At 42.4% G+C, this 449856-nt stretch overlaps 8 protein-coding genes, 3 long non-coding RNA genes and 1 other non-coding gene across 32 annotated transcripts; 8 read left to right on the top strand and 4 right to left on the bottom strand.

Annotated features, from left to right (window-relative positions):
- Positions 1-11860: 11860 nt before the first annotated feature.
- Positions 11861-24131, bottom strand: NTAQ1 (N-terminal glutamine amidase 1). 5 transcript variants are annotated; one of them, XM_010404799.3, is made up of 6 exons: positions 23760-23848; positions 23034-23084; positions 21472-21616; positions 20878-21026; positions 20427-20551; positions 11861-12163 (listed from the first exon to the last, which is right to left on the bottom strand). In XM_010404799.3, the coding sequence occupies exons 2-6, from the start codon at positions 23054-23056 to the stop codon at positions 12030-12032; spliced, it is 576 nt and encodes a 191-aa protein (XP_010403101.2). In that variant the 5' UTR covers positions 23057-23084; positions 23760-23848; the 3' UTR covers positions 11861-12029. The 5 variants fall into 5 exon arrangements, with proteins under 5 accessions (XP_010403101.2, XP_010403099.2, XP_039404468.1 ...); XM_010404797.3 differs by having other exon boundaries at positions 23690-23777; XM_039548534.1 differs by lacking the exon at positions 21472-21616 and adding an exon at positions 24042-24131 and having other exon boundaries at positions 11864-12163; positions 23760-23859.
- An 8-nt stretch (positions 24132-24139) lies between these two features.
- ATAD2 (ATPase family AAA domain containing 2) lies at positions 24140-55591 on the top strand. Of its 5 annotated transcripts, none has more exons than XM_039548533.1 (28): positions 24140-24231; positions 28799-28938; positions 29443-29489; positions 30860-31013; positions 32050-32146; positions 32588-32636; positions 32977-33087; positions 33551-33629; positions 34576-34668; positions 35588-35696; positions 36081-36196; positions 36917-37091; positions 37729-37817; positions 38524-38683; positions 40034-40124; positions 40557-40871; positions 41821-41926; positions 43342-43525; positions 45023-45208; positions 46435-46570; positions 46722-46918; positions 48161-48320; positions 48682-48804; positions 48901-49041; positions 50170-50523; positions 51205-51329; positions 53038-53166; positions 54668-55591. In XM_039548533.1, the coding sequence occupies exons 2-28, from the start codon at positions 28850-28852 to the stop codon at positions 54704-54706; spliced, it is 3654 nt and encodes a 1217-aa protein (XP_039404467.1). In that variant the 5' UTR covers positions 24140-24231; positions 28799-28849; the 3' UTR covers positions 54707-55591. The 5 variants fall into 5 exon arrangements, with proteins under 5 accessions (XP_039404467.1, XP_039404466.1, XP_039404465.1 ...); XM_039548532.1 differs by lacking the exon at positions 24140-24231 and adding an exon at positions 24418-24718 and having other exon boundaries at positions 48682-48792; XM_039548531.1 differs by lacking the exon at positions 24140-24231 and adding an exon at positions 24418-24718.
- Positions 55592-74465: 18874 nt separating this feature from the next.
- ZHX1 (zinc fingers and homeoboxes 1) lies at positions 74466-86365 on the top strand. The gene is made up of 2 exons (XM_039550151.1): positions 74466-77854; positions 85508-86365. The coding sequence occupies exon 1, from the start codon at positions 74698-74700 to the stop codon at positions 77320-77322; it is 2625 nt and encodes an 874-aa protein (XP_039406085.1). The 5' UTR covers positions 74466-74697; the 3' UTR covers positions 77323-77854; positions 85508-86365.
- A 100-nt stretch (positions 86366-86465) lies between these two features.
- Positions 86466-102546, top strand: LOC104692660 (uncharacterized protein C8orf76 homolog). 3 transcript variants are annotated; one of them, XM_010404802.4, is made up of 6 exons: positions 86466-87240; positions 87710-87830; positions 95745-95888; positions 96683-97200; positions 100085-100217; positions 101337-102546. In XM_010404802.4, the coding sequence occupies exons 1-6, from the start codon at positions 87215-87217 to the stop codon at positions 101541-101543; spliced, it is 1149 nt and encodes a 382-aa protein (XP_010403104.2). In that variant the 5' UTR covers positions 86466-87214; the 3' UTR covers positions 101544-102546. The 3 variants fall into 3 exon arrangements, with proteins under 3 accessions (XP_010403104.2, XP_039406086.1, XP_039406087.1); XM_039550152.1 differs by lacking the exons at positions 86466-87240; positions 87710-87830 and adding exons at positions 92880-93015; positions 93209-93304; XM_039550153.1 differs by lacking the exons at positions 86466-87240; positions 87710-87830; positions 101337-102546 and adding exons at positions 92880-93015; positions 93209-93304; positions 100486-100653.
- Positions 102547-108678: 6132 nt separating this feature from the next.
- Positions 108679-122270, bottom strand: FAM83A (family with sequence similarity 83 member A). 2 transcript variants are annotated; one of them, XM_019289097.3, is made up of 6 exons: positions 121190-122270; positions 121047-121088; positions 120352-120961; positions 117391-117558; positions 115793-115917; positions 108679-110832 (listed from the first exon to the last, which is right to left on the bottom strand). In XM_019289097.3, exons 3-6 carry the CDS (start codon positions 120925-120927, stop codon positions 110286-110288), a joined length of 1416 nt encoding a protein of 471 aa, XP_019144642.1. In that variant the 5' UTR covers positions 120928-120961; positions 121047-121088; positions 121190-122270; the 3' UTR covers positions 108679-110285. The 2 variants fall into 2 exon arrangements, with proteins under 2 accessions (XP_019144642.1, XP_010403107.2); XM_010404805.4 differs by lacking the exon at positions 121047-121088 and having other exon boundaries at positions 121150-122270.
- Positions 110767-146898, top strand: LOC109145363. Its single transcript, XR_002046689.3, has 4 exons — positions 110767-110849; positions 143641-143775; positions 144828-144858; positions 146379-146898. It is a non-coding gene; the product is annotated as an uncharacterized LOC109145363 (long non-coding RNA).
- TRNAM-CAU lies at positions 122838-122910 on the top strand. Its single transcript has one exon. It is a non-coding gene; the product is annotated as a tRNA-Met (tRNA).
- Positions 124028-148122, bottom strand: TBC1D31 (TBC1 domain family member 31). Of its 3 annotated transcripts, none has more exons than XM_039550145.1 (22): positions 147810-148122; positions 145295-145441; positions 144620-144735; positions 142663-142841; positions 140164-140315; positions 139588-139747; positions 139151-139351; positions 137783-137959; positions 136910-136989; positions 136672-136818; positions 136269-136402; positions 135167-135300; positions 134405-134584; positions 133162-133394; positions 132398-132550; positions 131099-131234; positions 130075-130167; positions 128235-128375; positions 127226-127420; positions 126672-126822; positions 125077-125193; positions 124028-124387 (listed from the first exon to the last, which is right to left on the bottom strand). In XM_039550145.1, the coding sequence occupies exons 1-22, from the start codon at positions 147884-147886 to the stop codon at positions 124242-124244; spliced, it is 3249 nt and encodes a 1082-aa protein (XP_039406079.1). In that variant the 5' UTR covers positions 147887-148122; the 3' UTR covers positions 124028-124241. The 3 variants fall into 3 exon arrangements, with proteins under 3 accessions (XP_039406079.1, XP_039406080.1, XP_039406081.1); XM_039550146.1 differs by lacking the exon at positions 147810-148122 and adding an exon at positions 147686-147790; XM_039550147.1 differs by lacking the exons at positions 140164-140315; positions 144620-144735; positions 145295-145441; positions 147810-148122 and having other exon boundaries at positions 142663-142787.
- DERL1 (derlin 1) lies at positions 148078-164494 on the top strand. The gene is made up of 9 exons (XM_039550154.1): positions 148078-148184; positions 148534-148734; positions 150741-150852; positions 153982-154046; positions 156632-156658; positions 158675-158770; positions 159435-159487; positions 160649-160759; positions 161840-164494. Exons 2-9 carry the CDS (start codon positions 148582-148584, stop codon positions 161976-161978), a joined length of 756 nt encoding a protein of 251 aa, XP_039406088.1. The 5' UTR covers positions 148078-148184; positions 148534-148581; the 3' UTR covers positions 161979-164494.
- Positions 164495-178735: 14241 nt separating this feature from the next.
- ZHX2 (zinc fingers and homeoboxes 2) lies at positions 178736-254293 on the bottom strand. Of its 7 annotated transcripts, none has more exons than XR_005601620.1 (6): positions 223280-228033; positions 222553-222610; positions 222065-222111; positions 185163-187850; positions 184545-184680; positions 178736-180006 (listed from the first exon to the last, which is right to left on the bottom strand). XR_005601620.1 is itself a non-coding variant. In XM_039550148.1 (6 exons), exon 5 carries the CDS (start codon positions 187663-187665, stop codon positions 185167-185169), a length of 2499 nt encoding a protein of 832 aa, XP_039406082.1. In that variant the 5' UTR covers positions 187666-187850; positions 222065-222111; positions 222553-222610; positions 223280-223389; positions 224089-228032; the 3' UTR covers positions 178736-180006; positions 185163-185166. The 7 variants fall into 7 exon arrangements, 6 of the variants coding, with proteins under 6 accessions (XP_039406082.1, XP_019144646.1, XP_019144648.1 ...); XM_039550148.1 differs by lacking the exon at positions 184545-184680 and having other exon boundaries at positions 223280-223389; positions 224089-228032; XM_019289101.3 differs by lacking the exon at positions 184545-184680 and having other exon boundaries at positions 223280-224216; positions 224307-228032.
- LOC120409818 lies at positions 253052-359896 on the top strand. 2 transcript variants are annotated; one of them, XR_005601622.1, is made up of 3 exons: positions 253052-253118; positions 358742-358816; positions 359596-359896. It is a non-coding gene; the product is annotated as an uncharacterized LOC120409818 (long non-coding RNA). The 2 variants fall into 2 exon arrangements; XR_005601621.1 differs by lacking the exon at positions 253052-253118 and adding an exon at positions 350819-350902.
- A 71287-nt stretch (positions 359897-431183) lies between these two features.
- Positions 431184-439564, top strand: LOC109145321. Its single transcript, XR_002046649.3, has 4 exons — positions 431184-431338; positions 432013-432121; positions 433928-434027; positions 436900-439564. It is a non-coding gene; the product is annotated as an uncharacterized LOC109145321 (long non-coding RNA).
- Positions 439565-449856: the final 10292 nt, after the last annotated feature.

Raw genomic sequence — 449856 nt, 5'->3', positions numbered from 1 at the left:
CCTTGATCAATGAGTCACCCTGTATACTTCCTTGGAGTGCCTTCACTGTCTGTCTTGGAGCCTAATAAAAGAAGTACAGTTCAGCCAAAAAGCATTTTGAAAGCCTCTTACACATTGAGTATTAAAGTTATGACTCTGCTTTGCCCCACCTTTCCCTAATCCTTATTTCTGCTTCTCTGCCTTACAGGGGTGAGCCCCAGTGAACAGTATAGGGGACTGCTTTATTTTTGACAAAACCTGAGCTGTTCTTTTGATCAAAAATGTAGAAATTGGAAAGAGCTGTTTTCCAAAAGGCTCTATAAATAACTCGTGTGGGTTCAAAGGCCTTCCCTAAGCTGGAAGGAAACCAGTTCACTCTTCACCGTTCTTGATGCATAGTATACTGCACTTTTTAGTTGAAAACAAACGTCTTTTTAATATGTTTTCCTTGGATAATATCAGTCCTGGTCAGAACAGATCTTGAATGCAGATAGCAGCACCCACAGGTTTATAGCTGAGGTGCCAGGTCCATCTCAGAGCACCCAAAGGTGCTGCTATTTTCATGCAATGGCTGGAAGTGGGTGGTGGGAGAGGAAAAACACCCACTTCCAGCTTCAGGGGATAAATAAACAAACCACCCCATGGGATTTGTGTTCATAGACAGAGAAATGCAGTCAGTGAAGGAAATGCAAGTTCCTCCTTGTCACTGCACACCAGGAATTTTGACTTATTTTAGCAGGGCTTTTAAGCATTGGGTTAAGATAATTCTTACCAATATTTATTTTTATACTTGAAGTACATATGATGTCTCTGTGGGTAATCTTTGATGTGAAAGGTGTGTGTAACTAACTGTCAGCCAAGAAGCTGCCATGCTCCCTGTCTGTGCCCTGTGCCAAGCTGGGGTGGGCTACAGTTTTGCTTTTTCTTGCTTTTCCTCCCCAGGCAAAACTGTCACTTTTCTGAGAGGTTTAGCTCGTGTTCCAAGCCAGAAATCTCTTTCTCTCCTTCCTCCCACTTCAGTGTGGCAGCCCAGCTGGTGGGAAGTGTCAGAGGAGGCTGCACACCCACCAGAGGGCAATTGCCTGGCTTAACCTGGGGCCAGCCTCCAGCCCAACCATGATCCAGCCTAAGCTGATGAGAGCCCCTCTGGGTCTGGTCACAACTGCAAGCACTCCAGTGCTGTGCTTGGCTGGGACCCAATGCTCTGTGGCCTTGCCTTCCCAGCACAAGGTGCCTCTTGGTACCATGACCATCACTTTTTCCCTTGGGCTTTGGGGCACCGTCCTCAGCTGGGCCTGGGGCCCTTGGACATTTTGTCCATGGGTCTCCCGTCAGAAGCTGAACATGGTTTATAACATTGGTTCTCTTTTAAATTACTTTCTCCCAATCTTTTTATAGCTCTCTGACTGAAGGGGAATTTATTCTTTCTTTTTTTAATATAGCTGGAGGTGTAAATCCAGACAAATATAACTCCTGAGGGGGAATCAACCTGTCCGTGCCACAACTCAGCAGGGCCTGTATTGCTGCTGGTGTATATAAAGCAACCGGGAGCCTTTTTAAACCTCTGAAACTGAAGTAATTTTTTTTGTTACTTACAGCTAATTAGATGTTCTCATTTAAAAGTGCTGTCTCCTGGTGGTAGGTAGAAACCTACAATCTTGCTCTTACCACGCACTTTTATATTTAAAGCCTCTATGTTTAACCCAATGGTGGGATTCAGGGTTAATGCTCGTTAGATCTGTGTCTAGACAGTTGTGAAAAACAGGAAATGAATTGCATTATAGTACAAAAGGAGAATTTAACCTTTTATCTCCTCACTAACACATGTAACTGAGGAAAATATGTTACAGGAGAGTATTTTGGAAAGTTTAAGGAAGTAGAAAAATGAAGAGGGGGGAAAAAAAAAAAAAGCTATGTTTCCACAAGGCCTCGTGGGAATTATTACACAGAAAATAATGCGCCAGGCTCTGCCCTCAGCTACACCCGGGCAGTAATTTGTTTCCTCTGGTCCCTGTGGAAAAATTGCATTTTATTATTCCCCGCTTATGCTGAACATTCAGCAGAAGGAAAAGCCAAGCTAGCCCGTTTCACACACATGTACGAGCACGTGTGGCAGCTGCAGGAGAGCAGCCACCACACAACACCCATCCTGCAGCACCATGAGCCAGTCAGAGAGGTCTGTAATACCCCTGGGCATTGCACCCCTTCTCCTCAGGCTACCTAAGGCCTCAAGGTATTTTTGAAACATTTACAAAGTTATTTTTCGGTTTTTTGGATTACAGCCTGAAAAATTGCAAAATTCCTTTGCTTGGCTCTTCAGGAAAGTAAGAGCCCAAAGACTCATTGGCCCCACGGAGCAGCACAGGGGTACTGCTGTGGCTGAGGATGTACAGGGGAAGGCTCCAGCTTCAGGAGACTGTTGTAATGAACCTAGAGCATGAATCAAGCCTGAACCAGTGTGGACAGCCGGCCTGCTCAGAAAGAGCTGTAAAGCGGAGGCCTGGGTGCTCTTTACCCACTTATCCCCCCCTTCCCTGCAAAATGGCTGCTGTTTTGACAAAACACAGCACGATCAAAAGCGCTGCTGCAAGCATAGTCCGTACCGCTTCTGAGCGCCCTCCTCAGCCCCCTGATGTGCCCTCAGTGCTGCATTTCCACCGTTTCTTAACCCTCCCTGGACCCCAGAAGGCTGCAGAAGCATCCAGCAAGTGCCTGCTCCACAGCAAAACCCCTGTCCTTCCCCGCGTGGCCGCATCGCCCTCTGCCCTCTGCCCATGCCCGCTTCTCCCCGCGGGTGCTGTGTGTGACCAGCCGGGTGCTGCCGCAAGGACCCTTTTTATCTTGTGCACAACTTGCCTCCCTCGTCTGCATCTCTTTGCTGGAGCCAAATGTTTACGCTCGCCACACATGCCCTCAGCTGGCCAGAAACACTAATATCCCCGTGGCAGAGCAACAAAGCCTTCCGAAGGATCCTCCGTGCCGCTCAGCCCGGGCTCTGCCGTTCCTGCCCCCCTGGGATCCCCGCTGCCTTTGGTGGCTGCTGGGAGCTTGGAGGAGAAGGATTAGTCCTCTCGAGACTATTTATTTGTTTAGTTTTATCATTATTTCTTTTAATTTTGAAGGCACATGAGCATGCAGTGTACAAATCACTGGAGTAATACTGTCGGTAATTTTATGGCGTCTTTAGCATCGTCCAAAATGAAAAAAACCCAACCCAACCAACAAACAACTCTCCCTGCAATGGAGCAATCTAAATAAAGTTCTTTAAGCAATACAATATTTCCCTGTATAGCTGTCAATGTTTCCACTGCCAGTTTGTCCTCATAAAGGAACCAAACCTTGGCACAGATTATATCAGAAAAAATAACATCTTCAAGTGTTTCCAAGGGGGTATAGGATAAGGGGGATTATGGAAGTTAAAATCACTAGAAGAGCTGTAAAACGTTGGCCTAATGGTCTCAGGAAAGAGCCTCGATTTATCCAGATTTACTTGCCCATGCTTGTCCCAGGGAGGGAGGGAGTGGAGCAGGAGCCCTTGCAGCATTTGCACCTGACCAGGTAGCAGCAGCCAAGATGTGGATCCTCCTCAAGAAGAGCCAGCTGCTAATGGGAGGGGTGAGGAAACAATTCAGTGTTGCCCATTGCTAATGCCAAAGTGAGCTTGGGAGCCAACACCCGCTGGAAAATGTGCTGCTGTGGAAGGAGCTGTCTGTATCTCTGTGTCCGCACGCATGGGGAGGCCCACAGGCACGTGCATGCGGACAGACACACACACAGTTAAAGCTTCCTTTCTGCAGTGTAAGGAAAGTCAATAACTTTCTTGTCAGCAGCAGTTTTGCTTGAAGGAGAGATTTTAGAACATGGCTCATCCTGGGGTGGGATGGGGGGAGTTTCTGCATTAATCCCTAATCTCTTTTCTGGCTTTTTTTGTTAATATCTTCTGCTTGATGTCAGTGTAGCCTGCTTGATAGTCTACTGCCACCAGAAATGGTGTTTGATTTACAGAAGAGGTGGAAAGCTAAACAGAAAAGGATACAGATATTCCCGGGATCCTCATCTTGGTCTCTCTCCTGGCCATACCTGTCACCCCTGAGGTCTCCTGGCACCGCAGACTGGTGGAGGAACCCCAAAGCTCCTCTTGCTGGCCAGGATGGGTTGCTGTTGTACCCTCTCAGGTATCTAGGAAGCCACATTTACCTCCAGCCCATACTCAGGTTACCAGATGAACTGCATCTGCTGAGATCTTGCATCCCACTTAATATTTAATCATCCTTTGCCCTCATTTTCCTAAGTGAGCAGTGAAACCCTAGCTAGCCTGTGTGCCCCAGCAGCATGGTGTTTTATTACAGAAAGCTCAAAACAAAGCTTCCATTTGCTAATCCAGCCATGCCATATGGCCGTAGCACTGGAGCTCCGTGGATCACTCTCCCAATGGCATTAAGCAGCAGCGAGGAGCAGTTCAAACAGTACTTGGGAGCAGGCTCTTCTGCACTATGCAGGCCAGGCAGAAGAGCTTACTGTGAGACACAGCAATGACAGCTCAGAGGAGACCAAGTGTTGGTGAAGATGGTGACACCTCTTTTGGACCCCACAAGTGTACTTCTGTCATGTGTCAGGCTTCAGATATCCTCAGCACTGGGCAATCTCCACATGTGTTTTTTGGACTCCACATGCTAAGCCAGAGCATTTGCTTATTGAGACCACAAATAATCCCCATTTGAGGATGTCTGTAAGCCCAGCAAGCATCCTTGCCAGGTTGGATGGGGCTCTGAGCAACCTGGTCTAGTGGAAGGTGTCCCTCCCACAGCAGAGGGGTTGAAACTAGATGATTAAGGTCCCTTCCAACCCAAACCATTCTGATTATTTGACCTTGAGTGGGGTGGTAATGTCCTGCAACTTCCACTGTCTGCATTGCCCCTGCAGGCAGCCAGCAGTGGGGACCTCATGGTCCCTGGCAAGGGCTGGGGACCTGCAGCAGAGTGGCCAGGGCCAAGCTGAGCTGTTCCACAGCCATGGATGTCCATGGCAGCTCAAAGCAGTGGGGCCACACAGAACATTGGCAGAAAGGTTTCATCAGGCTCTGCGCCTTGGAAAGGGTGGCCCTGCTCACACAGCCCTTGGCACCAACTCAGGGAGGCTGGGGCTTGGCCTCTGTGCATGGATCTGACCTCCATGTACCATGTGAGTGTGGAAAGGCTAGCAAGCAGGAGAAGCTGGGAATGTGCATGGATCTTCTTTGCTGGCAACAAAGTCATTTGGTCTTTCAGATCTCAAAAGCACCCAACCTGGGGTGTTTTATTTAAAAATTATCAAATAAGTTAAGTGAGAATGACAATTAAGTAAACAATTTACCCTGTAAAGGATCTCTGTCAAATATGGCAGGCAGGGCACTGCAAATCTTCCCCGAGTGCCTTCTTCCCAGCCTCCTGCTGGGAACAAGGCAGGGGGAGCACCCTGCTGGTGACGCCAGCAAGGAGAAAAGCTGGACCCCAAGCGCTGGTTATTTTGCATCTCAGGACTCAGCGTATTGAGCTCTGTTTACTTTATGGGAACTCCATGGACAATGCATTTGAAAACAACTCCTGGCCAGACACATACCTTAGCATATTAAAAGGTATTTTTAGTACCTCTGGCAAAGCAGATCGAACTCTGCTTTTAGCTGTACTAAGACAACTCCATGGACTTTGCTGGCAACCCTGCAGATTCCTACCGAGGTAGCAACTGGTAGAGGTTACTTAACTAAATAGTTGCATTTCCTTCATGCAAGACAAAAACACAAGTGCAAATAAATACTGGTGGGATTCCTGACTTATAGTAGGCTGTATTTTCTTCCTAAGAGAGCGACTCTGCCCAATAAAAGTTTCAATTGCCAAGAAACAGCATCAAGTAGCAAGGAAAAATTACTCTAAATGTCGCGTCCTCAATTTGTGATGACTTTGTTTTTGTACTGGTATAAATATAACTGTGACCATTTCATACAGCAAAGTGCTCTGTGATGAGTACAGTATAAATAGTGGAACTGATTATGCTTGCTATAAACAAGGACTGGCAACCCTTGCTTCACCCCAGCAGTTAGGAACAGTGGAAGTGGCGGGAGCTTTACAGCTAAATGGTTAAAAGCCACAGAAGAACATTTTCTCGGGATAGCTCCAAGCGTGGAGCTGGTGTGCTGCCATTTCAGCAGCCAAGCTGAGATGGGGGGAAGCACGCCACCACAATTGCATACTAAAAAGAAGGGAAGGCTGAGATAACTACCATCTTCTTACTGTGTAGGCTGTTTGAAAAAAAAAAACATATAATGATTCCTGCCTTATTGCAGTGTTTGGGTTCCAGATATAGCCTTGCATGGGAAGGCTGGTATGATGCTGAACCAAGTCAAATGAGCATTTCCTGCTTTTAAATAATATCATGTCAGGAATCCAGCTCATTGGAAACACCCTGCTCATCTTCCAGAGCAGGAAGCAGACATTCGTCATGAGTATCAGGTGAATAATGTCACTTCAGTCGGACTTTGTGAGTGACAGTTCACAGCTCAAGTCCTTAATACTTATTTTTATGACTATAAAATGAAGCTTGGTACGTCTCATGCCCAGGAAGCAGTTTAGCTCACTCAGAAACTCAGGGACTTGCCAGAGGCCTTAGATAACTAAGTAAGATTTGTTTTAACTGCCCTCAGTATCCAAGGTATTTCCTACTGTAAGTATAAGGAAACACTGAGGATACTTAAACAACCATATTTGTTTATCTTAAGTCAAGCTGAAGAGATTTTCCAGAACCACTACTGCAGCTGCATTTAGCTTGCTGAAAGGCTGCATTTGTATAGAGTGCTTCTCTTCGGACTTCACGATCACAAACGAACAGAGCTGAGTTCCACAGGGAAGTGCGCACAAACCTGGGCAGATGTCTCCAGACACTCACTCCTCAGTGCGCTTCATTAACCTCAACTGGGCCAAGTCCTGCATAAGGAGGAAGCCAGAAGGCAGAAGAAAATCACCAGCATTCTCTCCCTCAAATTTCTGAGAAGGTAATTACCTGAAGAGAGACAGACGTCCAGACAGGTATCGCCTAGAGAGGAGGTGAGATTCTCCAAGCCTGTGAATACAATGTGTCATAGGAGGGCAACCCCACCAGACCTGGAGCCATCTGCTCTGCTGGGTGACGTGAAGTGATGCTCTGCAGGTCCTCCCCTCCAGCAGTGTGGCTCATGCCATGTGTGGGGGACAGCCACCACCTGGGTCAGGGACAGTGTCTCGGTAAAGGTTCTGCAAGACAGTGCGAGGTAACCATGACTACTGCAGGGACAGGGTGGTATTTTCACACCTCATTCCTATTTTCTGGTACAGCTTTCTCAAGTCATTCAGTCTACAACCCTTGTTTCCTGAAAAGGTAGGGGGAAAAACCATGAAAAATGAGAAAATTTGGACCAAACTCATTCTAACAAGAAAACCCAACCAACCAGAGATGGCCATTTTACAGTAGAAGCAATGGCGCTTCAGAGCACACACAAGGCTCTGAATGGACAATGAGGGTATGAGGAGAGGAGGCCACACATGTCAAAATGTCCTGAGCAAGGCTCTCATCCTGAAATTTCATTCATACAAATGCATCCCATTGCCCCTTTGCTTCCTGAATAGCCCAGATCAGATTGCAGCATCCCCAGCTATCTAAGTATAAATTGATAGCAAACCAATTGGTCTGACATCCTAAGGTGCCACACCCCCATTTTGGTGGGGACTGTGAGTGCTGACCAGATTCCCCAAACTAGCAGGTGGTGTGATGATGCTGCCATATGGTCCCTGCTGTGCAGGAAGGGCTTGCACTGACATTACAGGCTCAGGCAGTCCAGGGCAATACCTCAGCCTTCAGCTACAGCCTTGCAAGATACAAATCGCCTCTGCAATGCTGTCAGAATGAGTAATTTTTAACTGTAACAGCTACTGGCAGGGTTGAGTGTGCAGGGGGACCACCTCTGTCCATGTCCCAACCTGCACATCCACTGAATGCTGACTGCTCTCTCTGCTGGCCAACCGAGAAATGGGATTTTCTCAAGACAGACCTGGTCACATACAAATTTGCAAAAATACACTGACCAAGCAAATGCATGCCAGAAAAAAAAGTGTCTTTTTTTCTAAAGCCACAAATAGATGAATAAAAGAGGTCAGTTATCAAATAAACTATATTTTTAGGTAAAAAGCAGCAGCAAAGAAGAGAAAAAGGCAGGAGAGATGTGGGTGTTCCATCTCATGCTGCAGCTTTCTGCTGCAATAGCCTGATGGAGACGGGAGGAACCACCTGTGAAATGGGATGTGCGCCCCGCCCCCCCCCCCCCCCCCCCCATTACAAGGCTCTCACAGTCTTGCCCTATAGTCTAGAAATAAAAGGCTTGGAGAATTTCCAGTGATCAACAGAATACAGAAGCTGGGAGACTGTGGGATTGTGAGTAACTGACCTGAGGGCAGGAGGGTTTCTCTTGGCTTTCTTCAATGCCTGACTCAAGGATCACCTAGTCCAAAAGCCGCCACTTAGGGGCTCTAAACACATAAAAACTGTAATAGCTGGACAATAGAAAGACATCACTGTGGGAAAGGACAAGGTAAAGAAGGCTGAAAGGGAATGGGAAGCTAAGCTGCACTAAGAAATCATTGTACTGAAAGTGCATAAGCAGCACATCTTTGCCCTGGATACATTGGGACAGCATCTGGACACAGTAAAGATTAAAAGTCTCAAGGGCTATAGACAGCATGGAGTGAAAATGAGCACAGGCTGATCCTGTTGTGCCAGTGCACCCCAGACAATCACCCATCAATGCTTTTGTATTATTTCCTATCTCACAGTGGCATGAGCCCAGCTCCCCTGCATCAAGGAGGGAGGTTCTCCCTAAGCACCACTTCAGTTGGGTGGCTGCACTGGCCAGCCTGGAGCTGTACCCGAGGACCAGCAGCTGTGCTCTGCTATACAGTGTGCCCCACACACGTATGTATGACTGTGGTATGAAATTGCTTCAGTCTTAGGTGTTTAAATACATCAGTAGTCACAGAGCTGACAATTAGTGATGTCTGGCAGTGAAGTTGCCTCCTTGCCATCAGCTTTACAGTGGCAGTTCTTTGCTTGTACTTCTGCAGGTACATGGCAAAGTGGCTCTCAGCAAACTTTGCTTTTCTGTCTGCAACTTAGTGTGGTGTTCAGTGGGAAAACCACACTGCTGGGGCCACCTCATGCATCAAATATGGGTTGACAGCAGAGGTTAAACACAGCAAGTTCCACAAAATAGTCAGGCCTAGGGTTACCTAGAGAAAGGACCAAAGAGGGGAGGGAATTCACTTAGTCCCCCTGATGGGACACCAGGACTAATCAGCATCAGAAAATAGCTGGTTTCTGATAATTACAGTGAATTGAGTAGCTTATCTTTGTGTTTGGGGCCCTAAATGAGCACTTGATGTATTCCTGAATTCTGTCCCTCTGATAGCATGCCTCCTGAAAGGTGATGAAATGCCCCCAGACTTGATGAGCTAGAGAGACAGCACCACAGTATCACCATCCTCAGCACCAAATGAAATCATTCTCTGGCTTCTACTGATCCCTCTGAAATGACAACTTTTTACAAGAGCTGCAAAACATTGTTAATTATAGAAAAGCTATAATCACACACACACACAGCCCGCTACATGTAAAATTAAGCACCTGTTCAGAATGATTAGAGAGAAAAAGGACTAACTCTTCACATTGATTTTTTTTAAACTTGCATATTCTGACTAATGGTTGCGGCTGTTCTCCTTCTTAACAGCCTTGATGCTGAAACTAGATTAAACCAGGCAGATTCTTGTGTCTTGACCCCCACTAAACGGAGCGTGTCACAGATTTCAGGCACCGGAAACCAGCTGAGGTTAAATCAAATGACATACTCAAGTAGGGAGGGATGAGAACCTCATGTTCTGTAACAACTTAAAGGGCCTGTTGAGCAATGCACAGGAACTCTGTGTCTATGAGATTCAGCCACTTGAAGGATAAGAAGTGCTTAACACAACCCGTTCATCTAAAACCTGGATCTTTACATTCTCACTTCTGCTGTGTCTATCCCAGTGCGTTGGCAGCTACCGGAGCTGAGCAGGCAAACTGCTGCTGCTGCTCTACATTGTCACAGCCAGCCCTAACAGCACTCAAAGCCAGTAAGTAACAACATCTTCATTCCCTCAGAGCATGCCTGCTACATCAGCATCAAGCAGAAAGAGCTGCAATTTCATCCAAACATGGATACATCAGACCTTTTACACAGGAGTATCTGGTTAAATCCAGCTGTTTCCTCTCAAGAGGGTTCTGTGCATCAGTTTATCAGGAATCCTGAATTTCATCTCAGTTTCCTCTGGTGAAGCTGGTTCAGAGTGACAAAAATTGCAGATCAACTGTCCCACTCCAGAGAGGAGTGTCCCAACAACCAGCCTCCTAACTATAGTCCCTGCTGGCACTCAAGGAGTATGTGTAGTAGCAGACTATCTGCACAGGCAACCAACTGTGCTGCATCTGGCAACAGAAAGTTTAGGTTCCTATATTCAGCAGCCCTTATGACACAGAAAGAGATGTCTGGGTGAAGTGAATCAATCCCACAGTTGTTCAGTTGGCTGTCTCTGCTGTTAATATGCTGAGTAAATTCTCTAGAACTGATGAGAAATACAGTAATACACTACATTTATAACAGTATACCTATGTAACAGTGATACACATGTAAGATTCTTACAAGTTTTTATATTTTTCTGTACTTACAAATAAAATGATCCCTTAATACTTAAAACCTGTACTGTGCTTTTCCTCACCAGGAATGAAGTGCATCACAAATGTTTACTGTAGTCTCAATCCCAGCAGGTTTCCAAGCCCTGACTGGATAAAGCCCTGAGCAGCCTTGTCAGACCCGATTTGAACAGGAGATCGGACTAGCAACTGCCTGACCCTTCTAACCTGTGCTATTCTACCAGTCTGTGAGTCTATGATGTGCTAGTGTATAAAGTAGAATGGGTCCAAAGATGAGAATTAAAGACCTCGTTTTAGCCTGTTTCTGCAATTCCATGTTTAGGGCACTCTTCTAAGAAGTGTGAGACTGCTCCAAACCCTCAGTCAGCATGATGCCTTTCCTGGGATGCCCTGCAGAGATGCAGCTTGGTATCACCTCTATGGATATTCAGCAGCAGACAACCCTGGAGGGGGAGGTTTTCTCACTCCCTTCCCCCCAGCCATATGGCCCTGCTGATTTCCTTACACCAGCAGGAGCAGCTGTCTGACCTCATGACAGGCCAGTTCAAGGAACCAAGAGGCAGGAAAAAAAAAAAACCTCAAAAAAACTTCCTGCTTTCTGTCAGAATTACCCCGCATTACCACAAGGCCAAACAAACACCAAGTGCAAGAAGATGGGAGCAGGTGAGAATGCACAGCCAGCATGAGAAGCAAAAATAGCAACTGCATCTTCCAGGAACTGTCAGCACTAGGCCATTTAACTGAAATGGCAGGATTTAATCCTCCCCTTGTACAGCACAGAAACCTGGATGCTAACCTGGTTTTACACAGTGCATGGGAGTTCACAACTGAACTACTAAATCAATGCCCATTACACTTCTACTAAATAAGGACTAATCAGTAAAGCTAGTGAGGCAACTGAGATGCACTGTCTGTTTATATATAATTGACAGCAATCATAACATGAAGAAAACCATATCTCACTTTTAAAATGTGACAACATGTAGCAATTTAGGCTACAATATTCAGTATTTTATGCACATATTTTTCCAGAAGCTTTTTTTGCAGCTCTTTTCAGTTTGGGCACAGTAGCTGGAAAAGCAATATGCTTATGGTGGGGTGTCTGCCTTTGATTTGACATTAAAAACCAAGTGCATTCTTACATAATTAAAATAAAAGTTTTTATTCCGTTCATTGTATTTCTGACTGGGTGTTCTATTTTTCCAAATACTTACTCCAGGTACAGAAATGTAAACCATAAATACAGTGTAAGAGCAGCAAAACAAAACACATCCCCTCAAAACAGAACCAGAAGAGCTTTGTTCACTTCACTGTCCTTCCAAGGAATAGCTGTAATCAGTCTGACTGCCAAATTGATGCACAAAGTCTGAAAGGGAGAACACTGAGCCCCATCCCACTTCAGGATTCATACTGATGAAATCATCCAAGTTCATCTTGGAATCTAAAAAAAAGACCAGAAAAGGGAAATATTTAAGTTCCTGATGCAGGTTCTGTAGCACAGGTATACATCTTTCAGTAACACATTTCAACCCCCTCTTCAATAGTTCAGTTCACTCCAGCAAAATTCTGCAAATTGTATGGTGGTACAAAAACATCTATTTCCAGTCTCTGAAACATTGCTTTTGCCCTGATTCCCCTCACTGCCCATGGCAATAATCACTTTACAGGATCAGTAAGCATCTAGTAAGTAATTAGAAACTAGCATGTGTCGGTAAGATTTTTCCCTACAATGTCAGCCTAGAAGGGTCGAGTAGTGTCAGAGAACTGGAGTGCAAGTAACAACCAACACAGGGAAGTGCAATGCAGTCTTCCTGCATACACACAAATGGGATTATTTAAAAGCACGGGAGATACTATTCACCCATTTAAGTTCTGAACCAAAGTCAATGGAGTCAACTCTTGCACTGACCACAGAAGAACAGGATCACAGCAGCAGTCAGAACTGCAAGTTGCTTATTGTCTCTCAGAAGTGATTATGCCCTTGGCAAAACTACAGTTTGTTACTCTCCAGATTACAGTATTTGCTTTCCCTCCAGCCCTGAACTTTGTCCTTGCTGAACATGGGCCCACTGCAGGGCCAGAATATGCAGAGGGGAGGAGATGTGTGACCTAACCCAGCCCCCAGCCTAGAGGGATGCTCAGGTGAAGAAGAGCACAAACCTAGGCTGGGGGCAAATATTTATTATTTGTGAATCCTGAATGACAGAATGAAGTCAGAGGGGGAAAAGTTTAACTGCCATGGTTTCAAGAGAAAAGTAACCATGACTGCTCTTTGCCAGGGTTTTAATCTGCTCTGACCCTTGCAGGAAAGGTAGTAACCATTCTGTCCCATTCGTGGATCCCAGAGAGCTCACTGGCAAAGTGCTGGTGTGCAGTTTTGGGTTTAGGTGCCTTACACATCCTTGTGCCTTATACATGCCTGGTACAAGCTTTGCTGACTCAGAACCATGCCAATCAGAGGTTCAGTTCTGATGACAAACATCTGTGGGCTTGTTGTTTTATGTTCTCACGGATGATGTGTGCAAATAAATCTTTTTAAATGCCCATTAAAAGAAAACTGGCAGAGAATGAGTTTAAGGAACAGAGTGGTAAAGTCACTGTTACAGGTTTACTTTACAGATTTACTGTTAACACCTTTTCCACTGTATTAAGTATTTATTTTACCATGGATGATTCATGGTTGCATTTAAGGATTACGAATCAAACAAGAGGAGGCTCTAATGAATAAGATTATAAAATCCAAAGGAGGGAATTTGCCTCAGCTGCAAAAAGCTTGTGTAACTAGGCTTACCATTATGGATAGTGTAAGCAAGGAAGGGAAGATGATGTTCAGGAACCCCAGACTCAGGAGTCCCAGGCATAATCCAGCCCCTTAAGGCCTCTGTTTGCACCATGTCTACACTACAGCACAGCTTTGTGATTTGCCTGATCCCAGCTCTCACCCCTTCTGAGGTCTGGCCCCTAAATCTTTTCTTGTTAACATGTTTGAACTCTGCATATGGAAAACCCTTATGTCCAGCCAAGCATAGTCCTATTGCTGAAGTGAGTTTGGCAGAACAGGAACAATGTCTGCCTACGTGGGAATTTAAAATAGCACAAGCTCAGCAATTTGCTGTCATAGCTCAAGAACAAATTAGTAGTGGATAAAAGCTCTTGCTTGCTGGTAGACTGGTAAGTCTGTTTTCCAGTTTCAAACTTGTCTTTTCTTCTCAGATGCTTTTTCAAAATTAATGTGATTCTTCATATACTTTAAGATTAAAAAAATAAATTATTCTCTGCTTTATGTGCATTGAGAAGAGTAAAATAATTTCATAAAACTGTTCTGTGAATGATAAGGCAGTCCAAAGGAGATTGTTCCAGTAGTTACAAACACAGATGCTGTTCACAACTTGGAAGTTGCTATCACAATGCCTGTAGGAAATGAAATATTGTCTTAAATTCAGACTGATTGTGGCAGAGCATAACACAGCCCATAAGAGAAATGTAATGAAAGGAATAGTTGTTTCACCAAAGTAAACAAGTCCTTTCCCATGAAGAGCGATGGCCTAAGAAACTGTCGGTAGATGGCACTGGAGCAGCACAGGAGTTCTGATCCGTGCGGAAAAACTTAGTGAGACCTCTCCCGTTTTATTCGTGTAATAACAGCCTTTCTATGCTGCTCTTTCCTCATCTGAAGGCTCTATCTGAAGGCCGTGCATGTTGTGTTAGACTTTACAGCTTTAGGAAACAGCTCGGCAAAAATGCATGAGAATACCACAAAGTCCTCTTCCCGAAGCAGATGAAGAGTGACAAGCATCAGAATTTACAAAACATACATCTGGATGCTACAGCTGGCAAGTCAAGATTCTCTCTCCACAAAAGCAAGGTATTCTACAACAATTTCACAAGACCAATAGCAGCAAAATAATTTTCTTTTAAGATTTACATTACACTTGCAGTTTTCCTCAAGTGCTGTGACTGTTACACTAGCTTGCATTTGTGCATGCTTCGAGCTCATCTTCCTCTTTGACCAAACATACTTTGTTACACACACCCACAAATGAGACCTATCTGGCCCATTCTGGGATTCCTGCATAATTTTATTTTTGTTTAAATTAAGTCTGACGCTTTTACCCCGAGCAGGGATGAAGTTAAAGGCCACACACTATCTCAGGCATTGTTAGTCATGATACTTGTGGCTTCTGCCAACAGTAGTTAGAAAGCAGTGTTTAAGCCAAGCCTTGGCTTGGCTCACAGACCTTGGACTAACTTGTCATAATTACAGCTGCCCAAGGGCTGCTAGAAGCAAGGAAGTCTGGAACAAAGCCTCCAGGATCAGTTCTGCTGGTGCCTAAAACCTTGGGGGCACCTAAAATACTTAGAAAGTTGGACTCTTCACAGACTTGTGTAGGTGTTTACAGTTCTCTTTAGATCCTCCTCCCTGTCTGAGCAGGGAGATAAGTCAGAAGGACTCTTCCCACACTCAGCTGGGGGGCTGCTGTCTCCACAGCTGAGATATAACTGACTGTGCAAACCATCCTGGTTGATCTCAATGTAAAAACACAGCTCACCACTTTTAATTATCTTTCACAGAAAGTAGTGTCATTTCAATAAGCCACTCTGGGAATTTAAACACTTCTTACTTGTGTCTTTATTGTATCTATATGACTTGATTCATTACTTCCACAAAAGCTTATGAAGTAAGGACCTAACTTGACAGACTGGAGGTTTATTCACATGAGAGGAGCAGAAGGTTCCCATGAAGTGCATAGGAGCTACTTGTATCCCTATCAGTGCCTTCCTTTTCACTTCCACTAGGATCCTGCCACTGCGTCAGAGAGGAGATACAGAAAGCAACTGCAGACATCTGCCTGGCCTGTGTCTAGCAGCTTTCCTGTTACATATCTGTTTGATACACGGTGTCTCCACAATTTCTCAGCTGTCCTACTCATGCTCTTCAAAATTAAAAACACCAACCCAAGTAAAACCCCATCATTACTGACTACGAGGGATTTTAATAATAATAAAAAGAACAAAAAGCTTTTACAAATCAATCCAGCAAGTGTGCTACCAAACACCTTGAGAGAACTGAAATTCAAACCAGTGCTTTACAGTGTTAGAGCTGCTGCTAACACTTGTACATAAGCCATAGGACCATCTGTTCTGAGTAATTTTGAAATGCACTGTGCAAGCTGAATTTTACACAGGCTTGCAGTAAGGAGGGCTGATCTCATCCCAAGTCATAAACTAAGAGAAATCAGACCTCATTAATTTGTGGAAAGAAGATTTAAAAGAAAACCCCAGGTTGGGCTCACCAGCTCTAGAATAATGAATCTGTTCACCAAATCTCATTATCTTAGTTTTTATTATTTGAACAAAACATCCTGTTTTCTTTCAACAGGAAGTCACTGGCAAACAGGTGGGACCACGGGAATCTGCTGCAGCTCAGGTATGTTTAGTCCAGCAGAGCTGTTTGAGGACCCTGCAGCCAGTTAGGCTGGCCAGCTTCTCCTGGCATCCATGGCAGCAGAGCAGAACAGAGGCCAGAGCAAGGTCAGTAAAAACCACAAAGGCCTAACTCTGGGATACAGCTAGAGCAAAGCCAGTTCCAAGAGGCTAATGCTTAGCATGTGAGTTCTGAGAAGATACTGAGGAGTCTGAGAGGGTTTTTGTGGTTTTATTGATTGGACTGGAGTTGTTTGTCTTTTAGAAAAATGCTTTACAAAAAATCACCTTGTTCCACCTTCAGTTTTTTTAAGCATAGACTGGAATTTATGACTCCATGTAAACTTATTTTTGATGATTTATTTTGCAACCCCATGAACAGGACAAAAGCAGTTGAAGATTTATTGAGTTACTAGTAGGAGAAAAATGCTCAATTTGTTACAGATAGAGATTCCTCAATTCAATTCCAAAACGGTTTGGTAGCAGGGGAGGGCTGTAGGAATGGCTTCTCTAGAAGCTTTCCCCATGTCCAACAGAGACAATGCCAGCCAGCTCCAGGATGGACCCACCTCTGGCAAAGGCTGAGCCCATCAGCGATTGTCGTAGTGCCCCTTCCTTTAAGAAATTTTTAAAAGCTATTGCACAGAAGTAATTGTATCCAGAGAAGAGTGGGAGAAACAACTCTGCAGACACCAAGGTCAGTGAGAATGAGGGGCAGGAGGTGCTCCAGGCACCAGAACAGATACTCCCCTGCAGCCCGTGGTGAAGATCACGGTGAGGCAGCTGTGCCCCTGCAGCCCATGGAGGAGCCTCACGCTGGAGCAGGTGGATGCCTGAAAGGAGGCTGTGACCCCATGGGAAGCCCATGCTGGAGCAGGCTACTGGCAGGGACCTGCAGACCTATGGAGAGACGACTCATGCTGGAGCAGGTTTGGTGGCAGGACTTGTGACCCCGCGGGGAATCCATGCAGGAGCAGCCTGTTCCTGAAGGACTGCACCCTGTGGAAAGGGACCCACACTGGAGCAGCTCATGAAGATCTGCAGCCCGTGGGATGAAGTTCATGAAGTACTGCAAGGGAGGAACCGCACACTGGAGCAAGGGAAGGACTCCTCTCCCTGGGCAGCAGCGGCAGAATCAACCTGTGATGACCGCAACCCCCATTCCCCATTGAGGGAGGAGGGAGGAGGTAGAAAATTGAGAATAAAGTCAAGACTGGTAAGGAGGAAAGGTGTTTTTAGCATTTGTTTTGCTCCTCTTTATCCTGCTCTGATTTTGATTGGTAATAAATTCAACTAATTTCCCCAAGTTGAGTCTGTTTCACTCATGACAGTAATCAGTGAGTGATCTCTCCCCGTCCTTATCTCATCTCATCTCATCTCATCTCATCTCATCTCATCAGTTTTCATTATATTTTCTCTCCTCTGTACAGCTGAGGGTGAGAGTGACTGAGCAGCTTTGGTGGGCACCTGGCATCCAGGCAGGTCAAACTGCAACAAACATCAAAGAAGACAAACAGGAAACAGAAGGGATATAAAAACCTTTCATCTTCTCAAAAGCTTAGGAATTTGGCTACTCTAAATGAAAGCAAAAGGAAAAAAAAACCAAAAAAAACCCAACCAACCAAAACAAACCGACTCTGACAGAAATGTGCCTCACAAATAAATTGGCGTTAAAACAATATGGGGTCAATTCTGTCAGCCATTATATTGCAGTCACCTCTAACATGAAATATGCAAGTAATTTAATCTAATGCAAACACAAATCAACATGGAAAGCAGAATGTTCTATCTACATGAAACGGCAGGGAGAAAACAGTTATCTGCAATGGAATTTGGCATGGACATGAACATTAATACCCAGGCTCTTTTATGATAACAAAAGGTCTGCCACCCAGTTTTACATCAAATTAAAAATAAGGCAGCTTTATGCCTGATAAAACTGTGCTGAGACATTACAGTTAAACCCAGACTCCTCGCAGACTCACAGCACTGTGGACGTTGAAGCACGCATCATTATTAAGTATCTCAAGAGAATACAGAGGGAAGACAAAAAGTAAAGCTGGAGGAACTGGTACTAAATGAAAGACAACTTGAACTAGACGTCCTAGATTTGAGACAATCTAGTCCTGTTCTGACTCAGACCTTGAAGCTCCCTAGTGAATGACTTTTCACCTTCAGTGGGTGCAAGGTCACAAATTTCTTTCAGGCAACTGACCGGGAGACCAGAGCACATCAGCACAGAGCTGGAATACTGTGTCCATTGGAGCTCCTCAGCACAAAAAAAAAACCAAAACCAAAACAAAACATGGCCATACTGGAGTAAGCCCAGAAGAGGAAAATCAAGTTGTTTGGTGCAGGACAATATTTTATTCAAGGAGAGGCTGAGAGAACTGGGTCTGTTCAGTCTTAAAAAGAGAAGATGTAGAGGAGACATTACTGGTGCCTACATCTACCTGATCAGAGGTAGGACAATAGAGCCAGAGTCTTCTTGGAGGAGCCTGGCAACAGGACAAGAAGTGAGAAAAGCAAGTTGGAACACAGGAAATTCAGTTCATATACTAGGATTTTTTATTCATTTTTTGTTTACCATGATAGTGGTCAAACATTGGAACACTGTCCAGAAAGGTGGTGGAATCACCATCCCTGGAGGTATTCAAGACCAGACTAGACAGAGCCCTCAGGAATCCCTGTTTTGGGTAGATGTTGGACTGGATGACCTATGGACATTTCATTCAACATGGCAAAGTAGAGAACAAAGAATGAAAGCATAAGAGGAAGTAAGAGCTACATACCTTTCACTATCTACCAGCACCACAGAGACAATCTGGAGGCTGGCTGAGGCCTGTGGCTGCTGCTCACCAGTGAGGTAAAGCTCAGCCAAACAAGACAGGTAAGGGGAGAGTTACAGGGTTTGCAGCTATGGAGTAATTTACTCCAGCTAGAGACACATGTACACATCTGCAACCGTTTGAGTCATTCTGTAACTTATTACCTACAAGTAATGGGTTTTACTCTTTTGATTTGAATAGAACTGTTTTGCTTTCTTGGTCTGACCTCATCTATATTCCTCACACTTTCATTAGCTCTCAGCTATCAAAACAACAAGGTTTCCACAGGCAAAAAAGTTCTCAGCACCTAAGAGGCTCCACCTAACAGAGAACCATCCACTGTAGTTCAGGACTTCTACACTCCCTACAATATCTTTGCATAAAAGTCTGCTGAAGATAATAACTAAGAGTTAGAATTCAAGGTGCTTCATAACCTGGATTGTCTAGAAAACACGTAAAGCCTCATAAAGATACATCTGTGTTCCTGCTCACTCTCATAATTCATTTCTACTCTTACGTGAAACACCAAGCTTCCTTAGAAGCCAAAGCAAAGACAGAGAATTCATTTCCCAGCAACTTCAAACCACAATACACTTGGACCTAAAGACAAAACGTGTTTCTTTGACCCTGCCTTCTCTAACATTAACACATAGCAGTACTGCATTATTAAAAATCAACAAAACCAAACATTCAGAGAAGTAACATGAAAGCTCTTTCAAACTCTTTCAAAGCAAAACTTCACCATGCTTTCCTTGGAAGAAAATGAGAGAACAAACAAACACACACATGGCAAATGTTAGTCGGCTTGCAGAACACATGATCAGAATAAGCTGAAGTGCTGCATGGTAAGAATGTTTTAAGCAGCTCTACAGAATAGATCGCAAGTCTTTACCTCTCTTTCTGCCTGGCCCAGAGGATTAGCCAGGCTATCGCTTAAAAGAGGCTTAAGGCTTAGGGAAAAACTTGCCAACTTGTCAGTGACTTAAGACATCCTGGAGTCAATTCACCTGGTAGAGAAACCTCAAACACTTCATGCAGGCAAAGCCACCACACTGAGCAGAGCCTGAAAACTACCTCCTGCCAACACTACTTTGCCAGAATGGGATCTGTGTGCTAGTGTGCTATAATCAGTGTGTTAAAAACTTTGTGGCCCCTAAGCAAGTTAGTTGGCCTGTTTGCTTCAGTTTCCTGCTGTAATGAGAGAAGAGTATTACTTACCTCTCACTCTCTGCTCAGTTTATGAAGATTAGTAATTAAAGTTTGATAACAGTAAATGAGTATGTTAGACTATGTGTTCAAAATAGAGTACCAAATGCTTCATAGCCCTATTTTTTCCCATATGAAGTAGTAAGCTGACCGGACAAATGCTACAGAAGTTATTTATTTCCCATGTGCATCCTGGACTATCTCATTCAGCACTGTAAGCAGGAAGAAGTAGTTCTAGGAGCTTACCTGCAGTTTCAATGCAAGGGTATGGAGGAGGAGGTTTCTGCCATTTTCCATTTACATCCTTCATATGAGATCTGTCTGAAGCAAATGTTTTCAAGTACAAATCTGCTTGAATCATTCTGATGTTTCTAAATAAAAATGCAAAATTGTATTAAGAGATGCACCTACACAATACTGAATTAATCACTCAGAACAAGAGTACTTTCCTCTCATCGAGGAGCACTAACATTATTAAATACACAAACCAGCAATGTTGGGCCAAGTCATTAACATGAAGCTACAGTAGGAAAGAAAAGAGCTTTTGATGACTAAGGTAAAGAGCTTTAGACAAGTAACACAGTGAATTTATTTTACGGGAGTATAGCAAAGAACCTCTGTTACTATGCATACACAAAGAACTTGAACTTTGATTTCATGAAATAACATCCATAGTCTTTATAGTTTTTGTTATCACCTGTGAAACTCTGGACGAAGGCTGTCATCCGACCTAAAGGCCTCCACACTGTACACATCAAAAGGACATGGAAACGGCAACACTGTGTCAAGATCATAAATGAAGTTCTGCTCCCCGCTGGAAACATGAAGTAGAATAACATGGTAGTCCTGGGAAGAAAGGTCATGGCTATTAGTTAAACAGCCATTAATGAGACACTGGCAAAGAGAGTGGGAAAAAAAAAATTCCTAAAAGCATAAGTTCAGATCCTTTTTTTAAAGACTGCTTTCTGTCCTGGAATATTAAGTCTGTAACATTTCTGGCACCAGGAGAGAGATTTCCTAATGCCTATCTTGCCCATCTGCTCTTCCAGAAACCTGGGTATTCTCCCCATTTCTTTGCAGCTTCCTTTGCTTTAAGCCAAGGCAGCTAAACTAAAGTGTATGCTACTCCTAAGAAAACAGAAAATTTCTTTCACGTTCCACATCAAACCACGAAAGTTGTTTGGTTAAGCACTTTTTTCTTAGACCCATTCATAAATAAAAACTCACAAGATACAATGATAGATTAGTATTAAAGTTACCTAGTGATCTCTTCTAATAAGAGATTTTGTACCTGTTGCAGTAACACGGTCTGTGAATTTGAGTGTCGAGTGTTCAGCTGCCAGAAGCACTTGAAAAACCAGCACACCACTGAAAAACCAGTGAACAGCTCAGGAGGACCACAGGAGTAAGACAATTTCCTGTAGCAGCTCTGGAAGCTGGGAAAAAATATCTGTGGGTACTCTATCACACTTTTTCAAGGCAACTATTTTATCAAGACATTTGGGTTATGCAGTGCAGTTTTATTCCTTAACTTGTAAGAAACACAGGTGGAGGTTTGCAGATGCTGCAGTTACTGATGTTAAGTGTCAGGTATGTACACTGCTGTTTTCCAAAATTAAACTGAAGGTAGCCCTTAACAACCTACTTAAATTTACATTGAATCCACTTACAAAAAGGGTTGAGCACTGTCTTTTGACATTTTCAATATTAAAACCACAAAGAGATTTGAATGAAAAAGATTTGGGCAAACTAACTTCACCAGACCAATACACATACACAACTGTATTCAATAGTATTTAGAAAAACCTGTTACAGAGTGTAAGAAAAATTAACTTACAAGCTTTGCACAACCTATGATCCACTGAAACATCAAAGTTAAAAGACCTTTCAATCCATTAATTTTTATAAGAAAGCCACATGCTGCCATGGCCTTTCCTGACTCTGCTATTCCTTTTCAGGTCATCTCAATAACACTCGGATCTTTTTTAAAACCAAACCTTTTTTTTTTGTACTGTAAAGATACCAATATTTTGGAAGAGAATGAATGATTCAGAAATCAGAAAACTTCAGAAATTTGCAGATTACTTTGCAGAATTTCAGAAACAGAAATTGTCAAAAGAAGTAGTTTGTTCTGTGCCAGATAACTGAAAGGAATCTATAATGATACCAGGGAATTCTGCATCAGCAATTACTGAACTACACTAATTGATCAAATGACACTTCAAAGCCACTGTTTATGGGTCAGTTTAACTGCTGACACCTGAATACATATACAGTTTGTATTTTTCTATCATCTGGCAGGCCTACATAAATATTTTCATCCATCTACTTCTTACAAATAAAGTCATCTACCTACAATTCTACAGAGCTGTCAGCCTCGATACCCAGATAATAATTTTCACAAATGTGCTATGCATTCTTACTAATATTAAGACTTGTCACTTGTAGGTTTTACTGACTGCCTTGCTAATAATTTATGATGGATGGTGCAAAGGAGCACCACATTTAGGCTATTTATAAATCTGTTGTAAAAGAATTATAAATATTAATGCAAAACTATACAATGTGTGAAGTTGGAAGGGACTTCAAGAGGGCATCTGATCCAACCTGTTGCTCAAGGAGACTCCTACAGCCAGCTGCCCAGGACTGTGTCTGGAGAGCTTTTAAAAATCTCCAAGGATGGAGACTCCACAACCCCTCTGAGCAACCTGCTCCAGTGCTTCATCACCCTCAGACTAAAAAGTGTTCCATTTTGTTCAGATGGAACAGTTTGTTACATGCCCATGTGTGATCCTGCAGCTATCAACCACAGAGGCACACACTCAAAATTACTGAGAGCAATGAATGCCTTACCCAGACAACAGGCTCATCTCCATGTCCAGATTTCTGCTTCCAGAGTGGAATCTGAAAGTTATAAGTGAACCTGAAGTGAATAAAATCTTTCAGATTAATACAGAGTAATTTCAGGTAAATTGGTTAGTTCTTTGCTAACCTATCAACTTCCTCGGCTTACATCTGTGCTGCAGTAACAAATTTTTTTCCAGTTTCTCTCTCTGGAGCATGAAATTGGAGATACTATTCTGGGCCACATTAGAATAAGGTGTCCAGAGAAGTGGTGGAATCACCATCCCCAGAAACATCCAAAAGACTTGGGGATAAGGTTTAGGTGTGAACACAGTGCTGCTGGGTTAACAGTTGGACTTGATGGTCTTAGAGGTCTGCTCCAACTTTATGGTTATTAAAGGTCCTGTGATTTTACAAACATAACCACTCTCTTAAATTGACAGATTACAGACAGCATTACTCCCACAGTGCACAGGGACACCATGCCTCTTCCCACTGCCCTGAATGCAGTAGATAATTAAAAGATTTCATGTGGTGTGGTTGGCACACCTCTAAGCCAAGGTGAGCTACAAGACGGGTTTGGACTGCATCTCATCTGCAGGCTGGGCTAAAGGCTCACTCCCCAACACCGGGCTGTGGTTGAAATGGCTGGGATCATGTCTCACCTACACTGGGCTGCGGTCTGAAGGCCCGAGCCTCTCCATAGCTGACTCTGATCACATCCCATTGACTCACCATCCTCCTATCATTGGATATGAAAACAGCATAAAATTCTTCTAAAGGGTACCGATCCTGACTCCTGATGTAGTCACAAAGCTTCCAAACATTTTCTTCGCTGCAAAACACAAAACCGATTATTTATTTTGTTTTTCTCCAACTTCATTTCTCGTCACGAGAAACGAGCCCAGCAGTGTGATCAGCCCGCAGCCGCGCCATTCCCGCCGGTGGCTCCGGCTGTCCCGGCGCCTTACGCTGGGGCGGGGGGCACCCGCCCGCCCTTACCGCTGTCCCCCTTACCAGTAGCAGCTGGTGTAGGTGCAGGCGGGGCGGGGCGGCACCGCCGCCTCATAGGCGGCCTCGGGCCGCGCCATGGCTGGTCTGAGCGGGGGTGAGGGCGGCGCAGGAAGAGCTGGGCCCGGCGGAGGCAGCCGCTACGCCGTCCCCGAGGAAAGCAGGGCCATCCCACCTCGGCGCGGGCACTTCGCAGGTACGGCCGAAGCGGCGGCCAGAGAAGCAGGGGACCCCTCAAAAGGGGAGGGACGAGGCGGAGCCGCCGAGCCAACCCCGCCCCACGCCGGGGAGCGCAGCGCTCCGAGTTTTCGGCGCCAAACGCGTGTGACTTGGCGAGCCGCAGCGCGCCGCGTGTCCTTCCGCCGCGCGGGCCGGGAGTAGCGGCCGCAGGAAAGAGCGGAACGGGAGGGAGCGTGGCGGAGGGATCCGGGCGGCGCGCGCGGCCGGGCGGGCGCGGGTCCGTGTTCCCCCTCGTCATGGTGGTCCTGCGGAGCAGCGCCGCCCGTCCGCCCCGCATGGCCGCCCGCGGCAGTCACTGTCGCCGGCCCCCCTTCGACCTGCTGGACTCCAGCTCCGAGTTTATCTCCTTGGAGCCCCCCCCCCTCAGGAGCCACCGCGTATGGACGCGCTCCGGGTCCGCCAGGGCCGCGGTATCCAGGGGGACCAGGAGAGCCGAGGAGGCCGTGAGTGCCGGGGTGGGGGTGGGGTGAGCACGGCCTGGCGGGCAGCACTGGGCTGTGGGCCCGGAGAGGTGGCGGCGGGAGCCGCTGCTGGGAGGAGCTGAGAAGGCGCTGGGGAGCGGTGTTCCTTGGAGGATAAAAAGAGGGGAGAACCGAGTGTTTGGGGTAAGCAGCTGCGGTTGGGGGTGTGTGAAGAGGCAGCCGGCCTGCCCCCCCATTCCCGGCCTGCCCCCCCGTTCCCGGCCGCCCCGCAGCTAAAGGCGGCCCGGAGCTGGTCCGGGGGCTGTGGCAGCGTGCCGAGAGCCCGTCCCATGGAATATAAACCTGCATCGCCTCATGGTTTGGTGTGTTGTATGTCCTTCCCCATCCCCATTTATTTTGGTTCAGTTCCTTATCTGAAAAAGTTATCTTAAAAAGATCTTAGAGACCTCTTTGCTTTAGTTGCAGTAATGCTTATAGAGCGCTCTCTGTTTAGATGATAGAAATGCATCAAAACCGGCGCGACACGAAATATATGGGACCAAGGAGTGCACTCTGGTTGGCCCGGAGGGCCTGTTAATGCTCCTTAGTCAAGCGTATCCAAATAGTACTTTGGATGTTCTAAAAACAAAACTCTGTTTAGAAATTAGGGCTCGTTTGTACTTAATTAAAGTGCTTAACCTAAACTGGTGAAAATGTTACTTAAGCTTTCTATAATCTTGATCTACCCTACTAGAAAAGAGACAGATAACTTGCATGATGGTAAAGGATATCAAGCGGCCTGTGCGCTCTGCATCTCAGCATTGTGACTTTAATACCTGAATCATTTAGCTTTTCATTGTTTTTAACATAGCCTTCAAAAACTAAAACTTTTCTCTACTATTTCCAAGTCAGGCTCTTCTCTGCAGGCTGTCCTGCATTTCTATGACTAATAAAGGTAGACCAGATCCGACTCGGAAGTGGTCTGCTCTTCAAGGGAGCCCTGCCTTGGAGTGATGCTCCTCACAGACAGTTTCTTTCCAGCAGAAGTCTGTCAGGAGTCTCAGTTGTATGGATTAATTTTATATTTTTTGCCATTATATCAAGACTACTGAACTAAGAAGGAAAAAATCCTTCGACTGGTGGGTTTTTCCCCCCCTTAGAAAGAGTCATGGAATCTGCTTAAATATCATTGCTTTGTTTTTGCAGTCTCTGTTTTTCAGGGGCTGCGTTCAGCCTTTGCACAGGAGGGAAGGCTGTGCAGCATTAGGCAGATAACACTGCTGGCATGTGTTCTCAGTGTGGAAAACAGGAATGAGGAAGCTAAATGTAAACTCATCCCTGAAACCAAAGCAGAATCATTGTTATGAAACTGGTTTATAAGGTTATTCTTTGGTTTGGGCTTGTTTTTATTTTTTTTTTCTTCCTTTTTGTAGACCTTTCCCGTGCTTTGAGAATGGAGTCATTACCTCAAGTGAAGGATGCTGGGTTCTGCTGTAGGTTTTAACCGTAGAGTTAATGTAGAAGTGCCCCATCTGACAGAGATGATGGGAACTGGTGCTGGCTCTGTGTTCAAGTCCTGATGCCTCTTTCCTATCTTGTTGATATGCAAGAACTTGGTGGTGGTAGCTTTTGCTTTTTTTCCTGATATCAGCATATGGTTTATCTTTAGTTATCCAGCTCATTTCATCCATAGACAGTAAGAAGTGTACAGCAAACATCCGGCATCTGCTGGGTTTATTCTCTTCCAGGTTTCCAGTCCTGGTAAAGTTTCATGAGTGAGTTTCCCAGTGAGATCCAAAGTGGCTGCTATCCCTTTGGAAGCCATGTATCTCCAGGTCTATAACCCTAGTATAATTCTCCAAGCTGAACAAGTTTGTTCTTGTGACCTATGTTTGAGGGCAGTGTGCTCCAGAGTTCCATTTTTGTCTGGGCATCCTGACTGTATCAGAAACAGTGTCGCCAGCAAGACCAGGGCAGAGATTGTCTGCTGTGCTCAGCAATAGTGAGGCCACATCTTGAATCCTGTGTCCAGTTCTGGCCTCTCAGGACAAGAAGGACATTGAGGTGTTGGAATGTGTCCTGAGAAACACAACAGAGCTGGGGAAGGGTCTAGAAAGTAAATCATATGAGGAGCAGATGAGAGAGCTGGGGGTGTTCAGCCTGGAGAAAAGGAGACTCGGGGAAGACCTTATCACTTTACAACTACCTGAAGGGAGGTTATGGGGGATCAACCAAGTAACCTGTGACAGGACAAGAGGACATAGCCTCCAGCTGCACCAGGAAAGATTTAGGTTGGACATCAGGAAGAAATTTTTCACAAAAAGGGTGGTTAAGTCTTGGAACAGGCTGGACAGGGAAGTGTGGAGTCACCACCCCTGGAAGTGTTCAAGAAATGACTGGATGTGGCACTTAGTGCTGGAGCTTTGTTCATAAGGGGATGATCGTTCAGAGGTTGGACTCGATCTTGGAGGTCTTTTCCAACCTTAATGATTCTATAAAGGTGAAGGTCCTGGCTTCACTTCAGGAGCTCCTGGCAAGCTCCTCTGCCAGCTCCCTCTGTACCCTTGGGTGGGATCCCATTGGGACCTGTAGGACTGTGGGTGTCCAAGTGGTGTAGCAGGTCATTGATTGTTTCCTCCTGGATTATGGGGGCTTCCTTCTGCTCTCTGCCCCTGTCTGTGGGCTGCTGGTCTTACTGTTAAAAACTGAGGCAAAGTACCTCTGCCTTCTCCTTATCTGTTGTCATATGTTTGCCTGTACATCAAGTGAAGAATGGAGATTCTCTTTGGTCTTCCTTTTCTTGCTGATGTATTTGTAAAAATGTTTTGTGTTGTCTTTTACGGCACTAGTCAGATTAAATTCTGTTTGGGCTTTGACCCTTGTAATTTTTTTCCCTGCATAACCTCCCAACATCCTTGTGGTCATTCTTCACTCATCATCTCTATCAATGAGTGGAATTACCTCTTGGTAGCATTTAGTGTGAAGAAATAGAATAATCTGGTCTGTTTTCTGCCCTTTTCAGTGTGAGATTTAGTTTGGTATACTTGTCACGAGACCTTGGCTTGTAAATGGAACAAGCCCCTTCCCATGGTCATCGCAGCTTTCCTCATGTAGTAAAAGTCAGTAGCATCTTCCTTGCAGAAACACCAATGTGAGCAAGATGAATGACCATGAAGAACTCTTTATCTTGAGTTCCCTTTGGTTTTCTGTGGATAAATGCTATCCTCCTGAAGGAGATCTTTTTATATCCCTCTGAATGCCATTATAAATGGAACAGAGACAGGAGGAAAACTCTCCTAAAAAGATTTTAATCCCAGTACTAGCAATTTTTCTGTTGTATTAAAGATACATAAATCTGGCAGAAAATGAACCCCCTTGGGTTTCAGCTGGTCCTCAGAGATCAGAGGAGCTGGGTGTAGCTGGGCCGAAGTCCTGATTATAGCCCATTGGACACTATCAGCCTGGCCGAGTTCAATAGGAACTTGCAGGATCCAGATTTGCGAATAGTGCGGGTAATTGAAGCGACAGGAAAGCAGATTCTGAATTGCTGGTGGTAAATGCACCAACTACAGAGTGTTAATATGGGCTGCTACAGAAGGAATAGTGACAGAGATCTATTAGTGATAGATCTAAGTAAATACTCCCAGGTCTGCTCCAAGACAGTTGGGAGGCACAAAGCTCACCTAAAGGCATCCCTTCAGGGACAAGGAGTGACACAGTCCATCAGCTGATCCAAAGCAAGTAGTGGAGCTTTCTCCTCTCTCTATTGTTTTGCTCAGTTTTTTGGTTGTTCTTGTTTTGGGGTTTTTTTGCTCCAAACCCCTCCTTTTATAGTATAATATTTGGCCTTTCCCAAAGGGATGGAACAATTCAATTGCATATTATAAGTGAGATTTTGGTTACTGGGGTCGCTGAACCAAGTTTGAAATCAAAGATTTTGGGTTTTTTCTTTGAAATCTGGTGTGGTTTTTTTCATCAGAGCTACTTCTTGGTGCAGAAGTGGTTCGAGGCTTACCTGCCGTTAGTTGTGACACGCTTGAGTCAGGAGTGTAACAGACTAAACTTGATCAAATGAGGTAATGTAAGTGGTTCAGATAAATACATTCTTCCTTCTTTTCCTAGAAATTTTCCTCTGGCAACATCGAATGTTTCAATGGACACTGTTTAAGATCAATGAGAAAAAACATGGCGCCCTGTTCAGACTCTAGCTTTGACAAAAGCATGGAAATACTAAGTGAAAATGTCAATCGACACTTTTCAAGGTATTGTATTTTAGGTGTTCAATCTCTATTTAAGTATGAATGAAAAGTGAAAGCATGCACAGTGAGTCATGTCATGATAAATCTACAGCTAAAAACCCACAAGGGAGTATGAGTATGTTAATGTCAGTGCCAGTGTCTTAGAACTAGAATCACTCTTCTTAGTAAAAGTCTTCTGATTCTACAAGAGGCATGTATCTGCTCCTGGGTCCTTTGAGATCTCTCCTCCACTTAGGTTACTGAGATATTACCTGCCTTCTTGAGACATCAAGATGAGCCAGTTGGGAAATAATCTGTCCTTAGAGAACTGCATGCATATGGTACACAGCAGACTCGGGATCCAGATTCTCCCTGGAGTCCACAGGCTTTTCTTTGCATGACGTTGAGTGCCAGATTGAAGTTCCCCAGTGCTGAGGGGCAACTGCAATTCAGTGTGATTCAGTACTTTTGTACAATACTTCTAATACAATTCTGCTCTCCTTTCTTCTCCTCTCTTTCTTAATGTAGGCAGTTGGCAAAGCCAAAATCAGGCCCAAAAAAAGACTATAAAGAAGGTAAGTAGTGATAATTCCTTAAGATTCCTTTTTAGCTGGATATCTGAGAAGGATTGCATTTGGTCACTTTGTCCATTTAACTTGGCCCCAAAAACTTCTGAACTCATCAGCCAAAATCACCTGAATTTGTGAGACTAGATATAACAAAGTTAGGAATTTCCACTGAGTTCTATGAAAAGAGGTAGGTGCAGATAGGAGAAGATGCCATTAATTCCTTTCAGGCTTGGGAAGAATGCAGTGTGAATTCCTGAATTTTTAGGTGTTAGAGAATCTGTTTCTTATCTCGTGTTTCTTTGTGTCAGTCATTTTCTGCAGAACTGGTTAACTTTACAGGTTAACTATAAATCAGTTTTGCAAGTAGGAGGAGATATTGCAGTATTGTAAAAAAAGTCAGTTATAACGTAATTCAGTCATGAGATGCACACTGGCGTGGGGAAGGTGTCCCTGAAGTTGAGCATTTCACCTTGGAACTGACTTGCCATGCTGAGTACACAAGCAGGCTTGGTGCCTTAAGGCCACTTTAGGGCAGCTGGGAAAATCCTTTAGCTCCAGGCAGCATTGTGCCAGCTACAGGCCGAATGTGGGAAGGGACCCAAAATGCACTTTGTGTGTAGTAACTCAAGATCTATTTGGGCAATGTAAACTATTATTTACTGAGCTCAAAGTTAGTTTTATAATTGGTGATGATGATGTGTTTAAACTAACGTGGTGATACATCTGTTACTCTCTCACTGACCTCTCTTAACAGTTTTAATGATAGTACAAGTAATGAACCCATAGCAAAGGATGCTGTCTGGTAAATATTGGGCAGATGTCTTTTAAAGCAAGCAAGCATTTTTGAGTTCTTTATACTTAGGAGTTTATCTTGAGGCATTTCTTGTCTTCTAGGGCTTTTGTGTCATGGTGCAGAAAATGAAAATGATGCATGCTTAGACAGTGTACCAAAACTGTGCATCTTTAGAAGAGACCTCGCACATAAGCAATTTTTAGAAAAAACTATTAGATACAATTTTACATGAATGGAGAGAAAACACCTTAGAGGTAGGCATTTGTTGTTTTCACTTTCCCAGGGAGAGGTAACTGGAATAAATTTGCCTCCTACATGGAACCAAAGCTGGGTGTTTGTTTTCATCAGATTGGCTTTCCTGTCTATGAAAAAGCTGCTATACAAATCAGACTTTCAAATATGTAGTTTAAGCGTAAGTACTTCAAGTTGAATGCTGTGATCACAAAAATAACTTTCAATTCAGTATTTAAATTTTAAAAATCAGTTAAAGGCAGGAGGTTTTACATTTTGCTAGAGCAAGAGTGAGTTAAAGGGACTGACATATTTCCCATCACAGGAAGTTTTATGTATTATTGCATTTTAGTGTCCAGAACACTGAAGACCAGAGCTGATGCAAAAGCTGCTGAGCAAGCCCATGAAGAAAATGGGGATTTGGAGGTTCGCCGCAGCTGCAGGCTTCGACAAAGCCGTTACACCACTACAAATGACTCTGTTTTGTTTGACAAACTTATAACAAAGTAAGGAGGCTTTTCTCATCTTGCAAAGCTACTACAATGAGCCTTATTAGCAACTCTTTGTACTATGGCAAAATATGGCTAGGGACTTTCTCCTTCTTTTCACAGCAGGAAAAGGTATTGTTTTTCCTAGCAGCAAGAGCTATTTGCATTCACTGGTCAGGCTGAGACTTCCCTATGAGCTGCTAGATATGTGCTAGATCTGAGTGATTGGATGCTAGGAAGAAATTGTTTACTGTGAGGGTGCTGAGGCTCTGGAATATGTTGACCAGAGTAGCTGTGGATGCCCAGTCCCCAGAAGTGTTCAAGGTCACATTGGGACTTTGAGCAGCCTGGTCTGGTATCTATGTGCTGGGTAGGTTTAAATGTTTTCTTATGAACCAAAACAATCAGTTTATGTTGTGACTTTCACTAGATTTAACTTAAGATACTAAGGAAAGTTGGATACTGGCAAAGTGAAGCAATCCTAGTGTTTCTGCCTGTGGCTTAATTGCCTTGTGAAGCCCAGACTGAAATTTGTTTTCTGAAAGGTTTGCAAAGTGTAACAGCAGTAAGGTGTTGTGTCTAGCATAAGTAGTCACTAAAAAGCAACATGAAACTTTAATAGCAGTGTAGAGAAGAATAAGCAATGTGTTGTCTGAAGAAGGATGTGAACGAAGTGACTCAATGCTATCATGCAGAGCAACCTAAGTACTATGAAAAGCTGCCATAATTTCTTTGTTACCTTACTATGATCTTCAGAATTCTCTTTTCCTACTAAAGTAGTTGAGTTTTTTTTTACTCTGTTCAGCAAGAGGGGTAAATAAACCTGAAAACAATGCATGTTTGCAAATCCTCAAACATTTGTTCTTAATTCTCTCCATAAAAAAGTAAACGTTTGACCTAATTTTTAAGTAGTGTTGAAAAATTTGGCTGAGTGTCAATGACTCTTGTGTTGTGCCCACTGTATTAAAATGGTTTGGTCATTGTCTGCTGTTCTAAATGGGCTTTTTTTTGTATTTGCATATTTTTGGTTTTTTGTGTCAACTTTGTATCTTAGTACTGCAGAAGCAGTCTTGCAAAAAATGGATGACATGGAGAAGATGCGTAGACGGCGGAGGATGGGAGACCTGGAGGAGTTCCACGACACAGAAGAAGTAGATACTAATTTATTTTGCTGTTTTTGTATAAATAGGGTATTTCACATAGGGAAACTATTTCCCTGCCCCGAGAGGAACTCATGTTAAAATGATAGACAGCCATCATATTTCCTCTGTTTTAGTTCTGCTTTATTAAATTAAGTTAATCCACTGTCCTTTTGAATGGCAGTCAATTTGGTTTTTAAACAGCTTCATAGCCTGCTTTCAATAGATTTTTTATTTGGATCTGCATTCCTGTTTTAGAGTGGAAACCCTTGTTATTAATCTTACTAATCCTGGATTCTAGCATGATATTCCTGTTCTCTCTTGCTGTACAATCATTAAATCTTCCGTGTATATGGAGTGCCTTGGTAATGATACTCCACAGGCACCAAATATGCCCACAGGTTTTCTGCTTATTTGTGACTGGTCTTTCATGTTTCTTTTTTTTCCTTTAAGGAAAGCCTCGATATGGAAAGGACTGACGAAGAAATAGCTGATAATCAAGGTAGTGTTGTAGGATAATTCTGTTTTGAATTTTCTTGACTATGCTCTAGCCAAAAGCTTTGTCTTAAATAATTGAGATGGGATGAACTACTGGGTATTTTTCATCTATAAAAAGAATCTATGCTGCCACTGACATTACAAGCCACAGTCACAGACTCTAGGGCTGTACTGTAGTGAGCTCAGAATAGGTTTTCAGAGGAAAAAAGAGGTTGTCGTTTTTCCAAAGTGCTTACAACAGAAAAGGTTGTGGACAAGTGGGGTTACAAGTAAGTGTAGTGCATTTAAAATTTCATATTATTCGCAACAGTACTTAAACAGTGGAACATAATGTTGATACACAGGGGGTTCCTCAGAAGAAAGTGAAGCCAAAGAAGACGATGGTGAAGACACTCGAAAGCGTTACTCCTTTCGGCAGAGGAAAACTGTTGAGCGTTATCAAGCTCCATTGCAAAGTAGGTTACAGGCACAACTTCTCATAAGAACTAATTTCTTGCATGGAAGTGGGAGTGTTACAGGGCTTTTTTTAGAATGAAACTATATACACCCACTCAACATCTATTTAAATATCTTACCTGCCATTTTGTTAAATGCATATATACTGTGCACATTCTATTTCTTTGCCTTTTGGCATCCTTACTGTTGTTTTTCAATAAAAATACTACCTATGTATCCTTGAAAGAACAGTAATTAAACAGACCTAATGATCTTACTCTTGTGGTTTTCAGTTCTTAAAAATCAGGTGTGTATGCTTTTGCTTTTAATGTGCACTGATTTTTAAAAAAACCTTTTCCCCCCCACCCTTGAAACTTCCCCAGAACTTAGAAATGGGTGATACACATCCCATTCTCTGCCTCTTTTAGTATCCTGCTTTCTCTTAAACTTGTTTGTAACATTAACCTTTTCTGCTTTCAACAGAACCAAGACAACGTAAGATGTATTTTGCTGACAGGTCTTCGCCCGTCAGACAGAGAGATTCATGCAAGGGAACTAACAGGTCTGAGTTTGTTTAGTGATAGTTCTTTCTCCGTAGTGCTGTCAGTCACATGACTGAATACTGCTTTCAAGAGTTTTTGGACTTGTAATTCGATATTAACAGTATGGTTATTGCTGTGGTAGTCTGAGAGTATAAAGAAAGCAAATATTGGGGGGAAGCCCATCCTTTTTACTGGCCATTAGATTTTATTTGAAAATGCAGTTTTTGTGGTGGTGATGAGGGTTATAGCTAACTCTGTATAACTGAATTAATTTGTTCTGGAATTGAAGCCAAATTCTCCCTCTGAAAATCTCAGACAGTTGTATCTTGAAGGATGCAAATTATTTTCTTAAAACCAAAGACAATTCACTTAGAGAGAGAGCCTGTATGGAAGTTTTAATGAAATTTTTTTTTAATCACTCAGATACTGATTCGGGTTTCTCTTTGGAATCAGTTTCTGTATGAAACTATATTTAAAGCAAGAAAAATGCTAAATGAAATTCTAAATTACAAATTGGAGTAGCAATGACAAATAGGTTTAGGATCCTACAAGTGTTGAATGCCATTCCTTGCTAGATAGGAGCACTTTGTTTAGCATCCTTGAAAGCAGGCAGTTATGGAAGGAGGTGGTTTTGAAACCAAATTTTGAAATTAAAAGGTTGATGTTTCACAGAGTGGATACATAATGCTAAGTGAAACTTGATTTGTGTGTGAAAGAGTGGACAAAAAGTAACTTGGTTAAGATATTTCTTTTTACACTGGTTAAACATTTTACCTTCCTAATAAAAATCAAGTTTTGCGGTCACAAGGAAAATCACATAATGTACTTTAAAATCAGATTCACATGGAGTAAAATTATCTGGAAACTTACTAGATCTCAAGCTAAACTGAGATAGTGTTCACTTAAATCTTGATATTACTTAGTGTTTATTTTAATTGTTTTAATTGTTTGTTTGAATGTTTGCAGACGGAGACACACAGTCCCCAGCAGTGATTCCTCTTCCTCATCTGATGATGAAGAGGATTTTGAGAGGCAGAGGAAGAACAGAAATTTAAGAAGGTTAGTGCAATTGGAGAACAGGGGAGGACAGAGTTTACTTGGGAGGACTTAACACTTCACAGTCAGGAAGATGTAACCATCTTAATCTTGTTCAGTTTGTAAATTCTGGCAATTGTATCTGTTTATACAGCTGTAACTGGACTCTACAGTTGGATTTTTAGAATTGATTTTAATAAGCAATTTGATTTCTAGGTGAGAAGGGGGGGTAGCAACACTTTGATAAAACTTCTTAATATAAAAGTCTGCTGCTCCTGTGCTTTACGGTAGCTGATTCAGAAAGAAAACCACCATAACAGAGAATGTTATAAATAGAGGAAGTGACAGAGATTTGGTTTCTTAACAAATGCTCTAGAAAAACTGGTTTAGTAACAGTCTAACAAATATGTTTTCAGCCTGATGTCTTTCTGACTAGTCTCCTGGCACACAGGTTCCAGAGGCTTTGGGAAGGACTGGCAGTGATAGGGAGCCTTTATAATCTTAATACCAACTGAAATAAGTATCCTGTTGGGCTGTAACTTTTCTAATATAGAAGTTAAAAGTATCTGAAAGATATCAGTGTGTTTGGGGATTGGGAGGGGCAGTTTTCTTCCTCATACGAATCACTGTCAATCCATGGTCTGCACATAAGGAATAACTTGTTCTAAGCTTGTATTCCTATATATGCTGTGTTGACTGGCATGGATATTCGTAAGTGCTAAGAGCTGTTAAAATAATTAACTCAGTTTAATATCTGGAGTAACCATTTTCCTTTCTTTACTCATGGACACTAAACATAAAACAGCTGGAACAAATATTTAACAATTCAGGAAGTTTATACTCATTTGTAAGGTCATCTGCATTCACTTGCTGTTATTAGAAAATCAAAAATCCACACTGTAAGTTAGAAAGCACCTTTCCTTTTCTCCTTAATTCAAATCAGGTCTCTTCCTGTCAACTTTCGGAAAAGTGATTTAAAGGGAGTTCACAAGGACCGCATGAAAATTGGAGCGAGTCTGGCTGATGTTGATCCAGTGCAAATAGATTGTTCAGTAAGTATTTTTACTTCATTGTGTCAGAGAAACATTTTCAGTAATTTTGAAAGCTTTCAGTAATGCTCTGTCTACAACTACCTTGGCTTACAGTTTTGTTTCAAGCAGTTTGAAAATTGGCATGAGTGTTTCCTTTGTGCTGGCATCTAATTTCTGATGGAATTTGTTCCGGTTTGGCCAAATTTAGAAATATATCCTCTGAGGGAAGGCACAACCACCCCTCCCCCACCAGGTCCAGGAAAAATAAAGTTTAAAGGCACAAGAATTAATTTCTGGGCATAGGGCAGCGATATGGGATACACATCACAAAGTCACCCCAAGACAGAACTCTATCAAGGTTACAGCTTTAACATCTAAAATGCGTTATGGTGTCTTCATCTTTAGGTACGATTTGATGGCGTGGGTGGTCTTTCTGACCACATTTCAGCTTTAAAAGAGATGGTGGTTTTTCCATTGCTTTATCCAGAAGTCTTTGAGAGGTTCAAAATTCAACCTCCAAGGTAAGGGATGCCACTGAAAACTGTAAATTCTACTTCACCTATTTTCAGGAAAATATTCAACTGCGCTATTGTTGTTTCCACGCTTCAGAATTTTAAGTGTTGATTGATTGGGGTTTTTTTTAGCACTAGGAAAAAGTAATTTTTAAAAAAACTGATAGAATCCAGCGTACATGTGGGTTCAAAGATTTACAGTGTGGTAAGACTGTTTTAAAAGTGTCTTGCCTTTCAAAAGGGGGAGGTGGACTGGTTTTGAGTTCCACATGCAAGTGGACTTGATCAGTTTGTAAGTGGTAGTCAACTGCAGTTCGTTTTGTGGAAGTCCAATTGTCTGTTCCACCAACTCTTTTTTTCAAGAGTTCCAGTAGCAGTTTTACAATTGATTTGACTTGTAACTAGAACCTTGCAGTGCTTGTTGTGCTTGGGCTAAAAAATGCATCTGTCCACTTTTTACACAGCTGAATGAGTTCTGTATTATGAAGTGAAGTTATTAGAGATTTAATTGTTAGATTTATATATTCTTGGTCATCAGCACTCAGTGATGGTATATTGAAATAGGACTTCAGATTCTTTGGTTTCTGTAACTTTAAAAGTATTACAAACAATGAAGAGAGCTTTGTTTAGGAGAAAACAGTTGTATGCTTTAGGGATGAGGGTGGTAACAGGTACTTCTCTGGTATTTTTCTTATGTGAATTTTTTTTCTTTTTTTTTTTAAATTGCAGAGGCTGTCTATTCTATGGCCCACCAGGGACTGGAAAGACATTGGTTGCTCGTGCACTTGCTAATGAATGTAGCCAAGGTGACAGGAGAGTAGCCTTTTTTATGAGAAAAGGTGCTGACTGCCTCAGTAAATGGGTCGGGGAATCTGAACGACAGCTTCGTTTGTTATTTGATCAGGTACAGTTGAAATGTACATTACATTCTGTCTGAGTTGTAACTAACTTCCTGTGGTCAAGAACAACTCTCTTTCATGTTTTGTCAACTCCTTCCATTGAAGTGGGATTGTCAGTGTTTCCTTTTTCAGTAACATTTTTAGGGGCTTGAAGTTTTGAGATGCAGTAGGAAAAATTAGTGAAGCAGTCAAGAGAACCTTGCAAAGCAACATGCACCCGCAGCTCCTTGCTTCAGGAAAGAAAAATCCAAACAGCCACAAAAAAGTTTTCAAGAAGTGCTGACTTTTGGTCAGAGGGAAAAAAATGCAGGCTGCAACCATGGTTATTTTTAAATTGATAACAAAGGTTGCTTCCAGAACTTGTAGTACAGTTAAGTCCTGGCTCTGTTCTTGGTGGTTGCCAAATAGCTGTAACAACCAGTGGTGTGATTTGTTTCCTGTCACCTATCTCAGTGGGTTGACCTAGGCTACTGCCTAATGTTACTCACGACACTTTACTACTGTGGATCAATGAGTAGGAATCCCTGATGCTCATCTGAAAAATCTACTTCCAGGGACTTTGCAATCACAGTGTTGTTTGTGCATTTCTTCTCCAAACAGTGCTGTTTTCCTGATGTCAATATTCCTGTATTTTCACTGTAGGCCTACCAGATGCGACCTTCAATTATTTTCTTTGATGAGATCGATGGTCTTGCTCCTGTACGGTCCAGTAAACAAGACCAGGTTCATAGGTAGGGCATGTTTTGTGTCAACTTAGAAGCTGCTTGATCTTTGTGAAAAAGAGACCACAACCTATTTAACTTGATGTGACACATTCATTTATCCTGAAAACTAGTAATTCAGTATTACTTAATTTCACGTTATCTTTAAATAGTAATTAAAAACAATTCACTAAACTTGATACCAGCACAAGGTCTGTGATACCTTACCTATTTTGTCATGTCTTAAAATGATTGGTCTTTTTCTTGTCAGCATTTTGTCAATGTGTTGCTGTTGTCCACAGGGACAGCGAGAAAATCCCATTTATCCTGGACTTCTGTGTAGTTTATTTAATTAATTACAGACTCATTTATATAGCATTGTTCACAAAAGTGGTATAACATTATTGGGTGCTTTACCATACACCTCCCAGAGTGATTGGCTGAATGCTACGATGCCCATTTCAAAAGATTTTCTTCAGTGTGGAAAACAAGACTGTGCATAACAAGTTTGCACCTGTGAGATAAACTCTTGGTTTACAAAACCCTCTACGCTGTTTACAGCTGGCTTGCCTGAGAAAGGAGACTCTCACAAGCAGCTCTAAAATGTAGGAAAATTTCTCTGCCAGGTCTTTCAGCATCTACAAAGAGCTTGTCCTTTTTGAGTGAGCATTAGTGATTATGTGGAACTGAAGAAAATTAACTAAACTGCTGAGTGAAAACTGTATTCTTCTCTTAGCTCTGTTGTATCCACACTTCTGGCACTTATGGATGGCTTAGACAGCAGAGGAGAGGTTGTGGTAATTGGAGCCACCAACAGGCTGGATTCTATAGATCCTGCTTTACGAAGACCAGGACGCTTTGATCGAGAATTCCTCTTCAGCTTGCCAAACAAAGAGGTCAGAACTTCAACTCAACCTCAGTGCTTAGTGTGGCAGAGTCCATCTTTGTAAGAAACCCCTGCAAAACAGCAGGATTGTGGAGCAGTGACAGTCTCCTCAGTACTGTACTGCTTGGACAAAAGAGGGCTGTCTGGAGAGACTGTGCTGTACTGTGGAGGGCAGACCTGGCACTGAATATGTATCATTAAGCTGATTGCCTTCATCTAACTAATAGGTAGTTAGTTCTCTAATTAGTTTTGGTTTCTCTGTGACCAGCAAAGAAAATGGAGTGCTGCTACTCAACGAAATGTTTAAAAATGACTGTATGAATTAGTTAAGAAGTACTGCTATAGCACTGTGAAATTGAAAGAAATGATGTGCAGACAAGAATTCTTTTTTGGTAACAAAAACTTTGATCCAGACTGGTGCTGGAACCAATTAAGTATGTTAGGAACTGATGTTCTTTCTGGTACTTAGTAATAGGGACTGGGATAAAAATTTGAAGTCCCTGCACAGGTGCAGGGCTAGGGAAGCTTCTTGTTCAATGACAATAGGCAATAAAAAAAATATTGTGGGTGGGGGTAGTGGGCAAAACTTGGAACGCAGTTCTTTTTCTTAGCACCTTTTGTAAAGTGCTGGATTGAAGGCTAGTAAGTGCACTAAAGAGTGCATTTAATACAAACATTTTTCTTCAGTTTTTATCTGCTCCCAGGACAAGGAGAGGAGGTGCCATGAAACAGGTCTAATACACGCTACCCCACTGTGGAAGAATTTTAGAAATCTGCCATAATTAGTCTGTATACCATGAAATACTTCAGTAAAAGTCCTGCTAAGATTAGAGATGGGTATAGGCAACATTTGACATGTTCTGGATGAGTGACAGTAATCTGAGTAATAATTATTGTTCTGCTTGGTAGTAACATTAGCAGTAGGGAATGGAGTGCTAGGACTGTTTTCCTTGCATGAGCTGGCAGAATAGCAAATATGATGAACTAATGAGACTGTCACTATGAAATTTTGCTGAATTTGAGAGAATTTTCTGCGAAAAATCTGTTTGCAGATAAGTTTGGGGGTTTTTACTACAGTATTTTCTTCAGGATCTCACACTTGTAAAAACTCACTTTTTATGGAAGATGTAAATGCCTTTTATTTTATTGCAGTCCCCAGTAAGAGTTTAATATAATGAATTTAGAATTAGGAAATTTCCTGCTTGAAAAAACAGAGCATGTTAAATGACCTTTAGAATACTTCAGAGTTTAGCAGATAAGAAAAGTATTGGTATTAGTGTGAGGGTTTTGGGGGTTTTATGTAGTGGTGGTTTTAAGAGAAAATTTAGGGCAAACTAAAATGCAAGTGTTTTGTTTTCAGGCGAGAAAAGAGATTTTCAAAATCCACACACGAGACTGGACCCTGAAGCCATTGGACAAGTTTCTTGAAGAGCTGGCTGAGAAATGTGTTGGTGAGTTTGAAAACAGTGTAGGTTACTGCACACAACTTGAGTCACGGGGAACTGGAACTTGTTCCAGGCAGTTTTCGAGCTCTTGTGCGTCGCTGTAGAGTGAGGCAGTGAGGCATCTGGCATGTCTTGAGAGCAAATCAAGATAGATGCTGCTTTCAGTTTTCTTTTTTTTCTCAGAACACTGAATGGGTTTAAGCCGTCTTTCCCAGGAGTAAAGTTTTGACTAGGAGGCTGCTTTCTTAGTGCAGGATATCAGGCTGTGAGACACATAACAAAACTTCTCTGCAGTGCAGTAATTCTATAAATTGTCCCTTACTCTGTTATTTTTTGGCTGCATGCAAAGTCTTTCATTGTTGCACTTTAGAAATCTTGGCCTTGACTTCAGTGTTGCCTGAGCCTGACATAACATTTGATTCTTGCTTTGTTTATTAGGATACTGTGGTGCTGATATTAAAGCCTTATGTGCTGAAGCTGCTCTCTGCGCTTTGCGCCGCCGCTATCCTCAGATATATGAAAGGAGTGAGAAACTGCAGTTGGACATTGCTTCAATTAAAATAACAGCAAAGGATTTTGTCATGGCCATGCAGAAGACTGTTCCAGCTTCCCAGAGGGCTGTGGCTTCACCTGGACGAGCGCTATCACCTATTTTAAAACCACTGTTAGAAAATACTCTGGAAAGAATTTTACAAGCCTTGCAGAGAGTATTTCCCCACGCAGAGCTTGCACTGAAGAAGGACCAACAGCAAGGTATAACAATAACATCTAGTTGTTTAAAATTCTGCCAAAGCAAAAGCTTCTAATATGTGCAATAACACACACAAACCTCTCAGCCATAATAACAGTTCAGGTTTATAATCTGCATGTGCACAGTGCTGGATGGGAGCCGTAAATGACTTGCTATACGCAGTGTTTTAGTAGTTGTACGTTAGGGCTTGGCTTCCATAGCATAAGTGAGCTCATGGTCCTGACTGTATCAGCCTTGATCAGGTGTAATTTGTCAGTTGGTGAGAACAAATAAAAATTGATACACTCTCTCTTGATTAATGGAGGCCTGTGAATAGTTAGTTACCATGCTAATCTCTGGAGGCTGTTCTCCCAGTATTGCTCCCAGTAGAGCTGGGATTGTTTGCATTGATAAAACAGAGACTCTTCAATGCAATGAAAGCACTGGGGCTGGGAGGTGGGTAATTGCACCCCCTCTCTGTTGTCCAGCTCCCATTATCTTCTCCTTTCGTGATCTTGAGGAGCCTTATTTAGAAGTTGTGTGGGTCTTTATATTCTGACTGACTAGTTCTGGACAAAAGGAAGTCTGTGGCCATCGCATTCACTTAATTTCCCCACATCTGGTGGGAGAACCTGCTCCAAAAAGCAGTGGCCTCATTAGGTTTTTCAGATGTCTGGAACTACAGATGTTGTTCCTAATCAACTTTATTCTAAGGAAAAGAAACCTCCCAAGTTTTTGTCAACAGAGAAACCTGATGCAAATCATGGGACATAGGACAGCTTTGTAGAGACTGCAATCTCCTTAGATCTGTGGTAAAATGAACTCTTCAGAAAATAGCATTCAGTGTGTGCCCTCAAACAAAATACAGGAGAATGGTTTCCTGCACTGATTTCAAAGGTGTGTTAATGCAAGAGTGAGATTTGGACTATTCAAGAAAGTCAACAAAGCTCTCATCCTTAAATCCTGTTTTAGGAAATGATGTGATTGACAGTGAAGAGGAATCACCATCAATCTTTGAAGAGAAGCCAACTCATAAAATGCCTGATCGTGAAAAGGCAGAATTCCTCACTTTAAACAGGTCTCATTTGTCCCCTTTATGTTTACGTTTTTAAGATGGCCAGGTCTGTAAACTGTTCTGTTGTGAGGGATGAAGGAATGATCTGTTTGCAGATAAGTTTGGGGTTTTTTACTACAGTATTTTCTTCAGGATCTCACACTTGGGAAAACTCACTTTTTACAGAAGATGTAAATGCCTTTTATTTTATTGCAGCCCCCAGCAAGAGTTGGGTTGATTAATGTTTGCAAGAAGCGTGAAGATCTAGCTGGGTACTAATGTTCTAACCAAACACACTGCCCTGACATGCCCAGCCCTATTTGCCTAAGTCAAAGTGATCCACAGATTATTAGAACATGTCGATTTAATCCATGGTATTCCTTGAACAATTCAAGACCCAAGAAATGTGGCTGTCTGCCCTTTTATCTTAAAAAAACCCTAAGGATTTGTGTAGCCATCTTTTGCCCTTCTGCCTTCCAAGATTGTTAAACCAGAAATAAAATTGAGAAATGGCTTGTTAAAACACTGTGAGAAAAACTTAAACAAAGTCTGCATTTTGTATGTTTAACCTACAGAGTTTGTTAATCTTTTGATGTTCTATTGTGGAAGTTGTGTAAACCCAAGAGCTGAAGCAGTAGATTATTGTTTTCACTGTTGGGTGTCAGTTATTCTTCTCCTTTTCTATTGCTATGCTGTCCAGAAAATGTGACCTGCTGAGCTTGGTCTCAAGGATCTTTGACTTGAGCGAGTAAAGGTACAACAGTCTTGTGGTAGAAAAACCCACAAACCTCTTCTCAAGTGTGTTTCATGCTTGTAAAACAAGATGATTAGGAAATGAATAGACAATTCAAAAGATGAAACCATAGAAGTAATTTAACCAGTCCAATTGTATGCTTCTTCAGATACAGCTAATGTGTTTCAGTGCCCACTCTAATTTTTTTTTCCTGGAAACGTTGGTTTTCTTCTTCCTTACCACCATCTCCAGGCACTATGGCCAAATTTTAGCTGAACTCAGCAGGTGTAGAGATCTCAGTTACTTGAAGTCAAGACACACTGAAAATGGTTGTGTGCATGGAGTGAAGAGACCCAGATTGGTTTGTGCTTAAAGAAAGAGTTGTTGTTCTGCCCCATATCAGGTTACTGACCGGTTGTGTGTGTATTTGGCTGGACAGTTTCCCTGAAGGATTTAAGAGCTCTTACTTAACCCAGCTAAAGGAATGGCAGACATGCTGGGGACTGACTGGTAGGATTTCTTAGTGGAGACATGGTACCAGTTTTTGAGAAAACAGGCTTTGGTAGTCTTCCTGATCACAGATGAGCTTATTATTTGGTGGGAAATGGAGCATATTTACAAAAAGAAAGCATATAGGAAAAAACTTCAACATCTGGGTGCCTATTAATCACTTGTTTTTAAACTTGTTTTCTTCTTACTGTTGTAGAAATCCTCGTTGCCAGCCAACATCTTTCAGGCCACGGTTCTTATTAGTTGAAGATCCAGGGTGTGGGCAGGCTTTTCATCTGGCACCTGCAGTAATCCATGCCCTGGAGAAGTTTCCCGTTTATACACTAGACCTGCCTGCTTTATTTGTTAGTACCACATCCCCAGAAGAAACATGTGCACAGGTATCTTTTTTCTCTTTAATCTGGTAGGACTCATGAACTGAATATAAACTGTATATAAACTAGTGAAATAAGCAAAATTCATTGTTAGTGGAGAAGGCCTGGTTGGAATATGCTGTTATGTTTACTTCTGTCTGGAAATCCACTTTTCTTCTAGATGGGATGATACTGTATAAGGATGTTAAACATAGTCATGTTTTCCATTTGAAAGGGAGCAGTGAGGGTGTTGCTAGCAGCTTGGGAAGATGGGGGGTGCTGCTAATAAAGCACTCTGTGGCAAAATATCCTGCTGGTCTCTGCGGGATACAGGAAGTTTTCATTGCTTCTTAAGGCTCTGTGCTCTCAGTAGATGGCTCTGCATCAGCTTGACAGCATCATGCACTTTCTGAAGCCCTATTTTTTATTGTATTTGTAGGACAGTCAAGGCTTGGGTGGAAAGGGTTTCTTTTTTTACATATACAGTTTGTAGTGCCGCAGTACATGCAGTAAAGGAATTAAAATTCATGTAACACTTAGATTTTTACACTGGTGTGCTTTCCATCATTAGGAAAATTAAATATAAGCAGATTAGTGCTGGTTTCTTCTTTTTTAGTTTTAGGCCGGGAATACATGTTGTTGTTTGGCATCACTGTATTAAAATATTTTGACCTTTAGTAGCAGCATTTGAGAGCTGTAGGAGTCAGGACAGACACATTGCATGGCTCATTTGTCACATAGGAGGAGCAGTTTTCCTTTTGTTATGTGATGGTTGCATCTGTGGACATGTAACTACACGTGTAGGCACTGCCTGGATATACCATGTGCGCTTCCCACCTTCTGACAGGAACTCTCTGAATATTGTTAATCTGAGAGGGCACATGGAGAAATTTGTTACTTCCCTCTGGCAGTAGATGCATGTTGTCTTCTGTGATTGAGGTGCCATCTGTAAACAGTGGCTTGTGCTCTTCCAAAGCATATCATCTGGTGTGATGGATCCTTTGGTAGTAAGAAGTTGTGATTTAGCTCTTCAGGCAGACAAAAGAATGGTCACCTCTTATAAAATGTGCTTGAAATTATGAATTATAAGCAGGCTTCTCACATAGGTCTTCGTTTGTTGAGTCTGTGCTCCAGTCTGTATTAGGTATGTGCCTGCTCTGAACTGAAACTGGTGTAGTTGCAGTTGTGTGGCAATTTCTCTAGGCTAATACATCTTGATGAAGGGTTAGTCTTGTTTTTTTGGGCACACCACCAGATTGGCTGAGGGCTCTTAAGGAGTTCTCTTACACCTAAGTAGTTTTGAAATCAGGCAGAGATTCAAGTCTGTTTCTGTCTGTCTAGCCATGTCTGTGTTTGACTCAAAGTGAAAATTTTACCTTACTGTTTAAGGAGCAGTTCACTTATTGGTTTGTCTTGATGTTTTAGCTTCATGTACTCCTATTTCATAAGATAGTTTGACTGATACATAGTTTAGTATCCTGTTCTACAGGATGTAGTTTTCTTACCTGAGTTTCATTTTACCAGTTGATGCGAGAAGCTCAAAGAACAGCACCAAGTATCATTTATGTCCCACAAATCCCTTTGTGGTGGGAGACTGTTGGACCTACAGTGAAAGCTGTTTTTACAACACTACTGCAGAACATTCCAACGTTTGCTCCAGTTCTGCTCCTTGCAACAACTGATGTGAAACATGGAGATCTCCCAGAAGAGGTATTTATCAATACTTTACTCTTCCTTTTTTGCTTGTTACTGTATAACTCCTTGAAGCATCGGAATACTCTGCCAACAGAATTCATACTGTTATTATTTAGGCACCCAAGCCCAGTCTCTTAAAATTTGCTTAGACAAAACAATGCTGAAAGCTTTTGTCTAAAGCGTTTTCTGAGTAAAAAGATTGACTTCAACCCAACTCTTTCACCCTTCTCACACACTGATGCTTATTAGACAGATGTACAAATTTGCTTCAGGTGATCATTTTGGTGTCTGCAAGATGTTGAGGTGTGTGCTCAGTGAAGAATATACAGTGCTTGAGATGTGGATAGGAAAAAGATTGCTTTACTGAAAAGTGAAAGATGTTTTTACTGAAAAAGTACAGTGGTCACACTGTTACTGATGGAATGTAACTTCAAATTTAAATAATTTCATTAATATTTCAGTTTCTTTTTACATCTAGGTGAAAACTTGACAAATTAGAAAGATAAGGTCCAACTTCCATTTAAGTAACTTGGAAATCAGTTTTTAGTTGTATTCTGTAACAAAATTCAGTAAGACTACATGCTGAGCTTTCTAGACATTTGTGGTGGTACAACTACCCCCCCTCCCCTCAGGCTGCACTGGGATTTCAGAAACAACATCAGAGGGTGTTAAAGGAAGGTGTTAAAAATGTGAATATGCTGTTCCGATTATTTTGTCTTGGTAGCAAGTTTTTATGCTGTTAATAAATGCTTTCTAAAATGAGGAATGAAATTACTTCCATACCCTTTGGTAACAGAGATGGAAAAACAGAGTGCAACCTGGAAAATGCAACTTTAGACTCATTTAAATTATCAAAACCAAAATTTTCAAAGCCACTTACCAAAAAGCTGACATTTGTATGTTGAACCTTGCCCGTTCCCTCTATAGCTGCCATAAAGATTCGAGCTAAAGAACAGAAAGGCAGGTAGATACAAAACAGCTAGCCTTGGAGGTGGTGACTGTCACCTCCTTCTCAGTGGTTTATCACATGTTTTTTTCATGTAGCCTAAACTCTAGAAGGTATTATTCCTCAGAGCAGGTGTTTCAATTTGCCTTTTAAAGCCAAGAAGATGACTTCGCATAGCTTGTCTTACCCAGGTGAGTATTCAGCTTAGTTTAGAAAGGTACTCACTGTTTTGGAATATAATATAAAACATGTATGTAGCCTTATATCTGAAATATCTTTTCTGCTCATGCTTTAGATAAAAGCTTTGTTTAATAAGGATCATGAAGAAGTTTTCAAAATCCAGTGGCCTACCTGTGCTGAAAGAAGAAGTTTTTTTGAGGACTTAGTTATGAAGCAAGCTGCTGAACCTCCTGCATCAAAAAACAACTCAGGTGAGGATATTCAAAATATGAAACTTTGTTAGCTGTAAGTTAACAGCTAATACAGTGTTTCCTTTGGGGGTAATTTTCTAGCAATTATTTTTCATGTGCTTGTATTTGAATTAATTAACTAAATTAACTAAAATTTTCCCATTAATTTAAGTTCGGCGGCCATTGGAAGTTCTGCCTGTAGCACCACCACCTAAGCCCCGACAGCTGACAGAGGAAGAAATAAGACAGCTGGAGGAGCAGGAAGAGGATACATTGCGTGAACTGAGGATTTATTTAAGGGATGTGACTCACAGACTTGTCATTGACAGACGTTTCAGGGCATTCACAAAGCCTGTTGACCCAGAGGAGGTAAATTAGTGTTGATGTGCTATACCATTATAGCTGTGTGTATTCACAATTTCTCTGTGTATGTTCCTCGGTGTTAGTGTGTCCTTTCTAGGAAGGTTTATCTTTGTCTTTAGGATCATAGTATAATGAATTTCCAGGAAACAGGAAGTGAATTTTTGTTTTGCTTTTACTTTTTTTGACTCTTTGGGGCAGTCACATGTCTATTATTTCAGTGTTCACTGAAGTCACTGTGTTCCTCCTAAAACCTCTTTAAAACTTGAGACTATGTCCATTAGAAGGGTCATCCAACAGGGATCATCTAGTCCAAGTGCCAATTATATTAAATGCCAATACAGTTTGCTTATGAAAAGGCTTTCATATGTAGGTGTATTACAGCACTAAAAAGCAGAGATCTCTCCTTTTTTCTGTAATTATAAACAGTACTTCTAGGGCTGTTTTAATAAAGCCTAAAGCTCTTTAATTGTCTGTCAATAGTTTCTGCAAGAAGGAGTAGAAGCAGCAATTTGTCAGATATTCAGATTCTCTTCTCAGGGGCCTTTCCTTGGTATAAGATTAACCATAAAGGCTGTGTGGTTTTTTCCTCCTCCCATATGCTTCTCATTTAATTCCTTAAATACATGTAAGCTGGGGCACATACTTCCAAGTCAGCTGGAGATTGGAGACAGCTTTGCATTTCTGTAAGGTCCTGCTCCCCCAAATTTCCACTGGCTTATTTCCTTTCCTTCTAGTTTCTAGATGTGAATAATCTAAACAAACATAGATGTCCTCATTTAAACTAGTCATCAATCTCCTTCTATTATCTGAATAAAGAAATTGGCACCTCTGGGTCCAGTTGTCTCATTTTAGGTGCCTAGGACAGGTGCTTCAAAGGTGCAACTCCTGCAGCCTTTTTCTTGCTGCAAACAACAAAGAGAATCTCAGGTGACTTTACTGAGAAAGGTTTCTTTGCTGTTATTTTCTGCAAGGAAATGAAACTCTGGGAAGTAGCACTCTGGGTGCTAGTTCCCTTCTGTGCCCCACACATTCTTCTGATCTCCCTGCTTCTTTGTTTTCTCCTCTTCTAGTCTCTTCAAAGCCAGCTGAAATAGCTCTTCTGTTTTCAAGAAACTTAATTGGGTAATTTCTGCAGCTTTGGATGTGTCATATTGGGATTTTTAAGAAGTCCTTTATTTGGCTTTATGAAAATAATTACTTTTGGTAGCTGCTGTGTTGAATCTCTGAGCACGTATATTTCCTTTGTAGGTACCTGATTACAATGCTGTTATTAAACAACCCATGGACCTCTCCACAGTTCTCTCCAAGATTGACACGCACCAGTACCCAACTGCAAGAGACTTTCTTCAAGATATTGATCTCATCTGTAGCAATGCTTTAGAGTACAACCCAGTTAAAGATCCTGGAGGTGAGGATGTGGTTTTATCCCTAATTTGTAAAAATTTTAAATGCATAAGTTGATAAATGTCATCTGTGTACAGTAGATGTGGGATTCGATAACTTAAAAGATCCCCAGGGAGTATTTCTGGCCAAGTTGTGAGTGTTGCAGCATCAAATAAACTATTTGGGCATGAAATTGTGATAGACATGTTGACTGGAAACTACTGCTTTTGCTTTAATAATTAACATTTCTGTTGGCATGCTGAAAATATTGACTGAGAGAACCTTTCAGAACCTACCTATGACAAGAGCAAAAACATTCTAAGTAAACAAAATAAAGGAGCTCGTTGGCTGGTAGAAAGTACTCAATTCTGATTGTGAAATTTCAGATCGTCTCCTTAGGCACAGAGCCTGTGCTTTGAGAGATACTGCCTATTCCATAGTGAGGGAGGAAATGGATGAAGATTTTGAACAACGCTGTCAAGAAATCAAACAATCTCGTAAGCAAAGAGGTACATTTTTTGACACTGAGGATTTAAAGACTTGTCTCAGTATTTGTTACCAGCCATGCAAGACACAATTCTTCACTCTCTCTTCTTTATTGCAAGGTTCAGACTGCGCTTCCTCTTACTTCTGTGTATTGCCAAAGGAGGACTCTGTTCCTGGGTGTACGAAAACAGACCCAAAGTGTAATGAAAACCTGAAGATGCCAGCAGGGCCTGTAGATGCCAGTACCCCCTGTCCTAAGGGCAAGTTGTGTTTTACTCAGACTTTCTTGGAGAAGGTGCTAAAGTCTTTGTTCTTGTGACCTAGAGGTTCCTGTGATGCCTGGTCCTTCATGCCAGGGGCATTAAATTTTTTAATATGCTGCAAAACATGGGATAAATCCAGAGCTCATTCATTCAGTGTGGTTGTAAAGTTCAAGTACAGTGGCTGGTTGACATTGTAAGACACTGCCCTTGGTGGCCCAACTGATATTTAATGGCTCCTACATTGCTGCTTCTTAAAGTCAGAAAAGTTGTACATGGCAGTTTCTGAATGCTTACCTAGTTTTCAGTTATATGCAGCACTGTTTTCCCCTTCCCTGTGCTCAAACATTAAACTCTATGCCACCTCTTACTGTCATTTCCAACTGAAGGGGAAAGGGTTAGAAAAAAGGGGAGCAGTAATTATAGACATGTAAAGGAAAGATCACTATTTTTTCAGTTTTACCATGAAAAAGACATGGGGAAAAAAAAAGGGTCGTGGGTCTTTTTCACTTAAAACACCCGACATGGTGTGACATGTCCTGGTCTTGCTGGCATGTCTGGGAATTTTGCCACTGTCTTGAACCATAGGCCACGTGTGGTATCCATGAATACAAAGAATGGTGGGGTTTTCTGGGAGGCAAAATGCCAAGTTTGTTTTGAACAAGGTTAACTGAGTAAGAAAGCTTGAGGTGTAAATATCTATGGATGATGTTTTTCTCCAACAAATATTCCCTTAAAAGTGTCTCTTCAGCTCTTCCCAAGGTGTGTACAACTTGTGAAGTTTACAGATTTAGAGGGCTCATCTCCAAATGCATTTCTGTTGTTCACATATTTAGATCACTTACTAAGTCACCTAATAATCTTACTTTGCAGTAATACTTCCTATCTAAAGTAAGAATTTTGTGTTCATAACCTCTTGAAGCTGATAGTTTTGTGAATTAAATTCTGCAGCTGGATTTTTTTAAATCTAGTAGCTAACTGACCCCATTAAATTGCAACTTCTTCTCTAGACGCGTGTCTAGGGAGATGGGCAGTGGTATTTGAGTTCGTTTGGTCATTTTCCTTGTCAGTAAAGTAAAAAGAGGATGCTTCTTGTTTTGGATGACTTTTGCTTGTATCTCTTTGTAGGTAAGTCAAAAAGAAAACGGAGAAAGAATAGAGCGTCTTCAAGTATTGCAGCAAAGAAGAGGAATGTTCAGTTCAATAAAGAAAATAAAATTCCTGAAGATGAAAATGAAGTAGAGAGTAATGAAGAGTCTAACACAGATTGCGCTGAATTTGCAGCCTCTCAGGATGCTCCTATTGAAGAACATGAAAATGTACTTCAAGAACGACAGAAAAATGGGACAGAAAATGAAAGAGAGAGAGTTCTCCTTGTGGGTAAATCTCCTGGAAAAAAGAGAGAACATTCAGACCTTAGAGAGCAGAGTGAGATGCCAGATTGTCAAAAAGCTGGAACTTCTGAAGACGGAGGTTCAAATGGTAAGTGAAAGATCAAACAGGTCATTTACCCCCTTTTTCTTCTTAAGGAGGGATACTCTACTTACCAGGTTTTAGCCTTCTTGATTGCTGTTCTCTGTCTCTCAAATCAGTGCACAGTGTTTCTTGTATAATGGTGCTGCCCCTCAAGTTATGCCAGCAAAACTCATGTATTTCTGCAGCTGCTGGGTTTCTGATTCTGCAGTTTGTTTTTCAAATGGTACCTAACTGAAAAATAATCATTGGCTTTCTTTTATTGCATGAAGATCTTTCCAGCAATAAGAAACATAAGCTAAAAAGCTGTACTTCAAGCAGTGTGCATACAGGGTCATGTGTGGAATAGAAAAGTTATGTCCTAGTGTTAGAGTGTAAGATGTGTTTTCTAACCTAAATTACTTTGGAATTTTACAGTGCAATGCTGCAATGGCAATGTGATTTTTTTTTTTTTCCTGGTTTTACCCTGCTTTTTTTGTCTAGTGTTGTTCTTTTGTGTCCAAGTTTCTAGTTTTTATGGAGCAGTGATTTTTTCCAGAAAGGCGGTGAAAGTGTTAAGCATTTATCACTGAAAAATGATAACAGTTGTCTCTGTTGTTGCAGAGAAGTTCTCTTTTCCAAGTATGGGTTACTTCACTCATACTGTATTCCAGAGAAAGAGAAATCCTGACTTAAGAAATGTCATTCCAGATTTGTGGGTACACCGTATGACTCGTGCGAGATCTTCTCAGGTGGAAGAGAAGCAGCTGGGATGTGGTGGGAAAGCCATGAAAATTGGCACACAGAGAGTGTTTGTGGATTACTGTGAGCTCAAAGTAAGTTTAAATTTTAATTTTGTTGATACCAAAGTAGGACATTTTCTTGCTACATACAGAGTTGTAAATTAAGTCAGTTGTTAACCAATGCCAATTCAGACAATTTAGGAGAGAGATATATAGCTTGTGAAATAATTCAACCTGTCATGGACTAGGACTGTTGTTTCCACAGCTGGTCTTGCTTTTGGTGAACTAGATTTTAGGAGATTCCATTCTCTCCTAATGTAAAAGTACTTGTTAGATTTTAAAACAGCCCACTGACAAACTGCTAGTGCTGTTGGTTATTAGTGTCTTGGCAGTCTTTATGATGGACTGGGGGGTTGTTTTGGTTTGCTGTTTGCATGTTTTCATTTATTAGGAACTGGAAGAGTTTATTTGAGATTATTTTGAACTTTAAGTTAACAGGCTGACTTAAAGGTCTCTGTATTTTATCCTTTAGTATTTTATCCTTTGTATTTTATCCTTTATCCTGAATAAAATACTGCTCTTCTCAAATGCTTTCAAAATCCAGTGATGGAATATTGCATTCATATAGGTACAGTGTTACAAGGTTTTTCCAGTCCCCTGTAGGGGAGAAGTTGCTATCCTAGGATACAGCTGGAGAAAGGGTCAAAAATGTGACTAGCTGCAGGGGGGGGGTAAAAGGAGTTCCTTTGCATGAATTGGAGAGGGTAGAAGGACCTGGCCTTATTTAGGAGATGTTGCAGTGAGGAGAATTCAGGAAATTGCCTGGTTGAGATCCTGTAGGTGGGTCAAACCAGAGGGGGGCTGCTGTTTACCTGTCATGATAAGAAATTGAGTGAGAAGAGAGAAATTAACTTTTTAAGACAGGCTTCCTAAGCAAGCAAATTTCTTGGGGTTGTGTTCATAGAATGATGAATATCCTGAGTTGGAAGGGACCTCCAAGGATGGAGTCCAACTCCTGGCCCTGCACAGGGCACCCCCCAACAATCCTGCCATGTGCATGAGAGCATCGTCTAAATGTTTCTTGAGCTCTGTCAAGCTTGGTGCTGTGGCCACTTTCCTGGGGAGCCTGTTCTGCTGCCTGACCACCTTCTGGGCGAAGAACTGCTTCCCTGTATCCAACCTAAATTCCCTGACACAGCTTCATACTCTTCCCTCAGGTCCTGTCAGTGGTCTCCAAGGAGCAGAAATAGATCGGTGCCTGCTCCTCCACTTCCCCTTGTGAGGAAGCTGTTGTTCATGTCTGCCTGTTTAGAGGATCCACATAGGTTTCTCTAGAGTCAGGGTGCCAACAGCCTGTGCTCTGAAGGTACTGCCCACTGGAGAAGTGGTACAGTAGAGGCCTTACAGATGTTTCAGCTGTGAGGACAGAGCTACAGTCATGAAATCCATCTTTTAGAAAACTTCATTCCTTAACATGGGTTCCACTGGAGCTTGCTGCTTGTGTCAGAGCCTCTTTGAAACTCACTTGCAGACAATAAGCTGGGTGAACCTCCAAACTGTAGGTGCTTGGTTTTGTTTGGGCTGGTTTTTTTTGTTTAGGGTTTTGGGTTTTTTCGTTTATTTGCTTGGTAATAGGCTTAGAACTTGACGGACACATACAAGAGTGTGCAGTCACTTATGTGGCAGCAATTAAAAAGTTTCACACTGGAAGCTGGCCATACACCTGTGCCATGTCCTACCTTTTCTGTTTATGGTTTATCTTGTGCTATTCTGAACTCCGGTTTCCATTTTTTTTCTTCAGCAAGTGTTGCATTCTATTGCCGTGGTAACTGAGAACGTCAGTATATTTCGCATGGAAAAACTATATGCTGTCCTTAGCCAGTGCATTTACCAACATCGCGAAGATGGTGACAAAAACGAATTAGTGAAGGTAACTTTTTTTGTCTTGTAGCACTTTGTCACTGTTACGGGGGGGGGGTGTGTGTGTGTTATGCATAAGTATGTGTGCCCTGTGAACATCATGGTTATTTAGTATTACTCACTGCTGCTTAGTTGCCTGTGTTACAAGATTTGTTCATTACAGTCTGGAAGACATTTATCCATATTGCAAAACCATTGTTGCATTTGGCTTAGTTGTTGGCAGTTTCAGCAGGAAAAGGCTTGAAGATGCTGGCTTCCCCCCCCCCCCCCCCCCCCCCACCCCGAGCCCTCTCAAAGCAGTTAACCTCAGTCTGTCACTACTCCAACTCCAGAACCTTTTCAGTGCTGGGGGTGCTGTGAAAGAAGGGTGCTTTTCTCAGTCTGTCACTTCCTCGTTCTCCTCTTGCGGGCAGTCACACATGGTAACACTTGTATAGTAGTCATTCCATTCTTGAAAAGAAACTAAGTATGAGGCATAACAAGAATAAGACACTTTAGTCTCTAGCCTCACCAGACTTTCTTTTTAACTAGCATGGCTCATGCCTCTTTAACTTCATAGCTGGGGAGCTTCCTGCCTATAAAGGTTTAATGCTAACTAGTCAAATTCTGTAATCTCTTCCTCTAAGAGAGGATTTCCAAATTTTCAGAACTTGGCAGAAATATTCCACAGGAACTCATTTTCTCAGTCTGACATTGCCAGCGTTGAGTTGATTTAGATAGGTTGGATACTCAGTCTTCAGCTTCAAGGTCCTTGAATCCATTTGTCTTTCAAGTAGTCATGCTTAAGAATAGATAAAATTCTTTATGTGTCTTGGTCTTCCTTAAAAAACCCAGTTTTTCTCTTCTCTTGGGTCCTGGTCATCTTGATATCATCTTCCACATCTGATAAAGAGTCAGATCAGATGCTCTTGCTCTGACTGTGCAACAGTGAGGATTATTTGGATTCTGGGATGCCATTCCTGAAAAATGTACCATTCTCTTATATATCATAGTGACAGGTTGTAGCATGAGAAGGGATTTGTTTGTTATCTTAGGGCTTGTGAGCTTTTGTGACAAAACTTGATTTCTTTGTTAGTTTTCTACTTGAGCTTTAACCAAAGAATATCTCCTATTCAGAGGGACTGCACAAGTCAGTCCAGGAGTAAGTTCTACTGTATGAAGACAAAGACTTTAACAAGTATTTATTCAGAGTGCAGAAAAGAACAGTTCAGCTTTTCGTTGTGGCTCTTTGGGAACCGTCTCCTCTCTAACTGTTGAAAGCACCATTGATAGAGATCCATAGTCCCTTGATACAGATCCCTGCAGTCTTTCTAGTCTACTCTCTATTTTGGGTGCATACGGATGTGTCGGAGCCAGTGAGTATAGAACAACAGTGATGGTGGTAGCACATGTATTGGCTAGATCATTACTAACAATTGTATGCACAGATTCTTGCTTCTTTTGATGAAGTCAACAGCGTTCTTAAGTTTGTATTCACACTGACTTCTAATTTGTCTTTTTTTTCTTCTTAGGCAATGAAAAAAGAAATTACAGCCTTCAGTTATCCATGATACTTGATTTCAGCGCACTTGGCACACTGTAATGTTTTCTTTTTATTGCATGCTGTTTTTCTTTGCATAGTTCAATAAATACTAGGTCTACATATATATTTATACAAATATATCTTAAAATTTATTAAGACAGGTCAAATAAAGTCATTTAATGACTTTTATTTGATACTTCCCTTCTAGATATGTATATTTTAATGTGACATACTGCTGTGATTGCCTTTGGAACTCAGCAGATCTGAATAGATAATTTCAGTACCTCTCTTTAAAAGAAAACCTAACTTGAAACAAAGCAAGATTTACTACTGTAACTTTCTAAGGTAAAGTTTAATTGTAATAATGACAGTCTTAATACTGGAGAAAAACATTTTAATACAAATTTGTTAGTTCATCAGATGGCTTGTAGTTGAACTCAGTTGTAAATAGTTTTCTAGTTACCCGGGAAGAATTATATCTGATTATTACATAAAAGTGAATATATTGTTGGCGATAAATATATTGAAGTAAAAGCAAAGCAGTACCCTGTTTTGAAGAAGTATTTCTCTTCAAATCTGCAGAGAGAATTTATCTGTTAATTTGATAGTTATTTAAAAAAAAAAAAAGAGTAAGACAAAAGTTAACTATATGAGAATTAAAGTTTATATAAATGGTGATAAAATGTGTCATGACCCTTTGCTCTTCTGTTCTGTCACCTCACACACACAATGTGTGGCGATACTGAACGCCGAACTGTGCAATCCCTCTTTGTGTGTGTTTGGTTTCTTACCTCTGTCAGTAGTGTTCTCTTTGTGTCCTTCTACTGTGTTTGTTCAAACATTGGTGTGCTATGCAGATTTTTTTTTCTCTGTATTGTTTGGTGGGTATTAATAAAAAATTCATCTCTTTTTAGTGGTGAGTTGTCTGCTCTATTTTAATCACAGAACAATTTTGGTCATTAATAATCTTGCACTTGAGACACCAGCACAAATACTATGATTTTAAAGTAAGAACTGCATGTGCTCAGCTTCTTCTCCACTCAGTGTATGGATTATACAGCAAAGACAAGCTCAGGAGAAAGAAAAAAAATTTATATTGAAAATGTACATTGTAATGTAATTTATGACATTGGAAATGTAATAAATGAACTAATGTCCTTAACTTGATCTCCTCCTTGGCTGCCATCACCAATTTCAATGTGACTGGGGGCAGGCAGCTTGCTGAGCGCATCCCCTAAGAGCACTGTTCGGAAAACTGAACAGGAATGACAGTGTGAAACTGAGGAACCGTAACTATTCCTGAGCCCTTCTGTTTTGAGCAAATGTCTTCCTGCTTCTAGTCTCGACAGGATGCTGTACCTAGGCAGATTTAAAAAAATGTTTCCAAGTGTGTAAATCTTCTGTGACCACCTGAGAACGGTTAAGAGTTCCCACACACCACATCTTTCTTTTTTCTTTCTCAGGGAAACCGTAATATATTACTATCTGACCCAAAAGAGCACACACTAATGAGAAAAACAGTATTTGAGAAGTGTCCAGTGCGAGTTAAACCCAAGTATTAGTTAAAATATTTTATATGTACTAAAGGGAGAGATCTCCTTTCTCCAAGTTCTCTAACTAACAAAAAAAACCCCAACAAACCAAGGGGTGGGAAGTGTCTTTTTCTTCAGAGCTGCTACTTCTGTCTTCACTCGCCTGGTTTGGGTCTCGGTACCCTGCGGCCGTGTTCTCCCTCGGCGCCAGCTGAGGGCAGGAGTGGCAGGATAACCCTTCCCAGGCTGGGGGCGACGCTGTCCCTACAGCCCGTCCCGGGCGCGGCGGTAGAGGGCCCAGCGCCGAGCCGAAGTTTGCCAGTGAAGGAGTGGCTGCAGGGGCGCGGCTGCCGCCCGGGAGCTCCGACCCCGCCGCCCCCGCTCCTCCCCGCCTGGCCGAGGAGCCGCCAGTGTCCCCGGGCTGCGGCGCTGCGGTGCCGGGGCAGCCCCCGCGCCCGGTGTCCGCCGCCTGACGGGCGGGGCGGCGGGAGCGGCTCCGCCCCCGCTCGCTGCCAGGGCGGCTGAGGCAGCGGCCGCGCTGTCCGCGCTCGCCGCGCTCCCGCGCCGGGGCAGCGCCGCGCCGGGACGATGCGAGTGGGCGCCGCGGGGCGAGGCGAGGGCGCGGGCGGCCGCGGCGTTGGGAGCTCCCGGCCCATCCGCCGCCCCCCCGCCCCGAAAGAAGTGCAGTAGTTTGTGAAGCGCAAGATGGCGGCGCGGCCGTGAGCGCAGGCGGCGGGCGGGCGGTGGTGCGGGCTGAGGGGGCGAGGCGGAGCGGCGCCGGCAGGTAGGGACTCGCTGAGGGGGGCTCTCGGAGGCGGGAGGGCGACCCCGCTGCCTGGGGAGGCGCGCCCTGCCCCCGCCCCCGCTTCCCCCGGGAGCGGGCCGGGCGCTCCCCCGGCGGGGACGGGACAGCGCCGCCGCCCCGGAGCGAGGGCGGCTCCCGGCCAGCGGGGGCGGGCGGGCCGGGGCTGGCGGGGACGGCGCCCGCGGGGTGGGCGCGGTGGGGCGGCCGCGCCCCGCCCGCCTCCCCATTGTCTGGCGGCGGCGCTGCCCCCGCGGCCGGGGGTCATCGCCCGTCGGGGGTGGCGGGCTCTGGGCGGGCTGGGGGAGGCAGAGCGGAGGCAGAGCCGTGGCATCCCTTGGAAGGGGACTGTGCGTGCCCCCCCGACCCGGTCCGCACTGGGGTCAAACCCCTCCGAGCCTGAGGACGGGCTCCTCTCCCTTTTTCTTCCTTCCTCTTCCCGGTGCCGGGAGCCTGTGCGGGGCATTGCTCGCCACAGGGCAGAGGAAAATCCGTCTGACTTGTCAGTCAGGAGAATCAAGAAGTTCAATCCCGATGCGCCCAGAGGAGTCGGCGAGTTCCCGCCTGGTGTCACCGCTGGCGCTCAGGCGGACGAACGGACTGACAGACTGACGGCAGGCAACGAGCCATGAAGTTCTGGCTCCAGAGTTTTCTTGCATCCCGTGGCGTTGCGGTGCGGGGGCGAGCGTAGAGGAACAGTACGGTGTATGTGCAGGCAAAGTTGGGGAAGATGTCTGGTTTACTCCTTTGGGGGTGCCTGGGTTTTGGGGTACGTTCTGATGCTCAGCTCTCCCCTATACCAGGATGTGCAGCACTGGAAACCAACACCGACTTCAATAAACCATGTAATGGAGGCAGTTCTGGATCTCTGAAAGGGCTCAGAGTATCTGCAATAGTGAATGTTATCTGGTAGGTACTTGCACTTTATTTCTGAGCTGCTTGGTAGGTTAAATAGTTAATGGAAAGATGGAGAAGTTTACTGTGTACAAAGTGTCATGTAAAATAGTGAAGGCTGAGATGTCTCAGTCTGGAAGCTGGCATAGGTGCCACTTATTTTTAAAATAAGACATACACAGAGAGTATACTGAGCATTTCAAAATGCATAAAAACATTGTGTAAATGAAAAGTGGATTTTGTTATGAAACTTGTTACATGGAAACAAATATTCCCTCAAACGTAGGAATGAGAGAGGAATTTTAAAACCTGTGCTGTTGGTTTTCACCAGCAGTCTGTTTTTTTTGTTTTTATTCAGAAGGATTTCATGCCAAAAAAAAGAAAGCTTGGGAGAACTTACAGAAACCCTGTTTAAAACAACCTGTGTGATGCAGACTAGAGGACTGCCCTGAATTAAGACCTCTTAGAGCAAAAATGCATCATTTAGAAACCCTTTTGTTACTTTCTTTAAACATTGCCAGCAAGGCAGTCTATTTCTCTGATGTTGTTAAATGAATTCCCCTGAGCGGATTAGAAGTAGATGCCATTTTGTGTAACTGAAATTATTTGCTTTTAAGTTTAGGCTAGTGGTTCTTGTATCTTTGCTGGACTGAAAAGCCCTCTGCTACCACATTTGGGTAATTGTGTGTATGTTTACTATGATTGTCCCCAAACCTGACTTTGTAAAACAGTACTTTGAGGCAGAGCTTTCCTTTGGGAGGCTTACTTTTCTACTTCCCTAATGTTTCTCGTGGCTCTCTTCTGGATTATTTCCTCTCTTGCAACACCTCTCTTGATATGAATGCTTTTAGCTGGATCCAGTGTCCTGATATCTAGTCTTAATTACTGTCATTTATAACTGTTGTTTATTACAGGAATAGACAATATTTTTCACAAAGTTTTTCACAATACTTACTGTTGGAGACTTAGAGCTATGTATCGAACAATTCTCCCTTTTGTAGATTCTCCATACCGAAGAATTTCTATCAAATAATGGATGTTGTAATATTGCTAGGATTCCTTTTGTTCCTAATGTATTCAGAAGGCTGTTTCTTGTGTCTTTTGCTTCACTGGGCCGTTTGTAGCATTTTAGTTAAGCTTATTGCTATCGCTGAGATTTTCCCCCTGAGATTTTCCACCATTTGTTTATATGTAGTCTGAGGGAAAGGTTTAAATTTTGGGTTAACTTTCTCATCTAGTTGTGATTGGTGACCCATTTGTTTGTGTGTAACTTTAGAAGAGTCTTATTTGAAAAGCAGTTATTTGTCTTCGAAGTCAGATTATTTCCTTAAATCTGAGTTCAGGATTTTTTGCAGCTTTACAAAGCTGGAACTTTTAAAGATCCAAGTACTACACATAACTCGTGGCTTTTTCTGTTTGCAAATAATAAATACAACCAAAACGCAGCTAAGCTATGGCTAATCTTTATCTTGGTGATCAGTTTCTCTTTACCTATCAAATTGAGGTCTAGTAAAGATTTCACAGTATCAAATTCAGTGGTTTTATGTTTTCTAATTTTTATAAATCCCGACCTTGCTGTAAAATTTTCAGAACAATCAGTGTCTGTTAAAATCCTGTGTGATAACCGTTTTGGGGTCATGGCATGAGGGAATGTTCTGAACATTTTTAGCTGAGTGCATGGACATGCCGTTCTCTTCTGTGTATTAATGGTCAATATTCCCTGTCCTTGTGCTTTAGATGCGAGGTCATTGATCCATAAATGCCCAAGATGGTTTGCCTCTGAGTCGTCAGGAACTTGTAAACAAGTGATGCCATTTTCAGTATAGTCCCATTTTCCCTTTTGTTTGCTTCCTATTTCCTAAATAGGCAGCAATACTGATTGTAGCGTTCTGCTTGTGTAGTTCTCCACTACCTGTCAGCAGCATTGCCTTTGCTGACTGTATACCTATAAGAATACACTTTTCTGTTATTATTTAAATTTCTAATATTGCCAAATTAGGCATTAAAGGGATGTGACTACTTACATTTTCAGCATTATTAGTTTTATTAATTCAAATTTAGTCTTTCATTCCAATTCATCTTTCCTCTTTTTTCCTTTTTTTTTTTTTTTTTAGTTTTCATAGCTAGTTGAGGACTTTCCCAAATAGTCAAACCATTTTGCTGCATAAACAGTTCCTTCTTTTTTTGTGGAGGTGGAAGCCACCAAAATGATACATTTCCTTATCCTGTACCAGCCAGATGACATTTCATAATTTTGTGCCTTGCACCACTTTCACTGATGGTTCATTTCCAGTTCTGTGCTCTTTCTGTCAAGGAACTGGATGGAACTTCAGGGGATCCACTCAGGTCTTTTTCAGAGTTCAGTGGACTGTAATGTATTTCTTAGAACAGTGCCTCTACTATCAGTGGATTCTTTCTAACCAGCTTCAGGGATCAGCCCAAATTGAGCAAAAGTTGTCTGTTATCACTTGTTAGAAGATGTGTACCACTCTTTTATCCTTAAGAGCTTTGAGATCATAATCAATGTTACAGTTCAGTATAACTCACTGTAAAAGAGTATCATCTAAAGGGGCAGAAAGTAGTGTACATTTCTTATACCATTAAAATTATCAGAAGACACATTGTCGCACTAAAGCACAGAAGACAGGAAAATTGCTGATGACTGAAGGAGGAACGGGTGTAGCGTGATTGGAGAACCTTTAGGAAAAACTGTAAAGTATTTGCAATATGCTACTTTTTGCACTCCTTGAAAGATTTCGAAGTAGCAAAGAACTTAATGTTGTGAACATTCTTTAGCATTACCTCTGCTTGTGCCTGACAGGTCTAAAGGAACTTTATGTATTCTACTTCAAAAGAACAGGTTCCACGTGGTGTTTGGAGCCGTTTAAGAAAGTGACTTTGGTGTTCTAGATTCACTTCATGCAATTTGGCCTTCTCTGGTGGTGTTTTGCAATATGCTGCTCACCTTCCTGGTCTAATGGTCTCAGTAGGATTTGGAGGAATTTCACATGCTTCGAGGGGACCCACAGTTTGAAGCCATTGCGCAAGCAAGACTTGAAGGCTGACAGCTCTGTTTAAAGAGTGGGCAGACAGAGCTGTGTAATGAGGCGCGTGTAACGCCAGCCCTTGCTGCTTGGCAAAGCCTGCGTCGTTCTGTGAGCGCCAAATTCACCCCACCAGACAGAAGGATAGAAATGAGCTTTTGAACTTTCTAATGATTATGGTAAAAGCTCCACATGTTCAGCACTGTGAATCGTCAAAGCATCTTCGAACGACATTTATTAGATGGAAAATAGCTGTTAGCTCACAATGAATTCTGTGATTTGGGCAATCATAGAGATTTTAGGGCTTGAGTCATTGGTTATAGGTTAGAACTGTGATTATTTTAACATTGTTTTAGCTTAGAAAGGTGCTAAGAACTTCATAGATGGAAATGCATGTTTGTATAGTCCAAGGCAATCTTGGTAGAGGTGTCTAAGCTTGCCTTTCCTAAAGCTATGAAATAGATTAACATACACAAAATACGGTACTAATGTGATTACTTTCCTCCCTGTGTTACAATGGAAAGACTTGGTTTGTATGTCAAAATGCTGTTGATTTTAAAACTCTTCTCCTGGCTCTGTGCATTGGTTAAGGTTCTGTCTTGGTAATCAGATGGTTGAGATCTAGGAATGTTGTATGTCCAGAAAAGAGTAAAGGGGAAACAGTGGGGAAGGAGTCAGGAAAGGGCAGTTATTACTACCTGACTGTAGAAGACTGGAAGTACAATGTTAGTTACAGCTGTGTGCTTCCTCAAAAACTCCAGATTTCTAGTTAATCTTTAGAATACCTTCAAAGTAGAAAGTTACTGCCTTTTTATAAATGGATCAAATGCCTTCAGCAAATCAGTGAGAGCTGAGAGTACTCTGCAAATCCAAGTTTTATCAGGAGGAGTTGGACACTTGGCAGCAGTTTCCAAGTGAGTTAGATGGAGCAGGCATGAAAGCTCAGAGGTTTCTGTTTCTCAGCAGGATTTTCAGCAAGGTGAAGTGCACCTGTAGATTCAGTGGAATTTTTGGAGCGTTCAGCACTGCACAATGTTCACCCTTGTTTGCTATGTTAAAAACTTAATGGCTCTCTGTCCTGCAGACTTCTCAGGGGGGATCTGGTCTGACAAAAGGTTTCACCACACCTGGAGTGTCATATGAGTTTGGGTTTTTTGTTCATGGATCGATTTGAGGAATTGATGCCCATACAAGATCCCTTGCTGGTATTGTAGGTATCTGCTTAAATATAATGCAAACACAGACAACTTCACTACTTGTAGCTTATAAGCATTTTCCAAATTTGACTTCTTAATACATTTTACTTAAATTTGTTGGTGAATAGAGAACTAACTTTTATTGCATTAAAAGAAGTAATTTAGCAGGGAATAAACTACTTTTGGCAAGGTTTTTTTTGTGAGATGCCTACAACTTTGGGTGTTTTATCAGTCCAAAACCATTCATTTTAGCTCTGATTCTTGATAAGTAGTGCTTTTTTTTTAAACTCTCTATTTCCTGGGTTCCTCCAGGGGAAGTGTAAGGCCTTGCTAATATCAGCTGTTTGTTTCTTTAGGGGGAAGGGAGGGAAGAGATGGGAGAAAAGAGTAATATTGAAGAAAAGTAAGTTTACTCTTTCTACACATAGTAAAGAAATAGTCACAAGCACGTGTCCTTAGAAAGAGATATTAATCATTGTACGTAATGTCCAGAGAGGGGCAAGTTTTACATCACTGTGTGCACTGAAATTATAGTTCAGATTCTTTTGTTTTAAAGTATATTAATTAAAACAAAATTCTTTTGTTTCCAGTATATTAATATTTCCATGGATGATGACAAGGAGTGGGGAATACTTTGACTGCAGTTTAAGCCAGATGCGTATGGGCACAAGGTAGTTCTAAGGGCAGAATTTGCAACTATATGCTGCTTTATATGAGTGAATATCCTATTTGCAGATGTAATGCTCAATTACAGATAGTAATTACTATCTGTGAATTACTGAACAGGAGCCGTCTTCTTCACCAGGCAGTGTTTAAGCCCTGTTGCTGCAGAGAGCTAGCGAGAGAGAGAGACAGGCTGAGGGTGAGAGCTCACTGGAGGTTTGGGACTGAAGATTGCTTTACACCAGAGTAGGTTCTTCAGCACTACTTTGTGTGGAAAGATTCAGTCATTTCCACCCAAAGCTCAGTCAGCCATTTCATCTTGAGATACCCCGCCCTCTGAAACAAATATTAAAAATAAAATGTAGGTTTTGGCCCATGCATATCCCAGTAATTTCAACTGATTAAGTTGATGCTTGTGATTGGGGTCTAGACAGGCTGTGTTTTGCAGAATATAAGTACCTTTTTAAAATTTCTGTAGAGAGTGTTACAAGATTTATGTAATCCCTTTGATATTATATTTAACCGAATAACAGCTTGAAAATGAAAGAGTTTGTTTAGTTTACCTTTGTCCTAGATTCAGTTTTAATATCTAATGTTTAAATGGAGGGAGGATTGATATTTATTCTTAATGATTCGTGCTGTCTCAAAGCACAGTGGTTTCTAGTTGTGTGCTGCCTTTCCCACTGGGGGATGCAAACAAAAGAACAATAATTTCAGACTCCTCCTTCAGTTTCCAAGAGAACCTTAGCTGCTCAGGGATAGCTTTGAATTTTAAAAGCATCTTTCTTCCAAATTATGTATTGATTGCACACAAAATAGCAGTGCTCTAATGTGCAATTTAAAACAAATGCATGATGGTGCTCATTTGCTTTTAGTGCTGCTTTTTCCAGCAGAAAAACAAAAAGGGGATTCTGTTCCCATAAACCAGTCTTGCAAAATCCTTACAAACATTTATTAGTCTAGACACAAAATATTCTCACCCAGCCTCAGCTTGACGATGATAAAAAAAAAAAAAAGGCAGAAAAGCAAGCTAATATTGTACTTGGCTGTCAAAAAAGGAAAAGAAGGAAAAAAAGAAAAAGCTTGCCCCAGGCTACTGAACCAGTAACATTTTGCTGGGGCTGCCTACAACAACAGATGCATCTAATTCCCATGGGGTTTCCAGGCCTGCTATTCTTGATGCTAAACTTGGACACTCTTACAAACATTCTCTTTGAGTACCACACGCCAGTCGTATCCTGGGTTCTTCTCATTTGGTTGATTTAATAATGATACCAGACATGTTTGTCTTACCTCTCCTGACCACTCTTTGTATTACCCCATCTCCCACAGATATCATTTAACTAATGCATTAATTCAAAAATAGTCCTAATGGATGGAACCCGGAATAATGGAAATAGGTGACTTGATCACAGCTTGAATCTGAACATAGGGAACCCTGATATAAATGATTTCTCCTAATCCTAATTAGGATTTCTCCTAATCTTGATTTGAATTTATGCTTTTGATAACTTTCATAAATGGCAAGTGATTCTCATTGTTTGATATTGTGGTAGTTTGCTGAGGTTTTTTTGTAAACGGATAAATTATATCAGGGATTGTTACTTTATCTCAACATGCTCTCAGAGTATTAGTTTTTACTTCTGTTATTTTCCTAGAAAACAGTGTATTATGCATATCTTGTTTTCAGTTAATGATTAGTTCCTGTTATTCCAAATTTATGTCAAACTACATTTGATTGGAAATTAAAATTTTAATTTAAAATGCACCTAAATGGCATAACATGTCTGTATTATTAAACTACTGTAAATATGTAGCATATCTAAGAGTACATGTATACAAACATGACTTTTTATTTTAAACCTACTGATTTGTGAGACAAATTATGATACTTTTTTATACTCCCTAGATTAAATTTATTGTTTCTGTGATGATGTATCCATGTCTGTTAAGATTTTAGCCCTGGCAGAACTTATCCTTAAGCCTGAATTGGACATCTTACACAGAAAAAAAACTGTCCTGCTTTTTAAAGTTTGAGGCAGGAAGTTTTGTCGTTCAGGAAGTAATTTCTACCTTCACTCAGTGCAGATGTCTACAAAGTGAATTTCTGTGTATAAGGTTAGTCATTAACCGCCAATAATTCAGCATTTTCACTGAGAATTTCCAACTTAGTTAAGTTAAAAAGTAACAATATGAACTAAAACTATCTGTTATAATACTGATTTTTTTTTTAAGTCCTTTTATTCCGTTAATAAAAACTGAGCTGTTTACAGTTATAACAGAACTTCCAGCAGTAATGTCTGGTTTAATGTCAGTAAATAAGATCGGTGTTTCTCATATGAGGGAATGTCTTCAGTGTGTTCTTGAAACATTAATGTAAATGACCAAAATCTTCCTGATTAAAACTTAGAGTCTAAATAATAGGTGGTTTAGACATAATACCAATTCTTCTCTTCCTTTCTTCCCAACTCTCATGCTGTTTTGTGCTGTGTAATGTGTTTTAGGCTTTTCTATTACCTCTTACATGTGTTTTTACCAACACATACAGTATTTCTTAAAGAAATTTTACTGCTCATTCTCATTTAAATCAGTGAGAGTATGATGTTGATCCTAGGATATTTATGAAGCTTTAAGCTACCTGTATTTTTTTAAATAGAACTAATCCATTGTTTGGATGGTGTTTAAATCTCATGAAAAAAGGAAAAAGAAACTCCACGGCTATTAATTTTAAGTAGAGTGTTTTAGTCAACTCCAGATTTTCCACTTACATCATGTTGTGCTAATTTTCCACCATTATACTTGAGAGACACAAAGTGAAAGTGGGCAGTCTGTTTTCAGTGATTTGCTCTCTTACTTCCCTGCCAGGACTGAACATTGGAGGTTTGTGTTTCTCCTGCAGGAGTGACTCACATGACAGGTAGCTCCAGCAGAGCAGGGCTCCAGCTTTCCTCGGCCAGTGGCTCCCAAACTGGGGATTGTCCTCTCCAGGGCTCTGAGCAGTGATGAGAGGGGTCACATGTCTGGCACAGAGTAAGTCACAGAGGTCGGGTTCACAATCAAAGTTTAGGGCATTAGCCTGGGAAACAGTGGAACAGGGAACCAGCCTGGTGAAAGACTTGTTGATTCTTAGCTGCTGCATTGAAGGCCTTTGTTCAGGTGAGCTGGGAGCAGCGTGAGAGTGCTGGGTGCCAGGTCAAGCAGCACCTGTGAAGTGGAGCCTGTGAAACATGGTAACTGCAAGTCTCCTGTTCCCTGTGCCATGGGCCAAGAGACTTGTTCTGATTTGCTGACTCTTCAGGACTCTTCATTACCCCATGCTAACTCAAGTACACAGTCGTCTCTCCAACTTCTGCAGTGACTGTACTTCAGATTCAGCTTTCCAATCTACACATTGTACTTGAAAGCCTTTGTAGTCCCGTCTTTCACCCTTTTTGTCACTGGACTGATAGGCAGTAAACAATGTTTATCCACTCTGTGGATGAATGATGGGGGCGTGGGGTGGGGGGTGAGAGAATTGGTCTTGTCACACATAGAATAAGACATTATCTCCCACAGAAATCAGCAGGAGTATCTAAGGAATACAGTACAGTACTCAGCAGGGGCATGGAGTCACGTCACTGTTGCAAATAAAAATGCTTTGCTTTTCACAAAGGTTAACTTGGTACACAGTGGTATTTTACTAGATAATTGAGACCTGCAGAGAGTGTTTATGCAGGCAGCTTGGACTGTCCTCTTTTTTCTTTTTTATATGCTCAAACATCTCAAAATCCTGAGGAGAAACATTAGAGTAGAAGGGACTTTTGAAGATTGTCTAGTTCAGCTTCCTGCTCAAAGCAAAGTTTTCTGTGATGGTCGATAGGGTTGATTTGGGGTCTTAGCAAGTTTTGAAAACTTGCAAGGATGGAAATTCCTTAGAAGTTCCTGGCAGATTTTTACGAACTCTCCAGACAACTGGTTATAATTCCTCACCAGTGCTGAAGTGCTGTTGCTCCACCATCACTCTGCCCCTAAAGTCATCTGCAGCAGACATAGAGTATGTTAGTGTTGCAAGGAAAGGCAAGCCTGAGTTAGCTTGATTGTCTCACCCTGGTCCTGGCAGTAATGTAGTGCTGCACTGGGAATACTTGCAGTTAGACCAAGTGCTCTGAATACAGAGAGGGGAACTTATATGTTGTATTTTCACTTGTTAATCTGCTGCTCCATGAGCAGCATTGTTTGGATCAGGTCAGAGGATAACATCACGGAGAACTTCTATAAGATCAGCTGTGCTTGCAAGCATGAACATACAATTCTTCTGCATTTTTCCAGTATGGAGGAGTCCGTCAGTAGAGACTAGGTCAATTCTTTATTTTGTCTGTTCTTAATTTATGTGATTCAGTTTACAATTGTAAAGCTATTATATGACACTAGAAACATTCTGTAGCACCTTAAAAAGAATACCAGCTCTGAAGTCACATTTTTTGCATCCAAAGTGGAGATGTAAATCATGTGCCACTGAACATTAAGGACTTTTTATGCACTCTGCAGTCCTTGACCTTCTCACAAAGTGGGAGCAGACCTGCAAGGCTGGAGGAGCCTTTATGGAGGACATGGGGTGGGAAGCAGGTGGATCCAAGGCACACAGGAAAGGTTCTGAGCAAGCACATTTGAGCAAAAGCTCATAGTGGACCAAGTGGTAGAGGAGGCTCTAAAGAGCAGTTGAAGCCTTGAAAATGTGCCTTATAGTCTTCATCTTGACATGGCATTACCTAGGTCCATGCAGTAGAACTGATCTTTTTTGCTTTTCAATTGACACTCCAAGTCCTTGCTTTGTCCTTATTCATAAAACAGTGGTTAATACAAGCACTGGATTTATACATTTGTTTCAAGTATTTTGGGATCCTTTACAAGTTACTTAAATTACGGGTCTGTGTTCTGGTGTATGCAAGTCTGTGTGCATATGTGGAGCACACAGCAGTGTGTATTAGTGTCACCTGATCAGTTCACTCTAAGTCCTTGTTTTCAGTTTCTTATGATGGTTGAAATGAGAATTTCTCACATTGTTTCTGTCTTGAGGCTGCTTTTATTCTCTGTTCATTGAGTTTTGGGGGAACATTAGCTGGTTCAAGAGTAAAATTAACAGAGTGAGGAGGGAAGCAAGGAGAGGAAGACAGGCAATCTTCATGTAAAAGCCATATTATCTTTCTTTTTCTGAGCATCTCTGTGCCTCAGGGATTTGACATAGGAACTTGAAATTTGACAAGGATCTGGCCTCAAGGTCTGAGAAATGCATTCCGCTGTTTAAAAAAAAAAGAGAAAGTAGAACTATGAGTCATAATGTGTCACTACCTTTTTGTACCCAAGGTAGAATTTGCAGGATGTTCTATTACCTGCTCTTGATCATGCTTTTATGCCTGTCGTGCACATCTGCAGACTGCTTTAAACCACCTATATTTAATGGATTCTTCCTTCTCTATCTGTCCAGGTTCTTGTATTGTCATACATCAGGGTAGTCCTTAACCTGCTGCTGCTCCTTGGGCTTCTGCAAATGCCACAGGCCTAGCAGAAGGTATAAAAGCATTGGGAGCTGGTAAGCCCTGAGACCCAGTCCTACTTTTTAAGGGTAGAGTGCTACTAATACTCTTAATTGCTGTTGAGAAGTACCATTTTAACAATGACAGCCAAATATTAATGAAAGCAGAAAGCAGCCGATATGAAATTTGGTTTCCATTGTGACGAGGGCGTTTACAGTTTGTCGGAATCAGTGGAGGAGGGGGAGAGGAAAGCGAGACAATCTGTGCTGGGCTGTGTCACCTCGAAATCGCGGGGGTTCCTGTACAGCACCAGGGATGACTAGGGAATGAGTCGGGCTATCTAGTGAGGAGACCATCTGTAGGACTGCAGCTTGGGTCTCTGGAGAAGCTGAAAGGTGTCTGGGGACATGAACTCCAGAAGTTGAAGGAAGGCCTTGTACTTGCAGCACTGGACTAGGGCCTGGGAAAATGAATGTCTCTTGAAATTTTTCATCTGGGAGAGAAAAAAAAGCAGAATCAAGTTCAAAGGAACATTTTGTGAAGTCATATGTGTGCCAGATTGTTTCATTTTAAAGAAAGAAATCCCATGAGAATAAAACCTTTCATTTTGGTATTTTAAGGAATAGCTTTTTTGATAAACAGTTCTTAAAATTAATAATTTCTTAGTGTTTTAATTTTTTTAAAGCCAACATGAAGTATTTGGAGAGTTGAATTAAATGTTTATTCAACGCAGAACACATTAAAATTTCTCTTCATGTCAGTAATTTATTTCTTCATCTTTTCTTTTTTCTATGTAACAGCACAGCAATTAAAACAGCTGTAACTATGCAAAGAAAAAAGAATTCCCCAACTGCTGCCATTTTATTGGGTATGATAAGTCTGATACTCACTTTCAAAAACAGTCATGCAGATATGTCTGACATTAAAAGTACTGAGTGTTCATGGTTTGAATTGGACACTTCAGAGTCAATAAAACAAAGGTCTGCCCATGGGAGGTGTAGCTGCCAAAGGTGTCTGTGTCACACAGAAAATACCTGCCATGTGACTGAGGAGCAGAGACATGGACCATTGAAGGTATGCCTTCATCAGTGCACCACTAGTTGTTAAGTACTCAAGATGTTTGTTCATTAGCTTTATATGATCAGATACATGGCTGTGGCTTTCTCTATCGAAAGCAGGGGCACAAGTTACTGTGCTCTCCGTAGAGGTACCTGGGGTATATTGTGCAATAGAGAAAGATAATGTAGGTCATTTAGTGGTTGCTTCTGGCATGAAATTCTGACCTTTACTTTGATGGAACTGTTTGTTACCCATTAAAACCAGCACTGAGAGGAAGTAACTGAGAAAGTCTAGTCACATGTCCTGTGGCAGGCTCCCTTCAGCCTCTGCTGGGCTTTGTGTCAGCTTTCCAGTGCTCCATCACGGGTCTGGCTTTGGCACAGCCTGGAGCTCTGTGCGGGCAGTACAGCAGCTTTTGGTACTTGCCTCCCTCATTACCAGTCCTAATGCAGCAAGGACCCTAAGTGGGCTTTATCTTGGTAATACATGAGGAATTCTGCTGAAATCAGTTTGACAAGTTTCACTCCCATGTTGGATTAGTATAAGACCTTATTTTAAGGAGGAATCAAATGTGAATATTGCAGGATTAACATAGAGATACGGCTTTATTTTGGAGTCGTAAGCAGTAAGGCCTTCTGAACTTTGCAGATAATGAACAACTGAAGAAAATGGCACTCTACAACAAAGTCCTTCACCCTTTTCACTGAGAGGCTGCACAGATCAGAGTATATTAGCCTACACTGAGCTCTCTGCAGAATAGTTTCTGACACAGATACATCTACTCTGAATAAATGGTAGTAGAAGGAGGTTAAACAAAGGATCAACAACTGCAAATTGTCATGGATTATAAGAAGGCAGCATTTTGTGTGTTGAGAGAGGTCGTAGGCAATTTGTAATCTAGGTGGATTTAGATATTAGAAGCAGGTTCTATTGCTTCATCTTCTCCTAAGCCACTCTGAGCATATTCTTAAAATCACATTACATGGGGTTGGATTTTTTGTTGCCATGCTTTTCCTGCATGCTGGATGGAAGTGTCATACAGCAATGCCTTTTCACAAAGCATAGACCCTGAACACACAGTGAACATTTTCTGTAAACTTATTTATTTTTCTTTCTGCATCAGCTACTCTTGTTTGGGGGGGAGGGGAGGAGGAAGTGAGTAAAAAATTTTTTCTGGAAGCAGGTTCTTTCATGTGTGTCTTCTGTGGTCGACTCTCTGTCTTTTTGTTCTCAAACTGTAATCAAATGGGCAGAAGGTTTCTGCCTCAATTTAGAAAATATTTATATGTCTTCATTCAAATCGGCTATAAAGACAACTTTCAATGTTGAATTCTGCTCTAGAATGAATCTGTCTTGATATAATTATTAATTAATGGGGATTGCTAACTGTTTATGGTTTGTGTCTGAAGAACAGTGTCCTGAGAAATTGCCTGCTGAAAGATAAAATATCAGATCCTGGACTTTCAAAAAGTATGCCTGCACTTGCTGGTTTATGTTCCTATAAAAACATCTGTTTTGTGGGCTGATTTGCTAGGAATGTCAATTCTATTAAAATCGGAGGTGAAATTACAGAAGGGGATTGCAGTGTAAATAATTGAAAGGTTTTCTTCAGATTCTTTTATTAAAAAATGCTGGTTTTGAGATAAAATAAACACCTGGATTATTTCATTGCAAACCATATTTGTATTTGAATGTCAGTATTCACAGGGAGGGATAAAAAGATAAAATCTTTAACAATATTTTGTCACATATTTGACCTTAAAGTACGTAAGGGACAAGCAAAAGCATTCTCTGAACCATTAGTGATGACCTTCAGGAATTCATGGAATATGGGGGAGGTTTCAGTGGACTTGAGACAGGCAAGCACAATACTGGGCACAAGACTGCCCACTCTTAACCAAGGATCCTGCTCTGCTTGAGCAGAGGAGGAAAACACATAAGTGAATCACAGGTTGGTTGAAGGGATCTTCATTCCCAGCTCAATACAGGAAGAACTTAGTAAAAATCAGTCTGTAAGAACCTAGAGAATTGTAACAAGGTTCTTAAAAAGGTGGATTTGTCAAAACCACACTGTCAAGACAATCTGATTTCATTTTTTGTTGGAGTCATTGGTCTACTGGTACAGAATGTTGCAGATCTTACTGAAGTCGAGCTACATGGCAAGGTCCCACACACTCCTGTAAGGAGAGTAGGAGAGGTATTTTAGAGGAACTGAAGATTCCAAGGATGATGCATAACTGATTGGATAAACTTCGTAACTGTGGGTTTTCATAATCCCCTGCTAAATTGAGAGAACATGTCAAGCAGGGTGCTACAGGTAGAATAATCACATTAGCACCAAGGAGGAGGGCATGGAGGTTTCTGTAAAGTCTGTAGAGGAAAGAAGGCTGGAAAGGGTTGCAAGGGTTGAGATTTTAATGAATGCTGTCATAGCTCTTCATAGCCATGAATTAAACAGGGTTTTGACATCAGAACATCCTTTTTTAAAAAAAACCCATCTTACATAGTGTCATCAGAAGAGCACAGATTCAGCTTTCTTTTTCTGAGACCTGTTTGCATCAAAAAAACATGTTGCTATCTTGGTAAACAGAGGAGGGACAGGATAATCTGCCTATGCACCGTAAGCAAAACTGAAGCACAGCAGAGATGTGATACAGATTTAGCTAAAAGGCTGCAGGTGCTGCAGTTGCATGTAGACCTGTTGGCTTACAGGCACTGTGAACACTACTGAGTACATGAGGAGACTGGAGAAGAACGTTTATTGATTTGTTGAACAGGTTTCCCATTTTCTTCCTTATCTCCAGCCTTGCCTTGAGCATGCTTCAATACTGCATGTCGGATCAAATGTTGCTTTCACTTGCACTCCAGGCCAACCCGGAACGGGACCCTTGGCAAGCCCCTAAGCTCACTTAGGCTTCTCTGTGTGTGGATCCTATGGGCTGTGCTAGGGATGAGGCACTGCAGAGTACCACAATCACTTCTCAAAATGCAACTTCAGTCAGCAAAACTAGCTGTTAAGTTGCTTTTTAAAATAGGCATTTCTGGCATTTCTGAAATTTTACTCAAGATCGCAGAAACATTAGGTAATACCACCCAGCTCTTCCCCCAGAGCATTGCTCAACATTGTCTTGGCAGTTGTCTTCCCTTTTGTCAAGAGCCCTCCAGCCCCACAGAGAAGCAGCACAGTTAATAATGCTCTACCTCTTGTCCCTCAGGACACTGAGACAAATGGATCTATTTAGCTTTACTTCATGGTTCTCTTGCTGAAAAGAGAAATGAGGTGGCCTGAAATACGTACTTCATACATACATTAAAATAAATATCTTTTACACTTCTGTGCTCAATTTTACAGACTGCCGCTATTAACCTGTGGAAGAAGAATATCTTTCTACTCCAGTACCATTAAATAATTGTCATCCTGGAATGGTGATTACCCAAGATTTACTGAGCATTTTCAGTGTCCTTAATGCCATGTAACCATATCCTTGGCATAAAATGTGTGTCATGTGAGGCTGTGCACTTTGGATTTAGTCACAGATAGTGCAGTGACTCTCTACATAGTAGTGCAGAAGGGTGAGTGTTAAAAACATTTAAGGAGGATATTTATGAAGCAGTAAGGTGACACACAGTTTCAGAAACAGAACTTGTGGAGCAGCACTGCGTAGCAGCTGTGGATGAATGCTTTTGTGTTTTGCCTAAAGAAAAAATGTGAAGCTAAGGATTATTTCTCTTCCTTCCTATTCACAGCCTCCCATAATCAAAATAGAAAAAATCCTCACGTCTTATAGTGAAAAACAGTATTTCTTCTCCTCTTCCATTTCTTGTATCTGCCTTTCTTCCATTTAACTGTTCTTTTTCCTTTAAGACTTTGTCACACAGAGATGGCCTTTGGTTTTTAACCTGTAACATGTTGTTCCCTTTTTAAACATTCTGAAACAGCTATGTAGGGATGCATTCCTCTTGAACTTGAGGATGCCCACACTTAGGGAAGTAGACCATGTTCCACTGTCTAAAAATTCATGTACCTATGGGTTTTCCGGTAAGAGAAATCCGTGTCTGATTTTCTGTCAAGAAGGAAGCTATTACAGAGTTGATAACCTTTTGCGGAAATTTGTGCATCATTTCCAGCAGATTGTTGTGGTCCCTGTGGGATAAAATTCACTTCAGTCTATGCTTTTTTAGAATATATTTATTCTCTGAATTTCTTTAGGCCTCAGCTTTATTTGGTGATGCTTTAGTTTTACTTAGAAATGGACAAAGAATTCTAAACAGAGAATACATAACTTTGTTTGACTTCCGCTTCAGATATCAGTCTTTAGTGCTTTTTCTCTCTCTATTACAGTTTACACCATCAGTCATGTCTCCATTAATGCACAGAGGCATGAAAACAGATTTTAGTTAATTGCCATGTGCTAGCAATCAACTTTTATTGGTTTGGGATTGGTCTTCAGTTGAAGAATGACATTTGGGAAGCTTGGAAGAAAGGATAAGTTGTCTTTTGTCTGTCAGAGTGCCTTACAAAGACATTGTTTTGCCTGTTTTCAGACATGAAAGAAAAGCCTTGCACATGATTGTGCTTGCCTGTATAATGTGATAGAAGAACACTCCAAACCTGCCTTTTCTGGGATACACACAGCCTCTGACATGAAAGACATGACAGAGCCAGTAGTGGAGATGTACTGGGCTCAAGTTAGTGATAGGAAGGACCTCAGCTCACAGAACAGTGAAGAGAAGTTGTTGTAACTTAGGCAAAGCAATCCAAGGGCAAGACTGACTCAGCACTGTGCCAAGAGAAAGGCTTCTGAAGAAACAGGAAGTTCCCTGTTTTACACTATTCTATTGTTTATATTTGTCACTGCATTAACATGAACTGAAACAAATTTCAGCCTGTAATAAGTGGATTGGAATTTGCCTTTCTTATCTTAGCTTCAGTTATGTCTTCTTGGAATGGGTCTGCTGGTTTCAGGGGATGAACAGCGGCATCCAAACCCCAAAGGACTGAATTGCCTTACACCATAACATGTAGCACAATAGAAGTTATTCTTTAAATTGAACTAATTCCACTGTCTCTTCTTTACTACAGGTGGTGGATGTGGACTTTAAAACAGTGTGTCTCAACATCTCATCCTCAACTATCTATTTTTAATCTGATTGCACTACGAAAGAAAAGCTGCTAATGGGATAAATGTTGAGACTTTACAAGAACTGACTTGAAGTACCGAAAGCCATTATTATTATTATTACTATTATTAATCGAGAAGAGCTCGAAGCTAAGTCTGTATCTGACCAGTCGTTACCATTTTCACGGTAACAGTCATGGCAAGTAAACGAAAATCAACAACACCGTGCATGGTCTTAGCCAATGAGCAGGATCCAGATCTAGAAATGGTATCAGACTTGGAGGAAGGACCACCTGTGCTCACACCAGCAGATAACCCTACAGCAGAGAGTGTAACAAGTGATGAGGATGTTCATGAGTATGTGGATTCAGACAATCAGAAAAACACAAATAAAGTAGAAGGTGGTTATGAGTGTAAATACTGTACTTTTCAGACTCCAGATCTCAATATGTTTACTTTTCATGTGGATTCAGAACACCCCAACGTAGTATTAAATTCATCCTACGTTTGTTTAGAATGTAATTTCCTTACCAAAAGATATGATGCCCTCTCAGAACATAATTTGAAGCACCATCCTGGAGAGGAGAATTTTAAATTGACCATGGTGAAACGTAATAACCAGACAATCTTTGAACAGACAGTAAATGATCTCACTTTTGATGGGAGTTTTGTTAGAGAAGAAAATGCTGGACAGGCTGACTCTTCTGAGGTCCCCTCTTCAGGGATTTCAATTAGCAAAACTCCTATAATGAAAATGATGAAAAACAAAACCGAGACTAAACGTATTGCTGTTTTCCACAATGTAGTTGATGACATTCCTGGTGAAGAAAAGGGAACTGAAAATGACCCAAACTCTGAAGAAGTAGTAGAAAACCCCCCACCATCTGTTTCTGAGTCAAAACCAAGTCATTCAGTTGTTTGCAGTGCAGCAGACATGGCCGGAGCAGTCGTGACCCCGGCACCAGTGCTTCAGCCTGGGGTGGCACAGGTTATAACAGCTGTTACAGCTCCACAGACCTCAAACCTGATTCCAAAAGTACTAATACCTGTGAATAGCATTCCAGCCTATAATACTGCTTTGGATAACAATCCTCTTTTGCTTAACACCTACAACAAATTCCCGTATCCAACCATGTCAGAAATCACTGTTCTTTCCACTCAAGCTAAGTACACGGAAGAACAGATTAAAATATGGTTTTCTGCCCAGCGTCTGAAACATGGAGTGAGTTGGACACCAGAGGAGGTGGAGGAAGCAAGGAGGAAACAATTTAATGGCACAGTGCATACTGTGCCACAGACAATTACTGTTATTCCAGCACACATTTCTGCCGCTAGCAATGGTTTACCTTCAATTTTACAGACATGCCAAATAGTTGGTCAACCAGGACTTGTTCTCACTCAAGTTGCAGGTACAAATACATTACCAGTAACAGCCCCAATAGCTTTGACTGTAGCAGGAGTCCCAAACCAAACACAGTTACAGAAGAGTCAGATTCACAGTGCTCAGCCTGTTGCAGAAACCAAACAAGTAGCTGCCATTCCAGCCCCTCAGCCTATCAAAAATGAATCCACACTGATGAATCCTGACTCCTTTGGCATCCGAGCAAAAAAAACTAAGGAACAACTGGCAGAATTGAAAGTCAGCTACCTTAAAAATCAGTTTCCTCAAGACTCAGAAATTGTTAGACTTATGAAAATAACAGGCCTTACTAAAGGAGAGATCAAAAAGTGGTTCAGTGATACACGCTACAATCAGAGAAACTCAAAGAATAATCATGGGATTCATCTCAACAATGATTCATGTGCCACCATTGTTATTGATTCAAGTGATGAAATGAATGAGTCTCCAACAGGAGTCACTCCGCAGAGTAAGTCATCTTGGGGTACTTTTCCTGAATTTGCCCCACAGAAATTCAAAGAGAAGACTGCTGAACAGCTGCAAGTCCTCCAAGCAAGTTTTCTTAATAACCCTGTCCTTACTGAGGAAGAGATGAATAGGTTAAGAGCCCAAACAAAACTGACCAGGAGAGAGATTGATGCCTGGTTTACAGAAAAAAGGAAGTCAAATGTCTTGAAGGAAGAGGGAGCTGACATGAATGAAAGTAATGCTGGCAGCTCAAAAGAGGAATCTGGAGAAACATCTGCGGGAGATGGAGCAGCAGGAACAAAATCAGGGTGTTCCACTTCAAGCAAAATAGGCAAAAAATCACCAGAGCAGTTGCACATGCTCAAAAGTTCCTTTGTTCGTACTCAGTGGCCATCTCCACAAGAATACAACAAGTTGGCAGAAGAAACTGGGCTTCCAAGATCAGAAATTGTGAGCTGGTTTGGAGATACTCGCTATGCCTGGAAAAATGGTGGATTGAAATGGTATTACTATTACCAGAGCGCTAATGCAAACAGTCTGAATGGCCAAGGCTTTGCAAGGAAGAGAGGGAGAGGAAGACCAAAAGGGAGGGGGAGAGGGAGGCCTCGGGGGAGACCTCGGGGAAGCAAGAGGTTAAATTGCTGGGACAGAGGTGTGTCTGTCATAAAATTTAAAACTGGAACAGCAATCCTGAAGGACTATTATATGAAGCACAAATTTCTTAATGAGCAAGACCTTGATGAACTGGTAGCCAAATCTCACATGGGATATGAGCAGGTCAGAGAATGGTTTGCAGAAAGGCAAAGAAGATTAGAACTTGGAATAGAGCTGTTTGATGAGAACGAGGAGGAAGATGAAATGCTGGACGATCAGGAGGATGAGGAAGAAACAGATGATAGTGATACTTGGGAACCCCCCAGACATGTTAAGCGTAAACTTTCAAAAACAGACTGATGTACCATTTGGAATCCGGAGGCCAAAAACCTATGAATTAGGTTTGATGTTACGGTGAAGAGCCAAATGATTTTTCATGGCCTTCAGTTTAGCAAGCAGCTGCTTAGCATCTTCCTTGCACTCAAGATGGGCAAGATGCTACCTGTGCAGGCAAGAACTGTTTGCTTTGTTGCTACAAGAGATGAACATCCTCGGGCCTGGCTTGGGACAGGGGGTTACAAATCAGATCACGTTCAGCTCCTCCTTTTCCACATTACCAATGGGAAGGTTCATGTTCATCATACACTTGACTGCTTCTCAATATTTAATTGCCTTATGTTGTTTAATTCCAAAAAAACACAGACACTTTTTTTTGTTGATGTAGGAGAACATTGCCTGCTCGTGAAGGAGAAAAACACAAAAACATTAGATGTCTTTTTGCAAAGATCACTTCATCTGAAAGGTTTCAAGGCCTGGGTTTATTTCTTAAGGAAAGCATTGAAAACAAAAGAGAAGGGGAAAAGTGTGACAAAAGGAATCAATGAACTTAGGGGTGAGGATTGATTGGTTTAAGAAAATAAGGTGATGTCTGCACCTTTTGCATTTCTTCAGAGTGTTTTGGGTTTACAGAACTTGGACTGAAATGTTCCTTGTTGATAATTATGAGCTAACTGAATGAGTCTGATGCTAGAAGATGCTTTTTGTTACAGTTAATCAGTGTATCCCACATCAGTCTAATTTAAATGCCTGACAGACTTGATGCAGTTAATAGTAACACTCAATTCTACCTTGTGCATTCTTTCCTTTGTTGGAAATGGTAAAAGAAGTATCTATAGTTCTAGGAAAAAAGAGTAATTTCTTGAAATCTGACACTGAGTTTTAAGGTTAACATAAGGCAAAAACTGCCTAAAAGTTGTTCAGAGTTGCTTAGAGGTTTGTAAGAATACCCAGATACAGAGACGAAAAGCATTTTTTGGTGCTAGTAAGAAAGGTTTTCAAGTAAGTTGTGGCAATGACATGGTGTTCTAATTCACAAATAAAATGAAGTTATATGGCTTTTAGATGCTTAGGACTTACAAACATGTTAGTGTTTAATTGTTCTTCAGTGATAGCACAGTTGAGTGATTTGTGTGCAGGTTTAACTCTAAAACATCCTAATTGTCAAACTTGCCACTGTGCTGATTGCTCTTAGGACTACTGGGTGAACACACTTACTTCTAGAGATGGTTTGATCTACCTGAACTGAATTCCAGAAGTAGTTTAATCTGATATAAAACATTCACATCTTAAGTAAGTGTATATAAAATAGGAAAAAAAAAAAGCTATTTGGTCTCAAGACCGTGAAGTCATAGTGCAGTTTGAATTAGCAACTAAAAACAATGGGCCAAATTCACACAAATTAGTTTAGGCAGATGTTTGGCATCCTAGAGAACTGGTACTCTGAGGAAGAGTAGTTTCTATTCTTGCTACTGCCAGCCTGCACTTTTAGGGATAAGTTGCTTTATATTTAGATGTCAAAAGATGATGACAAATTGGTGCTGCTGTCACCAGCATTGTCTGCTTTTACATTGGCACTAATGGAATGGATACTAGCGATCTTCTTTTGCACATCTGTCAGCATCTTCTCTGTAGGCTTCTGCATCTGATGACTAATGAAAACAGATTATTGCAGAGAAAATGGGTCCTAATGTCTCCCCATCTCCGAGAATTTATTATAGAGTTCTAGAATTAGTCTTTCTTCTGGACTATAACTGTCAAAAAAACCCAAGAAATCCCTTTTAGTCATGATTTTCTGAAGCAGAGGAGTCTATGTTAGATCTGGTTTTCATATCTGATTGTGAGCGAAGCCCAGGCCAAAGTAAGAAAGGGAATAGTGTCTGACAAAAAATACTGTTAACCTCCCAGACCTTCCTCTCTGGACTCTTGTAGCTGCCCTTCTGCTCACAGATTGAATCCCTGAGCTGCAGGAGGATGTTTCATATGAAAGCCATTTACTGGGGTGACCTCTTCTGACTGTTTAAGATTATTGGAGAGAAAAAGGCAATAGCTTATGGTATATGTCACAAATTTGATTATGAAATTATTCCCTGGTTTCCAAGGCTCAAGTTGGTGAGGCACAAAGTGGCTGGCATTGCTAGAGAGGAATAGCCAAGAATCCCTCACTTTAACTTCGGAGTGGGACAGAAGCAAACCCATGTTGTCAGCATATTTCATGGGAGTGTTTATGACTCTGCATGTGAGGTGGTACAAGAGATCAAGATCTGCCCTTTTCAGCACGGGGTTGGGAGGGATTCTGATTTGTCTGGTAATGGTGTGGATGAGGCTGTTGCAGATGCCAGCAGATACAAGAAAGACTCACGCTAGCTTCAAGCTCTGTTGGGAATACAGGGTCAAAACTCTGTGCTTGCTGAGTAGGAAAGAACAAAGCTAGAAGGAAAAGAGATGCTATTTTTATGTTTCCAAAAATATTAAACCAAATCTTTGTGAATATGCCTGTAGCAAGCAAAATCTGGAGTTGACTTAATCCTTGAAGTTGACCCAGAATTAATTTTCTTAAAAAAAAAAAGCCCACAGAAAAAGCCAAAACCCAGAACAACCAAGCAGCCTGTCCAAATAAATATCTCCATTTTTGTTAGCAGAGATTTATTTAGGTTAGCTAGGAATTCTGTCTTCTTTTAAAAATAAGGAAAAAAATAAAGATCCGAGTTAATTACATTATTAAACTGGGATATTTTCCACTTTGGCAATGTTCTATTAAACAACACTCAGCTACAATGGTAGGCCTTAGCACATCTGGTCTGAAAAACACAGGAAGAGGAAATACATTGTTTATTGGACTAAATATAGTTGGATTGGAGGTCTTCTTTCAGTAGAATGGTCAGAGACAGTGGCTGATGCATACTGGGCCAGATCTTCAGTTTTTGTAAATATTAGAGTTCCGTGTATTCCACTGGTTATAACAGTATTTACAGCCCAATTATCTTTTTGCAGAATATCAAATTTAAGTTAAACCATGTGCTGTGGATCAGCTAATGAGAGATGCAGTCGACATGTTTCCTTTGGGCTACATGCACATTTTAAGCCTTTCAGTTGTGCCAAGGATGAAGAAAATCTGGGTGGGTTCAGCCTGAAGGCAGAAGTTGTATGTATTCATCATTGCCCATAGTCTGACTGTTACTTCTGTTTGAACAGAGTCCATTAATTACCAGTCTGTTTCATGTTTACAGCATGTATATATTTGCACTGCATACTGGGAGAGAGGCAAACTCCTTCCAGAGGCCTCCCGCATCAGGACTGACAGGGGAAGCATTGGAAAGTGCTGTGGTCAGTTGTATCTCTGATTGTGGTCATGGCTGGTGGGAAGTCAAAGCTGCAGTAACAGTGGTTTAGCCCAGATTCATCTCAGCCACTCTTAGGATGCTGTGGGCATTGTACAGTCACCCGGGAGAAACAGAAGTGGCCTGGTGGGTGGAAAGGATATGGCACCTTCTCATTCTACCAGTCACATCCAGGAAACTCCCTGAACTTAAGCACATCAGCAAATCTCTTAATTTATTATGATTCCGAGCACCTCTGTGCACCCCTGCGAACCTGGCTCCCTCTTGTAGCATATGCACACCTGGAAGGTGTTTCGGAAGCCGTTTGGACTGAGTTATATTGGCAATGGGAAAGGAAGGGGCAAGAAAATACGTCTGCCATGGGGTGAGTGTCCACGTGACTTTTTGTTGATTTTCCTGCGTGGTAAGGACTGTGTATAGATGAACCTGTGGTACGTTTTCTGTGTTTCTGTGGAGCTTTACCTCTTAGGTTTGAACACATTATGAGCCAGACTTCAGACTTCATCTCATTTATATTGAGATGAAGAAACTCTGTTCTTGCTTATATCTTGCCTCTGGGTGGCTGGTTTCTCAGTCTTTGTTGGGACCACTACATCAGAATTCAGTTGTGAGCATCAGTTCCTTTGGAGCTGAGCTAGTGCATTCCTCTTCATCTGCTGTTTCTGCCAGGAGTACCTGCTGTCATGATGCCAGTTGTGCTGTCTCTGGAATTCAGCTAAAGAGAGAATATAGTTAATCCTGTGCCAGAATGGAGAGGGAAAAGAGCTAAAAGAAAGAAAGCACTGTTGCAACCAAGGGAGACATCACCCATCACAGTATCATCCTGCTTCATGGCATGTTTCACTCTCTCTTCTGAGTGCAGTGAAAGAGCACAGTTCCATCTTAAACAGAGCTGTCTTCCCAGTATCAGCCTCTCAGTGACCCCAAAGTTAGTGTTGGAAAAAAGAAAGTCAGGCCTATATTCCCCTGGAGGTTTGAATGAACTAACAGTGCTGGCATGTAAGAAGTGAACAGAAGGGAAAATGAAGAAGCTTGAAGGCTCTGTCTGACTTTTGCCTGCCCTGCAGAATTTACTTTCCTAAATGTTGATAAGCAAAACAATTTTAACTCCTTCTGTTCTGACAGAAAGAGTAAGTTATTACAGTCACTCATTTTTAGCACATAGAAATTTATGCTTTGTTGGAAAACAAAGAAAAGATACCTAGTACCTCATTATTAGAATTTAGTGTATTATCTCTAATATATATTATAGTAAATGAGGCCCTGCCCATTTTTAACCTTGTCCGGTACCATGTTGAAGACTGCTTTTTCATTACATTATATGTAATGTGTCTGACTGTAGCTTTGATTATCGGGAAAGAAACTCATGCCACGTCCACACATGACATGAAATAATTTTCAAATGGATTACTTGCTCACCTTGAACAAAAGCAGATTTTCTTCTGCTTTCCAAGAAATGCTTGAGGCAGGCAAATGCTCTCCCTTCCCCTCTACAGAGCAAAGAAAGGATTTCTGGATCCCACACAAAGTGATTCATGGCTGTACACGGTCCCCATAGGCCAGAAAGCCCAAAGATGCAGACGTTCTCCTCCTCTGTTTTCCTCTGAAATGAGAGCACAGCAGCAACTCTGACAACTGATCTCTGGCTGCTGAGTAACTAGGCTGTGGTTTAAGGTGGGGAGTGTTTTCTCTTTTGCACTTAACGGAGTACTGTGTATTCAGGCTGGATGTCACTATTTGCTTCTGTAAATATGGTAGTACTGATTTGCGTCCTCCACCTGAGTCCAATACCTGTCTATATTCATATCTCCCAAGGAGAGAAGATAATCATTAAGCTTCTGTAGTGTTAAACATACCTGCCCTAACCTGAAGGCACAAAGTAGAGTGCAATGAAATACAGCTATTTTCTTTAATTTATTTTTTTCTTTGAAAACAATTTTGCTTGCATTCAGTAGTAATAGAAAGATAGTATCAATGACCAGGGAACAGTAAAACTTTTGAGAGTTGTTTATAATGCCTGGAATGATTGTGTAAATTAAAGATGGGAAGGGCTAGTAGAGGATTCAGTTCCTAACACTGAACAGTGCTGGGTTACACCTGTATTCTCCATCCAGCTTGTGATAGCCTAGGATAAGTAGATTTACCAAGAAGCATGATACAAACTTACAAGGTCAGGTTACTTGAGGTTTGCTGATGTATTAAAATTCTGTAGGAAAATACTTTGAGAATTTCAACAGAAAGTGAAAGATCCCTTTAATAGCTACTAACACACAATAACTCAAATTTCTGCATTTTTTCCCCACTTAAAAGGGAGATTTTGAAGCACAGGTGGGTTATAGGCAGTATTTCCAATTGTAATGGCTGGAGTTCTTGGGGATTTTTCTCTTTCTGTGGTGAAGAGCATCTGCACCTTTTCAGTGAACAGTCATTGCAAAACCAACTCACGCAACATTATAAAATGTAGAGGGATAACTTGAGTATCCTGTAGCACTTTTCATGAATTAAGGTGGGGTTTGTCTGATGCATGTTGATGTCTGCACTGGGGCAAGACACTGTAGTAATCAGTACAGCAAGGAATGCAAACCTGCTCATCCTGCATGCCTGGAGTCACTCAGAAGGAACTGTACCTCAGCTCCATTGACTTACCCTGACGTGCAGACATCTGACATTATAGAGATCTTCTGGCTGGATTGCAGCACTGATGCCTGTGTTGTCGTTAGCAATGGTACTGACCTCTGCTTCCAACTTGATGCTTGTTGGGAAATGAGGCTTTTTTTCTTTTTTTTTTCTTTTTTTTTTTTCTTTTTATTTAGAGCAGGTAGCACTACAGTGGATAAAGTAACTGATCCTTGGTCATAATACTGTGGCATAAAAATGCTTTGGGTTTTCTCAAGTATTTTAGAGATAAGGTTACTGTGTGAACATTGGACTGTGCATAACCTAGAATGTGTTAGGACAGATATTTGTGTCCCGGTTGACGAAAGTATTTCCTTATGCTTATTCAATACTAGATACTGTAGCGGGTTGAGTTCGAAACCGGGCGGAAACACCAATTAAATGTAGTGGTTTTGGTTCAAAATATTCATTACTTACTTATTTTCCTTCTGTGAGATAAGAATTAGGAGAAAAGCAAAGCAGGCACAAACCTTAAACAGTTGCAGTACAATGAAAGAGTTTTATTACTAATAGAATTAAAAGTAAAGAGAAAATAACAAAACAAAATTAAAGCAAATCCCCCCCCCCTTTCCAGCACTTCTCTCCTTTTACCCAGCTCACACAGGGGATAACAGAACATGGGATGTTAGTCAGTGTTCCAGTTCTTGAAAAGTCTCTCTCTTATGCTTAAGGAAAAAAGGGTTTTCCTTCAGTTGCACGTGGTTCCCAAACTGCCACTAACAGCAGATCCGCCCGGAAACAAACAGTCTGCTGTGTGTAGAACATCTCTCCCATGAAAAATCTCACAGTTCCTTCACACTACAAAACATGGGCCATCACATGGGGTCATTCATCTTTTTAAGGATAAGTTATTTTGGCCTGCACACAAAGGCTTTTCTTCGCCACAAGTCTCTAACAGCCTCTTACTATTTCTATATAGCCTGGCATAGGCACTCTTCACAATCTTCACAGGCACACGAAGATACTCCATCCCCCCATGTTCTTCAAATGGATTAAAGAGACAAACAGTTTGTGGTATTACAGTTTCTTACCACGGCATGCAAGAAGGTTTCTTTTAAGCTGCGCGCCAGAATCGCGGCACCGCCCTCTTTTCTCCCGTCGCCATTTCCAGCTCCGTCCCACGTGACTCACTTCTCTTTCTCTCTGACTCTGCCATGTTGAAGAGTGTTCTTGTTCAGGCTTTACGGTGGGGAAAGCCTCGCTCCCTTTGTGCTGCTGGCTGCGTGGTGTCCTCTTCAGTTCGGCACGAAGTGTGCTGGCTGCAGACAGGAGGCTCTGCCGGCTCCCGCTGGCTCCGCCGGCTCCGCATGGAGAGGAGAGGGACCCACCTGTCCCCAGAAGCCGCGCTGGATGGGTTTAGCTGTGGCAGTCCATGGCTGGTTTTAGCTGCCTGCAGCTCTGGGACAGCCCCCGTGCAGTGATCTAGGGTCCGTGCCGCAGCATTGGGAAAGGGGGAAAGGGGCAGTGGTCCCGGCCCAGGCGACCTCCAACAAAAGGGGAAGTCTCGCTTTTCTGTGCGATTTAAATACGTAAATTGTGAGAAGCATAATTGGTCTTAAAGACTGTCCATCAACTCAGGGTCAATCCAATACAGATACCTATCATGAAACTGTCCCTAAAGAATCTGCTAGAGTGACAGAAGAGTCAAATCTTCATCTGTGCTACGAAATGATCAACCACAAGAGTTCTGCTATGATTTCAGAATGTTCCCCCCATCTTCCAGTTTCAGCTTACAAAAGTATTTCCAACCCTGCATAGTTGGCTATCTGCATGTGTGCTTACAGTCTGTACAGAAATGCACTAAAATGAGTTGCCCTACCTGGGAAGGCTTTATATTGTATAGAAAATGTGGCACTAGGTACTGCTCTTCATGTGCACAGGAGAGTTAACAGGTGTCAGTCTCGTTTACAGAAATGATGGCGCTTTGCAATTTTCTATAATATATTGCAATATATTTAAATGTCCTGTTTGACATGTGAAATGAAATTAAGTTAATGCATTGTTATGTATTTGAAGTACGAGGAAGATGATTCACTAACAACCAGCAAGGTTTTTAGAAAGGTGTCCAGTATATAGCCGTCTGTGTGATGTCTGGTGTACGTGATGTTAAAGGAAGCAACGATACTGTCACTGTCTAGAATGAAGAGTTTCTTTTGAATGATGCAATAGCTTACAATGTCTTTCCTTTGTAGCTGCCCAGTGTGGTGAAGGGGAAGCAATTCTTGAAAAATTTCAAGATAACTGGTTAACTGTGAATGGGCCTAATCTTTCGTGAAACCAAGAAAATTTTTGGACACACACAGGACTTGAATATTGAAAAGGATTGGAACTTAGTGTTGTGCCAAAGTTAAACTACTGCAGTTGGCAGTTCTGCACTGTTAATAGAAGACTGATTAAAAGACAGCTTGTAAAAAAAGATTCAAATTTTAATACAGTACGTTTTTATTCTGATACATGATGGAAACATTTGGTTTTAGACCTTTTTTGAAGAGGCTTCAGTGACCACTAGATTTTGTCCTCTTATATTTTGTTTGGCTTAATACTATATGTTTTAGTAAGATGGGCTTTATTGCCTGTGTTCTTTGATATGTGATTTAAGCTTATAGCTTTGAGTGACCAAACATTTTACAGAGTAAAAGTTCTTAGAAACAGTATAATGTAACTGATATTTCTGTGTCTTATTTATCAGGCTCTGCACAAACTTGGAAAGTTGTGCTGGACTTGTACAACTCATATGGGAACGCAGCATACTTCTGGATATTACAAACCTAAGCCTTTGTGGCTGTATGGATCTTGTCTTTGGATTTATTTTTGTTATTTTTTTGAGGCAAGGAAACGAATGGATGCTGCTGTAAAATATTTGTAATATTGCCATTATTGCTTTCTGTAGCAATTATTGCTTTTGCTTCAACAGATAAAGAAAATAAATCAGAGATAGAAAAATCCTAAAGACGCTGGTAGAAGAAAGGATCATGTGAGAACTTCTGAAAATAAACTTTGTACCAAAAAATTTGAAAACAGAAATAATGGAATAAATGTCTCCTTACTGAGTGTGTGTGGTTTTAAGAGGTGGTGTGGAAACCAGGAATCGTGTCTGTATGAAAATGTCACAAACCAGATCTTCTCAAATATCTTTTTCCTTGTTACAGAAAATGGAATTTCACCAATTCCTCAGATGCATTGAATTTAGAGAACTGACTTGGCTGAACAGCCAGTGTGAGGTCAGCTTCATGTGTGAGTCAGTACAGCTGCTTGTTGCTGAACTGTTCTGCCGTGTCAGCAGCCCAGGACATTCACATGATTTTTCTCATTAAGGCAGATGCTTTTTATTATGGCTTTTAAAATATTCAGGGTGGGAAGAGTAGGGGTGAGTAGGAACCACCTCCTCACTGAAGTCCCTGTCAGTTGGACAGGCTGCTTTAACGTGTGCCTTTTCCTGAGATGAGAAGGATCTGAGGAAAGGGCTGCTTTCTGTTGAGCTCTGCCCTTCTCCCGTGAACCCAACCTGCCATCATTCCTAGCCACTCCCTGCCAGAGGCAGTGCCACTGTCTTGCTTTGGTGAGACCCATCACACCTGTCTATTCCAGCTGTTCAGCTGCAACTAGAGGAGCTCGAGGCTGAGTTTTTTCTGCAAGACTTGACATTGTGCCTACACATGTATCCCCACCAAAGAAAAATGTTCAAAGCGGTAAGAGTCATTCCTGTGCTGTAGCTGATGCTAGTCTGAAAAATGACATTTCTAGCTGAAGTTGTGACCTTAGCACAGGACTGGAGATGAGCACAAGTAGTCACTACAGCTTGGTGTTTGGCCAAATACTTTTACTCAGTTCGGTAAAAAAGAAGAATGCTTATCCAAGAACCCACCAGCTAATGAAGGAGTTAAAAGAAGCACTGGAGTATGTACGCAGTCACCTTTTTTCAAAGGTACTTTTTTTGTTTACAGTGTTATCAGCCATTCCAAAACACTGCAATTCAGTAGATATTTTCACAAGAGATCAGCTGCCCTGTGGGTTGTTTTCCCTCTCCCAGCCCCCTCTTCCCAGCCCCCTTCTCCCAGGATCTTTCAGCTTGCATTTGTTTTCATAACAATATTATCAACTACTATTTTTGCAAATTTAAAATACCAAGCCACTTTGTGTACTGCCTTTTTCCCTTTGTATGCCAGAAAGTCCCCTCTATAAATTGTTCCTTGTGGGCTTGGTGCTGCTTTGAAATACTGCTGGTGGAGGTCCTTACACTCAGATAGATGGCGGTTTCTAACGTTTTTGGTGGTTAAAGACTTGTTGCACTTCAAATACTGTAAAATGAAATATTTGAATATATGTTTCTACTGCTATAATGTTGAACTGCCAGCATTGTGACTAACTTCTCTCCCATGTGTGTTTCTTTACAGGTTCAGTGCTGAGCTGATCTTCTTTACCTTAAAATATTTGGTAGAAGGAAGAAATGATGGAAAAAGGGAATGCAAGTGTGTGTCACACCTAGTTGATTTGTGTCTTTGGGTGAAAATAAAGGTCAGTGTTGGCAGTAATTCTCCTCCTAGTGATCTTCAGTTTTCCTAAATGAGAGCCAAAGAGGAAAAAAACCGTATTTTCAGTAAAGCCTGTCTTAAGGGACTAACAAAGAAGAGAGCCCACAAAATAGCCTGTAACAATAACGTGTTCTGAACTGGAGATGGTACAAATAGTATTGCAATTGTAATTGCTCTTAGTTCTGGAGTTGCCAGCAGCTGGTCAGAGTCTCCAGATGAAGTCCAGCTGCAAGGACTTCTGTGCAGGTATCACACCTGGCACCCACAACATGCAGAACTGGAGCCTCACAAATGCCGTGTTACGGAAGGGGTTCATCATTTTTCCTAGAGATACCACAAAGTTAAAAACTGCATCATTGATGTATGTTTTATAGATTTTTGCTCTAAATTCATTTCACATGCAATAACGGGAGGAAGGGAGCAATTGTGGTCAAAGTCCATTCTGGATTTCTGCATTTGTTGAGCAGTGCTTTCCCTCTGCTGTGCCTCACATTTCCTGCAGGCACTGCTACTTGTATAAGATGGTAAGAAGACATAGAAGCTAAATTTAATAGCAGTTCCTACCAGTCCTCTCCAGCAGTGTAAAAGTTGTATGGAAACAAGACACTGCAGGATCAACAGTTTGGTTGTTTCCCATGAGGAGGCAGCCTCCATATGGAAAAAGAGAGCAGGGACTGAAAAAAAACCGAGTTGTGAATGTCACTGAAGGGCAGGCCTGAAGCCCTGGGTGTATTTCTTCTGTGTAGCTTATTTTTTCTAATTCTTTTGACTTGTTTCTCTTTCGTAAAAGATAGCAATATTGTAGTAAGTCAGTTCAGTTTATTCAATATTGTTACAAAAAAGGTCTTAAATGGTGTCCTAGAGGAGTTGCCACCAGTGTTGCTTAGTCCTGCCCAGTCCTGAAAACTGCAGTAGGAAAGTTTTAACCTAGAGAAATAACAAATCCACTGTGGTCTCTGTGGCCTGGTTTCATCACAAGTAGCAATTAAGCAACAAACATAACGATGGCCAGGGCAAGTTAATGAGTTTTCAGAAAAACTGATAAAACTGAAAAAAGGGTGTAAAAATACCTCAAACATGCCCAACCCTGAGACTCTCTTGGTTGTTTTTCCAGTTAGAGCAGTAGATTGGAGATACCACCCTTTGCCATGATTTTTGTATTCACAGACCATCAAGGTACAATGTCAGTGCTTGTACTATGTGGCTTAGTGAAACAGTTCAGACACATGATCACATCAGTACTGGAAATGTGTAAGCTTGCTTGGGAAGATCAGTGCTTTAGGATTCTTTCTAGCACTTGATCACTTTCTTCTTTCTATCTTTCCAGAAAGCTTTTTTCCTCTTTCTTTTCAACAGCTTTCTAGTCAAACCCAAGGGCATACTCATTCTGCTCATCATTTATCCTACTAGACAGAAAATAGCTGCAAAACCCATTAATAGCTGAACACATCTGTGCGCAGTGCACCCTTTTGGCAATAACAACTTTATTGGGGTTTGTGAAGCCTGAGGGGGATAGATTATGGCCTAGTTAATATACCTTGCCAGGGGCTTGAAAGGTTGCACTGTCTTAAGGTAGAGCAGGGAAGTGAACCATCTTTTGGGGGATGCATCTTCTCCTGTCTGTCCTAAGGACCCCTAAAAAGCTTTTGGCTTCTATTAACAACAGTTCATACTCTCTGATTTCCACAATGCACCCCTCACCTCCCCACTCAATTTTTGTTGTGTCTAACTAGAACTAGAACTTACTGACATCATTGTAAGATATGCTAGAGCTATCTGAGCTCATCAGAGCTTTTCTTGTTTGCAGTTTGTAGTAGTGATAACCTTTGTCTGCCCCAAGCCATGAAATATTACTTGTATTACTTTCCCAGTAGTCATGGACAATACCCCCTTACGTGTGACATCATGCAAAGTAGAGGAAAGATGGTTTCTGCTGTAAAGGACTTGCAATCTAAATAAAAGGCAAGAGACAAGGATGCAGGGAGACAGTGTCAGCAAATAAAGACCTGCTCCTCTTTTCATGAGTGTGTTCAGGGAAGAGCCTCTGTTATGAGTATCCAACAAGAAAACTAATCTTCCCTTAAGGTATGACTATTTCACAATGTCTGGAAGAATCCACTTAACAATTCAGGAGCCACCCCATCCTTTGAGGAATGCTGCCTGTGGGCCTTACTTGGCCTCTTCACTACAGGCAGCTCTCTTGCTTTGAGGAGAGAACTACTCTCTCTTCTGCTTTTTTCCAAAGGCAGCTGCTTTCCAGTATATTTTAATAAAGCCATGTGAGAGCTGCATTATTCCTGGTCGATGAGTGTGGGTAGTGCCTACCAAGATAGGGCCCTAGTTGCCGACTGAGGTTTCTTGTTTCTGCTGTACGTGCTTGATGGTCTCTGAAACCTTTGTGGTGTGTCTGTGCTAGCACAAGAGTGGCTGGACTGTGGCAAGGACCCATGGAGGCAGGCTGTCATAAATAACATCATCAGTAATTAAAGAAGCACTGGAGGAGAATTCTTCTGAATTAATTTTGCCTCAGACAGGGAAACCAGGAGAATAAGGGCTTTAGACAAACTGTCTTCCATGCTGCCTTTTCTTTTCCTGGCCAGAAGATTCAGGCCATAGGACAGTGTGACAAATCCCTGGCTCATAACCTGGGCTGTCTCTGGGCTCACCCTGACTGCAGGATGAAGCACACTGGCCCGCCCCCCACTTGCCTGCCCCTGCTCACCCAGGGTGAAGCTGGGTCACAGCCCCTCACTGCTGCTGTAACGAGGCACACTCGTGTGAGCAGCCACAATGGCTTTGCTGATGCACAGGAACTCGTTTGGAGGCCACAACTTACTGGAGCCCATTTTTATTGGTCCAATGCTCATGTGCCGAGCTGGTGGCTGGCAGTGGAGTAAGACCTTGGCTGCCTTTAGGGAGAGATTCATCTACAGCTTCTTTTTATCCCCGAAGCTGCCTGCACAGAGCAGCTGCAGCAGCACAGGCTCTTGCAGGGCTCATATATTTGAGCCCGCTCAAAGCTGCCTCTTCCAGGGATGATGTTTTCTCCTCTGTGAAGCCAAGGCTAACAGCACCGAGGCAAATCATGCCATGCAAACTCGGGCAAGCAGCTTTACTTACTTAAGTAAAGTGAGAATTTGTATTCTGGCAGCTACACTGATGACTTGGATCTTGAGGGAGAAATTGAGCAAACCTCCGGTGCTGACAAGGCAGTGGAATTTCTTAAAGTTGCATTTTTTCATTTCTGTAACTAATATATAAGAATCTTTTTAAATGTCTTGAGGGGAGGCAGGGGCAGGGGAGAGCCAGGCAAAGAAGGAATGAAGAAGAGAGGCAATACTTTGCCCATGACATAGAACTGAAACCACACAGTCAGCTGCTAGGCCCCCTGTGTGGCACTTGGGAATCAAGGCTCTGCTATCACCAATTTACCAGACAAAGGCATTCTCTGCATTGCAACACAGAGCCTTTTGTAGACCACGTTGGTATCCTCAGAAGAAACGATGGTTGAAACCCCCACCCCTGGAGGACTCTGCAATCCAAGCTGGCAGCCAACCAGCTGCTGTGGGATTTGCCCCTGGGAATGCATTGCTCTTTTTGTTTTACTTTGAGCTGGGGCCACATTTCACTTTGATTACTCATGTTTCTTTTTTTGGATTTTCTTCTTCTTGATTTGTGCTTATTTGCCCTTATTTTTGCGCCTTGTTCATCAGACTGGTGTGTTTCAGCATGACCTGCAGTCCTGGAGTAGGGGGAAAGGGAACATGTGTGTGCAGTGTATGTGAGGAGCACTACAGGTGCTGAAACTGTTCAGACACTTGTGCCAACCTCCACAGTCTGACTCCCGTGTGCTTTGCCTGTCCTGGTCTGTGGGCAGGAGGAAGCCAGATGCTTTTGGTGTGCAAACACAAGTGACTGTCCTCACGTACCTTGAAACTTGTAACAGGAAGACTGAAGCATGTCAAGGAAACTCCTGGTTCTCTCAAGACTTGCTGAACAGTTTCCTCTGTGCTGGAGGGCTTGCTTGCCAAACAGCAAGTTTACAAGCAAAAGGAACATCAATCTGCTTTAATTGTTCTGATCAATTCCAACTACCAAAGTTGAGTTTCTGCCCTGGCATTTATGCCAGGTCATGCTACATCCAGTCATAACTACACTGGTATGGAAGGGTATTTTAAGCACATAAAAAAAAAACCCTAACAAAACCAAACCACGTGTTTTACACGTCTACTGGAAGGAAACCTTTAAATTCACATAAAAATCATCACTGCTTTGGTCTCAAAATCTGTTCTGGTTCTAATGGACAAGTTCATTAGTCCATGTTGCAGGCTAAAGAAGTACAAGGATGACTTTTCAGCTCACCTTCTCCAAACCTGTGTGGTGATTAGTTGGGACAAAATGGACCTTCCTGGATGGACGGACTGGCAAGGTGGAGGAATGAAACAGCATAGCAGTACCCTTAAAACACAGCACACTGTGCACACCCAATACCATGAGGCAGGGCAGGCAGCTGGGGCATGCAGAGAATGAATGAGCATCTGTGTGCCTGTGTCTTGACATTCTGAAGGAGGTCTAGGATCAGTCTTCACTTGGCTGTGTTCCCATTTGCCATAGCACAGTGTAGGCTGCTCTGGGAAAGCCTGTCGTGGAAAGCCTGAAATTTCAGAGAATCACAGAATTTTTAGGGTTGGAAGGGACCTCTGGAGAACATCTAGTCCAACCCCCTGCCAAGGCAGGGTCACCTAGAGCAGATTACACACCAGCTTCCCCTTCTGCTTTGAGACAGAACTGAAATCAAATGGGAAAGTTACCAAAACACATTCCCACTCACCCCTGCACAGTCACAGGGACGAGATGCTAACAGAGCACCTCCACAATTACGCAGTTAATTTATCAAGGCGCGGGGCTTTGGTTCAGCTCCTTACGGGAAGGTCTCCCAGCACTTCCCTTTGGGTGAACGGTGCCCGATCCCCTCCCCCCGCGCGGAGCGGGGCCGGCGGGGGCGCGCGGGGGCGCGCGGGGGCGCGCGGGGGCCGGCGGGAGCGGCGGCGGCGATGGAGCCGGCGCTGGGCCCCGAGTTCGAGGATTCCTTGTTCGCGCCGAGCCGGGAGCGGCGCTCGGGCGGCGGGGACGGGGCTCCCTGCGGCGCCAGGCACTGCGAGCCCCGCGTGAGGAGCCGGGGCGGGCGGGGCGGGTCGTGACGGGTCTGTATGTGCTCTGTGTCCCCACAGTCGTTCCGCGGCTCGTGAGGGGTCTGTGTGTGCTGTGTGTGTGCTGTGTGTGTGCTCTGTGTGCCCGCAGTGGTTCCACAGCGCGGCCCGTGACGGGTCTGTGTGTGCTCTGTGTTCCGTGTGCCCGCAGTGGTTCCACACCGCGGCCGACGGCGGGGAAGGCGCCGGCGGGGTCACGGGCAGCAAGTTCCGGGCGGACTGGGCATTCCGGCAGCGAGACTTCGAGGTATTTCCCGGGCGCTCGCATGGGCCGGGGCGAGTTGTGGGGACAGAAACTGGGGCGGTCCTGCAGTTCCCGATGTGCTGCGCCAGGGTGAATGTACATTATGTACCGCGGCCTGCGGGTCCGGCGGCCGTGCTGCGGTTAATCCCGCTCCTGGTTCGTGCCTGAACGCGGGGCAGCTCCGGGCAGGGCCGGGCTGCGGCCGGGCCGCAGTGGCGATCTGCGTTCTGCCACGATCCATCCGGGACTGGAGCAAGCTGGGCAGGAGCGCGGCGCTGCCCCGGAACTGATCCCAGGCAGGCGGGCGCATCGCAGCAGTTCAGCCGTGAGCAGAGCTGGTGTCTGTGGCCGGGGAAGTCATGGTCAGAGTTTGGTACGTGGGTTTCTCAGCTCCTGGGGATAATGCTGTGTCCCACAAAGACTGTCAGATCGCTGGCACCACGTGGCTGCGGGTCGCCTTTCTCAGAGCTCCCCCCGCTGTCAGATGAAAGCTGTAGTGGTCGTCAGGCTCCTGCCGGTCGCGGAGCAGCCTCTCCGTGACTTGTCCCAGGTCTCTGCTGCCTCCGCTCCCTCCGGAAGGCCGGATGTGCCTTTGCCGTGCGTGGATGTTGTCCGTGTCTATTCCTGCCCGCGGTTCTCCCAGACCTCTCCTCACTGTGTATGTCCTGAGCCGCATTCTTCATCAGCGATGCTCTCCTGCCTTTTGCAGTCCTAGTTGCAAGATCTAGTTTTTGTTACCTTGTTTCCTTGTTGAAATCAGCATCTCCAGCCCTTGTTTCAGGTGTAGCTTCTTGTTCCAGCCTATGGTTTGCATTACAGGCTCCCTGATTTCAAAGCCCTCCAGCTGACTTCTGACTGTACTCCTTTTGCCTTGCCCATTGGATTTGTGGATGTTTTTGTACCTCAGTTGGCACTGATCCTAATATTATTCCAACACCACTGCAGCCCTGTGTATACCTGACAGATGTTTTGTAGTCTCAGCTGAGATGCCCTGAAGGGATTCATAAATGGGTGCTGATAGCAGAGCTGCCTCAGGCTGTCGTCAGATGTAGCTGCTGACCCTCAGGAAAAGCAGATTTCTCACTGCTGTGTCTCCCAATCAGGAGAGAATAACACCTCAGATCTGCTAAATGGAACAGACCGTTGCTTCCTAACTCTTTTCTGTTGCAGCGATTCATGTTAGAAATGTTTTCAGTTTTATTGCTAACCTAGATCACTGGTGGAACAAGAACCAGAGCTCAATTGCACATAAAATTACAGGTTTGGAAGCACAGACCTTAGAAGGAGGGCTGGAAATATGTAAATAGGGCTAGTAATCTCTTCTCTCATTGTCAGTGTTTTTTTACTTCAGGATAGGTCACTTGATAGGAAATGTCAAGGACAGCAGTGATCTAAGCTGTGCTTGTTTTTAGGATATAGATGACTGTAGAATCTGCTTGGGATTCATAATGCCTGAACCGTGCCAGGTTATTTCCCTTTGTCACATAACAAGGCAAACAGGATTGTCCTCAACCCTCAGATCCATTTTCACCAGTGGCTGCTGCATGCACTGGGCAGAGGGGAGCTCCCTCTTTTGCTTAAGAAGGAATGTGAGCTCAGCATCAGGAAAGAAAAATATTTCAGCCGTTTTGCTAGGAAGTATTTAGGGTATGTCTCCTAGAAGCTCTTCCTGTTAGAACCATTAAAGTTTTCAAGGAATAATTAAATACTCATTCTGAGAGATGGGAGAATGAGCACTGCTCTTCAGTCTTCTCTCTGAGCACTAACAAAGGGAGAGAAATCAAGATTCCAGACTTAGCTTCACTGAATACTTAGTTTAATGTATTTAAATGTTAATTGGAGTCCTGGTGAGTGCCCTGAGCATTAAGCTGCAGAAGTATTGCTCATTCGTGCCTTTTTCCTTAGCCCAATTAATATTTATTTCATGTACATTAAAACAGCCTACAGGAACAACGGAGATTCACCTTCCTTGTGGTATTCTCTGACTTACTGATTATTTGAGGTGAGGTACTTGCAGGTTCAAACCTTCCCATGGAGAATGTCGTGGTTTTGAAACAAGGTCCCACAGATTTAGGATGAGCACTCAGATCATTGAGCTGGGGGGAAAGATGCCTTGTGTCACATATTACCCAGGTCAGGAGATGATCCCTTCTGCATCAAGCCTGGTGAGAGAGAGGTGGGCAGATGTGTGGTGAATCCTGCTGGGGCCTAAACATGAGTTAGAATTGAGGCTGCTCATCACCATCTAGACTTGGCTGTGTAGTACTGGGGCCTTGTCTCTTGCTGGCACAGGTAGTAGCTGAGTCTGGAGAAATGCAAATGCAGACTTCAGGTTCTGAATTCCCTTTGTGACTGCAGTCGTAAAAAAAACGTGCTGTCAGGCTTGCTTTTAAATGCAAATCTCTCCCTGTTTTGTTGGCTTTTCTTCCTGTGATGCTCCTAGAAAGCCCTTTGTGAATACTCAGACTGCCTGCTACTCTTACCTGCCAGCAACATTGCAATGAGACGCGATGTCCAGGAGGGCCAGGCTCGGTGTTTATCTCGCCTAGGAAGGCACAAGGAGGCTCTGGATATTGCAGAAAAAATGGTAAATAATGCAGTCTTTCTTTTAGGGTTTGAACATGAAAACATTGCCAGTAGTTCTTTTATACTGACCATTTTCTGGAAAAATAATTTTCATGTGTATAATCCTTCAGGATGTTCAGCGCCCAGAGTATTTGGTAAACAGAGGGTAACTGTCACTGCAGATATAATCACTCTTTAGAAATTGGAACACCCTGTACCACAATGAGCTCCCTGTGCAGGGAAGCTGGTAGTCGTGGAAGGGACTAAATATCATGGTCTGCCAGGCAGAATTAATGCAATGTAATAGGAATTTTAAGAAAGGGAATAAATGAGTGCTTAAATCTTTCCACTTTACAAGTGACAGTTCAAAACTCCCTTTTATTTCCATATACTTGCTGCCAAACTGCCACCAAGAAGACTATCTAGCCACAAATTGAGTTTTTCCCATAAAGGAAAAAGTCCAGAGGCTCTGAAGTCTGCTAGAATATTATTGATGCTTTTTTATATTATATAAAAGGTATTTATACTGCAAAGAAAGGCAGCTGTAGAACACTCTGAAGGAAAATAAACAAATGACAGCATTTAGGGCCTTCTTGCCTCTCAGACTGAGACAAGGCAGCTAGAGGGAATGCTGTCAGCTTGAATTGTGCAAGATCTGTATCCCATTGTATCATTTTAAATTCAAAGCCCCGTTTTGTACAGTTTAAAAATTACCTTGTGATGTTCGTATGTCATTATTTAGGGAGACATTTTCTTAGGCTCTGAAGGATGATTCTATTCTACTCTTGGTTTTAATCTGTTATCTTTTGTTTCTAGAGAAACAGCGCAACTAACACAGATCACTTAACAACGGTTCTCAACCTGCAGTTTTCCATTTACCAGGGTCTGGAAAACGTAGAAAAAAAGATCATGTGTCTTCAGCAACTTATCTGCTTACATCCTTTCAGTCCCTGGTTCTGGAAGTTACTTGCTGAAGCTTATATGAGCCTTTTACAGAATTTGTCTCCATTAGTCATTCCAGAAGCAAATGTAAATCAGTCTGAAGAGGTTTGTGTAAGAAATAGCAGTTTCAGAACATCACCTGGCAGAGAGAATAATTTGCAGCCTCACAGATCAGATGGCCAGAAAGAAGGCCCTTGGTTCAACCTTACTGCAGAAACAAAGTGGGAGAATGCAGTGATTTGTTCCAGCAGCCAAGTGGTGAGAGAATTCCTCTGCACTTCAGGAGAACTGGAAAGGACGGACAAAGAGGAACGCGCAGATTCCAAGTCCTGGAAGCAGAACATGTCAAAGAAAGTTGGGATAAAAGCATGTGCCTCATTCATTAGAGCAAGGTAACTGTATGTATTCTCAGAATAATGTTAAGTTCTCTCAGTCAAGAACAATGTAAAGCATATTTTTCCCAGTTGTCTTCAGTTTGCATTTTCAATTTAAATGCTTGCTTCAGAGTTGGCAACAATAACTTAGAAGCAACCTACTACTGCTTCAGATCTAAAAAGCAAAATCTACTTAGTGTGATGGCTGTGAAGAGTGTGAATCTGAGTGGAAAGAGTAACCTAGTGTCATGCACAGCTGAGAAGTAAAGAGTTTTTAAATGAGCTTATAATGTGAATCTTTTCAAGTAATTACATACAAAAGGGTCTGTTCTTCAACAAATGCTCCTGCTAGACCATTGCTGTTCCTGGTCTGGTATTAAAGATGCAGCAGCAGAAATGCCCCAAAGGGAAGGCATAGCCAGTCTTCCCTCTGCGAGTGCCACCTGTCTTACTTGCTTGAAGCCTCATGCTTGAATGAAAATGTATTTTATAATAATACCCCAATCTGCATAATGGATGAGGCTGCAAAATGAACTCCGTGACAACTGATTGACAGGGCTGCATTAAAATGTTCTTTCCTTTTCTTTCCCCTCTTCCTAAAACTCTTGCATACAGCAGAAATCCCCAAAACATAATCTTTCAAAGAGATAATTAGGAACTGGTTTTGTTAAAATAATCTTGGATGATTTTTCTCCCTCTTGCCTCTCAGTAATGTATCAGTCATTAAACGTTTTTAAGGGCATCTTATGAATGTCCAGAAATGTTTACAGAGAACACTTTATAACTGCCCTGCTGGGGCAAGATTTAAGAAATGAAAAAAACTCAAATAGTAGCTTTTAACTGTACTCAGACTAAGGAGATGAAGACTTTAATTGCTACTCGGAAAAAGTTAATTGATTTAGTACTGATATTGAATATTGAAGCTACATTTTTATTAATAATTTGTGTTGCTTGTTTCAGTGTATATAGTTCAGAACTGAGACAGTTATAAATGGTGGCATTTCCTTGCTTGGCTGCACAGTTTCACAGAGTGTTACTGTGGTTTATATTTGCAGATACACTTGTCCAGGATAAGCTTCTCCCCTGCCCAAGGCTTATGCAGGTTTTCTAATATTTTCAGGTCTGTTGGATTTTAAGTGGGATATAGATGGTGTATAAACGTATGTGCAGGATAAGTTGCACCTGGAAAAGGGATATTAGTATTGGTTTTCATAGGAAATAAGTTTCTCTGCTAATGCATCATGAATAATTGACTCTCATAGTTTTGAAAACAAATTGGAGTGGTTTTTTTGTTTAATTTTCATTGTGATTTCATTCTTTTTTATACTATGTTGATGCAAATTTTGAAACAAAAATGCTTTATAAATTAAAAATACTTTCCATTTTTACTTGGAACCAACAAACCATCTGTAAATTCGTAAAGTTTTGACTGGGAAATTCAGACTTGTAAATTTTGATGTTTATAGTGTTCAAATGAAAGTTTTCATCTTAGATCTTGAGTCTTTTCCTTAAAAATGCACACCATTATTATAACACCAGCTTCATTTAACTTCGGTAAATAGGATAAAAAAATTGTTGTTCTTCTTTTTGCATAAAGCTTGAATTAAACACTTTTTCAGTAATAACACTGCTAAGTTCTAGTGGGCCCTTGGTTGAATATTGTAGAATCATAGAATTCCAGGTTGGAAAGGACCTCAAGTATCTTCCTTTCTTGGCAAAAACATGATCTAGGCAAGATGGCCCAGCACCCAGTCTAGCTGAATCTTTAAAATATCCAACACTGGGGAATCCACAACTTTCTTGAGGAGATTATTCCAATGACTGATCTCATTGTAAAATACTTTCCTCTTGTGTCCAGTTGGAATCTCCCCAGAATTAACATATACCTATTTTCCTTCATCTTTTCCATGTGGTTTGTTGTATAAAGGGAGTCTCCATCTTCTTTGTATCTGCCCTTTAAATACTGAAACATGGTTAGGAGGTCTCCCCTGAGTCTTCCTTTCTCAAGACTGGACAAACCCAGTTCTCTCAGCCTATTCCCAAATGGCAGTCATCCCAGGCCTTTGATCACCTTTGTGGCCATTCTCTGGACGCTAATAAATTCTCTAAAACTGATATTTATCTCCACTATAACACCCATAGTGAATTTCAGTGAGTTCACAGGAGATTATGCAGTATGTCTCTCTGCTCCTAGAAGTGTAAAATAAGCATAATACTGTTAATCTATCTGACAGTGGATTTGAGACAAATTTATAGATACCTGGATATATCCTCTGCCAACCTGTTTTACAGTCCTTATGTGAGGGACTCTGGAAATTGCCACTGTTCTTGCTGGTCAAGCAGTTGGTGATGACATCAATGCCTGTCATGAGCAGAGTGTGTAACCTTCACCAGTTCATGGTTGTGACTTCTGGGGCACTGCCTCGAACATAAAACTGGTGAATGCTGTAAGAAAATATTCCAGGGTTGGCCTGCGTGGGGAGCATGTTTGATATTTGTCCAAACACCCACATTTCTAGCTTTTCAGGTTCCATAAACAAAAATGGGCTGCTGTCTTGTTAGGCCGTAGTAAGGACACGGGACACCTGATGACTCACAGGTCTGAGCCTCACTTTTGAATGGTGTGACAAGTATATGGGGACAAAAATGTTTGCACAGAGCAACCAGAGCTACTGGCATATTATTTTTCAAAAATACTTCTCAATAGTTCTATAGCACAGATACACAATATCCATATTAGATTGATACACGTGTATTGACTTCTTTGCAGTAGACAAAAGTCAGGAAGAAGAGCTGTTTTAAAGTATTAGAAATGTTAATTAAAGTATTAAACATTTTGGTTGGTTTTAGGTCTTACTTCTTTTCCAGCTGTGCCAGTTTTTAACTACCTTTCTCATTCCAGGCTTTTACTTCAGTTTACCCAGTCACAGCAGTCGTCCTTTGTGCTAGAGAATAACAGAAAAAGTCAAAAAGAAATTGATGACAAAGTGGCTCAACTTGGTTTCGATGAAAATTCCTTGCAGCTGATGACCAAAGTAAGAGGATGTTTCATTGTGTGCAGGGTCTCAGTTCTCTGTGTAGACTGGTTGTCCTCTAAGCATGACACTCCCCTGAGCTAATTAACTGTGCCAGGAAGCAAGGGAAATTAGCTGGGGCGGGCTGCTGGCAGTGTGTTATCTGGAACTGACAGAGGTGCCTGTAGAGCCCTGGCCTGCGTCACACAGGTGGGTCTCTGATCTGCTGAGATTCTCCTTTCAGGAATGTGCAGCGTTGTTAAGTTTCTCACTGGACTTGTATTTGCAGGTGCATCATCGCTGTCCATTTCCTGAGATTGCACATTTTATCTCAGGAATTTTAGATGCCCCAAAGTGAATCACTAGTTTGAAATGGAATTGAAGATTAATTTGATGGCCACAGCAGTATTAAACACTTGCATAAAAAGTAATAAATGTTTCCAGAAAAAGCCAGAGACTTTCTTTTGCATTTCTTTGTTCTGTTTAATGTACTGGGTTCTAGTTTTTAAAAAAATAACAGAGGAGAGCAATATTGCATTTAATCTCTTCATAGAGATTAAAAATTTTTAGTACTATTTAAAGAGCTTCTGACTTTTATCTTAAGGAGCAAAAGGAAGCCAGCAAGACTCTAACTTTGCTGTCAGCATTACAGCTTTAAGTTAGTGACAGGCAAGCCACTGCCAGGCAGCAGGCAGTCGAAGGAATGGCATCCATGAGAGGGCAGTAGCACACAGGCTGTTTCACGGTTGGGAAAGGCTGGGAAAAGAAACTTCGCTTCTTGCTTTCCATGCTCGGACATGCCTCAGGAGGAGTTCAGAGTGTTGATGCTGATGCAAGGTGAGAACTGAATGCAGAGCTGGTGTTGAGACTTCCGCTGCTATTCAGAATGAAACCCTTCTGTGCAAGTGCAGACAGAACCTGGAGTGGTTGCACAGCTCTGAGCTTTGGTCTCAGCTCTCCCTGAATGCAGAATGCCAAGGCAGGCAACTTCATCATGGCTTGGAAACTTCTCCAGGATGGTGTGTGGTTCATGTGACAAGGGCTTTGCCTGTAAAGATCTGTTATTAATGCCATGTTTGATTGGTTTTTTTCTGCAAGTTATTTTCTTGATTCCCTTCTTTCTTCTTACTCTTTTTGCAGGCTATGGGACAGGATCTTATACCAGAAAAACTAAAAGAGGAGTTTCAGGGTGAGGTAAAATGCATAGGCCCTTCAGCATTGTCATCGCTGGTAACTGCTTCAGTCACGGAATTTGAAATCAAATGGTTTGGTAATCTCCAAGATGATTTATGTCACTTTGGCACACAACGTTATTCAGATATTTATCTCCCACCTTCAGTAATGTAGAGGTTTTGTTGTATTTATTCTTTTATCTCCAAATGATTATGGCATGATACATGCAATAAAGTTCATATTACATTTTTTAAGAATTCTTACTGTATTAAGAATAGATATAAATCTCTGTATTTAAACTCTTCACCTTGCATCCTTTTCTTCGTTCACTGATTTGTTTGTATTTAAAATTATAAGGAACACAGTATAAAATCAAACTCTCAATTCAGCTTTCAGAGGTAGCTTTCCATCATAATCCTCACCAATTTGTGCTTGAAGCATCTGCGATCTTTTTGAGGCCTGCAGTGCTGGTGGGATGGAAGCTTCCCTTCTGATGTCCAGTTTGAAAGTTTCTTGGTAACAGATTTGATGTTGTTGCATTTAGAGCCATGGAATTAGCCATTTCCTTAAGTAAATTTTTTAATATTTCTTGATAAACATTATCGTGATTTCCTGTTCAGAGATGGGAATCTCAAATATATTTATGCTGAGAAATTGTCAATAACAATAATTCCACATCTTTTAGGAAGGAAATCTACGTAGTAAATGTTTAACTTAAAACTAGGAGATTTTCTCTTTTTGAAGCCAAGTGTTTGTTGCAGGTGTTGAAAAAGCTATAGTCTTGTGTTCAGTGTGCTTAGATGAGAGGAGAAAAACTGTCAAGGTTGTTTATATGTACTGAAGAGTGTTTAGTCAGATCATATCCTTTGTAAAAGCCTGCAAGGAAGATCTTTGCTGTGAAAACTGGCAGTGTTGTTTCTGCCTCATGCAGCTCCTTCTGTTGTGCTTTCAGTTGATAGTGACAGCACTTTGCTTTGCTTTCTGAAGCACTAGTGCTGTGTGCTTTGGGTCTAGAAGAGGGCAAAGATCCTCTTTCACTTGAAATAGTTTACATTTCAGACATACATGGTGTGCTCTTCGCCCATCTTCTCTTAAAATGTGACACAATTTTTTTGTAGCTTTCTGTAAAAGTGTTCTGTAATGAATGTAGTTTAAAACTAGGAGTCTCTTAGACATACTTTGCTGCCCCTTTTCTTCATGTGTTCCTGTGTTTTCTTTCTGGAGTCCTAAAGAGTGCCAAAACCTTAAATAATTCACGACTGAATGATGATTCACCATGTGTGAATTGTATCTGCCACTTTTAGGTGAATTTTAAAGCTTCAAGATACTGATTAGGGAACTTCACAAATCATAGAATGGTTTGGATTGGAAGGGACATTAAAGATCATCTAATTCCAACCCCACTGCCACAGGCAGGAACACCTTCCACTACACTTCTCTGGGCAAGCTGTTCTAGTGTCTCACCATTCTCACAGCAAAGAATTTCTTTCTAATATCTAATCTAAATCTGCCCTCTTTAAAGTTTGAATCCATTCCCCCTTGCCCTGTGACTACAGGCCCTTGTAAAAAGTCCCTCTTCAGTTCTCTTGTATCCTCCTTTATGTACTGGAAGTGCCCAGTAAGATCTCCCCAGAGCCTTCTTCAGGCTGCAGAGCACCACCTCTCTCAGCCTTTCCTCACAGGAGAGTAGCTCCATCCCGCTGAACATCTTTGTGTCCTCCTCTGGACTCACTTCAACAGGACCTGCACTGGACCCCAGAGCTGGGTGCAGCACTGCAAGTGGGGTCTCACCAGAACAGAGCAGAGAGGCAGAATCCCCTCCCTTGCCCTGCTGCCCCCAGGGCTTTGGGTGCAGCCCAGGACATGTTTGTCTTTCTGGACTGCAAGTGCCCATTGCCAGATCATGTCCAGCCTCTCATCCAGCAGCACCCCCAAGTCTCGGCAGGGCTGCTCTGGATCTGTTCATCCCCCAGCCTGGATTGATACTGGGGTTGCCCCAACCCAGGTACAGCACCTTGCACTTGGTCTTGTTAAACTTCATGAAATTCTTCCTGAGCTTGTCCAGGTCCCTGTGGATGGCATCCCATCCTCCAGGTGTGTCAACTGCACCACTCAGCTTGGTGTCATCTGCAAACTTGCTGAGGGTGCACTCGATCCCTTTGTCTGTGTAACTGATGAAGAGACTGAACCCTTGGTGGTTTAGCCCTCTGCTAGGTTGACTGAAACTTCTCCAGAAAAATGGAATATTGCCTTCAGCCATGTCAAATTGCTTTTGATAGTTTTGTGAGTTAATACGATTAACCCACATCCTGGTCAGCTTGTTACAAAAGATGATGACTTTGCGAGTGTCCTTGGGTGAGCATTAGTGCACTCATAATGTACCACGGAAGATTTGGTTTAGTCATGTGTGTGCTTTGCTAGGTGGAAGCTTTTGTGTGCGTTTGTGCAGTGCTGTAGTCAGGTGGCAGTGAAGCTTGCTTGAAGGGCTGGGGATGCTTTTAAGACTAAGAGGTGTCGTAATTTTTCAGAAGAGACTGTCCACAATGTGTTGTAAATTAATTACAATGTTGGCATCAACAGGACAATCTTACAGCAAAGACAGCAAACGTGGAAAGCTTAATGCTAAATATGTCAGCAAAAAAATAAAACCTGGACATCTCCCACTTTCTTCTTAAACTTAAGGTCATGAGTAGCCACATAAAAAGGCTGTAATTTGTTTTGCCTCAGCTGTTAGGACATCAGAACACAGCTTTTGTGGGACCACGTCTGTATAGACATTCAATGGAAACTCACTAAATTATTTGGCTCCACAAGTAGCATTGGAACTGTTTGAGCAGCAAATTAAATACTTGCCAAATGTTGTCATTTTGCGACTGAGATGTCCAAAATACACAGCAGCTAGCCAAGGTGATTTGGAAACTTTTTGGTGGCTGTGCAGAGTGTTTGACTTGACATTGTCTCTTGGGCTGGGAATGCAAAGGTCAACTCCCCACTGGCTCCAGGAGTTAAAGACAAGTGGTAGCTCTTAAGAACAGGGAGTATTTTCTAAAATATAACAAGCAAAAATGTTGGGTTTAACTACTGCAAAGAAAACAAGATGAATGTTGTTCTGAATATGTCACATAGTTACTGTTCCAGATAACCAGTGTTTATTGCACTGGGGCTAAAAAATGTTCCTTTGTCCCACTTTTGCCTGGCTATCTCTCATCTCAGCTACTTCGGTTCCTCCTTTTTTGGCCTGACTCTCCCTTTTTTGTGCTTCTTCTAATTCCAGTTTTCTGTTTCTGATCATGTCTCAAGAGGGGCTTTGCATTTCCATTTTGCATTGAATGCCTCATTGTCGCTTCTATGTTCTGCATAATTCTACATCTGCCTGTAATAGATTTCTTCATGATTTGGCTTTTATTATATTGTTGTTGGTATTAGTACACACATCAGTACTCCATTCTGAGTTAAACAGCAAATTTTAGAATTGCACATTGCAAGTGAGAACCCACTAACAGTTACTGAGTTTTGATTTTTTTATTTTAACACTTGCTTGTGGTACAGGTGCTTTGGGAAGGACCCTCTGCCCCTGGTTCTGATGCTTCTGAAATGATTGCTGTTACAAACACAATCTTAAATTATGTGTCTTGCCATTGAGTGTTTGAATGCTGCTGGCTTTGAGCTGAGTGAATGTGTTAGCACTGTAATTAGTAACATTAACACAGTTTTCATCACAGAATCATCGAATGGTTTGGGTTGGAAGGAAACTTCAAAGGTCATCCAGTTTAAACTTTCCTGCCTGGGGGTTGGCAGGGAACCTTCCACTAGACCAGGTTGCTCAAAGCCCCATCCAGCCTGACCTTGAACACTGACAATGATGGGGCATCCACAACTTCTCTGGGCAACCTCTTCCCGTGCCTCACCACCCTAATCATAAAAAATTTCTTCCTTGTGTCCAGTCTAAATCTACCCTCTTTCAATTTAAAGCCATTACCAGTCATCCTGTCACTGAGTGGGGGGGTTGATCTTGGTCTGCTGCCAGGTGCTCACCCCGATGCTCTATCAGCCCATCCTCCCCCAGCACGGCAGGGAAGGAGAAAATAAGATGGAAAAATAAGAGACCTGTGGTTCACAATAAAGGCAGTTTAATATAGAAAAAGCAAAGGCTGCACAAGGAAACCAAAGAAAACAGTAATTTATTTATTCTCTATTTTTCATCAGCAGGCAGTCATTGTAAAAATGAGGAATCAAGGGTTGTAACATGGGGTCCTGCTTGTGCTCCCAGCCTAGTGGCACCTTTATTGCTGGCAGAAGCAAAGGCGTTTGAGGTAGTGCCAACTTCTGCCTTCTTTCTGGTACACATACACAAGCTAGATGAAAAATGAAGGCAACCCCCTTTTGATAGCAATTTGGGAACCCAGGTGGGACTCTGTGGGCTCCCCACCTGGTGAGTGTGATGATGGCATATGACAGAGCCAGTACTGGGTGAGTTCACCCAACTGTCCTTGCAAGATCCACGCTCCCTGGAATGGCACTAAAACTGGGGACAGCATCAGTCATTGGGGGGCTCAATAGGGAAGGTAAAATGGGGTTCACTGGTGACAGAATTTTGGGGAAACTAGAAGAAAATTGACAGTACTTCAGGACTCCCATCAAGCTGGATGTAATTCTGTGTCAGGATGAGTGGCTGGAACTCTGGAGGGGAGATCCTCTGAGCACTGGCCCTGGGGAAGTTCTTTTGATATGAGTCAGCTGACCTTCCCTCCTCATATGTGATGCAGTGTAAGGCAGAATTGCCTTGTGCAGCAAATCCCTGCTCACTACTCCCCATCACCTTCTAGTCCGTCACAAGGAAAGCTGGAAATCATTTCCAAGATCTGTTGCTCCATCCCCTCCCCAGGGACAGAGGTGCAGCTGGCAGGCCTAGTGAGGATCCTGGAAAAGGAGAAGGAGTATGGTGTGCAATGGTTGAGGAAGGAGCAACACCTGCATGGGCTTTGTTTTCTAGGAGGAATAACAGGATAAGACCAGGAACTGTCTCACAAAAAAAAAAAAAAAAAAAAAAAAAAAAAAGCAGCCTGTGGAAGAACTGGCAAACTGGTAACAGTGGACAAGGAGAAGGCTGAGGGACTCAATGAATTTTCTGCCTCAGTTTTCACCGGCAACCTCTCCTCCCACACCTCTTGAGTGGGTGGCTCTCAAGGCAGGGGCTGGGGAAGCAGAAGATCAGGGTCAAGAGCACCTGAGGAACATGAACATACCTAAGTCTGTGGGACCTGGTGAGATGTGTCCCAGAGTCCTGAGGGAATTGGCTGGTGCAGTTGCCAAGCCACTCTCCATGGTATTTAAAGTCATGGAAGTCAGGTGAAGCCCCAGGTGACTGGAAGCAGCCTGTGGAAGAAACAATGGGCGAAATGCACCCAGGTGCACAGGCAGCAAGCACAGGGAATGTCCTCGAGCACAGGCTCCTCCAGGTGCCTCCAGTGTGAGCAGCAATTGCCGGTGGGATTCTGTGGGATTTGTACGGCCGAGCAGCAGGATGCACATTCCGAACCACCTTAATGGGCAGCGCTTGCTCACAGGACACCAGCTGAAAGACCTGCAGGGCTAGTTCAGGCTGGGGAAGGGACATGGGGACACTCTGGAAAACCCTGGCCAAGCCCAGCCTATTCATCCAGCTTAGTTCCAGGGTGTGAACGCAGGGGCAGCTGTGGGTTCACGGTGCCCTGCAAACATCCTTTCTTGACACATGACAGTCCCTTGGGCAGTGGCACTTGCCTGGTCTCTGCTCCCTGTGGTAAGGACATGCACAGAACCAGCCCTGACAGGAGTGTCCCCATCGCTGCCACCGCCAATGGTGCTCCGACATGGCAGAGTTGCCCTCCAGAAAGCCCCAGGACTTTTCTTGGACTCTGCAGGGGCCCACATGGGGACTTTATTGCCCTCCAGAGTGGTCTAAGGCCTCACCTGGGCTTTGCTGGGACATGTTGGAGGCCCCTGCTCCCCTCCACAGGTCTTCCCATTCTAAAAAACTCTAAACATCCTCAAAAATCACTTTTAATTAGAAATTCACTTCTGTAGATAATCTGAAGGTTGGTATAGGTTACATTTATTTAAGCTTTTGAGCCCCATCTAGATCATCTTCCTTCAAAATAGGACAAAATAGGAGGGCAGCACAGGAATCCAGCAGGCCTCAGCAAAGCCCACATGAGATCCTGAGTCACTATGGAGGGTAATTAGTGGCCTTTGCAGGGTGTCTGCCCAGAGCTGGATGCAGCACTGCAGGTGGGGTCTCACCAGAGCAGAGCAGAGGGGCAGAATCCCCTCCCTCGCCCTGCTGCCCACAGGGCTTTGGATGCAGCCCAGGGCACATTTGGCCTTCTAGGCTGTGCATGCACGGTGACAGCTCATGTCCACTAAACCATCCACCAGTATTCCCAAGTTCTCCTCTGGGCTGCCCTCAGTCTATTCAGCCCCCACTCTGCACAGGTACTGTGGACTGCCCCAGCCCAGGTGCAGGACTTTGCACTTGACCTTGCTGAACTTCATGGGGTTCACGCGGGCCTCCAACCTGTCCAGTTCCTTCTGGACAACATCCCTTCCCTCAAGTGACTCGCAGCATTCAGCTTGCCGTCATCCTCAGACTTGAGGAGGGTGCATGGTGTGGTAGCAGAGTTTATCTGAGCCCTTCCCTTGCCGCAGATGGACAGGGCAGGTCAGCACCTGCCATGGCCTTCATGACAGTTTCTGCAGCTGTCTATAGACATGCTGCCCTTTATCACTAAGTGATCATGCTTGTGGGGACCTGTTAGGATTTTTAGCATTACTCATTGCTGAAATTGTAAACTGACTGTTTTCCGTCAAGACTGAAATTTCATTCACTTGATGTTCAAGTTCAGATGTTGTCTGAACCAACACAAGCTGTTTTCCTCATCCAGCTGAAATTAACTCACAGTGGTCCTTCTGGATTACTAGCTTGACCCTTACCTACTATTCATTAGCTGTGTTCTCCAAAACTTTTTTAGGCAAACTGTCTTGGCCCACAGAGATGAAAAGAGATCCTTCATGCATGGTCTGAGGAAATGAAGGTCTACAAACTTCTCCCCACATCCCCCTCTGTACCACCCCAGCTGGGCCACAACAGGATCAGTGAACTGAATCACATTTAGAAGGAAAATCTTAATTACTCTGTTAGGACACTTTAATTCAGTTCTTGTTGATTTCAGAAGAAACAAAATATGTTTCTTCTTCATCTGGGCTTTGACTACATGGGACTCATTCAGCTTTTGAAAGAGAAGAGAGTAAGGTGTACAGAGCAAGAGAATATGAAGAAAAAAGTATTCTCTTTTATTTGAATGGTTGCTATATTCAGATAATTAAGTAGAATTATCATAGGCATGAAAATCAAATTTCCCTTCTCCCCAAGGAATCCAAAAAATGTTGCTATGTACAGAATTTACAATTATATGCAATAGTTGATTATTATTATGGACTCCAAAATTTGGTATTACTGGTTAAAACACCCATACTGAAGCTAGAGCAGGATGTGTCCATCCTGTACCTTTCATAATGTTCTTTAAAACTTTACAGGTATGCTTCCAAAATGATTGCTCTTCCAAGGATGAGAAACCTTCTTCACCTGCATACAATTTTCATCATCCACAGTCTACATAATTAAATTGTATTCCATTTTGAGCAGGTGAGAAGTCAAGGAAAACAGGCCAAAAGTGCAAGTGTGTTTAGGGTTCTGTTTTCTGTTGCAGACAGATGAAAGATGATACAAAGCGGGTGTGGAAGAAAAAATATGTACTGATAAATCAACAGCTGTTAGGCATCTTGGTAACTTTGGACAGAAATCCTTTGTTTCATGAATTTTCTTACTTTTGCTTACAGAAGCTTCCTTAGTTTTCATGGATTATTTGGCAGAAGGTTTTTCTGGTTTGGTTCAAGCTGCTGAACCACTGTGACTCCCTTTTTAACTAGTCCATGGGCACTACAGACACCCGGTTTATCTTTAAAAATTAGAGGCCATGAAGAACTCGGCAATGTCTCTAACTTCATGTTCAATCAGATGACCACAGAGACAACTGCAAAGATCCATGTGCAATTAAATGAATTGGAACTCAGTCCTGGTGTGTTACTAGTAGGACTTTGCTTCTTTAACTCAGCTTCATTTTCCAGTCTGAACCTTCACAGCTGCTCTGCAATAAGGAAAGTTGCCCTGAGCTGGTAGGATTGGAGGTTTGTAACCAAGTGTGCTGGGACACACCTGTGTTGCTGACGAGTGGAAGTGAACGTACTGTGAATGTAAGGTGTCTTCTGTAATGTTGGTCTCAGTCCATGTTACGGGTACCCTTCCTAATAATCCTTGGGAACAGCCATCCTTGCTGTGCAGCTCAAGCAGAGAGAGCTCTGAGACAGTGCTATGGCAGGACCTGTGCTTCCCTGCCAGCCTGAAGGGAGTCCCCCGAAATCAAGATTAAGGTTTGATGACAGAACAAAGGTAGCCTGCTGCTGCCAGCACATCTGTTTGCCACAGAAATAGCAGCATTCAGTCTCCTTATTTAAGTGCATAAAATGCATAGTAATAAACTGTGCCTTTTCCCCTTTCAGTTGCCTGGACATAAGAAAAACAGTTACTATCCTTCTGGTACACAAATATGCTGCCAGGGGCAGGTGATAGGCAGCAGCAGTTGCACTGTGAGCAGCATTATTCAGATGTGTTCTTCCTGGGATCCTGATGCACCTGAGGTTCACACATTAGCAGCCTCGGCTTTTTAATCAGGGAAATGAAGCATCCATAAGCAACAAAACAAGAGGCTTGAAATTATCCTCATTTGTATTATACCGAATTTCTATATTCATCAGTACACAAGCGATTGCTAAACAGGTCCTCACTACATTTACTTACATTTCCAAACAAGGTGGTTATTATGCAAACAGGTTAGCTTTGTGAAGGCATCTCCAGGATGAGCTTAACCCTGTCCTGTTTGGTTCCTCTTGCCTGAGCCTTATAGGTCTGTAAATGTTCATGTTGTTATAGGGAACTGTGGAGTTTTCGGCCATGTAGTGTGGTTGATAGTAGCTAGGCTGGATGGCCTTCTGTAGAGGCGGGGGAGTGAATGAGACATAGCTGTGGAAGGAATTGACTCGGTGGAGAGGTGACTGGGGGGTGAAGTTGCTGTTGAATATGAGATTTCTTGGGGTCTGCTTGCTCTGGTGGGTGCTGCCAGCTGAGAGGCTGCTGAAGGGGTCGGAGAGGGTGTTGGCGCTTTCCTCGTCGCTGAAGGGGAGGCTGCGTGGGGGGGCCCAGCTCCTGCTGAACAGGAAGGGGAGGCTGCGCGGCGGGGACTTGGGGCCCCGCACGGGCTTGGACAGCGCGTACAGGTGCCGGAACTCCTCGTCGAACAGCTCCACGACCTGGCCCGTGAACTTGGAGAGGAGGTTGCGGTGAACCTGGCCACACAACCACGTGAAGCTGGAAGCAGAGACAAGGTAAGGGTTAGAGTTAACGCCGGCCATGAGGAACTGCAGATCCCCCGCAGGGGTGATGCGAAAGGCAAATGTGTTTTACTGCTGAAGCTTCTTGTCTAAACACAGGATGAAGATGGTGTCGCAGTTGAATTTCAGGTCAGTTCACATCAGTGCTCTCTGACTTGGATCAATCTTTGTTATTGCAGCTGCCTCTAAAACCTTCAAGAAACCTTGTAAAGTTATGCAACCCCCTAAAGCGAGTGGTGATCCAGATCCACTGCAGGGATAAACGTCAGATACAACACCCAAGGTTTGGGTGTCTGTTCCATGGAAAGGAGTTTAGACCCCTCTTTTGGGGACCTCTCTTCCATGCACAGTGCTTAAATTCAGGTCTTGCCATGTCTTATCTGCACACACATAAACTGTACCTTGTACCCAGCAGCATGCCATGCCACTTGGTAACTCTCAGCCACTCCAAGTGACTTCAAAAAGACTAGGAAAAAAGAACCATCCTTTGTTTTCATTTTTCCATAATCTTTCTGCATTGATCAAGAGGAACACATAAAACCCCAACCTTCCTGTCATGTCCCACATCACAAAACAGCTGCCACACCTTATTTTCTTCAGAGAAAATTAAATTATAAATATTTCCTACAGCATTTCCAAAAATAAGTGTAATACTTTGCTATAAAGTAAGGGAGAAATGCCACAATAGTTTTAGTCCAGAGACACACTTTAGGATAACCCACAGCTTTTAAATTATTTTTCTTTTATGTGCTTCCCTAATCCACTCAGCAAACAGAAATTTGTGCTTTTACAAAACCGCAAGCCAGCTTGATTGTGTTGTGCAGGCTGCCATGTCTGAGCAGCAGCAGCACCAATAAAATGAACACAGTTGAGAGAATGAAATGTAATTACTCCCTGAGCTGACCAAGGCTTGAGCTGTGCAGCAGAGGATACAGAGCAGCAGTGGATTTGAACCTGGGGTTATCCTATGTTGGTAAAACTCTGCCATGGTTATTCCAGCGTGACTTTATTAGCTACGCTGGATTTGCACCAGGACTGCTGAGAGCCAGATTTGGCTGTAGGTGTGTGCACTTAAAATAATTTCTTGTCATGTTTTGATAAAACTCCTGTGAAGCTCAGTGGGACTGACAGCCTGAGCTGATACTGAGGCAGTAAGACAGACAATTTACATCTGCTTGTCCAGAGTACTCCTAAAGAGAGTTGGGTTTGAGGTACACAGTGGTTTTATACTGTTGCTTCAGGAGCAAGGGGAGGAGTGAAGAAATTAGTAGTTCAATGCCACTGGGCACCTAAAATTAAATATATACTGTACATTTTATGATTGGACATGAAAACACCCAGTAAGGTCCCAGAATACAGGTACTTCTCATCCACTGTGTTCAAATCATTCTAAATATGGACAAAACCTTGGAAACCAAGGTAAAGAGCACAGCAAGCTAACTCCCTGCTGGGTGCATAACATCTGCTCTGCCAGTTCAACATTGCCTTTATTCACTAAGCAGTGCTCTCTAAACCTTTGTATGTCCTTCATCTAACTGTTAAAGAGACAACTGGTCAAGAATAAATACAAAAATGCACACAGTTATTCTAGGATACCTACACTGAAGGTTACAAACTCATGAAAGGGCTGAGGTCTAAAGTGGCATATTTATACTTTATGCAGTAGAGATACACCTAGTTTATAAAAGAAAATTTAGACAGAAATAAAAATCAATTACGCATGTAAATGGCTTTTAAAAGCCTAACAAAACTAGAGGAAAAATCCTATTCTGCAGAATTTTGATAATTTACTCCTACATGTAACTTCCTGAAGTACCCGACGGACAAATACTAGTTTGTGGATCTCTGTAAACAGAGAAAGTTAGAACTAATGAATAGCCCAGAGAGTCTCCAGGAACTGATGGCAAATGGGTCAGCTCAAAGTTACAAGGTAAGATACTTGTGATTTTAAACAAATGATTGTGGACTTGTCGTGTAGTGCGTCACAGCAATTTACATTCTGTGCACTTTGCTGGAGAACAAAACAGAATTTGGCATAAAAGACTTAACAGGTTTTCATTGGCTTAATTCGAAGAGAAAATGCATTGTTTAGGTTTTAGGCCATGTTTTGCTCCTTAGTTTACAATTCTGAGTCCTCTTTTGGGACAGGCTCAGAGAAGTCTGTTATTGTCATCACCTGCCCAGAGGGATCATTTTTCTCCCAAGCTTTTTTGATTGAGGCCCATCAAAAGAAGAGAAAGCACAAAGAAATGATGCCTGGCTTGGGGCCAACGCTGTATCACAAATTCAGTCATCGATAGATACTTCTCAGCCATCTTTCCAGAGCTTTGTCCTATGTCCTGTTATGGAGCCTCTCATTTATGATTGTCTCAATCAAATCCCACCTCTCCTGTTCAGCGCTGGACTTGTTATTTATAAAGAGTGTCCTCTGCATTGCTGGAGCTGCAGTTTACTGGGGATGTTCTCATCCCTGTGTTTGCAGTGCTGCAGCAACATGCAGCACATCCACATGGAATCTGAAACAGAAGGCAGGACTGGGGTTTTCAGCTGGGCTCAGATTTGGGTTAACCTACATGTTAGTATTGCCTGCTGGTGGATAACCTGTGTGGGAGAAACCTGTCCCACCTGAACTCATGCTCCTGGCAAAGCATGTCCATGTTAGTTGTTACTGACTTAGAAGAGGCCAGTGGCATTCAGAGTAGCAGCCACGGAGATACAGCCCTGGGGTTCAAGGTCTGTGCTTTCTGCTGTTCTCATTTTGCCTTCCTTAGGAATGCTGAGTTCATGCACTATCTAATTTCAAATTCATTACAAAAACCAGAATAACAGTTATCATAGGACAAGATAGAGTGACATAGAGACAGCAAAAAGAAATACTGCATCCTAACCCCTCACCATAGACATTGGCAATAAAAATTGAGAGTAAAACTGTAACTTAAACCACTCATGCCTGCACTTCTGCTAACGTGTGTGAACAGCCTTCAGAAGCTTCTCATCTGCAGTCTGCCCCATGCAGCAGGACCACACCCACAGTGACCCAAGCAGTGATTTTTTTAATGTTCTTTTAAAAAACACTCCAGAGCTGGAGATGTCACAGACTCAGGGGTGGTTCCTTTGCCTCTAATTAATTGCTGGGCTTCAGTCTTTGTTATCCATTAGGCAAATATATTCTGTCCTGAAAAACTTTGTGAAACAGTGAGACAGGTCCCTTTTAGAGCAGTATGTTCTGAAGGGCTATTTTATTTCCTCAGCCTGTTCCCCCCACCACTACTACAACATCATGCAGAGCTCAGCGCTTAGGTGAAATTTGGTGTTGTATTTTAAAATCTTTGTATCAGTTTTAAGATCTACTCCAATGTGATTTCCAGCAAATGCATTGCAGAAGAGTTTGGGTCTGTTTCACTCAATATCATTCTTGTTTATACCTGAAGAGATTGGTGGATAAGATTTAGGCATAACAAAAATCTTTCAGATTAATAAAGTGAGAGCTAGCAAGAAATACCACATACTGATAGTCGGCCATAATCCATGTGAATTGCGAACTGGTGCTGAGCATGCTGAAGTTAAATATTTTTTTATAGTTTTAAATAGACTTGTTCTTCACCACCCTCTGTTTGCTTGCTGGATATGGAATTACGTAGTTTGACAAGGTTCTTGATATTAGAAGATTTTCAACAGCAGTAGAGAAAGACCGAAGTGACTGCACAGGACTTCAAGTGTTTTTAGTTTTTTTGGTATTGAAAGAGAAGTCAAAAGGAAGCTTCTTGCTCAAAGAAAATAGATTTTGTTCTGTCCTTCTGCCACATGTCCTTCACTTCTACTCTATACAAATCTGCTGTTGCATTTCAACACATCTTTGATGAGGGATTAAAAAACACCCAAAGTAACAAGAAAACAAAAGAACAGTCAATAAAAAAACCCCAGCCCTGAGTGTCCACTCATTTTTGTCTGATGGTTCATTTGGAAATGGAATGAAAAGTGGATGCCTGTCTTTGTGTACGTCTGAGCTCCTGCAGCCCAACTCCACATATTCACCTTTTCCTTCCTTACTATAGTTCTGTAATCTTCCTGGTGGCACAGTTTTATCAGACCAGAGGCATTTAAGCTTCCAAATCGTAAATTGAGATTAAGAAAAACAATCCCATCCTTTAATTTCAATAATCACCTCTTGTATTTTTGTACCTGGATTTCTAGGATACACTTGGTCATTTGTGAAACTTATCTATGTAGGCGTGATGCTTAGAAACTTCATTTATTTGATGCAAGCTCAGAGTCTCCTGAAATTCCCTGACCAGAGAATCTAGGATCTTAATTAAAAATTCAGTTGTTGAGATGCTATATCCACTACCTGAAATAATTATAGCAGCACAAACAAAACAAACAAACAAAGAAAATTTTTTAAAAGGGAAAAAATGAAGGTACAGCAGTTATACAGATATATACTGCCTACCTATTAATGAAACACAAGGAAAAACAGTAAATCTCTGAAGTATTTGTTTTACCTTTAATCACTAAATTTGTCACATGAAGAACAAATCCTCAGATAAACTGAGTGACATATGCTACATTAAGGGATCCCAAGGGAGACAGAAATGTATCATGTCTCATGATCACACCATCTGAGAACCCAAACAATGAGGAAAGCATAATATTAAGCAGTACACATTTCTACTTTTGCCCCAGGGCTGCACTGGCAAAGTTGTTTACATTAGTTTCTGAACATTTAAATTAAAACCCATGCTCCATAAAGAACTAATAGCACCTTTAAAGCAAGTTAAGTCGATTTTTGAAAAATGGCAGGTATTTGAAAACATGGGGTGGTTTTTGTTAAACTAAAGCTTCTTACCCATACAAAAATTTCCATGGCACTTTTTTGGGAAGAAGTATTAAAAATCATAGAAGAGTACCTAGACATGAACTGCAGTGGCTTATCTCACCTGTAGGATCCAGAGAGCACGTATCTCCAGTCAGATATAAGAAATTTTTCTTGTATTTGTCCTGAAAATTTCCTGCCTGATTTGGCACAGTAAACCTCTCCAGTAACACTGCGGACTGAAATATTCTGTAAATAAAAATAAAATTAAGTGTATTACATTTCTTTTTAATTAAAAATCAGACAGGGAGGGCCCTTCCCCCCCACTGCCTTTAGCTCTTCACTGCCCCAATATCAAGTTTCTTCATGGACTCTGCTGTGATATTGGAAGGTTTGTGTCCAGAGGAAACCTAGCCAAGGTCTCTCGCCACAGGCTCAGTTGTTTCACTGGGGATATAAACCTGCATGGACGCTCATGCAGGTGGAGCTGTGCTGCGTAACTGACCCTACCCCAGCCAAAAGGAGCGTGGGATGTGTCCATAGCTGGGAGCAGCCTGTTGCCTCCACTGACACCCCCGGCACAGTTTGCTGTAGCTGTACGCCCTTGATTTACATTGGCTGTGGCGCGACACAGCAGGGCAAAACCTCTGCTCCTCCAATCCATCTGGGCCTGCAAGGACACATGTGCTGCTCTTCTGGAGCAGCCCAGACAAATGCTGTCCTTTGGAAACAGATGCAGGTACACGTGTGAGGGGAGATGCAGGTTGGTTTGGCCCATGGGATGCTCTACACTGTCCTCATACCTGAGCCAGTGCCTTTCAGGCCCTGACTGCTGCCCACACACACACTTTGCAGAATCAAGGCCTTAGTGAATCAGTGGCACCAAGGATTTGACTTGCACGTTGTGGAAGCCTATGTGCTGTAGCAGCAGACTTACAATAAATAGCACAGGCTTGTTCTTCCTTAGGAGTGAGGGTTTACAGGCATGCAAACAGTTATGAACATGCATTATAATTTCAGCTTCTTTATATATTTAGGATGGAATTCAGCTGTTGAAAAACAGGTGTCTGGTGCATGCAAGATGCCCTCAGGTCTCCTGTGTGCCCACAGCTGCTGTTCCAGAGGTCTGTGGCCTCTGCAGTATCACCCATCCCCAGGGAGATGCCACAGATGCTCTACAGCATCTCAAGCAACAACTGAAATAATCCCTAGGAGGGGTTCTTTTAAAGCCAGCTCCCTCTGACAGAGATGAAGGCAGATTAAACTAACAGCCAGCTAAATTTCAGGCGGTATCTTTAAAAGAGAGCTTTAACACATTTTATCAGAAACCACCCAGCACAACCCAGCTATGGCCATGCAAAAGAGTTTTGTCCATCTCCCTGTGGCTGCCAGATCACAGCTGCTGCACAGCTATTAAACAGAAGCAGCTCTAATGCTTATGTTAGAAACTCTACTAGAAAACTTAAGCTCTGCTTTAAGACTTCGGGGCCAAGATTAGTTTCATCTGGGGACCTAATGGAAATGCCTACCTTCCTATAATATCTGTGGGAAAACATAGGCATCTTCAAAGAGGAACTGGGTGCACTAATGCTACCTCAGGAAATCTCTTGCTCCCTTTTAATTAGAAGGTGGATTGACCCTAGCATAACCATGCTTCTAGCTCAGAATGCCTGCAGTTAGGCAGACAAATCTCAGCCTAAGAGCTTCACAGAGCCACAGTACCTTGAATAGATCCTCAGAAATTTGCAACTTGTCGCACATCTCCGAGAAAAGATCTATACTGCCATGATCCAGCAGCAGGTAGACAAAGACCATGCGCTTGTTAGCTGCCTCCAGGAGGTCACAGAGAATCTCAGTGTCTGTGAACACATCCATCACGATAGCTAACACCTTCAGAAAAAGAGCAGAGGCATTAGCAGAGTCAATTTATATAACTTAAGATTGCTATGAGGATACTGTGATGTAGTTTATTTGTTTAAAAAAGTATTCCAGTAAACACAAATATTCACGGTTATATGTGGTTATTTTTTCTGGTTTTCTCCCTAAGTGCCTGAATCACAAAATTGATGAAACACATTGCTTCATTGTTTTATTGCTCATATAAAGCCAATATAACACACAACATATAACCCAAGATGACCCATGAATTTGTAGGTGAGATTTCGGCACTAGGAAATATATTGAAATACTGATCGGAGAATAATAAGGATGTAGCTAAAATAAAAGACCATAGCCCTTGCCAAACGGCTCACTAGGTGTCACAATCCACATGTATTCAGCAAGAACCCCTGGATGATGCTTTCTCTTTTATGATTTACACCTGGACAGCCTTGGCTTTAAAGCCTCACCCTGTTGTTGATCATCAGCTCCATCTGTAACTTTTTAAAAACACTGATTTATAAACTAACTGTTACAATTTGACCACACATCCATGCTCCCCAATTCACAGCTGGCAGAACAGTGTGTAAAAGTCTCAGGACTCGGCATAAAAGCCCTGATAGCTATTTAAGTGCACAGCCTGCAGCCAGTGTGGATTAAGGGAACTGTAAATGTGATATAAAACCAGTTCCATTCTAGAAAGTGCTGTCTTGTGTGATGTCTGCTATTGCCCATGGGAGGGGTCAGTTTAGCCCAGCTGTTACCTGACATCTTCAGGAGGTGCTTGTTTCTGCACTGACTGGAGAGGGAACCTTTGATAACTGTGCTCATGGGATATTACCTTCAATCAAAACAAACTTTACAGCATCTCTCTAGATCTGTCTTACTACTTGATGCCAGCTTGCACTGCATCTTCCTCCAAAGCCTATGCCCACACCTAACAGCAAGCTTATTCCCCTTGCCACCATGAGGATATCCTACAAGACCAGGCACATCCTGTGCAGCCAGCATCCTCTTCAGGCAGCCAAACTATTTGTGGAGCCATGAGGATCCCACACCTTCCTCCAGCTGCCAAGGCCTGGTGCTTCAGAAAGAGCTTTGCCTTGGCTAGGTAAGCACAATTATGTCCAATATCTCACATCCACACTTCTGTTAACACCCAGCTCCAGACCATTCTCTCTGGTACTGCTTTTCACCACCTGTTCCCAATTTATATTTCTGCACCTTTCCTCTCTTACTTGCAGTACTTCTCATTTCTTTTGCCCAAATTTCATTTTATGATTTGCACCAGTTCCGCAAATGTGTTAAGATTGTAGTATCACTTGCCAATCCCTTTCGGTTTGAGATCATCCATAAACACAGTCTTTATTCTGTTATTTAATTTTTTAGTGCATATATCAAATACTAGGCTATCCAGGATGGACCCTTACCAGATGCTAATTAATAATTGGTGCCATTGGCAAACTGTGCTCAAAAAGCAGTTGACAAATTTATACTGTTAGTGTTGCTTCAGCACACTCTTGTAATGTAAATTAGATGATTAAGAAGGTCATGGGAACCATAGGTTTATATTACATTTCCCAGTTTTTCCCCTACAAGTTATCTTCTCTTGGGACAGAAAATTGGTCTGGCTTCATATTTTACCTGATATGTATTTTATTATTCCAGAGACATTTCTTCTGTTTCTGCATCTTTCTGATGCCTCCAACTTGAAATGACTGATCTATAATTCCCCTGATGTAGTAAGCACTTGTAGGCTTTGAGAGAGCAGTTGCCACCGGGGATCCTTCTCCCCTGCCATTACGCTCTGTGTTACCAGGCCCAGCACCTGCCCTTGCAGGGAATAACAAAGCGGAAGGAATCCTCTGGCTCCAGAGGCTCAGAAGCCTGTGCTGGGCAGCACTATTACATCCTGGCTTGGCTCCTGACCATTCCGGGGTGAAACTGCTGCTGCTCTTTTGAATTTATATAAAGGCAAAACACCTGGATGATGGTAAATACAGCCCTGAAGTATCTTTTTTTTTTTTTCCCCAGGAAAACAAAAGAGCTGCTAGAACACACGTGACAACAGATTTCTGTCACCCCTCCAGCTTCTCAGTTTCTGGTTTCCCAGAGTGTGGGCAGCCTGGCTTTGGCTTGTGGCTGGCACCTCTGTGGCCCCCATCACCTGTATGTAGCCAGGGGTCCTCATCTGCACCTTTCCCATGTGCCAAGTTACACTGCAGAGTCTCTGTATGGACCCCACATGACATTTTAACTGATACAGGCAACATATCAGGGATGAAAGCTCTATTTTCTGAATAATTTCCTTCCTCTGGGGATGGCTGCTGACATACCAGCCATACCTGCCTTTCTTTGGCCTCCCCTTCACCCACATCTTCCACATCCCCTTGAACAACTGGGATTGTTCCATGGCTGAAAGCTCACTTAGGCTTAATTTTCATTAATGGTGCAGTGGTCTGAATAGATCAAACCATTCTTCTGGGGCTACATGAGAAGGGACAGAGCCAATCCACCCTTTCTACAGCACATTTAATCCACTGGGAGAATGGGAGGTTAGAAGAGAGAAGAGGGAATGCTTTTTTTTAAGGCACCAACATAGAAAAATGTTGGTGTGAGTTTAAAAGAAAAATAAATTAAAAAATAGCACTGCCTGTGTTCAACAGCTTCTTCACAGCCACTTTCTAGAGCAAAGCTACACTGCAGCACACAGGGCTGCCTTGGATTAAACACCATGTTCACTTGAGCTTTGTAAGAGGAAGAAGACAACCAAGTGCAGAGAGAACAGCAATTCTCTCCCCATACCTGAGTGGTCTTGTGGATGTACCGGCGTATGATGTCTCTAATGTTGCTGTTCTTCTCTGTTTGGAAATACACAGTGGCGGTGGACTTTTCCTTTAAATAGGGCTTCTCTGCTGTAATCCATGTGTGGAGCAGAGCCGGCTCACTGCAGTCAGAAATGGTGGGGAAGTAGGTCCCTGAAGGCAGTGACCCGGCATCGTTCTGCTTTGGCGCAGCTGCCCCGTCGGCAGCTGGCGACTCCTGTGCATAATAAGACTCCCTGGCGTTATCCTTGATGTACTGAGCTTCCACCGAGGAGAGGAAATCCACCTCGCCCTCTTTGCTTAGAGTTTCGAGGTAAGAGTCTGTCCCACCATCCAAGAAGGCGTCGGTGGCCAATCTTATGCTTTCGTTGTGGCTGAAATCCACTTTTGTCAACTTCGGGGACTGGTTCTTGATATCCTCCAGCCTTTTCCTTATCTTGCCCATATGTCTGGGGTGGTTCATGGCTCTTTGTCGCAGCAGCCGATCTGCTGGGCAGGCACCATGCATATGCGTGCCACAGGCAGTGCAATCGTCCTTCTTGTTTGAGGACTGCATTCTGGCATGAAATCGCCTCGGCTGAACGAATTAACTATGAATAAAAATAAAGAGATCTTATTACCACAGGCAAATTCACACTCCCTGAATTTGTCTGTACAATTACCTTCAAAACAAACCTGAAGCTTGCTTCTCAGGTGGTGGTGTACTCCGGCAACAATCTGTTTCCAGATGGGACACAAGTGCAAAGCTGATTAGATTGCTTATCTGAGAGGCACCCACCTCAGCCCCAGGGCATACGAGGGATTCGAGTCAAATTTACCACGGCTGTCGGATTCGATTGTATTTCCCTTCCTGCCGCATCCCGTGAAATATGAGTGAGGAAAGCACTCAAGCAAAAGCAGGTAGGCTCCCAAGCATCATTGCACAATCTTCAAAACAGCTTGAGGCTTCTCTGTCTTCCCATAGTATTCGTTAGGGAGAAAAACCAGCTCTGATGTTGAACTGCAACAGAGACAGTAGCCATGTCCATGGCTTCGGAACAGTAAAAAGGGTCATGGGCTCTGTTCTGCACCTACATGCTGCCAGGCAGGCTTAAAAATAGATGTGAACTTCGTCACTGTGCCCCGTACGGAGTATGTTGCTATTACCATAGCCGATTCACTCACTTACTTCTTTAAAGCTTTGTGACTACGCCATCCTATTAAAAGAAAAATACCCCTTCCCAAACATCCTGAATATTACGTGGAGGAAGGGTTGTGAGCTGGCCTCAAAGCATCAGAAATACAAACACTCATCACTTGATTGTGCACATTTAGGGTTGTTTGGTTGGTTTTTGTTTTGTTTTTTTTTTTTTTTTCCCCAGGCTGCAGCTCCTGGAGTCACGTTGTCCCCGTGGCAGATCTTTGCTGTGTCATTAGGTGCATGGAGGCGCGGGTTGCAGCGGGGTGACAGGCCGGAGCCCGGGGGCAGCCGGGCTGGTCTGACCGAGGAGCGGCGGGCGGGAGCCCATTCCTGTGTGCGTGCCTGGCTGCAGCGCCACGTGTGACACACTTCCCTCACGCGGGCTGGGCTGGCCCTCGCCCCGGCAGCTCGGTGTCCACGCAGCCCTGTGCCACGGCTGCAGAGGGGAGCGCGGGATCGAGGGGATGTGCCGGCCGCGGCTCTTGGCAGGGGTGAGGGCTGCTGAGGCCGTGTGTGGGCAGGGAAAGGGTCCCGCCGCCCTGCCCTCGGGAGCACGGCTGCCTTCAGGGACGCACAGGGACGGCTTTTCAGGGCGGCCTCACAGATTCTGGGTCTATGCCAGGTGCCTTATGTGGTGGGGAAAAAAAAAAATTACACGTAAGGATGAGACAATATGTACGAAAAGAGAGAAGGGTACGAAATGGCTCGGATATTAATCCCGGAGCGACGGGGGGCAGGACACACCCACGTGGGGCCGAGGAGGGGCGGTGGCGGGGCCGTCCTGAGCTCCTGGGGTGATTTTAAAATCTACACCGTCCCTCCCTCCGCCCCCAACATCCGCCCGCGGCTGCCAGACGCGGCCGAAAGTCACTAATTATCTCCTGACCTGTTCTGCGCAATTAGGCCGAAAATTATGCCATCTAATTACCCTGACATGCAGGACTGTGCCCTGCCAACGCCGATCGGGGCCAGGGACGGCCCTCCCCGCCTCGGCCAGGTTCTCTCATGGTCACCCATGTGAGCTCAGGGTCACTCTGGTCCCCCACATGGTCACGGCGGGGCTTCTCACAGGTTATCCCGTGGGGCCTCACACTGTCACCCTAGCGAAGCCCCGCTGTCATCCTGCGGTCCCACATGATCACGCCGAGCCCCCGCGCGGCCAGCACAGGATCCCGCCCGGTGTGGGCAGAGGAGAGGCCGGGCCGCGCTGCGTCCGCTCTCGGCCCCGGCGGGGAGCGAGGTCGTGGGCAGCATCGAGGGCCCAAACGAACAAGTTTTGTGTAGCCGCCTCGTTAGCGCAGTAGGTAGCGCGTCAGTCTCATAATCTGAAGGTCGTGAGTTCGATCCTCACACGGGGCAAAGGCGGGCAGCGCTTTTTTGGTCGTGGCCGCCTCCCCCGCGCTTTTGGCAGCGACAAACCCGCACGACGCCGCGCTCGGAGGCCGCCGGTCACTTCCACGTCGTGCCTGTCGTGACTTCCGAAGTGGCAGCTGCAGGTCAAGGGCCTGTCTGTCCCGGTGCTGGGCCCACGGGAAGAACTTCTGCGACTGTTCTACCTTTTGGCAGACGGTTTTCAGCCTCCGAGCCCGTACAGGGGTGTGGGATGGGGAAGTGGCTCCTGCGGTGGGCAGTGGGCACACCCGGGGTCAGGCTGGGCACACCCGGGGTCGGGCAGGGCCCAGGAGCTGCGGTGGGGACACGGCAGGACCCCGGCCCCGCGTGCGACAAACACTCCAGTTTATGCACATTTACAGCTTCAGCGTTTTTACAAACCATAATCACATACACATATGGCCCAAGGTGCAGGCCAAAACCTCAGCAGGTTTATTATTTCCCTTTAAGTATAGAAATAATCATATGTAAACTTCAAGACAATCACCAGAAAAAGGCAATTTTTCTCATCTACTCCCTCTGCCTCCAAGATGATCCTGGCCTGTTGCATTTTACTCCCTTTGAAAATGAATGATGCCTCTTTTCCGCACTCTGCTGAGGGCTGCAGTGAGATTTCCATGGACCCTGGCTGCTGCTAATGTGACTCTCTAGTTTCAGATGCAGAGGATGCTAAGGCAAGGATAACCAAGTACCTTTGTGCATTTAGATCTTCATGTAATTTAATGAGAAGCAGAGAGACTGTTCTCAGCCCCAGGTGACAAAAAGCTGCTGCCTGGGTCTGCCCAGTGCCAGTATTAGTTTAGATCCTCCCTCCCCTTCTTTCTCGTGAAATGAACCTGCTAATGTGTGTAATAACGACATGCAGCTCCAGCAGCCTGTACTCTACACCCTCTCTGGGCCTTGGTTTCAGTGTTTGGCTCTTGATGGAAAGGATTTTTTTCTCTAATTGCAAATTTCCCTGCTGCAACTTGTAGAATCCACTTACACATCACTGACAAAACCAACATTTTAACAGTGGTTTGTTTCTTGAAGTCAAGGCAGCCACCAAGAAAAATGAAGTATACAAATACTGCACATGCAGTAATTTAATGGTAAAAAGTGAGTTTATTTAGAAGTAACAAATAACAAGAAGTTTACAAACAACAGACATTTTCTAGCTAGCATTTTATTCTTATATAAAAATATCTCCCCAAGTCTTTAGTAAACAGTCTATGATCCATCCTGAATCACACTATACATATTTAGCTTTTCACTGATTAATAATCTGAAAGTACAGCTAAGGTCCAGAGCAAAGCATCTCAAGGTGACCACGTTGTAGCTGGGATACGAGTTGGAGGGTGTCTGTTTTGGGCCTGTGCAGTGAGCCTTTGTCTGAGCCGCCGGACTTCTGCCATCAGCTCCCGCTCCTGGCGTGCCAGTTCTGCTCGGCTTCTGTCTAAAGACACTGAAGTGCAAGAAACTTGGAATTAACATTGCAACTAGTGGTTTTCCATAAACACTACAAATACCTGTTGGAAAACAGACACCTCTGGCAGAGAAATGCTGGTTTTTGGTACCACTGGATGTGAGGCAGCCCTCAGACTGGTAAGAGCAAGTTCTTTGAAAGCAGTGCCTCTGTTTGGCTACCAGGTCAGATGCTAATGGAGGCTACAGTAGGTCCAGAGGTTCTCATTGCCTACAGACTTTTGTACATAAGGTGCATTGGATTTTAAACTGTGCTTTCACTGCCAGAGTGGCTAGGACAGACCAGAGGAAATGATTAGACTAATTCTTGACTATATAACTCCCAGTCATATTTTATGAAAGACAGCTCTATGTCCTTTCAACATTCCCAAATCATACACAACTATGAACACAGGAAAAGCATAGGCAAGATGATCAAGTCAGAATGTGACTAAACTAGGCTGAGGTTTACTAGGACCACTCTCATAACGTGACACACTTCAGGCACTTCCTACCTGTGCCACCCCTGGTAGGAAAGGCATTTTCTGCAGGTGTGAAAGAGAACACAACAATAAACTGGTTTACTATCCACTAAACACCTACACAACTAATGACTCAATCACACAGTCAGGTGTTCCAGCAATGCTTCTGAAACTAAATGTGAAAGGGAGTCCTAACTTAGAAACTTACTGCGTGGTGATGGTGCTAATGTAGACAAATCATTGAGATGGATATTTCCAGACCTTGGCACCTGCTGGACTTCTAGCCCTCTCTCTGTACACGTGGCCTTTAAATCACAGTGTCTCTCTGTGGGGAAATGGAAAGAAGGATCCTTTGTAAATTAAAAATATTTAAGCTTCTAGTGAATTTTTCTAGCTGGAGGTAAAACAGTTTTTCTCCAGGAAGCAAAGCTAGAACAATCACCCACTCCAGCTAATGGCAAGTACAATTTGCTCAGAATTAGAGGTCAGTACTCTTCAGGTCAAAGCTATGCATCACTGCATTTCATTTTACAGAATTACAGCTCTGCAATTTCATTAATTTCTTAAAATTCCCTTTAAGAAATTGCAGCTCTTCAAGAAATTACATGTGCTGTTTCTTCCTATGTAATTAATCTTCTGACAAATAGGCCACTAAGATTATATGGAATATGGCTACTCATGCTTGCAGTTTTAGGAGACACCCATTTTAATTATGCACAGTTGCAAATTACTCCATACTAAAACATTAGGTAAATAAGGACAAAGGCTGAAAAAGTTTGCCCAAAGCAACACTAACCACTTAACCCTAATATTAATCACTCATTTTATGTGAGCCTTGGAAATATGGTGGGGGGATAGGAGAAATATCTGCAAAAACATATAAATGCAGCACTTGAGAAGGATGTGATGCCATGAAGATTTTTGCCTTTTCTTCTATACCCCTGTTATACCTTTTTACAACTTCTGTATTCTTAGTGCTTTTTGCCTACATTCTTGGACTTGTTTGTCAAGCTAAGAGACTAAACATTTTAGAAGCTTCGTAGCTAGGGATCAGTGTGCCCCAGACCCCAAGGTCCCCTCCAGAACACATTCTGTAAACCAAGATAGAACCATCCAGGGGAAGGTTCCTTGGGGAGGGGGGCTCACTTGAGCCTCTCATTGGGGAATCTGTGATAGATATGCTAATTAGTAAAACCTATAATGTTATACCCAATGGTGGGGGGGGAGACACAGAGACACACAGAGAGACACACAGGGATAGACTCGGCGGGGTGCATCTCAATGCATACGACCTAGACGTGTACACCGAAGGATCCTTAAAATAAATACCAAGGTAAAATCCCTTTTCCCCTTCTAACTGTGTATGACTCTTGATTTTAAGACCAGGAAAAGGCATCAGATGTACTGGCCAATTCTGGAAGCACATAAATGTGTTGGGGTTTGTTGGGGTTTTTTTTGAACAGACACTTGGAAAAGCCACTTCTTGGTATAATACTGTATGTCCTCACAGGACAGCATTATTTGACAGAAAATTTCTAACGGATGCAGTTTTACAGTTGTCTTAAGATGAACTAAACCTGTGCTCTTACAAAAATGCCATTTATATTGCTGCATCTGATAGATATCAAACCGAGATTTCTTTCCAAGATATAACCGTTTCATGAAAGAATATTACCAAAAAGCACTTGTGTAAAGGAGTTATGCTTAAGTTTATCCCAAATATTGGACAGTTCATTTGTTGTTGAATGCTTCATGTTGTTGCATGCCAACATCCACGCAGACCTGTATTATCTACGTGCTCACCAGAACAGCCATCTTCCCTTTGCAGCTTCTCAGCCAATTCTAACGCATCGTTCATTTTGTCATCTAAGAACTGCTTCCTGTGCTCATCTGCAGCAGCAGCCACCTTCTGCTCTTCCTCCAGTTGAGCTTTTTTGTGTACAACATCTTCCCACTGTGCAACAGAGATATTAAATGTCTTCAACAGATGTGTTGCAAGGAAAAAGCAACAAACAGAACCATCTGGATTATTACAGATTATGCTTCACCCTAAAATCCAAATATGTGAAGGTTTCATTTTGAAAAATGTCTCTTTCAAACACCTGGAGAAAGGTAGAAGTCTTGGGTCAGAGAAAAAAAAAAGAGAGGAACTTACAGAAATAGGAATATGCTTTCCTAAGGCTAAAACATCCTTACCAATTCACTCTAGTGCTTCCAGAAACTCCAGTCGAAACAGAAAAGGAGATTTCTAACAAAATATTTCCCGGATACATTTCAGTTTTGTGCTCTCCCTGGTACAGGCAAAAGACAGTTACATTTTTGCCAGGCCCACTTAGAAAAAGAAATTATGCAAATACCTTTTTTTCTTCTGTCTCCCTCATAGCCTTCAGGAGTTCAGCTTCTTTCACCCTGTTGTCATGCAGGAGCTTCACAATCTCTTGGTAGCACTTCTGCCGGTCCTGGTCATCACGTCTGAGTCTCCGCTGCGCTTGCAGCCTCCAGTCGGTGTCAATGTGCTTCTGCTCAGCTTTGGCTAGATTTTCTTCAGCCACCTAACAAAACACCTTTCTTAACCAGAAATTCAGTCTGTTCCAACTGCACAGCCTTACCTACAGACCAGGCAAGACAAACTGAGGTGTTCTCCAGTATCCCTGTCAGATGTCCCTGCTAGAGCCACTCATTAACAAGTGCAGCTGACATAAGATTGATACCTGAATGCCAATACTTTCACCCACAACCATCTGCTTCCAAAAATCAAACGCTGTTTACAAAAATTCAGACCCGTATGTTTATTTCTAGACAATATACAAATGCAGATGCCAAGCATATGGGCAGTGGGATCGCTGCAACTATTTTTCCAACTGCACAGTTACAAGTTCAGAGCTTGGAAATCTGAGCAATTCGTAATGTCAAGCTACACACATTCATTACTGTGATCTAGAAGACAGTTTCTACAGCTGATTTTCCTGCCAAGTACTACCAACTGAAATCTCCTTTGAGATTTCATTATGGTTACAAACAAAACACGTTCCTTAACAGAAGGATAACTTGTTTTGAAAAGTACTTTTGAGTCTTACATGCTAAGTTTTGAGAAGTAAAAAAAAAGTTAGTATTTCTGGCAGGTCCAGTGAATTTCAATATTATATAGCTGTTTGGACACTTCAGTCAGATTTTTGAAAACCTCAAAACTTTAAACATGGAATCTTAATCTATTAGTATAGGTACCTAGAAATTAGATTTCTTTAGAAAATATTTCCATATTAACTTGAACTAGTTAATTGCAATCAAAATACTATGAACCAGTACTACTTGTATAAATTAGCATATTGACTGCCCAGAACACATGTTAAGATGCAACTGTCTTACTGCATGAGCTTTCTGTATTTCTTCTTTATTTATTTCTATCAATCTCTGAACACGCTGATCTTCCAGATCCACCTTTCTTCGATGGGCATCCACCTCTTCTTTCATTTCCTTTGTAACTGCCTCTTGGTCTTGGATTAGATGCTGCCAAGCACACAAACAAAAATTATTGTTGCTAAGCTACTAGCTCACATTGGTAATTCCATCTCTTTAATATTTATTAAAATGTCATTAAACTAGTATTTGAATATATCCCCACATCTCATCCCACTACATATCGTAACTGTCCAAGAAAGTCATAGACCCTGCTGTTTCATCTGCTTGGAATTAGATGAAGCATGAGTCCTAACAGTGGCGTGAGTCATGACAGGGGATGTAATTTCATTCTCTGGATTACTGTGGAGAATAAAAGCAGAATTCCAACCTAAATAAAGTAGACTCATCATGAAAATTTTAGCCAAAACCCTGAAATGTTTCACAAATATAAATTGTGTTTCATGGCACTGAGTTTGTAATAAACACATCTGCAGCTTGACCGCAGAGATGATTTGCCAAAGTAGCACAACCCAACAGCAGATCCAGAAAAAGCACCACCTTTTCTTCATGTTCACCAGGGCACATCTACACAATTTTCTGGAAAAGTCGTAACCCCTTCCCAGGCCTGTGGGAATCTGTTGGGCAACTGAGGCAAAGTCAACATACACGGCCTTTGAAGCTGGAGTAGGGACCCTCACTGATGGCAGTGAAACTGCAGGGAAAGCCTCTCTGCACAGACTCTTGTGGGCAAACAAGAGATCCTCAGCTAGTTAAATAATTGCTACCTTTCTAGCCTAGAGAGGATGATCACTGTAGAATTAGTTCCCTGACAGAGCTGACTTTACATGTACTGGAATACAAATGAGCTTAGCCTGGTTTGTGTTATGCAGCCACAATACAGTTGGCTGTGTATTGAATAAATAAATGCTAACAGAAAGTTAGCCCAGTCACACTCAGTATGAATTATAAAAAGTATATGACCAAAAGCTTTAAAAAACCAAAATATAAGTTGACACATGTTTCAAAATGAGTCAGAGAGCTGGATGTCTACTTCTCCTTTATTCCACTGGATCTACACATACTCAAGATGGGCACATGTAGCTGTGATTTCTAAACAACTTAACTTAGAATTTTTAACCAAAATGAACATTTCTAAAGCCTTCCATTGGCATCCTTGCTTTTCAGTAATGTATAATAATTATTTATAATAATTAACTAATATTTAAACAGAATTACTGGTTAAAGCCCTTTATTACTGAATAGCCTTATTTCTGAATAAATCTGTCATTTCAAAAAGGAACTGCACATTCCCAATGAACCATCCACTCCTTTTCGCTTAATGATGTTGTTGGCAACTAGACATTTTTTCATCATCTACATCAATCTGCTATACTGTTCTCTCCAGAAAATGCAGATATGTCTGGATATCACAGATGAAAAGGTGGGAGTTTCTGGGACGAGGAACACATTGTTATACACTTATTTCTTTTTTACATGTTCCTCACTTCCCTCAAGCAGCTGAGCCCACAGCTAAACCCTGCAGCAACCAAATGATGCCTCGGCACAGAAGAATAAAATGGGGAGGATATGAGTATCTTCACCCAAAACTCCCCAAGATAATAGTGAGTTCTGCTAATGTTTTTATCAAAAGGGTTTATTCTAAAAAAAGTTATTAAAGAGGAAAAAGAGAAAAAACCAGACCCTCCTTTTCCTCACAAGGTCTGGTTGAATGAACACAATCAAATTCAAGAACTTCAAAGGAGGAACCATTAAATGTTTATATTTAATATGGTTCCCTAGTAATTACCTGTTCAAAACGCTGTTTTTGTGATTCAAATTCCATCTGTTGTAGTACTATATCTTGAACAGCAGCAGCTGTTTCTTGCTCTCTCATAGACGCCTTGTGGAGAAGAGAAACACATGAAAATACAGTAAAGAAATTCTTCTGCTTTGAATAAACATTATCAAGAAGAAAGTCCAAACCCCCATGCCCCTAAGTTCTGATTAACTTTCTGTCATATGAAGAATGGGAAATACTGCATAACAAAAGCACAGGGCAAGGTGGATAAGCAGCATAGGAAGAGTTTTGCCTCCAGCCAAGCTATGTTAGGGAAATACCAGTCTTGAACTAATGCTAATAACCTGCCAGATGCAGCTCTGAATCGAGGAAGGAGTCTCTGAAGCCAGAATACTGTGGAGAACAGTAGGCAGAAGGGGAAGTGGCCGCTTTGCACCTGGCAGAATCTGTGCTGAGCTGGAGCTAAGGAGTGTTACAGCACCCTGACTGCAGAAACAACCACACAGCTGCACTGTGCTCTGCAAAGTGTGTTGCTGAGACACAAGGAATAGCCCTGCGAAGGCTCAATTCATGCCCATGAGTTGCAAAAGCTTCCATTCGCAGCATCTGCATGCCATGGTGCCCGAGTTAGTAATTCGGAAGCAGAGCCAGGTCTGGCCAGAGGCCACTGCAGAGCCTCTCAATCAATGGCAGAGTTAATTTGCAATCTGGCCATACAGCCCACAGACAGCTGAGAACTGAGAATTCACTAGTCCTTTAAAGAGCCCATTACATTTTTCAATACTGCTAGTAATCAGTGAATCTGGCTTTTCTCAGGAATTTTGCCAGTTAAAGCAAGACAGTGGAACATACTAAGTGCCAAATAAAACTGTTAAATTATGCATTTACCACTTATAGTAGTCCACCTCATGCTAAATACACCTCTAGGCTCACAAATCACAGTATATCAACTAAAATTTTAGTTATGCATTTTTTCCTTGTTTATTTTCACTATTAAACCTTATGGAAAAGAATTGCCTGAGTAGTACTCAACCTTTCTTGCAATTTCATCATCAAGACGTTTCAGTTCCATTTGAAGCTGATCTTGCTGGTAGTTCAGAAAACGCCTTCTAGAAGCATCTAGAAGTTGCAGTTCCTTTACTTTCAGTTCTGTTTTTGCAACAGCAAGCCTTCAAGGCCAAAATAAACAGAAATAAGGGAACCTGTATATGTAAAAGGTCAGTACCAAAGAGCACAAACATGCTGTGCAGTTAGCCATTAGTTACTATGAGCTTGTCTCTAACTTACAAAGCTTAGGACAGCTGCTTTCATTCCTGTAAATTGTCCAGTTTTCATTTATGAGACAAAATTAAATTCACAGACACAGAAATATCTTCTAATGGCAATGTCTCCAGTTAAGCTTTGAAGTCCTGTACCCTGTCTCTGTTCCACTTTAATAAGTACTAGTTTAATGTTGCAAGGATCCAAAACTGGAAACTACTCCTTAGAATAACTGCCAGTGTCCTGGTACCTCTTGCTGCACAAAATTAGTCCCAAGTTTATTTGGAAAATATCAAACTCTTTCGAGGAACAAAACCACAAACTCAAGAATTAGTTTGTTAATAAAGGCTTGCTGTCCTCTTTAAAAAAAACTTCTGTAGGTTACAGAGGTTTAGGAGATGTGCTCAAAAACGTAGTAGTTAGGGACATGGTTTAGTGGTGAACTTGGTGGTGCTGGGTTAACAGTTAGACTTGATGATCTTAAAGGTAATTCCCAACTTAAATGTTTATATGATTACCTGTAGCTGATCTAAGAAACTGTGGAGATGTTGAAATTCTCTTAAACCTTCCCAAGTGCAAAATGTACAAACTTACAGTTCAGCATCATTACTATCACAACTCTTTGCTCATCAACTGATACATAAAGCAGTCTTTTTTCTACATCCATTAGAAATACAAGACTGCGTACAGTCACTGATCCTGTAAGTGACTCTCCTCTCTGCAGTGTGAGTCTGCCCACAGTGCAAGTCTGAAGTCTCAATGTGCAGACACACAGCAATTGACTGTTTAAGAGACTTTCCTATCCAAAGGAACCAGACAAATGGCTGGGAGCTGACACAAAAATATGAAGTGACTTGACCTTAATCTGCTGTATTCCCTCAAGGGAGTCATAGGCGAGGCAGTAATACAACCCAGATCATTTAATTCCCCCACCAAAATATGACCCATCAGACCACAGTTATCCCACATTACAATTTATACAAATTAGTGGTTATTTCTCCTTTACTCATGGTTAAAAATGTAATAGCAGGATACAGTAGCCAGACCCCTAATGTTTCTTATATTCTAATACCTCTGCCGCTGTTCTGCCAACCTCTCCTCTTCTTCCAGTAGGATTTTTCGCCTCTGTTCTTGAGCTTCTCGAAGTAATTTCTGCTTTCGATACCAGACTTCATCTTCTGCTTTCTGTTCCTGTGCTTTGGCTGCTGATTCATGTGCAAATTGTCTAAATGGAAGGAGGTTACATGTTAATCATTCAAACCAAATATCAAGAAATTACTTGATTACTTCGAAATTGGTAACAGTACTAGCAAAGAACTGCTCAAATGAGGTGACATAAAAGAACATGGCATCCCCTTCGTAGTGACAAAGTACATGAGGAAAAGTTACAATATTGACTGTTAGAGACAACAGGGCATTACAGATGAGTGCACGTACTTCCTTCCTTGCATTCTTAACAAAAACTGGTTTCTAAGGGTGCCTTTTTATCATGGTACCCACTGATTTCAATAGCAACCTAAGAACTCCTGGCCCTTCAAACTTGGATCCCACAATGTCAAAAGAGGTTTAGGCTCAGGCTATGAGCTTCCAAGTTTTTGGTGACTTGTGGCCCAGTATTTTCTGCTAATTAGCAAACATTTTCTATTTAAGATAAGACTGACAATTTAACTTAAAACCATGTCAAACCAAGCAACTCTCAACCTTTAGCAGCTATTTAAAGTCCTTTTCCTGAATTTTCTTGTCTCTCTTCTCAAGAATACACATTACAACATACAAAGGCAATTATGTCCACCTGTCCCTCCCAGTCTGAGACTGTCTTCAATTTTCCACTAATACCTCTCTCGCAAGTATTCAATTTCATCCTGTCTGATCTTCTCCCGTTCCTGAGCTTTATAATCCACAACGAATGTGGGATATTTATTAAATACAGGGTACTGTTCTTTTGTAAGTGGTGTGAAGTCATCAAGCATACGCTGTGGATGGATATCCAGTGGTGTAGCCTCCATAAGATGATAGGCTTCCTTAATCACAACATTAATGTCCACGTTGTTACGATGATGAAAGAAATACTGTAAGAGACATGCTGCCATTTACATTCTACTCAAGATTATGCACTTTAATGTATTTTTACATAAATATATATTTATTTTTAATATACATATTTGGAAATAATCAGGAAGATTAGCAAGATCTATATTTCAACAGTTAATTAAAAAAGTTTTTTAGGTTTTCCCTACCAATTCATAAAACATCACCAGCTCAAGTGACTTGAGCCAAACTTCTTCAAGGTGTCAAAGTACGCTCTAGTTCTTTTCCTTGTCTTCAAATGGCAGCTGTGTAAGGGATCTGGGAAGCTAGGTGCCAATTCAGTGTCCAGCAGCCCACACAGTGACTCCTACCACTGGATAAACCTGCCTCGGCTTTCAATGTTCAACAATGAAGCTTGCAAGTTTCTCTTCTTGCAGGACTATTCTTCCTGTCAAAGATCTTAGCCACCAAGAAAATCTCTAAAAGGTCATTATTAAACATAGGAATAATGTTATTTGCTTGATGTCAGTCAAATTGACTGCTTATAAGCACATTTTAAAGGTGGAACCCTTTGTTTGCCTACAGAGATAATTTTCATAAGAAAAAAATCCTCTTCCCATGTAACATTAAACATAAGGAAACGTTTTAATTTAGCTGCAGAGAACATCCAATAATACTGCCTAATTTTCAAAATCGGACAGGAGGATAATGGAACAACATAACAAAATTATTGTGTATTGTCTCCAGAGGGAGAAGTCCATACCAGATCTTCAAAAAAGAGACAGAATTATTTTGTGGTTGATGAACTATTGAAATTTATAAAATGCCTTTTAGTGACATTAGAAAGCTTATGAAAGCTTTTAAATCTCTCCTTGCATGAAACTGCAGGAAATTGCTCAATGTTTTACTCATTTATTGTGTCTTTGTCAAGTACCAGATGATGTATTAATATATTAAGGTGGAAATGGATCTCCTTGTAACCTGTCTAACAACAGATACAATGTTTTATATGTCTTTTCCACATGATTGACTTAAATATGAAGACGTTTACCTCAAAATCTGCTGCTTGGTAACAGTGGAGCAAGGGAGCTCTGGAACATATAACATAGGCAACGACAACCATTAGAAAGTATGAAGGATGGTTGGAGAAAATATTGTCGAAGACTTTCAGCCATTCTTCTCTTGTTAGAACCTCAGATAAGAGTGTTTCTAGGAGAGGCCAAGCATAAACCTAAATTATTTGGGAAAATTGACAAAATAATCCATTAGTACAATTTTACCATCCCTCTTAAAGAAATAATATGATTTTTCTTGCCTTATACCAAGAATCTATTAATTTATGAAAGAAAGAGGAAATAAACCAGAACATTTCAAGATAAGTTTCATTACCCTCTCTAAACATTCAAGGGTAATCTGGGGTGATTATAAATACATTTCTTATTTCACTGGATGTCTAAATGTTCTGTTTAGATTTGTGAAACTAAAATCATCCTTAATGATAAACAGGGATTACAAAATAAATTCATCACACCTATATCCATGTAAAAAAAAGTACACTTATAATTAGATTAGTAGATTTTTAAGCAATGTGGACTTGAAAGCAAAAAACTTCTAAAGAACTACAGTAGCATATATATGATCATGGACAAGGAAAAACAACAGGTAAGCAATGATACATTCTTTACACTCCCACGTAATTCACTGTTATTTAATGAAAACTCCCCCCAAACTAGAAATACATCAAAATAAAAGACAAGCACACTATTATTCACTACAGTATATTTTTGTATACAAAAGCTGTCTAGAATATTACCTGTGAAGTCACATTGTATTTTATTAAATGCTGAAGTAGTTCTTTGTCATGATGTGCCAAAACATTTTCCATCATACCAAGGACATTAACTGGAGGATTGGGAAAGTACTCAAACCAGTGCTGACAAAAATTAACTGAAAGAGAATAAGAAGCTGAACACAATCCACTGTAATCCAGAGTGAAAGACTCATGGCAACCTTTAAAGTTTGGTTATAAAGCTCATGCATTTAAGAGGTCGTTTCAGGCAGCAAAACCTATTTAAGATATTCCCACGTCTTCTCTTTCCTAGTATTCCTAAACCATTCCCACAGTACACTGCTCCTCCAGCTGCACTGGCATGAGTTTTTGTGTCATTACACAGTGAACCAGACTGAAGAACTAATTTGGCTCAAATATAAAATGAAAAAAAGTCTGTGAGCTGTGGAACTAAGGCATGGGAGGCAGATGGGAATACTTAAACCAGTATTTCTGTCTCACAAAACTACAGCCTGGACTGAGTAATTTTTAACCTACTAAGAATAATTTCAGTAAACTTGGATACTTATTCACCAACAGCATGTGGTTGCAAAGTGGGCATGTATGCTTGGCAGCACATATCTTCTGTAGACTTAGCAGCAGCTGTGACAACTAATTCAAGTGTAAAGCACTTTAATTTAGAATGTTTCTTCAGAATACAGCCACAGCCAGGGTTCAGACAAATGCCTAGTTTTGAGTTACCACATGCTCAGTACAACTAAACAGAGTAAAACCTTGAAAGAGATCATTCCCTGTTGACTGGAAGCAGGTGACAGGTGGGGTGGGTGGCTGTGACTACTCTTCCCATGTCTCAGAGACTTAATTATTATAACATAATTATGCTAGATACATTTGGGCTTGCAAATGCTAGATACATTTCGATTAGACTTTACAAACACTGTTAAAACTGTTAACTTTTTGCTAGAAACACTGCAAAAGGTTTTTGTTTTAAGCTCCATATTAATTCCTGGTAACACCTTGGTGGCCTCTTAGGAAATACCTTACGCATTTCAGCAGGGAAAGCTCTTTTGTGTTGGAAAGCTTAAACATGTTGCAGCATATTGGAGTTTTTAAAATCATTGCTTACCAACTACTGTAGCAACAACTTCAAAGCAGATCAGCTGGTTGTTCTGGAATAATTTTACAAATGGGAATGCTAGCAAAGGCATGTAAGGTGTCTCAGCAAAGATAGCAGACCAGTGAGCTAGAGCTGACAAGGTCCTGTACACAGAGGCAAACAAAGGTGTAGAAAACATCGGTCCAAAACCAAACAAAAATATAGTACATATTTTACAACCACAACATAGAAAGATTGTGAACTTCAAGACAGATGCAGGACTGTATGAGTTATCAAAGCAAAATTGCATGAGGGCATTACTATTTCATTTTAGAATTTTCCTTACAGCTGATTCCAGCTACTGGATACATTTCAGATGACTATATGAAAATAAAATCCATAATACTTAAATTTATACAAATATATATTTTACCTCTGTAGAACTCTCAGCAGTTTCCTACTTTTGATGGGATACTCTTTCTGAATATTTATGAACGCACTGTGGATTCCCCTATCTATCAGGCTACTGAATGCCAAGTGGTTTTCAGGAAGTTGTAATAAGGAACGCCAAACAAACATCCTGCAATTAAAATGCAGCCTTAGTCAAGCATAGGCCAGTAAACACAAGCAATTTTATTTTGTGCAAGCATGAACATGCACACAAAAAATACCTGTACTTAGCTGGATATTCTCCAAATCCTTTCAATAAGGCCCGCAGACGTTTCTTGTTTAATCCACCTGGCAATTCATTCTACAAAACATGGTATCAACAGTAAATGTAACCATTTTCTCTTTCTTTGCACTCTAATCTATTAGAGTGGCTAAATATTGAAGTTTCTCACATAGTGTAAAAAAAAAAATCAAATATGTATTGCTATATGTAACACAGTCCTAGGTACTTCAACAAAAACAAAAGATAATTCAAAACATCATTTATTGTCTCCTAAACTCAAAGAACAGCTGCCACCGATTTCAGTCAGAAGCAGATCAGACCCAAACTGACTGAACTATGTACTATTAAATGATGGATGCAGCAAAAACCATAAAGAATACTGACATAAGAAATAGATCATATGGTGACACATAAACAGGAAGATAGATATAGATATAGAAATATATACACATATAAGGCACATGATAAAGACAGAAAATGGCACAGTGATGACAGAGGGGAACAAATGTAACAGTAATTCATCTTCTAAATAATTAAGAAAAAAAGGAAATGGATTCTAGGCAGACATTTTAGAGGTGCCAATTTGCTTTCTGCAGGGAAGCAGATCAGATCTAGCAAATATCCATATGTGTCACAAGTTGCTTGAACAACTGCAGAGGTACCCCAAGCTGACTGGAGGCAGCTCTGGCTGTGTCACATACTGTAGGAGTATGGGCTAAATAGAGAGAGAAGATGGTACTAAAATTTCCTTAATGCCTGCTCTGCTCAAATATCCAAGTGTATCAGTGCCTGAATTTATTTTTTAAAGCAAATGGCAATGAAATATAAATGCTGCAGACTGAAGGACAAAATATTTGCAACTTCTTCCTACCTCTTTATTTTCAAGTGATGTATTTGCTTGCAGTTTTAGCAATCTGCTTTGAATTTTGCTTCCTTTGGATTTCCATGGCCCTTTTGACCCTCCAGAAGTCACTTTTGTTATCAGTTTATTTGCCTCTGATGTGGACTTGGGCCCATCTTGTACAACTTTGAACATGGATGGTGGAGGCTAGTATTAAGTGCAAATACCTTGGTTAAAATCTTGTAAAGCAGATTACACAGAAATATAATTTGTTGTTTACCTCTATTTTATGTGCCACATTTTTGAGTTTGATGGCCATAGAAAGAAGAATAAAAACACATTTGTACTGTAAATAAATACATATAGATTGTATACTCCTGAAAAACAATGTCCATGAATAAAACTGCCCTAACTACGAGAAGGTTTATGTAGCTTCCAAGCTAACTCAAACACCATGTTATTTCCTTTCCTTAGCAAACAGTCAAATATAATTGGGATAGTATAGATGTGTATCATGTACTGTCCAGGTTATTTACTTTAGTGTGTTTCTCAGTGTCATTAAAATACTTTGCATTTCTATAGCACCAGTTAAAAGAATACAGAAGACCTTTACAAACTTTAATTAGTCTTCAGTGTCAGGCAGGTATTAATTAATTCAATGCTGGAGATTGTGAAAGCAAGTGACAAAGTGGATATCCCAGTTCATGTCAAACTGTCAGCAAAAGTGCAAATGGAATGCGTGTGACATCTTTACACATCCTTCCTCAGCTCCAACTCCATCATTATCCAGAGCTGGTTACTGTTTACTTCAAAGACATAGTGATTAAAGATACATGGAATTCTGTATTTAGAAATGTGACTCCCATTAATAAATTAATGTAATAAAATAAGAACTGGTATTTAGAATGTTTGTTATTTAGGAAGGATTAGGAGTGTATGATTGTGCCATAAATGATGGGTGCTGGTATCCAATAACATGGTAAGAACAACAAAATCACAGTAACAAAAGCACCATTCATGCCCACAGTTTAAGAGAGCGTTAGCTGCAAAACATTTCCTATAGGAAATGGAACAGAAAAGGCACAATTATTCTGTTTCCATCTCCCCCAAAACACCATTACAAAAAGAAACTGATGCAGACAAATTGCTGTAGAAAGAAATACCATTTCCCTATTCTTCCAACACCAGTAACACAGTGATATATACACCTTAAAAACACCAAATTATCTGTCAGGCTGGAGGAACTATGAAAGAAACTGTACAGATCACTGTTTCTTTATTTGTATTGTTAAATAAGGCACTTCAACACGTCTGCAAACTACTGCTGATGCAAAAGATACGCAGACAAATATCAACTTTAAGGGGATTAAAGCTCCTGTTTTAAGAAATGTAAAATACCTTATTTCCTTCTTGAGTCAAAGCTTGGACACTGTATAAGTTAAGGCTTCCATTTTCCATTACTGAGGCAATATACTGTCCGTTGGGGCTAATCACTGCTGTACTAATTCCCTCTTCAGGACTCCCAATGTCAAAAAGAAGTTTGCATGTTTCTATATTGATAAATCTCATAACATTATCTTGACTTAACACTCCAAGGACCTATAAGTTAAAAGGATTCATCCATTAATACTGCCAATGTAAAACAAAGTGGAATACCCAATTCAGCAGTGACATTCCATTAAATTAAAGGAGCAATTGAGCAAAGATTCAGCACAGTAACTTTCTTCTCGTATCTTGTGAGCCCATATCCCCAGTGCCACCCAAAAGCCCTCCAAGTATAGGTGTTGAACCAACTAACCAAATACTCCTGTCTTAAGCTTTATAAAAAAACTGACCTGACTGGAGCCCCCATCAAAACTGCCAGGGAGGAATTCCAGATGACGGACAGCTCGCACTTTCTCAGGCATCTGGATTATTCTTATCAACCGCTTTGATTCTAAACACCATAAGTGAAGATGATTTGATTTCCCACCAGCTACCAAAGTCCGACCATCCCTGGATCACAGATGAGGTAATGTTTCCATCAGCATAGTATAATTTAAATTAGGGTTAGCTAAAGAGAGAGATTGTTCATTTTATTCTATGCCCTCAAATCACTTTTGCATCTGCCATTATTTCTGTGATACTCTCCTGAAAGAACAAAATAGCTCCTAAATAATAAAATTGCTTTAGTAAAGGATAGTTTAAACCCTGGTGGTCACTAAAAATCAACCTATTTTATTTCAACTGCTATGAGACTATAATAAAAACTGCTACTGATCCTTGCTCAAAGTATCAGTCACAGCAGAGTTCAAAAGCTTACCATAGTATATAGCTCAATACTTTCATAAAATACTACAAATAAAGAAAGAGAACCTGTTTAAAACCATGATTTTTTAGTCTGCCTTAGAATGTTTAAAATAGCAATTTACCTGGTAACTGCAAACACCTTATAAAATAATACAGAACCTTCTACAGGAGTTGGCAACTGGTATTTACAGTGAAGAGTATCAAATTCCCATGCAAAAACAGAATTATCTTTGAAACAGCTGAGAATGGTGTTACTCAATGGAAGAAAAAAAACCTGGAAGAATATGGAAAAGAAAAAAAAATGGGATGTTGTCAAGGAAGTACATTTTAAATTAACCAAAGTGCATGGCAAAATAAAGCATGGTAGGTGTGGCTATTACCGTAACTGTGCAAGGCTTGGATCTCACAGGGAACCGGTCCCTGTTCCCTGTGACAGTCTAGAGAGGAGCTTGCTCTCCTTGCACTGGTTAAAACTTGTACCCTTTGCTAAGCCACTTTAACTCACTGAAATAACTTAAATTTTATCTGTCTTATTTTTATGACTGTAAAACTTTATTGTTTCGGATGAGGGCCAGAAAGGACATAATATAAACGCTGGGGACATCACTGGCTGAGATTAAGTCAGTGCTACAAAGTTCATAGTTTTGGTCTGAATGATCTCTTGGGGCCTTGAAAATCTTGAATACGGATATACGGGTTGGGTTTCATCTTAGTGACTGAAAGTTGGACATTCAGGCCAAATGAGTCACTTGACAGTGAGCAAAAGTAACCTGTGGGGAAAAGAGTCATCTCAGCTACCAGAGTCATTTATCTTCAGACAGAGCTGTCTGTCCTTCAGGGACCCTGAGGAAGACTAGACAATGAATTGAGAGAAGATGAATGAAGTTTAAATTTTGGTAAACTGGAGTATCAAATAGTTGCTAATTTTCTGCTTTGCTATAGAAAAATACCACAGGATGGTCACAGGCAGCTGTTGAATCAACAGTGATGCTTTGGAAATGGACATTGTAGATGTGTTTGTCTTCTTTTCATTTGTCTCACCTGCTGTCTGTTCACTCTGCACCTCAGTCTCTATGTTTTTAAATTACCTTTGCCCCATGCCAACCTAATAGAAGGAGTATGTTGGAGTGCAACTGGGCTTAAGAGGCATCAAAAAGTACAAGATTAGTGTGACACTGCTACACTGGCCCACAGAGCAAGCAAGAATCCATCTTTGCACCCTGAGTGTCAGGTCTGCAGTCTAATAATAAACCTGAACTTCAGTAAAGCACTTACTCATCTGTATGTCTTAGATCGTGGCATGAGAATAAATACCATTATTCTAAAGACAAAAAAATGGAATCTAGATCATTTGCATAATGTCCTATAAGAAATGGTAGCACCAAACCAAGACAGCAGGCACTTGATTCCCAAATGTGATCTGTTAATTCAATCATAATCGCTGTTTGGCTTTAAAGGTTGTTTCCATACTGCAACATCCTGATCCTACCAAATTCCAAGAGCCATTTACCAATAAGAAGTCCCTACACATAGCCTACACAAAGAAAGGTACTGAGCAGTAGAAAAATCTTGTGTCCACTAAAGAAATGCCTGCCTCTTTGGAGGGAAGATGTTATAATTATTTTAGCAACACACAACAGTTTTAATAAACAAACAAAAATTTATGGATGATCTTTCACAGTAATTGCTAGATGACTATTTTAAGCTGACAGAATTTCTGCCTGACCCAGAACTGGGTGAGGATACTCAAATGAATAGCCTGGGTCTCTGCAAAAGCAGCATGGCTTTTTAGTGGCCAGCCTGATGAGAACTTTGGTTTGAAGTGGTGTTTGTCAGATTATTCACTGCAGGGCAGCACGTGTGCAAGCCATGCTCAGGCACTGTGTCAGGACTTTCTGTAGTACTTAGACCAAAGTGTGGCATTTGGTGGCGCAGGCAGACCTGTTTAAAGAGTGTAATGCTAAGGGAGAAGTACTTAAACCACTCCCTGACACAAACATGTCATCCTTCTCAACCCATGCTGTTCCAGTGTGTCTGTGCAGCAAACAGAAGCAAAGAAACCACTAGGCTGAAAAGCAGCAATTTTTTTTTGCTGAGTTCCTTTTCAGCCTTGTTTGTTCCCACATTCAGTGTTTTGCATGCACACACAGAAGAGCTGTGGAAGAAGAAGCTGAATGGGGCAGGTGGTGGTGACTGAAGTTACCATTATGACACCAAAACTGTTTTTTTAACAACACCCTTAAATCCCACTATCATTCAGGTTGGAATCAATCTACACAGGTCCTCTGAGCCCACCCTAAGCTACAGCAAGGTCAACCTAGAAGATGGTTCCAACTTCCAAGTTAAATTGGGTTTAGTCAAAGTCATATCCAAGCAAGTTTTGAGTATCTCTAAAAATGGAGGTTCCTTAAAAGTTCACAGCACATCTCTGCAATTATTGAGTTATGGTTTCAGTGGTCTGGGTGATGTGATAGGATGAGAGTTAAGATGATATGCCCAAAGAAGACAAAAAAGATTCAGCTGTATTTTAAAGACTATTTACAAGTAATATGATTTTAATATGTGATGTTATACCTCCTGTGGTGTGCTTGTTCACCCTTTAGCAGTTGCTCTTTACTCACCTTTTGTATACCCACAGACTGACGAACATTCAGCTTTCTTATTCTTTGAAAGGTGTCCAAGTCCCACAGTTGAGCTGTATCAGTGGAAGTAGTGATGGCATACTTGCCAGAGCCATGGACAGAGATGGAAGACACTGAAGAATCATGGCCTCTCATCCAACTAACTAGCTCCTGGGTTCCTGCAGAAGTTGATGAAAATGATATGAAAGTCATTCAAAGTGGAACAACTACTACTTTAATCTTTATTGTCAACACTATACCGTGAAAGAGACTTTTAAGCATAACTAGTATATAACCATTTGCGATCACAGTCCAACAAACAAGAAACAAAGGTCTCAGTCTTCAAACAGCTATTAAACCATAGAGAGGCACAACTTTCTCCTCGTCTCCAAATAACCGATTTTATAAGTTATGCTCAGTTCTGCACAGAAAGCTAACTTGCACAGACTTGTTTAATTTAGCCTAAAAATCAGTCTTAAAAAGTCATGAACAATGTGATCAGTGAAGTTCAGCATGCCTCATAGAATATCTGATGTGAACACCCACAGAAGCTGAGACTGAATGTTCTAGTTAGAATTCTGCACTTGTTTTTACTTGTGGACAGAATGTGTGAATGATTACACAACTATTTACAGGTGCAAAGAAGAAAGGTTTAATGAGAACGGGCTATGACTATAGAAAGGCAGAGTCAGAAAGCAACAGCTCATTAATCTTTTAGAATCCAAAACATTTTTATGCTGTGCACTGCATTCTAAGGAAATGGTTCCTCTGACTACATTGTCTCCCACTTGTGACTGCATGACCACTAATCTTCCCTCAGCAACCAAACTGCACTTGCGGCAATTACAGTGTTTACATTGGGTGGTTTGCCTGGCAGTCCATGGGGTGGTTCCAGCTACTGCTGTGCCATCAAAGATAGGAAATGGCTACAAAGCAGCTCATAAAGACTAACAGTCAAACTTTCTGCTGTGCTTACAGACAATGGAGTACTTAAAACTATCATCACCTGAGAGGTGACATGGGATTAGAGAGTCTTCTAAAGAAGGGGATGGAGCCCATCAAGTAACTACTGTCTAATACTCCCTAAGAATAGTTCACCCAGTACCAACTTAGGTGAGTACCATTTATATTTTAGAACATTCTTCAGTATGACTTGATAGTGCATCCAAATGTCTTAAGTTTGGTCTTCCTGTTGTTGAAAAGAAGAGAAAAAGTGCAGAGGATTTCAGGCTTTGACTCTTCCTCTATTTTGAGGAACATTGTGTTACATTAAAATCTTCACAGATAATCTCAAACTCTAAAACTGTAGATGAGTGATTCCTACAGCTTTTTAAAGATTGAAATTCAGATTATATTTGGATAGAATGAAGACATTACAACTGCATTTTCTGATAGGTAAAGAATAATTTATGAAGAATGAATTGTTACTGCCCTTTACCATTTAACTTCTAATCAAGACAGAGACACATAGCTGTGAAGTTAATTTTTAATATTGCTTTTGAATAAGGATATAGAACTACTTGAATACTCAAAAGTATTGACATTTAGTGTACATTGTCACTTTGTTCAAATATTTTACTGTAAATATAGTTAAGAACTTGTTCAGTTGCAAACTAACATACTGTCAACTGGCTTTGGTTTTAATGCAGTACCTCATTCTAAGCAAACATTTAAAAAGAAGGTAACATACATAACTACAGTCCTGTGGTGGACTTCAGTTAAACAGATGCCTGTGTGACTCAGTGGGAATAAAGAACTTTGGCAAAGCAAAGGGTTCATTTAGGTTCATTTACCCACAGGACTATAGCCCAAACTTTTCTTTGTCAGACATATGGCATGAAATACACAGTATGATTTCCATAAAACAAACTATCCAAAAATTTAAGATCAAAACTAAAATTATGTAGTTATTTCATGCCAATACAGATAGCATTTAAACTTTGAAATTACTCCTTACCTGTATCAAAGCACTTAACAGAATAATCTGCCAAAGCCACAAGGAATTCTGTCTTTCTGCGAAGATTAAATGCCAAAGCAGTGCAAGCTTGCATTGTTCTCTGAACAAGGTTGAACCTATTAAAAAATACATATTCTCTTGTGTTAGGAAACTTCGGTTCATTTAACATGAAGTAAAATAACTTAATCGGTTTCAATATATTTCACAGAGAGAAAAATAAATCAACTCAGAAGAACGGGGTAAGTAAATCATATCCAATTATAACAGATCTAAAAATCAGTGCTAATATTTTAAAACTCAGTAGTAAAAAGCTAAAGGACTGGTTGATGTCTTTCTGCAAATGAAAACACTAGGTCTAGTCTACTGTAATTCATGGCTCATTCATTGATCCGTTTGCCAAAGAATAACTTCTTGTGGAAGCACTTAAGTTCTGTGGCATTGCTGTTCTGTTTAGTTACAAGCCTCTGATCTTTTTGAGCAGCTAAACGAATGAAATAACATTTAAGGAGCCTACACGACACACTGGGTTGTAGTCTCAGCCCTGAGCAAACTATTATCTATTTAAAACTATCGAGTTAAAACCCAACCTGTGGGATCCTGTCTAGGCAACTTCCATGCCCCTGAATGCTACAGATGTCTCAGACAATTAAAAAGTCTTGACAGAAATATTCTTACCTGTTCCCATTCAAGTCAAAAACGTATATATTCCCTTGGCGGTCTCCAGCAAGGAGAGAATCCCCAGAACTGTCAAAAGCCGCATTCAGAAAATGTATTGTCTTTGAATGGTACCCTTGGACACTGCGAATGATGTTTACTATAACTCTGGGAAGAAAGCCAGAAAAACAACCACGCTTAGGATCATTTTATTACCATGTATATTTGCAAGACATAGGATTAAAATGTTTCTATCTTATGATTTTACAAATCTGATATTCCATGTTCTATGAAAAATCTTCCATGAAATCCATGTATTTCTAATATAAAAAATATACTACAGAGGAAGTAATTCACTGGGTTGGAAGGTAGGTAGGGGGAAATTCACCATTCACAATGCTTTTGTGTGGTTCCTGGTTACCTGATTTCCACTATTAATGAATAACACTGATAATATATGCTGATGTATCATCTACCAATGAATCTGAAAGCCCAATTCAACATTCAGCAAGGAACGTGGCTCATCATTACCACTGCAAAGAAATGTTCTAGAAAACTAAGAAGCTGTGCATTACTGTAAGAAACCACTCTGATTAGGTGTGGGAAAAATCAGTTTTAGTATCACTTCTTTTCAGTCTTCAAAAGCATGGGGATTGTTAAGCCTGGAAAAGAGAAGGCTCTGGGGTAATCTAATTGTGGTCTTCCAGTACCTGAAGGGAGTCTACAAGAAAGGCAGGGAGACTTTTTACAGGGGCCTGGAATGACAAGACAAAGATGAATGGCTTCAAACTGAAAGAGAGGTTTAGATTAGGTTTAGACATTAGGAAAAAATTCTTTATTGTGAGGATGGTGAGATACTGAATCAGGCTCCCCAAAGAAGTTCTGGATGCTCCAACGCTGGAAGTATTCAAGGCCAGGCTGGATGGTGCTCTGAGCAACCCGGTCTAGTGGAAGGCCCATGGCAGAGGAGTTGGAACTAGGTGATCTTTAAGCTCCCTTCCACTCCAAACCATTCTATGATTCTATGAAGAAAGCCTTGTTTATTACTATTCATCTGAGATATTATAGAAAAAAAGTTTCCAGTTGTCCATTTCTATCCTTGTAGGGTGCTGTCCACATAATATGGAGCCAGATGCTGAAATGTGCAGAATAAGCTGTAAGAGGAAGATTTTTCCAGGAAGTAGGACATCAAGATTTCGAAGATCTGCTACTCTTGGATTTACTGCCTAACACTAAGCAAGGCAATCGTTTTGTATTATCACTTGGATGTAAATTCACAGTTAAACGAAACACCTAAAACTGTGCAGGATATTGGCAGGCTGATTAAAGACTGCAGAGCACTTGCAGAATGCTCTGACCATGGTTATACAAAATGCTGATAGCTCTCTGAGATGCAGAATATGCTACTCAGCACTTGCATGGGGCTGTGGGGGCATGTTACAAAGTCTGAGTGAACACCAGAAGAAGAGTCATACATCCATGGTGCAGACTAGAGATAGAACTAATTGCACCTCACTGTTAAGCCTATTCTTTTCTTCAATAAAAGGACCATAAAAATGAAACTAGAAAGATAAGATATTTTAAATTATAATTAAAATCTAATGATGTGTGTGGGGGGGGGGGTTATGACATTAAAGACCCTAACAAATGAAGTATGACTTCTGCTTCTAAAACCACGCTGAAACGCAAGTACTTATCACCGCAGCTACAGTATCTCCCAAGACCTTCACAACGTTGCTCTCTGCCTTTCAGAAGTTTTCCTGCCACTAAACTAACCCAGCAGAACAGAGTTAGGAGTTCACGGCGCTGCATCCAGAGGCCCCCAGGGCAGAGGCACGCGAAGCAGCATTTGTGCTGCTGCTTTTCAGCTTGGACCAGGCAGTATTTACATAGCATACCACACTGCGATTAAACTCTGGCAATTCCCCCATGGCATTTTATTCAATACCACCAAAACCGAAGCACTAAACTGGGGTAAGTGCCCAGCCAAACTGTGAGCAGCCTGAGCACGGAGGTTTCACAGCACCCTCGAGGACCTGCTCCGCTTTCAAGAGAGCATGTCATCGATACACGTAAGTATCTCAAAGGTGGGTGCCAAGAGAATGGTGCCAGACTCTTTTTGGTGCCAGCGACAGGACGAGGAGCATTGGCCTTAAACTAAACCACAAGAAGTTTCACCTCTACAGGAGGAAGAACTTCTTTACGTTGAGGATGGCAGAGCACCAAACAGGCTGCCCAGGGAGGTCGTGGAGTCTCCCTCTCTGGAGACTTTCCAAACCCACTTGGACGCCCTTCCACGTAACCTGGTTTAAGTTGCCTTGCCTTGGCAGCGGGGTTGGACTGGATGATCTCCAGAAGTCCCTTCCAACCCTAACGATTCTGTAATTCAAGGGGAACGTGCTCCTTCGTTACCTAACCGGGTATCCTCGCGCTGCCCCTTCAACTACCCTGCAGAGGCTCAGGTGGGCCCGGGTCAGCCCTGCCCCATCCGCCCGCTCCTCTCGGGCAGCCGCTCCCCCCGGCCCGTCCCCGTTACCCCCGCGGTGCGGCCGCCCCGGCCCTGCGGGTCCAGACGGGCCCCTGCCGCCGCTCGCCCAGATCGCAGCGCTCCATCCCCGCCCGGCGCCGCCGCTCCCGCGCTGCCCTCAGAGCTCCGCCCACGCTCCAAACCGGGGGGCGCCGCACACGTGGTACAGCCCGCTCCCGCTTCACCAATGGAGAGGAGCCGGAAGGGAGGCGAGGGCTCTCCCCGCAGATGTCGGGGAATGGAACCGCTCCAACTCCGGCCTCGCGGGCTGCTGGGAGTTGTAGTTTTCCTCGCCGGCATCGGCCTGGATGGGAACGGGAGAGGGGAGCGCGGCCAGCGCCGGACACTGAACTAAAAACGAGTCAAAACGTCGCATCCTCGCAGGTAGATGTGTTTATAACGCAGTGCAATAGGTCACTCAGAAACACAGCTGTCGCAGGCGCAGGCCTTGCTGCCGTTCCCTCCTGTTTCCCGCACCCCGCATTACAAGCGCCTCCTGGGGAAGGGACCGCTGACTGGCCCGACGACCCCGTCGCCCGGCAGCGGCAGCTCGCCCCCCGTTCCACCCCCGGGGCGGGACTGCTGGCGGCCGGGGCGGGGCCGGAAGTAGCGCGGCGGCTCGGCCGAATTCGGTGGCGCCACGTCTGTTTCGGGGCCCCTTCCGTGACCGGGCGGCGGCGGCGGCGGCGGCGGGAGCGGGAGCGGCTGAACCCTCGTCTCGTCTCTTCCTCAGCAGCCGGTTCGTGGCGAGGCCTCGGCGGCGGCCAGGCGCAGCTGCGACATGTCGGACCTAGGGGACTGGTTCCGAAGTATCCCTCTGATCACCCGCTACTGGTTCGCCGGCTCCATCGCGGTGCCGCTCGTGGGCAAGCTGGGCCTTGTCAGCCCCGTCAACCTCTTCCTCTGGCCTGACGCCTTCATCCACCGCTTCCAGGTACGAGCCACACTACTGCTCCCGGCGTGCCTCGCGGCGTCCGCACCGTAGCTCAGCGTGGCTTGGTGCGCGCGCGGCCTTCTGGGAGTTGTAGTGCACGGCCGCGCTGCGGGGCCTCGCTGGGGCTGCGCGCGGGGCCAGCCGCTCCTCCGGTTCCGCGGCCGCGCTGGAGTAGCCGCGCAGCGAGACAACGCTCAGGGGTGACCGGAGCCCCTCCGGCGGGAGCCGAGCCGCCTTCCCGCTCAACCTGTACAGGGCCTGCGGGCTGGGCCCGGATTTAGCCGGTGCTCTGCCCGCAGGCCCTGGGCCCCCACCGTGGTGACGGGCTGCGCGTCCCTGCCAGGGTGACAGAAGGAGGGCTGTTGACCCTGGCAGCCCTGTAGTTCGTCTTGTGCCTCATTCTGGTGTGTTTTTTCCTAAATTTTCTGTGGGAGTTGTTCTGGCAGGCGCTAGACGTTGTGCCAAGGAGCTCTATGGCTGTGACTACAGGTGGCTTGCCTAGCTCTGTGTCATCGTGTGGCCGTGACTTTGGGAGCTGTAACTTTGAGCTTACAGGGTGTGCAAATATCCCAAACTGCAGCTGGCCCAGGAGGTTTTGAGGCAGAGCTACAAGAGAGACATGGAGCTCCTCGGGCAGGTCCAGCGGAGGTCAACAAAGGTGATCAAGGAGCTGGAGGATCTCTCTAATGAGGAATGGCTGAGGGAGCTGGGCCTCTTCAGCCTCGAGGAAAGAGGACTGAGAGGGGACCTCATCAATTTCTCTGAGTGTCAGAGGATGGACAAGTGGCAATGGGCAGAAACTGATGCATGGGAAGTTCCACCTGAACTGGGTGACTATGCACTGGAACAGATTGACCAGGGAGGCTGTGGAATCGCCCTCACTGGAGATATTCAAGAACTGAGTGCAATCGTATGTCATGTGCTCTAGGACGGCCGTGCTTGAGCAGGGAGGTTGGCCCAGCTGACACACTGTGGTCCCTTTTAACATGACCTATTCTGTAAAGAAGTGCGTCTTTTGCACCTTCTGGTTTGGAATTTGAAAAAGCTTCTGTCAGCTTCTGTGCTTAGGTATGGTGCATGTAAACTAACAACTAACGCCTTGAGGTGTCAGACATGGCAGTGTTTCTGGGTGCCTTAGCAATATCAAAAGTGGTCACAAACTGGACATTTTTCCTTGCTCTCTGACATTACAGGTTCAGTGTTGGGGGAGAGCACTCATTGGATGAGCTGAAAGTGGAGGAAGAGAAGGGATTTCAATCTTTAAATTTCTGTTATATTGTCGCATTATATCTTCACTGAAGAAGGCTGACTGCAAAAAAAAAAAAATAAAGCTGTGGCTCTATCTACCTTGATTCATGTATTGTCCACAAAGTATAGTAGCATAAATGACTGCTTTTTCCTCTAGTTCTGTTATTCGTTCTTGAACTGTGATGTTCAGGATCCTAATACTCAGTTTGGAAATCTTGCTGCTTAAAGAGCTTGTTCATGAATGACCAGACATTTTCTGTCCTTGCTACGTGCTGCCATGCAGTTGGCTATGCCCAATATTCATAGTTGGGAGACTGTCCCAAAGCAGATCCCAAATGTTCAGAGTATCACATGCTGTCTGGAATGGTACACTAAAGGCTGTGAATTCCTTGGCCTCTGTTCAACAGGGAAGAATGGGTTTTGTATGGCTGTTTTTAAAACAGGGTAGCATCCTTGCCAGTGAGTCTCTTTTGCACTGCAGTAAAGACTCACTACTGCAAAGATGTGATGGAAAGCAGTTTGGAAAGTTGTGTGTTATTTCTGGTGTAGTGTTAATAGCTTTGCTTATCAGATTGAAAAAACCCCACAACTATAAAAGCTGCTGAAGTAGCAGCAATCGATACTTGGGCTATTTTTAATCATCTTCTTGATGTTCCAAGTTTTCATTCATTATCAAGTAATGAATGTAAACAAATAGCCTGTGCATATGAGTTCATTCTGCAGTTTATAAATATATCTTTCTCTTTTGATCTGGACAGATCTGGCGGCCGATAACAGCAACTTTCTTCTTCCCAGTGGGACCTGGAACGGGATTTCTCTACTTGGTGAATTTGTATTTCTTGTATCAATATTCATCACGATTAGAAACAGGTACGTTATCCATTAAATTATATGCACCTGGTGAACCCTGCCTGGACCTGATAAGAGATGGCTCATCTCTCTGCCAGCATATGTTGGTCAATGTGAAACTGCTCTGAAAACTGGTTTTCTGTGGCTGGCTCCTTCGCTTTGGCCATTTAGGATCTGAACTTGATACTTTTTTCAGTAGGAGGGCCTGGTGCTTTTAGTTGCTGGATTTCAGGAGGTGAGTGGGGCAGACTAAAAGATTACATTACCTCCGTTTTTTTGGATCTGATGTCTTTTATCAGAGAAGGATGATAGAGCATAATGTAATAATGGGTTTATCCATTGAGAGAAAATAACGTCAGTTTTTTCTTGTTTTAACAGGAATGCTAACTTGTGTTATTCTGTTGTTTGGTTGAATTGAGAGATACCTCCTACAAAAGAAGTCTACCCCTCTGCCTAACAGATACGTGGAAAAGTTAAGAGACTAGAAGGATTTTCAGTTAAGGGGAAAAATCAAGTGAGAAAAGGAGATCCGATAATGGATCATTTCTCTCAGAAGAAGGGGTTGTTGGCACAAAGTAGCTTCAAAACTGGTTTCCTTTTGCACTGCCCAGTTCATTAAAGCTAGACAAAAATTCATTCAACTGGCATAAATAATTAAAGTATTTGCCAAGCCAGACTCCTCCTGAAAGCCTTTGTGAACAAGAATTTCAGTATAGTTCTAATGGAATCTTAGAACTGATGGTGTAAAAGGGAATGCATTGCAAGGTGATGTTTGGGAAGTCCATGAGAGAGAAGAGATCCCTGGCAGACCTGCCATCCAGAGAGTACTGTGGAATCACATTTAAGAAGAGTAGCAGGGAAGGGGAGGAGTAGTGCCAGATGATATTTGGTTGTTTTCTTAGTGAAGGTTAAGTAGTAGTTTAATAGCTAGAAATCATTCCTGCTTCTCTCTGAGCCTTTCTGCAGTAGATCATGAGCACATGAGAGTGCTGGCAGTTGTGACTGGGCAAAGGTAGGTGTAGTAAGAGTTCCTGGTTAATTATGCAAACTAAAAGACCTCACTGCTTGTAGATCTACTTACAAAATGCTCTAGTTGTCTGTGCTGTGGCACAAATACCATTAAAGGGAGTAAATTTCTGCTATACAACACATCTGGATTTTGAAACTGGGAAGTCAGCTGTGTTGTTTGAACCAATGCATTTCTTTTATATTACAGTTATTTTTCTGGGTATAAATGAAGTCCCTTGTTAGGTTGGCCCTTCTTTCTGTGAAAAAGGCCTGAATCCTTCTGTAGCTGGACGTTGTATAAGTTGCTGATAATGTTTACAGGTGAAGTCAGCATTGGTCTATGCCTCCTTTTGTCTGTGAAACTGAGAAAGTGAAACTTCTATTTTCAGTATTGTGCATGGTTTTTGAGCATACACTGCTGCTTCATGCCAGCTTCAAATTTAGCTGTCAGAAATATCCATATGGTTTTGTACTGTGCTTGTGCTTTCCTAACAGGCTGACCTGTAACTTCAGAAGGAAAGGGAGATTGATGTATTTTTGTTTTGCTTTGGTTGGAGAAGAACATAACAAATATCAACAGAGTAAGCAGAATATGCAGAGTTCACTCCCCAGCAGTATGAATAAGATTATGGGTCAGCAGCTCTTCCCAGATGACTGGATTATACCCCAGGCCTCATGGAAGGACCTGTGGGATAAAGCTCACCCCATATCTGTACTGAGCTTTCTGGCAGTTTGTAGTCCACTTTCCTTAGATGTTCATCGAAAAGTCAACTTAAATGTCTAATATTCTTGTTAGCAATCTTGTAGATAATGAGAAGCGAAAAATTGAAAAGAATAATAATAGCTTTGATTTCTTCCTATTCTGGAAGGATTCCTGAGCTGGCATTTCTACAGCCTTAGTCAGCTTCTTCTCTTTATTTTTTTTTGTTGTATGGCAACAGTAAGGAAAAAAACTCCAGTTCCTGTAGTTTTACAACTTCAAAACATTCTGATGTATTTTTCAAAGCAGGTTTTTTTCCTGTCATGCAATTTGCATGGCTGAACTTAAAACCGATATTTTAGTAATTTTGTTTTACATAGGCTATTCTAAAAAGGTTGTGCTTAAAAGTAGATTTTCTTCCTTTAAAAATACTTATATGAAGCTGAGCAGTGATCACATTAAGCAGTAGCATTCTTTCTAGGCATTTGAATGTTTAATTATGAGCACGTAATTCAGCTTGTCTGTGATGTGCTGAGTGTGTCACTGTCATTCCTGCTGTCACTGTGTTTCACCCTCACCAGTCTGGGTCTTTTTCAACAGTATTCTCAGGCTTTCCTTGCCTGCCTGGGTTTATATGAAAGTTGATGGGAGTCTTGCACAGATGCTGAGGTCTCTGTCAGCCTTTTGCCACAGTTAGCAAGAGCGAGAGCCTCAGGTTTTCACGTTGTTAGGGGGTTGTTTTTTAATCCTTTTCTCTTGTCAGGTCTCAAACTCAACATCTAAAGATCATTTCATTTAATATGACCTGCAGGGAATGTTACTCTATTATTTTTGTTTCCAGTGTCCTGAAAAAATTGGTACGTATTTGAAATGGTGAATTAGACAAGCAGTACAGCTTAGAAGGAGGAACAGAATGTGCTGCACATGTGTACCCTCCTTGTCATGTGTGCTAATTTTTTCTGAAGTATAAAAAGCATTGCATCTCTTGAGTCTGATGAGGTGATACGAAGAGGATGCAATTTGCCTAAGTAAGGGCTGGTTTTCACATGACTCAGTCATTAAACTTGGTGTTTCTGCTTTTGCTGTGCACGTGTATTTCCTTATTCTATTCTTCTAACCCACAGTTTCATATGAAGGATGGGGTCCAATTCCATTTTGAAGTCTCATGTAGTTAGAACTACTTACCTCCAGAGTCAGTGTGTTCTTTTCTAGGTGTAGACACTGCTTGTGCTCTAATGCGGTAGGCCGAATGCCTTATTTTTCAGTCCGTAGGTTGTTCTATTCTAAGGCATTTTAAAATTTAAAAAAAAAATCACAGACCACAGACTGCATGCAAAGCCACTGTTACTAACTGAGCTTTCTTAGGCTCTGAAAAATAAAAGTTGTCTTAATTTTATTATCAAAATTTCAGTACCTTTCATAATGATTCTTTTTATTTTCAGGGGCTTTTGATGGAAGGCCAGCAGATTACATGTTCATGCTCCTGTTTAACTGGATCTGCATTGTTGTATCCTCATCATCAAACTTTGAGAAATATTTTGGTTCTCCTGCTTCTGCCTGAAATGTGTTCAAAGACTGGGTTTTATCAAGGAACAGTTTTAAAATGTAGCAAACGTTCCCAGGCGAGTTTGTAGAGTTTGTAAGTGTGTAACCTTCCTGAAAAGGCAGTGAGTGGCTTGCAGGGAGAACACTTAAAATGTGCTCACACAAGTGTGCAATGTGGGGACTCAAGCTTTGCTGACACAGAGCTCAGCACGTACTGGGTGAGTGTCCCTGGTGTTTGCTGGGTTGCTTTGCTGAGCTGCTCTTGTATGGGCTAACACTGAATTTAGTGTGTTAAAGCTGCCATGTGCAAAAGGGACTGATCACTGCCATTCTCTGAAATTCCTGGCGAGATCCTTTACCTGCTGGGTACAAGTCATCTGAGTCTGTGAAAGCAGTGTTGCGATAATCTGCACTGAGACAACTTCCTGAAGAAGCTGGGCTTGTTGGTTTGGGAATGCTGGGAAACACTTCTGTGAGCTGTGCTGTTCCACCTAAATTTTCTTTCAGATCTTGAATACAAAACTGGGAGGAGTTGTTGATAAACCAAATGGTTGTGCCACCATTTAGAGGGATCTTTAGAGGCTGGATAAATGGACTGGTCAGGAATGAAGCTCAGCAAAGGGAAGTGCAGAGTCCTGCTCTTGGCAAGTAACAGCCTGAGGCACCAGGACAGACCAGGAACTGACAGTCTGCAAAGCGTCTTCCAGAAAAGGCTCTGGGTGTCCTGCTGGACACCGAGTTGACCATGAGCCAGCAATATGCCATTATGGCCAAAGTGGCCACCAGCCTCATGGGTTGCCCTAGGCAGAGGATTGCCTGCAGGTTGAGGCAGGTGATTGCTCCTCACTGCTCAGCCTTTGAGAGATGTGTGGTGGCTGCATCCAGCTCTGGGTTCCCAAGTCCAAGGGAGACATGAACATACTGGAGAGAGTCCAGTGAAGGGTCACAAAGATGATTAAAGGGTTGGAGCATTTGTCACATGAGAAGCTGGGAGAGCTGGGATTGTGCAGCCTGGGGTGTCATCATAGAATCATACAGTAGTTTCAACTGGAAGTGACCTGGAAAGCTTATCAACCCCCCTGCAATGAGCAGGGACATCTTCAACTAAATCAGATTGCTCAAAGCCCCATTCAAGCTTACCTTAAATGTTTCCAGGTGTGGAGCATCTACCACCTCTCTCGGTAGAAACCTGTGCCAGTGTTTCACCACCCTCATTGTAAAAAATTTCTTTCTTACATCTAGTCTGAATCAACCTTTTTTTAGTTTAAACCATTACCACTTGTCCTATTGCAAAAGGCCGTACTAAAAAAATTTGTCCCCAACTCTCTCAGCCTTTCCCTAAAAGAGAGGTGTTCTATTCCTCCAGTAATTTCTGTCAGCTTCCTCTGGTCCCACTCTAACAGGTCTGTGTCTTTTCTGTGCTGAGGACTCTGGAGCTGGACACTGAATTCCACAAAAGGAAGCACAGGAAATTTCATTTAAGTGTAAGAAAGACCATTTCTCCTGTAAGGGCAGTGAAACACTGACAGGATTGGCAAGAGAAGGTGTGGAACCTCCATCCTTGGTGATGCTCCCATTCTGTCTGTGCTGTTGCTGCCTCCTCGTAGGAATTTGTGGTGGCACAGCAGGTGGAAAAAAGGGAGCGGTGACATCGGTGTGAACCAGATACAGCCAGGACAGCTGGTGTATAGAAATGCTTTATCAATAGATAATCTCTAGTTGCATTCCACTATATGGAGGGAATTGCTATTCCTGCTAGTCCTGTCGAGCCACAGCTGTAACAAGGTGCATTTAATTATGTTGTTTTAAAGATGATGGTTGTCTTTACTATTGCAGGTTGTTAGCTGTGAGCATTTAATTAATCTAATTGTGACGTATCTTTCTAACTGGTCATTTAAAAGCTTCTAGTTGCTTGTTCCCTGTGTGATGTAAGGAGCAACCTGAATGCATGCTCTGGGATAATGCTGGATTTCATTTTATATGTATTCATGAACTGTTAAAAGCATCCTGATCATAGTAAAATCATTCAGTGATTGTTTCTACTCAGCAGTTACTACAACAGATTCTTTGAGCTCCAAGGTGGGAGAGGAGTATTAAAAGCCTGCATCAATGCACTTTAAGAAATTGTTTCTTTTCTATGACTCATTGGCAATGTATTGGTACTTTTTAATGATCTGGTATTTCTTTAGTTAGAAAACCAAAATGTCAGTGTTAAACTAATGAAAGAATCCAGCTATTAAACTTCAACGTGCCTTTATGCAAGGACTGATGGAGTCTGTAGCTAGCCGGTTTCATCAGGGAGGAAAGGCCAGTGCACCCATCGGCCCTTGGAGTAATGACTTGAGGTGGGAACTTGAAAGGCTGCCAAAAAGCAGTTATTGAAACAAAGTTTGTACATTTCTAGATCATTGGAAATTTTAACTTAAAACAGTGTAGTATCAATTTTGACCGTTAAAGATCTTTGCATGTGTATTCTGTGTGCCTGCAGCTTTTTATTGTTGTAGCCTGTCAGGTTTTTCTGCGTTTTCCTTCATGGTGTGATGACAGATAACTGGCTTGGTAATGGATATGCAGGTAAGTGTGGTGCAGTTTCTTAGAAAACTTTATGACTACTTAATGACTTTATAGGGAGCATTATTGACTTAACTGCAGAACATAGTTAAGCTAGGCTGTTCAGATGATATCTGGATGGACTACTGTGTGTGTATTGTTAGTTTTTTAGTTTGGGTTAGCCTCAGCTGAAGGCATAAGCTTGGATCTGACTGCCATACCTAACCCAGTTAGGGAGTTAAGAAGCAAAAATTGTGTCTTTGTGCAGTCAGGAAGTGCTCAGACTTACTAAAATGGGCACAAGATGTCACCTATGCACTATTTCTTTTAATGACTGTGGATCTGCTTTCTTACTTTTCTATTTAAAAATGATTCTTGGGTTTATTAATCTTCTCAAATTTAGTTTAGTACGCCTGTTACTTGCCAACAGAAGATTTTTTTGTGAAAAATGCAGCTTCAGTTTGAGACCAGAACTGTGAAGTGCAAAATCCTCACAGGAATGATTAAGATAGTGGTCTTAAGAATCAGTTTCCGTGAAATAATTCTGCTGTCCCCAGATATCAAGGGTGAAAATTGGGAAGTGTTTTTGGGACACAACAGTGTCAGATAACTGCATGTCTTCAGTCTGCCTCTGCTGTTCTCATCTTCAATTGTCTCCAGCACCTAAAGACTCCACCAGTATCTGTAGTATTCCATACAGAATTATCTTAACATTTATTAGATCACTTCTCTGGTTCCCTGGTAGACAAAACCAGCGATCATGCATCCCTGGTCAGGAGTGAATTGTGTTAAGGGCTGTCCATAACTTTATACTTACACTTTTCCATGGGGAAGATACTACAAAATTTTAGAAAAGCATGCTGGAGTCACCCACACATTATACAAATTTTAGACAAATTTTTGATTGTGTTGATTTGTGTGTTTTTAAAGAGGAACTTAATTTTTTTTTTTTAATCTGCATACAAAGTATTGCTTGAAGAAGAATCAGTTTTTTGATGTAAAAGTGTGTTTTTTCTTAGAAATAGGGGGTTTTTTACTCGTCTTGAGTGGCCTTTGTTGAAATTCAGAAGATAGGGGTAGGATAGCTAGGCCTCTATTCCTAAGTCAAATGCTTTCAGATACTAGATATTGTGCTTTTTTTCAGTAATACAAAAAGGGTTTCAGTAAAGACCCTAAGGTTCTTATGTGGGGGAGTCAGAATGCACCACAGGGCTTGTGGAAGGCTGGACTGATGTCAGGGTGCCAGCTTTAATGTGGAACCTGTTAAATAGCAGCACCCCTCAAGGGATGAGTATTGACCTCTTTTCCAAACACAGGAGCTGTTTCACAGCATTCAGCCAGTTCATGGAAATGTTGCTGGGGCAGTCTGCCTTCAGTTCAGAAATCAGCAGATAGCTAAAGCAGTGCTTTGTATTTCTTTCACTAGAAATAGTCCAATCAGCTAATACTGAGTCCATGTAAAGAAGCATTTGAAACAGCCTCAGCTCCTGGCATGGAGCACAGGTTAACTCCAAGCTCTGCCAAGGTGGCTGTGCCAAGGCTGGCTGTGGTACTCTAAAATGGGGATTGACTGGAGCACCTTCCCCCTGTGGTGCTCTCAGGAGGGGGACATAGGTGGCAGTTGGATGGAGAACACTTCATCTGGCATATTAGCTTTGCCCCAGATGAGAATGTTTGGCTCAGTGCCCTGGAAGTGATTGTGGCACAGGTACAGGGCTGACTCTCCTGTAGGTGGGAGCAGAGGAGCTCCCTGCAGCTGCTCTTTCTTGGCACGGGTTGGAGCCCTTTGCTTTGGTATGGTCATGCAAAAGAGAGTACCCCAGTAGGTTCTCCTCCTTAACTTTCTCAATAGTTTTTGAACAGATCCATGGCATGTAGTGGAAGAGATTCTGGGGCAATCTGTAAAGACTTTGGTGATGTACCATGCTTACGAACGACTTCTGAAACATAGCTCCTGCTGCCTGTTTGAGTTTCTTGTGTTTCTGTGAAAGTAATGGTAACTTTGTTCTTTTTTTTTTTTTTTTTTTTTAAACATTGCAGTTGCTGATGATTCCTCTCATCATGTCAGTACTTTATGTGTGGGCCCAGCTGAACAGAGACATGATTGTATCATTTTGGTTTGGAACAAGATTTAAGGTATGTCAGACAGGATATTGGAAAGATTTCTGCCTGCAAGGTGCATATGTAGTGGGTGAGGGGCAAAATATAAATATTCTCTCTTATTAAAGGTGACCCATACTCTCACATAGCTGAATACTCCTTGAGATGGAGCAGACAAATTTCTTCAGTCTTCCATGTGGTGTCTCTACTCAGTGTGTCTCTACTGAAAAGATGTCCTCACAATTCATCATTTTGAAAAAAGGGATAACATTTCTGATAAATATTAGCCTGGATAAAAGCTGAATGTAGTGACAAAATGTTGGTATTTTAAATTGTTTTTTTCTGTGTGACCTTGTCTGTTTCTGCCCGTTCTTATAGTGAAGACTCTTTTGATAATTTCCAGGCCTTTTCAAAACTGAAAACTTCAGGACTTTGTTCTAGATGCAGACTTGCTGTGGAACATAGGGTGCAAAAGGCACACTTGCTTATAATGTTTGAAAGAGTATGTTTTGTCTAAAAATGTTAGTGGTTGCTCAGTTTGGAGTAACCTTGTTACATTGAATCTGCTTAAGTTAATAGATCAGGACATGTAATGCCTAAAACATTGAGATTATGATTGTGCTTATTAGTGCAGTGGGATATTGAGAGCAGGTTTACATCCTTAACTTGTACTTACTCTCTCCACTGCGTTCTTTTTCAGGCCTGTTACCTTCCATGGGTTATTCTGGGATTCAACTACATCATTGGTGGATCGTATGTATTTACTTATATGGCCAATTTGAAGTTACAAGAGCTTTTACAGCTATTTAACTTGCTCCTGAATTTAGGAGTAATATTAAAATAAGCTTAAAACTGTGTAATCTGACTGATAATGCTCAGTGTCACATGGTGGTCATTTAACATAAAAGCAAAGAGATGTGCATGTGAGAACTAGAGAATAGAATGTAGGTGAGGGGAAAGTAATGAGAGTTTGGTGTATTTTCTAGTAACTCTATGCATTGGGCCTTCTCCATACTAAGAAAGTAACACACATTAAAGAAAGATGTCATTCCCTGGAACCAGCCATCATTACTGGTTTAGAAACAAATTTAGCTTGACTCTGATAATGCTGTTACTTCTTTCCCTCACAGACTTGTCCAACCTGATCTTTTTTTTCAGTTTGTTAAGCAAGGAAAAACAGCAGTAAGCCCATAGCATGCCATGTTAGCACTTGTTGAATTTTTTGGTCTCTCTTGGGTTTTTTTTGACTAAACCCCATGATGCAGAAATCCCCTCTGTGCACAGTCTGCCTCATTGGGGCCCTGCATTCATTGGGGCCTCTTGGTGCCGCTGTAACATAATTAGTGACAATAACAAGTTTGTGGTTGAGTTATAAAAGGAGGAGATGGTACAGCAGAACCAAATTCCCTTTTCTGGCCGTGCCTCCTACTGACTCATCCGTCACTTGTGAAAACTACTTCCTGTTAGATACCTGCTGTTTCTATGCATGACAGAAGATACTCAAGGGCCTCCATTCAGCAGTGTTTTTGCAGAACTGGGAACAAAACAGTTCACTACAGCAGGAGACAGGTTGTCCAGTGAAAACAGCAGTAACGTCTCTAGCTCTGCAGACGATTATTTTGGTCACTAATCGCTATACGGTCTAATTCCCCAATGTAAACAAGTATTTAATTGTGTTTTCAATACAGACTGTGGAGAAGGCTTGGAAGGGAGGGTGGAACAGACTGTTGATTGATGTGCTGGCACAGGAGGTTGGCCCTTCTAAAGAAGTGGCTGAAAAATGCTGAGGGAAGGGAAATTTTCTGTGTGTCACGACCCCAGCAAATCCTGGTGGCAGGTGAACAGAAGATTGTCACTCATTTATTTTCAGAGAAGACAGCATTTGAAACCATTCTTTTTTCTTTTGCTTTACAGAGTCATCAATGAGCTGATAGGAAATCTGGTTGGACATCTGTATTTCTTCTTAATGTTTAAATATCCAATGGATTTGGGAGGAAGGAATTTTCTGTCCACACCTCAGTTCCTGTAAGCTGACTTCATTCTTTACCTCACTGTTTGTTTGGTCCAATTTTTTGTATAGTTCATCAGACATATGTTTGGTGGGATTGTAAAGTGTAAAATACTTTGCTAAGTCAACCTTCTTCAGACTCTCGTATTGACTGAGCTGATGAGTCATAAAAACTGCTGAGTTACTTGTAAATGGCCCATGTGAGAGTTCTTTGTTGCCTCTTGGGATGGCTTATGTCTTTACCCCCTCTTAAGAGTGAGAGTAAATGTCATGAGTTCTGCTGTTGAATTGAGCTGCAGTAAAGAGAACTCCCTAACAATTATCAGATGGTATATAAAAGAAATTTCATCCTGTAAATGATCTGTTTTCTGTATCCCCATGTATCATTACAGTAGCTACCAGTTCAGCAATGTTTAACAATAAGAGCCAGTTGTAGACTTGTTCAGGGCTATAAAAGATTCTGCTTTGCAGTCTGTACCAGTCACCCTGACTGAGACTGCAAGTCTTGGTTTTGGAAGTGCTTTTTCTTGAGATATGTTCACTGTTTTGGCATTGAAATACTATAATCAGAAGCCAGAGTTTGTCGTTCAGTTGCCCTTGTCCGCATCCTTTTGGGCTGTAAATATTCCTCCTCTGTCAAACTTTAGTTAGCAACTCAGTTAACCCTTTTCATAGCATAAAGTGTTGGATTACAGTTACACTTTCTGTACAAGTTTCAATGAATAGGGAAGCTTTATATTCTAATTCTGTGCTTGCAAGCCCATCTGGTAAACCTAATTTTCCATAGAGATTAGAAGACAAGGTTGTTTTTTAAAATGTCTTTCAAGGTGGTAACAGCTCTGAAACTGCCCTTAGTCTTATTGGTTCCGTGCAATTCTCTTGTTACCATACACATCTCAGAGATGGAAGTTTCCCAGTATTTCCATTTGTCAGTGTGCTGAGGGCTTAGATTTGGAAAGAATTCTCTGAAGTTCTACTGTGAAAAGCTGGTATTTCTGCAAAGTGTATTAGCTAAAAGGAAGAGCATGGAAAAGGTCTGGCATTTACCCCCAAGGTACAGCTGTTTCTCTAACTCCTCCTCCTCTGGTTTGTCCTAGTTACCGATGGCTGCCAAATAGGAGAGGAGGAGTGTCGGGCTTTGGTGTCCCTCCTGCCAGCATGAGAAGGGCTGCAGAAGATCAGCAGGGTGGTGGAAGACACAACTGGGGCCAAGGTTTCCGGCTAGGGGATCAGTGAAGAATTCCTGCCCTTGGAAAACAGCAACTCTCCGGTTTCAATTGGATGTAGAACCGACTGTTCCTGGTGCAGAGCATGCTTAAGAACTGAGCTCTCTGTAGTACTCTTGGATTTAACTGATTAGAAAGAAAGAATGTTTCTGGTTCAAGAGCAAATTAAAAACTCCAGAAGGAAAAAATGTAGATCTTGCTCCAGGTTAGCCAGTAGTGTCCAGTGTGATTCTGCCATTAAAAATAAGCCTTCTTTATACAGTATTGTCTGTCGCAACAGGATCCATTGGCTGTCCTGTTCCATGATGTGATGGAACAAGCTAGTGGTGTCCTGTCTTTCCTGGTATGTTAAAAGCTTTGTTGACCACAGTGAAGTAAAATCTAGTGCAAGGCAGATGTCTCAAATGAGCCCCCCAGATTTAGAAAGCTGACTTTTTCCATAGCTGTGCTTAAGCCCCAGGGTCTTTGGAAATATTATTTAAGTGATATCTCTCTGCTGCATTTGTAAAGCAAATTGCAAATGTTTAATTTCTGTTATTAAGATGTGTTTTGAGCAGAGCTGTTTCTTGCCATGCAGCATTTGTCCTACCTGCTACATCATGGGCTGGGCAAGGCTAAGGATTAGAGGGCTTTTGTTTGAAATGGCAATAACAGATACTCACAGAATTAAAATCTCTGAACTCTTCATGGCATGTTACAAAGCTTGTTCTGGTGAAACTGAAGTTGTCTGGCATGTTTTTTTCCCTGCCAGATCTGTGAATTATTGGCTTCAAGGTTTCTCTTTTGATTGCCAAATTGGATGGCATAAATACTGCTTAAACTAGAAAATGTAACGTTGTGGTTAAGGGTACTGACTGCAGCATTGTTTAACTGACTCTTCAACTTTTATCTTAAAAGCTTTAAGATGTCTAAGAATCAAAGCTGGAAATAATCTTTTGCAGGGTGAAGACACAATCTAACAGGTTTACTGCAGGACTCTTTCATTGTCAAATAAGAAATTGCATACACTGTTTATCAGTATCTGTACCTTTTTCTGGTAAAAATTTTTGATGTGGAAAAGGGAATGATTTCTGTACGATAGTTTTCCTTGCACTGGGTTCCCATGGGCAGAGCACATGGCTAAGATGCAGGAAGCTGTACTGCCGGCTTGTTACTGACTCACTGCATGCTCTTGAGCAAACTTCTTACTTATCTCAGTTTTCCCAGCTGTAAGAAGGACTCGTGCATGTCTCACAGCATTCTTAAAAGACAGCTGCCCCTGACCTCCCTAGCTGGGAGCTGCTAGTGAGCAAGTAAGGCTTAGGTTTACATAAATCCAACACAATTACTCTAAGCTTAACCAAGACCTGTAAGTCAGAATGTAGTTGCTCACTTTTTATTTCATAGTTGGAGGAAGAAGAGCGTTGTCACTAGGATGAGTTTCAAGTCTGACTGAATTGTCCTTTAGCATTTGTCTGTTGTTTTACTGGGTAGGTGGGGCATGGACAGCTGTTCTGCCCCAACTTAGGTATCTCAGGTAACTATAAGTTGGTGAAGTGAATCTGGGCTGATACATTTTTATTACTACTTTGTTTCTTCACTAAACTTGGGTTCTGAAGGTATAAAAACTTGTAAATACTACATGATGCAAAGCTGAGTGGAAAATAAGCGGTTAGTCTGGAAATTTAAAAAAATGCATGTTCCGTGTCTTCACTGCAACTCAGTTATGTTGATTTGGCTCGTGGAAAAATGTAGAAAACTGGTAATGATCATACTGTGTGCTTACATTTTACAGGAACTTGGAGTTTAGAGATGACCTGCCATTTTTGCCTATTCAGTGATGAGTTTTAAAGATGCTCTTGTCTCTTTCTTTGTATAAAATGGTAGGTAGAAAAGAGGAGTGCAGTGTTGTAAATACAAATCCATTATTGACCAACAGCTGTTATTTGATGTGGACTTGAGCAGTCTGAGAATAATCATTTTAATAGGAGTCTTTTTAGTCATAGGAATATCACTGTCTTCAAAGCATTTGTCTTCATTTTGAGTCAGGACCCAACTTTTAAGTGAAGATGCAGTAGTTTGTGACTCAGTTAAACCCCTGGCACACACAAAATGCAGAATATCTCTGTATGGAAGGCCCAAAGGAAGGCTTGAGTGAGAGAAAGCACAGCAAAAGTCATTGTACTGGCCCATGGCACTGCATGGGGTCTTGCTTTCTAGTATGTCCTCCTTCTCTAAATTAAGAGGAAAAGGTTTGCAAGGAAAATAGACTTCTTATAAACCTTGATTAGCTTCTGAGCTGCTTCAGGTCAGTTTATTTTGTTTATGGAAAATTCACTTCAGAATTCTGTATTACAAGCTCAGTTTGTTTGTTTCTCATTTTGTCACTTGACCTGAACTGCTGTTTGTCCTCCCACATACATTGATAATGGCAGTCTCTTGTTAAAATGAGTATTTCCTTTCTTATTTTGTACAGATAATTTCCCTTTTTGTAATCAATTTTTGTTGGCAAAGTTTTAAATTAAAATTTTAATCTCTGTTACTGTCTTTGTTTTGCTAAATCATATTTCAGCTTAAGACAAGCCTTGTGATCTGCAGGTCCATGGGTATTGTCTGACAGCTGCACTGTGACACCATCTCCTGCTGTTGATAAAAGTACTCAAGAAAATGACATGCTTTTGGGTGGGAGTCTTATCTTCTCTGATCAGTAGTAAAATCATAAAGGCATTTTCTTTGTCTCTCTTTATACCATGAGTTTTGACAGACTGTGTCCTTCCTGGGCTATTACCATTTTACAGCTGTTTTTTGTATACTTGGTTATTAATCCTTTGTCCTCTGGGAGAAAGCATTCTTCTACTTACCCTCAAACTTTGTGGGATTGATACAGATTGCTTTTTCAGAGGTAAGCTTGGACTTCTGCAATACCCTCTCTATCCAGACTGATGTGCACAGCTGCCAGAATTCCTTTTGAGGCTCTTACCTTACTCATTTGGAGATGGACACATTGGGCATCCTCTGAATGACTCTTCGGGCCCTCAGCATTCATCTGACTGCACTTTTCCTGTTTGTTACCATAGTGGCATTAAAGAAAATCACAGACTTGGTACATAAAGCACTGTATGAATTAGTTGTGCTCCTTGAACTGGGAAGGCTGGGTCCATACTAAATAGAAAAGCATGGCAAGTGTGTGCCTTTTGATTTTTTCCAGCTGCATAAAGAGTCGGCAGAAGAGCTAAGAATATGAAATCAAATGCTTAATCTTTCATTCCTGTCACTTTATCTTGGCGACAGCTCCTCTCGCAGCACAGCTCAGTGATGTGGTGTTCCAGTGGCTTAATAAGAAATGATCTGTTGTCATCCAGTGGTTGCATTAGGAAAACTTAGAGTCTTTCATTTTCAGGGGAGCATATTGTTTGCACTACAACAAAAGATTCTTTCTGTGTTTATGTATTGCTGTGTACCTTATCAAGGAGGAAGATTGCTTTGCCTTGATGGTTCAGGTAGCGAGCTGGAGAGATACACACTAGTTTACACTCTGAAGCTTCTGGTACAACAAGTCACTTTGTAGTGGCTTTGTAATCCTGTTCTGCATCCATAAAATTAAGATGATTCATATTCTCCCTTGTTCTGTGCTAGACTTAGGATGATGGATCAATCTGAACTTGCCATAGTGTGACAGAGCACTAATTTTGGTGAAGATGTTCTTACCATTGCCATCACCTGCACCAGTAAATGGTTTTGACTGTTCTAAGCATCCCTAGATTCTTATTTTGCCATGGATGATAGTAACAATGTGAAATTCAGAATTTAGTCTGTTGTCATGATTTGATTAATTAAGCTAAATACTGTAATATATGCATGTTAAGCAGAAGTACTTACATCTAAAAGGTGATGATGTGCTGTTCTCTAGGATTGAAACGATGAGAACACTTCAGCTGCTTGTGTTTGTCAAGCACACTGTTCAGGTGGTGAAAGGAGTTCCATTTGCAGCCATGGCTCACCCTTTCATCATCTGGAGCAGGATCTAGGGGTGATTACACTATTTGGGAGCAAAAGTGCATAAAAGAGCTGTAGCTGTGGGATGCTGGCAAGGCCTCTGCAGAATCTTGTTGATGTTGGGTGGGGGGGGAAGGGGAAAGTGATGATGAAACCCTGATTCTGGTGCTTCATTTTTTTTTATTTTGCCCCTTCTCCAAAGGACAAAGCACTTCCAAAATGCCATTAGAATCAAATCACATTTTAAGGCCACATTTCTCTGACTGCCAGACTGATCCTAACCCTTTGTGAGGAGGATCATGGCCACGGGAGGTAGTGTTTAAAATCAAAACCATTGGAAGTAGTCCTCTTGCATTTGAGTATTTACAAGTATTTCTTAAGAGGATGTGTGTATTTAGTCCGTGGACTGGCTTGTGGATTAAAGGACAGCAGGTGGATCCCTCTATTAATGGTTTCATTGACTTGTCATTGTCCCTGGCAGTGTGAGGATGCCTGTGCCAACCCTTGGGCTTGTCAAGCTGCTCGGTAGATCTCTTCACACTCCAGAGTTGAAGTCACCTTGTGGCATTTAGTTAAATGGAGGAAATTTCTTTGCAGTTTGTTTCCCTTTGTTTTCAAGTTAGTGTTTCAGTTAGCCCTCCATAATGACCACCAGGCTAGTTACTAGTTAACCCTAACAGATGCCTCAGCTTGCTTTAATATCAAAGCTTCCTCACCCACTCCAACTGGACAGGCTTTTTGTAGCCCTTGTCTTCATTAAGACTGACTGGCCTGGCACTGCTCAGTGTTGGTGCTGTAAAACCTCCCTCGGGCTGTGGGATATGGAGTTCAGTCACAGAGGGCACATGAAGGGTTAGGCTGCAGGGGATGCTGCCCTCTTTTGCAGTCTGTAGAGTGCCCCTCCTGCAGCATGTGGTTCCTATAGAACAGAGGGTCTCAGAGCAGTGCAATCCAAACTGCTTCAGTTCCTGGTGCTTGTGCAGGTGTGTGCTCATAGCCCCAGGCTGTGGGGGACAGGTACTGTGATGGAGAAATGCAATTTGGGTTACATGTGGCTTCTGTTTTTTGAGGAAAGTAGTGTGGTGTTGGTATATGAATGAGGTAGAGAAGCCTAAGGTATCTTTTTTTGGGTGAAAAAATACTTTTAATCACTCAGGAAGGGATCTAAAGTTGCTGAGAAGTTGTGTTTTTAACTGGACTTGAGAATGGGAAGGAAAAACATTAATCAGGGATTTTATTCATTGATCGAAGAATGTTTTTCAAAGTGCTTTTTTATCTGCAGTATGGGCTCAGAAAGTGGCAGTCTCTGATCAGACTGCAAAGAAAAGCAACAGCTGTCTCTGTCCTCATCTATTGAATCCTTAACCCCACAGTGGGTGGAAGGGCAAAGGGAGACACTGTTTAGTGTGTGTACCCCCAGCTGGTCTCAGGGATGAGCCTTTGGCTGGAAGGGAGTCTTGATCATGTGCCTGTAACATCCCTTTACCTGTCTTTCTTAGCAGTTGTCCGTTGGCTCTGAATTGCCTGTGCTTATTGCTGTTAAGAATTTAAGCAACTGGAAAAAGAAAATGGAATGTGTGTGCCTTGGGCATTGGCCTTATTTGTTTTAGGGACTTAAGCTAAGGAGTTAACTTTAACTAATGTTAATGGTTTGGTATTTTCACTCTGGAGCTTTTACATACAGAATAATTTTCTTAAAATCTGATTCGAAGCTCAGCTGCTAGAAGGTTGGGGTTTTGAATGTATAAACATGTAGGAAAGTTAATCTTGTCATGTTTTCTGTTCTGTCTTGCTCTTCTTCCCCAAGGTATGTTAGATCAAAATCAAATTAATGTTGAAAAAATAAAGCAAAGATTCTGGGGCAGCTTCAAGAAGCCTGAAGACCCCAAAGCTTTATGCAACTGATGGCATAAAGAGCTTTTATTGTTCTTTTCAGCCCTTGTGTTGTGTAGATTCAGAAACCAGATTACATCTTTAGGGATTGATGTTCTTAGAAGATCCTGGTCAGGATCTACAAGCAGGAGTGCAAAAATTTCATAAGAATTCAAACTTCTGGATCATCCAGCACAGTAATATTTGGTTTTTTTTCTACTCTGCAGTCTTGCTTCTGTCTTAGCAATATTCAGACTGAAGTGCAGCCCTTGCTTGTTCACAGGGACAGACATTCCTCTCTAGCTGTACCAACATCTGCTTTGGATTTGGTAGTACAAGGTGAACATAGCCAGGGGCAGGGGCTCCCCAGGGAGACCAGCACACCTAAACATGCCCAAAAAACCCTTGTGAGCTAAGAGGAAAGGGAATAGTGGGTGTGACCTGACAGTAAGGTTGATATATTTGACTTTCCTTAGTTGGCTGGGTTGAACTGGTGAGGTTGTACAACCCAGGAGGGAATAGGACAAACAAGGATGAAGAACTGGCCATGTAATTTTGAGGGAGTCCTGGTTTGCCACCTCGGGGGTGCAGCCTTTCCCAGGGTATTTCAGGATAGCCTCTTGCGATGAAAACTGCTGCTCCTGAAGGCTGTAGAAGGGAAGGCTCCTAATCTGAAAATAAAGGGGCAAAGCCTTGGTGTGTGCAGAGGGGAGGTTCTTAGCTGGAGAGCCGACCTGTGTGTGCCTGTGGCATGTAAGGTTTCACTGGAACAGGATTGCAAAGAAATTGTGTGTGTGTGGGGCGGTGGGGTTGCAACATGAGAGTATTTTATTTGAGTGATACTGATGAGGATGAAATGCTTCAGGTTTTTATTTCTAAAATGACGTTTCAGCATAGGAAGTATGATATGCTTTTAAAGTTCAAATCAACCCTTAAAAACTGAAATCAGAGCCTGCTTTTTTGATTGGGGAAAAACATTTCTGCAGCCTTTGTTTCCAGAGGTGTTATGGTGGTGGGGGCTTTTCACTGCAATAAAATTAAAAAAAAAAATATGGCTCTTGTCTGAGATGAGACTTCCGTGTTGGAAAAAAGGCTTCACTTGAATCACTGTCAATAGGTTTCTATCTCCTTTGCTCTCTGAGCAGGGAGTACATGGAAGGGCTTAAGAACCTGCAGCTTCTGGCAGAGAGTTTCAGCATTCATGGTGAAAGCTTCCTAGCATGTCTGCTGCTCTCATTGGGGTAGTTACAATCTGATTTTTCGTTTTCCTCTATATTTTAGAGCAGTGTTATTTCATTTCAATCTACCTTCCTTCTTTTTCATTTGAAACCACACTCAAAGCATTAGGGCCAAATTTAATGCTTCACAATAGCACAAGAGGAAGAGGGGGGATATTCTTAGCTCATACTGCACTGGACCCACACCACTGCCTGCATTTTGCAGAGGCAGACCAGACTTACAGGGGCATCAGATGCACCTGCAAAATGTAAATCCTCATCAGTTTAGAGAGCCCGAGCAGGCTGTAACAGGGACTCCTGACCCATTGCCTGCTGTGACAGCCATCATATATAAAGAACTTCAAACCATTTTCAAAAGTTGAGTCTTGATCCTTAAAATCGTGTGTGCAGTAGCAATATTTTACAGCAATTTATAATCTTCTCTTGTCTTCTCTGTTGACTGTCATGCAGGCAGTAAATTACGAATCTCTATTTTTATTTCCTCCCGTTTTGGTGATAACCAGTTTAATACCTCTTCCCTTGCTTACATCCATCTTTGTTTTCCAGATATCAGCTACTTGTTCTCTGAGATGATCTGATGAATGTAACTAGTTTAACTCAAGAGTTCTTGTCCTTAAATGCCACATGAGCTTTTGGAGCTGCTGCTTCAGAAGAAGAGTTTCTGTGCTGTCTTACCCAATCTTTTTCTAGCTGTTGTAACTGAGCATCTAATGGTTTCTCCAAACCTTCTCCTTGTTTCTGTACTTCAGAGCCACCCCATGGAGATGTGCATGGACTGTTTTGGGAGCAGAGGGGAGTGTGTAGTCATTGCAGTGTCATTGCAGACATGTCACTCTTCCCAAACAGAAGGGAATCTGTGATTACCCAAGTGGTGATCTCTGCTTGCTTCTCACCTGGACTGTCTGACACTGGGAGATCGTACTAGTCTGACTCCCTGGATGAACCATGGGGCTCACAGAGCTACCTGTTAAGAAATTACTTTTCTCATCTCTAACAAAGCATTTCCCCCTCTCTTGCACACATTATTCTGTCCTTTCCAAATAGTAAATTCCTCTGTGTAATGTATCTTTTAAGAAAAGAAGAAATATAAAGAGCAGTTGATATAAGTTGATGTCATCTAACCTTCCTGGGCAAGGTGATAGTAGAATTAAAGGAGAAAAATCCTCTATTGGAGGTGTAGGTGTGGTGATACTGCACCTCGAAGGTCTAGTAAATCTCTGGGAACTGTATCAGTCCAATTTCTTGAAAGCAGACAGATAACAACAGGCCCTGGGGAAGTATTATCTGGTTGAGTAGCTAAGTGGGCAGGGGGATGTTTTAGCTGGACGCAGTCCCTGTGCTGAAGGATCTCAAACAGCTCTGTAGCTGCTATTAGAGCACAGCTCATCAGGCCCAAATATATACTGTATAATTGAATACAAACAACATAAGCTAATGTGTCTACTCCCCTATAGACAGTCTTTGTCCTCTAAACCTGCTCCTGCCAGTTCCTCAAAGTTGTCCTAGAGCTTTCCGTGTCCCTTTGTGAATCTTGAATGAGATCAGTGGCTTCCTAGGCTGGCTCCAGTGGGTTGGCTCATTCCACAGAGCTGCCCTCTGAAGCCACAAGGAAATCCTGCTGAGTAAGGAGAGCTTCTGTTAATGTGTAATCAAATTGTGATAAGACCAGCTAATAAAGATAAGGTTCCCAGCAAGTGGCACGGGACAATGAGCAGGGAAATGGAAAACTCTGTGATTAATCATGACCCCTGGCTGCATTGTTCAAAGGAAAAACCATGCTGAAGAGGATGCATGGGCATGCTACTGAAGGAAGGGGGAAAAGCAGGAGGAACCTAGGGAAAAGAGTAGGAAGAAGGAAAATGATTGTTCCTCTGTGACTATGAAGGCAGGACTCTGACCCTGGGGAAGGCTGTCTAAGAGTAGTTTAGTCCTAATGCCCTCATAGCTGAAAGGCCAGAGGGAAATCAATTGCACTCTGGGTTGATGTGGTTTTTAATGCATGGAGAAGGGCTCGTTCCTGCTCGATCTCTGGGGACTTCAGTGGAACACTCTGCCCTGGACCAGTTGGTCAGCAGGGTCTGGGACAGAGGGGCAGGGCTGTGTGTCCCCTCCAGCCAGGGGAGGGGCAGGACAGCACATGGCATCTCCCTCAAATTTGGTGATCTTTAACTCAGCACTGTTGCCACTGCCAAGATCATTTACGCTGGATATGTACCTCGCTGTGTCACTGCTTTGCTTTTTTTTGACCCGAGGTGTAAATTAATCTGTAGGCCAAATCACTTGCTATCTGACCTATGAAAATTTAATCTTTTTCCCTTTTGGAGTAGTATCTTAAAATTGCAAGCTTTGTTAAGTAAATGCCAAAAGGTAAGCTTGCTCTTAGATGTTCCTTGCTGGGCAGGGAGCAATTGTAAAGCCAGTAAATGAGGGCAATTTTGTAGACTTGCATTTTTTTCTGAGTATGCCACTGTGTGTCAGGCTTCAGTTTTGCTATGGGTTTGCCAGAAAAACAGTCACTGACTGGCACTGCAGCCCTGGTAAAAAGCTGGGGAAACAAGGGTGGGAAGGGACTTGAAAGAAAAATTATATTGGCGCCTTGGACCTACAGTCCCTCTTTTTGAATAGCAGTTAAAAGACAGAGACTATTTGGGCATAACTATTTTTTCCCCACCCCTGTACATCTGTCTTGCAACCTGAATGGTGATGGGTTTAAGAAGCTCTTAGCCTGGGTCATATTTGAAGGACTGGTCTAGTGTTGAACAAGCATGTGTCAATTAAGAAATTTTTACCTGCATATGATAATTCAGGGAGAACATGATTGAAAAGAAGTGCTGATTTTTCCTGTCAGCTTGATCCTTGACTTGCTTAGGTGCTGGTGTCCGTGGTTCAGTAGTATCAAATTAGTGTAAGTTATGCAAGGCATGGAAATAAGGCAGTTCTAGCTGGCATCAAGAAATGGATGACAAGACCTGATAAGCTCCAAGTAGCTTTTGTATTTAGTCTTTTGTTTGGAATGTTGGTTTCTTTTTAAAAATTATTAATGCTGTGGCTGTGAAGATGAGAACTTCATTGTGCAGGATGCTGAGGAGACATCGGTTTTGGCTCTACAGAGAACTGGGATGAGGTTCACTGAGTATTGCTGGAAGAGTCTTTACAACAGGCCAGCCGGAGCTGTTTGTGTAAAAGCTGCTCCATGCCTGTGTCCTTAGGTTCCTTTGCAACTGTTTAGGTAAATCAACAGCTTTTGCCAAAAAGCTGGGATGAGGAGACTAGGAGTTATGACTCTGGCAAGCTGAAGCTGCAGATGGCCACAAACAGTGGCTTTGGGAGAGGTGGGAACTGCTCTTTTTCAGTAGGGGTGTCAACACCACGGTGAAAATTTAAACACTGTGTAGTTTTGCCTGATGAAGGTCAGTGCAGCAGCATCTGCAGCTACCCTGAATTAGTGGGTTGTGCTTTTACTGAATGAAAACATTTCTCTCCTGCCAATGGCCACCTGGAAGTTATTTGTAAGTAAAGGAGCAAAGCTTCATCAGCCTGTATGACTTCAGTTCCCAAGTTACTTGTATAAAAAAAAAAATCACCTTCTAAATGGATAAGCAGGGGTGGGAGGTGTAAGAGACTCAAGAAAATAATTCAACACCCTGAAAGGCCAAACACATTATCAATAAACCTGCTCTGCTACTGCCTAGTTGAGGACAAAGTGCTGAAGACATTCTTCAGTGCCACCACCTGCTTGCTCCCTCAGGGAGAGGTGTTGACTTTTACAGGTTGACTTGGCTTTTGTTTAGATGCTGAAATGCCCTTGAAACTCAGGCTCAGGTTGTGATTCTTGAGTGTCCTGTGCAGGGCCAGGAACTGGACTCAATGATCCTGACGGGTCCCTTCCAATTCAGCTATTCTATGATTCTATAAAAGCAAAATCCTCTGAGAGGGGGTGATTTGGAGATAAATTTCCATTTGGCAAAGCCTTGTCTGGGCTGAGGGGCTGTGATGTGCCGTGGTGGCAGCAGCCCCACTCTGAGACAGTGCTGAGCTCAGTGACACCATGGCACTTCGTGGCCAGCACAGTCCTCAGTTCAGTGTCCCTCCCTCAGATGGCACAAAATTGCTCTCTGTGAGTCTGAAAAGAGAGTGGTGATGTCCAGGTTCAAGTGCAGGCCAAGTATGAAGAAAACAAAACAAAGATTCAGCAGCCTCCTGTGATTTAGACAGGCAAAACTCCCACGCCAGAGGACAAAACTGTGCTCTTTGGATAAGCACTTATCGTTCTTGAAGCTGGCACAACAGAGCAGAGCAGTCCATGCTTCAAAAAGCAAAGCAATTAATTCTCCTTGCTCTCAGCCACAGCAGTCTCTGATGTGTAATGCTGCACTGCAACCAGGCATGGAGAAACTTTCTTCCCAATCAAAAGAAGTATTCATTTTTTTTGCTCTGATACAGCAGGGTTGGTCTTCCTTTTAATATTACTGGAGACAATGTCTTCCTTGCCTTTCCATGACCTTCAGTGTTTGTGCTTTGTGTTAAAATTTCCATTCCCCCTCCCTATTCAAATGCTGGCATTAAAAAGAAAAAAAAAAGATTAAAATTCCTTTTGTTTAAATTCCTAATAAAGCAGCCTTAGAGCATGCCAACCTTCAGATGTAGGAATAGGTCTTGGCTTGCACTCCTGGCTCTGGACTCTTCACCTGGGCCATGCTGGGTCAAACTCCTGGACCCTCACCCCAACGCAAGTGCTCTTTGCCTGCTGTTTGCTCAGTTGTGGTTGAAGTCTGGTGGTATCTGAGTTTGGGCTGGAGAAGAGGTTTGGAGCTGTGCTTCCCAATCTGGGGTATTTCTACTCACCCTCTGTATAATAGGGCTGACAGTGCCTAAACCTCTGGCATCCTATTTCTGTTGCAGATGCTCCAGTTGTGTCCCCTTGCTCTTAGCATGTCCAGTGGCCATCTCCAAATGTGTCACAAATAATAATAATAACTATACCAATCAATCAAAATCAGTGCTGATTTAAATTCCTGACCCAATGCTTAGAGGGACTGCTAGGGTGATGGGAGGACTTAAAAAGCAAAATACGAATATTTGAAAATTTAGGTTCAGATATATGTTACATGCCACTGCATGGCAAAGTGTCTTTTGGTGTTAATGACTTGGTGTGAGTGGTTCAGAGAGGCCAAAGAGGCTGAACAGTTCCATTCCTCTTGGTCTGAGGAGATAATGCTCTTTAAACCATGAGGGGTTTAATTGCACATGCTGATTTGTTTATAAAGCACCCCTTGGCACGCTGTGACCTCATACTATAATGGAACAAGAAATTCCCTCTGTGTGGGAATAAAAGAGCAGCTGCAGCAATGGCCAGAAATGCTACCCAGGCTGGGGGGAGCACCTGGCACCTCCTCCTGGGGTCCCCTGTGCTGGTTTTGGCTGTGGTAGTTAATTTTCTTTACAGTACCTGGTTTTGGGGGTATGTTTTGGATTTGTGCTTCATGGAGTTGAATATGGCAAGGTCCCTTCCAACTCAGACTGCTCTATGATTCTGTAATATCCCAAAGCATTGGTCATCCTCAGCAGTAAAAGCTGTGGAAGAAGGAAGAGTGGGATATTTGGAGTGAAGGTGTTTGTTTTCCCAAGTCACTGTTACGCGTGATAGGGGCGCTGTTCTCCTGGCGATGCCTGAACACCTGCCTGCCCATGGGATGTGCTTAATGAATTCCGTGTTTTGCTTTGCTTGTGTATGTGGCTTTAGCTTTACTTATTAAGCTCTCTTTATCTCAGTCCATGAGTTTCCCCACTTTTACCCTCCCAATTCTCTTCCCCATCCAGCTGAGGGGGAGTGAGTGAGCAGCTGTGTGGGGCTAAGGTGCCAGCTGGGGTTAAACCACAACACCCCCCAAAATGGGTCTCGAGAAAAAGATGGATGGAGGATGTTCAGGAAGAGACTTAAAGGTGGAAGGAATTAAGGCAGGAAAGTGAAAGCTTTACCTGGAGAGTTGGGCTGGAGAAGACACATGTCCTGACAGGACTGTGTGGGATGAGGGCCTATGAGAAGCCCCAGTCCCAGCCTGCTCATTTCTGCCCTTGTGCCTTTGCCTCTTGTAGAGGGAAAGGCTTTGAGGGAGAGGCTTAGAAATGCCAATGAAACAGCAATGATTTGATACAAATATAAAATGAAGCTTCCCTGCTGAGGAGTCAAGACAAGGCCAAACTGAACTCAGCTCTTGCCTTAACACATTTATTCTTGTGAATATCTATGTACATCTCAGTTTCTCTGCCCATAAAGTTGGGTTAATGCTACTATTCCTTTATTGTTTTTTAGATTAAAATTGCTCCACACTAAATTTTACATGATATATTGCACTGGGATGATCTAGACTTTTAAGAAAGATTAAAACAAAAGAGGAAGGTGAGGGTGAGTTTGTGTACTGAGGAAGCTACAAAGGTGTCCCATTTACTGTGCCTGAGTCAGCTTGCTGGATGTGTTAGGTACATGTAAATTATGAGAAATTTTAATATAATTGGAACTACCATTTTTGTGCATCAGTTTGAGGGAAGTAAGAAAACCAAAGACCCCCTGCTTTTGCTTGCTGTGCTCAAGACATGCTGTGTGATTTGCTCTGACAATTACCTGGTCACTCAGCTCTTACCTCTGTCCTCACCAGAGCTTGCAATAATCTGATTGGGATATGGTTCAACTGCATAACACCGAGAAACCCTGCCTGGTGCTTTTTATGCTGCTTTTTCATTCCTTCACTGCGTATCCCACATGCATTCACTTTTCCTGCTGTATTATGAATATTTTCAGTGTTACTTGAGAGCCACAGGCCCCATTCATATCTGCTTTCCATTAGTCTCTGACCAAATGAGTACAGAAGATTTCCTTCTCAGGTCTCTCTTTTTACCCAGCAGACAGTAAAAAAGTTCCTTTCCATCACCGGTGTGCTTTTTCCTTGCGAACAAGATGCCAAACGGGCTTCCTACAATGTTGCCTTATGTTCTTCTGAAATTTATTCTTTTCCTCCTTCCATAAGCTGGTAAGGTTTCAGAATGAGTCTTTTTGCTACCTAAGAATATCTGCGGGCTGCAAGAAGACAAGGAATGCTTAAGTGGTTAAATTTCTGCTGATGGCAAATATAGTGCATAAATATTACTTATCTTGGTTGCCACTTTACCTGTGTATTTCTCTAGATTTTTAAATTATCATCACATAATTATCATTTTTGCTCACGATCACTCAGATTTCTTGTATAACCCAGCATTTTCCTTCCAGTTTGTACTGGTCCACGTGGTGCTGGGACACGCCTTCTTCCTAGAGTGATCCCTGCAACTGCTGAGTTTCACCTTGCAGGTGCAGGTTTCTTGCACCACTCACTGGCTGACTTTCAAAGTGACACATTAAATGAAATTCCCAAAGGTCAAAATTGGAGATTCGTGGTTAGAAATGGTGCCGCTGCAGAACTGTGATTGAAAAGTGAAGAGCTTTTTTTTTTCTTTTCTTCCTTAAAAAAATCCAGTATTTGAGAAAACTGAACTGAATCATGTAGACTGCAGGGAGTTTATAGTTGCTTAAGCTGCTGCCTCAGAAATTCCCAAGGCTTGGTTAAATGGGGCTTTGAGCCACCTGATCTAGTGAAAGATGTCCCTGCCTAGTGCAGTGGTGTTGAATGACATGATCTTTAAAGGTTCCTTGTGATCCAAACTATTCTGTGATGCTCTTGTCTGTTGTCTGTGGTCTCTCACAATTCACATTTAATAAGGCTTCTGTCTGACCTGTCTAAATTGTTTACTTGGAGTCCCCGGATCTCTAAGACCAGCAAAGAGCTTCCCAGCATCTTATGGACCAAGCAGGAGAAGTAATGTGTGCATATAATGAAAATCCATCCTCTTGTCAGCAAAAATCAGACAAAAAAGTAGAGGCCACCTAATTCGTTACCGACTTCCCAGCCACGGATTTTTCTACAAGCCACAGTTTTAAAAAAGTGTTTCACAAGTTTAAAAATCTGATTTATTTTTTGTGTTTAACTACATTTCTAATGATTAGAAAATGTCAACACTTAGGTTAAAATGCATTGTGAAAAACATCAGTCAACACCTGAGCGGCAGGGCTGCTGGTGCTGGGGGACCCTGCCCAGGAGAGGCTGTCCTGAGCCGCCTCCTCGCTGCAGGACTTTGCCAGGACAGGCCCTGCTCGCCGTGGTGCCAGCGGCAGGCTCCGGGGATGCAGGGCTGTGTGGGAGGAAACTCCGTGTCAGCAGCCTGTTTTCATCGTGTGCAACGAAACCCCAAGGCCACGCCGTCCCTAATGGCTGCCGTGCACAAACAATGTCCCGATTGTCCCTCGCCGCTTGGACTCTCCTAGAAACGCAGTCACTGCGTCTGTATTAATTAAAAACAAAGCCTGCTTCCAATGGCCAGCTCCTGAACCCATTCCGGCAGCCACACTAAAGCAACCGCTGTGGGGACCTGGGTTGCTTTAAGCTCACACAAAGAGGTCCTGGGCTCGGCTTTCCTGGGGTCTGAAGGTTTGGTCCCACACCACAGCCTGCCTGCAGAAACCCCCTCAGTGCTGCCAGGCTGCCCATGCTGGCAAAGGCCGTGCCAGTCCTTGGCCAGGCTGTTTGCTGGGGGACAGCTTCAGCCTTATTATCTGCATGATGACAGACTGCAGGGCCACTGCTATTGTTTTATTTGAATCGCAGAGATCTTAAAGAGCCCCAGTCCTGTGCCCTAATCCCACCGTATCTGGGATGTACAAATACAGAAAAACCCAGGAGGGTCTTGTTCTTCCTAAACCTCTTGCTGAGCTTCCTGGGAGCACTGCTAGTTAAGAGAAGTAGGTCAGTGCTCCAAACACACAGATGTACTACACACATCAGACAGGAGAGATAGAGAATATTAAGCCTTCAAGTGGCTGTTACAAACTTAAGGGCAATTAAAATATTACCACCCTTTCGTATAAGCAATGTGAACAAAAGTGTCAATTAGTTTCAGTTACAACTTCGGAGTTCTGGACAAGCCTCTTCAGATGCATTTTCTTTTTGGTCCCCTGAACTGTGCATCCATGACTACACAGGCACCTGCCTCCGCCCTGCAGATGAACATCTGAGCCGTGTGTGACAGGATATGTCCATACTCCCTGTCTGGCAGCCTTTGCCCAGGGAGGAGCTGATGTCACTTTCCCACCTTTTGCTGTTGCCTCGTGACACACAAATGCAGTAAGCAAAGTGCTGCCCCATCCACTCACTCCTCTTCAGCAATGAACCAGACAACTTTATTGTAAGGAAAGGCACTTATTGCCACCCACTGCAAACCTCCCTCTACACTTATATGTTGTGCTGATGATTAATAAAAATAACTACATATGGGTGAGTCACTGGGGTGGTTTCATTCAGTTTGTAACTGCAATCAAAATAAAAGGTGTTCCCCAAAGGCTCATTCCCAGGCACTATCTAAATCCCTCCTGCAGGAAAGAGCTGACTGATATGGTGGTATAAACATCAATACTCACTGAGTTCACTTTAATCTGGTTAGTATTTGCCAAGCCAAATATTGCAAAACTAGTTAAACCCCTCATCACACCTCTAAAGAATCAAGCTCCTATGCACAAAATTTGGGCTGAGTTTGGTTGGTTTTTTTTTTTTTTTTTATTTTTTTGTTTTAAAGTAAAATAAAGGAGTTGAGAAAAAGGTTACCAAAATTTTTAGCCTTTGTTTTATTGAGTTACAACAAATGAGCAACAAGTTAGAAAAGTTGGATTTATGCAAACTCCCTGGCATCCTATTTGTGCAGCGTACTGAAAGGTGGGCAAGTTTTCCAAACCCAGCGCAGCAGAGGAACGCACTGGACGGCTCTTGCACCCAGGCTCCTGCTCTCCCTCTGTTCCCTCCTCACATGTGCACAGACACCTCCATGCAAATCCAAATTAGCAGTATTTGAAAAAAAGTGCACTCAGGAACCTAGGAGTCACCTAAAAATTTTAGTGGCAAGGGTTAATAAGAAACTTCTGTTGTGCGCTACAATGTCTAAAGCTGGAGGGCAGACTGCTGGTTATGGTGTCCATCGCTGTACCAGCCACAGAAACACAAACAAGTTTGGATTATGAAGCATCTTAATTTCCTCGCTCCAACCCCTCTGGGAGTTGTACTGCATGTTTAAACAAAAAGTGCTAAAAAACCCCCAAAACCAAACCAATAACCAAAAAACGGCATTCTAGCCAAATCTTCAGAGACCCACAGCTGGGGCTGGCTGGTGAAAAGTGAAGTACAGGAGCTGGAGAAGACTTGCCTTGTAGGAGCATGGAAAAGCAGAGATTTAAATACTTCAACCAGTAGCAGGTGGCCATAGAACAAACCAAAAAAGTCAAAGCAAGAAGAGAAAAAAAACAAAAAAAACAAACCCCACCGCTCCAGAACATATTTAACTGGTCTGAAATGTAAACCAGGGTGGGGATCTGGGCTCAGGTGTTGATCTGCACCAAGACAACTCCAAAAGATTGCAACTCAAAACACTTCAGGAAAAAAAAATCTTCTCTCCCTCGTCCACAAAAGACACTTCCCTCCCCCCAACCAACCCCAAAATTTCTCAACTGCATTATATGCAAGAATAGCTTGCACCTATAAAAAAAAATTAACAAAATTTTTATGTTGTACAAATCTGTTCCAGTAGAGGAAGAGGCTGGGCAGGGAAAAGTGGGTGGGAGAGAAACTAAGAGAAACCTATGTACAAGGACCTTTCCTCTTTCTTTCTTCTCTTTTGTAATGCAGTAGTAGGACTTTGGCACTATCAACAATTCCATGATGATGCTCCATGAGAGTATTTCTCACTGTGCCTCCACAAGCACAGTTTGAGACTTGGGAGTCACAACACACTCTCTCAACCCAGGCAGGAAAATAGAGTTTTCTTCTATTTTCAGGCAGCATTTCCCCTTCAACATCAGGGCAGTGTAGCTGAGGAGTACCCCTGCAAAAATTATAACAGCAGCATATTATTTTTTAAGGCACTATGAACTGTTTGAGCTGTTAACTAAGATGGCATCTGGTTTACATCCCTGCACATATGGTAACACTGTTTTGTGTTAACTGTACCCTGAGGCCTATCCTTATCACAGCCTCATGTGGTAGGGTATTGGATTTTTGCTGCATGTTAACAGCCAGTTAATAATCCCCTACAGATTTCTAACAGGGATATATGGTCCAGCCTTAGCTCAGGCAGATTCTCACACTGACTCAAAGATGATGCATGCACGTGTTTGGGGCAACTACTTTGCAACCACAGGACAGACGGTGCTAAAGCCAAGAAGACTTCAGGTCTCTCTCCCCCAGTTAATCCCCTCATAATACTTTTTGTTTTACATGATTTTATAAAATTATACAAACTACATGACAGTGGAAAAAGGATGTGCTTGTGCTCTGCAGAGCAGCTTCCTGGTTCTGCTAGGACTCCTGCACCTACATAAAGGATGCACAGTGGACCAGAGATTAAAAAATGACCCCTCAATACCCAGCCTTCAAATAGCCACCACTTCACACGTATCCCCAGTTCCCAGGAAAAAGCAAGGGCTCTATGACAGGGATTATGCTCAGTTTTACCACACTGAGGTGTGAACGTGCAAGAAGTACAAACATCCTCCTCATCCACCCTGCAGCAGTGCTCACTGAAACCTGAGCTGACTTGTTATTTCCCACCTCTTATGGATGTTGCTATCTGGTCTGTTATTTCCCACAAAAGCAGTGAGCTCTATCTGGCATCTGCAATGCAGAAAGCAAGGCAGTCAAGCCCAGGAAAAGGCAATAGGCTTGCACCAACATCAAGGGGAAAAGTCCTCCCCCTATCCTCAAGACCTTCCCACACAGGCCCCTGTTCCTCCTGACTCACTGGAAAATTTTAATTGCTGCATTGGGTTTTGCTTCTCCCTCTGAAATCCTTCATTATATTAGAGCTTGGGTCTCTAATGCACCTCATTGGTTTCAGGGGAAAAAGCATGTCCTCCCTACTTCAGCCTCATTCCCTTGAATGTTTAAGGGTGACCTGAATTCTGCAAAAACCACTGGTCAATCCCATGCTGACTTACTTCAGGATGCTGACTTGGAGCCCAGTGCCAGTAACAGACACTATAGTGAGCTTCTTAAATGAAACCCTAAACCTCAAGAGAAGTGAGAACTTGGGCAGAAAGTGAGAAACCCCAGTGCTGTTCACTTTTAGTGGTTTTGGACACTGAGGAATGCACTGGGCCATGGGCAAACAAGTGTTCTCAGCTCCCGCAGCAGTGCAGAAGGAGCTGGAGATGCCAAAAGGACCCGGACTATTTCTGATGCTCAGTATCATGCATTCAGCAGATGCAAGGGATGACTGCCTTCAGGCCTCTGCAACTTTCACGCATGGTTTTACTTTGGCAAGTCTCCACAGAGCAGCAGTCACAGCCATCCAGCAACAGGGTGTTCAGCTACCTCGTTCCCACCATGAGCCACAGACTTTGGTGCCTACATCTTACAGGGTTCATGCTTAAAAAAGGAGGTCAGGAAGTAACTCTAAAAAAAGACAGCTTACTGTGGAAAGGTGGTGATGGGGGGAAAAAAGTATCATTCTGAGAGAAAACAAAAGTTCTGATCTTGGGAAAACCCCACAGGGAGACAACACTGAAGAAAGCCAGCAGTAGCTGCCAACCACTGGCACACTCTGGTCTTGCTCTCCTGTCTGATCTGTAGTTTGCTGTATTTAATTCAGAACCAGTTTCTGTTTGTCAAACTTGCACAAAGGAGGACAACAGACCTAATTTTGACCTGTGCTGCAGGAAGGCAGGAATCTCCCTATTGATGGAAAGGGAGCTAAAGCACCCTCCTGACAGAGCAGTGGGGCCTCACTACAAAAGGGACACAAGGCTTCATAACAGTCTCTAGAACACTTTCAGAGATGGCTTTAATGCACCCTACAGCAGCCACTCAACATCTGGAAGGCTGCAGTACCCTATGGGGACAGATCTCCCAGCCTCACTGTTCAAGAAACCTGACCTACTCTATGGAATAAATCCAATTTTGCCAAAAGCTTCAGATACAGACTTAGAGATACAGAGCCTCTTAGTCCTGGGATGGCAGAGCCTGGCATGAATCCTGCTCTCACAGAAGCCCAGTTCCTTGTGAAATTCCCTCTTGCTGCAGCAGCAGCAGAATCTGCCAAACATGGATCAGTTTTGGAAAAACTCAGTTTTTTAAGGCATAAGGTCTGTCTAGGCTATAATGCAATAGCTCTCTAATAGTTCCAAAATCTCCTAAAGATATATGTAGGAGAAGAAAGTGACCGAGATGGTCTGGAAGACCTGAGGTTTTACAGAAGCTGCACATGATTTCAGTCAAGAGGCGTATGGAGGTCAGTCACCAACAAACATTCATTTTAGACTACATAGATTAAGCTGGTAAAACAGCAACACCATGAATATGAAAGGAGCACACTTCTGCCCGATGTAGGGTTCAGCAGTGAAAGACTCACACAGTAAGTGTGGCTGTGTGAGAGCCAAGAGGAGTCCCTTGTCAGCTGTTCAGTCCACCTCTTATACGTGGTACCTGAGGAGCACGCTAGGAAAAATCACACTTTTATGACAACAGGCAGAAACAAGCTCTCTGTCATGTCATGCAGTCTCTGCTTTTGAGTCATACCCTGGATGTCACTTAGGATAACACCTTGTTAATTTAACACCGAAGTTTTAGCTGAAAATTTCTAAGATTGGCTGCACAATGAAAGCTTAGAAAAAGTACCTGAGATTTTTCCATGAGACCCATCAGTGTGGGATGTAAAGCTTCCAAATTCTGTGTCACAACAACTGTGACAACGCCTCCGTGTGCGCACCAGAGAGCGGGCACCTACGTTTCTGGGCTGAGACTTACAGGCAGAATAAGGGAAAATTAAAAAGACTTTTGTCAAGTCCCCAGACCAGCACACCGAGAAACTGGCAAAGAGCAGAGGACAAAATGGCCCTCTGATCTTACTGCACGCTCTTTGCAGCAAAAGTCCTGCTCCAGTGCACCTTTTCTCAGTACGTGTATTTTACACACAGCCACCAGAAAGCTCCTCATCAAAAGGATCACTCAGCAACAGTTTAACTGAGATCAAAGTTCTTATAAAAATTCCTCTCTAATAACACTTGAGCACCTCCAGAGCCCTGGAGCTTTATGGTCAACATCTGTACCAGGGCACAGAGGCAGGAGGTTCACTCCAACATACCTGACACTGCTCACAAGCACAAAAATGCAGGCACCAAACCTGTGCTGCTGGAAGGGAGCTGTTGCAGAGCTTGGTTTCATAGTGTAAGAGGCTTGTAAGAAACAGTGGTTTCAGGCAACTCCCCCCACTCCTGCCTTCCTCCCCATTCCCCCTCTGAGCCCCTGGTCTGCTACCTCTCCTCAGAATCAATATTTGTAGCTGGAAGGGGGAAATGATCTGGAATAACAACCCTGAGGAAAAAAAAAATCCCACAATGCATTTATTCATCACACATTTGACTTTAAAAGGCAGATCAGATCCTGGCTCTCCCTTCTTATGTGGCTGCACAACAGTGGCACCCCAGCGTGCCTCTGGCTGATGTTCCCACATCCTTCTTCCTTTAAATCCCTGCCTTTGACACACAGGTAACACCTGTTCCTCACATCCCTAATTACCAACTTTTTCAAGAATAGTGCAGGACAGTGGCTTGCACTGCAGTCAATCTTTAAGATATTTTGTTATATAGATACTGTCATAACGTTTCTCAAGATTAGCTGACAGAATTCACAGTCAAAAATAATGTCATTTCAGGATTTTTTTTTTTTTTTTTTTTCCGAATCAGAGAAAATGTCCAGGAGACTTCTGGACAAGTACTGCACATGGAGAAAGTGGAGTGCTAGCCAGCAGGGCTTGATACCAAAAACTGCATCTCTCCAACAGGTAGTTCAATCCAAGTACTGGTAGCTGTAAAAGCAGAAGTCTTAAATACAAGTGTGGAGGCACTTCTATCAGTCCTGGGTTTTTTAATTATTTTTTTTTTTAATTTCTTAAAGAAATGCTAAAGTATATTTTACTTAATAGATGTCAGAAAACTATCAATTTTCTCAAACAGGTGTTCTCTCACTATCATTTTTAATGCAGGATGCTGATCTTTCTGTAGGATAAGCTCTGAAGTTCTGGCTAAAGGAACCTCTGGTTTAGGAGAGACAGATTCATTTATACTGAAAAACGTTACAGGCTCCAGTGAACTCAATTCAACACGCAAGAAATGCTGACAGTGCTTGCTCCAGATTTACATCTGTGCAACTGTGATCAGAAACAGGTTTTAGATCTCCAAATAAAAAGTCCTTTCACGTTGGGAAAGATCATATAAAGCCCCCATAAAGCCAGACCCCGCAGCTTGCTTTTAAATTCAATATTCTGTGAAGAAGAGCTGCTAAACACCCACACAGCTTAGTCTGGGGCATTTCCTAAACCTCTAGTGTGAGCAAGCAGAACAAAGCAAGACTGGAGACAGTTCTCACCTGCAAGAGGAAGAAAGCACATTTGCATGAGGCACTTCAGCACCCACTTTTGTTTTTTCGCTTGTTTTTGCATAAAGAAGCATCTGTGTCCTAGGCCCTTCCCCCAGTGAGCTTTTGTTTTGAATATCGCAGAATGCTGCAAAGGAAGGACCTGAGATGCAAAAACAGGCGCAACCCCTATTCAGTGATCTCTCAGGCAAGGGGAACATTAGCAACTAGTGTTACTTACTATTTCTTCGTGTGGCTCAGGTAGCACCTTTTATATAAAGTGCTGCAGAGGTTACATATGTTGTTTAAAGGCAGAAAGTTTTAAGGTTTAATCGCTTACTGCCCAAGGGGAAGAAAAAAAAAAAAAAAAAAATCAGAAAAACCTCCCTTATCCAGGACTTGACCCACAAGGAGACAAGAAACAAGGCAAATGGCACTAACCCCTCCCATACCATGCAGCTGGCCTTAATTTACAAGCATGATGGGTCTCCCTTTTGTTCAGGCATCCAGCAGGCACGAGCATCCGGCAGGGATGGGCTCCAGGGATTTACACTGAAGAGGGGCTACAGAATGCTGGAAGTACACCCAGACAAAGGCAGGCTCAGAGAAACAGGGCACCATCAGCATTACCTGTCTATACGTGGGAATTGTCTCCAGATATACTTTCAGAGTCCAAGTCTGCCAGCTCTGTGTGGCCCTCGGGGGCCGTTTGGCTCCAGCTGTCCGTACAGTCCGAGGCAGCGTCGTCCTCACCCACCGTCACCTCCACCCAGTTGACCTCCGCCGGCTCCTCGTTCTCCTCGCTGCCATGGCCATCGTGGCTGTTGCACTCCAGCCTGTCCACACCCTCTGCTTGATTCCCTAACAACGAGTCTTTCAGTGGTTCGCAGTCTCTTTTTGCTCTCACCACTGGTTTCCCCCCATTCTCTTCATTCAGTTTTTTATGCTCCTGGTAATGCTGCCGAGACACCTCATTACCATTCTTTGGACTCTCAGCATGTTTTGAGCTCTTTTTCTGGCTCTGCTTGTTATGACCATCACCAGCATACTGCTGCTGGTACTGGTCAATCCATTTAAGTGACCCTGTTCTTAGTGAAGACCGGTTTTCCTTGAACCAGCGGACTATTTCAGTTCTCGTGAGCCCAGTCTGAGATGCCAACTGGTCATACTCCTGGGGTGATGGCCACTGGGTCCTTGCAAATGTGCTCTTCAGTAGATGAATTTGCTCTTGTGTTTTCTTCAACGTGGTGGAGGACCCAGATAAAGCACCAGGGAGCTGAGAGCTACTCAGAAATTCTGCCTGGCTTATTGCACCATTGGGAGTTCCTTGATCCTTACTTTTTCTGTATGATCCCATTGAGTCCAAGACAGCTTGCTCCATGCTGTCCCTTATCTTTCTCCGCTCAGAGAACCATGAATCTATCTCCCTCCGACTCAGCTTAGTCTCCATTCGCAGCCTATCCAATTCTCCTTGGGTAGGAAAAGAGCATCTCAAGAAACTCTCCTCAAGGGCCCTAAGCTGCTCTTGAGTTTTCTCTTTGAATCTCTGGGGAGTAAAATCTGTGTATGGGTGAAATGACCGGCCATGTCGACCAGCTGAAGGTGCTATTTGATCTTTCCCTAAAGCATCACCAGGAATTTGCACAATGCCCCTCTGACTTCTGTACCTGTGGTCACTGAACCACTTCTTGATCTCACTCCTGGAAAGACCTGTTGCCTCTATAAGCCGGTAGACTTCTGCATCATCAGGAAACTGGCTTGCCAAGAAACTGGCCTTCAGCTCTGCTATCTGCTCCTTGGTCTTCTTCCGCTCACTGGCTGGTGTCATGGGAACAGCAGTCAACTTGGCAGGAATCTCAGGCACCTGAACTACGTGAGGACGCTTAGCCTCTGGGGCACTTGATAAGGTCTGTATCGTCCTCTTCTGCCCCTGGTTCGGGGCAACAGCAAGTGTAATTGGTGAACAGGAAACAGTTGAACCATTTGACACAGGAGTCAAAACCAGGCCAGTCTGGCCCAGTATCTGACAAGGCAAAGCTGTCTGGATGATAGGCTGTGGCATTTTTGCAGTTGCCAAAGGAGCTGGCAGGACGGTGATGGTCTGGGGAACTGCCTGGATAGTACCATTGAACATCTTCTTTCTTGCTTCCTCCACTTCTTCAGGAGACCAACTTATACCATGCTTCAAACGTTGCGTAGCAAACCAGATTCGGATTTGTTCTTCTGGATGTTTTGATGCTGCTGTCAACCACGACAACTCTGCTTGTGTTGGATAAGGAAACTTATTAAAGGAGTTGATCATGGTTGCGTTAGTGTCCAGTGCAGAGTTGTATTTGGTACTGTTCAGAGGGACCGGGACCTTGGGGACAAGGTTGATATTTGGTGGCAGCTGTACAGAGGGCATAACATGGGCTAACACATCGTGGAGAAGGTCTCCATTTATACAAGCAATAGCTTCAGTGGCTTCAGTTATGATGCGGGGGAGAGCGCCATCCACGTGGTTTTCTGTAACTCCCTCTTCTGGCTTTTTGGATCCCTTCTTGGTCTCCCCTTTAGGCTTTCCCAGTTTCATCACTGGCACTTTATTCGCACTAATTCCCCCATGTAGTGAATCGTCACACTCTGCATTTTCTAGCCCACTGCTTGTGACAGTGACATTGTTAGTGGTGGTCTCAATGGACTGCTCTAAAACAGTCTGATTATTGCGTTTAATTAATTTCAGTTTAAAGTTAGTCTCTCCCGGGTGGTATTTTGTGTTGTGGTCAGATAAAGAATCATATTTTTTGGTTGTGAAGTTGCATTCAGCACAGACATACAGGGGGTTGAGAATGACATTTGGATGCTGGGTGTCAACGTGCTCTGTAAATTCATTTAAGTTTTGTGTTGAGTAAGGGCAATACTTACACTCATAACCACCTTGGGGTTTCTTAGACTGATTTTCAGCTGGAGGCTTTGCCTCAACCACTTCGCAGTCTTTGACTGAGTTTTCTGAAGGCCAACTTTTTTTGGAGTCCTGCTGCGATGCACCAGTCCCCTTGTCTTTAGGAGTCTCTACACCCTCGGCACCTTCCTGCTCCATGACTTCAGAAGTTCGCACCATACATGGAGTTGTGGACTTTCTTTTGCTAGCCATGGCAGCTCCTGGCACTGTGCTGTTGTCCCAGATGGTCGCTTCTTTTGACAGGGTGAGCAACCAGCTCAGTAGATCTTGCAAACAGCTCCAAACTTCCCCGATTATTTGACTCTGTTTTGTTTAATGAATTTCTGCCCTGGCTGTGACCATCAGCTCCACCAGTAGACCTGTCAGCTGCATGACACCTGTGAAACAAAGCACATGTTGTTAGGCACTGATCTATAAGACATAAATTTAGCAGAAAGCCACAGCTCAAGGCATGTGCATTTGCAAGGCATGTGCATTATTTTGGATATTGCCAAACTCTTCCTCCTCCCTGTCATCATTTTAAGAGTCAAAAATCGCCCCACAAAGAATAAAAGCAGTGGGTAATTTGCAATGAAGTGTGCCACAAGAAGAAAATTACTTTAGAACAAATAAGATGAACGGACAGGGGATTTTAATCTCCACTAGACTCAATGTGTTTAGCTGGGAAAAGAAGACGACACTGCTATAAATACTGCATCTTTTTATAGAAGCTGCAATTCTATTAATTACTATTTTGAAGCCTGCAGATTTGAAACTGAGTGTGATTTATATTGAACTTAATTACTTCCCACTGTCACTTACCTTGTAAATATGTCTACTAAATGATTGTGGTTACTAATGATGGGTGATTTCTAAATAAAACTATAGGGTCTGCCTTGGTTGTAAAAGTAATGGCAGAAAGAAGAGTTAATGCAAATCAACACTTCCAGAGGTCTGTATTTTGAGAAAAGGTGGGCTCAAAGCAACTGCAGCAGGAGACTACAGCAGATTTATGACGCTTATCAAGTCTTTTCCAGAAGAGAAGTTTCCTTAAAACACCACTTTTCACTCAACATTGACAGAAATAGCTACCAAAGGTCACAGAAGCCCTCAGATACCTTTTAAACAGGATCCCTTTCTGTGACCCCACTGATGTTCTAATTAAGTCCCAACTTGTGCATGTCACTCCCTACAGAACTAAAAAAAGCCAAATCAAAACATTCTAAAGCTCAATTTTTATGTTGAAGCAGTTTTGAAAGTTCCCAAATTCAAGAATTCTGTAAAATGTATGTTTTGAAGGATCTGAGGCAAACATCGGTCAGAACAAGCATGAAGAAAAATTATACCAGTTTTTCTATGATCTACCTGCACTCATCAGGACTGGGTAGAGGGAAAAAGTGGAGTTCAGTTGTCAAAAGAGTTTCATTAATCAAAAAAAGATAAAAAAAGGTCACTTCCCTATTTGACAAGATGCTTTTTTTTATTAATCATTGATTCCAATTTGCTATTCTTCCTGATTGGAGAGTCTCTGGTTTCATAATACTTCTACAGTCTTGGCAGAAAACTCAGATTTAACAATCAAGTAGTTCTTAGAATTGATTGAGAGAGGTACTGGTGTTTACAAACTGGAGTGGGACAGAAAGTGGAGATTCACAGAGTGAAGTGTTCTAAATGGAGAATCTGAACTAGAGATCCAGTAGAAGATGCCCCTACCCACTGCAGGCGGGACAGACTGGATGGTCTTTAATGATCCTTTTCAAATGCACGTTTGCTTATTGTGAAGATTGTAAATGATAAACTGCATCCAGAACTGAAGACATGAAGATCTAACAAAATAAAATCCCACCGCAGTCACATCTGGACACATCCAACATCAGCAGACACTTTACAACCATCTGAGTGCTGCCCCTGTATCTGCTCCTCTTGCTTGAGCCTTGGCATGAGAGAAACTGTGAAAGCAGCTGCCAGCTTCTCGGTTCTGTTTGCAGCTGAGGAATACTCTGCAGGTCTCCAGAGCACAGTGCTGCCGCTCTGCCTGTCACAGATCACACCATTCCTGTACATATGGAAACTCAAAATGATATACTGCCAGAGGAAGCAGCTCCAGCTGGGGATAAGAGCAGGGATGGCAGCTTCCAGCTCTATGCATTCAAAACCCAGCACGAAGCAATTCCCCATACCCAAAACACTTCATGCGTGAATTCTCCACACAGCACCTTCATGGATAAGGCTCTTGTGAGACTCAAGCTGTGAAATACCAAACACACCATGGAGAAGATGCCATGCAGACACTATTTGTTATAGTGCAGATGCCTCTGCATAACTGCACGGTGGTTTGTGTTCACAGCCACTGCCACCCCTGCTCCTCCCAGCCCTGACACAGCCCAGGCATGCTCCTGCACACTTGGTAAAGCATCAGAGCATCTGGCTGACTTTCAAGGGTGCGTTTAAGCTCCACGAGCTTCCCTGGGAAATGGAGCATATTTGCTGAGCTCTGTGAAACAGGGATGGGGCTGCCCACAGGCTTATGGCTCTGCCTTGGTCAGGATGACCCAGTGCTATCTCCCCCTAACCTGGGACCACCAACATTGTCACCACCATTCCCCAAAGCATTTGCCTCTGAGCCAACATTCACTTTTCTGTTTCCTTCTTTTCCCTTCTGCCTTTTAATGATAAGCAAGCAGAAGAACAGTGAAAGCCATGATGCCTGGTTTTCTGTAGATTTGTGCCAGCTGACCATTAAAATGGATCACACTGAATGTTCTCTATCATTTCCACATACTCCTTCAAAATTCCCCTTGTACTTCCCCTCACAATCGTCCTTCCACAGATATTTTGGCTGTGATCTGTGACTTGCTGTGTCCCACTGCAGATGGGATCAGAGGCTAGAGACAAACACACAGCTGTCCCAACTCCCATCTTCCTGATCACCAGTTTTTAACTGTGCTTGCAGAAAATGAATTATCTTTGAAGCTTCTTCCCTTATACCAAGTTTGGCTGAAACAGGCCAAAAGATGAGAGAAGGGGGCAGAATGAGCTCTGTAAGTCCAGCTAGTGCTGGAAACAGGGTGAAGGTGATCAGGTCATCAGGTCATCTCACTCTTCCCTGTATATTCCCACAACATTTATGATACTGACTTTCTTATATGAGGGAAGGGAGGTGCAAGGCAGTGCCCTGGGCCGGGGTGATGAAGATGAGGATGGAGTCATGGTTCCTGGGATGCTCCTCTGAGTCTTGCTCTCCCTCCCAGGCCACAGCTGCACCTAATAGTCTGCTCCTGTTTTCATGTATGACCTCCTGCAAAATTCATTTGGTAACATCAACAAAAGGAAGAAAATTCAAAGGACATCAAAGACAGAGGAAGGCTTACTGGTATTTCACTGAATTTCCCCCATCCTCCACAGGAAGAAAAAGCTAGGAACATAAAGGAGTGTGATGGAAGAGAAAGAGTGGAGAAGGGAGAAACATCTAGGCTACAGCTTTGAATCAATCAAAGGTTTCTTAAAAGACTAAATGTTTTGAATTCCCCAGTCTCTGGAAGCTCAGCAAGCTCTCTGCTGCACCAAGCTCCCAACTCTTATGAGGACAGGAGGACTGACCTCAAACAAGAATGCTCCAGTACAAAGGAAGGGCCAAGGTCCCTTCAAAACATATCTAAGTGTGTGGAAAGATGAAAAATTCTTTCTGCTACAGTTTTTCTAAAAAATTGTACAGATTGTTGCTTCTCTTCCTTCTTCTTTTCCACAGTGTTTTTCTGCATGTCAATTGCTGGTTTTCTAACCCTACACTTTGAGTAGTTTTTTTTTTCTGCCACATGAGAATCACAAGGCACCACAGAAATCAAGCTGAAGTCAAATACTTCTTTTTCAATAAATGAAACAAATGACTTTTAGTCTAAGATGCACACTTTGGGGCACTCATAACTAGCTACAGACTATCTTTGTCCCTTCAAGCTACACTCTGAAAGATGGGGAGGAGGAGAAGCTCAACATTTGCATGAGCAAGTAGAGTTTATTGGGACCTCCAGGCTATAGGACCTTAGTAAGGATGTAATTTGGGATAAAGCAATAGGAAGTTCCAAAGGAGGATGGGACCCCTCCCAAGACACATCCTTGGGAGGTGCATCATGTACAGTTGCAAGGACTGCCACAGCCCATCCCAGAACATTAGAGAAAGCATCAAGAGCATCTCACAGCTTTCAAACATGAGCCACTTGCCAGAACATCAAAGCCCCAGCAGACAGCTTTAAATACGTGGTGTTGCTCCTGACAAAACTGATAAATGATGCCACTTCAGCTCCTGCAATGTAATGGCTTTTAGCAACCAGCACATCCTGATGGGAACCTGAGCTACACTTTATCACCCTGTCCACAGGACATGCACTCCTTCAAGGGGCAAAATTCACATCTGATATTCAATGTGGGGCTGCACCACAGTCAGGTCAACCTCTATCCCTAAAGCTGGCCCTGTTCACTTTATATTTTATTATGGACAGGACCCTGGACAAGTGACCTCTTTTTTTTGGCTGCTGCCACTGTGGAGTACCCACAGGAGTGGGGTGCAGGGGTGCAGTCAGCAGCTTCTTTGTGAGCTCACTGCATACTCACTGTGCATGGAGAGGGAAGACAGTCCTCATCCCTACAGCTCACCTGCCACATCTCTTGCTTGTCTCCCCACACTGCAGGGGGTTGAAAGAAAAAAAAAAAATCTCATTTTTTGAATTTTCTTTTTAAATGAGCAAATGCACAAAGCAGCAAAAGGCAACCAGGTGAAAAACAAAAGTGCTTGGCTCCAAGCAGAATCTGTCATTGTGAATGAGGTCTAAACCAAACCACAGAGAACCTGCGTGCAGGAACAAAAACCTTCGATTTGCTTTGCTTCAGCAAAGACATCCAGGACAGGAGCACACAGGTCAGAAGCAATGCCTTCTTTTAAACTTATCTCCCCAAAAGTGCATCACAGCACTTAAGAGTGAGGCCCTAACCTGTCTTCATTTAATTTCTAAAATTTGTTTAAATAATGAAAGAATCCAGTCACGGTCCTCTGATCAATCGAACCCCTGTTAAAATGGCTACAGAGCATCTGAAAAGAGAATGAAGTGGGACCTTAATGGCAACTCTGTGCATGACTGAGGAAATACCAGATTTCCGACCTGATCATCTGGCCCCAGACTGGGAAAACTGCAGAGACTCACACAGGTAAAAAAAACCATGTTTTTAGGCCTGGCTGGCACTGGAAAACGCATACCTGTGTAGCAATGCCACCTTCCATCAGCATAAGGTGACTGTACAGTTCAAGCTAAGGAATGATAAAAACAAATCCAAAAGGTTTCTCTTGCTGAATACTGAAATCTTTTCACTCTCTCCTATCTTTACCTTGTGCACATAGCTAATTTTATGCCCTACTTCCCCCACAACAGAAGGCAAATATTGGGGTAGAAACTGAACTCATTTTCTGCAGTGTTATTCCCACAGGCTCCTCCAAGGTGGTGGCAGAGCAGGAATTTTCCATGGCACCTGGGACACAGCTCAGTTGCACAAGTCCTGTGAGCTGTGGCTGGGGAAGTGGTAGGGCAGGGGGGAGACAGGGCAAGATGCTGCCTGTTTTTCCTCATACCCCAAAACATGACTGAGTCTGGAAAAGGCTGTCTAAAGACAACCAAATTTGAAGGTATGTCTAATTAAAAGACACGGAAAACCTTACTTTCAGCAGAAAGGAAAAAGCACATCAGAAATATCACTGTTTTGTGCTGCATCTTGCTTTCAGCCAAGGGCTGGAGTAAACAGAGGCTGAAAGAGTTTGAACCCCCCAGGCAGTGCAAATGATCTTTACTTTTCACAGATAAACCTTGCTTTTAAAAACAAACAAACAGAAAAAACCCAAACACTTTAGGGACACTTGTGTAATTTGCCAATAAAATCTTCCTTTACTTTTTCATCTTGCTCCATTGTTTGCTCTGCCCTGTGCTGGCAGAGAGTTCCCAGCACCTGGCCTCATTTGAAAATGAACAGTGGGAAAACCACCAGCATGAGGATATCTGCAAACAAGCACAGAAATATAGGAGTGCTCATTTGCAAGGGCTGGCTGATGTTTGAAGAGGGTGGAAATATTTTATTGCTTACTGCTTAGGAGCTCAGTCTCCACAAACAGCATCGTCTCTGCTACGCAGGACAAGCACCAGCAAATTACACTCTTGTAATTTAACACCCACACCCCCCCTTGTCTGAACATGACATTTAATATCACAAAGGTACAAACTCCTCCTTACAGCTTTCCCACGCCCCTTCCCCAGCTTGGCGCCGCAGCAGAAGTAACAGAGGAGGTACACAGCACAGAGCTCACTAGAAAGGACTTGTTGGGCACCAATTGTTCACTCCCTGGGTTCTTTTGGAAGACCATCCCACTTTATCTCACAGTAACTGGATCTCAGCAAACCTCAACACAGATGCCATGCTCTGCCCTTGGACATCAGCCAGGCCCTGCTGCTCACTGCCTTGCAAACACTGCAGGTTGCTTTTAAAGCAGGGACACCCTTTTTCAGGAGCTGAAGAATTTGCCACCCCTTCCAGGGTGTGTGACCAACCACACCATGATGGACTGCAGTACTTCTGTTCATTCCTGGATATCTTCAACCATCTCCTTTCATAACCTTCCAAGCCTGCGGGTCCCTGACTTCCCTAGGACCCAAATACTGTCTCCCTCTGAGCATCCCGGATTTTAACACTTGACTACAAATTCCGTGGCTGCCTAAAAGTCATGCTCAAAGAGTTCAGAGCAGAAACTAAGTGATATTACTCAACAGCATCATAAGCCCCCATGACCATCTACTCGTTGTTTATGAAGGCTGCAGCAATGCAAACACAGGCAGCACAGAACAGAGCTGTCATCCTGCTCCCCATCAGAGATGCTGAACTCACATTCATTAAAGTTGTGGTAACATTTTTCTCCTACAAACACAAGGATGAGAGGGGAGATACACATTTCATGGTGCAGAAAAAGGAACATGCCTAGGGTGATGTTTTTCCTTCCTTACAACTGTTTTCAGCATGCAGCTGCTACAGTAGTATCAAAAAGCACATCAGCTAGCACAGCAAAAAACATGCTGTTGCTCTCCTCTGTGATAAAACACTTTAAAACATTGCTTAATTACATACAGAAAAATAAGCGGAAGCAAACCAGGGCAAATAATTCCTGCATGATAGATTGGGACTGTGACAATTTACAAAAAAAAAAAAAACATACAGAAAGGCAGGTTTTGTGAACTAGGGCAGAGCTCTTAGAACAGCATTTAAGTCAGCCCAGCCCAGAGCTCCAATACTTCTACAGTTCTTTGTGAGCTGAATAAATCCCAATTAAAGGGGAGGTATACAGATTGTTACAGCAATAATTTTTGCAGGCATGTGAAAATATAAAATTGACAGTTTGCATATGTTGGTGCAGACATTTCTAATTATAAAAATATTCCCACATTGATGTCTGTTACAGGATGCCGTGACCATGAGTATTTGTCTACAGGGAAGCAGCAATTGATAATTTTTCTTTCTTTTAAGGATCAGAGACTCACACCTTTCAAAGGTGATCAGCAAACCAAACTGCCTCCAGGACTCCTGACTTCCCTGGCAACACATCCTGTGAAACTGGATGTCAACAGATGAACGGGGGCAGAAGCAAACCCAGCGCACATCCCACCTCTGCCCTGCACCCCCTACAGTCACTGAGAGACTCTGTAAAAACACACAGATAAAACAAAAATCAGAAGTATTGGTGGGCTGAGGGTAGAATGAAAGGGTTTTTAGAAGGCAGCAACAGCTGTAGAAAATCCTGGAGACGTGCATAATGAAATTAATCACATGAAAGCTGCCTTTTAACATTAACAGCTCAGCTGTGATGTGACCACTGTGTAGAGATAGAAAAACTTACTCTGAAAAACACAGGTATTTTGGGGGAAAAAAACCCCTGTTAGTAGGCTTCGCCAGAATAGGTTGTGTGGCAGAACCATGCAAGAGAGGCTTATTTCAGAGTACACTGCTAACAGGCTGTTCTTTTGAACTGAAATGTTCTCATTCAAGCTGCTGCTAAGCCAAAGATGCGGGGAAAATGGTGGTATGAACACAAGAGGCCGAGCCCTTCCCATAAAAGGGGAAGTTGAACATTGCGTGCTGTGAATTTTCTATTGTAAGTACCAATCTGCAATCACTGCCTTGTACTTCCCCCCCCCCCCCCCTTTTTTTAAATGCAGGCTTAATTCAGTTGTTAAAAACTGCATTAGGCCCAACTAGTTTTGCTTTCTGAAAAAAATCTACTCATGATTAGAAACTGCACTTTACAGACTGGTTCATGCCCTGAAAAAATACTTATATTGTAGCAACAGTCACTTATTTCACCTAAGACAGTGGCCTTAATCTCAGTGTAGGCAGGAGATGGTCCTTCTCCAAGAGGGCACACACCGAAGCAGATGGGGCAACAACAGGCAGGAGGGAGAGAACTGGAGTGCCAAGGTGGGGACAAAATCCAGGTTTCCTTGCTTCCCACCACTGCTTTCTCCTCCAAGAAAACGGCTGGCAACCCACAGATTGCACATGAAATGGGACATGTGGGTAACTGTGACTGCTGCAGCTTCCACTGGTTTGTGAAGTTGGTGCAGTCTGGGAAAAACTTTTTTACTTTGCAGTGTGTGCTTCTGCCAAAGGCACATGCATCCATGTCCTGCTGAACATGTGACTTAGCTGGTGCCCTGCTCTGGAGTCACAGATGCTCAGGGACACAAAAGGACCCCAAATCCCAGTGGCACTTGGCTGTGCACACTCAAAACCCAGAGGGTGATAGTGGATGCCCTGCTGAGGCGTCGCTCTCTTCTTTGGGAAGGAGGAATACAAACTGACCTCTTCCAAGCAAGATGATGCACAAACAACCCATGCAAGATACAGTCAGATTCATCAGCAAATGTTCTCAACACCCACAGAGGGGGCTGATCCTCTGTCCATCACCCTCCATTGGTGGCTTCCAGGGGTAGCAAGCTCCAAAATAATAGTCATGTACCCTATCAAAATTATCTCCTTTTATCAGTGATGTGTTTAGTGTTTACTCCTAGGGTAGATATTTGCATGTTCAGAAGAGAGAAATAAAGACCAACAGACTTCTTATGAGAGAAATAGAAATGCTATAAAAACATTCATTCTAATTAGTTTAATTACTTCTCTGTGCAATTCCTTGAGTTATCATCATTGGACTAAATTAAAGTCACTAGATATAAGTAATTTTTTGTATTTAGTTTTTATCCAGCATCATGTGGTAGGGGACAAGAGACTCACAGACACAAAATAAAAATTATCTGTAGACACTACCTTCAGCTTAGTGGGTTAAATGCTGGATGTATCCGTTTACTATTTTATGCAGGAAAAGAATAGCTTATCCTGTTAGAATTCAGCTTAACTTCCTTTCAAATACGCTTTAAAGAATGATTTTTTTTTTTTCTGGGAAAGGGTGGGTATGTTAAAATAAGTATTCTTTGCTTAGAACAATTTTAAGTAATCATTTCTTATTTGTTTAGATCAAATATCTTAACAGTGACATCTGGTCCCCTTTCTCCTTCATGTCATCTGCCATTCCATAACACAGCCACCTAGACAAGGAACAGCTGTACACATTTCCAATGCAACTATATATTTTATATATTATTACATATTTTCTCTCTTCAGATTTATTGTTACTATAGAGACACTTTAAATTAAATTTCTTCCAAAGCAGAAAGAAGACGAGCTGTGACAGAATCCAGACATTTGATTTCTTTACTTTGCTTACAAAACTTTAAGCAACAGCGCAGAAGTTTTCCTGCTTTAGTACTTCTTACACTACTTGTATCCCTTCTCAAATTTTTCTGCTCTGGGAACCACAGTATCCTGCCTTTAGTCAGTTAAGTGTCAACTTTTCCAAATAAAATTATCAAGGCTCTCAAACACTTTTGCAGGTCAGCTGCAAAGGAGAAAACAAAATAAAAATCACATGCACATTCTAGGTACCCCTCTTACAAGTCTGCAAGATAGAAATGAGCTCAGAATTTCTCAAAAAAACCCCCCAAAACCTTTCACTTCTCAAGAAGTAGCCCCTAGAGCCCTGCATGTCTCGGCTCTGACACATACATGGCACATACCACAGCAGGAAATGGGAAAAAGCACCCAGAGGCGCTGAAGGAGGGGAAGGAGAGAAGGCTGAGGCCACAGGACTGTGTTGGTGACCACTTCTAAAAAGTGCTTAGATTTGAGGGAAAAACAAAGGAGAAGAAACTTCTATCACCAGCATGTCATGTCTGAACAAGACAAGGCGTACACCAACACCTATGGGCGGTTTGGCCAACTCTGTTTGTCCTATATGGGAAGCAGCATCTCCATCAGCCTCATTCATCACAACTGCAGCACTGAAAGAGTCTGTGGAACTCCCAAGAGAGGAAGGGGATCAGTAATTAACAGAAAACATTAGTAACCTGTGTGTCTATAGCTGCACAGCTCCCTGCTTGACTCATTCACAATGTTTTCGGAAAATGCAGATGGTTTGTGATTTATACAGCTGATGAATCACTGTACCTCTTTCTTCCCCGCCAAGGGCTTCTCTGGGTATCTTCATATTCCCCAATGAGAAGTGCAGACAAGAGGATAACATGCTACAAGCACAGCAGCATGATGTCCCCCCCCACAGGATGGTTTTACCTGTGGCCCACAAGCACTGCTGTTCTCTCCTGTCCCCATTTCCCTATCCACTCATCTACACATTGGTGAACTCAACAGCTGTTGCTTCAAGTCATCTTGATTGACACTGCTTATACAGTCTGAACCTCTGCACTACTGGGAACAGCTTCAGTACACAGTAATTTTGCCTTTTAAAACATCAGGTCTGGCTTATAAACTCTAACAACTAAAAATATTAATTCCTGAATGGAAACTCCTGAGCTACAGTACCAGATGCTGTTGAAGGAGGAAGCCCAAAAGCTGGGTTTGGGGTACAAAGCTGTGTCTTGCAGCCTACCACACTGAATACTTGCACAGTAATGAAATGGGAACATTTCACCTCAACACTTCCAGAAGCAGGAATTTCAACATATCTTTTTCAAAACAAGACCACGCCTGGAAACTGCCACATGAATTTTCACAGGACCTGAACACCCAGTGACCTCCAAGCTCAGCCAGGGGATACCAAACAAAGCTGGTGCCCAAGGCACTTCAGGGCAGCTCCAATTTTAAGCACATGAAGCATCAGCTGTTGGCCTAACTCACACAGTTCAGCGACCTGATGAACCGAGGAGGCAAACCTCAGGTGCCCCATGTCAAAATGCCATGTGCTGTTTGCCATGTGCAAGCAGACCCCATACAAGTAGAGCTGCAGACACCCATGCTGCCTGTGCCCAGAGCCACATTCACAAGATAAACTCAGATGAATGACCTTCAAGTGCTGGCAGATGATGCATGTGTGTTTCCCAGCCTAGATCTCTACTTAGGAGACTCCTGTCTGATACAGATGAACCCTTATATTGCTAGGAAAAGACATCTCCTTCTTCGAACCCAACACAATTTTTCCACTACTATAGCCAGACCCCAATCTCCCAGCCAAGACAGAGACAAAAAGCAGCACGTGGGAAAGTTGTCTGCTGCTGGCTAAGAGGAGTGAGATGCTTGGAAGAACTGCATAGGCAGTGCTTTGCATCAGTCTGATCTCCTCAGCTTCCTGGTGATGAGCAGATTTGGTTCAATGAAGGGGAACTGCAAATATCTTGGTGTAAATAATTTTCGCTCACTCTCATCGCATTTTACATTATCTTTTGTTGTGCTCTACCTGCTTAAAGAAAATGCTGTTTTAAAAGTGGCCATGTATCAGACCATGAAAAATGTACATTCCGCATTTAGAGGCTTTTCTAACAGCAATGACGTGACTTCCACCCACCATGTAAAGCAAGTATCTTTTTTAGGTCCTTTCCCCTCATGTAGAAGTCTGTCTTAAGATAGTTAATGACCTGTGGTGATCAGAGGATCCCACTGGTCCAATATTTGGAGTCTTTACAGCTGTTAAGACCCCTATTCTCACAGCAGGCTTTTGAGTTAGGGCACTGCTGTTATTCCCACTGCTCAAATGGGCAATTAAGGCATGAAGAGAGCATGGCAGAGGCTTTGCTAAATGGCCAATTCAATTTACACATTGCTGCCACCAAAACAGGGAAGCACAGTGCAAAAATCATGCCTTACCAAGGTCTTCAGCAGGGCTGGAAACTGCTTCGAGGTTTTTGGTTACTGCTCCAATCTCCAGTAAATTCAGGTTATTCTCCAAGCTCACAAGTGGAAAACATTTAACAGCCCCTGTGAAAGGAGCTGGTACGCATAGATTAGGTCCCAGCAAAAAAGCACCAAAGTCACAAAACCACCACAACTTTCTCCGAGAGGAAGAGTCTAAATATAAAAGGTCTGAACTCTTCTGCCTTCTCTCAGAAATCACTCCTTAGGCCAGGCGCACATATACAAGAGAGAAGCTTCTCTACTGAGGTTGCTAAACCTCCCCCTGTCCTTACCCAAAATAAAAGCTACCGTCCTCTGCAACTGCTGCAAAGCATATCGTTAGCAAAAACCACACCAATTCCTCCTGGTCTTCCTTTGCTTGAACCCTACAGTTCAAGAACTCCTCCCCTTTCCACTTTTTGCCATAATTCTGGAAAAAAAAAGTATTTTAGGGAGGGTTTCCATGTGATGGGAGATCTTCTTGTGACAATCCCATCTCACACAACATCTGTGGGCACCATCAATGCACTTGTTCTCTTCTCTTTCTCTGGAGGTCCTGGATGAGTTGACCCACACCATTTTCAGTCAAGAGCATACATTTTTTTTTCTGCTTGTTGGTGGTACAAGCTAAGCATTCCTAGCATGCATCACATTATTCCTTGGTCAGTTCCTCCGTCATCTCTGAGGTCAAATGCTGAAAAAAGCGACCATCTAAAAGATGCTTAGTTACACTGCTTTCTGTCATTTTAATCACATGCTGTACCAGTGCTTGTTGAAGTTGTTTTACTACATCTGCTGTACTTCATTACTTGCAATTCCCACTCAGATCACCCCTACACATAATTTCCCCCTTATTACCTTCAAGTTTTATCTCAGTACTTTGTTTTCAAAGTGTATTTAATTATTTCTCCTTCTCCTAGTAAGCACCCAGTCCTCATACACATACAAAACACTTTGTTTTAAAGTAATCCTGTAAAGTAAACTGTGTCACAGAGAACCTACCATGTTCCACAGTAGAGGATGAGACAATAAATAGCAAGTCCAGCAAGATCCTTTTGAAACATTTGCATGCTTTCCCTTCACTGCAGATTACAAAACACTTTCTTCAGCTTACTGAGCATTTAAGGCATCTAATACAAGACCAAGACACCAACTACTGTCTGCCATCAGAAACCAGAAGCCAGCTGAAGCATCACTGATGTTCCAGATGTCTACACCCTATGAAGTGCGAAATCAAAAGCTGTTTGGAGTTGAAGTTATCCACCGAGTGACAGTATTCTAATTTCTCCAGTTGGCCAACAAATATGCTCCCAATCAAATGTTTATTTTCCCTAGGAAAATCATTGATTATCAATATGATTTTTTAATAAAACCCCCCCCAAAACCAAACAAAACCCCCAGAGTCAGAAAGCCTTTCAAAACTGTGCTTACTTATGGGGAAAAGGCCTGTCTTGCCACACAGGACGCTGAGGTTTCAGGTGGGTATATACAGTTTAAGTGTCCCCATAGGCACCTATCAGGCAGGCACACAAACGCCATTTTTCCCCTGGAGATCACGGGATCAAATGAGTTTCCTCTTCCTGCAGCACCCGTGGCTGCTGCAATTTGTCACAGGGCAGAGCCACTGCCCTCTGTGCACAGTAACAGTTTTGCTGCCGGGAGAATTTGGCACAGCCACAAAGGACCTTTGTCCGTGCCAGAAGTTGAGCATACAATGCAATCCTTCCCCCTTGTCACACAGTTGGGTTTCCGTAGCTGGGTTAGAAACACTCCCCCAGTGACTGTGACCCACAAACCCAAACACTGTCCCCCTCCCCAACATGAAATCCTTCTTCCCCCATATCAAGTGCTGCAGGCCGGTGGAGACAGGGGAGCGGTCACTGCTTTCGGGAGCCTTTAATTCTCGTGACCTTGACCCAGACTTGCTGCAAGGATGAATCTGAGCGAGTGCCAGAGCTCTCCCCTCCATCTCTCTGCACAACTTTTTCTACTTGGATACTACAAGACCACCTGAATGTAAGGCTCTCAAATTTCCAGGTATATTCTTGTCTTCAAGAGGCCAGAAACTTGGCAGACACATCTGATCTCACCTAACAGCATGTGATTCCTTTGTGCAACATTTCTCTGTGTTTGATCTGCCAGGCTGTGTGTGCACGTATACATAACTTTTTTTTTTTCAACGTAGCAGCTCTGAATCCAGCCTGTCCCACCTTTTCCTCAACAGGCCCTTGAAATGAGGGTCCCTAGGCCAGGACAGGAGCTGCCAGCACCCTGGAGCTCTAGGAAAGGATACCGACATGGGATGCAGAGGACAGAAGATGAGGACACCCCAACACTATGCTGCTGGAATAAAGTGGGATTTAGCAGGATGCAAATGTCTCTGCATTTTCATTTCACTCCGGAAGTACAAAGAGGAAATGATTACTGGATCATTCACACACTATTTAATGCTCTAGTTCAAAAGAACCAGGGATTCTTCTGGAAATATACAGTGGAAGAGAGTGAAAAGGATCTTAGGAAGTAAATGAAGTTTCTTAAGACCTAATACATATAAAAAAATAGTAGGAATTGACACAGTTGTAAATACAATCAGACAAGCACAATCCATGCCTTTGGAGACTTTCTCCCCAGCACATGCCACAAAGAAGGACATGTTTTGTTTCTTCTACTTCTCATTTTAAACATCAAGGGATGCTGATCAAACCAGTTCCTACTTTCATGACTGAGTTTGATCTGGACCATCCGCAGCCTGGATGCTTTGGCACGAAACACCCCTGGAACACCCCTTACAATCCCAAACCACAAAAGGAACCATGTTTCACATGGAAAAATTATTACTGTACTGAGGAATAAAATGCCAAGGAAAACAACAACAACAGAAGAACCGGCTAAACCTCCCATTCATTTATTTCTTACCAGTGGAAGGGTTTACCATCAGAACACCTAAGTGTGACAAAGTATGCTTGGCAGTTGCCTCCTCCCACACATTTTAATCCCAGCATACTCACTATTCCCAGCTCTGGCTCAGAGCTGGAGTCAGCGCAGGCATCAGCCTCTCTGTCTCCCTGGTGCTTGGATTTCCCCTAGGGCTACTTCATAGCTCCTCCAGATGAAGAAACTGTAACAATGATGCTTGAGCAATACTTGAGAAATGCAGAAAAGGAGGAGCACTGCTCCATAAAACGGCTTCTCACTGAAGGTTATTTGTTTAAATCTTTTTTTAAAGAATTTTTTAAAACTTGGTTTCTTCTCCTCCTGTTTCTGGGATGCCAGGACCAGGCCTGCAGTAGCGTGCCCAGGGCTTATGCTCACCCCCACCCTCTCTAGCAAACCCTCCTCCTTCCTGCTCTCTCCTCAGAGCTGCAAAACAGGCTCCAACCATCCAGTCATCAAAATCCAGTGGGACACTAATATTCAGTATTTGTTTGCCAAAACACATGTGCACTCCTTCCAAAGGAAAGAACAAAAAATGAAAAAAAATCCTTAATGATATGATTTCAAGAGACACTGATTCTGTGACCAGCTTGCATTAATTTAGATGGTCACTCGGTTTTAAAACGTTTGTAAAAATTCTCTCAAAAAGAAACAGCCACCAGACACTCCACCATGAACTCTGTGCGATGTGGCAGTTCTTTCCATGGCAACCCACCAGCACCAAGCATGCTTTTCTCCATAGACTTTGCTGCACAGCAAAGGAGGGCAGGGAAAGAGCCTGCTGAAAACTCCAGCTGTTGCTGCCATCCTGGCAATCCTGTCACCCCTGGGAACCAAATACACTGGGGAAAGGCAGCACTTCCACAGCCTCACCGCTGAAACGTGTCGTAGCTACTGCTAACCAGCTGCTCTGTCATTTGCAGGTTGGTTGGTTTGCTTGCTTTGTAAGCCCAATCAATCTATTTTGTTTCCTAAACAGCATAAAATATTATCCTTGTAGTCCCAAAATCATTCTCCACACCAGAAGGGAGTGGAATTAAGGCAATTGGGCTATGTTCTCAGATGGTCTCGACATGCAACAGCAGGATGCTCACTGAGGGCATCTCCTTTTGGAGGACAGGCAGACCTGCCACTGCTGTGGGCAGCCCAACCAGTGTGCAGGGCAGGCAGGCAGGGCACCCGCAAGCTCCCTGATGTTCTGCTAGGACCAACTAGACACCAGCTAGGCTTTCAAACTTGTCTCTGCAACTATACATTTTCCTTCAAAACATGTCCCTTGCCCACGCTCTTTGATGAATACTTTAGCAATTCAGCATATCCCAGAGGGTGTAGACGTGGGAGCTATGACCTTGTCTTTGGCTAGCCCTCAAGCTAGCCCTGTAGCCAAACCTCTCATGTAACTACTGGCAATCCAAAACTGACCCACAAGCCATCTCCCTAGGACTTCCTCCCTTCCACCTCATCTCAGAAGCACTCCCTGCCTGTCTTATCACCAGCAAGAATGCCTTAAGCACTGTGAAGACCCAGACTGAAGCAGTCCTGGGTTATTTCTCCTGAAGATTTATGTGAAAGCTTAATTACACAGCAGTTCCTGAAGTTTAGGAAAAACCAGGTTCCACAGCAAGAGCTGATGCTATTATTTGACCTGATATTATTATCACCTGAGCCCAAAATCCAAATAAGAAGCGGGGAAGGGGACAAGCAAAAGTGCCATCAATAAGGCTGGAGATAGCAGAGACTTGAAACCAGATCTCAGAGCAGCATTCATCAGCCAGGACCTCTCGTATCTAGCCTGGGTTTCAGACCTCTTTCCCAACAAAAGCATTGACAAAACACACTTACGCGGAGAGCTCCACACTTGAGTGGAGAGCTTCAGTTCCAGCAGATCAGCTGCCTTCTGGCAGGGAAACACTCGCCCATGGATGTTCCCTGAAGCAATTCCTACCTCAAGACTTCTGTGATACTCAGGGAACTAGGTCAAGACTTACTGCATGCTTCTCATCTGAAAGAGGAGCCCAATAAAAAACAATTAATTATTGAATTACTTTTGTCTTTTCTCCCCAAAGCTGCTCTTCTCTTCATGATTTCTTTGCCTTGTGGAAGTGATCTGCTTCTCTTCCAACACCTTTTGTCTACTCTACCCTCACCAAAACATTCATGAAGTGAAGGAAGCTTAGGCAGAAGAAACCAGACAAAGCGTTCACACAGCTCCTGACTTGTGTGGTCTCTAGAAATGCTTCAGAGAGGCAGTCCCTGCAGAGAAGCGCTGCTTTGGGCTTGGAGGGGAATTAGGCCACACATGACCCAATGCATTCTGTTTCCCTGGTACGTCCTGTGGACTCACAACAGTAAAGTAGAGGGTAAAACTCAGAGGGGAGAGAGAGGGAACAAACAAGAAAACCTTAAAACCCCATCCTGCTCACACAGGCCATGGGCCTCTGCTGCCCTTTTGAAAAAAAGATAATTTCTAAAGCAAAGTCATCCCATGTGTGGGACTGCAAGAGGAGGAAAGAGAGCCAGGAAGTGGGAAAAGGCTGCAGAGCCTGCAATGGAAAATCCTCACTCAGTCACTGAACAGGCCTCTTGTAACACTTATTTTAATAAAGTGAATATGATGAAACACAGCCCAGTTGTACACAACACTGCTGAGAAATTGGATCCCACTGCTGAAATCGGCTCTCAAACCCCTACTCTCCAAATACTGGCAGTTCACATCAGTTAATTGCATCCAAACCACCCCCAGACAAGAATGGACAGGAGAAACGAGACAGGATGGGTCACCCCAGATTTGATTCATCTTCAGAGTAGGGCCAGTGTGTAAATCTTCACTGGTCTCTTTTGTCACTTGCCAGGGTTCAAACGTGGCATCTCTGGCTGTTTCCTACTGATGAAAGGTGACACTAACTAGAAGACTTCAAGGGCAATGTCCATGGAACTTGGCCTTAGCTACTGCATGAGCAAGTGAGAAAATAGCCTTCATATTAGGTATAAGAAAGAAAATTTTAAAAGGGCCTGTTTTTTTCTCATTTGCTTTTAATTCTAGATCTTATTCTTTTAAAACTGAATTCAAACAAGAATAGACAGATTTTCCTCCTTTTGTGGAATAAATCAGCCCAGCTGCTGAGGTCAGTGTTTTCAGACCAACACATGAAAGCAGAAGATGTGTCTGAGGAAATTCAGCGCTGGCTGATTCATTCTTTAGAAAGGATGAAGAACAACCATCCTGGCACGTCAAGTTTGTTCCTTTGAAGGAAAAACAATTTAGTGTTGGTATCAAGACAGCAGGAGCTGGAGGGGAAAAAAAAAAAGCAGCAACCCTGTCCAGACTGCCCTGAAATATCTTTTCAGGGTTTAGATGCTCAATAACAAAATAGCCTCCATGGTCCATCGAGTCTGCACTGACCAGAAGTGAGGTGAAAGGTATGCTTCCTCATTCACTTCTTGCATGGTGGCTCAGCACTGCTGGTCTCCCCATACTCCCTGCCAGAGACAGGCACAGAGAGACCAGGGCAGCAAAGGAAGAGAACCACAAACTGTATGACCCACTGAAATGTTTCCAGATGGAATCCACACCTCATGTTTCAGAGGAAACAAAGCACATCCTGAAACTTGTGAAAACAAAAGTGCACAGCAAAAGCCCACCTAAAGCACAGTATGAGAGAAAGAGTGAAAACAGAAGTGCACTCAGATTTCATTCAGATTTGGAGAAATCAAGAGGGTGTCGGTGGAGAAAAAAAAAAGGAAGTATTTTCTCCTTGGACAACCCCATTTCAAGATGCAGGTACACATACACACAACGTGTATCAAGCTATACAAAACCAGCACATGCCATCACTATTTCCTTAGGGTGTAAATAGCATCAGGAAAGAAACACCTTTCAACCTGGCCTTCTGCTTGCTTTCAGTCCCAAGTGACTCATAAGAAGGGCTGTCTGAAAATGCTCAGTAGCAGGTCAATCTTTCCCAGCAGGTAGGAGAGCTGTAAATCAATTGCTTTAAAACAGGGGGAAAAAATTTAAAAAAAAGAAAAGAAAAAGGAAAAAAAAAAACAAACCAAAAGACCCCTGAGGCTTGCTGGGAAGAAGTAAAATTGGGGGGAAAAAAAAGAGGTAAGATGAAAAGAACCTGTAATCTCTTTAATGCAGCACTGAACTTCTTCAGAAGAGAAAGCACAGAAATGATAAGAAAAGGAAAGAAGGTAAGGAAGAAAGCAGCCCACTGACACTAGGTACAGATATTTTTTTTAATGGGCATTAGGTCAGCAGAGCCTTTTCCATCTGCCCTTCTTAAACCAGAGCTGTGATGATGTTACATCTGTGATGTTAATACAGCATTTATCCCGGTGGGACTGTAAGTTTGTTTCATCTGTGCATGCACATGGATATTTTGACGGGTTTTCCTGAGGGGAAGGGCAATTTGTAGGCAGATGATGAAAACAGCAGGTGCTGGACTGCACCTCTACTGGTTTTGGGGTTGCTTAGATGAGAAGGAATTGGCAGCAACAAAGGGCTACAAGGACTTGGAGAGGAAGGAAAGAGGAGAATGAAGAAGAAACAACTTTGCCCTCAGCCTCCTGAAGTCCTTCTGAGTTTAGCTCAAGGGGCCAAAAGGCCAGCCTTGTTGCTGTTACCAGCAGAGCCCTGGTCAGAGACTCCAGCCTTTCTTCTCCCATGCCAAATGCACAGGAACTGCAATGCCCCTCACTCCCGCTCAGTTTTTAGCCCAACCTCCAGGCATGCTCATCTCAGCTCAGAACCCTGGTCAAGGCAGCAATGATAAACACATTTTTCCTGTGTTTTTGTTAATCATTTGATGATTCACATAGATAAAGACATCCCAGTCTTCCTCCTTCAAAAAGTCTACATAAAAAGGAAAGATCACAATTCCACATTCTGCTTTTCTTTCAAATTCCAAGTGCTTTTCCAATCTAATTCAATAAGGACTATGCATACTAACTGGAGCCTGCAAGAGTTCCCAGTTAGCTGCTTGACTAACACAGTGGAAGTTAAAGAAGCTTAGTGAGAAGCTGAAGTCAATGTTTAAAATGGAGATTAGAGACAGGTTTGGAAACTAACTCAGAAAACCATACCCTACAACTTCAGTAATCTCTTAAGTTTAATTACCATGGTTTTAGGATAGGTTACCATAATTAGATTAGACTATACATTCTGTCAAGGTGTAAAAGATCCCTGGAGAACACCACTATTAGTGCCAGCATCAGTTCCCTACACGCTTAACTACATGCAATGCCTTCTAGTTGAACATATCCTAAATAAACCCAAAACAAGCCTAGACTATTTTTCTGCCCAGTGATATGCTGCAGTGGTATTACCAAAAATGGTCACTGTTTCAGGAAACCTGAAGAACAGCTAGCAGACCTGGAGAACACAGCAGAAAACATCTGTATCTTTGTGGGGAGCCTCCAGCACGTGCAACAGAAGTGTGTGCTACAATAGATGGTGCAAGGATTCACTCTGTCCTTGGCATGTGAAGCTGGGGAAGGAAAAAGGCACTTGAGACCCAACAAGAAGCTTAACCTTCACAAACTGCTGTAACAGCAACCAATGGGTTAAAAATTTCCAGAGGTTTTATTTTAAAAGGGGCAAGATAAAACTGGGGATACATTTTCAAATTTAATTTTACAGCCCATGAAGATTATATTCCAGGAAATTGCTCTCTTCTGTGAATATTGTTACAGCATGACATTTTGGTCACATTATCTTAGACTCTTTTCGGCACATCTGTCATATGTGATTCACCGTATATTTAATGATGTGCAACACTGGTTCAAATATATTTTACTAATACAACAAGTTAAGAAAACCTTTTTCCTTATGCTTCAGGTTACAACTTAACTCAGAAATGCTTTCACACAGTACTCATCCAATTTTAAGATCTCCCATGTAGATTTCTGGAACTTTAAACAAGAAAAGAACACGCCGCCCCCCCAAGACAGATAAAAACTGCTTTACATAAATTAGAGAAAGACAAGATACAGTTTAACTGCACTAAATCATGCCAATCCTAATACCTTCTCCAGCATTTTTGAGTTATTCATGTGAAGTATGATTCCTAGGCAGGATTTCTATGGCAAGAAGGTATACCCAGATCAGCAGTTTTTCTCCAACCACAGTGTCACTGCTACAAACCCATACAAGCCCCACTCCTTGTCCCAAAGAGTTTACACATTATGTCCCTGCTAACATGGGAGTCAGAAGGACTATTAGTTATAAATTGCTTTGAAGGTAAAAAAACCAAAGGTGTTAAATATTGCTGTCTTCACCAGTCAATATACTTCAAAACACCCTGCTAACACTATGGTAAAAAAAGCAATTTTGAGCAACAAGATAGATGTTCTACAATTGGTGGCTCAGGAGCAACAAAGAACACCAAGCACTACTGTCTCTGACAAGAGCCCCTTGCAGGGAAATCTGTTCTAGGGTTAAACCGAACAAATTTCAACTCATGCAGTCAGACAGATTTTGTTCAAATCCTTCAGGCAATGAGCTGAGTGTACCTGTACCCTGCAGAGGGCAAAGAGCAAGTGGTATCCACCAGAATGACACCAACCTTTGCAAAAGGAGGACCACCGTCCTGGACCTCCTGGACTTCCTATGAAACATGGCTCACCTTGGGTTAATTGCTGCTCTGCTGAAGGTTTGTGCGCACAGAGCAATCTGACACCCAGCCTCTGCTGAGGAGGGTCTCAGAGAAAGGGATAAGGAGCAGCAGAGGAACACCAGGCACCTCCAGCAACCCACACAGGGCAGGATACACAGACTGCCAGCATGCATTGATCTAGCCATGCTGTCAGCCACCTTTTCGATCAAGTAAAAAAAAAAAAAAAAAAAAAAAAAAAACCAACAAAAAAAACCAACTCACCAAATTCACTCACTGGAATACAAAGGCCTCCCACCCCCAGCTTCTAATTGCCTGGAATAAAATCCAGCCTGTGTAAAGTAGACACGACCTAATTTTCCTATGTGTTCTGTACTCAAATCTCCAATGTTATCTAGGTCTGTGCTGCCATCCCAGCTGAGGCTCCCACCAGCAGGAAGAGCCAGGGAAAGCCCCTGGACACACAGTGAGGTCTCTACAGAATGCCCTGACCAGCAAACTGGACGGCTGGCTCCTTGGCTCAAGCAGATTGGGAAGTATCTAAAAAGGAAAGTGCAGCTAATTACATGAGCTCTTTGAACATCTCTGTTTCCTGTGAGGTGACCCAGGGTTGTCCAGCTTTTCAGACTTCTCAGGGCTGAGTGTTTGAGGAAAAGCAGAGGCACAGAGTGCTGTCAGACAGTGCCAGCAAGCTTAATACTGGCTGGAGTCCTCTGAAAAGCAAACCGACTGGCAGCAACCAAGGAGGCTGCACAGAGGGTGGTTCCTCCCCAAAAGAGAAGTGGTGCTGCACAGCTGTGGCGATGACACAAAATGTGAGCACACTCAATACGCAGCCCAGGAGCCTCCACCTGAGCAGACACTACACCAGGACCAGATGAGACCACAAACATGCACTGCAGGGGGCAAGAGATGATGCATTTGAAATCTCATTTCTTGCAAAATTCTGGCATTTGAAAGTGATACAAAAGCAGCACGTGTTAAAGGAGACATTCAGTTAGCGGACAGTTTGTATGACATCACAGCAGTGCTCAGGGTGTTGAAAAGGGGTCTTGTAAAGGAACAGCTTCTGGAAAACTGCAGAGTTGTGCATTGCTCACATTGCTCAGAGCTCATTATGATGATGTTACCACCACTAAATTTACTGATGTGTTTCAGCAGCCAGGGAAAAGGACACAACACCTGAGCCCAGTGCTCCATGCCCCTGACATATCCCAGAGCACAATACATATACTGAGGAGGAGAAGCCACAGTTAACAGGTCTCTATCTATGACTAGCCTCAGAGACCTGATGGATACAGCTATGCGTCTGCTGGCAGACAAGTGACGTGTTGCAGAAACCAGGTGTCAGAAGCAAGGACTGTGATTTTCAGGGATAATTCACCAGCTATACCTACCAGTTGCTTTACTGTGGTTTTTTTTTTAATATTTGCTAAGTGGCAAACCCCAGTCACCAGCAGTGGCACAATAAACCTTCTCTCGCAAACCCAGCACCTCTGGGCAAGGAGAGCATGGATGGACAAGAAGAGGGAGGTGCTAGACAGGTATGAAACCAAGCCTCCATGAGCCTGAAGCAAACTAAGATACTGGAATGATCACATGGCTCTCCTAACCCTGGGATACTGCTGAGAGATGCAGCCTTGAAACTCCCCACCCTTATAAATGAGATTTTCTAATGTTTATTAATTTTGCAACTAGCTTATGAAACCCTCAAAATACCTTCTAATTGTTTTGCTATTTAAATGCTCTCTGGAGTCACTTACCCCTCTACCAAGAACAACTAAATCACTGTTTCCCTCCTCTCTGCCACCACAGCAGCTGTTGGGAGGTCACCATCTCCCTCCTCTCCATTTGCCCTGTCCCCGAGAGCACAGCTTGGTGTGTACCAGACATATCACAACTGCAGAGCAGTGCTGGGGCCATCACGGGGGCTGAGCACAGGGGTTTTCTTCCTGGTTAGCTTCAGGCTTAAAGGACACATTGAAGCTGTTCTCTGCTGGGAAAGGAGATGACCACTGCCATCCCCTCATGCTTGCCAATGCCACCACCGTGGGCACATACCACATGCCAGGGGATGCAAACCTGACCTGAGCCAACCCTGTCTCCCTTCCTATGCTCAAAACCACTCTTAGGAATCCTCAAAGGTGACATAAGTTATGGCAGGCTCTCGAAGCTTTACACTGCTTTTAACACACAGGGTGTACCTCTGATTTCACTGCCACCTCCAGCAGTCAGGGCTAGCATGAGGCTAATGTATGCATCAGGAGTTTGTCCAAATGACACAATTACTCATCCAGACTCATCTGGAAAGAGATGCTCAGAGATCCTCATGACATGCACAAAATGCACCTTTCAGATTTTCACAGACAGCAAAGGAAGGTGCTTTTGGGTCTTCTCTTACAAAAAAGTGGCAGAATTTCGACAGTAACAGATCAAAACTTATTGCTGCTACCAACAGCCCTACATGTTACACTACCACTGCAGAGATTTCTTTCCTTTTGATAACATGCACCAGAAGAAACGTATTCATAAAGAAGCAACATTTATTAACAACGGTGTGCTCCCTTCCACCCCACAGGCAGATAAGTGCTGCTTCTCACCTACTCACAAGTGCTTTCCCCTAGTGCCTTGGGAGTATTTTTAGAGGGCTGATCCTGGCTCATTGAAGTCCTCTGAAATTTTGCTACTGACTCCAGCAATAGCAAGATCAAAGAAGAAAGCTGCTTCTTCTCTGCAGTCCTCCAGTAACAGAGGGATGGCCTGTCCATGGCCACTCAGAGGGCTCTTTTACTGAAGGTAAAACCATTGGAGATGTTGAAGAATACAATCAGTGCAGGTAGTTCGGTGAGCAGCTGCCGTGAGAGCTGCAGATTTGAGCTCTGGGTGGAGGGAGCCCGAGGGAAGAGCTGGCACCAACCCTGTGCACAACAAAGGGCACAGAGGACCCGTGTGCAGCCAGGTGACCCGATACTCAGAGACACAGCAGGAGCCAAAAACTCAGCAGGAAGAGCCCAGACTTTCATGCACTTAAGACTGTGCAGATGTAAAAGCCCAAGGATTCCTTTGTTTGGGGTCCCACCTCCAGAGGCACCAGTTCAAGCTGTTATTCTGTTATTGCACCATGATTATTTTAAGAATCCAGACATCTGAGACTCTGCTGTGGGAAAGCCCGGGTTGAACTGGTAAGGAAGTCTGTTCTGACTGAGTGTAGGGAGGCAAGCGGGGCACCCCACAGCCCACTGGAACCACCCACAGTGAAAGGGCTTCGGTCCTGGCTCAGGTGGTGTGGGTGCAACTGCCAGAGCAAATCCTGGATGGTCAAACAGGAGAACTTCCTGAACAGGAAAGCAAGGTCACATCAAGATGGGAATCTACTGAATGCCTTATAGCAGAGCTAAAAAAAAAAGCAGTTGTTCTTTGCATTTACATAGTATATATTAGCTAATACCTACTCACTAGATACAATTACATATATAATACAAATAAAATAAAACACATTTTAATCCAGTATTTATAACAAATCCAATAAATGCAAGGCCATTCCCTGTCCTACTGGAGCTCGAGTCTCCTCCTGTAGGTGCTCTTCCCAAGCATTGCACCCCCTACTCGCCCTTCCCTACACACACTCACAGCAGCACCTGAAATGCAGCTGCCCCAAGCACTGTGGGGTTTGGTTCATCTGTTGCAAGCCTGGCTGGATTTCAGAGTGTGGCAAACACAGCAATAGTCTGGTTTGAGGCACGCAAGCAGAAGAGTGTACTTGGAGAACTGCAGACAGGAAACATGCCAGATTGGTTATACCTGAGTCATAACTAACGTTGACAATGAAAACTGAGTCAACTCAGAGACAACTACTGTGCTCAGTGCCTCTGTGATGCTCTACCCTAATGCCACTAACAGCACAACTGGGACTAAGCACAAATTACCCATACAAATATCACAGTTGTTCTGTGTGAAACTGTTGGTGATGCAAAGCATGTGATAACCCCACTGCATTTGCTGCATTAGGAGACAGGAGCACATTCTCCAATATACAAGCAGACTCACAGGTCCAAGCGCTCTTGCTTTCAAGACATCGGGCTCCTGACTTCCACTAGGCAACTCCATCAGTGAGCAGCCACTGAGAAGACAACACTACCAAAAACTACTGATGGCAGCAAAGAAAAAAAAAAAAAAAAAAAAAAAGGGAAGGTCTGGAACAGGTGGAGATGGGAAGCTGCAGGAAAGTTCATTGCAATTTTTGTCACTTCTAACCTCTCTCCTCTCAATTCACTTAACTCTATTCCATCCCTTGATGTTCTTGCTTATCAGGCAGACATGGAAATAGCAGTGTACCTTTTAAATCCCCTGGGACCAGTGAAGAGGAAAGCCAGCAAAGCCTGGTTTAGCTTTAAGTGGAGGGAATAAGGGTTTAAGTGAGGGGAAAAGACTCCACACTTGGTTACATGGGGATTTGCGACACATCATGGACTTGCAATGCAAAGTGTGTACATGGATCCCAAATCACCATTAAAAAAAACCCCAAAAGCCCACAACCCTTGGGCTTCATTTGGGGGAGTCCTTGTTACTGCAGTATCTCTGAGCACTCCCTTGGGTAAGATGTGCCCTTTGCTCCCACACAGGGCTTTGTGCCAGCTTGGATCCACCCTTATCCTCAGGTGGGAAAGTCAGACTTGCTTGAGTGCATGTCATACCTCTGCAGACTACATGCATGTCCCAAATTACTGCAAATTGAAAATCTGTATAGCACATTACATCCATACAGGGAGGCTGAGTAGTTGATGCTGAGCTGAGGACCTGACAGGTAAACTCTCTCACAGCAGTCTGTGTTTGCTGTGGAGCATTTATTTCCCATTGTAAATCACATTTCAGCTTTTCTAGTACAACTCCAGTGCACATCTACCCAAAAAAAAATACAGGCTCCCATCTTCTACTTTTCCCCCCTCTTGATGAACCCGATTTCCCTCCCTGGGAACAGCTTTCCAGGGCAGATCTGACTACCCAGACCTGCCACCCATCACAACACTCAGGAGCATTATGCATCAGGGACCCCCCCCCCCCCCAAACACTCAGCACCAGGTCTGCTTCACCACACAGACTCCTGGCACAGCCATCCCTCCCCAAGAGCCCACTGCTCACCTCTGCACCAGCTCTGCTCAGGGACAGCTGAGCTCCTGACCTTCCCTCCTCCCCCATCTGCTGTACTGTCAGTATTTGGGCTATCAGCCACATCTCTCTTACCTATAACCAGGCCTTTTCTCTTAGCATGTAGCCTAAGCAGGATTGCTCTTCTCCAGCACTTCTCTGTATCCTTTGCAAAATTTCACCATATGATGAAAATTTCAGGTAGAAATGTTATTTCTGTACCTTCTCACAACAATTCCCATTTCAGCTACTTAACCAACTGCCTTTTGATACTCAAAAGCATCACTGCTCAGACTTCTACCTTTGCCAGTCACCATCAACCAAACCGTTCCCACCTCCTCCCAAGGAACAGTTCCACAGGTTTCCTTTGGTCGGGGCATTTGGTTCAAACCTCTCAGCACCCCTCATCCCTCTGAGGAAGCCTGATCACATCTGCTAACATAGCAGCACTCACCTCTTCCACTCCACTGGTAATGCCAGGTTTATCCATCTGCTTGTCAGCTTCTCCCACAACAGCCACTGCCTGTCCTCCCCCCCACCATGCTGCCCTTCCCGCACAGCAGGACTTCCCACCATCCCTCTGCAAAGCCTGTCCTGGCTGCTGCCTTGCAAGCCCCATGGAGACCCACGTTTGCTACGAAACCAGTAGAATTTGGTTTTTGCAGTGTGTTTCAGGTCCTTGGTGGAAAAAAATAGTCAGGATTCCTTCCCAGACCTTGCAGGAAGCAGCAGCTGACACAGGTGGCTGCAAGCATGTGCTGCTCGGTGGCTGTCGCTATCTAGATACCCAGAGACCCTGCTTCCATCACAGCTCCAGCCACATCCTGGGATCACCTTTGGATTCACTGAGGTTGCCACCAGCTAGCAGAGGGGTTTAAAAAGAGAACAAAGAATTTAGCAAGAAGTATGGGACGCACCTTAGAAGGATTTTTTAAAGAACTGCCTAACACACCCATACTGCTTGTTATATTACTGCAGCAAAAACATTATCACTCTAATTTTGGTCATGACAACACACCTTCGGTGTAAATAGGAAGGAAAGCCTTAATTCTCTTCCTGGCTTGCTAGAAGAGTTTAGACAAATCGTTAGCACCTTATTTTACATGCCTGGGGACTGGTTTTGCATCTCTTTCCAAGTTGTTAATCCCTGAAGCCCAGCTGTGAGCAATGTGTAGCAGAGATCAGCTGTGCTGCTTTGGAAGGGGCACCTGACACTGTGTGACCAGAGCAGTGTGACAAGGACATCCTGCAGCCTGAAACAGTGCTATGGACCACCTATAGAAACTGTATAAAAGATCTTTGGTCAGGGTGGCATTCCTCTTGTCTACTTCTTCCCCGTCTAGTTTACAGCTCTGAGTTAAATGGGGAGAGACGAACAATTCTGAGGGCTAAGCCTGAGACCTGCCTCAAACATCTGTCCTAAAGTAGGGTGAAACATCTCTGGAAATGGTGCAGGTCTTTCGACTGATGGTGGAAGTGATTAGACCACTACTACAGAATAACTGCTTAACTTATAGGCAGCTGGGGCAAAACACATCCTAATCCATCTCTCCAGGTTTACTTTCACTCATTTATAAAATGGTATAACAGCACCAACCCAGACTCTCTGAGAGTGAGAGGCTGAGCTGATGAATCCCCAGGTCCTGGCCAGCCACCACACTGATACACAATGGAGGTAATATAGCCTCAGACCCATCTGCCTAAGTCAAAATGCTCAACACCCTTCCCCTCCCCTCAGGAAATAAAGGTGTTACCTTCCAAATAAGGTTTCAGTACAATATGAAGGAATGTGATGTGAATAGAGACAAAGTGTGCAATATTGAAGCTAATCACAGGAAATAGGGGCTGGAAGGGAATCCCATGAGAGCAACACATTCATTTCATTATTATATCACAGATGACATTAAGCATCCACTGAGTCCCTCATGGCAGAATTCTTGCATAAAAAGCACCCCCACTTACCAAGCATGATAGAACCTGCAACTGTTCTATAAATAACAGTTATTTACAAAGAGCTGTTAAATATTTATTTTTCTCTGGAGACTGAGTTCTCTGTTCGTTTGTCTCCATTGCAGAATCATCTGGTATCAGGGAGCAGAGGAGCTCACCTAAAAAAAGACTAGGAATCTGTCCAGAGCCTGATCCGGACACAGCACCAGCCTCCTCCACAAGCTGGCAAGGGAAAAGCATCCAACCTGACACAGAGGGAACACGAAGCAAACAAAACAGGAATGATCTCATTCAGGAGGCAAAGGCAGAAGAAGAAACACCAGTGACACAGCAGCGACTAATAAATGCTATCACACTGCTTCGTCCTTACAGAGCTGCCTTGGCACTGTACATTGAAAGAAGTGACAACCTTCAATTGTTAAGAGTAACTGCAGATTTGCATTACATTTGCTTTGTGTCTTAGGAACAAGAATACACTTCTCACAAGCAATAAATTAGTGATTTTTTTACTTTTTTTTTTTTTTTTAATTTTTTGAACCTGACAGATCAGAGGGGGGGACACATGACACAGGCTCAACCAAAAAACCCATGGTTCTGGAATACACTTCACTGCTAACCCTTTGTAGTAGTAATTGTAATAGTTCTTACTCCAGCTTGCCAAAAGCTGAGTTTTAATTAAATATTAAAAAGCTATTTGTTAAAATAATGTTTCCATAGCAACTAGAGAAAGCTAAAATACCCTGGCGCTTCTGACTCACAGCATATTAATCAACCAGCAGCTATTATATAATGAGCACCTCCCTGCAAGCACCAGCAGGAGCCACGGCACCGAATGCCTGAATCCAGAGCTGGACTCTGCTCTCTGTGTGCTTGCTGCCTGCTCCCAGCACAGACAGGCCTGGGGAAGGCCCCAGCCCAGGAATGCCCAAATATTTTGGGGAAGCCATCCATGCTGGAGCCCTCAGGGTCAGTATGTCCCTGTGGGGACACAAAGGGGGGTGGCAGTGGGCAAGGGGAAGTTCTGGCGAGGGGCACACGGACGGGGGCTCCCCACATGCCTGCAGCAGTGACAGGCTGAGGTGGCTCCCTCCCAGCAAGCCCTAACCACCTGCCTCCAGTGCTTGTCTTGCAAATGCAGTGCTCATACCAGATCTATTTCTGTAATTTATTTAATTTTTTTAACATTACTGGAATTATTTTTTGCAGCAAGCACCTTCCTACTATTAGGCCAACTGTGCAAAACTCTGAAGGAGTGATTAAATCCTGCAGGGGCAAACAAGCTCTGCTGCTCACCCAGAAAAGCTTATTTTACAGATTCAAGAAACAAAACAAAGAACTGCAAACAACCACTCCCCCATCACATCTAATCCCCCCCAAAAGATTAAAAAAACCCTTCTATACTCTATCCATGCACCACAAGAATGGCAGCCTCAGCCATCCAGCAGTCAAAGCTGGCTGACATGTGGCTGCTGCTGGCCCTCACTGCCAGCCTTTGGGAGGCTTTGCCCTGAGGACACAGCTTTCGTTTGAGGCAGTGGAATGTCTCCCACTGCCTTGTCCTCGAGGAGCACCACCATGTGGTCCCCAGCCATGGGAACAGTTGCAGAAGGGAGTTGAGTAGTTGATGCCAGAGCAACATTACCTCAGGGGAAGAGCACTGGGAGGCAGAAGTGCAGCTACATTATCATTTGGAGTTGGAAACTACCTTCCTCCCCTTCAGTGACCCAATTTTTGCTTTTAAGTCCCCTTCCTCTTTTTTTTCCCAATGGAAAATAAATACCTAACCATGCAGTTATTAACCAAAAGGAATGTGATGAATATTACAGCATTTGTATGCCAGCTTTGGTTTCCTGCTGCTTTGTTTGGGTGTCACAGACTGTGGCTATGACAACCACAAGCAGTTATTGTACTGATGTCATTTGTGACATCATACTTAAGGGGAATAGAAAAGGAAGAAAAAACACTATCAAAAATAAGATGAATGGAGCAAGATCCCAAAGGACCACCCCACTGGGCCTGCTGGAGAGCCAGGAAGCAGCAACCCTGTCCTCACCAAAGCCCAACCAGCTCAACTCTTGGGAAAACCTGCCCTGGGCTCCAATATGAACTGCGTATTTGCAGTTACATGAAAGAAATCCTGTCACCCCTTCTCATCTGGGAACTGTAATGGAGACTTTGGGCTAAGCCTCATCTCTCCTGACTAAATTTCTCCTGCTCTCCAACCAATTTCGCCTCCAAATCTTTATCCTTAAGTTAGAATAGTATTTCCCCCCCTTTTTAAAAATAAAACACAGTCTTTCCAAAATTTCTAGACAGTTGCCTGATCAACCACTGGGAGAATGAGCGCTGATTTTGTGAGGAGCACACTGTTTGGAGAAGTGGCTTTGTGGGTGACAAGTACAAGCGACAGTTTCAGCTTTTCAGGGCTGCCACAGCTAGAGCCCAACCTCTTGCCCCATATAATAGCAAGGAGGCAGCACCACTGTTGCATTTGGCAAAGCTGTTTCTGTACATAGTGCTGGCACTCCTAAGACACACTGTTGTCATTTTCTCTGCAGAAAATGTTTGCAAATTCACTGCTCAGGCTCCAAGCAACAAAAGTAACCCCAAATCTATCTAAATCTCATCTGATAAGAGAACACTTTACTGCAACAAGTGTTATTTTTTTAAAGTTACACATCCAGAAGCCTTGACATAAATGAGTTAATTTATCCAAGCTACTTTTGCCTAAAGGACCGCTTCTCTGTCCTTCCTGCTCCCCCACCAGACCTGCTGTGCCTCTGCAGTCCAATGCTGCAGCCTGCCCTGGGCATCCTGTGATCTGCAGCCACCTCACCAACCTGTCCTGCCAAAGAGCATCCTGGGGTGGAAGGGCAGCCACACAACCACACGCCAGCTGAGGATGCTTCTCCTCCAGCACATACAGCCTGAAAGAACCCCTCCCCTGCATCCTCTCAGGGCTTGGTTCCCCACCAAGAGATGGCTCTGCCTTGCACTGCTCAGAGAACAAAACTCCATCAGGGCAATCCTACCTGTAATAAAGTGGGTATTGGTTTTAAATAGCAGGACAGAGATGCTGCCTTACAAAGGGATGGTGTATTAAAGCCTAATAGGTGAAGCAACCGCCACTCGCAGCTGGCTCATAAATGTCCCCAAGCCCACTGGAAGTGGCAGGAGCTTCCCAAACCAACACTTTCCTGACAGCTCATAACACAGTGTGTCAGCTCTTGGTCTAGGCCCCTCTGCAAGAGTGTCAGTCAGAGCCACCCCAAGTCACTGTTGCAACCCATGCTGCCACCCCTCACAGGGGACAGGCACCTCTGGGAGCAGCCACTGGCAAGTTTCACCTCCAGGTGCTGGCAGGCAAACAGAGAAAGGGAAATGACAAGAAAGCCTCTTTTTCCTTCTCTCCCTCAATTCTCTTACAGAACAACTGATCCTGAAGCATTTTGCAGGGCAACACTGCAAGAGGACAGAGAGAGCAGACATACAGGAGCCAAATTCTTCCAGCTCTGGGTTTCCTGAGCTTCTGAGCAGGAGATGAGTTTTTCCGTCAGCGTTGTCCCACTGCAGCTACCTCATGCTCCCCAGTTCCTGTCATGCAGCCAGAGTGTGAGAAGACAGGTAAATGGGAACTTGCAGTCTCCTTTCATTGCTGAGCTGTCACTGTATCTTGCTGCAGAAATTTCAGAGCCATCTGAGGCCATACACCAGTTGCCTGAAGAGCTCCCAAGGAGGATACCCTTGGCTTTATCTCTCATCCTCTTAACACAGCTATATCAGAGGCATCTGTGGATTACATGCCTGCATCAGCACTGCTGTTTTACTTTGACTTAATGACACAGACAACATCTACCTGGGACCAGCAAGTCCCCCCCTTTGAAGGGCAGGGGGCAGCTCCCCGTGTTCAACCCCTTTGTGGAACCAACCACCACAGGGGTCCATTAGGATGTAGATTCATTAGGACCTGAGAAAACACTTCCCAGATTTCAACACTGCCTACCTAACGAAAAACAATCAGGTTTTGTTTTTGAGATGAGCAAAGAGCTTTTCTATCGTGTGGATATACTTTGAGAGACACAATATACACAGATGGCATATTTCTGCTAAGTTTTTTTCACTTGAATTGGTATCTACTCTTCTCATCACTCTGAAGCCAACACAGCTGTAAATAAACAGAGACCAGAGCCCACCCTGTACAATGCTTTGTAAGTGACTCACAAAAAATAAGCCCCACAGCTCAATTAGCAAGTCTTGTGTGAAAGTCTAAACACCAGGGAGTTTGAAGAAAACATCTGTGATTCAAAGGAAGAGTACGAACCATGGACCTTACTGAGGGAGATCAATACAAAACACTGCCATCATTTCACATCCCTCTTTTCCTCCAGTAACCACACTCATTGCCAGTATCCTTCACAAAAAGCTGAAAGAAGGATTCATTTTTTTTGCTTACCACTTTCTGAATGCTTGATAGGTGTTTATTGGGGAATTTTTACCACATCTTTACCAAACACGGAGGGACTCAGTTCTTCTCCTTTAACAAAACTAGCCCTTATTTTTTCAGGCTGATTTCAATTTGGGTCTTTATTCCAATCTAGCCCAAATAGATTTTTGTTGCTGTAACAGAAAACAGACTTAAGCCACTGAAATGAAAATAGAAACAAAACTCTGCTGATATCCAAGTAACCACAGATTTTCACTACCACAGAACAGGAGTTGAGCTGATTATAAAAACCTCAAAAAAACCCCCTTATTCACCCCCTTTGCTAATAAAATTTACTTACAGAAAGCAGTAAAGCCCAGAGCAACAGCACCCAAACTTTTGCCCTGTTATCCAGCCTTGGAGCAGAGCAGAGAAGCTGCCTCAAGAGCATGCACTATGCCAGGCACAGAGTCAGTGACTCTAACCAGTCCTTCCTGAGGTTCGTTTAGAACAGCACTGGGTGGTCCACTTGGAGAGCTGCAGACCAGCCACAGCTGATGGGAAATCCCAACCCACACCATTTAGCAGTGCATAGGAAAAGGTCATAGGGCAGCTGCTCTTTAAATATACATTTTCAGGGTTTAGAGGTTTTTTTAAATAGATATATCTATATATACATATATATAGATACATATATATAAAAGCTCCTGGCTAAGCTGCTTTGAAGCAAGTGTGCAGGTGTCTCTTGTGATATAAAACTTTCTTCAAAGCTATTTTATCACATCAGGGAAGACTCAAATATTGAATAGTTTCCTGTTTTGATGACAGGGCTCAGGTGCTGTCCACACACACAAAAACAACCTCACAGCTAATCTGTGCTCTTTTTCCCTTCCAAGAGATGCAAGCTCACTTCCCAAAGAATGCCTCAACTCTTCAGCAAGATTCTGTCTTTCCATAGCTGGTAAAGCTTGGAAACAACAAACAAGCTTCAGATGGTGCAAATGATCCATTCTGCTGACCATATTCTCAGTTAAATGCATTCATGTGGTTTATATCTGTAGTGAGAGAATTATTCAGCCTATGTGGTAATACAATGCTGACTTTATTTTGTGAGTTGTAAAGAGGTGCCAAAGGCACTCAACTGACTCCAAAATACTGGATTTGCTTGCTGTAAACATTTCTTGAAGTGTCTTTAAAAGAAAAAAATTAGAAGATTCTCCTTCTGTTTGGGCAAGCTTGGACTTCTCATGTAAAGGAAAATGGCAAGAAAAAGCTGCTCACTTACAGCACTTGATTTCTTACATCCTGGGAATCTCTCGGTACTTCTGATACCTAAAAAAGTGGGAAAAACCATGTAAGTCAGTGAGAAAAATAGAAGAGAAAAAAATAGCAGCCATCCCTTCCCCTCTATGACTGGTAATTTAGTTTTTTCACCAGCACTAGGAATGCCAGCAGGAATCCAGCAATTCCCATTTCCACTGACCACCACTGACAAGCAGAATTTGAAAGATTTGGTTCTCCAGTCCTTTTACAGTAACATGATGAACTTTGGGAGCCTCTCAGGGAAAGAAAAAAATCCACATTTCTTAGGCCAAGCAGACAGTGGAGAGCACTCACACACTGATGTCCTGAGATACCACCACTGTGGTTTGCACTGGAAAAACCCACAAAACAGACGCTGCAGCTGACACATTCCAGAACAAACTCTTTTACTATTGGGAATTTCTACAAAATGCCATCAAAATTGTCCTTCTCCTCCTTAAATGGACTCACCTGCTGTCTCCCAAAACTAAAGCTGGCTTTCCTCATTTTTGCCTTTTTTTTTTTTTCCCTAAAAAAACAGGAGAGGAAGGTTTAGCTTCAGCAGCTGCAAGAGCAGGAGTAAATAGAAAAATATTCCCCTTTGGCAGTGGCTGTATACACACCTGAAAAACACTGTGCCTGCAGGTCTGCAAGAATGGCTAAAGAGATAATAAACAGCCAAGGGACTGCTCTGAGTAAAAGAAATACAAACAGCAAACCACCCCACAAGCCCCCCAGGAAAAGAGGCAGAAGCTTATTGATTGCTTCAGCAGGACTGTGAGCACAACGTGCACTTTCAGTTCAAGCCGAAGTATTTGGGTTTAAAACTCCAGACTCCTGTTATCTGGCCTGAGGAAGGTAGGCTGACAAACCCAAAAGAAATCACTTGGAGTCTTTTGCTGCTTCCCAGCAGGTTAGGTTGATATTGTTTTGGATCTTTTCAAGGGAAGATATGACTTGATTTCCTGAAAGAGAACACTGGCTACTGGAGGAGCTGGGAAACCAGAAGGTATTACACAACCATAACCATATTTTAAGAGCTTAGGCTAGAAGAAGCTGCATGTTTATTCACAGATAGAAGGGAAGCTGCTTCCCGCTTTGCTCCATCTAAGAGTAAGGCAAAAAAATGCTAGTTTCACTGAATTGTAAGAGAGAAACAAAACACATGAGATAGCTGCAGATTTTGTGCTATTTATACCTCCAACACTTTGGGACCCAGCAGGCCACCTTCTGCTGCTCTTCATCCTTCATCCCTCTTTTGGGTCAGATTCTCCGTTCTCACATGGTAGGCTTAGGATGAAGCTGTTTCTGTATTTAAGGGGTTTAGTCCAGTTATATTTTACTAAAACTGCTATCTGAAATCCTGCTTTTTAGAAGTGCTGTGTCCAACACACGAAAGTGACCCTACAGCTTGCCAACAGAAAGAAATAAACCCAAACTTATGAATAAAACGCTTCTAAAGAACAACAAAATCACCTACAATGCAACACAGCCCATTCCCTCCCCCAGTTTCAAATCTCTGCTTAGAACGTTAAGTAAATGTATATGTGTATGGTGCTCTTGCTTCTTGGGACTGTATACTGACCCTCTCAATTTTTGGTACTTCTCCTAAAGACCCAGCTGGTGAAGCTTCTGCAAGGATCTCCACTTTTGGAAACATAAAGCAGAAAGCAATCTTCAGGGTTATTAAATCCAATCCCTTGCTGTTTTACTCATACTGCACGATCCTCTTCAGAAAGTATGCAAAAAGTTTCTGCCCCTCGTGGCTATGAGAATGATTTGAGTTTAATATAACAGCTCAGAAACAACTTGGTAATATATGTGTATATATATATACACACACACATATTTCAGCTCTCTCAAACTATTTCACAGTTCTGGGAGATCTGCTACTGCTTTTGAATGCTTGGAGTTAGGCAACAGTGAAATGAAGGAGTCACAAACACATTTCATATAGAAACATCAACTTTTTTCAACAGGTAGGTAATTACTAATGAAAACTCTTGCCTGAGTTTGTTTGTCTTGAGCCTCCCTGCGTAGGCAGCTCTTGAGCAGCCTCCCATGGGGACATGCTTATTCCAAGGCAGCACAAGGCAGGAGAAAGCAGCTTTCCTTGCCATGAAAACACCACTTCCCTGAAACGCATCACAATGCTGGCATCAGGCAAATTCAGGCCAGACCTGCCCTCTGCACAGGAGGCATTCACACAGCCATTATCATCTCACCTACATGAGCTGTGCCACACCAGCACCTGCAAATAATGGACAAGAGCTGGGGAGATCTGTATCTGCTGGCTCCCATGTGGTGTCCTGGTGAGTACATGTACTGAACAGTTTATGGTGATTTATGTGTTACCACACACCTCCTGGTTCACAGGAATTGCCTGTCTGTGTGTTTACGTGGCCCACAGCATGCAGTGAATAACTCCAGCTATCCCAGCCAATCTTCAGTCTCTGCACACTGAGTAGGAGACTCAGCCACCAGCTGCTTCATCATTCTAGATGCTTTCCAAAAGAAGTTACATCTCATGGCAAAACAAAACAAAATAAACAAAAAGGCTTTTAAATACTTGATAAACACCAGCACTCCACATGGTTTCTGCAACCCAAACACTACAGCACAAACCACCTGAAAATGGGATTATTTTGCTTTATTCACCATGGAGTTGTTCACAAAAAAGAGATTGTCGAGACATCTTTAGAGAGTTAAAAGGTAAATCTCAAGCTGCTGTTACAACAGGGAAGAGAAATAATGGCACTTTTTAGATGCTTGACAGAAAAGTTCCTTTGAGACTCTCTCAACCTACAGAAATTATCAATTTTGCAAAAGCCTATTTTACAGAGAGAAACGGAATTGGAAGCCCTGAAAGCACTTGCTTTCACAAGCTGTGCTTGAGATGAAGGAAAATAAACCCCACACTCCTGACTTCTTCTCCTGAAAGATGCCAGCTTGGTGGTTTAAACCCTGGGGTCAGCCAAAAGCATCCCCACAGACCAGGTCGTGCCAACCCTCCACAGCTCCACCACCTTTGGTCCTCCCCCCACAGCACTGCTGGTGACACATCAAATGCCCTGACTGCCTCAATGCCCAAAATTGGTGTAGAGGCAATTCGTCAGGAAAAACTTCCTTCACTAAGCTAATGTGCCCAGGATGTTGCTTTCCTTTGCTGCTGGCTCAGCGAGGCAGGAACAGGGCAAGCCCACGATGTGGGGTGGGGCACTGGCAGCCACCCACCATGTCCCCGCTCCTCACCCCCTGGTGTTTGTATCATACTAGGCATTTATTAACTCTTCAGTGTAGCTTACACCTATATTTCCCTAAAAACCACCAAGATCAAAATTACCACCTTAGCGATCTGAATTACTTCTAACAGCAGACGAGCAATGCCTTCTATCGAATTAAATATGCACAGCTGTGTAGGAAATGGGGGGTTTGCAGCCTCTCGACTGCAGACTGTTATTACAGCATGATTAGCAGATACAAATGTTCTTGAAAGTCGTCTGTCTCCACACATTGAAAATCACAGCTACCCCAACAGATCCCAAGAGCCCCAACAGATCCCAAGAGCCCCAACAGCTCCTGGCTGCTGGTCCAGTCCTGGTTAAACATTCACCAAACCTGGCAGAATGCAGCATCATGGACTAACGTGCTCATGAGCATCCTTGCCTTCAATGTCTTTTCATAAAGTTATTAAAATTAACCCATCCTTCCCCCCATCCCTACAACCTAAAATATAACTGAAAGTTTACATCAAAAACCTAAATATGCAGTGAAAAAGCCATTAAAAAACCTCAAAGTACACTGAGGTCCCCATGTAAGCTCACACACTGTGTGGATGGTGATGTTTGGAGAGACCACAGGGTATCTCCCACACCACTCCATCCCCAGCGGTCTTATCCCTGTCCCACTCGGCACTCAGCTGTCCTTCTCCAGCCTTTTGAACGAAGCTTAAAAAGAGAGGGGTATTTCCACCCCACAGCAGCTGCTGCTGGCAGACCCTGAGCTCCCCAGGAAAACCTCTGGTGCTGACCTGGAAAACACAGAGTAGGAGGCCCCTGCCAAGAGTCATATTTTCCACATCATTAGTATGACAACCACTTGCACAAAGTCCTTATCCATGCTGCACCATTTTCAGGGATCTCTGAGCAGAAGCTGTCCCAGATAGTCAATCCAACGCTGCACTATGCTTCAGCTCTCCAGCCTTAGCTTCCTCCAGGAAAATTTCTATAAACTACAGGAATAAACCAAACCCCTCTTTGCAATGCCTTCTTAGTATTACCAGCTGCTTTTGGAAATATTAACAGCAAAGTAAGAGTAAATAAAAACAACAAAAAAAATTAGCTGTCTTAAAAAAAAAAAAAAAGAAGTAAATTTCATAGGTTTAGGTCATTTTCACTGTGCAGCACTGTCCCAGAAACTATTACCCCTCTCTTAGAGCTTCAGAAGATTTCAGGAAACATGTTCTCCATCAGGATGAAACTGATCTCATATGCCTCTAGGGGAGAAGCAGGAGCATGATACTCCAGGGAAGTGGATGGCTGAGCCAGGCAGCCTGGGCAGCCACCAAGGCCACCTTCACCTGACTGGCACCCCCAGGGGACTGCTCCAACCCCCTGGGCACAGGCTGCTCAGGGCCAGGTTGTGCCCATCCATAGTTTTACCTGAAGCTGGTAAGAACTGGTTTGGCTGCTGGCAGCAGCTGAGGTTGGCCTCAGCTGCAAGGTGAGATAGGGGCTGGTGAGGGTCCTGGCCTGGCTTCCCTGGCACTGGACAGACAGACAGACAGTGATCTTGCCACTTCTCATCTCAGTGCTCTCTTGAAAAATTTGCAAATGAACAATAACATTAGTCCCACAGCCCTAGCATGGGGGATGATCCCCAGCCTCTTCACTGAGGTCCTACAGCCCTTCTGCACCTCACTTTCCATCGATATGTCTACTTCATTGGGAACCAGAGCACCGAACCAGAATGAAAGAGAATGGGAAAGCATTGCTCAAAGCGAATTATATTTACTTTTCAACACATCCCCCAGTTGCAGATGTCAGCACAGAGAAAGGTATATTACTTTCTTTCCTATCTCCTTAACTGTTCCTAGCTTCCTTCAACAAATCAAAGTGTTTTCTTGAAGGGTGAGAAATCTCAGTCTCATACTATTTTAAACTGGCAGCAAGGGGTTTAGAGCAAGAAGAAGATTTGATCACATAAGGAAATTCAACCAGAGAGAGAGAGAGATATCCTGTAGGGTTCTGGATAAGAAAAAGTTATTAATTTATTTGGCTTTTAGTAAGGTTAAACTACTTCACATTATTCCTCTTGAACCTTTCAGACTGTCAGCCTCTGGTTAGTTACATACTTGCCCATAGTAATAAATGTGTTGGAAAAATGTTGTTGGACCCCTCCTCTGCCAGGGCCATGACTGAGAACTGTTTTCCAACAAAGTGGTTGCTGCACTGTTGTTGGACACTTTTTCTGCCCAACATTTGTACAGCAATAACGTTCTATTTTTGAACAACCAAGCTGTGGACTGTTAACCTGCTAATTGATTTTCAACACCATGGGATGTCCCCTTATAGAGTCACAGAATCATTTATGTTGGAAAGAACCTTTATGCCAAGTCAACCACTAAACCACTTCCCTAAGTGTCTTAAATACCTCCAGGGATGGTGACTTCACTGGACAGCCTGTTTCAGTGCCTGACCACCCTTTCTGTGAAAACCTGTTTGCTAATATCCAATCTAAAACTCCCCTGGTGCAAGTTAAGGCCACTTCCTCTCATCCTGTCACTTGTTACCCGAGAGAAGAGACCAACTCCCCACCTGGCTACAGCCTCCCTCCAGGGAGTTGCAGAGAGTGGTAAGGTCTCCCCTGGGCCTCCTCTTCTTCAGGATAAGCACCCCCAGCTCTCTCAGCTGCTCCTCATCAGACTGGTGCTCCAGACCCTTCCCCAGCTCCATTGCCCTTCTCTGGACATGCTCCAGCACCTCAGTGTCCTTCTTCAACTTGAGGGGCCCAGAACTGGACTCAGGATTCAAGGTGTGGCCTCACCAAAGTAAAGAGAGACAATCACTGCTCTGGTCCTGCTGACCACACTGTTTCTGATACAGGCCAGGATGCCACTGGCCTTCTTGGCCACCTGGGCACACACACTGGCTCATGTTCAGCCACTGTTGACCAGCATCCCCAGGTCCTTTTCCTCCAGCCAACTTTCTAGCCACTCCTCCCCATGCCTGTAGTTTTGCAGTGCCTGTATTCAGATCCATTCAGGTGTCATACAAATTTGATGGAGAGACATAGCGTAAGTTGTACACTGGGGACAGAGCCAAAAATCACACACTCCTTCCACTACCCACCAAATACCCAAGCTCATAACAACAGCAGTGTTAGAGTGGGAAAAACCAAAAGAGAGTACTGAAGCGAACACAACAGAAGAACATGCTACCCCACATCAGTCCCTATGGTCTAAATTCATGTGCCAATTTGGGAAGGACGGGGGTCATCACTCAAGGCTGCCTGTAAGAGCAGGCGGGTGGGGAAAGTGTTGTGAGCAGCAACTCATCAGCACAACTTCACATACGGATGATGCTACACTGCAGCCAGAAACATCACCAGCTATTTTCACTGCTTAGATCCGCTGTCAGAGTGACACAATTCAAGGCCTCCCAGCACGACTGTTAGGTTTGGCCTGGTCTCTCCAGTTTCAGCCTGATTTCCTCACCACATGACAGAGCTCGGCAGCAATCACTCTTTTCCCTTGCTCTTTATTAATTCCCTCTTTTGTTTCCCTCAACCCTCAAGCTGAAAAGAAAAAAAAAAACAAATAAAAGGGGAAAAAACAAGACCTATCAAGACCAGACAGCGATTACATTTTGCTGCCATAAAAGTAAATACAAGAGGAAGGGGTTTCCCTTTTCCGGCTGTTTAGACCATTTCTACTTTTGGCTGTAAGCACTAATGTGCTTGCAAATTCCTGCCAAACACAGCAGCCATTGCTGCAAAACTGGTGCAAGAAATGAAATGAGCACAGGATATAAACATAAAGCAAAAAATCACTTTGCTCCTCTCAAATAATTGTGTTTGTGCTTCATTTGCTCATGAAGACCAGCACTGTTACATGTTAGTGGATCTCTTGTTTTCAGTAAGACCATCCATGTCCCTATACCTGGAAAGTTCAGTGAGGTGTACCTGGGCCAGCAGAGCCATACATTCATGCCAGTTGACCTATTTTCAGCTACCAGTAATCACAGAGCCACAAACAGACCCTCGGAAAGTTTGCCCAGAGTCCCTTATATGTTGCTATATGTTCTTGCTTGGTCCTGAGCTTCAGCTGCTCTCCCCACTGCAAACTCCTGGAGCTCCTGATTGATGAGAGCATCTCCCGGGGCAGGTTCCTGCCCGCAGCACTTGTCCCAGCTGCACAGCTCTGGCCCTGTCTCTTCAGTTTCCCCATGCTCCAGTAAATGGAGCCAAAAGGGGAAAGTCTGCATACACTGAGCACTTAAAAGAAGCAACTGACCCCAAGGACTGGGAAGGATTGTGGAAATCCCCACAAAGCAGTTGTTTTTGTGGCCTTTTCTCCCTGTCCTGGGGATAGAAAACAGCCTGGGCAGTGTGTCTGCTTATTCTGTTAAGAATCAGTAACTTTGGGCCCATCCTTCCCCTCCAGCTAGACTTTAACTTTTAAGGCCAAGAATACAAAGGGATGGAATGAAACTCTCTTACAGCCTGTCAGTCTTGCTGTACCACAAATTTATCCTATCAATTTGTCACCTTCACTGCACTGATGTCTGTATTGAACAGTAATTTGTTATGTGTCCGGGTACACAGCCCTGAACAGCCTGGGATGTTTTTGGAAACCAAAGCAATAAGAGGTTCACTGAACGTGTGATTCCTCCAGATCTAAGTGCTATACTGGAATACAGTTAAGGTTTGGATCCACCTTAGTATGAGGAGTGGACCCATGAGAACTCATGAACGTTAACAAGACCAAGTGCTGGTGCTGCACCCAGGTTGGGGCAACCCCCAGTATCAATCCAGGCTGGGGATGAACAGATCGAGAGCAGCCTTGCCCAGAAGGACTTGGGGGTGCTGCTGGATGAGACACTGGACACCATCCGGCAATGTGCGTTTGCAGCCCAGAAAGACAGTCCTGGGTTGCATCAAAAGCCTGTGGCCAGCAGGTTGAGGGGAGTGATTCTGCCTTTCTACTCTGCTTTGGTGAGACCCCACCTGCAGTGCTGTGTCCAGCTCTGGGATCCTCAACACAGAAAGGACATCAGCCTGTTGGAGCAAGTCCAGAAGATGCCACAAAGATTACTAGAAGGATAGAGCACCTCCCCTATGAGGAAAGGGTGAGAGAATTGGGATTGTTCAGCCTGCAGAAGAGAAGGCTTCAGGGTGACCTAATTGCAGCCTTCCAGTACCTAAAGAGAATTTATAGGAAAGATGGGTTAAGAATATCTACAAGGGCATGCAGTGCCAAGACAAGGGAGAATGGGCTCAAATCAAAGATGAATAGGTTTATATTAGATATTATGAAGAAATTATTTACTGTGAGAATGGCAAGACACTGGCAACAGGTTGCTCAGAGAAGCTGTGGGTGCCCCACCCTGGGAAGTGTTTAAGGTCAGGCTGGATAGGGCTCTGAGCAGTCTGGTCTAGCGGGAGGTGTCCCTGCCCACGGCAGTGGAGTTGGAATGAGATGATCTTTAAGGTCCCTTCCAACCCAAACCATTCTATGATTCTATGATTCTAGTGGAATACATCTGGAACACCAGATACTTTTTAAGCTTTCTACCTGATTCACAATGGAGGACGTAATTACATTTCAGAGAGAGAACCCTGCTACTGCTTAGATACACCTTTGCCACTCACTCCAGCAGAAGCAGGTTTGAACCAAGGAAGATAAAGTGCAATTCCCATCCTGCTGTGAAGACTGTTCAGGAGAAATGCACTTTCACCTTTTAAAAATCAGACAAAATCAGAATTCATACAAAATTTATCTTATCCTTCCACATAACCAGCAACATGACATTACATTTCTTCTGTCTCATGATATATTTAATGAGGGGGAGAAAACCATACAAGTGCACACCCCTTTCTCCAGTACTCCTTGTTATTCTTCCAGAACAATTCTTCAAAGCTGCTGAGATCACTGTATGTTACCTCCTTTTTGAAGGATCAGATACATTGCATCAAAAAGCATGCAGGAAAAGTTCTAGGGCATGAAACCAATTTTTGCACACTTTTATCTGGGTCAGCTTTTCTATTGATTCTGCAAATACTGTATCATTTCTTTTTAAGTTAAGGGTTTTCTTAGTTTAAAAAGAAGAAAAAGAGAACATCAGAATTTAAGTCAAACATCCATCTGAGCCAAGGACTGGTTTTGCTGAGTGATTCCAGATCAAAAAGGTAGATTTTTTAAATAATAAAATCCAACTAACAGTGAAAGGGCATCTGGATTGACTTCCAAATTCAGTAAATGCCCTCTTCCCATACTGCTTCTATTTTCATTAATACCATTAATACCATCTTTGCTGTTGGGTGTTCAAAACAACAGCTGACAACATCTAAGAAAGCTAAAATGAAACAAACACATTAAAACCACTCAGCCACGTTTTAGCATTAATTCATCCCTTCCTTTCTCTGCCCCTCTGCCAAGTTTTCCTCCATGATTATGAACTATTTTGCACAGCCTCCAGCTTTGCTTTATATTGTTCCATCAACCTGATGTGTTTCTTCTTTCTGAAATAGAAATAAGTAAGAACTGGCCTCAGGTGACATCCTGTTTTAGGAGGAGATGACTTGTTCCAGACATCTTGAAGATCTTGTATCAACTTCATCTATACACACATATGGTAAATGGAGATAGGACACTTTTCAGAGGATTCCCACCAATAGGTGACAGTTTGTAGTATGGACAAACTCAGAAAATTTGCTTACAACTTCAGATGACAGCAGAAAAAAAAATAAATAAAGTAGTTGGGAATTTCAATTAGGTTGGTGAAAATAAAGAGCTAATCAACTGTCTCTCAAGTGCTTTTCCAGAATGGAATGCTTTAACTTCTGAGAGATGCTTTTTGTGTATTTTGGTGATGGCGCGATGCTGGGACCACCACGACATTGTCCAAAAGTCTGATTATCAAGTGTGCTTCTGCTGGAAGCTGGGCACCTGCTTTGACAAGACCTTGTTCCATGGGGATCTGGGCATATAGCAAGAGAGACTGTGTACTTCCAAGTCAGAGCTCAAGAGGGGTCTGACTAAGATGAGCATTTATTCCCTTGCTCTGGGACTTATCTGGCAAGCTCAAGATCCAGAGGAACATCTGGACAGATCCATCAACCTTTTTATATTCACTTTTCCCAGTCTGGAGAGCTGTGATGGAAAGACGAGTAATCATTTCCATCACACCCGCTGTGTGACACAAACAAAACCCCCAGCCTAAATGACTTCTGATATGCAAATAATTTAACCCCAACACTTTCTTACCATGATTTTACCTAATAAAACCTTGTCTTCATTAGGAACACACCGTGCCAGTCCTGCACTAGGCTGCTGGATGCTCCCTCCAGCATCGCACATCTATAACCAAAGAGCTGCAGACAAGTGAGCTGCCCTCTCTGCAGCAGGGCTGGAGGACCCTTTGCCCAAGGATGGCCCTCCTTCCAGAACCCCGCCCTGCTCTACTCCATCCATGGCCCAACTGCAGTTATTAATATACTTCTAATTGCAGGAATTATTGCTCTGTTACACTCTGTCTTCTCTCTTCCCCCATGCATTAACTGGTTGCTTGGAGCTCTGCAATCTTTCAAAGAAAATGCTTTGAAAAACAAGACTGAGAAGACTCACGTTAAATTGGGAAATGAGCACGCCTTGCTGGCTACCCCGGGAAACTAGGACAGGCTTCTCTCGACCAAATCTCCAGGTATCTCTGAGGCAGTAACAGTCGGCACAATTCTTAAAATACGCACAGGCTGATTAAAGGCTGGCTTACAGCACTCACTAGACTTGCAGCACTAGTGCAGACTTTTAAAATCAAACAGACATGACGATTTATGAAAGAAACCTTCTCCAAATGCAAGGCTACTGCTTGCTGGACCCCCTTCCTTGCTCTCCCACCTCACAACACACCAAAAGCTCCCCTTGGGAAAGCCTGAGGTACCAAACTGGGCATAAGCAGAGGTACCCACACCTTGGAAGTCAGTCCAAATTCAAACTAGCAGCTGTTTCAGTGTTAAAAGTCAGGTTGTAATCCACACTTTTCCAGGGCTCCTGCTCACCAGCCACCATCCTGCTTCCTCCCTTGCTGGGATATGTGGCACAGATGTCTGAGGAGAAAGCAGAGGGCTGAACCGGGACAGCTGGCCAATGGATCTCCAAAATGTCAGAGGAGACAACTGCACAGCAGACTTTAAAGCAAGTACCCCTTCCCAACAGGACACTTTCCCTGGGGGAAAGGTTCTCCCCTGTACACCACATCCCAGGCCCTCTCATTCATTTGCTTGCCTCACATTGAAAAAGCTTCGTTAGTGGAGAGGAGACGAGTGCCGCCCGGCCCTGAGCTCTGCTCAGTGACCAATAAAAGCCGGACTGAGTAACCAGCAAGTACCTTCCTCTCCTTCCCCTCACAACAGGGGGAACAAGGGCTGCTTCCCTTCTGCTGCCTTCCCCACCTTCCTCTCAAGTATCAGAGCACCCCCATTGCCAAAATGAATTTAATATGGTGTTTTCATCCTCTTATTATGGATGAGGCAGAGCAAGACTAATAGTTTGGGTTTATTTCTGTTATGTCAGTTTAAATTAAGGCAAGGTTGCAAATCTGGCTTTGTCGCACCCATTACTTGGCTGAGACCACCACACCCCAGCAGTGCAAAGTGCTGTCTGGTTACAACCCCCAGCAGGCTTCAGCTGTGGCAGATGGTGCCCCGGCAGGGTATCACCCTGGCCATCGCTGCTGGCTGCCATTTCTGTGCCAGGCTCAGGGCTGTGGCACTCCAATGCCCATGGGAGCAGGGTGGGCTCCAGCTTCCCTCGACACCATCACCCTGCACCAACACTCACTCCACAACCCTGAGCATGCATTCCAGCCACCTTACTAACACCCCCTTATTTAAATATTTAGGCCACTTTGCCACAAATGTAGATGCTTTTGTTCCTCTGCTCTTTCACGTGGACTTCAATAAACAGGTTTTGGTCACCTGTCCCACAGGTCATAATACAGGGGACAGTTTAGCATCTTGAACAGAGCCATCAAGCAAATAGGTTAGCGTATGAATGTTAATGTACAAATATGCTGAACCTAAATGGACTCTCTCATATGAGATTCAGAAATTACTACAGGAAATATAATCAGAGGTCACCAGAGAAAGCTACTGGTAATTCTCAAATTTATACAGAATCATAGAATAGTTTGGGTTGAAAAGGACCTTTAATTATGTATTAATTACAATTAAAATGGAGCATAGTCCAAGCCTCTGCACAGATACAACCTCTCAGTGAAGGAAACATTGGCTCTGAAGAATATCCTATAAAGCAAATTAAGCAAACACCTTTAAACCAAGCTCAGCAACCCTCCAAACACAGGCAGGGTAGTTAAGCTCTCTTTAGCCTGTCCTTCATGGATCTTCAAAGCAGTCTGTGGAATCAGTCATAACTTTCCCATTCGTCCTTTGCAACATTATGACAACTGCTGAATAACTGGGAAGCAGCACAGCAGCATCAACTGGAACATGCTCCACTGTCCAAATGCAAAATGCAGAGTTTGGATTTAATTTGTATTTATATGGCTGTGGTTTCCAGATGAAATGTGTGGTCTCAGCAAAAAAAAAGACCCAGAGTCTCCACTGCCTTCATCCAAACTCAGCCATATGCTCTCACATGTCCCTCTGAAACAACCGGTGCCCCACTTGTGCCCCAAAATCCCTTAGAGCACTCTGCCCTACAGGGAGCCTGTAATGCTCTGTTGAGAGATGAGCAGTGCTCAAAAATTTTATTCTTGATGGAGGCTGTATTTAAAAAGTTTTTCTACTGTCCTCAGATAGTGTAGAGTTTCACATTTTGGATGTGTGACAAAGCAGGCATCGTGTGCAAGGAATTATAAATTCTGACTGCACAAAATTACCCTAAAGCTTGAACTTCAGGGCTGGATATGGACCAAACTTGACCGCTTGAATCAAATTGCTCAGATCTTCTTTGCTGCTAAAATAAAGGCAGAATTTTTCCTGAAAGATTCCTGTTCCTCCTCAGTTTGCAGCAGAGTTTAACTAGAGGCCTGTCAAGTTTCTAGTCTGCACCTCAAATAGCCTTGTCAAGTCATACAACCTGCAAGAAGCAGCCAAGGTAGGGTTTTATTGTCAGGGAATGTAAACAAATAGCAGGCAGTGCTGTTCATCTATTTCAGGTTGGTGCATACAATTTTAATTAAAGCATTTATGTAAATACAGATGCAAATGAGGTTCAGTATAGCATCTGGCAAATTACTATCAAAGAGCTGAGGCTACTGGCAAATTATCAGCATGAGCTCTCATGATGTGAAGGTACAAAATCCAGTCTTGGTCCAGACACTATACATTTTATTTGGCTTAAATTGGCAGTAAAACACCATACTGATACATACAAAATAAGTTAAATAGTCTTTCATTTGAAAAAAGAGCACTGAGGAGGTAAAACAACATCCTTAAAATTCGTCCTTTGGACAGCCTGTGTCTAGCAAGAAAAAAACCCTTTTTGTGCATTTCTGCAACACCTATCAAAGAAACTCAAGGCGTCTCTGAAATGTTAATTAATCCATACTCTCCCCAAGGGATATCTATTTTAAAGATGGTTATATGGAGCCTGCATTCATCTCTCATTTGCCAAAGGCTCGCAGGGGGAAAAGCCAGAGAGATCGAATTTGGACCTTGGCCCTGCTTCTCCACGTTCTCATCACAAGACTTCCCTCCACAAAAATCACAAGAACTCACTTACACCAAAGAGGTGTGAACCTCTTTGGCCTAGATATCACTGCCTCAAAGTAGTGTTAACTTCAAAACCTTGTTAAACTCGCAAAGGCTATTACAGGACAAGAAAAATAAAGGAAAACAAATCACAAGAGAGAAAAAACCCATACACACAACATTTGAAAACTGAAAGAATCATCAGATCGTGCTGAAAGGATCTTATCTTTGGAAAATGAAAAGGTATGATCAAGGTAATCTTCACAGAAGTATCAGCCTGAACTTCTGCTGACTATTTCTTCCCTCCAGGTTCAATTCCATCTTTAGGGCCTTGCAAGGGGAGAGCAATTCTCCTTCTTTCAGAACTGCCCGATAAGACCAATGCTTGGAAAGAGGGAATAGCTCCTATGGTTTCAAAGCAGACTTAACTTGATCACCATCAATGATGCTTAAGTACATGCTTAACATTTTCCCTGCAATACTCTTGCATATTTCCCAGGATATGAAATTCCCACTGGCACTGACAGAAGTGAAATCACATTTCCAATTTATTTGGAACAGATGCATTAAGTTCCTTGGAAACAATTGTCATTATTGGTGATGAATAAAAGGAGGAAAAAACACAGTACGGTTTAGAGTTGTACAGGTACATTCACAGTGTGACAAAATGTGACATACACATGTCATATCATTACTATGACAACAGTGTTTGGAAGATGTGTAACCAGCATTTTGTAAGCATATGGTCATATACTGGCCCCTTCCTGTGCTCAAAATGAAAAACAAAACAGAGGGACAGGAGCTAAAGGCATGAAGCCACAGACTGGCCAGTTTGCATTCCTTTGCCCTGATATCAGTTATAATGACTGCACAGTCATTCAAATGCTTTGCCTATTGACTTGTTTATTTGTCTTTAGCACCAAAAACCCCAAAAAAACTCCAAGAAACATATAGAAATAGCAAGTGTTGGTTTTGAACATTGGGACACCAGCGTAAATTCCTATAGTAACTGTGATTTCGTGGCTGCAGGGAGAGTGTGGAAGAACAAGAAACACTGATGTAATTAAAAAAATGATACTGAGGTCACACCTCCTATTATCTGTTGGAACAGGCTAAATGCAAGAGCTTTATGCTCTTTATGCTCTTGGAAATTGGACATCCCTGCCTTCCATGGCTATCAAGAGAACTGGCGCATATATATATGTGCATATATGTATATGAAACTTGCTGGAGAGCAGTTAACACTTCAAGCTCTGCTTCTCCATAGCATGTCTGCATTTTAACTGGAGTACCTGCTCTAGAAAAATAATTTTCTGGGTTCCCTTTGCAGGAAGAAACTTTGCCAAGTTTCACTGGAGGGGGGAGGGGTCAAGACTGTTACAAAGGATGAGACACCTCCCATACTTTGGGAGAAAACCAAGCCAAAATCACAGCCTTACCATGTATTGGTTTCAAGTCAGAACCCACATTCCTAAAGGAGGCCAAGTTGGCCATCTTGACAATTTCTTCTTGATAATCACATCTTAGTAGACTTTTATCTTATCTGATGATTTAAGCAGGCAATTTCAACAGATTGAATGATTGCACTAGTTTTGCCAAAAGCAGTGAGTGACTTGCAACATACAAGCAAACAGATAAATAAAAGACTTGCAGGTCTGATGTGGCCTCAGCTGGCACATCCTCAGCAATTCGTTTGGAAATCAGTGGTCCTATCCTGTACTGACAAGCTGAGCCACTCAGGTAGCAACTCATTACCCAGGGACATGGGTGGACCAGAGGAAAAGAGAGGGCAAGAGGGTATGGTTCCAGCCAGGCTATGGGAGAGGTTTTAATTCCCTGACCTTGTGTAAACCGTTTTTATTCCTCAGAGCTTCTTCACTTAATTCTTGTAACAAAACTTTCCTGTATCACAAATACTGATATGGAAAATACCCAAGAGGATACAAGGTGCTTGTATTTTAAGAAATATGAGATCAAATAAGCACCAATTAACCACTCTTCCCCCTGCTTCTCCAGTGAGGCTGGGGATAATCTTGAAGTGCTCTTCTTGAGCAAAGAAATGTGTAACTCTAAAATGCTGGGGAGGAAGAGAACAGCAGTATTTTATCAAAGAACCTGTACTAGCAGTGTAACAACATAATCTCTTGAAGGGAGCCAAGGATTAAAAGTTGGTGTGGAAATACAGAGCAGGTAGTAAAAATACAGCAGTATCCATCTTTCAAGACTCAAGGAGTGAAGCTGTGCTAGATAGAGGGAAGGAAGCTGCTCTGCCCAAGAGGTAAAGTTGTGCCTTGTTTCCTCTGTCTGAAAATTTTTCCACCTTTTATTTTTGGATCTCGCAACATTATCCAGCACTAGATGGCACATAGCTAGAATAACAGCCACCATGCCCTGCTCAGAGCACAGCAGGAACACTGGAACCACCCTGCAAAGAAAGAGGGCAAGAGAGAACATGGAACATTAAAATGCATCTCTCACCTCTGTTTTACTTAGGAGGATCTGAAAAAACACCTTTAAAAATTTACAGCAACTAATTTCCCAGAAATACTCCAGCAGCAGAGGAACACCCATGTAACCTCACAAAATGCTGCACAATGGACAGGGCTACTGCGGCAGAGCCGGGCCCACAGGAGCCCAGCACGAGTCACTCCCAGGCTGGAGGAAGGGTGGCTTCCCCAGCACAGGCACGCTGTGCCTCAGGGCTGTGCCAACAGCGCCGCGTCACTCAGGAATCGCACCTCTCCACGCGTTTGGCCAGGACAGTGCTGCTGGCAGGAGCCTGTAGTGTAGGCACGGCTTAACCCCGAGCTATTTTCAGCAGAAGGCAGGATGCGAGCTAACTCCCCAGCATACAGTGCAGCCTGTGTCGTAATACAAAGCCTTTGTGCTTTGCCACACAGATCTGCTCAGTCCACTGGAGGCGGGGACCATCGGATGCTGTCAAGTAAGAGCCAAGATGCTGATGCCATGAAATAAATGGTTTAATAAACCCCCCAACAGCACAGTTTTCATTGATACACAAACTCTAGATGAGTGCTGTTTTGGGCCCCATCACATCAGGCTAGGGCAGAAGGACCCCCCTATACAAGCAGGGCAGTCAAAGGACAATGTGCAGTCCTTAAGCCAAGGCAAGCACAATGCATAAATGGCATCAGCGGAAAAAATGAGGAACTAACACATCTCAAAGGATACTAAACTCTTCTGAAAAAGCCAGGTTTAGCAGGTGTTCCAAGATAACCTCATCCCAGACTCAACCAGGAGCCATTTCATTTGGCTGTCTGACCTGTGCCCCCATTTCTGCCCATGAACTGATTTTGCCCCTTCTTCTCTTAATTTTAGGCTTGGATAACATTTTCCTGGGTCAGAACTTACTATAACCCAAAGAGGCTGCTGGCTGGAGTACCCACCAATCTAAACACACATGAAAACTTCAACTAACATTTCCAACCCTGTGTATCACCCCTGAGGAAACAGGCAAACACAGATATAGCTCATCAACAGCTGGTTTCTACCAAAAATGCTAGAGACCTGCAAGTCCCAATGAACTCCCAGTGCTCCACAGATCACTCAGATGCCAAGAAAAAGGCTAGACTTTAGAAACCACTTTTCATAAATCTGAGCAATCATTTTTATCTTGACATGACTACACTGCCAGAAAAGGAAAATGAATAATGAGTTGTAGCATCCTCTAAAGCACAGTCCAGTTCTCAGTCCGAAAGTGTTGAAATCAGGAACTTGCCCAAGACTGCAAACACATGCTTTCCCCTTGGAAACGTAGCTCACATCTGAGCTGCAGGCAGAAGATACATTTGGAATTTCTCTGCTGCCAGCCACCATTTTAGTTCATGTTACGATACCAAGAACTGGAAGTTGTTGTTTCTACAGAGAACACCTCCTTCTTCCCGTTATTTCATAGGATACCGTAAGTTTCTACTTACTCGAAGTGTTAATTATCACAGTTTTCTCACATAATTGATACTTGATAATTGATGCCTTTGGCAGTGATAAGACAAGGCTCCCAACATTTTGAATTACACTGATATTCCCTCTGCATAGGAAGAGAGATTTTACATCATCTCTTACCTGTGATTCAGCCTCAAACTCAGAGCTGGAGGAATGGTGTCGGTTTTGGATGGCAGACTCCTCCTAACTACCAAGGAAAGGGTGAGGAAAGGGCTCCCAAATCTTGGTGGGCTTGCTGAGAGGCATATCTTCCTTGAGGAAGGGAGCAGCTCTACAAAAGGAGAGGTAATGGCATCCACTGGTAACTAAAAAACACCAACAATCTGCTCTGCAGCCTCCACTGCAGCTGTCTCTAGAAGAGCTGCACCAGCCAACACACATGGACTCAACTCTTGCACCTACCCATTTTCCAGCTTTTGGAGGAACTATCTCAATAAAGAGTCACAAAAGTAGCTTAAGATCTGGTTTTATTCTTGTAGCAGCAGAATCCCAGAAGTCTTCCCCAGAGACAAGCTGTTTTGAGGGCAAAAGCAGGTGGCAATCAGTGCACTGCTGGAATACTGCTGGAGATCAGCTTGACAAGGGAGTCCCATCAATGCCTACTGAAATCATACAGGGCACAGCATGACCACTGAGTTGTGCCTACCACATTCACCTTGCCATAGCAGCGTGACATAAACATTAACTTAAACATTGTTTCAGTGAAGAGCTTTAAATTTCTACCCTGGGTCTGCCCTAACTTCGTTCAAGCAATTAAAAGGAATAGCTCCAGGAGAGAAAACAAGCATCCCTTGCAATTTGATATAATGTGGGATAAAATATTCACTCTGTAAGAAATAATGATACGAGTTGTACCAGAGAATGTTTCTGATATGGATTTATTTTGCCACCCGGCTCCGCTTCAGCACTACTTGCAAGCCCAGAAGCTCAAATACTATTAAAGGCTGGTCATTCCTGACACACCCTGCATCTTCTAAAGACAGAGGACCTTTTACTCTGAAGGCCAGCTGCAAATGGAAAAGATGTTAAACATTGTACAGACCGGTCCTCATTCCTGGAGTCATATGGAAGAAGGCTTCGGTGGATCAACGCCGCGTTTGTCCCTACTGGGTCCCTCATGGACGGCTCAGGCGGCGCTCTGCCAGCACCCACGCGTGCACACAGTCTCACCTTCGCAGGTGGTCGCGAACAGCCGCTCACACCCACAGTCTGTGCACGAACCGGAGACAGAGAGGAGAGAGGGGCTCTCTGCATGCGATTCCAAGGTGTTTAATGGCAACACCCCGAAGGGAACAGAGGCAAGAAAGAACAACCAAACCAAAAGCCCGCGCCAGTTTTATCCCAAAAACTCCCAAAGGCGGGCAGAGCATCCAAAACCAATAGTCTGAGGCCTAGGGGGCAGAGGCAAAGTTGAATGACATAACAGAGGCCAATGGGAAAAGGGATTGGGGGGGGGGGAGGGGAGAGGGCCAGTGACCAGCAGAATCTAGACAAAGGGAGAAGTTTCTAGCACCGTGTTGTAAGGAGAGACCAATTTTAAGGCAACTTGGGGAGCGTAAAGTGGACTCAGCCACCACAACAGTCATACCTGTTCTCTTTAAAGTGTATCTCCCCACTTTACAAAAAAATGCCTCCCACGTGTATTTACACCAGTATTCGCTCTGCAGATGGCTGTGGGAAAGAAACAGAGATTTTAATGTGCCTGGTGTACCACCAGCTGAGCTGCAGTTGGGATTCAGTGGACAGAGTCTTTATTGATGGTAGACTTAAGCATGAGCTGAACAGTTTTACCTCCAAAATCTGAATGGAGGGGTAAAATAGCTTCCCTGCTGTTTCTTGGCACCAGAGAGAACTAAAACAAACTGGCTTCTTCCCAGAGAAAGCACTACTCAATGCTCCTCTCTGCGATCATGTAGGAGCTCTGGAATGGGACAGGAATGACTCGGAGCATTCAGGTGAGGCTTAGCGAGCGTACACCTATTTGACACTAACCAGACTTCAATCAAAAGTAGCATAACAGTTTGGGCACAACATTTCCATCCTCTGCTGGCTTTCTGTTGCTCAGCTCCAGGCAAATTGTTCAACTTCTGTGCCTCAGTTTCCCCACCTCTTAAGAACAATAAAATCTCCCCTGGAGGTATCAATTACACCTTGGTGTTTGTGCAGGAGGATGCAAGGAAAGCACTACAGGAACTAGAGATCATCAATAAAGCATCCAAGACTCTGCCACCTGAGCATCCACCTCTGCTTCAGCAAACCACCAGCCCACTCGACCCCTAGAGCCAGATGTGCAGCACTAGCTCAGAAAGCCAAAAAACAGAAAGAAGCTGCCAGCTTCTTCACATTCATGAGCTCTTTAATATAGCTCAACAAAACTTGGAGGCATGTTCTCTGCTGTTGCTCTTGCCCTTTTGCACAGCGAGCAAGTCATAAATATTTCAGGGAAAGAGTCCAGAAAATTTGCAAGATTGGTCCTAGCCTCTTACAGCATTAATGAGCAGGCCATTAATAGTTAATGAAGCAGCTGCTGGTGATCTCAGAGGTAAAGGCGAGACGAGAACAGTAGTGTTTGCCCATTCACTACAATGTGATAATGTGAAGGAATGGCTTGATCCTTCTATCAAATTCTCCCCATCACAGCAAGACCCAGAAGCTGATCACAGGACTTCCAGCAGAACCACATGCAACCCCCTGCCCCACTGCTGCCACCCAGCAGGGATGCAGGCTGCTAGAAGTGGTCTGAACCGACCATCCTGATGCTCTGGGCACATCTGTGGGACTGAAAAGGCCTCAGTGCTGTGTCTTAAACCTAAGAGTAATGTTCCAAACACTTAATCAGGCAGGATCACGCCATGCCTATGTGCAGGTGCATGTGTGCACCCCAGAGCAATACAAATGTAAAAATGCCAATAAAAAGAGGGGGGGTTGAGGCCTCTTAAAGGTCTCAACTGTTTGTTCAAAGCTGCACTTTGAAAGCCACATTCACAATACAACTGGGAAGCCAACATCAAAGAACAGTTTCTGTGATTTCAGCCTCAGATGCAGCGAGGACTTTGGTGAAAAGGTATCTTTGCTGTACTTACACTTTCATATGTCTGAACTGACATCCCTTGCTGTATGTTTGCGGACAGGAAAGCATGTCACCTTATGGCATTATCCCTGCCAGTATCACTGATTTCTAAAAGATCTGTGAGGTTTGTTTTTGTCTTCCTCCACATTCATGTGTATGTGGGTCTATCAATCCCAGCACAGTAACTTCCTACTGGTTTAATGGAAACAGGGTGTGGAGAGACCCCCACTACTCATGCTCTGGAGAGTGGTTAATCTGACCCAGTGCATGCAGGAATTCAACACCACAAATCAAACACACTAAAAGCGGTTTGCGTCGGTCCTGCTGGCCCCAGGAATAATCAGTCTCCTGGATTTCAGCTCACATCACATCTGGCTTGTCACAGATTAAGCCTTTTCTGTGGTTTTCTAATAGGGGTCTGCACAAAAAGCAAGGATTGGTAGCAGAGAGGCTCCCTAAAGACCCCCAGGTGGATAAGGACAGCACAGACCCACCTTCCTCAAGAGCAAACTGAGCAGGCTTTGGATGCAATCTATCTCCCTTTTATGTAAGTGTTCTTAGCACAGAGTGCAAAACTTCATCTGTTCCAGGACTGGCAGTCAAGAGCCTTGCATTCAAAGGGAAGAGAATAAGGAAAAGAAAAGCTTAATCTCAAAGTTACAGTCTTAATTCCACCCTCCAAACCAGAGATGTTTTAGTAGTGCAGGAGTCAAAGGCAACCGCAGCACCGGGCCCTTTGTTAAATAATTAACTACAATTTGCCTAATCTATCTGCAGGTTCTCACTGAAGAGACAAAAAATTTCCCCATCAACACCCCACTCTCACCTAAGCAATGAGCTTCCTACATCCCCTCCTGGGATAATCCTCTAGTTTTTAACAAAACTGGTCCTTGACTTATCTCACCTTCAAACATGATTCTGCCTGCTGCTTTCAATGCAGGTCAAAGGTGACCTTAGTAGATCCTTACTGGGCTAAGACATAAAACAAATTTATTAAGTTAAATTTCAAGTAATTACTTTATTCTGTAATTTTATTAAAAACTATCATTTGCCAAACATGCTCTGGAAAAAAAATTACTACTCAGACTCAATAATAAAGTACATAATTAGCAATGAATGCATAGTGTCTCTTTTTAAAACCCACAGCATGTAACACTCCTTCATGCTTTGAGTGGGGAGTGTCTTAAAGTCAGTATAAACATTGATTTCAAGACTTTAATACCTTAAACTATTTAAATCACATTAAGGATGAAATTTCGTATAGTTTGAAACTTCAAACCCTGCCAAATCCAGATGTGTGTTGGGCTGTTCCTCACTCTCACACCATCTAGTCTACATAATTTAAGAACAGGTATTTTAAAACAGCAGACAAGTAAAAAAAAAAATCTTTAATAACCTAAAAAACCTACCCAACCTCAAATGTTTCTTAATCAACTTCCTATTAGCTGCCTGTTTCATTTAAAAAAGAAGAAAAATAAGTTGGTATTTTACCTTCTCCTCCAGCTACACTACAAAACTTTCAGTGCTAAGTGTGGATAAAATTTTATTTCCAACCCTTTGATAACTTATTTTTTACTGATTTTACAACACAGCAAAGGGACATGGGCGATTCATGCAGTAGCCAAAAATTAATCAAGCTGCAACTCCAAACAAGCCAAGTGGCCACAGCAGAAGTTGAAGAGTGTTCCAAACTGAGTATTTGTAAGCTGCGAAGACCAATAATAAAGGGTTGCAAATCACAGTCCTTTTCCGCTGCTGTGCAGACCAGCAATCACGAATCTGAGCAGAAGAAGGGTATGTCAGCCAATCTGTGCCAGCAGCTCAGCATGGGAACCCTTCTAGAAGATGCTACAGCAGGGCCTAGATACACAAACCGAACAGTGACCTCACAACACACAGTAGCAGCCTCCACCCTGAGACTCAGTAAAAGGGTCAGGATAAGACAAAAGCAACAAATAAAACCGCTATCTACATAGGGATGAACAAAATACAGATTAAAAAAATAAAATAACTAAAACATTTTAGATGAAAACATGAACCAGTGTAAGTTGTCATACTGCTTGTGCCAGTGAGAGGCAAATAGGAAACAGGAAAGGATGACTTGAGTGCAAGGTAGATAACTGAAATATAGGATCAAATTCCAACCTTGGCTGCAGAAATCAATATCGAGAGGAAACTCAGGTATGATTTTAGCTTTCCTGTGCAAATACACCATTCAAAATGCATCAAACTACATCTCACATCACTCCACACAACGTATCTAAAAGCTAAAAGCGTGGCAGAGCCCAGGTGGTAATTCCCACCCCTCTTGCTGTCTGCTACCATCTGTAAGTAAAGCAGCCTGCAAACAGCCACAAATGCTTTGCCATACAGTACTATTGACATCACCACCAATTTGGGGATGCAGCTTGTGTTAAATACCCAATATCTCCTTGCAAAATTCCTCGCACACTTTTCCAGCAGTGCTTCCCATCAATAGCACATTTCAAAGCAGACCCCTCACTCCATCAAGCACCACAACAGTGCTTTCCCTGAATATGGAAAGGTGCTTTCCCTTGTCCTGCGAGCACCCTGCCACAGCAAGCTCCCTGCTGGGATGTGGATGGAGCCCTCCAAAAAAATATCAGGGTGGGAATAGACTGTTAGGGGAAGAGGTGAAGCAAGAGGGTACTACAAAGAAATTAAAAATGCAAACCATGTACTCAACAATGATCTTCCTCCTAAACTGGGCACAGGGTGCAGACAGGGATTTGTGGGCTTTTTTTAAAATTATTTTTTATTTAGAAGAACCCCATAGTTAAGTCCCCCAGGATATTTGTGGGAGAGTTGCAGAGGGCTCAGCATGGAATTGAAGCCAGGTGTCAAAGGGTGTCTGGTCCCTGCTCACCCCTTGCACCCTAGGGCTGTGGACCCTGAGGTTGAAAGCACTCACCCTTGAGCACTTTGTGGTGAGAACAAGACCATTCACTGCTCACCAAGAAGAAAGAGCAGAGTAAGCAAAAAGGAGTTCAGATTTCAGGAGATTAACTTTAAATCCACCAACTCAGTGCTCTGATTTGCTGCTGCAGAAGAGATGGGGCTGGAGCTAAGATCATTCCTATGCACAAGTTCTTTTCAGTATAAATAATACATTGTGACACTCCTCTCCTGATTTGGACACGTACTGAGTGTTCGCACGCTCTCCTGGACCATCACACAGAGGGTGAACACATAAAAATAAGTTCAGTAACAGGACAACAGGACAAGCAAACAGAATCTAAGGCACTCAAGCATATTCAGGGTTGAAAGCAAAATCCTTCAGAGAGCTAAGATTTTTTTCCTTTATCTGATTAAGCATGGATCTTGAAGCTTGTGTTTGCCTTGAGCAGTATTTCCCAAACCACCTCACCCCCCTGACATCACCAAGGCACACAGACAATAAGCCAACAGATACACAGAAAATGGGCATCCTGTGAAAACTATTTTAGCAACAGTAAAATTGTGAGGATGCTCTAAAGAAAGACATGCCTATTTAAATGTAGTTAAGAAAAGAGTTCCCTCCAAACACATCATTCTTTCTTGTCACTCCAATTGTTTTAAAACACACATGGAGCCGACTCCTCTCTTATGCTCAAGAATCCCAGTCAGGTAGAGAGAAGTAAAGGCTTCTTTAGGCAGCACTTTACTCTGAATTTACTCATCACCATTTGTAGCTGGGAATTTCCTACCTGCTGAAGCTGGGCAAAATCCTGCAGGTCCTCAGTGGCCAGCAGCCCCTGCCCTCAGCAGCCCGGCATGGGCGTGCTGGGGACTGACGCATTTGCCAACTCTTCCATGTGGCAACCCATGGCACTTTCCCTGGTTTGGAAACCCCACGTGAAGCTTTTTCAGCATCATCAGCCAGCTTTTTCAGCTGGCTTCTCAAAGAAAACTAAACCTAGCCCTCACAGTGGTCACACAGTGGAGCTGGTACCTTCCTAGCAAGATGCTTGTACCCAAGCACAGGTTGGGAGGACCTGCGCCTTAGGTTAAGTAGCCCAGGTAAAAGGGCTACTGTCTCAAAAAAAAAAGGATGCAAAGTCCTGAGATGTGAGGAACGGATCCCAAAAATCTGCAACTGCAAGGTCATGACTCCTGGTACTGAATATCACTTGATGGTAATGAAAAGCAGCATCATAATGGCGACAGGCTGCAAGAGATGACATGGGGATGCCAGATAGTAAATACATGAGCGGTAAAGGACTCTGTAACTATCTTTGGCTGAGCAAAAGGAGGGCACTGGTGTGCTGGTCCCATGGGTGGGAGCAGTGACAGATGTGGACTTCCAGCCAGGCAGCCAAGGGCTCTCCCCAGGAGGGAGCTGAGCACTCAAACAACTTCCTCGCCTTTTAATCACATGGAAATAAACAACACTCTTCACAGAAGACCAGGAAAGGGGATCTCTTTGGAAAAATGCAGAAAAAAACAGTTTCAGGGGAAGTCGTGATTCTTTGGGATAACCCCATCTTCCACAATTTTCAAGAAAACTGTACCAAAGTCCAAAAGACAACAAGCACCAAAGCCTTTAACAGCAGTGTGCTCCCAGCAAATCATTTAAATAAATCAGTTTCTGGAGAGACAAAAGAAAAGGAAAAACTCCCTGTGATGCCTGACAGCTTGTGCTCAAGAGGATGATAAACAAAAAACCCCACAACAAGACATATTTTCTTTTGAGGTGGGCAGTAGGAAGAGGGGTGGGGAAGGCATATCCCCAGAAACACTTGAGGCCAGAACCATCAGGACTTTCCTTCATTTTGTGTGAAAGTGAATCAGCAGTGCTCTGCCAGCCCGGCAGCAAAGCTTGGAGATACTGCCGCTGTCTGCTTAGTACTGGCTTTCACTGGAATGAGAGGAGGCAAAAACCTCCCTGCACCACTTTCCAGGCCACCCTCCCGGCACACTTTGAAACCCTACTAAACTTAACTGCTTCCAACTGGTATCCTATTGGATATTCGTCTTGCTAATAAGATTTAAGAAAAAGAACAAGTATTTTCCCACTTCTGCTATCAAAGTCAATTGCAACATAAAATAACTGAAACTAATAAGCATGAAATTAGGTTAAGAAATGTAAAAAAGAGATGTCCAAAACTTGGAGTGAGAAAAGGGAACACACACATCAGAGGCAAGGAAAGGGGCACAGAGTTCTTGAGACATACTGGTATTTTACTAAATCCCTCTGAGGGTGCCTTCAGCAGCAGCTCAGAACCTGCTTTTTTTGGGTGGTATTTAAAAAAACCCCAAACCACAAATAACAAGATTCTACTTAAAAGAAAGGAACCACATTCTTCCCTATACAGTCTTGCTCACAGGACTTCTTCCTCCACTCATCAAACTGGACAAGAGGTTAAGTAACACTGAATCTGAGGCTTCCTTAGTTACAGTCACTGACTCAAAAGAAGCAAGAAAATCTCTTTTCATTTGTTTGTTGGTTGGGGTTTTTTTGTTTGTTTTAAGCTCCAGTGAATGAAACATGAAGTTTTAACACTTACCAGAAAATTGTGGGAACAACATACAATCAACTACAAGAGAAGCCAAAATAAATAGGTAATTTGAGGTTGCAAGTTTTAAAAAAATATTTAATATTTAAGAGGGGAAATAAGGTTAGGACAGGAAGAATGGGGGGAAGAAAGGGAAGGAAAACCCAAGATTTCGGGCCTCTTATAGGACATGAAAAGCAGTGCAAAACGTTCCCATCCCACCCCATCCACTGCTCACATGAAATTAATTGTCCCCTCCACCAGTGCCAACTGGGGCCACACTGTAAATCACACCATCAAAATGGTACAGGTTAAAAGCTAACACTAAAGATTTGTATCTTTACATGTCACTTATGAAAGGAGGGAGAGAAGCAGATGGCTGTTTCTGTGCAAAGCCAAAGCTAAGGGTTTGCTAAGTGGAGTAACACAAGGCAAGTAACTTTGCTTTTCATCTTGCAACATTTTTCCAGGGAAGAAGATGAATTTCAGGCTGTGGATGAGTTTACCAAGTGAACTGAATTACACTGTGGGCAGGTAATACCGGTCTTCAGGAAACTCGGTGACTTGCACAGAGCCATTTGCATTTCCTGAGATGCGCCCATTCCTGTGATCCCAAGCCTACAGTGCCTGTACCTGCAGGAGGGTCTGCTCTTAACTGCGGCTTCACTCCAGCAGTAACAAGGCTTTCCCAGAGGGGAGGGTTGATGTGCAGACATCAAGAGCTGAACAAGCACATGACAGCAGGAATGTCTGCACGGGCACATCTCATTCCAGGTCTGTACCACTAACGCTTGTCATGCGTTGTATCAGCCCAGGGCAGGACATGTCACTGAAGCAGCTGTGCTGGCAAAACCCATCAGCAAAAGGGCTGTTACACCAGCAAAGGGACATTTTTGCCAATGTCACGTACTGAGACAGGGCTGGGATGATAAATATCAGCACATTCACCCAAGGATAAAGTTCTTGGTGTGCTCGTGGGATACTGACCAGACCAAAGTGCTTGTGTGCTCCAAGGCTCTGGGTACCTTGCCTTATGAGATATTAAACATACACATTCTCACTTTTTATGAAAGCCTGTAGTGACGGGACAAGGAACAATGGTCTTGAACTGAAAGAGTGTAGGTTTAGATTGGACATAAGGAAAAAATCTGAAGTTCCCTTTCCACCCTCAGACTGGGCAGTCCCAAATAAAGGCAGCATGAGACAGAGACCTACACGATTTCAGAGCTTTTGAACCATGCAGATGGAAACTGAATCCAAGGGCGAGCCTGGACCATGGTACTGTTTAATCTGGAGTCTGTGTGGGTGGGAGGTGTAGAGTTCTGCAAATTCCTCCCAGTAAGTCTGTAAAAGTTAATTTGAGAGGCAGACAAGTGGTGAGCAGGCTCCACTTTGCTAGATTGGGTCCCTGCTGCACAACAATGTGGAGAAGTTATAAACTGCAGATGTTGTTGGGGAGGCTTTTTCTCAGAGCAAAGCTGAATTCCCTGCCTGTGCCCTGCTTTCAGCACCCAGCATGTGCCCGCGCCCCTGGCCAATTTGCAAAAGGTTGTCAAAACTCGCTGCAAGTTCACCCCCTCCACTCCTGATGCGTGATTTCTAACCATGCAGGTGTTCCAGACCACCTTCTTCCCCATTTGCTTCCCAACCCTTCCTCCTCAGTCACCCCTCCAGATGGCAAACGCTCCCCTGTCAAGCACTGACATGAGCCTTCCCACCGCCAGCCCCATCGGGGCATTGCCCAATGCAGGCCAGGCATGTGCAGTCTCATCCATGAATTCAAGGAGATACTGCACCATAATCCACCTCCTCAGCTATCAGAATCTCCCAGGATGACTTTTCTGAAGTCCCCTCCTGGTTGCCAACACCTAAACCTTCTCTCCTTGCCTGTGTCGTTCTCTCTCTGCTCACAAAACCCAGCGATCTGAGCCTTCTGCAGTGCTAAATACACAAAATCATTTCACACCTCTCCCTCAGTTGCACCAGCAGACTCACAATACTGGTCATTCTACATAAACTCAGCTTACGGAAAATTCAGTTTTCACTTCAGAAACTGGTTTGAAGTCTCATGGTTCTGAAAAAAGCTTGCCAAATGCATTGTCTTATTTTCAAACTCAACATTTTTGCAACAACCCCAAATGCTAATTTTTAAAAACAAAACAACCAATAAAACAACCCTTCTGCCTTGCAAAGCAGTTTTGGGGAGAGGGCTGGCTTGGTGATTTCTGAACTGTCTCTGGAAGGCAAGGCTGGAATTGAATGCTCTTCCCTTCATCTTCCAAATGCCCAACTTATTTTATTTCCATTTTGCTACATCTTCACAAATTAAACTCTCAAATACTACCCTGTATGAAAAGTATTTGAAACATTCTGGAAACCAACAGCTCTTTCAGCTGCTCAGAAAGAAACCCAACTTACTGTTACCCTGGGACTGAAATGTACCATTACATCCCATAAACTTCAGATCTATTTTTGAAAGCTTGATAAACTAACCACGAATATTAGTTCCAGATGAAGGGACACGTGTAAACACACCTTGACAGAGGAGCAGCAATTATTTTAATGGCTTTAAGTTAAAGCCTTTATAGATTACTTTAATGACAATTTTTGTTTATTAACTTACTTCCAGTATGAACAGATACCATCATGCAGATGTGCAGTAACTTTTAGGGAAAGAACACACTTGCTGAATTACCCTCACACCTGAAAGAAAGTCGAACTACAATTACACTCCACACAAAATGTAAATGCAGCTTTACCTGACAGCCATGCTGAAATCTCAGGAAATTCAGTTTTGACACTGCATGTTTCTGAACAAATTCTAATTAAAACACTCTTTTGATTTATTTTCAGTGGATGTTTCCATTCCTTAAGTGGACACAAAGAAAAATAATTTAGATATGGATCAAAACATCCCTGCCAGAAGAAACTCCAAATAGTATTTCTGAAGATCATCCAATTAGGGCAAAGCAAAAAGGAGTAAAACCTGAAGATGCTGCACATGCAAATACAGTGATGTCATGCCTGGCATTAAACTCTTTGTCTTTTACGAGGATGAGCAAAACCTGCTGTGTTCTCATTCCAGCCTGGAGCAGTTTGAAACTGGTTTGAAAATGTAAAAAGAAGCTAGTAACTTTACTAAATTTAATGCTGGCTTTTTTTGACTTTTAATAAAAACACAATAAAACTTCCCCCCCACAAGAAGAATGAACCCAAATATGATACTACAAATTTGGGCTGTTTCATATAATGGATTATTCACTTTACAGACATTGTCTAGAAATTGCTGATTTTAACTAGAGTAAAAAGGAAAAAAACAAGTGGTACTTTGAGAGAAAACGACTGGAAAGAGTGTGCTACTTTCAAACACTGACAGCAGGCAATGTCCTGTGTGACGAAACTCTGACAGGTGAACTCCTGGGGTGGACAGGCAGGAAAAATGTCATTTTACAAAGGTGAGTAATCACAAGGTCTTCGGGCTGATAACTGAGATATACAAACTGATCCATGCTTTCTGGCACTGAGTTTATCACGGATACAAGAACAGAGGATAAACATGGGAGAGCTCTTGGACATTACTTTCTGCAGAAGTCTGAGGGGATAAACACACATATGGGGGCAAAGTAAAATAATGACCAGCCAATTCTCAGCATTTATATTCTTCCCAATTGCTGGCCAATACCCTGCTTTCCCTGATCGGGAGATCAATTTGCAATTCTGTTTCAAAGAGCTGCTGAGTTCATACAACACACTGAAGCCACATCTACATTAGAAAGGCTTCACCGGGACAGAAATATATTACACTGGCAAAGCACTTCGGTCACAGATACCTCTTAAACAATAATATTACTCATCTGCTGGTCTAATAAAACCACGGCAGCACACACTGCTCTTAATTCACATGCCATTTCCCAGTAAGGCTGCATGCACGAGGTTTCTGCTAGACACATCAGACCTCCTCTAGTCACATCTGTGCCTGCACGACCACCCCAGCCCCAGCCAGAAGGGACAAACCCCGCACAAAGTTTAATCTGTAGTTAGAAAACAAAAAAAAGGCATCTCATTGACAGCCTTGCGCTGTGACCCTGCTACTGCTGCAGAAAATGCCCTGTGCTGCCAGAGGTGCAGCTTCTCAAGGCACTGCACACTCTGCCACTCTCATCCGCTGCTCCCCGCGCTGCTGCAGCGGGACCAGGCTGGCAGGAATTGCTGATGCCCAGCAATCCTGATCACTTTCACACCCAGCCAAGAGCCCTCCTCTTCCCTCCTATTCCCTCCTATTCCTACTTCTTTGGATGTTTTCTCCCCTTTTGCTCTCCACCTTCCAATCCAAAACTTTTGGTGGGTTTCCCCTGCACGGCAGGACACTCACAAGTTCACAGGGTTTCCAAGGAGCACCTGCCCCAAGACAGGATGGAGAGCCGCCATCGGAGAGGTGCTTGGGCAGCCAAGAGGGGAGGAAATCAGAGCCATGCCCCGCCCCCCCGGCCGTCTCCCTCAGGAGGGATTCCCAGGCTCTGAGCGAACAAAAGTGCTCAGGGAAGAGCTTGGCATACGGATACCCCAAAGTCAGACAGGTACATCCCTGTATCATTTCCAAGTTCTATTCCTTGGGGGGCTGGGGGGGGGGGGAGGGTGGAGGGGAAGAATAAATCAGTGTCCTTCCCTGTCGCCTTCATCCCAGAGGGAGAGAGAGAAGGAGGAAAAAAAAAGGAGACGGTTCTGTGATGTCTTTGGAAACCGGCTAAAAAACGGGAAAGTCACCCCTCATTAAAAAAAAAAAAAAAAAAAAGTGGATGCAACGTGCCAAAGCCCGAATTTCCCCAAATCTCCCCATTCCACGGAAAATAAAATGCCACGGGAAGGCAGAGCCTTTCACCGAGGGTGGAGGAGGGATGGAGCGGGGCGCCCGGCTCTTCCCCGCCGCGGTCCCGGCTCAGTGCCGCCGCTCCGCCTCGCCGCTCCCCGCAGTTACCGGCAGCGAGCCCCGCGCCACGACCACGGCGTCACGAGTGGGAAGGGGGCTGCCAAAGAGGGGAGGGAGGGCAGGAGGGAAAAAAAATTAATCAAAAATTAAACCAGAAGAAACCGCTGCCAAGTGCGGCCGCGGGCGCGGAGCCACGCGCGGCGACGGCGCCGGGCCCCTCCCGCGCCCCGGGGCGGCTCTGCCCCCCCGGCCCGGGAGCCCGCGGCTCCTCGTCAGGGACCGCGCTGACAAAATCCCCTGCTCGCCTCTACGTAACGCCCTGTCGAAAGCGGACGCCATATTTTGTGTTGCTGATGTCGACATAGACAAACGTAGACATGTTCCCCCCCCTCCTCCTGCTTTTCCCCCTTCACCCAAACTTGCGATCGGGAGGCGGCGGGCAGCGGGAGAAGGGCGGGGGGAGGAAGGCTGCATGGCCAAAGATGAAAAATATAGATAAAATAATGAAGAGCCCACCCCGAACAACCCTCCCGGCTCCCACCCCCGGCGGTATCCCTCGCCCTCCCCCCCACCTCCCGACTCCCGCCGAAGTCCAGGGAACCGGACAGTTTCTTGCAGGAGGAAAAGTTGGGTGCGAGCGGTCGGGGCGGGAGCGCCGGCGAGAGTCCGTGCGCGGGGAGGGGGCGGCTGGGGAGCGCCGCGCACCGGGGGAGGGGGCCCCGCCTGGGAAGTTTCCTACCTGCGCCCAGGGCGGCGGCACCGACTGTCCCGGGCGGAGCGGCACCGGGGCTCCGCTCCGCGCCGCTCCGCTCCGCGCGCCGCCCGCGGCCGCGGGACCCCGCGCCCCCCGCCCCCGCCGCGCCGGCCCGCGGGGAACACGCGCGCCCCGCCACGCGCGCACGCACCGGCCCGGCCCCGCCGCGGAAAAAAGAAGGGGAGAAAAAAAAAAAGAGGGAAAAAAAAAAAAAAAGGGAAAAAAAAAAAAGAGCCCTCGATCGGCGGGGATCTACGCCAAACCCCACATGATCTCTGACGTCAGCCTGCGTATTTGCATACGATACCACCGCCGGCGCGGCCGCCGGGGTCCCTCGGCGCGGCGGAAAGTTGCGCGCGGGGCCGCGCCCCCCCCATCGCCCGCCCGGCCCGGCCGCGCCTCCCGCGGCTCAGCCCCAGCAATGCTCCACGCACCCCCCGCCCCCTGCCCCGAGCGTGGGCTCCGCCGGGCGCTCCGCTGCCCGTGTGGTGACACCGCCGGCCCGTGCCCGGCCCGGCCGGTGGCATCGCCGGTCCTCGCCGCTCCCCGTCCCGCTCCACGGGCGGAAGCACACGGACCCTCCCGATCGTCCGGGTGGAGCCGGGGCTCGCAGCGGGGGACCCCCCTCCCCGCCCCGGCCCCGGGAGGTGCGAGCGGTGGCGATGCCGAGGGGGATATGGACCCTTGGTAGAAGGGCTGGGAGTGAGGACCCTCGGACCAGTATCCCGTGGGCTGGACCCTCCCCGTGTGGGGATGGCAGCGGCTGGACCCTCGTTCTAGGACGTGGGGACGGGACCACCATCTCTGCATCGCATCCCTGCTATAGAGACGGCGGGGGCTGACCCCCGCTGTAGGCACGGCGACGGGATCCTGAGGGTCTGGATGAGGCTATGCCGTTGCCGTGAGACTGCCCCTCGGAAGCGGGGCTGATTACCTGGGGAGGTGGGAGGCACTTCTACACCTCCGGCTTGTGATAGAGGTTTTCCAAGCTACAGTCTTTTGGGTGGGCTTCAGGCGGTGGTTGTTTGTTGAAGAAGGTGGTGTGTATTTCCAAGGGATGCTACTGCAATCTCTGCTCCTCTGCTGCAACGCAGGAATCCTTTCCCCAATTTAAAACTGTCGTTGAACTCTTTGCCTTTCTTCTGCCTTTCTTCCAAAGAGATGTTGACAGATAGGACCCAGGCTATTTTCTGTTTACTTCAATGAATTAATTAAAAGAAATAATTTACCGATTGTATCTTGCTACTAGATAGCAGATCTTCCAGCAAGTCCAGGCTAATAGGACTTAAGAGTAGCATAATCTCACTGTAACTTCAGGGGTGTGCTATCTAGATGCAGTATCTTTGATTAGATCGCATTAGATTAATCTTTTAATTATATACTTAATGCTCTACAGGCTTTAAATCTCGGCTTGCTTCGCCTCTCACCCTGCTCATGTCACCAGCGGGGCGGCCAGGCTGCAGCCCTTAACCCAGCTGAGGAACTTTGCTGGGCATCGTTTTGTTTCCCTTCCCCGTGTACGGCTGAGGACTGGGGACTGGCTCGTGTTTGAGTGTCAGACGAGGAGCTCTAAGTTATTGCAACTGAATAATCGCAGAAGAACGTAAATATGTCAAAGCAGTGTCAAGAGATTTCTTTGCAGGGATACCCTTATCTGAGTAGGCGTGTTTTTGACTGCCTGACTGAGTATAGTCTCTCTCTGTAAGTATTTGATAACAGGATGGATTCCTTCCTTGCTGCCACCAGCCCTGAGATGTCTGCTAACTTTTCCTGTTCTTTCCAGATGGTAGTTGTTAGGCAGGGACAAGCTTGGGCGTCCTCTCTGAAATTGCTGGGAGCACACAAGATGCCCCTCAGAGCTCGCTGATGCTCATCAAACTCTGGTGTTCGTCCCTAGAGCTGTTGGTGTTTTTGGTATTTTTAATGGAAATTTCTTTTTCTTTTAAGTATTATTGAATATATTTTGTTTAATTCTTCAGTAGCTGTCCAGCCTGAAAATGTTTCTGATTTTTGAATACTCGGGCGCAAAAAAAAAGTTATTTTAGGGTGCAAAGATTTTCTGCCAGGGCACACTTTTTTCTTACTGTCTTAAATTCTTAGCTTCCTTTTCTAGGATCTGGAAAAAGAGACAAGCCTAAGTGTTTTAATAAGACTACTATTCTTTTGAGTATAAAATGTTCTTGAAAGGGCAGATCAGTGGAAAAACAGGTGAAAAATCATCTGCTTGCTGTTGTCCTAATTGACACGTACTTTAAGGCCTGTTTAGCTGTTTTTTCATTTCAGAATGCAGAAGGCTGTTTGACTGATTAGGTGATATGGCAGCTGATGCTGCCTTTCAAGTGCAAGAAAGGACCGTCAGTGGGAGCCGAGTGGGGGATTTCAGACCTTAAGCCCAGGTTATAACAAAGACCGTTCTAACCTGAGGCCAAAGAGATCCCTGCACCTAGTAAGGCCCGCAGTGAGGCTTAGCCACCTTCCCCAAAATCGTGGATGGTTCCACACAAATTAAGAGCTGGAAGGTCGTTAAAAATAAGGCATAATTCAGTGTATTTAAGATGAAGAGGATGTGGGTTTAAAATTGGAGCAATTGTTACTGCCATCCTAAAAGAATGGACTAAGGACAACTTTTTGAGCACCTGACTATTCAGTATTACTGCTAGAGAAGCTGTTCACACTGTGTAATCTAATTAAGAATACCTGCTTGTGGGTGACTTGGCATTTTCCCACATGGAGGTGCAAAATATAGTGCACAGAGATTGGTTTTGTGAATGTTTTTTGACTTGGTCCTCAAATTCCTCCTCTGAATCTTGAGCAGTGGGACAGACAGGCTGTGTGGCATCTCTACCTGGATGCTGTCTTTTAGGAAACTTGTATCTGGTTGGTTAGCTCTGATTCTGTCAAATTTAGTTGAACTTAAGTGAAACGATCAAAAGTTTACTGAGGGATGGGAGAACTGTGTTTAAGGTCATCGTTTATAATTACAAAGGCCTTGATTCCTTGGGAAATCACACAAGGAAAAAAGTATCAGTGATGAATGCAATTCGAATATTCTTACTAAGTCTCAGTATGTAATTCATTTATAAAAACCTGACATTAACGTGATGCAGGGTAACATAACAAAATGGAAATTGCTTTTGCAGAATATGCAAAAGGAAATTTGCAGTTTTAAATTTCTTTTTCGTAAGGCCTCTCTTTTTAATTAGTAACACAGTGAAAGCCACGCTGATTACAAAGCACAGTGAACATGCATGCACAATTTCCCAGGAAAGTGAGGGCAGAGTACTTGCTTGCTTTAAATCTAGTGCCCTCTCTGTTCCTTCTGTGCACTGTCTCTGGATTTAAAGTGACATCTGCTCCATAAAGCCCTCAGATGAAGTTGCAGTCTCGTCTGTGAAATAATGCCTTGGTCAGACATAATGAACTGTGTACTGATATATATATATATTTTTCTTACGGTGTGGAGATGAGTGTCTGACATATGTATTGTCACATACATTTCGGTCTTTCTCAGCTTAATGGTTTCTTTCTGACTGTTTAATCCTGTGAAATTGAAGGCTGAGTCAGCATTACAGATCTAATTCCCTGTCTTGGAGGTGCAGCTCCGAATTTTTCTCTGAAAATACTGCATAAATATCCTAAAAGGTAATGTACATCCTCTAAGAGCCACAACAGAGGCATGCTAATAAAAGAAGTGTTTTCTGTTGAGCACATGGCTAGATGTTGCTCATTTTTATGCTGGCCTAACTCTGTGAGATTGTAGGAGTTTTACCTACAAGACATAGCAGCAAATGGGTAGTCTGTGACCTTTGGAATGGATGTGTTTGCTTCTCCCAGGGCAGGTGAACCAGCCCTTGGCTGGTGGGCTAAGCTACTGCCATAGAGCTGGTCCTGGGAAAAACCAAGCTCAGCTTCTGTTGCTAATTTTACACCTTGCTCCTATCTCCTCTTCCACCCCATTCTTCTAACCCTACATGGGTGTAGTGATGCACTGGCTTTCTGTTTTTAATGCCAGCTCAGTAGTGGGATCAGGCCTCCTATACAATCAGAGGGAGGAATTAAGGTAAAAACAAATTAAAAAGAAGTCAGCAGACAAACACTGCTACCTTTTTTCCCTCTCTTGTGGACACCTTGATCTCTATTCTGAGGGCAGGAAGCAGTGCTTGACTGGTGGTGTGCATATCAATGGCTGAGAAACAAAGCTCTTTAGCCTGTTTTTTTTTCCCACCCCAGCAAAACAGCTTCCCAAAGCAAGCTTTCTCCTTTGCTAAAACACTTTGTCACCCCTATCAGTGTTCTCAATCACCCGGGTGTGCAAATACAAGCTGAAGTAGTAAGCACCGATCAGATGTGCTGTCTGCAAAATGAGATGTTAATATAAATGCACAAAAAAGGAAAACAATATCAAAGTCTTCTCATCCAATTATAAGGGCTGATCTTACGATTTCTAGTGCCCTTAAGCTGGGGGAAGCCGTCTGAACGCAAGATGCCTCCCCTCCTGGATGAAGGGCTGATGGGGAAGATTAGTTGCTAAGCTGGGATGGAGAGAATCCCCTGAACACAACCTCCCCAAGCATTTGCACTCATTGCCTGAGCTTAAGATGGGTCCTGGCAAGAGGCACGCAGGCATCTGTCTTTTTCTGTTTCAAAAACTCCAGGAGAGCTGATCACTTATCACGGGAACCATCTGGCTTATTCTTGGAGAGATCAACAGTTAGTCACTGAATGAACAAGGAACAAGCTGCATTGAAGTCTGCTCTCTCCATTAAATATGAGGACTCAGCCCAAGGTCCCTGAAACACCACGTGCTTTGCCTGCTGCAGGCGGAAGGGAGAGAGATTTAATTCTGCCTTGAGGTTGCTGAGCTGCTGTCATGTGGAAGAGAGCTTCTGTGGGGAGCCGGGGGACGTCGGCGTCTCTGCAGTGAGCTGTGGTGGCCATGGGGATGGGGACCCGAGGCTTTGCTTCCTCAAGGTGACCTCTGCCAGGGATGGAGAAATCCAAGGAGGGAGTAGGGCTGCACCATGGCTATCTGGAAAGCTTAACACCATCTGCTCCGCCTCCATTGTTTACTGTTGATTTCAGTTCCCAAGTGCCAGGGCAATAGGTGGGAATGGGTTATCATTCTGCGAGAGTTGCTGAGGATGCAGGCCAAGGCCTGTGTAGGCTGCTGTGGGTCAGTGCTGCTGGGTTGTGAAAGTTAGGGAGCCATGGTGTTTCACTCTTACCTTTGAGGGGTAAAACTCCACCTTGTCCCTGAAGGGATGCTACCACATCTGTGTGACTCTGTGCTCTTCGTAGACTGTAGAAATAACTGAGCCAGCTCCTTGCTGAAAACTTCTGATCTCAGGCCACCATACCTCCCCTTGTGTCAGGCAGTTAGTGTTTTAATAAAGCCTTCGGCAGCCTCTGCCTGCCCTCTGCCATTCCTGTCAGGTCCCTGCGAAGGGCGGCTGGCTTTGAAATGCACTGATGGGCCATGGGGGCTTTGCTCACCCACCGCTGCCCTGGGCCTCCTGTAGCCAAGCAGGCTCCAGACTTTTTTGGACTTATCAGTGACCTGACAAACTCAGTGAACTTGGAGCAGCAGCTTGGCCTTTCTTGTGGATGGCCTGCAGATCCCACATGAATCCTATAACCTTTGCTGAGAGTGACAGTTTGGGGATTTTTCTTCTCTTTTCAATGTTTTTTTTTTTATTGCTCTTGCTAATTACTAAAGCAATTTTTAAAATTTAAATGAGGGCTTCCTCCCTCACAGCCCATCTGCTGTGAAATCACAGCGCACATCCTTTGTGACAGTTCAAGCATTGCCATGGCAACGTGCTGTGATGTGATCAGCCCTGAGTTATGACCTCACTGCGGGACCAGGCAGGCCAGGTTTCTTTGGCAGAAGGAATAAAAAGCAACTTCTGTATTAACAAAAGTGGTATCTCGGCTACAAGCTGATGGGACTTGTCCTGGCCTAAAAGCCAGGCTAAATCCCTCTCTGGAGCTTTTTACAGAACTTCAGTGCTAAGGGCTGGGGGGGCATCCACTTGAGAAATCATATATTTGTTTCTGTAGAGAAAGTTACTTTCTTTGAGAAGTCTTTCCCACCAGTTTATGGCACTATTTCAGTAGAAATTCTTTGAATTTTTAAGACTTTTTTTGTCCTGTTTTTCTCCTCCCGTTTATCCGTAGTGCTGGAGACTAAACTCTCTTCTTCCTATTTGGAGGCAGGTGCTGCATGGCCAGTGGCAATGCATACTTCACCTATGCTCCCCCGTGGCTTTGCCCTGACCCCATCCAGAAGATAACAGGACTGGGGTGAGTGGTTTGACTTTCTGAGGCATTCATCTCTCACCTCCCTGCTGAGCCTGGCGTGAAGGGTGACAACAGTTGCAAGCCTTTGTGGGCAACTGGAGTGGATTAGTGACCAAAGACTGCCCAGCAGGTGTCATATCCAATGTTATCCATTTCCAATTAACCAAAGACCTGGTTCAGAGCCTCTGGTTCAAAGTAGGGGATTTTTTTTTTTTTTGGTGACTCCTGCTGATTTTGGATCAGTTTTTAACCGTCAAACTGAGCCTGCTCTTCAGGAAGCTATTTGCACATGTAACTAATTCACCGAGACAGCTTGTATATTTATCTGTACTGTAGAATGTGTTTCAGAATGTGTCTTTATCTGTCCCTTAGAGTAGAATACAGCCTCTTTAGACTGATGGTGCAAACAGAATTGATGGGGATATTTGGCAACTCTGGAGGGGCTGGTGATACAATTTGCCACCTGTCTAGAGACTTGGAAAGTTCACAGGCAGCCTAGTTTCTCTATTTTATTTCATGCTGGTTTTGAGGATTTAAACAATACATGGCTATTAAATTATATGCATTATCTGAGAGGTGTTTTGGGAAGGGAGGGGAGGGAATCTGGAGAAAATGATGTAGTTCCAAGTGGCACACTCTGCAGAGGAGAAGTATTAGACTTTCAAGTATTAAGACTTTGTGGGCAGTACTGTATGGTGGTATTATCTAGGGGATCACAGTGGCTCTGCTGTGCCAAGGTCTGTATGGTGACAGAAGAGCACACAGCCTGTGGTTGCTGTAGGTTCCCCTGTCCCTTATGGCAGGGATGGTGCATAGAGGCTTAGAGTCCTCACACATCTGTTCCTCCCCTGTCCCTTTCTGAACATATACAATCAATGTAGCCCCAGTGCATTATTGATCAGGCCATTTAACTTTGCGCTGATGACTCTGCTTTACCTGTTGAGTCAGAGAGCTGGCAGTGGTTGCTGTAGTTTTGCTTTTAAGCCATTTTGGAAAGACAGCCTCGAAGATCATAATTTTTAGGCTCACAACCAAAAGGGGAGCAGAGGGGGAAGGATTCAAGTATAATAATTTTCTCCCTCCAAAACTGTCTTTAAAACTACTCCCTGGTTTAGCCTCTTTATGCCATTTTGCAGCCTCCAGCAAGTTTTTACAGCTGAGCTACTTTCCAGCCCCAGAAATTGCAGTACAGCCCCTGAACTATTGAAGTGCAAATGACTTGACCGTAATCTAGGAAGATTCAAGAGAAACAGGTCAAATGTTACACTATACACTTATGGCAATATATTTCAACAGCAGGAGGACAGAAGCATGTTTACCCTGGTCAGGTTTAACGTGAGAAGATAAAAATCTCTTTTCTGAAGGTGTGTTATCAGTTTACTGGTCTTTGGCTGTGTAGGCTCAAAAATAACAATCCCTCTGTAGCTCTATCTAAACCAGGGTCTTAACATACTTATAATATTAACTTCATAAGCTTCACAGCACACTCATAGTCTCAACCCCTATGGTTATCCCAATTTATTGTTGGGAAACTAGAGCTTGAGAAAACTGGAGACAAGGTCTCCAATGGCTTTGACTGTGGCCAAGCATTCATAAAAATCAGCGCCAACATTGGGGCTCTTGGGACTTTTGGCAACCCCATGCAAGGGACTCATGGCACAGCCAGATCCCTGGAGTCTAAAACCACTGGCTTGGCTACGCTGCATGTCATTCACCCTGTCACTGACACCAGGAGGAAGGCTTAGCTGGGCTTGCTGCATGTTGAGGTAAATATTTATAAGATTGACCTGGATCTCAGCAGTGGCAATAGGAATTTTCCTTCTTTCTCAGAAACGTGCATCTATACCACACTCAGAAATATAAAAGCAGTATCACAGTGCTACAGTAACAGTTTGGAGTCTTTATCCTACTGGGGCTCAGCCAACAGTTTGTATCATCTTCTTAGTAGGACACCTGCCCGTAGGTCCTCAGCACATAGATTTTCCTTGCATGCTGGGTTAGCTCCAGGATTTTGTTTTGCTCCAAGGCCATGCTAGTAATAGCTTCTCTAAGTTTTGGAAAGCTGGATTTGCAAAGGCAACTCCTGGATAACATGGTAAATTACAGGTTAGGCTATGTGTATTTACCACAACTAAAGGGAAGTGGTTTTTTTCTGATCTTGAAAATCCCAAAAAGGCAGCTTTCTCAGTGAAAAATATTTTGTCACAGTACCCATCTTAAATGTCACCCTAGACCAGTGACAAATTTGTGGTGAAATTTTTCAACAGAGATGGTTAAACTCAACTCATGTGCTCCCTGTAAAATACTGATTATCCTGCACTCTGAGAGTGTCTGGAGGAAAAAAGATACTGCATGTAAAACTTGATTTATAAAAACAATGTGCCTATTGCTTCAATCCCTGGGTGCATTTACATTACAAGACACAAATTAAATTTAACATCATGCAGCCAACAACTGTGTTTTATCCAGGACTGAGCAGGCAGGATAGGATTTAGCTTTTCAATAAGTGGGTGGCAATTTAGGGGGAAGCTCGGAAAAAGGTGGGGGGGAGACACTAAGAGAGTAAGAGATAAAGGTGTATACCTTTAAAAAGGCATGGACATCCATTTTGCTGCTTATGAACTGTAAATTACCATCTGGTTTCAGAATGACTCCTTCCAATATTAAAAGATATGAAGATAAGGGAGCCCTCTTCCCCAAGACATTGAATTTATTTGCAAGAGTTTTTGGAAGTCAGTAATAGAAGGAAAAATATATGTATATTTTCTGTATGTTTTCCTTAATGCTCTAATATTGGTGCAGACCTTTCAGAGAAGTGCTGGGATCTACTGTCTGGAGGGGAGGTGGGAGAGGCATCGATTCCTGTCCAGGAATTCACTGCTTTTACTTATGTCTTAATACATTAATGAAATACCTTTAAAAATAATTAGTATGCTAAGGATGGTGTGATGGATACCAAATTTGATGCATAGTGATACAAGTGAAGATTAATATTAGTCATATCTGTATGATTTAATGAAGGATATAATGCCACCTGCTGTGTGGTGGAATCAAATTACTGCTTCTTTGGTTGTTTTTGACTAGTTCTGGAAAGAAAATTAATTTGAACTAAGCTAATTTCCCTTTAATGTCTTAGATTTGTAATTAAAGATTCACGTGTTGCAGTTAAGCATAAATACTGTGTAAAATCACACATAGGAGCGGCCTATGATGTTAACCCACCATTCCCCAGAGGGTACAGCACCCAGCATCTTCTAGTTGAGATTAGTAGTAGTTTCCTTTTCTTCTTCTCTGGGGATTTGGAACACCTCCTCATACATTTCCCTGCCTTTATACAGGTACAGAAGAACATCCCTTGGAGGCCATCCCTTGGCCTTTTATTCATAGAGCAGTGCCAGAAGGAGATGTAAATGCATACACTTCGTGTATGGCGCTCTTCAGCTCCAGTGCAGGGCCATGCTGTGTTGGGACATCTCTTTGGTGGCTCCTGCCCCAGTGTCTCTCAAGCCGGGGATGGCATATGAATCCCCAGAGGGAGCAAAGATGCTTGGAGCAGGAATCTCTGCTGGATGCAGACCACAAGTGGCATCAATAGAAGCCATTAAAACCCAAGCAGTGGCTTGGATCGTTTGCCACCATGGACCTTTCTGAGGACTTGGAGTTTTTGGCTAATGGGTTGCTTTGCAGCTCAGGATGGCAAATCCAGCCAGAGCTGCTGTGCTGGAGTGTGCTGTATCTAAAGGCTGCATGGCCTAACTGCTGGATGGCATATTGTGTATGGCAGACTGGCAAACAGCAGTAACAAAATGATTTTGTCCCCCAACAAAGTTAATTGAATGAGATTTAATGTTGCTAAGAGATTTGGACTGCATCCCTCGAACTTCAGGAGATTAGGCTGCCAAGCAGGAGGTACTGCAGAGAGGCTGGCACCATGCCAGTAAACAAAGCTTTATCAGGATGATATGTTAATATTTGTGTGTACTGTAAAATTAAAAAAAATATAAAAAGGCGGGGCAGAGTGGTGGACTGCCTCATCTGCCACTCTGGCATAGAAATTCCCATTGAAGCTGATGGTAACACAGTAATGCTTCCACAAAAAATGTAAGTGATTTCAAAACAGCTTGGTTGCAATGGAAAACAGATGCCTAATGCAGTCCACCTTCATCTGTGGTCCCAGCAGAGCTTACATGAGGAAATATTTGTCTTATGAGAAGGCCCAGAGGCCCCAGCTGACATCAGAGTTGGGTTTGGTGAGGGGCTGCTTTGGGATGCAGCAATGCTGACTCAGCAGGGTGTGGATGGATACAGGGTCTCACTGCCTGGGTACCAACCTGGCCATGCTTGGGTTCACCATCATTCAAAAACTGTGTGACCATGTGAGCGTAGGACTGCACTCGAGGTAGCAAACCATGATGAAAAACTCAGCCTACAGAAAAAAAAGTGAACCAGCTGATAAGAAATGCAGGTGGGGGTGAGACTCTTGGTTTCTTTCATCTGACACAATATGGATGGGGAAAATGCCAGGAGCACAGCAGTGGATCTTGCAGGCTGAGGAGGTGCTCCTGAACTCCACCTTTGGACAATTAAAACATCAAAGCTGGTGCCAAAGTGGATTTTTGTGGATTAATTGCTGGAGAGAAGTTAATGGGAGAAGATGATGGAGTAGATGCTGAAGGTAAGAAACAATAGGATGGTCAGGAGGGAATTCCTTGTTGGCTTAGCTAGTGATGCGTGCCAGGGTTAGAAGAAATGTTTTCTGGATGTGGATGTGTGTGAGAGGTTTGAGAAGGACCCCTGGCAGTGCTCCAGCCTGGTTCTGACTGGCTTACTGCTAATAGGTTTTCACCTTGGGGATTTGGAGACAGTGGATCTGAGTGTGCTGGATGCTGGAAACACACAGGGATGAGTGTAAAGAGTGTCACCACTCCAGTGACAGCTGACCTGAGTCTTATCAGAAACTCTAGTGATATTTTCGTCTAAGGACCACTGCAAATGTGGTATATCAAATGTGGTGACCATATCATCAAAGTCTAGCATGGACTTTTTTCACCATATGAAATCTGCAGGATCTGCATAGGTGGTGGGAGAAAGGGGGAAACCTTGGGGGTTTCAGGAGATAAAAGACAGCACAGTTTCTTCCCACAGAGCTTAGCAGTTTTAGCTATGGTTGTAACAGAGGAGCTACAGCTTTCCTTTCTTGCCAGCAGACAGGTAAAGCCTGGGCTGTCCAGATCACACCTTTCCCTCTCTTCCAACTCACTGCCTACTTTCATAAGCTCTTTGCCTGAAATCCTGGTCCCAGTGAAGCAAAATGGCAAATATCTCCTTCACTCCAGAGGCACAGGAGCTAATTCTCGGCTAGAATGACATGCTAGCCCTCTGCACTGGCTCAACTCTGAACCTACACACCCAGAAGTCACATAAAGACAACACCGAGGTCATGGGAAATCCACATTTTCGATATAAAGCATGGTCTATAGGCTGACACAGCATATCTTTAGATCACTGAGGGGATGAGTAAGGCTTGGGAGCCTTGTGTAGCTCAGCCCAGATACAGGTTCAAGTCCAGCCTGATTAGATGCTGTCCTCTGTCTCTACAACATAGTTCAGGGGTGTCTGCCTGGTTTTTAGTAAACAAGTTTGACACCTACAAGATGCTTCCCCTTTGCCACCCCCCTATCTGCCAGTGCTGGGGTGAGCTACAAGTGTGACATTTGTGCTGTTTCTGTAGCTGGGCTACGAGCCTGCCCAATCCCTAAAAGACCCAGACTGCAGGAGAGTGGATGAGGAATGCATCAAGAATTTATTGACTTTTCTGCTGATAACTGAAGATAGATATTTGTGTATGTCCTGTTATCTGGCTCTGGGAATAAGGTGATGATTCACTCTAAGTGCTTTATCACAGCTCCACATCAGAAGGGAGCTATACAGAAAACTTATCTCAGGACTGTCTTGACTTTTTCAGATCTGAATAATTATGTAGATCCAATTGGTTGTAAGTTTTATATTCCTTTAATGAGGCTTTTCCATCTCAATAGTCAGTTGTTTGCACAGAAAAACTCCCACTTCATATTATTTTTTATTGCCCTAGGGTGCATGTGTCTGATTTTTTCTGTATCCCAGAAAAGGTCTCTCCAGTATTTTGGGAGGATTCAGCTTGAGCGCTGACCTGCCTTCTTGAGTGCTCAGGAAACACAGAGGCTTGCACAGAGCAGCACTCTTGTGCTGGCACACAACAACAGGAACTAGGAAGCCTAAAGCTAAACTCAAATTCATCCTGGTAGAAACTTTATTATAGTGGATGAACTATATCACTGAAGAAAAGCTGGATTTATCTCTAAACACCACATCTCCCAACACCATAGGAGTTCAGATGAGCTAATTCTAGCAACTTTAAATGACGTAAGGCAACTTTCACTCCAAAAGCCTTTTCTCCTGTTGATTTTTTCTTGTCCATTTTCTCCATTTATGTGTATTTCCATGCTCAACTGGCATCAGCAGCAGAGAGGGAGGAAAATAATAACTACAGCAGTCATTGCCAGAGCAAAAAAGGAAGTGTGCAATTTTTTTTGTAATGTCCAGAGCGGTAAAAACTATGAGCACAAACTTGTGTGCTGAGTTAATCTTAACATTCCTTCTAGTACGCACTGATGTTGTATTTAAAAAGTTAATCTTAATTGGTGAAAACTGGCCTTATATTAAAAAGTATTAAAAATATATTGAAAGTATTGTCTCTGGTTTAAGAAACACCAGCAGAAGGTTCTTTGTTCATATTTTTCTCTCTCTCTGGGTTGCAAGGATTGATTTATCTGTTCAACTAAAATGCTGGTACTGAGACCATCACCAGGGCTGGCCCCTTGAAATAGCAGCTCTTCATTTCTCTCCTCTGTATTTAGCTGGAAAGGGGCTCGCTGGCCCCATGGGGAGCTCCTCGCTGACAGCCTCCTTCTGCTGGGGCTTCAGGAGCTGATAGAATGAGGGGGAATGGAGAAGCTAAACCTCCTTCTCCTCTGGTTTTAATGTCATTTACAAAGAAAGTATCGGAAGTTCTTAGTTTCACATTTTGATCTCATTTCCCATTCGGCAGCTCAGTACAGATGTGGATTTTCCAAGCCATCTGATATGTTTGGATAATAAAAGCCTGTTAGCTCTTTTGGGAAAAAGCTGATATACATTTGCCAATGCTTTTGTAGATGTTTTCCAAGCACAATTTTCCAACTGAACCCCAGAGGGTGGGCAGGCTGGGAGCTGCTGGAGGGCTGTGTGCTTATTTTCATCCATTTTTAATGTGCTTAAAAAAAAGAAAGAAAAGAAAGAAAACAATGCCCTTTTCTTGTGACCAACATCTCTAAAACAATACAGTTCTGGAGATTTTTGCACTGAGGACTTTCTAATAAAATCTTAATTCATATGTTTTAACCTAGTTTTCTGTTTTTCTGCCAAAACATTGAAAAAGTTGCACTTTCCTCCCCATCCATGAAATGATGAGAGATTCTCACATGCTGTGAATCAGGAAAAGCAAATTAAAATCCTATACTGTGTTTTTTAGAAAGCCATTAGAGCTGTCAGTTCCCTTTGAACTCTGGGAGAGGTGGTAAATGTGTAGCACTTCTAGAAATAATGGCATGGCTGCTAATCCATGAGCTCCCAACATAACTTTCTCCTGTGTTTTATGGACTTCTCCCAGTGAACCAGGCTGGTAGTGTTGCACCCACCACCTTCATAGCAATCCTGGCATATGTTACATTCATCTTGTGGGACTTGGGAGTGGTGAGAAGCTCTGACCTCTTCTCTGGCATGTCTGGATATACTCACAAGGTAGAAAAGAGTGTGTTGATAATAAGTGATTCTGGACTCCCTACTGCTGGGATGCTCTTGGCATTGGTTCTTGGGAGACCCAGCTGGTATCCATGGGGAACACCCAGGACATGCTCTACAGTCAATTTTGGGCCACCTTGCAGGCCTATTGTGAGATAGGCATTTGTCCATGGAGATGTACCCTGGTCCTCTGTGCTGCATGCTTGGTTCTCACTCCCTTCTGCCATTCTGAGTACCTCTACTCTTTCTCTGAGAAATATCCTTTCCTTCTGAAATAGATCCTTTCAAGTTTCTTCGCTTCCTTTGTTTTCAGTAGTTCTACAGAATAAAATAGAGGAATGTAAATTCGCCCTTCATCTTTTCTACCTTCTTTCTTATGATATGTTCTCCCACTGAAAGAACAAGTGCAGTCTTTATAACTGCTCTTCATGAGCTGGAGAACTTGCATGCAAGGCTTTGCATGGATCCAGTGCATGTGGATCTAGAAGTCAGCGCATCAAAGTGAATCCAGGACTCAGCACACACAGATTTTCCAAGACTAAGACTGAAAACACCATTGCTTTATAAAGCTGTGTGCAGTGAGACCCACTAGAGAACTCTCATTGGCCTCAGATGTCAAATGCAAACTTTAGCCTTGTCACAGTAGAGCAAATGACATAAAAGCAGGTATCTGCTCCCCAAAAACCTGCTTAGTTTAGCTGTTATGTGTGAGCTGAAAAGCCTCCTGTGCCTACTGAAGAAGGAAGATTTTTTTTTCTTAGAACTCTAATATCATTAGAAGATTATTCTCTTAGAACCTAAAACCAGCAAACTTTGAACAGTAGGCAAGAAGACTGTTACAGGTGACACAGCTGTAATTTGTAGACACTTTAATCAGCACAGTAACACAGAAGATCATGATGCTCTGGCCTGTTTATTCTTTCCTCAGCTGTTCAGTTAATGGATGGATTAATTGGTAGCTGTCAAGCTTGTGCTGAATGTACTGAAGGTTTGTGCAACACTGCTCTGTCCACTTGAAGGCAAGCAGTATGGTTGGTTTCAGAAAAATGTCAATTAGAAAGTAATTTCCATGCATTCACAGCTTACTCAAAGTGTTATAATTTCACCTGCTGCTTTCTATGCTGCTTGCTCTTTCAATGCTCATCTATTTATTTCTGTTATCTACATTTTTGTGAAGCCCAAGAAAACAGACTGTCTCCTTTATTGTATACATGCAAAGTGCCCACTGCAGTCTGGCTTTCCTTCTTGCAGGGACTCACTCCAAGGTGCTTCTGCGATTAATGTGAGGATGGAAAGTTTGAATAACCTCCTTGTAGCTGCTCTGAGTGATGAATGTGTGTGAGGAAGTCTCCGAGGATTTTTCCTATAATAAAGTATTATTTTTCACATTAACAATTCCAAAATAACTGAACTTTGACTTGGACTTTTCAGTCTGTGTTTCCCAGCATATGTATTCACTAAGCTGTTCTGCTGCTGAGAGTGAAAATCTGGCCCCTATGAGCTGTGCACAGTCCCACGAAGCAGGGGCCAGCCCAAGTTGTCTTTTGCTGCTTGATTTTGAGGAGCAGATTTTTTTTTGGTTTGTGCCTCTATAAACTTTCACATCACACTATAGCTTGAGCACATCTCTTCAGAAAGCATGTAGAAGTATTTCAGATAAATGAAGATGCATTTTACAAATAGATATTTTTAGTTGGTCAAGGAAAAACTGCTTATTAAAGGGCAATACTCTTTTTACAGGTATATCACAGTGATGGGGGTATAGTGATGGACCTGGTGTAGGTTGGTGGCTTTTTAGCTTAATTTCCAGTCTAATAGTTAAGTTAAAGTGTTAGGACAGGACCTCGGAGAACTGGGCTTGAAAAATAATAATCCTGCCCTATATTGGTTTTGGTAAGTCACTCATCTCTTGCTACATGAAAACCTTGTCTGTAAATTGGGAACTGCAGACAGGAGTGGGAGAGGCCTGTGCCATCCTGACTGCCACTGCTGCTTCTGGAACTGCTGTGCCACCCTGCCCCGGGTGCTACCTGTCTGGAGGAGGGAGAGGTTGTGAACATCTGTCAGGCAGTTTCTAAAGCAGAGCTTGTTATCTGATGGGCAGGGCTATGTGTATCTGGGGACGTCTCTGCTAACTCTGTGCTTGTTTTGCAACTTGTCTTACCTGCACAGTGAAGCAGCAGATTTCAGCGGGTTTTGATGCTTCACTAAAACATTAACACTGCAGTCTCACAGTGCAATATGTTGGATGACTCTTGCAGTGATAATTCTCTCAGAACTTCTTTCTGAAAGCATTCAACAAGGGCAGAAGAGCATGGTGGAAACACAGTGACATTTGAGAGTTGTGATTGTCCATAGGATTTGGTCTTGGCACCCATTTAATGTTCCCTACACTGTGCCTGGATCCCTCTGTGAGACCACTGTCAGGCATCCAGCTAATCTGCAGAACTACATCACTTTTAACCATTTCCCATTGAAAGGCTGAGAAAAGCAGAGATGAGAAAGCCCACGGCTGTGCAAGCAGTGGGTGTGGTTGACTGAAGCCCAGTTGGATGTCCAGTAGTACAGAAAGTTTGAAAAACTTTGGATTAGGCTGTCACAAGGATATGGCCTAAATCACCAGATGTGAGGAAAACCAGAGGTGATATGTAATGAGGGCTTCCTTGGTGTTTGACTTACCCCACAGAACTTCAAAGCTGTGGATGGTCGTGCAAACTGTATGTGTTGCAGAGAGGACGAATCTGAGTTACTGGTGAAAGGGATTTGCTGTTCCTGGGGCCTGGGGTCTGGGCTCTTCACCCAGATTAGCCCAGAGGGTTTTTTTTTTTTTTTTTTTTTTTTTTTTTTTGGTATAGAATAAAGATTATACTATAAAAAAATCCGACAGATGCTTAACTGTCATGTTATGAATGGCATCACTGTAATTAAATGCCTCAGCTTCTTGCCTTAAACAAGTAGTTTCTTTGAGAATTCATCACTGAAAAAAAAAATTAAATAAAAGAGAATGCTGTGATTTGGAGAGGGCAGAGGGGGAGACTGTACTTTCCTTCCTCCTAATCTTGATTCAGCACCTAAAGCTCCCCCTAGCAGGACCTGTTACTTCCTATGTGGGGATGATGTGGGCAGCTTTCCCTGGTCTCAAGTCCCATGTTCTGTCAGGAGCTTTATGGAGGAGCGTGAATACCTTAGTCTCACTTTGCAGATGGAGGCATCAAGACAGAAATCTTTAGCTTCCATGCCATGACTCAAATGCTGCACCACTGTGAACCTAGGAGCATTGTGTTTGGTGACCTGCTGTCCTGTGAACTCAGGCCTCCCACTTGGGAATGCACAGTGGGAGTGGGACCCTAAGGCTGGGATTTGTAGACCTCTGCCCAGGTGGGGGGAAATGCCCAGGTGTCAAGTCATGTTCTTGAGTGAAGCCTCTTTATTCTAGTAGTTCCTAGCTGTGAGTGGGGAAAGGCTCAGCTCTTTCTTCTGACATGCACAGGGTGCTCTTTGAAGGCACAAAGACTGGTCCCTGTTTATTCTTGTCTGCCCAACTACATCTCCAAGGTAGGCACTGATCAGTGGGTCTTCAGGGCAGCCTTGGTTTCCCTGCTGAAGCTGGATGTCCCCATGCCCTCCATCTGCTTGCACATGGTGTTTTGTCTTTTGCTGAAACACACCCTGAAAATACAAAAAGTGGGGGCAGCTTCTGGTCTGAAAGTCCCCTATGGAGCTACATCCCCATTTTGGGACTATTTAAGGGCTGAATGTTACAGCTGAGGCAAAATATGAGTGTCAGGAATACCTGAATGTTAGACACTGCTGTTAGAAAAAGTAGGTTAGAAGCTCTCATTTCCTACAAATCTATACTTAAAATTACTTTCCAAGGTGAGGAAAAAAAATAATGAGGCTCAGGGTTTCTTGTAGGTGCAGAACAGCCTCTTGATTTCCCTTTTCACAGTGTTTTGTTTCACTCCTTTCTTTCTTTCTGTCACTATTCAATCCGGGCCAAATCCTTCCAGCTGCCCCAAAGAGGGTTGTCCCAGGTCTAACACTCATCCCTCCTTTGGTTCAGTTAAAACCAAAGGGCTTTAGGCCAAGCATCTCATCTTGACACCCTCAAAGTTGTTTAGATTCTCAATGCCCAAGATGAAGGATGGCTTCTTACCAGTGATGCTGTGCTTAGGAGGGGAAGGCTTTGGCACACAAGACAGTTAAAATTTTGGGTGAGAGATGTTTAAACACTGGGACAGGATCTTTGGGGATCACATACAAACTTGCAACTTGGGGAAAGGCCCCTAACCTGTAAATCCCAAATTTCAGCCCAATTTCCAGCCTCTCCAAGTCCTTCTGAAGCAGCCTGCCCTCCAGCATATGCCTGTCCCCGAACTGGGGATACCTTGGGGATACCTTGCAGAGAATGCCCCCAGTCCCATCAGGCAGCTCATTAGGGGAGACAAGATGCAATACTGGTCCCAACACTGGTCTGAGGCACATGTCCAGTTCCTGATTAACAGCTGTACTTTGCAGTGCTGGTTGCACCTCCCTCAGCCTGGTGGCAGAGCCCATTTTCCACCCACCTTATTGTTCTCTTATCCAACCCACATTCCACCACTCTGATGATGAAGACAATGGGAGACTGTGTCAAAAGTTGAGGGGTGCAACACTGCCCTCTCCTTCTCCAGAGTGCTGGTTGCCTCATCACAGAAAGGAGATCTATACTAGCTTAGGCATGGTTTGGCTTATACCTGAATTCAGTCAGCTTTGCACTACACTCCCTCCACCTTCCAGGATGTGGTTCCATCTCCCTGTCTCCCCTGGAGCTGACATCCCTCCAGTATCTCCTCGTGCTGCTGTAAAAGCAATTGAACCTGGTACTGAGCAACTGACTCTGAAACATTCCCTACAATTATCCAAACCACTTGTATTCTGGGAGAAATACAGATGATGACATGCAAGATGAAATAATTACGTAGTGAAGTCTTGCAGTATTTATGTGAAAGGTTATTACACCAGAGCTCCAAATGTTAGCAAAATCACCTCAGGAAAGCAGCATGCAGGGTTTGCATGTCTGTCTCCCACTCTCATAATGCTCACTCATGTTTATGTGCAGACTTATATGGGATTTTATTGCTAATATCATTCTCATTATTAGCCCACTTGAGTTTTATGGTATATCTTTTTGGCACAAAATCAATTGAGAGTTTCCAATTAAGTTTACGGAGAGAAGATGCTGTTTACATCACGTTGCTGTGTAAATGTTGGACAGAGATATCTATGTGGGAGCATCAGGCATGGTGCTGGATCAGAGACACCACAGGGTTATTTGCAGGACTTCTGTGGCCAAGAGGACAGAGTTTGCTGCCAGTTACAGCATCTTCTCTCAACTGGATGCAGCAGCATGACTGAAGCTGTGGGAAGGACAGGATCTTCAAACATAGCTTGCCCTGAGGCACTGTGGGCTGGGAAATGCAGGAGCTCATATCCAGTATTTAGCTGAAGAAGGGCAGGAGCACTTTGGGCAGTGGTGTGGGTCCTGCCCTTGGTGAGGGGGGACCTGCCTCAGTGCAGAGCTCTCCATGTGCACTTGTGAGGCCTCGTATGGGCACACAGTGCAGTGTTAGGCAATGTGCCATGTAAATCACTTTGCAGAGGCTGGAAAAATGTAACAATATATGGAGCTGAGTTTGAGGAAAGAATTGAAAACAAACGTCATAACTTGAGCATTTTCCTTCCATTACAGCTATTCACATGTGCTACTGATGCTTGATATGGGCCTCCCTGCTCACTGGGGAGATATCTGGAAGTTGTCAGTGGAGCACTTGCTCTCCAGAAGCCTTTCACCAACTCTGTTTGCAGCTGCTTTGGATGAGGAGTGAATTCTGTGCTGACCTGAGTAAAACACAGTATCTGCTTCCCTTCACAAGCTTCATGAACTTCTTGCACATCTCCATAGCCTCTGAGTTAGATTGCATCTAAACCCAGCAGCTATTATATAATCTGCACTGAGGGTGTTCAGCATGACTTGATAAAGAACCTTATAACAGGCAGGGACTCACTAGAAACCAGGTTCTAGTGGACACAGCATAGGCACATACACATCTGGTTAAAAGACCATAATGACTCCAATGTAGTCCAAGCTGGCAACACAGCTCCAACCAGGAGATTCCGTTCTTTCCCCCAAGAAACACAAAATCTTGCGAGCCAAGTAGAACCCAAGTGGGTGGCAGCCCTTGCTCTGGTTAGGATACTAGAGGATACAGGTCAGGGGGAATATGCTGCTACAGACGTCACATGTGACACTGGCTAACTGGTCTCTTTGGACCTTGGGTCTCTAGCTGTGAGAGAGGAACAGTGCCCTCTGCCTTAGCTCTTTGCACTCTGACTTTTGCAATGGGCATGTTACCATACCTGAGGAGATTCAAGCCTTACTCTAGGAACAGAAACTGCAAGCAAATTAAATCATCTTAGAAAAAACCAACTTCAATACAGAAAGGTAAAACACAAGAGTTAGAATAGAATAAGCTCACCTGGAAGCAGGAACTCAGCAAGGGGTTTGATGGACTAAACCCACAGCACTGCCAGCATTAAAGATATGTCTGTTTAGGGCTATCAAACAATTCCTGTTGGGGCATCTCTGTTGGTCAAGCTGCCACCCAAGCTGTGAACATGCACATCTGACTCACTTATCTCCAGCCTGGAGCCCTGGCAATCACAGAAGCAATCCTTGTGATGTGGGAAGACCATGGCTAAGCACTTCATTTCCTGGCTGTTTTTTGCATCCTCTCTCAGGGCATTATCTTTGCATTCAGCACTGCATCCCGCTAATGAATGGGGCTGGCAGGGGGGTTCATTGACCTCTCTCAGGGGCTGGTTTTAGGTGTGAGAGTCCTTGGGAGTAACTCATGAATTTCACCATTAAAATTGTGCTCAGTGCTCTTGTGATGTCCATTCTCTGTCTCCTGAACGTGAAGTTGGTTATACAACGCCAGCTGAGCACCTCCTCAGGATGTGGACCTCAAAATGCAGCACTATGCCACATGGTGACATCATTTAAAGTTTCTCTGTCAGATGGGCCTAGCGGAGACAGTTTCTGGGACTGTCGCAGGGCCCAAGGCTGGGGAAAGGAAACAGGAGAGGGTTCCCCAGCTTGGCACTGAGCGGGCAGTACGAGGTGCAGAGGTGTCTCCCAGGCTGTGCTGTTGACTTGGGTCCCTCTTGTGGAGCAGTTGCCTCGCTCATCCAGAGATAGGATTAGCTCCTGTTTGGACCAGGGCTCACTTGTCCTGTTTGGAACAGGGCTCACTCTCCTTCAAAGCGGCTTTTTTTGAGAGGCAGGGATTTTTGCTTAGGTTGCTCCCTGGAAAGTGGCATGGGAGCCCCAGTTTTCCTGGGCCAGGCCAGGGTTCCTCATTGACCCTCACAACTGGGCTGGGTCTCAGCTCCTCTGAAGGACCTGGGGGGATGGATGCTACCTGCCTTTCTGTAGATAGATGGAAGAATCCGTCCATCATTCTCTAAAGAGAACGTATCTATCCAGAGCTGGCCCTTTTATGGTCAGCTGAATGCTACTCAACAGTGTATGATGAGTCCCCTGGAGAGATCCTACAGTGATCAGATGAAGAATAAGAACACATTATTTCTCTCCACTTCCTATAAAAGGAGTTGGAGGTGATGAGCAGATGTCAACACCTGTGGATACAAATATTGCTGCTAGCAAGAATTTCTCTTGCTTCTTTCCAGTCCCGTGAGATACGTTTCTCTCTCAGGAAGATATTTGTAGAGTTCTATAAACTATGAACACCTGCGACCTTGCAGAGCTTTGTTTATGGTACAGCAGAAAAATATTTTGACAATGGATGTTTTAGGATTTTAGCCAATCACCCCCAAGGGGTGGCTGATCCTTTGACCAATTAGACTAGGAAGAAAAATGTCTATAAAAGAGTTGTAAAATAATTAAATAAATCAATCTTGCTGCACAATTCCTGCCTGCTGGATCTCTCTTCTCCTCCCTACCACTGCGGGATGCCGTAGTAAACACCTATATTGGAACTATCTGCCATTGAGTGAACTGAATCCCACCGTTGTGCCTGAGAGCTTGGTGAGGTCTGAACAAACTCTATGCCTGGTCTCACTCTGAAGAAGAGCCCTTCATGCTAGCGGCCCTGCTGCAAAGAATTAGGTGTTGATTCTTTTAACTACTGCTATATCCATGAGTATTCTTACTCACTATAGGCTCTGAGCCAGCAAAACTTGAATGTTAGTTTAATGCCTAAATGGGAGTGGGATGTACTTAAAGTTATTTAGTAAATGCTCCGATGGAGCGAGGGGTGCACAAGAATTAGCTGCAAAGTTGGTTGCAGTAAATAGAAGCCAAGGTGGAACCTGGCCAGGGATTCTCTCACTCATTTCCTTATCCCACAGCTCTTCACTGAGCTTAATGGGCAAAATATGGCCAAGATTATTCTTTCCACAGTCTAAGTTTTCAACTAAAAATATCTGTAATCCAAGCACATTTTCCTTTAACGCAGGTAGGCTTTGACTTCTGCCATCTGGGACATGTACAGACCTTGTAACTCTGATCGTGGTTGTTACGTATTTTCCTTTGTTTCCCAATATACATCTCTGATTTTTTTTCCCCCAGTCACTTTCTATATCTGAAATTTGAATTTGTGCAGGAAGATGTATCATCCTGGCTTTTTGGAATAGGGCGACATTGACCCTTCTGGTGTCCAGCTTATTTTCAAACAGTTGGAAAGACTCCCAACAGTTTTTGCAGGGATGGCTCGGCCATCCATGCAGCAGCAGCTGAACTGCCATGAATTACATCAATTACAGCCTGAATTCCTGAAATTGAAGCCATTTTACTCTAGCACCCTGTGTTGCAAATGGTGGTAATTCATGCTCAACAGCTTGTGAAGCAGCTGCTGGAGCTTCATGTTTCGGCTGTGGTTTGCCAGCAGGAGAGGTAGTCCTGCTTCTTCCCCACCTCCCCAGTGCAGCTGCCTGCCCATGCCAGAGCTGCAGGAAGGAAAAAGCTGACTGACACAGCGAGCCCTGACCCACCAGAACTGCAGGAAGCATTTTCCTGATGAGTGGACAAACATCTCATATACAACAAGGGGATCCTATCTGATAAATAGGGGGCTCTGGTTTAATTCTTGTGAGACAAACATGGCTTTCACAGAGCTGTCTCTGCTCCTCGCAGGGCTATGTTGGCCTCAAGTGTCAAGGCTCTGCTGGTATAAAATGAATAGTTATTGCACCAGAGGCCTTCAATCTGCAAGTGCAAATGTGACATAAATGGGTCTAATGAGTATGGGGCTTGTAATGAGTGACAGCTTAAGAGCTGTACTATGAAAATGTGGTCCTCTGTGTCCCATTTTCTTTACTTGGCTTTCCTTTACTTTCTCGTACACATGGGGGAGATTAAGAACAGAGCACTTACTACTCTCCAGCATTTGTGCATGGCTGATGCCTTCCTTTTCTACACTACAAAGTAAGCAGGGGCTACCTCGGAGCTCTACTGTGGATTAGTCGATAGGCTACAAGAATGGCAAGGAGACTCTTGGTTTTCTGCAGTGCTGCAAGTTGGATCAGACGACTTTTATCATCATCTGAAGTCTCAAATCTGTGCATCTGCAAAATAACCAAGGCAGACTGACGACAGTTTTGAATGGTGCTGTGCATACACATTGTGTCTCCCTTCCTAATGACTTGTGAGCATCAATGAAGGCAGCACTGACTCAAAAAGGCCAGATACAAAAATGTAAGATTTTCTGAACACTGGAAACTGTCTTTGCTCTTTGCTCCACATCTTGCAGCAGGCACATGAGAATGTTGCGCTTTAATGTGCATCTGGACACATTTCACATGAGGAAGGGGAAAGATTGAAGTGTATTTGTCTAAGCACTTTGCAGGTGTGAATGAGGCAAGAACAGTGTTTAATTGTTCTCATGCCACATACTTGCAGTTACTTTTCCCTTTCGAAGACATAATTTCAAGCTGTCACTAGGTACACTTTCCTAGAAAGGTCAATTCAGTGAAAAGACTGAAGCTACGTGGTGCCCTCCCACTGATGCCAGAGCAGCTGTTCTCTGATTGCCAGTCCTTCCCCTGCCTTTTCTTCCAGAGTAATACAAACACAAACATTACAAGCTTGTATTACTTGCAACTGTTGAGATAAATGACTTAAGAGGAGTGGTATTGCTTTTATCTCTATGTATGCTAGTTTAGGGAGGCTGTTGATGCAAATAGAGTTGCTACCATCTTTTCCAGTAATGAGGGACACCTGGATCTATCCATGGAGTTTTTTCTTTCAGATACCCTACTACCCCTGGTACCATCCTGTTGGGCCTCAGTCAACCTGTGAGCTGGGCAGAAGATCAGACTGGAAGAATGGTCTGACTGTGCAGCCACTGAAGCAGGGGATCCCAGGCAACTTGATGGCATGAAGTTCTGGAAGTCTGTAGCCCAAGCTCCTGCACAAAGCAGGACAATTTTAGTGGTTTTACCTGTCTGAGTATTGCAAACATCCAAGTACGAAACATTTCTGGGCAGTATTCTCCACTCTGCCTACACAGTCCAGCCTGAGCCTCCCAAGCCTGTCACCCTGGTAACTACCTGTTCAGGTAGCTGTTTACCTCTGATAGACAGTCCCTTGGACTCCTTTTGATCAAACTGAACAAGCTCATCTCCTCCTGGATTTTTCTTTACCAGACAATTGTCTGGCTTAATTTGGTGTCATAAGTCTTCCTCTTTCTGGTTTAGAAGTTTAAAAATAATCCCTCTCTCTATATTTTGTTGTTATTCTGCTCAGTAAAATTAATGTTATTCATTAAATTTAAACAATGCTTGATTTGTAATTCTACTTGGTAATTTTGGTAATTTATGTCATGATCCCTAGGAGTACACAAAAATACACATTTGCACTATATAAAGACCCATGCCAAATTTACATAGGCAAGTAAGAGAAGCATAGTATGAACTGCTTTTGTGATACCCTTAATGACCACAAGACTTTTCCTCTTAAAACACCTCCCACTTGCAAAAACATTGAAAGTGGGTCTTGCAATAAGAGTTAGGTACTTATGTTGAATTCACTTCCTGGAATGTAGAATTTGTTAAAGTGTCTTAAATTTTTTCTTTACAGATTTCAGTTCAACATTGAGATGCCCATTTTAATGAGTTAGTAATGAGATGTCATTAGTTGTTCCACTGCCAACCTTCCGTTCAGTAATTAGCCACCCCACTCATAACATCTTTGCTTGATCCTATCAAGCTTGTATTCACTTTGATTGGATAGAATATTCATTGGCAGAGGCTATGAGGAGGCCCATAATTCTATTTATGTTCATCCCTTAAACTATTTCTGCCTTTTAAGGGATCTAATAATTCCAATTCTCTTTCACCCATGATTCTAGCTTAATTTAGTCAATTCTTATGCTGTATTTTGTGAAAAAATTGAAGACTTTCACTGCTGAAATGAGCTGCTCTATTCTTTACTGTTAAGAAAACATCCTGCAGATTGAAAGGTACTCACAACTTTTTTATTATTAAGAATATTAAAGTTTAAATCAGTCATGCAAAAGTAACCATTTTTTGTTTTACACAGCAAGAACAAAATCTCCCAGGAAACCCCTGTGATACGAGGAACTGTGCTCCTTGGAGTGTTTCTCGTCTGATCAGGTGAAGACGTGCATCGCATTAATATCTGTATCCTAGCTCATAATCTAGAGCCTCTTTATACCCAACAAATAGCAACAGTCATGTCCGTGATGCAATTCTTGTCATCACAAGGAACCTGTCTAAAGTAGTTGGTGTGAACTGTTATCTTCTCTCGAGTGACATAAAGGGATGTCATTAGTCCACATGAATGCACCAAGGGCCGTTTGAGATGCTGTGGTGCATTTGACAACACCTGCAGGGGGCTGGCAGATATGGTGTAGGACTAAAAGGAAACCTGTAACCTTTTGGAACTGTAGCTGGAGACAGCCACCTTAGGTGGCACTAGGTGCCTGTGTTAGGGGACTGGATCAGGACTGCCTGCATCAACGTGGCCCAAGGTGCTCTGGGATATCAGCTTGGGAGATCATGCTTCACCTCTGACACTGCTCACGGAGGAACTGGACATCTTATGGGTGCAGTGTCATGTCATCCAGCCCTGTGTAGATCTCCTGTGTGCCCTGGAACACATCAAACATACACAGTTATATTTGTTCAACAAAATCAAGTCCTGGAGCTGACTGCTAGGTGAGTGCAGTACTAGTGCATATGTGGACAGCTAAACTTCTGCCAATGAATCTGGAGGTGAATTCCACTTCAAAAGTTAGGTACCTCTAAATTCCAATCTTTGTCACAGATGGTTATTATTTAGGGTCAGGTACGACTGACATCCTCACACTGATCTTGCTTCAGAAGGTGCCTGTTTGCTAGCAGAGCCCAGCGCAATGTAGCAGTGCTGACATATCCATTTCACTGGAGAGACGCCTGCAGTCATTCTTGGGTGGTGACTCACTGAAAAACTCCCACAGTCGAGACTATTTGTCCGTTCTAAATTAAACATCTTACAGTAAGAACAGAAATCCTTCCTTAGGATCTGCTGGAGGCTCTTACATGGAAAGGTATGTATGACTAGTTAGCTTCATACCTGGGAAGTGCTCTCAGTGAAGACAGAGGGATTTGTAGCCCTGGTTGAGCAGGAGCATTGGACAGATGACCCTCAGAGGTCCCTTCCAACCTCATCTGTCCTGTGATTCTGATATCCAGTTGTTATACAGAACTGGGCTCTGCCAGCCTGCAGTGGGGTCAGTACAGCTGAGGTTTAGAGTTGGGTACCCACATGAATAGTTTCTGAGTCAGGATTCATAAAAGCCCAAGTGGAATATAAGGCTTCCATGAACTGGTATAGAAGGAGCAAGACTGTGTTGGCTTCCACTTGGCTTCTGAGATCCTGCTGATTTCACTGTGTCTTCCATATCTACAGAGCAGTTAGTAATGCAAATGCTTCTTTGGATCTGGATCTGAGATCAGAAAAGATGACAGCTGGAGCCTACCTATCTCTTGCTAATACTGTTTTTATCCATCACTACTAAATTAGTTTCTACATTAAAGCTGTTTTTACATTTTTTTTCTCGCTCAGATTTTAGCGGTTTATTACTAAATCTTGCTCTTTGGGGATAATCCAGTCATTAAAATTAGGTTTAAAACTGAGATTTAGCACAGAGCTTAGTGCAAAATCCATGTCTGACTATTGTGTGATATTTTAAAAGATTTCTTCTGAAGTGCATGGGACTTGCTGTGCTAAAAAAGTCAGGACACTGAGTGTAGAAGCCTAGAAGATAAGAGAGCTAATGTGTATGTCTCAAACACTGATAGCTGGATGGCTGTGGGCCCAACTAAGGATTGTCGGTAATAACAAACAGGGGTTGTAGGTAATACCACACTGTGAGAAAGAACATGACGTGGCTGGAGATAGGGCAGCACTTTTCTGGGACAAAAGTCCTTGATCTGGCTCCTGGAGATAAGCACAACACAGTACAGCACAAGTGCAGCAATGAGGTTGAGAAGTGGGCGTGGACTGTAGGGGGGGATGGAGACCACCAAAGATCCTGAAGCCCACCAAACCCATTTCCAGAAAGGTCTGGAAGAACAGACTACACATGGTAACTATTTTGCATAGAAAGCAAAAAACTTATTTCTGAGCTAGGGAAAACTTGTCAATACAAAGGTACCTCCGGAGAGCCCAGTGCACTTTCTCCGTGTGTGTGCCCCAGGTCCCTGGACACTCCAGCTGGATTGCACTGGAGCCACAACTGGTGATCTCTTTTTCTTTCTTTCTTTCTTTCTTTCTTTTCTTTTTCTCTCCCCCTTTTTAATCCATCTCTTTCTCTCTTTCTCTCTCTTCTTTCACCCTACCCTGATATCCAAAATCCACTGCTGTGTGCTTAGATAGGAGGTCACAGACTAACATATCTATGCCAAGTGTGTAGTTTACTAAGGGAACTTTGTAAGCTTTTGTGGATCCTCTGAGTTTTGCTGTTCCTTTTGACCATGAGCATCTATCAATATTGCATGCTCCCTTCCCCTTGGAAGTGGGATGTCACAGTGAGCTAATGGATCACTGCCCTGAGCCAGGATAGCAGCCCTAGGACAATTTCTGACCAGCTCACTGAGATCCTTTGATGACGATTATAGCTTAATATAAAAATGTGATTTGTGTGTGGCTCTGTAGTCTGTTTGTCACTTTGGCCTGCACACAGCAGATGGAAAAGACCAATATCATCTGAATTTGATTCACAGCAGATTTCATGGGGTCTAACACTGGTCTGAAACCCTGGAAGTAAGGTGTGGGTTAGTGGAGAGACTCCAATGAAACAGACACTGCAGACACAGAAGTAACAAAGCAAGTTAAGAAATGAATTCTGGCTCTCTAGACAAACCTTCAAAATGAACAGGTACCAGTATTAATATACCAATAAATGATGACTTCTTAAATAAAAGGGTGTGGAAAACAAAACAACGCAATTGGAATATTTACACAGTTTCACCTAGTAAGTTTTTCATGCTAACTTTTATAACATTACTAATAAAATCTTTAGCCAAAATCCATGTTTAACCAAGTCACGGCAAACTGCAACTCATGTGGGATGCTGGAAACCTGCAGTATCGGTTGGTTTGGATGAAACACCCCTGTATGAACAGTGAAACTGTCTGCCTGGGAGCTTCCTTCATTGGGGAATTTTCACAAATAGGTCAGAGAAAGATGAGCTGGGAGGCTTCTTGTACAGGATTGCTTCTACTTCAGTGTTGAATCTCTCCTGGGTTCCTGAAGGCTCCCTGGGAAAGTCACTGTCTGCAGTCTGCAAGAGTTTTTGTACTGTGGTGTTTCTTTGAATTGGGTGTTCGGTGGTGGTAGAGCCCCCAGACTGATAACCCACTGAAGGCCAACACAGTTGGTTTCTAAGTCCTGTCACAGTCTTGATATTCAATGAATAACAATTGAATTAAACATTGAATTTCTTTCATTTTACTGCCGTTAGACTTGAAGATTTACAGTAGCATGCTGTTTTCATAATTTTTTTCCAGTAGCTGCTTGTTTTAATACCTCAGCATACTTTTCCAGTTCTCCTTTCTTACACCACTTTCTCCTTCATGTTACACTTCTGTAATCATAATACCACACTGATGATATTGGTTTTGATTATTCAAATTAGGATATGAGCATGCAACATCCAGGGGAGCTGTGAGCAAGAGAACAAATGTGAGCACACCCATTGAATTCAGCAGGGCTCTTCCACATTAAGCACCCTGGAAGCTGTCAGGAACCTCATGCAGAGCCTTAAAACGCTTTGACCACATGGTCTGAGCTTTGCCTAAGGATTCTACAGGCACACAAGATTCAGGGGACCTGCCTGGATGTGGGGATCTCCAGGCAAGTGCTGGGCAGTAGCAGTGGGGTCTCATGAAGAGAAGAAACTGAGGAAGGAGTACTTACTTTTAACTAACACACAAAATCCATTTTGTCTGAGCTTTGAAGACTTGGGTGCTTATGGCAAGGGGCTTGCAAGTAGATGATCTTTAAGGTCCCTTCCAAGCCATTCTGTGATTCATTCTGATTCATTTTATGATTCTGTGATTCAAGGACAAGAGGCTGTGACTTTTTCTGCAAGCCATGTACCCTTTCCCTGGCACTTCTGCTTTCTCTTTTACCTTGTCATGCTGGTGATGTTTTTTCAAGTTGCATCCACTGCATTTCTGTTTCCTTTGATCTCTCTGTTTGTTGTTTAAATATGCATGTTTACAGAAGAATAGCAAGTAAAACCCTTTTGCTTTTTGTATGTGCTTCTCTTTTGGGTGATGGCACGTGCTATTATTGGGCTGGCAGTGGCTATTATTTCAGCTATCCCTTCATATAGAAGAGTCTAGGTTTTTTTCTTACAACTCCTAAAAGATCATGAAATTGTTTCTACAGACTTTTAATCTAACTTGTAATGCGAAGGGTAAAAGAATCAATATTGGCTGTTTTATTGAAATATAAAACAATATAAAAATTTATTAAGTTTTTTCTTTTGTACGTTCTTTACTGGATTACAGCTCTTATGGAAGTCAATATACCTAATAGGCCTATTACAGTGTATAAATTCTAAAGCTTATTTAAGTAGTATAATAAAATATAATAATACTGAGAATATCTTGGGATTTGCAACAAAACCCCTTCAACTCATTCAGTTTAAGAAGTGATCACAACTCTTGGATTTATTGTAGGTGTTTATAGCTCTTTGTGAATTTCTGTAGAGGGAAGGATGGTTATTCCTGCTTTTCTGATTCTACAAAATGGAAAACTTTCTCAGGGTTTTTTAGGGGTTCCACTTAATTTTTTACATAATTCCTGATTTGTGCTGGATGTAAGAATGAATATTTTGTTTTATTTCTTTATTCCTTGGGACTCTCGGTTTGCTCTGATTGACATTGCTGGAGTTTCCAAAGTTCAAGTTAAAGAGTAAAGAGAGATATGCATAATGCTGAAGGGATGATGGATTTTGCTCTGACTCATTTAAAACAATTTTCTTTGCCCTGAAATCTTAGAAATATTAAAAATGGTGATCTAGCTAATTCTCCTCAGGAACTGAAATCAGTGAGTTTTCCTGATTTATGCCTGTGAAAGAGCTTCCTTGAGCCCTTGCAATGAGCAAGAGGAAAGCCCCACCATCCAGGATCAGTACAAAAGCAGACTGCAGTAGTGAGAGAATTTGTCATCATGTAGCTCCAGAGACCTCTCGGAAGTCTCCCCAAGTACATTAATTTTAATCTATTAAAATTCTGAGATAGGGAAATAATTCTGGAAATTATCCAGAGAGAAAGTCACTGTCCCTCCAGTCTAATCACAGAAATCACTGACTGCAGAAGGAGGATGCAACAGTCAGTGATAGCAATAAACTTTTGACTATGTCAGGACTGGTTCTTCCTCTGTTAATATTTATTATTTGATACTCATTGTCACCTTCAACCAGGACATGCTGCCTCACTTTGTCATCTTTGATTCCAACCCCAGTTCACGAATGGCTTTGGCCCTCTTGTTCATTTATTTAGGAAACACAGTGAGTAACAATCAATTCTGTCACTAAAACATGCTGTATAACAGGCACTCATTCTGGTTTGCCTCTTGTACCTTGTGTGGTCACGTTTTCCCTGTCGCCTTATTGGTTACCTTTATTTTATTGTGGACATAAATCAACTTCTTTAACTGGTTTATCTTCTTGGTTGTGTGCTGTTGAGATCTTGCCCAGTAATGTGTATGTCACCCAAACCAGACCATATATGTCCTGCTGATATGTGCACCCTGCAGTTGTCAGTGGACAGCTAGAACACAGCTTTCCTGACTTTGCATTTCATCAATACACAGCTTCACAGTTTTAGACTTGTCTCTGCTACTGCAATGCAAATGGGTCACTGCAGGCTGGAAAGAGTTTATGCTGACATTTTAGTCAATAGAGAAATTATCTTTGACTTTACTTTTGTGAGGTCAGTGTATAAGCAGAGGGTTGACCCTCAGCAGCCTTTGGGGGATATGTGTTTGATATTTTTGTTCCCAGTGAGATCTTCCACCTTTTCCTCATCAGGATAGCATGATTGATTTTCTTGCTCTTGACTTATCATGTGGTGGTTTCTGTCTTGTGTTGCCTCCTGTTCCCATGAACTTCAGAAAAGGAGACAGCTGGAGGCTGCTGCTTCTGGTTTCTTCTTTCTGGACACCATTTTCCACAGTACAGAGAGAAACTGGAAGAGACCCTTGATATGGCAGTTTTCTGCTGCTTGGTAGTTCATCTGCTGCTGGAAAAGATTAATGAAGGCAAAGCATACTTGAACTGTGCGCAGTACTATCTGTGGGTTGTGCATGTCACAACATAGAACAGCTCAGCTGGGCATGGCAACATGTGATCTGCCATCAGGTGGGATGTATTCTGGAGTCTTGGGAAGGTGAAGATCTGTCCCCAGAGGATCTCAGGAGGTTGTGTCTGCATTGTGGCATGGCAGTGGGACAGCAGGTCCTGGCTTAGTGCTAGTCTGGATGGTCTGGGTGGCCTAGACCCCTGTATCAATGACAGGCTGCAATGCGAGCCTCTGGGATGGGGTCTTGAGGTCTTGTCTCTGAGGGATTCACAACCCAGCTCCACTTCACCCACCAGGGAGCTGAATGATGTCCGATGATTTGTATGAGCGAAAAAATGGGTGTCATCTTATTGCATGGCCAGTGTTTAAGTTTTCACATGTCCCTGCAAGGAAAGAGCTATTAAGTAGATGAAAGGGGACTCTTTCATGGGATGTCCCTGTGTCCATCCACATTGCTTCTCTTTGTTTTGTTGACAAACTGCTTTCTCTCCAGCTCTGGTTCTATTTCTCCATTTATAATTTTATGCTTGACTCAATATATATTGGTCTTTCAGAATGAACACTATCTGTTTGTTCCTCATTTTTCTTTCAAAATGTAGTTGGAGTCCTGAGGGACAGTTGCAGTGTACTTGTAAAGCTCTGGAGGAGAAACAGTCCAGAGCTAAGGAAACGGTTGCCGCAGAGAGCCCTCAAGTCCTCGCGGGGATAGAAACTGCTCCATCTCACTGGAACTACCAAGGGAGAATTACTGTGCTCCTGCTTCAGTGAAAAGCTGGCACACTTTAATATTTCTTTGTACATCAAGTCACAAGAGGTCCTGTTTGGGGTCTGTATTTTTAATTGCTGGAGTAGAAATAAGCTTCCCTCTGGTTTAGGAGGATCCACAGCAGGATAGATGCCCCACTCTCCCAGGCAAAGAACCCACCAATGGCCTTTCCTCATTGAGCCACTCTACCAGGGTTGGGAGCAGGCAAATGTTTACACACCTGGTTAGCGTAAGTCTGCAGAAAGCTCCTTTTATTCAGGCTCCTGTTTAGTCTTGTTAGTCCCAGACTTGACTATCTGCAGTAATGCATTATTGATCTTCCCCATACATGCAATTAGAATTTATTATTGCAACTATTACCTTGCTGACTTGTCCATTTGTAGTGTCACACATGACAAGGATTTTGAAGGACAGCAACAGCCCAGCTGGGAACACATGAGAGCTGCATTTGCAGCAGTACAGCTGACATAGCAGTAGTGACATAGCCAAGATTAAATCACCACTCCAGGAATACTTGGCAGCACAAGCCCAGATTGGAAGTACCCAAAAAGTCTGCTGACATCACAGGTACCTTTTTGTTGTCCTAAAACCTCCAGAATGATGCAGGAATCTCATGTCATAGAATGTGATGTTCTTCAAAGTGTTGTCCCGTGATTCATTCGTTTTGGGTGTGGTAACATCTCTCTCAGTGTACTACACGCTTACTAATCTTTTCCCAGTGGAGAATTTCCATTTTCTTTGTAATTATTTGGGGATGGAAAAAAAAAATTCCAGTTATGTCATTTGGCAGGACAACTATTAGGGAAGATTGAGACCACAGGGTTTTGGCACTGTGTGATCTGAAGGCTATCAGTGTCAGTGAGTTCATTGACTTACTTGTGCAACAAATTCAACCTTCTATCCTATTTAGTTTTAGAAGTGATATCACTAGTAATTATACAGGATTATGGTAAAAGTGACTTTCAGAAGTGTGTCCTTCTGAGACAGGTTAAAGTTCCATTACATAAAAGATGCAAGAGCTGCTACTCTCTTCTGCAGTATTGGATGTGATCAGTCTTTTCATGCCTGACTCTGTGAAAGCTGTGTGTTACTTTCTGACATGTTGGTTAATCTTGGAGTCTTCTAATGAAGCAAGGCACCGGGAGAGACCTCCCATTCGGATCTATATGCTCCACTGTGGGACTCAGCCTGATCACAGTGACCAAAACACTGTTTCCTCTGCGTAACACAAGTGAACTTCTGAGCATGTATAGTATTTTTTTATAATTTGAAAATCCTTTCCCAGCATTTATAAGCACATTTGATGGCAAGTAGTATGGGTGGAGATTACGTCTTCTGTTGCAAGGAAACTCTGATTTTCCTTTCCAAACTGAAAAGGAAAAACTACCCTTTCCAAGTGAAATTCCAGGAAAGCAGATAAATGAGGCAAAATGTCTGGTCTGAATTTAAATATTTTGTAACTTTTGTAACTGAATTTTGTTCAAAAGAGCATTTCAAGAGAAAGAAAATAAAACCTGCCATCCCAAAAGGACCAAATAGAATACATAAACTTCACAGTGTGTTGTTCAATTTCTTTCTAGGGCAAATGCTATCAGAATAAACAGATTTTTGAAAATGCATAAATTATGACAAACCTGGATTTTTTTTCTCCCAAAATACTTTAATGAGATTTTATTAACCAGCTACTACTGTAAGTGTACCCTTGGGCTCAATATCCTGGCAGACCTTCTGGGATGCACTTGCCAAATGCCCCTGTAGAGCCTAATCCTGAAGTCAAAGCAAGAAAACAGTAGCAGAGTTATATCAGACTGGGATACTTTGGAAAAAAACCCTGCTTACTGTCTTAAAGGAGGATTTAAAGCTGTTTTCAGCTGCTATGAAGGCTGGATCCTCCTTTTCAACTCTTTTTTTGGGACTGTCATCCTCCAGTTCCCTCTTGTAACTTCCTGAACCAACTTATATGGCTGCAGTAGAGTAGGGATTCTATAGCAGTTTCATTTTTATTGAAGAATGGAGATGGAAAATTTAAGTAAGAGAATGAATAATTCCATTTCTAATCAAGTATCCCGTGCCTAGTATTTTGGTGTTGCATGTGATACATGATGTTCTCTCTGTATAACTTTGTACAGGGATTTTAGTACGAGGTACCTCAAACTGCCTGTCAGAAGCCAGTATGAGTCTGAGAGACAGGAAAATGGGGTTTAAGTCAGCTGTATGAACATGGTCAGGACTCTGTTATATATGGTATTTTGGGTAGGTTGAAGCTGTGAGGTGGAAGCGTGCAATTTGCCTGCTGATTTTTGTGAAAAGAGTGAATTTCTACTGCTTCAAGTATGAACATAGCCTTAGGAATATGTAAAAGTCAAGACTATAGGTCCTGAAATCCCATGAGTTTTGTATTTTAGCGTCAGACTTTTCCTAATTTTCTTAATGTTTGTGCATGTGTGTGTATGTGAACTACAAGTAGAATGTCAGCAGCAGCAAGCCCAGATTTTAGCTTCGGTGATCAATTTAGAAAATGATTATTTATTTTATAACACCTGAAAATAAATTAGGTTCTTGAAAGGAAATTGTATGGAAAAGGAGATTACAGTGCAATGAAGGATTTGACAGTTCAGTGAGAAGAGAGTGTGGAGAAGAAAATGGGTTATGGAAATTGGAATATGTGGTTACTGAAGCTGGTGTGGGTGGCTAGAAATAATTTTGCATGTGAAGTGTATGTACATCCCTTTTCTGAAAGGCATGTGAAAAGAGTGAATTTTTATTTTAAGGATAAAGGCTTCTCTTAGAAATGGTATTTGAGATCTGTAGATGAAGAAGAACTCAGAATTATTTACTGAGCAACAGATTTTTGGAAGAAGTGAAGCAAAATGCACTCCTTATGATCGGTCATCTTTGTCTGACTCTAGAGCTTTTGTGTCCTGCAGTGACATTTCTCCTTTTCTTTATTGGACAAATATGTGGTTGCTGAAGCCAGTTGGAATATTTCTTTGGAAATACTGCTTGAAAAGAAATCACTTCATTTTCAAAATAAAACCTGATGAGAAAAATTCCTGGTTTTATTGAAACAAACAAACAAACAAACAAAACCATGTAAAGGCCAAATAATTATTTTTGTTTGGTTCATGATAAGTGTAGGTCCAAATGCTTTTGCCTGTGAATTGGGTTGAGAGCCAAAGATTTCCTTTGCTTCAGTGGATGAAACCTGAATCTTTTTGTGCAAAACAAAAAAAATCTTTCTCTGGACTATTTTTGACAGTACAAACATTCGGATTTCCTAATAATGCAGATTCTTATGTATTCTTTAAAGAAATGGGTGGACATGGTCACACAAACAGATAACCTAGCATCAACTGTGAGTTCAGAGTTTGCCTGATATAAATGATTAATTGCTAATCAGACAAATTCCTTTACTTTACTGAAAGATTTTCCTTGGATACCATAAAGACCATAAAACATGGTGCAAAAACTCTCAGCTGTTTCTTTTTCATTTTGGACATGTTGAGATGGCTTTTGAATATCAGTGGGCTGAAGTAAAGGAGAGCTTTATGTGCAGAGCTCTTAGGTATCTCTGGTCTGCCTAAGCCAGACAATATTAATTGTATGGGAGGAAATTGAGATTCTTTGCCCATTTAGAGATCATCCATCATTTTCAGAATTAAGCGTCCAAGCAGTTCTTACACAAAAGTTAAGGAAGGGGAGTCAGCATAATAGTCCGTGACTGCAAGATAATGAAAGGTGCTGGGGCTCAGTACTTAATTACCAGAGGTTTATCTGCCTGCCTGGTAAGGAGATGTCTGCCATCCAAAGTGCTGAGACAGATGGCCCAGCAGTCTGCTGGGAGTGCAGTGCCATTCCCATGGGAATGGTGGACTGGTGGAGCTTACTAACGCAAAGAGCAGGGCTGTGTGTGTCTGGGGATGGGGTTTCCAGGTTTGAGTCAGTCTGGGCAGCAGGTTAGCTGTGCATGCCCCATGCAGAGGTGGAGCTCATGAGCCCTGGAAGCGCTGCTGTGGGTCTCCCTGTGTGCACTCCAGTGCATCCAGAGGATGAGGCAGGACGAGGTTCAGGCTCACCAGCACCATATGAAGTAGGAAGGCAGAGCTGTGGGGCTGAGGTGCAGGGACAGCCAGGCTATCTCGGCTTGGAGAGATGCACTTCACTTATTGGGTGCCAGGTAAATCTCTGCTCTGGCTGAGGGGTAGGTCCAAGGCTGAGATCCCCCCCACACACTTGAGGCAGTGCCTGTGACTTAGTTGCCCTGGAAGAATAAAAATTTTACTTCTATGACTATTATACCTCAACACATGTATAGCTGAAAGGTTGAAACTTCTGTTTCAGATGTTTGCACTTCACTTGATTAATTATATGGCTTTGTAATGACTGATTAAGCGACAGACTCATTTAGTGCATCTGGCTGGACTGAGACAGTTGCTGAGATGCAGCTCTCAGCTGTGTCCCCAGTGCAGCTGTCCCTTGTTTGAAGGTGCAAGGGCCACATTTCCTCTTAGGAGACTTTCAGCACTTTGGGACCATCCTTCACCTGTGTGCTCTGGGTGTGTAGAGCAGCCAACCTACTCCAGGAGTGGAGGTAGAGGTCAAAGTGCCTTTTCAGGGTCCTCTGTTTAGAGCTCTCCTGCTTGACAGTGTGAGCTCTGCACTTCCCCCTACAGTCAGGCTCGTCCCCATTAAATTTTGGTGGCAAACAGCATCCTTGCTATTACTTGATAAATGTTGTTTTGAGGATATGATAGGTGCAGGGAATCTGTGCACTGACTCCAAAACACTGTGTGCTGTGTGTTGCACTGTGGGAAAGGGCAATGCTAAGATGAAATCAAATCAGAACCTTTCCTGTCATTGTTATCCACAGTGAAGAGCTTTTTGTTACTTCTTGATGCGTGTTGCTGACAACGTTTTAACATTGCATGATCCAACTCCATTTGGCTGGATTTGAAAAACACACATTGGTGCTGCAGGTAATGGGGTGTAAATCTTAGATGGTGATGGTGTCTGTACCACAGAGCTGGTTCAGGCTCTGGAAAGAACTAGTGACCCATTTTCTAGCTTTTTAATCTCTATCATAAATAGCTGGCTGTTGGGGGGAAAAGATTTTGAATTCTAGAAAAAAGTGTGTTACACTTCATAATATCTAGACATGAAGGATCTTGAACACTGATGAAACCTCCCAGTAACTGTAAAAGGCACTACTGCTTCCCATTTTGGCTACAACTGAGGTATCTGAATAAATAAAATAATAATGAGCTGCAGTTATTAAAAGTAATAATAATCACAGCTGCTGTCATTCAAGAGCTGTGTGGTTCTTTGAAGTTATAGCCCCCCAACACCACCTCATCTGGAGATTCACAGCTCATATCAGGGTGAATCCTCCTAGCCCACTGCAATGTGCAAAACACAGATTTCTACAGCCAGCTGCTGGAAGGACCAGAAATGTGCACCCACATCTGGGCCAGGTAAGGCCTCTCTTCAGGAGCCTGGGAAATGCCTTTCTTCCTGACTGATGATATAATCACCAGGATATCCAATCTGTTAAAACACCTTGATGGACGCAAGGGGACTAAATTAAGTATTTCAATTTTTGAGGCATAGACAGGTGAAATTACTTCTGTAGACAATGTAGAACTAATGGGATGGGTAAGAAGTCCTGAGTTCTTGAATTTTTGCTGTGCTTATGACAAACCCCTTCTTTTTAATCCAAACAAGAACAAATTTTATACCAGGTGGCCATTAACCTCACCTCTGTGTTGGGAACAAGCTGTGCCTATTCATTGTGAGCTACAGTTTTATTATTGACTTGGGACTGGTATTACTGGCATTTGACAGGACCACATAGCAATACTGGGTTCCAGGACCTCTTCTGATTTGCTTTTGCAGGACATGTTCCAGCTTCACCCTGGTTAGCTCAGGCCCAGTTTGTGGCAGCTTCCAGTCCTGTAGTCCTGTCAAGGTACTATAACATCACTGCAACAAACAGCTTCTCACTGGCACTTAGGAGCAGAGCACATGCCAGAGATTCATGTGAATCATGAGGAAATGGTTCCCACTACTGAGTACATTAAGTTAAAGGAGAAAGCGATTTCCATAGTAACCACATATGGTAGGTCAGATGGTAACTTTCCAGATTTACCACCAGTGGTTTTGATCCTGAATTATTTATACAATGAATTTAGCTTCTTCGATCGTCTTGGCATGTTGCCTGTGAATCTCCATGTTAACATGTGGGAGAAAATGGAAGTGTTATATGTAGTGCCAGAAAGGCTTAGACTTGATGTTTTTATTCACAGATGAAACATTGCTATTCTCATGGCAAGTGTCAATGCAAATAATAGTGGAAACTCTTGGGCTATCTAATCTACTTTTTACTAGGGACTCTGCAGTACACACTAATTTGAACATATTATAGGTGGAGCTGGTAGCAGTTGTATGCCTGTATTGCCAAACAGTTTTCCACCCTAAGGCCTGCTTTTCTTACTTGAAACTCCTTGAAACAAAAAACTCTTTGGCTGAAATTCATCAATTCTTCTGTCTCTGTGGACTATGATTTTTGGAAGGAAATTTCATTCAGTTGCAGTCTAAATTTGGGGGTTAAATATTGCTTTGTTCACGTCAAAGTTTTTATAAAACTGTTTTCCTGAAACTTGGCTACTTCTAATATTGGGAACAAGCATCCAAAGGTAGAGTAAAGTCATTTTAAGATCATAATTTACCTAATTTGTTCTCAGAAATTATAGCCAAATTTGGTGAAATTATAATTTTTTTCTTAATTTAATTATTTGTTGTTTTACCAGCCCTCTGAAGTTGTTATGGTTGCCTTTCAGATTTTACTAATAGTAGATCTGGAGTAATGAGGGATATATATTTTATAACCTTATATATTTTAAATACCTTATATTTTATACCCCTTGTAGAACCTGGTGTAAAATAGTCCTGAAACCCCTATTGTTGGTAATTATTTCCAAAACTCACTCTAGTAGCCCTGCATGGAAGAGTTTCCTGCTAATGTGGTTGAAGTCCCAGCCTAGCTAAGACATTTCTGCAGCTCCCCAGTCTGGCATTTTGGTTTTTGCTAGCTGGGAGGTGGTGTTTTGGTCAGTAAGGGGTAGCTGAGAGCTGTTCAAGGTGCTTAGCCCCTCATCAGCACACTGGCCTGAGAGTTCCTTTGGCAGAATTTGGCACTGTTAAACATGAATATCCTTTATACTTGTTCATATCATATACCACTCCTAGGCCGTAAGAACTAATTGCACAGCTCCAGCATGACAGTTGTCTCCTTTGCCCAGGAGTCTTTCGCCAGGGGCACTCCCAGCCAGAGTTTTGTACACGGGGAAGAGTGGATAAGTCATTCCCTCAAAGGCACAGAGGCTGCTGAGCTTTCCTCTATCAGTTACCATCACAGGAAAGAGCAGTGCCACCATGGAGATCCTGCAGAGATGGACAGTGGCAGAAGTTGAGGGATGGACCAGTTTCTGCCAGACAGCAAAACCTGGGCTGGGGAAGTCCTGCCAAGGAAGATACTCAGGGTGAGAATGCAAAGTTGTCCCAACCACTGTCCCAACATAAACCTGGTTTATGTCAGTTGTGGGCAGGAGGTAAGCAAGAGGACAGCCACTGTGGAATAGGTGTGCTGGGACCCAGTTGTGGGGAACTATCACAAGGGCAAACAGCTGCTGAGAAATCAGAGATGGACATCATGTAATTGTGCCTCTCTCTTTAACTGAGGCTCACAACAGTGTTTGAAGCCAAAAACATGTGTGGTTACCGGTGAGGTCCATATGCTGCCTTCTACCCCTTGCCATGGAGCTGAAGGAAGCAGGGCCACAGGACAAGTTTTTAGGGAGCAGAATTAGCTTAAAATGCAAATTAGCTGATCTTTAAGGTCTCTTCCTACCCAATCCATTCTATGTATCTGAAGAGCAGTGTGCTTTGGTTTGAGGCACATAAGAATTGTTCTCCAGAGCTGCTGAATTGCTGATGAAAATGTGCCACTGAATTCTTCTGTGTTTTAGCTTCTCTCTTCAGTGATGGAGAGACAGAAGGTGATTCAGAATGGGTTGAGACTGGATGGCCACACTCCTAATGCAGGTACCTGAGGTTAGGTGGGACAAATGCAGGCTGACAGTTGTCTTTCAGATACCAGTTCTGTTCCACAATCTCATATGTTGGGTTGCTCTATTTGGCTATTTTCTCTTATAGCCACCACTCCTTTTCAAAATCATCTTCACCAAAGCCAGGATCCAGATGAGTTATTCAGTGGGTGAGAGATACAAACCAGAATAATTTGGGTTGGGAGAAACCTCTAGACTTCACCTGGCCCAGTCCCTTCTTTCAAGCAGAGTTGACTTTGAAATCAGAGCATGTTGCTCAGGGCCTTGTCCAACCAAATCTTGTAAGTCTCCAGTGCTGGAGATTTCCCACCCTTTCCAGATACTTTCTCCGCTGCTGAACTGTGCTCACAGTGAAACATTTTTTCTTTGTGTCTCTTTAGAATTTCTCTTGTTTTGGCTTGTGTCTTTTGCCTTGTGTCTCTTCACTGTCCACCTCTGTGGAGAGATGGACTTCGCCTTCTGTTCATTAGATAGTTGTGGACAGCACTAGCATCTTCCCTGAGCTGCTGCTTCTGGCTGAATAAGGCTGTCTCACTCAGTTTCTCCTCCTGTGAGGAGAGGGTAGTGTGCTGTAGTCCCCAGCCATCTTCGTGACCCACTGTGGGACTTCATCTGGTCTGCCAATGTCTGCATCCTGTTTGGAAGCCCAAAGCTGGCCACTGTTTCCTAGCTGTGACCACACCAGTGCTGAAGAGAGGGGAAGGATCCCCCCCTTAACCTGCAGGCTTCAGCCTTGCAGCAGCTCTGAGTGAAGTTGGGAAGGGTGCACTGCTGACTCAGGTCCACTTGGTGTTCACCAGGATCCTGTGTCCTTTTCTCCAGAGCTGCTCCCAAGTGTGGAATAAATACCCTGGTATGTCCTGGAGGCTGGGAGGAGCAATGCCCCTCAGAGCTGGAAGGCTGATATTTGGCTTCTGTCACCACAACAGCTTAATCTGCACGAAGCCTTGGTGTGACCTTGTGTTGAATGGTGAAGCAAAGGAGCAGAAACCCTGCCTGTTGCAGATCGTGAGGTTCTGTAATGCAGCACGTCCCGGCCAAGTTTTGCAGCCTCGTCCTCGGGCTTCTTCCTTTTTCCACTAGAGGGACCCAAATGCAAATAAAAGCTCTAATTTATCAGCTGGAGAAAAGCGTCTGGGGTCAAGTACACCAGCACCGAACGAAAGGCTATTTTCTCCTTGCTAGTATTTGTATTAAGGACTTGATTCACCATTCATTGTGTCCAAGCTGGAAATGCTCAGAGAATTCCAGCTAACACCTGGGATCCCATTCCAGAGCCGGTTTTTAAGGCTTGAATATCTCAAATATTAATAGCTAAAGTAGCTGGAAGCCAAAGAAAAGCCTTGACCATTACTCAGAGTGTGTCCTTTTCTGGGCAGTGCATATTTCATTTTCCAGCTCCATTTTATCTGTGACCTCTCTGCTGTGGCTCCCTGACATTGCTCCTTTCTGCCAGATGACAGCAGAACATGGTTTCTGATTCAGCTGACTGAGAGGATGGGAATAAAAAATCACTGCTCTTCACTGAGTGTTTGCAACCTATTAGAAACAAAAGCTCAGAGGGATGGGGGATATGGATCTTCTATCCCAGACCTTTGGAAAAAAAAGGCAAAAGGAAAAAAAATGCTGAAGGGAAAAAGACAGTATCTGATGTTTTTGGTCTCATAGTGGAAAAAGCATAGGATTAACTCTTCCTCACCCCCACCCAAACAAGATTGACTAACAAAGACTGCTTTAACTTCAAAACACTGCTGATTAGTTTCAAGTCAGCTGAATAAATTTTCTTCCTGGAGAACTACTGCACCTAATTAATTGAAGAATTGAAGAATGAGACAAAACCTATATTGAAAAGCTGAGTTTCCCTTTTTTTCCCCCCCACTTCGAAAGAAAAAAAAAGCTAAACACGTGAGTAAAATGTGTAAACACGTGTAAACATGGCTTAACTTTATGCAACCACTGGCTCTACTAAAACCCAGCCTTGAACGTCTTCTAACTACACAAGTGTTTAGTAGAGAAACAAAATTTTATCACTGCCTGGGCTGCACAATCAGTTTGGCTGCAGAAAGCCGTGACCATTTGTCCTGGTCCCGCAGGACTGCTTGGGGTTTTCCCTTAGCACATGATCCTGTTTGAAAACAGTTTCACTGGAGGAGGTTAGGAACAAAACACTCTGGCTTTAATGACCTGCCACCTGAGCAAGCAGGATGGTAGGGGAGCAGACAGCTGGACTTTAAAGCAGCGGCTGTTTGCACTGGTGTTTTGTTGTGTCCCTCTTGATGTGCTTTTCTGAATTGCCAGGTTCTTGTCTGACCCTTTCTCACTCTTCTGTCACGGGCAGATTTCCTCCTGCACTCCTCCAGCAAAGGCTTCTCTACCAGCCACCCACTCCCCTTCTTGTCACCAGTTATCAAGGTTAAAAGGGGAAGGTGACAAAGGTTGCTGGAAATACATCCTCTGGGCAATGTCCTTCCTGTCTGCCATGTTATTAAAACCAAATCTCCTTTCTCTCCCTCTTGGCAGGTCAGAGAAATTATCTCAGGTGGGAACTACAACTGAAGAGAAAGAGGGTGCTCTGGTCAGTGGTACAGAGGCTGTAAAGGGAGAGAGGGAGGGAGGCTCAAGCACATCTACCCTATGGTCAGGCACAGATCCACCATGCCCATTTTCACCTGCCATGTCCTCACCCACAGACAAACTCAGACTGAAAATGCTGGAGCATTCTGAGGGAAGGGTGACGGGCAGTGCCTTCACACAGTTCCTGCTCTTCTCTCTGCTGACATTCAGACCCCATCCCTGCATCAGGGAAGGACTGGTGGGGTGGCTGGTTTAGTAAACTCTGGATTTAGAGGCAGATTCAATCAACAAAACAGGCATTTAGGACTTGTGCAGTTTTTCTAAGTTTCTGGAACAAAGAAATATATAATATTTTGATGCTGGTAAGATTGTTTTTGCCAAAAGAAAAATGCTGTAAAAGTGTGATATCCAGTTATGTGATTAAGCTGGCAAAAATGCCAGACCTCAGCACCCAGACTCACTGCTTCTTCTTTTGTTTTCCTGCAGGTCTTTGTATTTCTCTTCTGCCTTATCATTACCTGTCTGACACACTTCTCACATAATCTGCTGCTGACAGTTTTCTATTAGACATAATTTCCTGACCATCTTGTGTATAACTTAGACATGCTGTAAATTTTGAGATTTATATGGAGTTGTATGAACTGCGCTCTTGAGACACTTGAAAGAAAAACACTGAAACGAACAAACTTGGCAGAAGAACTGCAGTTGGAGAGCTGTGAGGTCAATCCATAAGAGGTAGTTAAAGCTAGTCAGTGTGAGTTGGTTAAGATGAAACAGGCCCTCACCTTTGTCACTTCTTGGGACTGAGCCATCAGTGACTGTAAGTTCTATGATGTGGATTTGGGTGGATGCTCGATAAGAAAGCCCCCTGGATTTGCAGCATATTCTTGCTTGAAACTCACCAGTGTCTGGAAGTCAAGTGAGCTTGGAGAATCTTTAGCAGCCAGGGCTTTGCAAAAAACTGGCAGAGCTAAAATACCTTCAAGCAACAAGAGTGAACCCTCCTTTTGAGTCATGCCTGCCTTAAAACGGGTTCCTGTCCCTGTTCATTTTCTTTTTCCCTTTTTCCTTTTTTTTTTCCTTTTTTTTTTCCTGAAACTGTGCTGGTTTGCAGAAGAATTTGAACTTAGCAGTCACAGATGTACAGACAGACTGATTCTTCACCAGTAAGAACAAGCAAGTCATTAGTAGTTTTGGGATGGGGCTTGTAATCCTAACAACCCCCCAGATCTGCAGAGCCTCTTGGCATTGATACAAATTGGTACTGGCACAGTCCTAGCTAGTGTGCTAGTACTGGGCTCGCCTGATTTTACAGCAAAACACTTCCCTTGCAGTGGGACTGTCTAGTTCCTGTCCTCACTGGTAGGTCCCTGCTACCAGCTTTGCTGACCTAGGCAAGAGAGAGAGTGGAAGAACTGATGGTGCTGGTGACTGTCTCTCTCTGCAGAGTAATTTTAGATGTTATGAACAGCAGTCTCCAAAAGGGAAGAGTTAAAAAATGTCCATTTTAAAAGAAGAAAAATTGTTAAAATCAAGGTCTCCTCAAGAGCCATGGCCATGCCAAAGCCTTGGTTTCAGCTAGATGAACATGTGTTCATGCACATCTACGTGCATCTCTGCCCTTGCTGGGTCAGCAGAAACTCAAGGGGGATTGTGGAAAGAGTCTGCACCTAATTAATTGATCAGCCATCACATACCCTTGCTAAAACAGCTGACAGACATGCAAGAAAGACAATATGAAGAACTCATTTGGTGTGTCCTATGGGTCAGTTCTTATACATGAAACTGTAGTTGGAGGCTGACACAGGCACTGGGTGTATGGGATGAAAGCTGAGGTTGTGGCCTCCTGTGCAATGTAGTGTAATTTGACAAGGCAGGGCTCTCTCTGACTTTTCTGGGATCTACCCTTCACCCTGGACATAATTTCTGAGGCACTACATTTCTAGCCTTCTGTAGCCTCTCAGAAGTGGAGCTGAAAATATTTATCATTGATGCATTCAAAGGTTTCTGCTGAAAGAAGAGTGTATTGAGATGTTTAAAGATTTGGAATGCTTGAAATGAGTTACTCCTACTTAGGTCCATGTCATGAGTTAAATCTTTGGAGTAATTTGCATGGTGAAGTAGTCATGCTGCTTTTTCATTTGCAGGCTGCAGTGAGAAGTTTTCTAAGATTTTTGGGGTAATTTGCCTTTGTCTCAAAACTCTAGATCTTTGAAGGTTTAGTACAGTAACTTCAACATACCTGTGATTGGTTTGACACTATGAAGTGCTTCTGTCATGGCCAGGAGTTTGGCTGGTTTTTTTAAAAAAAAATACATTTCGCCTGCATCATCTCCTTGTGGCAGGGAAAATTCAAAACAATTGGACCATGGAAAGAGCAGCAACTCAAGACACTCTCATGACAAAGGCTTTAACATTAAAATAGCCAGTTAGTAAGCTCTGTTGTCAAGTGGTTTTATTTCTAAAAATATATATCCTATGGTAAACCTCACTGTTTTCACAGTGGGTGATATCTCACAGAGAACAGAAAGATCACTTCTTGGGGGAGGTAGACAAAGGAAGGAAGCAAGCAAGAATCATTGTGTTTATATTTTCTAATGTTCATCACAATGAAACATATTTATCATGTTAATCGCCAAGTAGTTATGTTGGCTTTTATTTAATGTGGTTACTAGGATTGTCTCTTTTTCAAGGGTCAGCAAATGAAAAAGGAATCTTTAATTTCTCCTTTGCTGAAATCAATTTAGAACTTTCTCTTGATCTTACTGAGAATAGGGTGAGGCCAATATTAATTCCATGTGATAAATAAGTAAAAGAAGAGTGCTATGAAAACAGTTTTTGAGCTGGCATTGTTTTGAAGCTCTGACAGAAAATAGTCAATGTTGAGTGATGTGCTGAGGCCAGGACCACTGTATATGCTGTTCATTATATTCCTTATTGTCAACTGAAAGCAAAATGGTATTCCTGGTTTTGAGTTCCTTTTTACCTACTGCTATTCATTGACAAAGAAAAATCATTGCAGCTTCTCATAACTGAATTCCAGGAGAGATATCAGAAATTTTCATTTTGTTGCTGCTTTAGATTACAGAATGAAATTAGTTGCATATGTAATAAGGCTACTGATGCCATGAGAAAATGATTTGTGACTCATGAGAAAACTTCTTAGCCAAAAATATACAAAGATAATTGGGAAATGGTTTTTTCCCCTATGTGGCAAGACATGTCAGCCATATATTTCTCACCATATAATTGGCAGGAAAATAAAGCAGTTTTATAGTCTTATATTGTGCAACAATATGTTGGTTACTGTAAACCTTTGCAATCACTCAATTACAAGGTACCAAAGAGAAATGAGATTCAACAACAATAGTTCAGGACTTTACTCAGCTCCTAAGTACCTCCAAAGTTCTGAAAGTACCCCAGTTTTCACATCCACACTTCTATTACTTTTCTCCTGAAAATGGTGAGGCTAAAAGCAGTTGGCTCAACCCAAATGTTTAACTCTGTGTGCTTAGATCAATTAAGCATTATACATGCACTGCCTATTTGTCCAGAAATTTCCATAGATTAAACCATAGTATTAAATTGTCATACATGAAATCCCTATTTGTGCTTGGTCTTTGCATATTAAGTGCTTTAATTAATTAATTTTGAGTTAAATATTTTTAAATTGAATCTTAAAATTAACCCATCAGCCCAGGTACAAAAATGCAGTTCCATTATCAGTGTTTTCAATTGTTCAAAGTAGTTTATTAAGAGAGCTGCACCCTTCCCAGTTAAAATTCCCCAGTTAAAATCACCAACTTAATGCCCCCTTTTCAAACTTCACACCACCTGTACACCATAAGGGTTACCTTTCCTGTGTTTACTGTATACTTTTACAAGTGTTTTGAGATGTGTTGGATGTATTTTAATACCTTTTTAGGTGTTTTCACTTACATTCTGATTCCAAGGCCAAAAAACCCCAGTTCTAATAGCCAGCAGCTATTTTTAGCCACAGCCATTACTCTGCAGGCAAGCTCCGTGGCAACCTGAATACCTGAATTTTAATGAAGGCATTGTAGCTCCCTTATCTCAACTAATACCACCCCTCTGACAATGATGAGCCATTGGTGGACGGAGATGATCTATCAAAGGGAAAGAACCAATCACTTTGAACCGAAGGGGCAGGCTGTGGGCGGACTGGGGGGGGGGGGGGGGGCGCGGAGCAAAGACACTATAAAAAGAACAAAGCAGAGAGGCAGGGCCTCTTTCCCCTCTTGATCTCTGCAGGCTAGCTGTGGTAGACGTTGGTGCTGGGCATTCAAAGCCTTGCTCCTTTTAAGGGGCCTTCAGTAATTTTTTTGAAGTCAGCCCAGCACTGCAAGTTCTTTTTCTCTACCTGAGGTCTAGTGCTGTCTCAGCCAGAAGATCTCAAATCCCTGCGCTCCTGGGGCATACCATCTACTGAGCCATAGGATCCCAAATTTTTATATTTTTCTAATTTCTGTAATTTTTCAATTTTTCTGTTTTCAATAAATTAATCTTTTTAAGAGTTGTCTCATTTCTCACAAAATCATTTAAAAAGTACTAATCTTCCAACTCAGACATTGCCAGCAGCATTTTCCACATTTTAGTGGAGTAAAAACAGTCTAATGTCCTCTTTGAGAGAGCTGACCTCTTAAATCTGTAGGACGTACCAGCTCAGTGCTAATGTTGCCAGCCTTTGGATTACACAGGAGCCATTCTCCTAGGAAGTATATTTGGATTGATAAAGTTTTGTCTGGCATTGCAATGCTTTGTTACCTGGAATAAGAGCATGTACTTTGATCAGGAGGATATTCTCATGATTAGCCCATAGAAATGTGACTAACAAGTAAATAAGGTCTGTAAGATGCATGTGGCACAGTGAAAGCTCAGAACTTAATGAGATTTTAGTAATTTAAATTTATAATAAAACTAGTCAGTTTGAGAATTATGACCGACTGTAGTGACATAGTAGGCTTGAACTCCTCAAGATCATCTGTTACAAAATACACATCATGTTTTCTCTTATTAGGATAGACATATATAATTATTTAAACTCACAGTAATAAAACTATTGTTCTCTGAGCTGGCTGACAAAGGACCAGTAATAAAGGAGAACTAATCCATCTTGGTATAGGGATAGTTAGCAGAAAAAGATTATACCCTATTGTATATTATTTCTTTCACAGAGTCCTTGGTCCATGCAGTGTGTCAGCTGAAAAATATTAATTGAGATGGTGTGGGATTAAGGCTATTGTCTGTAGGGTCCCAGCCTCATTAGCTGCAATATTTGGAAGGTGTGGAGGGAAAAAATAAAGGGACTTCAGAGGGACAAAGTGTTCAATGCATTCAGATACCACCCTGAAGATTTGGACTCTTGCCTGGCATCCAAACATACGTACACTGAGCTGAGCTTTCCACAGTGGAGGGAAGTGGCCCTGCTGCTGGTGTCAGAGATGGCTGCTTGTTTGCCAGGGGCTGGGATCCTGGGGATCTGGTCTTCCATCTATTTGACCAAGCTGAAAACTCTGCTTCCCTCATCCCAGATAATGGGATGCAGGAGGGAAGAAGGGAGCACTGGAGCTACTTTCTGGTGTTATCCAAAGTGTCAAGGAAGCAAGCCTGCTTGGGTCAGTGCCATGGATCCAGAGAGCATCCCTGCTGCTGGCTCTTCCTCAGGCAAGGACTAAAACATCCAGAGCAGTGTTTAGATTGGGCTAAGGCTACCTGATGCTCAAATCTGGCCAAATTTTTGCTAGGCACCTTAGCCTATGAACATGTGCAGGCGAAGAGGAGGTGAGTTATTTGGTGAAAAATGTAGGAACAGCAGCTCAATCCCACCATGGTGCAGCCAAACTGGGAACTGAAGCCAGATTCCCAGATTCTCCTATGCCTATTCTTGGAAAGTTAATCCTTCATTTAAAAAAAAAGGTTTGTGGTCTGTGTCCAAGCAGAACCTTGCAATGGACCCAGAAGTGCTGGTACTTTATCCCCTCTATTAACTACTGATAGATGAACCATCTCTCACCTGAGATAGCAGGACATGCACATTTGAAGATCCATCATTGAATACATAAGAAAAGCCCTCTTTTCTCTGATTTCTGCTCCATTTTTTCCGAGTAAGTGGAAAGCGAACTCCTCAGATTGAATATTAATTAGGACAAATAAATGCAAACCAGAAGGGAAACAAAGAAGAACTACTGGTAAGGATCATCCACCAGTCTGTGGTTAGATATTATGCTCAGAGAGCATTGCTGTCTCCAAAGAATTAATGAAAGACACCAAGACACCATTCATGACTGTGGATGTGTACTGAGCAGTCAGCAAGTCTTCACTCTGATTTACTGAGGAAAATCCCTGGGAGTCATGGAGAAAGGGAAAAAGAAAGAACAACTTAAACTTCTGCTGCCAGAGCTTTTATGCCTTTGTATCAACTCGAGGAGATTCTGGCTGCCACTGGTAAAATTCTTTGTATATCTCCTGACGTTTATTCCCCCTCAGCTCAGCATCACGGGTATTGCACCTACTGGTTTTACCACGTCCTTCTGTTTTCATGCTGCCTCTCTTCTGACCTCCACCCATGTCTGTGATAGATCAGGCCTCCTTAAACAGAATGGCCGTGTAGCACTTTCTTTTGCTTAACACCTTTTCCCCTGACCCTGCTTGTTCAGCTGTGCTCAGGTGTCATGGCATTCTGGCTTCTGGGGGTCATTCCTTCTCCAAGAACCAATGATTCTGTATACTTTAAATTAGGCACCTTCTGTCCATTGAACTCACTGAATGAGCCACTCAACTGAGTATGTTGGCAGGAGCTCCCTTCAGGAGCCCAAACACAGCTCCTGAAGGGAGCTCCTGAGAGCGACCTGATACTTCAGGGACTTGGTCCTGGTCTTCATCTGCATCTTCACTGTTGGTCGTCTATCACATCTTCTAGCAGTTTACAGACATCTCATGTGTTCCACGGCAACTCCCTTATCCAAGATCCCTGTGTGGGCAGCTGAACTGAGGTCTAGATAGGGACTGATTCTACATCAATGCTGGAGGATGCTGGTCTCTACCTCTGCAACAGCCCTGCCCTTCCCTGCCCAGCCATGGACCCCATTCCCATACCTATGGCCCTGTCCAGCCATTCCAGAGCTGTGTCGACTCTGGTTTGCCTCACTGGTCCTGCTTCTTGTCCTGATCCTGTGCCCGGAAATCCCAACATGGCCTTGGCCCCAGATGCCTGTTGCCTGGGGGGCTGTGGTCTGACCCTGAGTGTTCCCCACTACCCACCCTGCTCCCCCAGTTAAAGTGTTTGCTGTCTGTTTGGTTTAAGCCAGTGTTGGGGTCCACGTGTCAGTGAAAACAAGCTGTACTATAAATGTCCACACCAGAAGCATTGGCTGGAAGACAAGTACCACAAGCAGCTTTAATCACAAATCACACTCAATGGGGCAGCACAGCAGCCAAAATGGAGATAAACTGAGCAACTTTGGAAAAAAAATTGGAGCCATTTCAAATACAGCACCTGATTTATTATTACTCATTTTCTATGCACTTCATTGAACAGATTTTTCTGTTTATGAATTCTGTCTTTAATATTTTTATATACTGGGAAACAGGCCTGACCCAATCCTTATATTCCAAAATTCCCACAATTTTGAAGTATTATGAATCTACAGTATTATGAATCTACAGTATTATGAATCTACATCTAATTTCTGGTTTTCCAAAAACCCCCATCTTTCCATGGGAGTGAGGCAGCATTCCAGATCCATACAGACTTCAGTCTTGAAGAGTTCCAAATGTTGAGCCAGCTCTGAATGTGACTAGCTTACAGCATAAGCCCCTTCCTTTTCTCTCTCTCTCTCTCTCGTGTGTGTGTGTGTGTGTACGTATATGAACACAGTCCTATGAGGTGTAATGAATCTAACACTTTGCTGCAAAGAAAATGGGCACTGCCAGGTGCAGTTTGGATTCCTTCTCTAGGTGGAAAGCTCTGATCCTCCATGCTCCTGCATGGGATTAAGTCAAGGTGAAGGGCAAGGCTTGGTTTCATAACACATGAGATACTTTGGAGTACTCAAGATGTTTGGATGGATCTGCAAAATATAGGACAGACTCAGACTGTTCTGCAGTGGTGCCTGAAGGTCATGTGGGATCTCCTTCTGATGGCACCAAACTGAGCCCTAGATCATTCCTGACTGAAAATACCACGTGTACATGTAGCCACATGGGGACGTTTATCTTTAGGTGTTCCAGTTTGGAGCTTAATCTCCTCCATTGTGCTAGATGAAGTGGATTAGCAGGGCACAGACTGGATCACCTTTGTATGATGCTGCACAGAAAATGTCCAAGGGAACAGCCCAGCTGTGGAGGGGAGGCTGTGGGAGTACCATGCTTGGCATGAGATACTCGACAGGCCTGTAATTTATTGTTGTCTGGTACAAAACCCTATTTCAATATAGGCCATTGAAATTACTTAGGGAAATTGTTATGTGAGTGCAGGCCAAGCAGAAAAGTCAAGTGATGTTCAGATTAAATGGATAAAACATTGAGTTGTCTCTTCCTGCATCTTGAATGAATGAAGCTTAACAAATAATTGCTTAATGGGAAACAAATCCATGCATTGCATACAGTTCTGAAAATTTTCAGGCTGGAAGCCATGCAAAATAAGTTTTAGGATTTTCTCAGCTTCATAATTGTGTTATTATATTGTATGATAGAAATTGGGCTGGGGCATTATTTCTGCTCTCTGGCATTAAAAAGAAGAGGAAGTATTTATTCTTTAATTGACAGATAACTTTTCATTCATGGGGCATTGTCAGAATTAGCTTTTTGCCTACTGAAATATTTTCTGTGTTCCTCATTATATATGATTTAACTTTGGTACTAGGGAACTCTTTTATTTGTGAAACCCTAATCTGTATCATGCCGAGAAGAAGAAAAAATCATTTATGGGAGACAGAGAAGAACTGCAAACTTTTAAACTGAAGATGCAAATCTGTTACTTAAATGCTCTGCAATGGATGTTTGAAATCACCCCTAAATGCCCCTAGAAAGGCTACTGGCATTTTATGGTCTCCTCGCCACTGGGTTCAGCTTTTTGCAGGTTGTTTTCAGGATCACAAGTCTGGGATGCTGTGCAGCAGGGAGCTTCCCTGAAATCAGTGTCTGGAGGTCACTTGTGGATTGATGCATTAGTCTTATCAGCAAGAAACACTATTCCTTCTGTGCTCAATATAGTGTATCCATTTACTATTATTATTATAATTACTCTTTTCATCTGGGCACAAAAGTCTATGTTTGCAGTTTTGCTTTGTTCTGTTGATGCCATGAAGATTTTTTGCCTTTTCTTTTATACCCCTGTTATACCTTTTTACAACTTCTGTATTCTTAGCTGAACAAACAAGTCCAAGAATGTAGGCAAAAAGCACTAAGAGACTAAACATTTTAGAAGCTTTGTAAGTAGGGATCAGTGTGCCCCAAACCCCAAGGTCCTCTCCAGAACACATTCTGTAAACTAAGACAGAACCATCCAGGGGAAGGTTCCTTGGGGAGGGGGGCTCATTCAAGCCTCTCATTGGGGAATTTTTGATAGATATGCTAATTAGTAAGACCTATAATGTTATACCAAATCTTTTGGGAGGCATTGCAGTGTGCATTTCGGTGCATTCGACCTGGACGTAGTGCACCGAAGGATCCTTAAAATAAATACCAAGGTAAAATCCCTTTTTCCCTTCTAACTGTGTTTGACTCTCGATTTTAAGACCAAGAAAAGGCATCAGTTGCTGGCAACCATGAAGGGACCCTAAAGACCTTGAAACTCACAGTCTTGGGTTGGAACACATCTTGCTTTGCCCCTCTCTCTGCTGGCAAATTACAGAGAGGCTGGAGAGACAATCCAGGACTGTGACCAGGACTTTAGGACCCAGCATGGAAAGGCATCACAGTGAGGGGAAAAAGCTAAATGGCTGCTATTTATGAGAATATGCAGAGTTTCTGGCAGATGCCACATGGATCTTTGTTCTCTAGGAATGTGGATAATTTTGGCAAAGATTTTTGTGAACATTTCACATAATTTCAGTCATGCCAGGAGGGTCAAAACATCTTAAGCATGGGTAGGTCTCATCTCCCAGGCAGAAGAGTTTTGGAGGGACCTGAATTTTGCACCACTCTGTTGCTTTAATCAATGGCCCAGCATTCTGAAGGTCAGCCAGAGCATTCCTTTGGCCATGGACTGTGGAGATTCTCTCTCACAGTCAGTGTGGTGTGAATTTGATTGGGAAAATGGGTTCACTCCTGAAAGATATTGGCAACGTGCTGACATTATTGTATTACTTAGTGAATGCTACAAATTGCTCTGAAGACAAAATTGTCTCTTCCACCCTTGGAGAGAAACTAACCTGAAATGTCAAAGCAAAATAATTGAAGCCTCTGTGCTAATCCTATCATGAGGCCTGTTCTCTGTGCTATGTATGAAAGTTGATGTTCATTGTTTCCATTTCTTGCTCTACCTCATTGAAATAAATTGTCCATAAAAGCAAAAAACCCCATCCATAAAAGCAAAAAACCCCATCCAAATCTGTCGCACTGATTTCCTCTTCCAGCACACTGTCTAGGGATGGTAGAGAAAGGTACTGACAAGTTGGAGAACATTGTTTCTTGTTTCCAAAGCGCTCAACAGCAGCTGAATAGCTTGCCAGGAAATATGAGCTATAATCTGTGGAATTAAACAATCCTAGGGGGAAAAAAAAAATCTTTGTTGTTGTTACACATCCAGATATTGTGAAGGTGAAACAGAGCTTGAGATTTGTTTACCATTTGCTGTCCCTATTCTTTTCCTTTAGCAGAGGTTGAGATAACTTAGCAAGCACTGGAAAGTCGTGTTTGCAATACAAGAATTTGAACACCCTCTGGATCGAAGAAAAATTCTTGCTGCTGATGGGTCATTAGCAGGTTAAAACATTTTAGGTCTGATCATGTCCAGGGAGTGTGACTGCTTTTGAAGTGGTGCAGGGCTGTGTTCTTCATCACTCCTGGCCAATGAAGATATCCTGAGGCATATTGCAAGGGACACCATGTTAGACCCCAGTTCAAGAAGGAGGCTGTGCTCCACTCTCTTTTGTTTTGTCATGTAGCCCTTGTTTATTTTAGTGATGTGCCACAGATCAGGACTTTAAGTGGAATAAAGAAATTTTTGTATTACAGGAACTTCCTAAGAGGTCTCTACAGATTTCATTAAGTAAAAGCAATTTTTATGCTTCTCAATCACATTGAGAAATCAAGAGTTTCTAGTAACATCACTTGAAGTTGCTGAGCTGTGCTGTTTAGGTGTATTGAAGTGAATTAGGAGTTTCTTTCCAGGCAACCTTTTCTGACAGAAATGCTGACAACAGCTCTTCCTAGTGAAATACCAACACATAAGGACAAGCCACATTCCTGCAGTACTTCCCATGACTTACCCTGAACTACTTTTTCCTTATTTTCTGCTTGTGGTTAAACAGCTTCCAGGCTTTACCAAAGAAGCAACCTCCAGTCAATGCAGGATTATTTCATATGTGTTTAAGTGCTTAGGGGTTCTATTTTGCTGTAAAGACATTGAAATACAAGATAGCATATCTGGTTATAGAATAGCTCTGAATGCATATTAGTTGTTCCCTAAGACATTAAACAAGCAACAGCTAGGCTGTTTTTAAGATGGGCTAACAAATTTATCTACTCCTTAAGTTTTGAGGGCAAAGCTGTTTGAAAAGCCCTGCATCATTATGTAATATCAAAACTTAAAAAATAGTAATTATACCTAAATACCATATTTACTTTGATTAAACAACTGCTGAAGTTGAAACACTGAGGTTCTGACTTGAATAAGGCAAAAATATTTTCAGCATGAAGACAATCAGACATGGGAGCAGGTTGCCCAGAGAGATTGTATAATCTCCAGACTGGATAAAACACTGAGCAACCTGGTCTGGTCTTATGAGTGTCCCTGCTTTGAGCAGGAGTTTGGGCTAGACACTTGGTAAAGTCCCTTCCAACATGAATTCTCCTAGAAGTCTAAGATCCTATGTACTGTCATGGTGCATTAAGATTTCAGTTAAGCAAGTTTATTTGTGCTGGTGTTGTCAAATGCCATCCACAGAGGTTCTCCCAGACAAAAGATTAATTGCAATAGCTGGATCAAGCAGATTGTCTGGCCTGGGGTTTGGGGCACAAACCATTAGCTAAGTCTAACAGGATGCACAGAAACTCTCAGGGCTTTAATAGCAGTTCTGTTCCGCAGCTCTGCACACCTGCTTACCAGGTGAAAGGCTGCTGGGTGCAGGCTGGAGGAATGGTTGGGGGTTACATTGCACATTTTGATTGCACACTTTCTCTGCTTGTTAATGGCAGGGTGGGAGAGTATACAAGATAGGGAGTTTATGGCCCAAGTGGCTGCAGAGTTATTTTAATGCCCTTGCACAGAAATAGGACCATTAGGGGAAGTGGTTCTGAACATCTCAATGTACTGGTGCACTAAAGGGCTTCCTGGAGTAAATGGGATGGGGCTGTTGCAAGTGGCAAAGCCTGGATTTTAGTTGACCTTGCAGTAATGGATTTGGCTTGTAGGACAGGACAATGCTTTGGAGGACTTTCAAAGCAAGGAGACAAAGCTTGTTCTTTATGAGGAAACAAGGAATACAGATGGAGATTTGTACTAGAACAACAGGATGAACAAAAGAAATGCCTATTGTTTAAAATGGAAATAAACAAATATAACAGAATTGTTATAAACATATATTGTAATATTGGCTTCTCACAAGTATTAAAGTAGATATTATATAATGTTAGAAATGCTTTTTGCTGTGTGGATATAGTTTTCTTTCTTTTTAGCAAGAATGTTAGCAAGTGTGAGCAAGTAAGATAACCTCCAAGCGAACAGAGGAGGAGGCCCAAGAAGCTGCTAATCAACACTTTGTCCAGAGAACAAAGGGCCCAAAGGCTACTCTGCCTGGAGAACGGGGGACCAGGAGAGCCCAGAGCCGCTATCACTGCCCTGCCCGGGAGGCCAAAGAGGCCCAAAGCTGCAATCAGCCCTGACTGTCTGGAGAATTAAGAGATCCACCCTACTATCAACACTCACCTAGCGAGCCCAACCCCAAGAATCAAAAGAAATAAAACCGCAAGGCAGAAGAATACGCATGCTCTAAAAAGGCGGAACCAAGGAGTGGCCATGCAGAACAGCTCCTGGAAAAGTTTGAATATGAATAGAGAACAGACAGTAAAAATGGTATAAAAATGACTCACCTCTAGCATCAGGTGTGCTCTTGGCAGAGCGCCAAGGCACCTGGCCATTATCCCTTTGCTTTATTTTATGTGTCTCTTATTGTCTTTATATTAAACCCTTTAAATTCTCACAGGAGAGTGAACCTCGTTTTTCACAAGAATACTACCAGCCTCCTTTTAACTTATGCAACTTGTATTTTTAGTGCTAATCCTGGCTGATTCTTTGGTAAAATCAGTGAGAGTACCTGCATTGATCTCACAAGAAATCCCATTCAAATAAAAATTTTGAAATATTTTGAAATATTTCAGATCACTCTCCAATGAACAATTTTCATATTTCACATTCCCATCCCAGCTTTGGGGTGAATCATGGGAAAGCTGGGTGAAATAATTTATTGAGTCCAAATGGATGCCTAAGCTCCCCTGAAGAGGCACAGATGGTTTTAACAGTAGATTTACTTCTGACCCTAGTCTAATATCCATTTATTTTTAGCAATTTTGACTGCTTGCTTGGGAAAGTTCCCCTCTGAAGTGCTGGTGCTGCTTTCAGACTCACCATCATCCCAGTCAGGAACATTTTCAGGAATGGCTCACACGGTGTTGGCCCTACAGTATCTGTGCTGTGGTAGAAACACAAATGCAGTAAGGGAATGTTGCTACACTGGACACATTTTTTTTTTGGTGCATGTGTCATTTAAGGGGTGATTTGATGCCCAAAGTGTCTCAGTAGAACTGGTTCAGCAGTTGCACAGTCTTTGTGCAGTCAATGCTGCTCTTAAGTACCTGCTGACAATAAATACTGAATTGATTTTCTTTATTTGCTCACTATGGTTAATCTTAAAAATACATTCCGATATGAGACTATCCCTTTTCTCCAGCTACCCTTGTTTGAATTCACTACTGATCTTGGACCCAGGTAATACATACAGTTCTTAGATTTCATTCCAGATTCTGGTCATTTACATGGACCAACTTCAGAAGATATTCCTGCTAAAAATGAAGGTCACAGACAAACCATGTCTGTGTACATTAAAATCCCTCAAGCACAGTGTTGACTGCCAGGCTGGTTGGGAGAACAGCACTGGTCCATGCAGTTAACTGGACAGTTTCTTCCTCACTGGTTCTTTTCAAGAAGGATATTAGTGTAATAAATGGTTAAAAGTTCTTTTTTTGGTTGAGAAGAAGTTAAAAGTTGCTTGTTAGAGGAGTGGGGGTAAGCAGTTAATGAGTTAATTGTTATTGCAATTGTACAGGTGTAATGTTGCCATGTGCCCACTAGATGGAGACGCCAATGGGGGAAAGTAGTGGGTCTATAGAAAGGAGGGGAATGCTCTAGAATGTTCTTAAGACAACCCAATAATCATGATGTAAACACTTTGAAGGATTATTGGTTAAGGAGCAAACCAATCACTTGACGCCCCAGAGACTGACAGAATTGAACACCAATGAGGATCCTAGCAACGAGCCATCAGAGGGAGGATCTGAGCTGCACCAATCACAGCATCAGAAGAGACTATAAGAACTGCTTCGGGGCTCAGCCTCCCCCCTCCCCCCCCCCGCCCCCATCTTCCTGAGGAACCTGAGTCCAAGGGAACACCCTGTGCGATGCACAGTTTGTTTTTCTGGGTTGTCGAGTGGGACTTGGGCTTACCTCGAGTCTCCGCTCCTGGTTTTCTTTTTAATAAACGAGCAGACTTTTATTCCACCCAAAAAAGTCCAAGCCTCGTTTATAACAATTTGCACAATGGAATGTGTGTTGCTGAAAAGCATAAACACTGAGCTCCAGATGCAATGAGGTTGCTTGATTCTTCTCTTCCCCAATGTGCCCTTATGAGTTTGGAGTGGGATCCAGTAATTTAATTTGTGATATCTTTAAGATCACTACTCAAAAGCTGTGGGCAGAGGCAAATAACATTTTGTATTATTTTTATTGAATGGTAATATAAACCAGAGGAATCTATAAAGAAGGGAGGAAATCGTATTCCCTATCTGGGAGGTATTGAACTGAATTTTAAACCAGAGAACCAGACATGGCTGAGACTGAGAAGGGAAGTGGAAGAGTTCACCTAACTTTCCCCATAAGAACTAAGTTACTGGTGAGAACACACAATATTTTTCTAGTTTTCTGTACTTCTGGCCTCCATTTACAAGCAGACATGCTCACATATTGACGGTCTCCCCTATTTTTGGAAGTTTTCCCTTTGATAAAGGTTTACATAAAATTATTTTATTTTTCTCCCCAGAGGATGTCCCTGCCAGAAAGTCCTACCTGTTGTGGTGAGCCATGGCTCTTGCCAGGGTGTCCTGGACCCCGTTGGACAAAAAGTCCAGTGGTTTAATTCTCATGAGGCCCAAGAACCCCAAGAGAGCTGTCCACCTCAACACAGACACCCTCAGGCTGTCTGGCAAGAAAGTTCATTGGCCAAGGTGGGAAAGACGTGACACCTTGCACATCTGCAATGGCCACCGCTCTCCCTTCCCTTGGTTTCCACATCACTCTGCCACTGGCCCGTGCTCACCCTCTCCGCCTACCTCTCTCCCCATGGGTTAAGTTACGTGTATCCCCACCTATGTAACACCCCTTGTCTGTTCTGTTATTGGATGTTTCATGATTGCTCCGCCCTGAGCAGTGGGGTAGAAAACCCCCCGGTCAGAGACTTTTCTTTGCTCTTGTTGGCCCATCTTTCCCGGGCTCCTGAGAACAGTCCCTCGTTGCTTCGTCTCTCCCCGCACCTTCTCCATTGGTGGCTAAAGCAAACTTGCCTGGACCTCGCTTAGCCTCCCGCTCTCCCTCGGCACCCATCCTCTGTTACTGTGGCAGGCAGGGCTATTGCCCGGTGCCTGGCCCCTGAGCCACCTGGCCAGCATCGTGGCACCTACCCTCTGATTGTTTCTAGTGTGTGAAGAGTAATGGGACACTGAGACAGTGAAGCTGTTTTTACTGTGTAAAGCACAAGTTTCTTTTTTCATACCATCATGGCTGCTGAACAGCATGGAATGAGAAAAGGCTCAGTCTCTGTAATGAAGTCAATATCTCCTCGTCTGAAGAATAAGAGGAATTTCAACCAAGAGAGCAGACTGGCTTACTTCATCTTAATTTTTCATTTTAGTTTCTGCTTTGTGTTCCTCAACACGTACATTACCTACTTTTTTTGCAGTCGCTGGGGGATAAATTAGCTCAAGATCCTGCTTACTACTACTTCAGCACTTATACAATTTCTGATCAACCTATATTTTACATATAACCTATACTCCTTCTGAATTTGTCATAGATTTCCATGGAAGTTGTGTTCTCCAGACCAGATTCTGATTTGTTATTTCAGTTTAAAACCACAGCACTTGCACTGAAATCCTAACATTTTATATCTCCATCCACATCTATGAAATTTGTGTTTCACTGGAGGTATTCTGGATTTGCACGGGAATAACTAATAAATTGAATATGACTGTAAAGAAATTTATTGTGAAGATTTACTCCACCAAGTAACCACAGTGGTTATAAACCTTAAAAATCAGGTAAAATGAATTTATAGTCTGATGCTGATATTTTTTGGCACAAGTTCTGGAAGCTAGTTTCTAATAGACCTCAGGGTTACTGTTATGTAGATTTTGTTCATTTTTCCTTGATGGTAAGAGGCAGACTTAAGCTGTGTCTTCTGAACTTCATGTCATAAACACAACTGTATAGAAACTTTACATTTGAACAGAGTGGGGCCTTCAACTAAGAGGAAGCATATGTTACACGCAATGAAAGACAAGGACATTCAGGATAAAATTATCTGATCAAATGTTTAAACCTCCCTGAAATGTCCAAAAAAACTGTATGATAGAAAGCTGCAGTTGACTTCTGATTAACTTTGTAATTTTATAAAATTGTTGCCCATTAAGTCTTCATATAAATGCACTTAGCTAAAGACTAACTTGGGTAGGCAAATTTTAAGGTAACACCTATATTTTAAAAGTTTATAATTTTCTCAATAATGTGAAAAAACCCTTGGATAACAGAATAAACACTCTAAGTCTAATTAAGAGTCTAAGATAGCACAAATGATTTCTGGTAAAGATGATGGGCTGACAGTCCTCTTTGGTCCCAGCCCTCTGTGAGGAGCATGGTTTCTGTGTCCCTTGGTCTTATTCTGGAGAGTTTGTCCCCAGGTTTTGACCTTGACCCTGCCATCATGCTGTGCTTTCTGTTTCTTACAGTAAGCTATATCTGTAGCTTTGGGAACAAGGCTGTGCTGTGTAAAGCCTGATCCTCCAAAGCACAAACACCCTGCCCTTGATGAGGTACATGGACAGCATTTAACTTGCACAACATTTTTTGTCCCATAGATTCTACATGAATAAGATGTATACATGCATTTAAGCATTTTCCTGGATCCTGTGCCCACAATGCTCAGACTTCGAAAGTCTGAACCCATATTCTATCATTAATGAATCATCATGCCTGTAGTTGATACAACTTTAGCTGTGATGAACTTCAGCTTCTGGCATGAGTCACTCAGGAGAGGTCAGAGAGGATGATGTGGACTTTGGAAACAGTCCCCTGAAAGGACAGACACACTTCACTCCTCCTCCTGTACCGCACTTATCATTTTTGAGACCACACATGGGTTTTACACAGACTGCTGAAGAGTCAGAAAAATGCAGTGGTCAGGGCTCAAATTCACCTATCTGTGCCCTGATGTTGTGGTGTTGAATGATGTGGTGTCCTGCTGCCATGCCCAGAGCTTCCCAGAGGCACAGCCAGGCAGTAAATCTCAATACACAGTGTAAGAGATAGCCTTTCACTTGGCATTGGATCTTGTGAGAATGAAGGAGTGATCTTATTGAGGAGAAAAGGTCTGGGTGATCCTGAGACTGACATGTGATAAATGTGTATTTGAAACATCTTGGCATTTATTTGCCTGTTATTTTATGGTAGAAAGGCCAGGCAAAGATCTAAGAATACCCTTTTTTCAAGTCCAGACATAATCTGCAAATACAGCTCTCTGACTGAAAAGATTTGGGCAACCTCAACTTTCCTGTACCTACCAACAATAACTCCTTCCACTTTCTCTAGGACATATCCCTGATTGTAGTAAGGTGGCTGGAACTCAAAATCTTTTCCTCAACCTCCCCATCCCTTACAGCTTCTGATTTTTTAGTTGCAGATGAAATATTCTGGTCACACCAAATCCAGGCTGTGTAAACATGACATCTAAATCTTAATTTCCTGCTTGATTTCTCTATGGTGATGGAGGTTCCTGTGCTAAACTGAAAGAGTTACATTAGTTTGGTATCTAGGCTCAAACCACCAGTCCACAGGTTATGGAGGGATTTTTATGCAAAATTCTGAATACCTGCATATTCCAGGACAAAATGGGCTGTGGTATGAATGAAGGCAATGTGTACTGTAACTGAATACAAACTCCTTGAAAACAGTCAAGGAGATGTCCTAGAAAACTCTTAAAGAAGTTTGAAGTTTACCGTTTGGTTGTTAGCAGAAGTTTCTTGAAAGCACAATGTAAGTACAGTTCCCAAAGTGGTTAAAGTGCTTTTTAGAGCTCCCACCTCTGGTATAGCTCAGAAGGAGCAGTAAAACTACACTCCTGGAAATGAGGAGGTGACCTGTGTTAAGCTTGCTTTGAAAGTCTGGCGCAATAGGAGTTCAGTTCCTGAGAATATATTTCAAACAGATCCTATCCCTAAAACTGTGTTTCCTGATAGAAAAAGCTGGCAGAATTGATTTAGATTTATAGGGAAGTTGTCTGTTTATATAGTTTCAGTGCCTGAGGGCAAAACTATCTTTGTATGTGCACTTCTGCAGAAACAACTTTTTAGTGCTCTATCGTTGTCATTAAAGTGTGATTGCCCTTCATGTGGTTAAAAATGTTTCAAAAAGGTACAATAATCATGGAGATTAGCAGACAAGAAAGAAATATTTGTATGTTTGCTTGTGCATGAAAATGCTCCTTTCCGAAAACCTTGCAACTAATCTTTTTAGCCATGGCAGGAATAGGCAGAACTGTAGCCTTGAATCAATACCTGTGGGAGATGATGACTAACAGACCCAACAGAGATTTTTGTTTGGAGGGGAATGCTTAAACTTCTGGAGTTGGTACCAGCTGTTCCTTTGAACAATGCTGTACTTATGATTCAAACCAGGGCGGTTGTGTTGTAAGCAAGCAAAACTGATTATTTCCCTTCATATTCTTACTAAAAAAATATTTTTAAAAATGGAAAGAAACTTTTGGTGGATCTGAAAGATAGAGGAGCCTCTAAAGTACTTGTGAATCAGTTTTCTGGTGTAACTGCATCCACATGCGAACTTATTGAAAACACATGTGACTTGGATAAAAGATTACATTTAAAGAAGGGACTAGAACTGAGCTACAGACAACAGGGTCCTGTGTTTCATCAAACACTGAGCTACACATTTTCAAATGTTTCATGTTAAGAGAAAATGTTTAGATGATTTTAAACAGTGCACTTCTCCATTTCCATTCACTTGCTTATCACAGACCTCTTATGAGTGTTTCTGTTACAGAATAATCCACCAAGGCCATTCATCTGGTTGCTTGCTTGGGGGAAGAAAATCGAGTTACAGTATGTTTATTCTAAGGAATGGTATTACGTATTTGTAAGGTTTTGAGCTGGGTGAACCAGCTGGGGAGAAGAAACAGCAAACACAAAACTTGCCTGAAATTCATTATCATCATCTTGCACTGCATTTTCAGTATACACACTGATAATAACTAGTATGTGGTGCAAATCATATTAACCAAATCTCTAAGAGAAGCTGATACGAATTCAGACAATTAGGTATTTAAAAAAGGCTGAGATACTTTAAAGTAATTAACAGGCAATAGAGAACATGATCCAGCTCCATCTGAAAAAAGATGTTTCAGAGATCCAAAACTCAAATCATGGTAACTGCACTGTATTATTAAAACTCAAACAAAAGTAGTTTGGGGCTTGATTCAGCTTTCCCTGTGTATACGAAGTGCTTGGAGCATATTATATAGTTAGATTCCTCATGGACTGAATCCTCTGTGAATTCCAAGTCTCTCTTCTGCCATTCTAAGTTTGCTAATGAAGTGTAAACCCAGAGTCTTCTAAAGACCTTTGGTATATCATTGGTCCAGATAGGTCTGGTTCTTTAAGTAATAGCTACAGGAATAAAGCTTGAAATGCACCTTTGCCTTTGATTTCTGCATTCCAGTCCTGAAGTGTTTTTTGCTGGAGGTGGTGGTGTTACATACCCTGCAACAAGGCCTGCACTCCTGACTTTAGTAATGCCGTTTTCCTACTGAGCCCTACTGGTAGTGATGTGAGTGACATATTGGTCCAGAAATACAAGATTGTTTTAGAGTCATGAAGCCCAGTGAATATGCATCAACATCAACAGGAAATAAAATTATTTTCACTAGTGTGTTTGGCAATTTAATCTGTCTCAAGCCACTAATAACCACAATCTGAAAAAGCTCCAGTGATCATAGGATGCAGCAGCAGGACCTCAGTGTCCCAGGCAGCCTGTTCCCCTTTAATGGAGGTGAACCTTTGTCCAAAGGTCCCTAAATACAGAAGTGCCATTTGAGATGTGCAAGGCTAGAGTATGACTGGAACTTTTAAAAATGGTATTTAGTACTTCATAAGGAGACAAAACCCTGACCAAGCTGTTTTTCAAAATGAAAGAAAGAAGCAGTTGTGTCCCTGTAGATTTGGAAGAAATCAAATCCAGCTGTGAAAGTATCATGTAAGCATCTCACTGAGCTCTAGACTGCCAAGGAACCAAGCAGATCTCATTCAACTCCCCTTGTGTTTTCACAAAGTTGCTCACCTACCACATGAAGAAGGCTGAGGTCTAATAAAGACCAATGGGGATTTTTAAGGAGACGGCAGGTGGTCAAAGGGAATTCACAGGATGGGGAACATGGCCTGTTATGCAACAGACTGTAAAAAAGACAACTCTCATACTCATCCTCTGCTCTAAACTCCATAGTCAAACACCTGTTAAGGTCACCTGCAATATTAAGCACAGGGTGCTCCCTGTGGTTATCTGGTGGCAGTGGGTCAAGTGACACCATTGTGGGGGCACAGCTGTCTACTCACGTGAATATTGTAGGAATGGAACAGGATTCAACAACAAATGAAATTTGGCTTTTAGACTCATAAGTTATTAAAGAGAATAGATGATAATATCATGGTATAAATCAGTCTAAAATAACCATTGCCTAAATTAGATGAAATGCAGTGAACAGTGTTGCAATGCACTGAGAGCCAATTTGTGAAGGTTTGATTTACAATGAAAACTGCAACACAAATGTAGACAGAGAGATTTGCAGTAAGAAGAAGGTAAACTTAAAGTTCTGAATTTCAGCTTTCCTCTGAACTGGAGGAAGAAACCGTCCATGTATGCAGCATTTGATGAATTACTCCCTTCTGTTTATTATCAGTATTATTTTCAAAAAATGTGGTTTGTGATTATTTGTTTTGGATACAGAGTAATCCCTGACTCTTGAAAGCCTCCAAAGTGTCTATCATTAGCAAACATAACACTCATTAGAGGTCATTCTTCAAATCCAGAATGAATATTGCTGTTTTCCATTGCCAAATGAAGATACTGCCTTCAAGGCCCCGGTTTCTGCCAGTCTTCTTCCTCGGTCTAATGGGGTTGGGGGAGTTAATTTTTATACCTAAATAATGTATGTACCTCCTCAAAGGCATAGGAACAATTAAACCTATATTAGACATTATCACCCCACCCTTCCTCCTAAAAGCATGGAAGCAAAGGGAAGGACTTGCATGTCCTTTACATTATCATTGTCCGTACTATCATAATGTTTTCTAGTCCTGACTTCTTCTGCCAAATATCAGGCCTCACTGTATCTTTTCTGCCTGAGGAGCTTTCTGCTGTCAGTGGTGCTGTCCCAGTGGTACTTTTTTATTGTGACTGTCCCATTAACATCATTCAGTGTTTGGCATGTTTGACACCATGAGATGTAGCTGTGCAGCACCCTGCGTGGCCTTGGCCACACAGTATTGTTGCATACGCAGGGACATGTTTGTTTGACAAAGGCAGAGTGAAAAAAAAAAGAAAAATCACACTTTTGTGTGGGGCCTGAGGAACCCCAGGGGTGCTCTTCAGAGTCTGACAAGGCTGTTATGCCTGGCTAGAGCTCATCATACGGAGGGCATTGACTTCAGGGCTGGGCAGCTCTTGACAGGTAGGACCAGGACAAAAAGACATGCTTTATCTTTGCCTACTTTCTCCCTGTCAGTACATGCTGCTTCGGTTATTTCTAACTTCCAACCAGTCTTCCTAGTGTCTGTTGCTAGGGGATATTAAAGATCCTGTAAATAATGTGATCTACAAACAAAGGCTGAGTTGAGTATTTCAGCTTTTGAGTTTAGGGAAAGTCATTGCCTTATATTCTGGTGTTTTTTCTGTGTCTGTACTAGTAACTAAACTAAACAAGACTGGGGCATATGATGAGGACTGTCCTTCAACAGCCTGTATTGTGTATTTGTTGGCATGCTTGTTGGTATGGGGTTGGCCCTTGCAAGCTAATATTCTCCCAGACAGAACCCTGGTGTGGTTCAGGAACAGGTCAGACACTGTTTGTAATAGGAAATTTGGATTAATTTCTCTCTCTTTTTCTTTTTGGGAAAAACAGTGTAGCCATATGGATGCAAACTGTGTTATGTTACTGCATGCAATGTCAGAAAACAGCCCTTGTGCATTGTTTTAATTTGTTTAGATGTAGCTTTTGATCCCTAAGAAGCAGACAGTTGCGATCCATGGAGCATGGGCCAGGCTCTTTTTTGACTTCCTCAGTCCCAATGTTATGTGGTACTAAATGAAACTAGGTTTAATACCGCATTTTTTGTCAAATAAACCTGGAACAAATTCTGTTGCCAGGAGATTCCCACATGCAATGAGCAGTCTGGTATAATCAAACTTGTACCTAAAGCAGAACTCCATCAATAATAGCATATGATCTATGGTTTACTAACAGATCAACATAATCAGTACTGTGCTACCCATTTGTGATGGTTAAGATTAAACTATCACTATAATACCCTTTTACATTGGTCTCCTGAGGAGGGAAATGGAATAGAAGAGTTATCTGATTTGCATCAATCCAGCATTTGACTGGCAAGTGTAAAAAGTCACAGCTTAAAAAAGCTGCTAGGTAGAACTACAATTTCCAGTACATTTGCATAAGAGGTAAGATAAATCTCATGTAAATTGGGTCACTTAAATGGTAGGTGGTCAGTCCAACTTCCCAGTCCAGGTATCACCTCTAGAGGCTGATTCATGCCATGCTCAGAGAGGCAGGAGTATTGTGCTCTGCTGAACCCAGATACCAGCTTTTTGGGTTGCTGTTATCCAGGCATCATTTACCATCATTTATTTGCTCTTTTCTCAGTGCTTTATATTTTTTTTCCTGTCACAAGCCCAGATATTTCTTTCCCATCTTTGATTCTACTTATCTTGCATGGCTTTCTCTTAGTCTCTCACAGCTCAAGAATTTGTTTCAGGACTGGTTAGTCAACAGAAGGGTGCCTCTGTCTCTCCCAGCAGGGAGTCCCCTTTTACAAGGAATCATCATTTTGTCCTCCTGCTCTTGCATGGTTTAGGGTTAGGTGGTTTGGGTCCTTTTGCTGGTCTGCCTAACCCTAAACCTTTTACAAGCAAAGGACCTGTGTACAGGTTGGTGGGTGCTGTCTGGATGCCATACCACTGTTAAACCATTTTCTTGTTAAAGGCTTTCCTATGCCTTCTGCTACGAACAGCTGTGGGGTGTTAGACCATACAATGAAAATAAGAGCTTATTTTAGGGCCAGAACTTAAAAGGTCTTTTTCAATCAGAAAGAGCTTTCTCAATTAGTCTTTGGATTTGGAGACTACTGTTGATTAAAAATATCATTCTATAGGCAGAGCTGTGCTTAGAAATGGGTATCAAAGAAAAGGCAGTATTTTCATTCATAAGCTTCCATGGAGAAGATAGCATGATAGGAATCTTTGAGCACATGGAAGAAGGCAGTCTGAAATCTTCAGATTAAAACAGAAACATATAAAGCATTGATAGAAACAAAATCCATCAAAGAGGGAAAATGAGCACTGTAAACCAGAGTAAAGGAAGAAACCCATAAAATAATCCCATTTTTCCATAGCTATGAGGCAGGACAGTGAATGAGAAAAGGCCGTAGGACAATTGGGTAAACTGCTGTAACAATTGCTACCAGCAAATTCATAAGGAAACTCTGCAAAGTGAAACTAAAGGGGGTCCTTACTTGGCCTTCTGTTTGCTGATTGCCTGCATTTGTTGTTCATTTCAGAAAACTCTTTGAATAGAAATCAAGAAAAAATCCAAACAAACAAAGCAAACAATGCTTTTTATTCCAGCTAATATATAGAAATCAGCAGAACATTTAGGAACATTATGAATGCCAAGTGAGACATTAGATTTGTAGTTCAGTTGGCATTAATTTTTTGAACATGACATTTAAATGTCATATTACTTCAATTTAGGAGTGGGAGCGTATTTACAAGGAGACCTTAAATAGAGCATTCATTTTAGGTTTGTTTAAATTTCTTGCTCTCTATTTTTTGAAGGTAACAAAACAAAGCACAGACTATACATTTCTATTGAGTATGTTTGTTTTGTTACTTTGTGTATCGTTACTGCTCAGTCCAAATGCTGCTTCTTTCTACAGCTGTTTTTGAAAAGGAAAAAAAAAGCAAAGATTTAATTCCTCAAAAGGCAATGGCTTTAATTTCATCTTTCTTACCAGAGAAGAATGTTTGAAGTGAAAGACTACTGATAGTCCTCAGGTTTATAGTCTCTTTCAGAAGCCCTAGGAGACATGGCTTTATTTTGCTTTGCTTACTCAGGTGAGTAAACTCTTGTCATATGCTCTTGGCAGGACCCACCAGTGGTCAGCAAAGGGTTAAGATATTGTGAGAAATGGTATGGCTGAAGTCCCAGCACACTGAAATCCACCCCCCTAATGGCAGGCTTTTGCTTTAATGTTAGCTTTACCTTAAAATCATTATCTAAAGGGTGAGAAAAAACCTCTTCAGCTTGTAAAGCAAAAGGATTGGTTGGAAATGAAATCCAAGCCCCTTCAGTAGGCCTGATTCAGTTGCTCTGGTTCATCAAGTGAAAACAAGCCATTTGCCATCTGGTAATTACCTTGGGGACAGAGGTGTAAATCCCTGTTCCTTAATCTTCCCCTCTTTAAGAAAACATTTTCTCCTAGGTGGTCCAGATGGCGAGGGGCCTTCAGACAATGCATAGAGGTGACCAGTGATGGGTTGCTCCAGCGTAGCAGGAGGTCCTTGGGGTGAGAAGGCAGAGGGAGAGGGAGAGAGAGAGAGGGAGGGAGGGATGGAGGGAGAGCTCTCCTTTGCAAACAGATTGTCAGATGGCTGACAAGTGCCACGGAAGTCTGCGTGAGAAAGCTCTTTGTGCGATCCCACAGCAGCCCTGCATGAAGCACCCCTATCCCTAGGCTGGTGGAGACAGTTGTCAAAGACGAGACTAGGTACAGGCAGAAGCAAACAAGATGGTTGTTCTTCCTCTCTTTCTCTCTATTATTTATTTATGCATCCAAACTATGGGTTGGAATGCCTCTTTCCAGTCATACTGATTAAATGACAGCTGTGTCGATCCTTACCCTCCTAGTTCAAAGAGAGTTGCCTTGTTTTCTTTAGAAATCTAAGCTGAAGGGAAGAGAACTCAGCCAGGCATCTGAGCTGCCCCTCACAAGAAAGAAGAAACAACATTATTTTAGAGGCTGTTTAGTAACGATATCTTCAGTGCTTCCCTTCAAGATGGAGACTCCTCCTCTTGTGACTTTTAAAGTAGCCAGAAGCTAAATTAGGCCACTTGAAGAAGAAGGCTTCTGCTTCTCAGATTCTGACCTGGTTGCTCACTTAGTCCTTGGCAGATGTCAAAGAGCTCAGTAAAGGTTTTAAGCCTCCTTTTAATGGCAGCTTACCCTGGGGTGAAGGGCTATACCAAGGGGCTGCTGCCTGCTTCACCACTGCCCTGGCTAGTGGAGTACTTCATTAGCTCTGATAAAGAACCTAGGAAGCAAGTGGAGCAGGAACCACTCTTTTTTCTTATGCTCATATCCCATGTACAGTCATGGCTTTAATTCCCAAATCCCGTGTTTTCCAACCTGGTGACAGTCACTATGCATGCATCAAAGATGGAGCATTGGCACGAACTAAGAGCTGAACTAACAGGGAGGCAGATAAAAGTATTTTGGAAAGCTGCAGCTGTCAGATAGGAAATCAAAGGTCCTTGACTTCACCAGGGTGTGGATCAGTCATTGCAAATGACCTAGCTTTCAGATAATTCCCCTCTTCTAAGCAGCCTGCAATTGAAAAGAAGTGATCATATAACCTGCACCCACAGACAACCTTTGGATAACCTCCACACCTCCAGAGCTGCTGCACAAAATCACAGATGGAAGCAACAAGGCATCTCAGGGCCATGAGAGTTCAATGGGAGCTACAAACAGGAACTGGGAAAAAGAGCGGGAAAAGAGAGGGAAGACAGGGCTGAGGAGTAAATTGCTGCTCCCATTTACCCCAGATGGACATAACGCACATGATGCAGAAGAACAGGTTTTCTTACAGACATTAGACTAGTTAAAAAAATTGGCCTGAAAGGAGAATTTAGACCCAGGGATATTTATGCAGTTTTGATGTCCCAAAAGGAAGAAGACAGAGGGCTAATACTTGTGCCTCACACTCATTGCTCTTTCTCCACAAGTTCAGGTGCCTAGAAAGACAACCAAGGAAAGTAAAATGCCATTTCATCCTCTTGCAGGGATCTTGGGAAAGGCCTCTTCTACCTTGATTGGTTCATGCCTTTATAGCAGTTTTGCAATGGGAGTACACACCAAAGGTTGGCCAAATGGTATGTTTTTGGAGCATTTGAATGAACTTCTTCAACCGGTTGTGAAATGCCCCTTTCATGTGCTGATAAGAATTTTCTTGCGTGTTCCCCACAAAAATGTCATATCAGAGCCATTCACAAAACCTGGTCATGAAAGTGCCACACAGGAGACTGTGCTTATGGTGGAAAAGTCCATTGGTTTCAACAGAGCAATCCACAACATCCTGGAAAAATTACTGATTGACATGATTGAAAAGAGGAATTAAAAATTGGCTAGTCTAGCCATTCAAGCTGAATTAGAAGTTGTTGTTGTTATTTGCTAGTGTTTTTAAAATTAAATTAACAGTATGCAAAGTTTTTAGAGCAATTCTATCCAGCCTGAGTTGACATTGACCCTAGAATCATCTAAAAACAAAAGCTATTTTATGAGATGTAGGCACTGGAAGGCAAATTTAAAATTATGCTTTCAACTTCCTGATTTTGCAACGTTTTCCCTTTTCCTTTAAATTTGAGCAATTTTATGTAATACCTGAGGCCTTGTGTTTTGGGTTAGTTTTGTTTTGTTTGCTTGTTTTCTTGGTTTTGGTTTTTGTTTTTTTTTCCCTTTGCTGTGATGTACCTGGAAGGAGTGGAATATTCCCAACCTGTATTAATTAAGATGGATTGTACCTTTGTTAAAATCAGTACTTAAAAGTACCAAAGGAACTCAATTTTCTAAACCTAATTATATTTTCTAAATATTTTTTCTTTTAAAGAAAATTTCTTCACTGTTTGTGTAATGCTAAAGATTGAGTAATCCCAGTTAAAATTACTTAGGCCACTGCTATACTTCTGGTTAGGCATTGACATCTGAGTTTGGATGAACTAAGCCCTTAAGTGATACTCTTGCTATTGACCAAGATGTGTAAATGACTGAATTTTGACTGTATTTTTTAAATCTCCTTGCTGTTCCCATATCTTTTTACATTTGGGTTTTTAAAAATAAATATATGGAGTATGGCAAGTATGGAGTATATAAGAAAAACTCCTGGTTTTTCCCTTCTTCAAAAACCTGTAAAACAATTTAGGCTATTGCTGGAATTAATATTAAACAATAAAGGGTTAAAAAAGGCTAATCAGAAAATGCTGAAAGAAACTGTTAGAATTACTGAGACATTTTTCCAATTGTTTTTGCCAAAAAAATTTTAGCTGAGTTTAGCTGCAAACCCCTGTGCTTCAATACTTGGCAAGTATTTTAGATGTCTTTAAAATTTGCCATAAATTCACTGTTGACATGACTGCCTATTACAATAGCATGCCAAAATGGATTTTCCCCACGGAAAATCAGCCACTAATTTGGTCTCAAACACTAAGTCTCATTCTTCTCTCACTGTCTTTGGTTTTGACCTCTTCCGGCATGGTTATTGGTGTAACACTGGACACATGGTGGGTTTACAGAAGGTGAATTTTAAACCATGGTGTCAGGAGAACTCCAGTTTCTCCAATGGGAAGATTTTATTTCCCCACTCAAGGCTGTAAAGCGCTGATATATTGTATTGTTATTATTCGACACAATTCAACCTACTTTCCATGTGCTGTTTGAGGGCACAACTTTCTCTTCTGCAGTTTCTTACAGAACTCATACATAAGAATTTTAGGTCAGATATATTCTCCCTAACCTCAACATCCAGAATATGATGATTATTAGCAAAGCTGATGTAATTTCATGAAGACTTTCAAACTTCAAGTACAAAAAACTTTCTGTTGATATTTTATAAACCCTTCAACCTGATTTCCAGCAGTCACCTCTGAACTCAGTGTTCATAGATCTAGACTTCTTCCCATTCAGTTTAGTCACTTTATGAAGCCCATACCTTTGGAAGCATGAGAAGGCATACATGCATTTAGGAAACACTGAGGATGTGTTACAGACAGTTAGTAATGCCATGCTTATCACTTGGTTTGTGAACAATCCTAATTTTGCTACATGATTTTTGCAAATCATTTATCCCTCTTAAAGGATCACACAGACTGAACTGAAAGGAGGGAACATGATCTTAACCTGAAGGCTTGTTAAACTGCACTGCGGTTATAAATTTTGTGGAATTCCTTTGTATTTACAGTAACTGTCAAAACAGATTTAATCCTTTAAGCCTTCAAGATGTACATTTCTTGGCTTGTGTGCTGGGATATTTTCATACTGGAAAATGATGTGTATTTTCCATATACACTGTGGGCTTCTTAAAAGAATGGGTAAAATCTGCTTATTTGGGGGATACTGTAAAGACTGAGAAGCAAGGAAAAAGAATGGGAATTCAGTGGTATGATAGACTCATGCCCCAGACATTGGGATATGGATCGAAATAAATGTGGGCACTGAGAGTTAACAACTAAGTGCATGTGAGGCTCTCCCTGAGCTCAGAAGACTTTCTACTTTCCCTACACATAGCTACAGCAGACTAACAAAATCAGTGTGGGGATGACTGCATGGCTTTAAGAATGCTGATACCCATACAGCTTGTTATGGAACTTGTTTGTGGTAGCAAATGCCCAGGCATCTTCTAGAGCTCAGAAGAAGTGGAACAAGCCTCATGCAAAAATTGAAATGTAGAAGGAAAATGTTATTGTGGTAAAAGGAAGTGGCAGGTTTTTAGCATTGCTATTAGTTGTGGATTAAGAACTACAGGACTGATTATATGTTAAACATCTTTTACTTTGCAAGGAAACATAGAAAGGATTTGCAAGGAGAGCAGGTTTTCACTGAAATGAAAATAAGCACAAATATGCAACTATTTCTGTTGATTTCATTGTGAAGATGATGCCAGATCTTGTGGGAGTCAGTGGGACTTTTGCCATTTACTCTATACAGTGTAGATTCAGGATATACAGTACATTTGCATTATAAATCCAGGCTGTTTTAATTAGAAATGAGTTTAAATGCTGGTGCTTAACTCTGCATTGCAAATTTCCAAAAGTCTCATATTGTGTGAAGCTGAGATTTTGGTTTAGGCCCACCTCCAGAGCAGGGAGAATCTGATTAACTGTAGAGTCTGTCTGAGATCTTGGTCAGCGATATTTTCATATTTTTGTGGTTCAAATTATGTGTGCTATAATATGAAAGCAATACTTTTCACTCATTAATCTTATTTCAGAAAATGGGAATCACATGACAAGTAGAAAACCAAAGTATGAAAATGAAAACAGGAATTATGGTAAGCTAGCCAGTGTGAAAAGTTTTATTGGACCAAGAAATACAATCAGAAAAAAAAGGTTCTTGATGAAAATTTTCACAGACTTTTTGTTCTTGTTGAATCTGTTTTTTTAATCAGAGATCTCTGTAAGTTAGTAGTCTAAGAAACTTAGTAAAATATTAGCTATTATGCTAATAGCTAATACTAAGAAACAGAACATTTTGGTTCTAAAATCTTTTCAAAAAAAGCATATGCATACATAAATAAACTTTTTAAACTGTTGTTGATAAATTGTTCTATTGAAGATTACTATTACGTGGAGTTTTTTTAGGGTTTTCACAACTGAAGTAGAATACTTTCTATTAAAGAATTTAAAAGCTATGTAACTGAAACTGTGCCTCTACTTAGCAGCCATAACTTGATTTTAAAGTTTTGAGATTTTGCTGGCAATGAAAGGATTAAAAATATCATGGAACATGTTCTGCCACCACCATTGATGATGGAAGCAGCTGCTGCAGTAGAGAAAGTAAGTTCCTGACTATTATGTAATTATTTTTATAGTTTATCCTCCCCACTTCTCATGACCAGCAGTTTGGAGTTTCCCCCATCCAAAGGATGCATTTTAACAGTCATGGATAGATCCAGGAAGTTTGAAGTGTTTCTTTTGAGGATCTACTTAGTACTTTTAGGCTCCACAGTGCTCTTTGAAAGGAATCCCACACTGTGCTTGTGCTCAAGGTACAAGTTGCTTTCTTTGGGTTTGTTTTAAACCTGGTGCTTGCTGGATTCCTTAGGCACCCTGAAGTGATTGCACTGTGAGAAATAAGCAGTATTTTCTTCCTCTTAGATATTATAGACCCTTATTCATAGTCTAGTCTGCTGTCAGACAAGTGTTAGCTCAGAATCCAGCACTTCTGTGATGCTTGAGAAGACAGAAGCTCCACATATCTGCTGAGGAATGGGGCTGTGATGGGAGTCTGATGCCCAAGTTGCACAGCCTGTGTGGAACGAAACTAGCAGGTGTGCATGGGGATTTACTTTGGGAAACTTGGGAGTTTATTGCCATTTTTCTAGGTATAATATGCAGCTATGAAAAAGCCAAGCTTAGGAAAATGGGCCTAAATTAACACATTGAGAATGAGCATACTGACAGGTTTTGTGTTGTTTTGTAATGACAGTAAAAGCTGTGTTTTTGAATGGTGGATGTTGCCTTTCTTTGATATCCATTTCATTACTGTATGCTCTTGTCTTTGGTTGTGAACAGTAAAAAAACCACTAAACCTACTAAGAAAATAAAGGAAGGAGCCACTGTTTGTGAGGTTCCCAAAGGTGGAGAGAAAACAACTTTTTGTGATGTAGTGGGTGGAAAGCCTGGGTAGGAACTGATATACTGCACTCCTTGAGAAATGGTGGAGAACAAAGAAAGCCTTAGATGGAAGGAGGACCTGTGAGCACGTGTGTGTGCACTCGTGTGTCTGTAAAGCAAACCTCCGAGCTCCAGGGTGATTTATTTATTTGCAGACACTGCTCATTAGGAGAGCCTCCTGAGATGCCCATCTCATCTTCTTGGGGGTCTCCACCCTGCTTGTAAAATGAAGAATGATGCATAAGGCTGTAAAATGAGGAAATAAATTTCTTTGCAAAACAAAGCCTAGCCAGGGTGCCTCATTGCAAGACATGCTTCTGGCACAATCACAAGGACTGTAGTCACCAGGAACATGGACAATTCATCATGAAATAGAAGGAATCTTGAAGTGCTAGGATGCAGCAGTATGTAACATTTGCTCAACAAGCAGTTGAAGTATAACAATGATGACTTTCCTATGGAAAAAGAAATCTTAAATTCTGTGTGTTCTGTCACTTGATGAATCAATGGTCAAAGTGAATTTAAGTTTCAAGGATGCACATATTAACACACGTGCAGCTGTACTCAAGCTAAAAACTTGTATGTTAATCTTTGCTATATTGTAGCAATGGGGTATTGTTGTTGTGAGTTCCATGAGAAAAATCTATGAATTTTAGAATTTGATTTTACTGATCCAAACATCTGGGTAGAGTGATCAATCATCAGATTTAATAATCACATTTCTGTTTTTAAAGTATAATTGCCAAACTCACTTTTACAATGATTGCATGCTGGGCAGTTTTGCCTTGCAAAATTAAGGCTATCCTCATCCCTTAGGATAAACAAGCACTTATAACACTTTATAAAGCTGTGCTGTGAAATACTGCCAAACATCAAAATTGGGCCCCAAATTTTTGTCTTGCAAGGGAAACTGCATTCAAGTATAATTTGCAAAATTCAAGTGTAACATGCAAAAAGATTACAGCAAATACCTTTTGGATTTTATGAGTCTGAAATCCCATTATTCCATGAGGTAGACTATTGCAGTGATGTGTTTATATAAAAATATGCAGTTTTTCTTTCACAAGGATGGTTACTACATTTTTTTTTCAGTGATTTCTTTCAAAAAAGTTCAGCAGTTATGACTATCTGGCCTGAAGTAGTCTCCATGTAACAGCTGTATTTTGCAGTACTACAGACTGGCTCCAGGGAAACCACTGTGGTCTCTTCGTTCCCAAGGCTTTAAGGCTCTATTGATATGATAAACCATAATGATTTGGAATGAGGATAATGGCCTGTCACTAAATAGCCTGGTATTATGCATACACCATAATACAGTTACTATGATTTTTAAGACATATTCCTGGAAGCCTCATTCATTTGTATAATAATAACTCACCCTATCATAATTTATGTGTAAAGAGAGTAGGGTTATGCTTTGGGAATGCAAACAGGAATTACATTGGTGCAGATTGGAGATGCAGAACACCAGGAAGCAAAAGCTGCATGAATCTTAATGGTGGCCTATGCATTTTATTCTGAGCATACCTCTGTGTTCTTAACAGCACGCTTCTGTAACCCCCCAGAAATTCAGATTATGCATAAATAAGGGCAGGGTGCAAGCCAAAATGAATTGCCAGAACTTCTTTTCCTCTCAACTTCCCTTCACCCTGGAGAAAAAGGTCTCTAAAGCAATTTCAATCTTATCTTACTCATAGTTCTATTGCTTTTCTTTGGCTTTTATACTTTCACTGAACATAAGAAGGAACTTACTTAATTCCAGGCGACTTTTCCCAAGATTTCTCTTAGAGAAGTCAGAAACAAAACTGTATGTGGCAGATAGTAGGATTTAACCACAGTAGAAGGAAGGTTAATATTCTTAGAACAAGCAGAAGCTCTAGGGCATTATGTTTCCTTTGTAACATCCATGTGTATTTCTGATATATTTTTGAGAGTGATCTCATTGCTCATTGACACTAGTAGTTTTCTGATTTTAGTTTTTAAGGATGCTTTCCTCCGTAAGATGAGAAATGTCTGTTGATGTACCACAGGGGTGCTTTACAGAGAGGGTATAAAGCTATAATAGAGATGTTAGGAAAAAGGAAGCTTCAGCCATTCTTTTCTCTGTTCAAAGAAAGAATGAACAGGAGGTCTGACTTGTTTAGGGAAAAAAGAAAGGAAGGAGAATTCAAAATAGAAAATAATTGTAGTTGTGAATGAAATAAGGATTTTGGCAGGAGCTATAATCAGAAGGCAAGTTTACTACCAAGCACTAGCAAGGGAACCTTTCTTACTTTCTTAACCCCACTAGCTCTTACTTCCTTCTAAGGTCAGAAAGAAGCAGTGTTTGCAGAATCTTGATGCTGAGTTTCCATAAACAGAAAGAATAAATAATTATTTCCAACCTAAATAAATTATTGTGTAGGAAGAAACAAATCTAGATAATAGGGCATGATGTGCAAATGAGAGCTCAGTGTTTAAGTGTGCCTTGTCTGCAACCCTCCGCCCAGCACTGGGTGAAAATATGGCTGTTTCTGTCCCCAGTAGAGATCTGTATAGAAAAGAGGTCAACCTCACATCTCAGCTCTTAACAGGCTCTTAGACGTGCAAACAGTCTTAAGGACTAGAAAGCTAAACTCACCACACTCAGCTACAGTTCAGCCAGAGAGAATGGTATTCCATGTGATTTATGTGACATTGTGTGTGGTGAGTGTGTTAATGTATTTTTTCACTCCATATTTATTGCCTGGCTAGACTTCCCTTGTTCTGACCATGTGCTCTTCTCTGACAGATCAGGAAAGTCATAATAAGCAACTGCTCCTTTTCTACAAACACTCTTGCATTTGGAGCCTTGCAAGGTCAATCTTCCCTCTATTTCTCTTCTCATGAAACAATGACATGGAAGAGGTGAGACTGAGACAGTCAGAAATTGTGGCCCATTTTAAAGATGATGGAACATAGTGTGCAATGTTCATCCTCTTTGAAAGAAAACTCTCATTTGTTTTCCACAGACAATATTTCTACAGCAGAAAATGGATGTAAAACAAAAGCTCTTGCTGTGTTAGGCTAAGTTGTTTCTTTGTGGAGAAGCAGCTAATAGAAGCAGAGAAGTACAAAAAAAATCAGGACAGCTGAGCCTTCAGCTACACAGCCACAGTCAATGGAATCAACAGAAAAGGACAAGGCTGTAAAGAATGACAATCTTTGCTAAACTGATCATCCTGATACTTCATATGGTAAAGGCTGAGCCTTGGATTATGTATTATGGATTTAGGCTTGATCTCCTATGATAGAATTTGGCACTAAATTTTCTTCTGAAACTATCTTGAAATATTTGTCTGTGACTAAATTGTGCTTAAGCTGAAACAGGAACTGCTGTGCAGTGGCAGCTTACTGCCGTAGTGGCAGTGCAGGCCAAAAATAAAGATGCAGTACACCCACTCAGTGCAATCAGTCAGACTGAATAGACACTATGGATAAATACGAATCCATTCTTCTATATGCATGGAAATCTGCTCCCATGTACGTGTTATTTCCTCCCCAAAGCCCCAGTGCCCCATCTTACCTATCATTTGATGCTGCCAATGTAAGGTGCCTTTGTGAGGTGGAGGCAGTACTTTATTGCCTGTAATCACCACATTTAAAATATATTGTGAGGACACGTGTTACATTTAGGAACAGCAGCAGAGAACGCATCAAGGCCTGTGGGTTACAGTTGCTGTTTCTTTGGGTGTACATTCATCACCAAGAAAGAACCCTGTGGGCAGGTTTTTTCTCAGTATGAAAGTATGTAAACTTTGGTGTGTATTCGTAAGTGAAGTGTCCAATTGTCCAAGTGTCACCAACTGTAGTGGTTTGGTCCAAAATACTCATTACTATTTACCTTCTGTGAGGTAAGAATTAGGAGAAACTCAAAGCAGGCACCAAACTTGAAAGAATGTAAAGAAGTTTATTAACAGACCTAAAAGAAGGAAAAAAAAGTCATACCACACCTTCAGAACACTTCTCCTTATCCCCCCCCACCCCCCTTTCTCCCTTCTCCCAGTGACAATGTAAAAAGACAACCCTTGAGATGTTCAGTCTGTTTATCACTTCCATAATAACCTTGTTTAGTCCATTTAGGAAGAGGAGTCTCTCTTGCCCATGCTATGAAAACATTATCACAATGAGCCAGCTGCCCGGGTTGGTTCTCTGCTCGCATGTGAGTCCCTTCCCTGACTTGCAGCTTTTCCCACAACTGCTTTCGAGGGTCCACTCTTGAAGTTTTTTGGGGTACAACTTTAAGGTTGAGCCATTCAGAAACAAAAGTTCTTTTCACCCATCTCTGGGAGCATTTCATCTCTAAGAACAGAGGCCCTTCTCCTTCCCTGGGAGCAAAGGGTCTTCCTCATCTTCATCTTTAGGACCATCTCTGGGAGCATCTCTAGACTGAAGTTTTCTCCTTTTCCATTTGGAGCAAAAGTCCTCATCGCTTCCATCTCTCCCTGTTCAAACTTCTCATGAACTTACAGCTGCATCAGCATCTGCCTATCTCAGCACAGGTGCTTTTGCTTACGAGTTGAACACTCCACCCCCCGCCTTCATGAAATTACAACGGGTACTCGGATATATCATAGCTTTACAACAGAATTTCAGCTTTAAGCATCTCCTCTTTCTCTTCCCTCAGGTTTTCAGCTCTTCCCAGCACTAAAAGGGTTAATCTCACCTAGGCCTTGCAGCTGGAATTTCGCTTATCACTGTTGGTCACATGATCTCGCCGGACAGCAGGGCAGCTTCAGCTGAATCTTGGCCGCACTGGAGAGGGGGGGAGCCGAGCTGCTCCGGCTGCCCACACCAGGGCTGTGGGGGGGTTCCACGGGTGGAACAGGGCCTATTGGCTCCAGGATGGCCATGGCCCGGCCCAGCCTGGCCCGAGCAGGGCCGGGGCCGGGCCCGCTGATCCCCTCATGGGGCCCGCAGCCACCTGTCCCAACACGGGAAATGAGAGAGAGAGCTGGGGGGGGGGGGGGTTTGTCTATTCTTAAGTGTGGATCACAGAGTCGGTCACAACTTTAAGTGGCTTAAAGAATTGTCCATATTCAAACTGGCCAGCTGAGAGGTTCTGTCAGGTCAGGTCACAGAGGAAGCTGTAAGCACCCCTTTGCAGGGACATCACTTCTGGGACTATGCTTGCTAACCCATGACATTCTGGTATAGGAGACTGAAAGCAGGAGTCAGTTGCTTCTTCTAGGGGTTCTAAGCATACCTGAGATTTCCAGGGTAGTTTTGGTGTATGGCTGGTACTCTGGATAGACACCTATCTGTTCATCAGCCCTCTGTGGATGCCTCAGGCAGTCTGGGACAACTCCAGTGGCACCAAATACTTCTGCCTGGACAACTGAGTCATCAACTGACTCAACTCTGTCATTAAACTTCCAGGTACCATTCAGCTGTCTAGCCAGCTGCTAAGGTAAACTGTTCTCTAAATCCACTCAGTTGTTTTAGGCATTCAGTATCATGTAATGTGACCTCAGGCATCCTGATTTTTTCTGCCTCTATCTGTTGCTCCAAGCAAACATGGGTCTCCTATAAACTTTGTGTTGACTATGCAAGCCCACATGAGCCCAGATATAGTCACCTTTGATGTCAGAAACCCCCAATGTTTAGGCAACCGAACTGATAACTACTTCTCTCTATAATGGAATTGCTGGCTCACAAGTAGGTATTGGTATTCAGATATCTGGTGTCTTACTCTGCAACTTGCCCAGAGGGTCAGTTTTTGAGTCTCATTCTCCCAAGATATGCTGTTTTTCAATCTGAGGCACATGGTAATCTGTATATTGGTCCTGGGAGGTCTGCAAAAAATGACTTAGTAAAACAGGTATATGTATGCCAGAAAGCTGAGCAGGTATGTGAAATTTTGAAATGCTCTGCATCAACACTGGAGATTCAGCAGGGCTCCACATGTTGAAGTGCTTACAAAACTTGTATGAAATTTCAGACATCAGAGTGTGTGGGTGTGTGTGCTGTTGCCTTTCCCTAGACAAACTTTTGAAGACAGAGGTTTTGGCAGCATGGAACTGTTTTGCTAGGCTTGACTAACCACAGATAGTTGTAAATGATAATGTAAGAAACACCATACTGTTTAGACCAATGGTCATTCTAGTCTAGTATTTCATCTCCAGCAGTGGCAAAGAAGATGGTTTATTGGGAGAGCATATGAGTTTAGTCCTTTTAATGTCCTGGTTAGTCTTTTTATTTTCACTTTATGGACCTGTTTTCTATAAATTTGTCTACTGCCTTTGTGAACTTGAGTTTTTGTATTACAGTCTATACCAAAATGGCTGAAAGTCATTTAACACACTGTAGTCAGCTGACACCTTAACAATCATGTGTGTGGATATTATTTATACTAGTATTTAAAATTCAATTTTCAAGTGTGTCTTCTGACCTGCAGATGGTCACAGACTCAGGGTGCCAGGCACCGTAAGAAGTTGGACTGCCCACAATCTATCTGTTGTGCAAGGATTTGCTGTTCGTCATGTTCCAGGGAAAGAGTAACATTTAAGGGGAATGTTATCTTTGTGATAGGGATTACTTTTTTTCCCCATGGATACAAGGAAGAAAACATGAATGCTTTTATTTTAAAAATATTTGAGTGGAACCTTTGTTAATGTTGTGACACAGTGGTAACTCTGAGTCACAAAGTACTTAGTTGAGATATTATACACTCGCAATTTCTATCAAGTCCCTCCTTCTGTTTCGATTTTTGTCTGCACCCATTTTTCATGTTGACTTGACAGGGTCAGGATGTAGTTTTAGAAATGGAGCATTTATCTTGCAGTGATAAAGTTTATGCCTGTAGTGTTACCTTTCAAATATAAGAGAAGTTGGACAAGTTGTCTGGGTTGTTTCATGGTTGGTTTGCTGTAGTGCTTACTGGTTGTGAGCATTCCCCATTTATTTCACACAGCTACTGAATTCCAATTCATTAAAGTTATTTAGTCAGCTGTTTATTTCAACAGAACCAGACACCTGCTAAGAGTTATGCATGTGCTCAGATGTTCTTCTGAATCAGTCTTTGCTTGTAGAGCTGTCAGGGACAATCTTTGGGAGCTACTGAAAATGACTTACGATTGATTATATCTAAGCCAGATCCCTATGTGTTTATGTACTACACTATGAAAGGCAATTTGTCCTTCCTCTGGCTGTCTGCATCCTTGGTATTCGGTCAAAAAAGTATGTTCAAAGCAGAGTCCTCTCTACCCTCATGTTTTTAAAGTTACCCCTACCTGCTGCATTTTTTGAGTTTTCTTTTCTTTTTCTATGAGGTCAAGGCTAGCAGAATCTCCCAACATCCAGCCAAAATCCATGGTAAGTTTTGGGAACAAATTGATGTGTTCTTCCTTTTCCTCATTTCAGCTTAATAAAATCTTCCCTTGTGCAAATTCTCAGTGAACGACAATTTGACATTTTCCAGATGATGCAGGGATAAAAACTGGGGATCTGTTCCTTCTTTTTAAGTCAAAATACTCAAGTAAAGCCAGCTGGAAATTTTGCCAGCAGGAGCTGGACTCACACAGATTTGTCTGAGTGAAATGGGCAGTGGGAGGAGGAATGGAACCATGCTCCTAGAGAGGCACCTGAAGGGGCAAATTTGAAAGCGGAGCCTGCTCTTCTAGTCAAAACTCAGAGGTGGTGAGTGTGGTTTCACAAAGTCTGCAAGCAGAGCGTCTGAAGGGCCTCAGGTATCTTGCTGAACTGGTACCTACGCTGATGTCTTTGAAGGAAGAGCTCGTGATCAACAAAATTCTATGGTGTTGAAACATGACTTTTCCAGTGAATCGGCCTCCTGCCTCCACATGTCCATATGGATCTGTACACAAGGCTCATGGGTGATAACTCAGAGATGAAGCTGATGTATCTGTCTTAACTTGAATGGGGCCTTTTCTGTCCTTTTTTTGCAGAGGGTAAAGGATGTGGCCTTATCTTGGGCACTCCCTGACTCCTGTCATTTGGTGTCACAGCTGAAATGTTATTTCAATCCAATTTCTTTTATCTGAAAGTATTTATGTGAGCAGATAAAGCATTAAGCCTTTATCCTAAAGTGCCCTGCTCCACTTTAGTGCTCCAGATAACATTGACTTGTGCTGGAGCTGCCACTCCGTGGACAGGAAATCAATTCTCTCCCCCATTCCCTGCTTGATCTTTCACGGTGGATAATGGGGATGTGTGTGTGATGCTACTGACAGACCTCAGGATGCAGTCCATTAAGAGGCTAAAGGGAATCTCATCTTCAAACTGTAGGAATCTGCTTCTTTCCCCCTGCTGTAGTTGTATTTATTTGAGGTGGGAGAAGAGTGGGACACTTCAAACCTATATTTACTGCTTTTCTCTGACTTGAAGTCTCAGTTTAAAAGCCAGCAGGTCTCCTCTCACTCTTCTCACCTCTCATAAAGAGCTTACTCAAACAGGCCTGTTAATGTAGCTAAGAGAAAGTACTGTTCAGCATGCGTGAAACTATCAAGAACTGTCTTGAAGTAGAATACATGAGATTTATGCATTTGAAATGCAAAAACCATGAACTGAAATGCAGTCAAGTGCTTTCTAACACTGACAGAGCCCTTTTTAGGAGGAAGCTGGGAATGAAGGAGTGAAGCTGAGCCTGGAAGAAGGGAAGCAAGGAGAGAGGTGCTTTTAGTTTTGTTTCTCATTATCCTACCCTATTTTTAAATTGGCAATGTATCAAACAATTTTTCCCTAAATTGAGTCAAGGGTTTTTTGGATTTTTTTTAAAAAATTCTGTTATTTTTTTAATGTGATAATTGGTAAATGATCTCCCTGTCCTTATCTCAAGCCATGAGATTTTTAATCTTTAAATCTCCCCCTGCCCTGCTGAGGAGGAGGAGTGAGAGAGCAGCTGGGTGGCCCCTGGAAGTCAGCCCTAGCTGAACCACCACAGTCATCCAGACACTCCTTGAGGTTAGTGCTAGCAATCTCCATAAGAATTTCTGGGAAGTTAATTGAGATTTGTGGACTGGGAGATGGGAGGTTAGATTTAATTGTCTTATGCAAAAAAACTTCTGGACACAGAGGTTCTTATGGCTGCACTTAGTTTTTATGAATGTCCCTGATACAGGAAGAAGGACATGACTTGTATAAGCTTTAGTAGAAAAACAGAGAGGAAAACATGCCTCCCTACACACATCTAGACATACGTAAGTAGGAACTTTTGGCTTTTAGTTATAACTAGTAATCAAAGAGAAACAATTTATAATATTATTGTATGCAATCACAAGCTTAAGAATTGTCTTTAAGAACATTGACTCATCTTCCTTAATCACCTGAACGATGCATATAAGTGCCCTTTCAAGTCAGTGGAGAGAAAGGAATACTTCTAGCATTTGATAAATCTGATCAACCTCTTGGAGCAAAAATGAGGCAAATTTTACAGGCTGTTTAATGAACGTTTGGAACATGCTGCCATTGGAGGGCACATAGTGTCTGCAAGAAGGGTAAAGGCTTAGATGAGTTAATGAACAAAATGGATGTTACAGGGATTGGTCAGGGTTGTATCTTCCATTGTCCCTAATCCAGTGACCTCGGACACTGGTAGTGAACAAGACCAGTGGCCTGCAGAAAATGTCCAGAGCTTTTCCTAGCAGCATACTCTATTACTGCTGCTAAAAGCAAAGCACTGCTCTCTAAAGGACATTTCTTGTACTCCAATACTGCCTGTGGCCCCAGGCATTACTGCATTTCCACCTGGCTCTGGATACTGCTCCCTCTCCTGCTCACCTTCCCAGGTCCAACAGTCCTGTACATGTCAGATGGAAAATATAGAGACTGGGACACAAGGACAGGTGAGAATTGATGGACAGACCTTACGAAAGAACAGATACTGTGTATTTTTTTGTCTTTTACTCCTAGGATACTCTCTGAGGTTGCTCTGCTTGGAGAAACATCTAGATGTTGTTTTAATCAGTTATACAAGAATGATATTTTGTTGTACTGATAACTGGAAAAGTGTTTCCTACCTAACAGCCTTGAATATTGTACTCAGCCTTGAATATCTCAGCCTTGAATTTTTCTTCCAAAGAGTTAATAAGCAGAGCTCTTATTACTAATGCTGTGTAAAGAACAAAGAGCCACTTAAGGGACACTCCTATTTTATGCCCAAAACTGGAATAACTAGAGCTGAACTAAAGAGGTCTATTTGGTTCGAGTGGAAATAATCTGGAATAACCCAGACCACGAAGGCCATACCTGTCAGCCACTGCTCAAAGGTGCTGCAGTGCAGCTGGGCAACTCCTCTTGGTGCTGAAACACAAATTCTGTAGTAAGGCTACAGGGGTGATATTTAGCTCACCTATTGTGAAACACTGGCATGTTGGAAGGAGCCATCTGAGCTGGTTACTTAGATGCCTTTTATAGTCAGTGGGAGAAAGAGGTGCTTGTGAGGTGTGATTTGTCCAAGGTACTTCCCACCTTTCTGCTGGGTTGAGCCTTATGGAGATGGAGAAGTCTGCCTGAGAGGTGCCTAAGGTTTGGCCAGAAAAATCCCCTGCTCTGAAGACTGAGTCAACAGTGTGCATTGGATATGACAAAAGTAGGGAGAGGCAAGAGAAAATGGTCATGGAAAATGGCACCAATATTCCTTTCCATGTGTTGAAAATTTAATTTTTGAGCTTGCCATGTTTAGGCAGTATTTCCATTTCAAAATAAACATATATAGAAACAGGTTTATAGAAGGAGCGAAACAGCCTGAAAGGAAAACAATGCTCTAATTTAGGCTGAGCCATTCTTTTCATTTGCCCAAAGCTCACTTTTCTAATTTCATTTCTCCTAATACCAATAAAAGTATTTGGGCTGAGCCACACTGAGGTTTTCGCTTGGGCTTAATCACCACACCAAATGGAAAAAAATGCCCAACCTATTACTTGCATTTAGACGTTCATTTTCCTACTCCTGTGGGAAATAGCTGTGATTACAATGGTAATATCTTTTCTGCTATTGCTTCTCCTGTTAAATAGATTGCATTATTGGGGACCCAATCTGCATGCGATGTCCTTGATGCCTCCTTTTTGCCCTACTTCATGTTTTAATTGTCACACAGGAGCCCCTGCAAGTGCACAACTGAGGGAAAAGAGTGAAGCTCTGCAGGTATTTTTAGGAGTTGAGATCAGCTGATGAGAGCAACTTCTTCCTGGGTTTTCTGTTTCTGCCTGTGGCATGGAAATAGAGATGTAGAGTAACAGCTGTCCGTGACTTATTTTGAATCCTGCTGACTTTCAACACGAAAAGCAATATTTTGGTGGTATAAGTAAAATAGAATTTGCCAAAAATTGGTTTTGCTGATGTCATATGAAATTAAACAGAAGAATCCTTCATCTAAAATTTTTAGAGTAAACAAATGTAGCTGGTTCGGTTTGAACCAGGCAGAAACACCAATTTAGTGTAGTGGTTTGGTCCAAAATACTCATTACTATTTATCTTCTGTGAGGTAAGAATCAGGAGAAACGCAAAGCAGGGACCAAACTTGAAAGAATATAAAGAAGTTTATTAACAGACCTAAAAGAAGGAAAAAAAAAAAATCATACCACACCTTCAGAACACTTCTCCTCCCCCCACCTTTCTCCCTTCTCCCAGTGACAATGTAAAAAGACAACCCTTGAGATGTTCAGTCTGTTTATCACTTCCATAATAACCTTGTTCAGTACATTTAGGAAGAGGAGTCTCTCTTGCCCATGCTATGAAAACATTATCACAATGAGCCAGCTGCCCAGGTTGGTTCTCTGCTCGCATGTGAGTCCCTTCCCATGACTTGCAGTTTTTCCCACAACTGCTTTCGAGGGTCCACTCTTGAAATTACTGGGGTAAAATTTTAAGGTTGAGCCATTCAGAAACAAAAGTTCTTTTCACCCATCTCTGGGAGCATTTCATCTCTAAGAACAGAGGCCCTTCTCCTTCCCTGGGAGCAAAGGCTCCTCCTCATCTTCATCTTTAGGACTATCTCTGGGAACGCGTCTAGGAACTGAGGTTTTCTCCTTTCCCATTTGGAGCAAAAGTCCTCATCGCTTCCATCTCTCCCTGTCCAAACTTCTCATGAAATTACAGCTGCGTCAGCATCTGCCTATCTCAGCGCAGGTGCTTTTGCTCACAAGTACAAGTTGAACACTCCACCCCCCGCCTTCATGAAATTACAACGGGTACTCGGATATATCATAGCTTTACAACAGAATTTCAGCTTTAAGCATCTCCTCTTTCTCTTCCCTCAGGTTTTCAGCTCTTCCCAGCACTAAAAGGGTTAATCTCACCCAGGCCTTGCAGCTGGAATTTCGCTTATCACTGTTGGTCACATGATCTTTTGCCAGACAGTGGTGCAGCTTCAGCTGAATCTTGGCTGCACTGGAGAGGGGGAGCCAAGCTGCTCCGTCTGCCCACAGCAGGGCTGGGGGAGGGTTCTGCGGGTGGAACAGGGCCCATTGGCTCCAGGATGGCTGTGGCCTGGCCCAGCCTGGCCTGAGCAGGGCCTGGGCCGGACCCGCTGGTCCCCGCAGCCACCTGTCCCAGCGCCAGAAATGAGACAGAGCTGAGGGGGAGGGGGGGGGTTTGTCTATTCTTAAGTGTGGATCACAGAGTTGGTCACAACTTTAAGTGGCTTAAAGAATTGTCCATATTCAAACTGGCCAGCTGAGAGGTTCTGTCAGGTCAGGTCACAGAGGAAGCTGTAAGCACCCCTTTGCAGGGACATCACTTCTGGGACTATGCTTGCTAACCCATGACAACAAATTAAACCCTGAAACAAACATGGGGTTTATCTTAGGGATGGAAATTTTTTTTTACACAGTTTTTTAAATTAGTGTTTTCTGGAAAACAATTTTTTCATAAATTCCACTTTCTGGAGAAAAAAAAAGAAAGTATTTTGGGTTATTTCAAAACCCAGAAATACATTGATTTAGGAATGCTGCTTTGTTGTCTTGTCAGATTTTGTAGCTGGTGTGTAGTTTTTCCTTTCTTTTTGAGCTGAGCTCCCCTTCTAGGCTCTCTCTTTCCTCACCACTCCCTGCAAGGTCTGTGGCATTGCCTCCCTGAATCTGAAGAGGGGAGGGGAGAAAGAAGGTCACTGTGAGTGACGAAGGCTGTTGTGTATGTAGGAAAATGTGGTATTAAAAAAATTCATAGGATGAGGATTGAGCTGCATCAAGACTGTAAGTAAAATATTCATTCTTCACCGAAGTATTTAATTTTTTAATCACTATTTCAAAAGTATACATTTTCCCCCTTTTTTCCTATCTCCATTTTTAGGTCATCAGTCACTGACACCACTCAGAAACATATTTTGTAGGAAAAAGGCCACGGCCAACCCACTGCAGTTTGTGATGGTCAGCCAGGATTCATCTCAACCCAAAAAAGCCCAAAGAGCATCCTAGTGCTGGATCTTAATTTCTTAGAAACATCAGATGCTTTGCATTGACATGAAATAAATTCTATGATTCAGATAACTCATTTTTAAAATCCAAGTCTCATTGTGAATTAGCTAAAAATGTGAATTTATCTGCTCTTCATTTATGCCCTATGCTGCAAAATTTTGGTAATTTTAGGAAGTCTTTGGGAGAGAGGGATAGTTGCGTTCAAGTTAATCTGACTCCTAACTCCAGGTAGAGGGATTGAGGATCAGCTCCTTCATACAGTCCCAGTTGTTCTAAAATTAATAGATGTCCGTAGCAAACACTATCATTTCTTCATTGGGAAACTAGTTATATTTGTGGATAACCCAAAGAGGTTTGCCAAGAACTTCTGGTTTTATATTTTTCTAATTAAGAAAATTAGGGTGTGCTGTTTCTACATGACTGAAATCAAGACCATTCAATACATTATGTACCTCCTTTCCTGTTTCTCACTAGTTTGATGATTCTTATAGATGCTTTTGACTGTATTATTCATTATCTACCAGATGCATTTTCAGCATTTTATTACAGTTTGACAGACTAAACAGAAGTTTAAGTACAAGTATATATTTTTCTTGGTCTTTGTTCAGAGTTGCTTTAGCTCTTGTGAAGGTGAGCACTGATTTCCAGCTGGGAGCCAGAGCAGTTTGAAATGTGTGCAGCAGACAGCTGAGGATACAGTTTAATTAGCCTACTTTGATCTTTTCTATGGTGGCTGATGATTTACTACAGCTTGCAGCATGGTGAGGCAATTATGTTCATGGTCATTATGACAGCATCCTTTGAGCCAGAGTTATCGTAGAAGTAAGATTAATTATAACGGGATTTTGTGGGGCCCAGAAGCCAAGATAAAGTAATGTTATATTCAGAACATTGCAATAAAGGAGGACTTCATAATCAACATATTGGGAAAAAATCTGGCCTGGATGAGGTTAATAACAAATCTCTTTGTAACTTTAGAGAGGAATTCACTTGCAGGCTGTGCCAGACATAAAGTAACTTGGGCAATTTTTTGGAAGATCTTAACTATGTCCTCTTGCTTGGGCTGATGCCACTGTCAGCCCAGGATATGGTAGCAGTGCTGTTCTTCAAAGCCTTCAGAATTATATTCTTTCTTATAGAAACACAGAGGAAAATTTTGCAGAATATAGTTAGGTACATGATAACTTGAGCATTTTTCTTTCTTTGACCCTTGTTTTTTACTGACAACACTTATAGATTATTGTCACTGCTCAGATCCACTGCTGAACCAGGCTTTAAGGGAGGACCTTCCCTGACAGCTGATGTCCTACCCCACCTGCCAGGGACCACCTCTCCATGATCTGGTGCAGCCTCACTGTTTCACAGACATTTTGGGTCCATGAATTCCAGCAGCATTCAGTTTATAGATGGCAGCAAATACAGGGGACACTAATGTCAAACTGCAAGATATACAAATTTCAGATGTTGAAGTGCTGAAAAAGTCGAGACATCCTCTGAAGTCCAGCTTCAGGGAAATTACTGAACTGAATGGGCTAGATAAGCAAATAAATAGGACCATTACAGTGATTTTTCTCTGGATGCTAATATATTTTTTTACATATTCATTTAAAAAATTATTTTTTGAAAGTAATCAAATACTATAGCTGCTATGGGGAAGGAGAAATGAACAAGGGACACTGGAAGTAGCAGCTGGCCAGCAGGCTACTCTGCAGCTCACAGGAAGGTGAGCACTCACCTTTGCCACCCAAGGGAAACAAGAATATGTGATTTGGTGCAATTCCTGGCTTTGGTTGTTTTTTTTTTTTTTTTTTTTTGTTTCATCCGGCCTTTCTATAGGTTTCTCCACTAAAACAGGTTGCTGGTGAGTGCCAGACCTTGCCTTGGTGGCTGTGATTTGACCTGCTGTGCTGGTGTGCTTGCTGCGTCAGCATTGACGTGCTAACACAAATCTCAGTGTCCTGCAGCTTTGGCTGCAGTTGGACAGTTGGACACAGGTATTTCTGTCCCTGTCCCCACAAACTCTGCCAGCACCTCTCAGCAGAAGTGTTGGGCATGGGAGGGGGTTGCTCTCCTCCCTCTCACCTGCTGCTTATCAGCTGACAGCTGCCCAAGATGAACCATTGCCTCTTACACTTCGGAAGGGGGCTGCCCTCACCGAACGCACTTTTCCCAGGAGCTGCTGTGTTTTGTGGTTTCTCATCAGCATGCTACTCTCTCCTCTTAGTCGCTGATAGCAGGTGGCTTAGGGGGGTTTAAGGCCAAAGATGAAAGGGCCATAAGGAGTGAAATGCAGAAGTCCCACTGCCTCACTGCTCGGGCAGTGGGGTGGCAAGCTTTCCTCTCCCACTGTCTATGCTGGAACAGCTATATTGCAAATTTTTTGGCTTCACCCATTCATACTACTTCATTCAGAACAAGTGAAAATCCCAAAGCATCTGCCTTTGACTGCTTTCAATTAAATGCCTGAGAGGAATCCTTTGTCTTCAACATTTCAGACCACATGAGCAGTCATGGGTTAAAAACCTCCCCAGGCAGACAGGAGCTGTAAGAGCCGCCCCAGTCAGTGACCCTTGGATAATGAGGTCACTGGGAGATTTCAGACCCATATGTTTGTCTCTGCCCAGGTGCTTTGAGGATGTGTAGACATGTGTCAAGGATATGTCAAAGCTCATGGACACTTCTACAAAGCTCAAGCCTTTCCAAAATGACCCACTTGCCAGACACTACCCTCCGTGTGGCAGCTCAGACCAGGCTCCTGAAATGATTTTATTTAAAGCTTGTATCTTTCCTGATCAGTGTGAAAGAGGAATGTTACTGTATTCCTTCTGTGGATCTTGTCCTTTAAAGGATATAATTTAAAACATTTTTATTGCCATTGGAGTTTTCTTACTTTTTTTTTCTTGTGGCTTCTGGTAACTCCTGGTGTCTGTGGCCAACATACATCTTTTCTTATATCAGCTGTTGATACAAATGAGTTGCTGTCGCAGTACAGGGCTATACTGCATTGCTTTGTGGGATTGCCCTCTTGTTTTCTTTGGGTTTTAGTTTTGCCAGACTTTAAAATGAGAGGAGCCCTCTGTGCACAAGGGCTGGCATTCCGATTTTAAGGGTATTAAATACAATTTAGATGAATCCTGTGATGTGGACAAAGGGGCTTAGTGCACTCTGCAAAATTTGCAGGCTGCAAGTGTCAGACTCACCTAAATGTCTCCATCACTTAGGGCTGAGTGCCTAAGTTGACTGGATTTCCAAATGTACCCAAAACCTGACTCCTACTGCTTGTAACACATCTTGTGAAACCAGGCCTACAGTGCTTCAGTTCTTTGAAAGGACTCAAGTCCTGTGCTTCACACAGGAGTGGGAGGGGGGATTAATGCATTGCCCTAAAATTAATGCTTCTTATCAGCTTTTGACATGCCTGGATATCCAGCCTTAGAGGGGCTGCCTGAGTGCTCAGCATTGATTTTGGGTGTCACTCTGGGGATTGTCCTCTGGCAGTGTGGCGTTGGCCAGGATGGAGAATAGTAACACAAGACAGCTTGCCCAGCCTGGACTCAGGATCTCTCACAGAAGTGCTGGTTAACTGCGTTTAAAATCCTTCCTCTTTACAAACAGAAAAATCTGAGGGAGCTTTAGCAGGATGTAACTGCAGTTCTACAATGTTAGGGAGTATTTTGCCAGACTTTCGTGGAGGTGGAATATGGACTATCATCATTTCTGTAAACACCCTCTGCTCCTGCTTTGCTCCAGCAACAGCTCTCATTTTTCATGCTCCTTGGAGACAGGGTGGCCCTCAGTGTCCTCCACACACTATTTGAAAGCCAGACATCTCCCTCCTTCTGCTCTCTTTTGCAACTGGTAACTTTTGCAAGAGCCTTGCAGATCCCTACCTTCTGAACCTGCTGCCAAACATTAGTTGGAGGCTGAAACTTCTCATGCAGGTCCCAGTGAGGGAACATGGTCTCACAATATAATGATAATAATTATTCTTCAAATTAGACATTGCACTCTGCAGATTTGCTCATTGCTTTGCCTCTCTGTTGGCTGAGTGCCTAAAATAACAGAGATTGTCTGCAAGGCACTACTACATCTTATTTTAATAACTATAACTCACTGCTTTTTTTTTTTTTTTTCTCCAAATAAAACTTCTGATGGACCCCCTGGTTTTGACCACATTTTGTAGGTCTATTGGATTGTAGAAGAATAAATGAAAAACATTCACAGGAAGGTGTTGTGAGAATGGGTAACTATTCCATGCCTGCAAGGTGACAAATACTGGCTACTGTGTGCACATGAAAGGAGTAGGAAAAGAGAGTCTGGAGACCCGTCCAAGAGCAAAAACTGGAATGGAGCCAGGTGGTTTTGCTTGCTGCTTGGGTAGCTCTGCAACGGGAAGAAAATTGTTCCTTATGGCCCCTGCTTGGTGATTTGAATTAGTTTGATTTTTTCAGGTGCCAAATGCTGCTGGAGAGGGGTACAATTGTAAACGTAGGAGGGATGGGAAGAGAGATACTCCATAAGATGCTTCCAGTCAGATAGATCTGGTTTTGTGGGATGAATGTACCATCCATTAGGACAGTGCTGCCAATAGTTTTAAATTTTTTTTATTTAATGGGTACTTTTATTTCATGGGGTTCAGTGCTGAATCAGAGCTAACTCTAACCAGTACCTTGTAGGCACCTGAAAGCTGTAGGCTCCACATTTCTCTTCACAGAAGATTTATGCTATGGCTGAAATGTAAGCAGCCTTTTGGGTACAACATCCCAAAATCTCCCACAGCAGGCACATCTTACAGAAAATTTGCTAAATCACCTAAATCTTTGTAGATCTTTGCATGCAATCACCTTTATGGCAGATCCTCACATCTTCTTTGTCCACACACAATTTGAGAGTTAGCTACAGGCTGTCTGATTATCCCAGAGGATTTTCTGAGATCTTAGGTTATTTTTGTTTTTTGAAAGTGTTCTGTGCAAGTTGTTATTATAGTTTCCAAAGAGGAAAATGCTGTGTAATTACACTGTATGTCTGTTATTCCTGAAGTCATGAGCTGATTTGATCCAGATAAAATATGAAGAGCTCAGTCATGTTTTTTTCTGCTTGGCAGAAAAGGCTACCTTGGTAGCAAAGTGGCAGGTATGGACTGGGGGATGTCAGAGCACTGGCAGCAAATGCTGCTTCTGCCTGAAGAGCTGTTGCAGAAGAAAAGGATACGGAGCTGAGATTTAGGGTGGAAATGCAGTCAGTAAGCTCTTGAGCACATCAGTGAATATGAGCAGGTGAAATTAAGTACCTTAATGCCACCTTTACTCAAAGTAAGTGTAGAAATACCAGAAAGGATGTGATGAGGGAAAGATAAGATAGGGAGAACAACTAAATCTTCTCCTTCTATTTTTCTCTCTGCCTTGTGTTATATGATAGCTTCTCTTCTGTAACAGGGTAAATATTTTCCTGCATCTGGTACAGAGATTCTGATTTTTCCAAGAAGATATTATAAAACCAACATAATCTAATGAGTTGTGCAGCCTGGGCCATTTCAGACAATGAACACTTGTCAGTTTAGTTGAGGTGCCAGGGCTGTAACAATCAGTGAATGAATTCCAGCAATGTTTTGGACAGGTTCCTGCTTCCAGTTGGCATTCACTCTCCTGTCTAGTTCTCTGCTTGAGCTCTTGCATAGGAGTAAGGCATCAAGCCGTTACTGATTTTTAAAGCTGGTTCCCTTTGGCACCAGTTGCACTTCAGCTGACTTCTACAAACAAACAGAAGGTTTTTCAAAGTTTCGTGGAAATTTGGAAGGAGTCTCCCATTCCCCACTGCCTGTACTTTGAAAATAAATACACTGCTGTATTTTCCTCTACCTGACAATGCATAGTCTTTGCCTCTTCTGGAGCTGACAGTGGTTTTCTACACACGATCCTGGGTGTAGGTTTCCTTTCAAACTGTTTTTCCCTTCTACCTGAAGGTATCCCAATTCTGAAACAATCAGAAAGACTTGAGTTGTCAGACTGATTTATTTATTTGTTGAGATACTAATGAAATGAAACAGGCACAAGCCAAAAGTTTCCATAATCAGGAGATTAATATTAGGCTCTGACATTTTTATTTAGGCTAATAAATAAATAGATAAGAAAAAATGCTGCATGGCTCCCAGCAGCTGTGTTTAGGGTTGATGGTTTTGTGTCCTCAGTTCCTAAGAAAAAGAGTTTTACCTACATACATAGGTCCAGAGGTCTGTGTGCTAAGTGTCTATATTTAAAATCCTGGCCATTGTTTTAGTTCACACCATCTAATAGGTAGGCATATTCCAGCTGCCAGTGTCATGAGTCTGATGCTAAGATCATGCTAAAATCATGGCCTAGAATTGATTAATTCCAGTTCTTTTCCAGTAAGGAAATCAGAAGGTCACTGTCACTTCCAGAGCTTCAGCTTTCTACTCAGTTTTCCATAGTACCTTCTTTCAGCTGCCCAAGTGCTGTACATTTTCCTATAACTGTCGTCATAACAACTTTTCATCGGGGGAAAAAAGCACAATCTGTCTGCAGTATGAACTAGAAACCTGTTTTACCCCACTCAACAAACAATCCAAATCTACCCAAAACTTTATGGGCTGCCACAATTGCTTCATGGACAGAGCTAATGGGGGGGTTGGTATAGCTATAAAGGGTTGTGCCGTAGTGCAAATGGCAAGCATGTGGCAAAGTTTTTCAAATCATATAAAAAAAATTTAATAAGATTTATCTGGAAAATATTTGATAGAAGAAAGCTAGAGCATTGATTCAGAAAGGCTGAGACTGTAAGATGCCAGAACAATCTGCTCTGCTGTGAGATTTCCATGGAAGACTTCCAAAACCTATGATCCAATCAGTAACATGTGATTGCCTCCTGCCTGAAGACAGAAACTACTGATTCTGGGTCCAGCTTTTCTTCCTGATTTCCAGTAAGTCAGGAAGTGATGTGGGCCAAACGGTCAAGGGCTGAGGAGCTATTTTAATGAGGATCACAAGCTGATGCCAAGCCAACATAGGGATTCCCAAAAAGTGGTGTGCCAGATGGAAATATGCACATCCTGAAGAAGAAGTTACTGCAAATATGTGGTGTCTTTGGAAGATGTAGACTCTTAAGAGAGACTGTGGGTTTTCCATCCTCTGGAGATATTCAGAACTGGACTGGAGAGTTTTCTGAATCCAAATTTGAATTTAGTCCTGCTTTTCAGCCAGGTGCCGGACTAAATGATCTGCAGATATCCCTTCCAAACCCAGAATTTATTATATTAATCTTCTTTTATTTTGTGTGCAAGTATGTGTAATTTCCTGGGTTGTCTAAGTTCTAGCCTTGTCATCTTGGTCAGTAGTAAAGTGCCACAAAGCCACCTATCAGAAAGTGTCAACAAGTATTTCTCCATAGTGGGTTTCAGATAAAAGTATGTTAAAATGGGAAGGGGAAGATTGATGGTGTGCTGCGTGTTAGTCCAAAAGAGAGCCTGGAGGTCTAGCCATGGACCCATCGGCACTACGGCAGGCACACACTCACAAATACAAGCAGGCAGACAGGGTATGCTCCTCACCCGAAAGAGCTTCCCCGTGAGCTGATGTGAGCGCACGCAATGGCAGAGGCGAAGAAGTAAAAGAGAGGGGACTCTCCGTGTGTGTTCCATGCAGAGGTTTATTCTGATGAAAAGCCAGGGACAAAGAGCCAGAAAGCCAAGGAGCTGACAAGGGTCCAGGGATTTTATAGTGGGGATAGGAAAGGTGGGGAAAGGGATCACATTCCATGGGATAGAGACAAGTAGGTGGGGTTGATGGTAAGTGAACCAATGGGAACAACACATGGGAGGGACTTAGGGAAGGATCCAATGGGGGCATCGAGGAACAAAGAACTTTCTAGAATGTATGCATATTAAACAAGGAAAATGAATATACATAACCTCATATATAAAACTGGGAGGGGAAAACATTAACCTATCGGGGAAAACATGCAAATATCAGAACAAAGGAATCATGGGTTCTCACTGTAACTGAAAGTGATATACTAAACTTGGGTTTAGTATATTATTCAAACAGTTAGCTGTCTGAATTCTCATCAGGAGACAGAGTGGCTGGAGCCACTTCCACCACCACAGAAGATTACAGAAGATTTTGTAAGTAGTCAGTTTGACGGCTGGGAGAAGGAGAAAAGGTAACTGAAAGAGACAGACTTTGGGAGTTATGTCACCAGGTTCCATCTCTCAGTTATCCCTATCACATCTCTACTGTAGTCACCATTTTACACAGAACACATGATGTAATCAAACTAGGGCCTTGGGAGAATGGATGAGCTCAGTTCTTTTCCAATTGTATTTTCTCTGGCATTGGTCAGAGTAGGGCATTTCTGCAGCTGATGTCTCCACTGGACCTCCATGCAGCAAAACCAAACAGCTGAGTGCTCAAGGTCACTAGGGTTCTTTGTTGCACAAACAAATAACAGCTTAATGAACTTTTCCAGGGCAGAAAAGAACAGCTGGGTCTATTTTTTTGGAAATGTTGATAACTATGTTTGTCAGAAAATAAGAGTGACTGTTGAAACTGTCTTTTCTTTTTTACTTTTTTCCTCGAGATTCATAGGTTACAAGTTTGGAAGGCACAATAGTGCTGATCTAGACCAATGTCCTATGTAACGCGCATTTCAGGACTTCCCGGAATTCATTCTCATTTTCCCCCCTTTCTTTAGGGAAAGACAAGTCATGATGGAAATCTTCCTGGTGAGGAAACCTAGTAAACTATGCTTACTTTTTCAGTAGTTACTTGCTTTTCTAGTGAAAAATCTGTGTATTTATTTTCTAGATTGTCTAGTAAGCTTTAAGCTAACAGAACTTTATGTTAAACATCTGAGGAAGTTTCCATCATCTGCTCTTGTTCCTCATGGAGGTTGTTACTAATGCAACTAAATTATCACTTCAATGAACTGAATGGCCGAAGCTCTATCCTGCATGATCCCAAGACTCCTTCAAAGTTGCTGGTAGGGATAGATGTCTACATTTTCTGTCTTTGGGTATGTTGTATAGTGCAAGTCTCCTGCATTACTCAGACAATATTCACTCTGTACCAAAGGATTGTCCTACCCATCTCCTTTTTTTATTTTTTTTTCAAACTTGCATGCTCAGTACATGTTTTTTAAGGTGTTTTCTTTGATTTTTTAAGATGCCTGTAACCACCAGAGCTTAGAGAAATGGGAACATGCTGTGGCTGCTCTTATTCCTGCTGGATTTAGCAGTTTGAGCAGCTGTGGCCTATAAAGAAGGGTGAGGGAGTTGACAGGAGTGAACCTCTGCGCTAATTTCAGAGCTGCCTTTAAAGGTGAAAATAAGTCCTGCCAAATTTCTTAAACATTTAAGCCTTGATGAAGCTCTACTCAGACCTCATGACCATCCTAAAAAATGGGCGTTGGTCTGGGGTACCTGGAAGTCCAAAATCTTTGGGAATCACCATTGGAGCTCCTGTTGCTCATATAAAGGTGTCTGGGAATGGCTAGCTGTGTGAGCTTTCTCTCTTACTCAGGTCTGTGTCTGAAGATTACTTTTTTCAATGCCTCTCCCAGTTTTCCAGATCTATTCTTGAAGCTGTTACCCCAGTAGTAAGAATAATACAACTATTTACATTTTTTTTTTTAGAAGAATTAATGTAGCTGTACTTTATTCCTTCCATACAATTCCTTTAAATTTGCCTTCAGGTCTTGCTTAGATTTGCTTCTAGGCTTGTAGGAGATGAAAGGCACTTACCTTTGCTGTAGAGAGAAACACAAGGAAGGAGGAAAAATCAGGCAGGGTGAGGAGCTGTTACTTCATGGCCAGAGGAACATCTCCTTTGGGATGCAAAGGGCAGGGCTTGTGGATAGCTGTTGTTGGGATTCACTCCTGCCTGAGCAAATCTGGGTGAGAGGTAGGAGGGTGCCCAGCAGCAGAAAGAGCAGTGCCTGGAGGCACAGGCAGCTTCTGGGGAAATAGGCACCCTTCAAAGTGGCGCTTATAACTTCTGGGTTACCTGTACGAGTATGGAAATAATAAAATTTAGATAAGAAACCTTTCCTACAGGGAAAACTATAGGAGCCAATAAAATAATAAAATGTAGTTGCTTGAGAAATCTCTAAGAGTTCTTTATACTGGTGTCTCCCACTCCCTGTTCATTTTTAATTTGAGTTTTAACATAAGACTTGATTAAAAAACCACAGCCAGATGGTGAAATAACATTGTGAAGAGGTGTCAAGTGAAGAAAAATGAAAGAAGGAGGGGAGATGCTATGTTAATTTATCCAGGGAATATGACTGAGATTATTACTGTCTCTTTAAAAATGTGATGTAATTCTCATAAGTTTTCTTTTTTCTTTTTTCCTTTTAGTTCCTCATTTTCTCAGCTGCAGCTATAGAGGAATTGAAAAATGAAACCATTGTTCTGATCAAAATTGCTCTGGCAACTTTGGAATCAGGCTGCTTTGTTGACAGTTTAGTAAAAATACAGTGGCAGTTCATGTATGGGGAAAAGGGTTTCTTATTTTGAGAAGAGTAGTTGGCATATTATGGTAATTATATTTCTCATATGAGTTTTGGCTTGTGTTCCATAGTGACAATATTTTTTGGTTGTCTCAGTAAAACAACCATGTTTTATATTTGCTTTGTTGGAGAATTAAAATACTGTCTTATTATTTCTTTAGGTGATTGAATAGAATGGAAAAGTTATGAGAGAGCCTGGCATATGGTCATTTAAAATCAAATCTGTGTTTCCTGACAGGATTCTCTTCATGTACCTGTGAATGCTGGGCCTGAGTGTGTTGAGTATTATAGAAATGTCAAATTTTACTAAGTTTCATAGACTAGAGTAGCACAGGAAAGGCTACAGGGAAAGGAAGTGAAACAACCACAGAGACAGTACAGAAGATACATAGACAATGTGGGAAAAAGAGAAGTGTCAGAGGAGGGATGTACCAGACCAAGTACTAAATTGGAACAAAAGCAAATTAAGGCCAAGTCCTGCCTTTGAAAGGAGCTTGACTTTAGGGCTCCTAAATATCAGTTATGATTGACAGGGATCTTTAATTAGCCTTACACCTGGATTTTATGGGTGAGAGAAGGGTATCAGGGAGAGCAAGAGGTATGTGTAGATAATGTAACAGTGTTAAGGAGATGCAGATTACTGGGGATTGTGTTAAGCATTATGAAATACCCTAATTTGTCTGGAGTAGGCTGAAGGACAAGTGGTGCTGATGACAGCAGCACTCAGGTATTCCAGGGTGTGAGTGGCCACAAATTTCTCTGTTGAAGTGACAGAATTCTCTATACCTGACACGAGGAAAATCTTATAGAGAAACTCTCCAGGTTCAGTAAGATAAATAACTGCCTTAAATAGAGGAGAGAGAGGTTTCAAAGTGTGGAAAAAGGGGCATCAGCAGTCACAGAGGTCAAAATGGGGTGGAATGAAGTGCAAATTGCCAAACGCACCTAATTGAGACACACCAGAAAAGGATATTAAAACAAATAACAGAAAATTATTTAGTGGTATAGGAAGAGTAATGACTCTGCTATGCAGTGAGAATTTTACGAGGGTTAAGGATACAAAATGTGACACCAAAATGAAATGATTACTTGGATTCAGTTTTCAGTAACAACTATGGCACTGGTGATTAGGTAAAGTATAACAGCCAATGGAAAAGAAAACAGAGAAGTTCTACTACTAAAAAACTACAGAGGATGGGAGAAAATGCAGTTGTGGCTTTGGCCAAGGGGTGTAGCAGCTGTGTAAATGGATAGGCTCCTATTTAAAAAAGAAGAAATGCAGTATGTCCCAGATTTCAGGTTTCTTAGTGATCTATATGGGAAACACAGACATGCTGCAGGATGGAGGGATGAACAGAGGGTGGGTGAGAACCCAGGCAGGCAAGAGAGGAGAGAGGATTCATGGAAAGGGCAGTATCTAGGAACACTGTGAAAGGAAGTGACACTGCAATGTATTTATATTAATGACAAGAGGATAAAAAATAAGGATGTGCTGGTGACATTTTGTAGTTTCTTGAAGCTGAGAGGTATGTCCAGTGTTGCAGGGCATGTTGTTACCTTGAGAAGAGCTGGGCGCCCTGGCAGACTAGAGTTACAGAAGATGTGACACTCAACTACTCAAATAAACGAGATTCAAAACTCTGTCCCTGCAAACTAAGAGAAACTTCTGCTAATAAACTGGGGATTTGTTACATGTGTGGGTTCACAGATCAGCTATGGGATGCTCACATAGCTAAACTTAAAAAAAGAAAAGAAACTTGTCCTAAAAATCCTTAGGGGAAATATTTTCAACTGACTTATTATACACACAAAATCACAACAGAAGATGCTGAAGAGACCTCTAGGTGGGATGTTCACTTCTGGCCATGGACATTCAGAGCTGAGCTGTAGAGGAGGATTGCTAAAGATAATTGAGTAAAAGGGTATCTGATGCAAAAAAAAGCTAAAAGAAATTGTCCTGCTTGGTATGAAACATTGAAAGCTTGGGAGAGGACAATCCATAAGAGAGTGAAAAAACCCCTAAACAGCTCTGCTAAAGGCATGAAAATGGGGGTCAAGTGAGTACAATGAATATCTTTTTCCTGGAAAATAGGAATGAAATCCTAACCCCAAGAGGTGCTGAACTCTGAGAAATCATTAAAAATCTGTATGACTTCTAAGATGGAGCTGGCAGTTTCTGAAATGGTTTACACAATGCTGCTACCTACACCAGCAAAGGGTTGGTAGGTTGATAAAAGACTGCTTGTCAGATGAAACTACCAACATAAGAGAAGATGAGAACATGTTTTTATATCTGTGAAAGCTGCCAAATCAGTCAGAACAATATTGAACACAATTAATTCCTGGGGTTTTTTCCCCTTAAGTTTGAGGCATTTATGAAGATTATATCAACATTATGGCTAATTTAGTTGAAAAGTGTGTCTGAACTGTGTGACACAAGGAAAAAATGATGGTTAACATTTTCTTTGTCCAAAAATAAAACCCAAAATAATCTGCAATCCTGCTGGCCATCATTATCAGCAATAAATCCCTACTTGTGCTTAATTATGCACTGACATTAAATGCCATTTTGTACACACCTTGCCAGCATGGGATTGCTCTTCACTTGGCTTTTGTCTCTGACAGAGTGCTCTCACCATGAATGTGAATGAGTGCCATGTATCAATTGCAGCATTGTTTCCTAGCTTCTCCTCCTCATAGAAAAAAACCTGATTGAATAAGTTTGGGTACTGAATGTGAACCCCATCTGATGTAAAAAATACAAATCCTCACAATTTTAGGTGAAAACCAAAAATAATGAAGGAAATATCACATCTCCAGAAGCAGAATTCTTCAGGCAGCTGAAATGTTGCTCTGCAGATTTGCTATCTACTTAAAGATTTCCCATAATTTGTATTTTCCAAAAAGGGCTAATCAGTCCATAAAGTATTACATCTTCTAAACTATTTGTATAGCATTAACAAGTGGGGCATTCCCTACTTATAATTTTTCCCTTTATAACTATGCTTAGTGCACATTTTGTGTTCAAAATGTCTAGGTTCCTTTAAAGCCAGAAAAAAAAGAAAGTTTTTTTCCCTTGACTCCTGTGATAGGATTTTCTCATAGCTTTTCCTTCTCCACAAGGTTTAACATGGATTCCTCCCTTTTGAACTGATAAAACACAGCTGGTTATACTGTCAAACTGCAAATATCAAGGCATGCTGGCTAATGGGTGAACTTTAACCTGAAAAAGGAAGACATTCAGAGAAATGTGCATTTCAAAATGTAGATTATATCTGGACATTCTCTTTATATTCTTTGTTCAGAAATTCAGATTTTACATTTTTGTTCATTCCTATATCCAGGATCATAAACACACACAGATTCTGTCTGCATGCAGCAGGTAGAGATACATGTGCTTATATTTTCACTAATACCTCATCTCCTTTTGGGACTGTTCTCTCGTGTCTGCTATTCCTTCCCCCTTGTCATGTGCTTTCTACTATGCACTTTCCCCCTCATCTAAAGACTTGTGTAACCTTCCCTACTGCTGCTATCAAACTCTCCCATTCCCATTTAGTCCAGCCATCCTGGCTCTGATCTTTCTTCAAGGCAAAATTTCTTTTCCCTCAATCAAAATCACACTTTACCTGGCTCTTCTTTTGTAAATTTGTGTTTTTGCATCATGTACTGTTCAGCAGTGTTGTCTCCAGGACATTGGCTGTCTTCTGCTCCTTCTTCACACATGCTACCTCACAAGCAGTTGGGACTTAGAAGCTGCTGTTCTTTCTGTCCTGACTTTCTATAATTTCTTCCCTTTTCTTCTGTTTTTTCTTCCTAACTCTTCCCTGAGATGTTCCCTGCATTCTCTTCTGTGGTTTCACTCGGACAGAAAAAAACCTCACACAAGATGCATGTTACTGACTACAAAGATGGCATTATTGACAAAATTAATTGCACTTTCAATGTCTCACCCAACTTCAGAGGCCTAAAAGGTAGCCATCTATAGTGAGATGAATACACCCTGGTTGTGAAAAAGCTATACTAGTAAGAGAAAAATTGTTCACAGCATTATGTTCCTTTCTATCTTGCACAGGATTACTGTAACTCAGGTCATAAGGATTATGTTATTTAAAAGTATATTAATCAATTTATCCCAAAAACTGTAGAAAAAAACCTCTATGATCTCCAGCAGCTCTTGGTAAAACTCAGGAGACATAATTGTTTAATGGGCTGTCAAATAGTAAAATAAGCTCTGTGAACGCAGATGACCATCACATCCCTCACCAGGTTATGTTCCAAGCACAAAGTTCCCTGACTTTGCCTTTCTTGTATATAAAAGGGAAAACATGCATTTAGAAAATGAACAAAACATTTTAAACTATTCAATTAATTCTAAAATTAATTCTAAAATTAAGTCACTCCCTTTTGCATTCTTCTTTGCTTTAGCTCAGTGATATAAGCTTCCTTCCTAATCTTTTTGTCCATAATCTGCCTGCTACTCTTCAAAACTTTCTGTTGGAAGAGGAGTTTCCACATAAAATTATTTTAAAGTCGGATGCTTCATTCTCTTCCATTTTGCTGCAAGCTAGGCTCTGCTGCATGTCTCAGGTAAATTTCTACTTATCGCTATCTGTCAGATAATTTTGCAGTAATTTTTCTATGTCAAGAAAGATTATTTTACCTCTGCCTGTTTTTTTGTTTTTAGAGTTGTAATAGAAAGGCTAAGATTGGTGTGGATACAGAATGCCTGGGTGTGCTGCCCCTCAGCTGAGAGGGCCTCCCAGAAGGGCCGGTGTTAATGGCATCCAGATTAGTAGTTCATCAAGACCCCATCATATCCACCTGCAGTTTCATGATGTGCTTGGAAAATCCAGCTTGTAGAAAGGAGAGCAGTGCTATGCAGTTCTGGGATGTTATGTTTAACAATTGTTTCCTTTGCTTTCTAGACCTGATGAGATAGTTCTGGGAGCAGTTCCAAAATGAAGGCTTTGTGGGGTTCAGTAAGAAAGGCTCTGTGTTTCACAATGTAGTTTTGTTCCCTTATAAAAACTTAAGAAACTCACAGTAACAACCTCAAATCATGCTGCACACAGTATGATTTTCAGAGCTCCCTCTGGGAAGACTTCTGCATCATTTTGCTGTGGCAACCAGATATTAGTGAAGAACCCATGCAGTGAGTGTTTCTGCAAACTGTTGACACAGCTCACAACAATAGATCTGTCTGCTCACTCATGAAAGTTACACAAAGCCAGGAAAACCTTCAAGCGACAGTGTGATTAGTCTTTGCTGTAAAATACCCTGGTGAGGAAGTTATTATTAGTGAATACAGTAAAAACCTGCCTTTTTATAAAAAGTGTAGCTTTTGCAAAATCTTGTTTCAACACAGGCCTCTCAGGATAGTTAATAAGCCTTACAAATAGTTGGAAGGCAAGTTGAAGTGAGATTCAAGTTGGTGCTTTTTTCATGCTTACAGGTAAAATGAGACCTGGCTGACATTCAGCTATCCAGGAATACGAGTGGTCCTGCTGGCTCTCCTTCACCAGAACAGGTGAGCTCACTTGGACCTGGCAAGAGCCAGGTGTCCACCAGGGGAAAACACAGGGCAGTTTTATAAAGAACTTGGCCAGCACTACTTAGAGGAAAAGGGTGAACAAGTAATCCTGAAGCCTCTCCTGTACTTCTTGGAGAATATTTAATTCATGCCACCAATTACAGCATTTCCAGGCAGTAGCAAATCTGAAATCAGTATAACCTTTACTTTATCTCACCACCAGTGGTGGTCTCAATTCCTCTTGTGTGAGATAACCAAAGGCTCTGGGAAGTCAGCTGAGGGAGGTCATGGAGTAAAATATGAGTAATACAGGTTGAAAACTGTCTGTAAATAGCCCAGAGACAACAGCAACTGGACATAGTATTCTGAATCTAATGCATTTCTAATTGTCACTTAGAGGAAATCATGCTGATTCTCTTTTTGCTGGATCTCATAATGTTTTCTGTGCCAATGTATTAAGTTTGCATGGCTTGGTTTTTGGTAGTGGGGGGGCACAGAGGTGGTTTCTGTGAGAAGTTGCTGGAAGCTTTCACCACATCCAGCAGAGCCAATCCCTGATGGCTCCGAAGATGGACATTCCACTGGCCAAGCCTGGGCCAATTGGAAATGGTGGTAATGCCTCTGTGATTGGCATCTAGGCCAATTACCTATCTTCAATCCTGGTAAAACCAAAAAAAAGAAGAAATGATTGCTATTGGACTCCTTTTGGAGATCTAGTTTGGCTGTGACACTGTGATATTCAAACTTTTTTTTTGATCTTGTGTATTTTCTTGCAGAGTCCTACAGACATTTGCCCTGACTGACACTTTCCCATGGAAAACAACCAAGGCCACCACTTGAGCAGAGCTGGGGAACACTGGCAGCATCTGGGGAAGGATATTTCCTGCACTGTATTATCAGCCTGGCACTGGATGACTGATGCCAAAATATTTTAATTGAAAAAGAAAAAGGTAATTTTTCATACCAATATCAACCATCAAGAGGGTAAACTCTCTGCTTGTCATTTTGTGCTGAGTGAGCCAATAAAAACATCATCACCTTTCTGTTGCCCTCATGGTGCCCTCCTCTTCAGCAAACAGCAGAGTAACGTTCAAACACGAGTCAGTGTTGTGAGGAAAAAGAAAAGCTGACTTGAGTGTAATGGTCTGTGATTTTTTTTCTGGAGGGTTTCAATCCCTGGAAAGATTAAAAATGATTGTATCTCTACTACAGGACTGCAGAAGGGTTTAAGGGAATTACAAACCAATTTTTTTAAAGTAGGCCTTTTTACAAAAGGTTTAACAAGCCTGTGATATTTCTATTATTTTATTCTTATCACATGGTGAAATACTTTTCTGTTAGAGTGGAAATAAGATCTTTTTGTTACCATTTTAGTACTAACTCTCAGTTGGGCTGTCAGTTCAAACAGCAGGGGAAATAGAAGCACAGTGCTGCCTCTAGGAGGTCCCTCATCTGAGAGACATCTGAGGGATTATGAATCAAGTGAACAGATTTACAGAAGAAATCAAATTATTTCTCTCAGGAAAATTTCTATCATAATCATTAAAGTCCCTTTCACACAGTGGAAGATCAGGTAGGATTGTAAGAATTGTACATTCTCTCAGTTTTGGCATCTCTTTTTAACACTAATTTCATTTCTTGTTAGAAGAACTTTTCTTTGCACAGCTGATCTCACATATCAACAAAGTCTCCCCTGCTAGCAGCTCTGTGCTGCCATAAATCACGTGGTTATTGCACTTCGGGGATGTTTGAAACTCAGTGCCCATGAAGACCCATATATATACGAAAACCATCCACCACTTTCACAGGCAATCTGACAGATGGATTCTGTCTCCATAGCTATCAAGTAACCACTCCATCACTTAATCATTTATTATAGCGATAATCACCACGAAAATTTCCCAAAGGGAGGCTTCAATTTTTCACTTCTGAAGCCACACCAGAGGAATTGAATCTGATTTTAGTATTCTTGTCTTCTCATGAACTGTTCTCTGTATCTTTGTGCTCACGGATAGGCATGAATGAAAATTAGATGAATGAGTACTTATAGAAAAACAGACTGTAATAATGTACTGGAGGAGGAAAGGAAATTAAACCAGAGAAAACTCTCAGTGACTTCTGGTGGCCTGAGAAGGCATTGTGGGATCCATCACTGAATGCATTTCCATTGTACCGGTTATTTATCTGAAGACAGATCATGCAGAAAGAGTTTTCTTAGTTTTAATATTTCATATCTGTGAGTTTCTACTACTGTCCAGACACATGCATTGCAATGTTGACCAACAAAAACAACCTGGATTGAGCTGCAACCTGCAGGTCACAAGTTAATGTGGTGCCATTGGCTGGTCCAGGTATTATTTTACAATGAGGTGAAGCCTGTGCATGTTGTGAGTGCCCAGCAGGGGATGGAGGTCCCTGGGGACCCACAGTATTGGGCTCAGAATTGTGACACCTCATGACAGTCCTGTGCTCCTCCACAGCTGTTCCTTTTGGGAGTTCTGGTCCATGTGAGCTTAGGGGATGCTCAGCCACTGACTGCAGAAGGGTGAGGGTTCCTCCCTCCCAGATTCTGTAGGTCAATGATGTCACTTGCAGGGTCCACAAGTCCTGTGGGAAGTGGTCTTGCCCCTGGGAACTTTCTCACGTGGAAGGTTAAATTAATTGTTTGGGGTTTTTTTGCAATTCTTTTATAATATCTGGATATTAATTTAACTTTTCTAGTATCTGTGCCGTGTCAAGGCCACCTTACTATCATGGCATAGGTTCAGTGTCCCTTGTCACTACAGAGAAAGACAAGCGTTCTGAATTTGATCTCTTTGCTTTGGCAACTGATGTCTTCTACCACTAACTGCCTTTTTGGAATTTGATTTTTGGAAGCTTGTTTGTGTGAGCAGAAGAAGGTACAGAGTCTCATCCTCTTGACTCATTTGTTCTCACCTGAGTGGTGGCTGTGGGAGAGATCCAGTGCTGGTTCCTGGTACTGTCCACTGTGTTTCAGCCCTCAGGAGTTCACGTGCTGTCAGTTCTCACTGGAACCAGATTTGTGCCCAGTCATTTAAATTGTAAGATACTTGGCTTCAGCAGGAGCACATTTCAACAATTTGTTTGTAAAAAGATTACAGTAATGTTTTTCTCCCTTTCCCTCGCTTCCCTCATGTGTTATCTGATCCGTAAGACATCATCAAACCCCCTACCTTACCTGCACATGGAGAGCTCGTTTCCTGAGCATTTAAAAGCCACTAAAGAACAGTCACACACTGTTATTTTATGTTTTGTGCAGTAGAGATTGAAATGCTTGGCTTTTCCGCCAGAAGTTTATTATTCCATTGTAAAAGTAAAGTTGAGTGAACAGAGCTATTAGTTCAAAATGAGGGGCAAAGATTTCAACAATGAAATCAGAAAATTGCTTAACTGAAGGGAGATAGAGCCAGCTCTCCCTGGAAGCCAGCTGGAAGCCAGTTCTGCTCTGTAATGGAGTGGTGGGTCTCTGACAGGATCCTGGTGCCTCCTGCCTGTGACCTCCTCCAAGAGGTTTGACTTCTGCAAGGCTGTGTATGGTGCTTTATGCCTGATGGCTTTGAGCCATAGGAAGCTGTTGCTGTGTAGCTTGTGGGAGCAGGAGGACTGGCTCTTCTCAGTCTCTGTGTTGCCAACTCCCTCCTCTCTGTGCAATGCAAAAGATGTTTCCTAGCTTTAGTCAAACTGAGATAATCTCAGTGGATCCAACTTAATGTAGTGAAAAAAACCTCAATTTTCACCATGCTCTTATCTTTAAAATTTTTCAATTCTGGGCTTTTGAGAACTAGTAATTTTGACTAAAATGCATAGCATCACATTACTGAAAACTGCTTTTTGCTCTGCCTGAAAGAATACCCGCAGAGAGAATGGAACAGAGGGAAAACAGGGTCTATCTATTTCCAGCTGGAAAAATGGACTGTTGGATGGGTGAAAACATGATGGACCACCAGGCTCACTGGGTGTTAATCAATGTCTCAAAGTCCATTTGGTTAATAAGACATGAAGCGTAGACATGATTAATAAGACATGAAGCACTTCACACAGGCAGCTTGGTGATTCACACTGACCCTGACACTGATCATATTTTCTGAGCGCTGCATGAGGAAATGGAGTGCAGTTTTAGAAAGTATGGAGATAGCACTAAATTAGAAGGAGGGATTGAATTGCTGAATGGAAAAGATTGAAGAAGAATGCAAATGATTGTGAGGTTGGAAAAAGTTCAGCAGAGGGGTGGAAGCTCTGCACATGGAGCAGGATGATCCCCTGCACCAGTTGACCCGACTGTCTGAAAAGCCACTCTGCAAGAAAGGACCCAGGGCTGTGATGGACACCACATGGTGTCAAAATTACCAGTCAAAATTACACTTACACAGGAAACAAGGCAGGCTGTCCACTGGGCTCCACCAGAGGTAGTGTGGCCAGGAGGTCAAGGGGAATCTATGTTCCCATTTGTTTAGCACTGGACATGGAGCTGTGGGCATCCCAGCTCAAGAGGGATTTGGATGAACTGGCGAGGATCCAGAGCAGAGCTCCCATGGTGGTCAGAGGCTTTGAGGAGAGACTGGGACCTATGAACTGAGCTTGTTTGATGCAGTCGTGGCTTCAGGGTGATGAGCCAGCAGCCCACAGCTGCTTCAGGAGGAGTTACAGGGAGGACAGAGTCAAACTGCTCTCTGATACAGCATGAGGAACAGTGGGCAATGCCCAACACAACCTTTGGGGGAGTTTACATTGGTTATGAGCAAAAAACTGGTTCAGCATGAAAGCAGTGTGGCAGTGGAGAGCAGGGACCCAGAGAGCACCATCCTTGGAGGTTTTGAAGTTGTAGCACACCTGACATAGCATCAGGTGTGCTTTGACAGGACTGATGGGTGAGGGACCTGCTTAGGAGCTGGGTTTTGATCTTGTACTTACTGAAGCCAGTAGTAAGGCCCTGCCAGCTGAAGGACTGGAGGCTTTTCCAGCTTCACCTTTCAGCCCAACTGAATGGTTTGCTGTTCCTTTTGCTCATGTGTAAAATGACTCTAAAATTATTTTATCGTGGTTGGACAGAGTAATATAGAGTGACCTGTTTCAAACTTTGCAAACCATGGCAACAGATTGTCAGGCTGGAAGACTAAGGTATACTGAAGTGTTCATGGGTTTTGAAGCAGGCAGAAGAGTCAGGGTAAGGTGGGAGAGACAATGAGGTGAAGGGGGTGAGACCTGGCCAGGGGAAGGGATTAAGAAGTATATAGATGAGGCCTAACTATAAAGAGGTGGGGTTTGCATGAGGCATAAATAGGAAAACAATTACTTCTGAAACAATCATGTGAGAAAATGGAAGGGTTTAAGGTGTGTAAAAGGCTTTCCAACCTCAAACTAGTATTTATGGCAATTGGGAAGAAGGACTTTTGTTCTTTTGCATATCAGTTTTTAGTAATTATAGATGTTCCTCTAAATTTGCTAGAACTATTCAAACATAATGGCATGTTGCAGAGTTTCACAGGGATCTTGTGAAATATGCTGTGTTATCAGATTAAGCATATTGCAAGTCAGTGTTTAATGCTGGCTCGAGGAACTTAAACTAGAAATTTACTCGTGGTCATTGAACACAAGGCTTGTTGAGGTTTCTGGGTGCTGTGGCTCTCCTCTGGAAGAGCAGACGTACTCTGGGAGCTTTGCAAGGGTGTCAGATGGGAAGAGACAGAAGGGCTGAGGCTGCCTGGGAAAGGCACCAGCCCAGCACTGTGTCCATCGCTGGAGCTGTGCTGAGAACTGGCGCGGGCTGCGGCTGTGGCTATTGTGTGCTGTGAATGGCTGCTTCATGCTAACCAGTCTGCAATGGCTATTTTTAATCCCAAATTCTAACATGTGGGTTTTAGAACAGTGCTTGTCTTAAATGTGAAAGAAACCACAGAGCAAGGGACTAAAGGGCTGTTTTGAAAAAAGTCTGGAAGGGAAGCCATGCAGACTGGAAAGCTTCCCTGATAAAACCCAGCTTTAAAGCAAAAAAAAGAAAAGAGGGACATCTCCCGAAGAAAAGGGAATAATCCTTTTCAAGGCTGCCAGCCAGAGTAATGGATTCAAGGCTGGGTCAGATGCTGGGGTTGACTCTAGTTGTGTATAATGATGTTACATTTTAATTATAAACTTGTTAACCCAACATTGCCTTGACCTAGATGAATAAGGAATATAGCTCAAAGAGTAGTTAATATGAAGTTAGAGATAGCTAACCAGCACTATGTTCTTACAGAGCTGAAGGAGAGAGCTGTAACCTGTGTGCAACTTGTGAATAAGAGGCATTCTGGAGTAGGTGTGTAAATGAATGTGGTCCTGTCAAAGTCACATTTCAGAAGGGGATTCCTTGCTCCATCCTGCTGGCTGAGAAGCTCTTCTGAAGCAGGCTGCAGGCACCTCCCCTTCATTACAGTTTGTTAAAAATTAATGATTTCTTCACAGCCTTGCAGAAGTCTTTGTGAAATTCCAGCCCTGACTGAAAGTACCTGGATTGCAGCAAGATGAAACTGAACAGAGAAGTGTGTTAGTAGTATCCAGTACTGTTCAATTATGAGTTTAGTAGTCCTCCAAATTGAAGGACATATGTCTTAATGTTGTGGGGTTTTTTTCTCAGACATTTATGTACCTCATTCCTTTTAGAAATGTTGTTCACAGAAAGAGATTTTTTTAAATGTATAGGTTGTCTGAAAAGTTATATTTGTCTATGCAAGAAGCTTAGCTGAGGCATATCTGGAACATATGTGTTAGTCAGGGACATCTTGGAATGCTGCACAGATTTCCTATTTACAATAAGGCAAGCTTTGGCCCCAAGTGCTTACTAACAGCTTTAGCAATGGGTATAAATAACAATTACTTGGATAACTCAGTGAGACCTGACTGTACTCATGAGCCTTTAATGTTTCTTTTTTTCTAATTCTGTGGGATTTTTTTTGTGATGTGACATCCCAAAAGAAGGTAAAAGTGTCCTATGCTTAATAATGTGTAAAAATTACTGATTGGAAGAGAATTTTGTCATTAAGATAAAGACTATTCCTCTTCCTTCCATGCCTGGGGTAATCTTTACCTCCCCCAGGTTTGGATCTGATTCTTTTCTCCAAGACTCCTTGATGATGTTTGTACAGTATTTTGAAGCCCAGAGTTAAGATATTATTGCATTTTACATTAAGAGGAAAAGAAGGAATCAATCTTTTTTCTTTTTTTTCTTCTTGCTGTAAAGAGCACTGTGGCAAATGAGACTGCTTCAAGGAGAGGTAAAGATTAGTGCTACAAAAGAAAGATCTTTCGTCCTTGCTAAATGGAAAGGTCTCTTGAAGAAAAACTGAAGGCAGCATGATTGAAAGTGTGTGGAAACCACAGAGCTTCTTCCATTGCCTTCACTGGGTTTTGATTTAGGCTCACAGAGTGTCCATTACATTTTACTACCCTTTTTGGACACATAAAATGTTACTTTTGTTGTTTAAGAAAAAGAAATCATGAATGACTTTAGCATTTACTGGAGCAAGTCATTGACTTGAGCCAAGTGTAGCGTGACTCAGGGGTTCAAAGCAAATCCCCACGGCCCTGTGCTCCACTCCACTTTATGAAGCCCCCTGAGCAATTGATGTGCCAGTCCTGGTTCTCAAGCAGGGACCTGCAGCATGGGCAGAATTGCTCCTTGCTGTGTGTTCACTCTGGGGTGTGATGTGGACGAGACAACACTTTCCTGAAAATCATTTCTATTGGTGGCACACAAAGCCTTTTCTCTGGTGACTTCTGCAGTCATGAATGCATCTCACAGCAAACATGTAGAGCCCAGGAGTGAAATGCTGTCCCAGCTAAGTGGCTGCTGCTGCAAGGGGTTGTGAACATGGGATTTTCCCTTGAAATGGATTTTCTGGAGTTATTCAATTGAACCCAGAACCAGAGCAGGTGTATATGGGCCTTGCCACGTGCAGTGCCAGTAGGCATCTTGGTCCTCACCACATCATCTGCTGACTCTTACTTGGCCGTGCTCCTTGGTAGAGGCTTGCTGGGCACAGAAAAACTGATGTGGCTGGCCTGAAAAAGTCATTCCAAGTCCTCCCTTCCCCCAGAAGGTGAGGAGAGGAGCAGAGATCAATTCTCCCAAATGCCTACTTTCCCATGGCAGTGCACATATTTGATGTGCTGTGTCTCAGGATAGAGCAACAGTATGGGGAGATCTGAGAGCTGTGGGATCTCTTCCCACCACAGAAAGCTGTTGATTGCACTTTACCTTCCATGGAAGGCACAGCCAGATATATAAGTTACCACAGTGCTCCAGGGCTTAGCACATTTTCCCCTTGCCCCAGTAAAGGAATGCCACAGTCAGGGTTCGACAGAAAACCAACACACACCTTGTAAGAAGCCCCATTCTGCTCTGTTCATGAAACACCTTAAAACTACCTCTGGTGACAACTGGGACAGAAATGACCTCAAACTGAACACTCCAACAAAAAACCTTCCAGCTCACTGCAGGTGGGTTGTGTCTCTGAGTGTGACCATTACCAAAAGCAGAAGTGCTGAATATCTTGACAAAGAAAAGCTCAACGAGAAACTGAATTTAGTGGACAAATCTGCCCCTGGATGCACAGGCCCTAATGGGTAGAAACTGTCATAGGGACTTGTGGGGCAAAGTAGAATCATTGCTGTTACTGAGTACCTCTTTCTTCAAATGGTAGAATTTTCTTTAAGTTGTCAGTGCTTTCTCATAAAGCATTGAGTCTACACAACTTGGTATTCTGGGGATATTTAGTGTTTTAGTGGTGCTCAACCATCTTTTCACTTGGCACCTATTCTCATTCATTTTATTTTTGGTCAATAATTCTTGATAGTCTCAGGAAATTGTTAGTGTCTAATTCTGGCCTGTGGAGAAATCCTGAGGTTACTTGTTGGAAATAAGCATTCTCTTGAAAGGTATTAATTTCCTTTGAAAAGGGGAGAGACGTGAAGGAAAGTCACTGTGCTGTGTGCATAGCTGATTCTGGGTGTGTTACAGTTGTAGTTACTGTCCCTATCACTGCTGCTTGGGTTTGTCACACCCCATCCTGTGCCGTGTTTAACTACAAGTTCCTCATGGCAGTTTTTCACTTTTTTCACCCTGTGCTCTGTCTAATAAAGCCACTCTCTTAAAGTCTCAGACTCCTGCTCTTATGTAAAGAAATAGTAACTAGAGACAAGAAGTTGTTCACAAGATGATTATGACTGGTAGCCAATACACAAAAATGCATCCTAAAAACACACAATTGACTTTTGTCATGGTAGAAGTACATCACAACATGGTATGCACCAGAGTAAATATTGCTGTTGTGGCTCTTGTCCCCACTTCAGATCAGCAGCCCCTGTTGTGGTTTCTGTGATGTATGATGGCATATTGGATCTGTCCCCTTTGTGATTACACCCACTCCTGCATGTGCCCAAGAGACTTTTGGGTTGGAGTACAGTAAACCAGGGTCTTGCGGCAGTCTCAGGCTTTGAGCCATCCTGTAGAGTCTCCCTCTCAGCCCCACTTTGCTTTATTGGGCAGGTTGGCTAAGCTGTTGCAGAGTGATTTATGATCACAGGAGAGACCTGCAGTGTCACAAGATGATATCAACTCCTGATGGATACTCATGCATAAGGTCCCCAAAATAAGTGCCTCTTACCTATCAGCCTTACACAAATATGTGTTTACATTGACATTTATGATTGCAGTCTTGAAGTGCTGCCAGACCACTGTGTTTATGTTTGGAAAATTGCCATATGATTCCAAAACTTCATTGTTGCAACAGTGGAAGTAAATCAAACATTGTCATCTTGTTTTGTTTGTCTGGTGGACAGTGTCTGGGAGCATTAAGGTGATGTCTCTAACAACTGCATTTTTGAATTGAGAAATCCTTTTCCTTTTACTCCCTCACTCTATTTTTTACAGTTATTCAAGTGTTTTTTGAGCTTTTCTAAAGAGTTAGCTGAGTTGTACCTTTGTTTTGGGTGGTTTTCTTGTTTCCTCCCTATTTTAGAGTTTTAGATACTTATCATATTTACAAGTGTCTCAGTGAGCCTGGTGCACGTTGTTCAGTTGACTGTGCATGGGGCTACGCTGACCCATTGATGTGCTTTTTGAACATACAAGTCCAGGCTTTGTTGTGCTTCTTTTGAAAACTTTTGGCATTTTCATCCCAAGCCTGTTCACCATCTGGGGCCAGTGGTTCTAGTGTGGAGGAGACAGAGCATGGTGGAAGGCGGCATGGCTTTACATGTGGATAGAGTTGTGAAATAATGAGCACACGGATTATGCAAACGCAGACAAAGGCCCTTTAATAGTCCCGTCATACTTCATTTGGACAAATTGAACTGGAGCTAGTAGTGATTCTGGCTCTGAATGAGGGGCTTGCAGGTAGCTTTGCCTCAAGTCCTCTGCAAGGGGCAGTCTGTAATTGCCCAGCTCTGAGAGCAGGATTTTGCATGGTGTGATCAAAGCATTCTCCTAATCATGCAGTTCCCCAACACTTTGACTGAAAATAACAAACCTATTCAACCTGTGAGGAGTGAATGCGTGAGAGATTTTCACCTGCTTATGCAGGCTTGGAAAAAAGCACTTGGGTGTATGCATTATGGTTAAAAGCTGGCTTAAAGTTTTGTCCTTTGTTCAGTTGGTGGAGGTGCCTCATCCTGCCTTTTGATGGCTTTTGTGTTCAGCTCTTCCCATTATTTCACTAAGATATATGAGCCTGGTTGCCCTGCTTTTATCTGTGCTAAATATAAATGGAAAAACAAACTGAACACAGCAAGGTAAATAAAGAACAGGAAGTGTAAGACAGACCTCTTGAGACCTTCATTATTCCCACATGTTTTATGTTATAAACCAGCAGGCAAGCACTGGTCTGCCACACAGGTGGAAATGTGTGTGTGGAGGCCACTGAACACGGAATATTTACCCTGTATCAAATGACAGGAAAGGGTGAGTGAAATAGCATTGTGCTGAACTACTGTGAAAGGTTGTGAGGTTTCCAATACTCCCCAAATTTCTCTAGGGTGGGCTGGTGTTTGCATAGTTGCTTGCAGTATAAAAACATAGAGGCAGTGACTCAATCTACTGAGAAAAAGATGTTCTTTACATTGCTGGTAATTAGAGGTGCTGCTGAAATCTTGTGAGCTTTTTTTGCTAGGTAAGAAATTTGGGTAAAACTCTGGAGCCAATTATTAAAATTAATACTGTTTTATGATGAATAACTCTCTTTCAACTGCAAGAACAGGCAATATCTGGTATTAGACCAACTGATGCAACTGGACAAGGCAAACAGAGCACTCTTCGTTTTGTGAACAGGACAATCCAAATCATGTCAGTAGCTGGCTGTTAAATTTTTAAGGGCTGTCTGCTAAACCAGACACACCCCATAGAAAATTGGTTACTCTGCTGGGAGCAGAGGAAGGTTGTCAAGAGTTGAATAAAGATGCAGGTGTTGAAAAGATGCAAGGGAGGAGGCAGTGGGGGGGTGTTTCATGGTATCGCTGGAAGTTTTAGCCATTTCTCAGAGTATCACTTGCTGTCAGTGAGATGTGAAGATCTCCAGCATTTGGCAGGTTTGGGCCTTTAGTGGAGATCTGTCTTTTCACAATGGCATCACATGATGATGACTTGATGTTGGAGTATTGTATGCCTTTTCTAGAGAAGGTTTGGAAGGAGGACAGTGTGCCAGGGTAGAGGTAGCAGTACTCCTGTTTTCTTAAAAGGAGATCTAAGATGTAAAATATTTCACAGACTTTATCAGATGTCTCTGACTTTTGTGTTCTTATCAGTTCCTGTGATTAATGGAGGATATTTAGTTTTCACAAGTTAACATCCACAAATACAAAACTCAGGCTTTGTCAAACCCAGAATCTTACATGACACTTGCCAGTTTACTTATGCCAACTAGCTGCACTGAAGGGCTGTGACTAAAGTCTGCAAGTTAAGAGCAAGTCCATGGTTATTCATTTTCTGACTGGGGCACGTGTCCACCCCATTTCTGTGGTTGCCTCTCTATCTGTGTGTGTGTTTGGAGACCCTTCTGGCTTCCACTAAGTTTATAATCAACTAGAAAAGATAAAAGAAGGGATGATTCTTCACCCAGGATAGATCCAGAATGGATACATAAGGTGATATTCACCTCACCTTTTTTAGATAGCCACAAGTGGGGTGCCTTGCCTTATAATCATAGAGTCACAAAGTAGTTTGGTTTGGAAGGGACCTTTAAAGATCATCTATTCCAACCTCCCTCCAATAAGCAGGGACATCTTTAGCCAGGTAAGGTTGCTCAGAGTCCTATCCAGCCTGACTCTGGATATTTCCAGGGATGAGGCATTCATCACCTTCTTGGACAACCTGTTTCAATGTTTTATGACCTTCATTTAAAAAAAAACCCTCTTCCTTATTATCAATCTAAATTGGACCTTTTTTAGTTTAAAATTATTACCACTTGTCCTATTGCAACAGTCCCTGCTAAAAAGTCTGTTGCTGTCTTACTTATAAACCCTGCAGTAAGGTCTTTTGGGAGCCTCTTCTTCTCCAGGCTGAACAGCCCCAACTCAGCCTTTCCTTGTAGGAGAGATGCTCCATCTCTTCAATCCTCTTCAGCAATGACCTGGCTGTGTGGGTTGTCCCAGCAGCCCGTGGTGAGAAGAGGCATGTTCACTTTGTACATCACCATGCGAATCACCATTTCAGCTTTGAGCCTGCCAGGAAGATACGTGACTCTCCTACACAAGAGCAGAACAATGCCACCCTCAGTGACTTGTCCAGCTTAACACAGCTGTGGGAGAGCTGACAACTGAGCTGAGTCCCTTCAGGAACAAAGCCAGAATCTCCAGCAGCTGTCCTCTGTCGTGTTAGCCATCCTTTCTGTCCATCAGTTGCAGTAGAAAGTGCCAGTAACAGGTTCCTGTGAACCTTAGCAAGTTCTGCTATAGATCTGAACTCCCCAAATGTGGCAGGAAGCAAAGTCTGTGTCTTCAGAGTTCAGTCTGCACACACAGCTTGGGAGAAGAAGAAAGACACATCACTACACAGACAGTTTTTAGGCTAGTAGGTAAAAGTTTATCATATTAGATATCTCGGTGTTGGCATAAAATTGCTTCACATCAGACAGCTGAAAATGTACATGCCACTTTGCATCTGGCTTGTTCCCCAGATCAGCGGTGGGAACACGAAGGGGGTGTTCGAGGAAATGTCCATAAGGATTTGCTCTTTTGTTTGTCACTGCTCATCTTTCTCTGTGGTTCACTTCCCCCTGTTCCCTCAGGAACTGTGTGTGGTACAGACCATTCATATTACGTTAACTATAGGTTGCTGGGATCGCAGCTGGATGAAATATTATTAGGGAGATGACTATATATTGAGAGTCGCTGTCAGTGCTCCTGTTATATGTTGCTGAGGAGTTCACACAGAGCACTAAGATGTGCATCACATATTATTTTCCACAAATGGATTGTCTGTACAGGTCATCTATTGCCTTGCACTTATAGTGACTGCAAAAGGATGGAATTATGCCAGTTTTCTGTGAAATTCAGGGAAAGGCCTGAATATTTTGGATGGTTGTTCTCTCCTTTTCATAGCTTTGAGGTTTGGGTCCTGTTTGGCTTTCTTTTATGGGAGAATACCGGTAGTTTACTGCAAAGTTGCTTCCTTTGACACTTATGTCAAGGGTGTGAACCTGAGCAGACAAGGCAAGCTCGTTTTTTGTATTTTGGAGTGTCTGAGGGCTGTTCTCCATTCCATTCTGCATGCAGGCAGATGGGGGTCCTTGGGTTGAAGAGTGGCTTTGCACCCAGACAGGGCCGGCACAGAGGCAGGAGCCTGGTGGGGATGTTGCTCTGTGTGTGTGTGTGTGTGTGTGTGTTCCCCAGCCGCCCCACGTATCTGGCTGCATTCATGCTCATGCCGGGAATGTGCAGGGACACGGTGCCAGAAGGTGGCACTCCAGGTCCTCTAACACGTGCCCAGGGCTGTGTTGATTCCCCTCAACACACCCCAAAGGTGCCAGCGCTGCTGGATGTCTTGGTGCAGACACACCTGGGCGGGCTGAGATCTGCTTATCTGCACAGGCTTAGAGTGCTGACCTGGTTTGTTCCCCACGCTGGGAAGCAAAGGTACATCCCAGAGCCCGGGAGTGCGTCTGTGTGCCTCTCCTAAGCTGGGGTCTGAGCTCTCAGTGGGACCATCCTTTCTGCCTGCTCACATGCTCCCCAGCAGAGCTTTGGCCGGTGCCTTTAGCATTGTCCAAGCAATGCCTGGGCAGGGTTGGAGGCAGTGCCTTGTCCAGGTACTCTCCTTACCGAGGCCTTAGGGATGAGGCTGGCTTGGTTTTGGAAGGGAGAGAGTTTTCCTCTGCAGGACGAAGTCATGCTGTGATGCTTGTCCTCTGAGCCAATGAATCAGCCTTGTTCTTTTTTAATTCAGTGTTACAGAGGGAACTGATAAAACTGCTGATCTTGCTTCTGTGCTGGGGAGAGTGGCCCTGGCAGGTTGGTCTTGCTCTAACAGGCAGAGAGGCATAGAGATTTTAAAAGTAATTACAAAGCAGGCTGCAGACTTGAAAGAATTAGTGGGCTATTAAAGATTTGAACTTAATAACAAGCTTGACTACTTCCCTACCAAAACACTGTTTCCATCCTCATGGCCAATTAGTGCTGCCACCTTTACACTCAAGTGCAATAGCCCGTGTCTTTCCCTCCCATGCTCTTCCTGACAGTGCATTCTCAGCTGACATAGACATCTCAGTATTTGATCATCCTGCAGCCTTCCAGCAGCACATGGACTGACTGGCCAGTTGGTATAAACTGTCCCTCAGCTGTTGGTCTGGCATGTCAGTTGAAGGATCTCCTCCACCATGCAGAGAGCTTTGCTGCTTGAGGTTACAGAGGGTCCCTGACTTTCTTAATCTGCATGGTTATTTGCTGGGTCATTGGACTGACTGTGTAACAGAAAAGAATATTTTTACAGCTGAAGTTCAGCAGTTCCCAGTTATGCATGTTCCTTGAGAACTAGAATGAGTTGTACCTATTCAGCACTTTGTTGTCACTGAATTTTTCAATTGCTCTGATGCTTACAAGTTGCACATAGAGCTCACATAAATATTCTCATTTTTTCCTGTTAGGGGTATGATGCAGATATTTCATTGTCAAAAAGTCTTTAACAACAGCCCTGGTAATGGCTTAAATGATAATTTAACCCACACCCTTCCACTTGCCAAAGATGAGTGACTGAGTCTGGCTTACTGGAATGTGATTAAATGAGGCATCTCTGATAAATCTCTACATGTTTCCCTGGAAAGCAATTTTCACTTTGTTATATTACAGTAGCCGGTGCCTTATGAAGAAAAGGAAAATATTTGTCCAGTAGGACATCATAAATTTCACGACAGACTTTAAATTTTCTTGGATGAAATGTTTAAAGTGGAGCAGACTGATCTAAAAACACACTGGCCTTTCCTGAACTCAGGAGATGCTGCTTTGTCTCCTCCTTTCAAAAGTGCATGAATTTCCCTCTGCAGAGGAAGCCTGGTGGTAGACGGAAGCAATATAGGTGTTGGCTGTGTTTCAAACCCAAGGAAAACCAACACCATCTGCAAGCCAGTATTATAAATAATTAGTTAGGATCATTTTTGATAAGTTGATTGTGCCCCATAAAAGAGTGATTGTGGAACCCACTGTAGCCCCAGCAACTTGGACATAATCCAATTTTTACAGTGGAGCAAGATTAAGTTAAATCACTTTTCCAAATAACCATCATTTGTTTGATTTGCTTTCATGAGGGCTTTTGGTTATGTCAGTAATTGTCAGATGCAGACTGACGCTTGTGACGTGTTGTGCCTTTCAACTTGAGAAAGTCATATAAACTTTGTTGCCCTCCAGTTAGACGGAGCAATGGTCTTTTGAAAATGAATGAAATCCTTTAGCCCTCAGCCCTGAAATGTGATGCTTGGGTCAACCTTCAGTGTTGCAGGAAGTCTGTATGGTGATGTTTTATGCTGTAAACCTACCTTCCATATATTAAAGGCACACTGAGAATGGTGCTTAAATAAAGAATGACTGGGAGCCTTTATGTGCAGCTGCTTTCTGGCTTGCTGAGGAAAATTTTTATAAAATACACTTAGGCTTATATACAGACATCATCTAGTGGTACTCAGAAGCACAAAAGTTGGCTCGTGGTGCTAAAAGGTGAGAGGGGTTTGGTTTTGAGAACTACGAGCTAAATCTACTCATCAAATTTTAGTCTGGCCATACATTTCAGTGGATGAGCATTTTCTGTGCATGAGTTGTCATGGTCCAAAGATTTTTCTTATTAATGATGAATACTGTGGCATTCCAGGAGGTACATGCTGCTGGGAAGGATGTGACTAATACAAAAATAAAGGAGAAAGCAAAAGAAAAACTCATATGAAATGAAAAGTTGGTATCTCAACAGCATCAACAAAATACAGTCACCACTTCATATTAAATAGAACCTAGAATAAAACACAGTCTTCCAAATAAAAAACCTTTTGCTTCAGGAGAATATATTTTTGTAATAAATTAATGGAAGCTGGGAGATTTTGTAAAGAATAATTTTCAGTGAAGGAGCAAGGGTTTTTATTTATTTTTCAGCAGCTGACAGCTCATTCAGGCCCCTGATGCCACCCGGGTCCTTTTGTCACTACTGAAATACAACTAATCCCTCATGATGATAACAATGATAACAGTTTATATGCTGTAAAACTTCGTATTATTCAAAGTGTCTAAAATTTTTCCAGTTTTGCTTGAGCTTAAGCAAAACCAATATGTTTTTCCTCATAGCCCCTCCATCAGAATTTTCTTTTTATTAAAAAAAGAAAAAGAAAAAGAAAAGAAAAAAAGAAAATGAAAAACAAAGACCCAAGAAATTTTTTCTGCAGAGAAGCATTGAGATTTCCAAATCAGCAAGTTTGTGTCTTGAGGCTCTTGAAATGTGGGAGTTCCAAGTAAAGTTTTACTCCAAATGTTGTCTGGAGACTGTACATGGATGACTGCAACACATTCGTTTTGCCTTTATTATTCTTGCACTGTAACCTGACTTTGGTTCAGGAAGAGGAAATCCATGGCCTTAATTGAAGCCAATCAGTGAAAGGTCATGGGGTAATACTTAACAGACTGGGATGGGGGAAAGGAAAAACAAGGAAAAGGTAAGGTCTCCTCCACTTGCTTCAAAAACTTGGTTGGATCCCGGAGACAGAGCACACCTGGAAGGAGAATGAGCTTGAACCCCAAATATACACATCAACTGAGAATCATAAAATTAAATGGAGTTTGTTTATATTATTTGCTTCCTGTTTCTCCAGTGACCTCTGCAGCAGTAACCCCTGTGTGGGAGGCATGGGTTTCTACTGCAAACCTTCAGGTGTTTATTACTGTGGTGTGACCACACCAGAGGAGCCTTGGTGTTACCGCTAAGGACCAGATGTGGGGTTCTGTGGTTTCAGGTAGCCCAAAGGTTGGATTTAAACAAAATATTGAGAGACACTATTTCAGAGTGTGTTTAGTTGCTTCTGAAGTTGTTTTGTTATTGTTGTTGTTGTTTTTATTTTCACCGAGGTCTGCTAATATCACAACTTTCCCTGCATTGTATATTAACTCTCCAGTTTATTCCAGGGCTTAAGTAGCCCTAAAGTCAGAAAGTACTTTGTGGCATCTAGACTATATTTCCTTGTATTTTTGAAGTCCGCTTTTCCTTATCTTAGCTACAGTGGACACAGAAAAGAAAGAGTTTTATTTTTTATATTTTAGAGCTGGTCTAAGTCTATGCAAGTCATGGTCCCAAGTTTTTCTTATCCAAGATGTACACGGTCATGATCCTTTTTGGTTTAAAATGGACATGTTCATGGTCTCTAAGGTATTCATGGTCTAAGGTTGCTGTCTTAGTAGTCCAGCATTAATTTTTCAAGGTCTAGGTTTATTTGAAAACATCCAAGTCAATTAGGTGCTTGCTTAGGTTAAAAAGTAGTATATACTTGGTTTAGCACAAATTCACAGGCTGAAGCAGTTAAGCCAGATTAATTCTTCATGATCTACTGGGCTGATTGTTTATTGTTTATTTGTTTATTGTGTGTTAAGCATTTCACACTACCTTTTTATGATCTGAAGTGGGTTCCAGATCATCTGCTGATCTATGTGTGCCTAATTGAGACGTTGCGTCTGCCCAGGCCAAGAGAACAATGAAAGGTCCTGACCAGCCTTTGTCCAGAGCCAAACTTTGCTTCAGGACTTGCCTTACCCAGGCCTGCAGAGAGCAATGTAGGCATACTTTATGACAGATAAAAGCTGAAAGCCATTTTTTGGGGAACATGTTTTTTTGGTACAAATATCTGTGATTCAAATCCTTAGACCATCACCGGGTTGTTGTGTTCATGGTGTGAAATAAAAAGTTTTTACATACTAATCTGGAGGATAAGTCTTCATCCTGTCTTAACCATGAACACCCAGTCATAAACAGTGCTGGGGGCAGAATTTCTGCCTTTGTGCAGACAAATATTTTAGAAAGTCAAAGACAATGATGTATTTTCAAAAATAGGTCTTGATTCAGTCTGTGTAAAGAAGCATCTGTTTTAAAATAGCAAATATTGAGAGATTCTGTGAGTCTTAGAAATCTATTTTTAAATGGTTGTGAGGGATAAATAAAAGGAGATTTGCCACAGCTAGAATAAAACTAACTTCATTTTAAGTCCAAGCCCACATCACCAACATGGCAAAGTTCATGTCTTTCCCCACATATTCTGGAGTTCACCCCATGTAATGCAATCTCTGTGGCCTCCTTAGCTAAACTGCACAGCAGGATTAAGAGTACAATGTGTGGGTAGAACTAGGACATCATCCAAAAGAAAAAAAGACTGAGGAACATTTTTCTGGTTCAGACACCTACAGAAAATAATTTTGCTTTTCTAAACTATTTGGCATTTGTGATACCAAGGAAAACCCTGCTTTCAGAGCTGGGCTGCTGAGACTACCCTTGATTTTTGCAAATTTGAGTATTTTGGCAAAGTTACAAGTTTTTTTTTCCAGGCATAAAAAAGTTACATCTATAATTGCTATATCTCTTATTACTGCTGTTCTTCATACAAGTTTTGTGCCCTGTTTTCTCTGTGCTAGCTGTAAGTTTTGTCGTATTATAGGATTTATTCTATTTGTGGTAGGATTCTTTGTGCATGGGATCTCATTCTGTATCTGGTGTGTGTATCAGATATTTTAAGCACAAATATGTATTTGAGAATGCATCTTTACTTCCTGATTTGTGAAAATAAGAGAATAGCTATTCTCTCTCTTCTAGAAGACAGTCTGTGAAAAAACCTTGGTACAAGTTTGCATCTGCATTTGCTCCATATGATGGTAAACTCAAACCATGCCTATTTAGGATAAAAAGCAGTGCTTTGATCTACTCTTGTTCCTGCTGCTGCCCCACCACTGCACTCACAGACACTTAGCAGAGAAGTCTTGAATCACACTTGTATAAGTAGATAGAAAGTTTGATGCATACTATCTTCCTTTTTGAGGACTCTTTTTTTGTGACTTCCAGTGCAATTCTCAATTTCCATATGAAACAGTGTAAAAAGTTTGGGGACAAGTCCACCTGAGATAGTTTTTGGTTCTTTGATTACAGATGAATTGGATTTTTTGTTCTTAGACACGTTATTTGCAGATATTCCTTCAGATCTCCCAAGTTTTACAATAATGTTTAAACTTCTAGACTATCTTTCCTTGTGCTCAATTCATATTAATGGATGTACCTTTGAAAAACAACTTGAGATTCTCAATATTTAAGTAACTGACAACCCTTTTATTTCTCTGTGTGACTGCATTACATGCTGCTGTTCCCAAGCATGAAGGAGAGCTGAGATGTTATCCCTATGGCTTTTTGCTGCAAATTTTCCACAAATCAGTGTTGCTGCTACAGATGGCAAAAAATTAAGATGGTCAATAAGTTCCATTTCAAATCCATTAGAATTCATTAGCCAGGTATCACTGGAACAAAACAGAGTGGAAGATGCTTATACAAATCCTACATAACTAGAAACACCCTTTGCAAAATACCTGTGCTCTAATAGGAATGAACCCATAATGCTGCTCCCATATTATAGTGTGCAGTGTATCTATGCTTTAGGCATCTCCTTAAGTTGTGCAGTGGATAGATGGGTTCACAGGGCTTTCGTGAATCACAGGGATTTAGTGAAGAAGTGTCTAGAAGTGGAAAAACTCAAAATAACTGAAACATGAAGTAATGACAACAGTAGCCTCTAGGGATCTATTAAGTGCGGAGAGTGCTTACCACAGAAAATTTGTATCGACATTTGCTTTCCTGGCATTGGCTGGGCCTTATGGTTGTCATTTTGAATATTTATTAAAACAATACCACATGTTGATTGCTTACAGTCTTTGAATTAATTCTCACCCAATGGAGTGAGATGGAGCTCTGAGTCTTTTCAACAGTTATGTATCATAGTTTCACTTACTGCTGGCATTATTATGGGATACTACATTTTAATGATAAATTGTCTGGCCATGAGACCCTCATATACCCATGGAGTGATTCTCAGGAGGGAAAGCAGAATAAGCTGGTTGCTTAGAGTAGAGTCTGCTAATGCAATGCAGAGCATGAGCTGGAGATCACAGAGCAATGTTTTAGCAAACCTGCTGAAACCAAAGCAAATAGGGCTCTGCATGAGCTGCACATGGGGAATGGGAGGAATTGGCAAAGCATGCTTGCAGCCCAGAAAGGCAATTGCACCCTGGGCTGCATTGAAAGATTCATAGCCAACAATCATGGTGAAAAGAGGTGACTCTCCCCCTCTGCTCTGCTCTTGTGATATTCCACCTGGTGTACTGTGTCCAGCTCTGGGACCCCCTACACAAGAAAGACATGGCGAGTCCATGTTGATGACCAATTTGCAGGTGAGATGTGGAAGACCAAACTGTCTTCCTTGCTCTGAAGGCTGTGGAAGCTGTGATTCCCATCAGCATATGGAGATCTCCATACATCCTCTTGATGGGCCCGAAGTCAGTTTCACATTCTGTAGCTGTGGTTTCTATATTATATCCATCATAACTGGTCAGTTTTGGAGAGTTGTAGTGGGTTGACACTGGCTTAACCATGATGGCAGGTTCCTAATGAAAAGGTCATGAATGTTTATTTGCTTTGACAGATATCTAGCACCTTTCAGTGGTCTAACAACAATTCTTTCTTTTGAATTCATCATCTTGAATGTCTACAGTAGCCTACCTGGCCCTCCTGGTCTGCCTTTGGCCGCCTAACTTGAAATGTCTGCTGTAATGCCCCCGTTACCATGCTAAATCAGCGTATAAGTCAAGGCAGAGTGACAACAGTCTTCAATGATTGCTATTGCATGACTTTCCTTCTGAAGGTGCCTCTTTTCCTGTAACTACAGAGGGAAAGTACCACAGAATCAAAAAAATATCTTGGGTTGGAAGGGACCACAAAGATCATCTAATTCTAGGCCCTCTGCCATTGTCAGAGACACCTTCCACTATATGAGTTTGCTCAGAACCCTGTCCAATCTGGCTTTGAAAACGTCCAGGGATGGGCCATCCACAACTACTCTGGGCAATGTGTTCCAGTGCCCCATGAGTCTAAGGGTGAAGGTACTTCTTCCTAATATCTAATGTAAACCTACTTTCTGCCAGTTTAAAGCCATTCCCTCTTGTCCTGCCACTGCATGCCCTTATAAATAGTCCCTCTCCATGTTTCTTGTGGGTACTGGAAGGCTGCAATTAGGTCACCCCAAAGCCTTCTCTTTCTCAGGCTGACATAATCACTACAGTTATGTGCCTGATGTTCATTGCAGTAACTATGGGCTCCGTGATACATGGATAAGCATGGAAGTGGCCCCAAAAGGCTCTTGCTGCATTACTATGTTGTGTTGTCTCTTTTGTAATCTGCTGCATCTGTGTGAAGTTTCTACCCATGGTATTGATGGTCATTACCAAGATTTCCTGTTCTCACAAAGCTTGTCACATGTGTTTGAAGTTTATAATCTGCTTTTTATTTTAAAATTTGTTTTCTCACAGAAAACAGATTCCCCTATATTCTTTCACTTCCTGCAATATTCATTAGGAACACTGATGGGGACTCTGCTCCTTGGGTGGAATGACACCCTTTCTGGGTCAGGCCATAGTAACCAGTTACTGAGTTTTAGCGCTGGTAGACAACTCAGCCCCACACATCTGCTTGCTCACTCTTCCCTCAGTGAGTTGGGGGAGAGAACTGAAAGGGTAAAAGTAAGAAAATTAATGGGTTAAGATAAAGAGATTTAATAAGTAAAGCAAAATCTGTGCATACAAGCAAGTAATACAAAGTAAAACCAGGAATTCTTTCACCACTTCCTACCTGAAGAATGATGTTTAGCCATTTCCAGGAAAGCAGGGCTTCATCATGTGCAGTGGTTACTTGGGAAGACAAAACACCATACCTTTAAACATTTACTTTCTCCTCCCTCTTTCCCCAGGGTTATATGCTGAGCATGGCACTGTGTGGTATGGAATATCCTTTTGGTCAGTGGGGTCAGCTGCCCCAGCTGTGTCCCCTCCCAACTCCTGTGCACCCTCAGCCTCCTCACTGTCAGGGCAGCATGAGAAGCAGAAAAGGCCTTGATGCTGTGTAAGCACTGCTCATCAATAACAGAAACATCAAGGTGTCATCAACACAATTTTCAGTGCAAATCTAAAACATAGCACCACATGAGCTACTTTGAAGAAAAATAACTATGCCATCCTCTACCAGTGCACCAGCAAAGAGGAGTGTGCTGCTTGGGTGCCAAAGTTGGCTTGAGATGTGCTAGTGGTTCTGGAAAGGTTGTGAGGCTTTAGTGTCCCAGCACAGCACCTTAGCTAATGAGCCAATGATGTGTGCACACAGTAATAAGGGAAGTGCAGTGTTTCTCAGAGCTCACCACTCTAAGCAGCACCAAAGGGACAGCAGCAGATTGTCATCTCTGTGCTGTAAGCTGGTGTGCAGGGAAGGCAAGTTCTTGAAACTGGACTCCAAAATTAGAGGTGACAGCAGTCCTTGGAGAAGATGTGTGTTTCTCTCAAGGGACCACCTGGGAGATGGGTTATATATACCTGCATCACCTAAGTTTGATGTAAAGCACCCCTTCAGACCACTTACTCCATTGAGAAGAATTACTGTCTGCAGCATACTGGCAAATTTCTCATCTAATCTGATTCTTAATACTTAGGAAAATTTTTCTCTCTGGTCTGGAGAGGATATTTAACAGTCTGACAGTTATTATTGCATGAATTTGTTTTTTCAAAGATTTAGTCAAAATTTTTTTGGCTTAGGTTTTACTCTGTTGTGTCTTGCTATATCAATGGAACAGCTATAAGTAACACTTTTTTCTTCCTTGAAGCTTCAGCCTTGGTAATGTTTCACATCATTATTAGTAAGAAAACTGTGCAGATGTAATTTATGGGGCACACACAGAGCAGAGCTCACTAAACAAAGGCTCACCAGTTCAGAGTGGAGCCACAGGCCTTTGTTTCCAGATGATGACTTTGTCGGCTTTGGATCAGACCCATGGGGAGCCACAGTTAAAATAATCACTTAAATAGCAGAGTTAATGTATAATTCTTTCAAATCCCAACAGTTTTTAGAAGCTAGCTTACTACTGTCTTGGCTGTTTTATTCATTGCTGGTTGTTTTCTCTCCATTTGGAGATGATCTGATTTTCTGAAGATCTCATTTTAAAAAGGCTGAGTGCAATTAATCAATGCTGTTGGGCTGGTTTTCTGGAGAGCTCATTACATTTCAGCTGTGCTTAGTTCCTTTCTGCAATGTCTAAATGCATTCCAGATTTAACTTTCTGTCTCCGTTGTGGGCTCTGTTACACTTCACAGACTAGGCCAGACAAGGTAATTTCATGTAGTACCACTGGGCTAAGTGCTGCCATGGAGGATGTCACCAGATGAGTATTGGGATTCTATTTTTCTTTACTAGACAGATCATCTGCATGGTGTGTGTGGAGAGGAGATCTCCTCTCTTCTTGGTTCTCCACTGGTGCTGAAGAATAGAAATACTGTAATTGAACCTAGGAGCACGTAGACACTCTCTACTCCCATGTGCAAGGCACCATACAGAAAGAGAAGGAAATGGACAATATATTAAATAACTTACAATCTCTTGCAATGTTCAGTTTCAGATAAACAAAAGTAGTAGCAAATGGAAATTCAGAGGCAGGACCGGTCAGTCTGACTTGCAATAACCTTGCCACATCACCTGACCTGGCTGTTGTCAAGATACTTTGTGGGAAGTCGCCATTCTTTTAGTGTGGAAAACCCCAGATATTCTTCTTCTCTTACATCTGTAGTCCTTCTGGATGAAGAGAAAATTCAAACTTGTGACGCAAGATGTGTAGCATGGCTACATATTCATCACCGTTGAATAAGCAAGTCAGGAGTTTCATGACCCGAAGTTTTCTCAAAGGGAAGGAGCCATGGTTAGCATAACATCTGTCAATGTTGATGTAACCTGCTGTTTAATTCACATCATCTGTTGCCAGTCAGAGACACTCAGAGATGCAGCACTGTAAAATGCAATTATTCTAAACTCTGGGCATAAAATTTCACACTGAAGATTTGGGGAAAGTTCCTTTTTCTGCTGTGCACATGTGACACGTCACCCTTCTGGCTCAAACTGAATGTCAATGTACGATTTGGCTGAACATCATATCACGCTCCCTGATGGACATCTGTGACTTTTTCACCCAGGGAGATAAATGGAAAAAGGTGAAAATATCTTGACTGATTTTAGCTGGTCGCTAAAGCACTCATGGGACGTAGAAGCCTTTCCATGAGTTGTTTTCCTGCATCCACTGGCCTGCTGATTTGCATACATATTGTGCCATGAACCTGTTTTTCCACTGTATTTAGGGAGTAGGAAAGGATCACTGTCTTGGGGAGGAACTGACATAGCATATTATGGTGTGTTTCTGAAATGTTTTGTGTTCCCTTCATTACAAAAACCAGGGTTTTAAGATCGTATGCACTTAAGGAAGATTTGAAAGCTGCGATCTCGCAGGTGGTAGGATAGTACTGAGAGGAGGCTCAGTGAGAAAAACTATATACAAGGGAACATGATGCTTGTGTGAAGGAATGGTCTGTGAATAGAGGCAGTAGGGAGGTGCTGAATCCTAACCTTTCAATCAACCTCATGTCCCACACTGAACACTGCTTAATTTAATGAGAATTATTTAATCTTTAGTGAAGGTTAGCTCACAAGTACCAAATATTTTTGAGGACACAGTATTACACTGTCTCTTCTTGAAACTGAAAGCCTTGAATCTTTGTCAGTGCTTCATTTTCCTTTATGCTCAGTTTGGAGTCATGAATCTTGTTTTTCCAGGAAAGAGTAGATAAAGGGTATCTAGACTGAGGGTGTCTAGCTTATTTTTTCTTGAAAATCTCCAGTGCTTAGTGTAATAAAAGGCTGTGGGGGTTGTGTAGTTTCAGCCTCAGAAAGAGCAGCTTTTGCATGGGAGCCTGCTTTTAAAATACTGCCATGGCAGACCTTTTAAATAACTGATGGTCTTGCAATTGTCACTTCTAAAGAGAGCAGATAGAGTACATCTGAAGAGAGGAAGAGAAATATTACCTAGACTGGAGATCAAAGTACAGTTCCACTGGGACCAAATCCAGTTAATGCTATATTTACTTTAATAACCTCCAAGGAAGGGTACCTATCCATTTCAGTCTCACTATCATTTATGAAAGCTACCAAGGAGGAAATTAGAGATTCGAAAAGTCAGCTGCAGGAAATCATCTCATGCCTATTCAAATAATGGCTTGCTGATTACTGAAGCTTTTGCTTCTAAAGCAGAAAAGAAAATCTTCACTTTGAATGCCACATGGAGGCATATGAGATATAGAAGAGCACTCATGGGTTCAACACTGATTTAGCAGGCTCTTTAAATGGGAAAGATCTACTTCCCTCTCCTTGTCAGCTTCTCAGTGGACCTCTGACTGCAACATCCAAGTGTCCCAGCTGTGGCTGCTAGTGAGGCACAGTGAGGTGCACATGTGGTGTTGGTGTACATGCAGTGTGCTGGTGAGTGCATGGGCTCTCAAAGGCACAAACGATGCCAATATAGAAACTGAATCTGACTGTCTGGTGCTCTTGTAAATAAGCTTTTAATCCCAAATACACTTCCAGAACAGATCTGCAGACAATTTAATTTAGTGTGTTTTTATGGTGTGCTCTGGGAAGAGCAAGAGATGCAATTATTCAAATCCATTTTAGACACAGGCTGCAAGAAAAATGTAGATAGGAATGCATTGTTCTCACCCTTTGGCTATAACTATGCTACTAAAGACATTAAGTCAGGACTGCTCTCTGACCTGGGCATATCCTCACAGCGTGACTCATGAGCATATGTCTAAGCTCTTCCCTTTAAATGAGGTGGGTCAAAGATGCATACTGGGATGAATCCTCCATTGTGGCCAGCACTGTTACTTAGAGTTAATGGTAAGGGTGGCCACGAGATATCACTCAAACCTGTGCGCTGCCTGGTTTAAGTTTACTAGTGCACATGTAGTCAAGAAGGCCAGGCTAGGTTTTACCCACTAGTGTCGAAGGAATTTGACTGTGCTGAGTCCATCCTCCCTTCTCTTTGCTTATCTTTGGTTTTTCACGGCTCTCTGCACTGTTGCAGCTGTTGACAATTAGGGCAATGACTTCTGTCCACCTTTGAGACACTCCCATGTACTGTCCCACAAGGAGAGAGAGCTGCAAACACAATAACATGGATCAGACACTTTCCATTTGAAGACACAAAGGAGAGGCTTCACGGGCCACAGGAGGCCAGTGGGATGTAGTCAGAGGATTGTGCAACCTGTTGTCCAGGTGGTGTGGAGGACTCTGGATCTGGCAGAAACTGAAATCCTGTTTGGGGTACCAGCTCCCCACTTCTGATGATGGGAGTAGTAGCTGGCTGCTATATATCCTTTGGACTTCTAGCATAACTGACCAGGTATTTCACTGAAATGGTGTCTGTTTGTTATAGATTCCTCCTTTCCTTGGAACTGTCAAGGCACAGAAGAAGGGAGAATTCTGAAACAGAGCAGATTTTAAATATATTTGTCAGGAAGTGCACGAAGCTCATACTGAGGTTTGAACTCAGGTCTGAAGTTGTCCATCAGAGCCAAGGAAACCTTATTAAGGACTCAATGACCAGGACAGTTAAAATCAAACATTTGGTTAAATGAGGACTCTTGATATTTTATCTTTTCCTTTCCTAGTAATAAAAAAGGTAAGTATATAAAAATACTTCTGTCAGTAATCTTCTCCAATTAGTGGTGTGAGTTAAAATCATACAGCTGTGTGCAGAAGAGAAATAGGGTAGAAGGTATTATATATACATAGAGAGAAACAATGAGTGAAGTTACACACAAAGCATATGTGAAAATAGACAAAAATGTGAGTTCTTACGTGTTTTAACTTTATTATGTAGCCACAGCTGGAACATGTGCACAAGAACTGTCACTCTTCTATCAACAGCTGGTACTGCACTGCTTTCTCACACACTAACAAAACGTTGTCATGCAGGAGATTCGGTGAGGAAGACTTGCTGTTCTTGCCACTGCAATTAATCATGCTAATTATGGGTGGAGATTAGAGAGAATCCAGCAATACTTTAGGGTACATGGGTTATGGGAAGTGAAATATTTGCAATTTTTACTCCTCCCTGTCAAGTAGGAATTGTCAAGTATCCCACTTAAAAATCTTTGAGTGGATTAATTTTCTTATGCCAAGCTGAGGGGTCTCAGGTCTTGTTCTCAGGTCAGGAAGTGATAATAGGACATACTTCAAGTGGTATTGCCTACTGCTCTGGGTGCTAGTAATAGAAAAGAAAAATCAGTCCTTTTTCAGAAATTTATGCTAAGGCTGGGCTTTAAAATTTAAAAAGCAGCAAACAGCAAGATCCTAGTGGAAAGTGAAAAAGGCTTTAGGATGGAACTTGGAAGATCTATATTTTATTCTTGCCTCTTGGGAAAATTACTACAACTCCTGACTTGTTTTTCACTTCTCACTCCTTATTCTGCCTGTCTTGTTTATTGGAGATTTGCTGATGTGTTTACATGTCTGGAGCTTTGCTGGGGTTTGCTGTGATAGTCCTTGCAGCAGCTCTTTCCATGGCTACACCTGTAGCCACCCTTGTGACATGTCTGGGAATGGAGGCTTCCCAAGTGCTGATTAGCTGCTGTCTGATAGTTTATTGTTCCACTGCTTTTTATTCAGAGAGTCTGGTAACTCTATTTTGAACACCATTTTTTTTCCTGTGGCACTGCCTTCAAATTTTGGCACTTGGAGTGTGTATCCAGTCATAAGTAAAAATTTACCCTGGTTATTTTATCCTAGGAAAAGGTTTTTGCTTTCTTTCAGCATCTGGAATATGAGTAACAGTGATCAGGGTGGAACCAAGAGTACATTACCTGAGAAACAATGTTTTTACTTTTCTTGCAAATAAATTCTGATTTTTTAAACACCGCTGAGCTTTTAGCCAATTGTGTGATTGTGGGGGGATTCAAGGCTGTCACTCAGCTTAATATGAAGTCCATGCTATTTAGGATATGCTTTAGATCTAGTCTGTGGGAAAAGGAGACTCCCCTTGCATTTGTCTTTTGCCATCACTGGCATCAGATATGCACATGCAGCTTCCAGTTTCACTCCATGACTGGACAACAAAAGACAACGAACATGCTGAAGATGAGAAAAACAGAATTTCCTAGGAACCAGCTAAGAGAATAAGGAACGATACAAGTAAAAATATTGCTTAGTCCATTGAAAATGGGGGTCTTTGGCTGTTATTCTTGTAAAACTAAGTCCTAGATTACCATTTTGTCTGTGTCCCTGCTTTATGTGTTTCTGTTGATCCCCTTCATTAGCAGCTCCCACCAGCTTCTGCATGAAGAACTTGAGGAGCTGTTTAGTTTGAATGTTAATTCCATATCTTCTAATTTGCCCCCAGTTTGCTCACATAATCCTATGCTCTCCCAGCCACTGGCTTCTAGTCTTACTTTTTTCTTGTACTCCTTACAAGTCCCAGAGAATTTCTTACCTTTCCCCATCCTCCTCAGACTCCTGCCACTCCATTGCCATGGTCCCACACCCTTTCTTTGTATAGAAGCACTATCCATGGCAGGAGGAAATAGCAGAGCATGTTGATGTCTAAAGCAATGACTTGCTTTGAAAGGAGAGGCTTTTTCTGATATTGCTGTTGCTTTGCTGCTACAACAGACAACTTGGACAAAAGTGGCAGAGTTAAACTGATGGCACCGAGCTACTGCTGCCTGCTCAGAACCTGGGAAAGGAAGTTTGTAGGGCAGAAAACCTCTTGTTGAAAATTGTATGGATGTGGGCGAACAGAAAAGTGGATAGCAAAGCTAGGATGCATTTAAATGCAATTCCAGGAATGAAGTTGGTGTGCATAATATTTGAAGTACTTCCCCTTATTCATATGACAAACCAGGAACAGTGGTTTCTTTATTTAAGTCATACTTAAAAAATCTACTTAGGAAAGAGTATAGACTAGGAGTTCATCTGCTGGCAGGGATTCTTCTGGTACTACCACTAATCACAGTGCTGCTTGTGGTGAGCAGAATCTTCTGTTTCCCACGGAATATTATCTGTCTCTGCTCGGTAGTGCTCTGTGGTGTGTGGCGGGAGGGTTTATGTGTGTGGGATGGTGGCACTGCTGGCTGCTCATTAGCTCGCCTCACTTTCTTTGATCATAAAGGGTGATGCAATGTGCTGAACTCCTCTAAGGCTGATTCAGCACCACTTATATTGATTCAGCACCAGTTCTTCACTTTCTCAGCATGTTCACAGATAGTGCAGTTTTGTGTCATGGGGTCAAATATCTCAGCCATACTAGATTAATGAGTTAATACACTGGGACATGTTTATCCATCTAACTTTGTATTCTGTTGTGCTTACTGATCTGTCACAATCATGATTTCAAGAAAAATTACTTGAATCTTACTCTTGGAGAATGGTGTATCTGAGTGACTTGCATGGGAGCTATGCAACATTGCTTGAAAGCTGCTTTCAAGCCTCTTACCTGCAGCCTAAACCCGGCATTAGGAAATCAGAAAAGGTTCAGAAAAAGTCTCATAAGCCTCTGAGACTGGGAAAAACTACTAATAGAGCACTTTGAAGCAGTATGTCCTGTTGTCACTGGGCTAGACCTCTTGGTCTGCCTTCATGGGAAATATCTTAAATTCTCAATTAAAAGAAGCTTGCTAAAGAAGATTGGGAAGGGAAATTTGGAAAGATCACTAGAGAGGATGACTGGGAGGGAGCTCACATGGCCCAGCCTTGACAAATGTCCTGGACAAGAGTGCTTGCTAAGCCTGGAAGTGTACACAGTGTGTGCAAGTACACAAATCTGGGACGGGGTTGCCCAGATATGTTAACACTAAAGATGATGAATATCAGCTAGATTAAACAGCAGCTGGGCAATTACAAAGACTTTTATTACTTTTTGGAGAAAGAAGAAGTCAGCTTGAAAATAAATAAAGAAGAGCAAACATATGTGATGTGGGGAAAGAGCCCAAAGAGGAAACTGCTGTAGCACCAGTCGCACCCTAGTTTGGCACCACCTGTTGGGGCTGACTTGCCAGGCCCAGCACTCTGCTCTGTTCTTTATTTGGTAGGGAAGCAGAAGATGAGCTCCCTAACATCTCCTTGAGCATGAACAGCTGAAAGTTTAGTCCCTAGTTTACAACAAATCATTCTGTAGGCAAAACCACCAAATGTGTTTCCCTGGGGATGTGGGGTGAGAAAGAGCCCTTTTCCAGCAGTCTCACTTAGATCAGTGTTAGGGTGGGATGAACAGTCCTCTGAGAGTGTCAAAATCTTCCTGCTGGGATAAGTAACACTTTTTAAAACTAGTGGCAATGTAGTGCAAACCTGAGGTTCCCCTCTCACCTCTCTCCCCACTACAGCCTGATTTCTCCCCGTTTGAAGGTTTACCCCGTGCACCCAGGTAGCCACAGACTTGCCGACATGGCTCTCTAAAGATTTTCACAAACAGCCTGTCTCTGGGTGGGGACTTAAAAAATACATTCCTGCGTTAAACAAAAAGGCATGATTGCAGAGGGAACCTCACAATCTAAAACTTTTTTCCTTTCTCTGCTTTATCTGTACTATAGCATATGAGATGGCTTAATTTAGCTGAAAGTATAAGGAGGTTATACATACATCAAAATTTTCACCTTTATTATACTTTAAATGAACTGCAGAAAATGGTTTAATATATCTGACACTGAACATTTATCTATTTCTGATACTTATCTATGTAAGATATGATGGTACTTCGTAGTAAAATATAATTCCACACATGATTTAGGGGATAGAAAAATATGCATGTTATAGTATGTTTTTATATGTATGCAGGGAAATAAAATGGAAGAGTAAACTCCAGAAACCTTAAATCACTGAGTATATGGAGACCATATGGAACTGATTGTTGGCATATTACACAGTAAAACACAGACACAAAAAAAAATCAACCCCGCTAGTAATGTTTTTCAGACAAATTATTTAGCTATAAAATGATTAAGAAAACATGTTTGAAGCAAAACAGCTTATACCAGAGATTCATTTAAAATCTTGCTCCCACCACAGATTTGTAGCTAGGGGATCTTGTTTAGAAATAGATTATTTTTTTCCACCTGAAGAGCCACTTCTATGTTAGCGTAGTGGATTCCCCAACACAGAAGTGGATTAAACTTCCACGTTATTGCATCCATAACTTCTTTCCCAACTATAGTGTAACTGTTCTAGAGTGCTTTGATCTTTTAGCATTAATATAAACCATCTTTAGCCTCAGTATGTGTCCTAAACTTAGATGCCCATGTGTGTTGTTTATTTATAGTTGTTGTTTTAAAAATATGCTTGATATATTTAATTTAATTGAAAAAAGAAAAATTCAGCCTCTCTAGAATAATTCCTCTGACACAAAATGCAGGATTGGTGCTGTATGATTACCGGAGGGCTGGGTGCAACCTGGAGAAGGTGTGAGAAGCACTGGCAGAGCTCCACTTCAGGGAAGGGAAAGAGGAGGGCTTAGGCCATCGGGTCCCCTCATATCACTGGCTCACAGTGACACATGGGGACACCATTTAATGAAGTTCTTAGAGATAATTTCTATGATAAAGAGAATGAAAGGTTCAACAGAAGCATCCTGAGAAGAATCAGGAAGGGGGGGCGGGGGGGAAGGGAGGCAAGCATAGTTTAAATACTCCTAATTTGCTGCATGTACTTTATTCTTGGATATACCCAATGTATCAGAATTACCACTGCCATATAGCCAGCAGTGTTCACTTACTGAATTGATTTTGGTGATATGCAGGAAATCTAACAAAGAACATGTCCAGTTAAAGGGAAAGAAGTGGTCAGAAAGGCAAAGAACTCGTGTTTACTAAACTGCTACACGTGACAGAAATGTGCAGAAAGAAATATCAACTCAAGAAAGCCAGATCTTACTTATATCTTGTTCTCTTTGTTCTGGCAAAGGCTCAAGGGTGATAACAATGAATACCATCACCTGTAAGCTCTGCTTTACACTGGGATAATACAGTTGTGATGGTAAGACATGAGAAACCAGTGAATCCCTACCAATTTTTTGCTAAACTGTGTCAGAGGAACTACATGCTGTGTCATTCAACCTCTGTTTCATATTGGATAAAAGAGGATTAGGCATCTGTGCCAGTTTTTGCTTTAACCCTAATATTATTTTAATAACATTCTTATTATCAGGGGATTTTACTGGATGTAACTTGTTAGGAAACAGTTCATCTTAGGGTTTTGGTAATAGCACTGACATGCAATACCTCTGTGGTAGTGGATGTTCATTGTCTTGTTTAGCATAATCCTAATGGGTGCAAATAACAATCAGGATTTTATGGTCATGTGTTTTAATGTGATGATTAGAAAGAGAATTAGATATTTTCACTAGTCATGCAAGCATATTTGACTCAATGATAGATGTTACTCCAAGTATTCATATTACAACATAACCTTTATTTCAGTGCTAAGTCAAGAGGTGTTGCTATGTTATGCAACCAAGATGGGCCTAAAATACTGGCTCTAAATAGTATTGTTTCTAAAGTTTGGTACCTGGTACTCATTGACAACGAGTCAAAGAGAAGATATTAAATCTTAATTCTGTTGTCAGAGCTTTCAAAAGATGATAGTGCTTCCACCTAAGATTTTGGAGTATATATATACCTCTATAATTTTCTGGGGCTTAAGAGGAATAGATGCTAAGATTAGAAAGTTTAGGCTGTTATTGAAACATAGAATAGACAGCCCTTCTCATGCATACCTTGTTTTCTCTAAAGCCAGCTCACAAATGGTGCTCACACATGGCTTTAGATAAAAACTACAGGGAGAAGTGAACTGTTGTTCTGTGAGAACTTGGCCAGGTGACAACAATAATATTCTTGCTGCCCTAGAGGTCCTTGTCAGACTGAGCCTTTGCCACCATGGTCTACAGGCACTTTTCTCCACACGTTATTTGATAGAAAAATCACTGCAATACCTCTTGTAACATATATCAATCTTCTGTCAGAGGGAGCCCAAGACAATGAACAAAAGAGCTCCTGTGAGGACTGGAGGTGACTGGCTAACGTTAGGCTGTATCAGCTTTTACTTATATTTGGCTTGGAAATAATTTACTTGTAAGCCTGGTTCTAGCTTCTTCAATGTCTGTATTGTATGAGTATTTTTGCTTGCAGATATTCACGCTGCAATTTGGGTTCTCAGCTATTTTGACTGTTCTTCCTGATACGGTATACTATCTGGAAAAATGTTCTATTTTTGATTCACAAGGGGTTTGCAAAATAGTTATTTTTGTGCAGCTAAGAGGAACTGAAGAAACTTTAGGGATTCATTAAAAATATTGTTTGTTTCAATATCCGGACCTTGCAAATTATGGACAAGATTTTCTTTAGTTTGAATTAATAAATCAGAATGATTATAATTCCCTAGCCAGGAAAATGAGTGATGGGGAGGAAGGGTAGAAATCTCTTTAGTTATTTTGAGATCCTATATGTGGAGAGGGTGTGTAACTTATACACAATCTCTGACTCTCTGTGGCCCTACATTGGGCGAAAGCAGAGGAGTCTTGCAGCTCAAAGGGTATGAATGGAAAGGAACAGCTGATATTAGCCTTTAATAACAAAATCAGATCCCATTCAAGGGGAAATTTATGCTTCTTATAAGTACCACAGAGCTTCCAGCACTTTATGGCTGTCGAGTCTATAAAATAATGCTTAAGCCACGGTAAAGAACAGGGCCACCTCCACCTTCTGCTCCCAAGAGGCACCACTGACATGGTCTGTTTTATGCTCAGATGTAAGAGTCTCTCCTGAACTAGTCATGTTTTCTAGTGCTGACTGGAAAATCTTTCTATTTTCCCTTTTATCAGCAGGAAATTGTAACTTTTTGCATACCCAAAAGAGGAAGAAACCAAACCAGAACCTTTTTTGCTCAAAAAAGTTCACTGTTTTTTATGGAAAATCTGAAATTCTCCTCTTATGTTTTCAGAGAAAAATGTTCATATAACTCAATTTTCTGCCAAAGAAAAGAAGTGTTGACTTAGCTGCACACTGCTGACCACCTGTAATCCTCAAATCTGTCTCTATCCTGCCTTTGGACTGAAACAGTGCTTCCCAGGGAATATTTACTCTTTGTGTACCCAAAGAGATTAGTGAATTTACAAAGCTACAATAAGCATCTTAAATTTGCTGTTAACAGGCTTACAAATAGATACTCTGGAAGCTCCATCCACACATTTACCTATCCTGATGTACAATAATGCAGCAAAATACCATAGCTAAAAACTGCACCTTAGTTATGGCCAAAGACTCATTTAAATGTAGCTGTCATGTCTGAACTGGAAAGCTCTACCTAATTACATATTAAACATGGCCCATCTTTCAGCCCTTTGAACTGTGAAGGACATCTTGAACATTTGTGTCAAACCTCTATAAAATCTCCCTGTGTAAGAGATTGGACCCAGGAATCAGGTCATGTGTTCAGCACGGCACAGGACTTCTGGGAGGAGTTCATGGTGATGTTTAGGCAGAAGCCAATGCTACCCAAGGGGTCTCTTTTTCTGGAAAGTAACAGCACCATGCTGAAAGCCCTGGCTCAAAATTTCACTTTTTCACTCTGCACTGGATTAATAAAACAAAATAAAACCAGCAACAACGAAACCAAATCCTCTGACAACTATCTGAAATGAAAGGACTCAGTGAAAGGGCAAGGGATACAAACAAAATAAGTGGCACATTATATAAAAATCTTCAAAATTACAGAAGACTATCTTGCAAGTAAGAAAGATCCCAGAGAGCTCTTGTCTTCAGTGGTCCAAGCTGAGGGTCCTTCCCATTTCTCTCTTGCCAGAATTCTCTCTGCTGGGGCAGCTCTGCTCTGTGCAGCCCTTCCAAAGACACTGCTGAGATCCAGCACAGGATCAACCCAGCTGAGGAGCTGCAGTGGGACTCTTCATGGAGACCATGGCAGTCTGGGTGGGCAGTCAGGGTTGCTTTTTTTTCACTGACTCATTGCCACAAGAAAAGATAGTCTATTCCACCTATTTTTTTCAACATAGAGCTACTCTGCTGTGTCAGATTGTAGTACAGGTATGTGTGTATATGTACATGTATACTCAGCACAGCTCATATATTGCATCTATACTGAAAACTACCCTTCCAATCACATTAGATATTTTCATAATGTGTTAGGAATGGCTGCTTTAGCTTCCTCTCAAAACTTAGTTTCTGCCTTCAAGAAGCAAAATTTCATGGTGGAGCTGCGGTTGCCAAAATGCCAATGAAGCCATCTCTTTGTTTTCCTGTGTCACCACAGAGCTTTGTTCCTACAAGTGTCATTATGTCTTAAAACCACTGCATTCTTTACATACTGCTAGTTGCCAAATCTGTATTTAGAACATAGTGAAGTCAAGAGTTGTTTCTTTAGATGTGTAATTAATGTTAGGCTGTGAAATGCCAATACACACACCTAAAGAGAACAAATCTTGTGAGGAGTGGCTGAGGTTGTTTAGCCTGGAGAAAAGGAGGCTCAGGGGAGACCTTATTGCTTTCTACAGCTACTTGAAAAGAGGTTGTAGCAACGTTTAGATTGGATACTAAGAAAAATTTCTTCACTGTAAGGGTAGTCAGGCACTGGAACAAACTGCCCAGGGAAGTGATGTCATTCCCATCCCTGGAGGTATTTAAAAGATGTGTAGATGTGGCATTTAGAGACATGGTTTAGTGATGAACTTGGCAGTGTTGGGTTAATGGTGGGACTCCAAGAGCTTAAGGGTCTTTTCCAACTTAAACCATTCTATGATTCTAAATAAGAATGTCATCAAAGAAGGGCATGGCAAGATAAAGTCTGGTTTGTTGTAGCTGAGACTCTTTCTGGTGCTTGAATATGAATTTAAAAGCCTTATTTCACATGATGGTTTTGAAAAGTTTGTCCTGTGTATTCTATAATGCCCTTTTACATACTGTATGTCTGCCTTCAGGGACCTGCCTCTTTCATTGTATATTGTTTTTTGTGTCTGCAGCATTCAATTAAAACTGCAACAACATCTGATGAGTAACTTCTGAGTATTTCAAATGAAGTGATCTTCAACATTAGGAATGAATGAAAGGCTGAATCAGCAGGTCTTAGAGTCCCTGGAATGAATTTGTTCAGTAATATTTATTCTGCTGTGTATATAGGTATATACAAAAGGGCATAGGAGGGACTGAAGTCCTTCCTGGTCTTTTGTTGTGCCTCAAAGTCTTTGTCAGGTCTTACTTTACAGATTGTAAGTCCAGTGAGAAATGTTTTTTTGGGGGGCTGTAAAGATTTGTTCTAGCTTCTTTTTCATCCAATTAGTAGTTTATTATTCTGTGAAGAAGAACAATTTCAGGCACTGAGAACAAATGTAGCATGTGGGAGCCATCATGGGATGCAAGGAAGGAGATCCCCTTGGGCAGTACAAGGAAAATGTTTCTCATTTCATGTTTTGCCATTGGTCCACACCAGTATTGGTCAGCACAGGGTACTGAGGCTGGAGCCCATGTCTTTTTAGGGCTAGCCTTGAATGTTTGATGCCCTAAAGATACTGTGAGAAAACCCACTACACTGAGTGCTGGAAGCACAACTGGGAAGGGAATGTCAAGTCTGTAGATAGGGAATAATTCAGGCTTAACAGGCAAGCCAAGATGCTCAGTGCTGCCAAGACAGAGATGCTTTCAGTGTTGGAAACTTCAGTGCCTAGAAACTGAAGATATATCTATGAAGAGAGGGCTGCTGAGTGAGATTTTTGATGCTCTGATAGGAAGAACTAAATATCTAACCTTGTGTCAGGGACAGTGAAGAGAAACAGATGCCTGTAGTCTAAACACAGGTGCTGCTCTTCAGAAGTGACTTTTCTTCCCATGGGCTACAGAGGGAATGCAAGTGATGAGTCAGGTGTGACATCCACACAGTCAATAGTTACAACTGATGAGAAACCCTGCGTTTTCTTTCCTTCTTTGCTCTACAAGAATGAAATCAAGGTTCTGGACCTCACCTTGAGGCATCCCTGATTTATCCTTTCTACATGGCTTGATTTATTTCTTCAATTTCTCTTTTTTTTTGGCCTTGGAATGTGCTTCTTTTACTGGAAAGAAAATCTCAGTGCTCCTGCACTCACAGTAGCAGGTTCTCTAGAAATACCCATAAAGAAACAGATCAAGCATTTTTATCAACCTTTCAGAAAACTGCCAGTGTGAAAGAGAACACAAGCCACCTTGGTATTAATTTTCATAGGTCAGTGCTGCTGTGAGTTTTTAGATTTTTTTCACTCTCATTTACAAAGAAGTGTTAACTTGCAGCCTCAGAGGAACACAGCCAGTTTCCTTAATCCCAAAAAGAAGTGTGCTAACTACAGTAATAATGGGAAGTTCAACAACAGATCTTCCTGCTTGCTGAAAACTGACTGGCAGCAAAATGTGTTCTATGGATCATCTCCAGAAACTGCTAAAGTAAGAAAAGCAGGACAAGTGTAGTGGCACAAAAGTACTTCAGGGTGAAACTAAAGCCCCCAAAACTCATTTAACCACTTTTGTCCAGCTTGTTCAGTTATAATACTGCTGCTACTGATTCAGGCTATGCAATTTTTTTTGAAGCCAGTGTTGTTGGGTACTTTAGTAGAAAGCACTGAGCTCGTGGAGTCAGGGAATTGACTGTCTAACCCAATTTTAAGTTCCTCAAAGCTCCAAGTCACTCATGAATCACATTGCTATTATTTCAGAAACCACAAAGGACAAGCTGTTTTCAGTTTCCTTTCACCTTCAATTCAATAATGAAAAATAATAGTAAAAAAGCTAGAATCTGGCTATTTCCCTTATCTGTGTGAAGAATCTGGCAAACTACAGTCTCAGGGCAGGTTTCAGGGTTTACTCAATTGAAACAGGAGCCCATATCAGGAGCCTCCATGAATATTTGAAGGCTGTTTCTGCAGACAACATCTTTTTTATTTTTACCTGCTTGCTGGCCCATTCCTTGCTTAGTGAGGCTCCCTAAAGTGGTGCTGATTTATGTCCAGAAGGAATCAGGTTCGACACATCTCACTTGTTCAGTGGACTGGGCAGGTGGGTGAATGGCACTTTATAAGGCTGTTGAAAGTTCAGTGAGAAGCACATGGTGTGCGAAGGCATCAGATCTCACCAGCTGAGCCGGCTGTGCCTGGGGCAGTAACTGGGAGGGAGACACACAGGAAACGTTGTGTGCTCCAAGACATGATAGGGCTGGGAAGCAGTAATTGACCCAATGTGTGTTCTGCACTGCCTGCAAGGCGTTGCTCAGGGTGATTCGGAATTAAAAGGGTGATCAAAGTAGTCACAGCTCAAGTTAAATAAAATGGAAGTAACTGCTAAGAACCTTTCTGACAATGCAGCAGTTATGTGCCTGCACAGGAGCTGAATGGAGAAATAGTGTGTAAGAAAAGATTGTACTAACGTGATTGCATAATTTGCCACTTAACATGACAATGTCTCAGCAAGAATGATATGAAGTCAGCTCCATATTTTCAGTGGGAGTTCAGTTGCAACCTTGCTGAATGTTTAATTTCCTCTGATTTTGGCAAAATAAATTTCAAGGTCCTGCTTTGCTGCGGAGGGATGGACTGCAAAATTCAGGGAGTAATTTAGGAGACCTGCATTGATATGCTTGGTTTCAGCAATATTTATGTGAAATAAAATTTACAAAAGAGGTTACAAAAGCTAAATGGCTGCCTTCTAATGAACTCAAATGGTATCTGGGGCCAGTGGTCCTTAGACTGTTTTCATAACCTCAGTGTCAGCATTTCAGAGAGGATGAAATCCAGGATTCTTTGCCTTGCTGCTTGGGCAGCACTTAAAAAACGGTGTATGACTAGTTCTTCTTATAAGGGAAACTGAAATAAAGATACTATGTGGGTAAGTATTATACTACAGAAAAAATGACAAGAAAAGCACAGAATCTCATAGCTTAATATTGTGAAGGACTAGCTTAACATGTTAAATGAAGAGGAAAAATTTTAAAAGCCAAGTTCTTAAAAAAAAATAAGAAAAAAGACTTCCTTTGCAAAGAAAAGCTATCAAAGAAATGAGTCATCTAGGGACCAAGAAGGAGTTTGGGAAACAGATGTTCTTACATTTAGGACAGATGTTTTATGATAACAGCGCTTTGATAGCAGTTGCAACAAGAACCTACCCTAACTGAAAAATGTTGTGGTATTTCACAAGAGGAAAGAAGAGGAAAAAAAATCAGCAAGTTTCAAACAGGCATAAGAGGACAGATTTTCACACTATTGTATTATAGTGATTATGTTTCCAAAAGGGCAGAGAACAGTGAAAATCCCGTTACAGTCCTGAACAGTGGAAAGATAAAGTAAGCACAGGTAAGCTAGGAGAATGAACTAGGCTCCCAGAAAAGGCTTTCAAAGGGTTAGGTGAGAGGTGAGAAAGTAGATTGAGACTTTCTAGGGTAGTGATAGTAATTATTGACCATGTTGTCAAAAGATTAAATGACAGACATGTGTTGCCTATAAAATACTTTAAGGGGTATGAGTATAAGGAGTGAGTGTTGTTCCAAGTGAGGCAGGCAGCATCACTTCTGTCCCAGACATTTGAAGTCAGTGCAGAGACTGTTGGCTTTGAATCTGGCTCAACTGCTCAAAAGTTTGAGTAGATGCTTGTGAATGTGGTAGAGAGAAATGTCGTTATCATTGATTAATCTTTACTTGATCTTGCTACCTGTTTATAAGGCAGATTTAACATTCATTAAAATCTAAGTGTGTGTGTGTAGGGGCTGGTCCTTATCTCTCCTTTAGCTCCTTGAAAGCTAATGCAACAAAAAATGAGAGACCTTTGACTGGCCCCAGTTTAATTGGGACAGCATATACAGCCCCTGGAGAAAACTGACATTTTAACAAGTCGATCCCTAGATCACCTACAAAGTCAAACAGGAGATTAGTTTCTTCTCAGACAATGTGTCTTGGAGAAGAGTTTTTATTATAGGAAAGAAGGACAAATAGATTGCCAGATTTTGTTACTAGGTCAACAGCTCTGCTGTCTTCAATCAGCAAGAGACATTTCATAGTTTGGGTGCAACTGACAATGAAGGCTTACAAGCTTTTAAAGTAATTTTATACAAAATTTGGGGGTTTGTTTGCATTTGTTAGAATACATAATTCTTTTTATTCCAGGCTATCATGTTAGAACTGGTCAAATAAAGACAGAATTTGTTTTGTTTCTCTGGAAGCAAAAACAGCAGTCATGAATACAGCAGTGCTGATGACTTTTAAAACTTCCTTTGCAGGTGGTTATTTTTTTAGTGCTCATTCTTGTGACCAGAGACCCTGTAAATACAGTCTAGGGACACTTTAAATTTAAGTGGCAAGGCTCAGTTAGGAATTATTTCTTACCTTTTTTGAGATCAGGAGAGATATTTCTTTTGGACTTGTCTGTCAATTACCAGGCAAAATGCTTGCAACTATAAATTCCAGGCAGTTCATTTTTTCTGAGGAAAACAGTCTTTAGCAACAATTTCTGGCAATAGCCAGTAGCATCCCTCCCTAAAATGGGAAATCCCCTGTTACTTTTCTCCCTCAAAGCCTGGCATGCCAAAGTGAAAATTGATCTGGACTGAATCTCATTCATAGGGTTAACTGGGTAGAATCTATTCACTAGCTATTCTGCATGGTTGCTACCAAGGGCTGAAGAATCTCTTATTTCTCACCTGATACTTTTCCTATTGTATATTTCAGTTTTGTCATCCATGACATCCACTTTTCTCCAACCTTCTGGCTAGTGGAGATTTGCCATTGAAAGTTTTCTTCATGTTTGGGTAGGTGTGAACACAGAGAGCAGAGATTAGCTTTGCTCCACACAGTGATCAAGACCTACAGCATCGAACTGGCCAAAGGTTTTAAGGCAGGTATAGTAATTTACTGCCAGAGTAGTCCAGCGTCAGGTGACACCTGCCATGGGGTTATCATGGGCTTTTCAGTGAGCTTTAAGATACTCCAAGCATTTATCTTGCTTGACTTTGACAGTTGGCTCTGCTTTTCAGGAAGCAGCCCTCTAAATTTACAGTTAACACAAGGAAGAATATGGCATCTCAATTTTACAATATACTTTTAGTTGGATGGGCCATAAAAAGATTGCGAAAAAACTAATGGTGTGAAGAAACTTCCTACTCAATGAAATACATTTTCTCATTGAAGCATTAGATTAAATGTACATATCAGAAGAGCTTTATACCCCTTGGCTATTACCATGTGATGGATCATTTAACAGAGTAAAGGAACAGGAGGCTATTGTAGAGCAGAGGAATTAGAGACATTAAAAAGCCCAGAGTCTGAAGACATAACCTTTTAAAGATTTCCTTTTTTTTTTTTTTTTTTTCATATGTAGCTCATTATAATCATTTCCAGGGCCTCTCTGGAAGTTTTTTAGAAGTGACTGATGTTAGAGAATTCTTGTTAATGACTAATTTTTGTATGCTCTTTGGCCAAAACATAATGGGATTGGAGACAGGAAGCTATTGATTCAAACTTGTCAACATTTGACTCTAAATTAATTACTTCCCCTCACCTGGACTGATTTTCTGTAGGCAAAATAGAAGACTTTGGGAAGATGAAGGCCAATTCAGGGTTTGCTAACACAAACATACATCTCCCAATTGATTCACATTTGCTGTAAAATGTCCCTGTTAGTAAACAGTAGCTGAAAGTAAAAGAAAGAGTTGAAGTAGTCAATTTTTTGCAACATGTTGAGGTCTTCAGAACACGGGTTACATTAGTTTAATAGTCGAGAACCTACTTTTTGATTCTAGAGAATGCTTTTGCATTTTACTTCCTATAAAATAAAGTAAAAGGAAAAATGCCTGTCTGGGCTGAGAAAGAGTTTATCCAAGAAAAAAGTCCCTTAAGCAAAGAAGCAATATGTGGAGATGTGTGCTAACCTCCAAAGCAAGTTCTTGTTTATAGTGGTGAGAATCCACAGTTGTCTTTTGGGTCAAGGAGGAATAAGTGGAAAACTTGGCTTATATAAGAAAATGTTGTCACGCCTCTGGGCTACTAATTCACATAGATTCTGATCTGTGTCCTTTTGAACAGGAGGGGTGACATCCTGCACCACTGAAGTCAGTGGCAAAATTCCCACAAATTAATTGAGTCAGGATTTCTCTTCAAAAGTCTGGAACAAAGTCCACTAAGTAAGTAGAAACACTCCCCAAAGGGAGTGTTTCTACATTTCTATGTGTTTCTCTCTTTGATCTAGTTTCTTTGTCTTTCCCAGCAATAGAATTATTCTTAGATTAATAAAAGTACTCATGGACTTCTTTGAAGGACAGGGACTTCAATAAGGTTGCCAGCATGGGTTCCAGGTACTGCAAAAGTATTGCTGACTTGTGAGAAGGCACAGGCTTGGGTATTTAAATACTTCAGTCCATTTGCTAACTACTATCAAGCCATTGTGTGGAATCATTATTTTACCTCTATTGTTCTGTTTCACAGCTGGATTTGAAAATGTTTTATCCTGTTATTGCTAAACACTGCTAATAACCACATAATTTAAACAAATGTTCATATTTTTAATTTGAAGAGTTCTTTTGACTGTGGAAATGTTTCCTTCAACAAAAGGCTAATGAAAAACGAACTTGTTTCATGAATAAGTAACAAGCTGGGGGAGATTTATGTGTTTAATTGAGGAAGAGAAGTATATATAAAAAAATAAGCTGAGTTTTCCTCTGCTGATCAGGAAGAGTGGGGCAGACTTTTTAAGTAATAAATCCAAGGTAGGTATCCACCAAGGGGACTGCATAACAAGGTGGTGTAATAAACAATTTATGACAGAGGTCAGAAAGGTTACCAGCAGTTTGTGTGACTTGAGAATTTGGATGAAAAAATTTAATTTTTACAGGATAAACTATATATTGTCTGAGAAGAGGTAGCCATGTCCACAGGATTGGAAGATAATGCAAAATCAATAAGATCAGGAAAGGGGCTACTTTGGAAAAGAAGTGTGGATCCTATGGGGTGGAAAGAAAAGCTGTAGAGGTGTAACAGACCCTGAAATGAAGACTGAAGACATCCCAAACCAGTAGGTTGTAGAGGAAAGAAGTAAATCTAAGGTTATGTCAATGACTGAATTACAGTAAATATTATATTAGTGCTAATGGACAATGACAGAAAGGTCATACCATATTATTCTGGTGAAAGACCTTTGAAGGCTAGCAGGTATAACAGATGTCCTTAATTCAGAATAAATGTAAGAATTAAGTACACTCTTTAGGGAATTAGATAGCTGGAATGATGGGGAACGTCATCCAAAACTGAGGTATATGCAAGACTAGTAAGTAATCCAAGCTGGCTCGAGGGTTTTCACTCTGAATCAAATTCAAACATAGAGGACAGACTTTTGCTTCCATGAATTGATGAAAATGTGAGTAGACAAGCCAAAAATACAAAGATGCTGACAAAAAATTATCTGAAAGCCAAGGACATAAAAAGACTGAATACTGGGGTTATAACCATGAGAAGAACCATAGTGTTAAGTTTTCCTTGTAGTAGCTGAAAAATGCTTGGAACTGGCTCCCCGAAATGCTGCAGAATCATCTCAGGGGCCCAGGTGGAGACCTTGGCTGCTGGCGGACACAGCCCACTGTCCTGGAGGCATCAGTATGGAGCAGCCTGCACATCACCCTGCCCGGAGATCCTCTGTGAGCGTTGGGCACTTCTGGGCTGCTTAGTTCTCCCTCTGTGCTCTGCTCTCCCTCCAGTGCCCTCTCAGCCCGTTTTGAGCTCTCATCTCCCACAAAACTTTCCTTTTCTTTATTCTTTGTCACCTGTAAGCAGTACTTTTTCTCTGTATTCTCTTTCTTCCAGGTTCATCCCAGGTTGACAGTTTGGTTTGGACTTGACAAATGCCTGGTCCTTGAGGAGGATGTCAGAATACATCACCTGCCTCGTAGGGGAGCACTTCTTCCTGGGGCAGATGTTTCATGCTTCATAGAGATACCATTATTAAGCATACTGCCTTTGTTTCATTGTTTTGTAACTTGTAACATGTTATTTGCATTTCATCTGATGTGTTCAGGAGAAATTTTGAATAATTTTTGGTAAAAATTTCTTGCTGGAAGATTTTAATTCTTGACATTGATACTGTATTCTTCCTTGGGTAGGAGGAATTGACTCCCCTGGAATTCCGCCAGGGTTGTGACAAAACAGGCAAGACCCAGCATCTTGCTGGTCTGTAAAATGAACAGGGAAAGTGTCTTCCCCTAAATTAGCAAAGAAATATGACCTAAAGTACACACTGTTTCCCTAGACCCTGAACAACCTTGGCCCTCTGGGTGATGAGGTCAGTGAACTTTTACAAACCAAGCTTATACAAAATCTTGGGCTAGTTTGTGAAACTAGAGGTTTACAAACACTCAAGTGCACTGTGGGGTGTATTAGCCACACAGTTGTTTTTAGTTTCCCTGGTCAGAGAATTAAGGTTCTATAATGAATAGTTGAACAGCTTACATAGCCTTCAGTTTAAGACTGGTTATATGTTTACATACTTCAAAAGTCAGAAGTCACCAGGTATGGAGAATGGCCACAGAGCCACGCTTCAATTTATGTATCAATTCTTTGTATTTCTTACTAAAAACCATGGAAAATGTCTGCTGAAAGTGTTCAGACATGTCCATGAATTTAGTAGAAGTCTTGTTTTACTTATACATACTCAAATGTCTATGATTCTAATTCAGCTCCCAGACATAAACTTTTTCCCCAAGGCTGTGGGTGCAATGCCAGTTAACATAGAGTAGTATTTCGTTCTTTATCATGTGAGGCTGTGCTGATATAAATTGGTTAAGAATTCAGCATATTAGCACTAGACTATGTGACTTTGTTGTGCAGCTTCAAAACTACCATAAATAAACTAGGAACCAATGCCATGGGAATGGTGATAGCTGCATGCTTGAGAGTTTGGTGAGTACTTCTTGAAAAATATTGTTAGAGAAGGGACTAGAAAGCTTGCAATTAAGATAGTGTTACAGAAAATCCCACAAAGAAGTGAATACAGTGAAAGGAAAACCACAGTAAAAGTGGGTGTATGTGGCTGCAATTCAAGAAATAGAAAGAGAATAATGTTGAAAATGTTTTGTTTATAATCATGAAGTCTTTGGGCAATTCCATCATGTCAAGAGCAGACACTCACTGTCTATCAAAAGCAACAGCCTGAATTCAGTTTGTAGGATAAACACAAAATGGCAGTGTAAGTGAGCCAGCAAGACCTTTCATGTGTTGGAGAGAGGCAGTAGAAGACCACCCACAAAATCTACAAGTGCAGTCCTTCCAAAAGAGTCTCCAGGCCTTCTTCTATGGCTCTTACTCCTGAAATAATTAAAATTTGGAAGAGATGCAGATGATCAATATCACTACATGTGCTATTTCAGAGAGAAGCATCTTGTGATGATTTAATTTTCTGGTCCCTTTCAGTGGTCCTCACTGTAGTCCTCTTGCACAGATTTTTCTTTTTCCCTATCATCTTGCCTTCATGAATGTGGCCCTCTAAATCTGGCAAAATCAAAGTTGCAGCTCCACCACAGTTATTGCAAGCAGCAGCAACACTTTTCCGGCTGGAAATGTGTTGTATATTGCCTGAGGCTGAGAAAATAGCGTCCTCTCACACTGTATCCTTGTTCTTTTATCCATTGTAAATCCATTTTCACATTCCCAAGAGGATTTCACCCTGAGTCTCAGTGCAGGAGGATGTGGTATTTCTTCTGCCTTCCCTCAATGTTTATTATTGCTGGGACATGCCATTTTTATTTCTGTTGAATATAATATTTAATACTGTTTAGTAAAATCTGTTTAAATAAGCTAGTTATTTGTAGATTATACACACAGAGTTTCTCCAAAACTTTCACCTGGAGTAAATTAACCACAGGAGGAAAATGGTTTGCAATGTAAAAGTAGCAACAGGCATTTTGTCATCATTGCTAACAAATAGAATTCTGTCTGGACAAGCACTGGAATTTGAAATATGGGTCATCCCAGCTTTCTTTCCATACCAAATGCTATGAGAACTGTTGCATTTCAAATGTAGTATCACCAGTACGGTACGTCAGCAATGCTGCTGTAAAATATCTTCTTTACTCTTTCATTAGAACTAGGTCTGGTGAAGGAAATGTCTGTAGACTTTCATGAACTGGTGAACTAATAAAACTTCATCTAAACAGAGGATAATGAAATGCAAACAACTGTAAATAGAAGTGAACAGGAAATTCTTTTCCCAGACATTAAAGATTCTTCTACCTCTTGCTAACATTAGGTTATGCCAAACTAAAATTAATAAAAGTGTTTGAATTTGGGGCTGGCAGTAAGTTGCTGCTAATCATAGACCAGTGGCTCTAAAAGAAGCTCAGTGAAAGAGCCCGGAGCTGCTTAGGAAAGGTACTTTGCTTCTTCCTTTGCCATCACTGATTTTTTTTTTAATGAAGTCATCACATCACAGCATTCCTGCATCTGTTCCTTCATCTACAGTGTTTTCCCAGTGTGATCCTCAGGGAAAGTGTGCTAACTGATATAGTACATCTATATGAACATCTTCTGAATAGTAACTTGTATAAGATCAATGCCTGTGTAGGCAACTAGAGAAAAAGAAGAGGAATAATTGATGCTTAAGACTCAAAACTAAAATAAAATGCAATTTTTGCTTTTTTTTAACAGAGACAGGATTTTTTTTTTCTCTGTGCAGCATAAACTGTTCTATTGAATTCAACTGCCTTTTACATATAAAAGGATACTGCTGAATCCTGGAAGCTCAGCTTGGAACCATTCTGTGACAATACCACAATTTCCAGGCAGTGATTACTCAACAGTAATAGTTTCCCCCTGTTTCTAGCAGAATACTGTTAATGCTCAGGATCAAGAAATGCTTGACAGTATTCCGTTAAGAAAGAGGGAGGAACATCAGTTTCATTTCATCTTATAGTAGTGCAAATCAACACATCCTTATGGACATCTCAGATATGGCTGTGTAGTTCCTATGGAATTCATATGTTCTCAGTCCCAAGTATCTTCCATTTTCAAAACCTTAAGAATAAATACGCCTCCAGCAATGGAAGTACACACATTTACATCCAGGTACCAGCCAGACTTGCTCTCTGCACTTTTGGTATTAAATATGCAAATAATCTCATACATATGTGAGAGACCTTGTTTCTCTGGGTCTCTCTGCTGCTTCCTACACATAGTCTGCACTCAGAACACAGTATATTTCCTCAGATTATTTTATGATGTGAATAGCTTTATCTTACCTATTTATAAAAGCAGCTGCCTCTTTACTACTCCCCAGGTCTAATGCCACAGTAAGAGCTGACTCTTCACATTTGAAGGGCCTACTCAGCCTGGAACATCACCTAGTGATGTGATTTGTGTAGTATTACATGTGGTTTGAAGTGAAAACTGCGGACAAAGGCAAATCCCAAGTCCTGTGACAAATAGCAGGGTCTATTACCCTTAACTGAGTATATTTGTACTGACAATCCCGAGCAGTTATGAACAGAGCAGAGATGTTCACGGCTGAATCAGGGAATGTAAGGCCCATTGTATTTGTGAAAAGCCAGAGAGGAATAAAGAGGCCACAAGGAGTGAAAGTCATTTTTTTCCCAACTGGACTGTTTTCATGACATCTCGTTAAAAATGACAAACTCTGGCTCTAGGTAGTTAAAAGGAATTGCTTCTGACTCCTGGGAAACAAAGCTGACAGTCAGCCAAGCTGGCTAGCTGCACAGACAGCAGGGCCAGTCATAGAAACACAGAATGATGGAATGGTTTGAGTTGGAAGGGCCCTTAAATATCACCTAGTTCCAACCCCTGGCCATGGGCAGGGACACCACCTGATGGATCAGGTTGTTCAGGGGCCCATCCAACCTGGCCTTGAACACTTCCAGGAGTGGAGTATCCACAGCTTTTCTGGGCAACCTGTTTCTGTGCCTCACTACTCTCACAGTAAAGAATTTCTTCTTAATATCTAAGACAAAACTGCCCTCTTTCAGTTTTAAGCCATTTCCCCTTGTCCTGTCACTACATGCCCTCATCAAAAGCCGCTCTCCAGGTCTCTTGTAGGTCCCCTTTAGGTACTGAAAGGCTGCTATAAGGTCTCTCCAGAGCTTTCTCTTCTTCAGGCTGAGCCACCCCAACTTTCTCAGCCTGTTTTCAGAGCAGAGATGCTCCTGCCATCCCCTGCCTCTCCCTGAGATGTTTGGCTTCAAGGCTGCCTTGCTGCAATGGAATTTTTTGATTGTGGGACTGGGCTACCAGCACAGCAGCCTTTCCTTTTCCCAAGGGGGAACCAGTTATGCATAAATGACAAACTGGAGACCCAGATAATGTTTCACAGTAGCCCTAGCTCCATATGAATAGAAAGCCCACTGGGAGTCCCTGCTAACATGATTGTGGATCAGCCTTCTACTTTATAACAAAGAAATGAAGAAAATTACTGAAAATAACTCCAAACTTGCATGTGGCCTGAGATCTGAAATTATATTTCCTAACTCAGACCTTAGAATAAATAATCCCACTGTTTTTGTTCTTTTTTATTGAATGAGTTTTTCCCATTAAGCTAACATGATTTAATTTTATTTTACTTGGCAATGAGTAGACAGTCCTTAATATGTTAATGTTATTAATAATATTTGGCACACAGCTAATTCCTTCCACTGGACTCTCATGGCCCTTGGTGAATGAAAGCCTAAAATATTTCCCTGTAATGGCAGGCTTTAGCTCAGTGCTGCCCAGAGATGCTCCATGGGACCTGGGAACATAACCCTTATCATAACTCGTATCACTGATTCCCATAAATTACAGCTAGACTGCAAATTGAATTAAATGCTCATGCAAAAGAGAAGAAGTAGGAATGCCCTTTGTGACGTGTGATGGTCACTGCGTGGTGGGTAATGATTTACTGCTTTTTTGGGACTTTAGTAAATTAATATCCTTCATCTAGCATGAGAAGGGAGGAAAAAGAGGTGAGAAGCTTGTAAAACAGCATATGGCACTATTTCTGGCCTGAAAATCAGACTCTGACTCTGAAACCACAGCCCTCCCAATTCATGACTCTGCCATGCATTTAATAATGTGTATGATATTTTACATAGTATATAAATAAAGTAACAAATATATATAATGAAATCTAATAATAAAACCCGATTGCTGTTTAAATCCATCTAAATAGGCCAGGAGGACACATGGGCACATGGACAAGTTACCACTTGCCACCTGATCCACAGCAACTCTGTGCACAGACCTCTTGGCTATGGTGACTGTGAGATTCTGTAGCTCAATTCTGGAAGTGAGAAAACCTGGCTCAGGTTGTATCTTTGGGCTTTCAAAGGCTGCACCCAGGTCACTGAGGCAGATGGCTTCACGAACTGAACTGGGAATATAAAACTAATGTTGCTCCTGCTAGTCTGAGGTAAATGTAACATGATTTTTTATTATAAGACTATTTTTTAATGAAACCTGTAATTGTATCCCACATTTTCACCAGATAAACTTATTCTAAAGAAGAGTTAGAATGATCTTTCTATCTGTGTGGGCAACTGCCCATTCACTGCATTAAAGTCTATGTTTGATACTATCAAGAACTCGGAGAAAGCTATAAGTACATCTATGTCCATATTTTGTGCTGCCTCATGGCTATAACCACGTCTCCTTCATGACTTGCTTAAAATCAGGCAGTTGTCTCAATCTATTTCTAAAGTGTCTACCTTGTCTCAAGTGTCTACCCTGAGTAAATAAATGGCAGTGTAATTACAACTGACACATGCATTTTGCATTGCTGTCGTCACAGCATTTCCTCTCTAGGGCTTTGATACAGGAGCTATTGAGCCAGACAAACTCTTGATCACACCCTCTGCAAATAGGTCAACACATGCACAGAACGGCTGTGTGTGGATGTGGTTCAGGAATTAAATTTAGCCTCTACATTTACCCAATGATTTGACAATAGCTTAATTTTTCTAGGAATCAAATCTGGTTAATTAACGTATAATTTAGAAAGAAGACTAGAGAGATTCATAGCAAAAGGTGGCTTCAAAGTAGACACTGTATATACCTAGAATCTAAATAAATTGCATGTTTTTTAATGAAAACATAAAAAGGCATAACTATTTTAAACACCTGTTCTAGGAACTGGAGGAGATTTCAGTCCTTTTCATATAAGCACCTTTATTTTATGTTGCATCTCCAAAACAGCATCTTTAACCAGAACATCCTCCATGTCAGGTCCTCAGACTCCTACCCCTGTGAACTTGACAAATGGCTGCAGTGAAGTGGCATTTTAGCATACATATGACACATCATCTTGCTTATATCTTGTCAGTTGAAAAGGAAAGGGAATATCACAAATCTTCAGAATTCATCACAAGTCAAGAAACAGGTAGAGATATCTTTAGGTGTCTTTGATGTGGGCATTACAGCTCTGTAGCTCTAGACCTGCAGTGGGTGCAGATTCAGTCAGCTGAGCTGAAAGAGTTCAGACTTTGAGTCATGTCCATCAAATATTGAAAACTAATTAGGGATAAGATTAATTTCTCCAGTACCACCATTGACTTCACTGTCTGGCTCTGCACTGGGAGCAGTGAAGGGTAGAGTGACTTGTACCTACAAAGGTGTCTGCATATAGTGAGAAGGATCCCACTGCCACAAGCTACTAGACTTAGTTTTGAGGTCATTCTTTCTTGAATTAGTGTTAGACACCAGTATTACTGCTCTAAATTATTCATTGTGAAAATACAGAAATCAGGCTTTTAAGGTTTCTAAAGTTTCTATGGGTGTACAAGCTTAAGTTTCTTTAGACTCATTTAAGTAAATGCTTTTCAGTCTTAAGGTTTACTGGAAATGTAAAATTATTTGCTGTTACAAATATTAACCCACCAAAAAAATCCCCCAAACTGGAAAAGCCCATAATAAAACACAAACCAAAAAGACCCCAGCAAAACCCCATTAAAACAACAACAACCTCTACCCCCTCATTCCCAACCCACCAAAACCAAACAAAATTCCTCAAACCAACAAAAAAAGAACTGGTAGCTTTTCCGTAATTCTGTCCTGTCCTGTCCTTTTAGGGTTTGGTCCATGACATTCAAAGTCACAGAGGCTGCATGACACTAATCACTGATGAAACATGACTGACTGAGGATTACAGTTTCTTATTTTCTAAGCTTATGTTCGAGATTTCATCCAAGGTTTCTCTGTGTGTCTATTTATTCATAGAACATAAGGAGAGTTTGTGGGAAAACATCTCAAAGTGGAAAAAGGATATTTAAAAAATAAGAGTGCATGATGATGTCTGAAAATATCTCTTTTCCCTTATGGCCAGTATTTTCTTGTTCGTCTCAGAGACCAATCTCTCAAAGAACCCTCTGTGCCTGTGTCAGTGGAGTATGTGGAGATCAGGACAGTCATCTGGCTTTGTTCCAGCAAGATCCTGCCTTGATGGAAACCCCAAAAAACAGTTCTGGGCTTGGTTTTTCTATTTAATTTTTATTTCAGAGGTAAGGGATCACCTTCATAGCTCACATAAATGCACAGTGATGTACCTGAAGAGACCTAATGACAATGAAGAAAATGCAAAGTTAAACAAAAAATGTTGTATCATTCATTTGCTTAGAGAAGGCACAGTTATGGACTTCTTGTTTCTACGAGATGGTTATAAAATGCAGCTGATGCCTCAGTATTTTATAAGGCTTCTCACTACTTTCCACTGACCCCAGTTAAGAAGCCAGTTTTCATAGAGTTTTGATAGCCATTTGACACAAATGCTTGTTATTACCATGTAAATTTTATGTGAACTCTTTTCTTTTTATTTGAAATTCAAAGTGCAGTGTTCAGGCACAGATAATCTTTCCAAGCACTTCATTAAAATGACAGTAAAATTTCTGTGATGGGGTATATTACTGTTCAATAACCGTATTGGTGTCACAATTCAGGACAATCACATATATACATCAACAGTCAACCTGTAAAACAACACTCCCAAGTGCACAGTGGTCTTCATTAGTAATGCCCATGCCTTACCCAGGGGTAATGAGACACTGTAGCACTTCCCCATTATTAGAGAAGAAAACAATACCATAGTTCACTGGGAACAAAGCAGAAATAATGGCTTTGGTTTGTTAATTCTTGTCTGTAAACTTGCTTTGAGGAGTATAACAAGGTAGCCAGCTGTTGCTAATAAGGCTGCAATGTTTAATGTGAAGCTAGAGGTGATATGTTAATGTGTGTTGTCATTCTGGCTCACCTTATCTGATGATTTTGACATTGTCTGGAAAAAGAAGCAGAGGTAATTTACTTTCCCATCCTGCTGAGGATTATGTCTGTGGAGTACAGGGGCTGAATGTCACCACCATTTCTCCATAGGCTTATCTTGGGTCTGATCCAATGTGTCTTGAAATTTTCAGATTTTTGGAAAATGTTTTAATGGGATCTGAATGAGGCTTCTTGTTTAGGGAAAAATCAGACAAGCTATGTAAATCTTATAGAACTACTTTTGTAACTCAGATGGTATTAAAAAATGAGAAATGGGTTTCTGATGTCTATACTGGAACCCAATAGAAGAATCCAGAAAAGTCATTCATATATTTATATAAGGCAATAGTTAGGCAAAGAGTAGGAAAAATCTCAATTCATATCATAGCTTCACAATAAAGTTTTTATGGAATAGGAGGTGCTCGACCAATGCATTTTAAACATACGGTTAAATTTTAAGTATATTAATGGTTTTACTGACATCAGTGAAATATGCCTTCAATTTCAGTAGAAGGAAAGAGAGAGAATATAGAGTCTTTGGGCTAAATATAGCAACTCTTTACTTGCTTGTGCCTGGTGGCCACTGATTGTCTTAATACCATCACAGCAGAATTGTATTGTGTGTGCTTGTGTGTAACCTGTCAATGATGGAAGGAAGATTTTAATGGTCCTTGTCAGAGAGACAGAGTGTCCCCAGATGATGTGTCAGGAGAGTTTCTTTGAAAACATGTATCACAACTCAATTTCTACACTAGGGACATTATTTCTCCTTTGAAAGACTGGCCTAGTCATTATGTACAGGATGAGAGGCTAAAAGCAATTATCAAAATGATGATACATGAAAGGACAAAACACGAACTCTGTGCCATGTTCCCCATTCAAATCACACAAAGTGCTCTGCAACTGCCAGAAAAACATATGCTGATAGCTGTGTATTATTGCCTGAGAGTGATTGAATAAAATAAATTACATAGCTAGAAGGTCTATAAACATGCTTAGCTGCATTTTTTGTCACTAGATGGCAGAAAAAGATGAGTTATCTTGTGTAATTAAACTAGTATTTTAACATACAAGCAGGATGAACTAAATTTGTATATTGTAGCAGACCAGAAACAATGTAAAACCTGCTCACTTCACTCTGCCTTCCTATTGCCATATTTAAAAAACACATTCTAACATCATGTTAATAACATGGGATAATAGTGCCCTCTTCTAAACATGCTTCCCAGATACAATCATTAATGCAAAACCAAAACAATGGAGATAAGAGGCGGCAGAGAATAGAGAAAGAGTATTTAATTACTAAGTGTGGGAAAGCCCATTGCTTGTATTTACTTTGTTGGTTAATATTGACACTGGGTAACTTAAGGACCGGCGGTTCCTTCCTTGCACATCCAGACACCCTGCTGAGTTCAATGGGAACATGAAGTGTGGAAGATTGTGTCTCTATCCAAAGCATCCTCAAGTCAAGGGGAAGATTCCCATCGACTTCTCCAGGGCTGGGATTCGCCCTAGCAAGGCGCCGTCCTTTGAACAATAAGCATTCAGCACTGAGTAGCCAGCACAGGGTGCTGGGGGTCTGCAAAGAACTAAACAAATAAATGACACACATTCCATTTCTTATTTGCCCCAGAGTTACACACACGTGCGGTACTTGAAAAAGATCAGAGTTTATCCCTGGGAGGCCAGCCACACAGATTGAGAAAGCCACACTAGATAATCTCTGCTTGCCCTTTCCATCAAAAGAGCTCAGCTGTAAAAGCTTCTTCCCATGTGCAGTAGATGAAACAACATTGTGGGGATGGGCTTTACTTTGTGCCTGTCACAGGACTTCTCCTATATGATTGATTCTCCACATCACCCTGCCAAGGTCAGTTCCCATTAGACTGCCCAATACAGTAAAGCTCGTCCTGGCTGGCACACACACACACACCAGCACAAGGCATTGTGGTGTGGCATGCCTGCTTCAGTAGTCTATAGAGATGTATTTTCCACACATCCCTAGGAGACCTTTGTAGGGCTAAGGGTTCATGGAAGCACTCTTACTCCAGGGACTGCTCTGTTCCATCTGGCTTCAGTTGCAAGCGTCATTCACATTATTTTGTTAGTTTAACTCCTAACAGGCTTTTGCTCATGTTCAAAGTTCCTGGCAGGATAGCCAGGTTTGGTGGATGGCCAGCTGTGTGGGTCAGGGAGCTGTAGAGGAAAAGGAAAGAGGCATCCCATGAAACGTGAGGTGCAACCAAAATACAGAAAGTTTTCACTCTACAGGCTGATAAATGGCTGGCCCTAACTAGATTCAAAACAAGGCCAAAAATATCATGCACCTAGCTATTTTTTTTTTTTTTATTATTTTATATTGGAAGAAATGAGCTCCTAATAAATGAGGAAGTTCACAACATCAGTCAGCATATTCTAGGACTATTTTTTCTTTTACTATGGTACTTGTGGCATTTGGGTTCAGGTTAGTGCAAAACCAAACAAAAAGCTTGCTTTTAATCTTTGACTAAGATAAGGGTGAAACTAGTACTTCAGGGAATGTGATGAGTCTCCAGCTGTGGAGCCCTACAAAAAGTGGCTGTTCGTAATGTCAAGCAATCCAAATTCAAAAATACATGTCCCTTTTTTTTTAGTGCGGTGTTTTAGAAAGGACTTTAAAAAAATATTGACTACAATTCTCTGAAAGAAAGCACCAAATAGAGGTCATGAAGGGAAGACAAATCAACTTTTCAACTAGAATTTAGCATTTCTGGTCCACAGTTAGGGTAAATACAATTTTCTGGTTTCATACTAAAACTTTATTGCTTATTTCATTTTTGCCATCTGGTTCAGCAGTTGTGATAATTAAGCAAATGAAACATAAAAGCTGAAAGTTCCCAGGACTGAGATGTGGAAGGGCACAAGAGAAGCCCATGGTTGGTAGTGAAGTGGCTGTTGCTGCTGGGAATCACAGTTTCTGGAAACCTGCACTGTCATTAGATAGGGATATTGTAGGTGTCTTAGAAGTGGTATTACAGCATCTCACTGGAAAAAGACAACTATTTCATTGATTATGATTCCCGTGATTCTTAAACTAGGCAAATACTAGTACAGAGAAAAAACAAAGTCTTACTACTGTTTGCACCTGTTGTGTCCTATCGCCCAAACAGTTCCAGATTGACTGAGTTCCATCCCATACATGCCTCCTCTGTAGAGGTGAAGTTTTAGAAGCGTGGTTAGAAATAATTTGCTGGCGCAAACAACCTGATATGTTGCCTAGAAATTAATGCTGATACAGTTTTACAAACATGAAGAAAGATTTGATGGAGATGCTTTTGCCAGCAGTGGAAAAGGGAAAAAAAATAGTTAATAGGGTGGCTACACTGTTCTTTAGAAACTGAGGAGGATCCAACTGGAAGTGCTGGATGCTGGTATGGTTCTGTGAAGCAAACAGAAGCTGAAACTCCTGTGGTGCATCTGCAGTCCAGCACTGACTGTTGTCTCCATTCATGAGTTTCTTTTTTCAAATTTTTTTGACCTGACCTATCATTTCAGTGAGGGCAGAGATATGTAACTGAGATGAAGATATAAAGCCTTTTTTAATACTTGCTAAACGTCTGTTAAGATGGAGTCAAATTAAAAACAGTAGGGAAAAATCCTGTTTTGTTTCTGGATTCAAGTGTTCTTTTGGTCTGCTCTTTCAGGGTATTTGAAGCTGAAGTACAGCTTTGTCCTCTGAAACTGTGGGAGGGCAAATGCAGCTTTACTGTTCTCACTTAACACAGATGTTAAAAATTAGTTTATACTTATTGGCATTAATTGCTATAGTAGATGCAAGGAGAGGGTACATTATATGCTTCATGGGACTCTGTTTAAAGATTTTGCAATCCTTTTAGTCATACTCAAGCAACTCTGTCCAAAGGCTTGGAATCCCTGCTGGAAAGAAAGTTCTCCTCTGTCAGTTCTCAGAAGCATGTTATAGGGCAATGAACACTATGCCTCTTCAGCTAGTTAAAGACAAGATGACTTTTGCTCAGACTATTACATTTGATAGAAATGACGTGATTCTACTCTTGCTTGTTAGAGAGGCATGCAGGTAAAGGAGTATTCTGCTTTCTTGTGGGCTGTCTATTATGCTTCTCATTGTCACATGCTGGCAGTTCAAAGTGATATCTTGTCTAAATAATTTATTGATTTATAAAGCAGGAGGAAATTTCACCACTAATTGCTCCAGAGGGTGTAGAAATAATGGGAAGGTCAGACTATAGTCACAGCAGTAATTTAGATAAATAACTTTTGTTTTAAAACAAACTCCAATTAGTGAGAGACAAATAAACTCAGAGCCAGACAAAAGAAATAATAAGTTTTGCAGACATTTCATGAAAGGACTGGCTTGTGTCAGGCTTCATAAGCTGAGTTGAGCTTTGACTGTGTTTGTAGTGAGACTTCCCAAGAAACATATACATGACCAAAAGCATTGCTATTGATTTAGCAAATTATGTTTTTCTCACTGAATCCTAGTGGATCCCCAGCTCGAGCCTGGCAAGCTGTGAGGAGGGTGTCTGCTCAGCGAAGAAACCACTGAGTACTTTCGGATGTTTAAAGATCTTCAGTCCCTTTGTCATGTTCCCTTCTTCTTTGGCCACGTACTATCATAGGCAGTTTACTGACTCCCTCTTCTTTCCTCCAAATTTTTACTTTCAAGCTCCTATGCCATCTCTCATTGTGTACAATCTCTTTTCCCGAGAAGTTATCTTTTGTGTCTGGCAAAACCAGGGTATACACTCAGCCAGCAGGTCCAGATAATTTTATTTTCAAATACAGATGTTCTCTGCTTTTTTGTGTTTGGTTTTGTTTTGTTTTTTTGTCTTCTGGTGGGATGTTTCCAAATAATGACATAGCTGGTTATTTTCCATGTTTCCAGTCCTTTTTCACATATGGTCATTACAAAAATGCAGCTGTTGGTGGCTCTCACACTGCCTGATGCTGCTCATGGTTTCTTCACCCTCTCCAAACTCTCTGTGTCCATCATCTGAATTTAGGATAAATCTGTTAACACTTTAGAGTAGGCTCTAACTGTTAGTTCTTTATTGTGTCTGCAATAGGCCAGGAAGGTTTCCCATCCTAGAACTAGGTATTGGCAGAAATTCACAAACTGAATTAACTCAATCCAAACACACAAGAATGAAAATATTCTATAAAAGCAACAGGATATAAATTGCATCTACTTAAATTTGGTATGGAAAGAAGTTCTTCCAGTTTGAACAGACAGACCCTGGAAGAGCTTTCATCTCAGGAAGTGAGTTAAAAAGAGGAAGGTATATATCTTTACAACAGTGATTCTAATGCTTGTAATGGAAGTGTCTGACCTCAACAGTGTCTTCCAGATATATGTTCCTACTCCTTGACTTGCATATGTCTTAGAGATCTAAATATACATATATATGTACAATCGCATCTATTAATTTTCTTTCTCTTGCTTGCAGACAGTGGATGTGTCTGAAGGCAGATCTGGGCTCCTGCACTCATGTGAGAGTTGGTAGCTGGAGCTGCAGGTGAGCTAGCAAGCCTGAGAGGCAGGATACAATGTCCAGGGAGCAGAGTCCGTATGACATCAGCTATAAAGCTCCTAGGCTGGGTTTGGTTTTCATCTGACCAACTTTGATCATGGGCAGGGTAGCTCATGTCTGCCTGTCTTCACCCATTCCCACATTTAAATAGGAAATACACACAGGAACCCTTTCCCCTGTGCTGCCAAAGGGGCACTTGCTTTTCTGAACAATGGTATATATCAGGTCCAATCTCACTTTTCCATCAGCTCATGTTACAATGCTTGGCCACCAACCAGATCTTGCTCTATTGCCTCACTGAGGCCCTGTGTATAAACAAACTGCATTAGGAGAGGGACTTGCTGCAGGACTGTTTTCTGCCTATTGGAAACCATCAAAGTAAAAATGCTCATAAGCTTATTTCTGTTCAAAAGAACAAATTGCTCTTAATGTTTTTCAGCTTTTGATCAACTTATGAGGCATTTTCCAAATTAACCCCATATGGTAGGGATTCAGTGAGCACATCTCTTGCTCTCTGGTGTGTTTTCTGAGCGTAGCTGACGTGGGACAGTCAGAAGTCACAGGTGAACAACACTGAGACTTTCCAGATATTTTGGAATAACTTCCCTCCTGAGAAATGAAGAGGCAACATAAGTTCACAGCTTAGCAGGATGATTAGAATGAGACCTACATGTATTTGGATACCTTATGAACTCTTCATGTGGCAGAGCAGAAGATGGTAATATAGCACAGAATAACTTCCAGTTCATCAATGGTTCTGAAAAAGACAGTTAAACCTTTTCAATAACTTTGCTTAATTAGGACAGTTTTCTTTTGCCTAGCAGGTAAATAACTTCAAATAGAAAGTTGTCTTAGAACAAATTGTAAGGATTTAATGTCTTCTTTCTGTAGAAGAAAAAGTTTACTAAACCAATGAAGTAGAGAAAGTCTACACCACAGAGGCATTATAGTGAAATATGTATCTCAGCCAAGAGCATTTGCTCCCAGTCTACTTTGGCCAGTAAGGAAATGCTTATTTTTCATTCTCTTGTGAAAGATCAATGCAGTTTGTCTGAAATAAAAGAAAAAAACCGTATGAACTTGGAATGAATGTAGCACAAGGAAACCACTTACTCTCTGACTTAATAGTCTCACCAGGGTCTGTCTTTGCTCTACAGCATCTGTTAACTCCTACATGGGTTGTTCTGGAGACTGATTTTCCTACAAAATGCCTGCTGAAAAATGCTTGGCTTTTCTTCTGTGGGTTCACCTGTTTTCCAGCTTGCTGGTGGTCAGCTGGAGATGTCTTTGGTTGCACATGAGTGCCATGTACCTTGGCTGAAGTGGAAACCAACATGTGTAAGATGTGTAAGGACCAAGTCAGAAAGAAGTCCTCCATGCTCGCATGCAGGAATGGATCCATGCCTGTTGACACCCCCCCGCCACTTGATGTCCTGGGGATATATCCTAATTTCCTTTGCAGGAATTGCTGCACTGCAAACAGGAGGCAAAATTGTGTCATAGTTCTAATAGCTTACAGATGCTGGACTCCTTCACACATACAGAGCCTCTTTTTGGTCCTTGTGCAGGAAAATGTGAGAAGCCAAGGCTTGACAAAAGCCCCAGGTCTACGAGACATAAACTAGTTGCATTTGTACTTTCTCACTGTCTCTTAACTCATTTAAAAAAGGCTTCAGCTAGATCTGACCGAGATGTGTGATTAGCCAGGTTTATTTTATATTTTTGACACTATATCAACATCTAATTATAGCTCTTCCAGGTGTGTAATATTTTAGTTCAGAAATATCTAGAATACTGGCCTCATGTATTGCTATTTTCTTTGAACTACTTTGTATTCATTCCTAATTTATAAAGGTGTCATTCTCTCTGTGTATGTATCTAGAAAAGAGGATTACTCTGCATTATTACATACACAACACGTGACAAAATAGCTACGAGCATTTTAAAGAGTATCAGAGCATTTAGTACAAGCAATTATGTTGCACAATTTTAGAGAGAGGATATAAAGGACTCAGATGGCCTCTCTGCAATTGCAAAGATTCAAACCAGTCAATGAAGAGGAAAATTAATTTTTCCTTATTAAGCAAAGTCATATGAACATCACAATTTCCAAGAAACAGAACTTGTAACTGAGGAAGCTAAAATGCTCATATTGTATTGGATGGAACAGGAATTTATTCCATGTTATTCCAGGAAATTAAGAGTGGGTTTTGATTTTTGTAAGTGGAAAAGAAAATTTTAGTCATTATACTCCAAAGAAGAACATGATAACCTGGTAGTCATTAACATCAGTGTTAATGGGTTAAACTTAATCATTCAGTTATGGATCATTACATTTTTTTCCATATGGCGTCTAAGCTAATATAGTGCTTGAGAGTCAACAATGACATGATAGGAAGAGATTTTGATTAGACAAAGAATTGGATATTATCCAGCTCTGAAAGTATATGATCAGTAAGCTAATTCATGAAGGAAACTTATGAACTCTACAAGTTGTAATGAGTATTTATATTTAGTGCTGGATAAATGCTGTAAGATGCAATCAGCTCTACTATAGAGTTGGTCTTATTATGCAGTGCCAGTGCATTAACAATTTCCTGCAGGTATTGGCACATTAACCTGTGAGCATGCATTGTTCACTATAGAAGTGGTGGCAGAGCACAGGAAGCTCCAGAATACTCATTTTAAAGAACAGTTTGTGGACAAGAAAGTGTGAACTGTGGTACTGCCACAAAAACCACATTATGAAGTGAAAAGGGTTATGTGCTCATGGTAAGCCTGCAAACGAAAGAGATAATGCAAGAAAAAGAAGAAAAGAAGAGATTGTTTCTCTCAGAATAAGAGGGAGAAGTTCTCAGGGAACTACATCTTATCCAGAAAAATTAATCTCTTTGTTTTATTTATCCACTCTGGGTTTCCAGTGGGGTCAGAATCTCAACCCTCTGAGGAGAATAGTACCATTTGTCTGTTGATTATCAGTCTTCAGTGTTCTTGCATTCTGCAGATCTCAGATTGCAACATTCACCTTTGCCTTTGTGACCCAGTACTGAACTTGAGATGTCCTAAAAGGAAAGAGAAGGTGTGTGCTTGTCCAGAGTTTTAACACATCCAAGTTAGAAGTCCAGCAGTGCCATACCTTACACTGCACAGGAGCAAGGTGACAATTGGAGCACAGTGGCATTTACAGGCAGGGAATATGTTGCATGTAAACAGTGAAAGGGATGTTAAATTTGTAGTGGCCCCTCTGTAAAGGCCTTTGCCTCTCTATTCTTTACAACAGAAATAACTCCTCCATAGGTGTGTAATTTTCTCTTTCAGGAAATATTAGAAATGAATTTTCCCTCAGCAAATGTGAAGTCTGAGAAGCTCTGGAGATGCAACCAGCCAAGAGCTGAGGGAGACTTCAGAATCAGTATTGTAATTCCCCTGATTTCTGTCTGATTAAATCACCCACATCTTATCTTACTAGCTCTGGAGTGCCATGAAAGCAAAAAGCTAATCTCCAAACTTACTGTGGATCTGTGTGAATATCCTGTGCTGAATGAGAAACCAACTCAAAGTTCAATCAATACCCAGTCATTATCCTAGGGTGGGGTGCTGTTTAGTCTTTATACAGCTTACAACCACTCAAAGACCAGACTTTCTTTCCATCTGAAGCCTGTTTATATCAAGTTAGGACTGACATGGCACATCACTTTAAGTTTCTTTTGAACTGTCAACGCACCTCCTGTTATTCTTATCCTTAAGATTTCATTTTCATTTTTTAATCAAGACAGAGAACACGGTATATTAAGATGAGGTAAAATCTTCCAGGAGAAAGGTTAGGTAGATGTTGGAAGATCTGATTAAAGCCAAGGGCACCCACAGGGTTTACTTTGACCCACGAACCTTTATGAAGGCTAACAACGGCTTTGTCTTCATTAGGGCTAAACACTGTGGTAGCTAATCCAAGTTAAAAATATATCCTTTTTTCTCCTGAAGATACAACCTTAACATCTCTGACTTGCTGTTGATTTATAACTCCATTGTCATCAAAGACTCTGCTGCTTGCCTGCCTACAGGAGATCACCCTTAGTATTGTGCTCAGTGAGGATTAGGAAAAAATGGTTTAAACTGTGCATACTTCAAGTAACTTGTTTTTTCTGTGCTATTAATGGTTTGAAGCAACAGTTTGGATCTAAGCATAGCTGAGTTCTTGGATTTTGTTTTGGTCACTTTGTGTCTGCAGTTTTTCTGTTTGCATCTCAGTGGTAGATGTACAGAACATGCAGAGAAAAATTCATGTTAAATAGAGATTTTGGCAAGAGTGAAGGAATCATGATCAATGCAGTACTGAATTTATGTTTTTAATCACTGGACCACAGACAATCCAAACCCTTTAGCAATCTGTCTTCCTTATCATATGTTTTGGGGTTTTTAAATGTTTAATGTCCTGTGAAGCCAACATCTGCTACACTGAGAGATGTATAACACACCAAAAAGCAATGGATTTTTAAATATAAGTTTTAAATTCAAGTAATTATGATGAATTCTAGTAAAGAAGTCTTTGACCAGTTCCCAGCACAGAAAGGCTAGAACTTTATATCCAGCCTTCCCCAAAATACAGTAGCAAAAATGTCTTCAAGGAAAAAAGTGAGCATAAATCTTTGGTATCATTTAAATCTCAGTTTAGCCCAAATTCAACAGTTTAAGAGGGATTAAGGAAGTCACTGGCTTTGCAAGGGATGAGCCTCATGTCCTGCCAGGAGCAAGGTGAACATGTAACATTTCTTCTTCATAATTTATCAAGTCCTATTTTTTGCCTCTGATTTTGCATCAGAAATATCCAGCAACCTGGCCCAGTAATTCTAATAACAGGTGAACCTGGTATCAGTCAGAGGTCACAGGGTCCATGTTAGATGCTTCCTCCTGTTGGACCATTTAGGAAACAGCCCATTCGGTATTGTGTATTATTATAATTTATCTGATTTTCTAACTTTTCTGTTTCTCCACAGTGGCATTTGACAACTCAATTACAGGTCAGTTGTTAGATTCACCAATAGAACATTGCCTTGTGTTTATACATCCATGGAAAAACTGTGTTCTCCAGGATTAGAAGGAAGCAGAGATGGTTGTGTGACCTTTCAACTTCTTCCTTCTTTTTAAGCAGAGAAGTTAAATAAGTGGAGTTATTAAAAGAATTCCTCATCCCCAAAAGAAGTGTGAGGCTGGGAACATGAGTCAACAGTGTTTGGGTGTTTATTTGTCAGAGACCTGCCTGTTCATAAATCCAGTGACCACCTGGGACTTCTCTTCTTACACCATGTGTGCAGCTTTCCCACAGGATGCAGAACTTTTCCCCTTTGGTTATGAGTGGTGAGGCGAACACTGAAGTGGCAGTGGGCAGCATGCTGGCTACAAACTTGCTTCTCCTCTAGTGGGACATATGTAGGTTGTAGATTTCTTTATGATAAACTTTTGGATAGTCTCTATACACAGCTTTATTTGAAATGCCTAGAATAAAGGGGGAAGGAACTTTGATAGGCTGTCTTATACCTGATGATGATTTAGGGCTGTGGTCCATGACATCTTGGCAAATGGGAGCATAAATGACTTTTAAGTGGCCTGTGAAAAGTCAGACAGCATCACTGTCATTGGGCCTAAATTTGTTCTATATAAGGTACATTTCCATGGCTGTTTGTTCACAGACCTTTTAACACAGAAAAGTGGAAACCAGGTCGTTTAGTCCATTCTTCTGCTCTGAAGTAGGTTGGACTGTATGAGGATAATTCCTGACAGATTTATCAAATTCAGAGCAAGTTTGCTGTGCGCAGAAGAGTCACACAAACTGTTTAGGGATGTACGGTCTTTTTGTTTCTTGCTAAGTCATAAAGACAGACAGGAACTGTTCTCAAAATATTAATTTCATGTAGTAAGAAATTCTGGCACTGACAAATGTAAGAAAAAGGAGTTTAAACTGTAACAATAGAAAACTTGACACATCTGTTCTAGTATTTGCACGAGAAGAGCAGTGTGACTGCACTGAGTGAAGCTGGAGTATATGTCTTATCCCATAGACCAGTAACTCAGAGCAGTGACAAACCTGCTGAGCTGGGCCTGTGGAGGTTTGGAGCAAATCCCAGCCTTATGACAGCTTTTATGTACTCAGCCTCAGAGTTGCTAATTAACATGGCAAGGCACAGGGGAAGGGCAAAACACATCTCCTTATCTCAGGGGCTCCTGTATTTGCTGTGATTTCTCTGAATAAACAGATTTCTTCTCTACATTGTGCCAACCGAGCCTGGATACTCCAGGCTGCAATCAGATGCACGGTTCTTGTCTGATGCTGGAGCTTCTATGGTCTAATAATAATAATTAGAGAGCAGTGCACAAGAGACCCGACAATTATTTCCAGTATAATTTCCAGTATAATATATATTTCCAGTGGAGTGACTTTGTAGCATCTCTTTTACTTCTCAATGTATCAACTGAAGGGGAACTCACTTCTGTTACAAAGGTTTCTTTATGTCTAAGGTGCAGCTAGAACTCAGTGTCATCACATACAGACTCTCACTTAAAGTAAGTAGGATTTTTGCTAATTGAACCCTTCTTCAATAAAAATTTTTGACTTGTGTCTGAAAAATATGCTTCATTTCTTTCTCAGTGTTTAGAGAAGGGTAAAACCTTCCTGTTCTCTAGCATGGGAAAACAAACAAAACTTCCAGTGTGATTGATTAGAGAAACACAATTAGCTGTCATGGCTATAATTACTACATAAACACGGACTTGGGGTAGAGACCAAGTGTGCTGGAGATCCCTTCATAAGATCCCAGTAAACTGAGGTAACCTCTATAACCTACTAAGTGAGTGATAAATGGTGAAGTGGTAATGCATGGGTGTCCCTTTCTGTGAGGTCTCCAGGTCCTGTTACACAGCGTGAGTTCCTTAAGAGAGACTTTGATTCACTGCTTGCAAAATCCCAAAGGGCAAAAATGTAAAAATGGTTGTAGTAATTTCTGCAATCAGTTATTATTTTTTCCCCTGAGAAAATCCCTCTTCACCCTTTGGATCTCAGCTCTCTTCTTGAAGCAGACTTTGTTTCCTCAGCATATTAGAAAGCACAAGTTAGGCTTCTAAGAACAAATTCTACATTTGAAGGGAGCTGGTTGCTTTTGTAGTGTTAAATCCTGAATAAACAAACCAATTTTGGAACCAACCTTCCTTCCTTCCTTCCTTCCGAATTCCTTCCTTCCGAATTCCTTCCTTCCTTCCTTCCTTCCTTCCTTCCTTCCTTCCTTCCGAATTCCTTCCGAATTCCTTCCTTCCGAATTCCTTCCGAATTCCTTCCGAATTCCTTCCTTCCTTCCTTCTCTGCAGCAATGTGACCAAGAGTAAGGCAGCCACACCTGTCAGATTGGAAGACCCTTTCGTCTAAGTGCTACCTCTTCACTGAATTTATCAGCCTTAGAGCAGGCCCTAAATAGCATGAGGCACTTAAAAGCAACTCTAAGATGCATGACAGAGAGTTTCAATTCTATTCCAGGACAGTATTTTCCACTAAGATACAGTTAGCACAGTGCTGGTACATGATAAGGGGGTTGGGATGTACAAAGACATGCCTGTGGCAGAGGGGCTGCCACACAGATTTGCAAGTAGCACCCAGTGAAGTGCCTGCTGAGGTCAGGCTGGTGAGTGACCCACCAACTGCCCTGCAAGCATTTGCAGGATGCAGCCATCAGTTGCATTTGATGATGACGTTGTCGGATTTCTCAGGTCAGCAACGTTGTGATGCACCACAAATAGCATTCAGTGCAGAAGATTACCCTGATTGGTGTAACAGATGACTAACTTCCTTGTAACTGAGATGTAACTTATTGTAGCACATCAGAAAGCACTGAAAGTAAAGCACAGCTGCTCTCAAGACATAACTCTTTCCAAGGTTACATGAAGCCACAGTTGATTTTGTTTATTTTTCTGTTCAGACTCTCCAAATGCAGGTTAGCTTTGAATTTCCAGATGTGTAATGTGGTAAAAAATGCCACGTGTTTTCATCTAGCATGCAGCTGTGCAGTGAGCACAGACATGATGTTAGAAATCTTGGTCACTGATGTGATTGTTCACCGATGACAAACGACACCATATAACTACTTGACAATCAACTGGTCCATTCACTGGTGAGTTCACCCGCTAAAGGGTCATCATGCTCTGTGATTCAGAAAGCTAGAAAGAGTCACAACCTATCCAAACTGAACTCTGGAGTCCAAATCTCATTCACTTTGAAAGACCCCTGCTTTAGCTCTGTGCCTGGACAATGTGACTTTTTAATGTCAGTATGCTTGAAGGACCCAGGGAAGATCTGTAACAGCGTAACAGTCCTGTGAGATCTGTTCAGCATGTCTACTCTGTGGGTTGTTTTGGATGCTGCTGTCCTGACTGTGTGCTGGTGAGTTCTACAGCTAGGCATGGGTGCTGAAGAGGGAATGGTGCCTGACTCCCTCTAGGCTTCCCAGGAGGGCACCAGGGGCCACGGGAACTGGGAGGCTCATCCAGGAGCCACAGTTAAAGCAAGTCAGGTTAGACAAAGACAGTCTGCAGGGTTTTTGTGGCTGGTGCCTCACCTCTCCCAGTGAGTACTTTGCAACTTGAATTCTAAGATGTTATGGATATACTAAACAGTAGGCTGACTGTCATGGTAGCAGTCCTTTCTCAGGATGGTCACTGCTTTCCTTATGTGGCTCAAATAAAATCACCCACTTTTTTTTGATAGTGTACTGATTTATAATCAGACATTTTGTCCCAAAGTGCAGACTCTGATCTCCTCCCCTCCTGAAGATATTCTTTGCACTCCAGAATCCCCCCTAAATTTTCCACTTCAGATGTCACATTTGGGAGCTGTACAATCACTCTGCATTCAAGCAGAGAAATCATCACAATAGTTGAGAGTTATTAACACAGGGAATTCACAACCCCTTGCAAATGCTGAGGGCAGGAGGGAACTAACACAGCCTTTCCAGCTTTCATAAAGAACAAACAGCTCACATGTCCAAAAAACTGTGTCTCTACAGCTGTGTTGGCTGAGCTAATCACATATATTCCTTTTCCTTGCAAGTCCTGAGAATACAATAGTTGTTTAGGTGATGGAGGAAAGACTATTTGTTTTTGCTGCTTATTTAGTTTATTTGCACTATGGTCACTAGTTAAAGTAAACTGAAACAAGAAGGGGAGGGGAGTTTCCTGTCCCTTTTTTTAAGACTCCAATGTGTGTCAACTTTTTAAACTTGTTACAATTAAGTGGTATTAAGAGTTTAAGGCAGAACATGAAGATTTGGGTTTTCTTCCACTGCAACTGATATGACTAATCACTTCAGATGAGACATTAATAATGTGAACTGGAGTATGCTGAAAAAGAATCAGTCATTAGGGCCAATGTTTTCAAATGTGTCTAGTAATTTTAGGTGGCGCCGTTTTTCATACTCAACTCACAATACTTGAAAGTGTTCAGACTTCGGGTGGGCAGCAGTGTATGTGATGTAATCTCTGTTTCTGATGTCCACATTTGAGGATTGATGCTGCAAAATTGGAGAAAATTCCTGTGAAGAGTTTAATAGGGAAAGCAAAATTCAAGCATGCAAGCAAAGCAAAACAAGGAATTCATCAACCACTTCCCATTGGCATGCTGGTTTTTATCCATCTCCAGTGAAACAGGGCTTTGTCATGATTAACAGTGATTTGGGACGACAAACATCATCATTCTGAATGTCTTCTGCTTCCTTTCCTCTTTCCACAGCTTTATATGCTGAGCACGATGCCACATGGTGTGGGATGTCCCTTGGATCAGTTAAGGTCAGCTGTCACAGCTGTGTCCCCTCCTAAGTCCTTGTCCATCCCCAACCTCCTCACTAGTGGGGTGGTGTGAGGAAAGGCCTTGACTCAGTGTCAGCACTGCTCAGCAATGACTAAGACATCCTTGAATTATCAACACTGTTTCCAGCACAAATCCAAAACACAACTCCATAACAGCTACTATGAAGAAAATTAATTCTATCCCAGCCCAAAGCAGGACAGTTCAAGAGGAGTCTACTTTTGGGAACCAAGTCAAAACCACTGGAAAAACTCAGTAGGGTGAAGTGTCTGTGTTGTTTTAAAGAATGAGAACTATGTGGTGTTTCTCTATGGGATATTTGTTAGTACATTCATACATATGGGATCTGAAGTAAATAAATTAGGGAAGGTACCCAAGTGGTGAGACTAAGCACTTAGCATTGCAAGTTCATATCCTTCTTATCCCATCATAAGTGGTTCATTAGTTTTTATCTTTTTTAGTTTGGCAACTGAAGAATCACATCCTGTTGAATTAGAATTTTAATTACATTGGTGTGAAACTAAGAACTCCAGGATTTGGCTATGGTTTATTATTAACATAGGTAAAAGTCTTTAAGTGCTGCATTTCTGAAGTGACAATTCTGAATGGCAAAACCACATAAAAGCACTAGGAGTGGTTTGTGACTTGGAGGGAAAAATGTAATTAGCAATTTTCCAGGCTGGATTCCCCCAGTGGAATCACTAATGTTGCAAATGAGCATTTATCCAATTCCAACTAAAACACCTTGGCAGTTGCAGAGAGTAAACAAAATTTTTATCACCCTTAGAAAAATGGATGTTATTTAAGTAACTATGAGCAAATTTTTTATGATCTGTCATGGGACAGCAGAAAAAAGAAAAGAACTAAGTTAACTTTGCACAAATGATCAGAATGAAGAACGTTGTGTGATTTTATAAGCACAGCAGGGAGACTTCACTAGATTCTTCGTCTTTGGCTAATAACAAAAATTATGCATTTTTTTACTAGCAGGTGTCCTTGACCTCAGTGAGCCTTAATTTGTAAACATCCTTTCTACAGCTGTGTGAGCTTTGAAGTGTCCAACTTCTCATCACTATCCAAGAGTTGACTTCAGAGCTTTCTCCTGTTCATCTTTGGACTCACGCAGGAGCCCTGAAGTGCCAGTCAAATTCTGTATTCTTGACTTGACATCCTCATCATTAGATTTGTGCTACAAAAAGGAGTAATTTTTCAGGGATTTCAGATTGCTGGAAGGCAGAGATGATATGAGATACTTAGATTTGCTGCAGTGTGTAATGTGAAAGTGGTTTCCAAATTGTTTTATTTAGTGTGTGCCATTCAGACCAATGATCTCCTTCACGTCTATGATCTAATTCACACCTGTCTCTTTTATAATGTCTTATACCACAGAGAGCAGCACCAATGTACTCCAAGTTCTTCTGCTTGCTCTGAAACACTTTTATTCTCAAATTCCTTTATGAATTAAGAGTGAGGAGGTATCACAGTTGTGCCTGATGAGGATGATTCCATGCCAACAACTAGACAGCTGAAAGAGTGCTACATTAGTATCTGTCTGATAGATGTATTTCCTTGAGTTTGGGAGCAAAGAACACATTGATTTTCTTCTGTAATGCAGGTATTGTGTTGAGAGTGATACATATCCAGGTCAGGAAGATGTTGAATCCTTTTTTCCTGCATCAGTCTTTTGTCTTTTCCACTTTAGAATTGGAGATATAGAGAAAATATTGTGAGCCTCATCACTTTCATTTGTGTCACCAGTGTATTCTTCATGAGGTGAAATACATTTTGAGGCACATATTTTTCTATACAATGCTTTTTGGGTTATTCACGACTGTATTATCACTAATGCAATCAAGGACAAAGAAGTAAAAATGGATCTGCCAATGCAATGGACTTCTACAACTACAGATTAACTTCTTGCCAACTGCATGTTGTAGCAGGTCTCAAAGTGGTTACTGAAGCAAAACCAGACTTCTAGTTTATACAGTTGTATTTTTGTCTAGCTTTGTGAGCAGCACAACTGATTCTGTATCCAGAAGCCAGCTGCTGTAGAGCTGGTAGGTCCCCTCCTTCCACCAGGATACACACTAGTTTTTGAGCCACTTTGGGGGTTGTTGATTTTGAAATGTGGTGGCCCTCCAATCTCACTTCTATTTGCCAATCTAAAGTGAGGGCCATGGAAGTTGAAACATGGAGTCATTAGGATTGCTTTTATCACCTGTCTTGGATGCTGTCGTCCCACCATTCTCCAGATTGTCTTCAAGAAGCATAATCTCAGTGGGAATCAGTATTGCATAGGATACAGTAAATTTGCAGCTTTGCTATGTGCTCATTTTCTCACTCTCTTCTTTTTAACCTGTCTTGGTAATAGATAATAAAATCCAAATCATTTGGTTTGCCAGAACTCTACTGCATAGCTGATCAGCAAAAAATAGCACAGAATCACAGAGTCATCCAGATTAGAAGAGGCATTCAAGATCATCCAGTCTAACTGTCAACCCAGCACCACTATCCCCAGGTGCCACATCCAGATGTCTTTTAACACTTCAAGAGGCAGTGACTCCACCACTTCCCTGTGCCTAATCAGTCCTGTAGTGAGAATGCCTAACCCACCACTGCCTAACCAGTCGTGAAGTGACAAACATTTTGCTAATAACTAATCTGAACCTCCCTGGCTGGGCTGTCTAGCTTGGTCTAGATAGTCTGGACTGCCTAAGTGTGACAGATTAGACAGTATCTGTAGTATACCAATTTATGTCAGATCACAACTGGAAGAGATTTGGCCTGCATCAGTAGAATTCCCCGTAAAATCATGAGCAGTTAGGAAATCACTTTGTGGAAACTGCCACCAGAAATTTAATCTATTACCAGTGCTGCACCACAACCACATTTACCCTGACAGAAGTTTCCTCTTTCTCCCTCCCTACCTGCCCAGTCACAGATCTAGAGGTCTGGGCTGTGATCAGGAAATCCCTGTGTGCTGCTCCTGTTCCTGGATCATGTTTTCTGGCCTCTGATCCCAGGTGTTGTTGACATCTGTTGGGCTGCACAGCTCTGAATTTGATTGGGATTGTTCTGATGGAAAACAAAGAAATCTGTTGAGGGGTTTTATATTCAGTGCTCTTGGGAAGGAAATTTTAGAATTAAAATTTGTGGGATGACTTTTTGAAAAGGCTAAATTAGTCTTACTTTTTCCCGGTTATGTTACTTCACATTCTTGCTAATTCAACATACAATAAATCAAACTGGTGTACAATCATATCTCAAATCAGTTAAATTTGTAAAATGCCTATAGACATATACTTCCGTGTAGCAAGTCAAGTATGACTCTAAATGGTCTAATGCATTCTGCATAATGAACTTCAGAAACAGATCTAAGAGAAACACTCTTGTGGGACTGTCTGGTACTGTAGCCAGATACTCCACCTGGAATGTGGTCAGGCAGCTTGGATAATGTCCTATTTTCAAGGTTGTAAGTGGTGGACTGAGAGCAGATGTGTCATGTTGTTTTGATGCTGAACTGTGCTAAAACCAGTCTGACTCCTTAACTGTGGCAGATATGGTGAAGTACCCTTGTGTAAAAATGCTGAGCTGCCTGGAGACGTATGACTGACACTCAGCCACTTTATACTATAAAGGTCCAGTCCCACTTTCAAATGGACAGGTTCTTCTGACATATCCCTTCTTGGAGTGTGTGTGGGGATCCTCCCTTGATTGGGGATGCCTCAAAGTTACTTCAGAGTTTGAGTGAAAGAGATTTTGTCCACAGTCATTGGCATTGGTGACTTATATCAATCTCTAATAATTGTTTCTTTTTGCTTAATATAATATTATATTTATATTTATAGCTTTAATATAATTGGTTTGTTACAGTGCATTTTACTGTCCTATACTATGCTATACTCATAATTTTAGCTTCTGTACTCTGTAGCAAATAATTCTGATACAGATCTTTTGTCTAATCATTTATCATAATAGATTATCCATTTATATATAAATATATGTGGTTTTGACATCCTTACACCTGCAGGACAAAGTTGTACAAAGGCTCAATCACACCTCTATAATTCCTTAGACTTAAACCAGTGACAGTCTGGGGCTAAGATTGGATCCAGCTGCCCTCAGGCTCCTCTCTGAGAAGGAGTTTAGAAAGCAAGGGAGTCCCTTCTGCACCTTGTGACTCAACAGGAGGGCTTCTCTAACAAACTCTCTGAAGCTCCCACGTCGCCCATGACAGGTATGTAGATGTAAGGTTGTAGTAGTCTGTTAAACGTTTGAGATTCAAAATGTTTAAATTTAATTTTTCTGTTGATTTGTGTATTCAAATTTTGAGTAATTCTTTAATGCATTTCAGATGTAATGTCAGAAAATATGGAGAAGGATATTAACATGAAGATTTGCGAGGTTTTAACAAAATACTTAAAAAAACCAGAAAAGCTGTAGGCTGCTAGAGTGTAATGAAGGTTCATCCTTCAGTTCATAAAGTTCTGTGGGAAAATGAGTCTGTGAGTACAAAGAAAGTATATCTCTAAGCCCATGTTCCAGAAAACACATGTTGGTATTTTAGCAATTCTGACAGAAACCATGACATCATTCTTGCAGGGCAAAGCAGTATTTGTAACCTCTTCACACAGGCTGTCCCTGGAGGTTCCATTTTCTTCATTGTTTAATTTGAACAAAATACACTGCACCAAGTTAATTTTTTTTTTTTTTTGGTTTGTTTTCCTTCTGGGATCATATGGTGCTTCTCCTTGTGAGATACCCAGTGAACGTCATTTAGCAAATAAGACATGGAAATTTTTTCAAGACTTTCCATGAACTTTCTATATAGCCACTAGTAATTAACATGATTTTCCACTATAATATCTTTGATGAAATTGAGTACTCTGTTCCATGATATTCGTCTTTCAGCTGGGCTGAATTTGGCTTTCCCTTTCTACTGAACAAGCATCACTGAAGTTTTGTCTGTACTGCAGCCCCATCTGCCCCTGGCTCTGCATGACTGGCAATTCGTACTCAGGTGAAGTTATGCTGGTTACAAGAGTTTTCCCAGTGGGTATAACTCATGTATTTCATCCTGTCTAATTTCATCCATATAAAAGTTTGTTATCTAATCGAAGTTTCTGCTATAATCTGTGAAGACTGTAAGGCTCATTTAGAGAACAATTTATCCTATCATAATGTTGAAGTGTCTAAAATAAGCTGTGTGCTGACTGTATTTCTCTACATTCACTCAGTGTGAAGGACATCCAGAGGGCTGGTTTTATCTGAGCATCCACATTGAAATGACTGAAGTTAAGTCAGGAGTTCTGAGGGTTGAAGCCCAGACTACACGAATTGCTCAATCCATGATTAAATACAAACATTTTATGTTTGTTAAGACACACTCAGTACTTCTACCTATTTAAGCCACCTTCCATTCTGTGGGTCCTGTTTGTAACTGATTGCCCCCAAATGAATTGAATACAAGCCTGCTAGAAATGCTCTGTCTGCCCCCCAGGATCCCTGCTCTGTCCTGGATCTTCCTCACACTTTCTCCTCTGTATGTCAGTCTGGATGTGGCCAGGCAGTGGAAGCACAGTGCAGACTCTCCTTTGATGGTGCTACAGGAAACCTGCATGTGCAGTCCAGCTTGCACCATGTCTGATCAAGAACACCATGTTTTATTACATGGGCTCTAACATGTGCAGCAATACAGCATGTAAATGTAAAAAGTGTACTCAGCTTCTAGGCAAACCCTTAGATGGTGCATCATGGCTGATTAGTGAAAGCGTTGCATTTACATCTTCTTGACAACATGTTCTTACTTACTACACTGGAATGAAAGGGTAGATCCAGCCTTCACATGTGGGGTACATATGCTGTAAAAAGGGCAATTTTGCTGAATCGGCTTAGTTGAGTAAATTGCAAAGGCATGACGCTGATTATCTAAATGAGAACACTAGCCTGAAAATTAATAATGTAACTTTACAGGCTCATTTGCTGCCCAGGTGAATTTCACTAGAAGGGCTTCAAGCAGTGAAAGTGCACGTGCATGTGATATATAAAATGCACCTGTTCAAATAATGTTTCATTTCCTAGATGTTATATTATTGAGGCATGGAATAATTTCACTTTTAAAAATCCTACCCCAATTTAAATGGCTCCCCCCTGCACCCTGCTCTCCTGTTGATCTTAATAAAAATGTCTTCATTGAGGGAACTGGTTATTAGGGGAACAAATAAACTGCCCATAGTCAGGTGTACATATAAAGCACTTTTCATCCATACATCTCAAAGCAGTTTGCAGTAGGAGGGCATGTATCATATTTTGCATATGGTGAAACCAGAAATTCAGAGACTCAAGAAGAAAGTCATCCTAAAAGACTTTAAATAAAGTGCTGCATTTTTTTCCTAGCATTTTTTTAATGTAGTAGGTGTAATGTCTGTGAACAAATGCGATTGTGTAAACGGAGCCCCTTTAATGTGTGGTATGTACAGCCAGTACTGGGAGGGGTAAGTGACACAGGAAAGAGGGAATGGTTTTTGCTTAACTTTTGATTACTGTGAGTTCAGTGATACAATCTGTTCCTTCCTCCTTCAATTCCTCTTTATGATTAGCACACAAAATTATTAAAAACAAATATATTGCTGTAAGAAGCCCATAGGAATAAAAGGGTAGTAGAATAAATTATTATTCCTCTTGATCTTCAAAAATAGGTAATGCTAAAATTTTATTGCTGCATGTTCTTTTATCAGTCTTTGTTGGAAATTGGAATGCATCACATACATTTTGAGTGATGGGTGTTAGTCCATTTCATTAAGGTTTTTATTGTTTTCCTCCTCAGGGCTGATACCTCACATTTCTGAAAGTTGAAGGATCATCTCTGCATGCTGAAAAGGCCCTATTTTATTGCCTGTCCCAGGCTGGTAAAACAGCAGACACATGTGAGTGGATCCATCTGTGGGAGGACAGGTGGAGGGGAAATGGGAAGTCTCTGCTTGTTCTTACACAGTGATTTGTTTCAGTTGCCACACTCTGTTAAATAAACGGCCTATGCACCAAGCAGGGATCTCACTTATACAAGGAGGCTTTTCTTTGAACCCTTCCAGGTGGGAAGGTTTTCTAGTACAAGGCTCTTATTTAATGTTCACATTGCCCAAAGGCCTCAGTCAGCACCTCTATGCAAACCTCATAAGATGTAATCCCTGCCTTAAACACTTCATGGTCTGGGCACACAGCAGTGCGGGACATGGAGTGAGCCAATGGATGTCACCAAGGTGACAGCTGCCTGTCTTACTAGGTCCAGTCACTTCTTTCATTAATTCAGTGATCTTATGTATTTACTTTTGATCTCTGGTGTCTGGCAGGGAAAGGGCAGGAGGCTAGAAACATCAAGAATGAGGACATGGAGCAGGAGGGCACTGCCAGTGGGAGGCAGAAAATGAGGAACAACATGGGAGAGATTAGAACAGAAACCATTCTGCCAGAAAAATAAAATCCCTATTAATTTTCAGGTTTCCACCACTTGTTTTCAGAGGCAATGACATCTACTGGAGTAGAGAACAAAGGAGGTAGATATCTTTCTTCAATCTTTTCTTCAGTTCTTACTGGTTATAAATTTTCTGCTTCCTCCTTCTTGATGGTCTGAGGTCTAAAGTCTTATGGGAAGGTTGTGAAGAGCTAAGAGAGAATCCAGAAGAGAAAAATGGTTAGTCTTGTAATACTACAGGAACCAGAACATCTTCAGAGACCTCATGACCTAGAGCTAGTTGGGTTAATTGTTAAGTTTAGGGCCTCTGGGACATGCAAGCAGCTTTATGTTTACTCATTAAAGCACATTGTGACCCATTGATTTACTACTTCATCAGAAATTTTGTCTTCTGCCTGTAATATGACATCTCTCTTGCACATCTTCCATGAGAAATGATGCTGAGAGGTTTGGGCACATAGAACAAAGAGAGATAAAGGGAGCTGAGATGGTGACATGGCTCACACCAACCTGAACCTGGAAGCCACTGCCCAGCCCTGACTCCTCTGCTGAAGAGACAGCACACCTGTAGATATTGTCTCCAGAGCTGTCTGGAGCACGCACATGCAGCTCTTTAGGGAACAGGCACAGACATCTGGAGGGAGGGGAGGCTGCCAGCCCAGCCCAGCCCAGCCCAGCCCAGCCCAGCCCAGCTCAGCCCAGCTCAGCCCAGCCCAGCCCAGCTCAGCTCAGCTCAGCAGCTTTACACTGAGGCCTGTGAAACCTGGTTAAGGTGGCCCACACCAGTGCTCCCAGATGATGTTCATGCCTCGAGGGTGGTCTTTTCCTGACTCTGCACCCCCACCACAGAGCAGAGCACAGCTTGGAATCATCTGCTCCAGTCCTTAAAGGGCAGCCAGAGCAAGTGGGATTTGGTCTGGGAACACAGTTCACCTCTTGGCTTTCTCTTTTTTCCCTTTTTCTCTCTCCCTAGGCAGGAACTTTATTGGAGGCAAGTAAGTGGTGAGGGAAAATAGTGAAGGCAGTGCAGTGGCTCATATAAGGAGCTCCTTCATTATGGTATTGCTGAAAAATGTTACTGAAGTGGTGCACTCCGGGGGGTATACAAGGATAAGGATCTTAGCTGGAAGTCTGCTTCCTTACTGCTTCCCAGAAATTAACAGAATTTATGCAATAATCAAGTACATTCAGTACCATATGTCAGAACCTATCATAACACGCAGAAAAGGGGGCCTTGTTATGCTTCATGCCGCACTCTCTGAAGCATTTCAGTTCAACACCTTTCTTTGCTTATTCACATCACATCAGAGAAAGAGCAAAACGCGATGTCAGCCCGGGGCCAAAAGTTACTGGCGTTGGTTTCTGTACAGTTCTTTCATGTGGTGAGGGTGTGGTGACCTATTGGTGGAAACACCCTGACAAACCTTGAAGAAATGAGTTCTGCCTTGGACACAGATCCCATTTTCTCCCTCCCCTTTCCCATGTGCATGACTCAAGTATAAAAAAGTACCTGAACACTGGTAAGGTGGTGGTTGCCTGTGAACTTTCCCTGTACAGTGCTGGCTTCTGAAACTGCCTTGGGTTTCATGATGGTCTGTCTGGGTTCTGTTAGACCTTTGACTCTCATGTTGAGCAGCATGTTTTTTAGAAAGTGCTGGGCAGTCTGCAATAGCCAGGAGTGCCTTTAGCTCCTCTGATATTTTTAAAATTATTAGAGGAGCTGCTTTGTCAGGAAACTCCAAACACGCAATGCAAAAGGAATTATAATTAGGCTCTTCTTTGCTGGTAGCAGTTCTGGATGTTAGGATCACATCTGGGTTATTCCGTAGTGAGACAGTGTAATCTGGTTTTATGGGGTTTATAAACTCTTAATTTGTAAAAGCATATCTCTGTGTTACCCAAGCAGCAAACCACCAGAGAATCTGTGTAGACCTGGTTTATGGTACATCACAGAGACTGAGTTCATTGTGGCCAGAAAGAAGAGGCTGAAGGTAGTGATGCTCAAAAGATGACTTCTGGACGATCCTTCCACTTCATTTGGCATATAAAGTTTTTAAAACGGAAACAGATTTTACTTCAAAAATTATTTTTGTCCTTGTTGGAAACATCACCTACTTAAATTCTGCTAAATAATTCCCCTCCATGACGTGATCTCTGATCCTCAGGCCAAGCTGTTTGTGCTCAGACTGCTCTGGACATTTGATTCTTCCAGAGCACCATCCCCTCGGCTTTGCATTTGACTCTGCATCTCCAGTGGGCTCCACGTGGTGTCCTGTAGGGCAAAATTTTGATTTTGCTTTTTCCTTTTTTTGTTTTCCTGCTCCCAGTGTGAAGTTTCCATGACAGTGACGTGCTACAGCCTACCAGAAACACGTTATGGGATGTAAATGACAGTCTGCAGTGCATGCCCCGGGATGTGACATGAAGGTGCCCAGCCAGCTGGAGAGCTCTGCAGGACCTTGTAAGGCACAGGGAAATGAACCTGCTGCAGCCTCATCCACTGTAGGACCATGATTCAGAGGGAACCTTAGTTTCAACTATTTCCATATCTACAAGTTCCATGCTTTTTTTTCCCTGGCTGTTTAACTGTAAAAGAGTAGACCAGCATTTAGGCATTTTGGCAGTTTGGGATACAAAAAGGAATGGGGGAGCTCTTAGTTACTTAGAGAGCAAGTAGAGTGATATGGGTACACCTATCCTGTGCAAGATCTCAGACATCCTGCAGGTGAGAGCTGCCTTGAGCTGCCATATCCCCTGTGCAGCAGTGCCTGGGAATCCCCTTGAAAGTCAAATGGGAGTGGCAGGATCCCTTAGTCCCACTGCTCTGGCTGCCTTGTTTCTGCCTTCAGTGGTAGCTCTGGGTACACACTGTCACAGGTGTTCCCTGTGGATGGTACCCAGCATAACTGGGTGTTTGTGCTCAATATAAAGATATAAACCCAGACATATTCGGCCAGAGCAAATAGAATTCTAGTCTGGTATTTTATCTTGGATGGTGCCACATGGATTCACCTAGGAAACTACAAAATATGACAAAAATTGAGAGATAACCTCTCAAATGTCATTCCAGTCTTCTCCTATTTGCTCATCATCCTGCCAAGCCAGAGACACCATCTGTATATTTAATTGCCCTGAGAGATGTCTTTTCTAGGAATTTCTCCAGCCTCCTTTTAGAAAGCTGAGGTTTTCTGGCACCTGTTAGGAGGATGGTGAGGAGCTCCACAGATTAAACAGATTTTGGTGTGAGTAAAAATGTTCTTTGTTTGGTCCGAACCCACTTCCAGCTAATTGCATTTTAGATCCCCTATGTCCTGTTTGTGTTCAAGAGTGGATGTATATTCAACCTGCCTTCATCCTCTCCCTGATCTTGTAGAGCCCCATCAAATTCCCTTCTGCTTGTCTTTTTCCAGAGTGAAGACTACCACCTCTTAGGCATTGCTTGTACAGAAGTTGTCCTGTGTATCTTGAATGCCTTTCATTATCTTTTTTATCATTTTCTGAACAATCCCCAGTCTATTATACCTTTCTGTGGCTGGAGACCACATGACACAGCTTTCAGGACACTGATGCATAGACACACACAGGGCCAGATTGATGAATTCTGTGCTTTCCCTTTTCATAATAATTTTGAAGACTTGGTTTTCTTTACAACAGACCATGGCACCGAGATAATACTTCCATGGAACTACCCAGTTATAAAGCAAGCTGCTGTTTGCTCTCAAGAATTGTGAAATTTCTGCCATCAGTTCTAATTATTTTAAAATGTTAATTACAAAAAATTGACACAGGAGATATTAGATAATTCTCTAGAAAATTCACATTTCTTGTACAGTAGAACAAGGTAACTCGGGTAGGAAAGAAAATGACCAACTCTAATCAGTCATCACTGAAAAACTACAAATTGCTGGAGTGCAGATACCTCAGCCAAGTTAATCAAGCAGCAGTTAATCAAAATGGATTTCCCTAATCATATTTCTGTCTTCTTTTTCTATGAATATAAACTTTTGAAATTATTTGACTTGAAAAGGGGTGGTCTCTGTGGTATTAAGATGTCAACTTATGACGCATGGTTTTCCAACAAAGGCTCTTTGTTTTAAACAGATGTACAGAAAGTAGAGAAAAATAAACTCACAGACACTGGTAGTAGAAGTGGGTAAAATATCTCTTCAGAACCCTTTGTCAGAAACCCTGAACTCAGAAGTCTTACTTCTCCTATTCCTGCTTTTCACACTCCTGCCATGTCAGGCCATATGAGGATACTTGATGGTGGGCTGTATTTCCCTGTATTTTAAAGAAACTTTCATTTCTTGGTGATGGGAATACCTACCCTGCACATTTCATGACAAGAAACTTTTCTTCAAGGGTGGCCGTGCTGCTCTGTTTGTGTCACGGATGAAGACAGAAATTGTTTTGGAGGGCAAGTATGATCCAGCAGTGTTTATTTGGGCTCAGAGGCCAGAAGCACCAGAGCTAGATTTCACTCAGTGAACTGAAGACCACTTAAAAGCCTCTGGTGATTCAAGCTTCCCTGGGAGCTGCACAAGATAATTCAGGGTGTTTCCCAGGAGGAAGTTTGCCAGAGCTGCTTGGTTAATGCAAGTGCCAGGGGCTACATGGTGCCCTCAGTCCTCAGGTCTGCCGTGGGGACACCCATGCAGCTGGGGCCCTCTGGGGTACATCCATCCACTGCTGCAGGCTCAGTGCTCTCTGCCTGCTCTCTGCCAGCTGGGGACAGAGCAGGAAGCTGAGCAGCCGCATTAACAGCATGCTCAACCTGAAGCAATAGTGCCCTGCTGAGAAATAAGGTATAATAACTGTGAGCCAGCACTAAGATAATGCAGCCATGGGGCTTCTGGGTGCAGCTGGCTTGCAGCACACATGGGGCAGACACAGCTGCTGCCATTCTTTGTATGAAAGGATCTCCAAAGAGCTCAAAATTAGCTAAAGCTCATTGTAAGAGCTCTGATCACAGCTAGTTATAGTCTGGCTTTGAAAGAGCTCTGCTAGTTTTAGCTCAGAATCTCTGGACACTGAGACTCTGTTCAGACAATTTCAACCTTTCCTAGGGATACAGGGTCCTGTTATCTTCTACCCACAGGACAAAATTCTGCTGAGGAGTTATGAGTCATGTCTGTACGTGGGTTAAGTCCACAGGTATCTGCTTCACAGCATCAGTTTGTGCCATAAGAGTTTTGCTCTCTTCCCTGTTAGATATTATCTCCACTGCAAGAACAGGTAAACTGAGGCAGGAGGAGTAGTTGGAATGGGAAATCAGTCTGACAAAAGGTGAATTTATCTTGGATAACCCTGACTTTTCTCTTATATTTGAGGCTCTTTACTGAACACAAGAAGAATAAGGCTAAATGGACCACTTGAACTCACTTGTTGGTCAGATACATTATCACTAATATTGCTGTTAATATACATTAGTACATCAGGGGTGCTCTTAGGATGTGTTTAGTTATGAAAAACAAAGTCCCTGTTACAGGGATCTCAGAATCTCAGCCCCGGTTCTGCCTGAGAACCTGTGCAGAGAGAGGCAGTGCCTGCCTAGGGAGCTGCATTTACCTGGAACTGGCACATGTGGACTCAGAGAGGAACTGGTTGGTGGTTACAGTCCCATCAGGAAGATCTTGAAAGACAGGTGCTGAGAAGAGGCAAATACTGTCTGTGAAGACAAATAGGTAGGAAATGTGTGGGCAAGTGAGGAGCATTTGCACATCTAGCACAGCTACAGCAACCTGCTCTGTGGCTCCTCAGTGCTCTTTGTGCAAGGTTTTCTGAGCAGTTTGGAAGCTTTCTAGGTGCTAAATTTATCAATTTGTGTTCTAGAGATAAGTTAATGCAATCTATGAAGCACTGTATGGTTTCCTAGGTGTTTTGAAAAAGCAATCGGTACGTTTAAACACTTATAAAAAGTACTTTAATTCAAGATATCTCCAGTGCTGGTGGCTTTCTATGGAAAACTCATGTTGAGAGCCCAGAAAGTATGGTAGTATCCAAAATTATCACCCATATTTGCAATACTGGCTTAGGAAGTTCTGGATATGGTTACATAGCAAGTCAGTGGCCAAGGTGGGAACCAGTCTTGGTGTAAGCAGCAAACTGACTTTCTACATGGGACATGTTCTGCAAAGCGCAATTGCCATTTTGCATCCCTACTTGGAAGCTGGCCTCTTAGGGGAAAAGGGACTTGGAGGGTTACAGACCCTGTCTCTTCTGCCCTTCTTTTCCCCAAGTATCAACCAGCCCCAAGTGCCTTTTCCCTTTTTTGTGATGTGACTGCACTGGCCAGCTTCTCCCCACTGCTGAGGGGAGGGTCACATTGCACCATGTTCCTTTGCACACCCGAGGGACTTTTATTCCAGCTGCTGAGACCTGCAGCCAGGCTTTTGTGCACATGGGTCCAGCCTCATTTCTCTCACCTGTGCAAACCTTTAAAGAGGCAGAGCTGAGAAAGGTGGCTCACAGGGGGCAGGAGTGAGGATGACATGTCCAGGACATGACTCTCCTGCTAGCAAGCTCTAGCCAGGTGTGTTACACCTTTCTGGAGGTAAGGAAAAGCCCAGCTGGAGTCTAGGTTGGTCAGATTGTCCCCAAGCAAACGAGTACAACTGAGAAGGATCATGTAGTGCATGTTTGTAATTGATTCAGCACTATTGTGTGACAAAACACAATAGCTTTGTATGAGGCTTTAATATAAATCTCTTGCACTAGCAGAGCCTAGTAATTGAATCAATATACAAGCAAGGCTGGAGAAGCATGATGAAGTTTGGTTCCAGGTTAAATGTGAAACAGATGTTCCTCAACACTCTCCCCCTTCCCACCCTGCTGCCTCCCCTTTTGTCCCTGCCAACTTCAGGCATGAAGCACTCCTACTTTAAAAAGAGAAAGAAGTAGAAAAAAAAGGAAAACCAGAAAGAGATTGCATTATTCTTTGGCCATGTTAGCAATGAGTTGATGGTTTTGATAGCAAGGAATCACATTTGTCAGGGGAAGTGGCAGTGACTTTAAAAGTATTGGGAGAGGGTGAGTATCCTGGATGTGAGGTAATGAAGGAGGCAGACACAGCCTCCCAGGAACTGTTCCCTTCACCCAAAGTTTCAGAAGGGGCTGGAGGAACCGATGATGGCTGTGTCCAGCATCACAGCAGCAACATGAAGAGACCAGGCTCTCCAGGTCCTGCAGACCTTCCCAGTTCCAGGATAACACCAGATCATGGAAGAGGAGCAAAAGTGGAGTCTTCTGGCATGCAGATCTCCTGTGGATCTACCAGGAAGTGCCGGGGGCTGGGCTCACCCAACAGAAGATGGATTCTGGCACAAGTCTGGTGATGCCCCTGCCCAAAATAGGGGAAGAGGCATAGAAGGAGGTGGAAAACATCAGTGGTTTGGGGGATTTTAGTGCCCATTTGAGAGGGTGCAAGCAGAAGAAACTGACCTCCATGTCTGCACCCAGGCATGTGCGTAGGACACCTGAGTGTCATGTTTTGAGAATCCAAACATCCCTTTCCAGAACAACCCATGTTTTATCAGTCATCTCAATCTTGAAAATATTTAATTAATCTCCTTATTTGGATTAAAATACCCTACATGACAATGTATACATTAGTCTTCTGGTATTAATGATTTTTCTGGTATTTTCTTCAGCTAGAAAATCAGCCATTTTACTGAATAAAAATATCATATTTGTTTTTTATATTCAACCTTTCTTAGAAACATATTGTATTTTTTCTTTCCTTTCAGTCACTTAAATACCTTTTCTTCATGTTTTTCCTCCTATAAGCATAACATACCATTGAAGTTAGAGTAACAAATCTATAGTTTTTCAGATCATACGTCTTTTGTTTTTCAGCACTTGCAAGAGGTTTCCTTCACTCCAATCAATTTCAGTGTCCTTAATCTGTAAAGGCATCAAATTCTACTTGATGATGGACCAGTACTTTGATAATTTTTCTATGTTTTTCTGTGGAGACTATTAGCCCTCTCCACACCCAGTTGGAGTTTATCAAAAGGTTTGGACTGTCTGTTCTTGATATAGATCTTTCCTTTTCCATCCAAGTGCTTGATCAATTATTCTGACTTTCTCATCATGCTACGTATCAACAATCATATTGAAAATTGAGGCAAAGTTTCATTTAATTTCCCAGAGTTAAAATAATCTTTTGTCTCAATCTCTAGCCATACTACTACACTGTTTCTTGTTTTTCTTCCCTTGTTTTAATTTTTTTTTAATCTGTATGGAAAATAAAGCTTTTATTTTTTATTTTAGCATTTCTGGAAGATCTTGTTTACCTTGTGTTTTAACAAAAGTTGTTGTGCTTGTGGAGCTCTGCTTCTGCCATCCTGCACACACACAAAAAAAGTGTTAACCAGTTAACAAGAGATTTGAAGTCATGAACCACAGTTTCTAAAAACCAAGGACACAGAAAAATCCAACTTGAAGTATTTCAGATACAATCTTGAAAACCAAAGCATGTGTCAAATTGGAATTTATAATAATCCATGAAAATCACACATGTACTACAAGTACACACTGCAATAGTTTCAAAGTTGTAGTCTGTCTAAACAGAGTGCTCCCCCATATGATCAGTGATTTTATATCCCAAATAAATCCATAAATAATCCTTTGGGAATATTTGGGTGAACATCAAGTCTCTCATTCAAAATATCCATTTCCCTTTTCTGCCTCATTTTCTAGGGGAGACCAGAATTTGCCTGCCACCAGAGGTGGATTGAGTTAGAGAAATACTTCATTTGAAGTGACATGTCTTGAATTTTTTCTAATGATCTTCTCTGTATCATAATGCCCTTACAGACGGGCCATGTACGCTGTGAAAATCAGTGATTTTATAGGGCTCAGTGCATGCTTTTTCTGAACAAACACTCAGCAGAAAGCTTCATTACTGTTATGTTAGGGCACTGTAATTTTTGGAAAGCCATGAAAATTAAAAGTCCGTCATGACAGGATGAGCAGCACCGGACATTCAGTATATACAATCTGATTACAAGCTCCAACTCTGCCTTAATAGGTGCAGCAAGATCTGTCTGAATAACTTTTCAAGTGCCTTCCCTTTGCTTGTGCTGAGACAAAGGACTCACTTTGTTTGTAAATGATCATGTAATCAAAAAACTCTGGTCTTTTCTGCCTCCTGGAGGAAAGTTCAGTATTGGCTTTCCATCAATCAAATGGACAATACTAAACCAGATTAACTATCAAAAGGTGTCCTGCAAGGGTCTTCGTTGCCATCATAGAGAAGGTCTCAGCAGACGTGTCATTTTAGAAAGAGCTGGAAATAAAGAACTAGAATATCATATTCCTTCAGAGCCTCCATTAGGTTCAACATCCTCCAATGTAATGAAACTAGAATTTGTTTTGCTTTTCCATTATGTACTTCCCAGTTGTCTTTAAAACACCTGCATTGTCTATCCAGGGATCGCTCGTCTATAAATTTGAAAGCACTGTCCCTTTATCCTGTGTTTGTTGATATATACATGTATTCATATACACATACACAATCATTGAATCAGAACTGTTAGGTTGGAAAAGACCCTTAAGATCATCGAGTCCAACCATTAATCCAGCATTGCCAAGTCCATCACTAAACCATGTCCCCAAGTGTCACATCTGTGTGTCTTTTGAACAACTCCAGGGATGGTGGCCCAATCATTTCCCTGGGCAGCCTGTTCCAATCTTGACAACCTTTTCCAAGCAGAAATTTTTCCCAATATCCAATCTAAACCTCTCCTGGCACAATCTGAGGCCATTTTCACTTGTCCTTTCACTTGTTACTAGGAGGAAAAGGACAACCCCCCCTGGCTACAGCCTCCTCTCAGGGAATTGGGGAGAGTGATAAGGTCTCCCCTGACCCTCCTTTTCTCCAGGCCAAACACCCCCAGCTCTCTCAGCTGCTCCTCATCAGACCTGTGCTCCAGACCCTTCCTCATCTCCATTGCCCTGCTCTGGACATGATCCAGCACCTCAGTGTTCATCTTGAAGTGAGGGGCCCAGAACTGGACACAGGATGTGAGATGCAGCCTCACCAGTGCCGAGTACAGGGGACAATCACTGCCCTGGTCCTGCTGGCCACACTGTTTCTGATAAAAGCCAGGATGCCTTCTTGGCCACCAAGTTCCTCCTCTTGTTTGTAGCATCAAATAAAGACTCTTTCATTTAGATGTCTAAAATTTAAACCCTAAAATCCTGATCAGTACCTGCTACCACTTTTTAGACATCTTCAGGGAATATAACATAATTTCTTAGTAAACAGATATTTAATATGTACAAAATCTGCTCAAACACCATTGATGTATGTGACATTTGAAATACTCTGAGTAACTTTCAGGCAAAAGCTGTTAATTAGAAACCCAGCTGCTGTTCCTAAGATGGATGTCTCATGAGGTTCCTTATAACAACTACATGGGTCTGCTTTACCACAGAGCACCACACGTTTTTTTTCTCAGAGATGAATTTTTAGACTGAGCTATGCTGTCCTAATATTTTCTGCCAGTCTGGGCTCTACAGAGCTAAGGAAAATGGCATCCCTCCAAAACATTTGCTTTCCTATCCAAGATCAAGGGATGTGGAGGACCCTGTGTCCAGTCACCTTCCAGCCCTTGTCTGGCATCAGGGTTGTCAGCAGTTGTGAAAGCAGAAATCTCTATGCCATATCAAGACTAACATGTTCTTTCCAACAAGCATGTCTTACTCTTGTGTTTGGTATGTTTAGCCTTCACATTCTTTTAACATCCTCTGTCCTATCCTCTGACCCTTCCTCTAGTTTGTGTGCTTGTGAGAGGGCAGCAAACACTTCAGTATCATGCGTGTGTGCTGCAAGCATTACTCAAAGGTTTCATATTTCCAGGCTGATATGGGAAAACACTCTAGAAATTGACCCCGATTGCAAATTAAATGAAAGAAATGTCCCATGGTGCCATTTCTGGAGGACTCTTATTTCTCACTTACCTCCTGAGAAAAGTATGCTACTGGGTTTGTTCTCCATCTCTACACAACCTGTTTGCTTGCCTTAACTTTTAACCTGGCTAACAGAGCACAGCAAATGAGCCTTGTATAAAATTCACATGGTGCTTTTCTAAGCATCTGCTTCAAATCACTTATCTGAGAGTCTGAGACATGGTCCAAAGCAGCAAGGTGGCAGTCAGAGTTGCATCTCAATAATTAATTGGCTCAGAGCTCAGGGGTGGATGTGAAGTCATTCCCATGCAGCATTTTTCAGAGCTTTTATGTCGTGTATTTTCCCGACTTGACCTAGAAGGATCTACAGGAAAAGCAAATGCAGCAAACACCACTCACTCAGCACAACCCCACACAGCGTTCCATGGCGGTACTGATCCAGAGAGAGAATCTTGGCTGGGACACTGAGTTGTCTTGAGCTAATGGAAAGGCAGATCATTGCCAAGAGAGGTGGAAAATAGCATTTTTGTCAGCTCCAAGCAGGCATGGAGTGGGAACAATTGAGAAATCTTTGTATCTGACATTTCCCACGGAAAGCTGGTGTTTCTGCTTCAGGCTGTTAACATTGCCACCAAACTGGGACAAGGAAACCCCCTTGGTACCCGCCTCAGAACTGACCTATGAACCCCAGGAATCCCAGTCCCAGGACCTCTGGTCTTCTTTAACTTGATCTGCAGCCACTGCAGCACTAGGATTCCTTATAACAATTAGGGGAACTTTTTGAGCTTTTTTCTCTGAATTTTTTCATTTTTGTAATCTCTAGAACTCAAGCTAGATAGCAACTAAAGTCCCTTCCTATTCATGTAGTCTGAAAACTTCCACCAGATGACCATAACGATTTTCAAAATCTTATGTTACATGTGTGGGTCCAAGTAAAAATGATAAATATATTTATTTTCAATGGCATGATACAGCAACTGGGAAAAATATTTAAATTAATAGTGTTTGTATAATATTAAAACCTCTGCTCCTCTTTCAGGAAATGAGAGCACCTGTATAAACATTTGATCTAGAGAAGTTAAAGGTCATAGTACCACTACATAGTCCATGACCTCTGAAGGTTAAAATATCCTTTTACAAAAAAAAATATCCTTGCCTTGAAGAGGTTGGGCAGGTATTCCCTTGGCTGCTGTTTCAACCTTTGGCCTCAGTCCTACAAGCACTTACACACATGCTCAATTATAAGCACGCAAGTGTCTCTACTGTACAGCTCAGAGGGGTGTGATGAGGTTCCACTTACTGATGTTGTGGGGTGGTCTGATGTTATGATGTTAGACACTTGATGCTTCCCTGTTTTATGGGAGTAACCACTTATTGGGATTGCCATAGAACCAGAACCAGCCAACACAATCCACAGACTCCCTGTAACTCAAAGAACCCCCCAGCTGGTTCTGAGATGGTGCTTCAGTGCAATTGACTCTTTCAGCATCTAGTTCCCATAGGAGATTTTTTCCTAATGAGCCTTATCAAGGGTATCAGCTCTTTAAATGAAATAAAAAGTACTGTAGTTGTGAAGTCACCATTTTGTGATTAGATAATGACACTCTCATTTTTGTTTGATATTTTTATGTTCTTTCTCACTGCGTTACTCTCGAGGTGTTGGTTTTAGCTTCTAGCTGCACAGAAGCACCTTTGCAACAGTTTTTCCTCCTTGTTAGAGCGATATGTTACAAATGCCAGAGTGATTTTAGGAGTCCAGCTTCCAGGAGGCTTGGGTGCTAATGCATCTAATATGAACTTTCAAACCTTATTTGAAGTCAGATGATTTGAGATTATCTTCAGATCTAATCTACAGTTGACTGTATAGTTTTTTTTCCTCTCAAATCATGTTATTTAACCCTTCTGGATAAATTTCAGATATCTTACACTGTCTCATACCTCCTCTTACAACTTTTATTTCTTCTTACACATAGCAATAACAGAACTGTGATGTCTTACCATATTGCTCAGTTCCTAGAATCTGTGTTTGTGATACCTACACTGAAGTTCACATCATTGCACTCAGCATGAGTTGAGCTTTCTAACCAAGGCAAGAGACCTTAGCAATTAAGTTTGTCTCCTGGCACAGAGTGGCTCTAGCCAAGCTGTGTGGTCAAATATAGGCCAGAAAAATGTGCTTCAATTTAGTGAAGAGATAAAACTCACCAATGAGGTCATGCCCCCAGTATTTGTAAGACCCCACTCTGATGCCTGAGAACTCATCACCCTTGTATAATCTGTCTTTCAGAAGGGGATATCAGCCATCTGCAATAGGTTGCAGGTGGGTGCCAACACTGGTGCTGTCTCCAGTAGAGTCATATGCCATCAAAAGATTCCTGCTTTGACAAACAACAGTATAACAAAATAAACTTTTCTGGTAAAATTCCTGAGTATGGTTTCTCACATTTAGTCACACAGGTAAAATGAACTTTTTTAAGATCTTGTTGGCATATTGTGATGCTGCTGGATTGGCTCGAGTGTCTCCATACAGCAGTTGCTGAAGCAGCAGGGCTATGAAGTGTTTGATCCTGTAGTTTTGGGGCTATCAGTGCTGAATGCTGCAGTTGCACTGCTGGAGTGTGGAAGTGAGATGACAGTCTTAAATGTGTAATGAAATGCTTCTGGGTGGGAAGGAGACGAAAGGCAGCTGCTCTTAGCTCTGCTGGTAATCTGCCTCTGGCTATTGCTCTCCCTACTCCTTCTGCCATTAACACCTGCGTAATTTCTACAGGACCGATATATCTACAGTATAAAATGTACTGGTGGTGTGAATTCAGCTTGCGCTGGGGCTCTTTGCATCTATTACTCACTTCAGGAATGATCTTGCTACCTCTTTTGTGGTGTCTCTGCCACCTCACATTCATTGCCAAAAAAAGTAATTGCTGACTGCAAACATCTGCCTATTCAGCGTGTCACTGAGGCAACTGACCTTTATAGCTTCACATTCAGTGCATTGCTGCCGTGAAAATCATGCTGGTTTCTTCTTTGATATCTGGAAGGGGTAAAATCAGTTTTTTACCCTTTGGTCATAGTTACATTTTTTGCATGGTGATTCCCTGCAACAAGTGGAACAGAATGTCCCCAGAGCAGTCATCAGTTACAGTATGAGTTGAGTTTTCTGGTTTGTAAGAATCTGGCAATGAAAACTTCCTGTAATCCTATGATTTGCATCTCAAGTGATGCCAGATTTAACTGCCATATGTGTATCTCAGTTTGGAAGGCACAGGTTTTTCCACATCACAACATGTATGACAGAGAACTATGATTTTTAGTCATCAGTATACATATTTCTTGCATTTTTCTGAGTTTCAGACATGAGCCAATAAGATACATGTTCTTAGAACACAACTGTCCTCTCCTGGATACAACGGTTTAGAAAGGATTCCCAAATATCCAGTTCAAGTCTCTAAAACCCTAAGTTGTTTGGTTTGTTAGTGTTTTAACAGTCTTACAGGTCTTTTTACTTTCTTTTAGCTAGGCAGAATTAAAGAATGGAATTATGCTGATCATTTTGTGAGGATATGAAGAATTTTTTAAAATATATGTAAGGAAACAATAAAGGAAAAAAGGCACAGTTTTAACCTTCAGGTTTAGTACAACCAACGAAAAATACATAAACTTCTGAATCTTGAAAAACCTTGGTCAAACTTCAAAAGTTCAGTATTAGCAGTTCTGCTGGTGTTTCTCATCTTCTGCAGAATTTAACTAGTGTATCTAACATTGTGGAACCACTGAACCATTGAGCATCAGTTTTCAATGGTAATGAGACAAAAAAGGAGAAAATAAGTACAAGATTGTACTTGCAACTTTCTGTCTGTTAACATTTATCTCAGTGGCGACAGATCTTCTCTTCCTTTTATGAGGGATTGATAACAATCATGGGGTTAATAACAATCAGACAGATCAGGCTCTTAAGCATTATGGAAACCTGCTGGGGTTTTTTATTCACAGTACTTTCTCATGTGGAATGAATTCTGTGGGCAATAATATATTTTTGTTGGTAGCTTCAGCAGTTTTTCTGCCATGTAATAACAGTGGTGCCTGGAATAGTTCTCTGACCCACAAAGCCCTTGAATCAATCCACAGCAGCACCTGCTGCTCCAGAACATCTTTCCAGGTACACTGAATCCCTCTCATGAACAGCTGGGCACTGCTGCACTTTATTTTCCTGATTATGTTGTCTGTGTACTATTTTCTCACAATGGTCAGGGTAAAATTTATTCCATTTTGTGGAAGCACAGTCACTGAGCTGGAAATGCTGGTTAAGAAGGAACAGTGCACTTCATTTTCATGAGTGTTCTGCTTTTGCCAAAGGGGGCAAGTTTTCAGAA

The sequence above is a fragment of the Corvus cornix genome, chromosome 2 (genome assembly GCF_000738735.6).
Source record: "Corvus cornix cornix isolate S_Up_H32 chromosome 2, ASM73873v5, whole genome shotgun sequence".
NCBI classification, from domain to species: Eukaryota; Metazoa; Chordata; class Aves; order Passeriformes; family Corvidae; genus Corvus; species Corvus cornix.
The sequence above is the reverse complement of the archived record's forward strand: the minus strand, read 5'-3'. Positions and strand labels throughout refer to the sequence as shown.

Coding starts and splice junctions, on each gene's coding strand:
- NTAQ1 (XM_010404797.3), bottom strand. CDS start 23,751: ATGGGATGTGATCAGAGTCAGCTATGGAGAGGCTCGGGCCTTCAGACC. Junction 20,552..20,877: donor CTTCGTCCAGAGTTTCACAG/GTGATAACAAAA, acceptor ATTTTTATTTAG/AAACATCAGAATGATTCAAG. Junction 12,164..20,426: donor CCCTTGCATTGAAACTGCAG/GTAAGCTCCTAG, acceptor TCTTTTTTTTAG/ATTCCAAGATGAACTTGGAT.
- ATAD2 (XM_039548531.1), top strand. CDS start 24,512: ATGGTGGTCCTGCGGAGCAGCGCCGCCCGTCCGCCCCGCATGGCCGCC. Junction 35,697..36,080: donor CAGTGCAAATAGATTGTTCA/GTAAGTATTTTT, acceptor CTTCATCTTTAG/GTACGATTTGATGGCGTGGG. Junction 50,524..51,204: donor TGAAGACGGAGGTTCAAATG/GTAAGTGAAAGA, acceptor ATGTCATTCCAG/ATTTGTGGGTACACCGTATG.
- ZHX1 (XM_039550151.1), top strand. CDS start 74,698: ATGGCAAGTAAACGAAAATCAACAACACCGTGCATGGTCTTAGCCAAT.
- LOC104692660 (XM_039550152.1), top strand. CDS start 92,902: ATGGAGCCGGCGCTGGGCCCCGAGTTCGAGGATTCCTTGTTCGCGCCG. Junction 95,889..96,682: donor TGGATATTGCAGAAAAAATG/GTAAATAATGCA, acceptor TTTTGTTTCTAG/AGAAACAGCGCAACTAACAC. Junction 97,201..100,084: donor GCCTCATTCATTAGAGCAAG/GTAACTGTATGT, acceptor TTCTCATTCCAG/GCTTTTACTTCAGTTTACCC.
- FAM83A (XM_010404805.4), bottom strand. CDS start 120,927: ATGCAGTCCTCAAACAAGAAGGACGATTGCACTGCCTGTGGCACGCAT. Junction 117,559..120,351: donor ACATCCACAAGACCACTCAG/GTATGGGGAGAG, acceptor CTTTTTCTGAAG/GTGTTAGCTATCGTGATGGA. Junction 115,918..117,390: donor TTTCTGAGGATCTATTCAAG/GTACTGTGGCTC, acceptor TTTTATTTACAG/AATATTTCAGTCCGCAGTGT.
- TBC1D31 (XM_039550145.1), bottom strand. CDS start 147,886: ATGGAGCGCTGCGATCTGGGCGAGCGGCGGCAGGGGCCCGTCTGGACC. Junction 144,736..145,294: donor TTTGACTTGAATGGGAACAG/GTAAGAATATTT, acceptor ATTTTTTAATAG/GTTCAACCTTGTTCAGAGAA. Junction 136,819..136,909: donor GAATATCCAGCTAAGTACAG/GTATTTTTTGTG, acceptor TTTTAATTGCAG/GATGTTTGTTTGGCGTTCCT.
- DERL1 (XM_039550154.1), top strand. CDS start 148,582: ATGTCGGACCTAGGGGACTGGTTCCGAAGTATCCCTCTGATCACCCGC. Junction 154,047..156,631: donor TTAACTGGATCTGCATTGTT/GTATCCTCATCA, acceptor GTGTGATGACAG/ATAACTGGCTTGGTAATGGA. Junction 159,488..160,648: donor AACTACATCATTGGTGGATC/GTATGTATTTAC, acceptor TTTGCTTTACAG/AGTCATCAATGAGCTGATAG.
- ZHX2 (XM_039550149.1), bottom strand. CDS start 187,665: ATGGCTAGCAAAAGAAAGTCCACAACTCCATGTATGGTGCGAACTTCT.